The 552604-nt window shown below is 42.3% G+C and overlaps 36 protein-coding genes across 56 annotated transcripts in view; 16 read left to right on the forward strand and 20 right to left on the reverse strand.

Moving 5' to 3' along the window:
- The window catches only part of wwox (WW domain containing oxidoreductase), a 129022-nt gene extending 66883 nt beyond the window's left edge, over positions 1–62139 (reverse strand). For both annotated transcript variants that reach the window (XM_083974537.1, XM_083974538.1), the window contains exons 1-8: positions 61917–62139; positions 61036–61100; positions 60625–60682; positions 60314–60483; positions 51468–51574; positions 27698–27786; positions 23168–23353; positions 19518–19782 (exon numbers count right to left, since the gene is read on the reverse strand). In XM_083974537.1, the coding sequence (XP_083830663.1) occupies positions 19518–19782; positions 23168–23353; positions 27698–27786; positions 51468–51574; positions 60314–60483; positions 60625–60682; positions 61036–61100; positions 61917–62023 (1047 nt within the window). In that variant the 5' untranslated portion in view covers positions 62024–62139. The remainder of the gene's footprint in view (positions 1–19517; positions 19783–23167; positions 23354–27697; positions 27787–51467; positions 51575–60313; positions 60484–60624; positions 60683–61035; positions 61101–61916) is intronic.
- Positions 62140–65027: 2888 nt separating this feature from the next.
- nfat5a (nuclear factor of activated T cells 5a) lies at positions 65028–87251 on the forward strand. 2 transcript variants are annotated; one of them, XM_083973013.1, is made up of 12 exons: positions 65028–65320; positions 72554–72682; positions 75096–75729; positions 75919–76102; positions 77476–77666; positions 77790–77962; positions 78267–78401; positions 78524–78576; positions 78689–78821; positions 79999–80183; positions 80267–82457; positions 82588–87251. In XM_083973013.1, the coding sequence occupies exons 1-12, from the start codon at positions 65248–65250 to the stop codon at positions 82977–82979; spliced, it is 4473 nt and encodes a 1490-aa protein (XP_083829139.1). In that variant the 5' UTR covers positions 65028–65247; the 3' UTR covers positions 82980–87251. The 2 variants fall into 2 exon arrangements, with proteins under 2 accessions (XP_083829139.1, XP_083829140.1); XM_083973014.1 differs by lacking the exons at positions 65028–65320; positions 72554–72682 and adding an exon at positions 74501–74526.
- A 119-nt stretch (positions 87252–87370) lies between these two features.
- On the reverse strand, positions 87371–88909 carry nudt7 (nudix (nucleoside diphosphate linked moiety X)-type motif 7). Its single transcript, XM_083973144.1, has 4 exons — positions 88738–88909; positions 88208–88328; positions 87965–88123; positions 87371–87883 (listed from the first exon to the last, which is right to left on the reverse strand). The coding sequence occupies exons 1-4, from the start codon at positions 88770–88772 to the stop codon at positions 87530–87532; spliced, it is 669 nt and encodes a 222-aa protein (XP_083829270.1). The 5' UTR covers positions 88773–88909; the 3' UTR covers positions 87371–87529.
- An 854-nt stretch (positions 88910–89763) lies between these two features.
- Positions 89764–95754, reverse strand: hprt1l (hypoxanthine phosphoribosyltransferase 1, like). Of its 4 annotated transcripts, none has more exons than XM_083972875.1 (10): positions 95661–95754; positions 94862–95107; positions 94284–94390; positions 93735–93918; positions 93402–93467; positions 93274–93291; positions 92775–92857; positions 91815–91861; positions 91214–91290; positions 89764–90302 (listed from the first exon to the last, which is right to left on the reverse strand). In XM_083972875.1, the coding sequence occupies exons 2-10, from the start codon at positions 94877–94879 to the stop codon at positions 90255–90257; spliced, it is 648 nt and encodes a 215-aa protein (XP_083829001.1). In that variant the 5' UTR covers positions 94880–95107; positions 95661–95754; the 3' UTR covers positions 89764–90254. The 4 variants fall into 4 exon arrangements, with proteins under 4 accessions (XP_083829001.1, XP_083829002.1, XP_083829003.1 ...); XM_083972876.1 differs by lacking the exon at positions 95661–95754 and adding an exon at positions 95350–95413 and having other exon boundaries at positions 94862–95104; XM_083972877.1 differs by lacking the exon at positions 95661–95754 and adding an exon at positions 95347–95404 and having other exon boundaries at positions 94862–95096.
- A 784-nt stretch (positions 95755–96538) lies between these two features.
- psmd7 (proteasome 26S subunit, non-ATPase 7) lies at positions 96539–101415 on the reverse strand. Its single transcript, XM_083974331.1, has 8 exons — positions 101255–101415; positions 100357–100448; positions 99801–99893; positions 99614–99711; positions 99414–99494; positions 99142–99233; positions 97946–98144; positions 96539–97177 (listed from the first exon to the last, which is right to left on the reverse strand). Exons 1-8 carry the CDS (start codon positions 101326–101328, stop codon positions 96914–96916), a joined length of 993 nt encoding a protein of 330 aa, XP_083830457.1. The 5' UTR covers positions 101329–101415; the 3' UTR covers positions 96539–96913.
- A 24-nt stretch (positions 101416–101439) lies between these two features.
- LOC310987868 (dynein light chain roadblock-type 2-like) lies at positions 101440–102535 on the forward strand. Its single transcript, XM_083974332.1, has 4 exons — positions 101440–101481; positions 101714–101789; positions 101885–102052; positions 102205–102535. Exons 1-4 carry the CDS (start codon positions 101479–101481, stop codon positions 102246–102248), a joined length of 291 nt encoding a protein of 96 aa, XP_083830458.1. The 5' UTR covers positions 101440–101478; the 3' UTR covers positions 102249–102535.
- A 3071-nt stretch (positions 102536–105606) lies between these two features.
- On the reverse strand, positions 105607–142923 carry LOC310988023 (genetic suppressor element 1-like; the record flags this gene model as incomplete). Its single annotated transcript, XM_083974506.1, has 16 exons — positions 105607–105744; positions 106386–106489; positions 107382–107702; positions 108808–109185; positions 109289–109402; positions 110363–110642; positions 110774–110886; positions 111025–111632; positions 112693–113008; positions 113862–114175; positions 115103–115258; positions 115499–115705; positions 115881–116047; positions 118702–118901; positions 120358–120537; positions 142887–142923. 16 exons carry the CDS (start codon positions 142921–142923, stop codon positions 105607–105609), a joined length of 3633 nt encoding a protein of 1210 aa, XP_083830632.1.
- Positions 142924–159042: 16119 nt separating this feature from the next.
- On the forward strand, positions 159043–174371 carry bmal2 (basic helix-loop-helix ARNT like 2). Of its 2 annotated transcripts, none has more exons than XM_083973693.1 (17): positions 159043–159324; positions 164614–164743; positions 164841–164894; positions 165227–165268; positions 165382–165539; positions 165947–166026; positions 166581–166673; positions 167257–167374; positions 167448–167597; positions 167780–168023; positions 168215–168321; positions 169190–169340; positions 169436–169506; positions 169636–169750; positions 169885–169975; positions 170668–170767; positions 170870–174371. In XM_083973693.1, the coding sequence occupies exons 1-17, from the start codon at positions 159264–159266 to the stop codon at positions 171025–171027; spliced, it is 1923 nt and encodes a 640-aa protein (XP_083829819.1). In that variant the 5' UTR covers positions 159043–159263; the 3' UTR covers positions 171028–174371. The 2 variants fall into 2 exon arrangements, with proteins under 2 accessions (XP_083829819.1, XP_083829820.1); XM_083973694.1 differs by having other exon boundaries at positions 169639–169750.
- A 311-nt stretch (positions 174372–174682) lies between these two features.
- LOC310987807 (guanylyl cyclase inhibitory protein) lies at positions 174683–176614 on the forward strand (the record flags this gene model as incomplete). The annotated part of the gene is made up of 5 exons (XM_083974237.1): positions 174683–174753; positions 175277–175409; positions 175513–175662; positions 175753–175858; positions 176478–176614. The coding sequence occupies 5 exons, from the start codon at positions 174683–174685 to the stop codon at positions 176612–176614; spliced, it is 597 nt and encodes a 198-aa protein (XP_083830363.1).
- A 1196-nt stretch (positions 176615–177810) lies between these two features.
- On the forward strand, positions 177811–198522 carry ppfibp1b (PPFIA binding protein 1b). 7 transcript variants are annotated; one of them, XM_083973971.1, is made up of 28 exons: positions 177811–177980; positions 183600–183681; positions 184246–184451; positions 185704–185793; positions 185879–185992; positions 186301–186432; positions 187173–187265; positions 187985–188077; positions 188768–188885; positions 189074–189118; positions 190176–190237; positions 190321–190405; positions 190988–191124; positions 191552–191649; positions 192248–192317; positions 192407–192584; positions 193041–193073; positions 193741–193882; positions 194015–194146; positions 194413–194563; positions 194694–194805; positions 194902–194990; positions 195267–195389; positions 195506–195631; positions 195718–195906; positions 196877–197041; positions 197324–197389; positions 197479–198522. In XM_083973971.1, the coding sequence occupies exons 2-28, from the start codon at positions 183612–183614 to the stop codon at positions 197560–197562; spliced, it is 3003 nt and encodes a 1000-aa protein (XP_083830097.1). In that variant the 5' UTR covers positions 177811–177980; positions 183600–183611; the 3' UTR covers positions 197563–198522. The 7 variants fall into 7 exon arrangements, with proteins under 7 accessions (XP_083830097.1, XP_083830098.1, XP_083830099.1 ...); XM_083973972.1 differs by having other exon boundaries at positions 192251–192317; XM_083973973.1 differs by lacking the exon at positions 193041–193073.
- Positions 198523–199837: 1315 nt separating this feature from the next.
- Positions 199838–203002, forward strand: endouc (endonuclease, polyU-specific C). Of its 2 annotated transcripts, none has more exons than XM_083973379.1 (8): positions 199838–199987; positions 200360–200416; positions 200511–200610; positions 200702–200813; positions 200923–201044; positions 201935–202047; positions 202190–202340; positions 202423–203002. In XM_083973379.1, the coding sequence occupies exons 1-8, from the start codon at positions 199977–199979 to the stop codon at positions 202696–202698; spliced, it is 942 nt and encodes a 313-aa protein (XP_083829505.1). In that variant the 5' UTR covers positions 199838–199976; the 3' UTR covers positions 202699–203002. The 2 variants fall into 2 exon arrangements, with proteins under 2 accessions (XP_083829505.1, XP_083829504.1); XM_083973378.1 differs by having other exon boundaries at positions 199845–199987; positions 200357–200416.
- A 532-nt stretch (positions 203003–203534) lies between these two features.
- Positions 203535–224500, forward strand: polr3b (polymerase (RNA) III (DNA directed) polypeptide B). Of its 2 annotated transcripts, none has more exons than XR_014595425.1 (28): positions 203535–203694; positions 204088–204120; positions 204548–204604; positions 204698–204762; positions 204851–204926; positions 205635–205735; positions 205915–206006; positions 206120–206237; positions 206945–207053; positions 207939–208061; positions 210732–210848; positions 210947–211081; positions 212323–212484; positions 212965–213165; positions 213712–213874; positions 214899–215052; positions 215231–215305; positions 215430–215528; positions 215638–215765; positions 216892–217101; positions 217208–217366; positions 218064–218181; positions 218330–218472; positions 220908–221011; positions 221951–222117; positions 223193–223306; positions 223466–223635; positions 224147–224301. XR_014595425.1 is itself a non-coding variant. In XM_083972873.1 (28 exons), the coding sequence occupies exons 1-28, from the start codon at positions 203623–203625 to the stop codon at positions 224274–224276; spliced, it is 3399 nt and encodes a 1132-aa protein (XP_083828999.1). In that variant the 5' UTR covers positions 203535–203622; the 3' UTR covers positions 224277–224500. The 2 variants fall into 2 exon arrangements, 1 of the variants encoding a protein (XP_083828999.1); XM_083972873.1 differs by having other exon boundaries at positions 223462–223635; positions 224147–224500.
- Positions 224501–227199: 2699 nt separating this feature from the next.
- rfx4 (regulatory factor X, 4) lies at positions 227200–245320 on the forward strand (the record flags this gene model as incomplete). The annotated part of the gene is made up of 18 exons (XM_083972892.1): positions 227200–227347; positions 229728–229814; positions 229975–230035; positions 233113–233236; positions 234634–234695; positions 235157–235370; positions 235856–235933; positions 236034–236197; positions 237137–237237; positions 237335–237393; positions 237519–237663; positions 237949–238043; positions 238528–238645; positions 240270–240389; positions 241113–241277; positions 241416–241542; positions 241630–241768; positions 245048–245320. The coding sequence occupies exons 1-18, from the start codon at positions 227305–227307 to the stop codon at positions 245318–245320; spliced, it is 2175 nt and encodes a 724-aa protein (XP_083829018.1). The 5' UTR covers positions 227200–227304.
- A 3336-nt stretch (positions 245321–248656) lies between these two features.
- Positions 248657–259610, forward strand: ric8b (RIC8 guanine nucleotide exchange factor B). Of its 3 annotated transcripts, none has more exons than XM_083974106.1 (10): positions 248657–248844; positions 249267–249314; positions 249433–250065; positions 251003–251097; positions 252550–252700; positions 253050–253148; positions 253363–253507; positions 253710–253854; positions 254820–254939; positions 257112–259610. In XM_083974106.1, exons 1-10 carry the CDS (start codon positions 248761–248763, stop codon positions 257218–257220), a joined length of 1629 nt encoding a protein of 542 aa, XP_083830232.1. In that variant the 5' UTR covers positions 248657–248760; the 3' UTR covers positions 257221–259610. The 3 variants fall into 3 exon arrangements, with proteins under 3 accessions (XP_083830232.1, XP_083830234.1, XP_083830233.1); XM_083974108.1 differs by having other exon boundaries at positions 253710–253839; XM_083974107.1 differs by having other exon boundaries at positions 253053–253148.
- Positions 259611–259620: 10 nt separating this feature from the next.
- On the reverse strand, positions 259621–271031 carry LOC310987713 (NAD-dependent protein deacetylase sirtuin-3). 2 transcript variants are annotated; one of them, XM_083974109.1, is made up of 9 exons: positions 270915–271031; positions 268846–268979; positions 263670–263892; positions 262456–262677; positions 261657–261889; positions 261462–261562; positions 261219–261380; positions 260921–261133; positions 259621–260158 (listed from the first exon to the last, which is right to left on the reverse strand). In XM_083974109.1, the coding sequence occupies exons 3-9, from the start codon at positions 263882–263884 to the stop codon at positions 259961–259963; spliced, it is 1344 nt and encodes a 447-aa protein (XP_083830235.1). In that variant the 5' UTR covers positions 263885–263892; positions 268846–268979; positions 270915–271031; the 3' UTR covers positions 259621–259960. The 2 variants fall into 2 exon arrangements, with proteins under 2 accessions (XP_083830235.1, XP_083830236.1); XM_083974110.1 differs by having other exon boundaries at positions 268846–268964; positions 270898–270974.
- Positions 271032–271056: 25 nt separating this feature from the next.
- On the forward strand, positions 271057–275646 carry tmem263 (transmembrane protein 263). Its single transcript, XM_083974113.1, has 3 exons — positions 271057–271239; positions 273279–273346; positions 273945–275646. Exons 2-3 carry the CDS (start codon positions 273283–273285, stop codon positions 274241–274243), a joined length of 363 nt encoding a protein of 120 aa, XP_083830239.1. The 5' UTR covers positions 271057–271239; positions 273279–273282; the 3' UTR covers positions 274244–275646.
- A 715-nt stretch (positions 275647–276361) lies between these two features.
- On the reverse strand, positions 276362–287666 carry LOC310987710 (uncharacterized protein). Of its 2 annotated transcripts, none has more exons than XM_083974103.1 (8): positions 286006–287666; positions 278028–278212; positions 277813–277910; positions 277548–277708; positions 277114–277306; positions 276797–276944; positions 276637–276712; positions 276362–276554 (listed from the first exon to the last, which is right to left on the reverse strand). In XM_083974103.1, exons 1-8 carry the CDS (start codon positions 287609–287611, stop codon positions 276454–276456), a joined length of 2568 nt encoding a protein of 855 aa, XP_083830229.1. In that variant the 5' UTR covers positions 287612–287666; the 3' UTR covers positions 276362–276453. The 2 variants fall into 2 exon arrangements, with proteins under 2 accessions (XP_083830229.1, XP_083830230.1); XM_083974104.1 differs by lacking the exons at positions 276362–276554; positions 276637–276712; positions 276797–276944; ... (2 more) ...; positions 277813–277910; positions 278028–278212 and adding exons at positions 283908–284097; positions 284187–284262; positions 284347–284494; ... (2 more) ...; positions 285187–285284; positions 285407–285591 and having other exon boundaries at positions 286006–287665.
- A 1578-nt stretch (positions 287667–289244) lies between these two features.
- cax2 (cation/H+ exchanger protein 2) lies at positions 289245–301050 on the forward strand. The gene is made up of 20 exons (XM_083974105.1): positions 289245–289843; positions 292460–292615; positions 292708–292814; positions 292901–293015; positions 293687–293803; positions 293889–293950; positions 295991–296143; positions 296268–296459; positions 296601–296700; positions 296939–297080; positions 297172–297355; positions 297437–297536; positions 298500–298624; positions 298720–298751; positions 299122–299234; positions 299712–299857; positions 299939–300033; positions 300124–300202; positions 300313–300421; positions 300816–301050. The coding sequence occupies exons 1-20, from the start codon at positions 289774–289776 to the stop codon at positions 300887–300889; spliced, it is 2271 nt and encodes a 756-aa protein (XP_083830231.1). The 5' UTR covers positions 289245–289773; the 3' UTR covers positions 300890–301050.
- Positions 301051–301306: 256 nt separating this feature from the next.
- LOC310987715 (kelch domain-containing protein 10-like) lies at positions 301307–307958 on the reverse strand. Its single transcript, XM_083974112.1, has 10 exons — positions 307679–307958; positions 306892–306984; positions 306381–306602; positions 305167–305321; positions 304886–305034; positions 304708–304792; positions 304550–304616; positions 304407–304454; positions 304185–304324; positions 301307–303740 (listed from the first exon to the last, which is right to left on the reverse strand). Exons 1-10 carry the CDS (start codon positions 307761–307763, stop codon positions 303531–303533), a joined length of 1254 nt encoding a protein of 417 aa, XP_083830238.1. The 5' UTR covers positions 307764–307958; the 3' UTR covers positions 301307–303530.
- A 3719-nt stretch (positions 307959–311677) lies between these two features.
- Positions 311678–320771, forward strand: LOC310987436 (ubiquitin-conjugating enzyme E2 H-like). Its single transcript, XM_083973695.1, has 7 exons — positions 311678–312099; positions 315290–315366; positions 315544–315618; positions 315739–315778; positions 315902–315954; positions 316531–316659; positions 317840–320771. Exons 1-7 carry the CDS (start codon positions 312047–312049, stop codon positions 317959–317961), a joined length of 549 nt encoding a protein of 182 aa, XP_083829821.1. The 5' UTR covers positions 311678–312046; the 3' UTR covers positions 317962–320771.
- Positions 320772–330074: 9303 nt separating this feature from the next.
- Positions 330075–337235, reverse strand: LOC310987670 (S-adenosylhomocysteine hydrolase-like protein 1; the record flags this gene model as incomplete). Of its 2 annotated transcripts, XM_083974040.1 has the most annotated exons (17): positions 337060–337235; positions 336708–336819; positions 336142–336279; positions 335836–335936; positions 335585–335687; positions 335390–335484; positions 333640–333746; positions 333430–333546; positions 333278–333341; positions 333083–333171; positions 332894–332964; positions 332714–332808; positions 332435–332533; positions 331837–331905; positions 331610–331688; positions 331386–331506; positions 330075–331302 (listed from the first exon to the last, which is right to left on the reverse strand). In XM_083974040.1, the coding sequence occupies exons 1-17, from the start codon at positions 337114–337116 to the stop codon at positions 331296–331298; spliced, it is 1524 nt and encodes a 507-aa protein (XP_083830166.1). In that variant the 5' UTR covers positions 337117–337235. The 2 variants fall into 2 exon arrangements, with proteins under 2 accessions (XP_083830166.1, XP_083830167.1); XM_083974041.1 differs by lacking the exon at positions 330075–331302 and having other exon boundaries at positions 331382–331506.
- Positions 337236–343497: 6262 nt separating this feature from the next.
- On the reverse strand, positions 343498–346158 carry LOC310986918 (muscarinic acetylcholine receptor M2-like; the record flags this gene model as incomplete). The annotated part of the gene is made up of 3 exons (XM_083973034.1): positions 343498–343809; positions 344873–345745; positions 345988–346158. The coding sequence occupies 3 exons, from the start codon at positions 346156–346158 to the stop codon at positions 343498–343500; spliced, it is 1356 nt and encodes a 451-aa protein (XP_083829160.1).
- Positions 346159–358457: 12299 nt separating this feature from the next.
- Positions 358458–371299, forward strand: LOC310987478 (guanine nucleotide-binding protein G(i) subunit alpha-1). Its single transcript, XM_083973758.1, has 9 exons — positions 358458–359032; positions 362467–362509; positions 363534–363675; positions 367110–367267; positions 367430–367558; positions 368185–368314; positions 368442–368595; positions 369254–369446; positions 369565–371299. Exons 1-8 carry the CDS (start codon positions 358915–358917, stop codon positions 369442–369444), a joined length of 1065 nt encoding a protein of 354 aa, XP_083829884.1. The 5' UTR covers positions 358458–358914; the 3' UTR covers positions 369445–369446; positions 369565–371299.
- Positions 371300–377048: 5749 nt separating this feature from the next.
- On the forward strand, positions 377049–452979 carry magi2b (membrane associated guanylate kinase, WW and PDZ domain containing 2b; the record flags this gene model as incomplete). Its single annotated transcript, XM_083973149.1, has 22 exons — positions 377049–377346; positions 399407–399523; positions 415946–416065; positions 421038–421262; positions 422800–423028; positions 423562–423641; positions 431835–431892; positions 432654–432775; positions 433877–434059; positions 437218–437747; positions 438880–439045; positions 444701–444732; positions 445939–446131; positions 446235–446350; positions 446804–446996; positions 447180–447419; positions 448071–448256; positions 449008–449323; positions 450051–450270; positions 450392–450535; positions 451052–451190; positions 452179–452979. The coding sequence occupies 22 exons, from the start codon at positions 377049–377051 to the stop codon at positions 452871–452873; spliced, it is 4602 nt and encodes a 1533-aa protein (XP_083829275.1). The 3' UTR covers positions 452874–452979.
- Positions 452980–455909: 2930 nt separating this feature from the next.
- Positions 455910–462156, reverse strand: LOC310986909 (endoplasmic reticulum-Golgi intermediate compartment protein 2-like). The gene is made up of 13 exons (XM_083973020.1): positions 461679–462156; positions 461448–461556; positions 460888–460934; positions 460715–460782; positions 460590–460630; positions 460197–460298; positions 459968–460060; positions 459746–459801; positions 459494–459592; positions 459299–459396; positions 459045–459207; positions 456692–456771; positions 455910–456552 (listed from the first exon to the last, which is right to left on the reverse strand). The coding sequence occupies exons 1-13, from the start codon at positions 461785–461787 to the stop codon at positions 456484–456486; spliced, it is 1134 nt and encodes a 377-aa protein (XP_083829146.1). The 5' UTR covers positions 461788–462156; the 3' UTR covers positions 455910–456483.
- Positions 462157–462909: 753 nt separating this feature from the next.
- On the reverse strand, positions 462910–465306 carry kxd1 (KxDL motif containing 1). Its single transcript, XM_083973286.1, has 5 exons — positions 465188–465306; positions 464755–464874; positions 464410–464562; positions 464263–464309; positions 462910–464158 (listed from the first exon to the last, which is right to left on the reverse strand). The coding sequence occupies exons 2-5, from the start codon at positions 464850–464852 to the stop codon at positions 463905–463907; spliced, it is 552 nt and encodes a 183-aa protein (XP_083829412.1). The 5' UTR covers positions 464853–464874; positions 465188–465306; the 3' UTR covers positions 462910–463904.
- Positions 465307–466808: 1502 nt separating this feature from the next.
- Positions 466809–471816, reverse strand: LOC310987068 (SIN3-HDAC complex-associated factor-like). The gene is made up of 6 exons (XM_083973228.1): positions 471697–471816; positions 469014–469141; positions 468806–468905; positions 468581–468704; positions 468307–468457; positions 466809–468194 (listed from the first exon to the last, which is right to left on the reverse strand). The coding sequence occupies exons 2-6, from the start codon at positions 469139–469141 to the stop codon at positions 467834–467836; spliced, it is 864 nt and encodes a 287-aa protein (XP_083829354.1). The 5' UTR covers positions 471697–471816; the 3' UTR covers positions 466809–467833.
- Positions 471817–473283: 1467 nt separating this feature from the next.
- Positions 473284–491651, reverse strand: LOC310986834 (DENN domain-containing protein 5B-like; the record flags this gene model as incomplete). The annotated part of the gene is made up of 21 exons (XM_083972923.1): positions 473284–474614; positions 475600–475774; positions 476053–476179; positions 476956–477038; positions 477228–477412; positions 477948–478066; positions 478178–478323; positions 478565–478686; positions 478801–478929; positions 479718–479793; positions 479902–479980; positions 480141–480293; positions 481124–481243; positions 481343–481433; positions 481999–482149; positions 483053–483281; positions 483358–483897; positions 485143–485330; positions 485866–486580; positions 487147–487256; positions 491543–491651. The coding sequence occupies 21 exons, from the start codon at positions 491649–491651 to the stop codon at positions 474431–474433; spliced, it is 3831 nt and encodes a 1276-aa protein (XP_083829049.1). The 3' UTR covers positions 473284–474430.
- Positions 491652–492373: 722 nt separating this feature from the next.
- Positions 492374–496304, reverse strand: armc10 (armadillo repeat containing 10). Its single transcript, XM_083972926.1, has 6 exons — positions 495781–496304; positions 495474–495619; positions 495135–495269; positions 494816–494992; positions 494575–494646; positions 492374–494347 (listed from the first exon to the last, which is right to left on the reverse strand). Exons 1-6 carry the CDS (start codon positions 496043–496045, stop codon positions 494096–494098), a joined length of 1047 nt encoding a protein of 348 aa, XP_083829052.1. The 5' UTR covers positions 496046–496304; the 3' UTR covers positions 492374–494095.
- Positions 496305–496656: 352 nt separating this feature from the next.
- Positions 496657–511957, forward strand: fbxl13 (F-box and leucine-rich repeat protein 13; the record flags this gene model as incomplete). Its single annotated transcript, XM_083973538.1, has 21 exons — positions 496657–496765; positions 496973–497079; positions 498175–498274; positions 498390–498457; positions 502262–502416; positions 502782–502891; positions 503041–503145; positions 504635–504730; positions 504820–504955; positions 508270–508322; positions 508593–508693; positions 509148–509277; positions 509765–509863; positions 510011–510131; positions 510223–510385; positions 510471–510590; positions 510716–510839; positions 510968–511048; positions 511302–511436; positions 511529–511692; positions 511774–511957. The coding sequence occupies exons 1-21, from the start codon at positions 496694–496696 to the stop codon at positions 511955–511957; spliced, it is 2424 nt and encodes an 807-aa protein (XP_083829664.1). The 5' UTR covers positions 496657–496693.
- LOC310986840 (leucine-rich repeat-containing protein 17-like) lies at positions 505084–509424 on the reverse strand. The gene is made up of 7 exons (XM_083972930.1): positions 509218–509424; positions 507787–507992; positions 507220–507696; positions 506918–507132; positions 506049–506204; positions 505544–505685; positions 505084–505469 (listed from the first exon to the last, which is right to left on the reverse strand). Exons 2-7 carry the CDS (start codon positions 507906–507908, stop codon positions 505187–505189), a joined length of 1395 nt encoding a protein of 464 aa, XP_083829056.1. The 5' UTR covers positions 507909–507992; positions 509218–509424; the 3' UTR covers positions 505084–505186.
- Positions 511958–513285: 1328 nt separating the features above from the next.
- Positions 513286–516406, reverse strand: fam185a (family with sequence similarity 185 member A). The gene is made up of 8 exons (XM_083972925.1): positions 515932–516406; positions 515708–515817; positions 515408–515500; positions 515052–515190; positions 514297–514338; positions 514099–514194; positions 513855–513989; positions 513286–513736 (listed from the first exon to the last, which is right to left on the reverse strand). The coding sequence occupies exons 1-8, from the start codon at positions 516380–516382 to the stop codon at positions 513624–513626; spliced, it is 1179 nt and encodes a 392-aa protein (XP_083829051.1). The 5' UTR covers positions 516383–516406; the 3' UTR covers positions 513286–513623.
- A 1684-nt stretch (positions 516407–518090) lies between these two features.
- On the reverse strand, positions 518091–523613 carry LOC310987342 (uncharacterized protein; the record flags this gene model as incomplete). The annotated part of the gene is made up of 3 exons (XM_083973539.1): positions 518091–519058; positions 520103–522809; positions 523065–523613. 3 exons carry the CDS (start codon positions 523611–523613, stop codon positions 518346–518348), a joined length of 3969 nt encoding a protein of 1322 aa, XP_083829665.1. The 3' UTR covers positions 518091–518345.
- A 5465-nt stretch (positions 523614–529078) lies between these two features.
- Positions 529079–539451, forward strand: LOC310986832 (uncharacterized protein; the record flags this gene model as incomplete). The annotated part of the gene is made up of 8 exons (XM_083972921.1): positions 529079–529616; positions 529887–530006; positions 530474–531213; positions 534700–534837; positions 534974–535116; positions 535490–535657; positions 535888–535999; positions 536278–539451. 8 exons carry the CDS (start codon positions 529079–529081, stop codon positions 538153–538155), a joined length of 3837 nt encoding a protein of 1278 aa, XP_083829047.1. The 3' UTR covers positions 538156–539451.
- A 9-nt stretch (positions 539452–539460) lies between these two features.
- tmem60 (transmembrane protein 60) lies at positions 539461–541005 on the reverse strand. Of its 2 annotated transcripts, none has more exons than XM_083972928.1 (2): positions 540894–541005; positions 539461–540637 (listed from the first exon to the last, which is right to left on the reverse strand). In XM_083972928.1, exon 2 carries the CDS (start codon positions 540510–540512, stop codon positions 540108–540110), a length of 405 nt encoding a protein of 134 aa, XP_083829054.1. In that variant the 5' UTR covers positions 540513–540637; positions 540894–541005; the 3' UTR covers positions 539461–540107. The 2 variants fall into 2 exon arrangements, with proteins under 2 accessions (XP_083829054.1, XP_083829055.1); XM_083972929.1 differs by having other exon boundaries at positions 539461–540560; positions 540894–540939.
- A 2018-nt stretch (positions 541006–543023) lies between these two features.
- prr5a (proline rich 5a (renal)) lies at positions 543024–548135 on the reverse strand. The gene is made up of 10 exons (XM_083972924.1): positions 548076–548135; positions 546092–546217; positions 545914–545994; positions 545350–545398; positions 545201–545258; positions 545006–545097; positions 544755–544895; positions 544356–544491; positions 543736–544014; positions 543024–543442 (listed from the first exon to the last, which is right to left on the reverse strand). The coding sequence occupies exons 1-10, from the start codon at positions 548105–548107 to the stop codon at positions 543153–543155; spliced, it is 1284 nt and encodes a 427-aa protein (XP_083829050.1). The 5' UTR covers positions 548108–548135; the 3' UTR covers positions 543024–543152.
- Positions 548136–552604: the final 4469 nt, after the last annotated feature.

The following is a 552604-nucleotide window of genomic DNA, read 5'->3' on the forward strand; positions in this document are numbered from 1 at the left end:
GTGGGGGGCTGAGGGGGGGAGAGAGAGGAGATGGAGGGGAGGAGGAGAGGAGGAGGAGAGAGGAGGGAGGGCTGCCGATAGCTGCAGTGACTGATTTAAGAGATGGATAAAAAGCAGATACGTCCCCCGCCCCTGTACTGATTAATGACAGTGGCCAGAGCAGCCCTGGACTATGCATCATGATTTAACCACCAGCCCCTCATCTAAAGATTAGCGTGCACACACACACACACACACACAGACAGTAGAAAGCACCCACACACACACAGTGTACTGTACCACACAGACAGACAAGACACGGAAGGTGTGAAAGGAGGAAAGAGAAGTGAGGCCGTGAGAAAGACAAGTGAAAGGATAATGCAGGCAAATGCTGTCAGACCACACTGAGTTGGTTGTACTTAATATACAGCGACAGAATTGTGCTATTCAAAAACTAAACTCATGGATGTACACTAACAAATAATCAGCCAGATGTGTCAAGCACAGTCAAATAACGTCATTGTGTGTGTGTGTGTGTGTGTGTGTGTGTGTGTGTGTGTGTGTGTGTGTGTGTGTGTGTGTGTGTGTGTGTGTGTGTGTGTGTGTGTGTGTGTGTGTGTGTGTGTGTGTGTGTGTGTGTACAAAGGCAGAGAGTTCAGGAATGAGGCTGCAGGTGTATGTCGGTGTGGTAAGAGATGTGTTATTAAGACAGCAGGGGCGCCTACAAGAGAGGCCTCTCACAGAGCTATGAAGCTGCAACAGAAGATTATTTTTTTTATCATTCTTGATTAAAAGCTTAAACATCTGACCTGCAAAATGTAAATGTAATTTGAGTTCCTCATGTCTAAGATCACATCTTCAAATGTTTTATTTTGTCCATAAAGTTTAAAATGCAAAGGTAGGTCGTTATTAGTGCCAGTAGGGAACATGAAACACACAATGGTCAGATATTGTGGCACTTAAATGCCACTAACTTGTGATTGCATTTTATAATAAGACAAACGGGTCTTACTAATTCAACATCTGGAATTTTCAGGGTACAGCAGGAAATGTGTACTGTGTAATGTAATGTAATGTAATGTAATGGCAATATAGTATATGAAAAACACAGGACAATTCTGTATGATCATGATCAACAGATGTAAACAGGTTAGGTTTGGTTAGGTTTAATGTTACAGCACAGATAAATGTACTGTGGAAAGAGTACTTGATATTTTTGCACTTCATCACCTCAAACAAAGAGTCACAAGCAAAGTCCAATATTGTTTTCCTTCAGTACACCACCAAAAACCTATGAGGGGGTAGTGCAAAGTCTTGGTATTTCATTGTGATGACCTTTTACACTGATTTTTTCTTTTGATTTTTTTCAGTTTTTTCAGTCTACCTCTGCCACACTACATGAGTATCTCAGTCCAGCTTCAGCCCAGTCAAACCCAGTGCTCCTCATTTCCAGTCAAACCCAACCTGGACAAACCAAACAAAGCAGGAGTCTAATGTCACCGTGTGCTCAAATGCAGTGCAGTAACCTAGAGCGCAATGTAAACTTGTGTGAAGGGAAAACACTGACTGGAGGATTGTAGCCCCTCCCCTGCGGCTGCTAAAATATTCATCAGACTCCCTGAGAGCATGTCTGCTAATAGTTATACATGGAGCAGAAGAAAGAAGTGAGAAGGAGGAGGAGAGCAAAGGGGTGGGAGCGAGGCAAAGGGAGGAGAAATTGGGGAGATGAGCGATGCTCCCTGTGTGCATGTCAGCTAATAGTCAAACATGAAGCGCTAGGAGGGAGGGGAAAAACAGAGAGAAGAAAGAGAGGGGAAGTGAGGAGAGGAGGTTGTTTAAATAGTCTGCGACTGGAATCACAGGGGATGGCCGACATAAAAAAAAGCAAAAGTGAGGAAGAAAGAGAGAGAGAGAGAGAGAGAGAGAGAGAGTGGAGGAAAAAGAAGGAGATAGAGAGGTAAAGATTGAGAGGGAGTAATCACTCCTTTCCCTCCTCCCCTGCCATCACTCGCCCCTCCAAGCTGCATTTCAGATTGATTAAAAGCCCCTCTTGTAATTGTCAGATCTTGTAGGAACCATCTCTGCATTTGACTGTGTGTTTATATGAGTATAAGGACGAGGGGGGTGGGAGTGTGTGTGTGTGTGTGTGTGGGGGGGGGGTATCTGTGTGAACAGGGGCAGCACAGAAAACCCAATTTCAATCACGTCACCCAGAGTAGTCACTTCAATAGCTAGCTAGTCGCTACCACATCAATCAGAGCTCCCACTCAGGCAAAGAAATATTGTTGATGTTGTTTTGTCTTCACAAACAGCAGCCCAAGTGGCCAAGGTCTATTTCTGTCTCCCACTGAAGGGGAAAAAAAAACATACATGTGCATGAACACACACACAAACACACACACACACACACACACACACACACACACACACAGTCATTTCTCCAATCATTAAAATGAGAAACGGCCGACGGTGTAGGAGCTGTTGAGATACCATTAAGAAATGGAGACAAATGCAGTGGATCCCAGGCTGCTACGGCAACCTCACTACAGTAAATCAGACAGTGACGAATATTACTGAGACCAGGCTGCATGCATATGTACACACAAATACACACGCAGACAGCACACGTGTGCACACTCATCCACGCACACACACACACACACACACAAACTGTGCAAACAATCTGTGAGGCACCTTCCAAAAAGCTCCTTCAACGGATTAATGAGTAATTATCCTAATTAAATGTTTCCTGATCATCCATTATGATATATGGATGATTATTATGTTCAGAGATGATTAAATGATAGTATAACAGAGCAGTCTGATATCATTTCAAAGAATTAATGAGCGTTTGTACAGTGGAAATAAGGCACAAATTAAAGATTAAATTGACTTTCATTTAATCAATTCAGGACTAATCTGGAGCTGCAGTAACAGAAAACTTTCTGCTATTTAATCACAGGTGGAGATGTGTTTGCTCAGTTTTTTTTGTTTGTCTGTTTGTTCTTTCTGTTGATTTTTTAAATGCAGAATGCCCAAAGAAAAAGTCCAAAAAAAAATGACAAAATCGGAAACAAGTGCATCCTGTGAAAAACACATTTGGTGCCAAACAGAGCTTCTGCAGGGCTTTTAACTAAATCAATATATCAAAGACAGTGACATTAACCCAAAACCAGAAAACATCATTCCACTAAATCACTCCAAAGCAGACTGTTGCACTGTTGGCAGTGTTGCATGTCGGCCTAAATGTCATTTTTTTGTGTGTTTGTGTTTTTCCTCAATGAAAAAAGGAGCACTTGCATGATTCCTTTGATCCTCTGAAGACATATCTGCTCTTATGACCAGCTGATCGTGTTACTTAGCCTAATGTAAACCAATAAACAAGGCGAACCTTGTAAGCAGGGTCGATGCTTATTTAAAAGCTCATTGATTAACAGTTGTGATTATTGATCATGCCATGTGGCCCCAGACAGAACTGACAGATCTGATAGGTCAGGGTCCAGATTCCCACAGACAGGACAGGACAGGACAGGACAGGACAGACAGATGGATGGACGACAAGAGAGAGGAGGGAGAGCTGGCAGGCAGAGAGCACAAAACACACACACACACACACACACACACACACACTGATGCAGTCCCTCTTCTCAATCATGTACTAACTTGAAGAGATTATTTGGAGTATCAACTTATTATCTGTACAGCACTTGAACCTCTTCAGTATTTTGCCCTAACCCCTATCTCCTGCTCCGCTGCCTGATTCACTTCTGCATACAGTTCACGGTGCAGAGCAGAGTGGTTGCATGTGAAGGAGATAGTAAGCAGTAATATTCAATTATTGTATGCACAGCGTCCCCGTCCCGCCCTAAATTGATTTCTTTCAGAACGGGAGGCATCGCTCAGCACTGACACACAGCCATGTTTCCCCCATCTACCACATCCCACGCAAATTACTCCTCCATCTGCTCTCCCTCACCGCACCGTGCATTTACCCCTCTCCTTCCTTCTCTCCTCTCCTCCTCTTTCTGCTCTCCTCTCCTGTCTCATCAACTCCTTGTCTTCCTCTCTCCTCTTCCCATCAGAGTACACAGCGATCAGTGGTTGGCACAGGCCCCGGCTCCCATACAGTACGTTTAATCTGTCTTTAATCTCTTTGCATTGTAATGGGAAATGGTTTTGTGTTTTACTATTTGATTGAGGCTGCGAGCCCGCCCCTCACCACCGCAGGGATTCTGTGTTTAGGAGTGGGAGGTGTTTTCAATTTTGCCCTTGCTCAAATAGTCTTTTATCAAAGAATTCATATCAGTAATTTGATTCTACATATTAACCAAGCTGTTTGTAAGTGGCCTAATAGGAAAATAGATAAGAGTGGAGAGTGAGAGATAGAGCCGGAGAGAAAAATGAAAACCGGCTTCTACTCCTGAATTAAAAAAAAAAAAAAATACAATGAATTAAATGGCTGCTAAAAATGTCAACATTTTTCATTGTAATATTCTGTAGGAGACTAAAGAAAAGGTGGATAAATACCTTGAATGTGGCTCATCTGTGCACAGTAGTGGTGAAAGTTTTCTCCCATCAGGTTACGCCATCATCATAAAGACCTTTACAATTGTACCTTTAATAAAGCCACAGAGAGGGAGTAGCTCTAATCAATACTTCATATAGAAGGGATTATTGTTTGTTCAGTCTCAACATAGATTCAAAACATCCAGGTTCGACAGTCATGTAAAGCTAGAATTGATTTGTTCATAAAAGCGCTGAAACATTTTGATGTTGGCGTCACGTTTGTCTTTTTTTCTTTGCATCACATTTTTTATTCATTTGCACTTTTTTTTGTTTTTAAACAAAGAACAGGTCCGGCGTACTATATGTGATGGTTACAAAAACAAAAGAAATCCAAACATACATAGAAACGCACACACACACACACACACACACACACACACACACACACACACACACACACACACACACACACACACACACACACACACACACACACACACACACACACACACACACACACACACACACACACACACACACACACACACAGGTACCGTATGCACCAGCACACACACACACAGCTTCCTCTCTCTCCTATTCTAATTAAAGGGACCTCTCTGCCCTGGGTGTGTGTGTGATATTGACACTTAGCTCCGTACAATAAACTTTATTGGCAAGCCCTGCTTGATTACGGCACTAAACTAGAATAACAAGGAATATGGGAGGAGGGGACGTGGATTATATACTAAACAGACATTAGTGGGCTCTATTCAAATATCTGGTGCATTTTAATAGGAAGCCCTTTAAGGCCTCTGTCTCTGAAGGAGCTGTGTAGAAAACCAGTAGTGCCATGACATATACTGTGCACAAATAAAAAATTACATGACCGAAATACATGGAATAAGAGGAGAAAAGAGATATATATCAAAGGATGGAGGAAGGGAAAGAGGGATAGATTTCCCGTCATTAATGATCTATGGAAAATCCTCTGTCTATTTTCAGATATACTGTTAATGGCTGCTCGCTGCCATTAAAATCGTTGCTGTCCTGAACTCTGCTATTCACATATTGGCTGCTGCTTCATCTAATATTCATCTACTGGAGGTCAATGGCAGTGGTGGCATGCTTAATTTGTATAAACAAATTAAGAGTGGAGAGTAAGAATTTTAAATGAGTAAAGGGTTTAGATTTAACAAATATAGATTTTACACATACATACAGTACATACAGTATATACAAAACCCTAAATGTCTCACTTTCTCTCTTACTTTTGATGCCCTTTTATTTTAATGAACAAATAACTGTTGAACAAACAGGATGTTGTTTTTGGTGACATCCATCCTGACACATTAACAAACTGAGATTTGCGTTGTTTGAATGTATGAAGCAAAAAAATAAAATAAAATTTAAATCATGAATCGACATGCAGAGAGAAAAAGAGAATTTGTTTCTCCTCAGCACTCCCAACAGCTCAGTGAAAGAGGAAGCCTTTGAAAGAGAACAGACTCTGCAATTATTTCCTCAACACTGGTGTCTTGAACAATACCTGCAGGCAAAGATTTTGCAAAGGCCTCTTTATCCTGGACCCTAAATTACCAGGCAAAGCACTGAACCAACTGTTCAACCTGCAGTTGAAGCGGAGGGTGGTGTGTTGTTCATTCATTACTTAACTTTATCTTATAACTTCAGATACTTAGTGCTGAAACATTACAAGAAAAGCATTTAAATCAAAAGTCCAGTAAGCCTTGTGTCATTAGCAATACTATATAGTGACTGGTGCACTGTGTGTCAAACCAACACAAGCAACCACAAACCTAATGCAGGGGTCACCAGTGATTAAATATATCCTAGTGTTATCAAGAAGCTCAACAGAATGAAGAAAAAAGCCTGTGATAACAGAGTTGTGACTCAAAAGCAAATGAACCACAGCTGTCCGTCCCGCAGCTTCCACACTCACCGATCGGCTCCCTCTGCTCAGTCAGTTGAACTACAATGACCCCTACTGGCCTCAGATGGTACTGGGGAAGTGAGGTCGTCAGACAAAGAGCTTGGTGCTTCATTGTGAACTTGTGGCTTTTACTCTTGACTCACGAAAAAGAGAGTCTAAAAAAGGAAAAACAGAAATGATCATTCTCTTTACTGTCTAGTATTTTAAACTCCATATTTTCCTCCAAACTCTACATCAAAACCCACAGTTCTGTCTTTATTTTTTCGAGTTTATCTTTCATCTTCTTTCATTCACTTCCATCTCATCCTCCCATAGCCCCAACATCCTGCCTCTTTTCTCTTCCTCTCCCTCTCTATCTCTCTCGAGGCCTTGGCACCCTCTGCAGGGCCTCTCCCGCTGGGTGTGTTGGCAGAGCTCTGTCTCTGATTCACCCACAGCGTGCCCTCTGGCTTAACAGGCTGGCACAAGGACACTAAGCAGAGTTGAGAGAGGAGGGCAAGGCACGAAACAAGAGAGATACAGACTGATAAAGCCATATATTGGTGAGGAAAGTTGTCTGAGAGCAGGGGAGCTGAATGAGTTAAGTTATCTGAGACAGTTTTAGGCCTGTGCTTTCTGTGAGCAAGGCAGAAAATGTAAGATTGGAGCGCCGGGAACTATTCTGTTGGTTTGCACGTGTGTCTGGAGGAGGACATTAGAGTGAGACACACATGCAGCCTCACCTTGAAGAACCACTGACCCCACACACCTTTATTGCATCTCCAATTAGAGGAGAGGGAGGGAGGAAGGGAGAGATACAGAGAGGGAGAGACGGAAAGGGAGAAAGAAAGAGGGGGAGAGATGTATTTCATAAATGTAGTTCCATAAAGAGCACTGACCCAAATGGCATTCAGTAATTCTTCCCTGTGCCAGAGGAGGTGGGATAATCAGAAACTTCATCAAGTTCACTCCTTCCTTCTCTCCTTCCCTGCGTCTGCAACACCTCCTACTGTCCCACCCTCTGCTGGAACCTCTTAAACAAAAATCGCATGTAATAACTGCATAACGTATACGGTGCATCAGGAGCACGCATCAAAGAACATCCCTCTACACCCCCTGCCTCCCCTCCTTCATTGCTTAATTTTAATTAAACAAGTTTCCTCCACTCAGAGTCTCTCCATCTCTCATCTCTTTGATCTGTTCCCCATCCGAATCACAGCAAAAGAAACAGTCCATCTCCACTTCGAGAAAGTCGTACGTGTTTGATTACGAAGACTTCCAGACAGCAGCACCGTCACAGCTCTGATTCAACGTACACAAAAAGGCATCAGAGCGCTTTTTAAAAAAAAGTACAAAAAAAAAAACATTTCTTTGTCAAACACTACAAGCCCGTGTGGGTCTACCAATAAGAGCAGAACACATTCCTTTTTGAAACTGTTCAATAAATTCAAATCTGTCTTCATGACAATGTCGGCAATACATATCAAATCTGTCACTGCTGTGTTGAGATGGATATGGGAGGGCAAAAATCTGAGAGAAAATAATGCAATTAAAGTATGTCTCAAGCGCCAAGTCACCATCGATCCATTTGCTCTCTTTTTCAATACACTATGGACTTAACATGGACTTATTCTTTCTTAAGCACAACTGGGACCGCTCCCCACCCCTGGGGTGCAACACTGACACAATGCTTCAAAAGAACATTTTGTTTATATGTTCAATACCAGAAACATCAATAAAATTATCCAATCATTAATTTCCAATTCAATACAAATTTAATGCAGAGCCACGGAGTAGCCAGCTCATATCCAATAAGGACATCTATCCCCGATCACTCAGCTCAGTGCTTCACCCTGCACATGCACACACACACACACACACACACACACATACTTACACACACTTATCAATGGGCCTGTCCCTAAAAAAGCTATTCCTCACAGACCGACTCAATACTGTGCAGTGGTGGGGGAAAGAAGGAAAAGAGCAAATAAGGAGTATGGGAGTGGAGGGGGGAGGGGGAGGGCTTATTATTTCTGAAGCACAACTGTCAAGGTCAGAGTCTTAACACTGGACGGTTCGGTCGAACGGGAACATGGAACCAGCGGTGGGGAGAAGTTTGCACATACTGAAATATAAAACCCAATCCATCAAATGAAAAGTCTAACACCAAGAGGTTTATAAATATTATCAGTAAAATGTACCTGAAGTATCAAAAGCAAAAGAGAAACTCATTATGCAGCAGAACAGACACATCCAAGTCTAGACAACATCTGAAAAAGTTGTGTAAAACCTTTTGTGAGGTAAGTAAGTAAGTGACCACTTTTTAGAAAGATGTGAGCTCATCAGACCTCTGTGGCCTCCTCCTCGAGGTTAAAGGCTCAAGGCTAAAGTATAGCAACAGCATTTTCAGCTGTTGGTGGATAAAGTAGACATTTCAGAAGAGTGTATCAAAACACCTAATATTTCTGATCTGCTGCCTCAGTTTCCACACATTTTTAGCATCCACCTTGAGTCTGATAATATAATAAAAGTGCCATGTAAAACTGGTTGTAGCCACTGTTAAATCAAGCTTTGTTTGTATGCAAACTACACTAACTATGACTAAAAACAAAGCAGTGAACTAAAAAGCACAACATGTCCCTTTAAATGTTGTGGACTATAAGGACAAAGTAGTATTGAATAGAAATTCAAGTAACTCAAAAATATAGTTAAATACAATTGTGTGTGTTTGTTCGAATACAGGCCACCACAGGCTGGAAGTACAGGCTGAACGTGGTGAAACAGTGTGTGGAGAGAGAAATGAAAACATACAAACACAAAAACATCTCATACATCATGGTTTCACTGTGACTTCTGTAAGGAGCTCTTATGTGCTGCGATCAACAAGCTCTTCATGGTCAATTCTGAGATCAATGGCAGGTACAACTGTTCTGTGCTCGATGATGCAATCTATAGCTCTGTGTTGCATGTGATTAGGAAATATGTGGAACCGCTTTTTTATCAGTATTGAATATCATACCAGGTAGTGAACCCGGCTGAGCCCGCGCGTAGCGTAGCGTATACCCACCGTGACATGATGCGTATCAGATAGAGCTGTGAGCTACATGTGTGTTTTTAACATGTTAGAGCTGGCGAGATGACACGAGAGCCAAGGTTCAGGGGTCAAGTAGAGTCAAACCAGGTAGGCAATTGGCTGATCAGGTCTGAGTGTAATGACTAATCAATGGCTGAATGCATTAGCCTAATCTAATGGGCCAGGTGGGAGAGGACAGCGCTAGACGCATGGAACACATGATTGAGCACAACATGCAACAGTAATGCAATCAATAACACACAGAGTGGTCTAACCCCAAGGGGTGTCCCCACTACTGGAATGACTTGCTCCACATACATTTAGGAGGCGCTCTGTATATGTGTGTGTGTGTGTGTGTGTGTATGTGTGTGTAAATATGTATGGATGGTTGGTTAGGGGAGGACAGAAAAGGAACCAAGCTGTTTTAGTCTGATTGATTGCATTATGAAATGAAATGAGGGAAATCAAAGCCTTTTGTTTCTGGCCAGCACCTTCACACACCTCAATGAGTAGCTACTCTAAACCCACCGAAGAGAGAAAGAGAAAGAGATTCACTAAAAGACAGAGTGAAAGAGAAAGTCATGTTAAGTCATGGGGTGCTTTGTTAATGTAAAAAAAAAAAAAACAAGGTGAAACACTCAGTCTGTTTATATAATAAAGGGAAGGAGAGGTGAGACGTTCTTCATACAATATTTAGGGTCATCCCCGGAGAGAAAGCACCTCCTCTGTGTGTGATTTGACCTTCCACCATCACTCAGCAACCAGCATTATGTGAAACTGTATGTGAGTTAAAAGCATTGCTGAGCTCTCAGGTACCAGTCTGTACATTACTGAGGTCATTCACATCTGTGACCCCTATCAAGTAAATGTGTTTTAATGCAAAGCATGTCATGCAGAATAATGCCATATCACAGAGGAAATACACATCTAACACTGGCATTTGTTAAATGAAATGACAAATTGGAAACTTTAAACAGACTTTTTTTTTGTTTTCTTTTATTGTGTTGTTGTGTATAACTATGAAAAGGTGACAAAACGCTGATCATCTCATGAGGAGATCAACCAGAGAGCCACTAGCTAGAGAGAAAAGGAGGAAGGAAGAGAGAAAGAGAGAGAGAGAAGAAGAAGAGAGATGACAAGTTAGGGACAAGAGCCAGTCAGAGCAGAGGACAGGCCTGGGTCAATACTTGCAGCACATACTGCTGACACTGCACTGCTCAACACACACATGCACATGTGCGTGCTACACACACACACACACACACACACACACACATTTTCACATGGACATGTACACAAAAGATAGAGAGACATCAGACCAATCAGTCAGCCGGTGTCAATATTTCAGGAGGAAGACAGCAAGAAGGAGAGAATACGTGTGTGTGTGTGTGTGTGTGTGTGTGTGTGTGTGTGTGTGTGTGTGTGTGTGTGTGTGTGTGTGTGTGTGTGTGTGTGTGTGTGTGTGTGTGTGTGTGTGTGTGTGTGTGTGTGTGTGTGATAAAGACAAACATCCCCACAATTCAGGAACTTTTAATATCACCTTCCTGGGTGGCATTTTTTTTGCAGAAGAATTAAAGAAGACTGAAAAGAAGTGAAAGGTTCAGTTCAGTTGAAATAAACAAAATGCATGTACAGGTATTTGTTCATTTTCCAGCATAATGGGGATTTTCTGAAACAAAACAAATCTGTTAATTTTTTAAATGTAAGTTTTCAGTGCTGTGTGCAACACAATCTTTTAACCTGTCTCGGTTTCATGAGTGATTTCTAAAAAGCTGGGCAATTTGAAATTCAGATGAGCCAAGTGAGTTAAATTGTTCAGATTTTTTTTTCATCTCATTTATTAATCGATAAATCAATTGACTGTTTGAAAAAAAAATGAATTGATAAAAAATTCTGATTACCAATTAATCATTTGGGTGCTTTCAGCATGGGAAAAATGACAAAGATTTACCGCTTGCAGATTCAGATGTGAATATTTTTTTCCTGTATGATGAAGGTTTTGACGACACCACCCTGATCCCTGGTGGTGCTTACCTTATAACTGCTTTTTTGTACGTTTGTTTTTTGGATTATAATCAAGACAATTAATTTATTAATTAAGAGAATAATCAATTAATTAACCAGCCTTCATCCCATTCTCTTTCTTTGCATGTATTGTATATGTACACCATCTGTGCACTAATGTGACAATATGGTGATGAGTCTGTGATGCAGCCACACAATTTATCTCATCCTTACTGATGTTACCTCATTGTCGATTTTTGTGTTTAGTGTGTTTAGTGTGTGTGTGTGTGTGTTTAGCGCGTGTGTGTGTGTGTGTGTGTGTGTGTGTGTGTGTGTGTGTGTGTGTGTGTATGTGTGTGTGTGGCTCTATCACAGACCTCTCTGTGATAGGGGCCTCTCCATCTTTGAAATGAATTAGTGTGTGGTGCCTTATTGAGTGAGGTGCAGCGTTTAAGTGAAACTGATGAGAGATGTGTGAGCGGTGAGGACTGGACTATAAGTATGTGGCTGGGGTCACAGGTTAATCCCTATTGATTTACTCCACCGTCTGCATACAGCGACACAGGAAGACAAGGAAGGAGAGGCCTGCTTTACCAGCTATCACACAGCACAAACGCAGGATAAAAATCACGGCACACACACATCCACACTTACACACACACACACACACACACACTCACTCTCTCTCTGTTACCTGATGCTAAGTAGGGTAAGGACAAGAAAATTAAGTATCATTTAATCTCTAAATAGGTAGTTAAAGACCCTCTGCTTAGGAAGATTGCAGACCGTGACCTCCTAATAATCATGACCTCCTAAGAATCAATGAAAGATAGAAGATGACTGATATTAACGCGAGTGTCTCATCAGGCGCTAAAATGTCTTTATCGAGACGTCGTGCACGTGTTTCTGCAAAACGGGCTTAACATGGGGAAACGCACATGAACATGCACACACACATCTGTCGGCGTGGTAACAGATTTAAACTCTACATTGAAAGTGTGAAATCACAGCGACTCCCAACAGACCGACAGACCAGACCGACAGTGTGTTTGATGAGAAACCCAAATAACACCCGGACCAGGCTGTATGTATAAACAAGCTCTTCACAATTTCACCCCAGAGGAGGAAAGGTGAAATATTACATTAATATGAACAACTATTAATAATAACCCCCCCCCTCTCTCTCTCCCCTCCCTTTACCCCATCACTCCTTCTCTCTCCATCTCTGTCTCGCTTACTCCCTCCCTCTCTCTCTCCCTCTCTCTCTCTCTCCCTCTGCCTCTAATCCTATCATGCGGGCAATAAGTGTATGCACCATGAGCACATTTAATTTCTGCGGTTGGTTTTCAGCGAGCCCAGAGGTGAGCCTTAATAAGGATCAATGGCACTTTATCTGGGACAGCACCCACTTCACAGCATGCAAATTACACAGCAACCCTTAAAAAAAGAAATGGATTTAATTAAAAAATGTAGAACCACAGGCTCTGGAAATTCAATTAAAGGATTTATGCAAAGGTTGGCTAGCTTTTTGTGTTGCAGTTCCTGCTTATATAATGAGCTTTTCATATTAAAAATCAATAGGTAATCTGGGCTAGGGGATCGGCTGCTTATGTACATTTTTGAAATCAATTTGAAAAATAGTCCATCAGCTCTGTGTCACAACAAAGAGGGGAGGGAGCCGTGTGTGTGTGTGTGTGTGTGTGTGCGTGTGTTGGTGTGCGTCGACTCGGAGGGGGCAGGGGCAGGTGGCAGGAAGGCAGGAGAGGTGGACTGTTGAGGAAGGGGCGATAGGTTACATTCTTCTCCTCTCTGAGGGTCACGGGAAAATAAAAGCTCTGAAGTTGTAAAGGTGCGAGAGTCGGAGGGTGAAGGAGGCGATGTGGAAGAGTGGAGGGTAAGTAAGTGAGGATGTCTCTCTGGTCAGGTCAGTTTCTGGCTCTTTGGCCTGTTCTGATCCCTTCTATTAGAGAGAGGGTCCCATGGCGACGAGGGTCTAGCTGGCTCTGACCTGTGGCTCTGGGGTAATTTAGCCCGGGCCCTACTCAGACTCAGCCCAGACTCAGACAACCTCGGCTGGGGAGACGTCCTAATGGCCTCCCTGAGGTGTCTGGAGCTGGAGGAGCAGAGAGGATGTGGTTTAAGGCCTTTAAGTAATGCTTCTTCACGAGCAAAACTCAGTCCATCATAGAAAGATACAGTATACCATGAAGAGGTAAAAGCAAAACAAACATCCACTGTACAAATATATATATGTACACACAAGGAAAGGATTTATCACCCACAAAATGATTTTGCAGCAAAATTCAATTTGAAAATGTTTGATTCTTAAAAATGACTTTCTTCTTTAACTTGTTCCATTTTCAACAAGGATATTGTTCGTGCCTCCTTCACACTCATGTTGTATAACTGTACGTAGGCAGGAGGGGTGAATGACTGACTGCATACAGTAGCAGACTGTCAGCATTTGATTGGTTCTTTATTGATCGAGACACGCTCTCCATCACATCAACTCATCCACAATAAACCATTTACACAGTTTCCCTGTGCAGTGGACCACATAACCAGACCTCAGGCCATCTCTGTTCAACCACCGTGTGTGTGTGCGCATGTCTGAGCATGTGTGTGTGTGTGTGTGTGTCTGAGTGTGTGTGTGTGTGTTTTTTTTTAATGAAATGGTATCTCCGTGGACAATAATCCCAGTAACAGGATTGGGCAGGAACACACATGTCAATACAGCCAAATGGGATTGTATGCTTTTATCCATCTCCACACCAACACATCTCTCTCTCCTTATGTCTCTGCCTCGCTCTTAGTTCAGCAGCAGCAGCACAGCAGGGGATGTCTGGCACATTTAATATCTCTAGTTCCTCAAAAATGATTTAAAACATGGCCTCTTAAGGAAATCAGTGCATCATCAGAGTTTCGCTTGAAGTGTGTGAACTTCATACCAATTGATATAATGTGTAATATTCTGTCCACACGGAGTCTCAAGTCAGACTGAAGCTGACCCCCTCCCACCCCCAACCCCACCCCCAGTGTGTAGCTCCTAATCATCCAAGAGGACTCTATTACAAGGGCCTGGCAGCTCATCTAACCCTACAGAGGAGAAGGGGGGCTGGCAGGGAGACTGGGACCTCTGCTCCTCTTTCTTTCCACATGGTTGAGCACCATGCACACTACACCGACACATACACACTGACACACACACACACAGAGGTTTGTCTGAGTGTGCAGCAGGGCCACTGCAACTGTGTGCTACAACAGATAGGAGATAGAGCACCTGACCTCGTGTCTGTCTGCAGCAGCGAAACTGATAAAGAAGACTGAAGTAACAGAGGTCTGTTGTGCTCGCAGCGTCAATCACACTGTACGTCTGTTATATGGTAATGCTGATGTCTTCATCGCAGTGGACCTGTCTCTGGGGTTAACCCCCGAGGAGCTGCAGACTAGAGAGCTCCTGGTCACAGCAGGCGAGGCTCAGCAGAGGAGGCACCAGCAGTCCCACCACTCCTGACCGAAACAACCATTTCTCTCACACAGCCCTGACTGCTGGTGCCTGGTCAAAAGTTCAGCCTGTGCATATGTAAAAAGGTGGCCTGGTGCCCGAGGCAGGATCCTGGGTAAAATAATCATGCTAAAACACTAAGAAGCATGGGACGAGGCGAGAGCGCTGATGAAACCGGCCCCCGGGGGGACTGGAGTGTCTGATTGGACCAGCGGAGCCTCTTAGGCCCGTGCCCATAACAACCCCCTCCCCTCTTTCTACCCATTATAGTGGATGATGAGGTACCGGAGCCACTGCCCACTGTGATCTCCATGCAGCTTTGCACTGTCTGTGCCTATAGTTAAGGTATAGATTTGATGAGTATAGGCTGAGCCCAGCTGCTTGGAGCCTGAGGGTAGACTGATCTTGAGGGAGCAATCAGTCAGTCAACAAAATGTCACAGGGTCAGCGTTACAGCGTGACAAGACGGTGACAACTTCACAAAGGTTACAGCTCAACTAATAACTGCAACAGTCACTGAAATTCATTATGTGCTTTCTAAACGTGTACCCAGCCTGAGTTTTGGTTCAAAGTGATTCATCTAAAAGCTTTTACAGCATATACTACATGATCTTGACAGGCCTCAAAATCTTTTCCATCGTACATCAAATAAATCAATCAAAATCTCTGTCAATCTAAAATTTGAGCATTAAATTGCTGCAATAAATTGCAGAACGGCGATAAAAGCTGCCTTTTGCCTTCTCGCTTTCTCTTAGTTTCTCTCACACTCACACACCACTGCAGGCTAGATCATCCAACACTGATAATCACACCAAAGGACACAGGGAAAACTCCCACTCTAAACACGCTGAATTAAAGAAACAGGAGTTACAGGCCTGGTCGCACAATCTCTGATAAGTAGATCAAGGCATGGGGAGGGGAACATGATGTTAGTGAGAGATAGTTTGCCTGATTAAAATGTCATGGCTCTTTATAGATGCCTTTCTCAACTCAGCAAAATGAAATCAGCTCTCTACATCAATAGCAGAGTGGGCTGTGCACCCCGCTAATGGAGAAGTTTCTTTCCCTTAAGTAGAATCCACAACACAAAGAATGCAAAATATAGGAAGTGAAAAAATACATTTTGGTAATACGCGAACCAAATACTGAATCAAAAGATAAAAGTGGAGTGTAAAAGTGAACTGCTGATAAAATAAGAGAGCATGAAGCACATTTAATGACGAAGGAAAAGCAAGAGCAGGATTGGATGACCAAGAGCACAGTGCACGGCCTGACATGACATTTCCTCCCCTTTTCTAAAACAATCAAATTAAAGATTTAGGACCACATGTAGCTGCAGGTGTTTCAGTAGTCTCCAGGTTTTGTCTGTGTGTGTGTGTATGTGTGTGTATGTGTGAGTATGTGTGTCTACTCGTGTAGGGCAAGCGTATATCACTCCACCTGTGCTCCTATAAATCAAACCTGTGTTTTAAATGAGAGGCTGGTTATTTGCGCAAGAACACACACGGGGGTTTTGTGATTGTTTTTTGGAGTCGACATTCTGCTTATGTTTGCATCCCAGAACAATCTCCATGGATCCCGCAAGCGTGCGCAAGCAATTAAAGCGATACCATCTTCATATCCCCGCAACCAATAACTGAAATTATATCACTGTTTTATTAAGCCCTTAATGTGGGGGCAGAAGGAGTGAAGAGTGGGATTTTAAAGAGGATACACTTTTAGGGGCCTTATCAACCCCAGATTTAAATAAGAGCAAATGCTCAGCTTAAGGGTGTGCCTGTGTATCTGTGTGTGTATGTCTGTGTGTAAGACTGTGTGTCTGTGTGTGGCCTTTATCAGACATGAGTTTTAGCTAATCGCTGTGTCAGCACACCAGAATTTAATTACTAGCTCTACCTTTGTCCTTTAATATTTACTAACATCTACACTACGTTTAATTAACCAAGTGTAGAAAAGCCATTGCCCCACTCTGGAAGAGAAACAGCTCTGCTAATTGCATCTGTGTGCTCACATCCAAAACGTTAACACCCTTCCCTCAGACACACAAAGAACATAGAAGTGTCATCCACTCCAGGGTACACTTCCAAATCATCTGATTAAAGAGCATGTTAAACACATTTTTTGGTCCAGCTAAAGTCGACACAAACCAGATTTGAAGATGGAAACGAGACGGTAAGTGATGGAAAAAGAACTAAGGAAAATGTTAGGGAAGGTAAAGAGGGCGTGGGAGAAAAAGTGTTTTGTGACAGACATAGTCAAATTGAGGAAATGTTCAGCTTGGCATTTTGTAAAAGGTGCTGAGGAGCAGTTCCTCTCATCTCTCATCCTATGTCAGAAGGAGGGTAGACAAATGACGGCCCGAGGCCTTGTGTCTGTCAAACATGATGGATCAGAACAACGCTCCACTAAAACTCCACCACGCTGCCTTTCAACACATTTTCCCTTCAGTGCAAACACTAAATTGATAAACTATGAAGAGGAGCTAATGGAAAGATGTAATAGTATTAGTCAAACTAAAGCATATATATTAGGGGGCTGTGGAGCCCAAAGGGTGAAGTGCTGCTATCCGCTGAAAAGTCTTTGCAGAGCAGGGGACCCAACAGACATGAAGATAAATAATAGTGCTGGATTTTATCCCTCATAACCAAAGTGTGTTTTTGGACATTAACCTCAGGCACCTAATATTCACGTAAAAGCTCACACAAGTGCTGTGGACGCTGTCTCACACAGACATAGAGATGTGTCCTCACACACCACAGATGCTACTCTGAGCAGTATTACAGAGCTTGTTGTCACAGTGAAAAACTGAGAAGAAACTTTACATTTGCTGATATAATGTCATCAGAGCTCATAGAGAGCAATACAGAAAGGCTTTTTACACAATTTTAATGCAAACACACGTATAACAGCACTTCTGTATGGAATTTAAAAAGCTTCATTCACTTCAGTTGATTCATAACCAACAAAATGGTTGATTTTTGCAAACTGACAATGTGCAGACTAATGAAGACAAACAGAAATGACACAATCAGCAGAAATAAAAAAAAGAGGCAATTGTGAATAACCAAAGATCACTTTTTTTTTTTAAATTCTACCCAGAAAAAAAGCAACGACCTTTTCACCCCATATTCCCACTGTAACCACCACAACATATGGTAATAAACCCTCTCCATCAAAAACAGCACAGACAAACTCCAGTGAATCAGCAACACCCTACTGAGAGCAGCCTGAGTAAGACATCCTGCCACAGTCACATGACACAACCCCAAAGCTGATCAGCAGCGTCTGTTTAAGGGTCCAGTGCCAGCTTCCATAATGAACCAGGTTATACTCAAACCTGGTGTTCATTAAGGACAGTGTGCAACTGGAACAGAAGCCCGATAACAAAATGCCACTCAGGTTCACATGAGGCAGGCTACAGAGGTTTCTCCAACGCTGCCCATGTGAGCACTGAAGTCCTCCAACACGACCGCAGTGGAGTCCCCAGGCCCTGCTCATGACCACAAGTACTGTTTGGTGCATAGACATAAAATGCAGATGCACAGAGGTAACATTCCCAAAGTATGAGGGAAAATCCAAACCAGTGCTCGCTACAAGCTCAGTGCAGTAGTTTGGCTCCAGAGCTGTAGAGGTGAGCCGAGCTACATGCATCTGCCACAGCTGTGTCTATGGCACCAGCTTCAGTTCCTCCCCCATTAGAGACTGACCATTCATGTCCCAAGACCCTTACCTGGGATGAATTTGGCAAGAGAGACCCCTCTCGGATCTTTTGTTGCAAAGAACACGACAGGAACCAACCATGTCTCTCATCTCAACATTAAGCCTGTAAACAGTTAGAAACCACGGCACCTGGTCTCCTCAGCTTGTGAAAAACATAACGTCTTCACTGTGTATCTGCTCTCAGACGGGTCTTTGCACAACAAGGTTGAGTCAGCCTGCTAATATAATTCACAACTTAAGATAGTGCATCTGAAAATATCTGGCAATAGGTTCTCCTGGTGGGAAAGAGGTGTATGGTAAAAACATATTTGACAGAGAGCTTATTATCTTGGTACTCTAGAGTACATGACTTCACGGGATAAGGGACTTGAGTTTGCGCAGTGCATTTACTGTAACCTAATAGTCACAGTACACAGGATCTGGAATATCGCCTACCCTGGTGAAAGGATAGGGGAACGCGCTCTCAGAGTTAAATAAACAGTGACAAGAGGAAGAGGAAAACAAACCATGGAGTATCTCTCTATCTTTGAAACCCAGGCTCTCCCTGAGCCCTCAGCACTCAACGGATCAACCCCTCTCCATCCTTTTCCTCTCCTCTCTCCCAGGAGCGTGCCAAGACAAATATATAGGCAGAGTAAGCGACACAGAGTCCCGAAAAAGAGAAGATTGGAATATAGGGTGTAGAAATTCACCGACTTGCTTCCAGTGTAGAAAAATACATCATCCTGCTGTATCAGTCACGCTACAGGTTTTGCAGTCACACTTTTTCTAGTAACTTGTTTGTTTTTTTTGTCTCTTACCATAGACTTCGTGAAAGGTCTGGCCAGCGTGAAGAGAAAGGTCATCAGCCACCAGCTCCGGTGAATCGAGGTGTACATCATGTTCCCAGGATGCACTGCGTTGGAGGTGACACCGTGAGGCGAGAGGCGGCGGTGGAGCTCGTTGCTGAACAGGAGGTTGCAGAGTTTGGCCCGATTGTACGCCAGCATGGACCAGTACTCCTTCTTCGGGGGAGACAGCATGGCTAGGTCCACCTTGCCGCATGAGTCTAACAGGTCTGTGAACCTGGAACATAGACCATAACAAGAGTATTTAGAGTGTGTGTCTGTGTGTGTCTGCCTGTGTGTAGGCTTCTCTACCAGCAGATGTGTGTTGCTGGCTGCATACAAATCAAAGACATGACATGATGTTCTTTAATTGCCTCCGACAGAGCTGTTAAACTCCAGATGTTTGACAAGGCCCCTTAAACATTACACTGCTCGTTGTGTTATTATGCAGCCACACAATAACATCGCAATACACAGACAGGAAAAGTGCACACCCCGTGTGCTGTGTGTGTAGCCTGTGTGTATGTGTGTGTGTGTGTGTGAGAGAGAACGATAGGCTCCAAACCGGCAGAACACATCCTACATATTAATCCAGTCATTAGAAAACAACCAATCAAAATGTCACCTGGTTTCCTTGTTGTGATTTTACAAGCTTGCTGCCTCTTGTTTACTGTCGCCTTCCGCAACATCCTTGCTTGGCTAAATTACAACATCTGCAGGCTTTTCATTTCATGTGCTGCAACTTCATAACTACTTTAGCAAGTAGAGGTTGATAAATCAATTGCCAGAGCACCGAATGGAGGTTTTTTTTTTTTTTTCAAATATGTTCACATGTAATACTGAAGTAACATCTGAAAGAGGTTTTTACAGTGTTATGACAAACAATGAATCCCAATCTCTGTCTGATGGTTCACGCACGTCTTTGCATGATGACATATGAAGATTTTAGGTGGCAAAATATATCTTGTCTGTACATAAAAGTGCAGACCTGCTCAGATCTATCAGTGGTAATTACATTAAGGATCAGATCGGACCAGATCTGATGCAGTACTAGAGCAAAGTAAACCTGTACTGGGCCAATTCCACAGTAAGCCCCTATGGTGGAAACTGATAAAGTGTCCAGCCATTACTTGTGTGTCCATCTCTCCCACCTCTGTCCCTTATAGGTCAATACTTTGCCAGCGGACAAGGGGCTTAGGGAATACAATATGCTGCCAGGTCAGGGGTCACACGCGCTTGTGAGGGGAGGCTAAGTGAATAAACGGGAAATCAGCGGAAAGTGAAAATAACACAAGCACAAAAGGGGGAAACTTCAAAAGATGTAATATAGGTTTGGAATGAGGTGGACAGAATGGAAGATGTAATATGAGATATTGTCTATTTTCGCTCCTTCTTCTCCTCCCTCTAGTCTGCGTCAGTGTGTAACTGACTCTCTCTGGTCCTGCCTAAGCCCTCTTTGAAGGGGTTAACGCCACTGCCGCTTGCAGGAGAGGAGAGAAGGAAAGGTGAACGTATGGAGGTGGTGGGGAGACAGAAAAGGAGAGAGGGAGCTGCAGGGCAAAGAGAGGAGAGAGTATATCTGACCATTTCTGGCTTCTGGAGAAATGGTGCACATTTTTGCCTGTTCCGATAGCAGCCTGACAGTTTTTTTTTACACCACCAAAAGTTGTGTGAACACACTGTTTCTGACTGTGTAGGAAAGTCTTGCATCAATCAAACTCTGTCAATATTCCCTTCATGACATGCTCTCTTTCTATAAGATTCCCCTCACCCTTTCTTCCTCCTCCTTTTTCCTACAGCATGTAACGGCGGCAGTATGACCCGAAGTGAGTCTGGGCATTAAACCATCCCCTCTACTGCTCCTGTCCTCTCATGCATGGCAGTCTGTATAACATAACTCATATGAGGGCCCCTGTAATAGTGCTGCTGTTTGATCTGCTAGAATAACTCTGCGTATGTTCTCCTTGTCTCAGGTCACTCTACAGAGCTCCAATCAATCACTCTGCTTGGCTGTCTGACTGAGTGAAGCCAGGATCAATGTCACACACACACACACACACATACTGACTCTGAAACACATGGCTCAGGGCTTGGGCTCACAGATCCCTGCAAGACATCATGCTTGTCTACTGTATGACAGGCAAAACAGAAGCCTATGGAGCAGAGTTGCTGAACAAAAAAAGACAGACTCAAAAAAAAAAAAAAAAACAGGAGATGGCAGGAAGAAGGAAAAGAAGGCAGAAAGGGGCTGAGTCAGGGGGTCGCACAGAAAGGAGCAGATACTTGATCAAAGTAAATTTTAGCTGATAAGTCCATCCATCATGTTGATGATACGTTTAATTCATAGTGACAGCGTGCGGAGGGAAATGAGTTTTCAGTGAGTGAGGCTGTCATGTTTGACAATACGCATTAAGTCTGATCTATCAGTTTGTGGTGAAAACTAGCCAGTGTAGCAGCGGTGACGGCATGACTGGAGCTGAGCAGTTGTTGGATAAGACAGAATAGTTTCACAAGAAATGATGTGTTGCCCACAGTGTTGAAAGATAAATAAACACAAAGTGTCATCATAATGTTCAAATGTTATGAATGTATCAAATGTAATGTTAATGACCTATTGACTGCCAAGCAAAGAAGTGCTAATATTATCTGGCAAACTGAAGATACCAGAGTAGTGATTAGGGTTGGTGTCAAGTTAAGTTAATCACATATTGATAATTTTGTTACTGTTAATATAGCATTTTATATTTTGTTATTTCTCCTACAAACCCAGAGTCAGGCAAACTCATTTACATATTTAAATGTTTCCACATGCTCTTTGAGGTTGTCTTGAACGTCTTTACCCTACTACTTCAGCTCAAGTCATGTATGTCTTTAGTTTCCAGAGGCAGCTTATCTTGAATGTAGAGAAATATGGTCTTATTAAGAATCAATTAGGACGATAAGCTTTCTATCTAAAGAAATGCACTGGTCATGCTTATTACTTATGGAAAAGGCTAAATCCTAGTGAGTAAAGCCTGATTTTCTAATTCTCTTTTAGTACCATGAGTTGATACCAGGGTTATTATAGTTAACTAAAACCAAGTCTAAAACTAAAACTAGCAGGGGAAAAATAATTTAGTAAACTGAAATAAAAAAATAAAATGACAATTTCTCCAAAAACGAGAACTAAATAAAAACTACAATGAACGATGCAAAACTAACTAAAACTAAACTGAATTCCAGATAACATTAGCTTAGTTTTAATTTTCTCTGAGATGACTAAAGTTGCAGGTAGATGAGAGTGAATGTAACATGATGAGGACTGATGGAAACACTTATGGGATGCAACTAAAAGGGAAAAATCCCACAAATTTAGAAGTTCATCTTCGGAGGTCTGACAGAGGCTTTCTACTAAAACCTGAAAAACTAAAACTAAGACTAGGACTAAATAAAAACTAGTCAATTCCTAAAAAATAAAAAATAAACTAAAACTGCTTAATCACTTGTTGAACTAACTAAAACTAAACTGAAATAAGAAAGCAAACAGAAAAACTAAATAAAAACGAATGACATTTTTACTGTATTATTAACTTTAACCTTGGTTGATACCAAACTAGTCAAGCTGCCTGGTTTGTCGTCTTTACCTGTGAGACTCTGAAGACACAACCACAACACGGGCGGGGGCTGAGCGTCGCAGCACGTCCTGAAGGCACTGGACGAGGAGGAAGTGACCCAGATGGCAGGTCTGGAAGGTGGACTCCAGGCCGTCCTCCGTCAGGCTCCAGGGTTGAGTGCACACTGCTGCGTTACACACCAGAATGTGCAAGGGCCTACAGTGGGAGGGAGTCCGAAAATAAAACATCTTTATTTGTTTTTTTAAGTCAGATGTCATGGAGTACAGATTTTTTTTAAAAAGTACAGATAAAAAGTAAAAGAACAGAATATATAAAAGCACAGATTATAATACAGGTGAGGTGATATCTGATTATAGTTATTATCTAATAGTTTTATTTGGTAAGTCTTTGGGACTGAAATAATTCAACAAATTAATCAAATAAAGGCTACATTTTTATGATTTTTGGTACAGATTTTATTAAGTCACTGATCAACTGGGAGGAACAAATGCCTTTTCTACTGTTTTACATTTTCTGGAAAAAAAAAAAAAGAGGCCGCTTGAGGTCACCGTGTGTGTTGGGGATTGGTTAATGTGTCCACAGTGTGAACAGAGCCTCATAAACTATTGTCAATATTTCTATGCAATACCATCAAATACTTTGAAAATTTAAGGGTTAAACTGACTGAAGTGTTCATCCACAGACTTTGTGTCATAGCTACAGCCTCCTTAAACAAAGTGCTGGTATTCTCATTGAGGCGTCTTAACGCAGTGTCAGTTTTAGATATAGTTCAGGTGACAAAACTGCAAAAAAGAAAGGATTTTCATAACAAGCTCAGCTAAGGAGAGAAGAAATTGGATGGAATAGTAAGAAGTGGAAGCAGAAAAGGCAAACGGGGTGTCTTATTCCAGAGTCTGGTAGACTTTAGAGGTCAACAGAGACAGAGCATCACTAATGCTGATATGATACAGAGGTTTCCACTGCAACTCCCCATGGCTCGACAGGTACTGTAGATACTGAATACAGCTGGCCGCGCTCCAAGAGCAACAACACAATGAAAAGCAATCTCAAACCGTTTCAACACAAGAGGGTGGTGGAAGTAATGGGTGTTGATACAAGCTCTGTGTAACTACTCTCGGTAACCAAACCCACCAACAGATCGACTCTGAGGCTGAGCAGAAAAGAGCAGATCAAAGGAAATACACGCGCAAGTCATGATATAAAAAGCAACTGCCTTAATTCAGAAACGCAACGCGTCTCCATTCTTGCAGACTCTGTGTGGGCGAGTAAGTAACGCTCTGCTCGCGTGCCAGTGACTGGAGATTGCTGGATTGGTCAGGGCAGTGAGAGATCCTTGTCGGTGACAGCGCCGCTCCAGCGAGCTCGAAACCACAGTAACACAGCCGAACAATCCAAACACACCCCACCAATTTTTAATTTCTTCCATTAGAATTAATTATGAGGCCGAAGGCAATTTGTGTACCCTGTGTTTAAGACTGCCTACTGGATTAATTAAAAACTGGATGCTGGAAAATTAATGTGTGAATTGTTATGCTGTGCTATAATGAGCCATCCCATGCTATTACATAGGAGTGCACTGTACGATCACCTTCAGGCCTCCGAACACACAAGGTTCATTAAAGAGCACAAACCTAGTCACAAGTCAACTTAAAGAATGCCGACCTCAGCACTATCTCCAGAGCACACACTCACAGCGAGATATGCAAATCCTCACCCAAAATACAACAAGGTAAGGAAGTCTGAATTAATGGCTTGGTAGGAAAAAAAAACACATCGGTAAATAAATGACCTTTGCGACCTGCACATAAAGTTGAGATATAAGAGTTAAACAGCTGCTGCGATGTGCGCGCCTGCTCTGTAACTGCTCTCAGCTAAAACGCTAACAAAACACATAGGTTGATTTTGGCCCAGTGTTCCCCTGTCTAATAGAGTGTGAAGTACAGTAACATTGTGCTACACAAGGCAAAACTCTTGGCTCTGTCCCCAATGTACCGCTGGTTAGAGGCTGCACATGAACTGTTGACCTAACTTTTCAACCTTCCACTCGAGCTGTTGTTTGGAACTGGTTCTTATGTCAAATACAACTCTTGAGTTTGTGGCTTTGTTTTCAATTGTCGTGACCTCGAGCTGTAAAGAAGAAAAAAAAAAACGATGTCACTCAAAGTACTGTATATCACAAATTTGTGATCAAAAACTCCAATAACCAACTTTTCTCTGGCCAGTCGAGCGATTTCCCAGCATGCAGCTGAGATGGGCCTCTGGTGAGTCTGCTTGTAATGTAAAAAGCCTGTTAATTCAACTGCCCACCAGTTAGTCCCTCTCTCATAAGCGCAGGTCTAATGAATGTCTTTAATAGGCCTATTGCCGCTTACCACAGTCCCTCTCTCCACATTAAGACCTCACACAACACTGTGTGCACTGTGCAATCTCAGCGCTGGTCAAACGAGGGTGTTAACTACCAAACAGGGAGACATCAGTTTATATATTTACTTTAAATAACCCCCCTGGGTATGACCCCTGACCTCCATGATAATATGGACCAGCGGAAGATATTGCCTGTGTGAGCTGTGCTCAGACTGCTGGTCATTAACACTGCACTTTATTGGCAACAGCAAAACTGGTTCCAACAACGCACATATACTGTAAATTTGTGTACATCGCTCATCTTGATCCATATTCAACACACACGCCACAACTGCATAACTGTGAAGTGTGAAGAGACACAGTATTTCCACAGTGCTGCAGTCACCACAATGCCTAACGGAGGGATATCAGCGTAATGTGATCTGGCTTGCATAGATTTATACAGACCACCTAAAACACAGCAATATACTTGATATCAGAAAAGAATAAACGCAGTTTTTAAAAAAATCACAGGTGAAAACAAATTGCATGTGTTAATTACAGGCCGTTCAGTTGAAATTGTATTAGGGGCACTCTGTCAGCGCTGTCCTGCATCAATTACATCCCAATGAAATTGCACTGCATTCAACAATATCAATATCCAGGTAATTTCATTTCAAAGGACAGGCAATTAAAGCAGAATCGGGGTCAATGGAACACAAAGCAGCGTGAAAGCCACTGACTAAAGCACTTAAAAGCAAGGGAGTGAGAAACGAGAGAAGGAAAAGAAAAGGACTCTGATTACATTTCACCTGTCAATGACACGCTGCAGGAGCATTATTGTGCATGCCCATATGACTGTGTGTGTCTGTTTGTCTCTGCGTGTTTACAAAACTGAGTGTGTGTGTGTGTGTGTGGAGGGGTGTGTGTGAGTGTATGTGTGTGTACATATATGTGCGTGTTGTGTGTGCGCACTCCTCGGTGTGTTATGCCTGAAGACATACGTGCAGTAATAGAGTGGTGGTAGGCTCAGACAGCTGCCCGGTGCCATTCACAGCTCAGAGCTCCCAGCCTCTACTCTGCTCTGTTCGCCTTCTGATGAGAATTAATGTACTCTGACGTCCCCTGGGACTCCCCCACTCCCCCCCAAACAGCACAGCTAATGAAGAAATACAACCTTGCCAAAATACTGAGGTGGAGAGAGAGCGACACAGACGGAGAAAGAGTGAGAGACAACATGAGAGAGGGAGAAACTGAGCCACATAAACAAATTGGGGTATGCAAAAAAAACAAAACAGAATCAGAGGAGTAATTCTGGGGGCGGTGGGGTTAAAGAGAGGTCAGCATACAGTACTGCACTGTGCATGGGATGGACACGTAAGAGGCAGGAGGGAGCTATAGGACACAGAGCGAGGGAAGCCACCGTAAGTTTTGGCTGTGACCCAAACACGTGTCCTGGATGGCCATACCCTGCCCCAGGGCTGCTACGGGCGATGACTGCCCTGCCTCTCCCCAAGGGTCTCCCCTGACACCGCAACCCGCACACACAAACACATACGCACACTTCTCCTGCCTAGAGAACTGGCGGTGGATGAACAGTATGGATGACAGAAATACATGACCCCAAAAATAGCAACTGTGTGACCGGGGCCGCAAGACGCAAGACACATGCTGTAAAAGCTGACCACCACAAAATAAGTGCGGTGAAGTCTGGTAGTCTGTTGACCAATGTCAAGCAAATCGACACAAATACACACACGGACTCCTGGGGCCTTGTCCATATGGCGTCCATCAGTAACAGTTGGATCAGGATGTCCTTTAAGTATGGTGTATATAGGAGGTAATTGTGATGAATACAGCGATGAGCTTGAATGAGAAGCCCTGTTTAGTCCTCATCACTATTTACTCATCTTTTTCTTGCGTTGTGCGATGTGCACTGCCCGGATTTTCTCACCAAAAATGTACTTTGCTTTCATAAATGTTATAAATGAGGAGAGGTAAAAAATAAAATATATATATATATATATATATATATATATATATATATATATACTATATATATATAAATGGCTCCTATGTCACCAGGAAAGTTGGGAGGTCTTTGTTCTGCTCCTAACAAAATGTGTCAAACAACTAAACATATCACAAAGGATGGGGGAACACATTTATAAATTCCAGACTGTAGTTCATACTCACAGTTTCTTGGCCTTGAAAGAGTCAGCGAACTCCCTGACGCTGCGGAGAGAGGCCAGGTCACACATCATAGCTTCTACTCTTGCTTTGTGCTGTTGAGACAAAAAAAAACACAAACATATTTGCCATTATTTATGTGAGCCATGTTAAGAAAGTAAAAAGTAATGTTGTTTCTCTGTGTTTAAAATGCAACGTAACACGTCTCCTCGGTTAAAGAATCCCTAGAGAATAGTCTGGAGGGATAGATGATCCCCCCCGTGTGGCTCTTCCTCTTCTCTCCCAAATCGAGGGTCTAAGTATGAAAGATGTCCTGTGCTCTGCAGATTCTAAAGCCCTTATAGGCAAATATGTGATTTGTGATTTTTACTATATTAATAAAATTGACTTGACTGCTACTATTACTCATAACTGGTAAAAAAAAAATGATGTGAGAGGGCCGACACGTGGTCGCAGTCCTGTTAAAAGAACACCTAAAGAACTTGGCTGTGCCTTCTCAGCACATGTTTGTGTGTATGTGTGGCTCATCTTACACCATATGTTGGGGAGACAGGGTGAGGATGGGAGAGGAGCAGAGAAAGATAAATGACTTCAGAAGTGAATGCATAGCTGCATTTACACACTGACGAAGACAGGCTAAATATTCATCATCGTCTCCATTGCACTGTAGCTTTCTGCTGCAGGGCAAAGGCCTCATTGGAGACACATGCACGCCTAAAGAAGCTCATTCCTTCAATAACAGCATATGACGCTGTTTTCTTTTTGTCAAGCTATTAAAGCTTGTCAACGCAGACGCTGCCTGCCTTCCTGCCTTTTCTCTACGTCTTTATCGGAACGGGCCCCCTCAACAGACAATCCAGGTTCAGTCTCTCTCCCTTTTCAACATACAAGTTCATGTGGGAGTTCGGGGGTATGTTAGCACAAGTGCATGCAGCGTGAGTTGAGGTGGAGCGTGTTGGGTTCAGACTAACGCTCCATTACACTCATCCCTCATGCTGGAAAGGGAAGAGGAGTGGAATATTTCTCCCAGGACTCCCAACCGGCGCTCTGGCTTCAGTAGCGCCAGGTATTCCTGATGCTACCTCTCCCCTTCGTCCTGCCCGCCATCCCCGAGGAACACTGTCAGCTCACATTACACCCCGGAAGAGCGTTCAGCGTTCCGCTTCCCACCCGCCACCGCCACCACTGCTGCTGCTGCTGCTGCTGCTGCTCCCCTGTCAGCCTTTTTCCACTGATCTGATCTCCTGTCTGTGGGCGTCATATGGGAATGTCTTTCCTCTGTGTTGTCTGTCTTCGGAGAGCTAAGTGTACATGACACTCACAGCGAGGACGCTCCATGGAGCAGTGAGCACAACGAAAACAAGAAAGGGTTAAGAGCGCCTTCTGATGGAAATGTGATTCTTCAGGCATTTTACAGACACCTTAACTGCCCCAGGGTGTATTTATACATGCATACACAGGCACACGCACACCCACACACGCACACAACAAATTCAATGTTGTGACTCAAGGGTATCACACCATTATCTATGCCTGAATTATTCTCTTGATGCTACTCTATACCATTATATGGATGCTATTACAAAGCATTAAAGGGCTGATTATGGCTATTATAGATATGATTATAGGGTACCTGCTTATATGATCTGCACACAGCAGTAATCACAGGTGAGAGGAGACAACTGTCTAATTTAATGACTTCTATCTGCAATATGCATTTACACTCCTGGCCACTTTTACATAGTGTACATAAAGAGAAAAACATGGACCTCAAATATTCAAACGAGGAAAGTAAAGCCATATAATGAGAAAACTTTATGGTAAATTTGTGTTTTTAAAAAATCCAGTTGCTCTTTTACAATGAGAAAAATCAAACATTAATCCTAAACAAGGTCAGAGCACACAGCAGTGTGATCATTAGCAGGTCAGTGTAAGGCCTCCTCAACAGGGTAGCCCTCAATGTGTGTATGACCAGCAGAGAAGATGAGAGCAGGTGTCAGCTTGACGAACACATGCCCCCTTCTCAGGAGACAGGGGGGAAAAGGGAAGGAGAGATGAAGTAATGGGAGACCAGAGGGGGGATAGAGGGGGGTTGAAGGGGAGCCACTGGAGCAAATCCAGCAGGGAGAAGGTGAGCAGCCTGCCTGCCCCGTCCGCCTACCCTCCCCCTGCAGATTGAAGTCTTGCGAAGAAAATAAAGTTTATTGCCTGGAAAGAGGGGGGGGAAGCATGTAAAAAGCATTAAAGCGATGGAGGTGAACAATTAGACAGATGGCCAGGTTTTGGAAGGAGAAGAGGAAAAAAAGGGGTAGAAAAAGAGAGGGAGAACGCACGGCCGCAATCGTTCAGGGTTTTTATGAGGACCCTGACAACTCCTGGTCTCTTCAAGGGCGAAGGAAAAGTGAGAGGCAGCAAAGCCTCTCTGGTTAACTCTGGAGTAATCGCTGAGTGTGCAACACCACGGAGCTTGGCTTGGGGTGACAGAGCTTACCGCCCCCAGCTACACACAACCTATTGCTCCGTCTAAAAGCAAAAGGCTAATTATGAATGAAACAGACGCGTAAATAAATAAGCTATTAGAGCTCAAAAACTTAAAAAAAAAAAACAACAACTGTTCATCCACATCCGCAAACAAGCTGCATGTTTAAGACGGAAAGCGACAAGGTCACCGCGACGGTAGCAGGGGCATCAGATCCCTCAGCCCTCCACTCCTGCCACCACCTCTCACCCCCCCCCCCACCACCACCTCCGTCAGCCCAAGAGAACAGCTGTCTGTAACATGACAATGACCTTCACGACTTTCACCAGGAGGAGGCAAAGAAGGAAGGAGGTAGAGAGGAGAAGTCGAGGTATAGTCCGGCCTCTGCAGAGGTTCTCCTCCGTCTCTCCTGGTGTTTTCCACGTGTGTGTTGGGGAATGACGTGTGGTGGTCACCGCTGTGGAGAAAGACGGAGTTGGGGGATGGAGGGTGGGGAGAGCTCTAATACAATTATAACTGGGGCCATCCAATCCAATAAAATGAAGAGGTATTAGAGCAGGGGAGAGCCCCATCCTGTTCAATAAGATACTGGACCACTCTACTAACTCTTAAAACACACACATGTAGGCATACTCACACATGTGCACACACAGGTACACACACTTCGCTGACCCCTTTAATAGCACAGCCGCCGCCCCTAATGGACGCAAGCAAGTGGAACCGCCAAATAATACACTGTCTTAATGCACTAGGCTCAATCTCATCCCCCTCTCCCCTTATCCAGCTCTCAGCCTTCCCTCTCACACACTTTAACCCCTGTTTCCATCTTCCCTCACCCCGCGCTGCCCCCTCACCACCTCAGCTCCCCTTATAGATCACCAATGCAGGGACAACACTTAAGAAATCAAAAGCCCTCCCTCATATAGACGAAACACTTGGCCTGCAGACCTCAGTTAACACCTCAGTCATGGAGAAGGATGGTAAAAGAGTGAGTACGGGGAGACAAAAAGTGGTCAGTTTCTATAGTATATATAGTCTGATCTAGTTTCTCTCACTCTCTGCGGATATAAGACAACTAACATCAGTACAAAAGCAATGGCAAGACTCAAAGGCTGTGTTTTTACCAGCAGGTGCGGAGGTAAGGTGTTGCAATGGCGGTGAAAGTGAATGAACAGGGAAGACACCATGTGAAAAGGGCACCTTATAAAAGCAATTAGAGAAATGACTTTGAGCCCCTCTTCTTGCTCTGTAGATTAGAACAGGCCTCGGAGGGAGGAACACAGAGGAACTCAGATCTCCATGACCTTGTCCGCAACACGCCACACTAAATTGGTCATCAGCTTTTAAGACTATATTTTATCATAGATATATATTTTTAGCAAAAAGAAAAAGAGACGCGGAAGGAGGGGGAAAGCGTGCAATGTGCTGCTCGTATATCATCCTGTCACAATTATGACGTTTGTTCATAAATACCAACCAATCTCCCCTCCACCTGGCTAAGTCACATGCGCTTGTGCTTATGTAGCGCCATACACCAACAAAGAAATATGGACACACACCACGTGCGGCGAAACGCACATGCACGCCACAAATAAAGAAACAGACACATCTGGCTGAGTGCCTTACCACAGATCTGAGAACTGACCTCCACACACAAAGAGACTGCACATACACACACACACACACACACACACTTGGGCAACATGCATTCAAACACCTAACACACAAATGAATTCAGACGCTCCGCACATTACAAACACAAACACACACAAACAAACAAACGCACACACACATACACATCCACTTACTCACTGACATGCACACACACTGCAATTAATAGGGAGGCAGGTCTCTGGTGAGGAAGAGAAAGTGCCTGTTCAGCACATACAGGCAGAATATGCAATTTCCTCCAGTTAAGTCTGTATTAAATTGATTTCTTCTTTCTCTGAAACGGACTGGGTTTTTCCCCCCTAATGAAAGCTGGATAATCTACAGGTTTTCCCTTTCCTGAAATCAAGTTACAAATCAAGCAATTGCGGGGGCAGATATGGGAAAGGTGAAGGAAGGACATGGGATGATTTTCCAGATGAGAAACATGGAGAATGAGGCACATACGTGCTGATACTCTTAACACGGACATCACGGGCACCTCTCTCTCTTTTTTACGCGTGCACACACACACACACACACACACACACACACACACACAGGGAGTAAAGGCCAGGCCTAAGTTAAGTACTTGCTGACATTCCCGTTCAGTGACGTACCGGGGCTACAGCAGGGCCATGTTAGTAAACACAGCATTAATGACTGTAATTAATGAAACATATTAATTAGTAAGCACTTCAATCAGTTAATCACTTGCTGAGACCTGACAAGAAGCTGTGTAGAGGCTGCCGAGAAACACTGAACGTGCTGAGAGAACACAAAGAACGACTGAGGACTTGAAAAGACAAAGGAATTACAGGGAACCAGTAAAATATTTCATTACAACTCTTCATTTAAAAAAAAAAAAACAATTTAAACAAATGCATCAGTGAGTATTGACAGCAATATATTCCTTAAATAAACAAAGGTGCTAAATATGCTGACAAGGTTAGAGTTAGATAATTACATTTTATAGTAAAGGATTATTAATACTGATGCATTAACATGTAAGCAGAAATTTAATGTTATAGCTGGTTGAGGTGAAGCGAATTTAAGTACATTATATACTGCTGTGTAATTTAATTCACTGTATAGTGATGCATTATATTTTATATGCTCATTATAGGTTTTCAAATTCTTAATCTGCAATGTAACTATGAACTTTAACTATCAAATAAATTTAGTGGAGTAAAAAGTACATTCCCCTGTAAAGTAGTGGAGTAGAGGTACAGTACAATGGCAAAGAGCAATACTTAAGTAAATCACAAGTGGGGAGCAGTAATCACATAAATGTGCTCAGGCACTTGCACATACATACAGTATATTTCTTAACCACAGTGTACTACATTGGAAAAATTATAGACTTAAATAAAAACTGACATCAGAACAATATAGAACATTTCCATGATAAAAAAAATGAAATTATAATAATAATAGTTTTGATTTAAATTTGTACATGTGATGAAATCGTTAATATTTCAACTTAAATCATTTTTTAAAAAAATACTTGTTTGATTAAGAAAGATCACAGTAAAGTTGAGGTTGTCACCAAAACAATATATCATTAGAATCAGAAGGAAAGGCAAACTGCACACAGGAGAAAGTTCAAGAAGACCCTAAGTTAAGATGAGGTGCGATCAAAACTGTTGAGAGATACTTTAGCAGAGACACAGACAGGTCAGAGAGAGCGAGAGAAATAAAGACAGAAAGAAGGAAAGAGAGACAGACGGAACGAGAGAGACAGAAAGAGAGAGAGAGAGAGAGAGGGAGACGGAGATGGGAAATGAAAAGGACAGGGCGGTCATCATAATTGCAGAGTTTGCTTTTCGGATGCAGACAGACCAGGGCCATGGGGCCTGAGGCAGATATCAGATTCCACACAAACGCACACATACACACGCACATGCAAACTTACACATGAACCCATATGTACCAAAACGCACACACAAAATATTCCAACGCCAGCCTGCACGGGTGTTTTGAGTGTGATGATATATTTCAAAAGTGTTTTGCGTTTTCTCACGGGTAAAGTGTGAAGTGAGACGGCAACATTCAGCTTTCAATCCTAACAATGTTAAATTATAAAGCTCTGTCTTCAGATGTATATAAGTGTGTGTGTGTGTGTGTGTGTGTGTGTGTGTGTGTGTGTGTGTGTGTGTGTGTGTGTGTGTGTGTGTGTGTGTGTGTGTGTGTGTGTGTGTGTGTGTGTGTGTGTGTGTGTGTGTGTGTGGGTGTCTCTATTTCTGCCTCACTTCTCTCCCTCTCTTCGTCCAGTGCAGAGCCTGATCAGATTTACATTAAAAAGTGATGGAGATTTAAATAATGTGTCTATGTTCTCAGAAAGACATCAAGAGATTTTCATCTTCCTCTCCTCTTCCTCTCTGTCTCTTCCTCTCCATTTCCTCACCCTCTCCTGCTCCTATCTCCCCCCTCATCTCACCAACTCCATCTCCGCCAGATTCGCAGACAGTGCACATTTTCCTGCATGTCTTCAGTGTAACCGATACCCCTAACAACCAGGATTTTAATGCAATCCATATTGCTCCCTAATATTTCAGATCCCAGAATAAGCACTGGCAATTACATATTTACACCCAGCTTATTTTGCAATTCTGCACAGGGACTTTAGTGACTGGGTGAGCGGCACACGCAGACTTAGAGGCTGATTATGTTGTGGTTAGATAACAATAAAGTTGGAGGAAAACAACCTAGACCCTGTGCACTTATACTGTATATACAACTTTCTATTTGGGGGGTGTCAGCAATAAAACGCGACTCTCTCAAGTACAAAATAATGTGTTCTTTTCAAGTGTGGCGGTAATGTGATTGCTTTATCTAAACCTGCTAGTTTTTCCACTGTTTAATTTCTCCAGAATCACTCGCGCCTTGTATCATCTCAGTATCTGGAGGGCTGGTGAGGTACCAAACACGCACGCAAGAAAATGCACACATTTGCGCACAGGTACACAGTGTGAACACACATCAGTGTAGAGAGATGATAAATTAAGCCCCTTTGATTTGGTTACCCCAGCCCTTTTTGTATCAGCTTTATAAAAACATAAGCATGACATAATTGAATAAGAAAAGAATCTGGCAATTAAGAAACATGGAGGCCTTTGATGTGAGTAAGTGTATAATAGGCCTTTTGATGAGGGAGTGTTTTACACTCCGCAGGGTCTTGTATGCACTTTGATTAAAAGCTCTTTTGTTTAGCGATATTCTAAACTGCTTACCATTTTCCACTGTCACAATAGTTTAGCCTGGAAATACAAGAGATTGTGCCTTTTTTCTCTGCTCGCTGGGAGAGAGCATCTTGTTCTCCTTGGTATGAAATCACACAGTGGTGATACTGAGTTAGCGCTACAAGGAGAACAAATGAATGAATGGAAAAAGAATTTTAGAAGAGAAAAAAGAGAGATGGGCATGCAAGGGGCTAAAAGTGTCACTGTTAGATATTAAACAATAACACAAAGTATCATTATTGTTATTTTCATATTCATGAGAACATTCATTACCACCAACTCCAGTTGTTCAAGCACCATTTACATGATCTACCCTGTCTGCTGATAAGGTCATGCAGTTTTGCATTCTGTTACAGTGTTGCGCAGATTTGAATAATAGGATTCTCATCATGCATCTTTAGCCCCTTGTCACCTGATAATAGCCTGAAAGACTCACGTTGAACAATGTAATAAATGCATCACGTGACTTCAGCAAAGGTCGGGGGTCAGCGAGCCACCGATTGTCAACGGAGCGCCGGCCTGACAGAGAATAAATGATGCCTTGTAAACAAATTGAATTATTGCTTTAATTCATGCAGTCTGATTCAATTTTGCCCCGGAGAAGAGTCCTTCACTGGGGAACAGAGGAGTGAGGGAAGGAGAGCAAAAGAGGAAGAGGAGGAGAGACAGTGGACGATGAGACGCAGACACACGTCCTCTTGCTCCATCATGACATCCCACAACGTCTTTGGCTCCACTGAAGGAGAGTAACTACATTAACCATCCTGATCATCTCACTAGACCACGTGCTGCTTTCTGGAGGAGATGGCGAGTCCTCCTTTTGTCTCCCATCTTAATGTAATAAGGTTGTGTTGAATTGAGTTGGGCCGGGCCACGAGGCCGACCCCCTGCCCCGACACCAACTAAGGGACAATAAGAAGGAGACAAATTTGAATTTCATAAATTGATACACTAGACTAGGTTTCATCTGCTGTGTAAACATTTTAAGAAGTTGAGATTATTGAGAGGGAAAAAGAAAAAAAGTACATACTGTATGGGCTGAACGAGACTGAGCCCAATTAGCTAGTGGTTTGGGATAGAGGCGCTTCAATTTGAAAAAATCTTTGAAGACATGTGTTCACAGTTATTGTGATGGGCAACTGGGAAAGCCCATCTCCTATGGTGTACCCCATGAACCTAAAAAACCCTGAATGAGGCATCAGTACTAAGTTTGGTCTATCACCTAAAGCTGCATTAGGTCTCTCCTCAGTTTGCTCCTTAATTCCATCAGAGTAATCTCACATTATTGCCCTCTAACAGTACCCTAAACGGAGAATAAAAAGTTTGCTCCCCTCTAGCAGTGTATTACCAGGAAACAACAGGCCCTCTCCTCATTAAGTTATAGATATAAATGCTCCAAAGCATGAAATTACCCCCGAGCCTCCCTCTCCAAATAACCTGGTTTGCAAACAAATGATCCGAGCACAAGCAGTAAAAGGCAGATTATTAAAATAATAGGAGGGATTTAAATTTGCATCCACAGAACAATTCAGCAAAGGACTCTGCAATTACTCCTCCCCCTCCTCTTCCCCTGTTCACTCCACCTTTCTACTGGCAAACCAGTGAATCCCTCGTCCTACTTTATAGTGTCCATCTGTTCTTCTTTCTAAGAAACAGAAGCAGACTTGGCTATCTTCAGGTGCGTCTCTGAGTGTGTTCATGTGGGCAGCTACAGGAGCAAGTGCACTGACTCTGCTTGTATCTGATATCATTGTTTACCCTCATCAAAACCGGTGCCAATTTACATGGATGTACTTTTTCATTCTTCTCGGCCCCCACAATAACATCTTATTTCTCTGCGCCCATCCTACACTATGATAAATATCTAACTTTATCCTGAGACAATAACAGTCCCTCCTCCTCTGCTGGAGTAAATGGGGAGCGATGAGGGAGTGAGGTGAGCAGGAACGGACGAGGCAAAGGGTGCTCAGGTCTGCATTACATCTGAGTTATGGCCTCCATTTGCATCTCAATCAGCCTCTTTGGAGAGCCCACCACCTTGGTAACACCCCCATCACACCACAGCCACCCCGGGTAATCAGGGAGATTTAGTGGAACTGGCAGCCTACCATGGGCACCCCCTGGCTGGGGCTCGCAGCTCATTCCCAGCCCCTGGTCTTGCTAAGGGCCCTCTGGGCCACATCCAAACACAGGAGAATGGCAGCACTTAACAAGACTGAGGAAGACCAAAATAGACGAGCAGCAGGAACAGGCCATAAAACAGAGGGAAAACAAAGCACCCATGATATTGTAATAGATGCTCCAGCATAGATGTCTGCATATAGTGTTCTGTATTGCTGCCTCATTATAACAGAAGAAAAAAAAGAAAACAAACGTGAACTTGTGACCTTAGGTGAGAACATTTTATCTCAGAGTTGATGATGGCACTGACACCATCCCACTGCTCCCCTGCAGCAAAACCAGACTCGCTCCAACATGTAATGGGAGCATGTGAACCCACAAACACAAACACACACATACAGATGCACACACAGCTACATCTTGTGATTTGCAGATAGTGAATGCTCCACTTGAGAGTTGCCTCTCTAGTTAGCGCTGTCTCATGGCTGAACCCTGCTAAGGTATTATTACCTACACTCAGCCCTATTGATATTGTGACTCTGGCATCTGTTCACCTCCTTGTTACTGCCTGGACCACAGCACAGCTACCTATCTGACTGTGTGCATGACATGTGTGTGTGTCTGTACCTGTTTGTTTGTTTGTTTGTTTGTGTGTGTGTGTATATCCCAGATCTCTGGGGTAGAAAGTAGTCACTGTGCACAGAAGACAAGAGGCTGAGGAGGCTAATAGAGAAACACTCGACACACCAGGGGCCTAATCAACTGCAAAGGACATCTACCCATAGCTCCAAACCTCTCCCCAACACAGTCGCACTTTAGCCTTTCTTCCTCCCTCTAATCTCACTGATACTGTAAAATCCACACGGCCCACACCGACGCCACATCACACAAAGACTTCGTAAGTGAAACTGGAAGAAAAACAACGACGAAAGAGAAAGGCAAGACTGGAAACCAAACTTTTCCCGCAAACAAAGATGGCTCAGGTTTGAGCGGAGGAAAAAGACCAACACAAAAGAGAAACAGGCGGAGAGTGAGGACCGAAGACGGAGAGACTCAAAACGAGGAGCTGAGTTTCAGTTATCAGAATCAAATATTAGTGGGGGGAAAAAACTGGGGAGTGGGCAACATTAATCAAAGTGTTCACCTAGTGGGCAGCCATATGGCAGATCAGCACGCCAACAGTGCAAACTTGCTGATCTTCAGTAACGGGGTGCAATTAATTCCACTGGCTGCATTCATCTCTCCCTCACACACTGACGAAGGGAGGGGGGGTAGAAGAGAAAAAGAGAGAACAGAGGAGGGTTTGTTATGACTCTTTACTCTTCCTCCTCAACTCTTTCTTCCCCTCTCTCTCTCTCTCTCTCTCTCTCTCTCTCTCTCTCTCTCGGAGCAGAGGAATCAAACCCAGGTGATGAATGAGGTGGACACAAGGGCCTCAGGTAGCTCCTGTGGCGATGGCGGGGGGAGTGGTGGGGGGTGGGACGAGAAAAAGTGGAGAAATTAGGAGGGTGGGAGAGGATGAGGCAGCGATGGGCAGAGGAGAAGTTTATGCTTGGACTTGGTCGAGGTATTTCTAAGTAGGGCAAAACATTAACATTTACAAATACGTTGCTTTTGTTCCAACCGGGACTTTTTCAAATTCAGTGCATAAATTAGTTCAGTTCTTCTTCTCCATATTAAAAAGCAGTACTCCGTCAGTGACTGTCATTATTACGACGATTGGTAAGGACTGTATGGAGGAAAATAGTAGACAGGCAGAATGCTATTTATGAACGGCACCATTATGAGTGGAAGGCACACAAAAAACAAAGCCTCATAAATTCTCTGTAAATCCCATTATCTGTTCTACATAATAGCTGTTTCAACGCAAGGCAGTGCAAATAAAACATTGTGTCTGTGAACACTCTCCAGCCCTCCCAAAAATTGTTCTAGTGCCTGTAAAAAAAATCCTTTGAACAGTGGCACAAACTTTGTGCAAAGGTCGCTCATTTGCATGGATTTGTCAAAGAGAAACTTTGCTTTCTTGGCAACAGAATCGCAAAAAAATAATAATAACAGAATGTGCCGATTATCCTCAAACATTATCTCATCTAAACGGACGTCTCGCGCGATTAAACCGAATGCAGTGTTTTCAATCAGATATCAATTCATTAAAATGTAAATTAAAAGAGCAAACATGGTAATGATAAGTGACGTCATTCGTGAGCGTTTCTCTTCCAGCTGGATAGAGAAAGCTTCTCCGAGACAGGATGGTCAGCATTTAAAAATTCACTGGGTGAACCGGCAGAATAAAGCGAGCACAAATTGAACACACACAAACACGTGCTCACGGCTCTCAGGCCTCTTTTGGTTTTATGTAAAATTAGCGTCTCCCCTGGCTCTTAACACAAGCTCATCTCCATTAGCCGCAACCTAGTAAAACTGACTCCTGCAAATGAGTTGTGGATATGCATTCCCCTGGCCCTCTCGTCTCTCCCACCAATCCTAATGCACTTGCATCGGCTATAGCTCACGTCCATCTGACCGTAAGTCGGCTCATCCCACAGGCCTAGTCACCATACCACCCATACCAATATCATAAATGACTGTGGGGGAAGCCTTCATTAGGGCAACAATGCCCCTCCACTCCTCTAATCAGGGCATTTTCCTTGAGCGCATTGGGATGGTGCTTTATGGCCCAAATGGGGTTCTGTTAATGAGGAAGTATACATGTCTCCATTTCCTGTCTAGCCAGGTCGGCAGTTCCTGTATTTGGCCCTATTATAATCACAAGGCGTTTTTTAATGAGCTGTATTCGTCTTGGTCATGCATTAAACACCACGCAGACGTACAATAACAGAATAAATGAAAAGACACACAGAATTAATTACACTACAAAAAACACACTAATACTCTTGCCAAACTCTTTGATAGCCATGTGGCTTATTACCAAGCTTTGGAGACGGGAGGAAATAAATTACAAAATGAGTGTCAGTGTCAAGATATTTACATGTCTTTGTCTCTTTCAAATGGGTTGCGAATGTTCGCTGCACTCTAAGCAACATGAGTTTAAAGCAGCACGGTGACAGCTGAATTATTGCAATGTCACAGTAAATTCTGTTGTAGTGTTCCCACATACTCTCTGCTGTTTCACATTCTGCTCTCGGCCCACTCAGTCTTCTCAATCCCCCTCTCTGCACCTCTGATCTCTCACTGTCCCTGTCTTTCCTTCCCTCCATCATCCCCTCTTCACTCCCAGGCCTCGTTGACATTAACCTGGAGCACTCACATTTTCCCATGGTTCTCCATGTTGCTCTCCGCATGTCAGAGCGGGAGGCTTTATGGCCCACATCCATCAGCGTCACATGCCAGGATTTATGGGAGATGGAGTCCAAACCTGATCGCTCTGAATCAGTCTTGCTGAAGCCGACCCCTGGGCCGCGGTGGGGTGTAATGGATGAGCATCCTCGCCACACCAACCCCCCCCCCCCCCCCCCCCCCCCCTCACCTCACTCCTTCCTTCACTGTCTCCTCAGCCACACTCTGCACTCTTCCCTTCATCCCTGGTGATCTTACCTCCCATCTGCCCCTCAGTCCAGCCCTCTTGCTTGCCCCAGTTGGCTCGTCTTTGGTCACTCATTCAAACCTAATGGAGATTTGGTTACCAAAAATTAATGGGGCAGACTCACTCAAGGAAATATTCACGTGCGCATGCACCCACATACACTCGTACAGACATAAGCTCATCATTCATTGCTGTGTGCAGGGTTTTATTTGGGCTAATTCATCATGACACTGTATTATTAGGCAGCAGTGCCCTTCAGAGGGGAGATGAGAGGCACCAATTAACTCTGTTCACCATTCACTGCCACACACAGACCTGTTGGAATGACAAATATCGGTCAAATTACTCTATCCTGTAGCAGCTCTTTGTGATTCATACTGTAGAACAGCACTGCAAATGACACGGAAAAAACGTTTGGTGGATTATCAAGTAAAAATGAATTTACAGCTAATATTTTCCCCAGATATTCGCACGGAAACTTTGTACCAATGGGATATAATACCAACAGGAGTTGATTGACCCAAATGAGCTTTAACTGCTGTTGCTTCAACTGTCAAACTTTTTATTCTGGCCTGGTTCATGTGCAGTTTACAACAACTGTGAGGGCAGATTTACCACCATTTCTTCTCTAATTTTGAAAGTAGTGAGTTGTATACGTATAAACATAAACAGGGTGAAGTAGATTTTATCAGCTGCAACTACTAAGTAAACGTTGGCTCACCGACTTGGCTGAGAACATCTTCGGATTACTTTTTAAGTCATCATTTTAAAATGAAAACTGTTACACTCGTGATATTTTGAGAGGAGTTGCATACTCCGCGCAAAAAGTTAACATCCTCACAACTTGATGTTGAGACGATGCATTGATGTTCTTGTATTGCAGGGTAGAGCCAGAGAGTGTTCTAAGTATTATCAGGAAAATGTGATTGGATTTATTGGATTGGACTTATTGTTCCCATTTGTTTCACTTTTTAAAATCACAGGATAAACAGTTTAGGATGAGGACTAACTATCCTACACACATAATGCTATCTCAGATAACAAGCTCGGCTGTGGTGGCCAGAGTGTCACCTTTCCCTAATCTAATGATAAAAAGGGACAGAGCCACTAAAGATTCCCTAAACTTCTGTCTGTAGTATTATAGGAAAGGAAATTTGGACTGGAGTGTTCAGGGGAGCCGTTTTGTAAATACTCCATTATTAAAATAACAACTGTACACTCAGGAAATAATAACACAATCTATTTTGATAGCACTGGTAGAGCATCGACTCAAAAGAGTGTGAACATCAGACTGCGTCTCTGTGGCATCCAGACCCCCGCAGATTTAATCATCTGAGCCCCTGTGGTCTACATATAGTGCTGTGACTGGGGGAGTTAGAGGCCAGAGGTGAAACTGTGTTCACTGGTTTACTGCAGGTTTTATTACAGAGTTATTTGATATATTTACCAAACCTGTTCACCTTCTAACCTGCCTCTATATAGAGCTGGTTATCTAAAAGTTGTACGGTAAACACACTCCCACACCCGTGCACACACAAACACACACACACACATGCTCATTTCTCGACCGAAACATGTGAAATAATATTGCCCTGCGGCCCCCAAAACAGGTCCAGGCCCTAATAAAGGCTTTACACTATGAAAGAAACACAGCGAGGCAGCTCCGACACCTCTGAGCCTCCCTCAACATACACACACGTACACACACGTACACACACAGCGGCTGCGCCCGGTCGCAGGTCAGGAGAGCCTGTAGCTCTCTGTAGTCCACGGGAGCAGAGCCGTTTGAACCTGTAATATGCTCCTCTCTCCCCTGGTGCCACTTGTTGGGGTTTTAGTGCAGGGGAAATTACACCTGCTCTCCAGCCTGAAACCAGCACTGACACACAGAGACGGCTGTGAAACCAGGGATTACAAACACACAGACACACCAGCACACAGGTAAACCTCAGAAGGACCCCGACCGACACTGGGCGTTCACACTACATCTGTGGAGAGGGAGTGAGTGTGTGGGTGTGCATGTATGATGTCGCATTTATATCCCAACATCACCGATCAACAAAACATTAAATAGGAGTGCTTCACACACCATTAATACTCTAGTGCCGTATTTGAAAGTATGAGCAGCCCAAACAGCAATAACAGATTAACAGCCCTGGTCAGCAAGCATCCACCAGGCGATTTCAGTTCAATGCATGGAGAGAATAAAAATATGATAGAGGCTTTACCATCTAAATACAGTACCTGTAAGTGAAAAAATAAAGTGCTTATAGACACAGGATCATTCCTACGCATCACAGCTGTGTACAATTAGGATGCATTATGCTGTTATACTGTTCTGTAGGCCTGATCATTTGCCGATGTGTAGGCTTAATCACTGGTTAGCAAAGGGAGGCCGCTTCATCATCGAAATCTTCAACCAAAATGAACACAACATCCAGCCTGCTCTGCAAGTCAAATGTGAGCTGAGAGATAATCATTGATATGGGGCAGGAGAGAATGAAACTAATAAAAAGGCAGTGTATCAAAGTATCGCAGTTAAGCATTGGTCACGTGAGGGCAACTACGCCACAACTCTGGTGTTCTCTAAATGAATCCCCCTCGTCCCATGCTTGATTTATGGACCTGTAAAAACACACGTTGTTTTTAATCTACTGCTGCCTGAATCTGCCTCTCTAATGAAATGTGGATCTGTGTGTGTATGTGTGTGTGTGCCTGTGTGTCTGTGTGTGTCTGAGGGTGTGCGTATGTGTGTTTGATAATGATGTATGGGCTGAGGTCTGATTCTTTGAGCATGAATTTTCTCTCTGATAAATATGCATTCAGTTACACAGACTGATTAAGCTGTAAACCAGTCTTAACTCTGTGTCAAAGCACATACAAACACACACACATATACATACTTAGATGCACACTCACACACAAACAGCACATGGACACAACTTCCCAGAAAAATAATGATAGCTGTGCCTGGGGCAGGATTGTTTGGATGCCTGGAGCGGTTCGCTGATATCAGTTCCATGAGACCTGACTGCAGAGGATATCCTATAAACAACAAGGCTCAGAGACACAGCCATATCAGCAAAAGCCAAGTCAAAGCAAAAGTCAGGCAAAAGTCAAGAAAGACAATTTGCAAAGTTCTGCACAGAAATACCATAAAAATATTTCTTAAATACCATTAACAAAAAGAAAAAAAATCCACATTTACCTGGTACACAACCGGATAAAAACAGAAAAAATACACTCATCAGTTTCCAGCAGCATCATCATGATTCCACATTTCTTTCGCTGCAGACATCTGACTATGGCGAGCTTTGTAACTCCTATTCTTGAATGGTCTGACATTGAAATTAGTGACTTACAGTGTCCGAACGGCTGGACAGGACAGCTGTTGACTTGTTGTGACGCACTTGTTTGTTCATTAGCAGACAATCCCTCTGTCCTTCACGACACAAACAAAGTGACAACAGGCTACACACATACACAGTCCTCTCCTTCTTCCTTTTTTTTCCCTTCTTCTCCTCCCTCTAATATGTGAAACGCAATCAGACATTGATATGTAGGGCACCAAACACATGCACGCACATACACATAGTACATATACTCATTAAGCTCCCATCTCATGCCTGAACATACTGTGGGTTATGAAAGATGATGAGAGACAGCATCAGACAATTTCAATCTCATGGAGACATCAAACACAGAATTACATCTAATTAGCCTATTGCATCTCCTATGAACGTTATCATGGAATCAGAGAGCCTAGGCTCATTTCAAACTGTGCTAAAGATGTTAAAAGAGCTCAGGGTAATAGCAGATAAATGTTATAGCCAGTTGCCAGATGGTTTCTGCATTCAACATTGCTATGTTTGCTTGTTTGGCAGGCGTCAACTAAGCCCGAGTCTATTTGGCTGCAGCTTATTACAACTGGCTCATCTCCTGATTTAAAACATTACAGTGTGCGCTGGACTTGTCTCTCTGTGGTCAGCACTTCTCAGAGTTCAATAAAAAACATTCTCCGCTGGCAGAGAGAGAAAGAGAGAGAGAGAAAGAGTGAAAGAGATCCAAGCAACCTCTCACCCCTCTCATCATAAGAAGCCCTCGTCCCAGGGCTATGAGCCCTCCTTCAGAGGGGAGAGTGAAGGAGTGAAGGATGAGAGTCTGTCAGGTTCAAACAACAAAGAGGTGCTGCCTTACACATCCTTCCTCAACCTGTCCCCTTCAGTGGCAGTGACATCATTTAAATCATTTAAATCCTCCCCAACATGACCTATGGCAAGTGACCCGTCATTCTAACGCTCACACCTCCATGTGAGACGGCCGCCGAAGTGCTTATTTAGCAGAAAATAGCACCCGGCTAACTATGTGATTTATTCAAAATTATTCCTCCACGGCGCTCCTTCACACAGAGCATTTGCCCATAGTTCACCGTGGTCCAGGCAATTAGGAGCAGGCCACACCTCTTCAGGAGACAGAGCACCTGGCTGTAGCAGACAGACATAAGGAGGAGGAGAGCTGAGCGGCGCACAGCTTTTTGCGGCGGGCTGGAATAACTAAGCAGAGCGAGTGAGGGAGTGAGGAATGCAAGCCAGGCACTTTAGGATTCATTTAGGTTCCCCATCTCCCTGGTCACTTTATTAGCAGTCTGGGAAGAGTGATGCATGTCCCAAAGCTATGCAAAATGCATAATCAAGCATTTAAATACACACCATGGGGACGGGTGTGCGCAATGACCATGCACGTGCTTGTACGTGTGCATACATGCTGTACATGTGACATGTAGTACAGAGATGCACACACACACTCACACACTGTTACAACCTTCAGGTATTCAACTCTTTCACTTTTATACTAGCAACTACACAAAGACTCCTTCACCATAAGCTGCGTTGTAGCCGCCACCTGTGTAATGTAAAGAAATCCTCTATGGTATATTCCTGTAAATCCTATTGTAGTTTTAGAGCTTTGTGTGGTTGCCGGTTGTTGGAGGAATCAGCAGGACAAATTTGTGGAAAAGGGGGTTTCCTCATCACATTTACATATCGCAATTCCACCCTCATTCCATCCATCCTTTCTGTTCTCTTCAGCGCCAAGTCGACATAAAGTACAGCTGGGGTTGAGGGACCTTTTTATTCCCAGTTTACAGACAGAACACAGGCAGGAAACACACAAATAAATAAGTAAATAAAGAGAGATGAGATGGTCTCCCTGGGGGGGTGGGAGTCGTGCTACTAATACGCAAGGAAACAGACCGATTTGCACAATGCCTCATCCTGAAAATAAGGGACAGCCGCCTCTCCCTAAATGATTCAGTGGATGCACCTGAGATTGGAGGAGAGGATTGGGACAGCAGCGAGAGGGGAAAGCGGTAGGTATAATGTTGGTATAGTCTGGGGACGGCCTGAAAAGGAGCTCTAGGGCTGCTTAAGTACAAGCTTCAACATCACCAACAACAATCTCCACCGGATTTATCTGAGCTTTAACAGTGGCGTGTCAGCAAAACCTTCATGCAAAAAAATTACTTTTTGCCTATGCTTTTTAATGAAAGGAAGCGCACCACGTGAGCTATCCTAAACAGGTATGTTTCACTAAAGCAATCAAAGAAACTGCTGGTTTGCCATTTGCCGTTGCCTCATTTTTAGGTCAAAACGGAAGAAAATAAGTTTTGTGCCATCACATGACATTAAAACTGAACTGAAGGTGGTTGTGAAATCGTACTGTACATGGAAAAACAATTGCTAAAGGTCAAATACTGCAAGATATAAGACCTAAACATTATGGACCATGATCTACTGGGCTCTCTAGCAGCATAGAAGAGTGATACAGACCTGCTCACTGACCTGGGAAATGGGCTGCAATTTCCTTAATCATTTTGGGAAAGAGACAAAGAGGGGAAAGAGTCTTACAGAAACGATGGGTGAATGGAGGCGGACAGAAGCTTTTTGAGGGTCTTCTGGAAGATTAAAAGAAAAAAAAAGAGCCAGGGAGCAAAGGGAAGAGTGACTAAAAGAGCAGCATCCTGAGGCCCTGGAGGGGGCTGCAACCGACCAGGTCAGCATTTCACATGTGTCACTTCCTGTTGGCCTCAGCAGGAGGAGTGTGGCATGGCATGGTGGCCAGCGGGGGCACAGGGCCTGTCAGACTGACACAGGAGGTTATGCACCGGGCAAATGGACAAATGCAGGCACACATGCATCACACACACACACACGCACACACTCGCACACCACTTCTCCTCTCCAAACATGTGTGAATCAGGTTAAATGCAGAGTAAGGGTGACACAGAATGGGGTCTAAATTCATGACTACATCGACGCACGCAGTCATGCAAGAAAGTAGTTTTCTAGAGGAAACGTGGGACTCATCCAGAGAACTTTGCCACCTCATGCTGCTGTATGTAGGCCATGACACATAAACGTGTGACATCCTCGTTATAAATCACAGGGTATGAGCAGGAAGAAGCCGATGAGGTTCAGAGAGGTTGTGTATCAAGAAGCTATGGGAGCACGACGTTATGTACTGACATTTTCAAGGTGAGACTGACTTTTTTTTCCGCCCATTTGTCTTTCAAGACCTCTGCCACCTGTGCTTTGTAGAAATCCAGTCACTCCACCTGAAATAGCAGACACTTGGGAAGGAACACTGTGTTTCATTGATTGTGATGTTACCTTATCCTCCAGCATCAGCTTCAGTGAGAGTGTTGGATAGGTTGCCTCTACACATTTTTATAAAGATATACGTCTATATTTATATATCTCTATATATAGATCTAAATATATGTATAGAGAGAGTGAGACAGGGTAAGGTAAGTGATACGAGAGTTGGAGTGTGTTCTTTGTCTGTGTTTCATACTGTATCTAGCAAAGGAACTGTCTATCGGCTCTATCAGGCCGTCTTCCTGCCTGCATGAGTGACCACTGTTTATCGGCTCTCAGTCCGCCTGTCTCACTCTACCTCTCTGGCCTGTGTTAATGCTGCTGTTTGACATTGCAAGCAGCAGGCTTTTTTTCTCCCTGCAGCCTCGGTGGACACTGAGCTTTAGCCTAATTGGTTCCAGAGCAGACCCTGACAGAACTCTCCTCAGCGGCACACAGCCATATTAATACCCCCCTGCCATACTCACACACACACACGCACACACACACACAACAAAAACAAGCACAGCAATCAGTGACTAGCTCGCTAATTAACGCCTTTACAAAGCATCTCATTAGCATGTGTTGTAGAAAGGGGCAGTAGGGGAAATAAGCATTTTGGATTTTAAAAAAAGGGAAAGAAATTACAAAATACGACCATGGCACGCGTGTGTGTGTGTGTGTGTGTGTGTGTGTGTGTGTGTGTGTGTGTGTGTGTGTGTGTGTGTGTGTGTGTGTGTGTGTGTGTGTGTGTGTGTGTGTGTGTGTGTGTGTGTGTGTGTGTGTGTGTGTGTGTGTGTGTGTGTGTGTGCTGTATTCTACTCAGGGGCCAAGGGCCTTGCTTGGCCCATCAAGCAGTGGGCTGCATCTCAAGGGAGTCCATTACGGCCTTCTGAGGGAGAAACCGGAGTCAAAGATAAGCAGAATTTTAAAGGCAATCAGGAAAAATAAATCTCTGGCACGCAGGCAACACTTTGGTTGTTAACCAGCAACTTAACCTGCCTGTACTGTGAGTGGAATAGGAGATAGATATGTAGGCTGGGCTGTGGGAAAATGACACACGTAGTTAAAGTGTGGGGCAGAGGCCAAGAGCTGTGGGCTTTAACATTTACACAGCAGAGCCGCCCTGAAGGACTCCATGTGACAATACCAGGATGCAAATTTTTACAACAATACAGAAAATTCCAGAGTAGCCTACATGAAAATAAAAATAAAAAGTTTGGAGTTCACTAAATTTATCTACCTTTTTAACTTAGCACACTTCATTCTCTGCATTTCTCTTCCTCTGTGTGTCTTCCCATCTTACACTGCTCTCTCTCTGCATCTCTCCCAGCACCCATCTGCTGCTTAATCCCCTCCTGGTTTTACTGTGGCTTCATCACTGCCTGTAAAAAGAGCCCCCTTTGAACCCTATAAAGTCAACCAGCATCGGGCTTATTGTAAAACACAATCATAAGGTAAATGTTTATCCCCTCTCCGCCACTCTAAACTCCCCTAATGAGCCTGCTGGAGGGGTTTCACCTCACGGCTCGGATAGAGGCAGAGAAAACAACACACACAACGACGGGCCTGCAGTGGAGATGCAACTAAAGTCCCATCATGAAAACAGTGTGTAGCATAAACACAGCAAGAAACAAATTTTTATGACAAAAAGCTCAGCAAAAAACACAAACTGGAGTGCAAAAAGCCCTGTAATGTCAAGTACTAACGAGCGGTTAAATGTGTTCAAATATAGAAACAAATGCCTTCATACCAGTTAAAGAAGAGGTACACAGGCGATCTCTTCCAGGAATCTGGTGTTAAATGTATTGTTCTGTTTATACTGTGGCTGTTCCTGGCAGAGCACAGTATGATTGCCTGGGAAGGATAAACCCTCTGACCTTGCTCTTCCTAACAGCCAGTGGCTGTTCTGACCTGCCCATTATCCATCTGTGACCCCACTATTACACCCACTGTCAGTACAAGGTGCTGCGCTGAACCGCACCACCCTGCACCGCGGATGAGCCATCACTCTCACCGCCCCGAACAGCAGCGCCAGCCCACACAGCCCGAGACGACGCGCAGGGAGGGAGAGACAGAGAGTTAGAGAAAGAGAGAGTTCAGAGTAATAGTAAGCAGGTAGTTAGAGGTCAGAGGTTTCGTGCAATCGGGACAGCAGTTCCACTCCTGGCAGCCGGAGCGGAACTCTGAGAGGGACCTGGAAGTAGATATGATGACCTTTTGTACAGAGGACCCCAAAATATACTCTCTTATCAAAATGACCTTAACGTTGGAGCATGGGAAGGCGAGCAGAGCCCATCCATCATCTTAAAGATTAATCCTCCTCTCTATTCTTCTCCTGAATCTATTAATAATGTCGCCAGAGGGGAGAATTTGCGGCCAAGATTTATTCTGATATTGTGACTTTTATTCATTAGCCTATAACAGGGGGGGATTCCTTGAGAAGGAAATATGGAGTGAGCTTAGGGAATGCTAATTCGCCACTCATGCTCTATTTGAACTATACAGGACTCTATTAACTCAGTCTCTATTAAATTTGCTGACAATCTGCACATGCTGTGTGCCACTGTACCACAAATAGGGACGATTATACCATTTACACTGCAGAGGTCACTAATCATTTAATCTTTTGAAACAATTCCAAGCAGCCTCCGTTTTCCTAATTAACAAACATTCAACTACACCTCCAACAATTCTGTGGCAGGTGTGAAGCTTGAAAATCAATTTGGCCACAGAATTTGGTGCTTGGATCGGAGCGTTTCCTCACTCATTCAGACAAAGCAGCTACATTAACAGATCTGTACACTGGATTTCACACTGTGGAGCAGCACTGACAGCCCCAGGGGCATACTTCAATTAGAGACTTGGGTGAGTTTAAACACTGCGGATCTACTCTCGCTCAAAGGCGTTTGTCTCACTCCCTCTCTTTCTCTCCCTCTCCACCCCTCCCACCCCCCCTCTCAGCCTCTCTCTCTTTCTCTCTCTCTCTCTCTCTCCATATCTGCGCTGAGCACTCACACTCCTTCTTCTTCAAGTCCTGGTCTCTGTAATCAACCCAGTGCTAATGGCTTATTCTTTCTGCTCCAGCACCCACATTTCACTTGTTTATTTTCCCACACTCGTAAATCTGGGGACGCGTCACAAGCACAGCGATATTAGAGCAATAATCTCAGGTAATTATCAGATGCCCTCTCACACTTTTTCTCCCTCCCTCCCTCCCTCCCCCCCTCCTCCTCCATTCAACTCTCCCTCTCTCACTTGCTTCACTGAAGGCAGCTAAACACAAGTTTCTTCACCTCTCCTGAGAAGTATTGAAGCAGTTTCTGTGAAAACCTAAACAAGGGTTTCTCTTTTACCAAAGGAGAAGTGACTACATTGATCATAGTGAAATATGGATCATTCATTTCGCATCATTGACAGCTGAATTAATGTAAAATATGACGCATCACATGTCAAGTCAAGTCAGCTTTTATCTTCTAACCCTTAAAAACAAATGTGTCAAGAATCATGGAGTGATCAAAGGGAGTAACAGCTAAAAACAGATCTCTTATATAGATTATATCATATTTTATTGATATAGATTACACCTATGTATAGAGCTGACAATATCAAATGAACAAAGTATAAAACATAGGCCTGTAATATTTTACAAATATTACATGAAATGAGATAAAGCATGAAGCTGATGATCTCTATAGACAACAAAGACTCCCATAGACTAAAAGCATCAGTGTACTTTTTCATCTATCTCATCTATCATGTCTGACCTTCCAACTCTTTTCAACTGTAGATTCATGCACATTTGGTATTATGCCACCAAGCATTTATGTGGGATTGACACAAAATAAACTCCAGTGTCCATATTTGTTGTTATAATGAAGGAGCAAGTCATCCAGTGTAACAAAGTGGGACACTAATGCGCTGTTTTGCCTGTGGCACAGAGGAGTATGATACATCACACTTTGGCTTCTCAGCAAAAAGCTGTTAGCAAGATCAAGTGTTTGTTGCTTTTGGTGTTTGTATATCATTTGCAGACAATAAGAACAGAAATGTAAAGAATGTGACAAGACAGTTTGCTGGTTTCTTAAAGGGTTTGCCCGACACTTACCCATTCCTCCTGTATGAGACCAACAGCCTTGGTGGCGCGGGACAGGTTTCGACATGCTAGGATCACATGGGCACCATGAAGGGCAAACGACCTGGCTGCCTCGAAGCCTGAGACATGAGCAGGGAGACAGAGACAGAGACAGATAAAGACATGAAGAGGGGTAGAAAAAAAATAATGAAAGCGAGCAAATGCTTCAAAGATGAGTTTTTTTCTGAAGATAACTTTGATTCTCAGGGGTTGAATCTAATGGGGTGGTGGTGGTGATGGTGGGGGTTGAAAGTTAAAATCCCTATCAATTTTCCATATAATTTCTTTCATTGAGAAACCCAGTGGTCTAGTAGGGGGAGTTAATCATCTCTCTCTGAAGTGATGAAACTGATGGAATTGTGGTTCAAGACTTCTTTCTCGCGTGTTAGATAAAGTTTGGGATCTGACGGCCGGCTCTCAAGAAGGTATCTCTGCTCATACTGGGTGAGAGGAAGGGAGGTCGGTTATTAATTATGTTGGTAATTATACAGTGATGGCAGTAATTATGAAAACATGGCTCATAATAGAGGGGTGTCAAATGACAATCGAACAGACATGACATTCAGACTGAACCTCGGTGTGATATTTCACAACATCAAAGGGCCTCAGATAAGGACATTCCTCCCATGAAACGAGGTCCGCAGATACGCACAGAATTTATCAGTCCAAGACTACTTCATGGCTCCATCCAAATCATGTAGTCACGATAAAACTGACAAAAACCGGAGATAGAGGGAGAGAAGTTCATTTCTAAATTACAAGTCTAAATGGGTCATTTCAACCCGTAGGTTGAATTAATTTACGAGATTAACTTTTTTTCTTTCACCGTATTTTTATTTCCTTTGACATTTACTATCCTTCAAAGTGTCATGGAAAAGTTCAACAGCATAGAGCATGATCACATTATTCACTCCCACCTCTACAGTAAATACAAACCACAGTCCGATAGGCACAGTCACAGTGCGAGTGTCCTGACTGACAAACTGCCGGGCGAAATAACTGATTGCTCCAAAGAGGGTCTGAGAGGCAGAGTGTATCAGAGGGTGGATTAATATGAACTGTAATTAGATTATATGTCTTAATCTGATTTTCATTAAGAGCAAAACTGGGAGGCCTAATTGTGAGGAGAGTGTTAAGGACTAATGTCTATTAAAACTCAAAATTGGAGTAGGATTGGAAGCCCTTTCTGACAAGTGAAGCATGGAATTAAATTATATGACACCTTATTAGGTGTAATGGAGGGGACTGTGGCTGTGAGCGGAGATCATTTCACTCAGAGGAAATGGAAATGAAAATAAAAACAACATGACACAAGGAAAAAAGGAAAGAAAAAGAAAAAACGAGCAGTGTGACTCCTGGAGTAAATATGTGCTTTGAATTTACAGGTGGAGCGGCAGGCTTTAGGAAACAAACGTCATAAAATCTCCCATACAAAACATCCACATTGTCACTATACTGCAATTGAATTTTAATACTTATGATTATAACCAAATTACAGGTTATAGCAGAACATGCAGCATGAAATTTGTACAACAGAGGACCAGCCAAAATTCACAAATGATAGGGGGGGGAAAAAATGGTTTCAAACATGCCTCCATTTTTTTTTCAGCCTTTCTAAATTGGACACGAGTGCTGGCTGCTAGTAAACAACACCACCTCCCTCTCACTTGTTGTGTGTACAAGCCATGAAAGTGAAATTAATCGACACCAGTGTTTTCCATAATGGAGAACAAATTAGAATATGGCAGCAACAACGGCTGCAGCACCAAAGCCATGTATTTCCAGTGACAAATAACAAGGGCTTGACATTAATTGTGAAATAACGAGAGCGGCGTTGCTGTAACAGAGACTCCCTGCCCTCTCACCCATGTTGACGGTGGAGAGGGGCCGTGCTGAAATTAGCTCCTGGTCAGGTGTACAACGAAGAGAGCCTGTTTTAGCGTTGTACGCTGATGGTGGAACATGACGAGAGGTCAGAGGGAGGAGGTTTCTCCTGCTCCGGTGGATTGACAGGCGTCATAAAGTGTTTTACAACAGACGGGAGGCCTGGCTATTACACTATACGCTGCTGTGATCATCATCCAGGTTGTGTTTTGTGTTTCATCAGACAACAGCATAGTAAACATGGACACAGGAGAAGAATAAGAGACTAATTTTAGTTAGAACATTTTGAAACTGTACAGTTCAGCCCAGTTTAAGTGGATCTTTTGATTGTGCGCTTGCTTAATCTGAAGATTCACAATGTAACAAAAATACAGTAAATGGCTCAGCTATTGTTGAAAATCTGCTTTACAGTGTGTACGTATAAATGTATAAAATGTATAAAAATTGTGTAAAATGTCCATTAAGCCGTGAATGCTCTTCATGGTACATTAGGATCCTAGCCCTACTGATATCCCCCCAATAATGAGTGTGATTTAGTGATTTCACGCTTTGTTTGTCCTTCCTGGCCCGCCGCCCCTCTCTGGATCCCCCTCGTACACAGGTGTATTGGCTCAGTGTAATGAGATCATTACCAGCCTCGTCAGTAAACGTGTTTATTTGGCAAACGAAGCTGCCTGCTCCTTCTCTCTCTTGATCTGCATCCAAAGAGGCATTTAACTAAAATAAGCTCCGCAGTACAATTGGGCAAACAGAAGTCAATTCAGATCATTACAAGACCTGTGGGTAAACATGTCGAGTTCCCACAATCCCCCCCTGCGCAGGAGCTAAATTTGTAGCTGAAAGAGCAACACAGATCATGAACAGACTACATATCACCCCCCCTCAGTGAATTATATGCCATTTTTAACTGGAATGTCCAACATTAAAATATGTTGTGTGTTATATCACTGGATTAATAAATATGTTAAATCTGTGACTGTTAATTATACAGTTTCTTTACGTGTCTCTCTCACTGGCTTCATTTGGTGCAATCACTTTGATTTATGCATAAGGATTCTTGGGTCTTTGATTTGGTAAAGTGTTTATAAATTAATACATTTAATAAAAAATTATGTGAGGCACGAGTGAACTGCAGTCCCTCTCCATCTGGTCCAGTGCTGCCTCTGCACTGTCAATGGCACGTACACTACTTAATACTAACAATCTCACTTCATTAAAAAAATAAAAATAAAGTATTAAATGCCTTTGTTGTGAAGTCCACAGTAGATAGATTAAAGTAAAGAGAGAAATGAGGATTGACAGCATGCGAAAGAGCTCCTCAGCCGGACTTGAACCCATGCAGGGCATTGCACCTCATGGTTGTTCTTGACCTCTAGGCCACTGGGACACCAAACAATGCAACACGCATAAGAAAATTGTAATTGTGTGACTCTACTCTTGTCAGCTCTGATGCAAATGAGATTTTTATAACCGATTAATCCATAGATTTTCTAAAATTATTCAATTAAGATTTGTTTAATAATTTGTCAGGAAATACCAAAGGTTATCTATTGAGATGTCTTAAATGTATTTAGTGTAAACCAGTGTGGTTTGGTCAACGTAGGGCCTGAGGGGAGAAGACTGTGTGCTTAACTTTCTAATAAAACACCTTTTTAGCCTGGTTTTTATCTACTGTTGTCTACTTAAAATGTTTTTATCTCTCATTTTATTATCTTTTATTACCTCATGAGAAAATATCCCCGCTGTGCACTTACTCTGCACTTACTGAATATAAATAAGTGGACAGTGGAGTGATTTCAGACTGACCCTAACTGCCCACCGTCTCTGTGATGAGCGTACCTGTACCTGCTGCTGGGACTGTGTATGCCCTGTCCCAAGAAGTGAGGGACGGCACAACCCCCACCCCATACACACACACTTTGTGACTTTTAAGATCCCCTCTAATTCCCCTCCATTAGTCCAAGAGGAGGGAGATGTCACCCCAAAAGTGGGATGTATGGTTAGTAATTACAGCCCAAGGTTGAGCTGTTCCAGGCGAGAGCACTGGAGTGGCTCTATTACCCCTCCCTGTCTCCTTCTGCCTCCTTCCTACCCCCCCACTGCTGTCTCACTCTCCATGCAGCGCTTATCTGGTACCCCCACCTACCCCCCTCTCCTCCTCTGACCCTCTGTGTCAACCTCCAACTCCCTACACAATCTCTCATCATGGCCTCACACCACACTGGTCACCCCTGCTCCTCCAGCAGCCAGACTTAACCTGACTACCTCACACATACACACACACACACACACACACACCAGTAAACTTGATAAACACACAGACACACACTACACCAAATCAAACCCATGCACAAAAGTCAACACAGACCCCAGAATCCTGCTCGTGCACACACATCTCCTGAGCATTAGGGCTATTTTCATCACTGTCATCTACAGCCCCCCCATCATGTAACTTTCATCCCCTCATCATCTGCAGACTGTAAACTCGATAGGTCTATAAACTACTTGACTACACACAATAACCCAGTAACCTTTCATTTTATTTTACCTACAGACTTTGAGCACATATACAGTATGTACTGTATTCCATCTTTTCTCTCTAACCACTTCAGTTCTATTATATTACAGCTGTAATCATTATTGAACCCTTCTGGCCTCCAGCATAATACTCTTTGCATGTTACACCAGTTTGGGTCTGCATAGCAAATTTCATCCAAGGTTAATAAAGTTGAATAATTTGACTAACCAACCATAACTGGTTCTCATTATGTAGCCAATAAACACATTCATCAGAGAGGACATGAAATGCCAGTTGAAAAAATAAAATAAAATAAATAAAAAAAACTCTCCTTGGGTTTCCTCAGTGGCTAAGTTCACAGAGCAGGACACGAGCCGGACGCTCTCCCCTCAGTGGACTCACAAACGCACACAAAATACTATCAGACCTCTGAATATAAACACAGACACATTATGGATGTCATCTAAAACCACACGCAGCCACTCGGAGATGCTCAGAGACACACGCACGCCGAGACACAGGCACCGCATGCCACCCTCACTAGGAACATCTTTTTATCCATCTAATTCCTCCCACTATGAATAATGCATTTCCCTCCTTACCGAGGCCCGGGTTTAACGCATCGCTGCGCGGGTCTTTAAGGGGGTCCTTATTCATAAACAGCAGTGCAGTAAATACCAGAGCTTTGCAGCCAATTTAATGGCAGTTATGCTTAACAAATCTGCCTCAATCTAATGATCAGCCACAAAGCTAGGCTATGGGTTTAATCTGCACACTGAGGCTCCCCCAGCTCTGCGACTCACTGAATATGCTTAGGGATCTCTCCATCCAGAGAGAAGAGAGCACCGGCCTGACACTTAATCCTCCCAACACAACACTGGGATCAACACAAACATAGAACAATGTTAGTCTTTCATGAATAAGAATAACATTCAAAGTCCTAAAACACTGCAGAGACGATGAATAGAGACACTAAAACATTAAGAAGCGCTCCTTTCCAAATCCTTGCTATTCCCCCGCCTGGGCCGCCTGAGTCTTTTCCGCTTCTTATTCCAGCATTGACCCTGCACCTAAACAACAATACCATGTGGAATTCAGTGCATGCATTTAGATTGAGTAGAGCCTTGCAGCGGTAGGTACTGCTCCACAACCAGCCACTGTACTGAAAGGCCAAAAGTGTTCAGATGAAACTCTAAACATGTCAACATGAAGAAGAATAAACGCTACAAACGCAGAATAATGGAAGAATTGTTCAAAAAGTTGAGTGTGACTGAACTTCATACATAAAACTACTATAGTGCTGAGTGTCTGTCTAGAAACAGCAAAAACTGTTGGCGGCCAAAGTAAAATCTCACCTGAACATGCTTCATACCTCAGACATACAGTAGTGGGATTGAAATAGCACATGGGGAACGGATGGATAAATTTCCCTGAGTGTTTTATTTGAGTGAGACAGAGGGTCAATATGTTATTTCTGTCCACTATCAAACATGCATTGTGCTGACAGCACAGCACCTGCTCTAAGAGCCTGAGAGACTGACACTGCTCCCCAGGTAAAGGGACACATATACCCTATGTCATTATGTACAGTTCCCAAAAGAGTTGTCATGGGGCATGTGGCAAGAGAATACAAATATAGTCTTGCCTTGACAACAAGTATTTTAGGAAAGGCCTTACACTAAAGATTCAATATGAGTGTTGTAGCGGAAACATGGAAAATGTGAGACTTAAAAAAATATGTTGCACTGTGCGCCAGTTTTATTTTGAGAAAGAAAGTGTTTTGTCTGTGAAACCAGCAGGGGCCGGAGATATGACGACAATGGCCCTTTAAGGACAACTGTTCCATGGACCCCTGGCCAGTAAATAACCTGAGAGTTAGTTGATAGGAGGGGAATTAGAGCCTGAGCAGGAGTGTGTAATGGGGATGGATAGGAGGCTCAGGCCTGGGTCACAGCCACTTAGGAATCAATGCAGAGGTACAGGTGTACAACCACAGGTCTATAAGAGTAAAACCTTTAAAGAGAAGGGGTGGGGGAGTGAGAGAGGTAGAAATAGGGGGAAAACAAACCGCAATCATTTATTTCCATTATCACAATTAAAAACAGCATTCAAGTTGGTACTGGTTTTTAATTTACAAAAGAAAGCAGAGAGAGGAAGACTAATGTTGTGAACCAAGAGCAGCGATCACATCGGCAAGACAAACCACGTTACTGTCCCGCCTCCCCAAGCTCTGCTGCAATGGAGCTTCAAGGGCTGGTCACAAAACCAGAGACTATGACATTTCATGCATAAATAAACTCATATATGTGCTTTTCATGTTCATGTGCATTAAGAACTAAATTAAAGACCTGAAATGTAAATTTGCTAATTAAATAATATCCCACCATTACTAATAAAAATGTCACATTTCCTGTGGAGGAAATAAGCACTGAAGAAAATGGAAATAGCCTTGACACTTGGATTAAAACACTATTGATGTCATTAAAATGCTAAGTGGGTCCAACCAATTGGCATAACCACATTTCACTAGAGGAATGTCAAAGGAGCACACCAGCAGTAGCAATTACTATTAGAATACTATTAATTATGGCTGATGCATATTTAATATGTGGTAGAGTAAAACAAAGGTTATGTTAATATGGGTTTATTAAGCATTCACACACTATTAAAATGTCTGTGTGTTGTAACTGGTTCTTGCATTCTTTGGAGAAAGCTTTTCTTTTTCAGAAGAACAAATTTTCATTTACTAAACACATCACAACAAATGCTAAATGTGGATTATCTTTTTCTCTATTTTCTTTTTTTTTAACTAAAGCAAAAACAAGCCCATGTGAAGGAGTTAATTCGAGAATGTTTTCAAGCCTAATTTAGCAACAACACGGTGGACCTCCTGTGCCCTCTTGTGGTTGAAATTAATTACATTTTCTGCATTCTCCCTTGGTTTGCCACCTTTTTAATCAAAGGGCCAAGCATACTTTTGTTTTATCCCAGAGTCCACAGTAAACCTGCAGTCTTTTAAAGCTCCCCACACACTTTCTTGTGACAGTTCATCGTTTTCATTCTCAAAAGTGCTTTTAAGGTAATGATGGACTTCTAGTGACCAGCAAAAAGGATATTTAAACCAACACTGCTTGTGAAAATTCACTTGTTGGTTCAAAACTATTCATGACTCCCTTAGATTTATTGTTTTGGCTTGTTATCTCACTGGATAATTTATCTTAAAATTACATTGAAGTTTACATCTGTTCATATGCATTTTTTTTTTAATTCAAGAAACACTCTACTCGATCTTTACACAGCTCCAACTGCAGCCGGAGATGTCTGAACAACTTTGACAACTGACACAGTTATATTTTGGTATTTGGCCAACGCTACATTTGTTTTTACTCTAGAGTTGTTAGGTCGTTATTGCCCCCATTAATTAATCGTTGTTTTTATAATTTGTATCCAGGGTGCAGACAGAAATATCTCTGTTATCTGTGTGGATGTTCAATGATTTTGCAATGATTGCTATCTTGTTAATCAGTGTCAGTTTCCACTGAATAAATCAACGTCACCATTACCTTTTTCACAATAAAGTCACAGCAGTTCGGTTGAGAAGTTATATTTGTTATTAATACACTGAGTACTTACTACAGGGTTTACTGTGTAGTGATATTTCTTTTTAAAAGATGACATGTGTTATAATTACATAGTTCCATCTATACATCAGGGACCACCATCATTCAATAGAGTATAAACTTTAAAGACTGTATGTAAAGTGGAAGATCAGGTCCAGAAAGGCATTTAAGTTCACAAGCTTCTTTATTGAGTAAGGGTCTCCAGGCTGCTGTTAATCTATGTACTACAGTGCCGCTTTGCAACATCTCATAATATACACAACAATTACACGGCTGTGGCTTTCCTAGGGACAAAGGATTTGAATATAAAGACAATTAACGATTTTATGTTTATTTTATTTCCCTCATGCTGTCATTATGTATCCCGAACAAAGCAGCAAGTCTGAACAAATGGGCACTATTTGTGCTAATTTAAACTAAAGGAAAGAGGAAATACATTTGTTTCCAAATCATTATATAGTGAGCCATGCATTTGCGGGGTACAAATGGACACCATTCATTACAGTTAACAATGACATCCAATTCAGCCCAGCTAATGAACTTCAATACAATCATGTTCGGTATTAAGGAGTGATTTGTTGGGTCTAAGTGTATCATTTTGGAGGCTAATGTTGATGAATGTCTGGTGGTGGAGGGATGGGTAGTTGCAGGGAGCAGAGACGCTCATGTCAGACTCCCATCTATTACAAAGTAATCCTACATCACCACCTAGTGGTGTCACCACAGAAACACACTGATGACTAACATAGTTAACATAGTTGAAGTGGGAAATCACGTAAGGATTTTGTGAAACTCACCAACACCGGAGTTGCCCCCAGTAATGAGAACAGTTTTGTCTGAGATGTCGCGACCTTGTAGGATCTCCAGAGCAGCGGTGTTGCCATCATACCGCTTTGGTTTCACCATCACATCCTCCACTGTAAACGCTTGGCGTGGGTCAAAGTATGTGGTCCGCTTGTTAATGTGACTGAAAATGACACAGAGAATAAATAATAGATAATACAACATAGATAATTCCAGGATTGCATTATGTAACACATCCTACGGAGCCAAAATAAACACATTAGCTTCCTCTGTTTAGCAACCACAGCTTCAATCATCTACTTACTCAACATAAAGTATCTGTCCTTTTTCATCTGTTTCTTGCTCCCAACCATAGGGTAAATCTGTGGGAAAAGACAGACATGATTTTTCTTTGAAAGCACATAATTCATACCTCTGCTACATATTAAAGTTATATATTACAAAATTACACATTATACAAAATTTTTGTAGCACTTTCTAAAACTCCTTCACAGTTGTCAACTCCCATGGCTGTAAAGCTAAAAAAAAAAAAATACAGGTAATCAAATGTATAATTCATGAAGACATTGAATTCTTTGCCCTGTTTCAATAACGTTAGGTCTAATTCCTTCTTTACTGTGGTTAGCAAAAAACACCCTTGCTTTGTATCTGTATTCAGCCCTGGAAGAGACGGAAACACGTGTAATCCACTGAGAAACAAGTGAATAGCTCAAACCTCCAGCACATCGCTTTTTCTTTCCTGTCTTGGGGTGTTCCCACTGTGTCTTCATCTCATCATGGCTGTTGGTACACAGAAACAAAAACTGTTTTATTTCTAGTGGTTTTGTTTTGTTTGTTTATACTATAGTCCATTTTTTTTCATGTTATGTCAATGTGCCATATTTTCATTTTCATCAGAATCTTGCTTGGTGCTACACATTATTAAAACTAGAAAAAGTACAGACAGAGTCACATCAAACAGCATAAACCTAAATGAAACACAATCTCATGAAAGCTGTTATAGAAGGACACATGCAATTATAAGAATAACAGCAGGCCAGGAAAAAAAGAAAAAAACATGGCAATTCAACCAAATGCTAGGGACATGTGACACGGATGAAAAGCCACACTAAATAATATCACATCAGCCTCTGACATGCAAACCAAGCTGAAAGTTGTGTAACAAAACAAATATATATCACTTGAAGACACTGATGAACACTGCTGTTGCTCCAATAACCAAAAATTCACATTTTATAGGCAAGGGTCTGGGATGTGGTCCCTTCCCATGTCAACACAAGCAAAGCAAAGCAATGCAATGCAATGCAGGCAAATAGTCCTATCAATGATTTTAGGATTATATTCTCAAAGAATATCTCTGTCATAAAGTCAGCTCCTGCACAGTTACCACTGCTACTTGCACAGTCACAGTCCTCTTCTTTAAGTACAAGCACCAGTTCTCACAAACACTGCAGCTCTGTTTTTACATGCTGTCAGTTTAGTTTATTCAGACTGGTGCAGCCAGCAAGCTGAAACCCCCACACACAGGCATGCTGGTGGTTAGCATCAGGTAGGCTACATAACATGCAGTGTTCCCAGAGGGATTATTACACTTACTTTGCATAGTAGACCCATCCATCTTTCGTAGACCTCTCTTCCCACCCAGGCGGTAACTCGTCCTCACTGTCTGTGTCGTCCATTCCTGCGTATTTCAGAGCTGCCATTGTTCAAGCTTTTTTCGCGTAAACGTTGGCAACACAAAAACACAAGCCAGGGAGTAAAAGGTCTGAGGAATGAATGCAACTGTCAGAGGAAGCAGCACAGCAACACAGCAGTCACAGCAGCTCTGCCACTTCCGTAACAACACGGTGACTTCTTCTTCTTCTGCCTTAAAAAGCTGCACACCGCCCCCCGCCGCACTGGAGGGTGAATCGTCATAGATACTGGACAAAATCCTCAAGGTAAGTCATAAAATGAAAAATCTAAATAATAAGACTGAAAGTTGAAATTATGAGAAACGTTTTTTTGTTTTTTTTTAAAGTCATAATTATCAGATTAAAAAGTCGAAATTGTGAGATAAATAGTCAGAATTGTGAGATGGCTATAGAGTCTATAAAGTCATAATTATGATATCAAAAAGTCATAATAATGAGATAATAATAATTATGAGCCTTTTTTGTTTTATAAATTTTATAATTATGACTTTTTTTTAATCTCATAATGACTTAGGGATATTTATTTACATGTAGGCTACAGCTCCACTTCAGCAATCTCAGTGTTGTGTTTTCTTCTTATTTGTTTGTTTATGTGGGTTGTTTTTGGGACCACAATCACAACAAACAAGTAATAATAAATAATAATAAAAAAAATAATAATAAAAACCATCTAAATAGTAATAACAATAATAATAGGTAGAAGTGCTGTTTAGAAACTATAGTTTACCTTCTTATTTGTTATGGCATGTAAGTGTATGTCTCTAAATGATAACTGCATTTGGGAACAGACACCAAAAGAAGAAGGGGAATATGAGAAGCTTCTCCTTTCATTCAACATCTCTTCTCTACAGAGACTGTAATAGCTATGTTTACACAATGTTTTAATATGCCTTCCTCATAAAATACAACTCAGTAGCCTACATGTTGTGGCGACATCCACACATGTTAATTATATCCAAGTTGTCCCTCTTTAACCCATTAATTTGTTGCCGACTCAGATTTGCAGTCATCCACACCTACACAATAAATATCACACAGTTTATTATAGGCTACCCCCATGCCAGCAACAGTGAGATAATTGTCCAGTCTACAAGATCTTTTTCATCAGTACCATGTCAGGCAAGAAGGTAAATTATGCATCTTCTCCTCCGCCTACTTGAGGCTTAAGTAGGCTAAGCTCTCCTCTCATCACTCCTCCATCGTACCCTCCCTTTCTGGTGTGTGTGTGTGTGGCAGCTATTATGTTCTTCAGTTTGTGAATGACATTGCTCACAGAGACAGGCTGGATGTTTCACTGTCAGTAGGCCTACTTCATGTGTTGTTTTCTGTTTTCAGAATATGAGTTTTTGTCATTTGGGTGGGCTAGCTGTATTTCTTCCCAATGTTTGTTTTTTTTCGTTGCTCATGGAAAAGGCATGAAGGAAGTAAATGATCACTGAGTTCAAAGCTGCTTCAGTTTCAGGGACCTGGTATCTGCTCACTGTCACACTCTGCTGGCGCACTGGGACAGTTGAATATAAGGGCCATTATTAACATTATTGGTTACACTTATACTACTAGAATAAGACAAATTGTCTGTCATCAAACAGGCCTATTAATTTAGTAACTTGTGTCTTCATACAAACATACTTATTATTTTTATTTTCTATATTTGTGTGTGTTTTTATTTTTTGTACTCCAATTGAACAAAAACGAATTTGTGATATGTGACTAACTGCTGATGTTTTTGTTACAATTGATATACCCAAATTTACAGCCATTTAAAGTTACACACTGTCTGATTATTTGAATTTCCATGTGGTCATAAAGCAGGAAGTTGCAGAAGCGAAGGCCACACAAAGACATTTTATCCAATCTCTGCTTTATAGCCTGCTATTCAGATTAGCTGTTGGCACTATTTTGCTCAGAATTTATTTGAGCTCCACTTCTGCCACTTTGCTTACGGTGATTCAACTGTGTCTTTAAGTGAGCAGGTTGGATTCAAGGACACCGAGGGTGGTCCCTACTCAGCTCCAAGGAAACGTGAAATACGAGACACTTGCATGCAGATCTGTACACTGACTTTGACGCTTGTTCAAATGCGTTTCATTTTGCTTATCACATACAAACTCTGAGAGTTCCTTCACTTTGCCTTTCAGTGAAAAGCGTATGAACACAGTCTTCTGTTATCTAGATGGTGTCATTATGATGGCATAGTCACAAGACCGAAGATGTTTCAAACAGTGCAAATGATACAGAGCTTAAGATAATAATGCACTGTTTGCACTGCAGTCTAGCAAAACGGGGAAAGTGAAATAGCTACCTACTGTGTTGTTTGTGTCTTATTGGTGGTTTGGGGTGTTTGTGCAATCATTGTAGCCTATATCTTTCCATGCTACATTTTGGTCACTTTGTCAAATAACATTTTTCTTTTTGGCTGTCTAATTTTGGTCATTTTACATCTCTCTAGGGCCAATTTGTGTCTATTTAAGCTTTATGACTTCCAAACAAGAAACAGTAGCTGTCACTGTCACTTCTTATAGAGGCTTTAGCTATATAGAGACCCACGACTGACCTCTTGGGCCCCTACACTTTTAAACGGTTGGCCTGTTTCTGTAATCCATCCTGAGGGAACCCGAGGCTGTGTGTCTTTCCATGACAGCTGAAACTGATTCAGTTTTGCTGTCACGTCTACCCATTTTACTCAGGACATAAATAACATAAATATTAGATGGGGATGGTGACGATATGCCAATAACAATCAAAAACCAAGCAGTGTGTGTAGGCCTACTGTAACCAGATTACTTTCTTCTGTGATAGTTGAGGCCGTGGATGTATTAATGGAAGCTGGGTGCACGCTACTGCGCATGCGCCTGGACAGCAGAAAGGGGCGGGGCCAGAAGGTGGGCCGACCAACTGTAGGCAAGTGTGTGTGTATGTGTGTGTGTGTGTGTGTGTGTGTGTGTGTATGTATGTATGTGTGTGTTCGTCTCAACGTAGGCACGAAATGTGTGTGTCCTCTCAGCAAAAACATACACACTAACGTGAGGCGTGCTAGTTAACGGTTTTTTTTCTCTTCTAGGTATTGAAAGTTTTATTTTTATCGCCTTATCAAGACTGTTTCGATGCTGTAATCTGTAAATTAAACATTCCGCTTGTAAAAAACGCAATATTTATTGGCCAAGGCAGCCAGCCCGACTTCGTTTCTTCTTCTAAAGAGTGTCCGCTTCCCCTCCCCTCGATGAAGCGCTGCGATGCCCTCTGATTTTATATCCCTCCTTAGCTCGGATCTCGACCTCAATTCCCCCAAATCTCTATACTCTAAAGGTAAGAAATGACTAAAGCGAGGCTGCTGTTATGAAACTAACCCGTCATGTCCTTGTTTTGAACGGAAGTAATAACATGAATGTCTTGTTAAGCTGCTAGCTGCTAGCTGTGGTGGTGGTTAGCCTCTTTTCTGCAGTTAGCCAGCCGAGCTAGCCCAGGAGTTAGTTAGCTGCATTTAGCACTGGCGACTACCTGACCGACTGGTTCAACTGAGCCAATGTCACATGTGAGGACAGAGCATGGCAGGAAAGGCTGACCCTCTGGTTATAACGGTGGCATTACACCAACATTAATGTGTTATTATTAGTTATTATTATGGTGGTGGTGGTGGTGGGCTGGTTGCTAGCACTGTGTTTTAGCCACATCTACGTGAGGTCGCTCTGCAGCCACATTGTTCAGAGGTAACTTATGTCTTGGTATAGGACCCTGCAGAGGGGTGTGTGTGTGGTTGGTTGTGTATCACAAGAAGAAAAAAGGGGGCTGATAAAAAAAAAAAAAAAGTTGAACGCGTGTGTAGTTTTGGTTATTCTCCTTGTTTAGTTTCCAAGAGTGAGTGACAGTACCCCTGTTGTTTTGTGTTATGTGTTATGGGTGGAAGTGAGCCAGAGTTATCCTCCTCACATTTCTCTGGTTCCAGTGAAAGAATGCAGTTGTTGGCATTTCAAAGCCCCAGAGCTCAGTCTCCCTGTCATGACACACAGAGGATGGTGCTGCCTGGCTGGCTGGCTGGCTGCTTGGCCGGCCCTACTAGTGCCAATATGTATCCTATCTGTAATAGGCTTTGGACACGTGTCAGGCAACTGTTATGTTATTATTAGGTGGGTGTTGCTGCATCATGGAGGAACTAGACGGTTAACTCCTGTTGTGGTCAGCTGCTGGGTTGATGGGTTTGTACCTTTGGCTTTCAGCGCAGGGGCTCGGTCTGTAAGTTAATTAGCTCTCTGTTAACAAGGGGATCAACTTAATGTGTAAAGAAACCAACCTAAGCTCCCACTCAACACCGTCAGCTATCGTGTTATTGCTTATTCATGAGAAAGCCTTGTATGCTGTATGTTGGCGTGCACTGCTATTAGAGAGGTAATGTAACCTGAGAGGCGTGGATTTATGCATTTTGCATCCTGATGGATGCTGTTAGAAAACAGAGCTTCCTCCTCTGCCTGTTTTACCTCCTGGTCTAAGCTTGAGCCCATATTTTGATTGCTAATAGTTTGGCAATAATGCCTAATGCATCTTTTACCTGCCTGCTGTCTGACCTGCTGGACTCACATCTGTCTGGCTGTTATGTATAGGGTGCTCATGAGCCAGCAGAAAGCATTGCTCTGTGACCCTGAAACACTCAGTTGAGCCTGCCATATGGTTGCACTGTATCACATGGTGGCTGTTTATTTATATCTCAGTAATTGGGTGTGTGTTGTGTTGAGGTCAAGGTAGCTGAGTCGCTCATCAAAGATCTAGTCGGAGACCACATGTACATCACACTGTAAGTGAGAGAGGGGACAGCTGGCCATGTTGCCATTTGGCCTGCTTGAGTACTGTTAGTTGGTCAACTTTTGGCCAAGAATGAAGCAAATGTAGAACCTCAAGTGAACTGTCGGTCCCTGATGTTTTTAAAGTGGGAAATAACCTGTGCCAGTCACGTCTTTTAGCAGAGGCAAGAGACCTTATTTGCCCAGTTTGGCTCAGGGAAGCACCAGCAAGGACTTGCTTTGTCTCCCAACTCTGAGAGTGACCCAAAAGGCAGTGATTTAATGTTAACGTTGATTCATTATGAACGACAAAGGGCTTTAAGTACAAAGTAGCCAAATAATATATAGCTACATATATTAGCCAGGACAGACACAGGAAATTATAAACACCTTTACAAGCTGCCAGCTTCATGATTACATAAAGTTTTGATTACATTTTCATTACAAAAATGATTCGTAATGCATCTAATGTTATTATTGTCATACTTTTACTAGTCCATAATAACAGAAGTTTAACTACTGACATTCATTAGAAGATGTCTGGTTTGTTTTATTGTCATAATGATTTATTAAAACAACAGAAAGATGCCAAATCAGGCAGACAGAAATTGCGTGCTGCTTCTTTCCCACGTGCTGAAGGGTTATCTCTTTGGCCTCATCAGTACTTCTTCCCTCTAACTTCAAGTGGAAATCTTTAATGTGATAATATTGCTGAAATATTTTATCTCTGCACAGCTTGTGTGTCTTATCAAGCTTCTGTTTCAAGTGTTTTCATTTAGATGGATTGAAAAATCCAGAAAGACAGTTTAGTCTTAGTGAGAGGGGGGAAAAAATCCTCCATCAACTTATCAGTGTGAGAAGCTCGAGCTGCAGCATCAGTGAGCGATTAGATTTCCAAAGTGTGAGACTGACACACAGGGCATTCATTACAGCTCTGTATAGATTTGGTTCTACCATAAAATGGCAAGAAGTGTTAAATGGATGTTTTACAATGTGAGTATTTTTCCTGGGGATCATTTGGTAGAAGGTAGTGACAACATTGCTCACAATGCAGTGTGTGGACTATCCAGAGAACGTGGTGCTACTGTGAATTGATGTAGTTTTTCCACTATGTAAAACAAGATGATGGGAACTTAAAGAATTGAATAAACAAAACCAAAACTAGCTGAATAGCTAGATTGATACCGTAGCAGCTTTAGTTCTATTCTCATAGCTCCAGCACAAGCCATTTGTTGTCTGACATTTATTTTTGTACATTATGGACGACTTGAAATCAGCATGGTCATTGATTAGATAAGAAATCATTATTTAGCTTTGTTAAGTTCTATTTATATTAAATTGTTCCTGAACAGAGTGTAGATGCATCCATTAGGCTCCATTTACTGTCAGTCACCTGAGACATATGAGAAGAAATGAATGTTCTCCCTGGAAATAATCATTTGAAAGCTTGCTGTCTCATAACTTTAATGCACATGCGTGTGTCTCTTTGTGTTTGTTAATTCACTGCATCTTTGTAAACTCTAACAATGGTTGAATTCAGGCCAGGTTAACGACTAAAAACATTTTGGAACGAACGGTTAAAAATAGATTTAAATACATCTAATCATTTACTATTGCTCTCATTTATCCATCTAACCAATTATGCAGCCACCTCAGATACAATATCCAGCGTTTCCTTGCCATCACATTTCAAGGTAAACAGAGCTGGTGCAAATAGCCAAAATGGCATTCTTTGTGGTTTGAGTGTAGTGAGTGGCTCTTTTGTCAGTACCCTGGCTTGAGCATATCGTTATGTGTTCAAGAGTGTAATTAAAGCAGCCATTGTTGGGCACTGAAATACATTCTTGGTCTGCATATTTTTTCATTTGCAACAAAAACATAGCCCTTATGAATTGTCTATTCATCTGTCATCCCCCGTCTTAGTTCTAAGCCAGCTGCAATGAATAAAAATGGACTGGTGGCCTTGCCATTTGGCAAAACCTTTAAAGCACGTGTAATGTGAGCAGCGCATAACTATGAGATGAGGTAATTTAATTGTTCAAAGTGTAGGTTAAAGTCAGTCCACCCCCTGGCAGGCGAGTGTGGTGCAGCTTACTTTTTTCGGGCATACTCTGACAGGCATATAAACTAGCACAGATGTCATCTGACTTCTATAAAAACAAATCAAGACCAATACCAAAATTCATTCCTCAACATTATCAGTGTCCAGTGGGGCACAGAGGAAATTCTGAACTTCTTTTCCCTTTCATCTGAGGATTGTCTGAGTCACGATTGGCCTAAAGTTTCCTCCTGTGAAGTAACTCATTCTGAAGCTCCCCTTTGTCATGAACACAGTTAGTGTAACAGTTTGATTAAAATGATTATGTGGTTAACTGCGAGGCAATTCCTCCAGCAGAACTAAAGATTCATGTGATGAGTTTGATGGCTGTGTTTGGAAGGATGTATAGTTACATTAAGGACAGCACCTCTGTGTAATGAAGGGACTTCAGTGATGGCGTGATGAATAAAGCTTTGTGTCCGCAACGTCAGATACTACATGTGGACAACAAACACTTAAAGTCAGATTCTTCTTGATTACTTGGCCTCCTGTCAATTGTAGGTACAGTTGTTTGATGAAAATAGGGACATGAATATGAGCATGCCTTTTCTTTATATTTTAAAATCAGTTCGCGCACATAAAGTATATTATGTGTGTTGTTTTGATATTGATACCGAAGTCAATGTTGTACTTGTATCAGTGTCAAAACAATGAGTGTAACCAAGCCTTATAGAGATGCACAGATCAATTGCATGGCAATCAGAAAAGCCCAGTTTTCAGAGTGATGGATATCTGAGGCTTCAGTCACTGATCCAGCACACAATAGTTTGCATCATGAGTTGAAACCAGAAAGCCGTCACATGATTTTTGTTTACCCTTGTTCACAGTGAGAGAGAGGCAGATCCTTTCATCCTAGTTCTTTAATACTAACTAATGTTTTATTATCAACATACAAATACAGCTCATAGAAACAAACACTGAATCAATGGGCTAAATGAGTGGTTTGTTTCATTTATTTTAATGTGCATTTAGATTCAGCCATGAAAAGTGCATCATATCTCTGCTTTTTGATAATACTTATTTTTCTCTCCACCACCATCATCCATGCCACAGTTTGTAAACTCACTATGCAATTAGGAACGCCTTTACATGTGTTTATTCATGCAAATGATTCAGTTATTCAGATACGGGCCAGGACCTTTATCCTGTCACCTGCCAAGAAGGCTGCAGTGAGTTCACCAAAATTGGAAATTAGAAAAACGTTGCATGGTCTGATGAATCTCTGTCTCTGCTGAGGACACGGCGCAGATGGTCGGGTGTCAAAATATGAATCCATCCAGCCAACCTGCCTTGTGCCACATGTCCACACTGGTGGTGAAGGTGTGAATGGTGAGCTGAATGTTTTGTCGGCACTCTGATACCAAACAATCGGGGTCTGAGCACCACTGTTGCTCATGTGGATCTCTTTATGTTCACAAATGACCGTCTTGTAATGGCTACGTCCAGCAATGACACAAAGGAAAACTCTTAACCTGATGTCATCATGACCAGTGTACTTTATCAGTCCCCCCCCCCCCCCCCCCGTCACCAGATCTGAATTTAGTAGAGCTTCTTTGGAAATTTTGAGCATGAATGTGCAAATTACTAATCTACAGAAATGATGCAATGCCGTCATGTCAACACCAACGTCTCATCTCGTGGAATTCATGCCTTGAACAACTGGCGCTGTATTGACAGCAAAGGGAGGAGGGCCCACTGAGTATTAGTGGCCCTAAAGTGGTCACTGAATGTATAAACTATACAAACACTGTTTTACATATGGTTCAGTCCCTGGACAGTCGGGTGATGACTAAAATTCAAAACACTGAGTGAAATCCAGGCTCTGCATTTACATACTCAAACTGAGTGGAGTTACTGAGCAGTGAGCAACACTGACTTGTGCCTGCACTGATGATGACCCTTTATGGTTTTAAGATAATTAGATGAAATATTATATATGATAATACTGAGGGGATAAACTCACTGTGGCAGGCAAGCATTATTTTTATTTTACATAACACTAGATGCAATAGATACAATAGATGCCCCTTGTCATTATCATGTCAGTGATGTGTTAGTGTATCTATGAAGTTTGTTTCTGATGGATTATAACTACTCGGCTACACTGTTCTGCCTACGGGTGGCATCATAAATAGGTGCATGTGTCTTTAATGCACAACCCATGGAGTTGTTCACTTGGAAAAGTCTGTCGTCCTACTGTACCTGGCTTTGGGACCCTCCTGGCTGGCTTTAAGGTTGTCCAGACCAATCAATAATCATTTCCATTATCTTAACTACATAATAATAAAAGCAGTTTTGGCAGGAGTAAGTAGCGTAGTGTCACATGTCTGTGAATGGCGACGGCAGTTGTTCATATGTGAACATTTGCCATGTATGAATGGGATACAGGCAGGTTGAACACACATTCCCAGTGTGAAAGCATCTATGTGAAAGGGGTATATTAGTCAAGACTGAGGTCACGTCGGGGTGCCAGTCAATCCGTAATACACCCATGCACAAAGACCCCCTCTCTTCATACCATGAACAAAGCACAACAGTCTCAGATGGAGGGTCATCCCTCTGGATGGACACGTTTCACTGTAATTTTGAGCGAACTATTCATTTAAAACAGACTAGCTCTGGATAAGCAGTAGAGCATGAAGCGGGACCTCCATTACAGGGATTTTAAGGTTGGCCTGGCTGCCTGTCTGTTTCTGTGAGCTGTTGTACCGTGTAGTTCCATGTGTGAACTGTGGGGACTTGTCACTCCCTCAGCATCGTTGACGTCACAAAAGTGCGAGATCATGTGTCTTTGTCAGCTTCACCGTTCTGCTGGTGCTAAGTCATAGCTGTGTATCAGATGACTACTACACATGCTGGGTGCCACCGATGCACAGCTGAAATATCCATGTCGGGGTGGTGACAGGTCCCTGTTTCTTAGCAACCAGACTACCTAATGATGTGTTCATCTGCCATGAAATGTGGTTTGTGCCAGTGTAACTGCAGTGGTTGCTTATAGTCTACTTGGAAACACCATCAAATACCAAGTAATGCCTCTGCAGGTTTTATTACAGTAAACCCCGCAGGCTAATTTAGATCATCATAAGATACTCTGTGTTGTGTTAGTGTTGACAGCAGAGGTTTTTGTAGATGCAGGAGAAATTGTGATCATGAGACCAAGGTTTGCTTCCACTTATTCTTTTGAAAAGGGAACAAGGAAATGACAACCAATCTGAGTGAGGCACAGCAGTAGTTTTGTAATTACTGTTACGCTCACGCAAGTGCAGTTAATTATTCACACAATAACATTTTGCGGAGAAGATGCATCGGCTGTATTTAAAAAGAAGTTAGGTCTTTTGTTGAGTTAAATTAGTTAAGTGCAGTGCAGTCTGGAAATGTTTGAGCCAGTGTTTAGTAATTAGTCATTAGTGGTGCTGCATCTTAAGACACTTATCCATTAGCCTCAGTCTCCAGGCCAAGCGCATGCCTGGCAAAGAACCCTGTTTGATATGGGAGGTTTTGTGCATGATAAATCATTTAGTGTTTAACTTGTGAGAACTTTTTGTTAAGACACAATTACTGTCTGAACATTTCTGCTACGTGTGCTAGATACTTTGTCTAGTAAATAAACAATCTGACTTGTGTTTTTCAGAACCTAACATATCTTCTCCTGCTCATCCTTTATGGCAGAGTCAGTATATGACCTCCTCCCTAAAGAGCTCCAGCTCCAGCCGTCGTCCGCCCAGACCGACCCACCCACCATGAGCCAGAAGAGTGGGGGAGAGGCAGGACCTCCTCCCTCTGCAGCCTTGGCTTCAGGTGAGCTACCTGCTCAGCCATTAAAAACCATGATCTGGGATCAGTGTCCCCTTGCCAAACTATTCCCCAAGTCAGTAGGGGTGAAGAAACTAATACGGCCTTGTATCAATTGTCTGGGGGCAACATCACCCTTTCACCAGTTTCTGAGACAATTCATCTTAGTGACTCTATGAGACTGTATTGGATGGATAGTATATTATTTTTTATTTCAGCAAATCTATTTTAATACTGCTGGTAGTCATTAGGGTTCACTGGTGTGTCCATTAAGCAGCAGTAGTACCAGATAAAGGCATGGGGAAGAGCAACTTTTCACAGTTAGCTGTATTTTAATATATTTTGTGATTGTCAGTCATTAGTTCCAGTATTACAGAACCGACCAGTTGGGAATTATCTGTTGCCACTGTTTTTATTGGTCCCAAAGATCTGTATGATAGTTTGTTTGAAAGGCTCAGTGTTAGGAGACCCTGAGGGGTATTTTAGATGTTTGTGTGATTAACATAGCAGCACCATGGGAAGAGGCATTATTCACTTCACTGTGTATGGAGGCTTAAATATTCATTCACAGTGCATCTGTAATAAATGTCTGCAGCTCTTCACTGGCCCATTTTACCTAATAAAATGGATTGACTCAAAAAAAATATGATGACAATTGGTGATTAAAGTTTTAAAACTGTTCCTAAAATCAATTAATATGTAACTATCCAATGCTAGTGGCAGACTATAAACTCAGTGGCGTATTTGGAGTAAATGTTGTACACAGTATGTTTTTTTTTTTCTGGAAAGCTTTACTCTGAATAACAGCTACAAGAAATGTTGAGTTTGCATTAACAGCATGCTAACATAGCTTGTTTTTTCTCATTTCACTCATTTTTTCAGAAGCACTTTACCCTGTGATGCTTGTGCTCAATGTTTTTTTTTTGCCACATGGCTTTTAAGGCAATTGTAAAATGTCTTTGAGTGGTCCATACACACAGAAACGAATGCAAAAAAACAAACAAATGCAGTGTAACCTTGTTCTTTCCTTTGGCTTCAGCAGTCATCTCAGGCATCTCTTTTGTTATACCATTGTATTGTGTTTTCAGAGTCTGTGTATTAGCACCATAGATTGAAGGCGATAGTATGGTTAGGTTTTATTCTGAAATCCCTCAACAAGTGCCTAAAGCAGAAACAGCCTACGCACGTTCACACTTAATCTTATACGCCCTCATACATACAACAGAGGATCATGTGAAAATTTCCCAAGGTTTCAAACATTTTGAGCTTTGCAGCTAAATGCAGCTACTCCCACGTTTGAAAGCAGCTGACCTTTCCCATATTATGAAGGTTCTGTCTCTTTATGAAACAGTGAAGTTGCCCCTGGCAGACAATGGACTTTCTTTTCAATTTCACTTAGTCAAGCAAAGGAATATGGTCTGATCTTGGATCATGGTTCAGGGCAGTCGACATCAGCTGTAACTGGGAAGGATTGTAGTCCTCATCTAAAGAGCAAACTAACTGGTCCACAATCATGTTGGAGAGAGCGCTTTTGTTAATGCTACCTTTTCACTATCCTGTCTGACCCAGCTGGCCCTAAGCAGTGCTGATCAAAAGCATGACTACTGTAATGTCCTTAAGATCATCATTAACCAAATACACGTGCTTCAAAATGTCTATAAATGATCAACTTCAAAAGTTACTCCTTCGTTCAGTATATTAACTCATCCAATTTACTGATTGACAGAAGTTGAGTCTTGAATGATCAGCTCTCTTGTTGCTCATTGGCTGTCTCGTTTTTATTGCAGGAAGTTCCCTCTGAGGCAGGGAGTGTCTGCATATAAAATGGTCTGCAGTTCACTGCTCCATAGGTCAGAGGCTTGTTTATTCTGTCTCCATGGCTACGCTCAGTCCCAACCAAATCTTCCAATTGGCATGCGCAAACTACTGTTTACTACTGAATGCACATTGCACAAACTGTACTGTAACCCTGGCAACCCTGGCAAATTTAATTTGGCGCCACATTACCAGCTTGCAAATTTGGCTGTACAAAGAAATTTTGACCAGATTTTGTTATGTTTTTTTGTTTCCTTCTTCTGGCAATGTGTATGTAACAATTTGTAGCTTGCTTTTGTTTTTGTAAACAAAGCATGCCAGTTTTGTCACATTGATTTATATTGAGAAAGGTTTTGTAGGAATCAAAACATTGTGGGACCTATAGTACCCTTCTCAACTTTAACTTCAGAATATTTGATCAATGCTTGACAGCTCTCGCATGCACAGTGAGAGCATATAACCCACAACAGACTGTTGAAATTAGAGTTGGGAAGAGGGGAAATCAATACAAATTATGCACAAATTCAGCTGCTTGAATGGGACTGCTAGCCTGCAATGTGCTGGACAGCTGTACTAACTTGTTTATCTGTATATACTACCGCAGATGCCACCTCTTCCACCTCCAGCCCCTCTGCCTCTTCCTCCCTGGCCATTGGAGTCTCGTCCACTGGCCCCTCTACCTCATCCTCGGACCATCTCAAGGTTCCCCCGCATCTCCACTCCGCTGGAGGGGATGGAGCCGGAGCTTCAGAGATGCAAGGTATGGAGGGTGCTGTATCTGCCCCCAGCAGAAGCAACAACAGTGGAGCAAACACTGCAGCAGGAGACATAGGGTCAGGAGTGTTGTCAGGGCTAGGAGTCCAGCAGCCTCAGAACACCCCATCAAAACGGAGGCCTGTGTTGAGCATATCCCCGCCACCTGAGGACCTATTTGACGACAGCCAGATGTCTTGCCAAGAGGAGCCCGCCGCGTCCGGTCCAGCCGGCCCAGACTCGGAGCATAGCAGCAGCATGTGGGCCGACGACTCCGTCTCCAACTTCAGCTTGATCAGTTCCATCTCCTACAATGACAACACAGAGGTGCCGCGCAAATCTAGAAAACGCACGCCCCGCCAGCGGCCAGGCCCCAAGCCTGCTCCCCCCGAGGACAGCATGGATGTGTTCGATGCTGACAGCGCCAAAGCCCCTCACTTTGTCCTATCCCAGCTTGGCACAGACAAGAGCAGTGCCATGTCCAGGTGCGCTGACCCTTGTCCCATGCACATTGTGGTAGCATAGAAACATAAGACTACCTCTGTCCCTCCATAGGAAAACAGTGGAAACAGTGAAAGCTCATTTCATTTAATATCTTGGGTATTTGAATTTAGAAAAGTCATATTAATGGAATCCATCATGTGATTTGTTTCCTTTTTTTTGTTGCTCCGCAGCTCTCTTGAGTCAGGGACCGCAACAAAGAATGGGTCACTGTCCGCTCAGTTCCCCCAGAAGAGCGACGGGAAGGAGCTAAAGATCCTGGTGCAGCCAGAGACCCAGCACAGAGCTCGCTATCTGACCGAGGGCAGCCGCGGCTCTGTCAAAGACCGCACACAGCAGGGATTCCCCACTGTCAAGGTTTGACACAGAAGGCCAACGGCTCTTCCTTGACACAGGAAAAATATTAACACCTAAGTTGGAAACGACTGAATAAGGCCAGAGACACACAGGATACGGAGCATGGAGTACTGTGCACCACATGAGAACGCCAGTACAGACACATCAGAAGCATTCACTCTAACCACTGCCCACAGCCATTGACTTCAAAAGCGTAATTTTACAATGGCTAACCTGCCACATTCTGTATTCAACAAAAGACCTAGTTTTCTTAACTTAACTGGGCAGGGAAATGAAGGAACAGCCACTGTGCTCATTCATTAATTAGGCACCAAACCCTCCACTACTCCACTGAAGCTGCTCCCAGTTGTCATGGTGTATAAAGTATGAAGCACTCAACATCAGCTCACGTGTTGTGTGATAACAAGTCTAGCTTTGAACAAATGTGCTTCTTTTGTGATACAATTGAAACTTTCCCTACCTGCATTGTATTACCTTTGTACACTTCTGTGGGCTCACACAGGCTTTTTCTGATAACCACAGAAAACATCCACATAAAGCATCACACTCTTCAGTACGCACTTTGTGTATTAATGTTGCTTGACAAGGATTCTTCAATAAGGGAACCATCACATTTGATGCATTTTGCGCTTGTGTTAACAACATGGTAACACTTTATTTGATGCCTATCTCTATAATGCATTATAACCATACGTATAATGAGTTATAATGCAGTTATAGCACTGTATAACTATAGTTATAAACACTCATAAATTATCATAATGCGTTAACAATAATCATAACACACTATAAAGCATTTTATTGTGACTTATAAGGTCAGGTATTATAATACGTTATAATTGTTAGTAACTCGCTGACAATGCCCACATGATAATGTATTATAAATATAGTTATAATGTGTTATAATTGGCTTATAAACGTGTATAACTATCATTATAAACACTCATAAACTATCGTAAGGCTTTATAACAATAGACATAACACAGCAGAGAGCATTATAACTCTATTATAATACTTGACCTTATAAGCCTTTATGAAATGCTCTATGATGTGTTATGCTTATTGTTATAAAGACTTTTGATAATTTAAGAGTGTTTATAATAACAGTTATACATATTTATAAGACAATTATAACACATTATAACTATATTTATAATGCATTATCGATGTTGGCATGGGCATGTGAGTGTTTATAACTATAGTTATACAGTGCTATAACTGCATTATGACTCATAAGTATGGTTATAATGCGTTATAGAGATAGGCGTCAAATAAAGTGTTACCAAAAACATTTTTTATATTTAATAGTGTTATGTTTTCTATTATCAGTGAAGGTCGGGTTTATTTACATAGTTTTCTGTTTTTGTTCCCAGTTGGAAGGTGTGACTGAGCCCGTGGTGCTGCAGGTCTTTGTCGCTAATGACGCAGGCAGAGTGAAGCCTCACGGTTTCTACCAGGCGTGCAGAGTGACAGGACGCAACACTACCGCCTGCAAGGAGGTGGACATCGAGGGCACCACTGTTATTGAGATCCCTCTGGAGCCCAGCAGTGACATGACACTCGCGTAAGATGTTATTTTCTACTGGTTGATGTGGGATTAGTCAATATTAATGCTGAGTGAATGTTAAAGTAGTACACTGTGTGCTTGTTCTGTTCTGTACTGTAAACCGTGTGCCTGCTTCTACAGGGTGGACTGTGTAGGAATTTTAAAGCTACGTAATGCAGACGTGGAGGCCCGTATTGGTGTAGCAGGATCCAAGAAGAAGAGCACCCGTGCCAGACTGGCTTTTAGAGTCAACATCCCCCAACCTGATGGCTCTGCCCTCACTCTGCAGGTCCCCTCATCACCCATCCTCTGCAGTAAGTAGTTCAGTCCCAACATGAACTGAAAAACAGGTCAGAGCTACAAAGGAAGCAGCTATCACCAGGCTCCGTGAGGATAAATGCTGGGGAATTGAAATGCGTGCGTTTCCAGTGTGGTTGTGTTGTTTTAGCTTTTATCACACATCACATTTAGTGTGGTGGCCGCAGAGCTCAGCTATGGTTGGGTCAGACTGCACAACCCTGCTTCCTTTTGTTTCAGGGCGTTCTCCGTGCCCTCTGGCAAACACTAACCCAGATGTCATGTGAGTTTTGATTGTTCCACTCTTCTGTCGTTCTTCAGCCCAGCCAGCAGGAGTGCCAGAGATCCTGAAGAAGAGTCTGCAGACCTGCTCCGTGAGAGGAGGAGAGGAAGTATTTATCATTGGAAAGAACTTCCTCAAAGGAACCAAAGTTATTTTTCAGGAGAACATTGCAGGTACTGTAGCTGTCTTGGTGTTGCTGGCGTTGTCTTTGATATTTATGAGGATACAGGTTTCTGCATTTAAAACTCCTGGTGGACGGAAGAATAAAAACATATTTTTTTGGTTATATTTGTAGATGATAATTCCTGGCAAGCCGAGGCAAAGATTGACATGGACCTTTTCCATCAGGTAAATGCAACAGAGGCTTTTGTATACTCTCTACTACTTCTGCTTAAATAATAAGATGTTGTGTCAGACGTGCCAACTTTCATTGACCTTTTCGATATCCGCTGTTTTTCAGAACCATTTGATCGTGACAGTTCCTCCGTTCCACAACCAGTCAATTACTTCTCCTGTTTCTGTGGGAATCTTTGTGATGACCAACGCTGGTAGATCACACGACGCCCAGCCCTTCACCTACACTCCAGACCCAGGTGCAGTCACTAGCTCCAGGTTGCCTAGATCAGTGGTTCTCAAAGTGGGGTCCGGGGATCCCCAGGGGTCCTTGAGAGGTCTCAAGGGGGTCCCCAACTTTTTCCCTAAATCTTACAATTTTTTTCTAAAAATTCTATGACATCTTTTCCCAGAAATTTCTCAAAATATGTTCCAGAAATTCACGACATTGGTCCTAATTTGAACGTACATTGACTGAGAAAGTAACATTATTCATTCTTAGAACAAATATTTGAGTATTTCTGATGTTTGTTTCAAAATCTTGTCCAATGGGGGTCTGTGGTCTAATTTGTGTCAGTTTAGGGGTCCTTGATGTAAATAAGTTTCAGAACCACTGGCCTAGATGATCATTTTCAGACCACATGGAGATAATCACTTTAGTATTACAGGGCTCTTGTGGGTTACCTTGTAAAGGTATTGATAGGCTTTATGATTATGGCTAACATGATAATGTTAACCATATTTTCTTATTAGGAAAATGCTAATTGTTTTGTTCATATATTGTCTGTAACATCTTGATGTTTCCAGTTAGAGCAGATTTATTTAAAGCAGAAGTGAGTGATCCGGTCGTTTTCGCTAATGCTGCGTTCCAGGCAGGCTTTTGAAATCGTAAATTACAGCTTCAAGTCACAACTTACGACTTTGTAGCGTTCCAGGCAACCCACTCGTGTTTTTCCGACCTGTTTTACCGGTGAAAGTCACTATAACGGCCACTCGTAACTTCCGACCGGTGAACTCGTACCAGATCGAACTGGTACCACTTCACGGTCGGAAAAATACGAGTTTCCTTGAATGCACCATAACAGTCCTCGTCGCTACGTCACCACATTCACGGCGTTCCTTGGCTGCACACACAGCCCTGCATGCCGTTCTCTCTCCTCATTGGATAAAAACTGTAGGATACGATAAATGTTTTCTCTTCGGCTCAGAGCAGAGCAGAGGGACTGGGAGACCCGTGTTTCAGTCCAAACACTCTATGTAAGTGATTGCTGTCGGAAGATATAACTATTTAAGACTTATATTAACACAAATATATCACTCACTTCTGCTTTAAATCAAAATTCACTCCTGGCTCATCATGGAAACTTGTATCACAGTCCAGTCACAGGGTAATACATTATAAATCTGAATGTATTGTGTTTCCACTCTTACCCTCAGCTGATAACTCCAATGCCCGGACAATAAAAACAGAGGGACCCTCTCTGGTCAAGACTTGTATATTTGATGGCCAGATGAAATCTATGTCCTCTGAGCGAACCGACTGCTCTGGTCAGCCTTCCAAACGGCAAGAGGACACACCGATGGAAGTGTCCAGCAATCCACCTCCCACAGATGTTTTTAAGGTAATGTTATTCTAAAGAAAAAGAAATATCTATATATCTCAGAAGTTCAGTTGGTAAGATTATTGTTTCCTCTCCTCTTCCAGACATCCCCAGACCCTCTTGTCTCAGTGCAGCAGACTCTGGAGCTCAGCTCCAGCCCTCATCCAGGAGGAGAGTCTTTTCAGAGCCCAATGCCCCTGCAACCTGAGGACGTTGAGCTTCCCCAGGCGCCCCCTGTCTTTCCGAGCCTAGAGTCCCTCAGCACTATGCAGAAGCAAGACATTGCCCCCACAGCCCCCTTCCCAGTGCCGGGAGACACCACAATCCCCCCTGTGACACCAGAAGTCCCTCAGCAATTCCTCAGAGACCCTCAGGATAACCTGCCTCCTGAGAATTCAAACAATAGTGGGGGCGTTGTAGTTGTGGCCATGCCCCAGATAGCAACTCCTGCTCCGCCGCAGTCACAGCAGTCACAGGTCCCCTTGTTTCCCCAAGAAGGAGTGGCGCAGTTGGAGAGAGCAGTAAGGGAGCTACAGGCTGGAGGTAACACCACGCTGCAGCAGGTGTTGGAGGCAGCGGTAGCCCAGCAGCAGCTCAACTCTGTGCTTTACAGCCCCACGCCCTCTGCAGACTCTCTTCAGCAGCACGTCCAGGAGAACATGAACAGCCTTAGATTGGGGACCACGGATAATTCACTCTCGACACAGCAGCAGCTACAGATGCAACAGCAACAGCAAATGCAACAGCAGCAGCAGCAGCAGCAGCAACAAATACAACAGTTTCAACAGCATCAACAACTGCAACAACAACAGCAGATACTAGGTAACCTTCAGCACCAACAACAACAGCAACATCTTCAGCAACAACAACAGCAGGTCCTTGGCAACATGCAGATCCCACAGCAACTAATACTCCAACCACAAGACCAACAGCAACTGCAGCAGCAGCAACAGCAACTCATGGAGAATATCCAACAACAGCAACAACAGCTGCAACAAAATCAACAACAGCAAGTCCTGAACAACATCCAGCTTCAGGATCAGCAACAACAGAATCAAATGCTTAGCAACTTACAGCAACAACATCAGCTACAACAACAGCAGCAGCAACAGCAGCAGCAAAATCAAGCTCTGAGCAACCTACAACAACAACAACAGCAACAACTACAGGAGCAGCAGGTCTTAGAGAATTTGCAGCAGCAACTTCAGGCCGAGCTGCTGCAGCCTCAGATCCACTCCACCACGCAGGTGCAGCAGCCAGTGTCGCTGCTTCAACAGGCCGGAGAGCTGCTCACCATCCAGACCAGCTTCCCAACACAGCCTCCGTCGCACACGTCGCCCCCACAGCAGCTTTTCCAATCACCCCGGCCCCTCGCTGAGACCCAGGGCTCTCAGCAGCAGCAGGTCCAGGCTGCCCTGCTCCAGAATACGCTCACGGTCCTGACCGGTGGCAGCCTCAGCTCGGAGCAGCAGTCCCCCGGGTCGACCCTCTATCTGTCCCCAAACCCTCAGCCCCAGCAACAGCAGCAACAGCAGCTGGCGTTCATCTCCTCCATGGAGACGTCTACCAGCCAACCCCAGCCCGTTGCCATGTTTCAGAACCAGCCCCAAGCTCAGCTGTCCCAGATGCAGCAGCAGAGCACCCCCATGGAGCAGCAGCAGTCCGCACAGCAGAACCAACAGCAGCCGCCGCAGCTTCCGATGGGCCAGCAGGGCTCCTTGTTTCAAAGCATCCCAAACCACTCGCAGGCCAACCCCGTCTCCCAGAGCCAGCTCTCCCAACCCCAGCAGACAGGCCTGCTCCTTTGCACGACAGACCTTAACCCCCAGGCTATGCCCCCAACTATTCTCTTTAGCACCCAGCCCCAGGGGCCTTCGCCTATAGGGAGCATCAGCGTTGGGATCCCTCAGTCAGACCCAGCAGAGCCCATGTCCTTTCAAGACCAGAGCTCCTCAGGCAGCAACCCGACATCCACCGAGAACCAACAGCAGAGCCTGTTCCAGGAGCAGCAGCCAATGCAAGTCGGCCCGAGCTCCAGCAGCGTCCCGAGCAGTCAACCTGTGGAGCTGTTCCTGCCACAGGCGTCTCTGTCTGGCCTGCAGAACACCATTGGCTCACAGGAGCTGAACAATCAGGCTCCAGCCCCTGGCACGACCATCTTTGTGGTTCAAGGCGGCGTGGGTGTTGTTGCCAACCCTGGCCAGCAGCCCCCAGAGCAACTTTTCCAGACAGCCGTGGGTGGGAATGTGGCTCCACAGGGACAGGCCAACCTGTTTGTGTTTGGCATCCAGAACGGTAAGATGATTTTGGGCTTCTCTACCCTGTTTTCCTCAACAGCAACTGAACCAGTCCTTTATGCCACAATTATGCTGTTTACCTGCTGTTTGATTATAGTGATTATTACAATCTTTCTGTGCCTTTTCAGACTCTCCCCAGCTGCTAAATTCCTCTGGACCCACTCTGCCAGCTCAGAGCCAGGCCCAGAACTCCAGTCACATGCAGCCTCTGTTGGACCAGGCTGCCTCTCCGATGCCGGCCGCCATGCACAGCAGCTTGCAGAACAGCCTCCAGGCGCAGATGCAGTCCAGCTTAGAGAACGCCATCCAGACCACCCTGCAGAACGCGATGCAGACAAACACACAGACGGCTCTGCAATCCAGTTTACAGGCAACTATAGAAACAAGTCTGCCGACTCCAATGCAGACCAATCTACAGACACAGATACAGAGCAGCTTACAGAATCAGTTGCAGGCGTCAATATCTACATCGTCCAACATGGATAAAATTGAGGACATACTGGAAAGCCTACAGAAGTAGTGATAAATATTTGGACAATGTGGGCACTAAGGAGAGTGAGTGATATGTAGCTGAGAGTTATACACCCAAACAGCAACAGAGTGGCGGTGCATGTTTTTTTGTGCCTATGCCACTAAACTTAGAAAAAAAAAAAATAATTAAATGCCCCTTTTATCTAAAACCCCAAATCATGAGCTCATGTAACTCATTGTTTTTATGAAATATCTATCATTAATTACAGCCTTCATACATCCATTGTCCTTGAATAGATGAATCCGCCTTTGTTATTACCCCTCTTGCAGGATCAGAGAGGCCTGTAATAACAGCTTTATCCATCAGTCTGAGAAATGCAGTGTTTTGTTGTCAGAGTGTTTTAATAATGTGAGTCCTAAGAGATGATTATGATTAAAAAAAAAACCTGTCAGGTTTGGTGGAAAAACTGGAAAGGGATAAAGAATGTCAGTGACAAGGAAACGGGGGAATAGTAATGTGATGGAGATGAGGCTGTAAGAGCAGGCAGAGAATATAAAATAGCCAGCCATGGAGTGAATATCAGATTGCACATAAGTATCAGGTATGGGCTGAATCTCATTTTGTGAGTGTGTAAAGTCACTTCACTCATTGAGACACGGTCAGAAAAGGAGTGTTTTTCTCTGTTGGTCACAAAGAGCAACAGTGAAAACGTGGGGAGAAATACCTGGTTTAAAAAAAAAAAAAACATAGGTGAAATAATTTCACAGCCACTCAATTTAAACTTCTTTGTCCCCGGACAACAGAAGATCTTTCGCAATTAATCAAACCCTTGTGTTTGCACATGTCAACAGTTTGACTAAATTATACTCTAAGAGTAAAGACTGTTAATTTACGTACATTTGTAGAATGTTTTTGCCTCCATCTTATTTGCTGCCATGGCTGGAGTTGCACCTGGGCGTACTCTTATTAGAGGGAGGACAGTTAAATGTTGATTTCAACTCCGCTCCAAAAATGAAATGAAATGAACTCGCTCACCAAAATGGGCTCTCCCTCCCCCTGCAATACATTCTTGGTATTGCAGGGGATTCCCCCTAATGTGCAGAAAGCAGCGAGAATATAAAACACTCACAAATGAGATTCAACGTGGTGAATAATGTGACTTAGTCTTTCATTTAGGCACCTCCCAGTGTTTTCATATGTTTAGGCCTCATCACTGGGTTTGCGGAAGCTTTCTTGGTGAAATTTTAAGAAGCATTGTAGTGTGTGTATCTTTTTATTTTGTTTTGTTTTGATAATGTGGATAGAAAGAAACTTTCCACTAGTGAAAATGGAGTGTTGTGTGGTTTTATAAACATTTTATCTCAAGCACTTTATAACCTCTTTTGTGTAACCAGCTAATCCTTATATCCGTCCACAGCTCTCTACTGACCCAGCTGAATTTGTACTCAGAAACGTCCAGTTAAAAAACAAGAAAAACAACAAAAAAAGGAAAAAAAAAAACAGAAAGCAGTTGTCTTTGTAAAGGTAAATACATCTTAACCAAGCATTTTTACATTTTCTCATGTCAGAATATTTTTGAGGTCTAGGACAACTTTGTATAGAATGTCTGCTCACTGTTGAATCCCTCTTTGTATTCAGTCTCAGTGGTCCAGTCAAGTCTGTCAACTAAAAAAAAAAAACTAGCCATTCCCACAAAAGCATTGTCATTTTTCAGTGTTGGAGTGGTAAGAAGGCCTTTGTGTGTTACACACTGACAAATACACCTAAAATACTGATACATCCAGACTGTGCATTGAAATGAAGGATTTTCATTGTTATGCTATTTGTACTATTTACTGTTCAATCTTTCACTTGAGACTGTTTTACCTTGTGTTGTGTTAGATATTTAAGTTTTTTTGTCTCAGTGTGTTGGTACCATGCTCAGGCTGGCACCATGTGAAGTTGGCACCCAGTACCCGTCCCTTGTGTTGTGAACAGGGGCTCACTGGTAAATGAAATCTCTGTTACATAGAGGCCGCCATTTTGATTCTATCTATGGTGCTATGTGCAGAAGTGATGGGCACTTCTGATGTGATGATGTTAGTACATAACAGTTTATACTTTAATCAATAGCACTGACATAAATTGTTAGCTTCGAAGCAGAGTTGAGTCGAGAGAGCTGGCTGTTGTTGTGGGGTCAGACTGGAGTGCACCCAGGCTTACCAAAGCTCCTGTTGTGAATCCTCGTCATTGTGTCTCATACTTGTCCTTTTTCGAATGCCCTCGTTATGTTTACTCATTTTTACTCACTCATTTAAATTATGCAGCTCTTACATGAATAGCAGTTCAGCATGTTGTTGTGTTTTAAGTACATTTATAAAAGACGTGTAAAGGTACTTTGTTTCAAGGATCATGTAATCTCATTAACATTTCCACCAGTTTTTACATTTCTCATTACATTACTCTATTTTCTGATGCAAAATAGTACTGCTGTACTTTCCATATCTACAACAGTAGCCAATTTGGCATTATTATCAAAAGCCAATTTTTGAGAATAATTCAAATGTTAGACTAGCATTGTTCACATATGCATCTGTTTACATTTTCATAGTCATACTATTTTGTCCTGCAGCTGTTTAGTGATCCATTTTAAAGTAACTTATCTTTTTTAGAATTTTGTATCCATGTATCAAAATGTAGAGTATTTTTGTAAAACTAAAGTTTTTTGGTTTATGCTCATAGCACAGATTATCATTGCTGGTATGTTTTTTCCTGAAATGAAGCGGAGGTATATTGTGAAGTGTATGACTGAAATTAGAAATGTTAGTAAAAGTGGACATCAAGCGGATCTGTTAGAAACTTCATTCTACTGTTTTAAACATTTACCCAATTTGTATAATGTAAAAACATGGGCTAGGTTTTCTTGTGTGTGTTTGTTTTTTTTCTAACTTTTTTTTTTTTTTTTTTTGTGGAAATGTCATGCATCTCAAATGGCACTTTGACTCATCCATTACGTGTAGATCAGGTCAGGACACAGTAGTGAAGTTTCCAAGCATTCCATTCCTCTTGGGTTAGGGGAGTTTAAGAGCACATGAAGTTGCGGAGGAAGCGCGGAACAGTAATGCCTCTTAAAGCCATACCAACACAGAAAGCCAACCTGTGACTTCAGTTTCATGAATGTAAATTTTACCTCATGGTGTGGACATAGAGCTTGCTCTACATCGAACATCGGACCAATTACAGATTATGAGAACACATATTTTGAGGCAGAAGGGAGGGGGGGTGGATGGATGGGGTGGCACCAACTGTCATTTTGTGTCACTGTACATTTGTCAGATTGTTTTGTCTCGGGATTGTGATGTAATTTCATGTTGTTGTTTTTTTTCACGTCCGGTTTCATTTTGAGCAATCCAGGATGCTCAGTCTGACTCTTCGAATAGCCACTTCCACCTGAAAAGAAAAAAACAAACAAAAAACGTGTGATATTGATTTAATGTTGGCAAAGATAGCACACAAATCTTTACACTATCGGTTTTGTCCTTCAGTCATGTAAATGAATATCCATGTATATTTAAATGTGAAATATACTGCAGGGGTATCTTGAATTTCAATTGTGATGCTTTCAACAGAACTTTGTGTGCCTTGATAACTTAACCGTTACTCTGCTGTGTTCACTGGTGTCCCTTTTGTGTCTGCTATTTGGCCCCTTGTCCTTTTTATTCTTGAGGACCGTCTAACATCAGGACACTTTTCTGTGATTTTAAGTTTTATTTCTCCAACACAAGCACACCCACAGCCCACACCAATATATTTTAGTGTTAACATTTTCTATTTGGAAGTCCATTGCAAGATATCAGAGTGAGTAGTCTCAACATAATATTGTGCAGCTTCACCAGTGAATTATCAACTCGTTTATTATTTTCTGTTGAAAATGTTTTTGTGTTTTTTCTTTTTTTCACGCCTCATGAGATTTGTACATGTGAGGTAAAAGGGACGAGACAGTGGAGATTGTTTTATGGAGAGCTTTCTTGTGTTGATGTGCTTGTCAACATTACTATTGTTGCTGTGAAATGCTTGATCAAATGGAGCAACCATGATAACTATTAATTGCCAATAGTGTGAGCTGTATCTTGTGTGTAATCAGTTTGCTCACTTTTCCTAGTTCGCTTTCTATTTCACATTCTCCAACAGTTCTGTTGTATCCGTTTTGTGTAGCTTGAGCTTTAGTATCTAGCCTTAAGACCCTGACGTAGGGATAAAAGGTCAACCCCAGTGTGTTATCATACATCTGAATTATTATTAACATGTACTTTGCCTTGGTCTGGACATTTGTATACTCTTCTGTTTATATCTGTAATCCTGCTGCTACATTAAATGAATTAATAAAAATCTATACGTCTTGATTTCCGTCATTTCTTCCTCCTAGGTTTTAACACACAGCTCTTGAAACAAACTATAAAAGTAGTGTTTCATTTATTTTACATTAATATTTTCAATCCATATTGCATGTAAATCAAGATACATATTGCACACATTTGTTCACGTTATCAGAGGCAATTCAATGCAAAATTAATACACTGGTGTTAAATTAATCTTTTCTATATGCATTACTACCATGGTCACAGTTTGCTAATTCTTCGTTGAAGAGCCTGTTGGAAGAAGGATAAAGGATCCTCAGAGTCAAAACCAACATCAAACTCAGGCTGTTTCCTGAGAGCGAGTACAGCCACCAGTATGGCCAGTACGGCAGTCAGGCCCCAGATGTGATACTGGCTCCCAGAGTCCGGGTCCACATAATGGAATAAGTGCAGTGGCTTGATGGTCCCAGCAGCACCAGGGGGAGCAACGTGGTCCTTCTCACGGGTGAAGAAGTCCAGAGGGACAGTGAACACAGCACTGACCTCGGCTGGGTTTGAACGGGGGCAGAATGACTCCTCTATGAATCCAACCACCGGGGTCACCAACAGACCACTCTGTTGAAAGATGTGAGGGAAGACATGAGGGAAATAAATGCAGCAACGCAGGTGGTGATGACAGACAGGGAAGAGTCCTACCTTGTTAATGATGGGGAGCAGTCTGCACACCACCTCGACATCTCCAGGAGGTAGACCTATCTCCTCCTCTGCCTCTCTCAGGGCTGTGTCCACATCATCTCTGTCACTGGGGTCTCTCTTCCCACCAGGGAAACACACCTCACCAGCACCGCTCCTCAGCTAAACAAACAAAACACAGTCAAAGGTTGTTGAGTTCAGTTGCAGATATCACATGTGTGTGTCCTTCACCCACCAGCATGTTACCTCCTTTGAGCGCAGGGTCATCAAGGTGTACAGCTCTCCATTCTTCAGAAACAGTGGGATCAACACTGAGGCTTTGGGCAGGACGGGCAGGTCAGAGAACTTGTTGCCGATGTCAAACTGTTTTAAAGGTGTACAGAAAAGAAAATTGAATTTGAGCCCACTTTGGGTGATACAATTAATGTGATAATTCATCTTTCAGACGTTGTAGGCCAAACTTTGTGCAAAATTCTATTTTTTGAGTAAATCCGGGATGAAAGTGTGTATTTTTTTTTCGCATTGGATAATGCAGGCGCATGGATTATACGTCAGCCTGTACACGATTCACCAGCCACTGATATTGGATCCGTAATCCGTCATTCAACGTCTGAGACACGCACACACACACGGAGCTCGGGCTCGCCCCAAGCTTTGAATATCCCGCCCGCTCGATAACGACCAATCAAATTCGTTTTCCTTACTCGGGTAAACTCGTGTTGCAGCTCGTGACAACTCGGCGCGACAAACAGGACAAACGGCCATTTCTGTACACCTTTAAAATGGTTATAGTCTTTTCCCTCGCATCCATGGTAACTGTCAGGAAGTCAGACGACAGCTGGAATAAACATACATTTGGTACAAAAAAACAAAAACAATCGGAAGCCTATCTACTGTACATGTAGCCTATGTCCAATACGTCTGCACGGCTTGAAAATGTAGGTTTTCCGGTTTATTTCCCCCGACAAGTAAACACACCACAGGACTGCTTCCAGTTGAAACTGCACTACGCACCTGACGTCACCGACGTTAGCATGAAGCTAATGCTGCGTTCGCGACAACTCGGATCTTTCCGACCTCCTACTTGGAAAAAGAGCGATCGAATTTTTAAATGCCAAAATACATTAAATGATCCGATTCATTATTTTAAAATGATTATTTGTTTTTCTTTTAATTGTTGTTATGCCCTTTGTAATGTTTTAATGCCTTGCGTGAGGCACTTTGAATGCAAAGTTTGTTCCGGTCGGCCAATTGGGTTTGGGTTATTCTGGCGTGGTTCCTCTTGAACGCGTTCAAGTCGGAAATCAGAGTTTTCACCTGGGAGTTTCATAGTTCCGAGTCGTCTCGAACGCAGCATCGCACCTTGACAGCAAAGATACATTTATAAACCGTCTTTGATGACAGCACTGGTACAGGAAACCGCATCTCATTGTCGCGGTTCATAGCTATATATCTATGGTCGCGGTTAAGCTGATATGTCAGGAAGTATTCTAGTAATAACCTCCCTCATTCATCTTGAAACTATTATTCTTAATTCATATGACGACCAGGCTAATGTTGGCAACAACAAAAAACACTATAATGTCAAACATGTTGCAAACGGAGTTATCTGTGCTCTGAGGTCACGTCTGTAGAAATGCACTTACACTATTATGTAAGAACATTAATGTTTTTACTTGCAGTGAGGTTATTTGTAACCGTGTGACACATTACTCCCTCTGCTGGGGAAACTGAGTAAGTGCAACAGAATAAAACATGATTCAAGGTTGCAAAGGGATTTGTATTGCTGTAAACAGGTCCTCCGTGAAAACATCAGATATGAAATAAAACGTACAGTACATTCCAAGTCAGTCATTTTATGGCATAATGAGAGGATATATCATCATTATAAGTTAAAACAAAATGCATACAAACTGTAGACTGCTAACATCTGACAGCTGGATGAACATAAAGCAGACGCCTGAGACCTGTGATTTAATGTGCTAGAGCAAATTAATAACATTCATTTCCTATCGCCACAAAACTGCAATATACAGGCAAAGTCTATACACATACGTGAATAAATAAATTAAAATTTAACATCCAAAATATTCTTAATATACATAAACTCATCCCATTTATTCATAGAGGGCAAAAGAAATGTTCTTCTTTAAATTATTTACAACCCACACATTTTGTGGACTCTTATGTAGAAAAATAAATAAGATTCAAAACACAGCAAAGCTAAGGAGGGTCATCACAGTGGTCCTAGTCTTCATTGATTCAGGCATGGCCTCTGCAGCACTTCATCTGCTCACACTTTGTACTTCTCCTTGGCTTGGTCATTCAGTATACAGATGTGCTGAAATGAAAGTAAAAGAGAACAGTGAGTTTACAAACCACAGGTTCATGTGTCCCTTTAGTTTTGTTTTTGGAAAAGTGATACAAATTTTAACTTTCTGTATTAGACATACATACAAAAGTCATCACTTCATAATTTTACTCTAGTAGCGTTTGTGTTTTGGCATAATTAGTAGGCTATATGAGTTATACTAAAAAAAAAATGTTTTGTGACATCACAATGTCCTTGACCTATGACCATCAAATCGTTAGCAGTTCTTAACGTCCCTCAAGGCAGACTTGAGATGTCACATTCAAGAGGCCAAAATTGTGTATTGTGAAGTGGCGCCAGTTTGATGTAGAGTAGCCTATTTGGTGCCATATTTTTTCTGGTTGTACAAAATATTTAAACACATTGTAGGTCAACTGCACAACTGCACTCTATGAGAATCAGTATAGAGTACATACTGGAGTTGGTTTGAAGTATAGGCACACAGTTATTATTTCATATGATGTCTTGATTATTGCTCTGCAGTAATACCCAGGGAAAGAGATATTATGTTGTCAGGTTGTCTGCCCTGTACCACTCTCTTCTCATACTTTGAAGGATTTCTTCTTTGAAAAAAAAAGTTCAAGGTCACGGTGACCTCCAGTTATTGTTCATGAAATATATCCGGAACAACTGATGGAAATGTCATTGCATCTGGCACAAAAAAATCACTTGGCCATGACAATAGACTGAGTAAAATTTGATTGTCATACCAATTATTTCACTTGTGTCTAATGTGGTCAAAGAGGAAATTCAGTGGGACATTGTGATGTTCTGCCAAACTATTTGGGACCATTGTCTAATGCTGTACAGGAGGGGAGATTATACTAGGTGGTGGATGCAGACAGACACCCAGGAGAAGTGATCAACTGCAGCAAACTTACACTGAGGTCTCTGAAGTACTCATTGTAGTCCAGAGCGTAGCCTACCAGAAAGGCATCTGGCACCTCAAAGCCAATGTCTGGAATAAATACACAGATAGCACCAATGTAAGTCATGTAAATAAAACACAATCTCCACTAGAAGAAGTTCAGTGGAAGTAAAAGTCTTCAGCTGATCTAAATGTAGAAGAATGGGTTTCTTTATGTAGTAAACAAATAGATGTTTGCTCTTTTACTGTCTGTATGAGGTTGTACTTAAGCTGTCAGTGCTGTACAGTATGAGTCAAATGCTTACAGTAACAGCTGTCCTTGAGGGACAATCTTAAAGAGATTATCTAACTCAAACCTAAAAGCATTACATAATCACAGAAAGGGTGAGCAGGGGGTCATCAGGCATGCATTAGTGCATAAGTGGCCAGCTTGGCTACATTTGGAGTAGATTGTCCTGAAATGAATGTTAATCCTACATGGAAATCCCAGTTTTTTTATTAAACTTCAGCAGCCTTTCAAAGAATCAGACTCACACAGAAGCTCTTCCATACATTACTACACTGCACGGATAACATGTAATACTTTAATGCGAGTACAGGATGTGGGTACTCACAGTCTGGTCTGTAACCTGAACTCCTCGGAGTCCTCTTCACCAGGAGGCTGCAACAATAAATTAGGAAAATACAGTGGATATAAAACAAATGCCTCAAAAAAAAAAAATAATAATAATTTTCAGTGCAGGTTTTAATTCAGGCAGACTTAGTTTTATTTAGTTAAATGCGAGATTATTCTGACTACTGGAGTAAATGGAGATTAGTGGAAATTAAACAGTGTTTTAACTCTATGTCAACAATGGCTGTAAATGACAACAGTTAACAGATAAGATAACATTTTAAAAAGGCACTTTGAGTTCTTGAGTGCCTCTATGCTTTGAGCAACACAAAACATACTATCTGTGTAGCTCTAATGAACTGGGGTGGCAGCAGGAATGTCAGTAGTGGATGTTGTAAACCGATGCAGGAAGAGGAACTTTCTGCAATTCATGATACCAAATAAGTCTTTGTGTCTGTAAGTGTGTGAGAGAGAGACAGAGAGAGAAAGAGAGAGAGTATATGTGTGAGAATGTGGCTAACTTATCTAAATAAAAAGATACATTAGAAATAGTTTATCACACTAAAAGTCTGGCAGGGGAGACATATGGGAGATAAATGACCACATGGCTGATATCAAAGTAATAAAAGTGACCCGGCCCACTGAACCAAACCACTATCTTTCCATGCAGGCCTCAGAGGAAACCCACATTGTTTCAGCACATTTTCAGTTTCAGTCAACTATCAGAAGTACGAAAGAGAAATGGCCCTCTATGCCCACAGAGCAGTTAATACAGTAGTATGGCAGATTAACTGTTAAGCTGCTCCCTCCCTCCGCCCATCGCATTAAAGTCCCAAAGAAGTGTGTCCATTAGCTAAGAGCACTCTCTCTGAAGACAGACCAGCCAGTTATAGTGGAGGTATATCAGTCATTGCATTTGCATTGCACTTCCCGGACTGTAAACTCTACGTGAGGTTCGTACCTGACGACTTTAACCATTTTGGGATTACATTCGCCCAGTAGTGAAAGTAGTGTCTGCATTGTACGTCCAGTCTCCACAATATCCTGTTGACAAAGGCAGCACACACAGGAAACATGGCTCAACAATTAAGATTTACACAACACTTTTAGTTTTTAACTAAGACGTTATGGCCAAAATATAAATTTTAAAAAGGTGAACGAATTGAATAAAGACTTGTTCATAGTCATGTTAAATAGCTGTAAATACTTTGCAGCTGTATCCATTTGTTATATATATATATATATATATATATATATATATATATATATATATATATATAGGTTCATGTGTATCCATTTGAGCTATTTATATCATCATGGATAATGTTTCAAATCATGAACAACACTGTCTGACTTTCTGGCAATATTGAAACTTTTTCTCATTTCTACTATCTGATGTGACATGTGTGACAATAAAATATGACAACCTGGTGATACAGAATAGAAACACAATGTCTTACCTCCACAATCAAAACATTCTGCAGAGAAAAATGACAAAGCAGTTAATGAAGTGCAAAAAAAACAAACACAAAATACTCATGTGTAGGTAGTTGAAGCATTTGGTCCTTTCAAACATCTAAAGACTGACCTTGCCTGCGAGATTGGACAGCTCATCCCCTCCTATGACTTTGACATTGTTTGTTGATTTGTCATTCTAGGAGAACAGAAAGAGGAGACATCATGATGACCATCCCAGCGTGACTGCAGTTTCACTTTGGTCTTGCCGGTTCTGCTTAAAAATCTTTATCTCAAATCTCAATTTAATTTTTAAAATATCTCTGCACTGCACCCAGATAGTCTCAACACCATGGCCTCAGCTTTGGCCCATTTCTGATTAAAAATAATTACTCCACTTTATATCACACACCTCATGTCAGCACAGTTCTGGTTTCCAGAAATGAAATGAGAAAAGGCAGCTTACACAGTAGCTCTTCACCCTAATGAAATCCACTGTCAGCGGGACTGATTTATCATTGTTCTGGTTCAGCGCTTTAATGTAGTCCAGGAGGTCCGCGAAGAACTTGTAGCCTCCTTTCAGCACACACAGAGCCACGATGTGGTGTCCCCCCATGTCCCGGATAATGTCACGAGCAAGACGCTCTGTCCTGGGACAGAGAGGAGGGAGACAGATGCATCAGAAACTAATGCTTAAATGCTGTTTCTTGTGAGTTAGGCAGAGACCACTGGCATGACGTGACATTGCACTTAAACATAATTGCTTACAATGCATTTCACTGCACTGCACTGGATGAACACCCTCCCTCCCTCCCTCCCTTCCAAATCCACATTCAAATTCAGTATGTGGCCTACAGTCATTCATTTGTCAAGCAAATGCAGTAGGTTACTCTTGTAATAACATCACAGTCCAGGAGTGTGAGTGTGTAGGTCAAGGATAGTGAAACAGAAAGAGCCAGGGTGAGTGGGTCATGTGACTTCTAAGAAAGGCCAGTGGTGGTGGTGACTGGTTTACCTGTCCATGATGAGTCCATGGGGGATGATCACCTTGTCTAAATCGTTCTCATAATGCCTGGGAACACAGAAAAGGTCCAGATCGTGGCCCTTCTCGTCATCGTCGATCTGGAAAAAGAACAATATAATAGAGAAGAGAGAGCCATCTCTTCAACTCTGCGCAAAACGGTTGGCACCGATGTGCGCCAAAAAGACGCATTTAATCAAAGTGAAGCCACGCTCCCTCCCGCCCCCTGGCAACACTGATGCCTCTCAACCACCTGTTTATCCCCCTCCACACACACACACACACACACACACACACACATGCACGCACACACACTGAGAGACACACATGACCAAGCAGGGCTGGAGGCAGAAGCGGACATCACACGCTAATATGGCAGAAACCCAAACAGTGAACGGACAAGCTCGTGCCAACCGCTGTCTGTCTATCACTATAGAGGCCTGCAGCCAGGCAGCACGCGCAGCAGGCAGGCAGGCACACAACAACCACACCCGACAAAGTTGCCAGAAAAAAACAACACAACAAACAGACAGACACGCGAACGCAGCATTTCAGACAAGAGCCTCACTCACCTGCAGGTACGAAGCCATGTTTCTACCGGGGCGGCGGGGCGGGCGGCCGTGTGCTCAGCTCAGCTCAGTCGCAGTGAAATGTCCAAGTAGTCATTGCTCGAGTCCCGGAGGAGAATAAAAAAAGAGGAAGAGAGAGAGATTGGGTGAGAAAGTGAGTGACGGAGAGATAGAGAGCAGAGCGGGTGGTTGGTGGTTGACTGGGGTCTGACTGCACCGAGCAGCACATGCGATGCTGCTGCTGCGCTGCTGGAGGAGAGAGAGAGAGAGAGAGAGAGAGAGAGAGAGAGAGAGAGAGAGAGAGAGAGAGAGAGAGAGAGAGAGAGAGAGAGAGAGAGAGAGAGAGAGAGAGAGAGAGAGAGAGAGAGAGAGAGAGAGAGAGAGAGGGTTAAGTCCTTTACGTCAGAACCCAGTTTACCTTCTCAATAATCTGATTTGTCCGACACAACCGGAGCTTAAAATGAAATGCGCTATACTGGTTAGGCTACTACTACGCCTCCTCCTCCTGCTGTCGCTGCTGTCGCTTCGTGTTGTGGCAACTGAGCTGTGGCCCGGGAGCTACAGTAGCGCGAACCAGACGTCTGGGTGACGCAGTTTTAAAAATAAAACAGATCCCAGCACCGCCCCTGCTCCTCTGCACCGACCCCGGTGTTTGAGACCATAGCTGCACTCAAGGAGCTTTTTTTTTTTTATGTGTGTCCTCTCTATCTGCCTGTGCTGTGATAATATTAAGCAGCTGCTGTCTGTTATATTTGTTTGTTGATAAAAAATAAAATAAAATAAAATAAAACCTCACCTGCACAGTCTGTTTTGCAGCCTCACCGGAGCTTTCAGTCAGCTGACATGGTCTTCATCAGCAGATGGAGGTTCATTTAAATTAAAGGTTGTTTTTTTTTAGTCAAATGGGTTTTTTATTTTGACATATATAACATAAGTTGTGCTCATTTCCATATCAGGCGATAAGTTGTTGTCAGTGTCACACTGACTTCACACTATTACACACACACACACTTTTTTTTTCATCTTAAAGGTCCAGTGTGTAATATTTGTCAAGGTTTATTGACAAAAGCTGAATATACTACCAATGAATATATTTGTATAATCGCCATAAAATAAAATCAGTTTGGTTTTCATAGCCTTATAATTCTTCTTTTGTATAAACACTACTCACAAAAAGTTAGAGATGTTTGGCTTTTGGATTAAATTTCAGAATGCACCTAATTTAAACTTCTCTAAACTTTTGAATGCACATAGATATCACTATCACCGTAGCATGAACTTTTTATGGGGATATTCTTGTCAAATATCCCTAACTTTTTGAGTAGTGTACGTATAGCAAGGGTCTTGCTTAGAGAGTGTCGCCATCTTGCCCCGACATGTTTGTATGGAATGGAAAGTCCAGCCAACCAGAGAGCACGTTTCAAGAGTTTCACATACATAAATAAACAATAGAATTATTAATAGATAAATAATAGAATCAGATGAATGCTAGATCATGTCACTGTTTTCCCCTCATTTTACACACTGGACCTTTAAGCTCCGTCTCAACCCCTCCATGTTAAATGTGACCTCAGTACAACTATTTGCTGGTCTACTGTACAACAATTAACCACTTGCTTTTGAATTGAGAAAGAACAGGAAGAGAGGAAACTGCAAAAAAAAAAAAAAAGTTTAATATGATCTCAATTTAATGAGCGACATATATAAATCAAAAAAAAAGAAAAGAAATCTCCATCTTACAATATAGGAACAGGTGTCGAACAAACACCAGGAGCATGGGCAAACTACAAAAACAGAATAAAAACGTTTTCGTAGTTCAGAACACCAAAGAAGGAAACATCATCATCATCATCATCATCGCTGTATGATAATAACAGTCTTGTTGAGTGCCATAGGTGGTGGTGAGGCTGAATCTCAAATGACACCGTTTCTCCATATAGAGCCCTACTTTTAGCCTGAGACCCACATACAGAGCTGTGACTGTGGGCAGAAAGTAGAGCACCATCCAGATGAAGACAGCGTGATTTGAAAGAAGACGACAAAAAGGAAGACCTCTCATTTTTTCTTCTTCTCATCTTTCTTGCCAGCATCTGCTTTCTCCTTTTCCTTGTCTTTGTCCTTGTCATCTTTTTTCTCTTTGTCGTCTTTCTTCTCTTTCTTGCCTTCCTCTTTTTCCTGCCCTTCCTTCTTTTCTGCGTCTCGGTTGGAAATCTTGTTGTTGATCAGGTTGTGCAGGGCCACCACAGAGCGTATGAGCGAGGCCAGGTAGACCACCAGCATCTGGTCGTTGGTCTTAAGGTAGAAGGCTTTTGTGAACTCCTGTGAAGACAGAACAAAAAAAAACCCAGTGACAAACAATACAACACCACAACAGTCTGACCACTTCAAAGGACAGAACTATAATTTAATTTCTCAGATGTGAAAAGTGCAGATATTTGGTGGTTAAATATTTTATCTACATGAAAATAAAATTATAATATTATCTCAATAAGTTTTCAGGGACAACATCAGAGCAAATCAATTTAAATCAGTATTAAACTGCCATTAGTCTATATTTTTTTCAAATTTCTGTAATAGCTGAGCACAAACAAGGATGAACTATATTTGTTTCATTAAATCAGCTCAGCTTGCCCTCCAGTGGAAGCTTAAAGGATAAAGTGATGAATTAACAGTAGTTTATTGTTACAGGGTATATTCATTTATATTACTGTATATTCCTTTATATTTCCACTTTAAAGCAACAGCACAGTGCGTATTTGCAATAATATCTGGACACTGCAATATCAATGTTGCAATAAACCACCAACCTACAGGCTTGTGAGCTGTACTGTAATTTTGAAACAATAGGGTTATGATATCTTAGTGTTCCTCAGCTGGATCTGTCATTTTTTGTGTGTCCCCAAAACACTTCCATTGTGTTGTGAGTTTTTTGTAACCCAAGTGTTTTCAAATAAATTAAGATGTGTTCTGAATTTACAGCACATGAGCAAACATGAGCCCTCGGTGCCGCTGTAAACATTAGCTGGTAAAACTGACCTCACTAAAATTAAACACACACCCATTTTGCCACAAACACCAAGCACTTACCAACAGATTAACATCTGGCAGCAGGTTGAAGACATCCTGCAGCTGGTAGATGATCTGGTGGTTGATGGGAAGTTTGCCTGCCACCACTCTCTCCAGGTAGGCGCGGATGTCCAGCAGCTTTGAGTTGAGTCCCTTTAGGCCATGAACCTGGTTTGTGATGCGTTGAGAGAGAGTTCCCACTGTAGTGTCTTTGATATCTCTGTAAGCATGAGAGTAAGACAAGCATAGTTGAGTAAGTTGAGTAGTTGAGAACTTTTTATTGTCAGAATCACTTCTGAAATTTTTCTTGCATTCAAGACACTTGTTCCACTTGTTCCTCGTGACAAAGAAACATTACAAAATACAACAGAATATAACACAAGACAAACATCAGACATGTGACGTGCTATACGTAGCACCAAAGTGGCTGCAGTGCCTCCAATTCCCTACACTAAGCTATTCAGGCCCTACCAAGCCCAACTGATTCAACATTTTAACTGACTGAGGAATAAAAAGAGTTCCTCAGTCTATTTAATCTAGCCATAGGGATTCTATATCTCTTGTTGGATGGCAGCAACTGATATTCTACAGATATAGCCATGGGTGTGGGCATGTTAACATATTTTGGTTCATTCAAGTAGACAGGAAGTCGCCTGTTTGTGTTTGTGCTTGAGCAATTTAGGGAAAATCTTGGCTCAGTTATTCTCTGGATTGTTATTACAACAGTTTGCTGTGGTAACTTTGAGATGTATAACGCCGGGTTCACACCGGACGCCGAAGCGGAGCGGCCGCGGAAATCGCGCGCGAGCCGTGTCCCTCCAGTTCACACCAGACGCCAATTTATCCGCGGCGGTCGCAAGCGCTTCTGCTCCTCAGCTGTGTGTGTGTCTGTGTGTAGCCTATGTGTATGTGTGTAGGTGTGTGAGTGTTTCTCTGTTGCACTCTGTTTAGATTAATGAACACAAACGTACACACTTTGGACTCTGGTATTTGTCAATCTCGGTATTTTATTTTGAAAATTGACTGGATTCTCTCATGTTTCTTTGTGTGACTTCCTGCCAGAATTGACGCGATCGCTCGCGGCTCGCGCACAAAATAGACCAGACGCCGAAACGATCGCTGCACGGCACGAGCCGGCCGCGGCTATTCGAGGCGCTTCGGCGTACGGTGTGAACCCGGCGTAATGAGATTAGCAGTCTGGTTGTAATGTTCAGTACCTGAGGAGGTGCTCCACTCCCACTTCCTCTGCTTCCTCAGCACCAATCTCACTGGTGACGTGTTCAAATGTTTTAGATGTTGGAGTGCCATCCTGGAAACAGAGAATCGTCCATATAAACAAAACCAAACAGAAAAAACAACTCTTAAGAGTCCAAGTTTATTTTCAAAATAATGGCCTCTAAAAAGACAATTATTGGTTTGAAATAATAAATATGGTGTTTGTATGAACATATTTGGAAGAATCTTTTTCAGTGCAATACATTATACTTACATCATGTATTTCCTCCACAGAGATGTATGCCTCTGTGGGCAGACCGAGATCTTTGGGCTTCACATCGATAATGACTAACACCTGGTGGGATAAAAGAGACACAAGTGAGTTATCCAACATCTGAACGGATATGAGTAGAGCAAAGTGTTGTCCAGATACATGCACTTTAAGCAAAAGGAAACGGTTAAATTGTTACATACCGAATTAGTACAGTACTGCTTGATGAGCTCATTGATGGCAATGTCATTCTTATGTAATTTGGGTCCTGTGTGGTACCATCCTACTATTCTTTCTCTGGCTGAAAAGCAGGAAAGACGATTATTTAAATGAGCACAACACAATGATGAAAAACACAAATGAATTGCATGAATATATCCAGTGCCTTACCATTAACCTTCTTGAACATGCCATACATGTTCTCCAAGTAGTCATGGTCCAGGAACCAAACTGAGTCATCCTTGTCATCTTCATCAAATGGCACTGTAAAGGAAGATTGACAATGACTAAAAACAAAAACCGACTGCCTATGGCAGACTTACAATATTTATTGATCGTTAAATTCATTTTACAGTCATCAGTAAAAATCCTGTCAATTTTAATATCTTTGGGGCCTCAACTGACTTTTCACATGATCAACCAAATACTCAAACCTTTATAAGTGTTGTTATAATGTTTTCTGTGGCTCTGGGAAGAGATCTCTACAGATTAAAAGAACCAAGTGTCGAGGTGTAATCTTGACATCTATTCAGCCCTGAACCTACATTTTTTTAATGGAAGCCTATATTAACACAAATTAGAGGATGTGGAAATGCCCAATATATTGAGAGTTAATGCTATAAGGAAACAAACTATTATACAGTAAAAAGTATGTCTCAGCCTATTGTGCTTCTACTTAAAAAAAAAAAAAAAAAAATCCATTAAACACAGTGACCATGAGACTCACCTGCAAAACTATTTGAAACGTCAAGAACTTTTTTCTGCCATGATCCCAGAAGGACACCGACCACTCGTTTCTGATTGCCAACTTTTCCTATCCTGTAGATTGAACAGATAAAGTTAGACAATAAGTTAATGTATTCATATACAAACTTGTCACAATTTGGAAGATGACTTTTTCGTCAATTATATTCTCGCCCTGGGTAAATTTTTTTTATTTTTTTTTTATTTTTTTTTTAAGTGCAAACTCCTAAGTTTTACAGATTTCATAACGAATTTCTTTATTTCATAACAGCCCTCAATCTTATGAAAAAGAAAAAATGCCATTTAACTGTTTAGTATTATCGATAAATATGATTTACAAAGGAAGCCCTAGCCTTTGTTTTCTTTATCTTAGAACTTTATACATGTATATAACAGTTATGTTTATTTCCTCCGGGTTCTCATATGCACATGTTATTTTATTGTGTTGTTAAAGAAACGTATGCCATGGATGTTTGTGCATAACAATTTGTGCAATCAATAATAAATAAATAAGATCGATAGTTCACCATGACTCACAAACGTTAGCTGGGGTTGCAATGTAAGCTAAGCTACTGCCCATATTTACACTTCCGCTATTGCAAGTTGAATGAATGACAGGACAGTTTCAGTGAAAGGTAGAATTATATAATGTCTAATTCTGACTCATTTACCAATGTAAATCTTTGTTTACCAACACTGTTTATGAGCTGAACAGTTTTCAGAAAGCTAACTAGCCCGGTCACATCTACATTCATTCTCAATGGGGCTCTGACTCAGCACGGCTAACGGTAGCTTAGCTTAGCATCGCTACGTTACGTTTCTGTACAATTTTAACAACCAAGCACCGGCACAGGCTGATCTCGCATGGTGGATTTACTGACCTGTTAAAGTGATCGACCACGCTGAGTAACACCAGGGGATGAACGACCACGTTTTCCACCGCTAACTCCGGCATTTTCGCAGTGAAGATAGACAGCGCACAACCTACCTTCACACAATGATGGCTACTACGTTTCGCACGTCCGCTTGCGTCAGACGTCACTTCCGTTTCTCCTGGCAACAGAAAGACGCGCAGAGGAGACGGAGCAGTTGGAGTTGTCGCAAAATGGTAGGAACTGAGCACTTTCCTAAATGTTTACATGAATGTATATAATTATCGTGTTTTAATCTTATATTAACATTAGATAACCGTGTAAATGAAGTTACATGTAACTTTGCCGGCGAAATTCAAGCCACGGTTCTGAAGTTGATGTTTTGTATTTTTAGGAGCAGGTCTTTTTTTGCTAAACAGTCATTTTATAAGTTGGTGTTAAACGCTTTGAGCTTTCTTGGCTCTGTAGGCTGAAGTTGAGGAAACACTGAAGAGGATTGAAGCCCATAGAGGTGTGATTGGAACAATAGTTGTCAATGCTGAAGGTATAAAAGACAGAAATATCCTCAGAAATTTCTTCAATGAAACTTGCTCACAATGAAGTCTCACTTTTAAAGGTGATGCTGCTTTATCTTTCTAGGTATCCCCATCAGATCAACTTTAGATAACTCCATAACAGTTCAGTATGCAGGACTTCTTCGCCAACTCGCAGTGATGGCCAGGAGCACAGTGAGGGATATTGACCCTCAAAATGACCTCACCTTCCTCCGCATCCGCACCAAGAAACATGAAATCATGATTGGATTAGGTGAGTGCTATACTGACATTTATTGTTGGGTTAACGATGACCACTGGGGCAAAGACTAATACTATCTCAGCCTATCGCTCTAAATTAGAAAAGGAGAGTTTGTGCTGCTTTTTTTTCATTCAACCATCTTGTGTTCTTTCATGTCTCTGCAGATAATGACTTTCTGCTGATAGTCATCCAGAAGCCATGTGAATAGCTGCAAGGCATTTCCATGAGCGGCGGTGTGGATAAGGCAGTGCTTTTACCAAGCAAAACATCTTTTCCTACAGTGTTATGTTGTTCTGTGTTGCATAATCCCTGTTTTCCTAGTTGAAACTGTTTGAAAAAGTCTGTGGAGCTACTCCTTGTGCAGTAATTAATGGATCAGCCATGATTGTTTTATTAAACTTGTGTGAGTGAGAGGAGAGCATAATGAATGCATATGTCTCCACATGTTTTTACTTTGTCATACATGTAAGAGATTGAAATGTTGATGCTGAGTTAGCCTCGGTTAGGGCTCTGTTTTAGCTCAAGATGGCCAAAATAAATGAAGACTTACATGGAGAGGTTATTCAAATTATTAGTAGAACAGTTCAAGTATTATCAGAGGAACCTTGACCCAGCCCTAACCCTAAATTAACTTTAAGTATCTGAATTAAAACTACAAATTAAAAATGGTCTCTGTCAGTGTCTCATTCACATCATATATCACTGATTTCTAAAGTGACACATTCATGACGATTTAATCAATAACAACACATAAGTATAAAAGTATATATGATACATAAATTCATGTGACAGGCAAGTGAGTGGGTGGACTTACACCCTTGGTGCTTATTAATTGTTTTGATTGACAACTTCCTCACCTCACCCATATGTTGACAGAGCTGGAAAGTTTACCCAGTAGCAGTGTTGTTATTGCACAGTTTGTACATGGCACCTGACAAGAGGTCTGATCAGAAGAGGTAACTGGAAACTGGGCCTTCATTTGCAAAGTCACTGGTAACTTGTCAAATGAATGTAGAAATGGACCAGCAGCATGAAGTCACATAAAATGAAAAAAAAAAAAAAAAAATGAAGAATCTATCATGGACAGAGTACTTCAATAGATTCAGCTTTTCATCTTGTTATTTACCTTACCCTGTGATGAAACAGTTTTTCTTCTGATGGGAGCGGTCTTAAGATGACCACACCGCCATCTACAGGACACAAGAGATCACTGAATGGTGTCTCCGAGTTCAGAGACTTAAAATCTAAAAACAAAGGATGGTCTGTCGTCTCTCTGTACATGGCACTATAAAATAGTAACTGGCACAATAAATCATAGATAGGCAAGACTATACTTACCTGTGTAGTGAACATTATTTCTTCAAGTTGTCTTTTTTAAACCTTAATATTTGCAGTTTGAAGATTTTCTTAGAATACTTTTTTTTTTTTTTTACTTATTTCTGTAAACATGGAGTTCATACACAAAGTAATTAATGTGACACCGACCTTTGGACTTCACCACTTGCACAGTTGGAACAGCCTTCTTAGTAGCTCTTCTCATGCAGAAGTTCATTACATCGAAGAGCGAGTTAACCGTCCTCTTCATTAACTATTTAAATTACAATAGAGCACATGTCCTGTATAGAAAATTATAAAGATTAAAGTCTGCTACTTTAATTACTGGGACTGGTAAATATTTTATAGATGGAGGGTTTGACATCATTAACTATGTTTCATTTACTTGTGTGTTCAAAAGCTGTTTGCTAAAGCTCAGAAGGGTTCAGAACGAGAGAAAAAGGTGATTATCCAAGAGCAAATGCTTCAGTATCTGAAGTGAAAACTTGACCTCTTCCGCCGATATATGTGACAACAACAGATAAGACATTTTACAAATATTTTAATGTAAATTTCCATCAGAATGTACAGCAATATATGTTAATAAATAATCCATTGCAATTATACAGCCCAAATAATACATTACATAACAACTGATTGAAACAAATATGCAGGATTTCACAGCAAGTTTGAAAAGGAGACTGAGCAGGTGACGAAGGGAAGTGAGGTGTTTTGGGAAAGTTGCTATTATTGTTTGTGCTTGTAGGAAAGGGCTCCTGGGATTTCTGATACTCAGAGGCAAACAGGCAGAGATGATGATTTTATGACATTGTTTTGTCCCATCCGAAGACCACAGGATGTGTAGTTTGTTATCCACAGAAGGATAGCTTCATTCAGATGTCTACGTTACCCATTAAGTATTTCAAGTACTCTAAGAGTATCAAGTGAAGCGACGCTGTTTACATCTGACATAGTCCTGAAATGGAGGTGAATAATATCTTGGCTTCTCTATCTCCTGCAATGAGACCATTTCTAAATAATGCCATTAAGAGTCTCTAATTCCGGTAGGAGGAAACATTTGTATGATTGCACATAATATCTAAAAGTACTGTAGTCTCATTCAGTTATCTAACAACATGTGTAGCAGTTTGCAAAAGGCCTTAAAATCCATGAAACTTTTATGCTCTTCAAGTTTTGTTGACATTTATAGGTGTGTAAAAAATAGGAGACTCTGGGATGAAATGTCTGAACAACAGTAATGACGACCTGACAATTTCATATTTCATCTTTTCTCCTAACCCTCTATAACATTGTGACATCACATGATAATTTCCCAATACAGCTCTCCCAACACCTTTCATTTTCTAAACATTTGGATTCTGACCAGCAGCAGTTAAAACAGAATATATGGCTTCCCACAAGAAATGGTTAAAACGATAAAACAAAAACATATAAAAAATCGTCTATCACAAGTGACATTACCAATGGAAAAAATATTAAACCCCAAAAAACTTCACTGATACCATTTGCCATTATATAGATATTATCTTTTTTTTCTTTTCTTTTTTTTTAGATGTTTCCTATCCTCTGTAGCACAAAAACTGCTTCATCCGTCAGATACAGTACTCAGTAGACACTACAATATTATATCATACAGAGGATGGTCAAGTATTTCCTCATCTTCCATTTCAAGTGCATCCTGTCAAGTTTAAGGCCTGAGGTGTGCTTTGATTCCTTGACTCAACTTTTATTCTCTGAGTTTTAACCAAGTGACCTCTGCACACACAGTCTCTTCTCACTGTTGTCCAGAGAGGCTACATGTTTGTGCCGAGTGATACGTCTCATTAGTATGGATCAATACAGTTCAGAGAGAAATTGATATGCTATGAGTTAAATGGTGGACAGTCCTTAAAGCCAACGCAGGGACTAGTAAGCGTCACGGAGACGCCGTTTCGTCCCACGCAGTATCCTCACAGTCCACTGGCAGAACGAGAGAGAGAAAGTGTGAATGCCCAGCCTATATATGGTCACGGTAGGTTGCTGTTGCCGTGGCAAACATGGCAGGTAATCAATTTGATCCTGGAACCAGTAACCGGTTAACATAACTGATTGGCCAGAAAAGAAAAGTAACAAGACAAGGGATTGGCTCCTTCAAGTGCTTCAAGTGCAGAGAGCGGCCCGGCTCCAGTCCGCCTCGTTCTCCTCACTGTTGCTTCGCTGTCGGAGGCGAATCCGTCGCTCGCTGTCGAAGGTCACCTCGGCGTGTGCCCATTGACTTGCCCCCTGCCCCAGTGGATGTTAGGTAGTGTCAAACACCTCCTGAAGTGCTCGAGCTGGGCCTGCAGTCTCTCTCTCTCCTCTCTCACTTTCTGCCTCTGACTCACCAGGTCCTGAGGAAAGAACGACGGACACATCTCTTCATTACAGAGCTGAAACTTTCTGCACTAAGGAAATGGGAACACTGACATGGAAAGCTTCATTGAAGCTTTTAATGGGTGTTTCCTATAAAGAATGAAATGTATTGGCTTTATTCATGACATGGAAATTTCTTCTTTTTTTTCGTGTTTTTCAGAGATGATGGGTTGCTAGTGGAGATAATATCTATATTTGATCGTTTTCTCTCTTTTTTTCTAGCTTTCCACAGGTTTTTTATTGTGGTCGTGAATATTGTTGGATCAACATCCTAAGTGTTGGGTATCTAGTTCTTCTCTCTGCTTTCCAGTGTTGTGACAATGCCACTTCCTCTACACACTTGTAATCAACCAATTGCATTGGTGTATTGATGTATTAAAAAGGAAGCCACACTGACACAACAATTGAAAAATGTTGGTACTGATGAACGCTGACCCAATAAACAGAGCTTTGGTGTGAGTGCAGGAGTAAGTTGTGATTTTGCAGTGAATTTGTCTGGGGATCTGCTCCCAGCAGCACCCTTTTCAGGAGAATGTGCATGTCGATTAAGCCTTGATAACACTGACATGGAAACACACAAATCTACAAGAAACAATAAAGAGAACAGGCAGATACTCACCCCCATCGTGAGAGAGAGCTGCTCAGCTGTTCTGGTCAGATTATAATTCTGTGCTTCGAGTCTTTTGCACTGACTGTGAAGAACCTGCCTCTCTATACTCCACTCTGTGAAGGGAAAAAAATACACAAAAAACATAAACGAAGGAAATTATATGCATTTATCTCATTCACACATATGACCTGAGAGAGCAATATAGTCCCCCTGAGCCTCACACACAGTAATGTAATGGGTGTGAAATTACATAGCTTCACACATTGCTCCAACTCCATTTCTTAAAAAGCAATGGAGAGGTAATTTAAAAAACAATGACCTTTTTTTCATTTTATTGGGACGCTGCAGTTCAACATAGTTCCAATACAAAGCGCAACATAGTTTGTCTTCTAGGGAGCGCAAATGTATTTTCAACTGGGAATTGATATTCATTTAGGTATGAGGGTTCTTTACCAGAAATGCTCAGTAACCCTTTAATTTACAGGTCGTTAATTACATGAAAATGTCAAGAAATAGCCAAGAAATAACAATTAATTACATCATAATGTCTAGAAATAGTTTAGAAATAGCAGTCAATTTCATAGTAATGTTGAGAAATATAGCCAAGGACTTCTGGCCTTTCCCAAAAAATTCAGAGAATGAAAAGCATGTGTAATCTTTTGCCTTTATGAAAAATATGACATTACTATGAAATTGACTGTTATTTGTAGGTTATTCCTTGACATTACTATGCATTAATTGTTATTTCTTGGCTATTTGTTGATATTATCACATAATGAACAGCCTGTAAATTAAAGGGTTACCGAACGTTCATCTTGTATGTTAAAAATGGGAATATTGACTAACATATAATATGGGCCAATTATTTTCGATCATTTTAAAATGCTACAAAAAGACTTAAGTATTTTCCTTAAAATGAGCAATAAGCAATCCGTCAAAGCAACTCAGACAAATGTGTTTTTATTTTAGCGCTGTATACATAAAACAGACTGAACACTGACTTACCATCCACGTACTCCTGGTAGGCCTCAAAAATAGATTCAATACCCTGCCACTTTCTTGGAGCTTCTTCTGCCTCCTCATCATCATCATCCTCATCCACCTCCTCTTCGTCCTGCCCAGATTCTTCCTCGTCCTCATCGGACAGGTTTTCCCGTGGTGCTGCAATGTCCTGACTGGCCACAGGAGAATGGAAATGATGGCCGTTGATGTGTGCGTGATGATGATGAGGGGTATGGTTAAGATTTGAATGTTTCAGCTGTGAGATGCTGTGAGCCAGCGAGTGCTCAGCCTTCACGGCAGCTTCAGGTATGCAGTTTGACACTCCTTGGAGGAAAAGAGAGAGACAAAAGAGCAATGTCAGTCTTCGCAGCACCTCACAAGAAGCCAACACAGTGAATGTACACTTAAGGCGAGACACTACAGGCACTGATCAATTTTGAGATTTTGGGCTATTTTGCTTCCTTAACATAGCCAATATTCTTTCAGAAAACTCGAAAAGAAATGGTAGAAAATCCACATTAAGGTGGTTATTTTACTTAATTCTTAAGTCTTTTAAGTCTTTGTAAGTCTCTTTCATCAGTAGATTTCTAAATTCACCAAAAGTTAGCATTTTACTGTGAGATATTATTGTGCTGTGCCTGTTGTCTGAGCCATGTCATGTCAGGTATCATTGTAAAGCTCGCTCTCTCCCATGAACAATTATATTGGCTCCATAAATGGTCATTTCCTCCGTATCCGCAACAAATCGTAAAAGTACGATTGACATTAACAATCTATGGAATTTTACAATACAAGTCTTTAAGGCCGTTTTCTCAAAGAGTTTTTCCTCAGACTCTGAGCCAGAAATCTCCACTTCAGCAGCACTTACAGACACCAAACCTTCCAGTTTGATCCCTTTCTAGGGGTTTGTTGATATATCATTCACAGCCTGATTTATACAACATTTTATTCCTAAAAACATGGAGAAATATGATGTTTTTTTTAGGGCTGGTGACAGTATTTTCTCATTTACAGAGTGATTAAAAAAAAAAAAAGATATCCAAAATCCCCTCTGTAAAAACTTCTGACTCTAATATGTCAACAAAATAAAACAAAAAAATTAAAAGGGGCTTTATCCATTGTTCAGATTTCGGTTCTGGAAATGTATGTAAATTAGCGCATATTTCATTAGATATTGCATCATTTACATATTTAAACATAAAATTTGACTTGTTATACAAACATTTTTTGTCTTAATGTAAGTGATAAACTTGGGAAGTTTCATGGTGATATCTTTTAATAAAATGTTTACCCTATTCACCTGTAAGTGTCCCCCCTTAAGATATTCTAGGGGTAGTTCACGTAAACACCACTAGGTGGCAGACCACTGTCATTTTACAGCTCCTAATCAAACCTAATGGCTGTGCACCTATGGGAGTGAGAGGCTAACCTTTGTTCTGCAGTGTGTGGTGTGTGGACTTCAGCACAGCCTGGTGGAAGTGCTGAGCGAAGGCCTCAGGTGTGAATCTCTCCCAGGGCCGATTCCTCCCATTCTGCACCGGATTGGGCTCTTTCTTCTGAGGCAACACAACGACGCCGTTCTGGAGCCCCTGGAGCTTCCTGTTTGGCTGAGCCTCCATGAATTCAACCTTTTCATAATGAGAGGCCAAGGGTGGAGGAACGCGGGCCACCTGCGAGTCCGCCGAGGGTTTGAATGTATCTTTATGGTGATGCTTAGGTTTTTGTAAGTAAGGAGGCGAAGGGCTGGGTGAGTCTGGGTACAGACGTCCATTTGATTGACACGGCGGAGGGGCCACGGAGGAGTCTCCTAAAAACAAATGTGCAGAGATCATTAGAAAGCGTTTTTCACAGCTTTTTGTACATAAATGTGTGCGTTCATGAGTGTGGTTGCATCTCTGTGTGTGGCTTACCAGCTGTGGCAGCAGGAGGAGTGCTACACGGAGGTAGAGGATTATATCTGAGAGTGTCTAATGTCACAGTCTTCCTCTGAATGGCTCTCAGCAGCTCCTCTGTCCTCTCCTTATCTACAGAGAAAAAGACAGAATGAGAACAGCTGTCATTCATATTTCAAAATAGGAGGATTTAAAGAAGAGACTTGCACCAAGAGCTGATGGAAAAAGGTCAATGAATGGATGGTCTGCAGGGGAAATGTTGACCGCAACAGCATCACAAACTCATTTCAAGTTTGCACCTACAAAGTATTGATTGGTTTGGAGCCGAATGGTTTATACAGATTTGTATGTTGAGCAGTGACAGAGTGTCAAGATGAATTTCCCTATGGGACAATAAAGGCAATCTATTCTATTCTATTCATTTCCCCCAATTCATCTGGAAGCTGAAATTTACAGAAAACCACATTCTCTTGTAATGTTGTTTTCTTCATACAACAGAAAACGAGAGAAAATTGGAAGAGCAGTGTTAATGAGCTGCTGATTATGCAGCAGTGTCGATCTACGCAGGAAAACTAAATTGAACAAGGGAAAATATTGACTGTTAACAGTTTTTTGTGTTGTGATTACTATTAATCAGATCAACAAAAAGTAATAAATGGGAGTAACATAGTAAACAGCCACAGCATTTTAAATTTAGGAATAAGGACTGATGAGCCACAAAAACACCTCCAAAGTAGTGTTTGTTTTTATTTATGTATTGTATATATACAAAATCTATTTAAATATTTCATTTTTCTACATTAAAAATGCATTACTTATATAACTTTTTTTCTTTCTTTTTTTAAAGGGAATTCATGCATTCTGTGTTTGTCTCTGCCAGACTGTAGATTAAAATCTCCCCTCGCTGGAGAAGGTAGAAAACCCTGCTCCAACCTCCAGAACTTTATGTTCTCCTCACCACTCCTACATCCTTGGTAAAAAATCAAACCTGAGAGAAACTGACTGTTGTATTTTTCCACGGGGAATCACCAGAACAACTGCGGAGAGCAGAGTAACACGTAGGATGTGTGTGGAAACCGAACAGGTTATTACCTCTCCTCTGCTGTGGGCTGACATGGGAGAGGTTGAACATAAGGAGGAAGCCTTTTTTCTCCTCCAGTTTGGGGCTGCAGTCCATCTGCTCGGCAGAGTACGGGGTACTTAAGGGGATTGTAGGTGTTGAAGGTGAAGAGGCTTTTCTCTTGCCCTGCACGGCCGGTGGAGAGAGGCTGCGCTCTCTCATCATCCTCCTCCTCTTTCTCCTCTTCTTTGCCAGAAGCTCGTTGCGCTGAGCCAGCGTGGTCAGACCACACGTACGAAGAAATTCCACTTTCTTTGGGGGAAGAGGAATTTGAGCAGGTTAACACACACACATATATATATATATATGTCTAATATCACTCAGACAAGATGTCCAAACTTCAGAGCAGTGATTTAAGTATATGTGAGCTGATGTTTATTAACCTCAGAGGATGTGTCCAGTTTGAGTGGCGGCTGTTCTGTCACTCTCCTTAAATGGGCTTTCACTTCCTCCTCATCGCTCTCATCATATGACTCATCCAGGTCGTAGTAATAACCTGGTGAGAGCAGAACAAGATTGAAATTATCTTTCATCCAAAAAGCCATTCCCAGTAGTCATCTCCTCCTCCCCCCACCCACTCCCCTTCCTGTTAATAAACCCCCTCTCTTTAATCCTCCTCCATCATCCTCCTCACCTCCCTCTCTGGCCTCCCTCCTCCTCTTCTCCTCCAGGTCCAGCTTGCTCAGCAGCCGGCGGTGCTGCTGCAAGACCTCGTCGTACACCAGCATGCTGTCGGCCGCCGCCTGACTCTGTCGCTCCCTCGCCGGAGACGGGGAGGCGTCCCGCCGGCACTGCCCGTGCCCCCCCAGGTCGGCGTCGGGGTTGGACAGGGGGACGCAGGACCTCTGATGGAGGCTGTTGATGTGATGCCGCTGGTGGTAGAGACTCTGAATGGCTCTGTCCTGCTCCGTCCTGCTCCACGACTCCTGTAAACTGGCCGCCCTCAGCGAAGGGAACCTCTCCGGGCCCTCCGCTCCCCTCCTCCTGCCCCCCTCTTCCAGCTTGTCCCCCCAGCTTAGCAGGGGTCTGTCGGTTCTCATCAGGCCCGGAGGCGGTCGGCTCGGCGGTGTGGGAGCGTTGAGTTTCCTGCGGGAGTCTGCAGGCGTGTCGACGAGGGAAGCCGGGTTCCACAGTGTGGTCGGAGCAGCGTGATGGGGACCTTTAGGGGAGATGAGGGGAGGTGGCGCCCCGAGGCAGGGGGGTACATCTTTGCTGCCTGGGTTATGATGGGCTGCATTGGTTCTGTTGTGGAAAATAGGAAGAAAAATACAATTTAAAGCAGAAGTAAGCAGAATGTTTGTGTTAATATAAGTCTTAAATAGTTATATCTTCCGACAGCAATCACTGTAGAGTGTTTGGTCTGAAACACGGGTCTGTCAGTCACTCTGCTCTGCTGTAAGCCGAGGAGAAAACTTTCCTTGTATCCTACAACCTTTATCCAATGAGGAGAGAGAACGGCATAAAGGGGCGGTCCTCTCTGTGTGTGCAGCCAAGGGATGCACGTGCATGTGGTGACGTAGGGACGAGGGTGGGGACTGCTAACTCCATCGGCTGACAGAAAGTTAGCCAAAACGACCGGATCACTTACTTGTGCTTTAACCGAAGATAATGTATTTCTTTTCTTTCTTTTTTCTTTCTTTTATTTGTTCCAGCCAAGGTAATTTCGCGACTTTTCCCAATAAACATACCAAAATACAACACTTTCTTATTCCCTGGTTGGAAAGGAGCAGGGAGAAGATACATTTTATATTGCCTGCCCCTCACTCAATACATAATTATTCTAAAATAATCTGTCAGTCTCTGAGCAACAGCCTTACAATAAAGTAAACAAAAACATAACAACAAAGTTTCAATCTGACATTTTTGCATTAATAAAAAGAGTTTGTGACTCATTAACTACTTTTGTCATATGTTCTGAATTGGAATATATTTGTACAGGTCCACAGTTTGACTCTCACTACAAAAATGCACATCTGTTTTAAAGTTGTCTGTGCAAACTGGTGTTTGAAATTTAATTTTCTCCTGTGTGTTTCATCCTCTGAGCTAAAACGTTTTCTTTTTTTTCCTGGTAATATTCAATTTTTTTGCTTTATATGTTAGAGCCAATGTTTCAACTAAATCTTTGAGTTTCAGTATTCCTGATTCAATGAAAAATCTGTTGGTGCGTTCTCTATATCCAACGTTATAAATAATTCTTACTGCTTTTTTCAGTAAAATAATCAATGGTCTTATGTTTATGAAGTATGAAATCGCACAGGGAACAGAAACAACTTTCTGAAGCGGGTTTATTTGTCATTCTCACCTGTGGATGTCTCTTCTTGGATCCAGCCCTTTCCCCGGTGACCTGAGGCCCAGCTCCAGGGGACCCTCCCTCTCCTGCCCTTGTCCTCGTTGCCGTGCTAACCACACCTCTTCGCCTGCCCTGTGAGTCATCATGGAGGCTGCCAGAGGTCCGTGGAGCCCCCCAGCACCGGCAGCAGCATGATGCTTCCCCAGGTGAGAAGGCACCAGGCTGGGCACTGGGTGTGGGATGGAGCCCCTGGAGGAGTGGAGGCCAGACTGCAGCGGCAGAGGTTTGGGGGCTGGGAAACCTGGATGCTCTGAATCCTTGGCTTTATCTGAAACTAAATAAATAAGGAAACCATGAGATACTTCTTGAACGTGTTATGTTAACACTAATACGTCTGTGTAGACATTTGGATCAATGACAAGATTTATTCAAATATAAATCCACACTTAACACTGCAGTTTCAACGCCCAAACAATAAGATTTAAATATGTACTTCATGTAATTTTATTGCATACTGTATATTTAATATAATTGTTTGTAATTCATATTTACTCTGTCATGTTTGAGGTGTAAAAGTAGAAAGAAGTAAAACATCTTGAATCATCATAAAGTTTCAATGTACTACTTAGAACATTTACTGCTTCAACATGACCAGCTGCTGTGTAACAAACACTCTTGTGTCTTTATTATGTTTTATGTGAGATCTGGATTCAAAACTAATGCAAGTCTGGCACAAGGAAACATATCCAAGACCGTGAAAAAGGTCATGTGCACTGGCTATCTAAAGGTTGTTGGGGTCACATTGACCAGAGGTGGTGAATATTTAAGAAACATGACTGTGCTCTTTTTATGTTGATCTCCCTTTTATATGCTGATATTTGAACAAAGAATCTGTCATGGTGCAGCACGCCATGGTAATCTGCCCAGTAGATATTTGTTAATTCAAAAGATTTAACTACTTTACATTAAAACAGTTAAAAGGGTATTTTCATTTAACTTTTAACGAGCAATACTCTCTTATCTGCCCTCGGAATAATATATTTACTGAAACAGGTAGAGACCAGGAACTTACAAACAGTTTCTTCAACTTTGAGTTTCTGGTTATGGATGTGCTTGTGTGTACATGAGTGCGTCTGGTGTGTCTGGTGTGTGTGTGCGCGTGCGTGTTGGTGTGTAGGTACCCAGTCTGTTCGGGGTCAGCCTCTCCCCTGGCCTGGCCCTGTCCTCCGGTGGCGCCCTCCGAGCCTGCAGCTCAGCCAGGTAGTGGCTCTCCGCCGCTCTGACCATCTGCTGATGCCTCTCCCTCTGCTTCTCCTTCTGTCGGTCCAGCTCTCTCTCCCGCTCTCTCTCCCTCTCCTCCTCCCTCTCTCTCTCCCTCTCCCTCTCCCTCTCTCTCTCCCGCTCCCGTTCCAGCTCTGCCTCGCGCTCCCTTTCTTTCTCTCGTTCACGCTCTTGCTCCCTCTCTCGCTGGCGGAGCTCATTCTCCATCTGTAGCCTGTGGGGGAGGTTGACAAGGATGCGCACACACACAACACACACAACACACACACACACACAGGGGGAGAAGGTGAGAGATGCAACACCCAACATGAGGCAGATATTAACCACACACTGGTGAACCTCACACAAACATTTCTGCTCCAACATACACACACTGGCAGAGACACACACAAATATGCACACAGGCTCTCCACTTACCATGAGGAAAATAATCCATACACAGCATGACTGAGCAAGAGCAGATGAACACTTAATAGGTATCCACAGGAAAAGGACACACGTACACACACACACACACACACACACACACACACACACACTCATATACACAGAATACATTCACTAGCAATCAATAGCACACAAACAAACCTACAAGATATGCAGGAGCCATTACAGAAGCAGATGATAAATACCATCCATTTCAAAAACAAACATTTCCCTGTGCTCTGTGCCTCGGGGGAAACAATGTGTATTGTGAAAGTGAGGAAGGAACTGAAAAGTACTCAAAGAAAAGAGAGAGAGAGGGAGTAAAAAAGACTAACTTGTGTGCGTGTGTGAGTTTTTATGTATGCAGTGGCTTGCATATGCATGTGTATGGGTGTGCAGTGTGTGTGTGTATGTGATGAGTGTATAGGAGGAGGCACTGTGGGGTGTGTGCTAAAAATATCACACACTCAGTAACCGGTGCCTGCCCTACAGAGAGACATTACACAGCCCTGCAGACGAAGTGAGAAGGGAAGTAAGGACGGAAGGAGGGAGGGAGGGAGGGAGGGAGGGAGGGATGAGGGAGGGACAGAGGGAGGAAGGAAAGAAAGAAAGAAAGAAAGAAAGAAAGAAAGAAAGAAAGAAAGAAAGAAAGAAAGAAAGAAAGAAAGAAAGAAAGAAAGAAAGAACGACATCTGTGTGTATGTGTGTGTGTTACCTCTCAGCCAGTGCTGTGTGGTTCAGCTCTCCGGGGTAGCGGCCTCCAGGCAGGTGCAGGTGGAGGGCAGAGGGGTGGAGCGGGGGGAAGCTGCCCCCTGCAGGCACAGAGTAAAACTGTGACCGCAGCGCAGAGAGACACAGAGACTCATCCATCCTGCCACGGAGAGAGAGGCAAACCAGTCAGTTATCTGATATTAAGGTATACATGTACAATAGCAGTGAAGGTGAAGAGTGTCAAAGTACTTTTTTAAAACTTATTTATGTTTTTGGTGAGCGCTGCAACTTAGTAGTTTGCTCCCTAATGTTCCCAAGTTCCAGTGGTCAGATAGAAATAGTTCCCTGCAGAGTCTGTGAAGACCCCGTGGGAGTGAAGGCTTTAAGGTGGCGTTGTTACCTCTGTAAGGACAGCGGGTGGTGCAGGTAGCCAGGGTGATAGTAAGCAGCAGCAGCTGCAGCGTGGGCGGCGGCAGCAGCGGGGTCGAGGCTCAGGGGTAAAGAGGTCAATCGGAGGTCGTCTGAGGTGGCGAAGGGCCGGAGCGCTCTCAGGTATTCCTCTGGGACGGCACCTGAAGGGATCACAGCGTGCATCTGCCCAGGCAAACTGTGGAAACATAACACAGCATTATGCATCACATTAGCTCTATGCTATCTAATATTACACATTTAGACTGGAAATATTTAATATGGCTACAGACGTGTTCGATATGAAGGAGTCTGAGGGTTTATAATTGAATAAAAATGTTCCTTTACTGTCATGCAGTGAGTGTGAGTGTTACCTGAGGCTCTGTATTCTGGGATCCTGCATGATGGAGCTTGGGGTGAGACCAAAGGCGTGAGCCAGTGGGTGAGGCGAAGGGATGGGCGGAGTCCTCTTATCCTGCGGTGACTGGGTGCACTCGGCGCTCACCCTCTCCCGACTGAGTCCCTGAACACCAGGTTCAAGCTGACAGGGAGGCAGAGGGCAGGAGAGCAGACATTACTATGTATATCTGTGGGGGTTGAATGTGTGATAGACTGAAACTGAGCAGGAGAGAAAAAAAAATCAGGAAAAGAGGAAATGGAAATGGAAATGAGTGACTGGGTGAAAACCCCCCCAAGCTGCACCCAGAAGCTCAGCGGTGGAAAAGTGGGTCTGATTTGTCATAACAGGTCAAGATCAAAGTGGAAAGATGATCCTAATATCAGACCCACTGCTCTCTCCCTCATCACTTCCTCTCTCTCTCTCTCTCTAAGAGCTTCCCACTCACAGGATTTGGTCGCCAAATTACATTTGATCCTAAATTTCCAACCCTCAAATCATCACTACGACAAACACAAGGATGGAAAATTAAACCCAAATCACAAATTAATATTTCCCCCAAACTTGCATACAAATGCACAGTTAATAGTGGTGCCGTTGGCCACTTTACAAAGGTCTAACACTCTCACTGGAGTGAATGTTTGCCCTGGTTTTCTCAAATAACTAAATTAAGTTACAGATAATAATCTCATTGTTTCAGAAAGTGATTTATTTTCCCCATGAAAACATTTCTCAGAACTCTGAGATGATATTCTCATTCAGGAAAACAGAGCGACCATTTTTCTCTACAGTGACTCCATTATGCTTTAATAACAAGAGCACCGGTTCAGTTTGCTTAGTGTGTCATTACAGCCATGTTAGCAGCGCTGCCAGGCAAATGACAGCACGCTAACATCCGTCCACTGACGATGTCAACATGGTGATTTTTCATCATGTTCATCGTCTTAGTTTTAATGCTTTTAATGTGCATTTTGATATTTACTACACAGCTAAACCGATGTAAATACTGCTCGTTTTGCATGTGCTCGGTCATTAACCAAATCACAGGGGCAGTGACATTGACCTACTGACAGCAAAAATGAGAAGTCAGACAATTACAAAAGTTATTAGGATTTGTCCTCTAGACACCATGGATGAATTACAATGCTCGCCGAAATATTTCACACTGACTGCAAAACTATCAATCTGTGACACAGAGACCAAGACCACATTTTTGAGAAACTCTTTGCACGCATAATTTTTTCCACGATAAAGATAAAGAAGAAATATTTGCCGGCCGGCCATGCAGGAAACCTTTGACTCGTCCCTACAGTATGTTTATGAGACGAGGGCATTAATTGTTCCTGTTGTTGTTCACCTGTGTCAAATGTTGTTGCTACAGTAAACAGACAGCGACACAAGTCCGACGGCCACAAACAAATGACCTCTCCCAGCAACACCCCATCTGCTACCTCAGCTCTGACTGTACGACACTTGACTTGCAGTGAAATATTTGTGCTTTGAATATGTTTGAATAGTTTTGAATGTGTCACTCATGGAAAGCAGATTCAAACCAGTGATGAGCCATCTCTCTCTCTCTCTCTCTCTCTCTCTCTCTCTGTCTCTCTCTCTATGTATCATTCAGCAATCTACACTGCAGGGGGAGGCGACGTGCGAAGGGTCTGGAGAGCAGCCACCACATTCCTTGACCTCTGATCCCGCAGACAGCCAACAGCCTTCACAGATGCAGCAATAAAGACGCACAAACACAAACAGTCTGTTTCTTCTTAAACCATCCTGTGCTGTCTTTCTCTGGGGACAAGCTGCACACAGGAAAGGACAAACACTGAATTTAGACAAACCTTTAGAGCGCTCGCTCCTCTCTCTCTGACGCTCTCCTGGTCATTCTTACTCTCCCTCCCCTCCTTTCTTAACATCCCATTCTCTGTATCCCTCCCTCCCTTCCTTCTTTCTGTGAATGTCTGAATGGGAGCCCCAGGCAGGCACAGCCACAGAGTGGTCTTTGTGAAGGGGGAGAAAGGCAGCTCTGATCCAGGGGGAAGTGGCTACTGTGGGGGCTAACCCCTGTATTGTGCGAGGGGCCTGGTTCCTCGCCCCAGCTTAAATTCACTCACACACACCCACAAGCAAACACATCCACAGACGCACATGCACACACACACACACATACACACATACACAGGTTCCTCTTCACATCCTAAGTCTTTTGTGGTGAAGGGTCAAGTACACACACACACACACACACACACACACACACACACACACACACACACACACACACACACACACACACACACACACACACACAAGCACACATACACACAAACACACACACAAACACTGCAGGAAGCTGAACACAATAGGGACCAGTCTCTGCAGCCTCCAGTGTTTCTTTACAAACCCCTCATGTGTTGCTGGAAAAGACATGGACTGATTAGTGAGAGGAAGAGGGAGCGGGGAAGAAGGGTGTGAGCGTGAAAATAAAAGTATGAGACAAGACAGAGAAAGAGAAAAGGAGGAAGGGGAGGGGGAACAGAGAGATACAGAGGGATAGCTAGTTTGACAGTTTGATGTTGAGAAGCACTGAGACCATTTCTTTAATGGAGGGAGCAGCAGAATGAGGGAGACAAACAAAAAAAAAGACAGAGGACTCATCTGTACCGAGAAAGATGAAAAAACAAAAACCAGCGAGACAGGAGAAGAACAGGAAGTACTGACACACAGAACGAACAGCAGATGTCTTGTCCCAGACTTTGAAACACCAACAGCGGTTTGATGAGATGAATATCGTCTCTTACCTGTCGTCCGTCGGCCCTCCACAGGCCGTTGCTGGTCTTGGTGGGGGCAATGGTGACCACCGGAGGGGTGCTGGGGACACCGTGGCCCCGGGTCTGACCCAGGAGGGGCCCTAACGAGCTCCTCTTTGGAGTGGTGACCGGCGAGCTGTGGCTGGTGGCCGGGGAAGAGACCGGAGACGACTCACCGCTGACGGCCGAACCTGACGGGGAGGGAAGAAGGAGGGAGGGAGAGAGAGAGGGGGTGAATGACAGCGGTGGAGTCAGGAATAAACTGCAGCTATCAGACGGCTTATCAGATTAAAAAGATTTCAGGATCAAACAATCCCCCTGTGACATAATACAGATGGTACACGAAAAGAAAAATCAACTTTTTTTTGTCAGTGTGCTGGCCTGTGAAGAGGTAAAAAGTGATTCAATCATCTTGATGAAACCCGTTCTGGTGAAATGTGACAGAAATAAAGGAAAGTGTAAAGAGATACAGGAGGTACAAGAAATGAGGACAAGGGTAAGAGATGAAAGTGTGTGGCAAGTGTGCAGTCTGATGAAGGATTTAAAAAAAAACAGATATATAGAGGAGGAAATAAGGATGTCATAGATGAAAGTGTTAAAAAAAAGGGATGGGGTGTGACACAGCGCAGGGGGGAGGTGTTAAATGTGATAAAGAGAAAGAACATGTGTGTTGTCCTTAACATTCACGCCACCATTGCTCTATTACTGTAACACTCACTAATCAGTACACGTTCGCAGAAACACAAACACATTCAGACACTGTAAGAAGGAGGAAATAATGAGGTGGAGAGAAGGTGGTAGAAGAGAAAGAGCTGCAGGGAAGAGGGCGAGAGATGGTGATAGAGAGTGGGGGGACAGGAAGGAGAGAAAGAGAGAGAGAGCTTGTTATAATTGGCTGTAATTAGATTCTCGTTATTAGGAGATGAATGGAAACGGATGAAGGAAGAGACAGAGAGGAAGGGGTCAGGATGGGTCAGCTCTTATCCAACACCTTCATTAGGACACCAACGAGCTGAGAGAGGACACACACATACAAAAACACACACACACATACACATGCACGCACAGGCACTTAAACATTTCACATTAATCCACAAAACACAACCTTGGTTAGTGAAGTGGCCCTGTGTCGCAAAGCCGTGTCCAATTTTCAGTCATTAATACCTCGTTCACATCCTGAAGGAATAGTCCGACATTTTGCTTTTTTTCTGGAGGAAGGTTTAGATGAGAGGAACGACGAGCGCTCGTGTCTGTGTGGTTTAATGTGAAGATACAACGGCGACGTAACCTCTGACCTCCCTTACCTACAGTAATCCATCTCCCACCAGCAGCATCCAATACAAAAGTTAAATCTGTGATAAATGCACAAGCTTTTTATTCTCTCTTGTCAGCAGTGAATGTTGTTGAACTATTCCTTTGATTTAGTTTTCTTGGATTAGAGCTGATAAACTGATACTGATGATTAAAGAGGAGTGAAAACCTGGCAGCTGTGGTGGAGGTGGTTGTTTATGGGTGAGACCAACAGACAAGAGTCCTCTGATTGTGTGTGTGCGTGTGTGTGTGTGTTCAGGACTGTGTTCTCTGTGTATCTCTCCAGGGGGTGGAGCCGCGGCGCTGCAGAGTTTTTAAGGTTAGATCACCGCTCACCTCTGGGATCCTCAGCCTGTTTGGCCAGTTTACGAAGAGCAGCAGCGAATCCCGAGTTTGCAGACTGGGCAACGGCGTTCCCATTGGTTAGTGGGCTGAGGGGACTGACAGTAGCCGTGGTGCGAGTTGCCGTGGTGATCATTCCTAATGATGATGATTTATTGGACTCATGGTTCATACCTGGGGAGAGTGGGAGAAAAGGTGTTATTATCTGATTTCTTTAAATAAAACATAGAGAGTCGGGGGTTGCGGAGGCGTGTGAGGCCTTTGAATTTGATTACCACCTATTTTCTAAAAATTATACTTCTGCTTTGAATGACTTTCCATGAAAAAAGGCCTCCGTTTTTGAACGCAGTTGGCATCTAATTCATCATGAATGAATTAAACTTGTCATACAGAGACGCGCATGTGTGTGTGTGTGTGTGTGTGTGTGTGTGTGTGTGTGTGTGTGTTCACAGTGAGTGTATCAGCGTGGGTCAGCTCCACTGGAGACAGAGTGGAGGGAGTAGAGCTGTGTCAAATAGAGCGGTGACCCTAATAGCAAATCACACACATGAGTGCACACGTCCATTTCCTCAAGGGAGCCAGTCAACACATCTTAAGACCTCGGGCGTGTCTACTACACGCAAACATTATGAGGTATTAGTGCATTTTTACACCCTCATAGATACAAGCATGTGCACACACAAATAAACACACACAGCTACACACACAGCTACAGACACAACTAACACCTATTGATCTATTGAAAAGCAGACACAGTTGGAGCAAAGGTGGTTGGAGTAACCTTTGTCTTCACCCTCTACCCTCATACTGACCCACTAATGTTAATGACAGCTGGAATTAGCCAGCAGCCCCCCCTGCCTGCTACAGCAATGACCTCATTACCACCACAATGCACACACACACACACACACACACACACACACACACACACACACTTAACTACCTTACCTACACGCACATATAACACAGGAGGAACAAACAAACAGCCAAAGCAGTGGACACACTCATGAAAAATTCATACGTGCACATTGAACACCATTATTCAATGTTCTGCTCATCACGTGAGCGGACGATTGTGAAGAAGTGAAAGAATAAAGGAAAAAAAAGTCCAATCTTAAGAGTTTGTTGGTTGAAAGTGTCACAAATCTCATATTTACATGATGTGAGAGCAGATACCTGCCATCTTCACACACGTGAGCGCAAACATGCAGAGGGAGCTGTGTGTGAGTGAGACGGAGGGGTATATGAAAGAGAGAGAGAGAAAGAGAGAGCAAAATGAACAAAAGCCAGTTCTTACAGTAAGTGTACTGGACAGGTGTTACATATGAAATCATGGTCTGTAACCGCTGCCACCTACACACACTCGCTCTGCATGTGCCCAAAACACAAAACCAGCCATTAGAGCGAAATATCAAAGTTTGAAAAAGCTTTTCCAGCTACTACGAAACAACACAAATATCTGCCACGCTGTAATCTAAGTGCACTGGATGACATGTAGTATAACATGTGGAACATATGCAATTAACACGCACACACACAGCTGCTTCTGACGTGACTGTGTTTCTGCATTAGACGATTACAGTCTACACAGGATGTTCTCTCTTCTTATTATCTTGTTTCCATTGTAGTTGTAATTTCCTCTCTTTTACTCTCTGTTTTCCTTTATTTCTTTGGCTTCACTTACATATTTGCATGTCTTGTCAATAAAGCAAATTGAAATTGAAGCCGACAGACAGAGAGGGAGAGATGAAGAGAGTAAAAGCTCAGATCCTGACAGGCTGTGTGAGTGTGCGTCTATATCTCCGTCTCTGCTGAGCCCAGCAGTCCAGGGAGCGATGATAAGACAGTTTCTATCGACTCTTTCTCTCCCCCCCTCTCCCTCCCTCTCTCCCTCCCTCCCTCCTCTCTGTTCACTCACTCTTTCCTTCCCGTGTCTCTCTCTCTCTCTCTCTCCCTCGTTTATCTCAGCATACTGGAGCTTATTTAACAAAAGCCAACACACATAATCTCCTCTCTGCTTCTTGCTTTCTGTCTTCCTTCTTCTCTTCAATCTTTTCTTACAGGCTCTTCCTCTGATATTTATCCATGTCATTCACACACACACACACACACACAGACACACACATGCACACACAAAGATAAACACACACATACTAACATATGCATGTGCACATAATTCAGACATGCAAACAGACACACTCACCCTCCCACTCACTGTTCTCCTGCTCGTCGTCTTTCTGCTCCTCTGTGAGACTCTTTCTCTCTCTCCCTCTCAGCCTTGCAGCTGCTACGTGGTCACGTGACCTCTTTTCTATCCACTCCCCCCACTCGTCCCCCACCCCTCCTCCTCCTCCTCCTCCTTTCCATCCACCGCCCCCTCCTCCTCCTCCTCTCCCTCCTCCTCCTTCCCCTTCCCCTCCCCTCCCCTTCCCTCTCCATCTACCACCCTCTCCATCCTACCTCCTCTCCTCCTCTGTGTCACTTTTTATCTTCCCATTTTCTCTCCTTAGCTGCCCCTTCTCACTCTCTCTCTTTCTCTCTTTCTCGTTCTCTCTCTCTCTCTGTCATTTTCCTCTGTCTCTTCATTCTTCATTTTTCCTCCTCTTGGCTCTCTCAGGGGGGAGGAGGGAGGGAGGGGGGTAGCAGTGGTGGCTGGGGTGGGGGAGTGAGTCGAAGGAGGAGGAGGGCGACGGGGTGGGTGGGTGGGTTTTAAACTGTGTGTGTGTGTGTGTGTGTGTGTGTGTGTGTGTGTGTGTGTGTGTGTGTGTGTGTGTGTGTGTGTGTGTGTGTGTGTGTGTGTGTGTGTGTGTGTGTGTGTGTGTGTGTGTGTGTTAACCCTCCATCCATCACTCTGTCTTGCTGGGAGTCAGCTCTGTCTGCTCTCGGGACAGGGGTGAGTGCGCCGGGGTTGGGGGGAGGGGTCTGACAGTCACCTTTCACCTTTTCACCCTAAATACAAATTAAGACATTTAACTCCCTTTAGGAATCTTTTTTTTTTTTTTTTAAGTGATGATTGAACGAGTAAACATGGGTAGAGACGACCTCGCTATTTATATGAGTTTAAACTTTAGTTTGCCCTGAGGATGGCGCTATAGTCGACAGTTAGTTACCATTATGGGATGTTGGGCTCAAATTTCACTTTCTGTTTTTAGCTTGAGGGGATTTGGAGTTTAACTGAGCTTTACGGTGCTAGTGTTGACATGATGACGTGTTTACAGGTATGATACAAACACAAACTAGCCACAGGCTGACTGAAACTACACTACAGGCTAATGTGACATTAACATAGCGACAAAGATGCTAACTATTAAAATTCAACTTCAAACTACAGCAACTTTATTGTCAGACTGAGCACAAAGAGCGTTTTAGCATCAGTAGCCACAACTACTAGACAGAAAAGTAATAAAAAGAGATATGAAGAACAAACTGAATGAAAAGGTGAATTCCTTCTCTTAGTTTTAAGACCATTGAGTGTTTTCAAAAATACAAAACACACATAGCTGATCTTCCCTTACACACTATCAGTAAGCTGCTAAATGACTGGCTAATAGTTACAGTAATAGCACAGGGGGGACTTGGCTGAATTAACACAGAGCTCAAAACACTCAAAATTAAATATTTATACTACATACAATATTTAACGTCAGTGTGTGTGCTCTGTGCTCGGCTGTTTCGGAGTTTAATGCAGAAAACCTCATGTTATTTACAAAGGGCATGTTTTGATATGTTAACATTCATAGCCTACAGTAAGATGGAAATACACAACATGTTAGCATCATCCATTTCCAACAGTTTTTTTTTTTTTTATGTATGAACTGGACTCATGAATGTGAGTTGATCGCCAGGTTGTTATAATTCACCATATGTCATTCTTTTCAATATTTCTACTATTTGACCAACTACTGATCCAACAACAAACCGATTTCTAGTATCACAACATCACTAACAAGCAAAACTCCCCCCACCTTTTCCAAAAATGGAAATTACATCCGGGTGTGACTCCATCAACCCAAATACAAGCACACACACACACACACACACACACACACACACACACACACACACACACACACACACACACACACACACACACACACACACACACACACACACACACACACACACTACATACAAAACTGCTCAGCATGAAGTAAGTGACATAGGACATGTTGGGGCCTGTGTCTTTCACACCTTTTTGTGTGTGTGTGTGTGTGTGTGTGTGTGTGTGTGTGTGTGTGTGTGTGTGTGTCTCTCTCTTTTTCACTTTCACTCACTTTCTGTGACACACAAAAACAAACACTCACTACAGGGGGGTTGTGAGGACAGCAGGGGGGGACCTGCTCTGCCCTATCAGCTCATTAAAAAAGCACAATGTGTGTGTGTTGGAGGGCAGTAAGCTACCCGGTGTGTGTGTGTGTGTGTGTGTGTGTGTGTGTGTGTGTGCGTGTGTGTGCGTGTGTGTGTGTGTGTGTGTGTGTGTGATTAGGATGGGAGAAGAGGCTGTAACACACAAGCTACTCATTAACCCTCATCACATTGGCATGTCTGAGTGTGTGTTCCTGTGTCGGCCACGATGTTAACACTTTGAGATTAAATTGACTATCCTCATTTGTGTTTACAGTTACCTAACATTAGACCAATAATGGGTGCTCGCACACACACATACACACACTGACTTAATGACACGTAACACAAAAATATGCTCTATTTAAGTTTTAAGATGCTATTACTTTGACTCCTACAGCTGATAATAATCACAAGAACAGCTACTGTTGCTGTTACAATAGCTGGCAGACTTTTTCAAATTCCTCTGACAAGAACGAGTGTGTGCGCACTCTCGCACACACACACACACACTGGGAGAGAGTGAGAGAGGTGGAGAGAGCGAGTGAGAGAGCGAAAAAGTAGCCAAATGTTTTACAGCCTCTTAAACTTGTCTGTAATAGCAGTCAGAGTGGCGTCAACACAGCAGTCTCCAGGGTTACTCCAGGGGCTGCTAAATGGCTTTACTAGCTCCAGTGACTCTGCAGCTCGCACTGAAACACTTAACACTTCCTTACAAACCATAAACAACGAACACACTCCACTCAAACTCTGCCCCCCACTCCGGCATTTTTGCACATACTACACAGACACAGAAATAGGCACGCAAATTAGCATTAACGTCAGCGAAATGACATAAGACAGAACAATGACATCATCAGCAACAACACGCGTATGGGAGCGGTGCGTGCAAAATAGTTGCAAAGATAGACACATAACACAATTAGCTGACTCAGGATTCAGGCATTGTGCGTCACAAAACATATGCATGTGACTCCCAGGGACCAAACAGCCAGCATGCATTTGTTGACCTGCGATAAATGGAGCAGAAAAACCACATACTGTAAAAACCAACACCTCCAGCTAAAAAAACAACAACAAACAAACAGGAAGCACATCCAAATAGGCTACACGTTGCAGTATAGTAGCAGCAGCAGCAGCAGAGAATTAGTAGCAAAGAAACAACGCAGAGAGGAGGGTTAATGTGGCAGTCATTATTCAGTTTTATATTAAACAGTGCGTCCGCCAGAGCAGAGCCATGTTTACTGTACAATCATAACAGAGTGGAGATGTTAGTGAAAGGTCTATAAATTATCACTGCCACGGCTTAGAGCAGAAATGTGGCCTGTCAGCAAAGACGGGATGGCTACACTGGAAAAGCTCTTCTCTTCTCTTCTCTTCTCTTCTCTTCTCTTCTCTTCTCTTCTCTTCTCTTCTCTTCTCCTCCTTAAACTCAGACCTTCTCTCCCTCCTCTCCTCCCCTCCCCGTGGCTGCAGGGCACTTTTCCCTCTTTCGGTGACCCCTTCTCCATTTCTCTAATCAGTGTACTTGTCTACGAGCATCTCGTCACTGTCTGTCAGATGCAGAAAGCAGAAAATATAAATAGCAGCTGTTTTGGGACCCCTCACACTACTCTCTCTCTCTATCTGTCTGTGTTATCGTTTCTTTGCCTTGTTGTCATCTCCTCCTCACTATCTCTTTCTCAGTCTCCCACCACTCACTCAACAACAGCCTCTCTCCCATCACGTCTTCGGCTACATTTCTGCCTCTCCCCTCTGTGTCATCGATCTCTCCTGCAACGTGTGGCTCAGTCTCTGATACCGAGATGATGCAAAAAGATAAAACAATCTGAGGCAAACCAATCTCACTCTGTCTCAGTTTGTTTTCAGCGCCTGGCTGCGTCTGAGTCTCACACACAGGTTTTTTATTTGGTGAGTGTGTGAGGGTGTGTTCAGTGTCGGTGTGTACAGAGGGGTCATGTCAGACAGTTGACAGCCACAGTTCCTCCTCCTCCTCCTCCTCCTCCTCCTCCTCCTCCTCTGGCCTGAGGCCGGCTCTGCTCACCAGGTGTCGACACCGCGGTGGCTTCACCTCAACCATCTGAACAAACATGAGGCGGGGGGAGAGAACACACACACACACAGAGAGATACACTCGCTTCGCACAAAGGTGAATAAAGATACAACAACAGACAGACTGGCCTGACAGGCAGGTGTTGGATAAGTATAAAGTGAAGGGTGTAATTGAAGTGCGTGCGTGTGCTACCTGCAAAACAACAATCACTGTAGTAAACAATGATGTTAACGCTGAATGAGACATTTTAACGTGTCAGCGAATCAAAGCAAGAGAGAAAATCAGGTTTAGATATTTTTTTACAGATTATTTCTTTGTATATTATCATGAGACCAACGCCACAGAAAAAACAGCCTGGTTGTTTTGTTTTTTTTGTTTGTTTTTTTATCACTGTAATCGCCCGTGTCCTGTTTGTCAACTTGTCTGTTACATGTTTGACATTTTTGTTGCTGTGAGTGAAACATGAGGCTGTTATGGCCATTCCTTAATCTACTTCCTGTTTCCGTGCTGTGCTTAATCGACCGTTTATTTTATTTAATATGTGGAAGATGCAGATGATGCTGATCGGATCTACAGTAAGGCTACAACCAATGATTAAATTCATTCAGATTTATGTATTTAGGGGTGTTTCACCACTTATTAATGATAATTATTTTAAACGACCCAAATGTATGTTTTTGTCATCAGCTGTTGCTTCAAACATTGAGAACAAACTTTTCAGGCAATGTAAGAACTCCTTTGAGGTTTAAACATCTACAGCTCCATGATAACTTGGCAACTCATTCGCTGATGAAGGTGTAACATGAGCCAAAGCTAAATGGAGCTTGTGGCGAGTGTTTATTAAACTGTGGTTTCCAATATCAAGAATCAACTGTTTTCTTGATGGATCGATTTATTATAATTGTGGAATATTAAACCTCCTCAGTGTGTCTTGTTTGGTCCAAACAGTGACCCAAAGTTAAGTGGTAGACATACGTATATTATATTTATTTTTTGTGATATAGCCTAAAAAGAGGAAATCATCATAGGCCTATTTGAGAGATTAGAAATTGAAGGTGTTTTAACTTCATAAATGTTTTATGAAAGTTTCTGCTCTAATACCTACTGGATCATACAGAAGATAAATAGTTTTTGGGATGAGTGGCCCATAAAAAAAGACAGGGATATTGTTGGTGATTTTAATTTACTGACAAGCATAGGCTACAATGGAGAATTTGCAGAAACAGACAGCGAGCTGAATCTGAAGCCATGATGAGAGTATGAGCTGTGGAGTCCTGACAGCATCTAGCCTACTATATGAGAGGGAGGTAATTAAAGAGATTGGAGGTTTACTCAGTAACCCCTGCAGAGCAGCTGGTCTATGGCAGGTCAGGAACAGCACATGGCGCATGGTGTGTGTGTGTGTGTGTGTGTGTGTGTGTGTGTGTGTGTGTGTGTGTGTGTGTGTGTGTGTGTGTGTGTGTGTGTGTGTGTGGTGTTGTTGAACTCCACCTGCGGGCTGTGTACACACACAAAAGCGACGTGATCCGCTTGACTGCTGCTAATGCGCCCAGCGGCATCTATCTCAGCCAAACAATACAGCCGCTGTTAAAGGTCCCGGATTAAAGAGCGACTCCTCTAACTCCCATGGGTGATGCTGCTGCTGCTGCTGCTGCTGTCGTGTGATGACACATCGCAGCGTTTTCAGCTCTGACTTCCGGTTGGTTAAGTTTATTAGGAGCAAACAGTGTCATTAACCGTGTTTGATCACCGACAGGTTTGACAGGAAAGATAACACAAGGAGGAACCACAAACACCTTTTCCAGCAGCAGCCTCACCTCCTGCTCCTCCTGCTGCTGCTGCTGCTGCTGCATCAACACACCTGCTGTGAGCTGGCCGAAACCGGAAGTGGTGGTCAAACTTCAAAATAACAGTACGCAATGCTGTTTGCGCGAGGATATTATGTAAATTTACACAATTTTCAGTGAAAAGGGAAGCACTAGTTTAGATATGCTTCAGTATTTCTTTCAATAATATCGTCGATCTCATCGTAAATTAGGATGACGTTGTTAATGACACATTATTTTGAAAGTGAGAACCGGAAGCTGTTTTCTCCCTCGATCGTCAAGCTCCACCAGTTCTCTAAACACATATTAGACTAACGACCGATTGAATCACACACCGCACACTTTGACTATAATATATCTTTGCAGTTTTATATATAGGCGATAATTACCATCGATTACAAATATAATTTTAGTTATTTCCGGTCTGCGTGAATGTTGACCACAGAGAAAACCCTGAATGTAACTCTGTGTAACTATCGCAGCCACAACACAGAGCACATCAAGTGAAGCAACTACAAAGTAAAGCCCTCACAAAAATAAAGAAGATAATGTATGTTTTTGAAAACAACAAGGGTAAAGGGCCACAGACAAACCCATGTTAACTTTAAAGGCAGAAGTAGAGACGTTTAGTTAGAAGAAAAAACAACTTACCGCGTCACCAAAAGACAAGAGGAGAGTCCGCGGTTTTTTTTTTGCGCATCCTCGTGTAGATAAATATTTAGGTGGATAAATAGGCTAGATACTAAATAAATAGAAAACAGGCCGGTCTGTGTGCAGCTACAGAGCTACAGACCACAGTGTGGCAGCTACTGATCCCCCCTCCCCAACCGATGGCAGATGTGGAAAGAAGGAGAAGGACAACACGTTAACTGTCCTCAGGGAGAGAGAGAGAGAGAGAGAGAGAGAGAGAGGCGGGGTATCACAGGAGGAGGAGGAGGAGGAGGAGGAGGGCGAGCACCTGCTCCACTGATGCTCCCTAGAGAGATGATGGAGGGATGGAGAGGAGGAAGAAGATGTGGCCCCAGACTGCTGATGATGGCTACCTCAAAGCCTGGGCATGTTTACTGTCCACTGGAGCCAATCAGATCTGCTCCTCCTCCCTGTTCAACTCACACTGTAATAACTCATAATAACTCATGTTAATAACAACAGTGATCTCTTCCATAAGGATCCTTTTAAATTTCACTATTAAAGAACCAGAAGCATAATGTGCATGTTTTACTTTTAATGCACCAACAATTTATTCCATTACATTTCTAACTATTTAGAAGTATACTAAAATAATTAAAATTATTATTATTTACTGCTGTGAGAGCTATATAAGGTGAAAAATGATTAATTTATGATGTTTATGATATTTACTGTAGTCGGCGCAAACACACTGACTGTATGAAGTTTCAGATAACAAACTTATTAATATTCATCTGTCATCATGTGCTATAAGCTCACTCAGCCTGCTTCATTTAGTCTAATATTTCAGCATCTCCCCTGGGCCCCCTTGTCTCTCTCTCTCTCTCTCTCTCTCTCCCTGTTTCTTGATCATACCTCCCTTCATCTCCCCATCCCTCTCTCCTCGTCTCCCAAGCAGCTGCTCCACTTTGCAGCTATTTAACAGCTGTTTTGCATTGATTCGCACTTCCGAGTGCAGATCTCTACCTTGTCCATCCTCCTCTTCCCGCTCACTTTTTTATGCCCCCCCCCCCTCCTCTCTCCTCCTCTTCTTCTCCCTCTCTCCTGCTCTTGCATTTCTAAGATGCCAGACACACAGTAACACCAAACACCGTTGATGTTTTCCTCAATGAATAGACTAGTCTCCTTCAAGTCTTTCCCTGAGATCCATTCAGTGATGAAAGAGGCACTCTCTCTCTCTCTCTCTCTCTCTCTCTCTCTCTCTCTCTCTCTCTCTCTTTCTCTCTCTCTCTCTCTCTCATGCACACACAGATTAGCGGCCCCCTACTTCCCCACTTTTTTTCTCTATGGAAACAACAAGTACTGAAGGAAGCAACAAAAAAAGAAAAGAAAAGAAAAAAGTGAGGCTCTATAATCCCAAAATCCCTCTCTCCTGTACTCAAACCTACACAAGAGAAAAGAGGGGGAGTGTGTGTTTGTGCATGTGTGCGTGTCGCTGTGTGTGTGTGTGTGTGTGTGTGTGTGTGTGTGTGTGTGTGTGTGTGTGTGTGTGTGTGTGTGTGTGTGTGTGTGTGTGTGTGTGTGTGTGTGTGTGTGTGTGTGTGTAGCCTGACATGATTTATGGTTTGGCTGTGTGCTGCAGGCAGACTCTCTCAGTTTTCTCTGAGGTGGGTGTCTCACCTCCATCCTTTGTGACCTATACAGGTTGTATAGTACGGTGTGTGCTTGTGTGTGTGTGTGAGAGAGAGAGAGAGAGAGAGGGACAGACAGACAGAGAAGGAGGGAGAGGGGGGAGAGAGGTGGGGAGGGGGGGATGAGGGGAAGACAAATTGTAAAATGTACACACGAGCTGGTGTGTGTGTGTGTGTGTGTGTGTGTTCAACGGCAGGTGCATGAAAGAAGGTCCTGATTGAACATGTGCTGCTCTGTGTGGTTTGTGCGCGTGTGTGTATGTGTGTGTATGTGTTTGTTTGCAGTGTTGGGGTCAAAGCGCACAGCGGTGTGTATCCTCTGGGTGGGTTATACTTGGCAGTGGACTGTTGGATCCCCCATTAAGTAGCGTGTAAAAGAGGCCAAGCACAGAGGCCATTATGAACTCCGGCAGTAATAGCTCCAGGAATCTTCCTGCCTCTGGAGACCTGGTCATTAGCCTATTCCTCTCTCATAAAGCCCTCTATCCATCACACAGCCCAGCAGACGCACATTTATATGCACAAACACACAACAAGCACATGCGTGGTTTGTCTCTGTCTTCCTCCTCGCTCTCTCTCTTTCTTGCTCTCCGACGGCGACTCGTCTCGTCCTGTGAGTGTGGAGCTGGGGATACTGCTACAAGAACAATCCACCAAGACATCCACAGATGTCTTTGAAAACAGATGCGCTTGCTTGCACATAAAAACTCTGTCTCACACGCACGCGCACATACACGCACACACACAGATGCTCATTTACAAAAGCAGCGAGGCATAATATCAGCCATGAACCCAAACCCCTGATTATTTAAATGTATTCCTCCTTCCCCATCCAGTGAAAGTGAGACGCTGTAGCAGCCTGTTAGCTCTGGTCAGGTAGGAGATTACAAACAGAAACACTGTCACAAACAATGGCGCTATGGGGCTGGACAAGCATTATAATGGCAACTGAACCCACCTTCGAGGCGTTTACACAATCACACGCACGCACACACACACACATGCACACACAGATACATGTACACATACTCTAGCAAGATTTATTGGCAATTCAGACCAACTGCAAAGGCAACAAAGAGGTGAGTAGCTACACTCTTTATCCTAAGGCTGCTGTGCACCCACATATACATACATACACACATAGACACACACACACTCTGCACAGTTGTGTGTGATCACGATCGCCATGCAAAGCAGTGTGAACACACACACACACAAACACAAAGCAAAACAGATTCACTACTGTATCATTAAACACACACACTGGATGTATAGCCTATGTATTTACTTTCACTTCTACACACACACACACACACACACTCGCAAAGTACACAGACCATAGCCAGGGTAACTACAGTATATAGGTGAGTGCAAGTACACACACACACATGCACGCACACACACCAAGTACATTGTTTACCAGCACACACAAAGCAGAGGGAGTCCGGAGAGAAGAGATAGGTCTACCTGGGGATGGAGACACATTGGCAAAGGTAATGCTGGAGTCAGTCACTCTGTCCTCAGGCAAAAGACACACACACACACACACGCACACGCGCACACACACGCACACACACACACACACACACACACACACACACACACACACACACACGCACACACACACAGTGCTGTAAAGATAAGCACTAATCCTGTTTATTACCTCCTCCCTCTCTGCACTCTCCCTCTCTTTTTCATTTTATCTCTCTCTCATTTTCTCCCTCTCTTCCCTCTTCTCTTATTTTTCCTGTCTCTCCTCCTCAAGCCTATTTCAGCAGCGTGCAAGCACACATACTACATACACACTCACACACATACACATATTTCACGCACACACAAACACAAGCGCTCACATTGTCAGTTTACTCCTGTGTTGTTTGTTGGCCCGGGGCTGAGACGAGGAAACAGGGAGGGGAGTGTTGATGTGTGCTGCTCCTTTCCAGCTCCAGCTCTGTTCACGTCCTGCAGAGAGAATTACCTTCCCTTTGTCTCTTTAAAGGGGCTGCTGCCTTTACCATCTGTGCAGCGGATACAGTGGCAAGCGTGTGTGTACGTGCACTTGTGTATGTGTGTGTGTTGTGTGTGTATTTCAGTCCCACTATACTTCCATAATCTTCCTGAATAAAGACCTTTCACAGGATCGATGTCTTTACAGGGGGCATTGTGGGGGTGAGGATTACGTTTATAGCTGAGGTACTTTTAAGAATAAGAATTAATGACGTTACAGTAATATGAAGTCCTCAAATTCTAATAATAGAAATATTAATGCTGACAAAACAACTCCAGATCAAAGGGCTGTTTAGTGGCTGAGTTTGTTTCTTTATCACTGCATAAATCTAGATTGTGAAGGGGTTTTCTTGGAAACGACAGCTGACTAAATAACCAGGAGTTCGACTGGAGCTTTTGATCATATCCCTTGATCTTCATCTGCAAATTAAGAAGAACAAATTGTATTTGTCAAAATAATGAAGCGTAAATAATTTAGGGATTTTTAGATCTTTACTAAGTTAGGTTTACTTTTCCTTAAGGTCTAATTGGGTTCATATGTGTAGTATTTGAATGAGACTGGATCTATACAGACCCCTTCTCTTTTTCATATTCACATTTTGTCATGTTGTAGGCTCCTGTTAAAGTTGTTTTGTTTTTTTTACTCATCAAGCTACACTCATTACCTCATAATGACAAAGCAAAAGCAATTTTAGAAATCTTTGAGGCTTTATAATTACAAAGTAATTGCTGGCACCTTTGCCAACAATTACAGGCTCTCCTCTTGGGTGTAATGCATCACGCTTTAATTTGGGGATTTTCTGCCACTCCTCTTTAGCAGATTCCCTCAGTTTTTGTTGGACCATTTGTGAGCTGCCATTTTCCAGGTCTTTCCACATGTGTTTGACGACCTCTGGTTCAAGGACATTCACAGATTTGCTGCTGAACCACTTGTGTGTTGTCTTGACTGTGTTGTCAGGGTCGTTATCCTGTTGGACGATGACTCTCTTTGGGCCGGTCTGAGGTCCTGATCCCTGGACCAGGTTTTCATTAAGGGGTCTCTCTCCACTCTGACCAGTCTCCCTGTTCCCACAGCGGACATCATCACGCTTCACCTTGGAGGTGGAGTTGGGCAGGTGATGAGCTGTCTTGTTTTCGACTGACCAGAGAATCCTCTCACAGTCTGAGAGTCCTTCAGCTGCTTGACTGAGGTGGTGGTTTACATCTTCATCTTCATCTTCATCCTGTAGCCCATATTGACGAGTGCTGCACAGATGACTGACCTTCTCCCAGTTTCTCCCATCTCCACACAGGAGCTGGAGCTGAGAGTGACCATCAACTCAATGTTTATTCTGGACATCTCACTCATCAAAGCTCTTATCCATCAGTTATTCATTTGGCTGCAGCAAGAATCCAAGTTTATCAAGAGTGATGGAGGCACTGAGCTCTTGGGAACCTTCACCTTCAGCGTGAAGTTTTAGCCTTTAACACCTGTTTCTGAGCTTTGCAGACTGTTCCTTCTACGGTGTGGTCCACTGAGACATTACATAGACAGTTGTGGCTTTTCAAATCATGTCCTGCCTATTGAATTGATTACAAGGATTTAATCAAGGAGAACAAACACCTCAAAGATGTTCAAAAGTAATGGAAGCAATTGATCTGAACACTTCTGTCAACGCTAAATTTTAGTTTTCCCTTTATTATTATGTTTGGAAAAACTTCTAAAATTTTGTTTTTGCCATCATGAGGCACTGAGTGTTGACCGACAAGGGAAAATTGAATGATAAACATTTCCACTGGTCCATCCGAACTTCAACTGCAAATTCATAATGAACATACATGCATATCCACTGATCACTGAGATTCACTGTTGTTTAACTTGTTTTTTTTTATGATATATCTGTCTTTTTAAATGTTGCACTGTCTCAGAAGAAATTTCATGAAAGGCAGTCTAATCTATTCTATTCTATTCATAACAAAATGTGAAAAAAAGTGTTGGCGTCTGAAAACTTGATTTTGTTCATTTTGCAGCTTCCCTTTTATTGTTCTTATGCAATTACACGTGTCTTCAATCTGTTGAAGAAAATGAATCAAATTCTGCTTCTCTGCATTTGTGAAGATTGTAATCACATGACTGGACTCCTCTCTGTCACATCTGCAACCTGTTTTTCCACTGCAGACATGAACCCAGTCAAGCGTATATATGCAAAGTCTATATGTCCACTTCCAGCTGTATGATACAGAGGAATAAGACACATACAGGCTGTGGATATACAGGCAATACCTGTGTGTGGGATCAATTTGTTGTTTTTGTTTCCTTTAATTTGTAGACAATAAAAAACTGACTATTTGATGTGTGGCAGGTCCTTTCTCCATTTTAGAAGTGTATATACATGTGTTTGGGTGTTTGGTTTGTAGAAGGGACTGTCTCATGGGGACAACCTCAAAAGAGGAAACTAAATCAAGCATTACATTAAAACGGAAGACATCAGGAACTTGTGGGCGAACTCTTCAACAGATTAAACATGCAGACAATCACACATCGCTTTCTTTCATCCTTTTTCCTCTTTACATTTCCTCTTTCTTCTAATTCTCCTCCTCCTCTCAGCCATCACTCTCACCATATGCTCTTTCCTGCACCTTCCTCTCAAATGCCCTCATTCCTTCATCCCTCCTTCTCTCCTTTCTCTCTCCCCTTATCCCTCTCTTTCACCTCATTTTCTCACCTCTTCCTCTCCTCCATCTCTCTCTCTCTCTACATCGCTCGCTCTCTTGTAATGTTCCTCCTCCTCCTCCTCCTCTCCCTCCAGATGGCAGAGAGTAGCAGCTTGCTGTGGTCAGGCCAATTATTTACATAATTATGATCTCCCACTTAACCACATGATCCCTTACCTGGGCGTGGGCAATTAAAGCCAGCATCATTATGCAGATTATGCAAATACAGTCAGAAGCAGAACAAGGTGGCCAGAGATCACACATGAGCAAACACGTGCCCTGTAACTGTGCCCTCCCTGTGTGTGTGTATGTGTGTGTGTATGTGGGTTAGGGTGAGTGGGTGCACTGTTTATGTGTGCAACAGAATGTGGGACATGTTTGGGACCTTTTTTCTGATGTGTTAATCATATTAACTGTTTTTCTTTGTGTCACTATATGTCAATAAGAAAGTCTAAATGACACCAGTCTGTCTGCACACGTCCCTTCATATATATAGGCTGCGATCAGCATTACACAAAATCTGTCCTAATTGAATTGACCTGAATTAAAGGGTCGGTTTGATCGAACAGTTTGTCTTGCAGAAACAATGTTGTGATTAGCCTCGACACCGTGAATTCAGAGTAATGTAATTGAAACACATCTCTCCTAAATCTGGTCTACTCATATCCCAAGGTGAGAGTGTGTTGATCAATAGTTCAAGTATCTGTACTTCCGACAATAACTCTTGTTTTAGGTATTACTGTAAAGAATTGCATCAATAGGATAAACAGCAAAAAGATCAAGTTTAGCACACAGACACTGTTCTTGGTGCAGGTTCACCATGTTACCAAAGTGTCTCTATCATTAAAATCCATCCTGCATGTATATTATGGAGTAATAAACACATATTGAATATGGTGATTACTGTAAACTTATTCGGGTGCAGTTAGTTACTGTAATAACAATAATAAGTGAAAAAGCATTTACTTCCCCTCTCCCACATTATTTTATACAAGATAGATGATGATGAGAGTTTTCATAAATTTCTGCAAAAAAGTGAGGTCAGTACAGTAACCACAATATTGTGTCTCATGAGTTTACAGTAACAAGCACTAACAAGAATTTCCAGACAAATTATCTGCATGGGTCCAGAGGGCGAGGCAAGAAGTGAGTCGCTTTCTTGGAAAAACCTTCAATGAACTGACCCTTGAAAATCACACTGTGTCTGTGGAGGTTACATGTTTTAGAAAAAAGATCAGCTGGGCTCTGCCGACGCTGAGACCAAATTAGATGCACAGAGAGGAGGAGAGGAGTAAATGAGATGAAGAGGAGAGGGCAGGAAGCTGCCCAGTGTGTGTGTGTGTGTGTGTGTGTGTAGTCATATGTGAAAGTTCACAGAGGACCTGCTAACATGGTGTGGCCAGGTGGCAGACAGAGCCGTGCCCCTGGGTAATCAACAGGCTCTTCAGTGAAGCGACGTCAGTGTGTGTGTGTGTGTGTGTGTGTGTGTGTGTGTGTGTGTGTGTGTGTGTGTGTGTGTGTGTGTGTGTGTGCCCTATCCCTCTCGGCTGGAGCACTGTGGGACCGAGGCAAACACACATCAGCATTATAAAGCATACATGCCCTGTCTGACAGTAACTGCCATCTAGCTGCTGCTAACCAGCTCTCCAGCCCAGAGTAGAGGCCCCTCCTACACACACACACACACACACACACACACACACACACACACACACACACATTATATACACACACACATATGCACCCAAACTCACGACACATACACGCACACATACACACTGACACATTCAATCAATTATGTTTTGACACGGTTCATGAACATGCAGATGGTGCAGGACCAGCAGGGGCAGAGGACTATTTGACTACTCTCTCTCTCTCTCTCTCTCTCTCTCTCTCTCTCTCTCTCTCTCTCTCTCTCTCTCTCTCTCTCTCTCTCTCTGTGTGTGTGTGTGTGTTTCACTCCATCCTGCAGATGTGTATATGTTTGCCTCTGTGTGTGTATGTGTGTGCTTGTTAAGGAGTCCACCTCCCTGTAAAAAGATATTAATGCCGGCAAATTTTAGCTGCTGTATTTTCATTTGGCTAATCCTCTTGCCATCTGCTCGTTATCATACTCCGAGCTGCTTATTACAGTTTTATTCTGCTATGTTTGTTGTGTGTGCGCGCACTCAGAGCATGTGCGTGTCTGTTTGTGCGCATGTATATGTTTGAGTGTGTGTGTGTGTGTGTGTAAGTGAATGAGCTACCAGGAGTTGTCGTTATCACCTCGGGTCAAAATCTGTTGGCATTTATCCCAATCTCCTCAGCTCAGTGAGCATGGCAGACTGCATGTACACGTCTGCCTGTGTGTGTGCGTGTGTGTATGTGTGTGTGTTTGTGTGTGTGTGTGTGTGTGTGTTTGCATGTTAGATCTCACATCAAAGCTTTCTGCCTGCTCTAAATGAATGTAAACATCACAGAGCAGGCATGTTTTCCTGTGTGTGTATGTGTGAATGTGTGCGCACACGCGTGCAATGCAGCGCCTGTGTGCTTTAAGTGAGTCCTCTGTTAATTAAGAGCTCATTAGTGACACCAGCTCTTTGACCAATTAGGATGGCTTGCTTACTTGCTCACTTGTTTGTTTTCTGGTTGAGACATTACCAAACACGTTGTTTTATTCATTCCTTTTCTTTTACACCCTTCTTTGGGTTTATTTTCACCCTCTCTGGAGAATAGGAAACATAAAAAATAGATTATGGTTGGTTTTGCACTTTATTCTTGCTTTTTTTTTTTCTTGGCAAGAGAAAATCGCCCAGCTCCCATATGATGTTTGTGTGTTTGTATAATTGTGCATGTGTGAGTGTGTGTGTGTAAGTGTTGTTGTTGTTTTTTTATCTCCTCTGTGTTATCAAGCCGTTGTCATGGTCTTTTATTCATCTCATTAATAACAGTGCCCTTGAGGTGGAGCTCTGTGACCCTGTTTTCATCAGCACACACTAGTGAGCACAAACACGCACACACATGGTTACACACACAGATACACACACACACACACACACACACACACACACACACACACGTACACACACAATTAACAGCAAAGGGGAGCCTGACAGCAGCTTCCTTTGAGGCTGCACCCATCTCAGCCTCCTACATGAATACACAAAGACGCTCTCTCACACATACACACACACACACACACACATACATACATACAGAATAAAAATAAAGCCAAAACACACTCCTATGTGTGCGCGCCAGCAGCTCCTCCACCCACTAAAACATAAACATATGTATACGTTTTAGTTACACACAGCATCTCGTGGCCCACTTGAAACGGAGACTCGGAGGCAGAGATTAGATTCTGCCTCACACACGGCACAGGGCCCACCTACCATCTGAACCAAGGTGAAGTGAAAAACAAGGAGGAGGAAGCAGAAGAAAGGTTGACTGACGCTTTGAGAGGCAGGAGTCAAATTATGGGATACTGATCCACCACCAGGGCATCCTCAATCTATCATTACGGGCTCTCGGGACCCAGTTTCAGTCTGTCTGTACTATAAAACAACCAACTGGATATCATCAGTATTTAAATACAGTTTGAAGTAAGCTATTTGTATTTCTTTAATTACAGTAATGAATTATTTTCTGCCATTTCCAATCTTATTTTTGTCTTCTTCCATGTAGCTCTCTGGATGAAAGACAGTTTCACCCACTATACCACAACATTCACAAATATAAATACTGCAATGCATGACAAATATTTGGAGTGAAGTTATCAAATGTCACACTGACAGTACAGGGGCCTGAGGCTGAGTGAGAAGTGTGTGTGTTGCAAAATGTATGTGTGAGTGTGTGTGCGTTCATGTGACATCTGCCATAAATCACAAGCTACAGTGTCCTTGTAGCTCTAACACGTATCATGGAAATCAATGCAGAGGTCAAGTCGAACAGAGCTACCCAGCCCCCGAAAATACCACAGCAGCCAATAAATATGGCAGGCTAATACACACGTCAACAACCTGGCTTTCTCACCCTATCGACTCGCCACGGATAATGCGTGTACGTGTGTGTGCGCGTGTGAGTGAATGAATACACGGACAAATTAAACACAAATGTCACAGAAGTGTGTGTTGTATCTTCATGGAGACATTTCAGCTGGGTTTGACCTGGTGCTACTGTAAGAACTGGAGATGAACTGTCCCAGAGATGTTCTTTATTTTTCTTATTGTCAACAAATCCCATAAAAAAAGGACCAAAAACCAACAACGGATTGTTCCTACTTACAAGTATTGTCTGTGCAGCCGAAGCCTGAAGAAGCTTATTCCTCTGGTGCCATAGAGCTCCATTGTGCTCCAGTGAAAACATCAGTGAGCCACTCTGTTGTAGTGAATAACATATTCCTTCATTATGACGAACACGGACAACGTGCTTCATTTAAATGTGTGACTCGTTTTTACATAGATTTACATTTTCAGATTTAACAAATGGGTTTAAGCCTGAGAACCACAGACAGAGTGAAGAAAATTGAAACACACTGTTGGTTTTGGTCTTGAGATTTGTTGACAGCAAGAAAATGTAGAATATCACCAGCCTTATTCTTTATATGATTTTTTTTAAAAGGTGGTTTTGTTTATTCCGTGATATGCAAACTCAAAAAAAACATTGATGCTCCTTCTGCTGTGGATGTAAAGACATTTTTTAATTGTGTTTGACTGACTGGAAATGGTAAACTGCATCAATGTGTGTGGCACATGTCATCAGAGTGGCAGGGAGTGGAAGATAGCAAAATGCCACTTTCTTCTTTTCCTTATGATACAATGTTAAGGTCATGCCATGGTATGCTCTCTGTAACAATGTGTGAATGTAGCACGCACACACACACACACACACACACACATCCTCACTGTCACTGTCACCATCATGTCTTCTGTCTCACACTTTTTTTTTCTCTTTTGCCGTTGATGGTTTTATGAAAGATTTTCATGTAGATAATATGTATCATTAACCTGATTTTCTATTGTTGTCTCTAATCTCCATTCCTCTCTCATCCTTACTCTGCTCCACTCCTACCCTGACTAATCACACAGTAATCGCTCCACACTGCGCACACACACACACACACACACACACGCACACACAGAAACACACACACATCCTTTACCCCTCACCCCCCTACATTGTCAAATGATCATTGAGGAGCAAGTGTGTGGCTGACAGTCTCCACAGCAACGGCAGTTAGGACCAGGAGGGGGGCTGGGGCATCTTCCAGTGTGTGAATGATGAGAGCACACACACACACGCACACACACACACACACACACACACACACACATGAAAACATACCCATATAAACACACACAGCGCAGACAGGTGCAAACACACACACATACACACACATATATATGAAGGTGCCAGCCATGACAAGAAACCATTTACACACATGCACAGTAACACAGTAACACAGTCAAGTTCACACGCGCACGCACACACACACACACACACACACACACACACACACACACACACACACACACACACACTACACAGACATTAAGCGAGACCTAGGAATCTGAAAGAAAGAGGATGAAAGCGAGAGTGGAGAGGGGGAGGGGGGAGGGATGAGAGGGGGAGGGTGGTGGTGGTGGTGGAGGGGTTGTTGCTTCCTGAAGAGATTTTCTTCTTCCTCTCTCGTTGACATGCACACATAGATAGAGAACACACACACACACACACACACACACACACACACACACACACACACACACACACACACACAGAGAGAGATATACAAACAATGACAAGGCACCACATAATCACTCTCATTCAATCATTTATGAAAGCAGATGTATAATTCAAAAAGCAGCATGAAAGATTCACAAGGCAAAGAACATTGTTTAATCTGCCCTCCGCCCTCTAATTTTCCCCATCAATCCCTCCTTCCCTGCTTCTCTCTCGCACTCTCTCTCTCGCTCTCTCTCTCTTCACCTCTTGCCACAGCAGGGTTTTTAATCATTGACCACCGTCTGGCCCAGACAACTAAGAGGTCGGAGATCAGGGTCAGAGGTCGGAGAGGGGGACACACACGCCGTGAAGGTCTGACTCTGAGTGAACGCTTCTGTTTCAGACATTACAATTCACACCTTTTCCTTTACTTTTTAACATTTTACACACCTTTTTTTTACCATGCTCCCCCCCCCCTCTCTCTCTCTCCCTTTCTCACATCACAGATTCACTGACCCTCCCCCTCCCCCCTCTTCCTCCTGCTCCTCCTCCCTTTCTCTTTTCGACGTCATCCTGTCATCCAGCCATCAGCCATGTTTAAGCACCTTTCTCAGGTAACCTCACACCTGTCTCCACACTGACACCAGCCGCTCTCGCTCTCTCTCACGTGTCACACAACTGCAGACAATAGACGTTCTTGCTGTTTAACTAACAGGAAGCAGATGCAGACCAACATTTATTTATTAATTGACAATTATTTTATTCATTATGATTTATTTAGTAAAAATGTCAGAAAACAGTCTTTAAAAAATGCTTAAGTTCGTGTATTCAGACCAACATTTAAAAACTCACATATATTTAATTTACTGTAAGAGCAGAAGATATATATATATAAAAAAAATGTAATGATAGTTTTTGCATTTTTGCTTAAAATTACTTATATAATTGTTTATCAGAAGAGTTTCTTTTTAATTTTCTGTGGAACAGTTAATTGTTTCAGCTTGTTTTGTAATTTTTCTCCATTCCCCTCCAGTTCAGGCCATAATTCAATCAATTAAAAATAATGAACAAGCAATTAACTATTGCTTTGCTATTACAGCAATAGAAAATTCAGGTGTGCGCACAGACACTGTGGTCTACATTGTAGAAAAATTGTAGAAAAAACACAACTAAATGAGTCAACATAATAAGCACATGTTTCCTGAATGAAATAGAAATGTTCCTGAGATATACGAGCAATAACAGTTGCTGAGAAAATCTTGGCACCGAGTCTGAATGTTTTTAAAATGATGAAATTGATAAAAATTTAACAACAAAAACATTACTGAGCACAGCGGCTGCAGTTTCCTCAACTATTACTGAAGCACAGGATAACTCTCTGCACCTGTCAGCAGACAGTAAATCAATGTGACATCACTCAAGCCATTAATTCTGCCTTGAAAGAATGATTGAATGAAAGGGAAATTGACTCTGCAGCCATGTGTCCAGCGTACAGCAGCTGATACAGTTTGACAGAACGAGGAATACCAGCACAGAGTGAAGAGTGAAATCCTGAATAAGAGCCGGTCTTCTTACCTGGGAGGTAGAAGTGTGGAGTCTTTAATCCAAACATGGTCCTGGATCAGTCCTCCACTGTCTCAGAGAAGAAGAGTCTGGGGTAGAGGAAGCGGGGAGGGGGCGGGCGGGGGGGACGGGGCTGTGGTCAGCCGGGTTAAGGAGCTCGTTGTTGGTGTAAGTCATCAGACGGCTCCCTCCCTCCCTCCCTCTCCTTCTCTCTCCTTCTCTCTCCTTCTCTCTCTCTCTCTCTCTCTCTGGGCCCTGCGGGTGCACGGAGGGAGGAGGGGGAGAGGTCAGCTGTCTGTCTACCTCCCTCCCCTCCTCTTCACCCTGCTTACAGAGAAAAGACAGGTGGAGGGATCTGAGAAACCCAGAGAAGGAGAAGAGGAAAAAGAAGAGGAGGAGGTGGTGGAGGAAGAGAGAGAGTGACAGACAAGAGAGGGGAGAAAATACTCCACCAGCTGAAGATGGGTGACAGTGTGCTCATGCCATCTCTTAGTGAGGAGATCTTCGGGGAGGGAGAGCCTCTGAGAGAGTTGGTGGGAGGGTGACAGGAAGGATAGAGAGTAGGGAGTGAGAGAAAGAGAGGAGAGAGAGAGAGTAGAGTCTTCAGCTGGCGTCCTTTTCTTTCTTTTTTTTTAGTCCTGCGCTTTGTAATCCCTTCCTTGTTATTCATTCAGCGGCCTCTTGCTCGTTTGCTGTATAATGATCTGTTTTTCTCTGCCTCTGTTCTTTTCTGTCTCTACTCCTGCTTTATCCTGCCTCCTTTGCCTCAGTCCCACCACTGACTGCTCAGCTCAGCGTGCACAGAGGAGGAGGAGGAGAGAGGAGGAGGAGGAGGAGGAGGAGGAGGAGGAAAGAGGAGGAGGGAGGGAGGGAAGCATGGAGAGAAAAGAGGGAGGGTGGGAGGAAGGGAAAAAAAAGGAGGGGAGGAGAATCATAAGACGGATGAGTGAGGGAGAGATGAATGAGTTTATGAGAGTGTGGCGCGCACACGTGCCTCTGTGTGTGCGTGAAATATGAAGAGGAGAGGAAGGATGATTTGTCTGTGTGTGCGTGTGTGTGTGTGTGTGTGTGTGAGTAAAAAGAGACTGAGAGAAAGAGAAGGAGGGAGGAAGAGAGGAGAGAGGGTGTTGATGCAGTTCTCATTATCAGTAGATTGGACTGGTGCCTGAGTGACAGCTGATTCATCATGGGAGAGAGAGAGGAAGGGAGAGTGAAGGAGAGGAAAAAGTGTGTGTGTGTGTGTGTGTGTGTGTGTGTGTGTGTGTGTGTGTGTGTGTGTGTGTGTGTGTGTGTGTGTGTGTGTGTGTGTGTGTGTGTGTGTGTGTGTGTGTGTGTGTGTGTGTGTGTGTGTGTGTGTGTTTAGAGCAGGGAGGGAGGGTTGAAACCTGCCCTTAAGCATCTGCTTCATTCAGATCTCCTTTTCCTCTGCTCTCTTTCCTCCTCTCTTCTTTTTCAGCCTCCAGTCTTCAAAAAAAAAAAGGCAAAACACAGTCTGCTGTTTTGGATCGCAGACACACTGGTGCATGCGATGATGTGACCAGCATAACCGTATCCTACACACACACACACACACACACATATATATCACCCCAAAACCGGTCACATGCTCCCATTGATTAGACAGGCCTAATATGTCTGACACATCACGTTAGCTCGGCTTTCCATCAATTACTGTCCACTCTTGGCGAGCTAACGTCCCATCTACTGTCACTGAGACCTAGTTCTATCACAGCCACATATCACATCACGGCCCACACACACACACACACACACACACACACACACACACACACACACACACACACACACACACACACACACACACACACACACACACACACACAGTGTTAAACCTCGGGATGATCATGCCATTAGGAGGTGGTTATTCGAGGTGGTTCTGTGGTGTTCTGCTCGTCAGCAGCGGTGCCGCTCTGGGCCGCCTTTGCGCCGCTTTTGGTTTCGGTGTGTGTGTGTGTGTGTGTGTGTGTGTGTGTGTGTGTGTGTGTGTGTGTGTGTGTGTGTGTGTGTGTGTGTGTGTGTGTGTGTGTGTGTGTGTGTGTGTGTGTGTGTGTCCACAGTGGCCTGGAGGAACCTGGGCAGTCTATCACTGTCTCCATCTCTGCACAGTATCCTTGGTTTCTCTCTGTCACTTCCCCTCTCACACTCACACACACACATGGTGCATGCAACCACAAAACTGCACGGTGTCTGCTTCGCTGCTCCTGCACACACATATAAGAATGTAGATGTTTAATTGTACAATTAAATATGGAGTATATGCTATTGGGAAGGACCATAGACACACCCCATGAGGAAAATGACGACTATTTGCTCAGGGTGCTGCGTATAACTGCTCTAAAACAAATCACCAGAAACTGGCTTCAGAAAACCCAGCCAACAATAGAAAAATGGAGGGATACCATTCAACAGGTACATCAAATGGAGTTTGTAACATATAAAATGAGGGGTAACCTCAGACTATATGAGATAAGATGGGCCAAGTGGTCAACCTACTACAATTGATTTAATCATCATAATTTTGTTGTTGTAACTGTGATTATCCTGCTCGTTGTAATTTTTCTTTTTTTTTCTTTTTTTTTTAATGCTTATTTATTATTTATTTTCTGAGTGTCTGTCTATGTGATTGTTGATGTCATATGTTTTTTTTTAGTTTTGCTTTGTTTTCTCTTTTTCCTCTTCTTTTTCTATGTGTATGATGTTGTGACTGTTATGTTGTCTATGTCTCGTGACCTTCTTTCATGTGTACATGTAAATGTACAGACACGTGGTGACTTTAAAAATAAAGTAAAAAAAAAATGAAAAAAAAAAAAAAGAATGTAGATGTTATTAAAATGAACACTGTATTTTCCTGCCCCAGTCTCTCCACGATTTCTTCTTTCATTTTCCTTCTTCTCTTCTTTCGTTTCCTCTCTCTCTCTCTCTCTCTCTCTCCTCTTCTTCTCTTGTGAGCTGTGAGGGGGAAGTTTGCTGGTGATAAGATTGATCGTGAGGGTCTCAAAGAGCTATCTATAACCCAGTCTGTCACCGCTGAATCAATGAAGAGAGATTGCTGCAGGACACACTGTATACAACACAAGCACACACGTGCACACAAACAGATACAGACACTTACGTTCACACAACACACACACACGCACACGGACAAGGACGCAGGCATTAGGCATGCAAGCCAGCAGGCAGACCCTCACACACACACACACACACACACACACACACACTGATCAACAGCTGTGAGACCAGTTGTGAAACATCAGCCAACCACAAACTGACAGTGGGGGCAGACTGGGGAGAGGAGATAAAGAAGAGTGAGGAAACAGCACAGAGGATGGAGAGGTGGTTGTGTGGTTGATAAGGGAACGAGGGAGTAGTGTGTGTATGTGTGTGTATATGTGTGTGTCTGTGTGTGTGTGTGTGTGATGGGAGAGGATGGTTGTCAGAAAATGATGCTGTCCGTAATGTTTTTTGTCAGTTTCTTGCCACTGGTCCTGAAACGGATGTGACTCTTATTTGCCTACTGTTCTGTATTATCAGCCCAAGATGCTGCATGCACACACACACACACACACACACACACACACTACATTTTACACACACAAACACAACCGGCAGCGCTCTGTAAACACCCCTGACCTCCAGGTCGCGACAGTCGAGACCCCTTTGGCCCCTGGGGGTCACGCTCTGCTGCACGGAGCAGGGTCGGCGAGGTCAAGAGAGGAGGAGGAGGAGGAGGAGGAGGAGGAGGTGGTGGAGGGCCGACAAACACACAGCACGATCTGTGATGATTACAGACAACAGCCAATAACGAGCGGCCACCTCTGACCTCATTGCCGTGGAAACGTGAGGGAATGCCTGTCACCGAGGGAGCAGTATAACTCAATCTATCTGCAAACAGTGACGGAGGAGAGGAAGGGGAGGAAGAAGGGGAAAAGAAAGGATGTGGAGGAGGAGGAGAAGGAGAAGAGGAGGAGGAGGGAGAGAGTTTAGTGATGTGGCTGGTGCAGAACAACAGTTTCAACCTTCCCACTGTGCTTCCCTCTCACTTATTGGAGCTCTTGTTCTGTCTTCAAAACAGACACTGGATGAAGATGAGCCCTCCCTCCCTCCCTCCCTCCTTCCACCCCGGCTCCCTCCTCTTCTGCTTTCTTCTCCTCCCTGGCTCCTTCACTATCATTTGCCTGTCAGATGCATGCTGTGGCAGAATAAGAGCTGACACCCTGGTCCCAGCAGCAACCAGGGGCTGCCATCAGCACTTAAACATTTTCTCTCTCTCCCTCTCTCTGCTACCTCCCCCTTCTCTCCCCCTGCGCCCATGCAGCACTCTAACTGCTGACAAGGAACACAGAGAATATGACAAATAAAGGGGGAGAAAAGGGGGGAGACATAGAAGGAGCCCTCCTCCATCTTGCTGTTGTTCCCTCTCTGCCTACACTTCTTGTTTTCTCTACTCCCCCCCTCAAGTCCTCCTTCCTCCCAGCGAGGTCACGACCCCGAGTGAGTGAGCCTCATTACCCAGTCACTCTGTATCCACTCACATAGGAGGAGGAGGAGGAGGAGGAGGAGGAGGAGGAGGGGGGGGGGGGGGTTTACCAACCATATGTGTGTGTGTGTGTGTGTGTGTGTGTGTACATGACGGGAGGAGCCGTAAATATATTTGTCATTCCTGAAGTCAGCCGGCCAGTTTGAGGAAAAACTGAGTCAAAGAGACAACGGAACAACAGAAGACGAGACGTCATCGCGGAGAGGAGTGAAAAGATTAAAAGGCAGTGAATCAAGGATGGGTATAGAGCAGATGAGGGGCTGAGCTGGGGGGAGGGGGTAGAGGGGGGTGAAGGGTGGAGGGGTTTTGGGCTTGCGTCAAAGTTAATTGTCAGCAGAAGTCATTATGCACATATTGTATAGAGAGAAACCAGAGGACACCTCTTTCAACAGATCCCTTCTCATCATCCCTCCTCTCCCTCTCTTCATCGGCTTCTGGGTGTCGTCCACACCATCCCAGATTTAATTGGACACCGTCGGGTTCACTGTGACCTCAGGAGTGAGAGAGAGAGAGAGAGAGAGAGAGAGAGAGAGAGAGAGAGAGAGAGAGAGAGAGAGAGAGAGAGAGAGAGAGAGAGGGGAAAATAAGTTAGAATAGATGGGATATGAAACCGAATCCCCTGTTATGTTAGTCTGTTACAGAAACACTTACAAATGATCCAGAAGGCAGCAGCATCACAGAACCGTCTCCTCTCAGCCAAACCTATGACGTGCAGTAATAACACCCTAAACTGTAAGCTTACTGAGGTTTGGGAGAGCCAGGCCAGCTTGGTTTGTGTGTCTTTGTCTGTGTGGTGAGTTGCTGGCACACGTGTGATGCTGTCGGGCTCCATATGTGTGCAGGCAAATGAGCATGAAATGGGAAAGAAGAGGAGCGAACTCCCATCAGAAAGAAAAAAATCTACTCTGGACTCAGGCTGTCTGGTGCCTGTCTGCCCACGAAGTTATCCTAAACACGCCATTCATGCACGCTCACATAGACATAGTGTATTATCAGTGTGGCCTAGTGAAGCCCTGAATCAGCACACACACACACACACACACACACACACACACACACACACACACACACACACACACACACACACACACACACACACACACACACACACACACACACACACACACACACACACAAACACACACATACCCACACCAGGCTGACGTTGTCCCACCACAGCATGCAGACCTGCATAAATCACGACTGTTAATGGGCCTGAGCCACAGGGCTTCACTGTACTTCCCCACCTTCAAACACCCCCCCTTCTCTCTCTCTCTCTCTCTCTCTCTCTCTCTCTCTCTCTCTCTTTCCCCTGTCCATCTGCCCCTGTCCATTTGCAAGTATGAGCAGAGCACAGCGACACACATACTGAGTGGGAAATTAGCCTGCTGCTTTGACATTCATCTTCTGTCTGTCTGTCTGTCTCTCAGTCTGTCTCTCTGTCTGTCCATCCGTCTCTCTGTCTATCAATATATGGGAGATTAAAAGACAGAAGTCTGATTAAATCAGTGAATGATGAATGTGGCCCCACAGGGCACGTGTGTGTGATCATTGAGCGGTTTTATGAGTATGAAAATGATGTGATTCCCGCGCTGTGGCCTTTGCCGTCACCAGATTTCAGCTCAGTTAAACAGCTATGGGCAAATTTGGAGATGTGTCAAACACCCCAGCACCGTCCTCAAAACAGCAGATGAGGGAATATCTTTTGGAAAAATTGAGTTTCATCCTCGCCCCAGTGGCTTGTGGGTGGGTGCTCAACACAGACTGAGACATACAACATAAGGATTTAGTGATTGAGCATTGGACTTCCAAGAGACTAGGGTCCACGCACTGGCAAGACTATGGTGTTATGATACGTTCCCAAAAGAAAGGATGATAATACGATATGTTGTGATGTATTGGGATAGTGGAAGCAAGGCGAGATATCACAATTTTTTTCTCTCCAAAACATCTATTTTTAGAAAAGCTCTTTATAAAGAATGTTGAATGAACAAAAATGAAAACAGTTTATTCTGATGTATTCAGAGCCAGAACAGTTGGATCTGTTTTTGTGTTTCATAGTTCTTATAACATCCTACATCATAGTAAATGCTTTTTGCTCAAAAGTGTGAACAGGAAAGCTCAGAAATCAAATTAAGACATCGAATTTGTAAACAGTGTTATTAATATAATACACGGTCACTGCAACATCCAACATTATTTTTCACACAATCTGAACTGAATCTATCTGTGCTGTCCATCTGTCAACTTTCAAGTATAACATCACACTTGAGTGGGAAATTAGCCTGCTGCTGTGACATTGGTCTTCTTCAGTGTGTGTGTGTGTGTGTGTGTGTGTGTGTGTGTGTGTGATACGTGTTGCCTTTGTTTGGCCCTGCTCTGTCTGCCCAGATGGTAATATCTACTGATTATCTCTGTATGTATCTCCTCCTCCATCCTACAACCATAATGGGTCAGTCAGGTCCCACCCACTCCTTTGCCACCATCACCAGTGCCACGCTGATTACGCTCCCCTGGGAAACAAAACATACACTCCCACAGGCAGGATCACATCAGCAGAGCTCCCCAGGAGAGTTTTGAACTTCTCTCAGCACATTTCCCTGCCCTGGACTGACCACAAAGATGATCTCTGACCTCTGACCTGGCTCTTTGACCTCTAAACCCGCTCCTGTCGCCTCTGATCCCCTCTGACCTCACGGGATCATAAATCATTACCTCAGACACAGACTGAGCTTCAAATATTTACCTCTGATTTACACAAACAGTAGCAACATGCTCTTGTTGCTGAACATTGTCACTTGCAACATTATTATAAATCGTAACTAATGGAAAAATGAATGGAGGAATACTTTAATATTTAATTTTGAGGTTCACTGCGAGACACTACTATTATTACAGCAATTAAATATTCTAAACTCAAGGTTCACGCACTAGTTTTTTTCCAGAGCTTTGAACTTCATCCTCTGAAGCCTTTTCACTTAATAACAGTACAACACTTCAGTCACATTACTAGAGCTGAAGCAAATATTTGATCTGTCAAAAAATCAATCAGCAAACGTTTTGACTTTTTCAGTTAATTTTCATGAAAAAAAAACAAAGATTTCCAGGTTCCAGCTTCCCAAATAAGTCCATTTGATTTGATTTTCTTCTATTTTACATAATAATTAATGAAATATCTTTTGAGTGTTTTCTTTTCTCTTGACCAAATCGCTTTTTGATTATCTGGTTAATGTTCATCTCAGTTAAAGGCAATGTGGTCATACGAGAGTGTGACCTTGTGATTGTGTGTCATTTTCCCCACTGTTGTCTCTGTTGTCTTTATGCACCTCATCCATGTTAATCTCTGATTTGAAAGACAAGATTGAGGCTTGACTCCGGGAACAGGTAATGACTGGGGTGATTCAAAATTGCATAAAATAATAGTTTAATCACCATTGTAGTAATGTATTCCTAATAATATTACACTAGAGTGTGTAGCGCAGTGTGTCATCTTGACATGCATATTGCGTCCTTATTTTATTTATTTATCTTTTAACTCTTTAAGAACGGATCAATGATCGTTGTGGAGATACTAAATGTCCATCTCTATATTTTACTCCCACTGTTTATCAGTGACATTTACTGTACATTTTTCAACAGAGGTGGTATTGAGTGATGCATACTGCTGGTACAAATCACAACTCTGCCTTCTGGGATATCTGGCATACTGGTATGTTGTCACTTGTCAGTCAGCTGTCGCTCAACATCTAACATTGCCAAATTAAAACCTTGAGATGAGACAGAGGAGCAGTTTTTAAACATTTTATCAAGATAACCGATATTCAAATGGTTTTTATTGCACGGCTCTTGAGGGAAATCCTGGCAGTCAGCAGCACTAACTAACCAAATCAAGGATTATTGTAGCTCTGCTGCCAACGCACACACACACACACACACACACATGCACAGTCAGATGCTCTCACACCTTAACACACATCCACACACACACATGCACATTACCTGGGGGGTCTGAGCTCCCCCTCTACAGGCCTTCACCCCACATGCTCATCTCAATTAATCACCCAACAAAACAGATGTCAGGAACAAAGAAACGATCTCCAGGCCTGTGGGGGTAACGGGGGGGAGGAGGAGGGAGGTGTAAGCAGAAGGAGGGAGGAGAGAGAGAGAGAGAGAGAGAGAGGGGTGAGGGAGGCAGGAGGAGGCAAGGATGGCAGGAGAGATGGGAAGGAAGTGCCAGTGTATTTAGAGCTGGGTGGGTTTTATGAGGCAGGTGATTGGAGGGGCAGTTAGAGTGGGATGTGTTAGCGCTGTTAATGAGCTTCAAGCCCACAGCTACTGTTACTGTACCATACAAGATGAAACTGTAAAAGAGAAGGGAAAAAAAGAGAGAAAGAAGTCACGATGTAAGAGGGGGAGAGAGAGCGAGAGACGGCAAGAGAGTGAGAAAACAACAAAGCCCTGGAGATGAAAGACGGTCTACAAAACAATGGATACAAAATAATGCTCTGCGGTGTGCAGAAATAGAGCAAAGATTGAAAACCTGCCAAGATAAAGACAAACCCCCGCTTTTGAACTGTCACTTTGCTGCGATACTGTCAGAAAACAAATGGCAATCCTGACAGGTTTCAGCTGCTTTGAAAGAGACAGAATCATATTTTATTCACAAATGCATATTTTATGGCTTTTATAGCGAAAGATCGTAACTTGTTGTTGAGCACTGAATCCTTGAATCTTGTGTTAAATTATTGACATCTACATAATGTACAGATGGAAAGAGGGGAGAATTGCACAGGGAGGGGGGTGAAGGAAAGGAAATAGGAAGGAAAGGGGAGGGGAGGGAGGGTGGATGAAAAAGAGAGGGGGGGGAAGCTGCAGGGTGGTGGTGGGGAAACAGTAGGAGAACCCAAACCTCTACATTTTCATAACATTACACACTGTTGTTTTAACATGACGGTGAAAAACACACACAGTCTGAAGTCTGGACCCTACAGAGAAATCCATCAATCTGCATTATCTCTCCACTGCTTCTTTTCTTCCATCCACCCATCTATCTATCTGGAGCGGCAAGTCCTCTGTCTCTCTATCCGTCCGCCCATGGAGTGTGGACAGTGAGAGTTACGGCTCGCATCAATAACAGGCAGATAACAGCCCAGTCTTCATCCTTCAAGCACAGCCTTAAATCACATCAGCCCCGGAGGGAAGCAAATGAGGAGAGAGGAGGAGGAGGAGGAGGAGGAGAGGGGAGGAGAGGAGAGGAGAGGAGGGGTGGAAGCTTAGCAACAAATAAAGCAACACTACAACAGCAACAACAATAACAACAACCACAACAGTGCAGTGTTGGTAAAATACACACACAGTAGAGCAGCCAGCGATGCATTGAGGAGAGAGAGAGGGGGGGGGGGGGGGGGGGGGGGGGATTACAGGAACACATCAATTTATGCAGCATAAAAAACAAGGCTCGGTGTTGTAACTGAGAGTTCACAAGCTGAGCAACACGCTGAGGGAGGAGAGAAAAGGAGACAAGATGACTGAGTGTGTGTTTGTGTGTGTATTTGCATATGAGTCACTGCCCATCTTCAAGCCCTTTTTTTTCTGTAAGTTTGTACGTCAGCAGCGTTTTACCGAGCTGCAGCAGCACACTACAGGAGAAAGTGGTTAATGAAGCGCTGCATCCCACTGGCATACATTGATCCAGAGCACATTGGGAAACACTGACCCCAGCTGTAGGTATTGAATTAACACACACACACACACAAACACACACAAACACACACACACACACACGTTTTAAAGGATACTTCTGGTGTAGTTAACATGGATCTAATTTATCCAGGTTGGACATTGTTCCTGCTGGTGATAATGGTAACACTGAGCTCAAGTGAACATGTGAACAAAGTGCAATAGCTACAAAATAAGGGCCATAAAAAAATGGTTGAAGGTCAAGAAAGAGACAGGATGCGGCTGATTCTTCTGAGTTGTTTTCTCAGCAGAATCCACTGTCTCGTCCTCTGAGGTTGTTGCCTTTTTCTTTTGTTACCCCACTCCCTTCAACCACTTCTCTGTGTAATGTTGACTCCTGGGGGAAATTAACTGGAGAACCTGTCATATTATTCTCTTTCTTTTTGTTGCTGGAGCCATAACTGTGTTGTCCTGAGTCATTTTCTGTCCAAGTATCTCTGTGTTTTCTTCCTCACATATGACTGTCCTCAGCTTAGCATTATTAGAGGCCATATATTTCCCAGATCTTCTTCTCCATTCACCTTATCTCAGCTTGACTCTATCTGCTCTTTTTTTTTTTTTGCCACATTAGCAATGTGACTATATACTTTTAAATCTGTGTTACTTTGGTACACACAATGTTATCTTATCCTGAAAAGTCAAACCTGTAAGAATGAGGCCTTAAACACTGAGAAGAATAGACAGAACCTTCCTCTGAGCGAAGACCTTCCTCTTTCCAGCTCAGGATTTGACTGATCACACTCTTCTTTCTTTCACCCCCCGGCATATTGACTTAATTCATTCCCTCCATCCTTTGTGCCTCCATCTTCATCTTCCCTTTCTTTTCTCCTTTTGCTCTGTCACTCAAACACACACACACATCAACGCCTCGACATTTCAATCCACAGCTCGCTCATTGCTCCTCATTTGTCATTTTTGTCTACCCCCCCCCCATCTCTTTCGCTCCCTCTTTCTTTCTCTCTATCGACATAATGGTTCAGTGACACTTGTCTTTTCACTTAAACGTCATACCATCAGAAGGACGACACACCCACAGACATACATACACAGGAGAGAGTTGTTGGGGGGGGGGGTTGTACAGAGTAACGGGAGGTCTGGTTTAATCCCCACTCTACAGTAAACAGTGTGTGTGACCTGCTTTGAGCCGCGGTCAGAGGTCAGGCGGTGTTGCGACTGACTCCCTCGGTGTCCTCTGCGCTGCCTGGGTCACACATCCTTCACAGACAGCTGCCGTCCATACTGCCCCCATGCTCTGAAGCATGGATCAGAACAGCTAAAGAGATTTAAAGGGATTACTCCACTCTGCTCACACACACACACAGCTTTACTCACAAACGTGCACTGGCACATACAGCGTGCACACACACACACACACACACACACACACCTCGTAGACATAGAAAGGCTTGTGCACTGCCACATCACTGCATTACCAGTGTTTATTCCCCATCAGTGTTCGATGATGTCACCGTGTCCGGCCACATCGTAGCTGACCTCTTGACCTTTGTGCTTCATTCAGCACCTGCTGACCCTGTTCACTGATGAGGTCAGAGGTCACCAAGGACCGCCCAGGCACACTCCCAGATGGAGCCCTTTTAGCAGCAGGGACAACACCTGTTACAACACACACATACACACACACACACAGTGAGCAGCAGCATCCCTGTCCAGTCACAGAAATATTCTGCTCAGAGTGATGAATTATAAAAAAAAAATTAAAAAAAAGCATTTGAGTCGTGCGAATGGCAATTATACTGACGCACAACTCTGTGGAGACACAACAACAACACACACTACGCTCTGTTTGACATGTCATCTGAGCTCAGTCACTCAGAGAATGTGCACCGTATGAATGATGACTGGTCGCACCTCGCCAACTCTGAGCACAGCGACAGGAGGTCACAGTCACACAGTAGTAACTGTCTCTAGTCAGTGTGCGAGTGTGTGTGTGTGTCTGTGTGAAACAGCGCATATGTTAAACATGATAACAATATATGACTCAACAGTTCCTACTGTTCTTACTGTAATGTGCATCTTTACAATTTCACTGAAAATTACATGAAATATAAAATGTTTAAAACACACTATGGTCATTAACGCAAATATGTTTAGATTTTTTTTCAAAGAAATGGTGAAAAGTGGAGAAATTGGTCTTTTATACTTGGCAACAAAATTTAAAACATACTATTGTAAACAGCTGGAGGGTTTCCAAGTTACCTCTCGTGTGTGTGTGTGTGTGTGTGTGTGTGTGTGTGTGTGTGTGTGTGTGTGTGTGTGTGTGTGTGTGTGTGTGTGTGTGTGTGTGTGTGTGTGTGTGTGTGTGTGTGTGTGTGTGTGTGTGTGTGTGTGTGTGTGGCGAGCTGTCAGAGGAGATCTGGTGAGAGTGGGCTAATTGGAGTTAATTCACCATCTGTCTGTGTGAGCCAGCAGACAGGGTCATTAGCAGAGACAAGTCCAGCCACAGGGGAGGCCGAGAGGGGAATCACTATCCCTCACTTTCTCTCCCTCTGTCTTCAGTTTTTTTTCTTTTCTTCCCCATCTACCAAACCGGCTCTTGTCTCCATCTTTTTTTCTGCCCGTGAGTCTGTTTGATGTCCCTTTCTCAAATGTTTCAGATCCTATGGCTTCAAATTTCTCACACCTGCCAAGCACAGACTTAGAAATATATTTTTACTTATTTGTTTGACGTACTGAGTCTGTTTTATACAGAGATTTCTTTGAAATGGTAATAATCTGTGTCTAGAGAGCTCTGTTTGATTTAATGGGATTATGTTGGATCCCTGCTGCCCTCTGCTGGCCAGATGTTGGTCCCAGATCACAGAGCTAAACAGAGATAATTCAGACCTAACAGAGGAAGATTATCGTGCTGCCCACCAACCACAGAGGGAACAACATCTGCCAGCTGACAAAACTCTTCTCAGTCTTCTTCGGCTGAGGTACACGAGCCCAGTCCTGCCTTTCCTCCGAGTCTGATTTCTTTTAGTTTTAGAAAGAGACATGTTGGTGTTAACATCAATCAATTTCATAAAAGGAATTCCTGTAATATATAACAATGACATAACAATTCTTTAAAAGTGGATTTTATGACATGGCCTTGTGGGACTGTTTTTAAATTAATTGATAGATTTGTGAGGCAAAACGTGAAACCAACAAAAATGAGCCCTTAGTCCTTTTTATTTTCTGAATAAGTCATGCCTGCCATCTAGTGTTTGCAGTGCGGAGGTGACACATGATTCATTAATTGATTGTGCAGAGAGACACAAAATAAAGTGTATTCAAATCTGTTTAGAACTGGATTTACACTGGAAATAAAAGTGGTTTTAGATACTGTAAAGACTTAATGTATCTGTTTGTGAATTCACAATGTGGGTATATGCAGTTAAATTAAAGTTGTGGATATCTGAAATGAACTGATGGGAATTAGACTGTGTCTTGTGGCGCACCTTGTTAACATTTAATAGCCAGTCTAGATATGTATAACAGATATCTGTAATTCTGTTCTTTTTAGTCAAAATGAACATTTTAGATATGCACAACTTTATTCTTCCTTGGATAAATGACGTCACTTTTCCCTTTTATGTTTATGACGTTTCTCATTACAGATATGATTATTTCAATTGTAGGTATCCACAGTGTTATACAGTCTGTGGATCACTGCCCAGCCAACATGCCCATGTGAGCCCACTGTGGGTACCTGTGGGTTTACTGTGAGACAGTGTGAGCAAGGCAAAACCCCACATAATCCCAAATTGGCCCCACATGTCCTTTTCCCTTTGGGGCCCCTATGTTGCTTTTATTGGGCAAACTCAACTGTGGGCTTGACCAGAGAAAGCCTCTATGGAGAAAGCCCATGCGGGGTCCTACAGACGTTTCGTCCCTCTGAGGCCCAGAGAGGGTATTCTTTAGGCAACCCACTGTGCTATTGCCCAAAGAAAGCCCACATGTGGGCTAGTTTATGTAGGGCCCACAGCACCCCTTGGAGCCAGATATCCAAAATGACATTCTTCCTACCCACAATTGTCATTTCAGATAGCTATCCACAAGTCTATGGATCAGCACAACTGACGTCGGTTCTGACTACCCAAGGATGTAAATAGGAGCCATGCTGCTCCTGAAGAAGTCAGGGTGGACTTTGTCAAGCTGGGTAAGTGCAAGGAGCTGGTCCCCAGTGATGAGAACTGGTTCTACATCAGAGCTGCATCCACAGTCCATCACCTGTGCCTCCATGGTGGTGCTGGTGTTGGCTCCATGACCAGGATCTATGGATGTCACAAGAGAAACTGCATGTGTCCTGCCCACTTTAGTGCAGGATCCAACTGGTGCCCTGGTAAGGGGCCCATGAGCTGCTCAAGATGATGATTGCAGACTGACCTCGCAGGGAACCAGAGACCTGGACAGGTTGCAGCTGCAAACAAGAAATCTGTTTAATAAATCCCACACAGGATTTGTGAATCCACCCCTGGGAGTGTTCCCACTGCCCACCACTGGAGGAGGCTGACTTGGTGACCACCTGGCTAGCTGCAGCGACAGGCTGATTAGCTCGGCATGGCACGGCATCTAGGTTGGAGGGGCCAAAGCAGGGAAGCCGTGGGAAGCCGCACACCCACGGCTTGGGGCATACATTGATAACAGATAAAAAGCAACACACACACACACACACAAAAAACCTCACCTTAGCCTCAACAGAGTTTAAAGGTATAGAGTTAGAGTTTATGTCTTGGACATTTTTTTCAGATAATTTCATAGAAGCCTACATGCCTCCAACATCAAATAAAATTTGCTCTCGGTTTAACTTTAGCAATTTGTTACTGTGGGAACCTGTCTGGAGTCTGAAAATGAATTTGTTAAACAGCTGTCACGGTGTCCCGCCCACAGCGCCATGTGATTAGTTAAATAATTTCCCCATCATCATGAACGGGGAAAGTGACGTCATTTTGCCTGAGAAGACAAATTTAGTCAGTCTTGACTAAAATTATGCATAATCCAGACTAGATCCAAACACCTCCCTACAGCATGTACCTGCCCTAGAGGCTCCAGGATGCTCTCATCTCTCTTCTCTCCAGGTGTTGTATCTGGGAGGTTGCCAACTTGCCATCATTTATGCCAGGTAGTAGGTAGATTTCAGGTCTTCAAGATCCTAGAATTGATTTAAGTGGGTTAAAGTAACTTGAGGAAAACTTATCTATCACTCTCTAGGTTTGTATTCTCTTAATTTTCTGGTGAGACACTGACATTGAGCCAGCTAATCGACAAAGCTCTTATTATATTCTTCTCATTCAGAAAGTCTAGGCTATCTTAACCCCTGAACACAGGTTTTCAATGCAGTCTGAGCTTCAAATGTGATGCTTTTATTTTTCACTCACTGCCAATAGTCGTGCTCTTGGAGTTTTTTTCTCTCTCTCTTTCAAGATGGGCCAACCTCTGCATTATCTCATCACACAGTCATTATTGAGCCTCCTCTAACCTACTGTATGCTCATGACTACTGTTTGCCTGAGCTTATCAGCCTGAGCATACTCTTGTTAATAGGCTACTTGCTCATACACATGTCTTATCCTCTGGCTTCAGCAACATTACACAATATTTCGAATACATAGCATTAGGTTTGTTGATTTTTATGGATTGCATCTTCTAAGTGAATTAAAATCCAACACATACAATAAACAATCTTTAAGGGGATGGATGTCAGCTTTATCAGCCTTCAATAGCCTATGTAGCCTAGATACATTTTTTCGACAGACCTGAATGGAGCACAGCACATAGGGCCCGGTGCCGGTGCAGCTGCAGCGGTGACTCCGGTGAACCGGCAGGAGGAGACTGCGTCCTGCCTTCCGCGTTTCCCCCCACTTCTCCACCACCACTGTCCCACTTTATGCGCACGCTGCTGCTATCGTTGTGCTGCTATACTCTCAGCGCTTCTAGTCTGAGACAATAACAACGTATACAGCTCTGATTGCGCCTGCAGGCTCTGTCACAACCCCGTCCAGTTAATAACACACAGAAGCAGCAGCAATAATACTATCTCGGAGTAGTCCACCGCCTCATCCATGCATTGGAGTCCCGGGCCCCAGCGCACCGGCCCCGGCTCCAGCCATGTCGGCCAGGAACGCACCGGCTGGTGGCGATGACAGAGCGGGAGGAGGCGAACCGGCAGGTAACGTTAAACGAAACACCACCGAAGGGTTTTTCCACTTCTGATGTTGTTGACACTAAATAGCAATATGTCTGTGTGTTTGTTAAGATTTGGGCCCAGAAGACGGAAGTGTAGCGGTGTAATTTAGGATGTTTGTTTTTTTTTCTCTCTCGCCGGTCGGTCGTAACTTTGCGCTATTTCAAAACTAGGTCAGTAGATCAGTAGAGCAAACTCGCCATTTACGGCGTTTATGTAAGACCTGCACGACATTGTTTGTCATATCACAAACATATCGTGCAGACAATTGCTCTGTTTGGGTTTGTCATGAGCGGTAACGTCATGAAGGGTCTTTATTGCAATGCCTTTATCTGTAGCGTCTGTTGTTGGCCAAACCTACACAAATGGTAGCTTAGCGTTTAGCTTAGCGGCGCTAGCATGACCTGTTTACCGGAGGAACCGTCTCAAAAACTCCCGATTCTGTCGAAGCTGCTTTTACAGCCCACGAGAATACATCACCGTGGATAGTGTCGATGTGTTTCGTGGGCATTGGTTTATGAAAGAGCCGGTGTCACATTGTGTAAAGCGGGCTTCAAGTGTCCGCTGCTGTGTAGGCCCTAACTGGATGTAGCCGACGGTCGTTCGACCCGGCGCAACCGTTGATCTGTTGCTAGCCGACGGTCGTTCGAACCATCTCAACCGTTGATCTGTTGCTAGCCGACGGTCGTTCGAACTAGAGTGCTCTAGTTCTAGTTCGAACCGGCTGCATCACTACGGAGTTGGCTGTTCCGTTGATCATTTTCCACTCAGGGCTTAGTTAGTTAGTTAGTAAGTTAACGAGTTAAAGACCGACGATGTCAGGTCACTCGGGGGAAAGGAAACAAGAGTTGTAAACAGCCAGGGTTCGTAATTGGTAATAATAATAACGAGCAAAACTCAAGATGAACTACACTGAAGGATCTTTAGCGTGGTTGAACGTTTGTGTGCTTTCACTTCTCTGAAGTTGGGTATAGATAAGAGTCCAAAACATTTGAAGACTATTGCACTCAGAAGCCACAGGGCTAAAACCTTCTCTCTTTTTTTTTTTTTTTAAATTAACTGGGCTTCAGGCTTTGATCAGCGTGTATCAATCAAGCACATATTTGACATAATTATTTGACATGATAACATGTTATTAACAGTGTGTTTTGCAATGACAAAACAATACCCCTTTTCAGTAAATAGTCTCAGTGGTGTTGAATTATAGTTACATAAAATGTAGGTCAAAAGACTAGATAATTTTAAGGTCCTGTACGATAAGGATTCCTAAAATTTCTATAAGATAGCTTAATACATAGGCTACACACGGAAGTCTTAGAGGACACACACGCTCACACACACAACAGGAATTACATGGTTTGATATTTAGATAAGATAAATTTCAACAAGTGACTGCATAGCCTACATTGCTTTTTGATTGGAACGTATTTTGATAAAGAACATACTTCCTTAAAGCAGAAGTAAGTGATATATTTGTGTTAATATAAGTCTTAAATAGTTATATCTTCCGACAGCAATCACTTACATGGAGTGTTTGGTCTGAAACACGGGTCTGTCAGTCACTCTGCTCTGCTCTGAGCCGAGGAGAAAACATTTATCGTATCCTACAGTTTTTATCCAATGAGGAGAGAGAACGGCATGCAGGGCTGTGTGTGCAGCCCATAGACTGTAAAAAGAATGGACGTAGCGTCCGTGACGTCACCCATTGGTTTTGGGGAGTCGTTTTTGTGACTCAAATATGGCGGCCCTGGACAGCGCCATGTTGGATTGGCCGGCCGAGAACCGCCGAGAACCCGCCCACTGGCCTCGAAGCAGCTGTCCACGGAGCTGCTCGGGCCTGTCACTCAACATTTCCGCGCCCTAATTGGCCAGGGTTTTAACCTAATAACAGTAAAACGGTAGAGTTTAAAAAAAATTCACCCCCCTCAGAGTGTGTGCGGGGGTAGAAACTATCGATTGAGAAAAAAAAACGTTCTGACACCAGGCTTTTAACATGTTTATTGAGGATGTAAAATCGGCGATTTTAACATGGGGGTCTATGGGGAATGCTCCCTTCTGACACCAGCCCCCAGAGGAAGCAGAGGGGATTGCAGTTTTTTGAACGCGGAAGTGAGCTTCACTTCTCAGATCCACAACTGCCCCCTTGGTGCAGCCAAGGGACGCCGTGAATGTGGCGACGTAGGGACGAGGACTGTTATGGTGCGTTCAAGGAAACTCGTATTTTTCCGACCGTGAAGTCGTACCAGTTCGATCTGGTACGAGTTCACCGGTCGGAAGTTACGAGTGGCCGTTATAGTGACTTTCACCGGTAAAACAGGTCGGAAAAACACGAGTGGGTTGCCTGGAACGCTACAAAGTCGTAAATTGTGACTTGAAGCTGTAATTTACGATTTCCAAAGCCTGCCTGGAACGCAGCATTAGCGAAAACGACCGGACCACTTACTTCTGCTTTAATAATCTTCATTACATATTTCAAATCTGTAGGCTTGGCTTCTTGAGAAAATGTCTCAATTACTGTAAGTTAATAACTGTAAAATAGTTAACCATATTTACAACCAGTTTAGGGTTGTGGTGTTTCCCCAGAGAGAAATATTGTTTATGTGCTGCTGTCAGTAAACTGCAGGGAAACATCAGCTAGCACATTTTATTCCATGACAAATGTGACCCCACTTGACATTTATTGGTAATTAGCTTAAATGGCCTAAATTGGCCCGCTAAAGTATTGGCCAAACTCTGTTAAGCATTCCCAGCTCTACAAGGCAGGAAATGGCTGGTCAGTGGAGATCAGATTACATTTGTTTGATGGCAACAAAACCTTTTGTACTTGGGCAGATATTACACTATTCTTTTAAACAAAGAAAGTCCTAGATACAGCATGTCATTTTTTTTGCTACTGGTCTCTTAATTATGGAGTTGGGTGATATTGGGAAGTAGCATGGGGTAAGGCGAGGAGTTGTCCCCACAACCACCACCATCATTTCATTAGCTTCTCAGAGTGTGTCAGTCATTCAGGAGGTATTTATCAGGAGCTGAATTATCCTCAGAGCTCTCCTCCAATCAAAACCCACATGGCAGGGGATTGTAATCAGTAAAAACACTCTGTAAATCAGTTTTATGTTAATTATCAGTGTTTGACATCTCAGGCTTTGCTCAGATAATTTCCCTGATAACTTCCAATGATGAAGTGTTTGATTTCCAGTTGACTTTGAACCCGCTGTTGATTATAAACCTTTATTTTTAGAGTAGTAAGGCGGTTATCCTTTTCAAAGCAATAATACAGCACACTCAAAAACACCCTGTCAGGATGCCACAGTTGAAATCGTTATTGTTCTTACTCATTGACTGCGTTCACATTCGTCATTTTCGACAGTTTGTGTTACTGAGGAGGAGATTGTAGCCATCTCTCCTCTTCATCCAAATTCAGATTTTTCCTCTATATAACATGTTTTTCTCTGGCTACTAACACATTGATTAGTTTTAAATTAGTAGAGTGCAAACCTCTGCCAAAGTCAGACAATCCTGCACATCTGTCCGATCCAGATTACTTTCTGGATCTAGATCCAGGAATCCGGATCTGAACCAAATTGTTCAAACTCGTAGATCTCAATACCATAGAGCTACCTGATTTGTATCAAGGGGCATTCAGATTACAAATCTTCCCCTTTTAATGGGATCAGTGCCAAAACTGAATGGGTTCCCCGCTTCTTCTTTTTTGCGTAACCCTGATTAACAAACCGACAAAGGTGAAAACATTTAGCTGAAAGTATTTAACTGTGCATCATTGTAGCAGAAATGTCTCATACTGACTCGGGCCTTATCAAATCAAGTTGTGAACAATGATAGACTGTGGCTTTACTCAGCAGATCCCGTGTGCCTATGATTCACTTCATGAATTTGAATTCATGTGGCACAATAAAGCCCATGACCTAGTTTAGCACTTATTTTTTCTAGCCTTGTGGCTGTTGTTTTTGTTATTGTGTGTGATAACCTAGAAGTGTAACCTAGAAACTTGACTTGAAATCAACTAGATCATTTCCAATAGTGACAGTGAGAATAGGATGTTCAGGGTGTGTGGGGTTATTTCCGTGTAGCAGATGCTCCTTCTAAGACTGAGTGAATGAGTAAGTTAATGAATATGTGAGCTAGACAGAGGGATTGTGGGAGTTGGCAGAGACATGACTGTTTGGTGTGATGTCCAGTACCGTAATCCAGTTTCCCCTCTCTGTAACCCTGTAATCTCAACAGGTGTAGTAGGATTAAAAATCAGATTGTTACTGATATTTTTAATTACTGTTCGGGTTACAGGGTCTGTGGAACAGCGTTAAAAATAGCTGTCATGGATATAGGCTACATTTGGTGTCTCGTGCCTTTCTCTTCAGTTACTCTGCCACACACGTGCACAATCTTTTGAGGACATGACTAAATCAGCTTCTCTAGACGTATAAAGACCACTTCCTGTGCGTGATCTTTTCTCTGTGATATAGTGATTAACGTATTTCATTCTTTTAAAATCAACAGATTAGCTGGTAGTGAAATACATGTTTTGTTGCATCTGTAACTGAAGGTGTAGTGCAAAAAGACTTAGACCTAAAATCCACTACAATGATGATGCTGCAATAGGCTGTTGCCTATACAGAGAAACGTGCATCTCAAGCCAACAAGCTTAACAAAAGCGGTTCGACCAGAACAACCAGTTATCAGTTAGTTATGAGGCTGATCATTAGACAAGTAAGGTTATGGGGATTTGCCCTGAGGGTATTAAGCAGAAAGAAAGTTGTTTTAAAAAATTCCAGTGATATGTTTATTCACCACACCCAAAATATGTTCTACAGGTTTCAATTTCTGACATTCATTTCTACATTGCAAGCAAGCCTTTTCTTTAAACTTTAAAGTGACCTTGTGTGGAACATCAAGGTCATTATTGAACACAAGTGCATAAAAAACATTATCAATGATCCTTAGAGCATCATTGGCTGCTATTTTTACACTGTTGCCTCTTCATTGACACTTTTCTACACCGTCTATAATGTGGACTGATATGGGAAGTGTTGTGATATACTGTACACAGTGTGGGAGGTTATCTCCCATCATGGCTTTTCATGATCGTCACTGCGATCAGTATGATGATCTTTCACTTATGTTACATCTGAGAAAGTTAAATGTTACAGCCTTGCAACACAGTAGAATGAAGATCGTGTCCAATATGCTTGCAAATGAAATCGGGTCTCAACCCCTTAAAACCAGCAGCAGCTCATTGTGTTTTATGTGTTTCAGAGATTCTGCTGGTTGAGGAAAACCAAAGCAGTTCTGGCTCTCTTCCCGGCCTGATGACCCCAGCCTCAGCTGCTGGCATGTCCTTGAATATGGAGATGCCCCGGAAGCGCAAGGGCAGCATAGACACCCAGTGAGTATGAGTGTGATCCATTTAATTTGGCTGTAAGAAAACCTCATAGCTTTAATTGATGCTAGTTGTTACTGACCTTCATTATTTTTATTCCAAGGGATACAAAATCATCTTCCATCCTTGATGCAGATATGGAAGACGACCTATACAGGTACTGTTGACATAGCTGGATAGATTGAGTAACTAATTTGTCAAATGTCGTAGTAAACTCAATATCTGGATCTTGAGCTCTTGGTCCAACAAAACAAGACATTTGAAGATGTTACCTTAACTTCTGCAAAGTTGTTGAAGGCATTTTTATAGAGTAAATTATTTATTGACCAGTTAATTGTCAAATTATTCAATATGAGCAATTGTTGGTTGTAACCTAACTGTGTCCTATTTACAAGCTTTGAACCTCACCCGTTGATTGCGTGGTGTTGCACATTAACATGTTTTTGCAGACAATTTTTACATTTCAAATGCTTTCTTTCTTTTTTACAGGTCAGATGGAGAGGACCAACATGTCAAAATGAAATGCATCAGGTATGTACGTCTGTATTTATAAAACATTTTACGGTTTTAGGTTTAACGGATGGTTTACTAAGTGAAAGCAGAAACCTTCTTTGAATGTGATTTCTTAATTCACGCCTCCACAGGGAACCACACAGCCAAATCGAGAAGAGGAGACGGGACAAAATGAACACCCTCATTGACAAACTATCAGCCATGATCCCGACCTGTAACCCTATGTCTCGTAAGCTGGACAAACTCACGGTGCTCAGAATGGCCGTGCAGCACCTCAAATCTCTCAAAGGTACGAAGTCAATCGATGGCCAGCAGTGTTGAAAGTAATATCACCTGACATCATGGCCGGGCTATAGTGCTTCAAGTCCTGACGTCTTCGTTTTAGCCAACAATTCTGTCGGCTATAAAACACTGTACTCTCTGTATAGTGTTGCACACATATGTTACTGAGATTTGGAAACAATAAAACAATCCAACAATTTAATCGGATTATGCAGAGACGGTTTTATTTGGAGGCAGCACTGACGGTTAGAACAGAGAGTTTGATAGTAATGCATTTCAGTGATGTTCCTGTCTCAGTATTTTTTTGTTTCAATATAGACAGGATTGATGGCTTAAAAATCTGAAAATAAGATCCAGGTGTAAATTAAAAAAAAATCCTTTTACTAAATGTCTGATATCTGTTTGGATTTTTAGGTTCAGCAAGTTCGTTTTCTGAAGCTAGTTATAAACCATCATTCCTTCCCAATGAGGAGCTGAAACACCTCATCCTCAAGGTAAATGTACCTAGTCTGTGCACGCAATTTGAGAAACAGTCACTGTAATTCAATACTTGTTTATTTTTAAGATAGTTTACTTCAGGCATCAGGTAAATACTCCTGATACAAAGCTAAGCATGTAAGCTGTCAATCACTTCCAAAACTTGTCTTTAAATAGTTACTGATCAGGTAACAAACCTGTGCCGGAGGCAGCGTCTCTGCTTTTCTGCCAGTTAAGATCATGAGAAATGTACAAAACCAACAAAAAACAACACTGATGTTATCTGAAGAGGAACTTTATGACTGTATTTTTGTATCTGCAATGTATCATCATAACTCCTAAAATGCATAGAGTTTTAGTTTTATTCGCTGATGTTGGCTTTTCTACTTCTAGTTGACTGTCAATAGCAGAAAGTTGGGAAGTGCACACGTTTTTACTATATTCACCACAATAAATACAATACATCATAGTAGATATATGGAATAAACAATTTACTGAGTGGCCTCTTACTTCTGTCCTCACCATGTCATCATATTGCCTTCCCCTTCCCCCATGTGTCTTTGTTGTGCAGGCTGCAGATGGTTTCCTGTTTGTAGTGGGCTGTGATCGTGGGAAAATAGTTTTTGTCTCAGAGTCCGTCACGAAGATATTAAATTATAGTCGGGTAACACTTTTACATTTACATTTTTGTTGATGAGAAAACCCCGGGCACACCAGATGCATCGTGTTAATTGACCAGAAATCACCAGCGACATGATTGACATCATGAGCACACATTTCATTGAAATACATTTTAGAGGCACTAAATTGATCCTCATCTTTGCATTGTGTCATTTAAGAAATCATATGTGTCTGTGTGAGGACGTTCAGATGAATCCATTATTGCAATTTTGTTTTTAAATTTTCAAATCCATAGTTGCAATTCATGTATCATTGTGTAGTCAATTCTCTCAGTTTGTGAATCATGTGTGCTTCTGATGCTTAATTCCTGTTCGATTTTATAAATGAACTGTGAGAAATGATCCATTGCCTCTCATTCCTGCTTAAACCTGAGCCTCCTCTTTACACAGTATCTATCTGATGTGCTCCGGGGTCAAACGTTCACAACCAGTGTAATTTTTGAAATTTGTTATTAGCCAGCAAGAATTGCTTTTGATGCAGAATGGTTTTGACATTTCTTTTTGTCAGCATGGGTCCTATGTTTAGGTCAGTTTAATAGATGTGTTGTGTTTTTCTTCTTTCTCCAGACGGAGCTGATTGGACAGAGCCTGTTTGATTACATACACCCCAAAGACATGGGAAAAGTGAAGGAGCAGCTGTCGGCTTCTGAATTATACCCTCGTGAACGCCTAATAGATGCTAAAAGTAAAGCAGTTTTGAGAGTGGGTGAGTTATTTAGTTACTTGGTTGGTTACTTACACTACTGTCATGTTCCCAGCCGGTCTGCAGGTCCAGGCTGACCTCCCAGTCGGTGCAGCGCGGCTGTGTTCAGGCGCGCGGCGCTCTTTCTTCTGCCGCATGAAGTACAACAAGGTTTCTGTCAAAGTGGAGGAGAAGGAATTCCAGGCCAGCACTTCCAAAAAGAAAGGTAGGACTAGGGAGATTACACAAGTGATTACAGAGCAGGTTGGATTTGTATCGCCAGGGATTAATGTGTAACAGCTAATGTAATAAAATCTTAATCAGCTACTCAGTTTTGACATGAAAGAACCGACTTACTGTATCTTGTATCATATTTGACTTGTGTTTCATGTCTGCATGTGCCAACAGAGTCACAGAAGTACTGCACAGTCCACTGTACGGGCTACATGCGCAGCTGGCCCACCAGTCAGCTGGGAGCGGACGGGGAGGGAGAAGCAGACAAGCAGGACAGCTCCCACTTCAGCTGCCTGGTGGCAGTGGGACGTGTCCACTCCCATTCGTCTCCCCAGGTCAACGACGAAGTCCGAGTCAAACCAACAGAGTTTGTCACACGCTATGCCATGGATGGCAAATTCACCTTTGTTGATCAAAGGTAGAAATATATTTCAGTGAAGGGGGGCAGAGGGGGGCCATGATGTATATACTGTATGTCAAAACTCAAACCCATTGATATTTCTAACAGATTTGACTCTGATCAACAGACACTGTTGGTGTCAATGGAAAACCAAGTGAAGTTCATGCTGTATTCCAAATGATATAGTACACATTTCATTTCCTCTGCAGAGCAACAACCATTCTTGGTTATCTTCCCCAAGAACTGCTTGGGACATCATGCTACGAGTATTTTCATCAAGATGACCTACTACATTTAGCTGATAGACATCGAAAAGGTAAATCAAATGTTTCTATGACACCCAGGCATGAGGCACAGGTCAGTCATGTGCTATTTTTATGTCTACTTTGAAACTTTGAAAGTAGATGACTGTTGCAGAATTTTTCTCCGCATTTTATGTCTGCTGGCTCAGTTTCAGACAGCAACAACAAACAAACTCAGACTCTAACCATGAATACTCAAATGGAAAACTCTGGGTTTTGGCTCCTGATCTGACTCGATTCAATCTGTTCACTCTTGAGTTAACAATGAGCATGAGTAATATCAAAAAGCCATGATTATGGCGCTCAGATTCAACAATTTACTCCAGTAACGGGTACCTAAAGAGCACAGCCTCCATTTTGATCAGGTGAAGCCAGAAAGATAAATGTGGGATGTTGACACACATTTATCTTTAAATACAACAGCAGCAGTGTAAGAACCTGTGGAGAAAAGAATTAGTAAGTTTAAGTCACATTTTATTAAGCACCATCCACTAAACTTCAAAATGTATTAGACTTATCCTAATGTATGTAAAGTTCTGCGTAAATGTTTAATCGGTTAATTCAGCTTTGACCTTGGAATTTCAATAGATACAGAAGACAGATTTTAGTGATAAGGATGAAACTGATCAGTAAATTGATTCATGATTTGTAACCTCAAATTCTGACCCAGGAACAGTTGAATGATTTTCAGTTGAATACTTACAGTGTAGTACAGTACACTCACTTTTAAATTACATTTAGTTCACTTTGATATAGTTTCATTTAACCTGCTTTCTGGAATAGCCATGTAGTTGTGTCCTCTGTCTTAAGCAGGTGATGATGATGCTCTGTTTTCCCTTGTTCAGTCCTTTAATCTGTCCTCTCACTGTTTTTCCTCCACAGTGCTGCGGAGTAAAGAGAAAATTGAGACAAGCTGTTATAAGTTCAAAACAAAATACGGCTCTTTCGTCACTCTGCAAAGTCAGTGGTTTAGTTTTGTAAATCCCTGGACCAAAGAAGTAGAATACATAGTGTCAACTAATACAGTCATATCGTGAGTATATCCTTCAATCTCATGTGCATTGCCTGCATATCTTTGTTGGTGAGATTGATTCATGCTAATCCGTTCTTTATTTCACCTCTCACTAGGCATGATAACAGTCGAACCAGTCGATCAGGAAACAAGTCTGAGCAGACGAGCAATTCCAGGACTTCTGAAGGTCAGTTCAGATATAAAATGAAGAAAATGCATCAAAACCGTCTTCGATATCTTGAATATAGATTGTGTAGTAAAAGCACACTGTACATGTTTTCTGGTTTGTCACATTGAACGTTTTTGTTTTTGTCAGAAGATGGCAAGAAGACTCTTCCAATTATACCAGGTGTCTCTACATCACCTGGAACGATGATTTATGCTGGAAGCATTGGGACCCAGATCGCCAATGAGCTCCTGGATTTCAACAGGTGTCCTCTTTACTTTCAATAACAGAGGCTGTCAGTTATAGGATAATACAACTGCAACTACCTTTTTTCTTTTTGGGCATTAATGCTTATCAGTTGTTGTAGGTATTAATCCATCTGTGTCTGTGCTACTTCAGGATGAACTCATCACCTTCCAGTGGTAATGTCAGCCCGTTCAGTATGCCACAGGATAAGTCTCCACAAACTAACAATCAAGTCAGCAACAATGTAAGTTTGAATGCATTCATATCATCATTTGTGCAGGTGGCACAGCCCACAAGTCAAATAAATTGTTTCTCATTCATAAAGCTGCATGACTTTGCAGACTAACCCGGTCCTTGATGGCTTACTGTAGTTAATGAATACAGTGTTTCTGTTTGATTTGGAAAATGCTCACAGATGAGTAGTTTTTTTGAGGAATTGTTGAGTATACTTTTTGCAGTGCAAACAACCGTTTAGTTAATCAACTTGCTTCAAATTGGATACCAGTATCAGCTTTTAATATTATGGGACCATAACTTTATTTTTGGCCAAGTATTTGGCCAATGCAGTAAAAAGACTTAACTTCCTGGGGGGGGGGGGATTGATTTCATCAGTGAAATATTTAGTTCTGCAGTAGATAAATGGAGACTAGTTTGCATTATAACAACATTTCACTGATGTATACAACTATTCATGTTATAGCCACCTGTGTTATTATCTTTAATAAAATTTGTTTTAACAAAAACATGCAGAACATGAACAACAGGAAGAGCAGCCCAGAAGCAATCACAGCTTTGTGTGCTTGCAGATTATAGTTCAGCTCCCTCTAAGGACATAATTTAACCAGCATAGGTTTGAATTTCCTCTTTTTCTTCCTCCGTGGCTCAATCCCTGCCATGTTGCTGCTGGGCTGTAATCTTCTACGCTTTGGTCACTAGGTGCCAAATGGAGAGGCCACAGACATGGAGATACCAGGAAAGTCCAGCTCAGAGGATGAGCCACAGGGAGCCACATTCTCAGGAGGAGACACACTCATGGGTAAAGTTTCTCATCCTGTCATATAGCCATATATTTGTAAATGATGTTGATTGAATGGTGTTGAATTATCTCCTCTTTTTTTACTCCACCATCTCACCTCAGGGGAGAATTCCCAGCTGGATTTGGACAGTGTGGTTGGACCAGGCCTTAGTAGTCTCAGCAACGATGAAGCAGCCATAGCAGTGATCATGAGCCTCCTGGACACAGATACAAACCTGGGCGAGGCTGTGGACTTTGAAGAGATGCACTGGTCTTTATAGAATCTGTTCTTACAGTGTGATGCTGTAACACACTGAAAAAAACAAAAGCAACCTTGGACCATCAGTTTTTTGGTGACGAGAACTGCTTGAATGCTTACTCGGCAAGATGAAGCATTCTGGTTTTTAAAGACTTTTTTTTATTTATTAGTTACCTTTTTTTTCCACATAAGCTGTGTAGTCTTCGGGTGGCTGCTCTAACAGGACTGGGAGCGATGACAATAAGGGACACCCATTTCCCTCTTCAGAAGGAGGATTTGCCTCTAAAGCCTTACAGCGGTCCGCCTGCCCTGAAACGCTGTTCCTCACTGCTTTCCTCACATCTGCTGTCATCCTCTGTTTAAGTGAAGAGACCTGACAAGGTTGAAGAACCCAGGACATTGCCGAGGCATACGTCATGGTGGCTAGGGATTCCTGCTTGTTTTTCTCCTCCACCGACATTTTAAACAAAGGTTCGGAGTGACGAAGCAAAAACAAAAAAACAATTGCACTGAATCGATTTCATGTTATTTTTTAAAGAGGATGTATTTGATTAGGCACTGTATGGTAAATTAGATGAGAAGAAGACATCTTGGCAACCTGGCCCATGTCTGTGACCCCCCCCCTCCCCTCAGGATCCAAACCGTAGGTAGGCAGTGTACCACGGAAGACCACACTTCCATGACCTCTGACTTTGAGAGTCACCCTATGATGTGTCACTCAGAGATTTTTTCTTAACTTGTCAGTATCTGAACATTTTCCATCAAAACAGTCTAGTAACCTCCTCTCTTGTACACTGACTTGAACATACTGTATGTGTACGTTTAGAATGATTGCAAACACCATGTCTTCAGGCCATATCTGTCTTAAAGGGATAGTTTGCATAGGAAAATGTTTTTAAATCACTTTTTAGTATATTCTCCTCTATAGACTGCCCCAGATATTATATCCCCCATCCCCCCACCCCAGGATGTGTCCACCTTCATGAATTTGTTATTTGCAGTCGGTTTTTGTGGTTGACCATTCATGAACTCCTATAGATTTATGAGCACTACAGTACTACTTCATGCAAAGTGAAACAGCACTTTAGAGGTGGTGAAATGGAAGTTTGGTGGCAACAGCTGAACGGCAAACCCATTTCACATCTGTGTCATTTTATGAATACATGTTTAAGGTTGAGTCTCATGGTAGAAGTGATAAACTCAGGGAGCGATGGAAGCAAATCCGACCCATGTAAACATACAGTAACACAGTTTTTAGTACGTGTGGCAGTATTTGTCCTCCAGTTTTGGTTTTACATACTTTCCTGCATACTGTGTGCATTGGTATGTGGTGTAATGAGTCTGCACTTGTTCACCTGTACGCCTGTTTTCTTACTCTTATGGTCTGCTTTATAATAAGCCATAGCTTTAGCAGTTTTTTGTCGTATACTGTTATGCACTGACAGTCTTTCAGAAGACATAATTATGTTTTATGTGCCTGTCAGAGGCACACGGCATTGTCATGCACCTGCATACATTTGTTAAGGGATTATGCTATGCAGAGCTATCATTCCATAAATCCTAAACTTCAAGCTATGTCTCCTCTCTCCATGTAATTATTACTCCCATATCAACACATGATTCAAAAAACAAAACAAAACCAGAAGATATAAGACATATTAATGACTTGAAGATATGACCTTTGGAGAGAACTTGAAGAAGTCACAGTTGTTTGGAAACTTCTTTTCCCTCATCTAGAGTTTTTGCCCTGTTTTGCCCCTCCTAGATTTTACCACACTGAGAGCCATTCGGTGATGACCTTTATGTTGGTGTATGTGTTGACCTATATATAATATTGTTTCAGGTGATGGCGCTATGAATTGATTGGATTTTAATTACTAAAATGTGTGAAAAAACTGCCAAACTCAGATATTTATAGTTTAATCCTTGCTGATGCCGAATAATACTGACATTATTGGATCAGATGATTAAAATATTTGTTTTGGCTTTAGTAGAAAACATGTTAACAATGATATACACACCTGCTGTTTCACATGATGAAAAACTGAAGCATTTGTCAACATGTGAGTCTAAAATAATGAACTAGCCTACCTAAGTTCAGTTAAATTTGTTCGTCACGTTAGTGTTTAATACCTGAGAGTTGCATATGTTACATTTATCCAGCCACATTTCTTGTGATAGAGTTGAACAGAGTGCAATGAAAGGCAGCCAGTACATGTTAACGTTTTGTTTTTCTGGGAATATAAAGTTTTTGTCTGTGTATCTGCATCTTAACCCTCCACCCCCAGTCAAAGACATAGTAGTAGTGTTACTGTCCACACAGAGAATATATGGAACTGTGTAACCTTTATGCCATTGATTAGACTGGTAACGTGGGCCACAATTTATAGTCGTCTCTTGAGGGCTGAAGAATAGAAATGGTGGTTTTGAGTCATAAAGAATACCGTCTTTTCTCTCCAATGCTTGAATTACGAGGACCCGGTGGATGGAGCAGCTGAACTCACGAGGAACCTCCTGCCTGTGTCCAAAGTGCCTTTGGACATTTCTGCTTGGACACACAATAATAAACCTGTGCTGCTTTTCGGAGATCGCCTCCCACCTGGCGCCTTCGCAGACTGAACGGAGGGCTAAAATGTATCTTTTGGATTAACTTGATACAACATTGCATACTGTGTTCACAGATGAAACAGGAGCTGTACATGTTGGCTTCAGCACTCACTACCTAACCAAACAACCAGAGCTATGGAGTCTGCCATAGACACAGGCTGGTCCTTTTTACAAAAGTAAATGTTTGTATTTTCTTTTCTTTTTTCCGTTGCCCATGCTCAGCCATTGCACTGCTGTAGATGTAATTTTCCCAGAAAGCTAAAACGTTGCTCTCACTTCAGTTTGTTTGGTAGTGACTGAGTCATGAACCTTGAAATGCGGAAAAACTTTTTTTCCTGTCTCCATTTGAAATTTAAAAAAAAAAGTAGACTTTGTAAGCTAGGGAACATTATGCTTTGATTTCATGCCCCGCTTTGTGTCGCGCTGCATGCAGTTGTATCATTTATTGTCATTGTTAGTTTTCTGTCGTATCATTAAACCTGGGAAGTTAAGTCGGACATGACCAACAGTCACTGCACAGGAGGAAGGACCTTATAACCTTTGGTCTTACTTTATGGGACAGTTGGGAGCTTGTTAGTGACTCCATTGTACCACTTCCTGCCACTTTCTAAGTTCATTCTTGTTTGGTTTTTGTGGACCCCAGAGGAAGCACTTACTGTATTTGTTAATTGCATTATTGCTGCTACTTTCAACATGCCTGGGCTGTCCTCCCAGGTTGTCGTGTTAATAAATATTAGTTTACTAAACCCTCAACAAGAAGTTTGGCCATATTTTCAAATCATAAACATCTTGTGAACATCCTCAGCAAATAACATTTTAATTTTGCAGTTTTCTGTCCTTGCAGAGGCAGACTGAGCAGCAGCCTCCTTTTTCTTTTTGAGTAATTACATTTGCCTTCTGCTGCACCCTTACAACCCTCCATATTGCCCCTCCCTCAGAGGAGCTTTGAGTAATTTGTCAAATGTGATAAAGAAGTGGTTGATGCAACTAAGAAAGCCTGGCATAAGCTGGGATTTGTTGAGTATATAAAGATGGAGGTGGATGCAGAGCCGTCTCTCCCTCTTTCCACAATGGGCCAAGCTGCTACCATGCCTTGTAGGAGAGAAGAGTCTTATGTTACAGAGCTGTATCAGTGGTTCAGGTAAGATTTTCATTCAGCTTTTGAAATTTTTACTGAGAAGCTTAATTAAGTAATTTTATATGCTGTTTATACTGAAGTAAAAAAAAAAAAAAAAAAGCCTGCTAGGGGTAATAGAGTGGAAATGTGTATTTTATTTAAATAGGATACCTTATTTTCCAGACAAATCTGACAAAAAGTCCTTCTTTTCTTTTTTTCAATTTTACCTCTTAACCACATTCAATTTTGTTGTGGCAGCTGTAGTATAAATGAGGAAAAGTGTCTTTATGCATCTTTATCTCCATGACACTGCTGATATAGTATAGCTTCTTTTTGCCATGCTGTAGTAAAGTGGTTCAAAATCATTTGGCCTAATTATCTTAGGTGCAAGCTTTCAAATGCAGGTAATCTCTGTGTTGTGAAGTGGTTGACCTTAATTCTCCCCTAATTCTCAACTTAAAGGTCACGTTTCTCCTGCCACAGATCTGTCTTTTAATATAGTATGTCTGTTAGCTACAGTTTAGATAATTCTCTCTTTTCTCCATAGAAAGTTTATTAATGAATGTCCAAGTGGACTGATCACTCTCCATGAGTTTCAAAGGCATTTCTGCAATGGAACAGTGGGCAGTGAGTCTGCTGAGTATGCAGAGCAGATATTTCGCACTCTGGACACTAACGGGGTGAGAAAAGCACTGAATCCCACTATACACACTGTATCTGATGGCCATTTTTTCTAAATAGAATAAACAAAGCAAAGCAGTTTACAAGGGTGTCTTTCTTCAGGATGGGGTGGTGGACTTCAGGGAGTATGTCATGGCCATCAGCATGCTCATTGAAGGATCCGCTGTGGAGAAACTGCACTGGTCATTCAAACTCTATGACAAAGACAGAGATGGAGCCATCACAAAGGAGGAAATGCTGGAGATCATGCAGGTGTGTATGCAAGACAATTTCAAGTCACTCATGAGATGATGTCACTGATTCTTTTTGTTTTAACTGGCATGTGTCTCCCTTTGTTCACAGGCTGTTTATAAGATGAGTGTAGCTGCTGCTTTGACCGAACCCAACCCACTCACAGCTGAAGAATGTACCAACAGGATATTTTTGAGATTAGATAAAGACAATAATGGTGAAGAGATCATTTTTCCCTTTCTGTTTGAAATTATAACATGTTATTTCAGCATGAAACAGTGGATGTCACACTCAGCCAGTGGTGGTATAACAATAACATTTCTTATGCAAGTAAGGACAAGTCAGAGAGTTTAACTGATGAAGCAAGCACATACCTAAAGCTGAGGATGCATCCAACCACATCCACAGTGTGATGTGCAAAAGATATTGAGCTGTAATGTATATGTTATTGTATAATGCTTCACTGTACAAGGGTTTGACCACTGAATCTATTGATAGGTAAAGAAGACACATGTTGGGGGTGTGGTGAGGAGGTCATGCTTGGGTCTGTTCCCAATAACTGGGTGATATAATAGGGGATGTTTTTGTTATAGATTTCATTTACATGAAAACTTATTTGTGAAGCAATGAATCATTCTTCCTAAAGTATCTTTTATAGATTTGCCTATTTTCAATAACACAATCGTCAACCGACATTAAAACACATTAAACTCAATCTCACCAATAAGAACACACATCGACATGGCATTGATTCAGGAAGGAACAAGCATGATATTAATAGAGTGTGTCCTCGGCTCTTTGTCTCTAATAACTGCCTGTCCTTGTTATGTCTGTAGCCATCATCAGTCTGGAGGAGTTCATAGAGGGAGCGCTGGATGATGATTGGATCAGAGAGATGCTGGAATGTGACCCCAGCACCGTGAAGGTGGAGAGGCCCCTGAGGAGGGACACGGCTTTGGGGACCCATGGTTGACCTGAAGTGGGGTATTCTGTTCAGCGGGTGCAGAGGAACGGACCAGTTGATGTCTGGGCTGAAATTTTCCAGAAATCATTTTAGTAACAGTTTCCATTGTGACAAGTCATATCATTGTCTGTTAAGTAGCCAAATTGCAAGGTATAGACACAGTAGAGCAGGACATGTGTATTTATTCATTTAGATTTTGTTCAAAATTAAAAAACAAACAAACAAAAAAACATTAATTTCTGGCTTGTTTTGTCCTGAATATTTTTTTCTGCTGCAGTTTTGATGCTTTGTTTGTTCTTGTTATTTCTTGTTTTCTCTGTAGCCTATCTGAATGCATTTCCCTCACAGAATAATTCATAACACTGGTCAGTTCTGGTCTTCAGTAGTAGATGCTTATGGTAATACAGACAAGCAATGGAGAGAATGCTAACTAAGGTTTTTTTTGTTTTTGTTTTTTGCAAGAACTCAGATTTAAAGTATGAGTAGCCTAAATGCTTTGATGTTTTTAAAATAACTTATTAAAGAATTCATAAAGAACCATAATCAGCCACACTTGGATATTAACTAAAAATAGAATGATTTAACAATCTGAAAAGAGCCATGTGAACATGTGTTATTTTTAAATGTTTAAATGGAAGAACTTCTTGCTGTATACTTTTACTTGAATAAAACTTAAAACCAAGGACTTCTTTTTTTTATAGCCTACACTTTTACATTGTTGTGTTATTGGTTTTTACATTTTGCAAGAATAATACTATTGGAGAATAAGGAATATTTCCCCCGCTACGAGCACTTCCACCACTTGATGTCGCCTTTGTTTGTCTAAAAAAAAACCGACACGCAGGCACCTCCCAGACTTTGAGGAATATGGTGCTTTCACTTTTGGGGAAAAAACATGGAAAGTTGCATGCAGTAGGCTACTGACTTAAACGCAGAAGCGGGCGGGCCATTGCACCAGAAGGCTGCATGGAGCTTTACTGTGTTCATTCCTGGTCAGATTTCACGTTAATAAACCATCAAGTAATACTCGTGTCCTGTTCACTGTTGACATCAAAAGTGAATGTTTTTTTGTTTTGTTTTTCCCAACAAGGAGGGCTCAGTTCCATGTTTTTACCGTGCTACAGTGAACGCACCAGGCCGATCCAGGCGGCAGCAGGGCGGGATTTTCCAGCTGTGACGCGCTGAGTTTTTCCAGCAGCCCTGTCACTCCGACATCATGGCGTAGCGATGTGGACGGACGCGGGGTAACAAGTTCTGGTGGGCACGGAGAAGTTTGGAAACCGAGCCTTGTTGTGGGATTATTCAAAGAAAGTCATCCAAGAAAAGAAAAAAAAAAAAAACGGGAATATTTTTAATCTCTTCCAACAGAGTCTCGGTAAGTGAGTTTGTTAACGTTTTGACTGTGATTTATCACTTCCACTAACTTAACTACGGTTGCTAACGTTTTGTAACGTCTGCTGCGGCTCGTGCAAATCAATGTGCAAGTTCTCCCCTCTGTAGTCAACGGCAACTTAAAAAGAAAAAAAAAGTATTTCCATGATGCTCATAATGTACAAACGGTTCCTACTTTTTATCCATGTACCGCATGGGATACACCCACGGCGTTTTCAGGCTTCACCAAAAGTTACCGGTTGGTAGCCTAGATTTCACTTTTTTTCCTGCACTTTTTTCTTTTCGGGGGTGGAAATGCACACGGAGAATTATTACGCCACACTTAACAGCTTTATCTCACAACGACGGGGCAGCATTTAGTTAGACAAAAATGTTCCTGACGTGAGAAAGTAAGGTAGGTCTAACGATAGTTTATGACTTTACCGCAGCTCCAGTCTCTGCCACACACACACTGAGGTGAATCAATCCCATTACCCGAGGCCATGTCTCTCTCTCTCTTTTTTTTTACACAGACTAGGCTACTCTTCATCTGGTTTGATGTTGCCTCGGTGCTGCTGACCGAGGAGATTCACTTTGGTTACTGTATTTGTTGGTGTTAGTGTTAGTAAGTTAAGGTGGGGGGTTTGACTTGGCCCAGGCTGTAAACTAAAGGAAGTTGTTTAGAGTTTGTGTCTGTTTTCTTTTCTTTTTCCAACGCTGTGGAATTTGAGCAGCTGTTGTATTGCCCTCCAGACGACCTGCTAAAAGTGTTTGCTCTCCCTTTTCAGATGCTTTACAAAACAACAGAATAGAAATGTCTGCAAACACACTAACTAGATGCTCTGGAGACAATGACCCTGCACTACTCACTATACATCTATCAGCTGAATAGATATGTCTTGATTTACTCCAGCCTGCATGTGCAGTGGGAAGGATTTCATCAGGTTGTAGTGAATTCCTCAGGGCTTCTCATTATAGCTTCTTCCTGTCCTTACTGTAGACTAAAATGCAATGAATTTTTGTTTTGACTGACTGGGGGGGAAAAGTAAAAGCGTGCCCATAACTACAATTGTTATCAGTATTTATAATGGAGTAGTGTTGGGAAGAGTTGTAGACAAGAGAAGCAGCAACTGTGTAACCTTCAACCTCTTTGAATTACACTCTCTGACATATATGCAAAAAGAAATGCAACACTCAGTCCTGCACACATGGTCCAAAGATTGCCAACTTTTAAGTCAAGTTAAGGTGCATTTGTGAGTAATATGAAAAGAATGTGAACTGCAGTCCAACATAAATTATAACCAACATTTTAAGATTGCATCACATGGAGGTGCTTCATTCCAAAAACTCAATTTCAGTCTTTTTTTAGTTTGTTTATACTATCACACATCGCACAAATGCCTTGAGTGTATCTTTTTTTGTTTTTAGTTCCAGCATGTCTAAAGATAGAGAAAAGTATCCGTCGGCTCTACACCCACATCTTGTTTTCATATAGGACCCGTTGTTTGGTGGCATAAAATTAGTGATGGTGTATTCTGCCTGCTCACCCAGGTTGGAAATAGCTGCAGGTTATTCCAGAGCAGCTAGCGCCTCGCAGGCAGCTGATGATGAATGCCTCAACTGTCTCTCCAGCTCCCAGTGAATCACTGGACACACAGCGGTCGGATCGCACTGCTTCATTTCATGCACACTCACACCTGGAAACAATAACATCAGCCCCCATGACGAGATTAAATCGCAGCAGACGATTTTCTCATAATATAATTATTATAAGAATTTTGTTTATGGCAATCTTTGGACTGTGATTACTAGTGCCTTACAGAAGACGATGCTTGAAGAAAAGCTTAACCTTGTTACCCTGAAGCATCCTCTGAGGTTGTCAGTGCTGAATAGAGCAGTCAGTGTGTGAGGTAAAACAAGCCAAAATGAAGTTTCTTCTCTTGAAAACATTGTGTGGAGGTACAGACTAGGTCAAGGCCTGCATGAATCAAAACATGAAAATCACCATTATGTGGTGAGACTAGGATCTATCCCATCATGTCCACAGATTTAACTTTGTAACCTCGATTACAAAAAAGAAAGACTGAAGCAAAGTGCTGTTGTATGATTTATCACTGGCTTGTAAATTCCTCTCTCCCCAGGACTTTTAACCACCAGTGCAACTCATCTCAACTCGGGCTGTTGCAGCCAGTTGCGTGGCTGCTGTTGTAAACACTTTCTCCTTTCAGAGACAAGTGGCTCTGGTGCTTTTATTTTGTTTTCTATTTCTCGATTGTGCAACACTATAGTTTGTCGGCCATTCAACTGAGGACTTAGAAGATTTTTTTCTTTTACTTTGAGCTTTCTGTTGAGTGTTGTGGATGGGTTATGATGGGTCTGTCCGCCTGAGGGGACCAGAGCTGATGGATCTGAAAAGCCATTATAGTGATCCACTCTCCCCCCCTTGTGCTCATTATTCCGTGCATGTCTCCATGAATTATATGGCTGTTTTCACCAAAGGGCAAGACTGCTTTTTGAATGTCTTTTTTTTTTCTTCAGTTTTGTTTTGAGGCTCTCTGGGTCTAAAAAGAAGACGGAGGCAGGCAGGTGCTGTTGCAAATGCCATGCGTACTGTAGCTGTGCCTTGCAGTCTTCTGTCTGTCTTTTGTCTTCTCATGCCTTTCAGTCAAAATACCCTGATACCATGAACAATGGCCATCTCTGTTTGTCTTATGGTTGGTTGTAAGTGGTGCTTATAGAAGGGCAGACAGTGGGACTTTGTTTTTTGAGAGGGATGGTTGCCTGTTGGGATTTTTTTGAGATGTCTCCTTTGATAGTAAATTTGCACAGATAGAAAACATACATCAAGGCCGATACAGGTTCAGATCTCGTCCTCATTAATTCTCTTTTAATTCACCAAAATAGCTTAGTCCTAGTTGAGACAATAAGACTAGTTGGTGACCTAAAACACGCGCCGGTCTGAAGTCTTTGTGTATTAAAGACAGAGTAGGTGAAGTCACCTTGTCTGCTTCTTAGACGGCTCTTGATTGTTTACATTTGACTCACATACCATGGAGGCATCTCAGTACTTAAAGGTCTGTAATTAGGTTTTCTTTGTGCTGGGCTTTCTGATGAAATCATGGAAGGGAAGTGGTCACACAAAGTCTTCACACTTGTTTAGCAGTGACCAACACATGGGCAGCAGGTTTCCACGCAGCATGTCTGGTCTTGGCCTGGTGTTTTTTGAAGTTTGTTTGCTGAGAGCCATGTGTTAAACTTACCCATATTTGCTTTTCTGCTGCAAGAGAAAAGCTGACTCAGGGTTTTGAGGGGGATGCCCTGCAGGCCTTCATTCCAGTTTGAGTCATGCCCAAACTCTTTCTGTGCAGTCTGCTGTTTAAGACCGGATTTGTACTTTTGTGTCTGTGGGAGTGAAGTGCGTTGGCTGTAGTTGGTCCCAGCTCTGATTTCCTGAATCCTCCTCCTGATCCACCGCAATATGGGTAAAGTCTCTGAGATGTCACAGTAATGAAAGCCTATTCTGTCTGTTGGAAAAGTCGAACCATCCAGGCAAAGTCTCCTCCAACATTACATCTAAGCTGAAACTATTACTTGACTAATCAGTCATTTAAGTAATGGAAAAAAAACAATCAACTGCAAATCCAATAACCAGATATTTGTGAAACTATTTCTTCAGTTTTGTAGTTTTGTATTCTCGATTTTAATCTTTCAAATAATGAGATTTTCTACTCATTGTTTTATGTGTAATCTGCATTAAGATGGGGAAAAAAGCTGAAAATGAACCTCCGGTTATTTGGATTAATCAGTTAACTGTGTCAGTAATTGCACAAGCTAAAATGAATTACCTGTTTGAGCCTCCAAATATGAGAATTGGATGCTTTCTTTGTCATATGGTAAACTGAACGTTTGGATTTTGGATCACAAACCACAACAAGATCACCAACTCTTAGAGATAAGACCATTGATCTAGATTATTGTCTGCTTTTGATCAGTATTTTGTTGTTGTTGTTGTTTTTGCATTGTGCAAATTATGTAATTGGATATTGGCTGTCAGGAGATAGTGATGGATATTTTTTTAAACAATTTTCTGACATTTCCTAATTCGTATGATTACAATCTCTAAAAACAAGCTGGTATTGCAAGATTGCCGGTGTTTCAGTGGGCATGAGATGTTTTTATTCAATCAGAAAACACACCAATTCACATTACTGCCTCTTGGAAATAGTGTTATATTGTGCATACTGCAGGGCTTTTTAAATGTCATGATATGCTATAAGTCTCTTTGTCCCGTTTGTTTAAGAAGTGGGACAAGCAGTCACTGTTGGCAGTAGACGAGTTTTTAGCCACTTTCTGAACTTTTTATTGTTGGAGAGCACCAAGCATTTTACTCTAGAGCTGACTGATGGCTACTGGGTGTGATGATCCTTACATTTCAGCATGTGTTTATTTTATACATAATGGAAAATGTGTCCACAGGAATGCTGAAATAACAGAGTTGGGTCTGTGGGTGGTTTCCATAAAGTTTGTAAATGGTCCTACGTCCCACTGTTGGACACTCCCAGGATGTGGTAGCTGATGAAAGGAAAAGGTGTGTGTGTGTGTGTGTGTGAGAGAGAGAGAGAGAGAGAGAGAGAGAGAGAGAGACAGAGGGAAATTGTGCAAATGAGTGTCGGTGCATGCATGTTTGTGCATGCATGAATATACGGTGAAGCCTTTTGATTAAACACCCAGAGAGAAAGGGACCGCTGTGCTGTTTGGGCTGATGTCCAGGACCGACACACTAAAATGTATCTTCACTCGGGGTCCAACAGTGTGTCCACTGTCCCGTTGGCAGGACATTCATTGTGCCAATATTTTAGGTAAATAGCCTAATTGATATTCTGAAATGCACTATTCATTTTTTCTTACTTTGAAACAAAATTATGAAAGATCTGTACCTCAAGAATTGGTAGAACAACAACAGAGGTAGTTAGATTTTTTTGAAATGCCTCCTACCCTGGTTATCGCATAACGTCATATAGCCCTGCACATCCGTTTTACACTCAAACCCATCTCACAAATGTGCTTTTTTACCAGGCACTGTCCTTTTTTAGGCCCAGAGAGTTGCTGAGAGCGTACTACAGTTATAGCCTAATTCCTGGGTGGGAACCTTCTGTAATGACATGCTTAACGCCAGCGTTACTGCACTGCCTAGAAAGCTGAACACAACTGTAGCTGGTTTGCTGGATTTGTCCTCTTCCTCCACTGTTCACATTCACTCAAGCACACAGAGCTGCTGCCATAGTTATTTGTTACGTTGTAGACCAAACTGTTATTGTTACCGTGGGTGTTAGTGCTGGGCCTGTTGCCACAATAAACACACAATGTTTTAATCTTAAATTCCTTCATGGTTTATTTCAGATCCCTTGTTTTCTTTTTGTGTCATTAGCACATTTCAAGTCCAGAGATTTAAATGCACTGCTTCACCTAATTTTTTAACCATTGTGTATTTCAGTGCATCATATCAGTGCAACATCTGCATCCTGGTGCTTTTCAGATATAGTACTCGCCGGTGTAGTGGTCAGTTTTCAGAATTACTTAAATACAGGAGTTTTTTTCACCAGGTTTATTTGTCTCCTTGCAGATTCATAAGTGAATGAAGATGATGTCCGATGCCAGCGACATGTTGGCAGCAGCCCTGGAACAGATGGATGGCATTATAGCAGGTAAAATCCTTGAATGCCATTAAAAATCAACATAAGATGTTATTGTTGTATCATATTTTATTACATAAATCATATTATTATGTTGTGACTTCGTTTTTTCACATTTTATGTTGATAGAAAAGGGGAAAAAGTTATGTAATTTGAGCACAAAGTTGCAACATAACAAAATATGACTACTTTGTGAATGGACTGTATGTAGCATTAAAGTGGAGCGTTATATAATAAAACTGCTCCAGGTTTGAGTCAACATTGAAAAGAGTCACACGGTGTCTTGTTACGGTTTGTTGCACAGCTGACATTTTAGATGGTCATCACGTGATTTCTGAAGCTCTGTGTTTGTCAGAGAGGGCTTAGCATTTATTCTGTCCTCATTTAGGCTGAGTGGCTCCAAGTCATGTTCACCAATGGTACAGTTTGAAATTTGTATCATTACACTGTAAAACTGTAACAGCTCTAATTTAAAACCACCAATATTATACCTTAGTATGAGATGGTGGATCTGTGTCCATTTTTAGCTTCTCCTGATATTGTTCTGTATTTTGTTGTTGTGCTTTTTCACCTCAGGTTCAAAGGCTCTGGACTACTCCAATGGGATGTTTGATTGCCAGTCTCCCACCTCCCCGTTCATGGGCAACCTGCGGGCACTTCACCTTTTGGAAGATCTTAGGGGCGTCCTTGAGTTGATGGACACAGAGGAGAGGGAGAGTCTACGCTGCCAGATCCCTGACTCCACAGCTGACAGTCTGGTCGAGTGGCTCCATGGTCACCTGGTGAGAGACTTGCATGTTGGAAAAATGCGTAAATACTGTATAACAGACATAAGATATGTAAAAAATAATGGGGCTATTAAATTAAACTGGCACAGACATGAAGGTTTATGAAAATAAACATTTTACATGTGACAAAGATCTTTTTTATAAACCTGCAATAGCAACAGTGAGAGCCAGAGGCATATTCTTGTCAGGTTATTATCTGTCTGTCCTTCTTATTCTCCTGGGCACAATATCACAGCATTGCCTTGACAGAACTTCTTTGGCACAAACATTCACAAAACCCAAGGATTAACTGATTAGATTTGGGGGAATTTCTTTAATTGTGGTGAAAAACTTCTTTATGTTTCTATATAAACAGGGAGGCACACAACCGTGAGGTGGTCATTTAGTGTGAACTATATCCTAACTAGAATACTGGTGCCTGAGGGCAGAGTTTCCAGTTACCAGTTTTACTGGTAAAGCAACATCACTGGTTTATCTCACCATAAAATGTGTAAATATAGAACTTGTGCTGCTTTTTACCTGCACAAAAGTGATTCTGTTCTGAATGGTAACAGTCATCTTGCTGAAGCTTTGAGGTGTTTGAGATTTGATTTTCAGTTTAAGCTGTGTAGTCATGGAAGATGTTTTGTTGTTTGTGAAGATTGGACAGGATATGCTCCAAAAAAGACTTAGCACATCTGGTTTGCTGCTGCTGATCACTCTCTGTGTTGCAATAAAACTCTCTGAATGCAGACAAGTGTGGGCCACAGTCCTGTGTCCAAGTAGACAACCATCTTGTTTTCTAAGTGAAAACATGACTGTCCCTTTTGTGCTGAGTTCCCTGGGAATGCAAGACTAAATACTAGTGTTGTCAATGTCACAGCCAGTGTGCTGCAAGATACATGCTGATATCTGGGAAACCAGAGTGATGGGAGAATTATGGGCTGTCGGCCAGATAAATGCCAGAGTTTTTGTGTAATGCTGTAACTCACTCTGAGTACAGCAGTCTGAATGTGAACCTTCTTCTCAGCCATGTAGGGTTTTGTTTGTGCAGGGTGAAGCAAAGCAAGTGGTTAAGGCATTTAATCTGTGATTATTACACTAGACACTGAAACCTTCAAGGTTTGTAAAAGCAGAGTGAATCATTTTAGCCATACCATTTATTAGATTTTTATTGTAATTAATGCACATTTGATCTTTTAAAGACCTAAAGTCAATCACCTTGTCTGAGTCTTTGTTTGATCCATATTTTCCTCTGTCCATGTAGTCAAACGGACACGTTTCTCTGGCTGGTGGTGACCACTACCAGGAAAGACTTAACCGACTAGAGAGTGATAAAGAGTCTCTGGTGCTTCAGGTATCCATTCAGCAATAATAATTCATAGAACATAGACAAATCTGTTTTCAAAAAGGAATAATGGCTTTGTTTTGTTTCCACACAGGTGAGTGTGCTGACAGACCAGGTGGAAGCTCAGGGAGAGAAAATTCGGGACCTGGATATGTGTTTGGAGGATCACAGGGAGAAACTCAACGCCACTGAGGAGATGCTGCAACAGGTGTGTGCACATGTGTGACCGTCTCATTTGCAATTTAGCTCAGGACAAATTGTTTGCACACAAGACCTGAGGTCACTTTATTATGTTTGTCACAGTGTGAAGTGTTTGCAGTCACCTGTGAGAGATTGAGCGCTAAGCACCGAGTCATCACCATAGTATATTAAGACAGACAACCCAAGACTACTCACAATGCCTGGCAATATTACTGTTTTAGATATTACAAAAACAATATTCATACCATGTGTGCTCTCTATGCTGACCACAAGGTTGTTGTTTTTTTGTAACACTCTCCTAATTTATGATTGCAGGAGCTTCTGTGCAGAACTGCACTGGAGAACCAAAAGCTTGAGCTGATGTCTGAAGTGTCCAACCTAAAGCTGAAGCTCAACAGCCTAGAGAAGGAGAGAGTGGACTTTGATGACCGATTTAGGGACAGTGATGTATGTGAGCTAATCCCAGGACAGGGATCTTCTTTGTTTCTGCAAGTCTTCTTTCTCTGTTGCCTAAATACACACACACACACCCACACACACTTGCATGTATACACTGGCTCACACACACACCAAACAAACACTCATTCATGTTGTCTGACACCTGTGTCTCAAAGCAGCTGTGTGGTGGTGAGTAAGAAAACTAGAGAGTTCACAGGACTAGCGAGGAGAGATATAGCTGCTGTGTTTGTGGTTATTTGAGATGAAAGACTGTGGTGTGCAGAGTGTTTTACCTTTTTGACTCTGTTTGGGTTTATTGCCCCCTGGTCAAAAGCTTTAACACGTCATGTTAGTGCTGTAGCAGCGTGGGCGTCACTTCCACTCCCCTGGAACAAAAAGTTGCTGTCCCTGTTCCACCTCGAAGCACATAAATCACTTCTAATCTGCAAGCAGCTTCCTCAAATTGTATCACTGCTGCTGCTCTGAAGCATCTGCTCTCTAAGGAATGGAAAGTTTTAAAAGCAGAGCTTGAATAATACGACACATCCTAGAAAACTAACAGCCATTGGAAAAGAAACAAGGGTTCTGCACCAATGCCTCAATCACATTCATCCTATTTATCACTTGGTCTTAGAGCTATATGCAGATCTGATTAAAAGGATTCAGTATGAGTTTAAAGTATTACCAGTATTTTAGGGTTGTTTGCTATTGTATGACATTTGTCTGATATGCACTTTCCGTTCTTTAAGGATTTGATTCTTGAAATCAACGAACTGCGGTACAGACTGACGGACCTGGAGAGTGAAAAACTACTGTACGAAAAGAAACTGAAATCCACAAAGGTGAGTTGAAATCAGTCAGAACTACCATGTCATTCTTTTCTTATTGTTTATTCATCTCCAGAAGTTGTTGTCCTCAGCCAAATTGACTCTCTGGTAGGGAACCCCTTGTGGCCAACATGGTTAAAAACAACAAAACTAAAATGGGCCAATTCTCTACTGAACCACTTCACCAAATACAGCATGTCTTTCTCTCTTACCGTCTAAAATCTACACTTTACACTTATTTTGTGATCTGAAGGAAACCTGTCATACAATCAACTTGTCCTGTGTGGATTGTTATGGCTCTTCTCCAGGAGCTTATGCGTATTGTTATTATTATTCGTCTCATCATCACATCAACTCTTTGCCTGCTTCATGATTTATTAATTTCATTTGATTGTGGTCCAAAAAGGTTGGTGGCTGTTTTTAAAGAATTTTAATGAATTGAGTTATTTATGATTTTTATGACCCTATTTGATCTGTAAGGTAACTTATATGAGCTTGTAAGATGTTGCATATTGTATCCAGGTTAAAACCTAAGGATAAACTGCAGTTTTGCAGTTGCTACAAAGTGTAAATTTAACTTTTGACTTTGTTGATCAACAGGGTCTATTTTAGATGCTTTATAATGTAAATATTTGGTTTGAATCTTGGGTATTCCACCTACTTGACATCTTTTATCTTTCATTTCTTGCATCCCTATTCTCTCTTTCTTCCTTGGTTTGTCTCTGTACTGCAAGTCGCTAATGGCCAAGCTTTCTAGCCTGAAAATCAAAATGGGCCAGATGCAGTATGAGAAACAGAGGAAGGAGCACAAACTCCAGGCTCTGAAGGTTGGCTTTTCTCAGGATGACTGTTGTGCTTGCCGTATGATTATGGTTTTTGACCTCTCCCTTTGGCTCCTGCTCTGTTTTTATTTTTGAGGAGAAAAAAATAATCAAATCGGTCTGACAGCAGTTTAAGTTTTATTTTTACCCTTAAGGCAAAATAATGACATATTTTGCAAACAAATAATGAATTTAATTTACTTGTCTCAGTCATACAGTAAAGTGCATTCAGAAAACGCACTTCCTTAGTTGCTTTTACAAGCCATCAGTTCTATCAAGCATTCACATTTTTACAAACCACAGGTATGCTTTAATTTTATGAGAGTTGGCAAGGCAGCTGCTTTTCTGTCTGAGTGTGTTTTTGTTTGTTTGTTTGTTTTATCCCTCTTTACTCTCATCCCTTAGATTTTCTTCCACTTCGTTAAAGTTTCTTTAAAATTTGATTTTTCTGTCTCCATGCTTGATTCCTGCACTGGTTACTTAAGTGTCTCCTGTACTTGTCATTACTATCTCCCAGACATCAGTGCTTTCCCTCCCACCTCACACAAGTTGCCCTTCAGAGCAGGTGTGGCCTGTGTTTTTTCTAAATGCCACGTCAGCATCTGTGAACCCTTGTGCTGTGGTTGTGTTTGTAGTGTGGAGGAGGGTGGCGTCTGTGTAGAGGAATTATCTTAACTGTTGTCCTCTGTTGGACAGGAGGAACTGGCCATACTGAGGAGGCAGCTGGAGGGCAGAGACGGAGAGATGAGGAGACTACAGGATGAGACAGGCTTCAAAGCCATCGCCTCGAGCAGTGCAGATCCCTCAGAGAGAGGTGGGGAAGCCGGTGCGATCACAGGCCTCACTGAAGATGAGCATGCATGACGGTTTAACCTCACATGTTCAACTCAATGTTGTTCGACTGAGTGGAAATGTCTGTGTGAGCACTAGGCTCAGACCTTCAAGAAATCAGAATCTGTAAAAGCAACCAGTTTTTGTTTCATAACTCTTTGTCCTGTTTAGTCTCTCATCCAGATGAAACTCTTAGAAAGAGGCTGAAAGAAAAACGTAAGGGGTTTTCTTATGTTTGTGTTCATCGTTGCACTTTATTACTGCACCCATCTCAACCCCGTTTGCATGAACGAGCATGAGCCATCTGAACTCTGCTTGTCCATTATAACCCATTGAAGTGCTAATGCCACAGAGCACCACACCTCTGTTAAACTCTTAAACTTTTTCTTTCTTTTTTTTTTTTTTTTTTTTGAACTGAACAAATTTAAGGTCATCCCAAAGCCCTTATCAGTGTGATTTTGTGTCCGTCCTGGAACAGCAACAAGGAATGTCGGCTTTTGTGTTTTCAACAGGAATGAGGAATGAACTGTTTTGTTTGTCATAACTATTCAGGCTGCTCACTCATCCTCGTGCCTCATGTCCTCCCAACAATAATCACCTCCTATACCCCAGATTCCTCTGTACCTTTAACTGCTCACACCAACAGGCAGTGTGTGTGCCCTGCTAACCTGTAATGTCGTTGTCATGTCCAGTGCTGTGTGACAGTATCGTTTGTATATCTGTGTCTTTGTCCCATCGTCATCTTTCACTCAAGTAGAACAATTTCCTTTCACTCAGTGCACACAATCCCTCACCATCACTCTACACATGTAGTGGGTCTGCACTCTGCAGTAAAAGAGCTGGCCACTATAAGAGACTTAATTATTTTGTCAGCTTTATATATATTCATATACATCCTCAAAGAAGTTTAAATAATTGGCCAGTGTGTGCAAGTTTATTTATAGACTAACAGAAGCACATTCAGGTTGTTAATGTTGACTGTTTACAAAACCTTGTGGCAGGAAATGTGCTCTGAAAAGTGAAAATGTTCCGTGAAAGTGAAATATGGGAAATACCTGCTCACACAATGATATGGTGAATACATTTCAATGATTCCTTTAAAGGTAGTCAGTAATATTGTGCAGGTAAAATGGCAGCCAGTATGGTCAGACGTATCTTCCAGTTTCACCCTGTGTGTTCAGGCTTATTATCCATCCCTACCGTTTACCCTCCTCAGTCTCCCCTTCCTCAGCACCACAGTTCTGTCTCTATAATTATTTTCTTTCCTTGCTAGATGTGGAAGTGCAGAGAATGAAAAAGGCAGTTGAATCATTGATGGCAGCCAATGAAGAGAAGGTACAGTAGACAAGCTGTGATTCACTTTGTAATGCAAAAGATTCCCTTTTTGCGTTGTGTTTTGATCATCTTTTTCTTTGAAGGATCGTAAAATTGAGGAACTGAAGCAGTCGCTGCTACGGTATAAGAAAGTTCAAGACATGGTGATGTCGGTACAAGGAAAAAAAGGTAAAACATTTCCTCTGTCAGAGTAGATATATGTATATGATACTAGATAAAGATGTACTAATGTAAGTCAGCCTTGAAAGCAGGATGTTTAATTTTGGATGGTTTTACATAAATCACGCAGTTGGTATACTTCACTGCACTCGGTCATTTTTAATGCATATCATCGATTTTTTCATAATGATTTCCAATTTTTCAGTTTTTTATGTGTCAATATAATCTGACGTTGACCTTGCAGAGATAAATAAGGATGATTCGCTACAGGAAACAAGCTTAATTTCATCATCTTTAGTTCATGTCATATCTGTCAGGTTGACCATAAGGACTGCTTTTAAAATGTTTGGGGCTTGTTAGTTTGTTAAAGTACACTCTTACATTGCTTGATTGTTTTCCTATGAATGTATTTGTATTTTTCTGAGCTGGCTGCTTGCTGCTATTATACTACTATGTTCTGTAGCATTCTGCAGAGTATCCCTTCATTTTTAGACCATCTGAATTGATAAATTCAAAATAAAAGAGGTGATTTGTTTTACATGTGAAATTATTCATTATTTTCTGTTTCATCTTGCTCTTTCTCCACTCCAGAGAAAACGAGAGATAACGAGTTCGCTGAGAGTCTGGGTGATGTCTCCCCTGTATTCAATTCAATCAACCCTTTCTCTGTAGAACTAGAAAAGCACGAAGTTACAGAGCAGCAACTGAAAAGGAGGAGCCCAGATGAGGTTTGTACAACATATGATGTGGGGGAACTATATTGGAAAAGCAAATTCTAACAAGATAGAGCATTCATTTAATTTATAAATGAATTTATAGTCGAGCTTAATTTTCTAATTTATTGCCTATGTCTAATTGGCTGTAGCTCTTTACCTTTTTGACCTTAAAGCGCTTCAGATCTCATTAAACTTGAAAATGGTCAGTAAAACACTAATGGCTCCCTTTAATTTCACACTTTAGAAATGAGTGTTGAAGGGCTCGACATCCAATTAATTAAATAACATCTCCTGTCAGTTCACTAAGCACAGTACCGATTTAAACTGGTTTATTCTCGGCCTCAGGAGAATATTAAGTTAATGTTTTAAGACGGTGCATACTTCTAACTTTTAATCATTCTAATTTTTCCTCTTTTTTTTTGCTCTCCTCCGTGTTTAGCTGGAAAGTCTCAATGGACTTGGTGAAGACCCTTCGGCTTCACCGAGCCCTTCAGACCCAGAGCGAGTGTCTGAGTCAACACCGACGGATGGAGAAAAGTAAGATACCGTAAAGACAGTTTCCCTCAAACATAGTTTTGTTTCAAACCTGATTTCAGCTTATATAAGTTTCATTAAAGCAGACGCTGAACATTTAAACTCAAATGTATTATATATACTGTACGTATATGATGTGCCACTAATTATTTCCATTGGTTAATAAGCATTAAAAAAAATAAAAAAGTTCAAGAAAGTATGTAGGTTTTGAAATGAGCGAAACCAAATATGTTTTGTTCTAGTAAAATGTTTTGACCTAATAGAAGAAACATATCTTTAACATTTTACAGTATTATTTTGAATACATACTTTCCTTGTGTATGTTTTGTGTATATCTGTATTATGTATGTGATGATAATGTTCACAGTCATCACCTCATGTTAAGTGCTGCTGTACACGTTGTCAACACTAATTTGCTACAGTAAAAGAGTGTGAGTGTCACTGTAGCCCTCTTTACATTAAGCATGAAAGCAATGAGTGTAGCAGCATTTAATATCATGTGGCCCCACACTGCTGCTTCTCATGACCATGTGAGACGAGCTTAGTGTCTCCGCCTCGTTGTCAGGAGCAAAGTGAGTATTGTTATGATTTGTTATTTCAGCAGCCAAGATGTCACAAAGGCTGGAAGCCAGGACCACCTGAACAGGAGCGACAGGAGTAATACTGAAAAGGTAAGAGAAAAAAGTTCTGTCTTTATCTGTTGTGAGCTTTGCCAAAAATAAATAAATATGTTCGTCAGTAATGTTTTTTGTTCTTTCAGAACACAAGCGAAGAAATCAGTAAGATGAGTGAAAAGCCACCTTTGAATCCCTCGGCCACTTTGCCACCTGCCACCACAGAGGACGACAGCTTCGGCTCGAGAAAGGCTCGTTCATCTTTTGGAAAGGGTTTCTTCAAGATCCGTGGAGGCAAGAAGACAGGCAGCACTCCCAACCTTGGTAAGAGCATACCACATCGCTTGGCAGCCACACAAGGTCATGCAGTCTGTATTCGCTGTCATTGTGTGTGCCATTAAGGAAACTGTGCAACAAACTGGCTCTGTACTACAGACATTTTTCTTCCACCAAGGAACATGTATTTTCCCAGGCCACACCCTTAGAGTATACAGAACCATATGGACCATAATTTTCATCCCACACTAGCTGTGGTCCCCGTTTAATTATGGAAATCGGTTCCTGTGCTGTCGTATGCCCTTTGTCCTGTGTATATGTTTTTTGTGTTGTTATTGTTGTTGGGTTTTTTTTGTGTCTGTGTTTGTACCGTACATGTGTATGTCTGTGTTTTTTCCACCTCCACAATCCTGTTGTATTTCAATCATAATTTCTGCCCTCTTGTCTTGTTCTTTTTTCTGTTGGACCGTGTCGTGCGTTGCGTGTGCTTTGTAACACACGAAGACCGCAGCCGGAGTGCGAGTGCGCCTATGCTAGGTACAGTATAGACCCCAGGTCATGGCAGGGTTACAGTAGCTCTCCAAAGAAAGCAAACTGCTGAGTATATCCTGTGTGACTGTAGATCTTTGCCTTTTCCAAACCCCCGCCATTCGTCAGCTGACATCTTCTTGTCGTCACGTTTCAGTAGCTGCAGTCCTTTAACCACCACACCCTTTCACAGTCATTGTTGCACAAATGTTGTCAGTCCAACATACAGCCAGTCTCTTGTGTATGTTGATTTGCCTGTGTGCCTGCATGTATTTGTTTACACACTCTTGTTTCTGCCAAAACTTTCACCAAACATAAATCTCTGCTAAGATCCAGATTACCAGATAAGATTGTTTATTTGGATCTTGAATGCCCCCTCACCCACTAAAAAAAAAAAATTAAACAACTAATGAATTTCCTCTTTGTCTAATTCAATAAAACCATTTTGTTCCAGTCTCAGCCAGACGTCAGCCCTGTCTGATGCATGTTTACTCGAGAGGGTACTGCTTTCATAGCCCATAACCATGACCACTCAGCCTGTCCAGGTCTAGGAGTGGTCATGTGTCTGTCTTGGGTCTTTTCTTCCCCATGCAGCAGCTCTGTCTCCCCCGCTCTGTGTATGTCTCCACACTGACGCTCACGATGCTGACAATTTTCTGGATGTTTGTTTGTTCAGCTGAAACAGAGCGACAAGGTACTGACCATTTGGATCTGGCCGGGCTGCCGCAGAGGTCGACAAACAGTGACAGTACACACACGCTCCCTACGACCCCAGAGGGCAAGAAAAAATCCAAGGGAATAAAGAAACTCTTTGGGAAGTGAGTAGAAAATGTAATGAGGAATCTTGGAAGGATGGATATGGATAGAAATCTTATTCATGGTCGGCCAAAAGTATTAAAAATGTGCAAGAATCTTTAAATGTTAAGACTTAAACATCATATTTTTTTAAGGTTGAAAAGAAGCCAGTCTACCACGTTTAACCTGGATGACAACGTATCAGAGGGTGAGTTCAAGAGGGGCGGAGTGCGAGCCACAGCAGGACCCAGACTGGGCTGGTCGCGTGATCTCCAGCGAGTCAGCAAGTAAGTCTGTGCTTTCAGCCTGAATAATGTGACTCAGGATGTGGTTTTCTTGTTTTCACTGTGGTGTACATTGAAATGTAGAGATAATGCGGGGATCTTTACAAAGCAGTCTTTGTCGGGATATCAAAGATGGGTGTATAATATCTCACAATTTAAACTTGTGTCTGTTTCTTAACCTCTTTATACTGTTTTAAGGGTGTTATCTACTGTCTACATAGTTTTTGATATTGTTTTTAATTTCTATTCTCTTCTGTTTTATTCTTTAGTGAAGTTGATGCTCCCTTTGCACGCTGGTCGAAGGATCAGGTGTGTGACTGGCTACAGGAGCAGGGTCTGGGTCTTTATGTGAACATGGCTCGTGTATGGATCTCCTCTGGACAGACGCTGCTACAGGCCTCACAACAGGACCTGGAGAGGGTGAGATGAAGCAGGAGAATTTAATAAACTCTCTAAAGCTGGCAGTCAGGCACAGTCTTCTTGTTGTTGAACTGTACTGTTTAGTACCCGGGGGTGTTTAGTCCTCACTTGTCATCTTGTGGATGTTAAGGAGCTGGGCATCAAACACCCGCTGCACAGAAAGAAGCTGCAGCTGGCTCTGCAGGCCCTCGGCTCAGAGGAGGAGGATAATAAGGGAAAGCTGGACTACAACTGGGTGACAAGTGAGTACTAGCTGCCAGTGAAACATTTTTTTTCTGCTGGTTGGGTTTCCTTTTTTCTTTTTCCCACAACAGTTTGCTTATTCCTCCTTCTCTCAGGATGGCTGGATGACATCGGTCTGCCTCAGTATAAGACCCAGTTTGATGAAGGCAGAGTGGATGGTCGCATGCTGCACTACATGACAGTGGTGAGTGTTGGCAAGAGACATGCGCTCCTTCCACAGACCCTGCGGATAAGTAGGTCTGACGAGTCCAGTGCCATCTCACATTAGGATTAGTGCACAGAGAGCCCGAGCTCCAGTGGAGACGGCCCGGTCTCAACTCTGTTCAAACTATGATCTGCAGAGGTTTCCGTGCCAGGGAATCTTGATTGTTCACTGCACTCAAATTGGCTTTTGTTATTTCATAATAAACGTAGTCACAGCTTCAGCAGGACCCATTGGTGTCTTTTCTTTATCCCCCAGGATGACCTGCTTTCTATGAAGGTGGGAAGTGTCCTGCATCACCTCAGTATCAAGAGAGCGATACAAGTGCTGCGACTCAACGGCTATGAGCCCAACTGCTTGCGTCGCAGGCCGTCTGATGAGGTTTGACCAACCTGTTCTGCTGTTTGAAGTTTTATATTGCACAGCGGAAGGTACACACACCCTTAGTTTTCAAAGTTGTGACATACTCATCCCTCTTTTGCACCGTGTGTCTATAGAACAACATCACTCCAGCAGAGATTTCCCAGTGGACCAACCACAGAGTGATGGAGTGGCTGCGGTCGGTGGACCTTGCTGAGTACGCTCCCAACCTGAGAGGCAGCGGTGTGCACGGAGGCCTGATGGTGAGAGAGTTGGCTGTTGATCCTTGAGGCAAAAACAAATTCTCACTAAGTGTTATCTACTCCTAAACATCGCCTCCTCTCCTCAGGTGCTGGAGCCACGGTTCAACGTGGAGACGATGGCGTTGCTGCTGAACATCCCCCCAAACAAGACTCTGTTGCGTCGCCACCTTGCCACACATTTCAACCTGCTCATTGGCTCAGAGGCCCAGCAGCTCAAACAGGAGTGTCTTGAAAATCCAGACTACACTCTACTTACTGCCACCACCAAGGTCAAGGTAAAGCACAGCCAGTGCCTGAACTGTACACGAGTAAAAGATAACAGAAAAATATAAGTAAAACATTGATTTAATCTTTGATTTAATCACAGCCACAAAAAAGAAAGGACTATTAAAGAGGAACTATGCAAGATTTTTAGCTCAACTATGCTACATTTTTACCTTAATAAAATGGCTTTGAAGTAACTGTGATGGTTGAATAAATGACTTGTAACTTGAATGGAGGCTCTCTGCCTTCCACATAGTGTCTTGTAGCATTGTAATCTCTTGTTATGACAGATAAGACTACCCAAATGGTAACTTTGTATATGATATATAACATCCACCGCTCCATGGATTGCTTTCTAGTCGGCTTCATTGAAAACAAATGCACATGGCCGGGAGGAGAGTTAGCAAAACAGCGGAAAAGTGACCGGACTTGCATAGTTCCCCTTCAGAAATAAAATAAGTGTAGCATCAGTGAACAAGTTAAAGGTGATAGCTACAAGTTTAATTCCTTCTGGCCAGTAGGTGTAGAACTCACACTGCTCTCGCTCCAACCTTCCGTTTTACTGGTTGCCACAGTTACAGCAGTAGCTAAAGTTCTAATGCTGTTGCCACAGAGATCATTCCATGCCGAGTGCCGACGTTGCCAATGTAACCAGATGTAAATATTTATATATTTCGGACCCGCCAAAATTTATTAAACAATTATTTATATACTATTTTTAAAAATTCAGTAAAATTAATACTTTTATTCTGCACCCCTCTAGACATTCTGTGGATGCATTATTTTTGAAAATTTAATGAAAAAGCTGTAGCTATAACCTTTAATATTTCTGCAATGTGTGTCCACCACTTGCTTTTATCAATAGATCGGTAAGGGTTGATTTACATTACTGAAATAAATATTTTCAAGAGGCATGTACTCTGCTCTTTGTGTGTCTAAATGTAGCTTTATAAATTTCTTCTGTCTCTGTGTTCATGTCAGCCAAAGAAAATGTCGTTTGGTAGCTTTGGGAGTCTGAGGAAGAAAAGGCACGATGAGAACGAGGAGTACGTGTGTCCGATGGATGTGGAGATGCCAAAGGAAAGAAGCTTCCAGAAAGGCTACGAGCTCCAAATCTACGAGGATGACCTCGACAGGCTAGAACAGGTGATCTTGTGCTTGAAGGCACAAAGTGAATTTTTTCATAAACCATGAGCAGTTGTTCTGAAATGCATGCAATGTACATCTGAAATGTCACATAGGCATTTATATTAAAAAGGTTTTACATTTTGTGAGACACTGAGAGTTTTGATCATATTTCTTTGTTGCATGTGCATTTTTATTGGTGTTGCTTGGGCAGTGATCTTTCATATGTAGCCAAAGTGTCTGTTTTCTATAATCTGTTATGAGCCTCAGTTTATTGAGTCTGAGAGTTGCCTCTTTCCACAGATGGAGGACTCTGAGGGAACTGTGAGACAGATCGGAGCTTTCTCCGAGGGGATTCAAAACCTGACGGTGAGAATCTGAAGGCTGACCAGAGCACATTGTACCATTATCGCAATTTGTTATATTACAATACACGACTGTACTGTGTCTTTTTCCAGAGTATGCTGAAAGATGACGAATTCTTCAAAGAGATTTCAAATTCACCCAACCCCAGTGTAACAGATGAAGACTCTAACGCATGAGACGTTCAGCACCACGAGACCTGGTCCTGCTGTGAATGAAACTCTGTGCCAACCCTCTCCACCTGCACACAGACTTGTCTCAACAAACCCCAAAAATGCTCCCACATTTTTTTTTTAGTGCTACATTCAGAGATGAGCCAAAAGTATTACAGTGTCTTTCTTTTTATATGTTTTGAACAGTGGTGGTGCAGAAAGCCTACAGTCCATTATCCACTATTATTACTCCTGAACTTTGTCTCCGTTATTGTCGTCTGATGACAGAGGGACATTTAGGGCAACACCACTGTTTGCCTGCCAGCTGGTTTCTGGAGATATTTATGTACTGGCATCTATCTTTTTATAACAGAACTGAAGTGTCAGCCAGCACAAGGTGAACATCTAGAAAATGCCAATATAGATTTAATATATGTCTTCTAAATTGCCTTTTGACTGTAGACATTTTGGGAAAAGAGATGAACGTCATAGAAGTAAAATCGTGAGCAGATTTCCCCATTTTTAGAAGTTAGTGTAAAGTAATAACTCTGAAACAGCTGCTATGTTTTCTACAGAATTAAACCATGCTAATTGATTGATACAGTAACTGTCTTTACATGTTATCCTATTTAGAAAACTGAACAGGTTTTCACCCAACAGTAATACTATGCATGCATTTGCACCAATACATATCACACAGTACAAAGCCTAATGAATATCATTGCATGGTATTGAAATCCAACACATCCTTATATGAGTTTGTCATTTATTTTATATTATTTGAACCATAAATTGATTTTAATGGAGACCTGTTTGCTTACACTGTTATTTTTGGAAAGGTGTTGTGGCATATTCACATTTGTGAGATAAGATAATGTTTAAAGTAACAATGTTGTAATGCAGCACTCGACCATACCTAAGAAGATGGTGTGTCTTTTTTTTCAATGTTCATCCAATTATAGAGATCAATAAAATAAGTTAAATCAATTGGGCTTTTCCTCAAATATCAAGTCTTTAACGCATGATAAGAACACTATGAATCCCCACCGACTGAGCGATGAAAAGCAAACCACATGTGTCCTAAAAACATGGTCAGTGAATAATGTAGCAGCCTGTCTGAATCCTTCGCTACACAGATGGGCGTTGTATTGCAGCCATTATATCAATTGCACTCTTTTATTTGTGTTGTAGCTCAGCATGTTGACCACTGAGCAAACTGCAGGACAAGGCTCTAATGTTTGGAGAGAGCAGGGGGCAGAATAATCAGCTGCTGTACCACAAACAACCCAGAGGTGACTGCACTGTAATTTCAGAGTTTAGATTTCAAAGCTTCATTATTAGACAACCAAAACTTCACTTGTGTCCTCTTGAGTGTAACCCAGATGTTTATTTATTTCAGGGTTTTTGATTTCCCAACATTTAACATTATTATTATTATTAAAGCAAAGCCATGGTGAAATATCAACCATAAAAACCAAACATTTCTTCTTGTTATCACTCTGTATTTAAAGAACATTTTTGCACTGTACTGTTAGAGAGTTAAGATTTCATCATGCCCTCCCCATTCATCTCATCCCAACTATTCAAAACACAGGCAGACATTGGGGGAACAATAGTCTTCAGGGAGTAATAGTAAACAAATTATTCATGTGTATTATTAAGATAATATGAAATAAAAAATGATATTTACCTTTTTGAGAAGGTTCGCTCTTCACATTGGACTTCTGTCTTTGTCCTCATCTCTTCGTGTCTCTTTTCTTTAATTGTTTCTGGATTGAAAACACATTAAAATAAAGTGTTCACGTGAATTCAAATCAACAAAGAAAACGAAATTCTAATTCAGGTTGATCTCTCAGCGGATCTCTCTCGCCCCCTGCTGCCAAACCTTCTACCCCTCCCTCATCAAAAGCCTCACGTTTTTACCAGGCTGATGCATGCAGTTGCACTCCAAATAAAACTAACTTCAAAATAAGTTGCATTCAAATATGTATTTATATATTTACTTATTACCACTAAGCATGTGAATATCAACAGTAAAGGCTGGTGTCGGTAAGTGTTATTAGGTGCAGTCTGAGCAACAGTGACTTTCCATTTTACCGAATAAAGTCAACTATAACGTTACTTATTACAGATGCGTTGAAATTAATTAGCATTTCAAGGATCAGGCTGTATGATGCTTTTGATAGACGCCTTGACATGTATTGCAACTTCCCTGGGACAAAGCGCCCTCTGGTGTCGATATTACTAGTGTACTAGTATATTATTAGTGGCCCTCTGAGCTGCAGGAGTTAGTTTTTGTCCAGATTTGCCCATGCGCAGTTAATGGACATGGTCTAATAACTAAGTGCCTCGAGGAGAGTGAACATACAGCAAAGCAGACAAGTGCCAGTCCTCTGTCTGCTGCAGTCTGAGCTGAAGGAGTGGAAAGTGCAAGGAGAGTCATGGCTGCAAGGTTTGTGTTTTTATTTTCATAAGCCTGAAAATGAATTTACTCAACACACACAAGTTCAGTTTAGATGCTGGATCCCTTTGTTGCAGTTGGTAGAACTGTTATTTAATTACAGTGTTTTTTTTTGTTTTTTTTTTATCATACTGTATGTTGTTACTGTTTTGAGGTTCTGAGAGGGAGCAAGGGCAGAATGCATTTCATTGCATTGATTGTACATGGCACTTTTTAATGTGCTAGATAAACTAAACTTGAACTATAATGTTTTTTTTGTGTCAGACCATCACTGCAGACTAAATCTAAAGTCAGAATAACCAGTCTGTTGTTGTTTTTTTCTCCTTATATATATCCAAAATGTGTCATTTATGTAATCAGCAGGTTTAGTGCCGTCCTGGTCCTCCTTGCAGTGTTTCTCAGTGGACTAGATGCATCAAGGTACAGTTGCCTATAATAAATAATGGTTTCTCTTGATTAACAATGTTTCTTTTGGTTGTCAGCACTTGTCAGTTGCACATATTCTCTGTCACAGACCGGCTGTAAACCAGGAACTATCCAATCTTTTCAACGAGCTGTGGAGGCTGGATGGGAATCGCATGATTCCTGGGGTCGACTACACAATATCTGTCCAGGTGTGGAACATGTAGTTTTATTCACATGACACACACATCCTCCTGTTGTTGAGTTGTTCATCAAGACTCTCTCTGTGTTTGCTCTGACCAGGGAAGAGCCAGTTACGTGAGCCAGGGCAGCCACGTTGTGCAGGATCACGCCGCACTGCCACTGTTCTCCAATGTAAATGAGAACAAACTAAAGAACATGACCACCATCTCCAGTGAGTGTCTATGGAGCAGAGACAGAAACCATCTCTGAGCATTTCTGAGCCTAAAAGAGTCGTTTTGCAGACGCCCCTGTAATAATAAATTTGATTTGTGTGCCTGCAGGGTTCATGAATCTCCTGGACAACTATGAGCAGTCCACAGGCGTGACAGAGCGAGTCACAACAGAGGAGCTGACTGAGATTAGTCTCTTCCTGGATGCCGTCCTGCAGACTGAAGTCATGAAGGTACAGTCAACATGTTACAACTAGTTGAATCTCACAAGTCACACACAGTTATACAGTTCAATCCCCAAATTCTGCTCCACCACACCTCATTTTCTGTATCAGTTTGTTTTCATTCTGCATGTCTCAGACTGAAAAGACAAACAACTTCCATTTGGTGTTGTACATTTGTTTCCCACCAACTGGTTCTGGTTTTGTGGTTTTGAAGCTGCAGCTGTTCTCCTGTGGGAGTTGAGACTCGTAGTTCAACACTGAACACATTGCTTAATGTTTGAGAGAGAGAGAGAGAGAGAGAGAGAGAGAGAGAGAGAGAGAGAGAGAGAGAGAGAGAGAGAGAGAGAGAGAGAGAGAGAGAGAGAGAGAGAGAGAGAGAGAAAGCAGCAACAGCATCTGTCTGCAGCTGTGGAATGCTGCGCTGGATTAAACGGTCTCCCCAAAGAGCTTCACTGGAAGAATGTGGACATTCAGTACTTGTTGTACTTTAGAGAAATGCATAAGATTATATGGACACGATGTAGCCAGCACCAGGACAAAGTCCCTGTGCTCATTCTCCAACAGAAATGTACATATTTTAATCAAGCCTATTACGAAACAAAGAGGCATCTCATAATATTTATCAATCTAATAATCAGATTCAAAGATTAACTTGGCACATACACAATTGTACATGTTGCAGTGACATACTTTGTTGCTACATCCATGTAATGGAATTGCAAAATTAAAGGAAAATATGTACGTGTGAAAGTGTAATCAAATAAATATGCAAACAATAGAAAACAGGAACGTTTCAAAGATGATTTTTCATAAAAAGATAATTTGATCCTCTCTTTATTGTAAGAAAGTCCAGCACCAGAGTCATGATGATGAATGCCATTAATGTGATTTCTCCACAGCGGGCTCATAAGTTCCTGGTGAGCAAAGGAAAGTCCAGCGCAAACTTGAGGCTGTTTAAGAATCAGCTGAACTTGATCTGGTTCCAGCTCTACCACAGACAGAGAAACAGAGGGTGAGATACTAAGACAGCCATACATAAGATACTGACATGTCATTAAATCTGTATTGAAACAAACAAGGAATTTACTACAGTTGTTTAGAGAACAATTATATAATGATTTTGTGTGGTATTTCTGCTCTAAAACATTCATCAGCCTGGACTCCTGTGGATTTGAGCATGTCTTTGTTGGAGAGACAAAATCTGGAACAGAAATCATCGGTTTTCACAACTGGATCCAGTTCTACCTTCAAGAAAAAAACAGGCACTTGGACTACAAAGGCTACAAAGCCAGAGAGCATGATTTGGTAAGTGTAGCAGTTCATTAGGAAGGAAACAGCCCAGTTATGTAATCTGTTGTCTTTAAAATCCTTGTGTTTCTCTCCGCAGCCGGATCAAGATGACCATGTTTTGAACCTGCAGTTCAGCTGGCACCAACTAGTGAAGCCTGTTGGGAGCACCTTCATCGGGACCAGCCCCGAGTTTGAGATGGCGCTCTTCACCGTCATCTTCCTCATGAACACAGACAGGAGCACCACGGTGCTGGTCAACATCGACCAGTGTCAGATGGAGCTGGTGGTCATCAGACACGGGCGCTCCCTCGGGACAGCATATCCCAAACTACTCAGCAGCAACAGCAGACATTTCAGGACCCACTCCCACTGATACACAGTGATACTCACGTCCTTGTAGGAGAACATGAGGCACAGACTGACTGTGGTTTGGTTAATACAGCACAGACCTGCTTAATGTAGTCCAGGAGTTATGTAGTCACTGAGTTTGTTTTTATAATTAACAGTTTCAATAAAAAATATTGAGTGCTTTATTAAATAAAATATTGGAGTCCCTAAATTTCTACAGTAACCTGGACAAATAAAATCACCTTAATCTTTGTTATATACAATGGAGTCACAAATTTGCAGTCACACAAGTAATTAAATGTGGAAAAAATACTCAAATTCTTTACCTACATAAAACCTGCAGTGCCGCAGAGTGGGAGTAGTACTCCATTTTATTATGTCATAATATGCAATTTTAAAATGTCCTCAGGTATGAAAACTACATTCAATGCTGTTTAACTGTTGACATGTAAAACATATGACTGCAAAGCTTCAAGGATTTGTTTCTATCTCCTGTTCTGCAGAAATAAAGTCCCATCGCTGCAGATGTCTAATGAATGAATATATCAAATGGGTGGGGCATATAAAGTCTTCCTGTTCCTGTTTTATCAATTATTATTGTTTTGGGATTATGAGATAAATCCAGTAAATGTGTATTCTTTAACAAAGTTGAAATGCTCAAATAAACAATCAGTATATCGGAATAAAATTACCTGACTAAATGTTTATTAATCACTTTTGTTTGTAATACTGATGTGTACTGATAAACAACTATTATTACGCTGCTTGTTTTTCATTACAAGGAAGCGGAACCAGTTCTTTGGTTCCCACCTACACAGACATACACACGGACGTTTTACAGTGTAACACATGAGAGGGACGCATGCTGCAGCGACTTCCGACGCCGTACATCAACACAGACTGTATGGCCAGAGTTTTGTGCTCTTACAGGTGAACAGTGTGAACAACCATGGAGGTGTTGGGAGCGGAGTTCAGAGACCTGACTCCCCAGGAGCTCGCGGCTCCTGTCGACACCGTGGAGGTGAGTTCACGGAGCGTGGGAGAGTCGAGTTTCACAGCAGCAGCAGCAGCAGCAGCAGCTCAGAGGCTAAACTCTCTCACTAACGTGGTGGCTGCTGCAGCTCAGAGACATCACGACAAAGCTGCAGATACACTGTTGGCTAGTTTGTAGGAGGAGATGAGTGTTAATTATACAATGACCACAGATTATATGTCGGTTTATTATTGTTGTTTGTTGGTGTGTATTTCATTTTACTGGCAGCTGTCAAGGTTTGACGCGTGGCCACAACCAAGTTGGCTAACTTACAAACCAAAGAGTAAAAAAATATCCCGAGCACATTACTTAACCTGCCTGACAACAACAGAATTGACATGGTACTTATTTTGTTTTTTTTGTTGTTGTTGTTTTTTACAGGAAAAATGGAAACTGTTACCAGCCTTCCTGAAGGTAACACAACAACCCACCTGTACTGTACCCCCATTTATGTTGTGTGGTTATTGATGTTGGGTGATTTATATTTCAAAAAATTGAAAGAGAGACAATTTCTAGACAGTAAAGTTTTATAATGGAGAAAGTGCATTCATGTAAAATCATATTAAATCTTGATATTTCCTGAACAGTTTTGCTCAGTCATTTGATGTCTTGTGTATCAATAATTGACTGTGTATCAGTTTAATTACAGAAGTCTGACATTGACATCTATTTTCTGTTGTTGTATCTACCTGGTCACATAAAGGAGAATTATATTATTATTATTATTATTATTATTATTATTATTATTATTATTATTATTATTATTATTATTATTTTCTGTCAGTGCCATGTATGTTCATCGCAGTCTATAAATTATTTCTCGGCTCAATGTGTTTTCCAGGTGAAAGGTCTGGTGAAGCAGCACATCGACTCTTTCAACTATTTCATCAACGTGGAGGTAAAATGTGACAGCAGTATTATGTCTCAGTGTGTGTTAGAGCTGCTTCAGTTTCATCCTGACTTCAGCATGAATGTCTTCATCTCTTTGTAGATAAAGAAAATTATGAAAGCGAACGAGAAAATCACAAGTGATGCTGATCCGATGTGGTACCTCAAGTAAGTCACACGACCTGTTTCCACCTGCTGTGAGTTACTGCAGTGGTTTAACACACTCAGGCAAAATATCTGAATGTTTTCCTTCCAGATACCTCAATATCTACGTCGGCATGCCCGATGTCGAAGAGAGCTTCAACGTGACAAGACCCGTGTCGCCTCATGAGGTGAGATTACTTTGTTAGTGAGAGCAGTGGCATGTTTTTTTATGTTAAAAGATCGAGCTGATGGAAAATCAACTCAATCAATCAAAAAAACTTTATTTGTCCCCAGGGGGCAATTCAAAGAGCATTAAGTAGCTTTAAAAAAACAAACAAACTTAAGAACACAGCAGTCAAGGGTTTATAAACAGATAAAAACACATGCACGCACAGACACACACACACACAAGTTAGTAAAGTAAAGTGCTTAGTGGCAGGCAATTTCTGTTTTGCAGAGTGATGGAATGAAACCAGCAACTGAAGGAAAAGGTTATGACATTTTCAATGAAGGCATAATAGAAAAGTGGTGAGAATGTCTTTGTTGACCCCAAAAGATTTTAGTTTCCTCAGAATATACTGTCTTTGGTGGCATTTCTGGAGGATTTCCTCTGTGTTGGAGGAAAACTTGAGCAGGTTGTCAAAAAATGTTCCCAGGTACTTGTACTCATTGGCAACCTCCGCTGGCTTCCCTTCTGTGATAGTTTTTTTGTTTTGTTTGCTTTTTTATTCTTTTTAAATAAGCATTAGCTGTAGCACTTTTACTAACATTTAAAGATCACTTTGGTTTTACTGGAAAGAAACCACTTTAAACTCATTAAAATGACTCTACATATGACTCTTATCTAATATTTCACTTTGCTTGCTTGAGCTCATGGTTTGTGTTTGTTTCCACAGTGTCGCCTCAGAGACATGACCTACTCGGCGCCCATCACAGTGGACATAGAGTACACTCGTGGCAGTCAGAGAATCATCCGAAACGCTCTGCCCATTGGACGGTATCAGAGTTTTTTCTGTTATTGGTCATAACACAGTCAAACTTCAAAGTTAAAAATCACGCTCACTTGCATTGATGTTTTTTTTTATTTATTTCATAACTGCAGCAGTCTTGTACAGAATATTACCACAGTCGTGCTCATATGTGTTTGTCATTAATGTAAAACTGTGCTTTCCTCAGGATGCCGATCATGCTGCGAAGCTCCAACTGCGTTCTCACGGGGAAAACGCCCATGGAGTTTTCAAAACTCAATGAATGTCCTCTGGATCCAGGTACACAATCATAACACAACCTCATCATGGAAACCAAAACGTAACACACAGAACGACAGCCCGAGGTATTTACTGTTGATTAAATTACTGTGCCACACTGCATTTCTTCACAGGGGGTTACTTCATCGTGAAAGGTCAGGAGAAAGTCATTCTGATCCAAGAGCAGCTGTCCAAGAATCGAATCATTGTGGAGCAGGACAGGAAGGGCGCGGTGGGAGCCTCGGTTACCAGGTGCTGTAACTACATCTCTCTGACACTCTTATTTATTAAAGCTGGTGCAGATTAGGGAGAGAAATGTCGTGGATTTGAGTTCAGCCGCCGGTGAAACACACAACACTTCAGCCTGAGGCTGAGCCCAGATTCAGGCTGTTTCAAACAAGCTTTAAACTATGGTCAATTATTTTTTTTAAGTTTATAGTTTTGTGTTGACTCATTTCTCTCCTTTTTGAAATTCGGCAAAGCCATGTTTAGAAAATATTCGAAACATGCTTTATGTTTACTTCGTCTTCTTCTGTTGTCGATGCACTGCTGCAGACAGTTTTTGATATATTAACGTTCACCTGTGAATCAGTTGACCTGTGTAAAGTAACTAAAGTGTTTTTCACAGAGGAAGCTTCTTAATTGAGTAAAATGAACTGGAAGTGTCTAAGTGGCAGCTTTGATAAGAGCTGGTCAGTCTCCTTCACTTTGCCTGCTTTCATGAAAAGAATAGCATAGTGTATTGTGTTTATCACTGAATATAATTTATTCTGCCCCCTTTGTTATTTTTGTTTATTATTTTAATGCCTAAACCTTTTAAACTAATCTTATTTCAATGTTTGAAATGTTATTTTCTCACCTGAGACTGTTTCTCGTGACATTTATAAGAAAAACACATTTCCCCCTAAAAGTTATTTTTATTTTTCGTATTTTTTTAAACGTTGTTCTTCTTATTCCAGCTCGACTCATGAGAAGAAGAGCAGAACCAATATGATCGTTAAACAAGGCAGATTCTACCTCAGACACAACACACTGTCAGAGGACGCTCCCATCGCCATTATATTCAAGGTAAGAGATTTGGACGATGATGATGATGATGGGACACGAGTGAAGCTGCTGCGTCCACTAGAGGGCGCCGTAAGACAGCTACAGGTTACAAGTTGGAGCTGCTGTTTTGCACATTGTTGCGCCACAGACTGAGTCAAAAACTTGTTTGCTTCCAGTGTAACTTTATCTGATTTGATGCCTTTTTGTTTTTAAGTCTCTTCTACAGCATTACACCATGAACTGTCTTAAATAGTTGATTACATACATAATACATATGTGGATTTAATAAACGGTTTTGACAAAGTCGGTGGTTTCAGTTGCACTTGATCAGATTAATTTCCACGCGTGGCCCTTTTGCTCTCAGTGAAAATGTCAGTCAGCCAGCTGGCATCATGAGCTCCTCTCCCTCCGAGGACAACTCTCTCCAAACATGTCACCTCGTGAGTGTCGAGTGTGCGGAGCTGAAATCATTATCCACAGGACACAGTTTGCGTGCTCGCGTGTTTGCTGTGCACTTGTATATCCTGGGCGACTTCTTCACCATCTCTATCGGTGTTTGGCAGCGACTGGAGAAACGGCGTCAGATCCAGTGCGAGACAGACGGGATTAGTTCCCACAGCCCCACATTTCCATAAGCAAATGTCAGACAACCTTATGACTCTGAGTCCACCTCTCCCTCCCTCTGCACACACTCACTCACACTTACTCCCGCCGCAAAATGTCTCCTCTTTGTGCTTTTCACTCACCAACAGGCGCTTATGTGGTTTCACAAATTAAATATTTATATATTACACAATATATTAAATGGTTTTTAGTCTGAGATCAGTCCACATGTTCTTTCTCTTCGTACTTTCTGTCCAATTCACATTCCTGAGGCCACACACTGTTACCATGTCGTCCACGCAGGGTATGGGCGTGGAGAGCGACCAGGAGATCGTGCAGATGATTGGTACAGAGGAGCACGTCATGGCCAGCTTCGCCCCGAGCCTGGAGGAGTGTCAGAAAGCCCAGATCTTCACACAGACTCAGGTACACCAGTGGTCCATGTCTGCCCTTTATGGAAATAAAGGGAGGTTTCGTGAACTCTACACATAAAAGTCAGTTCAGCAGTCGTATTCAGCCTCAGGAGGAAGCTTTGATTCTTAAGGACAGTTTAATGCAGTCATTGCTCATGTTTTTAAAGCATCAAAGGATGAAAATAAAACTGGAAATTATAAGGAAAAAAAGCACAATAAATACAACAAGGTCCATTCAGTATTTACAATACAAAAAAGCCAACACAAATGCAATAATTAAAAAAAACTAACTTGATGAGCAAGCCAGGACTATATAGGGTGAAAAAAGTTAAAGTTTGTGGCCTAATCATGATGTTGTCATGTTTTTCTCTGCTTGAACTTGAGACTTGAAGTACAAATTGTGGGTGTGGAGTTTGAGGGACGTGCTGATTTACCAGGCAGAGAGGGTATAGATAAATAGATGCTATTAGTTTAGTTTCATATTGAGAAATGAGGGATCATTAATTTTTGGAACTTGACCCATAATCAAAAACATGTAGATTCAAATCCATATCAACATATCTCGGCCTCTATGCATCATTTTGTTATTGTTAGTTTTTGATTTTAGTTCAATCAACAGTTTGAGTTTAGTAAATGTTCTTATTCGATATCTTTAGCTTTAAAAGGTTGATACCACTCGTCACATCCGAGGGGTAAATATTAGGTGACGACCTGTCGCCCTTTAACGTAGCTCTGTCCGACAGTGGGACGACCCGTCTATTAGCACTTCCACTGCATTTTAATTGAAGTTTCAGCTGGTTGCCTGGCAACCTCGCAGTGACAACAAGAGTCAGAAAGTCACATGACCCCGTGTAAAACCACAAGTTTATTCTACAGTCTCTTGTACAAATGTAATAAAGTGTGAAGCAGTGAGCTGTCACCACCCGTGTATTCACAGATGGGTCATCTGACTCAGCAGGAACGAACACAATCATCTTTATTTTTATTTATCGTTTATCGGCGAGTGTATATAAAATCATACCTCAAAATACACACACAGCAGTCGCCACTGTGCAGTAAAGAAGGCCAAACTTTAATTTGGTTGTTGTTTTAAATCACAGCCTGTTTGGACGAGAGAAATGTGTAGGATGATTCAGCTGTAATTCAATAAACAACCATATTGAGTTATGAGCCGCCCTGACGTGCGCCCATTGACTCTGTCGGCCATTAACCGCTGCTGACAGAAGGTATTTTCTTTGTCTCTCTGTGATCAGATGACCAAGGTTTTGTCTTACAGCCTGTTAAGTAATGCTTTTCATGCGTTATTCAGGAGGCCCACATGTTTTCTTTGACATCTACAGATGAATGCAATCGGCCAATTTGTTTTTCATAAAGATTATGTTGTTAGAGGAGCCACTGATGCATTGATGAGGCCATATTTGCTTCCTAGCAACCGGTCGCAGCAGCTCTCTGGTTCGTCTGTCTGCCAGCCTCCATGATGTCTTTTCATGGTATTCATTGGGTCATTGTATTGTGCACAATGAGGCCTAAATCTATATAATTAAAGGCAGATAAGGCTTGAGAAACATTGTTATCAGATTATGATAACTAATCTGCCTAAAGCAAGTTTCACTGTCATCTTTTTATTTTTTAGTGATGAATCCTCAATATCTGAACACTGATGAATTATATATATATAACATGGCAGGGTGGGTGGTCTTGCATAAAGTCTTTAGCCTCATTAACCTTTGACCTCCTCTATAGATGTGTAGAGGGCTGCAGAGACACACTGACTCAGGTGTTTGGTGTGTGTGCGCGCTCTGTGCCCTTTGTAATTCACTTGACTTCACACAACCCTGATACATGTGTTTTCTGTGCCCCACACATGTTGATCATTTCACAGTAAAACTGGCATCAAGCTAACTTAAAGAAATGAAGCACGAGTTGTGGGGCATCATAGAGCCTAAAATCCAGACCTTATAATTGCAATGCCCCCAATTTGACTGGACCTGGGGGCCTCTGTGTCATGTCCTCCATCCACCCTTTGTTGTTTTCCAGTCTGTTACTTTTCTTTGATGTCAAAAAAATGCAGAATCACACAAAAATATAACATGTTTAGACCTGTTGACTTATCTTTTATTAATTTCCAGGGACACATCTGGACACTTTCTAACGTAAGACCTTTCTAGTCAGCACTGAGGCACAAACTCAGGATACTAAAGGGATTGTTCATGTTATCTGATGTGGGGGTTACGTCAAGTAATTGAACATCGTCGGTGCATTACCTGCAATAGATTGAATATGGAAGAATAGCAAGAGCACAAACACAGAAGCACAGAGCTCTGTCCTGTTGTGAATGGGGTCAGTTGAAAAACACAGTGTTGTTATAGTTAGAAATGCCTCTGAGAAATGTTCATGTACCCTTGAGCTCTTTCTGATTCAAACAGCCGACCTGTGCTGTTGGTGCACTTGTGTGTAATAGTGCAGTAATTACAAAGGAAAAGGCTGTTTGATGACACAATAAAGCAGTGAACATATATAAAATAACGTGTGAATTGCAACTGATATTGATGTATTTGGTACTTGGCTTTTTTTAAAAATTGGGTGGGTAGATAAAATTTGGTGTTTAATCTACGTATATTTTAAAGTTTTGCTCTGCTCCCTGACCTCTGCTGTTGTGTTGTTGTGATGCTCTGCGTCTCAGGCCCTGCGGTACCTCGGGAACAAAGTGCGGAGGCAGCGCATGTGGGGCGGCCCCAAGAAGACGAAGATGGAGGAAGCCCGAGAGCTGCTGGCGTCGCTCATCCTCACACACGTTCCTGTACGTAAACAACACAGACGTGAATCATGGGTGATGATCATTCACACACACACACACACACACAGGTCTCACAACAACGTTTTGTGTTTTGGCTGCAGGTCAAAGAGTTTAACTTCAGGGCCAAGTGTATTTACCTGGCCGTGATGGTGAGGAGAGTGATCCTGGCCCAGGGCGACAACAAGGTGGACGACAGAGATTACTATGGCAACAAACGTCTGGAGTTGGCTGGACAGGTAGGTCTCCATGCACCTGTCCTCATGTGGTCTCGTTTACAGCTCGTACAATACCTAATTGAATACTTCACCTTCCACGATGAAAAACATCGGACTAATTAAGTTCAGTTTATTTGTCAGCTGATCAACAGGAAACTGTTAATGAGCCAGACTTCAGCCGGGACTTTAAAGGCACCCTGTGGAACTGGGTGTTTATTCATTTCATTCATTTGTGTCTGTGAACCGCCTTTTTTTCACTCGTAGAGCCACAGGAAAACAAAACACGTTTGCTGCTTATTAATTATAGAAACGTAAAAGAATAACGCACTCATGCTTTAGTGTGAATGGATCACAGGAACTGACCAGAGGACAGCGGCTCCTCCAGCCCCGATCTCTCACCTGCATCTTTTGTTCCCGCCGCCACCTCTTTAATAAGACTCTCATTATTTTTTCCTCAGCTTTGTTTTTCCCTGTTTTGTTTTCGCCCCACCTCCCCCTGTATTTCAGTCTGGCTTTGTCAGGAGAGAGATATGCGGTGGCACCAAAATCCTGAGGCTGAGGAAGCAAGGGGGATTTTTCAGCACCGTGACAATAGAATTGCTGCCTTGACTGGAGCGATTGAGCTAATCCGCAGGCCCGGCTCTGATAATGTAATTACTGCTGTCTTAAGGCCTTTAATTTCCCCCCCCCCAACCTGCTCTGTATAAGGAGCAGGAGATGGTAGGAGGGGGAGCACAGAGCCCTCTTTCAATAGGGGGCTTACACACTAACAACGCCAGCAATCTCCTCACTCTCCAATTATGGTTCCCTGACATTCAACTAATTGGCCTGGCTGCGCAGCGGAAGCTTAATTTCTTTATTAATTTCAAGCAGCGCTGCCTGTTTGTTTTGATGTATGCTAATGCACAGGGTGGTGGGAGGGGGCTGTGAGGGCGGTTGCCTCCTGTAGGCCTGGCGGAGGAGGACAGGGACCTGGGACAGTGGCCAGGTCAGGCTTATCAGTGAGCCGGCACACCTGGTTATTAAATCTGACTGTAAATGTACCTGATTAGGGACATGAGCAGCTGTAGCGTGCCAAGAGATCTGAGAGTCTGTGTGAAGAAGAAACGGTGACGACTCGCACTCTGAAACGACTGTTGTTGTTCTCACTCAGTTTAGTTTGGAGACTCGACAAGTGAATAGTATCAATAGAATAATAAATCAAATGAATACTGCATTTAAAGAAAACACTGTAACAGTGGTGTCGCTGTCTCTTTTTCTAGCTTCTGTCTCTGCTGTTTGAAGATCTGTTCAAGAAGTTCAACTCTGAGCTGAAGAAAATCGCCGATCAAATCATCCCGAAGCAAAGAGCAGCTCAGTTTGATGTGGTGAAACACATGCGGCAGGATCAGATCACCAACGGCATGGTCAACGCCATATCTACTGTGAGTGTGACCACATCTGAGAACGTATGAAGGACACAGAAACATGGTTCAAGAATAAAAACCCTGCTGAATAGACTCAAAAACTCATACTCAGCACCTGTTGCTGAGAACCTGTTAACTGTATATTCAATGTTATTACTATTTTATCAGATGCTTTGTTATTGTTTGATGTTTGTTTTTTTTAGACACATACATACCTGAAGGAAGTGCTCTGTAATAGTGGTTTAAAACAGCATAAATACCTCAAAACTTAAGTCCACCAGTTTGCACCTAGAAATAAAAAAATAAAATAAAAAGTCTAAGATGAAAACACTGATCAAAGCAGTGTGGTGTAATTTTAATCACGCAAACCTCTTGAATCATTGAGGTGAAGGCAACAACACACATTCAGTCCCACGTGTCGGCCAGTGTGTTGATAAGCAGGTTAATTAAGAACAGAAAACACAGATGTTGTATTGTTTTATTCTTTTCTGTCCACAGGGAAACTGGTCACTGAAGAGATTCAAGATGGACCGTCAGGGCGTCACACAGGTCCTCTCTCGTCTCTCCTTCATCTCGGCCCTCGGCATGATGACCAGGATCTCCTCCCAGTTTGAGAAGACCAGGAAGGTCAGCGGGCCACGGTCTCTGCAGCCGTCACAGTGGGGCATGCTGTGTCCGTCCGACACTCCCGAGGGAGAGGTGAGTGAGCAGCGGGGCCACACCTGCTCCTGCCCCGGTCCTACAGACACAGTGAAGTGGTGACAGTGTTTTGACTGTCAACAGTCCACTGAATCAGAAACATGGGATCAGATTTGATTTGGATTTGTTGGAACATTACAAGTAAAATCCAGAGTAGAAACACTTACAGGTCTCCTTTGTCTACAATTTAAAGCCCTACGATGACGGCATACTGATTAGTTTCACTGAATGTAATTTAACAAGTTGTGTGCCAGTTATAATTTACTAAAAGCCTTTTGCTTCTTTGTGAAGGTCTGGTTTTATGAATCATCAGACAAAGACCACTCTGAGATCAAGCAGTATTTGTAATTGTGTGAAATAGAAACAGGGAAACAGGAAAGTTATTATCCATTTTGCTTATATGTAGCTGACCTGGTTGTGAAGAAGATGTCCATTAAGTATTGTTTTGATTTTCACGAATGCTGCTGGTGTCGTATTCTTGTGTCGTGTGCAGTGTTGTTAATAGAAAACATGCACGTCTTTTAAACACCTGTATGGTTTCTGTAGGCCTGTGGTCTGGTGAAGAACTTGGCCCTGATGACCCACATCACCACCGACATGGAGGACGGTCCGATCATCAAACTGGCGTTCAACCTCGGGGTGGAAGACGTGAACCTGCTGTGTGGAGAGGAGCTCTCCTACCCGAGCGTCTTCCTCGTCTTCCTCAATGGTAAAGCTGCTTCTGCGCCGGTGGAGCCTAATAAATAAATAAATAAGCACAGAGAGAATTAGCACTGGATGCTTTTGCTTTAGATCACTTGAAAAGAAAGTCTAATCCTCCCTGTTTTAAATTCATTGCTTATGAACATGAAGGGAAAAATATTCTGTTTAGTTTACAGACGGTAATTTTGCATTTTGCTGGACTGCTGATAAGTCATTAATTTCATGGCAGCAGTAGGTATTATTCTTGAGTCAGAACTTGGCCCCTTAATTACTGTATATGTTTGTCTCACTGCTGATAACTGTCAAATTATATTAGCTGCCATACCATTTAATTAGTTGGTAGCAGCAGGTGTCAAAGCCCTTCAGAGTGTGTTCGCTGCAAATGCGCCCTCACACAGAGGCAGAGCACAGTGTCTCCTCTGTTCTCCACTCATTTGTCTGTCAGACTTGATATGAACAAACCCCTGCAGGCATTTTCAACTCCGCTTTCGCCAGTCACAGAGGTCCAGAGTGACTCTACTGTACTATGTGCACACTTTTTTGTCTTTTCTTTCAGCACAGAGATTGAGGATGTGAGTTTAACCAAAGCACTGGTTCATATCTAACCTGCTGTAGCTTTTTGATCCATCATTTAAAACGTCTCTTGTTGGTTTGTTTTTTCAGGAAAAAAAGTCCATTTACTTATGTTCTGTGGACTATGAATCTAAAACATCACGTCTTTGCATCTCAGACCAATTTGGTGGGGAAAAAAAGAGTCATTTGAAGACGTCAGATCTGGGCGCAGCGACAGGCATTTTTCACTGTCCTCTGACAGTTTACGGACGTGATGATTAATTGAGAAAATAACGGATGGATTCATTCATTGGTGACGGACCATCCAGCTTCAGACAAACAGGAAACAACTGCATCTGACAGTTATTACATAGAACAAAGAACGAACAACAGCTGTGAACAGCATGTCACTGTTCCTGCAGTTCAGCCTGAACTCGGTCTCTATCCACGTTCACCTGTCTCCTGTCTCCCTCCCACAGGTAACATCCTCGGTGTGATCAGAGACCATCATAAACTGGTCCACACCTTCAGGCTGATGCGCAGGGCGGGTTTCATCAACGAGTTTGTGTCGATCTCCACAAACTTGACCGACCGCTGCGTCTACATCTCATCTGATGGAGGTCGTCTCTGCAGGTGAGAGAAGACATGAGACCTACAAACCGATACCTAATGTTATTGATATGCACACTGTCCAAGTAAAACTATACAAGTTTTTGTATGATGCATTTGTTTTAAGTTTGAATTTGTTGCTTTATCTTTTTTGAACCAGAATCACAATAAAGACTTTCTGTATTTTATTGTTCCCCATCAGGCCGTACATCATCGTGAAGAGGGGACAGCCGATGGTGAAAAACAAACACATTGAAGATCTGTCTCAGGGCTACAGGTGAGGCTGAGAGTCAGGAGAACTGATATCTGAAGCAGATATACATAATCGTGTACAGTAACAGATTGGTGAAGCTTTTTTTTTATAATCGTGTCGTCTGGTTTTTATCGTTTCTGTAACTCAGAACCTTCGAGGATTTCCTGCACGAGGGCCTGGTGGAGTACCTGGACGTCAATGAGGAGAACGACTGTCAGATTGCCCTTTATGAGCACATGATCAACAAGTAAGTGGCTCCTGGTTCCTCTGACAAAAAAACACAGGGAAATAATTCTTCTGTTTTTTCTTTGTTGTGTTCATTTCCTCTTTTATTTATATATTTTAATCTCTTGCAGAGACACCACACACTTGGAGATAGAGCCCTTCACACTGCTCGGGGTGTGTGCCGGCCTCATTCCTTACCCCCACCACAACCAGTCGCCCAGGAACACATACCAGTGCGCTATGGGCAAACAGGCCATGGGTAAGAAAGAGTCAGCTGAGCAGGTAGCAGCTTCAATCTGCGAGCGGGTCTTTTTTTTTTAAAGTGTGAAGATCTCAAATCCCTCCTTAAACATCCTCCACACAGCTGCAGTGTTTACCTCTGAGCGCGCACAGACACTTACAGTAAATTGATCTCACATGAACACTGTTCTTAAGCCTCCTAAATCTGCTGGTTCAGAGTTTAGAGTTGTATTTGCTCAAGTGAAAATCATACAAAAGGACATTAGAATAACAAACAACATGGATACAAGAAGCCCGCTGGTTCGTCTCCCCCAAAACTCCTGCTTCTGCTCTACCTCTTGTCAGAATACATTTGTATGTGTGATTGAGTGTTTTTTCTTATGTGTGTGTGTGTGTGTGTGTCACTGTGTGTGTCACTGTGTGTATGTGCGTGGACATCAAACATGGGGGGCTTGTGTAGGTTCTCCATTGTGCTGTGTGTGCGGAGGCCCTTTCCCTGCCAGTCACCCAGAGTGTCATTAGCAATTCATTGTGTCTGCTCTGGCTGTGCTCAGGGGGTCAGTGTGCTCAGCTGCGAAAGACCACAGAGTGCGCACCCGCAGCTCCTTGGAAACCAAAACTTCCCCAAACGTCCCCGCTAACATTCGTAAGAACCTCTGTCCCCCCCCCCCCCACCCACCCCCCCACCCACCCCCACCCCACTGCTTTACCTCCATCCGTCCTCTCCTCCCCCCCAATCTTTACAAAAACACAGACTGGAACTATATTTGGCACAATATCCTCTGCCTTGTCTGTTTTGTGTGGACGGGCCTATACATGTGCAAATCTGGTTGTGTGGCCCAGGCCTATTATCAGAGACTCTGTGCTTGTAGCCTGATTGTGAAGTAATAGCATCTGACAAATGTCAAGGCTTCCAGGGAGGGCCAGGCTTTATGCCATAACTGGCCCCGTTCCTCCGCTGTCGGTGCTCCGAGTCGACGACGCTAACCAGGCCCGGCCCCGACCCTCCCCACGCGGAGATCAAACGCTCCTGATAATTGGTCTAGAAACAGTCAGGACACTCAACAGGTGGAGTGAAACGCCGGAAAGGGGAATGTAACTTAAGGATACTTGTGAAGTTACAGTTACTTGTGTCTCTCCTCCAGGAACCATCGGCTACAACCAGAGGAACCGCATCGACACGCTGATGTACCTGCTGGCGTATCCTCAGAGGCCCATGGTCAAAACCAAAACCATCGAGCTCATCGACTTCGAGAAGCTCCCGGCCGGTCAGAACGCCACCGTGGCCGTGATGAGCTACAGCGGCTACGACATTGAGGACGCTCTCGTCCTCAACAAAGCCTCGCTCGACAGAGGTCAGTTTGACTTAGAGGATGAGCAGCTGTTTGGAGACGTTTATTATAATAATAACCGTCCAGTTCAGGTAAAAGGGAGGGTTTAATTCACGCTTTCTCTCTCCAGGATTCGGCCGGTGCCTCGTCTATAAAAATGCCAAGTGCACACTGCGGCGATACACCAACCAGACCTTTGACAAGGTGATGGGGCCCATGCTGGACGCTGCCACGCGAAAGCCCGTCTGGAGGCACAACATCCTGGACGCTGACGGTATCTGCTCCCCCGGTGAGTCCCAGCAGGACTGGTGGAGTCCCAGCATGCCTTGCTGCTCCTCACCAGACTCCACTGCTCCAGGAAATGTGATTTACTCTCATAAATAATACACAGGATCATTAAAAATGTTAATATACTGTCATGTAGCAACTTGCTTAAAGGTGTTTGTATAGACAGCAACATGATGGTGATATCCTTGGTATTTAAAAACAGTAAGTTACAGCGTGAATCAGCTTAACACAAAACAACAGGAGGTGTAAAAGAAGTGAGGCAGCAGGTTGGGGCTGGGGGGCATTCATGGCACCGGATGTGCAGTTTTTGTTTTTTTTTGTTTTGTTTTCACACGCAGGATACAATAACAAAATGGGCTGAAGTCTGTTTTTAAAGTTTCAATCTTTAAAATAAGTTAATGCTCACATTTGAATTCTAAAATTACTTCATAATGAAAATGTATGTGACGTTTTACGATGAATAAATTGTCTCATTATTCAAGTTTGAGTGTTACGGTAAAAAGAAGTCAAGTTGTAGAGCAGCTAGTCCTGCAAACATAAGAGATCAATAAACAGATGACTATAGTTTACAGACTGTACTTGTACTAACTCACAGTTGCACGTGACACACGGTCGTTGTCTGGACTTTGTGTGAGCCACACACACACACACACACATACGTCTTATTGTAACGTGTGATGGATCTCGTGTCTCCACAGGTGAGCGCGTGGAGAACAAGCAGGTGTTGGTGAACAAGTCGATGCCAACCGTCACCCAGGCGCCACTGGAGGGCAGTACCCAGCCAGGCCAGCCGCAGTACAGAGACGTGCCCATCAGGTGAGCGCACGCCGGCCCCCTCCCCACCGCCTTCAACACACCCACCTGTTCAGCTCCCACCTGGAAAAGCAAAAAGAACTTTGATTTCTTGTTAAACGCCTCTGGAAAAAAAAACAACAAGTGTTAATTCATCTTGTTTTGTTTGCAGCTACAAGGGCTCGACGGACTCGTACATCGAGAAGGTGATGATCTCATCCAACGCCGAGGACGCGTTCCTCATCAAGATCCTCCTGAGGCAGACGAGGAGACCGGAGATCGGAGACAAATTCAGCAGTCGTCACGGACAGAAAGGTGCCGACCTCACACCGCACCGTCACACCGCCGTTCTTCTCTTCTCTAAAACGAAAGGGCGGCATGTCGAGCTCAAACCCGAATGTGCACAAAACACAAAATGACATTAATATTCACCACTTCAAGGACCTGTGGTGAGATTGTTAAAGAAAAAGAAAAAAATCAGTGGTCGTCTCTGTGTCGGAGCATTTGTTGAGTCAAGTCCCAGTGGCTGTTGCTCTGTCACTGCCCCCCTGTCCTCATCTTTCAAGAGCTCTTTTCAATTAATTGGCTCTTTGTCCTGTGCCAGACTATGCAAATTTATTACACCCCAGCAGTATTCTGCCGCTACTGGGGAAAAAGTGTTTACAACCTCCATTGTTTTGCAGCACCTCCCCTATAGAGGCCTTGTATGATGTTTTAATCAAAAAGCTAACTGGCGCCATGCATAATTTACTCTCTTCATTAACGTGGTGGCCACTGGGCGGTCAGCTCGGGATGAGACGGGTCCTGAAGTCTTCTGTCTCGGTGACAGAGAGCGAAGGGGTCGCCGTGGGGTGAGCTGGAGGAGATCTGGATGGAAACACCCAGATGTGCAGCTGATGTTTGACTAGTTTTCTAATCGGCATTCTGCGCAGTCGCCTTCAGGTGTTTGCTCTGACTTTAGCAGGTAGAAAAGCTTGTAAATGAAAAAAACTAATTTTTTATTTTTTCATTTGTGGAATCAACCACTTGAGAAATAATTTGAATCGACTCCTAAATCAAAGTTTTATTGTTTAATTAGAAGTGAATTTGGCTGCAGCGATAGATCTCCCAGCTACTCATGACTAGTCTCATAAGTCCTGGTCAGCAGAGCAGAATAAGTTAATTATTTACTGGTCACACACACACACACACACACACACACACACACACACACAGCTGTGGAGGAGGGGGAGGCGGTGGAGTGGTTGTCAGTAGTAGGGGCCCATTGTGCGAGCCTCCAGCGTGGAGCTGTATGAGCTGAGCTGGACCCTTGCTGTTGTCTTGCCTTTCTCTGCTGATTTCATGCCTCTTTTATCATTCACTTTCACACAAAACAAACAACACTGAGGATGTCTGATATGGGAACTACTGCCTCTCTCTCACTCACTCACTCTCTCTTTCTTCACCTTCTTCACCATTTTCCACTTCCCTTCCTGCTCCTGTCTTTCCTCTTTCATCCTACTTTTATCCTGATATTCAAAACTTTTTTTTTGTTGTGAGCCGCCTTTTCTTTCGTTTTTGTTTTTACCCCCTTTCTCCTTCTCTTCTGGCTCCGTCGTACTCGCCTTTTTACTCTTTTTCTTTTCTTTTCACCTTCTTCCTGCTGTTGGATGACTTTCCAGTAAGTTGTTGCACTTGTTCCCGGTCGTCAACATCCTGTTACAACATCCTGTAAGGCCTCGGCGGTCGGCCGTGTGCTACGTCGCTCGCCGCTCGGCTCATAGTGAATTTTTCCCACGTGCTCGGTTTCAATTTCTCCTCTCCAGTTGATCCCCTCCACTTCCTCCGAGCTGAACTGAAAGTCATGGATGTGTAATCCCGGTCTCCCTGTCAAACTAAGCACCTTTCTCCACTTCCTGCTCTCCTTCTCTTCTCTCCTCTCTCTCTTTTTTTTTCATTTGCAAATGGGCCTACAATCTGTTTACCCTGGCCAGGGAAGAGTGCTTCGGCCCCTCGGCAAACATTTGCACTCACACTTAAACTCCAGGCTACCAGAGCGCTTGTCCCCCATGTCATGTGAATCAAAAGAGGAGGACCCCCCGTCTGTCCACATGAGTATGGAAATGTCATGAGGTCCACACCAGGCGGCCAGCAGCAATACACACAACACAATTTAGTTTTATCACAAGTTTTCCTATTTTTTTAAAATCAGAACTGAGAGGTCAGTGAGGTTAACGGACAAATGTTGTTAAAATATTTTCTTAAAATGGAAGATGTACTAATGTAGCTGCAGCGGACATATTTTCTTTCTAAATTTGTCTACGAAGGTTGATAACAAATCTAATCCTGAAGCTGAAATCAGGGAATGTTTGACTTTTTTTGGCTTGATAAATGAGTTAATGAGTTATTTTATTTATTTGTTTTTTAATCTGTTCAGCTGGCTGTATTTCACAACATTAATTCAAGGTAACTCAATAAAGATTGTTCATGTCCAGGTCAGTCACACAAAATATTTAGTTAAAAAAAGAAAAACCACCACAAAAGATGAACACTCATAATACTAAATCAAAGCAGCATACAACCTAAAACAAATGGTGTTTTGCAAAACAACAAGAAAAACTCAACACAAGCGGCTTCAGGTCCTAAATGCATGTTTGTGTGTGTGTGTGTGTGTGTGTGTGTGTGTGTGTGTGTGTGTGTGTGTGTGTGTGTGTGTGTGTGTGTGTGTGTGTGTGTGTGTGTGTGTGTGTGTGTGTGTGTGTGTGTTTCAGGTGTTTGCGGCCTCATCGTGCCACAGGAGGACATGCCTTTCTGTGACACGGGCATCTGTCCAGATATCATCATGAACCCTCACGGATATCCCTCCAGAATGACGGTACGGTCCCTGTCGTCACCTACTACCAACCAATTTGTGTTAATTATTTATTTTATTTTTTACTCAAATGATTAATCAACGATTAACCTTGTTTTTTCAGCTCAGATGCACTGCATGACATTCACCAGGGAGCTGATATCGACCTTAGTTTTAGCGTGAAGGTGATAATTTGACACCTAATCCAGAACCTGTGCACAGTCGGCATCTGTGTGTTTTGGCGGTGAGCTCGGTCTGAGTCACCACCTCGGTCTCTCTGTGTTCACCGTCGTCGCTCTTCATAAGTTTGTGTCGCCTCTTCTTCTGAGACAAAACCCTCATTATCCCTGCTCCTCTCCTCTCTGGGTTATCATTGGCTTCCAGAGCACACGTCCATTGACGGCGCTAAGCAGCAATCTTACTGTTCACAAACAGATATTTGTTGCCGCAGCGACGGCTGCCAGCGACGCCGGCTCCTGTTGCCGTGTGTGGAAGTTTTATCAAACGAGCGCAGTATATCTGAACTGTAGGATGGCGCTGAATGTGAATGACACAAAACTTGGCTCCGTAGCTGCCTCTGCTTTTTGTCCCCTACACTGTAAAAACTTGAATGATCTTTACTGCTGAAGTTGTCAGTGCCAGCGTGTTTGCAAGCTGTGGTTGTCATGGAAAAGACTCAGAAATGTCTGGCTCGGGAGGATGTTTCTGCGGCCTGAGAGTGAAATGAGAGTAGGTGTTTCCTTTTATGTGACAGGGTCAGGGGTCCTCTGGGTGCGACCTCAGTGGAATTGTTGAAATCAGTCATCCTTAGACCGCCGGCCCCACCCCGAGGTGTACATGTGTGAAACCAAACCTCCGCCACAATATCAACATGTGGTGCCAGGAAACATTGTAAATCACAAAAAACGTGTTTATCACGTCGAAGAATGAAGCCATTGTTCTGTTTTTGTCTGATTCTGTCAGGTCGGGAAGTTGATTGAGCTGCTTGCTGGTAAGGCCGGAGTCCTGGACGGACGGTTTCACTACGGCACGGCCTTCGGAGGCAGCAAGGTGAAGGACGTGTGTGAGGATCTCATCCGTTACGGATACAACTACCAGGGCAAAGACTACGTCACCTCGGGGATCACTGGGTAATAAAAAACAATGTTTTACCTCATTTACCACAACTCATAAACTCATGACGTATTCAGCGTTTTCCAAAAGTGTGTTTTTCTTTAAAGGGATAGTTCAACATTTTGGCAAATTGGCCCTTTGCCATAATCCCTATAGTCATAGCAGTAGGTTCGTTACCTTTAATTGTCGGTGCAAGCTATTTTTAGAACAGCAGAGCAGAGCCGCGAGCTGTTCAGAGCTACGCTACGGAGGCTAGTGGGATTTCTTTGTTTCCCTCATCAAACTCACCAAATACAGAATCCAACAACTCCAAAACGCTCTGGTGGACAAGTTGTGACCTGCACATTCACCACGCTGTGAGAGAATAACAGAACGTTATGAGACAAAGTTGTTACGAGCCACTCGGCTCGGCCATTCTAAAAATAGCCTGCACCGACAATTAAAGGTAACGAACCTACTGGCCAATTTGCCAAAATGTTGAACTATCCCTTTAAGGTTATGTTCATTTTTTTTTGGGGGGGGGGGGTTTCAGTGCATGAAACTTGAATTGCGCGATTTTACAAAATCCTCATATCCACCATATTGAGCACTTTATGTTCTCAAGATTATGTCATAATTTTATTGTCATGCCGCTGTGATCAAACACTGTTTTAATCCTGGAACATGCCTCTCCAGGCTGCACACAAGCATATTTACTCAGCTGTTTTCTACTGAAGCAGTCAGGAGATAAGTCCACTGTGTATGAATCCATCTCCCAAAAGGAGAGATGGTGGATCAACTGATCAATCTCTGATCTGGAGGACTAGGATGTTGTTGATCTTCCAACGTCATACTGGAGCTCGTAAAAGGACATCTACGCTTCCCTGAGACACCTGAATGCACCATTGTCATGATGCGGTTTCCAGCATCTTGTTTTTAAAGCAGCATCATCAGATAATATACACAAATACTAAAAGAGAGATGGTATTTTATTGTTGGTAACTGACTTTTTGATGATACTTAATTGTATCCTGATACACATGTTCATGGTTTTAGTGTTGACTGGATGTGTATGGATGAATTATTGGTGTGTATGTGCTGTATTTTCCTCAGAGAACCACTGGAGGCTTACATCTACTTTGGACCAGTGTATTATCAGAAACTGAAGCACATGGTCCTCGACAAAATGCACGCCAGAGCCCGAGGCCCCAGAGCTGTTCTAACCAGGTAATAATAAACATAAAACAAAACAAGGGGTGTGTCTGTGTGTGTGTGTGTGTGTGTGTGTGGATATAGATGTAGATGTATAGATGTGTAGCAGGTGGATTAAGACACTATATTCCTCTGTGTCACCCGTCTGAACGTGTCTGTCCGACCACCAGGCAGCCGACGGAGGGCCGCTCCAGAGACGGAGGTCTGCGTCTGGGCGAGATGGAGAGGGACTGTCTGATCGGCTACGGAGCGAGCATGTTGCTGCTGGAGCGCCTCATGATCTCCAGCGACGCCTTCGAGGTGGACGTGTGCGGCCAGTGCGGCCTGTTGGGATACTCCGGGTGGTAAGTTGGACACCGTGGTGGTGAACAAATACAAATCTGAAGCACGAGACGACTGCGCTATCTCGTAACTTAGAGGAGAAACTGTGGATGACAGGGACGTCTGTTGAGCGCAGCTTGACCTTTTCACAAAGTTGTTGTAAGTTCTCTTGAACAGTGAACATCAGAGCTTGGTGTCATTTACTCATGGCCGCTCCGGCGTGATGATCCAGCGTGTATTAATTAACTAGAAATGTAACGTTGGCAAGATTGATAATTCACATTTATTGCAGGATTTAACAGGATAAGGCTTTAAAAATGTATGTTTTATAATTTATTATTCTACGCCACCTCTTACTGGCTGCAACTGAGGCTGCACCTTTGGGCTAAATCTGGAAAATAAACGTGAGATGTACCATTTATTTGTTTAGGAAAACTCAATTTGTGGATTCAGATTAGGATGTTAAAGCTTTTTTCTAGTCGATGGTGGTTGATCAGTCGGTAATCTCCTCTGGTTTCTCTGCCCTCCATCCAGGTGTCACTACTGTAAGTCGTCCTGTCACGTTTCCTCCCTGCGAATCCCGTACGCCTGCAAGCTGCTGTTCCAGGAGCTGCAGTCCATGAACATCATCCCCCGACTCAAACTGTCGCGCTACAACGAGTGACCGGGTCAGGGACAGAAACACAGGATACGTGAGTGAAAGGTTTAGAGTCAGAGCTGAAAAGAGTCTGAAACTGGTTGATTTGTAAAAACAAAAAACTGTTTGATCAGCAAGAAACTGCCTGAGGATTTTTGTTGTTGTTTACGAAACCAAAACGGTCTGAAGTTTAGAGGATGGTTTTCCTGTTTTTCATTTATGTTGTTACTTTCTCACCGTTATGCTCTTCACATGTGTACATAATAAACACAAAACTGTTATTTCAACGCACCTGCTGTCTTTTGTACAATATGATTATGTTTAACTCGGCGTCTCCTGGTAAATGACAAATATTATATAATATATAATACAATATAACAGTTTTTTTCTTTTGTTACGTTCAGGTAGCTGCTGGTTTTCAGGTATTTTTAACAAAGTTACTTAATTGTTCTGGCGTCCGGGTGATTTCCCTTTTGTGACTCCGACTGAGGACATTAGTTGAATTCAATACATCCAAACATCTGAGACCTTACACTTATTTTACCATGACTTGAATCACAGAAAACAAAGTGCAAACATTAACTTAATGGAAATAATAATGTGAATTGGACAGGCCCGGGAATGTGGTTGACATTTTTTGTTAAAATAATAGAAACTAAGTGAAATTACTGATGTTAATATGAATATAAAATGCCACATATTGTGGTGTTTTGCAGCTCATTAGATCAAATTCTTCATATACTGTATGTAGGACAAAACCTTATCAACTCATTTGGTAAGTTATTTAATTAGGCCTGTAACTAATGCATTTCATTATCATTTATTCCGACAGTTAATTTGTTGATTAATTGAATAGTTTTGTCCAAAAAGTCAAGTTACAGAAGCTTTATGTGGAGAACTGTGTCGTTTCTTCTACACAATTAACTCAAAAGGATGAGCTCCATATCAGACTTCTGGCCAATTAATTGATTAATTTACTAATTGTTGCCTAAACATCATTAAGCAGTAATATTTAATTACCATTCAGTCCAAGTTTGACTGATATTCACATGTAGTGTTGTTACATATTTACTACAAACCAACAGGTTGCTCATTAAAAACAATCAACAGGAGTTTTGTTCAGAGCGTTTGTATTAATTCATTCACAACCTGAGATGCTTTAGGTTGAGATAACGACCATTCATGTGATAAGCAGACAGCTGGATGTCACACAACAACAATGCTCTGTGGCAACATATAGAAAAATAGAGAGCGACAGCTTCATTCATGTCAACGTGGAGAGAAAGTTGCTTTGATTCGTACGGTTTCCTCTTTTAAAAACCGGATCCTTAATACCACCAACATGTCGTATGTGGCGTAACCATACCCCCCACTCGCGCGCACACACACGACCCAACTGGGGCCTTTTCACCGAACAAAAGCAGTACACATCCGTTTGTGTGAGGAGAGTGTATGAGAATAGGAAGAGTGGAAGAGGCTCTTGGTGGCTGCACCTGTCCTATTTTATGAGGCTCCAATAAGCAGATAACAGGATGGAGAGAAGAATGTCCTCTGAGGGAGATACAGACTCCACCTTCGCCTTATTTGACAGAAATTAATTAGATCCTCCTTTGAGATCACGGCTTTGCACCGGTCTCCATTTAGGCCTTTGAATATTGACTCATTAAAGTGCTGTTAAACTGTGAAATCCTTTGTCAAACTCCAATTATCTGTAAAGATGCATCAAAAATAGTTCTCCTCTCTTCGCTCTGTCACTCATCTCAGCAGCTCTCTTCCTCCCATTTCACTCTGAATGGATGCACATCCCCTGTTTTGTTTTTTGTTTTTTTACAAACTAAACTGCGACCCTGTGCCCAGTTGTCCCATGCCATGCTGCTGCCACCCTGTCCCGTCCCTTCCTCCCAGGTGGCTGCATGCACGGTGCGTGTCACTGAGCAGCAGCGTCGGTGCCCTACGCCTGCGCACTGGAAGAGAAAGTCCTCCTTTGCTATCCATGGTGTGGTGAGTAATTCAGCCATAATCCGCCTTTCTCCTCTCCCCTCTTCTTTCCCCTCTCCTCTCCCCCTCTCCTGTGGTTCCATTCATATTCTAATCACAGCTTTCCCTTCTCCAGCTCTCAGGCACTCCATCAGAGCCCTCCCAGCCTCGGGCTTTGCACTTTTACTTCCCCCCCTTTGTGACCGTTCCCTCTTCTCAGAGGCACACCAAAAATAAGGTTGCCACAGCAAAAGAGTGAGCGAAAAGAGGTGAGAACTGTGTTTAAAAAAAAAATAAAAAAAATTTAAATCACACTTGTGCAGTTTCATAACATGGTTAGATGCGCGTTGGAACGAAATGACACGTTGACTGAAAAAAAAGTTATGGTGGAGATAGATAGAGGAATGAGGTGATAAACAAAAGGAAAACTGGCAACAAGTGTCTGTGAGATGTGAAACGGGAGGTAGAATCAGAAGGAAAGTCAGCAGCGGCAGTTGTGCGGTGCAGGGATGTATGTTTATTTGGAGCTCGGGTGTATAAAAACGTATTAAATGCCATAATGGAAGACGGGGAGGCCACAGTGTTAGGACTGCGTAGATCTAAGCCTCTTTTTTTTTTCGTTGGGAGGGAGCTTTTCTTATTCAAAACAGCCCCACAAAAGACTTCCAGTGAGCCTTGCCACATCCCCATCTGACTTGGGGCCATTCATCAGCCTTCCAAGCCTATCAATGACATGTCCCCATCAGGGCTCCTATAAAATCAGCCCCTTTCCCATGAAACATCAGCAAACATTTTGACGGGTCTGGCTTTCCCCCCGCTGGATTTCTGGAGTCTCTACCCCCCCGACCCTCCTCCTCCTCCTCCTCCTCCTCCTCCTCTTTCCTCCCTTATTCCCACCTCCCCCCTCTCTCCTCCGCCAACACCACCCCTCTCTGGGCGAACCTCAGATCCTCAACATCTCCTGTGACGGGCAGTGGTCACGGAAACACTGAGCAAGACAAGGGGAGAGCTGCCGAGGAGGGGGAAACGTGCACTAAGCCATTTTCTTGGAGGAGCCGGTGTTGTTGATGGGAAGAGGATGCATTGCGGGCTGCTGGAGGAGCCTGATATGGATTCCACAGGTCAGTCCCGTTCAACTCCGCTTGTTGTTGTGGACACCGTTTGGAAAATCCAGCTTCTGTTCAGAGACGCCGTGCGAGTTTCTTGCTGCTGCACTTGTTGAGGTCTCAAACTTTTTCTCTGTAGTCACTGAGAGGAAGAGGCTGTGGATGCCTGGCTCTTGATTTAAACTACATTTTCTTGGTGGTATTATTTTTTTTAGGATTACTCGCATTATTTATGAATGAATGGTTTCATATCTATGGGAAGTGTAATTATGTTGCACATCACAGAGAGCAGCGAGTAGTCCTTAAATCTACAGCATTGGCCTTTTTTAGTGGTTTCTTGTTGAGGGGGGGGTCTGATCAGTTAAAATAAACTGTCCTGACCGTTAGTAGTGGAGAATTAAAAACATGTGCACATCGTGGTGCACTTGAAAGCATCATACACCTGCTCTGTGGGATGTATTTTTTTAGTTTTTGAGTCCACACTCGGAAAACTGGATTTTACTGTGAAGTCGTCAGTCTAATATTTGTGTGTCTGATCTAAAAGTCGCTACCTTGACTTACAGGAATATTAATGATTAATCAACCATCTTGACTAGAGGATTGACAAAAACAAATTGTGTTTTGTCATTTCTGCCGAGAAATTATTTATTGAAAATTAAAAACAGTTGGATTAGGACACTGAAGGAAAACCACATCTGCAGGCAGCTGGTGCAGTGTAGAGTAGTTAAGTCCTGAATGTGTGGTAATAAATGAGTGAACATCCGTTTCACTTGTTGATCAAACTTAATCCAATTATTTAGATCCTCAACTTATCTGTTCCTGTGGCAAATGAAGCTCGAGATCTGAGCCTCTGTGGAGAATTAGCTTCGCTTCAGTGGATTCACTTTTTTCATTCCCAGGGTTTGTTTGTCGTTTTCTATGTTTTGTTTTTTCATTTCTTTATTTATTATGTAGAAAGAAGCTAATTGTGTCGGTAAATGACGGGAGATGTCAATAGTGATTTATTAAAGTTGGATTTTTTTTAAATTGTGCAACAGGCAGAATGATTTACATGTTATGCAAGTCAAATGCTAACACTAATAATCAGCAGTTATACAAAGGCTGATGACTGTCGTAACCGCTCAACCGGAGATAATTAACAATAAACCTCTAATAATGATAATAATAATAATGATTTATCATAAAAAGAGAAACCAGGTCTGTGTTGGAGGCCGTGGTCATAATGGGTCTTTTTGCTGTCAGCACGTGCCAAACATCTCGATGTCGATCGTCATCGAGTGCAAACTTCTAAAACTTTTCAGTATCTGTGACCTCCTGTGAATCCCCCCGTGGGCTGCACCAACAGGTCGTCCTGCCAACAGTCTGTCCTAGCAACAGCTGCTATGGTGACTGTTGTCAATTCACTTATAGAAAAAAAAAAAAAAAAGATTTGCACATTTTCAATAAATTTTAGGTGAATATTTTTTATTTTGTGTAATAGGTTTTTAATTACAGCATGTTTATATAGTGCTGTGCATACTGTGCAAATGCCTGAGGCAGTTTGCTGTTCAACAGTTTTTTATTCACCAGTTCAATAGAAAATATTCTACTTTTTATTCCTTCTCTGTGTTTGTACATGTCTGGAAAAAGTAGTTCATTGCCATAGAAAAATATAATTCATAAAACGATTTAGAGCTTTGAAATCAACAAGAAGAATATTAATCACACACGCAATTTCCTTCTTAATTACTTTTATCAAATACTGAATACTTTTTTTGAAAACAAATAAAAGAATTATAAATGGATTTCCACTCAGTCTGGCAGTTTCTACATGAAAGCTTTGGTGTTTTGCTGCAGCCCCGTCACAGAAAGCACACCAGTTGAGCTATTTCTAAGTAGAAATTAAAACTGCACAATGGCCTCTATTCCACCAGACTGCTTCAGTAATGTGCACAGGCCCTTTTAAGCAAGTGTGTATGCTCGTAGTCTCCTGGGAACAATGCTGGATTCCTGCCGTCTTGGTGAAAACATCTTAAATAGAGCCATGGCTGCTGCGCTGTCCATACAATCGATTGTTGTCAGCTCACCCAGTCACACAAGTGACATTTATAGTGTGCTGTATAGGCAGCGACTTGCCCTGTTTATGTAAATAAACCTTCAGAAAGTGAGTTTTTTTATTTGACAGTTTTAGTTTTGGTGAAAAATCTGCAAAACAAGGAACTAGAGGGAAACTGCTGCTGCTGAGTGATGTCGATGAAAAGTGTCCCCTGTTATAAAAATCATCTTCTGCTTACCAGATTCATCCTTTCATGTTTACTTCTTAAATGAAAGTATAAAGTAGGCCCAGTTTTTTTCTGTGTCGTACTCAGAGTTGATATGTGGTCCTTTATGTGTTTTGTTTTTTTGTTTTTTTTAGAGAGCTGGATTGAAAGATGCCTCAACGAGAGCGAGAGCAAGCGATACTCCAGTCACACGTCTCTGGGGAACATGTCCAACGATGAACGTAAGCAGCACTAAACACTAAAACCACTGACTTTGACCTGCTGTGTTGTATATTCCTCAAACGACACCTGTTAATCTTATAGTCAAGTGTCATGTAACATTTACTGAGCAACAATAAGTGTTGGTTTTATATAAAATCCTAAATGTATTGTTTGTTACAGATGAAGAAAAGGAAAATAACAGAGCCTCTAAACCACACTCAACACCAGCTACTCTGGAATGGTAAGTTATTAACAACACATCTGAACGTTTTTGCTTTCATTCATATAAAAACATTAATTAGATAATGGTTGGTGAGAAAATGTAAAAAACAAAACAGTTTTGTATCAAACAGCAGGAATGAAAAGCAAATAGAAAAGTATTGTAAAAAAGTATGTGTTTATTTTAATAAATTATTTCAAATGAAGCTTTCACTCTCTGTGTGGAACATAAACAGAATAAGTGCACAGTGAACCCATTATATTTTGCATTGATAAAATGACACATGTAACATCCTATTTTTACATTGTGGTTCATCATTTACAGCCAGATTAGATATAAATACTGGATTTAATTTAATAGTTTTGCTTGACATAAATAGATGACACCATGAACATCAGTGTCTTTACACACTGGTTTCATTTCTGATCTCATGTTGATAAAGGTTGCTGCTTTTTGAAATATGGCATTTTTTATGTGACACATTGAACATATTTATATTTTGATTATTAACAGGAAATGTAGAACAACAGTTGTTTTGTTTTTCACACCTTAAATCTTAAACCTAGCATCTGATAATGAAGGTCAGATCAGATAAGAATTTATGTATTAATTCACATGCTGTGTGTGTATAAATTACAATCCGCTCAAACTTCACAAGAGTCTGCATGTGTCTGCCTGTTGCACGACCCCGTGGTTAATGACACCTTTTACTGACTAGTATTCACAACACCCATGAGCTTAAATGAATATTAATAGTGATTTAAGTAGCTCTGTGGGGGGCTAATACCCAGAGTGAGCAACATGAGTGGAATCAGTGTAGCTGATATTATATAGAGAGGCATTGCAAACATAAAAGTTGTATAATAATTGAACTAATTAAATTTTATCAGGATGTTGCATCAAAAGAAAAGAATACCTCTATTTTTTTTTCTTTTAGATAGAAGGACATATGATGTCAAAAAGCTTTATATTCAACCCAGAATAATACACAGTGCCCATTAGGGAATTAACAAGTTTTAAAAATGCAGTTATATATAAATTAATGTGAACATTAGGACTACTGACTGCAGTTATTTTTGGCTGTAAGACATTGATCGGGTCAAAGAGATCATCACTGAAACAACAAAGTCATGGCTCAAAAATCAACAGGACCACGTTCCTGCTGGAGCCACATACATTATGTTCCTTATAAAATGTTATACTGTAAAAGAGGCATTTATATACTGTTGGTCTTTGAAATACAGTAACAAAAGCTGAGAAAGACATAGAAAACAGTGTAAGGGAGCGTGAATTAACCTCATCCTAATCCATCTGTTGCTCCTTTAAACATTAACTCACTGCTTTACTGAAGTGACCTGGTCCACATGACAGTTTCTATTGTTGAATGCTGACGGGCTACAGGTGTTTAGAGAATGGACATTTAATTTTATTTAAAAGAATTCAGACATTGTTGTTTCTACTTTAAAATGTTATCAGAGGAGGAGTTACTCCAAATATTCAAAAACTGCTGTAAATATATTAATTATTCCATTCATAATAAAGTCCACAACAACTGCAGACTAGTAAGCATTATCTCTGCTGTTTGAATTAATTTTAAAACGTGCAGGTTTTTTCTGAATGTATATATAAAAAAAGATCTCAGTAGCTTTTAAAAACAAACATCCTACTTACATGTCGGAGTGTACACAAAAGTGAGCAAATACATTCTCAAATTTAGAAAAAAAATGCGTGTAGTTAATATGACGTCAAAGATCACGGGTAATGTGTCCCTGAAGGCTCAATTGTAAATCAGTTATTTTATTGTTTGCCCCTTTATTGCGTACACAGATGATTATATGTGTGTTCAGTGCTAGCTGGCCAACATGTGTTTGTGTTTGTCAAACTGTGATAATCAGTTGTTTCATTGACAGTAAAGAGGCGTTTCAGCTTGATTAAATGTTTCTTGTTGTTGGACCATGAGCAGACGGAAGCCTAAAGTATTACAGACAGATAGTACTAATTGATTATCAAGTATAATAGTATAATAATAATTTTCAAACCTTTATTTTAAGCTAAAAGCGTCATCAAATACAGGCTAGAGTATGAGCAATTTCAGAAGATGAAGTGATATAAAACCATTACAACCAGTACCAGACTTCCAGTGTTTCTGTGATTTGAGGCTTTTTTTAGAAACAAACTGTTGTGCATTGTCCACGTAGCAGCGGAAATCTATACCATGTGTACTGTACGCCTATTTCATGAACTCCACGAAATAAAAGGGAACCCATAATAGATCCCTGGGGGACGCCAAGAAAGAGAGGAGCATGAGAGGAGGCATCCCCAAACGTACAGTAGCATAGAAGCACCTCGCTGATGCAAGTAAAGTTTTACAGACTTTTGTGACTAATGTGTTGGGGAACAGTCACAGCAAAATACAATTCAGTAACTCTGACAACTAAAGACAGTAAATGTTCCACTTTTAGAGGAACCTGCAGCTTTAGAAACGGTGTAAAATCAATTCAAATCATTGCGATCATTTTTTATTTTTCACACATAAGTTTCTGTAACCCTCTTGTCACAGTTGTGTAGGACAACACTAAAACTAACACAACTTTATATGTGCAGAAAATAAAACAAATTAAAATCCATAAGTATCAGGATGCGTCCACTACAGTCGTTAGATAAAGAAGACCACTGACCAGAATCAGGACATTTAGCTCTGTAGTGCTCTGTTACCTCTCTGTTCACACTGGAGCAACTGGTGATGTATTTGTTATAGGAATGAAATGTGTTAAAGGTCTGAATATAACAGATGAAAAGTTGTGTGTGACTGACTGCTGAGGATGAGACAGCAGCTCCTCCGATTGCGCTAGCTAACTGTAAAATGTCTGTGTAGCTGCTTTAACGCACGTCTGATGTGAAGTGCTGATGTGCAGGTGTGGCGCTGCTTTAACGAGCATGAGGATGAGGTTGCTAACACAATACTGTCTCCTAGCAGTGAACTCCTGCACATTCTTTGACCGCTGTTACCAGTAACTTGACATCTCATTAAGTTCACCTCACATTAACAGCTACTTTTACATTTTTTGGATACTGATGAATCTCATTGTCCCTCACAGGCTAGAGGAGAACTATGAGATAGCTGAAGGTGTGTGTATCCCCCGAAGTGCCCTCTACATGCATTACCTAGACTTCAGCGAGAAGCAAGACACACAGCCTGTGAACGCAGCCAGCTTCGGAAAGGTAAGAGTCACAACTTCATTGCAGATGAAGGTTTATAACGGTGTGAAAACTCAAATCAAAACTCATCGTCAGACTCCGTGAAGGTCGTAAACTCAGTGATCCTATCGTGATGTGTATCTGCTCTTTGATACGCGAAAGTCCAATGGTGGAGATTTTAGTCAGAAAATGAGTCCACAGAAGAGGATGCAAAGCAGCAGTGGGATGTTATAGCCCCTATGGAAGCAATAATCTTATCCAGTCCATCAGCCATAAGCACTAGTCTGATTATTTCATGCCTGGGTTGGTTTTGTGCTGCAGCTCTGTGCTGCTGCTGCTGCTGCTGCTGCTGCGTTGAAGTAATATCGACTGCAGCTCAGTGTGAAGCAAAGCTCATGCGGCCGCTCACTGAACACATAATCTAGAGCCAAAGGAGATGTGCTGCTTTCGTCTGTTCCCACAACCCCGAGAAGTTCCTCCTCCGCCGCCGTTCCTCCTACCCCCAGCCCCTGTCCCCTGTACCCTGGACTCTGGCCCCAACCCCCAACCCCCAACCAACCACCCGGGCCCACCCCCGCCCCTTTGCAGCTCCTGTCGGAAGATATTGAAAAAGAGAAGGGGCCTGGATTAATGTGTAATTAAAGGAAATTTGGAAGGGTGAGATGTTGCGGAATGTTAGATCAGTGGCTGGAGCAGTGTGGGGTGTCCTTTAGGAAGGCTTCATTGATTCAGGACAAAAAAACGAGAGAGGGCCCGGACTGCCTCCCTGTCTGCTCATTTATCAAGCAGGGCCTGACAGAAACTTCACAGCTTGGCCTCTTTTTTCATCCCACACAATGGAGAGCTACACTGTTTGCTAAAGTTTCTGCACCAGGAGCTGGACTAAGGAGCCAATCTCTTTTGGACAAAAACAGAGGAGAGGAAGAAGGAGGGAGTGGAGAAGAGAAAGAGAGTAAGAAGGAGAGACAGGATGGGTGGGTGGGTGGGTGGGTGGATGGATGGATGAGGGGAGACTGTTGATATAGAAAGAAAAAAAAAAGTAATACCCCTGGATGTTATAAATGGATGTCGCTCAGAGCTTTTATTTTCCTCACAGACCTCCCTGTGGACACAGTTAGACAAACTTTATTAAACGCTTTCCCATTAAAAAAACAGAAATACTTTATTTTTTAACAGGTACAGTACTTCTGTACAGTTATATACACAGTTTTATTGGCTGTTTAATTGTAATTTAAGTACAATTTTGTAGCGTTTTCTTCCAAAAATGTCAGTGATATTTTAAGCAGATCTTATTTGACTCCTTTGTTCTTTATTACAATTGACTGAAAGGCTGTGATGAAATCGATATAACTCCAAAAGCAAAAAAAAACTGAAGAGTGCTTCCTGCTCACTGACTACTTTTTCTCTCCTACATTGGCCAGATCATAAGGCAACAGTTTCCAGCGTTAACTACCAGACGACTGGGGACAAGAGGGCAGTCCAAGTGAGTTGGTTTAGTTTGGATTTTGTTGGAAACAATCTGATCGTTCACTTGTCACACTTGTCCAAATATCCACAAAAAAAAAACACCACCAACAGCAAAACATAGTGAAACAGAAGCCACAGATTCATCTCTGGTGATATTAGTAAAGAATCGTTAGATGAAACAACCACACAAACTAGATAGATAGATAGATAGATAGATAGATAGATAGATAGATAGATAGATAGATAGATAGATAGATAGATAGATAGATAGATAGATAGATAGATAGATAGATAGATAGATAGATAGATAGATAGATAGATAGATAGATAGATAGATAGATAGATAGATACTTTATATATTTTATATAAACTGTGTGTTTATATAAAATTTGACATTTTCTTTCTCTGTTTTTGATAGTAGTTCCTACGTCTACTTGAAGAGGGAAGACTAAACTGTGTCCTGTCTGTTCTCCTCAGATACCACTACTACGGCATCGCGGTGAAGGAGACCTCTCAGTATTATGACGTGATGTACTCCAAAAAGGGAGCGGCGTGGGTGAACGAGACGGGGAAGAAAGAGGTCACCAAGCAGACAGTGGCGTATTCACCGCGCTCCAAACTCGGGACGCTCCTGCCAGAGTTTCCAAATGTCAAAGACCTAAATTTGCCCGCCAGCCTGCCAGAAGAGAGGGTAAACAGGAGTTTTAAAAGTCCATCCTTACACCACCACCCCCCTCCTACCCCTGTCATCCCTGCTCTCGCTGCCATCGCACCATCTCTGCGCCCCCTCTGGCTCTTTTATCTGGATTTTCACTGGGTTTGCGTTTAGAGAAGGACCCTGAGGATTTATATGCTGGCTCCTCACTAACTCTTAATCTTTTGGGGGAGATAATAAGATCTAGCGATGGACAAAGGACAGGCACTAGCTGTCCGGCTTTTAAAAGAGGGGCCATGATTTTAAATGGTTTGTGTTTTGCTGATCTCTAAAGCTCGTTTTATATTACTCTTCTCCAGCCTGGACCTGTTACATGTATTTATTGTGGGTCAGATGCTTTGTGTAAGATTTATTTTCTTGTTTTTCTACCACTGTTTTTTTTTAGTTTGCCCCCAAAAGAGGGAAAAAAAGCCATTTAAGATTGTGATGCAATTAGATTAATACTCTGTTGTTGTCCACAGGTGTCGACCTTCATCATGATGTACAGAACGCACTGTCAGAGGATACTGGACACTGTTATTCGAGCCAACTTCGATGAGGCAAGGCGTCTCTGTTGTTTTCTACTAAAACCCTATACAGAAAGTTAAACTTGTATCTCCTGTATAATTAAACCTCACGGTGTGTCTGTGGTGTCTGCAGGTCCAAAGCTTCCTGCTGCACTTCTGGCAGGGGATGCCGCCCCACATGCTCCCGGTGCTCGGCTCCCCCACGGTGGTGAACATAGTGGGTGTCTGTGACTCCATCCTCTACAAGGCCATCTCTGGGGTGCTGATGCCCACCGTCCTGCAAGCACTGCCTGATAGGTGAGTCAGAATGAAACTTTCGCTTTTGCTACGAGTGGCTTTTGTTCCGTTTTAGCGTCTGTGGTGAGTAAAACTGGATGTGAGTGAATAACATGACCAGTCATCATCTCAGATGTTACTGAAATTCACACAGGCATCATGTGTAAAGAAAAGTGAAAGAAAAAAGAAAAAAGATGAACTCTTAAATCATTCATTTAATCTAGATTTCTTTTATTCACACAGTAGCTGAACTTTTCAGTTTTCATTTTTCAGAAACTTTATCCCAACACTGTCATAGCAGTTGCACAAATATGTTGCACATGCAGGTTACTTTTCTTTCTACTTCTGTCCTGTTCATCCCAAAGCAGCTTTAAGTCTGGAGACAGTGCTTCTTTTCTATCATGTCAAGGCACAATCTAGTTTTTCTTCTAATGTTTTGGCTTATTATCTTTCTCTGGAACAAACCCCACAACAATAGTTTGGTCGATTCCTGTGTGATACCTTCCTTTTCTCACTATTCTTACATAGTAATATTTATATCTCTACCTCCTACAGTACAGTATTTTACTAACAATATGTCAGAGGATAACACATATTTGTTCCAAAATGCCCTTTGTACAGACAGAGTATTTGTAAGTCATCAAGTCTGAGCACCTGTTTTCTATGAGATGTACATGATTTTTCAGTTTATGCCACACTGGACTTGAAACTTCACTGAAAACTGTAAAAATTGAGCTGTTGTACAATGTTGGGCTCGTGTGTTTTTCAATGACCTGACCAAAGAACAAACTTTTATTTTCTAAATATAAAACTTACAGAGTGAACTAAAGCTGCTGCTTCATTCACCAAGTTGAGTCTCCTTTAAAAAACGGCTTGTGCATGTCTTATTACACCGTACTTTTTCACTCTGTTGTGCTGCTATGTTGCTAAATCTGTTTCTCTTTCCCCTCGTTTACACAGTTTGACTCAGGTTATACGAAAATTTGCCAAACAGCTTGATGAGTGGCTCAAGATAGCACTTCACGACCTTCCTGAAAACCTGAGAAACATCAAATTTGAATGTGAGTATGAAACGCACGTCTAAAGGAAATACAGATTCTATATTTTTATTTTTAGACATCTCATGTAAATTGTTGTTTCTCCTCTTTTGTTTTCCAGTATCGAGGAGATTTTCTCAGATTCTCAAGCGGCAAACATCATTAAACCATCTGTGTCAGGTGCCTATCGTGTACTGAATGTTCTTTTTTTTTAATAAAATGAACCATATGAACAAACAGAGACGATAAGGGATATGGATATGCTTGTGTGAGTAATAATATTGTTGGTATCTCTCTGCTCCCAGGCGTCCCGGACTGTGATAAACAGTGCCGACATCACCTTTCAAATGCTGGAGGACTGGAGGAATGTGGACTTGAACAGCATCACCAAGCAGACACTTTACACCATGGAGGACTCACAAGAGGAGCACAGGCAGCTTATTATCCACTGTAAGTCCAAACACACACACACAGAATTACACTTAACTTCCACACAAACAACACACCGGCGAGGGACAATCATTCCCACGACCGGCAGAGTCAAAGCATTAATGATGGAGACCAAGAGGTTAAGTAAGTTCACTCTCCTCTGAAACACCCCTGCGGAGCATCTCCAATCACCGGTCCTGACGGGATCAGAGGTCACACTTAACGCAGATAATGTTGCATAAAGATGCCACTTGTGTGTTTTTTCTCTCTTTCCTATCTCACCTGACCCTCTGTCTCCCGTCACAGTGTATCAAGAGTTCGACCGTCTCCTGGAGGAGCAGTCTCCGATCGAGGCGTACATCGAGTGGCTGGACTCCATGGTGGACCGCTGTGTTGTCAAGGTCAGACAAAAACAAAAAAAAACTCTTAACCCCTCATTGTTTAAACATGGTCTGACTCAGCACGTTTTTTTTTTCTGTAAAGTTTAGTTTAAGTGAAGTTTAACCGTCGGTCACGTATTTGCACAGCAGATGACTTTGCCCTTAAAAAGACACCTGCAGCTGAAAGCCACTCGTCTCTGCGTGTCTTTTCTTCCCCTGAGGCACTTAACGCTGCAATCCTCTCAGTTAATGATGTCTTCAAGCTTCCCATTTGCGTCCATTATGGCCAGATATGGGCTTGTAAAATTTGGTCGCCCCGGCAACGTCTTGGACTGCCCAGACAATAGTTCAATAGGAAGGCGTGTCCCCGGGGGCAAATTAAATAGTTGACTTGTTGACATGTTTTTCGTTCCTGAGGGTTAAGCCCCAATACGGACCCAGGGGTTAATTCTACCCCGGCATCCCGACCCTTCCCCCTCTTTTCTCATGGAAATGTTCTCTCTAGGTGGCGGGGAAGAGGCCCGGGTGCCTGAAGAAGGTGGCCCAACAGTTCCTGCTGATGTGGTCGTGTTTCGGTACCAGAGTTATCCGGGATATGACCCTCCACAGCGCGCCCAGCTTCGGTGAGCCGCTGATGCTTTGTCATCATTCCTCCTCTCACGCGACAGATAGGAAACACACAACTCTGAGAGTTGCGCTGACAGAATAGTTAGTTGTGTCGTCAACATACATGTTCCTGTAACACACACACACATTGATGACACCAGCAAAACATGACTCAAAACTCCTCTTCCTGAAAATTCAACTTAATTTTTTTATTCTCCAATCAGAAGAATTAATCGGATCTACCTCTAAAAGTTTTATAAATAGTTTAAATTATCATTTTACATTTTTGTAACCTGTTTCTAAAAAATTGAATTGAATTGAATTTGAATAATAGATAAAACCATACAAAACATGTATATTTTATATCACTTAACCACCTAGACAAATGACTGAATTTCTATAGATGAAATATATTCACATCTAAAATTAAAACAAATGTGTAAAAAAAAATTCTATATGAAACCTGTTAGAGACTGGAACTATTTCATTTATTTTTCTAGCCTGTAGGCTACGAATGTGTATGTTTATGTATGAATGGTAATATTGCGGACATATGTTATATAAATATACATCCTGGCATTATGTGGATATTATGAATACCATAATATCCACATTACATTCATGTTCCCAGAATGTAAAGATAAACATAAAGCAAACAATCAGAAAAACATAAATAAGCAAATAATACATTTATATACATATTACATTTTACATTTTTTTAAATAAACTTATAAATTGTAAATATGTTACACTGTATAAGAATTAATCATATGTATATTATTATTTTCAGTATTTGTACACATTTAAATTTTAATATGGATATTGCATTTATTTCATAAATGTGTACCTTTGTATATCCAGACGATGTTTTTTATGTGATAGTGATGTACGTGACACACATGGCCACATATTATATTATGTTCCTGTTTGGGCAGGGATGTTCGTCTAAAAAAGCCATGTAGTCCAGACATTTTCAGTTTTCTGTGATTCTCAAATGAAGACAGAGGAGAAACAAATAAAACGTCTCCTGTTTTAATGACTTGTTGTGTACGACCGAGGTTTGCAACAAGTGCAGAGCTGTGAAAATGAGAGAAAAGAAAATGGCTTCTCTTTCCTGTACTTGTGTCCTTTGGCCCTGTCTGTGAATATCAAAGACACAGCTGGTTGCAGTGTTTTGATAAAGCAGGTCTCTGTGCACAAACAGCTAATTAACAAACGCTGCCCCTCCCCGCTCCCCGACGTGTTTGCCTGTCTTTTCCATTTTATGACCGGTCAGTATTACACCCCGCTCCCCTGAATAGCCACAAGTGTTTATTATGCACACGGCGGCGGCGAGCGAGTGGCACAATGACACAATTGTGACACTCCCTCACATGCCTCAGTCTCATCTTCCGTGTGACCCTGAGGTCGGCTGACATATTTCTGGCACTGAGTCGGTACACGGAAACAAGCACACTCACTTTTTTTTCCTTTTTTTAATAACAGCTGCCGTGCTGTGAGTCAGGATGTGATGTCATTAAATAGATGCTTTTTGAAATGCCTCAGTCTTGACGGTACACAGGCAACTTTTTTTTTCTTTTTTTCTGTCACTGAGACACTTTTTATCACTGTTAATTACATGTCTTGTGTGTTTGTGCGCAGGCTCCTTCCACCTGATCCACCTCATGTTCGATGACTATGTGCTTTACCTGCTGGAGTCGCTGCACTGCCAGGAGAGGGCCAACGACCTCATGAGGGCCATGAAGGGCGAGGGCAGCACAGGTGAGGCCGCAAAAAATCCCTCCTGTCCACATCGGTCAAATTAGGAAGTTAATTTGTCTCGATTATGTGACTGGACAATTTTCAAGACAATGAAGTGGGATTTCTTTGAATCTTTCACATTCACTTTTCAAGCACAAATTACAAACACATCGGATTTTGTTAGTTCAGAAACTCAATAGCTTTAGGTTGAGGACAAAACCTCAGCAACCATGTATAATTAAAAAAAAAAAAAAAAATTCAAACAGTATTCAATTAATTGATAAAATTACATAATTACTGAAAAATTAGCACGATTCAGTAACAAAGACAATCATAAGTTGTTAATTTCTTTCATATATCTAATGTATACATATATCTTTCTTTTAAAAATGAGCTGGTTAGTATTTTCTATAAAAAATACAATATAAAGTACCAAATCTGTCAAATTACTCTTTTGATTTGTTGCATAGTTTTTGGGCCCAAATTCTATATATTTGGTGTTAAGAGCACAAATGAGGTGGTTTTCTCTCTTAAATCCATTTTAGTAATGCATCACACATGTAGCGGTAATAATTGCCTTTATCTTTTCATTATTAGGCAGGTATTGTGTTTTTATCTTTATTTTTACTCAATGAACATTTTCATTTCATGCAGTTTATCCACCTAAACACCAAACATAGCGTCTCTCCCTTTACTTCTATTATTATCTATTCCTAATCGTCTGTTCTCTCCTCACACCTTCAGCAGAGAGAGAGGAGGAGTTCACTGTGACAGAAACCACTGCCACCTCCCCGTCACCTGCTGGCTCCTACTCTCCTGCTCGCTCCGTTCACTCGGTGGGCGTCTCCTCCGCCAGCTCCCCCACGGCCGCCGTGTCCCCCGAGTACACCGGAGTCACCGCCACCACAGGTGAGACAGGCCTCAACTACAGGGTTTTAACAGGTGTCACTGCACGTAGTTCCTGTGCGCCAAAACACTTTTCTCTGTGTCTATATATGTGTCTACCAGGCGCTGTTCAGTCATATACCTGGTCCCTTACATACACAGTGACAACAGCCGGCGGCTCCGCTCCAGAGGCCGGACAGCAGCTGTCCTGTATGAGGAGCAGCGCCCCGGTCCCTCCGCCATCGTCCACACACCGGCTGCCAGTCTACACCCACAGAGAGGAGCATGGGTAATTATCGCTTGTATAATTCAAATAATATTGATTTCAATTATTTATTTGTATCATTTATTGATATATTGTCCCTGCTCTGTCCAGGTATACTGGTAGTTACAACTATGGCAGCTACGCCAACCAGCACCCTCACTCCATCCAGAGCCAGTATCCAAGTCTGGCCCATGAGCCGGCGATCCCAGCCCCCCTCCACTACTCCGCCTACCACCGCTCATCTGCACAGGTCAGTCTCAGTCACCTGGAGGACGGGTTCAATAACAACAGTGGAAAACAGTTTGTGAATTTGCTCAGTGAATTTAAATCCACTTGAATCCCTCACCACAATCTATCTATGCATTACTTTTCAAATATAAATCACAAATTTACTAAAAAAATACTGCAACGCAAACCTCTTAAGAAGACACGTTAGATTCTGGGGCGGTGCGTGGCACAGTGGTTAAGGCAGCCGCCCCATGTAGAGGCTACAGTCCTCAACGCAGGCGTCCCCGGTTGCATCGGGCAGACCTTTCCTGCATGTCATTCCCCCTCTCTCTGCCTCCCCCTTTCCTGTCTATCTCTACTATGGCATAAAAGCCAAAAAATATACAAAAAAAAAAAAAGACACGTTAGATTCAAAGATCAGTTTAAGCATCAGTTTTGAACAGGAGGAGGAAGTACTTAGATCATTTACTTCAGATGAAGTAACAAAACCACTCAGGAAATACTCCATAATACAGTAACTTTAAAAAAAAAATCCTCAAAAAAGTATATTAATTAACTTCGACATTCATTAGTATAGGCGCTCATCCCTTTCAGAATATTATGTTATTAAATGTTAAATTGTTTGATTATTTCTGTTGATTGCATGAGCTACATTTGAATGTTGGCAGTTTTAATCACTTCATATACTGTTGGGTGGTTTGATCTCTAACAGTTTATATGAGTAACATATTAATCTGTAATGTAATCATAATGTGGTCAGGAGGTAAATGTAGAGGTATTAGAATATAATGGAGTAGAAGTGTAAAATAGCATAAAATGGAAACACTGAGTAGATACTAAATACTTCATAATTACCGGTATTCTAAAATATATCTTAAATATATGTATTTGATTAAACATGTGGATCGTCTCTCCAGTTGTGAGGGCGGTGGAAGGTGCAGATTGTCCATAGAGAGGGACGACATGTCACATTACTCACATGACACAAGCATGTTTGGATATGATGTGTGAATATGTGAGTGTGAATGTCTAAGGCACAATACAGAGCTCTGTTTGTGCAGCTGAGGTATCTGGATACAGAAATATAAGCTGAAATCTTGCAGTTTTCTTTTTTATTTACCCCAGTAGCATCTCTTGTAAAATGATTCTTGAACATCAGCAGAAAGGCTTCTCTAACTCACAAAGAAGATTTTACCCCTGAGAACAGTTATATTGAGATGGAGTCACTGATTCTACAGCTAATGTAGCAACTGGTGTGGGTTTTACGCCTTTGATGGTAATTTCCTGTCAAGGGCCCTCCAGCCTCCGCTGGCTGTATAGTGGGAGGAGGAGATCAGCTGAGCCTCAGCGCTCACAGCGTTTTCTAAAAGTCCCAGAATCACCCTTTTCCACACAGCGGAAGCAGACAGTGAAAGGTGGCTCGGCCGGGGCCAAGAGGGGCCCTGCTCTGTTACTCCTCTTTCCAGCTTTCAATAGTCTCTTCATCTGTTTGAGCCAGTAGCCACAGAGGAGGGCAAGGGGGCATTTATTAAAATATTGTTATTCAATGGTCTCTTTTCTGCTTGTGAACAAGAGGCAGCTGAGCCGTCTGCTCTGCTCTCTGACCTGCACTGACTGTCTTTTTCCATGCCGTGATCCCTCATAATGGAAGCGACTGTCATGTTTATATTTAGTGAGAAAAGGGAAAAGGGTCTCACTTCCACTTTTTTTTTTAAAGCCCGTCTGAGTTTAAATCGGGAATAATGAAGCAGCTTTGTCCGTGTGAGCGGCTGGAGATGGATCTGAAACGAACAGAAAACTTTGTCAAATCTCCATCTGTTCAATTTATTTTTATCATCAACAGGCCAATTTCATTACGCCTGTTTGTGCCCGGTCACCATAGGCAACGACAACAAAAAAAAAAAGAAGAACACTGGAAAACCTTTTTTACAGCTTGCGTCTAATTTTCTTAAGTGGCTTAATTTTCTATTTTGACCGGTCTGGTACAACTTGTGAAGCAATTTCCCCCGACAGGAAATTACCATTGGCAGGGTCAGTTCACACCCGGTGCCACATGGTTAACACAGCATCAAATATGATATCAGCGGGCTGGAGCTGAGGCCGAGGCTGAGGCCGGAGCTGAGGCCGGAGCTGAGGCCGAGGCTGAGGCCGGAGCTGAGGCCGAGGCTGAGGCCGAGGCTGAGGCCGAGGCTGAGGCCATGTAAATGCTCTGTGAGATTCAGTGTTTCAGCAACTGGAATCAATATACCGCTGGAAGTTGCACACAGTAGTTATATAGGTCTGTGCTTCCTAAAATCTGACTGCCTTAAGGACAACAAGTGATTAAGCAATTCAGTATTTTTGCACCAATTTATTCCTGGGTACCATTTGACACTTCATTAAAGGGATAGTTCAACATTTTTGCCAAATGCACCTATTGGCTTTGTCAGATGCAGCCTGCAGCTGGTTGCTACAGCTCAGTAGGCGACACTAGAAACTGTCAGGTTGAGGATTCTCAAACTACTAAGACTTGAACAAAAAATGATTTATTAAACTCACGGGGGAGAAAACAACTTGGAAAGCCAAAACCGTGCAGGAACACAGAGCACAAGCACAGGGAGTGAACGCAGACGAGCCAATAAGGGACAGTGATAAAACACGGAGGTAAAATACACAAGGGAGAAAGGAGACACAGGTGAGACACGTGAGGTAATCACAGGAAAACAAGACAGGAACTTCAAAATAAAACAGGAACTAAACAGGGAACAAAAGACAGACTGACAGAAACAGGGTTAAAGCGTTGGTCCTGGATCTGTCTGGACATGAACATCTACCTAACATCACCACTAAAACTGTCTCATTAAAATTGTATATCTTATATTTTTCATGTCTGTGACGATTTGCCATGTTAGCGTGTTTATATGCCAAACTATTTATTCCCTGGGACCCAGCCAAGCTAGCTGTGCCCCTCTTCATGCGAGGCTAAAATCAATGCTGGCTTTGATAATAAGTTTAGCCTATAGTTTGAATCACAACTCAAACAAAATGCAAAACATGCACTTGTTCCATCTTCTCCAATGTGTTAAACTGATGCATTTCTATCGCATGACACAGGCTCAGATGGTTTGTTAGACAGAGGAAGACATCTGAATATATCATCTTGGTGTCTGAGCATTTTTCACCAATGATTATTCAAGCCAATAAATCAGCAGATTAATTAGTTATATAAATAGTTGGTAATTTATTTTACACTTACAGAAGACGACTTTACAGCATCATTAACTTCTCTCCTCTCCCTCTTCTTCTTCTTCTTCTTCTTCAGTACCAGCTCAACGGCCAGATGTCTCGGATGGAGCCGTGCTTGATGGGCAGCACTCCTCGGCTGCACCCCGCACCTGTCGCCCCCCGGTGGCCGGACGTCTCACCGGCTAACAGCTGTTACACCAGCCCACCTATGCATTCATCCCGCTATGCCACCTCCGGGGACATGTACTCTCCCCTGGGCCCACGCAGGAACTCAGAATACGAACACTCGCAGCATTTCCCCGGCTTTGCCTACATCAACGGAGAGGCCACCACAGGCTGGGCTAAATAGCCTTTAAAAAAAAAAGGAAGAAAAAAAAAGATGTGGAAAGCCATGTTCAAGCTCCAGGCCTGCCAGACTGGTGGATGCAAAGTCTTAAAACACTTCCAATCAAGTATATCAAATAAGGAGGAGCAGAGAGTGGAGAGTACCAATGCAAGGTATTAGCAATCATGGTATGGACGTACTGACAATTTGAAAAGACTCATTACATCAATCACACTGTGGTGTAATTGATTAAACACATCTCTTCAACTACTGATGGAAGAAAAGATATGAAATCATCACACAGATTGTCAAAACTTGCAGCAAAATCATTTGAAGAGTGCAATGCTGCTGCCAAGCTGTGCCTTTGTTTTTAGGAATGTACACCTCTGCCACAGTTTCCCCCCTCGGCGTCGCTCTCACTAGACATCCCACAACCGTCGGTCAGTCACGTCTCTGTCTGACGGATCAAGTGTGGGGTTTTTTCGAGCCGTTATGGACACCAGTACAATCTCAGTGACACCACTGTCTCCTCTCGTCGCCTCAGCACCGCGCAGCAGTGAGCTCGCTGCTGCCGATTAAACCTCAGTCTGCTGCGGGATGATAATGAACTGCACTGCCTTAAACTCCTCCCTGGACACCAGTTACACACAGTGGCGCGAAGCCAAAACAAAACATCACAAGTGACACATTATGAACTCGTGAAAATTGATCTGTGTGTTGAGGTGTCTTTATCTCGGATAGTGTGTTTTTTAATGATTGAATGCTGTGACTCTGAAACAACTGTGCGAGTATATTCTGTCGCAAGCTTTTCTGCTGTTTTCCTGTGACAACATATATATATAGTATGTATTTTCTGTAACTTTGTAACATGGTGTATCCTTTATTTTCTATGTTACAATTGGTACTTTGTTCTCTGTTTTGTATGGTTAGTAAAGGACGCATTAACCTAGGGTTGTGTGTTTTATAATGCACTCAAAGCTACTGAGGACCTATTACCCTATGGGTATTTATAAAAAGGGAAAATATCAAAGTGTACAGTAACATGAAGTCTAGTCACTTTTCTGTAAATAAAAGCACTGGAAACCGTTTGTGGTGACTGTTAAACTATCGCAGTTGAAACTGATGTGTATGTGGGAAAAATGTTGCCACATAAATAATTTCACAATCTAAAACATGAGTCATCTTTGTCAAATTGTCTTCTTTTTTTTTACTCTGTCCATTCCTGATCTCTATTTCTTCATATTATCTTTGGATAAATGCACAAACTGATGCACAAAAATGTTAAAATGGTAAACACATTGGTGGATTTCTTTGTCGTGATGGCTTCATAAGTTCTGACGCGTGTCGCCTTTTGGAAATTTATCATTTCATTTTTAGCCGTCCCTCAGAATCCCAATACACATTTGGATGTTAAAAGGGAAACGTTTTCTGAAGCTGTCTGAGCCCATTTGTACTTCTCTCTCCGTGCACCCCGGTGACAGCACAGTGGGGGGCTGGGCCGGTAGCACAGGGGCCACACTGCAGAAAGAATTACATTTCAATAGAGAGAACGTCCTGCTGTGCAGCGGTCATTGTACCTCAGTCCCATAACCTTTGACCGCTGACCCCTGCCAAGGTTTGTATTTATTGGAACATAGATCCTCTGTGTTGTGTCTCTCTGAAATCCTGCTCAAGTGAGACTTTGAATGAAGAGAACCTGTTAATAGCAAAAAGAAAAAAATCTTTCATTGGGATTTAATCACCTGACCTGAGTGTCAATATCAATATCCGCTGAGGATTTCAGAGGAAGATTGGTGAGTGTGGATGTGCAGGAGGTTGATAAGACAACACTGTCAGCAGTGAGAAAATGTGTTGTGTTGCCGTGCTGTGCTACGGCCGTTTTAACAAAATCACTTAAAATCAAAATAGTTATGTGCTTTAAAATTAATAAAAATAAATGCACAGCGTATTGACTTAGTCTAAGTGTATTGATTTTATCTTCTATTTAAGAAGTAAAAGTGTCAGAATAATGTAATTTTTAAATTCATACTGGGGTAAGATCATGTAATTTCGTATTGCCCATAATATTTCTATTCATGGCCATGAAGGGAAACCGCAGCCACCTCCACACTAATGCTAAACAGCAGCCGTACATTTACTGTGCATTGGGTGGAGGCTCAAACCCGGGAGTGTGAGGCAGCTGCAGCCAACATTTATACTGATCGTGCACGTTCAATGATGTGATGTCAAAGTGCCACTGACTCAACAAAGCAAGTAACTAATACTTTTTCCATAGAGTTACATATGTGGCTCCAGCAAGTCTGAGTCTGTGTCGTCCAGCTGTTCTGTTTTCTGATGGATTCACTGTGGTTTATAACAAATAACTGAAAACAATGAGACATTTAAGATGAATTTTGCAGGCAACAAAAAAAAGGATGGATGACAACAAAATGGCGTTGTGGATGTATTTTTCCCTCATCCTGATTAGGTTGCTGAGATTTAGCTTTTTATTGAAGAAATATTTTTTAAACCGAAATAAAAATTTGTTTCACAGCCACTGGACAGGCAGCAAATGAACTTAAACTTACACAAGTAAGAAATTAAATCTAGAAATCTTTTGATTTGAAACTAAGATTAATTTCAGTGTGACACCCAACAAAAGTCAAAACCCTTAGGTTATAAATATTCTGTATAGGATTAACTGGCTATTGAATTGCTTAATTTTCACATTACACAACATGAACTTCAATTAATTTAGATATTTCCCCCACATTTCTGCCATGTTTCCACTTTTCCTACTTTAACTTATAAACTAAAACATCTGGACTGGTGTGCCTATTTGTTTTCTATGCATTCAGACCTCTTTTATATAAAGTCTATGATTCAGACCTTTGTTTATTTGACCTTGTTAAACCACACAGGGCCCTGGCCTCACATGACATCATCTGGTGGCTCCACACATTGACATGTCACATGTGTGTCCTGCTGCTGCTGCTGCTGGTCATGTGTCAAAGCTGTTAGTGTCACAGTTTAGATCAGCAGCTGTAGCTACTACAACGGGCCCCAAAAGTAGGCTATTCAAATTTTCACCATTTTTTTATTTTATTTCACAGCTTTATATTAAAATCATTGAAATTCATCACTCCCCACCCCATCATAACAGCAACAACCCAGAATTGTAGACACTTTTAGCAAATTAAATGCAAAAGAAAAACTGAAATATCCCCTGAACCTAAGTTTTCAGACCCTTTGCTGTGTAGTTGCTGCATAATAACCCAGTGAGGAGCAGGATGCTGCTGCTGCTGCTGCTGCTGCTGCTGATGGGCACATGAGGGGAGTTTCCCTGTTGACAGGCGACACACACACCCTGTGAGCTAGCTAGTTAGCTGCTCGCTAGCTGCTCATCGCTCAGTGGAAACAACAACATCCACAAACCAAAGCTGCTGCTGCTGCCGCTGCCTGTCGGTCTGCTTCAAATATCCACCATGGATTTGAACAACATCTTATCGCAGCTTGAAAATGACAACGAAGGAGACGTCGAAAAGCTCCTGCAGCAGTTTAATCAGGAGGTGAGTCGCGCCTCTGCTCGGTTTTTTTTTTTTACGTCAACCAAAACAAACGGTGCTACGTGCTAGCTGCTAACGGCTAACTGCTAACGCTAGCTTTGAGTTAACTAAACACCTTAATAGCCAATTAAACCGATGTTAATGGTGTTATATAATATTTAATGTGACACTGTTACATCGCATATAACCAGGACAAACTGTGAATGAGCCTGACAGGAGCTTTAAATGTTGTTTACAAAACCCAGCACGTAGCTCTGACGATGCTAATGCTACTTAGAAATCAGGTTTCTGCACCCAGAGATGAAACAGCAGCGGTGTGAACTACGATGTGATAAAACTACAGCATATATATGTAATAAAGTCTGTTTAATGTGTATGTGTGTGTGTGTGTGTTTCCGTGTCAACCATGTGTGTTTCTGTTTCAGAACAACCGCACCTTCAATTTCGACCCAAAGGAAGAAGCCCTGAGGAGTGTAAGGACTGTTTATATGAGCAGGTTGTTATTAAAAAAATAAAAATAAAAGGCAATGTTTGATTCAAAAAGTCACTTTTTAGTTGTGATTAAAGTGTGTCCTGCCTGTGTCATTGCAGAGGCTGTGTCAGGGTGTGCTGACAGTCCTGGGGAGGCAGGTGCAGCCCAGCTGTCAGAGGACATGTCTGGAGACTCTGCGCATCCTGTCAAGAGACAAGCGTGTCCTCGCACCTGTGGCCACCAGGGAGGGCATGCTGACTCTGGGAGGCATGGCGAGGCTGCATCACGCCAGGGAGGAAGGATGTGACAACGAGAGAAGCTCCCCGGAAGAGACGCAGTCAGAGGAGGAGGAGAGGGTTGTGGTGGAGGCCTTGAAGTGCCTATGCAACGTGGTGTACAACAGTCCTGCAGCTCAGCAGGTCAGTGTGGACGTACAGCTGGCCCACGGCCTGTGCACCAGCCTGCACACGGCCCGCACATGGCACCACGAGGTGGGCCTGTTCACGCTGCGCCTTCTCTTCCTGCTGTCCGCCCTCCGGCCTGACGTCAGAGGGGTTTTGAGGAGAGAGTGGCACGCAGTGAGACTACTGTCGGAGGTCCTGGAGCACACCCTGGATGTGCGCTGGGTCGGCCCCTACGAAGTCGCCTGTCCAGATCCGCAGGCCCTGCCCATGCCGGCAGAGGACAACGAGAGAGCAATGGAAGCACTCAAGGCCTTGTTCAACCTCACACTGTCTGACATTCGTGTTGAGGTGAGTGTGTTGTGAGAGTGCGTCATGTAATGGCGAAGGTTCACATTGCACATTATTCATCATGGTTTTCTCTCTGACCCCATATTATGTGTAGGGGAGGTGGTGTTGGGAGCAGATGAGCTAATGCAGATGTTTCAGGCACAGTAATTTGCTCAATTATGGGTTGGACCACAAAGATCATACATCGCCACAACAGCCAAATGATATATCACATAATATTTGCTCTGTTCACATTTTCCTCAGGGAGACACTGTAGATACTGTGAATGACTAAGCACATCAGATGAATCCAGTAAAATGAAATATGACCCTTTACACAAACTCTGACCAGTTTGGCACTTAAAGATTTAGGTCAATTAGTGATTAGATTAATATCAGGTGTGTGGGGGGGCTGTAAAGGATGCATCATTAATTTTAATAATTACAGCTGTGCTTTTTTATGTATATCAGGAATACACTGATTCACTTGTGATTGATGTAGTTACAGTAAAGTGTAATAGTTGATAGTGATTTTAGAAAATCATTATTTAACTTGACAGTCCTGTCTAAGAAAGTATTTCCAACGTGCTTGCAATACTTCATGCAATTTGGACTGAAATGGACACATGGCCACAAAGACAGCCTCTAACACGGTGTAAGTGTTAATGATCTAATTTAGCTTTATAGCTTAGGCTCATATGTGACCCTGCTCTCCTCTTTGACATTTTAGAAATCTAAGCTTCCTCCTACCTCTTTTTTTGAATCCCTCAGTCTGCCTATCTTTTGTCTTTAGATTGGCTTCAATGCCTCTTGCATAATACAAGTTGCTATTTTTGCATATGCTTCTAGTATCCTGCCGTTAGTCCTTTAACCGTGTTTATCGTATTGTTTTGGTTTTTGTCAGATCGGTGAAACAGTTTGCTTTGAGTTGATGTTTTTGTCCGCTCCTTATTTGACAGGAGGACGATCACCAGTTCCGACTAATTGCTGCCATTTTGCGTCATTTGTTGATGCTGAGGACGGAGACGGAGGAGAAAACTGAGGAAGCACACAGGTGGGCAAGCTAGCCACAACACTTTGTAAATGTGTGTCCTCATCTCTGTGTTTGGTGATTGTTTGTTAAACTCGAATGCTGCTGTTGAAACCGATTTGCATAGAAAAGCACACGCATCCACAGAGCACTTCCACCACCCAGCAAAATAACTACAAGCATGTGCGGCACTGTAACCTCACCTGCTGTGATTTGCATGAAAGCGCTGAACGTCCATGGAGCAGCTGCGATGCTGCACATAAGAGACTGATAGCTGATGGTGGCAAACTGCAATGTCGTGGGAAAATGTGTCAGGCAAAACAAAGATGTTTCTCCGGAGCGTTGATTGGTGTTTCATCTCCTAAAGGCTTTTAGCTGTCGCAGTAGAGCAGCAGTATCTGATTCTCATGGTAATTTAATGCAGGAATGCCAAGAATCTGTGGCCAAAGACTGAAATTTAAACAGCGTCATATAAAAGTGACTGATGTTCCTCTTGACCTGTCACGCTGGTGGCTGAACTGGTCATGGGAGTTTGACCCACTGACTAACAGAGTTTAGTTGTAGTTTGTTTAAATGTGAATATGTGACAGAACATGATAGATGTTTGTATTCAGATCCATTTATAGGTTTGGTTAAGTGAAATTAGTTAAACATACATAGTAAAATATTTCTAAATCTAAATTTTCTAAATTGTTCAGGATTTTTTTTTTATATATATATATATATATATTTCTTACTTTTCATTTGTATATAAATCAGTTCGCGTCTTTCTTTTAGAGTAGGAAAATAGTAGAAAAGTAGAAAATTTGTTGAAAAAATGTCATTTTCAGAAGTTCTAGATGAGCGCAGTGGTCTTGATGAGACATTTCTTCTCTGAATGTTTGTAGATCAAATCAGAAATTGATTGGCAAAAAAAAATTCTACAACCTGGGCTTACACTAAGACTATATAAGTCAAACCAGTCTACAAAGTGTTCATAAAGCCAAATATCTTCTATATCTCTAAAACCTGTCCCTGTCTCTGACTATAAAACGTACTGTCTCTTAACTTGCTGTCTGGACAACGTCGGACTGTGGCTTAAACAATGTGGCACAAATGAGCGCTAGAGAAATAATTTGTGAAAGCCCTTCTTACTCCACCTGCGCCAGACCGCACCCTGAGGTCATCTGGCAGCGCCCCATCAGTTGTTCCAAACCGTAGATTAAAAACAAGAGGTGACTGGTCCTTTGCCATCGGGGGTCCTTGACTCTGGAACAACTCCTCTTCGGCAAACTGCCCCGAAGCTTTCATCTTTTCAAAAGCCATTGCTCCAACGCTTTCATCTACTAATCGTCTTCTTTACTACTTACACCTCAGTTTTTTAGGCTTTGACCCCTTAAACCTTTTGGCAACACCATCTCAAAACAGCGACTCTTATCCTGTAAAGTACGGTAAATGGTTTAAATAATTAAAATGTCCTTCTTTTTTTATCCCCAGCCATGCCGTCAACCTGCTTAACAACCTGCCTGCATCCTGCCTGGATGTGTTAATCGACGTGCCTGTCCAGGGAGGGCATGAGAAATATGGTGGGAAAAACATGGATGGTGTCCAGAAGTTAATAGACTTCATGGAGAAAAGGATCGACAAGGTAAAGTTCAACCTCTGCTGCTAATACAGAGAGGGGTGTAGAGTTTAGATTATATTATAATGGTAATTTATCTAAAGCTTTTTTACATGTTATTTAAAAAAAAAAAAAAAGCTTAGAAGAAACTGAACTAACAACTGGGAACATCACAGGAACAGACCATGTGTCTTGTAGCTTGTGCACCATCATCCACTTCACACCGACTCTTGTCTTTAGACATTAAACGGCATATCATTTAATTTCTAATCTACCCACCAGCTTTGTTTAGTTTAGTTTGTTTGTGTGCATGACACCCGACCAGTGTTTCAGCTTGTGCAGCTTGTGAAGTGCGTGTGGCCTGTGTCTCTCCAAGCAGGGCTCCAACTACAAAGAGGGACTCACTCCGGTGCTCAGCCTTTTGACGGAGGGATCCAGACAACACAGAGAAATCCGCAGATATATCAAAGCTCAGGTACAGTAGCTGTCAATACATTAAAATACACTAAATGATAAAAAACATGTGGCATTTCAATTTGAGTTGCATTAAAGTACTTCTTTAATATGGAAGGTGGTCATCTGTGCTACTGAGTAAAGTACTGAAATCTCAGTACTCTGTGCGTGTGTGTGTTCATTAAGTAGTTACCAGTTAGCGTAAATTAAATTGTTGTAAATCTCTTCGTCTTCAGGTACTTCCTCCACTCACAGATGTGAAGATCAGGCCAGAGATTGGCACCACCATCAGGAACAAGTTGGTTCGCCTTATGACTCATGTTGACATGGGCGTGAAGCAGACGGCCGCAGAGTTCCTCTTTGTTCTCTGCAAAGAGAGCGGTAAGAGTGGGCATACGAAATGATAGTGGGGTCATGGGAGGAGCAGGGGTTACATCACACCAAATGACAAAATAACAGAATGAGAGAACAGGAATAATGTCTGAAGTGCAGTCCTCTCCAAATAGCAGCACAACTACAGCTTGGCTCATCTTCACACATTTATATGTGTTGTCACTTTTCTATTTGCGGTTTCATCTTCCAGTGGACAACCTGTTGAAGTACACGGGATATGGAAACGCAGCAGGACTTCTGGTGGCTCGAGGACTTCTCGGAGGCGGAAGAGGAGAGACGCAGTACTCAGAAGACGAAGATTCAGACACAGAAGAATATAAGTCAGCAAAACCCTTGTAAGAAATCAGAGGGCTCAGAATAAACCTCAGTGTTTCCGCTAGGATTTTTGTAAGGAGTGGCGGAGGCAGGGGGGGTCGCGGTAATTTCAACACTGTACAATTAGCGCGATATATCACATTTACCAAGCGCGACCTATCCATGCGCCAGTGTCCCGTGTCTGTATGTATACGTGTGTGTGTGTACGAGAGACGGCAGGTGGAGGGGCGGGCCGCCACAGTCTCGTTACTTAATGGGAAACACTGGGGGTATGTCGTGTTAAACTTATTGGCTACAATGATAATCATCAATGTTGTTTATTTATAAGCCCAGCGGGCTGACAGACTCAGTTTCTTTTTTTTTTTTGCTTTTCCACTAGCACTGGAGCGCGACGTCCGACACGAGAATCAAATCCGCTAATTTTAAAAACACACCGGCAACAGCGACCACTGACCTGTACTGAAACTACTGTTATTCTGTCACCTGAGTTACACGATGCTGCGGAAAAACACGCTGTGGTCCGTCATCGAGGTGGATAGAACTGAGCAGATGGTTCTCTGTAGTTTACCTTAGTACTTGCGAGTACCCGACCCAGTGCAGGACTCTGCTGTGAAGGTGGAGAGATGCGGTGGTGGTGTATTTGCGACAATAAAAAAAGAAAAAGAAAAATTGAAGGAGCGGCGGCTAGGATTTAGGAATGGCAGCCGCCACTCCTAAATGAATGTAGAGGAAACACTGAACCTCTGACCATCTGATGTCATCATTGCTCATCACCATTATTGTTACCTCTGTTTTCACCTGTATCTTGTTATGCACCATCAAGATTTTACAAAAAAGTATCATTTGCACTGAACTGGGATCATGGGCCAGGGGGCAGTAAATTAAATTATGTGACAGTTTATAAGTCTGATGCATGTACTGTATATTAGTAATGTATAAAGTCATTACAATATGTAAATTGACCTCAGTCATCTGCTGGTTTCAGCATCAACCCCATCACTGGTCATGTGGAGGAGCCGATGCCGAACCCCATTGAGGAGATGACAGAGGAACAGAAGGAGTACGAGGCCCAGAAACTGGTCAACATGTTTGACAAGTTGTCAAGGTAAAATAGCTCTGGCTGCATAACCTTAATCAATACGTATAATTTTTATCAATTATAAAACGTACTCTATTATTTATGATTAGGTTACTAAGTGTTCAGACCAAAAACAGCCCTGAATGCAAAAAACCCCCAAAACTTAGAGGCTGTGTTGGTTGGTTAGCGATAAGAGTTTTAGAAATCTTTCCAGGTGCAAATTTTTGGATCCAGATCTTCACCAAAAAATTCACCAGTCGTTACAGAGCTCACTGCAGGAGGCTGCACAAAAATTCACAGAAATTTGATGACATGTTTTTGAGATATTTGTTACTGTATGTAACAAGAGACAATATTATGAGAGGAAAAAATGGCTGGAGGGAGGTTGCCATGCCTACTGTAGATGATTTGTTGACATGTGATAGTAGAAGGAATCTGTGCGTAATGACGAATTGAACAGGATGATTGATTGGAGAGTTTTTTTGCTAAGAAACAAACACAGATGTCTGTGACAAATAATCAATTGTGTTTCCTTTGAAAAGACTGCAACAACATGATTAACTTTTCTCTTTTCCTCTGCTCAAATTATTCATATTATTTGTTTTTCCCCGTGCAAAGGGCCGTTCTGCATTTATGTTGACCTTTTCTTAGCGAGCGGAGGCCAACGTTGCCTGTTCGATACTCGCACAAAGGTAACAGTGAGCTCGCTCCCTGCCAACCGATTCATCAAAGGAAGAATCTCTTGCCGTTAGCTGTAGCTTCAATTAGGCTTGGACTTCCAGCACGCCGCAGCATTCAGCTAGAGTAAATGGAGGCTGCCGGCACGCCGCTGCAGCATCATTACCACCACTCCATTAATTATCACCTAATTGGCACACGGAGTCGGCTTGTCGGTCCTGCTCCTATTATGTGCTGCATTCAGGGTTTTTAATAACACATGTGTCCTGACTTTATTCTTGTCATCCTGAGGAGCCAATCATTGGGCAGACAGGGAGTGGACTGAGACAGTGGCACAACTAGACAAAGCAATTTGGGGTGGAACGTGGACGAGAGAGGAAGAGACCCGGCCCCGAACAAATGTGGAGACATAAGAAAGCTGACCTCGTCATTGTTGAGCCAAAGAGGGGGTTGAGCCGTAATGAGGCACGTGCGGCCAGAAGAGGAAGATTCCTTTCTGAGGCTGCATCCTCCTTTCTTCTCCTCCTCAGTGAAGGAGATGTGGTGATGACCGAGCGCTGCCTCCCTCACTGCTCTCACTGCTCTAAGGAGATCGGTCAAAGCCTCGCAAGAATGTGCTCCCCTAACTGCTTAACTGATCCTCCAATTAGCACATATTCTGCCCCCCTTCACCCGCCGCCACCACGCTCCCCTCTTACATCTGCCAGACCCCCACTCCTCTGATGACGATAAGGAGAGGCGAGGTCTTTTTTTTTAAACTCTAATTGGGATGATGGTTCATGTTTTTGTTTGTTTTGCTTTTGTTTTGTCCTTATTGTACCTGCTGCCACTGAACAGTGATATGAGACTGCAAATCAACGCTGTGATATACGCTCAGATTTCACCGCCCAACAGCTGTCGTCCTTTTATAAAAAAAAAACTTAACCTGTACAGTTTTTCAGGATGAGTTCAAATTAATATCATGAATCAGAAGGAATTACATGACCATCTGTAGTTGAATCTTTCCAATGAATGAAAATGGGTCCTCTTTAAATCTTTGATGACAGATCATCAGAGAGGGAGTGGTGACACAGTGCAGGTATAATTGGATTAGGATGAAGGAGCAGCCGTGGCTTTGAGGAGATTAGTCTGAGCGCTGATCCTGTAATTAAACCTGCCACAGGAGAGGAGGGCTGAGAGGGAGAGAGGATGGCCAGACAGGGGCCAGTGTCCATGAAGGAGTGTGTGTGTGGGGGGGGGGTGGGGTTCTCGAGTAAGGGTCCTCGAGTCCTGGATGCAAGGGAGTAAAGATGTAGCGGTGAAAGCCCTCTTTAAGACTGTCCACTCACAAAGGAGCCTGAGCAGAGTTGAGTTTGTTTTCTGCAGATTTAGTTTTATTTGTTTACTTAACGAGAAAAGACAGTTGGGACCGTTTGTGTCTTTGCAGCGTTTGGGCGTCGTCGTCCTCTTCTCCGTAACAACTCCCTGTAGAGTCTGTGGGTTGTTTGTCTGATGTTTTTTGTCTCTCTCTCGTGTCCACAGGCAGAACGTGATTCGGCCCATGGGAATCAGGCCGGACGGGACGTTAGCGCCTCTGGAGGAAACTCTCTGCGATCCAGGAGAGGACAACTCAGGATCAGACTCTGACTAGTTGCTCTGCACATCGAGGCCACATCCTCCAGACCGAGCCCGCCCAGGCTCTCCAACAAGCTGTGTCCCATTTCAAGGACCAGATCCTTCTTGAGTGTGGGTCCCTCAAAGAAGGTAAAAGCTGAAGAGAAAGTCTAAAAGTCTGCAGTCACAGAAATAAAGTGTAGAAGTGTCTTCAATAAAAAAAAATCTGATGAGAATGAGAGAAAACAACCCAAAGTAGCACTGAGACCAAACATCACATGCTGCACCGATGACTCTCTGTAAATTAAATTGATGTTCAGACATCAGTACGACGAACTTAGGCTCCTCTTTTAAACTCTTTGAGTGATGTTAATCTTATGTTAATGTAAATATACTTATAAGCTCTGACATCTGTTATCTAAATTATTAATTATTACTCAATCTAGACCAACTGACATTTATTTACCAATGACTGTTGACCACTCATATGTAAATACACAATCAGGTAAATGTGATGTGGTCAAGTGCTGTTTTGCAGTTTTTCAAAGATGACATACAGTAGTTAAACTTCATCACATCATCCAGCAATTTACCAGCATGCAGTGGATTGTGGGATACGGATACTGAGAGCTGTAAAAACTACACTCCAGACAAAGCACATCTCTCTCTCTCAGCCTCAGTGTCCAGGAGTCGTCGCTCCGTTCAGTCTAGAAATGTGACTTGTGACAAATCCGGCCCTGAAGTGGGACACAGCTTAACGATTGACAGGAGACTGTAGGAGCCTTGTTGCTGCCGTTCTTCTCCACAGTGGAAGTGGACTTGATGCGCGATGCACCATAATGCATAGGAGGCCTCTATGTTTACTGTTGCACCTTTATCATTTATTGTACTGCTCCTTACATCGAGAAGACAGAGGTTACCTAATTTTTGCTGGATCGTGTTTTTCTCATTGAAAAACACTGTTGTTAATGGTTTGTTCAAAGTGAAACTGGTTCTAAATTATCATTCCTGCTCCCGTGCTTTTTTTTTTTGCTTTTTTCACTTTTTCACTTTTCTGTTCATTTTTTTTCTGCTACGTTTTGTATGTCTAGATAAATCAAGTGCACATATATACACACTAAATCATGACAATATTAACGTAAACATGAAAAAACAAGACATGAAACCACGTTAACCAAGTTAAAGAGTTTGTCCCTGGCTTCAGATCACAGAGCCTGTTCGGACTGGGACCACAGGATTGATGTGTATTCAGAGATCACACAATGCTGGTGTGAATAGTTTGAACTTGCAGCTCTCACTGAGTCTATATTTGGTTGTGTAAGGATCATGAATGTTGCACATCAGTTAGTTGCCAAGGAAACTTTCTGAATTTAGGAGTCTTTGGTTTACTGTCAGGTCACTACATGGTGTTTAAAAACTTAAATGAAGATTTTAAGATGCTATATTTTCCTGTGGTGGACGATAGTAAACAGATTTGTTTTCTGCCTGTTGTGGACTCTTGACAAAGAAATGTGTAAACTGAAATGATTGTTTTCTAATCTACATTACTCTTGCCAAATCTGCATGATGTTAAATCAGTCCTCAGTAATGTGATTTGTTTTCTAGATTGAAAATGTTTGCTAATTTTATATAAATTCACAAGTTTAGTCGATGTATAAACTTAATAATATTCCTTTGTGTTGGTACAATTTTTGATTAAATGTTAAAAGGCTGGAACTTCTGAAGTTGGCATGTATCACTGGATACGGGTTCACAACAGGTTTGGCCTTCTAACTGAAGCACTGACTCAGATACTGATAGATCACTTATGTATTTGTTGTAGAAGACAAAAGTCCTTTAATTGCAGATTACAATCCAGAGAAACTTAATTAAACCAAAAGGAACCTGGCATTATTTCAGGATTTGGTGAGAGCTCAGTTATTTAATGATGAATAACCATGAGCATACTTTTTAACCACCACTACTGCCTCTACACACAAAGAACAATGCAGATCATTTGTGTGACAAATTAAAGGGAAAAGCATCAAGTGTCTTCGTAAGGTGATGGACCATAAAGCGTCCATACTTTTCAAACCAGGTAGTGACCACTTGTTTTGTGTCTCCACTCACTCCTTCAGGTTTTTCCCTTCAGTTTGACATGCATGCTGTAGATTTGTTTGGGGTTTTTGTCCTTCTCGGTCCCATGTAAATGCCTTTTTGTTCCTCCACAATCAATGGGGATAAATTAAAATTGCATGTTGATCACCTCTGCACCAGGACAGACTATGTTATCGGAATCATTTTGTCGTTTTTGCACATTATACTGTAAATAGCACCACTCTTATTTAATGTAGTGAGGCGTCCACCGAAAAGTTAATAAACTGGAAAATAAGAATACGTGTCTCTTTTGGGACCTTTACAACATAAACCATATACAAAATGACAAAATATGGAAATTACACAATACTTTTATTAAATATTTTTTAAAATACAGTGTGCCGATATAAAACATTAACAAGTTGCTGTTGTATAAGAACACTTACAGAAACATTTCATTTTGATACAGGGTTCAGATATTTACTAGTGTTCTGGATGGACTCACCACTAAGTGCTTTAAATATGATTGCTGAAGTTGATAAACCTTTTGATTTGTACATATGAACAGAGCAGCCAGAGTCCCAGAAGAAGAGAGATTATTCACAATAACCTGGTTAGAAATCAAATGTGCTAACGGTTAACAGGAGAGAGGAGGAGACTGTCAAAACTTTCCAGTGTTGTCGTCTATGAAACGTGCAGCATCAGTTGCTCAGGTTGGATGAGGCAGAGCTCTTGCTGTCCGTCTCCGAGTCCGTCTCCTCGCTGCCACTGCTCGCCGCTCCTCGACCTCCTGGACCTCCTCGACCTCCTCGACCTCCTGGCCTGGACCTGGATGTTTCCATCCTGCCTGGAGGCTGCTCACCCACTGATGAAGAGCCGTCTATCAGCGTGGGGATGTTCTGAAGAAGGAAACAAGTTGTATAAGTATCAGGCACTGGCTCAGATTTGATTATCAAAGCCTCTCCTGCTCTGTTTCCACATTACATATTCCTTTAAAAGGGATAGTTCAACATTTTGGCAAATTGGCCCATTGCCATTGGAAACCAATAGGGATATTGGTTTCCCTCATCAAACTAATCAAATACACAATTCAACAACTCCAAAACGCTCTCGTGGACAAGTTGTGACCTGCACATTCACCATGGTATGAGATAATAACAGAACGTTATGAGACAGAGTTGTTTTAGAGGTAAATTCATGCAAAACCACTGATGTGCGTTCCCGTCGGCTGCAGTTTTTCATCAAGCAGTCTCTGCATTTGCCTCGAAAACAACTCTGTCTCATAACGTTCTGTTATTATCTCATACTTAGCGTGTTGAATGTGCAGGTCACAACTTGTCCATGAGAGCGTTTTGGAGTTGTTGAATTGTGTATTTGATGAGTTTGATGAGGGAAACCAAGAAATCCCACTAGCTTCCGTAGCGTAGCTCTGAGCAGCTTGCGGCTCTGCTCTTCTAAAAAATAGCTTGCACCGACAATTAAAGGTAACAAACCTACTCTTAACACTATAGGGATTATGCCAATGGGCCAATTTGCCAAAATGTTGAACTATCCCTTTAACATATTATACAGCTGTTTAATAAACAACCCAAACACACTTGCATAACCTGCAAGAGTTTTGTTTAGTTCAGTAGTAGCCTGATGATCAAGATGGCACACACTGCTGTTTCCTGACTCCTCATCAGCTCTGTGATCTCGTCGTTCCAGCCGAGCATTTCAGCGAACCTCCGGACCGTGTCCTCCAGGTCGCCTAGCTCCACGTGGTCTCCTCTCCGCAGCGGGACCTTCTCAAAGGGGCCCACCGCATGTCGGTTCAGGAGGAGACGTGGCACAGTGGAGCGAACCGTGTTCACCAGACTGGCAAATGGCTCAATCTGGAAACAGTGAGTGTTTGTTCAGATGTAAATGATCACTGACCTGCTCAAAAAAACAATCCAGGTCATGAGGACAGATGTTTACCTGTAAAGATGTACCCATGATGATTAGGAGGTCTGCTTTGGGGAAGTCTTCTGTGTGGAGGAAATATTTCTGTGGAAGGTCCTCTCCGAAAAACACAACGTCAGGTTTGACTGTAGCAGCGCAGAACGTGCATATGGGAACGTTGTCATTCATTATAGCACGCTGCGACAAAAAGAAAAAGGAAGTATTACTCCAGTATCAAATACAGGGGGTTACAGTAATGTGCTCGACTACCAGACGTACCTTGGCCTCCTCAGCAGGATACGGCGTGTAACACAAGTGACAGGAAGCTGTGGCAAAACTGCCGTGACCCTCCACAAGTTTGTCGTCCGGGACGCCACATACTGTGAGGAACGTTATTAAATATTACGACAGGTATTCAAGCTGTTATTGTGTCCTCCTGTGCTGTTTTTAACTTCACTTTAACGTGTCACTCACATTTCTCCAGTCCGTCAATGTTCTGCGTGTACATCCGCAGCAGCAGGCCTTTGTGATGAAGCATGCGGATGAAGTAGTGTATGTAGTTGGGTCTGTGGCTGCCAGGATACAGAGCTTTGGCCAGGGAGAAGAAAGGCTGCGGGTCGTTGGAGAAGTAGTCAACGTTGAAAATAGCTTCTGGGTAAGGGATGTTATACTTCTCCAAGTTGGCATAGAGACCTGTGCCTGGCGTCCTGACAAAAAGAAAAGAATGAGGCACAATGAAAATCATAACAGAGAGAAAGTTAAGGATGAAGGTGCAGAGGGAGAGAGAGCAGGGTATATACAGGAATCTTGAAGTTCATTTTAATACCTTTTTAAGACTTTTTCAAGACCTTCTCAATATTTTTTAATACCTCACCGCCACTTCAAGCTGTAACCATTTACATCAGTGACACTTAGTTTGTGATAAAGACTATAGACCACTATGATACAACAGAATTCAAAATAGGCTGGGGGCGCTCTCAGAGACAATTTACGAACGCTCCCACAATAGCCTTGTTTTTTTATTTACCTGTTCATCTTTGTTTTTTAATAATACAAATAAATTCACACACTCACAATGCTTTTTTAGGACTCAAACTCTTGGACAGCTAATTCAGAAAAAAAATACCTTCAAAATGTAAGACTTTATGAAGTTGTGAAAAGACTTCTTAATACTTTTTAAGGGTCTTAATTTTCCCACAATTGATTTTTCACCTTTTAATACTTTTCAAGACCCCGCGGATACCCTGGAGAGAGCAAAGCAAAAGACGACAACCTGAAGTCTGGGATGCCGCTGGCTGTGCTGATTCCTGCTCCGGCCACCACCACCACGTTCTTACAACGGCCGAGCTTCACCAGCCGAGCCACGGAGGCGAGGCCGCCGCCGCGGGATGGTAACTTGGCAGCAGACACAGATGGACGACTCTGAGCAGCTGTGGACCCAGAGGAATCACCGTCCTGCACCGGGTCACTGCTACATATGGACGTCTTTCCTTTACTAGAGACACAAAGACACATCCCTCAGACATTTCACAACGACTCAACCTTAATCCAATGTGGAACTATCATCTTTGTTACAAAAAAATACTTCATTTTATTTCAAATTATAAAAGTGAATCGAATCTAAATATCCAGATGACACAAGAGTCCATGCAGCCCCTCCTCATGTATCATAGAGGTACATGTCAAATAGAGATAAGTAGCCCATTTATCTCATGTACAGCCTCACAGTGCAGCTAGAGATGCTCTATACGCTGAATTAGAAGTATATTTCTCTAACTATTGTGTTACTATTATTACACATTCAAACTAGAACTACTGCGTTGTGGTCGTATGCTTCTGCAAACCAGACAAGTTACAGAAAACATAGTCTCACTCTCTCTCCCTTTCTGAGCCACAGCATTGAACCGATGTCACAGTGAAGTTGATCTTTGGCTATTTGGGTTTTAAACTGTCATCACTTCAGTGTCAAATCCTTTTAGACATGTGTGTGTTTTAAATTGTGTTGTAACTTTATGAGTTGTAGCCAAAAAATGTCACGTGAGGTCACACTGACTTTGACCTTTGACCACCAACATCCAATCAGTTCATCCTTTGGTCCATGTGAATCTTTGTGACAGATGTCATTTAACACAACCCAGTGCTTTCTGACATATTGTATGCACAACAACAAGAGGTCACGATGACTTCGGCCCATGTCCACCAAAATCTACTCACTTCATTATTATTTTTAAATTTTCTTAAACCAAACCATGTCTGTGGGATGTTTCATGTATGGACTAAATGTGTGTGTACAGTGTACATCCCAGTATTCAGATATCTTTCATGTTAATCTGTCTACTTACCAATATACGTCACATATGTTTTTTTACTATTACTTCTTCACCAACACAAAACGTTTTCCTCTAATGTTTTATTCCTGACAGCTGTAATGTTCTTTTTTCTTTGTTACATTTAAGACAGTATAAAGTCTCTTTTGCGTGTTCTCACCTGGAGGCTAAAATGTCCTGCCCGCTAACGCTCATCTGACTGAGGTCCTGGGCCAGAGCCGAGTCCGCCTGCTTCTTCCGTTGTTTTCCATGCGTGGCCAGTCCGGAGTCAGGAGACTCTGCGGGGTGCCTGACCTGGGAGCTGGAGCTGCGGGTGATCCTGGTGGCTGGAGCTGGAGGGGCTTTTTTATCCCAGCTGGACCTGGACCTGTTCATTCCAGCACCTGTTGACAGCAAGAAAAAACACAAACTCGCTCAGCCTAAATGAAACATCACTCAAGGTTTATGAGCTTGAATGTTTTCTTTTCCTCAGAGCCATCAGCTTGAAGCAAGATTTGTCTAAATGACATTTGAATGTCAGACATGAAAACTATTTTTATGGCAATACATCATTTCATTTCAATGGTTTTGCACTAATTAGCCACAGATTTGTTTCCAGTGGTTTGCTTTTTCATTTGCTTTCCCTCCGTCGTCTTTGTCCTTTATTTAAAAAGCTGTTACACCGAGATCATCGCTGTGTCCTTTTCTGCTCACTCCCTTCGCACAGACAGAGGCTGAAATGTTTTAAAACTGTCAACTGTTGAACAAAAGGTAACGACTGCAATATATTTAGCAACCCCCCCCTCCCCTCTCCCCTCCTCTCTCTTACCAGCTATGCTAATACAGTCCACAGCTGTGGCAGCTTTACTGTTCAGGGAAAGCGGAGGGTCAAGCTGTGGGTTGTGTGTGGGGGGGTGGGAGTTAAAAAGAGGGGTGGCAGAGGTGAAAGACAACCGTAGATTGACTGTGTGTCAACAAACCCAGCTGGAAGAGAAAAGAGGATGCCCCCTAACGGCCTCCTCAAACTGAGGAAGAGGGGAACGGGGGGGGGGGGGGGGGGGGGGGGTGCTGAGATAAATGATACAGAGGCGGGATTCAATAAAGAGGTAAAAGAGGAGTAGAAGGAGAGGAGAGCAAGAGAGGAGGAGGAGGGAGGTGGGAGGAGGGGGGGGGGTCTTCTTCTCCACAGCTATTCTAGGCCTTCAAACAACTTCCATGAGGAATGAGTGTGAGTGACCAGGCAGAGACAGAGGACAAGGAAACAAAAGAGCTACAACCCATAAAACACGACTGCTTCAGGGGGCGGCAGGGAGATAAGACGAGCTTTTCTTCAGCAGCACCTTATCGCCCTCCAGAGGGGAGGGGAGGGGGGCCGGAGAGGGGTCACTGAGGGTTTACAAAGCAGCAGCAGCAGCAGCGTGGCCAGAAAACAACAGCCTTTGGCACATAAAATGATGAGACAGTGTCATCTCAAGGCTTTAATTGCTACAATAACGTTTAAAGGAAATTAGTCATTAACGAGCTTAGAGCTGGTGTAAATGTTGACTATAAGGCTAAATGTGAAAAACCCTTTGAACTGTCTTAAAAAATCTCACACTCTCCAAACTACTTTCATTTAAGGAACTCAATCTTCTTTCACTGTGAAGCCCCCACATTAGTTTTTTTTCCCCCCTCCTGCACATCCTAAAGAACTATTAAAAACAGTAGGAGGGTGAGGGTCTTGGCTTTTGTCAGGGCTCCTCTCAAAAAGACGCTGCTGAGTACAGGCAATAAATCACTAGCCCAGTTATTAAGGTCTCACACAGATGGTGCAGTGCAGCAGCAGCAGCAGCAGCAGCCCCAATACATCAACACCATCAGTCCCCTCAAACGGTGCAATCGTGTCTGGAAGAGCACACACACATTGGCTGCACTTCTTCCTGGATATTATGAAATTACTAAATTAAACGGACTCAATGGAGAAATGCTTAAAAGAGAGAGAAACTGGAGCATGGGAGCTCTTGGCAGCAGCAGCAGTGTTGTTGACTGGACGAATGGACACTTCAGCATCAACCTGAAACTTTGAAGTTAAGATGGCGCAAATGCTGTTGCACAAAAATTATTATTTTTATAAGATTAAAGATATAAGACTACTTTTCAGTGCTCCAAATATCAACCTTTATCTGATAGAAGCCTAAGTGCATCACAAATGGTGTTATTATTCTTTAATGACAAATAAATCCCGGTATAAATGACAAAAGGCTTAAAAAGGATTTGAGAGCCTAGAGCCCCCCTCCCTCCTTGTTTAGCCTTTCACTCCACTTGTTCTCGCAGCTCTGCCCAGTCAAAAAGCTGAGCGCAGTGTGTCCCAGGACCGGACCACCAGGGATGTTGCTGCTCATATGAGGGTTACAGTTATCTAATTAGGGCCGTCCTACAACACCTCAGTGCTCACCACTAAACCCCTGGAACAAGTAAAAGCTTCTTCAGCTGAAGAGATTGAGACCAGGAAGGAGCAGCTTTCATAAAAAGTTTTTGTGAAATCAACAGAAATATAATAGATGAAGCAAAAGCAAAATGCAGCTTCTCATTTACATTAGCACCTCTCTGAGAAAAAAAAAGTTTGTGTCTACCCCAGCGCATTCACTGTCAATTTTAGTCTGATTGTTAAATTGACAGTCAAATAGTGGATTATGTGTTTTCACTAGTACTTAGATACAGAAGATGATTTATTGTGATTTTTAAGACCTCTAACAAACATAATTTTACTTATTCATTCAACTGTTTTTGAATGTTTTTTTTAATCAAACAGCCTGTAAAATTCACAACTTCATGACAGCTTGTTTCATCTGAGAAAATAGGCCAAAACCCATTGATTTTTTATAGTTTATAGTTTAAGTGAAAACAGAGATAAAGAAACAACTACAATCATTGAATTATTAAATGTTTTTGATTTTCCATAGACAAATGTTTCTTAAAACTACAACAGAAACAATAACAATCTACTGAAGTTTTGTTTGTTTTGTTGGTTTTTTTTTCACTCTTCACTGTGCTGTTTCAGATCATGTCGCTGACTTGTGTCTTATATTGTCCTTTTTTTTCTTATAGACTAGTGTTTTTCTAGATCCCAGTGTGAAACCTTAAAAAAAATGAATAAAATAAATGTCGTTCAACAGCATTTACCTGGTGTGACTCCTGAATAGCGATGCGAGCTGTGTCTTAGAGGAGATCTGGTTACGTTTAATGAAAAGCTTCTCCCCTGCAACCCCTCCATTTAACCCTCCACTTACAGCAGAATTGAGGACAGGCGACTTTGATCTCTGCTGCCCACCCTCGTCCCCCCCCCCGACACCACCACCAAAAAAAAAAAAAAAAAAAAAAATGCAGGGATGGCACCAGGCAGGCAGTCCTGTTGCCATGGAAACCTCTTCACTACTTAGTTTGAGAGGCAACAGCTCTATGTTCCCCGTCCCCACCTGCTCACTAATGACATATCACTCTGTGTAGCATCTTTGTTGGACTCCCAATTGACACAAAGCAGCGAGTCCTAATTTGTGTTAGTATATTGTTTGCGCACACAGAGGCGAAGGTGGGCGGTGGAGAGCTAAGTCTGCCCCCGGCGGGTCGATGACCAGCTAATGACTCTCGTCCTGTTACTCCTCTGAGGAAGTGCCAGCCCTAAATTAAACACCAATCAACCAATAATGAGATGTGGTGTTATTTGTGACTAACATGGGAGTTTTTTGTTGTTGTTTTTTTGGAGTGGGGAGGATTTGTATGTGCTGAAACATGAACATTACAGATTCTGTAATGTTCATGTAAAGCCGTCAAACAAAGAAATAGTGTTGGTTTTAGACTTAAGAACAAAAATAACAGCTTTAAACTTTTAGTTAAGATAAAATAATAACAATAACCCTCGCTGTTAAGACAGCATGAGGACACTTTACAGTAAACTTCAAACCACTTTTGGATGTGCACAACTGTACCCACCTCTGTACAAATGATGAATGACTTGAGGCCTTCAGAAAATAATAAGTTGACATATTCTGTGCACCGAGTGTCACGGTTTGGAGGCAGGTTAGTAGCAGTGAGGCTGCACTGTCACCTGCTGGAGTCTGGGCCACATTACATATGAAAGCCAGCCATGTTTTACAAAACATAATGCCACATAATAACACTGTGGTGACTGGGAGCCATTTCCATACTGGTTTTCTATGGAGTTGGTGTTTCAGCCAGTGTGATGCCACATGCATAAAATGGGGATGTCTCAACAATTACATTTGATTGCCTCCTGCTGGAAGTGATCTGATTAAAAGTTTGCTCTGTTGCATATCACTAAAACCCAAAGAGCATCTTGTGTTGTTCTGGCTGCTGAAAATGTTGTGGTGGACAATGTTGTAACCTTTTATACATTACAACTCATACAAACTATTAATATCTATTTTTATTAAATAAAAAGATAAAGCAAGACCTGTGATGTATTACGTACAAGTGTTACTGGATCCAGTTGCTCCGATTAGAACAATAATAATACTAATACTAATAATAGTTATTATTATTATTATTATTATTATTATTATTATTATTATTATTATTATTATTATAGGTGTCCGACATTGTTTTCTCTTTCAACAGCAAAAGTGTGATTACATGTTAAGGATGCACAATTTACCGCTATATCGAAATCAAAATATGGCAAGTTTTAAATTCTAGTCTAGTGCATTATTAGCACCCTCAGTGTTTTGTTGCTACAGAGACAACCTGTTCAACAAATCATATTCAAGATGTTATGGGAAAATGAAAAGCAAAAATGACCAGTCCAACTAAAATCACAACCACGGTATCTGCCTAGTTGTGTCTTTTTTGTGTGTGCATATTTTGCAGCCCTAAATGCATTGTTTAAGAATTTGTCAAATTATATGTACAACTTTCCTCCTCACTGACTGACTCGTTGACTATATGAAAATACAAGCTTTCGTAAGTAAGCTGCAGGTCTGCTCTCCAACATAATGATATTAAATCCCTGCAGATACAATAGCTAGGTCCTGAACTAAGATTACAGTAGCAGCCGTGTTTGAGATGTGACGTTTGCGTGCCTGAGCAGTCTGTAAATATTAGCTTTTGTTTGTTTGATCGTTTTTAATTTCACCCGAAAAGAGAGCAGAGACTCATTACATCCACAGCTGCATGTAATCACGCTGATGTGGTTGTGGATATGGAGCGAGATAAATGTAACTGTCTTTCTGTAAACATGTGAGTGGGGGCCAACACCGTGCAGGACCTTCTCGTTAAAAACAAAGCTAGACGTCCATGTCCTCAAAGCTCATCTGCTAATAATGCAAATATAAATTAAGATCAAAATAAGTGTTGTTAGCTACCTGTTTGTGCAGCCTGCTCTGGACTCTGAGGTGATGAAAAGAGACGACAGACTGCTGCAGACTCTGGAGATGTTTCACATCAGAGAGGAAACTCGCCGTCGAGCCGCGGTGACACTGAGCTCCTGTGTTTGCAGCTGCAGACAGATGAACAACAACATCTGGGTCAGTCGAGGTAGAAAGGTGTTTCCGGGGCTCCTCCAACACAGACCCTTTATCTATATCCGTGCAGTCTGCGCTCCAAGTTTTGTAGCGAAGAGAGCCAGCTGTCACTCTGCTGCTCTTGTTTCCGGGTGCTAAATAATTCATTACGAATACGGGCGGGAAAACGAGCTGGGGGTCACGTGGTGCTGTAGCTACTTCCGCTTCCCAGCCAACATTTCAAAAGCAGATGGGATGTTGTGGATGTAAACAAAAAGCACATCCGACCTACGGCCATTTGCTTCTGTACTATCCAAATTTAGTTTAGTTTTATTTACTTAGCACAAATTACATTAAACACTGTGTGTCTTGTACAGAGCCCCACCCACCTCTAGCTGTAATAACAAATGACATGCAGGCTCAGCACATGAACTAAAGAAACACAAAAATAAAGAGCAGCAGAAACTTGGGTATTTGATGCAAAATGAAGCTAAGAATATAAGACAAGAACCTCTAAAGAGCCTCTAAAAGTGATAATGTTCGAGGGGACGGTAAAAATAAACTGTTATTGCTGATATGAATGAACACCTGAAGTAAGAATTAAGAAATTATAAAAGGGAACAAGAAGATCTTGTTTCCTGTTTACGAACTTTATAGGCATGTTTGATAGACACTTTGTGAGTTGGTATTTGTTATTTTCTAAAAACTGAAACAATCACACTGTATGTTTTCTCATCTTTTACTTGCGGGCGGACCCCCTTAAAAACAAATAGCAGTTCTCGTGAACAAGATTAATTTATTTTGCGTTTGATTTAGTATTGCTGAATTAATTTATCTGTCCTTTAATTAATACATGTTGAGGTAAAGGACATTGCAGAGACATTTTGTATTACATTTGAGACACAATTTACTTTTGTGCATGATCCAAATTTGTTCAGAAATGTTATACGGGGACAAAGCCCCTGACTTTGATTATGAAGAGACAATAACAGAAATTCTTGTCAAAGCACTCAAATCTCTTTCTTTTTTTGTCTTCATTGTGTAATGTAATGTTTGTTTAGCAGGATCTTTCTGTGTCTGTTTTAAGACATGCATTTTTCTCTTCAAGTTACAATGGCAGGTCACTTGTTAAACCCAAGACTTTCTTAAAGCCAGTGAAGTCAAGTTTCATTATCCAGGCATCCAAAAGACTTTGTCACTTGTCAGCTCAGGTCAGAGCTAATAGGCTACTAGTCCCTTCAGTACAGAAACATTATAGAAATACACCCAAATAACATTTTAGACTGTAACCAGGGCCGTAGAAACCATTGAGGACACTGAGGTCATGTCCTCGGTATTTTTTTCAGTGGTTTCATTTCCCTTTGTTTTTTACACACTAGAACGGCCAAATGTTTTTTGAAAACTGGCACAAATTCATGTCAGATAGTTTTGTCTTATCACCACCAGGTTACACCAATACATGCAATGTAGACTACTGCATTGTTGTTGTTGTTGTTTAATAATTTTGATCCAACGATACATGATAATAATAACATATCATTATTGTAACTATGCTACTTGATTTGCAACTATGTCTCAACTATGTTGCTCACATCACTTACAATAAAAATGTAGGATCCAAGGCCCCTGAGGTTCAAGACACCGAAGCAGTAGCCTGCTGGTAGGTGATCAAGCCTTGATACAAAATACATTTTGTGATCAAATCTATTTTTAGAAAAATAATAAGAGGAGTAGGCTATGTCACGCTCCACTTAGAGTGGTGGAGGTTTTCTTGTGACCTCTTTCACCACCAAAGTTAGAGCATGGGATCCCAATAATAACAAACCTTCATCTTGACTTGAACTTTAAAATGTGCCTGCACATAAATCAGAGAGTGGATTACAAACACTGCACAACCTTAAGGCCTATAATCACAGACAGACAATACTTACTTGTGTTGGCATGCAATGTGTTTTTTGTGCAGGCAGCCAGCAGCTGGTGCTCCAGTCTGCACACAACAGTTGTACCTCTGTGAGCTTTTCTGGGTGGAGACTGGGGGACCTCTTCCAAAAAAACACACAGTCAGAGGAGAGGACAGACAACACACACACACACACACACACAGTCAACTTCTCTTCTCCTCCATTAGAAGCAACAGGCGAAAACATCACAGGGCCTGGAAGAGCCTGAAAGCTGTCTTTGCTGGGGTAGTTTTAAAGTGCCACACATACCTTGCACTGGGTGGACTGGACTAGTTTGTTAACGTTACAAACCAAGGTGAGTCCTGAGCGAGTTGGTGGTGGTGGTGGTTGTTGTTGCTGCTGTTTTTTAATGAGGCAGCCATGAGAACTTCTGCAGGAAGAACCGAAGCATAACATTTCAGAGCAGCTTCAAAACGGACGCCCATCGACTGGGTTATAAAATACTGATAAATGTGGACGGTTTTACGGTGGAAAAGCAACGAAACAGTCGTCGGGAGTTTCGGGAAAGACGACGTGTCTGTTTTGATGTGTCAGTCCTCAGATAATCTGCTTATGGCGCTGAGGACACACGGGAACAAAGTGATGCTCGAATTATCAAACACGTCCTTTCTTTTTTCTTGTTTTAGGGAGTTAATATTGAACATAAACCCGATGTAGCATCACGAACTGTACGTGTACGTGCCTCTGAGTGAGTTCGCTGAAGAAGTTCACGTTAGCCCGAACACTGAGCGAACGTTGGCTCGTAACTTACCGTTAACGTAAAGTTTACGTACAGTTAACGTACCGTACGTCAACGGTAAATTAAAACGAACTCTCTGTACATTAGCTCCTTAGCTTGGGCGGGGCCGCTACCAGCAGCTAACTCCTCACTTTTATCACTGTTTAACTTGAGACATCGGCTTCACGGGCTGTGTATTGTGGTGTAAACAACTGATAACGGTCACCGTAAAAGCTAAGTTAGCTGTCTCTGCAATGAACTATTGTTTCCGCCTGATATTTTGTTGAGCAGAGTTCAAAACAGTGTCCACCTCAGAAAGCTCAAATAAAAAGTCACCTTTGTGTGCAACAGTTTCTGGGATCATTTTGCATTTTGTGAAGACGATGTGTCATTGTTTTAAAAACACAGACCGGGAAATTGTAAATACAACTTAAAACTTGTACACTAACTTACCAGTCAAAACCTTCTCATTCCATGTGTTTTCTTTATTTTTTTTTATTACTTAGTACATTGTAGATTCAAACTGAAGACAACAAAACTATGGAGGAACTTATAGCCTTTGCAGTAAACAAAAATCTGCAAAAACAAAGCAGAATGTGTTTTAGGCTATAAGATTTTTAGCCACCTACAGCTTTTTGCACACTTTTGACATCCTATCATCAGCTTCATGAGGTTTTCCAAAGGAGTTCACAGAGGTGCTGACTGCTGAGCACTTGTTAACTGTTTTGACTTCACTCTGCGGTCCAACTCATGATGGTTATCTCACAGATAACACTGTGTTTACTACATAATTCCATGTGTTCCTTCATAGTTTTTATATCTTAAGTATGAATCTACAAAGTAATAAAAATAAAGAAAGAACCGAGAAGGTGTGTCCAAACTTGAGTGGTAGTGTGTAGGAGCTCGGTTTAAGTTTTACAGTCTATCCCAGCTCTGTGTCTGTGTGTTTGAGTGTGTTTGTTTTAACCTGTTGTGCTTCTGTGTGACAGTGTGAACAGGTCTGCCTTGTTTTGCGATCAGCAGCAACACCCAAAGCAATCACCTTTTATATTCCTTAAGACAGCCCCATTCCTAACATTTACACAGTCCGTGTGTCACACATAGGCCTACTTGTACCACTTTGTCCATCTGGAATAAAGACTTTTAATAATAACAGGGCAACCTTGTCACAATCACAGTTAATGTGAAGGTTAAAGCTGGCAGGCATAACTTTTGTTTCTGCTTAATCCAACAACAAACACAGCAGCAATAAGTCTTCATGGCAAAGTTTACACCATAACAGAAATGCTGTATGAATGCCAGGGAGAAATATAATCTGAGTTACAGCAATGTTGTTGGGTGTAATATCCCTACAGATCCCTGCATTACATCATTTAGAGCTACTCCACCACCCTGAGCAAGTCTGTTACAAGTTTTACATTTGTCATAGGTTACATACGCTACATACCAAAACTCAGGTGCAGGACAGATGTCCTTGCTCAGAGAGATGATCATGTGTCTGTCTGATTAGCTCTATATGTACAATACATAACGTGGCACTCTCACAGTGTTGCAGTGTGTAATTATTTTGCATCACAGACTTTCTTGGTAATTGTGTGTGCTATTTACTCTGCCAGAGAGATGAGTCAGGCAGAGCAGGTGCCTGAGGACGTGCCTGCATACCTACAAGATGAGCCACCTACTGGTAAGTTCAGTTTACCTGCAAAAGTTTTAATGTTTATTCATCACAGTCTGTGCAAAAAAAAGGTCCAGCCTTCCCTTGAATCTGTCATGAAAGGAAATTAAGAAACTGTCAGTAGTGTTCAAAAGAGCAGCCGATGGCAGTTTTGATGATCAAATAGTAAATACTAAGCAAGTAATCATTTAAAAAGTCATTTTTATAATGTAGGGAGACTCCCGCTCAACCCAGCTCAGTTCCCAAATATTTTATTTGTATAGTTTAGTCACTAAACTATACAAGACACTAAACTTTAGTGTCTGAGAATCCCAAGAAAAATACAAAACCCACAACAAACCAAATGCAGCAAGTGTCATTGTAGCATAGTTTATTTCTCTGTCCCAGATAAGTCAACTGTAATTCAACTGAAAACACACAAAAAAAAGAAATTCAGAGCGTAATACATATTAAAAAATAATGTTGTAGTCATGAACAAGATTACTGTAACCAATTTCAAATGATTGGCGTTATAATCATGGTTTCTGTATGATGACGATGATGATATGATGAATATAATCCAGCAGTGACACAGTAAATCTTAAAAATCTTCTCCTGTTATTTTCAGACAACAACAAGGACCACCCACAGACACAACCAGGCATGTTCGGCAGGTTGGCGGGGGGCTTGTACGGTGCCACCAAGGGAGCTATTGGAGCTACAGTGGGTGGCGTGGCCTGGGTGGGAGGAAAGAGTCTGGATCTAACCAAGACCGCCGTCAGCACCGTAGCTGCTGTGCCTGCCATGGGAGTGGGGCTCGTTAAAGGAGGAGTGTGCGCCGTAGCTGGAGGAGTGACATCTGTCGGCTCTGCAGTGGTCAGCAAAGTTCCCATAGGAGGATGCAAAAAGAAGGACAAGTCTGACTGATGGAGAGAGGAGCAGGGTGAACATGCAAAGCTGAACAGTCAAAGATGAAAAGAGGACTCAAAAGCAGAGTGTATACATTTTAGTGAGGGGTTGCTTCATTTATTTCTTGAGTTAGTTTTGTATGTGGCATGGACCTGAAAAAACCAAGAAGACTCCGACTGTTTTTTAAAGGAAAACACGCCAAACTTTTATCCGCTGTGCCACAAATTAGGTAAAATGTCTATTTTACATGTTTGATAATAAGCTACAACACAGTTCTTCCTGCAGACTGTTCTACTCATCACATTAGTTAACTTTAGTGTGGAACAGCCTAAAGTGTAAATGCTTAAACTTCACTTGCAAGACAATCATTGATGAGTGACAAGCTATAAATGATATGATATTTCTTGGATAATGAAAATATTTCACACTCCAGTTCATCACCTGTGTTCACAAATGAACAAATCAAAGATGTAATGTGAACACTACAGCCCAGTTTTATGTCTTGTATGTTGTGTCATGTAAACACTGTTGGCTGTGGACTGTGGGTATTTCACTGGGGAATTACTTTGGCAGTTGCAGCCAGGTTTCCTCTCAGTTCATGTTTCCTTTGCCTTTTTTTTTGTCATCTCAGTGGAAGGCAACTCATACTCGTGCTTTTGATACACAGTCCAATTTATCAAAATAAGTATTGTTATTCATGTGAAAATGATGATTAAGAGATTGATTACAATGAACTTCATTCCCTGCTGCAGTGTTAGCTGGTTCACTTGACTGTTCTGGTTCAGTATAAGTTTATAGGATAACTTTACACACTAGTGCATTGGCCCTGAGAGCTTAATGCAATGCAGGAAAACGCATGCAACCCGTCCAACCCGTGCCACCAAACCATTCAGTTTACACATTACATCACTTTCCAGTGTCCCCTGGAAACACTTGTCTTGTGCTGTGTGGATTTCATTGTTGAAGATGTTTTCTGAACTTGCAATGCATTGCCTCCTCAGAGCCAGCCTCTCTAGTAGTTACTGTGATATGTTGATGAACATTACTCTCAGATTGAAGTAACATGTAAACTTGGAAAAATTAAATCTTCCACAGAAGTTTGATAATGCCATAATGCCATCTCCGCTACTGTACCAAAGAAGCTTTGTTCTCAACCCTAATGTTTCTCTAAAGCTCCTTCATATAGCTTGGAGTCAGTGTTTACCGTTGTTACAATCAGATGGCTGGATTTCTTGATAATACAATCTGAGTGTTAAAATATCAACTACATTTTGAGCTGATAATCATGTAAAAATAAGATTTTAAAAAGTTTTTGTAGATCTACCTTTAAATGTCAAATGTTATTTGAGGCTTCACAGATGATGTCAATGTTGTATCAGTGTTTTATCAACTTGTCTAAATAAAACATATGCAGAAGGTTGTGTACGTGTGCTGCGTTCCCTCGTTTACAAAAGCAGCCTCATAAAAAGCGTTTTCATGAGACTATTCCAAACTTCAAATTTCTTGACTGTTCAACTTCAATTCAATGGTACGTTTTAAATATCTATACTTTATGTTACAGAACTTGATTTGCATATTTAAAATTATATTTTTTAGAAACCGTTACCATATTTGTGTTGTTGGGTCTATAATTTGTTCACTCAAAACTTAATATATATGTAAATAAATTGTTTTACCACCGTTACGGATTATCTGTTTCAATGCAGCACTGTGGTCATTTTTATGTTATAAATCCAAAGATGATTTAAAAAAAAAACATAAAAAATAATGTTACAACTGTTTTACGTATATCTCCTCTAGTAGATGAAATTTTAACCTCAAATGTTTGGATCTTGTTTATACATCATTATACTGACCAAGGTGACACAGATAAAGTGCTGGTAAGATTACACCAACTTTATTTTTTTCACCAGTTTTACATTTGAAATTCTGAGATCACATTAAGACAGTTAAAATGGCATCAATACTCCTTGTTAACTACATTAAACACCCACTTGATTGTATCTTATTGTTTTATTTGTTTCAAATCATTTTATAACCATAAGTTAAATATTACTGCCAGGGGTCTCTGTTTGTTAGAATGTCCCTAACATTTTTAAAAGTACATTATGCACAAAATAATATATGAATAGCTCATCAAAGCCAATATTTATTTTAATATAAATTTAACTTCAATACTTTGTAGGTCAAGTTCACACTCTTTAATTGTTTGGCATACAATTCTTGAGCTAGGCACTCTGCTCTGTTTGCTGCACAATGGTTAGCGGTCCAACAGAAGCCACAACCTTTGGCTCAGCCTTCCTCTGCTCCACAGCCTTGACATCTCTCTCTGCAAACACACATACAAACATGGTCAAATATAAGTGTATATTCTGCCTGAATTCTTCAGATTATACAAATTAATTTCTTACTGTTTCTGAAGCATGATGGTTCACAATTGCGGCCCGGAGCAGCAGCGCACACAGCTGTGCTACAGTGAATGTACACCTAAACAAGGACGACATTGTTGGCAGAGCAACACAAAAATATTTATTTTTGGAGCAGTTTCTCATCACTTGATATATTGATTACCTGTTCCTTCAAGGGCAACATTGAGCTGGAGTCCACAAAGGTAAACATTTTGAAAATGAAACGTCGGTAGTGACTTGGGAAGGCCAGACCAGAAGAAGAATCAACTGGAACCAGGGAGGACATGTAGCGGTCATCCCGATATGGACACCTAGAAGGAGAGCAAATTAAATCAAGGTGACAACATTGAAATGCAAATTAACAATGTAGTCAGTGTTGAGCATTACGTTTTCCTTTAACTGTTTCCTGTGTGCAGACCTGACAGAAATATTTAATCTCCTCAGAAATGTACATTTCGTCATAAATATCAGAGTGTTTACCCATCTATCAGAATGTCCCACTGGGGAAGAGTGTGAGGGTTGGAGCTTGTGGTTGTCCAACAGCGACCAAGAGTCAGGACAAGGAGTGGATCTGTCTTGCCCATGAGTTGAACCTCCACATACACAGGGTCCCTCAGTGGTTTGGTTACAGGGTAGTCTGTGTCCATGTAGTAGGAGGTGTAGGCCACATCCACTATGAAAGCAGAGTTTCCAGTTAATATGACAGCAATATTATGAAATGTTTTTTTGATTGATTGATTGATTGATTGATTGATTGATTGATTGATTGATTGATTGATTGATTGATTGATTGATTGAAAACTTTATTGAAAACTTTATTGAACAACATTAGACACGTGTTCAAAAGGATTAAAAACACAATAAAGCCCAAAGGCTTAGGTTCAACAAATACTGCCAGTCTGACACACACTTACATTCATTACAACCCTTTGTATGGCATTGCCCATTAGCCAACCTCAGCTGAACTTCAATGGGTCCAAAAGCAGCAACTCCTGGAGGAGGAATATCTAAAGGTAATACCTCTGCAACCACAGTTTCAACAGAAGTGCCGATGTACCTACACTGGAAGAGCACACTGCAAAAAAAAAGAAAGAAAGAAAGAAAAAAGAAAATAAAGTGGTATTATTTTTTAAGAGACTTTTTTTTAGCACTTCAATACTCTAAGAAATTATCACCTACTCATAGTGGCTGTCCCTGGTAATGGCTCCAAGGGGCCCAACTCCTACTTCAAAGGAGGAGGACATCCTGTTCTCATAGATTATAACACCAGGCTCCTCCTACAAAAGAAAGGGGGGGGGGGATTTATTTTAGGGTTGGGTTAAACCATGCACACGCCCTTTTTATAGGTGTTTTCATTTGATAAAGGAATACAGAATATAAAATGAAGGTCTTACCATCACAAGAGAGCCACAAGCAGTAACAGGAAACTGGTAAATGGCAAATTCTGAGTTAGAGTCAACATGTGTGCAGCCTTGACCTTCCCCCAAAAGTGAGATTGACTCGAGGTCAATGTTGGGCAGAGTGGCATCTCTGGCCACTACCACAATGAACTGGGCATCTTTGGTGCACTGGACGGTCACTAGTGGCACAACAAGAGGAATACACAGGTTGAGTGGTTAGATATTACTGAGCAAATCTTTCACATTTGTACATGTCTTAGCTTTAAAGAGAATTACCTTTTTTTTTTTTTTTTTTTATATATATTTTTAAAAAACCCACCTGCTTTTCCAAAGAAGCACTGTCGGCCATCAAAGCAGCAGTTTATGGCTTCACACCCAGCAGCAGATATGTCAGCACCCCCACATGGGACTCTTACATTTTGAGCCACCTCACAACTCTGGGCAGGTTCTGGTTTTGTCAGCCCTGGCACTGCAGGACGCTGTCGTTCTGGGACCTTTGGCTCCTGGGAAAACTGATCATGGTATGCTTGAGGGGTGTTAGGATACTTTGGCACATGAGGATATTTAGGATTATCTGGTGGTCGAGGTGGCAGGACCTGTGGGCGTTCAGGACGTGGAAGAACCTTTGGTGGTGGAGCTGGCACGTGAGGATATTGAGGAGTCTTTGGAGGTGAAGGAGGCAGAACTTGCGGGGGGCCGGGGCGTGGAAAAACCTTTGGTGGTGGAGCTGGCACGTGAGGATATTGAGGAGTCTTTGGAGGTGAAGGAGGCAGAACTTGCGGGGGGTCAGGGCGTGGAAGAACCTTTGGTGCCTGAGGAGGTAGAGCTTTCTTGGAAAAATGCGTTGGAGGGTCCTGCCACGTCGAGCTTTGAGCCTCTACATTTCTCACAACAAAGCTGCCGAGCAGTGCTAGTGCCACCAAAGAGGTGGAACTCCAATGCTTCTCCATGGTTTGACAGCGGTTTCGCCAGGACACTCCCCAAGTGTACCACTTACGTGTGCTGCCACATTTATACATTACTAGACTTGATATTTCATAACCCCACCTCTAAGGCCAAACCACCAATCAGGACTTCCCATCTTTCACTGTACACCTATAATTTTCAGGGGTGTATTATGTGATGTCTGATAAGCCTCTTGGCAACTTTCTTACTTGTATGGGTGGGACAAGGGGATTAAACATGTGTCCTATCAGATCAGGTCTGGGGTGGATGACAGTTTGACATTAAAGTGTTTTTTGACAAATTCAACTTTTGGGTCACAAAAACCTTTTTAAAGGTCATTGTGGCCCCAAATGTTTATTTTATCTAGCGCACAATGGTAAACATATAGTATTGATCTGGTGACTTTGTCATTAAGTGAACTTGAGCCCAATTTAGGTTGTTTTTTACTTGAACTTCTAAGAACATATTAGAAGAACATATATTATTTAATCACAACCATATTGCAGTTTATATAATAGTCAGATATTAAGTTTTAAACCATGAGTTTTGAATCTGCCGCAAGACAAACCCTAAGTCTCAAATACTTTCTGTTGCTCTGTTTCTGTTGCTCTAGAAAGTATTGTACCATAATGGTCACCAGTCTAATAGGGTAAACATAGAAACAATCAACCAACCACTCACACTTATATTCACAGCTCTGAGCAATTCACCATAAATCACCAATAAACCTAACATTTCTTTGGACAGTTGGTGGAGGCCGGCACAGGGAGAATGTGCAAACTCCACATAGAAAGGCCGCAGGTTAAAATACATCACTGTAGATTTTTACTAAGGTTTCTGCTATAACCCCCTTTCCTCAGTTACTGAGTAAGCAAACTAACCATAGTGTTAAAATCCACTTCGATACCTGGCTTAAATAAGATGGCAAATAATGAATAAGGTTATTGGCTGTTTACCGTAACTCCAAACTTACAAATGAAACATTAGACTTGTTGGTCCTTTTTTAATACTGTGATAATCTGAATTAAATACAATATGTAATTAATCACACATATTGAAAGTAAGATTAAAGCAGAAGTAAGCGATCCGGTCGTTTTTCTGACTTCTTGTCAGTCAATGGAGTTAGCAGTCCCCGCCCTCGTCATGGATCTATTGGTCCTCGTCCCATGTCACCATATTCACGCACATCCCTTGGCTGCACACACAGCCCTTCATGCCGTTCTCTCTCCTCATTGGATAAAGGTTGTAGGATACAAGGAAATAAAATAAAGGTTTTCTCCTCGGCTTACAGCAGAGCAGAGTGACTGACAGACCCGTGTTTCGGACCAAACACTCTACAGTATATAAGTGATTGCCATCGGAAGATATAACTATTTAAGACTTATATTAACACAAATATTCCGCTTACTTCTGCTTTAATCTGTGCGCAGAGTTTTTAAGCTGCCGATTAAAGTGTAATAGCATTTAATTAGTGCAGTGGTTCCCAACCTTTTTTGGCTCGTGACCCCATTTTGACATCACAAATTTCTGGTGACCGTGCAATCACGTGCAGTCACGTGATCGAGGCCGTCAATCAAGTTGCGCCAGTTCAGGTATTTTTATATGCTATTTGAGCTGGATTTATATTTGAGAAAGTGAAAGTATAGAATACAGTTGTGTGTTTTTAAGCATAATTTTAAAAAAGAATGATATTAGTTATCAGTATTTTTTTTATCAATTACTAGACATTTCAGGCAACCCCATTTCAGGCAACCCCACGTGGGGTCCCAACCCCAAGGCTGAAAAACACTGAGTTTGTGGAAGTGTTACAGTATTGACCCATTTTTCTGAGATAATTGTGAACAGGTCTCATTAATTTTTTCCTGGAAAATGAACCCTGTTAACACATATACATGATATCAGAGGTAGAAAGTAAGTACATTTTCTTAGGTTCTGTTTTTTATACTTTAAAGCAGAAGTAAGCGATCCGGTCGTTTTGGCTAACTTTCTGTCAGCCGATGGAGTTAGCAGTCCCCGCCCTCGTCCCTACGTCACCACATTCACGCGCATCCCTTTGCTGCACACACAGAGAGGACCGTCCCTTTATGCCGTTCTCTCTCCTCACTGGATAAAGGTTGTAGGATGCAAGGAAAGTTTTCTCCTCGGCTTACAGCAGAGCAGAGTGACTGACAGACCCGTGTTTTGGACCAAACACTCTATATAAGTGATTGCTGTCAGAAGATATAACTATTTAAGACTTATATTAACACAAATATTCCACTTACTTCTGCTTTACAGTTTTTCTCGATTGCTAAGACACATTTCTCGAAAGCTTCTCTCATTTTCTCTAAACTGTGAACACAAACCCCAATTTTCAAGCTACATTCACAAAACCTCAGACTCTTCTTGCAAAACCAAACTTTCACCTCAAAACAGTTCAATCTGTGCCCAAAACTGAACTATGTTGTCAAATCGTGCCCCGAGTCAATCAAAATTAAGAACACTACTGAGCAGCCACTAAACACTACATAGAAAAATAGAAAACACAATGCTCAGCACATGAAGCTGTAGAAATAAATGTTTATCGTTCACTGTAGGCTAAATGCATGTTGCAAAACAAAAAACCTGTGCATTCACACTGTAGCACTTCTCTCCTTCCCTTTCTTTCACCCGCCTCCTTCCCCCTCCACATTCATTTCATCCCCTTTTCCTTCCTACTTCTTTTTTCTTCCCAGTTCATCCCTCCCTCCCTCATCCTTTCTTCCTTCACCCTGTCGTCTCTCATCTTCTCCTCTTGCAAAACAAAAAACCTGTGCATTTAGCACTTGTACATAGTAGTAAAAAAAAAAAAGAAGTACAAAAACCAGAAATCTTGTGCATTTACACGTAGCACTTCTACAGTACAAAGACAAACAGAAATCTTGTGCATTTAGCACTTGTATGCAGTAAGCCTATGTAAAAATAAAGTACAAAAATATAGAAATGAGAAGTGCATAACTCAGCCACAGCATCATTTCTCTGTACTGGATCAGGCCACAGGACTTCATCCTGAACTACTACTTACAGTATATGTGCCCTCACATCATTGGACACAAGTGTTATCAATTTTGAGTTGTTGTGTTCAACCGGTGAAACTTGTGCTTTACTTGTGTTTGACTTTTGCCACCTGTGCTCAGCATTATGCAACACAGGTGCATCACAATGAAAATGTGTTGGTAAGATGTGTCTAAACAGGTGAAAAGTGCTGATGGTTTTGCCAAAAGAGTGACTGATTCAATCAGTGGGTTCAGGCAACTGAGAATTTGGTTCAGACAACAGGGTTTAGTGTTTTAGCAATTGAGAAAAACTGTAACTGAGTATTTAGTATTTGTGCTCCTGTAATGTGCCTGCAATACACATCAAAATGTATGGACATTTTGGATGGAAATAGTGTACAGTTTATTCTACTACATGTATTGGAGAGGTACAAATGTGACTTAACAGATTGATATATTACAAACACAACATATGACAAGCTCCAAAGTACAATGCCTGCGGTGTGGAATGTAGGGCCCAAATGTGCTGGTAATGGGGCCTACTGTGATGGGCATGGTTGATGTCGTACAAGAGATCCTCTCAAAGTGTGTGTGTGTGTGTGTGTGTGTGTGTGTGTGTGTGTGTGTGTGTGTGTGTGTGTGTGTGTGTGTGTGTGTGTGTGTGTGTGTGTGTGTGTGTGTGTGTGTGTGGACTGTAGCCTTATCGGAGCTGAGTCTTTGCTCTGCTGGGCCAGTTTAGAAATAATTTGTTTGGTTTGTTTGCCTGTATGTGGAAACACCCTAAAATTCTATTGCGTCTAACTGTTTCTCCAAGTCATCATTTTACAAGCTTAAAAAGCCACAACCTCAGCCCTGTCGTTAATTTAGAGTGCGTTGGGTGAATTTTTTGTATGAACAAATATGAATGTCTATTTTTTTTTTCATAAAAAACGCAGGACGCTGGAGCTGGTGGCCGGCCTGGTGCCACTGAAGCAGGACACCGGTTTGCCGGGAAAGCCTCGCTGACCAAGCTACAGGTGATGAACGTGAAGCAGCCGGTGAGTCAAACATTGAGCAATATGGCAGCGAATCCCACCAGACTCCAGGTTTTCAGCAATAGAAATACTTTATGTGCACCTGTGTCATCCCTGAAGCCTAGACTTGTTAGAGCCTTAACTGTAAAACGTTAATTACCAGGGTGGCGTATGTATGGTCACGACACTATATATAATAATGTCATGAATACTTTTATTTTTAGTCAATTATAAATGGGGTGTGGCACATACTGTATACTGCGCTAACACTAGCAAAAGTAAAATGTCAAATGCAGGACTTTTACTTCTGTTTCTCTTTAACATTAACTTTTTTAAATAAAGAGAATCCTCAACTGCAGAAAGCTTTAATGAAAGTGTTTGATTTTGTCAGTATCATACTTTGTATTACTTCTCCACACTTGATGTGTTCACTGAGAAACACTATGAACGAATACACATTGTTGAGATGACATGAATTTTGAGAAAAGAAGGGCAGTTTAGTCCAATAGAATACCTGGCTGAATGGCTGGTAATCTTTTTATTATTTTTGAAAAGACATTAAACAAGGTCCAGCAGTCCATTTATTACTTCACTGATTTCACACAAATCATCAAATGTTGCGTGCTGTAGTTTAAGCCTATCTCCCATGGGTTTACACAACTGCTTATTAACCCTTTTCAAGCAATGTCTTCCAATGTATTTTCTTGCATCTTTGAATAACTTACATGTATTTAGTTACTCTTGTCCAATATAATGTCAGCTATAGCAATGAAATACCATACCTTACAACGTGTCAGATACATGTATGTTATTTCTAAAAAAAAAAATTAAAATATTACGTAAATACAAACTAAATGTCTTACCATCACAACAGAGCAAAAGCCAGTAACACAGTAACAGGAAACTGGTAATTTGTAATTTTATTTTCATACTACAAATGTCTGAACCATGTTAATTCTTCAAATGTTAACAAATGTTCTTGAGCTTGACAATGTGCTGGTTACTGTTCAGGGCTGCTCATGATCACAGGTCCAACAGAAGCCACAACCTTTGGCTCAGCCGTCCTCTGCTCCACAGCCTTGACATCTCTCTCTGCAAACACACATACAAACATGGTCAGATTTAAGTGTATAATAATCCTGCCACATTTTGCCAATATATAATATAAATTAATTTCTTACTGTTTCTGAAGCATGATGGTTCACAATTGCGGCCCGGAGCAGCAGCGCACACAGCTGTGCTACAGTGAATGTACACCTAAACAAGGACGACATTGTTGGCAGAGCAACACAAAAATATTTATTTTTGGAGCAGTTTCTCATCACTTGATATATTGATTACCTGTTCCCTCAAGGGCACCATTGAGCTGAAGTCCACAAAGGTAAACATTTTGAAAAGGAAACGTCTGTAGTGGCCTGGGAAGTGCAGACCAGAAGAAGAACCAACTGGAATCAGGGAGGACATGTAGCGATCATCCCGATATGGACACCTAGAAGGAGAGCAAATTAAATCAAGGCGGTGAAATGCAAATGAACAATGAAGCCAGTGTTTAGCATTTAAGTTTTAAGTTTTTTAACTGTTTCCCGTGTGCAGACCTGACAGAAATATTTAATCTCCTCAGAAATGTACATTTCGTCATAAATAGCAGAGTGTTTACCCATCTATCAGAATGTCCCACTGGGGAAGAGTGTGAGGGTTGGAGCTTGTGGTTGTCCAACAACGACCAAGAGTCAGCTCAAGGTGTGGATCTGTCTTGCCCATGAGTTGAACCTCCACATACACGGGGTCCCTCAGTGGTTTGGTTACAGGGTAGTCTGTGTCCATGTAGTAGGAGGTGTAGGCCACATCCACTATGAAAGCAGAGTTTCCAGTTAATATGACAGCAATATTATGAAATGTTCAACAAATACTGCCAGGCTGACACAACTTACATTCATTACAACCCTTTGTATGGCATTGCCCATTAGCCAACCTCAACTGAACTTCAATGGGTCCCCAAGCAGCAACTCCTGGAGGAGGAATATCTAAAGGTAATACCTCTGCAACCACAGTTTCAACAGAAGTGCCGATGTACCTACACTGGAAGAGCACACTGCAAAAAAAAGAAGAAGAAGAAAGTGGCATTATATTTTTAAGATACTTTATTTAAGCACTTCAATACTCTAAGAAATTATCACCTACTCATAGTGGCTGTCCCTGGTAATGGCTCCAAGGGGCCCAACTCCTACTTCAAAGGAGGAGGACATCCTGTTCTCATAGATTATAACACCAGGCTCCTCCTACAAAAGAAAAGGGGGGGGGGGGGGGGTTATTTTAGGGTTGGGTTAAACCATGCACAGGCCCTTTTTGATAGGTGTTTTCATTTGATAAAGGAATACAGTATATAAAATGAAGGTCTTACCATCACAAGAGAGCCACAAGCAGTAACAGGAAACTGGTAAATGGCAAATTCTGAGTTAGAGTCAACATGTGTGCAGCCTAGACCTTCCCCCAAAAGTGAGATTGACTCGAGGTCAATGTAGGGCAGAGTGGCATCTCTGGCCACTACCACAATGAACTGGGCATCTTTGGTGCACTGAACGGTCACTAGTGGCACACAAAGAGGAATACACAGGTTTTGTGGTTAGATATTACTGAGCAAAGAATATGTGACAAGACTACAGTATAGTCCTACAAGTATCTATTTGAGGGTTTAATAATGTATTGTATTGTGCTGAAGAATGTAAAATGTAGTGATATCGTGGCTGAATTAGTAATTTGTAATTTTATGTGAATGGTCATGGATGTAAGGTAAGTGAGGAAAAGGTTGCAAAAGTTTGTCTTTGCACCTTATTGTTGAGCAAGAAATAATGGCAAATATGTGATGTAAGGTTGGATGTAGAACCAAGAAACTCTTTAAACTGTATCAACGTATTATTTTACTGGTTACTTGTAGATTTGTGTTGTCCCTAAATTACTTTTACTTAATATTATGAGAGAATAAAAACAACCAGCACCCACCTGCTTTTCCAAAGTAGCACTGTCGGCCATCAAAACAGCAGCTGATGGCTTCACAAGCAGCAGCAGAGATATCAGGAGCTCCACAGGGGACTCTCGCATTTTGGCCCACCTCACAACTCTGAAAAGTAGGCTGCTTAGGCTGGTGAATGGAAGGGTCCTTTGGAGCTGGTTGATGCGGGTGCTGTGGTTGTGGCACATGTGGCTCTTGGGGAGGCTCGAATTTGGAAATTGATCGAGGACCAAACTTTGGTTGATGAGGCCTTCCTGGAAAAGGTGTAATGATCCCTGATGAACCAGGTTGGGTCTGGGGCGTATTAGGATACTTTGGTGGTGACACGTAAGGACCGTGAGAATGCCCTGGAGATACAGGTGGTATTCCTGGTCGGGTCTGGGGCGTATTAGGGTACTTTGGGGGCGACACGTAAGGACCTTGAGAATGCCCTTGAGATACAGGTGGTATTCCTGGTCGGGTCTGGGGCGTATTAGGATACTTTGGGGGCGACACGTAAGGACCTTGAGAATGCCCTGGAGATACAGGTGGTATTCCTGGTCGGGTCTGGGGCGTATTAGGATACTTTGGGGGCGACACGTAAGGACCTTGAGAATGCCCTGGAGATACAGGTGGTGTTCCTGGTCGGGTCTGGGGCGTATTAGGATACCTTGGTGGCGACACGTTAGGACCGTGAGAATGCCCTGGAGATACAGGTGGTGTTCCTGGTTGGGTCTGGGGCGTATTAGGGTACTTTGGGGGCGACACGTAAGGATCTTGGGGACGCCCTGGAGATACAGGTGGTATTCCTGGTCGGGTCTGGGGCGTATTAGGGTACTTTGGGGGCGACACGTAAGGACCTTGAGAATGCCCTTGAGATACAGGTGGTATTCCTGGTCGGGTCTGGGGCGTATTAGGATACTTTGGGGGCGACACGTAAGGACCTTGAGAATGCCCTTGAGATACAGGTGGTATTCCTGGTCGGGTCTGGGGCGTATTAGGATACTTTGGGGGCGACACGTAAGGACCTTGAGAATGCCCTGGAGATACAGGTGGTGGTCCTGGTTGGGTCTGGGGCGTATTAGGGTACTTTGGTTGCGGCACGTAACGATCTTGAGAATGTCCAGGAGATACAGGTGGTATTCCTGGTCGGGTCTGGGGCGTATCATGATACTTTCGTGGAGGTTGGACCTGTGGCCCATTAGGATCCCAGGGATGCCCTGGAGATACAGGTGGTGGTCCTGGTTGGGTCTGGGGCGTATTAGGATACCTTGGTGGTGACACGTTAGGACCGTGAGAATGCCCTGGAGATACAGGTGGTGGTCCTGGTTGGGTCTGGGGCGTATTAGGGTAGAATGGAGGAGGTGGTTGAGGAACCTTAGATTCTTGAGGGCGTTGAACAGCTATTAGTGGTACAGGTGCAGGCCCCGGAAGCTCAGGCCCATGGTGATAACGAGGATCCTTTGGCGGAGGTTGGACCTGTGGAATTTTCTGATCCTGCGATGGAGGAGGTGGTGCTCCCTTAGACAGCCAGCTCTGAGCCTCAACACTTATCGCTACAAAGCTGCCTAGCAGTCCTAGTGCCACCAAAAAGGTGGCACTCCGATGCTTTTCCATGATTCAACAGCAGTCTGACCAGGACAATCCCCAAGTGAACAACTCATGTGTGCCACCACGTTTATATGCGACTACACACAAAAAAAACATCTTCAAGGCTGAATAACCACCAATTGGGACTTCCCATGGACACCTATGAGCTTTGGGGGTGTATTAGTTAATGTTTGATTAGCCTTTTGGCAACTGCAGTGGTAGTTGCATGGGTGGGACATGAGGATGAAACACGTGTATCAGATAAGGTAACAGGGTTGGATGACAGTTTGACATTAAAATATATAGTTGCCAATCTGACATTTGGGTCACAAAAACCTTTTTAAAGGTCATTGTGGCCTGCAGCTCTGTTTGTCACATTCATTGTGTTTGTTTAGCTAGTGCAAGTGCACTATGTACAGAACTCGATTTGGTTTCGGCAGCAATTTGCCAAATAATCACAGTATAACTTGATAGCCAAAGGCTTAGCTGACACTGAGACAGAGGGTAAGCAATGAAACTTGACATTACATTGACCGTCTCTTCATTTTGAAAGATTCTCTGGTTTCAATAGCTTTAAGGACACCATCATGAAGCAAACTGCCAGAGGGCAAGTGGAATATGACCACAAGCAGGAAACAAATACATGGCACTTGTTGAGGGAGGGTAAAATAAATATGTAATAAATATCTTGGTATTTGGCTTGATGAGTCATGTACTTTTAAACATCATATTGAAAACCTTATCACCAAACTACAGCAAAACTCTGATTTTTTATACAGAAACATGTCCAGTGTCCCTTTGGGTTGTAGGAAAAATCGAGGCAATCTTTCTATCAGATTATGGTGATATAATCTGCATGCTGCTGCTACCTCTCTCAAACCCCTTATCATTCAGCCCTCAGATTCATTACTGGGGAACCCTACGATACTCACCATTGCATTCTGTACAAAGTTGGCTGGTCCTCTCTCACACAGAGATGTGATAAACACTTTTATTTATTAATCCATAAAGCCCTTACTGGAGATTTACCACCATATAGCATCCATGCTGAACTGGACCACAGGACTTTACCAATCCTTGCGTTGCTGATTATCTGCTTTGTGTCCCACAGGTTTATTCTGAATTTGGAAAATCTGATTTTAGTTTTTGTGCACCAATCACATGGAATTATCTTCAATACATAGCCTACTCATTGATACTTTCACTACTCCTGGCCATTTTAAGACTTTGCTCTCAAACCACCTCACCTCAATGTGCACCTGCTTGACTGAGCACTGAGTAGGCTAATGTTTTCTTAATGAATGAATCTCAGTGATTTCCGAGGCTTAAATAAAGATGATTATTATTTATTAGGATGGGGATCCTAATAAACGATAGCCTAAACCATGTGAGGGTGTAGCTATATTTTTCCTTCTATGATAATGCAGAAGAGCCTCAACTGCACATGTCTAACTATAAATCTATAGATAGCCTATCTGAAATTTAAATAAATAAATAAATAAATAAATAAATCAATGCAGTACTTGTATTTGACCATGTTGTGGAGCTATTTCTTTGTGCCTGTCACAAGTCTCATGGATACACATAGACGGCTATTGCCATTTGTTATATCAGACAAGACTTATTTATTGACTAGCATACAACAACCAGAAACTGACACCTTCATACTTGATACTCTGATTTCAATTATCTTGGTGTTCTGTAGCCTATTTGTTTGTGGATGGACTCTCGTCTATTGGATGAAAAGATTATTCCATTTTCTTGTCGCACACTGAGACAACTTGGGTCATTTATGCTTGGCTACTGAAAGGATAGGTAGGCTATTTTGGAATCCAAGAATAGCCTACGATTTTTATTTTATATGCTATTGGTGTGAGGTGAATGTCATGCAGATATACAACATGATTCATTTATTTTATTTTGGTACTTTATCTTCGGACACAATTTTAAGACTGTGTGTTTAATACCTTAGAATAGTAGTTTTAGCCTACATTTACAGTAACTACATGGTTTACAGTCCTTTCAGAAGCTCCACCATGGTATCCTACATTTCCCACAATGCCAAGCGGCCAAATCCTCCGTGAATCAGTGCGTCCTCGGCGTCTGTTCACTGACGAGAGGAGCGGGTCACACAGCCATTGGGCTAAACTCACATAAGACTTAACGGCGAAGTGTGTTTACCGGCGGACATGTCTCTGTCACCCACACTGAGCTCAGACACGAGCAGTCGGAGGAGGAGGCTGCCCGAAAACACACAAGGTGAGTGGCTGAGGCTCCTGTTTAACCTGAGATGATGATGATAAAATAAAAAAAATAGAAGAAAAAACTTTATTTGTAATAAACCGAATGCGTCTTTAACAACGCAGTTAATGCATTCTCCATTTTACATGTGAGCTTGTTGTTAACAGCAGCCGCTACTCGCCGTGATGTGTCACCATGATGTAGCTAGGTTAAAACAGTGAAGGGTCGGTCACGTCGTATTGATTACTACGGAGGGTCGGGGTGTGTGTGTTTGTGCGCGCGCGCGCGCGCGTGTGTGCGTGTGTGTGTGCGCGTGCGTGCGTGCCAATTCTGTCTGAGTCTGATCCAAAATGTCAAGGTAGTAAAAAGTTAAGTAGCCTACCATGTGACACTGATGCTGTGTCTGACCTGCAGCACTTAGGCTACATAACTGTTTCATCTTTGTTTATTCTCCTCCTTATGTGTTTATTGTCATGCATGCACCATCAGTCAACCTGACTTCCTTTAGAGTTTGCTGTTATTTATGAGCATCCTGCAACTGTAAAGCTGCAATTTGTTGTTTTTATATTATGTATAAATGGATTAATTATAGTGTAATACCATTATTGCACAACAAATAGGCTAGCAAAATATTGAAAAAGACCACCATGTCTTTCCAAATTCAAATGTGATACCATCTAATTCTTGTGTTGTTTTTTTCTTCAAGTTACAGACACACACCCCAATGTTTTAAATATATAATGCTTGACATTTTTTTCTTGAAGGATTGTGTAATTGAATATCAGAATAGTTGATTAATTAACTAAGATCCCCCTGGACTTTACTCTTCACTTTGTATCAGCAACATATCTGGTTTCTATCTGAAAGCCTAATCTGACTTAAATTGATCAATTATTTCTCTGTACAAGTGATGGTAAACAAAAAGGTTCAAAGGGCTGTCCTTGATGTGTACAAAGCTCTGTTGAAACCAGTTGTCTAGTCTTCACGAAGCATCTTTTGTAAGGAAGTGGTTAACTGGAAGAAACAGTATACTGTGCTGAAATGTCTCTCCTGTTGTAAGATTTCATTCATTATGAACCTGAAAGCCACTGAAGAACCCAGACACGTGCTGCCAAACCCACTTTGTGAATGCACAGTCACAAACTCTTGGTATATCTGTTAAACACATAAACATGTCGGTAAGAAAATACAGACACAGAAAGAGGAAACAAGACCACTTCTGCCTAAAACGACATGCTTCCCTGTCTCATGATGCCACTAGATTGTTTAAAGGTGGGTTGTTAATCAAGGTATTTTCTAAGAAGAGACAGGCGGTGGAAATGAAAAAAACGAATGAACGATTGAGACATTTTTATCCTCTCCTTAATTATTGTCATGCCTCTAGTTTCCTTGCAGAACAAATGCAGCTGTTGTCAGTCAAAAGTGCCAATGAGGGCTGAGATAGAAGGGGAAGTTTTTACAGCTGCACTGACCTCAAAACACTGACACATATATTTACATTTAGAGAAAGACACACAAATACAAATCTCTTGTCTCTTGATGTAGGTTTGTGGACATGAATACTGTACAGTCAGTGGGGTAATGTGTTTAGGGCAGGGCAAAAACATGTCATTTCTAAATTTCCACTTAAAGTAATGTGAGTACTTAATTAAGGGGATGCCCAGTATCATGTGCTGGTGTGAGTGTGGTGCGTGTCATGTCTCTGTTTGCTTAGAGGCTGGGGGTTGAGGTGGGTAATAGGCTGCTTTTTGAATCAGTGTGTGATATCAATCAGTAAATCTCAACTACCAGCTATGCCATTATTGATCGTTGATTATTTTGGTCATACAACCGTTATGTTGAGGTTGCCAGGAGTTTGACTCTGCACTGTAAAGAACAGACTCCAGTGCAGATACACAGTTTGTAACTGACATGGAGCAGCAATAAGTGAAAGCACGAGGATGTTATTTTCACGACAAAGGCTTGTTTGTAGAAGACAAGCAGCCATGTTTGAACTGAAACTGCATAATTTCTTCATCATATAGACAAAACTTTTGCCTCTGTGACTGTGTACTAATAAAATCTTCACAGGTTTAGAAGCCTTCCAAGTTATTGCACCATTAGTGCTCTATACCAAACAAAGAATTAATTACTGTAAAAAGTTGTTGCACCATTAGTGCTTTATCAAAACCTCCATAAAAACTCTCCTGTAAGATAATGTTGTAAGACACCATAGATGTAGCCTGTCCATATTTTGTAAGCTCAAACAACAGCAAAGCCCTGGTCACTGTAGTCACTGGTCAAGTCCTTGAAATAACCAGCAGAGCTCCCTCCACTGATTTGAGTAAACACACACAAAAAATAGATAGATAGATACTTTATTAATCCCAGTAGGGAAATTCAGGTGTCTCTCGCTCATCCAGACAATTAAACACGCAGACCAGTACAAGAACGGGACCATAAAATAAATAAATAAACATAAATGAGGCAGTACACTACATTACACTACAAAGCCAGCCTAGTGTGCAGTATAAGAGCACAAACAATGGAAGTGAAGCTATAGAATAAAATTACAGTGTAAGTGCATGATAAAAACTGTATAAAAGATAAAAGACTGGATGAAATAGGCTATGTGTTTCTTGTTTGGTCCTGCAGATCCTTCATGGGAGCATGATCCCCAGGCAGGTTACAATCATGAGCAGATCCACGGCCGAGGTCAGCGACTTAATTCAGCAGACGCCTGCTCTCCAGCAGCACATCACCCCGTGTGCCCTGCACTGTGCACCACAAAGTGCATGCCCCCACACACATGTGAGTACTGGGTACCAACTTATTTAGTTTAGGCTAATTACGTGGGTAGGTTACACTTTATTTTACTTCATCTTGTTGCTTGTCTTTTTTAGGTTCGGGCCATACTGCTTTTGATGACAGCTGGGAGGAGATTCAAAGCAGGATGACTATCAGAGCAGAGAACGAAGTGGAAGCCAATAAACTAGTGAATAACTACAGGGTAAGAAGTCTGAAGGTTTCCCACAGGAAATTACAGTGGTTTGAGCTCAACACAGCTGAATATGTGATAATATGTGTATTTGTCAGTTTGGTTTTAGAAAATGGAAGAGTCATGTGACAGCGCGGCCGTTTGAAGACAGGTCAGAGGTTGTGAAAGAGCTCTACTCTGAACTGAATGTCATTAAGCCACATTCAGGTCCAGGTACGTGTTAATGTTCTTGTGTGCTGTGTTGATGGATTACAGACCTTGTTTTTCATAAATGGTCTATGTTTGTACTTCTCACAGAGAGAGCGGTAGTCATTGCTAAGATCTGAGAATGTGATAATAATATCTGTTGTGGCAGGAAACAAGTGGTGAGATGATCACAGAGGTTGTAAACAAGTCAATTGTTCAGACAAATTACTAAACATTAAAAAAAAAATCTGATAATCTTAATTAAAAGAAAAACATTCATGAGGACTCAGGGATGAACTGATTAGATTTTGGTGGTCAAAATTCAAAGTCATTGTGATCTTAAGACTACTTAAGACTTCACACACACACACATTTCACACTTATTGTTACTATGTTCTATGATTTGGGAAAAACAGGAATGTAACCTGAGAGTCTGAATGAGACTACCACGGGGTGGGAACTGTAGTTTTTAGAGAATCACAATTTCCCATGTCTCAGCAATTCACTTGACAGTACAATTATAAGTTCAATTTTAGTATTACTGAAAGAAAAAATCGCTAAAACTTCAAAAAAATAATGCGTAAATAACTCATCAAGCGTCTGGTATATTGTGTCATTTATAAGGAGAAAAGGTTTGAATGTGGCTGCTGTGTAGTCTTTAACTAATGATTTTTGTCTGTTTGTCTTCCTGACGTCAGGTCATCTCATCACATGTGGAAATGTAGCGTATGTGGTACTCTTCGGTTGGTGGGTCTCCCTGGCTTATTTCCTGGTCAGCATACTTATGACCATCACTGTCATCGGTGTGCCATACGGTAGGTGAGCTCATCATCAAGGAGTAGAGTTCATCACATATCATCAGCCACCCCCTTCATTCTTTTCTTTCCTCTCCGTCTCCAGGCAAGCTTTGCTGGAAGTTGTCCTGCTACTTCATGTGGCCATTTGGCAAGTCAATTCATGAGGTACAGTTTGAATCTGAGTTTAGTTAAAGAGGAACTATGCAAGATTTACACCTTAATTAAACAGCTTCGGAGTAATTGTGATGGTTAAATGACTTGTTATGGGGAGAATGGCGGCTCTCTGCCTTCCCTCTAGCGTCTCTTAGCTGAAAAACCAACCTTGCAAGATCAGCGCCTCTGACCCGGTGTCCCAGCTCTCGTCTCACGGGAAACATGGACCACTTTCAGCACTACGACACAAACACGCCACGTAATCCGTAATCTCTTGTTAACGTTATCCACCTCTGTAGAAATCTCTCCACGGATTGCCTTAACGCCAGCTTCGTTAAAAAACAAATGCGCATGGCCAGGGGGAGAGGGAGGAAGGTTAGCGGTGAGTTTTTACAACTGTGAAAATAGGTACCGTAGGTAGGTAACTTTATTATCCCCGAGGGGGAAATTCATGGTACAGTGAGCAGTGTAGAAACATAAATAATACATAAAAAACAGGGCAATGTCACATGAAGCTGTTTACGAGTGCAATGGTGGCAGGGACAAACAAATACTTAAATCTGTTAGTTCGGCACCTCGGCAGGGCATGTCTGCGACCGGATGGCAGCAGCTTTTCCTCGGAGGAGAGAGGGTGAGTGCAGTCAGCCAGGATGGATTGGCCTGTGCCTTCTTTGTGGCCCTGGCTCTATATAAAAGTGACAGATTGTCCAACTCAATCCCAGCGATTTTGCTACACATCCTCACAATGTCGTTCAGCCGCCTCTTATTTTTCAAAGCAAGAGACCCAAACCAACAGTCAAGAGAAAAGGTCAACACGGACTCAATAAAACAAGAGTAAAAGACCTCCATAAAACACCTGTCAACATTAAAACATGTCAACAGGCACTCGGTAGGGGGAGCTCCGTAGAGAAAAAAAAGTGACCAAAACAGCAAAAAGGCGACCAGACTTGCACAGTTCCCCTTTAGGTCTTGGGATGTTCCTCCTGTTGTTTCTTTTCCTTTTTTTGACATGACTGAAATTAGGTAGATTCACATTTAAACCTTAAGTTTCCATGTTGCTCTCCCCCACCCCACCCCACACCAACATGCGGTCATGAAAGCAGAAGTCTTATTTTTCTACCGCCACATGTTTGCAACATTTGGACCCATTTGCAGCAACTTGTAATTGCAAAACATTGGTTTGTTGAACAGTTGAACAGATTCCCATCAAAATCCCTGCGCTCAGTGAATTTGTTAAGGTTATATGAACAGCTCAGCTGGTTTGATGATGATGATGATGATGATGATGATGATAATACAGGTGTCTCAGCTGTTACTCTACAAGCACCAGAAAGAAACCTCGCAGAAATATAAACACCTTACATTTTCATTTGGTCAGAGCAGGGGGAGGACGGAGCTGTGAGTAGGCGTTTGGTGTTGGGAAACATTTCTCCTTTAAGCCAGTGAAGAATGTAGAAAAGTTGTTGATATGGTGTGAAACCTGCATCGACTGGAGGAATTATGTTTCCCACACAGGCCCAAAATGCAATCTGAATATGTAAGTTGCAGGTTGTTTTCTTTGATTATCATCAGATTGACAGTTACAAACTGCTCAGTCAGAGAGGCAGAGATGATGCAGTGGCGACAGGAGTAGGGATCAAAGAACGCGAGGGAAGAGGACAGCATAAATCAATACATCATTCTGCATAGATTCACACAATTGTGTCGTCCTGTGAAACCAAATCACTCTGATTCTCTCACGTTGCTCATATTCAAACTTATTATGTGTTGTGTGATGTCAGGCAAAATGTTCCACCAATCTTTGTGTTTGGTTTTCACAAATCTGTCATATCAGTCCAGAAATTCAACCTGAAGTCATCAAATACAAAACATAAAACTTTTGTGTTCGATTTCAATTCGTTGTGTTGTAATTTTGTGATTAGCCTTAGGAAAATTATTTGTGTTTAAGATTATGATTTAATCTAGCGAGTATGAGAATGACGTGATAATATTAAATTGTTTATACTTTGATAAGAAAGAAATTCACACTCTTGTCTGGTTGTGTTTCTCCAGATTGGAAACACATTGAGGAGATGTTGTGAGCTAGCGCCAGACTGCGACTGTAACCTAGATGGGGCGGACGATAACTCCCCGGTCCTGCTGCCTTCCCCCACAGAGGTGCCAATCGAAGAGTTGCCAAGACAACCTCCACGCACTCCCTTCTGGGTAATGTTCCTCAGAATATAAAATACACATACACAACGTACATGGGCACCGTCCTGCTGGTTCTCTGCTACATAGAAATCAAGTGTGTGACATCATTAACCACTGTGGCGACTTTGTTGTGCAGCGTCGTCTCTCCACCTACGTGTGGCTGCTGCTGGGATTCCCTCCTCTGATGGTCGTTCATTCCCTGGCGAGCTTCCTCTCCTGGATTCTGGTCTTCACTATTCCTGTCTCCAAGATGAATGCACGGACCCTGTCCGTCATCCTCCTCTTGCCTCCCGAGGATGTGTCAGTGTCCTCCTGCTCACAGAGGAAGGCAAGAGAGAGAATTAGTATTTATCAGTCCCACCATATAAACATGGAGAGATTAACCATTTGGTTGTTACTTTATTATTGTTTTTCACTTATTTACTTAATAAACATAACCTTTTTTTTTTAACTTACTTTTAACTCGTAGCATCAAAGTTATGAGACCAGAGCCCTGCTGTGCTGCTACCATGCTGTGAACTGGTACTACTACAAGTACACTGTTGATGGGATCAACGTCTTCGCCGTCAGTATCCCTGCTTTACCATTATATGTGTGTGTGTGTGTGTGTGTGTGTGTGTGTGTGTGTGTGTGTGTGTGTGTGTGTGTGTGTGTGTGTGTGTGTGTGTGTGTGTGTGTAGGTGTGTGTGTGTGTGTGTGTGTGTGTGTGTGTGTGTGTGTGTGTGTGTGTGTGTGTGTGTGTGTGTGTGTGTGTGTGTGTGTGTGTGTGAAATGAAAACCTGTTATCATCCTTGACCTCCATCTCAGACCTCCTCCCTCTGGTAATAGTTGCCATAGTGATTGGATATATTGACAGAGAAAACCACTATGCCAGCTCTGATGCCAAGTTTGCCATAGCAACCGGCTCCATCATACCTCTGTCTTATTACATTGGGATGGGCATTGCCAGGTGAGCTGTTTAAGTTACTTGAGTTTTGATTTGAACCTATTGTATCGATTATTTCCAATAATTGTGCTTCTGATGATTGTTCCTCTTGCAGTATCTCAGCGCAGAGTAACTTTGCGGTGGGAGCGGTGGTGAACGCCACCTTTGGCTCCATCACTGAGTTGACCTTTTACATCACAGCCCTAATCAGAGGTCACCACGCGGCAAACCCGTGTCTGCAGGAGGTCGTCAAGGCAGCGCTGACCGGCACGTTGCTCGGATGCATCCTCTTCATCCCCGTGAGCTGATGAGCATTAAACTCACATTTTCACATCAACGTCAAATTACACTCAGAAACACTGACATGTGCCTCCTCTCAGGGCATCTGCATGATAATCGGCGGACTGAGACACAGTGAGCAGAGATTCAACAGTCGCTCTACAGGAGTGAGTTCTGCTCTGCTCTTCATCTCTGTAGGAGGTAAGTCTCCAAAAACAGTACACACAGTGCTCTCAACCCAGTTGCACTTTTCGAAGTGTCAGATTCAGGTGGTGATAATGCCTAAAGATAGTGCACACAACTTTTTAAGAGGGAGCTCAATCTCTAGCTGCGTTTTTAGATGCCACGCTCCTTATGAAACTGCTGCATCAGGAGAAGCTGTGCTGTCGTTCTCAGACATCAGCATCAAACAGCAGCAGCATTTAAAGGGATACTTCACCCCAAATCAATAATTCACCAATTTTCTACTCACCGTCATGCCAAGGAAGCGTTCGGAGAACTTCCGAGTCATCAAAACGCTTTTGGAGTTTCAGGGGGGGTCCGGCTGGCAACGGATTTTCATATAATGGCGGTGGATTGTGCTCACTTTTGAATCGTCCAAAACACACACTATGAAACATCCAAATACCTCCATACTGCTCGTCCGTACTGACCCAAGTGTCCTGAAGCCGTGACATGAAAAAGTTGTTCAGAAAAAAATAATTTGATCTCTGTTTTTAGCCTTGTTGTAACAGTAGCTCCCAGTGGCTCCGTTGATGTTTGTGTGCATGCGTGAGATTTGCAGCGAGATGTTCACTCGTCATTGTAAACCATTGGATGTATGATGTAAACATGGAACAACATCTCACAGCAAATCTCGCCCATCCCGTGCAGCCACTGGGGAGCTTGACGGCATGACGGTGAGTCGAAAATTGGTGAATGATCGATTTTGGGTGAAGTATCCCTTTAAGACCTCAGTACACTTACACAAAACTGCATTCGTGCAAAAATACAATCTAAAAAATGTACATTATTGAGTCACAGTGAGCTCTAGGATAATGATTAATTATTAATTCATTATTATTATTAAGTTCAACTAGTGACAAAGAAAATTGAGAAGAAAATCTAGCTGGTTTCTGAGGCGATGCCTGTCTTGTATCATCTTCCTCCCAACTGTCAATGCAGGCGTATTCGCCCCCACGATGTTCTCCAAGGCCTACGGGAACCTGGTGTGTGACGCCTGCACCAACTCCACTGGAGGAAACGGCACGATTGGACCATTCGTCTGCCACAACTGCCACTATGATCTGGTCAGCATCAGCTCCAGTGGTAACAGGAAACACATCCTAACATGCATGGACTGACAGGCACTGCACTAATGTGTTTCATTCTTCTCATTCAACAGAACAATGGTTCACTCTTCCACAGCCATGTTCAGTAAGAAAATATACACATTTTTATTTATATATACAGATTGTCGTGTCTGTGGTACATTTAGCCCTTTGACTACAAATTGCAAATAACTACAACCACCACCATCGCTGCTATTTAACAATACCAAATGTTGTGGAGCCGTAAGTTCCATATAAAAGTCACTTGCAGCCTTAAAACATGCTTACATGTATATGACAATAATGATGATAACAATAATATGCAGCTATATGTACTCATACATGTAAGGAGTTCACCACAGTGTTTACGTTTGCTTGTTTCTGCCCTCCAAAGAGTTAATGACTGTCCCTGAACGCACCAACTAGAAGAAGACTATTTCTTCCCTCATTGTATGTGTGTGTGTTCTTGTCGTCAGGCCGTTGGTGTACTCAGTGTCCGCACTCTTGCCAGTTGCCTACATCATTGGTCTGATATTCACACTGAAGACACACTCCCACATTTACAACATCCATGTTGGTGAAGGACAGGGTAAGAATCATTCTCACGACCAACTCAAAAGAGGAACTATGCAGGATATTTAGCTTAACTGTGCTTCATTTGAACCTTAATTAAACAGCTTTGGAGTAATTGTGATGGTTAAATAAATGACTTGTAACTTGAATGGAGGCTCTCTGCCTTCCACGTAGTGTCTCTTGGCTGTTTCTGCGGCACCACAAACACAAACTCGCCCTGTAATCTCTTGTTTATGACAGATTAGACTACACAAATGCACACATTGTAACATTGTATATGATATATAACGTTCTGTACCGCTCTATTGATTGATTGATTGATTTCTCGCCGGCTTCGTTGTAAATACATGCACATGGCCAGGACGAGGGTTAGCAAAACAGCAGAAAAGCGACTGGACTTGCATAGTTCCCCTTTAAAACTGCACTTAGCATAGTTACACACCAATACAATGACGTACTACACCATTAACTCTTTGTGTGTGTGTCCACACAGTGACTGGCCACCATGGGGCAGTGGTCCACTGGTCACGGTGGAGGTCTCTAGTCATCCTCATCATGGCCACTGTGCTCACATCTGCCTGTGCTGACCTTGCCACCGAGCACATCCAGCCCATACTAAACCAATCCACTATCTCTCAGGTCAGGGACACACACATGCACCTGAGGTAGTGTAAAGTTGTTTGTTTCCACTGGTTGTGTTCACACTCTTTCTTTCTCCAGTATTTTATAGGGGTGACAGTTCTCGCTATGGTTCCTGAGATCCCTGAGATTGTTAATGGGATCCAGTTTGCACTCCAAAACAACATCAGTCTTAGGTAAATCATCTGATTTTAAGAAAAAAAAGAAAAGAAAAGGCATTAAAAAAAAGTGAAATGTGCATCTGAATGATGTTTTATTTTTTTTAGCTTGGAGGTTGGAAGCTGTATTGCTGTGCAGGTCTGCATGCTACAGATTCCAATATTGGTCTTATTTAATGCTTTTTATGTAAGACACCTTTACATTTATTTTCATCAATGATTAATTCAAATAAATATCAAGCAGCTGCAGCTGTTTTATAGTTTCCTGTGATCACACTCAATCTCTGCTTTGCGTAGGACGTGGGATTTGTGCTGCTGTTCAGTGACCTGCATCTGTGGGCCAGCATCTTCAGCGTGATTGTAGTCAACTACATCTTCATGGACGGCAAGTCTGATTATTTTCAGGGTGAGTTTCAAGTGTTTTCTTGTTTTTTTCTTCTTTTTTTGCAATACAACAATTCCTTTGTGCATTTAAATGTGAGTACACTCACTTATTTAGATGTACCCCTTGGCATCTGAATTTCATTGGTTATAAAATGTAAATATGAGACTAAAATTTGATGATGTATCAACACCATACCACATCCCTGCAGATTGGTTGACATTTCAATGACATGGCATGAAAAGCCGGAAACCTCTTTTAATACATATATAATATAGTAATGTTAGTGAAACATGGTGATCTAGGATGGTGGTTTGATAGAATGACACCTTGTAACAATATCATTCTGCGTCAGTAGATGTTACAATAATAGAACATCTCTGGTTTTACTCACTTTTTCCCCGCTGTCTTTTCTCAGGTACAGCTCTGGTGGTCGTCTACCTTATCCTCCTGGCTCTGTATTACTTTGCTCCATCTCCAGCAGGCTGTTGAGTTTGGATCAGTACCATCATTTCCAATGTTGAAGCCTGAACGTGCAAATTCAAAACCACTCCATCTCTCCCTTTTATCCTGACAGGATTGTGATAATGTGATGACTTTTATTTATTTGTTTTTTATGATGTATCCTGAATTAAACAAATGACAGAACTGAATATTTTTTAACTCAGGTAGGCAATTTTTGACTGCACAAACATATTACTCCTACTTCTGAAAATAAGTACAGTAGGTAAGCTAACATTTGTGACTCCTTATATATTTGTTAACTGTTGTGATGAAGCAAGAAGTATTTTTATAATACGAATGGATATTAAGATGTTAAGAAACTGCACTAATGATATTTTTTGTTAGGTACTGCTGTGATACATTTGTAAACCTTTTAACTCCACTGTAACATTGATACATGTCTACAAGAGCTGATGATTTCTTTTTTGTTGAAAAAAAAAAGTGGCATGGCTGGCTGTGCATTACAGGAACAATAACAATATCTGGCAATACAACTTTTTGAAAAAAAAAAAAAACAGCTGCCTGTGTTTTTATTGTTTGTACAGACATGAATTACAAAACATGATGTACATTATAGCCATAGTTGTCTTTGAGAAGATATTCACCTTTTCACCCAGGACTTTGTGTAAAGTGACATGCACAGCATACTGACATGCAAAATAGAGCATTTAACTCTGATTGAACATCAAAAATGATGCAAATACAAACATGTCAATCTCAAGCGATGCAGTCTGATCATGTAGTGAAGCCAATCATTGCTTCACATTAAGATATAAATAAGGTCATGACATGTCCAACTCAGAAAAAAAGTGACTGAGGCAGGATGAATGTGAAAAGTGTGTTTTGATACAATAACTTCCACATGAGTTTAGCTTGATATTGTACCAGCAGTTACAGTGAGTGTATAAAATAAAATAAAACGCTGCTGAGATACTCAACTCAATATTAGAAATACAAGATAGTTTAAGAAAAACTGATGAAAAAAGGCATGCGACTTGATTCAATCAGCTGGGAGTGTTACTACAGTCTTCAAGATCACGCAGGGCGGACACAAATCTGATTTCACAGAAACAACTTGGCCTGCTGTGCTGATCACAATATTTCACATCCTGAGAAAGTCTGACATGCTCCTCACACAACTGCTGAAATCTTGTTACTAGTTATAGCACAGAAACACAGCACAACGTTCTCTAGGGAAAAAACAGGATCAAAAGTTTAAAAAACAAGTTAAAGGCAAAAAGTCTGAATGGAAATGACGGTGGCGAAAAACAGGCGAAAAAGAAATACAGCTACATGATCTGCTACAATTCAAAGGTGTGTTAAAATTAGTTAAACAGCAGCACAGTGAGAAAAATAAATAGGTAAAAATAGCTGTGGGTATTAGTTAATGAAGAATCTTTAGTGACATCTCCTGATTAATCATGAGCAGAAAACTTCAGCAACAAAAAAGTCATGTGGAGAGCACCAGCTAAATCACATGGGAAACGAGGCCAACACGCACACAGTCCACACAGTCCAGAGTGATGAGAAACAAAAGGCTTAAAAACATTTTAAAAAACAAACAAAAAAACAAAACAGGGTAAGATATTTTGGTCTTTCAGAAGGCACCAAATGAAGAAATAAAAAGGCTTGAGAATCGCTGTGGAGCTACGGGTGCGTTAACTTGTCTCTGACTCATTTAGCTTCAGTTTTTCCAAGATGAAGAAAAATCGAACAGGCACAAGATTCACAGTGATGCAATGTCAGATATTTTCAAAGAGGCCTTTGGCTTTTCATGCGATCACAAGGCCTAATGTGACCAGTGAAATGTTAACCCCCCCTCACAATTTAATCATAGCTCCATATTAGCATACAATCAGAAAGTCCTTGAGGCTAAAACATGGTGCTTAAATAACTGACCTTGTTAGACTGATAAGAGGTATCACAGTTACAACATGAATGATCAGCAGTGTGACACTTCTCAGAGAATCTAACCACAGAGAATTTAGGAGTGCCTAAGGACCCAAACTCATCCCAAATTCCTCTGGTGTGGACCTGCAGTAATTTCTTAACTTTACCTATGTCACAGTGGGTGTAGCAGCAGCCGACTGGCAGCGGCGCGTCTTCACTTCGACAGTGAAACAAGCGTACCTCTGAACAGAAGCGAAAATTACTCAAGCAAAAGCGACATTCATTTTGCCTTTCCAGCAATGGTCTTTGGAAGATTTGACAACTCCTGCTCATGCTCCACGGTTCTGTGCCATGTGATGTACGGTTCAACAACAAAAAAAAAAAAAACTGGAAAGCACTACATAGATGATGAGTGTAGGAGTATTGCACAAGGTACCCCTGAGCAACAGGGAAATTAAAATCAGTGATTGCGGTTTCCAAAGTGATGCATGGCTTCTGACGGTTACGTGCAAAGTCCAATCTGACACGTTCATATACAGAGAAACATAAAACATTGCACTTTGCATTTAAAAAGAAAACCACACACATTGACGTAAGACTAGAGTTAAAAGGCATTCAAAGTATTTTCATAACCATCTGACATCAGACTTGTTTCAGGAACTTTTTTGCCTAGTTATCAGCGATATTGGAGCCGGTGCTGTTCCGTCACATACCGCCTCTTTCAGTCTCTGTGCTGCCTCTATTTGAGCCTCTGGATTAGTGAGTGTGTCAGCCCCAGGCTGAGCAGCTGGAGGGTGGACAGCTGGGCCAAGTGAGGGAAAGTTTTCAGCAGTTTTTCCCAGGTCAGTTCCAGCAGGCTGGGCACCACCAACCACACTTTGTACAAAGAGCCAGTCCTTCTGTTCCCAGACATGTTGATGACACCACCGTGGACGTACATACAGCCGGCCTGAAGGACAGGACGAGCACAGGAGATCAGGGTTGCAACCATTAGTCCAGAGATGGCAAAATTATACTTTATGTAACTTCTAAAACAAATGTTTTATGGTTTCATTTTTACCAATGTGACAATTTACTGCTTTTCTGTTTTAAAAATCATTGCAAACAGAAAATATTTGATCTTTGGGGAGTTGGTCAGACAAATCTAGACATGAAGATGTCAACCTTTGCTCTCAAGAATAACCAATTGTCAATATTATCTGACATTCTATAGACTAAACAATCCAAAAAAAATAAATCAGGAGATTAATTAATAACAGTGTTTAGAAATAATTAGTTGCACCCATACAGAAAATAAACCTGGTGTCTAACTGTAGATTTCTTTTTTCACTCAACGTAGAGGAGAAATCTGCCAACCAAGTTAGATAAAATTTGTATGAGATATTTTACTCACCGGAGTGACGGCAGCACAGTGAAAGTATGCCGGTTCAGGCATGACGGCAGGTAGCTTAGTCCACTGAAATGTCTGCAGGTTGATCTTCCACAGGTCTGACAGGATCATCTCTCCGTTATAACCCCCACATATAAACACCTCTGGAGTGAGAGTGAGACATGTTTAAAAAAAACACACACATTTCAGACATGCCTACATCGTGGTAGGTGAAATGCTGCTTACCATCTTTAACCTGCACACAGCTGTGACAACGGCGAGCAGCGGGATATCCTGTCGTGTTAATGGCAAAAAACAAAAAGTGAATTCACAGTGATGTCTTTGAATCCTTCATTTAAGAAGAAAACAGTTAAACATAAATTACAAACCTATTTTTTCATGGGGTTTGGTGATGATTTCCTCCCAATAATTTGTCTCCAAGTTATAAGCATGAATCTGGTGAAGACAAATCGTATTAAACAGGTAAAATGAAGAAGCAACACTTGTGTATTTATGTAAAACTTGCATCTGTGCCATCTCCTCTCACCTTGTCCAAGGGATATGATGTCCAAGAGGTTCCACCTCCTAAAATGTATATTCTCTGTCCATCATGAGCTAGCTCATGTCTGTACCTGTAAAATCAGTCGTTTATTTTCATTAATATGTTGCAAACTCATGACAGGTCAACGATTCTGTAGTTTTAAGTACGACTTCTGCTGACTGACCTCTCCTCGGGTAGATCTGAAGGTGCGTTGTTAGGTTTGAGGTGGGTCCACTCCCTGGTGGTCAGGTCCAGCCTGTGCAGATCTGTGCTGTAAAGGTAGCCCGTTGTCCCTCCAAACACATAGAGGTAGCCGTTTATGATGACCATCGCCTAGAAAAAAAAAGAAAAAAAGGAGAAATCTCATGCTTGTAGGTGGAACACGCAGCTGAAGACAGTAGCCAGAAGGAGTAGTTAACGATGAGGCACAAAAACATTTTAGGACTATGAGACAAACTCTCTCACCTGCCCGTAGATCTTGTTGGGCTTCTTCCCTCTGCAGTTGAGCAGGTTCCATCGCTTGTACTGAACATTGCAGACATGGACGTCATTGCCGTTGTTTTCACCGAATGGAATCCCAGTGCCACCGAACACAAGCAGGTTGTTGCCATGTAGAACAGCTGAAAGTGACAGACATCACAACAATCAATATCTACCGCAGTTTTAATATCAGTGGGAGGGTTGGCTCAGATCTACATACTGCTCCTTGAAGGTTTGAGCTACACTTGCAAAACTATAGGGCATGAAATGAGAAAAATATGTATTTAAAGGTCCAGTGTGTAATAATTGGCAAGGTTTATTGGCAAAAAGAAGAAGGCGAAAGGAAAGAAGGAGGAGGAAACAGCAGACATCGTAAAATGGTTTAGATCTTCACCCGCTCCATGCTCCTGAAATACTCCCAGCCGTGGTAAACAACTTTTTTTTGTCCTTGGAGGCCACCGACACTTTGCCGACGGGAGCGAGCGCTGCAATCTCGAATCTGAACGCTAGATGTCACGGTTTCCCCCCCATTTTACACACTGGACCTTTAAGCTTTTCTGTGAAATCCTGACCCCTCTCCCGGTGAATATGTCAAAAAGTGGACCTCCATAATGGTTGTAGCTTAATTTACACCAGCGTGTGTACGATGCAATTGCTCGCCACTAGTGAGAGTGATTTCATCTGTAGAGGTTGGCGTTGCTTATCAACAGCTGGTGGCAATAAGACTAAGGGCACAAGGTAGAAGTGGGCTAATGAAAGTGGAGAGACGAGAGCTATAGGTTGATCTGGACAAACAACATTCAAATCATTAAAACAGAAAGGGTTATGCAAAGTTTTTTAAATGTTTTTTTCCTTCTATTATAGCTAAAGTTTCACTCATCAGAATAAACAAAGATTATGTACATTTGGCCTTGAGCCACAGAAGAAATCAGGTTGCTGCTGAGGGCTGACTGTTACTTAAGTTTATGTAAAACACACTGATTGTTTACAGTGCATCAGTTTACATAGACAACCTTAAAGGTGTCCTCGGGAGGTTTCTTGTAGTTTTCAGTGTTATTCATAAAACATAAACTATGCACATCTTGCTTATGTTTGAAACCTATACAGTTTATATCTTGTAAAAACATTGCTCTTAAACCTGGCCTAATGATCAAACTCCCCGTAACATTTCTTTAAATAAGACCAGCAGCAGGTTTTACCTGACATTGAGGCCAGCTCTGTGGGCATGTAGCCCTCTGTGCCGACTTGTTGCCATGTGGCTGTGGCAAAATGAAACCGCCAAAGCTCCCTGAAAAGAGGGTAGTCTTCATTCTCTGACCCTCCTGCCTCCTCAAAGTCTGGGTTGTAGCCTCCAAATACATACAGGTTGGTGCTGTCTGCAACACAGCGGTGTCCACTCCGGGCAGGAGGTATACAGTGTCCTGTGGGAGGAACAAGGTAAAGACAGACTGTCTGATATCTGAGGAAATAGACATGGAAATGAGACTAAAACTACCTTTGCCACTAAATAATAACTTTAAGTCAACACGGAACATCTCATCCTCCTAAAATAAAGGCATATTGACTTCACCTCCAAGTAGCTACTAAGTGTAAGACACTGCATTTGGTGAATATTACAGCAGTTACAATTCACGAGTCAGTTAATATTGACACATTTGTGTGCCAGTGAGGAGAAAAGGGCTGAAGGGGAACGTCATGTAGTTTCTGCACCTTCTCTCAGAAACCTGTTAGGGATCCGCAGGTTGGGGCAAGACGGGGAGAAGATGCGTCGAGCCTGAAGCCACCGTGCCCTCTTCTTAGAGCCTGAAAATCAATCACACAGACAGAACCAGACTGGATATGAACACAAAAAGTACTGACACTTCTGTTTTGTTTGTTCAGTAAATGAAATAAATGTACGTAAAGACTTTTCCTCTTGAGTATTCATGAGTCACTGTTTGAGAAGCGAGTGTAGTCTGTCTCTATCTATCTCCAATGTCAATCTGCTCATTTAGCATATTATTTGATTATGCAAAACGTGTCATTTCTATCTTGACTTACATTTATTGGAGTTGAAGGCTTGACACATCAAACGCACAGGGTTTGTGTAGACTGTGTAGCGTAGTGTGTGTTTTCTGAGCTTCATCATCAGTGAGGTGAAGCTTTGTGCTGTTGTTGTTGTTGTTGTCTGCAGTGTCTGCAGTAGCTCAGCCACGTGACGCCCCCCCACCGTCTCTTTCTACCACTTTCTCACATGTTAATTAATCTCCGTGGTCAGACAGTAACAATAACCCTGTTGGCCACCGTTTGGGGGTTCATTCAATCACTAATTTATGCTCTCTTCCGTAGCAGCTTTAGCTTTAGCTCTGGCCTATGTGGCATCCTTATGGGCAACACAAAAGACTACAGCAGCAGCCATGGCGACCGTCCGCTGCCGTTAGCAACCGTTACCTAGCGCCACTTCAGTGGTTTCGGGGTTAAAGCGACGGAGTGACAAAGCAGCGTGTTGTTTACAGACCTGAGTCTCGGATGGAGGGCCTCCACGACAGTTTCTCAAACTTATTGAGCTGGCTGAGGGTACCGTCCTTTTGGGCCGACGACATCTTTACAGACGAGCACTCACACACAACTGAGAGAGGAGAGGAAGGAAGGAAGGGAAGGAGGGGTCACACCCAGACCTGGACGAAAACCCGCTTCACTTCCACCAAACGCCGTGACATGAGACTGAAAACTCCGGGAGTCTCAAACCCAAAACACGGTGGGAAGAAGCACAAAAAAGGAAAACAGTGAAGCGTGTCCGTCCACACCTGCTGCTGCTGCTGCTGCCTGCAGCGTCACATACAGCTGCTCCGCGCCGACCAATCACAGGCGGAGGGCGGGACCGCTGCGGCGCATTCAAGAGTCACATGGAAGTGTTTGTATACGTTTTAAATGTTAACACACAGGATGTGGAGTCAGCGTTTGGAAACTCAACATCCTCTGTGTGGTTATTATTAAAGGGGACAGTTTCTTACCTCTTTTTGAGATTAACAGTTCCCTTTTAATAACATAAGGAAATACACTTTAAAACTCCACCTGTACACATGTATAGCTACACATCCTTCAGTCAAACTTTATGCTGAATACGGTATTGTTTTTGTTGGGTTGATTTCTAAATCCAAGCATATAGGCCTATTGGATAAACAACAATCATCTTCACCAAAAATGATATTCATAAATACTGTTAATGCATGTAAATGTATTATCATTTATTATTCAATGATTGTAGCCTATATTTAAAAAGTCCAAGCACAATTTATTTTAGCCCCTTGATCTTTTTTCTCTTATGTTTCTTCCAGTTTAGTTTTTTACTATCAGTCTTGAAAATAGCAAAAAAAATTATGATTATTCTGTTTGCTAATAATTGGTCAGTTGGAACAATGGGTTTATTCAATGTCAGGAAATTACCTCTCATAATTTCCTCAAGGTGGCGTCTTTGAATTACTTGTTTTGTCTAAAACCTTAGCTTTTTGATTTACTTCCTCATGGGACAAAGAAAAGCAACCAGTGCAATCTCTTGTTTTCTTCCTGCAGTAAGTCAAGATCAACAACGTTCATCAAAATGTTTCAATAAGTATGATGACCTACATCCTGACAAAAGAGAGATAAACTCTCTTATTCAGTTGATTACAAATGAGATTTACTATAGAGCTCAGGGACAACTGTTGAGTTGGTTGGAGAGAAACAAGTCGTTTCTCACTCCTCCTTTCCTTTTGATCAACTGAACCAGGAGTCAACCTTTACCCCAGATATTCAGAGGCTGCTTCCCCTGACATGTGGTAATCTGGATTTGAAGCTCACTAGGATAGGCTGAAGGAGCAAAACACAACAGAAAGATCAATCATCACATGCAAACCTGTTCACACAGCCCGTATGAAAAGAGTTGTATCAGTGACAATAACAATGATTAAACACAGTTTTGTTTATTAGTGTTGTCACCCTGCTGTTCTCACCCTTAACATTACACTAAAACACTTCACAGTGCATGTGTTTTATGTACATGCATGTTAATGTTTAACATTTAAGGCCCTTGCTGCCTGTCCAGACTCTTTGGTAAAGTAGCTCTTTGTGGTACACTTTTTGTGTGCTCTCGATCTGTTTCTCTCAAGAAAGTGGAGCACAATCATTTAATCTGAAGGCACTGATGATTTACACACAGCACTATGTTCCTTCAGCATGGCAACTTCACTTTGCACCGTGGCTAAAATGTTAACCAAGGGTAACTTAATATAGATTATCAGAGAGAACATGAGACGATCGGTGTGAACATAACATGGCTTCTGCTTACATTTCCCCAGCAAATTGACGACAAGAGGAAAATGAAGTCAGTCCTTGAAGTGTCAACAAAAGTAAGAAATTCCTCAACAACAAGTTGCAGCTTTGTGTTAATGAGATCAAACAGGAAACAGGTTTGTTCCAGTGATCTACTCATTGATGTCTGAGAGTCAGCACTTGATAGGATCTCTACCAAATGGCACCGAAAGTGATAAGTATGATTGATGATGAGGTAATGCATTCATGGTTTTTTGTTTGTTCACACATGAAGAGCTTGTATGGGGGTATCACATATCACATGCATGGCTGCTTGAAATTATGAAGAATGAATGAAGAAATTATCTTATTTCTGTCTTTGCTTTGTCTTGGATGGCTCTCTGATTGGAGTTGAGTCACTGACCTTTGCACCATATTTGATAATAATAATCTGGTGAAATCAGCTCTTAGTTAACAATTTTCATAGATCATTCAAAATGCTGTTGCGCACAAATTTGCCCATGCTCACTCTCAAATCTTGACTTGAAAATTGATTTTTGTTGATGATTAACTTGTCGAGTTAAAGTTAAAGTGTTGGACAGAGCATAATGTGCACATATGAATTACAAAAGACATCTAAGGAGAGTCTGTGATGGTGGATGAAGGTTTTCACTGTCTGTTACCACATTCGGAGTGAGGGTTTTGTTATGTCTATGCAAATTGTAATAAAATGAGCAACGCTGTGCAGAGACACTTATGGGGGGTGTAACATTTCAGAGCCACCAGGCCATGACTTGAATACACAAACAGAGCTTTACAAACAGGTGTAAAACCACAGCATGAGAGACATGTTGGTCTAGTAACTCAGAAGAGCAGCAGTGCACGCCACATCCCTGAGTATTTGCTGTGTATACAGATTATTTAGTATCAAGTTGTGGTTTGCATTGTGTTTACCTTTGTAATGACTGAAAGGTGTTCATGTGATGGGTCCAACATGCCCTTCAGCATAACAGAGGGTTTTGGTGATTGTCATCTCAGGACAAGAAGCAGCAGGTCATGCTTTAACCACCCACCAACCATCTCAGGTGTTGTGAGAACCTCAATACTTAAATCTGACTTGGGACTTGAGGACATTTTTTGACATTGTAAACACTGAAATAGGATTGTTTGTTGTACAACAAGTGCTTCATATTATTTATTTGTTTCACGTTAAAGCCCAAAATCAAAGAGGATCCCACAGGGGCAAAAGGATATGCAATAGATAAAAAGTAAAGATAGCACAGATGAAGCAGTAGTATAATGCAACATGATGAAATAGAACAGTAAAATTAAATGAGTAGGGTCGAATAATACTAGAGCACCTCTAACTTTCTATCTATCCATGGGTGGTATGTAGCTACACACGTGTAATAACTGAGATTTGACTCCAGTCTGTTTTATTCAACCATATTTTATCACAGTTGTATCATGTATTAATAGTAGCCTACATAAGTTTGTTAAACTCTGACTGTATCTGCATTACCCTCAATAGGGATGTTTAGATTTGAGAGTGATCTGTGATTAAACAGTTTGGGATGGATGAGGATGGTTCCTGTTTGTTTAGTTTATCATTTCTTTACCTAAGTTGTGAAAATGAATTTGAATGAGGAAAGGCTTTACAATAAAAACATCCCTCAGTGTAAACAACAAACTTACCTTACAGTTAAATTGACATCCCAGAATATTATATCCCCCTAAGAACTGCTATTATCCTATAGGACAACAAAGTTTGTATTAGTTTTACAGTTTGAGGGTGAAATCACTCATTAGTTCTTTATGTTTGTGATTCATATCATTCATGGACACAGAGTGCCTGTGAAGAAACACAACTTTGGCCTAATGTGCTTGTTACGGCCTTATAAATAAGCCCCAAATTCATCATAGATCTAGATGTGATAGACAAGCACGCACTTCTTCCCTTGATGCACTATTTGCGCAGCCTGCAGAAGGAAGGAAAAAAAACACATTTGAAGTATAGGTTTATTGTTATTACATTATTCATGTAAAACCCTCATAGTTCTCAGATACGATAGGCAACCATGTGGGTTTAATCCAGGTGAAAACACCTCCAGAACGGCCCTGCTCTGTGGATCACAGCTCTGCACCTGGGCCCCTCCTCTCTCTCTCTCTCTCTCTCTCTCTCTCTCTCTCTCTCTCTCTCTCTCTCTCTCTCTCTCTCTCTCTCTCGGCAGCCTGGACGCTGGAGGAGCTGGTTGATGTCACTGGCAGCAGCGTCGGTCCTCAGGACAGGAGGACACACACACAACCACCACACAACTACTAGGTAGAGCTGAGATCTCAGACTACAGATAAACCCCGGAGAGCCAGCAGGCAGAGAGAGAAGCAGCAGAGAAAGTGGGCGATGTTGCAGCTGGGACACCGTTCATGGACGTTGTGGGAAAGCTGCTGCTGCTGATCCAGTCCTGTCCGAGCTGAGAGAGAGAGAGAGAGAGAGAGAGAGAGAGAGAGAGAGAGAGAGAGAGAGGTCGAGGAGCCTCATCATCGTTGCAGTATTTTTTTTTTTCTTTAGATCCACTTCTTTTATTAAAGGAATACAATGTCATCTCCAAGTCCGGGCAAGAGGCGGATGGACACCGACGTGGTGAAACTGTATCCTTCTTCACAGAAACATAAACAACAAGACCCAAATAACCCAAATTTATGTAAAAGAAAATGGGCACGTCTTGTTGTTGTTTTTTTTTAGCCATTGTCAGTTCTTTGGTGTTGGTTTTTCCTTTTTAATACGTCATTTGCTGTTGTTACGATGTGTGTTATTATTATCATCGTCCCTGTGCTGAGCTGTGTGAGATTAATTTATATTGTAGTAAAAGTGAGTGACGTTGAACACTGTGACTGTCAATGGGAAGCTAAGTCCAACGTTAGCTCACTGTTTAGCAGGAATAGCCCGTGTTTAGTGGTGTTTGTGTGGACGCAGTTGCATTTTTAAGTAGAGTTAGCTCAGTGATTAAACATTTAAGTATATTTATTTCATCTCGTCTTGTTTGTATCCACCGAGAATTAGCTGTGTAATCTGTCTAAACACAAAGCTGACTGGTCCAAGCTCTGTGTTAGCAGCCTTAGCTTTGGCAGCGATAAAGTTAGCTCGTTGTTAGCCAGTTAATATGTGGTCCCGCAGGACTGACAACACAATGTGGAGGATAAGACAGGACTCTTGCATTTTTTTTTAAAGAAACTTAATCGGAAAGACAAGTGTATTTTTTTTGTTGTTGCATGATTTAGTTACAACGTCAACGCAGAGGAAGCTAACAGTGTAGCATGCTATCACCAAGAGAGAAGAACAAATAAGGTCGATGTAGCTCAACAGAGACGATCCTGCACAGATGACACATAGAAAGTCCACAGATTACTACATTTATTTACCTCAGACAACTATTTTAAAAAACAAAGTAGACGCTGACATGTGCCAATTTTTTAAATTAAAGCCCACATTCATAAATCTTTCAAAAAAGATTATAAACAGAGCATACAATGTGTTTATAGTGATTAAATCAAGGTTGACGTGTTTACCATATACTGTAGAGTGAAGCTAATGAAGCCGAAACATGATTTAATCAGAGTTAAACTATGATCAAACGAGCGATGTCCAAAAAAAGGCGAATTTATACGCTATTGTTCTTTTTAGTATCTTTTTCTTTTCTTTTCAAAAGCATTACTCGAATATAAAATGTTAAGTTTTTATTTGTTGACAGCCGACTGGTGTAGTCATATTGTGTGTATATCGTTGTGTTGTGGCTCATTATTTGCAGTTTTCATCTGAAGTTTGCATGAAAGGTTCCTGACAGCGTGAGCTGCATTGTTTTGTTTTTGTCCTGCAGCTAGATGCTGCTCTCTGATTGGTCAGCCTGTTACCATCCGGAACACGGGAGGGGGCGGGGCTTCACACACAGCTGATCGAGGAACAACAAGCGTGGTGCTATCCGGGGCACATGAAGGGATGGAGGGGTGGGGGCTTCAGTCCACGGCAGGGACAGGGCCGTGCACTGCTGGAGCTGAGTGGGTGGACGACGTGTTGTTGTTTTCACGTTTGCAGAGCGAGGGTCACACACACAGAGAGAGAGAGAGAGAGAGAGAGAGAGAGAGAGAGAGAGAGAGAGCTGAGACAATCAGACAATTCATTCATAGTCAAACCGTAAACAGCTCCAGTTTATGAAATGTGTTGTTTTTAATATTTGTCCCCTTTTACGGAAGAACCAAATGAATCATCAGTGACTCATAAGAGTTATTGATCACAAGAGTTATTAATTTAAATATTAGTTGACAATAAGAATAGGCTAATAATTTCCACTGATGGCATACATAGAGAGAAAGCTTAGTCCTTTTTCTTTTTTTTAAAATCTTTAAATCCTATTAATAATTAGATTAGACAAATTAAGTATTTAAATTTGTGTTTCAACATTTAGACATGGTTAGTGACTTAATCCTGTTGTCTATCAATTTATCATGAAATAATTCTTTAAGGTTTAAATCGATAATTTGAGGAGGTTTTAATAAGCAATAGAAAAAAGTATTTGGACACCTGCACATCAAAAATGACTCTTAAGTAATGTATTTTTAATGTCATATTCATGAATAGTTATAAAAATTAACTTAAGAACATTTTTATCATAGGTGGACATACAGCCGTGTATATAAACAGATGCAACAGTTTTTTTTAATTATTATTATAAAATACGCGATTAGAGCCGACATGCTCGGTGTCATGAAAACTAGTGCATCATGGAGCTGTGATAAATCGGTGCACTGAAAGCTTTTATCAAAATAAAAGTTTTCCCTTGTGTGGTTACTTTACACTTGAGTGAGCATATAGTGTTTCCATGGATAACCCTGAGGGAAAGGCAGGAGATAGAGATGCACGTTTTTCCTGCACAAGCCTGCGACTGTAACAGGTTTTATTTATAGGACCCATCGCCTCAGATCGCAGACCTGTCTTCTTGGTCAGTGGTTTGCAAACCTTTTACTACTGAGGGACTGAGCTTTTTAAACCTTCTCTGGTAGATGTTTACAGTCGTTTCGTTGTCTACTAGTTATGTAACCAGCATTATCCTAACATTACCTTTGCGAGAGTGTTGGGATTGAGATGACAGAAGGATTTATGAAGGATGATGAAACATAGTGTAACAGATTGTTGTTTGGTTTTGTGGTTGTTTTTTGTTTTGTTTGTTTTATCTTGTTGTATTTTCCATCTGTCACTGTGTCGGTCTCACAGCTGTTGACTTTGTGTGTTGTGGTCAGAGAGTCGACTCAGTTTCGTGTCTCTTGCTGTCGACACACACTGTGATTATGACACATCGTCCCTCAGCCAGGCCTTTTCCAGTTGTTGCTTCCTTCAAAACATATGAACGTTCCCATCAGTCATCTCTGCAGCCCAGTTAGCAGAAGAGCGAAGGTTTATTCTGCCTAAACCCTCCTCTGTTTTGTTATTGTATTGAGAGTAATGATCTGTGGCCATGAAGAAGTTAAAGTTTGTGTTTTTCTTTTCTGAAAAATGTGGAATAGATGTGCAGCGGAAACGTTTTTATTTCCTCTGTCCTGACTCGTTGTGATGTTGTTTTGTCACGAAGGAGAGCGGTTGTCTGTTGGTCGAGCTTGTCTGGCAGTGGATGCTACATTACTGATCTCACTGCCTCATGTTATTGATCCTGTGTTCCCAGAAAAGTTCACAGAGAGTTTGGATCTAAAAAAAATTTTTAGAGACAGTGTGGCCCAACTTGTTTTGGTGAATGATTGTTTTGCTGGATGTTGTGTTTTGGGTGTGCCTTTTTCCTTAAACGCTCCTCAGCATTGAGAGCAAACATGAGGTCACCATCCTCAGTGGACTCAACGAGTTCGTGGTCAAGTTCCACGGACCACCTGGAAGTAAGAGCCTCCTGAACATTACAGATTTCCTCAGTGCCCTCCAGCTTTTCACCAGTGTAATGTAGATTTATGAGAGTGGTATTATTGATTATCTTGTCTTAACTCTCATAGAAAAGAGAACAAATGTGTCTTTTGATCAACCTGGACCAGTGTATTGATCAATCTTACTTTTTCCAGCACCGTATGAAGGAGGCGTGTGGAAGGTTCGAGTGGACTTGCCAGATAAATATCCCTTCAAATCACCATCAATAGGTAGGAAATAATCAGTCAAGTAGAAAGTCTCTTTGCCCAATGCTGTTATTCTTGTCTTATTAAGTACTGTCACCCAGTGGACTCCAAAATGATAAAAACCTGCTTAAATTTTTTTCACAGGATTTATGAATAAAATCTTTCATCCCAACATCGACGAAGCGTAAGTTGCACAGTTTTTGGATGTCGGTACATACATAGATGGTTAAAAGTTTTCATGGAAACAACCTTATACTTACAAACACATCGTACAGTGACAGAGTTGTGTTTTGTCTTTTTTTTGCAGGTCAGGCACTGTGTGTTTAGATGTCATTAACCAGACATGGACAGCTCTCTACGGTAGGTCACGACCACAGCATTGTACAGTTTATATAGAGTACTTTCACATAAACTGACTGACAGACAGTAAATAGCCAATCAAATAACACAAAGAGATCAGCTTATACTGTACCTCTACAGTGCGGCTCCGGGCAGAGCATCTTGGTTTAATCGGCTTACACTTCAATGATAACTGCAGCTTGTATTAAGGTCATGTATTGAGCACTGATAGATAAGAAGGTCCTGAGGCTGAGAGGACTCTGAACAGGAAGTAACAGCGGCAATTTTTCTCTTCTAACTTTGTTTCTGTTGTTCCAGTGACTGTAAAATTCATTTAAACTTCTACCCATAAGTTCCCAGACTTGGGTTTTCTCCTTTTGCCTTTACGTACAACAGATGTGTTTACACACTGTTCACATTATCAGTTCATGAGAACTATTGAAGCAGTGTCACATGTGAGGGATGTACTGAATATCAGCAAGGCTGTGATTCATGTAGCTTAAGAAGCTGTTTGATATCAGCTTGTCGTTGTTTCATATGACCTGTGTAGGTTTGTTTTTCTGTCTGCTGACTTGTCTTTCTCCCTACATCCACTAGACCTCACCAACATCTTCGAGTCGTTCCTCCCTCAGCTGCTCGCCTACCCTAATCCCATCGATCCTCTGAACGGGGACGCAGCCGCCATGTACCTGCACCGACCGGAGGATTATAAACACAAGATCAAAGGTAGCTGTTTAGATTGATAACACAATTATGTAGATGTATGTGGTTAGTAAAGGATAACACTGTTTTTTATAATATTTCTGCACTCGGAAGGATATAAAACTTAGATTTTGGGCAGCCCCAAAAAGCAGGTGTGATTTTGCAAAGACTTGTTGTAGCTGTTTAGGCCAAAAGGAACAAATATCACCATGAGCCATGTTAAAGATGTTTGCAAATTACAGTCAAGTACAGTCTGTGTTTCTAATAGTTCAGATCAGTGTTTCTGTCAGGTGTTCACAGGAGTCAAAACAAGGAACAGACGTTTCTATTCATAATGTAGAAGCTGCCTCTGAATATTAATGAAAAAAATGTTAAATTCTTACAAATCTTGAAATTTTACTTTCTGTTTTATTTAGACACCAGAGCACCAGCTGACAACCTCATGTCTGTATATTCAGTGGTTCAGGAGCTTTCGGCTGTAGCCACCAAAAATCATCCAAATGAGGCTCAAATTTCAAAGAAATTTCCACAAAATCTGCAGAAGATAATGCGAAATCATGCTGGTCCAGCTGAAATCATATTTCTTTGGAGTTCTTTGGTCAAGATAAACATCTGGTGGAGCTAATTCTCCAGTCGGGTGAAATTTAATGAGGAAGACGGTCCAACAAATTAACATCTTAGAAAAACCACCAGAATATTCAACCAATGAAAAATGATGTGCATCTGTGTTTATGATGTGCATAAATCAGAGGAACATTAGAGATTTTTTTTTATATATATATATATATATTGCTGCCCTGCTCTATATCCCTGATTTATTCACTGATTAAGTCAGTTTCAAATGCACTTTGTCTCATTTTATCCACTTCTGTCAAATGTAAATATGTTATTTTGTTTAAGCTCAAATTGAAAATGTACACAGAGTGGGTTGAAGTGCAGATTGTGTCGCACTCAGACGCAACATAATGTTGAAAAGCTCCTAAGTGGACTTTAAAGAAGGATAATTTTGTCAAGGGCTTAAAATATATTTTTTTTTTATCAAAAGCTGTAAACTGTGAGGAGGTTTGCACAGTTACTGAGGGGTTCCTCACCATGACTGACTGTGTGACAGTGTTAGAAGCTGCTGCCTCGATGCCAAGTTGCTGTGGACGTCACATGGACTCAGTCAACCCATCTTTCTCCCTCCTCGTGTTTCTTTTCACAGAGTACATCCAGAAGTACGCCACAGAGGAGGCTCTAAAGGAGCAGGAGGAGGGAGGGGCATCTTCTTCCGAGAGCTCCATGTCAGACTTTTCGGAGGACGAGGCTCAGGACATGGAGTTGTAGTAAAGGGGGAGACGTTTTCCACTTCACCTCACAACAGACTATCATTTCCTAAAGAGCAGAAACTCAGTACTATATTCATATTTAAACAAGACAATTTTTTACAGCAACACAAGGATTTTTATCGCTACACAAGGATTTGCAGAATATTTACCCCCTATTTAGGAATTCATGACCACCTGCCCCTTCCGCCTCTTCACCAGACAGAGATTCTTCTTTAGGTTTAACTCCATCATCTCTAGTGGCTTCGGTCAAGGCTTTTCACATTCATGAGTCTAAACTAGGCAGGAGGCAAAGCAAAACTAGACTGTTTACACCCAGTTTCCTGTTTGGATCCACAAGCCACACGTCACACAAGTTTTTCTTTCTGGTCTCCATTCAACATGCATCATCAGGCACCTGGCAGGACTCTGCAGGATGACAATCCACTATTTCTGAGTGATCTCAACGTCAGAAGCGCGTGGATTCTCTCTTTCTCGCTCTTTTTTTTTTCCACCTTTCATTGCTCGACTCTATGACCCCGAGGAGCTGCCATTACAATCACCACTTCTGAGGAGCAAAGACCACAAGGCGTTCACGGTGCGCTCGTGTTTGTCATGTATAGACTGGTGTGGCTGCACACACGGCCTCTCTGACAGGACTGCATGGCACACGCTGTAAAACAACCAATGCATCAGTCATGACAACGCCACTGAACGTGTGCGTGTGTGTCTGTGTGCGGCGCACACACATCTGTGTGTGTGTGTGTGTGCATGAATGTAATCCAGGGTGAAGCATGGTGCATCAATAACCTCGTGTTGTTCTGAACCCTGATGCTCAGCAGAAGTGGAGGAGAAGGTTCACGATCCTGATCCTTCTCATCTTCAACACCCATCTCTCCTCCTCCTCCTCCTCCTCCTCCTCCTCCTCCTCCTCCTCCTCCTCCTCCTCCTCCTCTCCGTTTTAGGAAAGTGTTTGTCATTCTCTGAGTATCTTTGTATATTGTGGCATGACACAGAAGTAAAGTTTGTGTAGGGCTTTGTGGAGCTGTAGATGTGAAGAGGACGCCTGTGTGCAGCTCCTCTGTAAACTGGGCAGGGTTCAGTGGGAATTATCCAGGTCCTTGTTGAATTGTTGATCTTCTTAACTCTGCCTATTGCTTGTGTTGAACTATAATAGGTGTTTGACTTGCGTAGGGATAGTTAGTTTTTTTCGCGGGTGGTGAATTCTCTCTGGTTTAATACTTATATAATACACTAGTTTAAAGACTAATTGTCCTGTAAAGATGAGGACAGTTAATACTTCTTTGTCTGTGGGATGACTTTTTGTCAAATCAAATCCTCCAAAGACGTGTTGCACCCCTGCTCTCCTGCTCCCCCGCATCCAGTTTCTTATGCAAATGTATCCATCAAAGAAAGATAATTTACATCATCAGACATGAAGTGCTCTTTGTTTCAGCCATTCAACACTGTCACATTTCCTTTTGTCACACTGTTGGATGGCCTGTTGTTTTTTTCCAAAATGGCGGGACCAAAATATGTTGGCTGTGCAAGCTTAGTTTCATATGTATCGCCCGACCTCCATTTCCACTTCCTTCAGACTGGATTTGGCGATGAAGAGTTTACTCTGACGTTAATTTAGATGACGGATGAAAAAACTTTCTCAAAGCATCAAACTCTGATCATCTTAGACGATTTTTGAATTTAAATTCAGGCACAGCTTTTTTTCTTCTTCTTCTTCAGTGGGCAAAGTTACAGCTTTTGTCCCGATTCACCCTGGGACAGGTCCATGTGTCTGTTAGCGACGGTGCAGATGAGATGCTGGCAGAGAAGTGACAGTTTACTGTTAGATTTCATGATGATGCACTGGTCTGTGAAGCCTGATAATACACGTTTGTAACATGCACTCAACACACTGTAAATCAGGTTGTATTTTGTGTTATTTCTGTAAGGAAACACAAATTAGTAAGTTAGGCTACTTCATCGCCATCAAAATGGGCTATTTCTTCCTGTTTTTAGAAAAGAAGGATTATATAGACAAAAATTGAATTGATAATCCCTTTACAATTTTTTTAAAATGATATCAGGATCTCTTCCCTGGTGTCTTGCAAGAGGTTTTACCTTTATTTGAGAATAACATAGGTAAATAAATCTAGCATGTCATACTTTTTTTGATGTGGCATAAAAATGTATTTGTTAAATAGGCTAGTTAAAAACGGCTCTAATTAGCAACCAAATATATGTTGGAGTAGGTCTTAGGACAACGTGATACACAGTCAGTTGTCGTGTGCAACAGAGAAAAAAAAAACACTGTCCAGCCTTGTCTGTTATCATCTTGAGTCATCAGTGTATTATGTATTTGTTTTTATTAATGAGACATACACTCACCGGCCACTTTATCAGGTTCACCTGTGGACTTAACTCAGATATCTAATAAACCAATCACAAGGCAGCAACTCGGTGTATTTAGGCCTGTAGACGTGACATGATGATCTGCTGAGGTTCAAACTGAGCATCAGAAGAAAGGTGGCTGAAGTGACTCGGAGTGGTCTGCTTCCTGGACCGGAGGACTGGTTCAAGCTGAGGCAACAGTAACCTGAATAACCCCTTGTTACAACCAAGGTCTGCAGAAGAGCATCTCTGAGCGCACATGTCAAACCTTGAAGCAGAAAGGCTGCACCAGCAGAGGACCACTTCAGGTGTCAGTGAAGAATGGGAAACTGAGGCTACAATTACTGTAGCACAACTTCACCAAAATTGGACAATAGCAGATTGGAAAAATGTTTCCTGGTCTGATGAGTCTCAGTTTCTGCTGCAAAATTCACATGTGAATATATATATATATATATATATATATATATATATATATATATATATATATATATATATATATATATATATATATATATATATATATATATATATATATATATTCGCCTTTATTAGGCAGGACAGTGAAGAGAGACAGGAAAGCAGGGAGACTGGGGAAACACATATATTAAAGGACATATAGTAAAGATCATCTCAATCATGAGTCAGAAGCAGCCATCAACTGCTTCAAGGCAAACTATGCTCACACTTTGGACCCTTGAGTATTGAGTATTATTTGAGCATCGTTTAAACACTGCCTTATACACGAGTATTGACCATGTCCATGCCTTTATGACCACAGTCATAACACATTATGTCTCAAAGCTCAAACTGGTTTCTTGAACATGATAATGAGTTTGCTGTTCTCAAACGGCCCCCAAAGTCACCAGATCCAATATATTTTGCATCTGGATATGGAGCTGACAAATCTGCAGCAACTGAGTGATGCTGTCATGTCAAATATGGACCAAAACCTCTGAGGAGTGTTTCCAGCACCTTGTTGAATGCCACAAAGATTTAAGGCAGTTCTGAAGGAAAAATGGGGTCTGACTTTGATACTATCGAGGTGTACCTAATAAAGTGGCCGATGCTTGTATGTATATTTGATGCCTATAATTTGTTTTGAATGTTTTTATTTTTGTCTTTGAAGTCTGATGTCCAAGACACAAGTCAAGATATCCCTGATTTTTTTTAAAGCAAAAAATGAATAAATGTGCTTCCCTTGTAACTTGAAGACAGAAATAAACAAACAAAAAAATAAATATGAACTATGTCACTGTTATGGTTCTGTGTATGACACCATGCCAAGTAAGGACTGATCAATTCATAATTTTTTTTTTAATTTTTTTTATACCTGAGAACAAGAAGCAATCACAGAAGACAATGAAGAACAAGGACAATATGAATACACAAAACAAACATACATATAGAAGAGTAACATGCTTATAATAGTCATGTGCTGGGAATAAATGGTGTTAATGTGGATATAATTCACACTGACTCAATGATTATTAAGGCCTGTGTCTTATTTGTCCACTAGATGGCAGTCCTGTCTGTGTTGCAGACCGCACTGGTCTGTAGAGGAGCCCCCCCCCCCCCCCCCCCCAGCAAAACTGGATCAGTTTTAGATAAACCTTTGGACAATCTCTCACACAATCTGCTCCATTCTTTAAACACATAGAACAAACTATATCAACTGTGAACTCATGTTGCAAAGTTACATGAACCTGCTTTTAATTCTACAGTAGAGTTATTTTATAGGACAACGTTCATGTCTGTGACAAGAAGAGAAAAGCAACGGTGTAAATTATGAGGGTAAAATGAAAGCGAAAATGCTCGTGGTTTGTCAAATTTAGAAATGACCAAGATACCATTTAGTACAAAGTATAGGTCAACAGTTCTACTAGCCTCCATCCTGGGGATTTTTCCTCACATAAAAACATTTGTGTGTGTAAGAACCTGTAAAACACCATTCAACCCTGCTTGACTTTACATTTCAGATAAGTCTCTGTTACAGTTATATAAAAATAAATAAATAAAGGAAATAAGTAAGAAAAACACATGCAGTCCTGTATGTTGAGATGCTGGAGTGTGATGCTCTTCATCAGACACAGGCAACAGACAATAAAGATCTTATGAAATATTCATACTAGTGTGGCAGTGGAGCCTCTCTGTGAGCATGTTCAGGTTTCATGTTTCACCATCAGTTTAATCAGTAATGCAGATTTAGCTTTTGACCATTGTAATTATTTTTCTGCAAGAAAAAAAAACATTCTCATATAGGCTTTGTATCAATATTCGTATATTCAATATTTCTGTTGTGAATTATGTTGTAAAGTATATTTGTTTAGAAATTGCAGACCTATAAACTGACTGAGACCCCTTCCTTCCCACTTCTGCATGTTTCAGGTAAAATGGGACAGCTGTTATGGGAATATGGAACATTAAATGAATTAGTACTATAATAGTTATGGAGTGACTTTTACACATCTGTGCCCAGGGTCCCATCATTTCATAACCATGTCTACAGCATGAGTTCATTTTAGCCCTACACTAACAACACCCTGACACACAGTGTGACTCAATTAGGGGGGACCGGGGATGGTTTTAACACTTTATGTCTCAGCTCCCATAACTTGCAGAGTGTTCATGGTAGGGCTCCTAAATTTTGACACAGAGTACCCTCATCTGTCCTCTACAAATAGCAATGCCCTAAACTTTTCAAAGTATATCACATAATTCACTATTTGATGTCAAATGCAAGGAGTGCCACTGTTACAACCTACCATACCGGGGTAGGTTGTAACACAACCTGGGGTAAATTGTAACAGTGAGATTAAAAACTAAAAACTGAGACCAAACCAAAAAAACATGCATCTATGTAAATTTATTGTGCATGTTCCAACACTAAAGCATCTTCCTATGGTTCAGTATGAACAAAAAAATAATTCATCACTGACAGCTAAATGAAGAACAGTGACAGTGGTGTGGATCCTAACATTAGAAAGCTCTGACCTCCTGTTGAAGGTTTCCATTTATACATGTTCAGCATTCACTGGTATTATCAGAATATGTAGCCTATGGAAACCTTCAACAGGAGGTCAGAAACAGATCATACAATTCCAGGGAAGATGGTGACACTTAATGACACTTACAGTAGCTAATAAAACAACAAAGATAAAAGGTGTAACAACCATCCCCACCCTTGTCAGCCATTGTTTGACTAGCTGTACCACTATGGTGGTTTAAAATAAACATTGATGAATCACTCATATTTTACCTAAGAACCTGCTCTTTCATCTTATACAAGTTACCTAATTCAATCCTACACACTTATTGACACAGCCATGCAAATTCACATGCAATGATGATACATGATATTGATCACGTAACTCTAATGTTATCCCTTATTGGTCAAAGTGATGCTGTTACAACCATCCCTTTGTTGCAACCATCCCCGGTCTCCCCTACTGAGAAAAATCAACGAATGGTTAATTTTATGAGTAATAGCCTAAATCATTGATATCACTTCGCTTTCCAACAACGTCCGGTCAGTAAAGTTATTTGATGGTAACGCGAGCAGCAGCAGCCGGAGCAGCAGCTCTGCCGTGCGGGGGGGCGAGGAGGAGACGCTGCTGACCGGCTGCGCCTCCTTCATAATGTATGGGGGAGGACAAAGGGCGCACGGGTGGATTTCAGCGTCAACTTTGAAAAGGATGCCGTAACCCAAACCTGCACTGTCCCACTGACGGATTCACATCAGCTGAAAGGATGATGCCTCTTTTTCCACCTGCAATCTGTCTAATAATCACCGTCACCGACAGCAGGTAAATGAGCCTTGCAGCTGGGGGGGACCTCTGGGTGCTGGTATATAACGAGGAGAAGAGGAGGCCTGGGCTCCGAGAAACTTTCAGCCCTGTGCAGAGAGAGGGAGGAAGAGAGGAAGGAGAGAGGAAGGAGAGAGGGAGCAGAGAGAGAGAGAGAGAGAGAGAGAGAGGACCTGGCTGCAGCTGGATGCCACACCCGGTGGATGCTGGTAGGTCGGTTGTCTGTTAACAACATCAGGGTTTTATTTTGTAGCATGGGAAATGTTTAAGGCTTAGACATGGATCAGAGTAAATTAAAACTACAGTTTTACAAATTATTTTATTTCCGCCTGTTGTATAATGTAAAATTGTCCTCAATTACTTTTCTTTAGTTTTATTCCTAATGTTCTCTAAAAGTTACCAAACTGAAACGAGCATTAAAATAACAAACAACCGGTTTTCCAGTGTGTCATCCTCGCCACTGCAGTGTGTGCACCCTGTGCGTAAAAGGCGCATGAGGAAAAGTGCTGTAGGCCTGCATAGAGGCGGCAGAAGGAGGGGGAGGAGGGCTGCATGGATTACTATACTGCCAGTGGGTTAAGATGCTTACCAACTAATTACCTGTCCACTGAAAAAAAAAAAAAAAAAGAAAGAAAAAAAAATCCCCTGCCACGCAGCCCAAACAAGCAGGGAGCCGGGCTGGAAGGAGAGACGGAGATAATGGGAGTACCTTGACGCGGTTTGGACCAGAAGACGCATCTAATAATATTAATTATAACAAAATCAGCTTCCTTGTCTTGTTGATCGACCCATGACTGGGCAGTTCTCTCCTCTCTGAAATGACTGTCCGGGTGTGAGGATCTTCCACTGCTGGATGCTTTTGGAGACTTTGATTTTGTTGAGTGCTGTGAGGAAACAGGAGCGACTTTTTAAGGTAAGAAGCTCAATGCTGCATCTAAAACAAACAAACAAACAAACAAACAAAACCTCCAAAATATGCTTGACAAAATCCTGAATACTGTTTGGATAAAGCCAAGTATAGTCCCTGCCAGGGACTAGAATAACCTGGCCACTAATTAGACCTTACTATAAGCAGCATGTGTAAATACAGCAGTGGGAACTCGTGACCTCAGTCCAGCTGATTGTCAACACAAAGGAAATTTAATTAAGAAATATATAATTATTCTTTGAAAATGATGAGTTATTATATGTATGTATCTGGCAACTTTCTGTGATAATATTGTTTTATCCTCCACTAGAGAACTGACCACAACAAAAACAGATTCTGTTGATGACCTGAATCTTTTTTTTTTTTTTTTTTTACCTTCTTTGACAGAGAGTTACATGTCCTCTTTCACACATGTATGGACTAAACTGTAACTAAGACATCAGTGGAAACTGAAATAGGTCCATCAACTTATGTTTGCTTCTGATATCTGTTTATTCTCTCTCTCTTTCTCTCTCTCTCTCTCTCTCTCTCTCTCTCTCTCTCTCTCTCTCTCTCTGTCTGTCTATCTCTCAAGCTTTTTACTCTATTGATCTCTCCCGGAAACGGGAAGATGAGCCTTGCTTTGGGACCCATTTGGAGCATCTCAAAAATCACTTAGCACATCATTCCCTACAGCCAGGATCAATCTGAGCAGCAGAACTGCTCCTTCAACCAGGATCATGATCATGCTCTGGTGGGAGGCTTGAAGCGTCCCATAACACTACACCTGACAACAGTCGAGTGATTTTTTACAAAGATATAACTACAGCCCTGAGTCTGTGAGGATTTTCTTAGAGAATGTGCGTGAATGAGGGAACTAAGCGCCGCGGGCAGGTCTGACCCAGCAGCAGATGGCTCGGCTGGATTTACTCCCCATCCTGTGAGGTAAACAGAGCAGACATGAGGGAAGGACATCAGTGGTTTTGATAATGTCTGCTCATTTCTATACCCCACACTGTTAAAAAGTTGAAATAAGATTCCTCATACTCAAAGTCGGTGGACAGAAAAGTAGAGGTAGTTCAGGGTTGAAAGCTCTGGTAGCACTAACGTGGGCCTGCACCTACTGCTGCATATATGTATCTCCTCCTGTTCTGTGTATGGCACTGGTAGAATTCACTGTCACAGCATACTATCAGTGAATTACCATAGGGCCATAAACAGAGTAGAGACAGAACCACACTGCCCGTGTCCGTGTCCAGATTGTGCTTTAACTTTAAAAACAAAACAAAACAGAAAAAAATGTAAAACAGCAGACAGATCTGGTCTCAACCTAGAGCTGTGTCTAAAATACCTCACAGTAGCTTCTTTGCCCATTTTGGCACTAGCACATTTTTGCTTTGTTTCTCTTTGCTGGAGCAATCATGTTTGGTGCCAATATGGGACAAGACGGACGCTCTGCTGTTCATAAATGTTCTGGCATCTCCTGTTTTTTTTACTGTGTGAGAGAGAAACACACAGAGAGGAGGAGGAGGGAGGGTTGGACGATGATGATGGATCCGATCGATTGCGCCCTCCCTCTCGGATATCACCGGTTGCCATGGAGGCCTGTATTCCACCTCCAAGACGCCATGCCACCCCGTGTAACCTGAACCCAAGTTCTCACACAGATCTGGTGGTGGCGACCGGCGCACTCTCCCACAGTGTTTGGCAATGGTAGAACTCACTCTGGTGGGCTGGAAGGATCCAGTGGTTCTAGACTTGCCAACAACTGACAGAGAGCTTTGACCAGTCGGCCCGCCACCACCATCATCATCATCATCATCATCCTGGGACCCCTCGCTGGAAGAGGAGCAAACACTATCATTTTATCAACCAGTAAAGGATCTGGGTGTTACACAGTGTCTCAGGTGGCTGGTTTTGGGGGTTGTGGGTGTCGTAAATGATGCGTTGCAGACAAAAAACAGTGAGGGTATGGCTACAAATTATGTGAGGAATAACCTGAGAACAAGCTACAGATAAAAAGTCAACACTGCAAAAACTCAAAATATTTGTCTTCTTTCTTGTCAAAATGTCTAATTTCTAGTCAAAACTAATCTCTTTCCACTTAAAATAAGACTCATCACCTAAAAATGAACTTGTTTTTAGATAATTCTCACTTGTTTCAAACAAATTTTCAATTGAAATAAGTAGAAAAATCTGCCAGTGAAAGCAAGTTTTTTGTGCTTGTAATAAGAATGAAAAACTTGCTCCACTGTCAGATCTTTTCTACTTATTTCAAGTGAAAATATGCTTGAAAGAAGTAAAAAGTGTCTAAAAACAAGCTACTTTTTATGTGATGAGTCTTATTTTGAGTATAATGAGATTTGTTTTGACTAGAAATAAGACAAATATTAGAGTAAGATATTAGAGTTTTTGCAGTGAAGTTAAATCCAGGGGGGTCTGGGTGGTAGGAGGACATCACAAGAGATTATAATTCCTTTTCTTCCTGCCTCCCTCCTCCCTCAGATGTTTGATGTCCCTCAAGGGGCGTCCTGGCCACACTTAGCTGATCATGACATCAAACTGTGAGTGTAATCCTAGACCTCAAACACTGAAGGTATGGACCCAAGGAGCCCTTTGACTATTGGGCCACAACACATAGATCCATACACACACCATTAAGCACTGAGTGGACTATCATCTGCCATAATCAATAAATCAATGGTGTTCATGTGTTGGGCTGAGAAACAAGGAGGTGGAGGCCCGTTGGTGTAAATCCTCAGTTTTAGCAGTTAGTAGCCTCAGCCCGTGGCGCAACCTGATCCTGCGCAGCCACAAAAGGTCTGAGTTGAGGTTTAAATGATGTTATAGTGCTGCGTCAAACCTTTAAACCCCACAGACACTTTGGTTAATGCATCACCAGTAACTCCTGTTGTTTGTATTAGCATTTGTCAAAACTTAGGGTGGTAGCTGCCACTGGAGTCACACCCTCTGTGTTGTTTGTGGGAGTTTTCAGGGTTTTAATGCCGCAGTGGGAATAATCAAATACAAACAAATGTTTAGAAAACATAAATCTGATCAAGTGGTTAATTTTGGCTGTTTCAGGTCTAAAGAATATTACAGAGAATACAAAACTCAAATTTCTTGGGTGGGGGGGGGGCATTTTGTCATTCTTTGGGGTAACATTTGGAGCTGTTTATGGGACCTCCCAAATCCTTTCTACAGTGCTGGTGTTGTGCCAGACAGAATTAGGCAGTAAAACATTTTTAAAATTATATTTTGGATGCAATGCAGCCTGCAAATGTTTGTCTTGGGTTCAAATAAGTGATTTTAGTGATCAACTTAAACTTGATATTGGTGTAATAATGTCAGAAAATGATTATTCATTAATGAGTGAACTTCTTTGAGATGATGAGTGTATTGGAGATATGTGTGAAAAAATAAGAAAGTCATGGAGGGAGGAGGAAGATAGAAAGGAGGGATAATGGAGGATAAGACGGAGACAAAAGAGAAATCTATACACATACATTTAGTGCATTAGCCTAAATTAGCTGTGGTTTAAACTGAAGCACAGGACCAAACTATTGATATTATATCTGTGTTTTTTTTTTGTTTTTTGGAGGGGGGCAGTCAGAGCGATGAGCGGCTGATATACGTTCATCATGTTACAGTATGAACGCTGTGAGAGTCCATTATGGCTAAACTGCAGAGGATGTGAGGTTAAGTGGTGCCAGTGGACACGGAGAGAGGAAGGAGGGAGGCCGACACACTGACAGCTGGTACGGGTGATTAGACCTTGTAGTGATGCAGAGAAGGCATCAAAGCTCTTTAGGGAGAATCCCTAAAGGGCAGGAGGCAAGGACACACACACACACACACACACACACACACACACACACACACACACACACACACACACACACACACACACACACACACACACACACACACACACACACACACACACACACACACGCTAACCCTCTCTGACTATGGGATACTGGTAATACAGGGAATGAGTGGTGTCGTTAGATTAGACCGGGTGTGGAACCTAATGGATCTCCTCATTAACCTCTTCCACTAATGGCTATTTAATTGCTATTGTCTCAACTGTTCCTTTGCACTGTAGAGCTATTGTGTTACTTGTCTGTTGAATTAAAGGTATTTCACACTGATTTCAACAACATGGTGTTTGTCAATTCATGTGAGCACTGTTACAGGAAGGTGATGAAAACTGAAACAGACCTCAACTCTTCCTCATCCCATTTATTCTTCTATTCTGCATAAAGCAAGAGTCAGGAAAAAGTTGACTGAGGTAAATTAGTCCAGCAATATATGGTTTAAGAACGTGAGAGTGGAGGAAGAGCTGGTTGTATTAGCATTAGTGACTCACCTTTAGTCTACAGTCCCAGAGAAACACAGTGTACTGTTCAGTTAGGATCTTCAGCCAGGCCACGTCTTGGCATGTGGCACACACACACACACACACACACACACACACACACACACACACACACACACACACACACACACACACACACACACACACACACACACACACACACACACACACACACACACACACACACACACACACGAACACAGGGAGGCGCTGGATTACAGTAATCCAGGAACGGGGGGTGGGGGAGTATTTTTAGTTCTTCATGATCAAAGACAGACAGGATGCAACAATAGAGGAAAACAGATAATGATTGCTATATGACCAGCTGGATTTTCTTGGGACCTCGTATCTAGGAGCTCATTCTGAAAGTAAAGCTACTGATTAAGATATTTGTTAACTGAAATGAAAACAAAGCCCTGCTCCAAAAGTACCTGACTTTATATGAAAAGGAAATTTGAATGTAATGCTTCAATTTGACTGTGACGGTAAGTCACTGAAATAAGGAGCGATATATTATAATATAAATCAATGTTCATCAAATGGCTTTACTAGGTAGATTACATTACATTGAGGTTAAATACATCATCAATTAAGATTTATAGGATATATATTTATAGGATATTTCCACCAGAACAGCCACACAGTTTATGTTATGTGAAAAAAAAACTTTCTGAGTCTTCCCCAATGTCTCTGGCGCATCATTGACATTTCCCATGATGACTGACGGCAGAGAGAGCCGACATCTCCGTGCAGCACCAGCACAGCAACCACAAAAAACACCTCTTCATCTCAACTGGAACAGAGTGGCATCCTCCAGCAAACTTTCTTTTCAGTGAAAGAAGCTCGCCCCCTCTCCCCACAGAAGTATCCATCAACAGTTGACAAAATATGACATTAACACACAAAAACACAACAAAAACAAAGCAAAGGTTGAGTAAAAACTCAGAGCCACCAGACTTTGCTGCTACAAGTTGAAGCGCATGTTCTGCAAAGACCTCATAATCACCATTTAAGTCAGTCAAAGCTGTGAACATTTGTTATTATACATGATATAATGTTGGTGAAGTTGAATCTCATTATGTCCTAGTTAATACATTAACAGACCCAGACTCTCTCCACTTGCAACAATTTGGCTATTTGTGGGTTAAGACTGGGTCATGGGGTTCAGGTTAGGGCTTTTATTTCTGATGGTTAAGGTTTTGGCAAGGGGGCAAAAAGATGCATTAAAATAATGAGATATTATAAAAAATTACCTAGTGAGTACTAGGAAATGCATTGAAACACGCACATTTGTGAATAATGGGAAGTTGTGAGGCCTTTGGGAGAAATTATGATGAATGCTAGTAGCACTCAAAAACAAGAATTATACTCTTACGCCCCCTAGTGGGTAAAAACTCTTGTGTCAACCATCAGGGCCAACTGGTGAGCTATAAATACTGTACGTGAACACAGATCATTTGGGGTTGTGCACCACCAATATCTGGGATTTATAGCAAGAATTGCATCTTATTGTGACATTTTGAATGGGTTGTGTGTAGATCTCACAGATTAATTAGGTTGATTAGGATCACAGGCAATGACAGAATTAAACAGTTTACATGTATAAACATGTTTGCTGCCCAGGTACAAGAGTAAAAAAGAAAACATTCAGCAACTTTGTTTTTTGATTCATATTTCAATCAGCTCAAAAATATCCGTGATTACAGATACAGATATAACTGCACACATACACAAAGAAGTGAATATAGGTTTTCATCTGTTGTTTCTCAGTCACATTCAGACTGTAGAGAGCATTGTCCTCAGGACCGTGAGAGGTTTTTCAGAATAAAATCCACAACAGCGCATCCTCTGTTCTTCAGCTTTATGTCCAGAAGTTAATACCTACAGTATTTGAAATAGGATTTTTTTTGTTAAATCAACCCTGTGTATTGTTTGTATGTGAAGAACATCATTGTTGTCTTTACCTGTAGTAGTTGGGTTTGAAGGGCCCATGTCTGCCTATGCCCAGGTACTTGGCCTGATCATCAGTCAGCTCTGTGAGATGAGCATCAAATGTTGCCAGGTGGAGACTGGCCACATATTCATCTGAAAATATAAACATATAGGCATTTTAAAATTTACCTTATTACTTTTTTGATAGTGAACTTTAGGTAGTGTTTGTTTTGGGGTATTTAAGAGGAAGACTTGCCCATCTTCTTTGGCAGCAGGTAGACGTCCTGTTTGTATCGTCCCTCTGGAGCGTTGTACAGCTCTATGAGAGCTAGAGCCTGAAACACAAGTGTCAACATCTTTATCACAACCACAGGTGACCACTGTAAAAATAGCAGGTGTGCTGACATTTTTGTTTTGATACATTTGAGGAGTAAAGAGTAGTATGCTGTTAAATTGATCTCTAGGAGAAACACTTTACCACACCTGAGTAGCAGCAGTGATGGAGAGGACAAACGACGGCACTGTGGAGCAGCTCAGGTTCAGCAAACGGCCCTGGGAGAAAAATAAAAAACTGAAACAATGTGCAATAAGGTGACAGCAGCACTCATAATAATCTACAGTCTCCTGAAATGTGTTGTATATTGAAACTATATGTAAAATAAACTACAGTGTTTCATTTAATTCACTCTGCATTGAGGTTTTGATGATTATTGATCAATTATCACTGGTGAAACTACCTTAAATATTTGGCGAATTTGTTTGATACTGTTGGTCTTGGTTTAACCATGATATCTTGCACCAGGTACTTCCTTGTAAAGAATATCCACCCCGTACACATTGAAAACAACTTCTGTTGTTTGCACTTGACATATTCTTAATTCAATATTTCAAATCAAGTGATGATTGAGTTTTGTAACTAGCGGTGTATTGAATGGGATAAAGCCAGTCAATAGAGCAGCACAAGCCCTTTCAGAGATATATTATACTGTAAGTGTATTTTTGTACATTATCCCATGTGTATAACAATATCCCATGTGTATAACAATAGTGATAACAACAATAATAACAGCATCATCATTACCTCAGCAAGCAGGACAATCCTCTTGCCATCAGGCCAGATAACATGGTCCACCAGAGGCCTCACGCGCTCCCACCGCAACTCTGCAGTCCGCAGACTCCCCTAATGAGCAACAGTTGATACTTAACACACATAAGTACGCATACTCACATAAAAGAATGCAAAGACACACACACACACACACACACACACACACACACACACACACACACACACACACACACACACACACACACACACACACACACACACACACACACACACAGTAGTCTATGTTTTTACCGTATCAATCTCAGTGTTGGAGTGTCCCATGTTACAGACTATGCAGCCGGTCTTCATTCTGTCCAGATGCTCCCTCACCACCACGTTTCTATTTCCTGCAGAGAAATAAAAATGAAGTAAAACCCAATCAAAACAAAGAGGGGTGTTTTCTCTCATTCTCCATAACAGGAAGGCAGTTACCTGTGCAGGTGATGACCATGTCCGCCTGTCTGACCACCTCACTCAGGTTCATCACTTTGAAGCCATCCATGCTAAGAGGAACAGGGGTTGAAAGAATGGGGTTCAGACTTTTGTATTGTGGCTCTGACTGGGAGGAAGGCCACACAATAAATACATATGCTTATACACGTTTCTTCCATTCATACATACCTAGCCTGAAGGGCACAAATGGGATCCACCTCTGTGATGTACACGACAGTGCCCAACGCTTTGAGTGCAGCGCAACAACCTTTGCCAACCTACAACGAGAAAGAAAAGAGGTTGGTAGAGGTGCTTGAATTGAATCATTTGCATTTTATTTAAGAGATATGTTGCACTGAAGATTTCATTTTTATCTTTACCAACCTCGCCATATCCGCACACCACCACCTGCTTTCCTCCAAACATGACATCAGTGGTTCGTTTCAACCTGAAAGAAGAGTTAAGCACCATCAGGTCACTGCTGCATGCAGCACCACTGTTTGTATCTTTTTAACTAACACAACATGGTTCATCACCCATCCAGTATGGACTCCTTGCAGCAGTAGAGGTTGTCAAATTTCTGCTTGGTCACTGAGTCGTTCACATTCATGGCTGGGACACACAGCCTGCCGGCCTTTGACAGCTGGTACAAGCTGAAACACAGTCAAAGACACACATGTAAGCTGGTTAGAACAACATTGTGTAGCCTATTTGTAGCAAAATTTGAGACTTGTGTGAGAACTGACCGATAGACGCCTGTGACACTTTCCTCCACGATGCCTTTCATCCGCTTGAACAGGCTTGGGTACTTCTTGTAGATCCAGTGGGTCAGGTCACCTCCATCATCCAGAATCTATCAAGAGTGACAAAGAAAGATACACTTTCCATCACCATAGCCTTTGTAACTGTGACACAATAAAGTGAAGGTGAATCTAAAGCCACTGTTCATCCGACCATAATAAAAGTCTTTTTTAAAGGACAAATGGTCAATAGATTCAGTTTGACTTGCTGAAATATAGCCTTATTGTTTGTTTTAATTATGTATTTAAATAGTGCCATCAATATCACATGATTATAGCTAGCCTACCGTAGGCTATATAGGCTATTTATTTGTACAGAAATGGTGAAATGGTTACAGGTTTTGTGACATTTTTGTCTCACAAGAATCAACCGGAATCAACAGGCTCTATCTCACCTAGTCTACTTGCCAGCCCATAGGGCCCCATTGTGAACCCGGAAATGTTGAGTACCCCAAAGTTTTATGATAGAAATATATAGTATGGGTCCCCAGTATTCAGAAACTGCCGGATGCTAACTTATTGGGCAATAAGCATAATTAATAATATTGACTTGGCTGATCTGGGCAATATTGGAGTGGTTTTAGGGGTTATTGATGATGCTGAATCCATTTCTGACATTTTCAAAATTCAAAATGGCTGTCTAAACCGGAAGTGACCAGATTTTAACTGCCAGTGGGCCGATTTTGATGGATTTCAAAATCTGGTCATCGGTTTAGACGGCCATTTTGAAAATGTCAGAAATGGATTCAGCATCATCAATAACCCCTAAAACCACTCCAATATTGCCCAGATCAGCCAAGTCAATTTTGTTGAAATATTGCCCATATAGACAATTGTGCTAATTATGTCAATTATGCTAATTGCCCAATATATATAAGTTAGCATCCGGCAGTTTCTGAATACTGGGGACCCATACTATATTTCTATCATAAAACTTTGGGGTACTCAACATTTCCGGGTACTCATTGTTGGCAAGTAGACTATTTACCAAACAGTGCAGTTTCGCCAATGGCCGCTTGAGGGAAGATATGCTAGCCTACTTTACAGCTCCTAGCTGATTTCCACCTGTATGACAACTCAACGGGGCCGAAAAGATACATAAGTCGCTTCTTAAATAAGGTTTAAGTTATACCAAAGACGATTTATAGACCAAGACCCCCCATGAGGCCGGGCGTGGTTACTAAGCAACAGGTGGGTGCTAGGCGGGCCTCACCTAAGCTAAACGGCATCTCTCTGTTTGTGACGGTTCTTCACGTAAAGAAAGGCTGTCCAGAAAGACGGAGACTGCGCTGCTGTATTGTGAGGTAAATACAATTCCAGGCGTTGTTTATTTTAGTTATTTATTTATGTTTTACATACTAGCACTAATAAGCAGGTTAGGTAAGGGTGCCAACCATAGATATATAAACATACATGTTTCTATATCTATGGTGCCAACGCTTTAGCATAGTGTTTTAGCTTAGCTCGTTAATTTGCCAAACTGCAAACATGACGTCACCGAGGCGCCGTCTGTCTTTATTTTCAGTGTGTGATTTATTATTTTCCCCCTCAAAGCTGTTCAGTACCACCGGGTAAGTTTATTGTTTAATATAAGGAAAAGTTGAATTACATTTTTAACGAAATTTCATTCGTAACAACTAGTTGCACTGCCTTGTTGTACTCAATGATCTATTATACATCCATGGTTGTACTCTACCATGTTGGGCTGCCAGGTGTCAGCAGCGACACATCTGCCAATGCACCACCAGAAGTCGTCCTCTGACTCCCCTCTCCATGCAAAGACTGAGATGCCTTTGAAGGAATGAGATGGTCGAAAGAGGAAGTTAAGAGGGGCAATAGAAAAAGGAGGGGCAAGTGCTGCTGATGCTGCTGCACAGCTGGTTGGATGTACCTGTTTCAGCCAGGGCAGCGGCCACAGCGTTTTGGGTGGAGTAGATGTTACATGCTGCCCAGCGACACTGAGCCCCCAATGCACACAGAGTCTCAATCAAGACCTGCAAGAGACCAACACATTCACAATCAGCAGGACTTAAGATATGAAAGGATGAATGTAGTGCATACGCATAAGAATAACCATGAAATTATAAGGCTTTGACTAAACGTCAGTGATTTTTAGGCCAGTTGTGTGTGTGCTGAACTGACCGCTGTCTGTGCAGTGATGTGTGTACAGCCCACCACTTTGGCTCCAGTCAGAGGTTTCTCCCCACCTGCTCTTTTCCTCAGGACCATCAGTGCTGGCATTTCTAAATGTCACAGACAGTGACCGTTGAGCATGAGGACAAACATCATGGATGTGTACATGTTAGATTTATCGCTTGATGCCTTATTTCATCTCTCATTGCATGTTACTTTTCTTCTAAAGAGTTTCGTTAGATTTTACTACATGAATCATACATTTACCACTTATGAAAATATATTAACAGAGGTTTGATGACTCTGTGGTTTTACCTTGCTGTGCTATTTCGATTTCTCTGCGGCCAAACTCAGCCTGCTTAATGTTTTTGATGCAGAAGTCAGAATAGCCCTTGGAGTTTGTCTGAAGCTTGTCTTTGGGAGAAGTCTCATCGTCAGAGCTGTCACTGCCCACTGTAACACAGAAATGAGATGTTGTTTAAAACCAATCAGCTGGTAAAATATAATAGCCAAGAATGAATGTGGTTAAAGAGATATGTCGTTTGGACTGGAACTTGCTTTGTTTTTGTTGTATCTGGTGCCATTTTTGGAGTCTAGCCTTGAGCTAGGTGAGTCTTTTCTTTGAGTCTTTGAAGTTTGCATAAACTATGGCAGTGATTGACATGTTGGGAAAAGGCTCACAGAGCCGATTAGGACCAAATTAAAGAGACTTAATTCTTCAGAAGACTTTTTCTTTTAATGAAGGTTTAGCTGAAGGAGAAAGCGCCAAGGCTAATCCAGGGGGCCTGTAGTTCTCGTGCTGCTGGGACCAGAACTAGCTCAGTTTATATTTCAAAGACATGTGATCAGACTTAAGAGTGTGTGTTTGTGTGTTTCCTTACCAGAGCTGAAGCTGTCTGTCGACGACTGTGAGATGGAGTGAGACAGAGAGCGACGGCCTGTCTTGGTGGGACGTTTGTTGAATTCTTGCTTCTGGTCAGTGAACTGTATTTGCTGTGGAGACACAAACACACAGGGTAAACAACACAGTGAAAGAGAGACAGGTCACATGCGTAGTCTCTCATCAAAGTCATGCCAGACACGGCTGATGCCAGATTTGCACAGAAGCACCAAACATCACAGCTAGTCTCTGTTAAACTACCACCTTTTTTCTTTCTCAGCGTGTCACTATCACACCAACAGTTTAGTGCCTGTTGGTGCCCTGACTCATCTCTGTATCTGTTGCTGTCTCACCATCCAGTGTGGCTGTCTGAAGGCTGGGCTGCTGCCACACGAATCCCACTTGGCCATGTTTGCTCCCTGGCAGCTAAATCTGTCTCTGCTGCCTGAGCCTGAGCTACGAGTCCAGCTCCAAAAAAACACCCCCCAAAAACACACACACACATGCACACCACGTGCACTGCACACACTTACACACTCTGCTAGCTTAGTGAGGGCTTATTCCTTACACGCAGCAAAGCAGACACACCCCCACGGTGACCCTACCTCTGAAAAATACACGCCTAACTGTGTGAGCTGCTGTGTACTGCAGATCACACTGTTGGATCAAATCTGAAGGCATTCACTTAAAGAGACATGCCACCAAAGTGTGGAGTTGCTGGAGTAGCCCTTAAAAAGTGTAGCTGCCCCTCTCTTCTACCCCTCTGCTGTACTGTGACCCAGGGCTCCAGATTGCTCCTAAATGGGGGTGTTTTGCCTCTAAAATGTGAGGCATTGTAAGTAAAATTTTCATCTACTTGCGCATGTGCAACCAGTAAAATTGCAGTTTTTTTAAACGCTGATGAAACATGGAATCTGTCATTGCCGGTTGCAGGCCAATGTGTGTGAGGATCATGAATGAAAAGGAAATGTGAATATTTGCTTTGAAAGTCGATTTACAGTGTGCGCTCCAAAATGTTTTGATTGCACTCCTAAAATTTTAAGTTATGGGCCACTGTGCTCCTATAAAATGTTAGTCTGGAGCCCTGTGACCTCTATAACAGGTCATCAAGAGTCTGTCATCAGTTGTCAGTTTAGAAGAAGCCACGAAGACAGTAAGTTTCAGAGTGAAGCTGGATTAAGGGTTATAAAGAATACAAAGATCGGGCTGAATGACATGCAGAAAAATAATATCTAATATTCTTACATCAGAAAGGTGTGAATTAAAACTTGAATTAACATATAATTATTTGAACTTCAAGTCAAACATTTCCATTGTTTTTGGGAATAACTCTTGCAGCCTGAAGCTTTCTGTTCATAAATGACATTCATTACAGCTGCATTAGTGTGCTAAGTAGGAAAAGGTATCAGTTTGAGTGAGGATTAAGTGGATAATTTTTTAAGTGATGCTGCTGCTCAAACTGAACCCTCAAATCTTCAGTAAGAGCGATTAAACCTCTTACCTGTGAATTTCAGGTTTTAAGTTACTGACACTTGTGTGACCTTAGTTTCTTCTGTCAGGGTGATACAGATAGAGTTAAAAAAAAAAAAAAAAAAAAGTAACATGCACACGACTGGAGTTTTTTCAAGCACTTGTAACTCTTCAGAGACAAACTGGTGTAAAATTTAACAGTATTTTTGCACCGAGTAATGATCACGTGAACACAGGTTTTAAGTACAGCTGTCTGTTACTCAAGCAGCTGCTTAATCTTCAACACAAAAAGACATTAAGCTGTGACTCGAAGCAGTGTGAATGTTAATGGTCACAAAACTGAGACCAGAGACCATGAAGGTGCCTCTGAAAGGTCCAATGAAAGTGTTAAAAAAACAACAACATATTTTTGGGAGATAATCTGTGCGTTGATTTGCTTCGAACAGTAATGACTTTTTGAAATTTCTTCTGTGCTCTTGGAGAAGACAAGAATATATAGCCTACAGTAAAAATGATTATTTAAAACATTTGTTTAAGTACATCAGTTAAAACTGTTTCATACTTCTACCTTATTCCTCATGAAAACCTGACCTGTTGCCCTTCAAAAGAAAACTCAAAAACGTTTCCCAAAAAGAAGCAAAGCAAAAAGCAGTGATACCTTGATACAGATGGACTGCACTGCCTCCTGCTCCTTGGCTTTAGTGATGTTGACTAGACTGTAGGCTTTCTTCATGCTGGCTGAACGCTGCCACTGTAACACACAGCTGCTGGCTGATGTAGCTGAACTATATGCAGAGTTCACACAGTGACGCTTTACGCCCCACCCTCATCCAACAGGCCCAGGTGACAGGTGGACAGAGGACAGAGGGAGTGGAAAGAAGAAACAAATGGAGGCTTTGTCAGACAGAGGGGAACTCTGGGAAAGCACGGAGAGGAGACGGACAGGTTGGAGATGCAGAGAAGTCAAGTAAGAGCATTGTAAGGAAGAGAGAAGCTCAGTCGAAGTGCACTTGAGGCCACAGATGAATATGAATATGTACACTGAAGTGCACTTTGCTCTCAGGGTATACATTCAGCAGAAAGATACACACAACTATAGACTCATTTGTTAGTGAGAGAAACGAGGACAGCACCTATAGCGACAGACGATGGTAAAGTGAAAAAACACAAAGCTTGAAGCTGCGTTCAGGTTCATAGAGGGCAGCTTAGGTTTCTGCTCATAAATCAGACAGTACAGCCGGACTTAACCGTTTCCTGTCTGCTAAGTGGCTCAGGAGCGTCACACATGCTGGTCACTTTAGCTTGCATCATCACATCATGGAAAGTACCACACACAGCCTATGAAAGCAGTTGCATAATGTCTTTTGTGGCTGGAGAGGGGGCTTTGTAAAGTGAGACTAAAAAAAGAGACTGCAGATGATATCACAGTGATGTCATTAGGGTTATTTTAGAAATCAGATAATTCACTGAAAGTTTCGTGCAGTTCATGCAGCTGAAGACACATTAAAAAACAGTCAGGATATCGCACTCTCTGCTGCTCTGATGTTGACCACTCTGGTTTGAATCTGTCACTTAGTCACTTTTAACAAGTGAGATACTAATCACTGTTCATATTAGTGTGGCATTGTGCCCTTATAATAACACTGTTAGACTCGTTATGGACACTTTGAAAAGGACAATATTGATGCAGCAGAACCAGACAGGTTGTACTCATTTAGTCTTCTTCCAAGTCATAACCATGTGTCTACATTACCCACAATGTCACTCATCTTTAATCCTTCATTTTGAGATTCAGGTGGTTTTACTTTTTATATTTCTTTCAGAGTCGACCACCACAGAATTGTTTTTTTAACCTATGCTACAGAGTTTGATGAGTTTCAAGTTTGTTCTGAGAGAGACCAAATCAGTAGCTATGTCGGGTGGCTGGTCAAACATTGCAAGAGACGTGCGCATTGCAACCAAAATCATTAACAGCCTGAGCATATGCAGGTTCACGCTTCCTGTGGAGTCAGTAAGTGTAAGTGTATCAGGGTCCTTGCTCACCATGTCCGTCTTCAGAGCTTCAGTAACCGTCTCTCCCGTCTCTGAAGCCTCCGCCCCATCTTGGCCCTGACCCTGAGCAGTGCACCTGCTCTCCGCCGCCTTCAGCATCTGCAGCAGGTTCGGGCTGCACTTCGGGCTACACTGGTCTTTGGTGCTGCCCTCTGTGGCATTCCCCGCTGCCGCTCCATTCAGCTCCGCTCCGTCCTCCATATCTGGTTCAAGATTATCAACAGGTAGCGACAGGTCCTCCCAGGAGGTCGTCTGCTCCTTTTCCTCTGCCACGACTCTTCTGGCAGTCAGTAATGAAAGTGAATTAGATTCATGCTCGCGGGGCAACTCAGCCATACGCTACCCACATACATCTGGTATGTGTGTGTTTACTCTAAACAGCAGCAGTTCATGGGTTGCTTTGACCAAATGTAAAGTGGACAATTAGCCATGGATGTAGTGTGTACAGGGTAAACATCGATGTGAGCACAGCTTTTTTGTCTCAGAGGGAAATGTAAATTGGAAATGTAGGAATGTAACTCCCTGAGAGCAGCCAGATTTCAGAGTATTTGTATGCGTCATTTCTTTCATAGGCCACATATCGGAAAGAGTCTGTTTATGTCAAAAGAAGCAGTGATTGTACTCAGACATACGGAGCCGCTTCTTGTTTTTGTGTTGTCTTTGATAACACTGGATAACAAAGAAATGATTGCTACACAGACAGACAGGGGTTACAATATAAACAAACAGGCAAGCTGACAATGTTTACATAAAACTCTGCCGGCGGCATTAGTGGCCCCATGATGACAAACCACCTCCCTCACATGTCTGATGTCTGATGTCAGGTGAAAAGTGTGCCAAACAGAATGGCTGATAAAAAAGTATGCACATGATGTCTTGCCAAAATAGACAACTGTAGTTGTAAGGCTTGAAATACAGAGGTTAGTTAAACATTTCAGTTTAATAATATTGTCCAACTGTGTGAAAAGAAGCTGTGAGCTTTTGTCTTGAAACAGCAGTCAAGCGCTCCTATGGAAACTGGAAATGTTCATACGGGCACCTCATGAGGAAGATCTCTAACGCAACGTGTCCTTCTTTTGTGTGAAAATTTAAAACTTGAGAAAACACATCAAAATACACAAACGCACCGCAAATTAAAAAACAACAAGGAGTACAACAACTTCAGTATGACAACACGCCGCCGCAAAATCACACAACACAACAGAATTGTTTCCAGGCAACACTATAAAGTGATGAACTGAGATGAAACTTGTTTTCAATGCCACTGGGAGTTAAAAGAATTGATAACAAGTGCGTCCCAGATGGTTTGTACTGTATTTTGTTGTTGTTATATTTGGCCTTTACTCTGATCGTGAGATAGAATAAGATATTTTGTGGATTTGGAGCACATTTGTGTATTTGTATGTTTCTTTTTTAAGTTGCAGTGCCTTGAGGCCCCAGTGCCACTGCAGCAGTGAGTGGATGAAAACAATCCAGTCCAATGCACTTTATTTATATAGCACATTTTCAATCCATAAATGTTTACCAAAGTGCTGCACAGTGATCAACATACAGGACATAGAGCACAAAATGTAATAAGATTTAGAAATATTAATAAAAAATAAATATGAGCCATAAAAGGACAGACAAATTAAAAATACAATAAAATGCAAATTAGAAACAAAGAGAGATTTTTGTACAAAAAAACTCCTGAATTATTCATTTCAAATCTTTATTTGTTGTTCTGTTTAATTTCTTGTGCAGGAGTATCAAGAGAGTCGTTTTTTCTTCCACTAGAGGGTGTAACAGCTCCACAGCTGCCTCAGAGAAACATTTCCTGTCTTCTCTAACCACAGGACAGGGAGAGGGTTTCAGCTCAGATCGGTCTGTTTTGTTTCTGTGTCTGACCGAAACCAGGAGGAGAGGTTTATGACACCCCAGTCCAAGGGAGGAGTCGTGGTAAAGAGACACCTCATAAACCCCCCCACCCCCACCCTGTCTCAGATCTTCCTCTGATCCTCATTTCTTTCAGTGCTGGAATTTCAGATGCTGGTGTTAAATAGGGAGGGGTGTAAAAAATGACCCTCTAATAACTAGTGAGGTTCTCACTTGAACCCTTCAAAGGGATAATTTTTGTAAGAAACCTAATCATAGATTTTTGCTTGATCGGACAGAGTTTTATTTTGTCTTTGAACCAGGTTTCTTCTTCCTTAATCTGTTTTATCATAGAAAATATTTGAGTGGAACATCTGTAGTGTGGATTTTATCGCTTCTATTGTTTCACTCTCCTCACGTGTCCCTGTTCAGGGAGTATACCTATTAAACATAAATTGTATAATCCACCAACAAGTGGTGAAAAAACTGAATCTTTGATGATGAGCATCTTGTTAAGGACTGTGGTTACATAAGAGACAAAAGCAGTGAACTAGATATCCTAACCTGCTCCTTCTCATGCAGCTGTGCAGCTTAATCCTGAGCCCCATACTGTACGAGATCCTCTCTGACAAAGAAAACTGATTGTTAATGAAACGTTCAGACATGGTCTCTTTTATTTGGAGAAAACATGTGAACGTGAAGAAAGATGAGAAGGTACAGACAAATCTTACACTTTGGCTCATTTCACAACAACATGGATTACAGATGTTATTAGCTTATGACTGAGTAAATTTACAACATGCACACACACACACGCACACATCATTTTACATTTACTGATAGTTATATTTTTCTCCTTAATTCAGAACCATTTTTCAGTTCAGCTGATTCTTTTTTTCCATTTCACAGCTCATTGTCTCTTTATACAATAATGTGGTAATAATACAGGATATTTCAACAATGCGGTGAATCTTTTTTTTTTTTAATAGTTGACATATGCTTTTATCACATTAACCCCACTTTTTAATGCAGGGGTAAAAACAGGTTGCATGTTAAAACAACATACTGCACAAGCTCATGTAGAAGGAGCAGGAGAGGAAAACGTCCTGTCAAGGTAAAACCCCAAATCACTGTCAACTGTACATTTTTTACAATACACTGCATTTCCACCAGAATGCATTGTCCAGAGTGTTATAATACAATACCATGTCTGTTTATAAAATCATTTAAAGTTAAGTATTATTATACGTTTTTAAACACAGTTTTATTTTCAGTGGCAGTGGGAGGAAGTGAAAACCAAACTGCACAGTGAGAACAACATACCTCGAGCATCTTTTTAACATTATATTCACTTCAGTATTCACTTAATCACATTACTTTGACTCCATCACAGATACAAGACGGGATCTCCACCCTCATCGTGCTGAACGTATGTTCTTGTACTGACACAGGAGCAGGTGCTTGAAGGTGTTTTTGAACGTGGCGTTGCAGAGGGCGTAGCAGGCCGGGTTGATGGTGCTGTTGATGTAGCAGAGCCAGTAGCCGATGGTCCAGAGGGAGTTTGGGATGCAGACGGAGCAGAAGGTATTGATCAGGACCATCACATTGTACGGCGTCCATGTGGCGACAAATGCGACGAGGATGGCCATTATGGTGCGTGTCACCTTTTTCTCCCTGGAGGAAATGCCCTTCTTTTTCCACTTTGCAACAGCGTTCTGCTTTGTTACCTGGAAAAAAAGAGGAGAAGAAGCTGGAATTTACTCTCATGGCTGACTTCATTTGGAGTCATGTTCCTGGCGGCATCCTATACAGTAGCTCCATCATTCATTCTCTGCTGCAGTGCTACAAGTGTGTCTCTATCATGTGGTGCAGAGCTGGTGGTGTGCAGTGGGATTTCAGAGCTTTATGTCTGAGGCTGAAGAACAATGAACAGCAAATATTTAGGCTAAAAAAAACTAAACAATGAGCTGAAAGACACCAAAACACTGCATTAAGCTGAATACATTTTAAAGACCACAGCCATGCCAGTGGCTCTGTGGAGCAGCAGTACATTGAGCTGGATGCTGATGTCAGCATGCGAGTACACTGAGATTCATTTCTCCCCTTTAATAATACCAATTGGTATTGTATTTTATATCATTGGAAAGCTTGATTAGTCACCTTTACAATGAGGTACCACATGTAAAGATTCATGGAATGAGCAAAACATATAGTGCCCCCAAAAAAGGTGTCAAAAACCCCCTGCAATATTTTCCTGTTGGTATTCACTTGTTTTGAGTTGCTTGGTGGATTGGATGATTGTACACTCCCACAGTTACTCATTGTAAAGGTGACTAATCAGGCTTTCCAACGATATAAAATACAACACCAATTGGTATTATTTATATTAAAGAGCACAAATGACTGACTGAAAAAAACATTTCCCAACTTTTTTTGAGGAGTGTATGTTTGCATGTTTTTCTAAAAGCGATATTTAGTATCCAGTTAACCAAAATCATAATCTGTTTCTAACCCTTACCAACTACTTTTCCCCACCTAACCCCAAGGAAGGACCTTTTGTGCCAAAACCTTATTATTGTAGCAGTGGTGACAATAGTAGGCCGGTACAGTCACTGTTTTTATTATGATAAGATAACCATGACAACCAAGGTCCAATCTGCAGTGCTGCAAACAGACACACGACCGATGTGGTTGTTAAGGTTGGAGGACATGGGAAAATATTAATAGCTAGAATTCCAGTCCAGTTCACGATTGATAATATGTGGTGTTTGTAACGATAATCAAAGGTACCTTTAACAGTGTCCTAGTGACCAGACTTTGCCTGTCAGCGACTGAGTTCTCTGGAGAAGGCGGCTGTGTTTGATTGGTCTTTTTCCCACCGTTCGATCCTGTCTGTGATGACTCGGGGACGGCAGCTGGGTCTTTAGACGTTGAAGCGTGGATGCTGTCTGAGTCTCCCTGGTCGTTTCTTTCTTCCTTGCATGGGCTGCCTCCGTTTGGCTGCTGCAACATCTCCTTCTCCTTCTCCTTCCCATCTGCAGCTTCCTCCTGAGCTTCTTTCGTCACACTGCAGTTGTTCTGGCTCCCACCTGCGTCCTCCTGGCTGTGAGAGGGGCCCTCTCCCAGACTGGTACCCGAGGTCTTCCTGCTGTCCCTCCTCACCCGGCTGCGGCTGGCCTTGGAGATGCGCCAGTAGAGGTAGATCATGATGGCCACCGGCAGGTAAAACGCTGCTATGGCCGTCCCAAAAGTCACCGCCGGGTTGGAGAAGAACTGGATGTAGCACTCACCTGGTGGCACGGTTCTCCCGCCTACAATGAACTGCCAGAACAAAATGGCCGGAGCCCACAGGATGAAAGACAAGACCCAGGCCGCTGCGATCATCAGACCCGCCATCTTGGTGCTGCGGCGCGCTGGGTAGCTGAGTGGTTTGGTGACACAGAAGTAACGGTCGAAACTAATGATGAGCAGGTTCATGACCGAGGCGTTGCTGACCACATAGTCGACAGCCAGCCACAGGTCGCACACCACCGCTCCCAAAGGCCAGTAGCCAATCACAATGTAGACGGTGTAGAGGTTCATGGAGCAGATGCCAATAATGAGGTCTGCACAGGCCAGGCTGAACAGGAAGTAGTTGTTGACGGTCTGCAGGTTCCTGTTTACCTTTAGAGAAACAACATGAAGCAGGCTGTCAGATGCTAATCTTTTTTGCAAAATGTGATGTGTGTTTTCTCATTTCTATTAGATTACCCCCCCCACACAAACACACACACAGACACACACCCAGGGTTGCACATGTTGTATTCTTATCTGTAATTCTGGATGTGCTTTTTCATGGTGCCCAGAGATGGATGTCCTGAAACATGCTCATTAATCATGAGTGAGCAAAACAAGAAAAGCCGAACCTTTATGGAGACCATGACCAGGATGTTTCCAATGACAGTGATCAGACTCAGAGATCCAGCCACCAGGATGATGAGCACAATCTCCACTATCGTGTATGGACTTCCAGAGAAGAGGCCGGTGTCCTCAGCCCCGCTGCTGTTGGTGTTGTGGGATGAATTCAAAGCCTCCATCCTGTCTACCATCGGATATCCCTCTCACAGATGCTTCAGGCTCGAGTCACATCTGCACAACACCTGGTAATGAAAATGGTTATGAGAGAATGAGCTCCTTTACAGTTACTTTGATATACTTTCGGTGTTCATACGACATCTTTGTGTTTATCCGCCCACACAGTCACGGATCCAAAATCATGCGTTATGTTGAGTGTGTAAGCAGGTGGCAGGTGTTTGAGTGTTTCTGAGTTTGCAGCGCGGGCTGTCAAGGATGGACAGGTGAACAAATACAGTCTGCAGCAGCTGTGTTTAGAAATATACAGCACATACTCATATCAGGAATAACACATTGAAACTGGTTTGGAGTTTATATCTGCACAGTGGGTCTTATCTTATATCTGTAAATCAGCAGATATTTATTTACAATTAACTGGCAGTTGTGATTTGACTGGAATAGTATTGATGCTTTCTATGTAAATCATTATGCATCTATTCTAGCTAGTGTTGGGTCTGTGTTATCTTTACACTTGTATAATAATTTAGTCGGTTTCTTTGCCAACCTACTTTCCTCACTTACATCTTAAAGCAGATATCAGCTTCACGGCCGTTTCGGCTAATGCTGCGTTCAAGGCAGGCTTTTGAAACCGTAAGTTACAGCTTCAAGTCACAACTACGACTTGGTAGCGTTCCAGGTAACCCGTAGCTCGTGTTTTTACCATCCTGTTGTCTGTGAAAGTTCCCTATAACGGCCACTCGTAACTTCCGACCCGTGAACTCGTACCAGATCGAACTGGTATGACTTCACAGGAAGGAAAAACACAAAGTACGAGTTTCTTTGAACGCACCATGAGTTAGCAGCCCCCGCCCTTGTCAGGCATCAATTGGTCCTCGTGCTACGTCACCACATTCACGCGCATCCCTTGGCTGCACACACAGCCCTTCATGCCGTTCTCTCTCCTCATTGGATAACACTTGTATCCCACAAGGAAAATTTTCTCCTCGGGTTACAGCAGAGCAGAGTGACGGAGAGACTCGTGTTTAGGCTGAAATACTTCATGTAAGTGATTGCTGACGGAAAATAGGACTATTTAGGACTTATATTAACAAAAACATTCCACTGATATCTGCTTTAACTGACCTGGAAATCTTAATGCTGATCCAATCTGACCTGACAAGAGGACAAGACAAGAGGTCACCTGCACCTTAAGCGAGGGCATTTAAATTTCACATTCAACCTTGAAAGTCATAAAATGACCCCTTGAGATGATCTAATCAGTGTGAATGTCAAGTTCTCAAAATGTCAGGTCCTTATTTCGATCTCGTATGCTCATAGGAGGTATTTCCTAAAAAGGACAGAGTTGAAATTTGGTGTTGCCTGGTTTGAAAACAGGATTTGTGAGTATGTATGCATGTGTCTGTGTGTGCTTGTCTGCTTTCCTGTTTGAGACAGGACAGATTCTCTAAGGCTAAACAAAGGTTATCAAGGTAATAATGTAGGATTTTTCATTTTTTCATTAAATAGATCCAGACACTCAAGTTGCCTTTATAGGTGTTGGATAAAATATGCAGGTGCCTGTTGTTTTGTATAATGTAATGGTTTGTGTATTTAGAAAAGCCCCACATGATCAAGTGAACAGTAAACCACCACAATTATGGCCAAGTATCATTACAGTTACTATTATGTTAAAGAACAAGAAACATCAGGAATAGACATACAGTATGTACACAGCGTAACAAAGTGATTATCTGATGTATTCTGATCAGAAAATCAATGTAAAGACACTTAGATGAGACCAGGGGGTTGTTGCATACTGCTGAAACCCTGTAAGTGACTCCATTAGACTCCACGATAACATCATACTGTACCTGAGAGATGTTTCCTTCCTGCTCTTACAGCGAGATGAAACTTCATTACAGCATCTCTAACTCTATCACTTACTCATCAAAGACCCATTCTGGGGCTTTTCTGTCGCAGATGAAAAAAAAAAGAGCTGGTGTGTTTGTGTGTCTGTCTGTCTGTGCCTGACTGCCTCATAGTGACCTCTTCATGTGAAATTTGGGCAAACTTTTGCTTTAATCATTTGGTGTGGACAAGAATCTCATGACAAAACAACAAGCAGGTTTCCATGAGGTTAAAGATTAGATTTCACTTGGTTTAAGGTTAAAGTTTAGGGTTTCACAAAGCAGAACGCTGTAGTAATGGTTAACACCAGGGAATTAATGTACGTCAATACAGTCTCCTTCAAGCAGTGGTTGATGACTCTATAGGTCCTTTTGAGTAAAAGGAGGAATACAACATAGTCAAAATACTTCATTTTAATCCTGCATTGATCATTTTAAAAGCACAGAAATATTATGGAAATAGGTACTGAGGAATAAATCTGTAGAGAGTTTGTTACATATTGTAGATGTGTGAGGTCTTAATTGTACTTTTTTTTTTTTTTTTTTATAATTTAAAGCCTTTGTGCCTTCATCTCATCTCTGGCAAAAGGCTTCATGAGCCACCACAAACACGATACACCCATAGGATACACCTGAGTCTCTGACCACAGAGTGTCGGCTGTCATATTGCATTGTGGGTAATGCAGCCACCAGGAAGAAGTGTGGATCAGAGAATCTGGTTCTACTGCACCAACTCTGATACCTGATTATGAGATTTAAGGGGCCGGCTACATCAGTAGAGTACTCTTAATACGTCAAGTAACTTTTAACCACAGATAAATGTAGTGGTGTAAATTAAAATACAGTAGCCTGTTGTCATCATATAAAATAGAAATACACAAGTTAGGGACCTCACAACTACTTAAATACAGCCATTGGTTAAATATCCGCTACTTTTACTTTTCAATTTACTGTTTTTGACCGCTTCAATCTGACAAGAACCAATGTGCTCATTAGAGACATTTGTAAGAGATTTTAAAGACACACAGACAGTCCGGTCTGTTATACAGCAACACCTGAACTGCAAACCTCACAGTCTCTACAGATGTTTTTGCACATTTAGCTGAAGGACAGTGAGGTTGATATCAAATCCTACTAGTTTTGCAGGTAAATTTGCACCACATAGAAGCTGTCTAATAAGCCACATGATGTGATGGCTGATGAGCGTCAGGGGATCGCTGCCTGCTCACGAGCCCGTCTTCACCTCCTCCCTCTATTCACACTAATAAGACCTACATTACTGGACCTCCCTTGTTGTTGTTCAGGGCTACTGGACAGAGTCATGGAGGCAAATAGTATTTCTTTGACAGGCACAGAGACATGGTAATTAGATCCAGCAGATGCTGCCTGCAACAGCTGTACCGGTAATATGCTTCTAGGATAAAGTAGTACTCATCTGGCAGGGAAAGCTCTGCTTTAAAAAGTCTGTATTGTCTTTGATATCGTTGACGATACACCAGTCGGCTACAGAGTCAGTAGTTAGTGGCAGATGAGACAGTGAAATAAGAGGCTTGTTTGCAGAGACTGGAGCGAGTGGAAACACATCTGTGGCTGCAGACACCAGTACACAGTTTGATCAAAAGAAGGATTTAACAACCTCAGGCTTCAAAGTGGTTTCATTTTTAATTGTTTCATTGCAAATTAGATTTATGTCTCATAAATGCATTTTATTGTTTACAGTGTCTTTTCAGGACAAACGTGTTTCTGACTAGAAATCTTGTCATTTTAGATGTTTGTACAGATGTAGTTCCACTCAAGCAGCAACTGCAAAGCATGTGAATATAAAAAAAATTATCCATATCAGATAAAATAACTTTGAAAAGCGAAGCACATGCATTTAGATTAAGGCATTATTTGACAGTTTTTGAAAAATTGTCAAATTTCTCGATATTATTGCACCAGTTACCATAAGTAGTGTAAGTGAGTGATTTCAGAGAAGTGTGTCCTGATTCTGGGGAGTGGGAAATTTCACATGAGGCTGAGCTTTGGCCTCGCACAGCAGTGTAATGGAGAGAAGAGAAGACCACAATGTCTGTGCTGTAGTTCTACACTGGAGGAAAAGGCACAAATAACACAGACCACAGTGGAGAGCACTGAAAAATAAACCCAAAATGATAAGGAGGGAAAATAGGAAAGTAATATAATAAAAAAGACACTATAGTGCTTCACAAGCAGAGGAAGTGCATCCCAGGGGACATGAGTAGGAGAGAGTTAATGAGCAAAGATTAACAAACATAACTTGATTTTATCTCGTAGGCCTACAGTTTTCAGGGAGGAGCTGTCTGTTTGAAATCTAATTTCCCTCTTAAACACAAACAGTGTAACCAGGGGGATTCCTCGGGAGCAGGGAGACTGGGGAATCCAGGCTCGGGATCTGATGCTGGTGGCCGATGAAGAGCTTTCAGCTCAGCACAGAAATGAAGATAAAGATTTCCCAGACAGCCTTAGGGGGACAATAAACTCACTACTACTCTACAATAAATTGAAACTTCCTCAGGAAGCTGAAAGAGCATATGAAGTGCAAAGTTTCAATCAATATATTGATGTATCACATAATCCTGGAATCCTTCTTTTGGTTTGTCTGTCAGCTCACAGGGACAATATTATCAATATTTTAAGTGGAGACCAGTTTGTTCTAGTTTGTTTTAAAAATAATAATAATCGGTATACCTCTCTGTATACCTTTCTTTTTGTCTTACTTTAAATCATTGTTTCAAGCAGGATTATTTTACTTTATTGCACAGGAAAAAGCTGCATGATTTACGCCAAAAAAATTGAGTGCATGTCATGATTTTTAGGAAATTCAAAAACATTTTCTGACTTTATAGATGTGTTGAAATACAGTTTCCTGTACCGGTGCCTCAGTCAAAATATATTAACTTCTCTTTGGAGTTTCTGATCTATAAGTCAGGGTAATTTCAGTGTCCTTATACCTGCAGCAGTTTTGGTAGAAATCCACAGAGAAATGTGGTCTTACCTTGTCTGAAGGGAACGACATGGATGAGCTGCTGTAGATTCGTCCATGTTCGTGTCACTTCTGTCCAGAGACTGGAGCAGAGAGAGAAGCAGAAAGTAACCCTACGATGATGTTGCTCCTCCTCTGACAAGAACCAGTGTGTGTGTGTGTGTGTGTGTGTGTGTGTTGGACAGCATTAGAAACTGACGGTCAGAGCAGGGAGGGGTCGTGGGCACCGTTAGTGAGTGTTGCGTTGAATCCCTTGAGCTATAGGGTCGCCAATTTGAATAAGCAATAGATGGAGACAGATAGAGACGGAGCAAGATGTTTGTTTCAGAACCATGGAGAGCAACTCGCATCTCCAGTCACAAGCACACCATGTTCTCCAAAGCTGTGGGCAGTCATGTAAGGAAAAGTTTGAGCAGCTGTTGTATGAAATGATCCGGTGAAGCCTGATTCAAAAAGAGGACAAAACAGAGGGGTCACACTTCTATTCTGTTGCTGCGGGACGTTAACCTTTAAGACTCTGCTGCTGTTTTGACCTTTTAACCAATGACGCAGTCTGCCCCAGTTGGTGGATGACCTTACTTTGATGGAATTATCACAGAGAATAATGGTCCCTATCCACAAAACAATATTGCAGTTTAAAACGTGGAGCATGCCATCAAACAGGCCAAAAGTGATTCATTATTCTGATTCAAACTCTGGGCACAATGATCGCATCAACGTTCATCTGTTCATTAGAATAGAATATGAACTAAACTAGAAATCCTTTGTGTTATTTCACTGTCTTTCATTTTTCAGTATGGTGATGGTCATGTAGAAAACTGTATGGTTGGGTGTGTCCGTGACCGTGAGTCATGAGCATCACTCCTGCTGGTTCACAATTCGTCATGATCACAAATCAATATGAGGTTTTTTGACTCTGCCTCCATGATGTGTGTGTGTTTGGTTTCCTGTCTCCTAGAAGCTCCTTGAATTTCTGGGACTCTCTGACATGTATTAGTGACAGTAACTACAGTAATTATATTTAGCAGCATTACTCCCCCTGATGGTATAGGACAACACAGACATTACTATATGAATTAGGCACCACTAATAAGGCTATGACTGCTAAAAAAAAACAAAAACAAAAAAACAATTTTAATTTTATTTTGGATAAAACACTATTTTTTTCTTTCTTCTGTCAAGTCAGTACAGTAAATAGTGCATGAAGTCATCAGCCAGTTACTTCAGCTGAAAGACTGGAAATGGGGAAACACGACCCCCTGCAAAAACCATCACCAACTTCTCTTTCTACTATCACTGAAATCAGATGTCAATCTGATTGAGTAATACAAGCGTAAAGAGTCGCTCCGTAACCCAGTGAGCTCTGCAACCAAATGAGAAGTTGGAAATTTTTCCCAGCACATAAAAGTGTCGACAGTAGCAGCAGAAAGAGGTAGTGGTCAGTTTGTACTTGTAAGAAATAATAAGAATACGTGAGTATCATACTGTTGCAAATTTCACACTTCCTGTGATTCCAAATGAAAAGTAGAAAAAATAGAAGCACCGTTTTCACGATGCTTCCTGTTGACAATGGCTTGTTCAGTTTTAAAGCCCAACACTGGATGTATAATTCAGTTGAGATCTGTACAGTGGTGTCTAATCCATGCTGGCATTTGCTTTGCATGGTAACATCATGTAAGGACTTCATTCACGCACAGACACTGAATTAGCAACAACATATGTGAATGGGCTGTTTAAAGGTCTGACTTCCATCAAAGGGTTCATGCTTTTCTTGTGTGACGTGATATATGTTCTTTCACTGGAGTGGCACACAAGCTGAACAACGATCAAAAGTCTGACACAGATTTGTCGTGTGTGTTGTGCATTCATGAAAGTGTTCAGAGTTGAAAGGAGGACAGAAAGAGACCATAAAGGATGCACTGCTGCAGGGCATATGTGATGTATAATATTGGCCAGCACTGTGAGTGATAAAAGCCCACCACCACTACAAGACACCCTGCACTTTCACACATGTATAACTCACCTCTCTCATCAGTCTTCTCCTTAATATTTGCACACGTTTCATCATAACTGTAACCATAACTGCCTCACACGTCACACCATATGAAAACCAAACACATTTCTTAGTGTCTCCACAGTTCAAGGATCACCCTCTTTTCAGACTTTTGCCACTTGATGTGCATGAGGAGTTTCGTAGAAAAAAAAAACAGCTAACAATGAAGCTCTCTCCTCTTCACTTTATGAAGAAAAGCCCCAAGGCAGCAGAGAAATGAGGTCATCTAACTAGAGCCCAGAGCAGCTGTTTGAATGGGAGAAGGGCTACACACAATAGCAGCCTCTCATTTTCTGAAATTTACTGGTGCATTCAGTTATTAATAAAACGGCTGAGATCATAAAAATCCTAACAGATGAAGAAGGAAAACCTCACCATCACACAACAAGTTTAGTCTTTTTTTGTTATCTCTAGATTTGTTTTTTCTCTGAGAGTAACTGTTCACTACATCATGTGCTAATAGGCTAATGTTGACGACACTTGGACATAACTCTCCTCAGAGCCCAGAGCAAATCGTGACTTTATAATCTCTTCTGATGATTCATTAATGACAAGCTGTAATGCATTATGGTGACCAGGATTTGGGCCACCTGGACTCCAGTCAACTACTGGCACTGATGTTACTCCTACATTAATCATAAATAGGTTTATGTTCCCCATACAGTACATTAACCCACTAGATTCAAGTAACAAGTTAAATAACCTTTGATATTTGCAAAATACACTTCACTTGTTTCTAAATTGTATATAAAATATAACATTTTCCATCCTCCAGATAGTCACATGAGTATTTGAGTATTTTCAAACACTGGTACAATGCATGCTTGGCCCTGTGACTCCAGTATAGAAGTAGCAGGTAGCAAACTGTGCTATAGATAAATAGATTTTCTTTGTAGATTAACCAGTGATAAAACTCTTAAGTTATATCATTGCCAGGGTGACAATACTCAGCAGCAAAGATCATTCAAGTAGGCAATACCAATAGAGAAGTCACATTTAATTCATAACATTTGCTTGATGCTGATGAAAGTGCCCACTCTCGACAGTAGAAATTGCTACCTCTGTTAAAGAGGCTCTGGAGCAACAGTCCTCTTCCATTTACTGTAGTTAGGGGACTCGCAAGAGACAGATGGAAACACAATTAACCCCAACCCTTATCTGGGGATTCACTGACAGTCCTTGCTTTGATCTGTTGGAAACACTGTGGAAATCATTAGTCTGTGACTCAGGTTAAATAGAGGTCACCTACATGACCTCCTCACACCAACACGTAAAAACACAGATGGAAGGTGTCAGCGTCGCCCGTCAGCATCAGCTTCCTGTGTCGTCCTGGTTGTTTGTTTCATGACTTTGCTGCCATCTGGAGGTCTAAAGGTTCCTCACAGCCTTGTTTCTCTCTCAGACCTGCAGATGACTCTCAACCAGGGCAGTTTTTGGCCTCAAAAATAACTCAAAAATAATGTAAATAGTGACACATAACTGGAAAACAAAGACTAATGGGGAGTAGAAAGAGACAGAATGACTTATTTGACCCAGTCATAGTGTACAGTATGTGTGTGTGTGAGAGAGAGAAAGAGAGAGAGGAAATTTGGAGAAACAGAGAGAAAGAGAATGACATAATAGCAAAGAAATATTGATCAGACTTGAACCCATGCTGCTGGCTCAAGGACTACTGAAATATCCCCAAATGCACACGCTCCAACACGTAACAGACTTTTCTTAGAGCTCCATCACTTTCCTGCTGTTCCCGGGCAGCTTTGGAAAAAAATCAGAGTAGCTCAGTCGACTGTGGCCCGACAGTCCACTGAGCTGTGAGCACCGGTGGAAGAAGAACCATCACTCAGTGAGTCAGTGACAGTTGTGATGATTATGGGGCCGGCCCCACTGTTGCAGACCAGCTCCCAAAAAGTCACACGCCAGCGAAAAATAATGGGTTGACTTCTTCATAACTTATACACAAACCAAAATATAAAAAAAAAACCTCTGTTGACTGCTAAAGTATCTCTCTGTAGTGATTGTTTCTTAGATTGAGATTAAGGATGTTTAACCCATGATGATGTTGCAGTTGTGTGACCATCGCCAACAATGCCTGGCCTTGGCTTTTTGCACTTGGACTACACAAAGGTCAGATGTGTCTTGCGGTCTGTTTGACCGATGCATTGGCCGGGCATGTCTCAGTGGTCAGGGTGAGAGAAGAGAAGAGAAGAGAAGAGGGGGCTTCTTAATCATCTTTTGAATGTAGGGACTGATACTTGATGTTGATTGTTCACTGTGTTGAAGTAACGACTGAATAATAGAAGCCCACACACACACACACACACACACACACACACACTAATAGGCCCCACTTGGAGGCCATGATCTCGGTGGAGCATAATGAACGCAGAGTGCTGACGCGCTGCTCAGTCATGTCACCGTGCAGCTCACACTCTTGAGGCTCTGTTAGTTGAAGGAGTCAGACCATTTCATGTTGCTGGGGTTACTGTGTAATGCTGTAATAATGGCTATGTCATGGCGACAATATTACCTCCCACCCACATCCCCACCATCCGAGTCAGGAAAAAAAAAAAAGCTAATACGTCCATCATACGGCATCAATTTGCTTTGTTGATTTTTAGAAAAGGGCGTTGAACTCTTCACCTAATGGCCTCTTCTTCTCATGTGTTGTGCATGCACAGTAAAATCTTTCCATGTTCACTTAGAGAAAAAAATATGATGCTAGTTTGCATCTTGCAGGGTCCGTCTGCGATGGAAATTGTATGCAAAGTGAGGAGATGAATTGTGACCACAGTGCAACCCTTTCCCGTGTCATTTATGCATAATACCATTAAGGACATAATGTTTCACTTGACCAAACTTATTCCTGTCATTATGTCTGTCACATGAAAAGAGACCCATTTAGATGTATTTCCTCACCGCATTTACACCACATCATACTGTCATTTTTGAAGTAATGATATGACTCTTACAATAAGTATAAAATCATGCATATGAATTTTTGTTCCGCTCATTTCATATAATTTGGAAACAACATTTTCATGTTCTTTTCGTTTCAGCCGTGCAGATTTGATCGACCTCTTCAGGTTGAATCACACAAACATCCGTCGGTCATTTGAATCCCTGGATGTGGTAATGGAGAGACATTGACCACAGGGTGTGACCCTCATTTGTGAGGCTCGCTTTATCTTTCTATCACCTGGCAGAGATGCTCAACACTAAAGGAGAGCAGGCTTTCGTCATCAGCTATTGAAGTTTGAAGTGTTATTTAAATATAGTCTTAAAAAGTTCATTCTGACTCGCATTCATCAATTCACTGCTCTTTTCGTTGTCTGTAAATTTTGTGTTGGTTGTGAAGCACTTGGATTATCTTTACAAGTACTTACCCCTATATTTTATGAAACAAAATAGTCATTACAAAGAGTGGAATACGTCCATTCTCTTACCTTATCCTTTATGTTTGTCTAACATTTGGTCTCTTCTTACCCCCTGATCCTAAAGAGACTATATAGCCTACTTAATATTGTGTTAAAGTTTTTAACATTTTGTACTTGAACTTGACAGTTTGAAGAATTAAAGAAATGTTCAGTGAATTTTAAAGGAGGAGCAGAAAGAAACCAGTAAGTATGTTCTCTTTCACCTGCATCCAAAATATATATCATACAATGATTATACATTATTTATATTCATTTATTCTGTTTTGTAGATATTAAATTCCCAAAGACGAAACATTTCAGTAGTAAAAGTGTTGCCGTTTGAGCAGTCTCTGTGAGCTGCTCATGCAAACATGTTATATTGGCAGCTCATGACAGACTTGCAATGCAAATCATCAGTGACAGCACGGATGAAGTATGCATTATGCTGATCCCTCTTTCTCTCTCTCCCACTTGCTTTCTCTCACAAAACAATTGTCCAACAATTTAATTGCAGCTGATTTGCCTTAACCGTCTCCTGAATGTCTACACAGCTTAATGCATCATGACAGTTGGCATCATGTGCCAGGAAAACGGTGTGTAAATGTAAATATCTACCTGTAAATATTTGACATGAAGGTAGGGACTGGTCTATAAATGACAGTATGGAAGCCTAAAGGTAGGGAGGGTCAAAGTGATGTCCCTTATAGGTTCAAAAACTGAACGTTCACTAGTCAACCTTTTTTGATGATGTAGCCTATCTCTAAAACGTTTTTCTTGTCAAGCTTAATCTTTATATAAAATTGACAGATAACATATTCTGTTAATTTTTGAGAAAACAAACAATACATATGACACCCCCTACCGATAGTATAGATTACATGGCCCCTGCAGGTTCATATCTTTTAGACTGTGTGAATTTACACACACAAAATGTTTAAGCTACACACAGTTGGTAGCTATAATGTTCAGGTCGGGTGACACTAAAGCTGCTTCTGTGAGGAGTTCACTGTGGATTTTGAGGTTTGCTTTGGACCATGGTCCTGCTTTTGGATACAGCCTCTCTTAGTTTAAACTTCAAAAATACAGAATTTGCTGGTATTTATTAAATTCCATTATTTCCTTTGCTCTATCTATGCAGTGTCTCCAGTGTGCATGCCAAGCTTTACTTCCAGCCAAATGCATAATGGCTTTCAGGGTGTTGATTGTAGGTTTTTTCTACAAAAGATTGTAGCAAACTTCATCTGTGCACAGCAAACTACTGAACATCCGAGATATCTGGATGTTATTTTACACAGTTGAGATAAAGTTGTGGGTAAACAAAACAGTGTCTTTACTAGGCCTACTACAAATTTGTGCTCTGTAAATGTGAAGAGAATATTCCCGGTCTTTCAGATCATAGCTCCTATCTACTGCAATTTTTAAATGACATTGTTGGTTGGTGTAAATTTCAGACTGGAACCACTTAGAGATCCTTTATAGCTTCCTCTTATTGGCAGACATTAGGTCAATTATTCAGAGGAACTCCTGACCTGCTTATTGAGCGTATATCCATGACTTTTGTTTAATCAAACAATGTATAATCTCTGGAAATGTCATCAGAGGGAACAGCAGATTACTCCTAATGACAAGTTTTGACCTAACCTGAACGAATCAATTACATTTGTTGTGTTTAATGGCAGCCTATGAGGAAACCAAAGACGCCACACCTTAATTTTTTTCAGCTGTTTCATAGGTTAAATTAAACAAAATGAAACACTGCAAATAATATTTGGATAAAAGTTGATTATCTGCATGACTTGTATTTACTTCATTTCACAAATACGAGCCCTGACAGCAGACAGGTCTCAACTCCAGCACGCGGATTAAACATTTTTTGAAAGAAGCTTGTTGCTCTCTGGCGCATGCGCAGTTAACGGGCGTGAGAGAAGAAGGAGAACAGGAAGCAGCAAATATTTTGAGTCTTATATGTGTGTGTGTGAGTCTGCTCCTCCCTGGCCTACTGCTGCCTTTTTCCTCTCTCTGTGTGTGAGTGAATCGGACACGAAGACGAGAGCCGACAGCGTAGCTACAGCGTTTGTTTTGCTAGTTTCTTTTTAAAGTTAACTAATATCTGACACGCCTCGGCTCTGAGGTTTCGGAGCGTGTGTGTGTGTGTGCGGGGCAAGGGCGTGTTTGGTTTGAACCGCAAGTGCTAGAGAGACCGACCGACCGACTGCCTCCTCCTCCTCCTCCTCTCCGCTGGATGCTAGCTCGGTAGCCTTTGCATGTTGCTGCACTCCTTAGTCAAAGTTGCGTTGTAGTCTTCCTGTTTTTTTTTGTTTTGTTTTTTACATTTATTTATTCGGAGGGGAGGTTAAGAAGAAGAAGAAGGGCATAAGAAGAAAAGAAGAAAGAGAAAGAAGATGGGATGTACTCTGAGCACGGACGACAAGGCGGCGCAGGAGAGGAGCAAGATGATCGACAGGAACCTGAGGGACGACGGAGAGAAGGCGGCCCGGGAGGTCAAGCTGCTGCTGCTGGGTGAGGGAATCGAGCAGGGTCCGGGGATAGACAGACATAGAGGGAGGGTGTTGGTCTGTTTGTTGTGGGGGGAAAAGAAAGAAATCAACTTCCTGTCTAAAAAAAAAAAAACCCCAACCCTCAGTGTTCATTATAAAACATGTCTGTGTTGTAGCCAAGTCAAAGTTTTTCCTGTGAAATAACTTCACGGTCACAAGCGGCGACAGAGTATGAATGATACAAGTGTTGGTGTTAAAAGTGGTGGTGGAGGAAGAGGCGTAGTAGTTAGCTGAAAAGTTGTAGCTGCTGGAGTTGTGTCCTCTTCTTTTCTGCTAATTAAAATCAGCTCAGACAATAAAGTGGCCACAGCGAGATTAGTTTTAATCCCGCAGAGCGAGCGAGCGAGCGAGCGAGCGGCCGCTAAATCACTGCGCTAATTCAGAAGCTAAGCGATTAGCTCGTTGTTAGCTCGGCGGTTAGCAACCCCGATGCTAGCTCGGATTAGTTAGCTACAGCAGTCAGCTTCAAAAAATTATAAAGTGTGTGAGATTTTATCTACTAACATGTCTGGAATGTGTCTTATTAGTAATATTGGTGTGAAAATCTGCGTTTTATTCTTATTTTAAGTTTGGGTAAAGTAGGCAGCCATCTTCCTGTTTTCACAGCCTTTCATCATCACAGAAAATACAAAACATGAACCGGAGTAGTTTCAGGCCGATTCACCCACATCGTTACGACAACGAGACCAAAATGGTGTGTTTTTAAACAGATTTTTGACTAAATGTTAGTTCCGCAGGGTGTGAGTTGTTGTGTGTCGGTAGTATATCTCTTAATGCCGTTAACCGAGAGGTGGTTAAGAAACAATCCCAGTTATGCTGCTCAACCTGTCTAAAACCTTTCCGCTAACTTCAGACCTGGAAGAAAGATTTCAAATCAAAAATGTGTTTGATCTGCAATGTTTCAGTTCGTTGTACACAAAACGTTTTAATTATCACCCCTTTGTGCACTGTGGTGTTATATTTCTGTGTGATCATACACTGTTAAAGGAAAACATTGTGTCAACACTGTGTGGAGATAAAATAATAATTATTTAGACTGGATTTTGGTGTATTAGCCTATATCAGTGGCACATCTCCCAGATAGATTTATTACCAGAATCATGTATTAATTGTTTCACAGAAAAGCAGCCGGCCCTCCTCCTCCTCCTCCCTGTGCTCCATGTTAACTGGGAGCGGATGATGATAAAACCACTGTTTGCTGGTGAAGTCAGGAAAGCAGGGCCTGGACGTCGCATAGCAACCCATTCAGCCTGACTAGCAGCAATAATCTGTGGCAACTACACACACACACACACACACACACACACACACAACATGGACAGATAGTGGCTGCTAACTGGACGTCTGCCTGCGTCATCCTGTGGTGGACACACACAGGCCTTTTTTCAGACTGAGGATGCGGCACTGATGCTGATGCTGCTGCTCTGTGCATCTTTTTTAGTTAAATCCCGTCTCCGGCACCAGCACCACGTCTGTATCATGTCAGTGGCACCGTTTATTTTCAGACATGTGACTTCACCACAGTCACACAGACTCAGTACAATGCCCAGCCGCCGCAGCAGTAGCAGTCAGGTCTTGTATGTGTGCGAGTGCGTCATCTGAGAAAGAACTAATTTGAATTTTCATGGTTGTGTTTTTTTTTTCCTTCTTCTTCTTCTTCTTCGATCACGATTTCCACAAGCACCTGCAGACATGTGGGGTTGGTTTGTGGATTCATCATCACCATATATCCAACAACTACCATATGGGTGTGTTGTAGTACATCCACATTTTATTCTGTGTGTGTTTCTTTCTGTGCGAGGAGGAGGAAGGCACTAGCGTGTTTCAGTTTGGCTGTTCCCACTGGGGGTGTTTGTGTTAATGCAGTAATCTACAAATGACATGCTCTTGAGACGAGTGTTTTGAGTGGGAGGACTCACTGTGTGCTGCACAAATACAAATCACAAAGATCGATCTTTGTTGTGTAGTGGACTTTTCACGGTACAGTGACAGAGAAAGCGGCAGACAACAGAGACTGAGATAGTGTTTATAGTTTCCTAGGAAGGTATCTGCATCTCGAGAAATGTGTTTAACCCTCGGATGTCGTAGCTCATTGACAAACTTGAGCTTTTTTACTTTTTCTTTTTTTTCTTTTTCTTTTTTGCCACACTTGCCAGCCATTAAGGCCTTTTAATTCCAGCTACTAAGTGAGGCGCGAGTGTGTGTGTTTGGGAATTAAATTTAAGTGTGTTGTGATGTATGTGGAAATATTAGCGTTGTGTGTCTGTGTGTGTGTGTGTGTGGCTGTTTATCATACAGGACAATTAATTGATGAAGAGTTCACCTCACCAGGGACGTTTGGGTCCCTGCAGAGGTGTGGTAATTAAAATGTTGTGTACTCAGCTGAAAACAGCCCTGAATCTCAGAGGGAGCAGCAGGAGAACTTCATGAGACGCTGAGCACCAAACACATCTATGTCCTGTGTTCATACATTTGTCGAAATAACAACATTGTATACGTTTTACATTTTCAAGGCTGCAGTGTCTCCGTGCTGCCTCACATATAGTGTTGTATTTTGATGGCACATAAATCAGATGGTCCATACGAGATGCATCTGACAGGCCTGAGTCCATCCAGTCGGCCTGATGCAGCCTGAGTTTCCAACCAAGGGATGTTTAAGCTCTGTATAATCTCATTGACGAGAGGATCCAGTTGATTAATCCAATTGCACTGTGACCTGGGCAATCCCGTCCTTAGACACGTCTTCACAGCATTGACTTACTGTCTGCTATCTGATATGCTGCAGTTTAAGGTAAACAATGAAATGTCCTCATTAATTTAAAATCAATTTGATTTAAATAAAATTAAATTACTGATTGATATGGTTTTGGGTGTATAAGGAAATGTATAGGGAAATAATATTCACAAAATTTGCAAACAGCAAAATCAGTGTGTAAAACGTAACCAGTGTTTTATAAATAACCATTGTCCAGGACAGGAAAGACCATCTGCAAAAACATCTGTCTGTGTGTGTGGCAAAGACACCCACTTAAAGGTTTTCTTTCAACTCAGGTTTGTCACCTGTCACTGAATTGGAGGCAGAGCAATAAAACGGGACATTTAGGTGAAAATGAAAGCGTAGTTTACATATCTATGTCTGACAGGTTTTTATATGTTTGGTCACACGGCACCTAAATAAATGACTAGACAACTGGCACGAGAGATGAAATCATTCACACAGCAGAAACATCCATCTGTCTATGAAGTGCGTTTATGTCACACTAGTCAACAATGTGGTGGATGCTGTTTATTCTGTACCCATGTTTGTGATTTTATGCTTCGATCATAAAATGAGCATCATGTCACTGTATCGGCTGTTTGTTTATTAATATGTTTTTCTCTTTTGTTGTGTTTCAGGTGCTGGAGAGTCTGGGAAAAGTACGATTGTTAAACAGATGAAGTAAGTAGATAAGCAACACATCGGGCACAAAGTGGCTGTTTGTTCAGAGATTCACCGAACTGATGAAGCTGCGTTTCTTCCTCTGACCCACGCTCACACTACAGAGAAAGCTAATAATGACTCACTTTATTATCTGTATCTCCAGTCACCTGATAAAAGTATCAGTAATCATAAGGTGTAACAATATCTTACACTTATTCACTGATGGAAGATCAGTCCTTTAGTCACTCATTCGTTTATCTCTATTATAATGAATATTGTATTTTGCTGTAGAGTGAGCAGTAAATTTACATCTGGACACTTATTGTTAATAATATGTCACCTTGCGTCATAAATTGAAGGTTTAATGCTACAAGGGATCATGTTTCTTTTGCCACAGATACTGATCATGTAAATATGAGATTCAGCCGATACCGATCGTTGTTGACACTGAACTAGGTGGGAGCACGCAGCACAGAAACCAGAGACGACTTTTCGTTTTAGGTTTATCACCGACTTGGAGGCATCTGTTTTGATCTACTAGTTAAATGTTTTTAGTCAACATGTTAGGTAACGATCACAGTGGATCACTCGGGGGCATCCCTGCAACACAAAGGTCACAGTGTGTCATTTCCCTCTGCAGCAGTTTAATGCTTTTGAGAGGGGCCAATGAAGCTGTAGTCACATAATAATAACACATCATTATTAGATTATTATGAATGATGTGCTGCGCTAATGTGAAACCAAACACAATGATGGGAGAAGTTGAACATTTTTCAAGCTTGCCGAACAGGCGGTGTGATCAAAGATACTATACCTGCACTTTTACTCGCAAAGGTTGTGAGAAAACTTAATAGAGCTACAACCAAATTTTGTGTCCTATTCTGTAAAAAACTGCACTGCTCACTGGTTTCCACCATCACAATTCACCACAATCCACCGCTCTCAGCCAGTTTACCTCCCGCTGTTCATAATGATCTACTTCATGAACGTTAACAGTGCTTTTTGGAGGCTGCTGCTAATGTGCTGCTTCTGTGTGTGCCAGGATCATCCACGAGGCAGGTTATTCAGAGGAGGAGTGTAAGCAGTACAAGGCCGTGGTCTACAGCAACACCATCCAGTCCATTATCGCCATTATCAGAGCTATGGGACGCCTCAAGATTGACTTTGCTGATGCAGCCAGAGCGGTGAGTGATGGGGGGTGGGCTGGGGTGGGGGGCAATTACGCTTTTCTTGTAATATCACAGGTTATATTTCTGCGTTAATGTAAAGCTCAGTGCTGTAAGAGCAGCAACAACTGTCCCACTGGGCAGCAGGTCACATACTGCAGAGTCAGTACAGGTTCAGTATCGCACTCAAAGCACTTTATTCAAGCTCAAGTTTACTGACGTGAGAAGATAGATAGATAGATAGATAGATAGATAGATAGATAGATAGATAGATAGATAGATAGATAGATAGATAAAACTGGATCAAGGCAGATAACTTCTGTAATACACCAGTTCATGTGAGTATAGATAATTACATATAGATTAAGTTGTTTTTCTATAGGGTGACGTAGGTGGGTATGAAATAATATTATGGACTGAGGTATTATTAGATTCCATAACTTCAGTTTTAGATCATATAAAGCTATGAATCTTATATGTTTAAGTCCCAAAGAGAACAAATACAATCAACCTAGTGGAGAACTGGGTCGTTGTACAGGAGCAGTTTGTCAACAGAATGAGTTTTTCAGCTATGGGCAACAGTAATTGTTTTTGGCCGGTCTGGCTGTGGTCCAGTGATAACTCCCCAAATGTCCATGAATGGTAGAGTTGAGTTCATTACACCAGTCGACCGAGTGATGGACTTTTTTTTCATCGGCTGTTGCGCTTTCAAAATGATTTAGTGCGAACGGTTTCTATTACAGTGATTGTGGGAATAAAATCAGAGTTTTTCCAGCTTTGAAATTACTCAGAAGTGGCTGCTGATTAACACATCCACGTAATGGGCCGTGTTTCAGTCGCTACTTTAAACTTTTTCTGGTTCACAACATAAACAGAAAAAATATTATATTTTTAATGATTATTGTGAATTAAAAATGCATTGAAAAAACTGTATGTGAGTGTAAAGAGTAGGAGAGAAGCGACCAGATGAAAGACTCGAACTGACTGACACCAGGCAGAACGTAAATATGATACAATGATGCCATGAATATTACAACTGCTGTATTATGTCATGTCGTTACACTTTTCAGCAGCCTTCAGCTATTTCCAATGGAAGTAGATGTTTTCAGTCTTGTTTGGGGTCACATTGGCTCTGTTTCTTTTTCTGTATTATCATTCAGTGCAAATCAGGGTTCGACAATAACGGTTGCCCGATTGCCCGGGGCAAGTAAAAATTACCGGCGGGCAGGTAGAACCTGCGCGGACTTGCCCGGTCGGGCAAGCACCGACTCAGATTTTATTATTTTTTATTTTCGGACGTTTTATGCATTTATTTTGAAAGGACAGCTGGAGAGAGACGGGGGGAGAGGGAGCGAGTGAGAGGGGGGGTTGACGCGGAGCAAAGGCACTGTCAGGTGGGATCGAGCTGGGTCGCTGCAGCGGGTGCTCTACCAGGTGAGATAGGCTGTACGTTGCTCGCGGCTGGCTGTATTTAATCGGCGATTTCACCGAGCATTTCACTGACGGTGAGCGGCCTGACGCTGCTTCATTAACGCCGCCGCTACTCGGGGCAGACGCACGCAACAGTCACCCGTTACCGTTTAGTTACCATACCGACGAGCTAACGTGTCCTATCCTGTTGTCAATAAACACACGTGGAGACGGCGCTACAACCAGGGGTGTGAAACATGCGGCCCGCGGGCCAAAACCGGCCCAACAGTGGGTCCAGTCCGGCCCTCAGCAAGTGTGAAAATTTTAAATTGCACATATTTTTATCAAGAAATTTCAGGTGGTTCATAATATGTTTTGTAAAAGGATAGTTCATTAACTGTAAACATCTTAATAATGTACTAAAACAGAGGAAAAATAAACATTTTAAAATATATGTATAGGCTATCATGCTATTGCTTTACTGGTTAGGCCTACTTGAGATCAAATTGTGCTGTTTGTTACCCCTGAACTAAATTGAGTTTGACACACATGATTGGCTGTTTGCCTGTCACTGTTGTTTCAATGTCCCACATCCTTGAGTTTTACAGGGGCAACTCAATAAACTAGAGTAACATGGAAAAGTCTAGGCTATTTCCAGTAGTTCAAGTCAAATGGCCCCAACCAAGTATTGAGAGCATATAGATGGACATGAACATTTTCATATTAAAAAATATTTTTTAAATTGGTCTTTTCTAATATATATATATATTTTAGATACTGCATTAATACTGAAGCTAAATTGTCCACTGCAGCATGTGAATGCAATGAAAAGAATAAAATCTGACTGGAGGAGCCAGCTATCTGTTAAAATGTTGTCCAGGTTAATGTTTTAGCCATTAAAAGGCCCTTCAGTTCAAGATTTCAACTGTGATCGGGCATTAAACAGGTGGCTCACCTGTTCAGATAGGGCATGGAGGGTGCAACTGCTACTGGTCAAATAATGTGAAATAGCAGTTAATTTTACATGTCTGCAATGATTGCCATTTAAATGCAATTATAGATAATAATAAATACTGCTTTCTGAAGAAAGAAGTGTTGTGTATAGTCAACAGGAAGGATTTTAGTAAGATATAAGTCATGAGCGAAAGTATGCACCACACAACCAGAAAAAAAAACCTAGGCAGGGCAAGTAAGAATTTAGATGGGGCAAGTAGACTTGAAAAGTACTTGCCCGACAGGGCAAGTACGAAAAAACCTTAACGTCGGACCCTGCAAATGAACACAGCGCAGACTGCTGAGTAGTCGATTTCCTCTTATTTCTATACAGATTCCTGTTTCGTTTTTCAATTCTGCTTTTTCCCAGAATAACAAGAGGCTTAGTCACTGCCACAGCGTGACTGCCCTGGCTCTGTCATCGTGACCAATTTTTCAGCCAAAGCTTTTCCATGCTGATTTTCTGCTCTTACAGATATCAATTTTTGGCCACTGACCTGCGTAAGACACTGTGCAGCTTTTGAAATCCAATTTTATACAAAGTGGCATGGCTAAAACACCCAGAACAGACACAGTTATTTGTCATCTTTAATCCATGTCTTAATTTGCTCTCAGACAGGGCTGTTTGTAAGTGACAAAATTCTTTTAGTGTGATTTTAATGAGACATGACTGTCCGTGATGAGGCCCAAATGTAGTCATTAAGGATTACACTCACACAAACTGTAATGTCATTTTGCCGTGAAACAATAAACACTGCTTTTGGCAATGAGTGCACTATGCATTACCAATATTCAATTTTAAAAAATCATGCTGCTATTTTTTTATCCAAAAAATTGCAGCTCTTGCGATTTGGATATTGCACTTGCGATTTTACATAAATTGTTACAGCCTCATGCACTGTCAATATTTTATCATCAGAGTTTCAACAACATAAAATTAATAATTGGTAACTAAAACATACATTTACTTTTCTTACTGACTTAAAAACTGACACAAACTGAAAGAGTTGTGGCCTCTGGTTTAAATTTGAGAGGCTGTGTGTGTTCAGGATGATGCACGGCAGCTGTTCGTCCTCGCCGGCTCAGCAGAAGAAGGCTTCATGACGGGAGAGCTGGCCGGGGTCATCCAGCGGCTGTGGAAAGACGGAGGAGTTCAGGCCTGCTTCAGCCGCTCCCGAGAGTACCAGCTGAACGACTCCGCAGCGTAGTGAGTAGGACACACACACACACACACACACACACACACATGCACAGGAACTAATGTGAGATATTAATGTGAGCAACTGGTACTCTTCAGTCTTTATCTGCAAATGTGCCCTTTTATTTGAATGTAGTGTCAATCTTTGTCCCTCTGTCTCTCCTCCTGAAGCTACCTGAACGACTTGGACAGGATATCCCACGGGGCGTACGTACCCACCCAACAGGATGTGTTGAGGACCAGAGTCAAAACCACTGGTATCGTGGAAACTCACTTCACCTTCAAGGACCTGCACTTCAAGTGAGTCCAGCCGCTGCAGATGAATCTCTGCTGTTCACTGATTCAAACTTCTGGTTAATGTGGTGTCACTGGTGTTGTTTGATACCCAGTATGGACATTTACATGTCGTGTAACCGCTGGTTCGCCCTTCCTGAATCCCATCCAGATCATAGAGTGGGAGTACTTTTTTATTTTGTTTTTGTTTTTTATAATTGACATTTATTTTTATTTTCCAAACAGATTTATCAAATGAGTTTGACACTCACATAATTATTACAGAAAGAATACCACATACTTAATGTGAAGCACACAAGCAGAAGAAAAAATAAATAAAGATAAAATAAATAAAAAAGAAGAAGGGATCATTTATACATGCTTGTTTTTTAAGTAATCTCTAATAAATGTCCAAGGTCCATCATCTCCACAAGTGGGAATATTGTTATGAAATTATCCACCCCTTCAGTGGTGGTTTAGGGAACCGTCTTAGGGTCATATTAACCACCGTTAGCCTGAGGTGACAGTGCGGCTGCAGGGAAATATAGAGAATGGGTATCAATGACTGACATGCATATTAAAAAGTAATAATGTGTGGAAACTTGTGTGTTACACTTAGCTAACAACAGCATGTTTCTGTGATCTTGCTGCAGAATGTTTGACGTAGGCGGACAGAGATCGGAGAGGAAGAAGTGGATCCACTGTTTCGAGGGAGTCACCGCCATCATCTTCTGTGTGGCCCTGAGCGACTACGACCTGGTGCTGGCTGAGGACGAGGAGATGGTACGAACCTCTCTGACCTTCAATGAACGCTGAGATTCTTTGTCTCCCTTTTCTTTTCTTTTCTTTTTTGAAGTCGGTTCATGCTCCTGTCGGTGACTATTGTGTGTGTGTGTCTCCGCTTTCTCAGAATCGAATGCACGAGAGCATGAAGCTGTTTGACTCAATCTGCAACAACAAGTGGTTCACGGACACCTCCATCATCCTCTTCCTCAACAAGAAAGACCTGTTTGAGGAGAAGATCAAAAAGAGCCCTCTCACAATCTGTTTCCCAGAATATGCAGGTGAGACAAAGATACACAGACCCACTCTGTATGCAGTTCACATAGAAATACTGCACTTTATATGCTACATACACGCCTTAAATCCACTGAAGTATATCTAAAATGTTGCAGGAGGTGACAGTGAAGAGTTTATTTGTTTAAACTTGAACCTAAGAAATGTCTTTTTTTTGTTTTGTTAGTATTTAATGCTGTTCTGCAGATCCAGGACTCACATTTGTTCATTATTTTGTTGCTAACACTGCCTCTTGTGGCCACTCAAAGGTGTGGCAGTCTCCACAGCTTCAACACAAACATCTTTCTCCATTGTCCTCTCTGCTCTGCTCATGAACTGTGTGGGCCGCTTCATGTTTAAACAATGTGTCCTTGTCAGGTTCACCAATAACTTTTTGCACCCACTTTTCCAAGCTTATATAAGATTGTAAACTTGTACAGTCCCGTGCAACACCTCCATAAAAAAATAACCTTAGTGATAAAACAGAATCAAATGAACCCTGTCTATGGTGCCGTCTCAAAACGAAAACTGGCATTGTGTCGAGTTTATAGAGAACAGATTTGTTTATTGTCTTGTTTTGCAGGCAAAGTAATGAGCTGTTTTCTGAAAGTGTTTGCGCGTTGTCATTTTTCTTCCTCATTGTGTCGTCGTCTTTGTCCTGTCCAGGCTCCAACACCTACGAGGAGGCAGCGGCCTACATCCAGTGCCAGTTTGAAGACCTGAACAAGAGGAAGGACACCAAGGAGATCTACACCCACTTCACCTGTGCCACCGACACCAAGAACGTGCAGTTTGTGTTCGATGCCGTCACCGATGTCATCATCAAGAACAACCTGAAGGACTGCGGCCTTTTCTAAAGGTAAACAAACATCTGCCGCTGCAGGAACGAGCTGGATTAAGTGTGGTCAGTCACGTCTTCCTTCTCTAATCCTGATGTGTTCTTGTTGTCGTTGTTGTTGTCGTTGTTGTGTGTTCAGGCAGCCGGGCGGCCGACTGTACCGAGTGACTTTATTCGAGGGGAGTCTGACTGGAGGGATCTTCACGGACCCTGCTGAGAATGTCACTTTTAACCTCTTATTAACTTATGTTCATCTCTAAAAGTTTTAAAGACGGTGTGTAGAAAAAATGTTTTGTGTAAAATATTTGTACAACTGTCTATGCCCAGTGATTTTTCACAGTTTTTAAAATGTGCTTGTTTTACCTTATTATCATTATTTTTAATTTTTATATAAAAGGGGGCCTTTGCTTTTTTTGCTTTTTTTTTTTGTCCATGAATGAACACTTTTTGTCTTTATTTGTAGGTGCTTGTGCCTTGCATGCCTTAGTTGCAGTGTTTTCCTTTTGTTGACTTAAATGTTAGGTTTATGTAGTTGTTACCATTCAACTCACTCCCAAGCCCCCTGTAGTCCATATTATTTTCAGACTATTTCATCGTCACATCATCTTTGCCTCCTTGTACAAATCAAGCAAGACCAAGTAACTCAAGTCGACCAATTCACTCTGACTCTGACATACTGTGAGAGGCGCACGTGTGTGTGTGTATGTGTGTGTAAACCTTTCCGGATGTGCGGTTTGCATGTGTGCTGCGAGTGGATGAGGCCAAACGCCTGTGTGATAGTGAGTGATTGTGTGTCAGTGTGTGCACAATATAAAAAAAAAACAAAGGGACTTTATTCCTCTATTTGTCATCCTCTTTCAAAGTTTTATTTTTCTAAGCGACCAAAAAGAAGCTACTCTATTAACTCTTATTAACGAGCGCACGTTGTCGGTGCGCCGCTACAAGCTGAAACATTCCTGATTGAACCACGAAGCAAAGAGAAGCTTTGAAAAGAGGATGCCAATGGCGGCCTTGTAGCAGACCGTAGGACCATAATGTAGATCTGTGTTCAGTGCATAGACAGACAGACAGACAGACAGGTGGCTGGGTACAAGTGCCCTGTAATAGATTATGATCTGTAATGGTTTCAAGTTACATATCCCCCCCTAGACCCCCCAACCCTCTGTTTCCATTGGATGGGGACATTAGTGGACTAATATCCATGATTTTGCTAATAAAAGAGTTGCTATGGTGAGACCATGGCGACTTATGGAACTCATTTTCTCCTGTGTTTGTGTGAATATTGAGTTGTTTATTTTTCCCCAAGAGGAAAACATTTGACTGTCAAAACCAGACATTTGAATGGCATATTCAGACCAGAAAAAAAAAACGTAGACATTTTCACTAAAACATAATGTGAAAAAAAAGAACGGAGAAAATAGATTAAATGGTAGTTGTACTCACTTTCTGAAATCACTTGAGGCAACTGTATTGATGCCCTTAGTATGTGATTTTCCTCCATAAAATCAATGGAGCAGTTTAAGTAAAAAGTTTAACTGCACTGTTTAAATAGACACACCACATGCGTCGATGCTTTTGATGTTTAGAAGAACTGATATTTGTCTTCTCAGGTTCAGAGACACCAAACAGTTTTGACTCAGAACCACAGAAAGCAGCTTGACTCCAGGGCGTTGTCTCAGCTTTTTATTTCCAAGCAGCACAGACCGCCGTGGATTTGAGAGACCAATAAATATTTGCATCTTATGACCCAAGCCGACTGTGGCACCTTTGTAAATGTTTTTTTTTTTGTTTTTGTTTTTTAGTAAATATGAGCAGGAGAATCCACCATACTTTGTTGTAATGAATCATTTGTCAAATTCTTTATACAACATTCAATAAACAACTTACAGTTTTGAAAAGAGGTTACTCCTATTACTGTGCAAAATCTATAAACATGCTTTTACTTAAGGTTTTTAACCGCTGGATGCAAGATGGTTTCCTGTATGTGTCCTACAATTTTCAAATTTCTACATCACATTGCCTCACCTGGCGTATCTTGGACCATTATTATTCAAACCTTGCTCATTAAATGTGTCTTAATCTGAGAGAAGGGGAGCAGGGACAGAGATATCTGCTTCCTGTGCTGTTCAACGGCAAATATCTCCATCTAGTGGACACACTGAGCAACTAATGACCAAGACTGATGACTGCTTGATGGTCATAAAGGAGACAACTGAAGAAAATCTAATCACCAGTTTTAATATAATTAACATAGATTGTTCCTGACAAAGACGTATTGGCCCTTTTTTTATAAAATCTCCATTGGAAACGCCCCAAGATTAGGGCTAATTAATCCTGAACTAGAATGAGAGAAAGTTATTTTCTACCAAGCTGTGGCGATTTAAAGCGAACACTGTGGCCCACAGTCCTCTCCAGTATTCATGAGCAGATCAACCGTTAAATTAATTAGTTGGGAGATAGTGATAGGATTATCAGAACAACTGTCACACTGTCCCTTCCCCTCCCCCGGTTTTTTTTTTTTATAGCTTTGATAAACACCAATATGATGGCAGTGAACATCCCACAAATGGGTCAGAGCAGTGCCAAGGCTGACTCCCGTCTTGCAGAGACTCCACTAAGCCATCACTGCTCAAGCACAATGATAAGGCGTTAGCTGAGAGGACACTATTTTTGGGAGGCATTGTGTGATTTTTAAAAGCTAACTGCAGACTCATTTAGCTAATCCCCAAAGCCCTGCAAGGGAGATCAAACAGCGTGGATATGAAACTTCTTCAAAATGAAGGTACGATGATGATGTAGTTCAGGAAAAGAGTGAGAGAGAAGAGGATGATGGTGCTAATGAAGCAGACTGCAGCTGGCCACAGAGTCAGAGCAAAAAGAATTAAATCTAAACCACATATCACATCTGAGGAACTCTTTGAAAACTGTGTGTAATGACCAGCTAATATTTTTGATCTGTAGTCGAGACGTGCAGTACTCAAAAGGGTTAACATCTGAGGAGACTGAAAGAGATAGAATTTGTGATGTGAGTTTTTTTTCCTTCTATCTGATAATCATGAATCCAAGTAGGCCAGTGCTCATGTTATTAAAGTTTTATGATTATCTTTAAATACAATAAATATGATTTTCATAATACTTCAACATTTTGGGAAATATTATTTTCTGTCTTGCCAATAAGGAGATTGATATCAGCCCCTGATTTCCAGTCCCTCTCAATTCAATTTGCTTTATTGGCAAGAACAGAGATTTGTTTTTGCCAAAGCATTTTACACAATACTTGCATATAATACTACCTTTATTATAGGTCTCATTGCCATGCTCCATCCGGCAGGGGGACTGCCAACGGAAATTAGCCTATTGGCTATAATTGGGTGCATTTACATTTTATCTTTTTAAAATGTTCATTAATGTACACTGTCCCTCTCGAACAAATAAAGGGGGAATTTTTATATATATATATATATATATATATATATATATATATATATATATATATATATATATATATATATATATATATATATATATATATATATACTGTATATATGCACCACAACATTGCAATTCATATTCAGAACAGCACAACATACAAAACAAATATTCATCAATAATATTAAATACAAATCTATGCATCTGTGTCCCTCTCTCTCTCCATCTCCATATATATACACGCATAACATCACACATGATCAGTGTTAAGCTTGTCATGAGTGGTATAATAAATGTATTTTCCAACATGTTAACCAAGTGGATATGGTGTGAATATGGTGTAGCATTGATATTAATTTGGATTTGGATTTCTGTGACTGTAACTTCTGTATTTACTCTCTTTTAGCTCTGGTTTTGGTCCCCACCAGCTCCTGAAGGAAACGAATGGCTTCTTTGTGCACACAACACGTGGTTTCTTGAAATAAGTGCTGGCATATGGGTGGTTTTGGAACATTTTCATGGTATAATATGTGAACTCCCAAGTGAAACCTATGTGAGTACATGTGAAACCCTTAAATTTTCCCATATGAAACCAGTTCAGTTTTACCACTGAAGAATGACAACAGTGCGGTTCAAGGGGGAATCAGGAAATGACAGAGTTGAAACTGGATATGAATCTCTGTAAGTAAAACCACCTTTTCATTATCCATTTGTTTGTTATTTCAGAAATATTGATTGTTGTCACCTTGTACTTTATGTATAAAATTTCGATTGGTGCAGCTTCATGGTTGAAGAAGGTAAAACTTGAGTTATATCTGTGCTGTATATTCTTATATTTCTACAGTCATCCAAACACTGATAGACTAACATCAGCTAATGGGTTGATTAGTCTCCAGTGACGATGCCGGTGTGGTTTGGTTTGGTTTGGTTTGGTTTGGACTTTCTACAGGTACTTTTCCATCACAAATTTCACTGCATAATTAAATCTCATTGTCAGCTCTGAGAAAAAGCCAACGTGATTTAGTTGCCAATTCCCCTAAGCCGTTCAGTCTAATTAACTTATTCTCTGTGTGTGTGTATTGCATTTGAGTGTGCGTGGGTGTGTGTGTTAGAAACTGATTTTTAACCACTTCTCTAGTCCCGCACACCCCTGGATTTCTCACCGATGCCGCCACCATGTTTTGTCCAATCATTTTAAAGTTTAAATGTTGTTACCGTCAAAAGGCCGTAGATGACAATTAATGTGTTGCCTGCCGTCTGGTTTCTCTCTATAAGCTCCAGCACATCCAATGGATAAGAATAAAGATGATAAAGACGGGAGGAGACTGTTCATCCTGTTGAGAAGCATCCGTGTGAAGGTGACCCCCACTCCCCCCTCTGTCTTTGCAGAGCAATAAAAACAACTTAGTGTGCATTTCTTCCCTAACAGCAAATGCAGACAGAAGAGAGGCAGTGAGCTAAATCCATATAGGTTCTATTGAGTGTGCAGGCTGCTTCGTGTTATTGTATTTTCGCTCTCTGTTGTTGGCAGTCTGCTTTAGGATACTCATTACTTTCTGTCTATAATGATGATATAAAATAATATAATTGTCTTTCTTCTTCCGCCCAGCTAATGAACCCAAACGCACTAACCAAACATATTTACAGGTGGCCTCTGTGGATGTTTCTACTGTGCATAATCACACCTACAGATGTTGTGTTTAGATCATTGGTATTCTGACAGAAAGTGGAAGATTTAGATGGAGCTGCAGCGGCTGCTCTAACATGATGCAGTGCTCACGTATAGAGAAAAACAGAGATAAAGCACGTCCTGTTTAGGAGGCACAATGACACACAGACCAAAGGACTTCATTACAATGCTGTTGAGAGCTCACGCACAACAACGTGTGATTGGCCACCCAGACTCCACCGAGAGCTCCTGATGTACTTTGGTGTCCTGTCACGAGAATATCCTGACGTGGCAATGAGTTGCTTGAAGTGACTCCAAATTTAGATGCTCCACCACACAGCTTCCGACAGCTGATGACTTCTCTTTTTTTGTTCTTCAAGCGCACTTCTGTTCACAAACGAAGGTCCAAAATAGTGAAATACTCTGATCCAGATATAGATAGATGAGCGCAAGACAAATTGTTGGTGTATGATTTGTCATGTACACAAAAAAATACCACTTACGTAACAAAAAAGATACACGGTGCCAGATTATTGTTCTATCTGAAGGCAGCATCACAGTTTAATACACCAGTGACTTTAAATGAGCTGCTGCTGCTGTGAAACCTGCAGACTCTGAGCTCCCTCGATATGTAATGTGCTTCCTCACCCCTGAACTGTGTTTCAGTGCTACAGGCCGCTCAGAGCTGCAGTTCAAATATACACCAGCAGAGGCACAGATAAAGCAAAGCAGGGATTCATTTCCCCTCTGAGTATATAATCTCCTAATCGAGCCAGTTTTCTGGATTATACCACTACTTTTTCCTCCACTGTGGTGGTTGGTTTTAAATAATCATCTGGTCTGCATCATCATCTGCTTAGTATTAGTGTCAAAAGTCTCAGCTGTAACCAGAGCGTTCACTTTGACCTAAATGCAAACACAGGGAAGTAAGTAAAGTGACAATCAAAGTGAATCCACTGCTCTTCATGGATTATTTACTGGTTGCAAACACCCAGGGGGGATTGTGTACAGAAATGTTGTTTTCATGGGAGGATACTCACATTACAAAAGCATGTTGCATGTCTTAAAATACACACACACGCATAGAGACTGAGAATGGCAGTAAGAGGGACTGTCGTTCTTAGTGGGTTCAGAGGAGTGGCTCTTGACTTTTGTGCTAAATATTGAATGAAACTTTACTTCACCCACTTCAGAAAGCCATGCAGCCATGAAAAAATAATGGCGACAAAAAGATTTGTCATTCTCTGTTGGAGTTGAATTTGTGTCATCATGGCAATGATGTAACGGTGACCAATTTAAGAGGGTGGATTTTACAGAGCAAGGGAGATGTTTAATGTTGCATCTTCCCTTACAACAGTCGTACAACTGTAAATCAGTGGTACATCAGTATAACACTAGTACAACAGTTAAACAGTAATACAGCAGTAAAAAAAAAACAAAAAAAAAAACAGTCCATGTTTTTATGGCTAAACTGGCAAAATGTTGAAATTACTTCATATACAATGTCTCCAAATTTACCAAGTGTTTTATTTTAGTAAAACTGTAGTTTATTTTACATGACCAGGATCTTTTCAAAACATTAGCCATACTGATACTATAGAAACTTATATTGTGTTGGACATTATAGATTTTGCAGAACTATCCAGTAATTAAGATCTAATTTGGTGATATGATTACTCTGTGGATTGTGAATTGTGTGTATTCAGAGTGTAGAGCCATGTGCAAAAAATACAAATTATACATTTTTAATTTTATAATAGATGACTCCCTTGCAACATGGCTCCTCCATACTAGGTCGTACTGATTGATGCAGGTGTTGCTTTGCTTTTCACTTTATCATGTGCATAAGTTGTCCATGAACAAATAAAAACTTAGTACGGCTCTCTATAATAATTTTAGAGCCGGTGGAAAAGTCGGTCATAAAGCTATCCCCCTCTCTCTCTCTCTCTCTCTCTCTCTCTCTCTCTCTCTCTCTCTCTCTCTCTCTCTCTCTCTCTCTCTCTCTCTCTCTCTCTCTCTCTCTCTCTCTCACGCCAAGCCGTGGTTGTAGGTAGACGATATGTAGGTTAGGGGGTTCATATATAATGTAGAGTAAGCTGAGGTTCCTCCTATGTCATGTCCTGTGTGTGATCAGCCCGAGGAAGCGCCCCTGGCAGTGTAGTGGGAGTAAAGCGCCTCCTGTGTTACTTCCCCTCCTCTCCATCCTTTAACGCCGAACCAGAACCATTCATCTCTCCCCTCCTTCAGGCTTCACATCCGGGTCATCCACCAGTATCTGTCTCTCGCGTCTGTGTGTCTGACAGAGTAATAATTATTTCATCCGCCTCCGAGCTGTACTGCAGCCCCTCTGCCCGACTGCGCGGCTCGCCGAGCGGACACTGCGCGTGGCGTGCACCGGTGAAGATGGAGCCACGGGCGCTGTGAAGCTGCAGCCGGCCGGTTCGCACCACAAAAGGCAGGGATGATGAGACGGTAGTAGAGGCTTTTTGTATGGGCTAGCCCGTGGAGATTAACTCGCCCTAACGATGTCTAAGAGCCTCAAGAAGAAAAACCACTGGACCAACAAAGTCCACGAAGCGGTGATCACCCGCGGGAAGGACGGGGAGCTGGGCTTCGAGCTGAGGGGCGGCGCGGAGCACGGCCAGTTCCCCTACTTCGGCGAAGTGAAGCAGGTGAAGGGACTGATCCAGAGCGGCAAGCTGGCCCAGGATGAGCTGCTGCTGGAGGTCAACGACATGCCAGTGGCCGGGCTCACCACCAGAGACGTGCTGGCCGTGATTAAACACTGCAAAGACCCGGTCCGCTTCAAATGTGTCAAGCAAGGTGAGAGCAGAGGAGGCGGGAGGAGTGTGTATGTGTATGTGTATGTCTGTGTGTGTGTGTGCCTGTGTGTGATGTGTGTGTGTGTGTGTGTGGCTGGTTTGATTAAGATGTCATTTGTGCAGTCATCTGTCAGTCTGCACTACTGGGAGAAGACGTGCGTTTAGGTGGACAACAAAGCTCAAACCGACGCTCGGGCCTGTGTTTTTGCTGCTGAAATGTAATTACGAGCCGTAATGATGGGTTCAGTCCACCAGGATCACTGACTGTAATGATTATATCCGAGAGCAGGAGCCGCCGTTTGTTTATCACATTGTCGCTGGTTCGATGCCACAGCCTGGAGGGGGTGTGTCCGTTTAGGCATCATGCCACAGCCTGCGGTTTTCTCCTTATTTTGGTCGAGCGCAGGGGCTCGCTTCACCAAAAACGGGCCTGCGCCGTGGATCAGATGTTTTTCTCTTTGCTTTGCCGTACACAGTGTGTGTGAGCGACAGACAGACCAGCTCCACACAGAAACACACACACACAGCCAGACCAGAGCCTTCCCCCTTTTATTAGCCTACTGTTGTTACTGTATCTTTACGCACGGGTGAGGAATTAAACTCATGTAGCCTCATTACTGTCCATCCTGCTTCCGTATTGATCAGCTGTGTGTAATCAACATAGTTTGCATGAACACACACTTCCCAAACCTCTCTCTGTCTCTCTCTATCTCTGTCACACACACATACATATTCATACACACACTCTCACTTTCTTTGTTTCCTTTTTTTTTTGTTTATGAAATGTTCCTGAGTTCAGAAGTGGAGAATAATTGTGCTAGTCTCTCGCAGTCACGCTTTGATAAGCCTTGGAGTGTTTTGTTATTGTCGGCTAGAGCAGTCACTGTTGCTGGATAATGACTGTACAGGCCTCTCTGAAGCTGCAGGCTCGTTGAAATGTTTGTGACCATAGCAGTGGATTTATGGCCAACGCTGTTGACTGAGTGACCTGCTTCTGTCAACCAGTGTAAAAAGCAGACAGGGTCTCTGTGAAACCAGAACATCGGATTGAAGGAGAAGCGGAGGAGATAGTTATCATCACACCACTCTGAGGCTCAGTTTAAGTCCCCAATAAGTGGCTGAAAGGGCTGCGTTCTCAGCCATGAAATGAGCATTACAGTGGCTTGTTTCTGGGACATGAGTAAAGCAAGAAATCAAAGCGGAAATCTTATTTTTGGACATTGCAGAGTTTGCTCACAGAGGATTTGTCTTCACACGTCCATCCTCCCTCTCTGCTGACTCTTGAGTGCTCGCTTTCAATCTCTCTGTTTCCATGGCTCGTGTCAATGTGATTGATTATTTGTGTGAGGGGTTAATGCTAATGTGAATGTATCTCAGACAGGTCTATTTTCCCCCCTCCCTCCCTCTCTCTCTTATCCATTTAAACATGAGTGTGTCTGTTTATTGAACTGCCCACATCACGTTGCTCTCTCCGGCTTCGTCCTTGAGCACGCTGCTGTTTGGGGCCTGTAGCTTGTTGTCAACCCTCACTGTATGCTTTTTCTTTATTCTCTTCCTCTCCGTCTTGCTCGCTCTCTCTTGGCTGTCACATTACTATTTGACTTCCATTCGGTGGAGAGTGGCGTGTATTTATGGGCTGTGCTTGCAGACAGCTGCTGACACACTCCTGGCCCGCTGAGGAATCATCTAGCAGGCCAGTTGCTCGGCTCAGAGGCCACATGCGGCCGAACCGGAGATGGATGTCCTGTCTGGCTGCACAATCATGTCTGACTGCCCATGCGAACGTTGCACACACACTTACACATTTTAACAAGTTATGTTCAGTCAGGTAGATTGTAGAAACCCCCCCCCCCCCCCCCCCCCTCTTCTTCCTCCTCTGTCCCTGAGGAAGTAGAGCAGTGACAGCGAGGCCTAATGAACCTCCAGAGCGAGGTCACAGCCCGACTCTGCCCTGACCTGTTTCATCTATTCATCTACCCTGATCAGTGCCCTGACACACACACACACACACACACACACACACACACACACACACACACACACACACACACACACACACACACACACACACACACACACACACACACACACACACACACTGCAAACAGGCCTGTGTGCACATACTGTACTCAAACGGATAGACCAGGACACTGCCTTTAAATATGAGATTGTTTGCACCTCGTACTGTAACCTTTTTCTTTTCTTTCTTTTTTTTGTGGTGTTGCTGCATTCACAACCCAGATCTGTGCAAGAGAGAACCATCCACCCAGATGGTGTTGCGCTTTTACAAGTCTGGTGTGTGCAAGTTTTCCATCACGTCACATCATGCAGGTGTGAGTTGTGTATCACGTGTACCCCCCCTACATCTGTGGCTATATAGCAAGCTTTGAAATCAATTAGGCCTAATCAGTCAGCGTGTCCTCAAGTGTCTCACTTCTCTGACATGTAAATGAACGTGCTATAAATGAATCTCCACTAATGGCAGGTTAACAACGTAACACACCAAACGTCAACAGAGATTTAAAACAAAATGAAACCATTTCATCATTTGCGTGGCTTATGAGATAAAATTAAATTTTATCAAATTTGATGAGTGTAGTTAAGAGAGCTGAAATTGTATATGTTTGTATTGCAGCTGTAGGGTTGTTGTTGGGACCAGTGCTGGTTGTGCAGTGCAACCTGCACAATGAAAGATTTTACATATTTTCTGGAGCTAGTTTAGTTTAATCGTTTTTATTGAAGCCACTTTGACATGATGTGACACTAGGAGATATACAGATGTATGAAGTGATGGCTGAACTCCATTTAGCTGCTTCAGTTCAGGGCCCCAGATATTTTGCATATTGAAGTAGGTGTCAAGTCTGACCAGGTTGCGTTAGTGTCAGTCAAAATGTCTGCTATGAAATATGCCTGCTGCCACAGCTAGTGTCATCAATAATTTCTCTCGGATACAGACTTTATGGAGAAGGATTGTTTTGATTTTGAATGATATACCTCTAAATGCATTTGTAGTTGGGAAAAAAAACAAAAAACCATACACATATAGTCATGGATTTTCTATGTTGGTAACGTCACTGTTCATCTCCTCATCTGCATCAGTGAGCAGGAGTGAGGTGCAAACGGCTGCTCGGCTCAGCGAAGCAGATTTATAAAAGTCTAGAGGTGCTATAACAGTATGGAGAGGAAAGAAGTGTGAATGTGTGTGTCTGTTTGTGTCTGTGTGTGAAGAGAAAGAGAGGTGGAGTTTAAAGAAAAGGAGTATGGTGAAGGTGTGAGGAAAACACACTGCAGGGAAATGAGAAAATGTGTTTTTTTCCCCCAATGATCTGTGACAGAGTCTTCATTTTAAAAATAAAAATAAATAGATTAACAAAGTGCTTGTTTATAATTATGATGTGCCAACTCGTCATAGTGATACACCCTTCTTTGTTTTTCCTTTCTCTGTAATTGAGCAGAATGCTAGAGACTCAAATATAGCCTACATATTGTTTCTGTCATTCATCCAAACACTGCTTATCAGTTAGGTTTTCCAGTTTATCACAGTTGTTGGTAAATTTGATAAAATGATCAAATATGTATCCCCCTCTAAATAACCAAACTCTCCTCCTAATTGCCTTTATTGGGCTCATCCTTTGTTATAATTAGCTATGCACTAAATACACTGATATGAATCATATTAATTTCAGATATTTTCTTGTTCTTTTGTTCAGATTATATTAGAGCTATCATCCCAGGCAGCTCAATTCACAACAGATGTTGCTCTAATTCACATAACAATAAACAAAATATCACAAATGCTACCTGGAGGTACTTAGCTCTGGATAAGAAATGCAGACATAAAGCCACAAACGTGTCACAGCTTGCTGATATTGCCGCTTTGAAATGTAATTTTCTACTCTCCAAATCATGTTTTTTCCTCTCAAACGAGTGTGGAGGAGGAAGACCCCAGGACGTTTCATCCACTCAGCTTTATGACAACAATATGCAGTGCTTTCTGAGCAAAAACAACATGACTTCAAAATGTTAACATGCCCTTTAACATCTAAGTGGAGCAAAAACCAGCCTCCGTCACACTGTGCAGCAGCTCTCGGCCACAGCTTATATAGGCCAGACCAGGCAGGTCAGGGATCCCACTATTACTAATAAGACTGTGCATAGGAACGCAGCAGTGGACTGTCATCACTTTGTCTGAAGTTCTCCCTTAAACTGTAACTCAGTTTTATTACTTTAATCTGTTCTGCAAAATGTGTCATTAGCCAAGTAACTGTTGCTGCACCTTTCAGGTTTTCCATTTTTGTACAATTATACAAGTTATGAATGAGAGGCTCAAAATCTTAAGCAATTTTTTTTAAACAGTGGGTTTCACATGGAAATAATCAGAATCAGTTTGTATCCAACAATATTACTTGCTAAAATGACCACAAGAAAGTAGTAGAATTTATCAGGTGTATCGAACAAGGATAAGCTAATGCTAATGCTAAAACCTGAAAAGCTGGCTGAGCTCTCTGCTTCCAGCTGAAATCCAGTGGACTGGAAACATTAAAATATGTAAATATGTACTTAGTCAGCACTTACAGTGTGTGATGTAATCTTAACAGGCTGACAATAAATCTGCATGTCATTTAAATATTACATACAGATGTCTACAATAGAAAAAACATTTGGTTAAGCAACACAGTGGCCAGTTGCATGCTTTAATATTTGTATTCATTGAAGAAATATGGAAAATAGAGTTTTAACAGTGACACAGAAGAATTGAAGATGAAGACTAATAGACGGAAAGTAAACTGTTGCAAACAAAGTTAAATAAAAACAGGACAGTCCATCTTTTAAAATCTAATAAAGTAGCATCTTGACTAACGTAACCTTTAACCTGCCTTTAACAGGGCCCTTGGTTTTAAACTACGGTAAACTAACTGGTGGGTGCACTAGTGTTTGCAGATAACTTTAAAGGACATAAACACACTTTTTGTCATCCATTCTGAGTTATGACTGAATAATCACTGTTCACATTAGGCCCAATTTAAAACTGCTGACATGTTCAGAAATGAAACCATAGCTATGTTCCACCATGAAGTAATTGTGTACAATTAGCTTTTTTACCGTCCCCGGGAACCAGACTTTTGAGAACTGTTTGAAGGTGTCAGCTTTTCTGACTCGGCTGCCCGGGTCCTGCCAGCCCCGCTAATGTGGGTACAGTATGGAGGGACAGATGGAGCAGAGGCAGAGAAGACGACCTTCTTCAGCGCTCTTGTCGCTTTGTTAATGAGAAGCTTGAAGATTCAGTGCATAACATCCTGTCTGCTCTGTTGGTATTAATAACTCACCAAGAGATGAGTTCTGTCAGAGGCGGAGGATGATTTTATTGAGGCTAGAAGCTGCTGGAGCTCGGCTCAGAGGATCAAACTGAAGCTCAGCCAGCCAATGACCAAATATCTAACAGGTCCAGTTAAGTGAATTAGGTCAATGTAATTCTCCTCACCATAGACACACTGCATGGGTCAATCTGTGACTGTGCTGCTGCATGTGTTCCTGAAATATATTTAGAAGTGGTGTTTGTGATTGTGGAGACATGGTTTTGTGGGAGGTTTGTTAAAAGCGTTATTGCTTAAACATCCCTGCGCTTCAGTCACGCCTCAGTTATTTTTTTTTTTACTAATAGTGATGTTTGATTTGTTTCTATGTCCTTCCTGTGAGCAGGAGCTGATTGAACAGGAGGTTTTGACCTCAACCACACAGTTGTCATTTTTGTAAAAGTCAGAGAGAATGAGTCGTGTTTCTGAGCGCGGACCTGTTAGTGGAGGCTGACCGAGCAGTGACCGTGTGCCGTGCGCTGTGCGAGGTAGTGTTTTTGAATAGAGACACAAAAAGCACTTTATCTGGCTTGAACAAAACACATATTCTTATGGTTATTCATGATGCGTGTGAGTGTTAAGATGGAGTGTGTTTGTTTGTATGTGTTTATTATCCTAAAAAGGGAATGGAGAATGAATGCAACAAAAATACAAACAATATGACATAGGCTAATTGTTATCATTGTTGTATAAATCAAATCATTTTAAATCATTTGTTTATTTTTTTTTGTCAACTGCCTTGTAGCTTTGTGTGAAGTCTATTTTGACTTTTCAACTTTATTTATCCATACAGTTTATATAAATCTATTAGTTTCTGCACCGCATCAGTTCTGAGCTTACAGTACAAGTCAAAAGCGCACTGTATCACTGTACATCTAAGACTGAAAATGTGTTTTGTTCTCGAATCATCCTTAGTTCGAGGTTACTCAAAGAGACTTATTTAAATTTCATGTGCTTTGTAAAAGAATCGCACAAGGCGTGCTACAACAGGCCTCATTTAGTCAGGGTTCAGAGAGGCTGCTGTGGCGAAGGGGGACAACCATCCCTCACGTGACATCTGGCCCATCACGACCTCTGCATCAACCTGTAGTGAAAGTTATTCGCTCTCTGTAGGTGTGGCCTTTAATGTCTGTGTGTGTCTCATCTGCTGGAGCGCATACACACACACACACACACACGCAGTATAAGCAATGAGACCTGCCCTCAAAATGATATGCACTATGTGTTACTAACTTTCCGAGTGTGACAGGTCGGTGCTGAAGCAAGAATCCTTCCTCCCACTTCACCAGAATCATATCTTATTCAGTCAGGCATGGCAGAAGGCAGCGGATGGTTTTCATTCATTGACATAGTGTAGATTAGCCAGCAGCGCTAATCTGATAGCTTCGCCGTGGGCTTCAGATCTGAATGAAAAGGATTACAAAAGCTGGCGTCAGGAGCTGCTCCAGCTGCAGCACTGAAACTGGTGGATGGCTACCAACTATGTCCTGTGCTTTTCTGGCTTTCTAAACAGGCTCGCCATCATTTCTGAGTTGCAGTTCTTGGACTGGAGCCAGCTCATACACAGTATTATATCTAGTGAAATGTACAAAGCATGAGGGTCATTGTCACAATGTTTAGTTCAATTCCTCAATACCTCAGTTTTTTAAAGATCATTCATCTTATATCTTCTTCTCTCGGTGTTTCAACCTTTGCTTTCATATCAATATCAAAAATAGATAGCACTTGAATGTACCCCATCATTGTACCTCATAAGTGCTTTAGTGGTAATGCATCTCTTCATGTAAGAAGTGGGATTTAATTGCTAGATTGTCTAACTATAAAGCTTATTGCTCTCTGAGCTAATCATATTCACTGCAGCAGCAGCAGCAGCAGCAGGCAGCTTCCTGTCTTACTGGCAGAAATCTCAGCTGATGTGTTTAAGTGCTTCATTTGCATTAAGGATCAGTTCATCGCTGCAGTGGATGCTTCCTACCAGTAGAGGACAGTAGCTGTCTAATCCGACACTATAAGAAGAAGGCCTGGAGCAGCGTGCCTGTAGGCACTGACACAGCCGCTGGAGGTTTATGGTCCTGCTCAGTTTGAACTTGATGGTGTTTACATAACAGCCCAGGCTATTATGTCAAGGTGGAAATTTAAACCTTCTCTTATCTGACAGTTGTCGCTGTATGTTGTGGAGAGGAGGATCTCTAATGTTGTACACACACTGTGCTGTTTGAGAATGAATATGATTAGGTAGTTATATAATTCAAGAAAATTACATTCTGGCAATAATGGAAATACTATTGGAGGGATGTATGATGATGGTCGTATGCTATGATGGTGATAAAAGGACAGTCAGCGTGTGTGCTGATGAGAAGAAAAGTCCAATTTGTGAGCAGCTCATAAGAAGTTTTCCACCTGACTTGTTAGGATGTGAGTTATGGCCACTTTGCACTGTCTTGTGCCTGGTGTGTTTTATATTATATCCCTGCTCATCTCGTTCAACCTAACATGTTGTAATGGGGAACAGAAAGGAGCGGACAGGGCAGTGCAGTTGAGCTGAATTCAATTCATTTCGCTTTGGATTTAGCAGCATGAAGGGGCCCTTAATCACTACAGACAGGCTTTATTAGACTATCAGACCATAGCAGCCAAATGAAGCATTGGAGGGGAGACTCGTGACGATGCTCAGATGGCTGCAACAGTCAGAGTTATTAATTTTTTTTGTATTGACCGGTAACACGCCCCTGCTGGTTTTAACCCCAGAGGTTATCGACCACTGCGCCCCCTAAACCAATGAGTTCCTTATTACTCTCTTTTCCCTCCAAGGCTCCTTCATATCTCTGTCTCCCTCTGTTTTCTCCCCAATTATCATTTCTCAATTTCCCACTGAAGAGCGGATGAAGTGTTTGAACCCATAAATACCTTTGCACCCTCTTCATATCTCGTAGTGAGTCTGTTTCTTTAATTCTCATTAAGTTGCATCCTGCTTGTTGTTCTTGATAGAGTCTAAGGGGCTCTGCTTGAACTGGAGAGTGCAATCAGCAGTGACAAACATCTCCATACAGCCACATTTAAAACAGGAGCCACCACACACACACAAGCACACACCTCCCCGTGTCCATCAGTGTTTATCTCATCAGCGTAGATTTGAGGGGGAGACGAGGAATTCATTTGCACACTGTGGGAGGAGGGGGACGACAGTGCGTGTAATACTAAGGCTGGCAATTCCTATCACCTCTGCGCTTTAATCTTGAAGTCTCATTTGTAGTGTGGGCTTGTTTCTCTTTATAGTGACTCAGAGGTTGTAAATGTGTGTCTGGCCTTGATTACGGCGCTGTAGAGAAAGACAAGGAGGAACATCATCATTAAGACCAGTCTGAGGATAGAGGGGGATCAATATTGAGACCTTTAGGAGAGAGTCTCTGACTCGCTGTCATTTACTATTAATAATGGGTCCTGCCACCTGCTGTAATAATGCCATTAGGAGCACTGGAAACAGATACTTCATCCACAGCTAAATGGCCTTCACATGTAGAAACTATCAGCACATTTACAGTTTAACACACACACACACACACACACACACACACACACACACACACACACACACACACACACACACACACACACACACACACACACACACACACACACACACACACACACACACACCATCATGTCTGTCTAGCACACGGACACAGGCCTTTGGAGGCCAGTTTAAACTCCCCTACCTGTGCCTAATTGGGACTGTAAAACAAGAAAAAGTAGACCAGAGGGTTGATAATAGTAGCCTTAACTGGACCACTGGAGAGGTTGATGAAGAGGTAAAGAAATTGGCAAACAAAAATATAAAATGTCACATGGGACAGAGCGAGAAGAAACAGAGTGAAGTTAAAAAAGGATCTTTAGAAAAACAGAAATTAGTGGATTTTTTGTATTTAAGGTGCACATCCTACCAAGGGTTACTCCGGCCTACCACATTGGCATAAAATAGAGTGAAATAGTTGGAAAAAATCCAGTGACAGTTTAGTACAAATGTTTGGATTCTGAATCTTTCCCCATTTGTAATTAAGGAAATACAACACAATTTGCGTGTAAAATGTCCTGCATATAGTTGCCTAATTAATTGCTACGTAAGTTTGCGTTTTTACAGTAGGCTAAGCTTTTATTTTGGCTTTCCTGTTTCCCTTATTTTGAAAGTCAGACGTAAAAACAGGAAATGGACGGCAAAAAGGGCAATTTAGAGGGGAACTCGGGTTTTTACGGAGATAAACAGTATTTAACGCTGTTTGGTAGATTATGGTGCGAGTTTCCACTCGAAAGACTTAACAAGGTAGGTTTAATTAATTTATGTGTTTGTAGCCTATCTTGTGTCTGCTTTAAGATCGTTAAATTAGCCCGCGCGACACAACCTCACCTGCGTGTTTATTATGATGCTAGCTTGCACAGTGCACACAGCAGATATTTTGACTTTTAATAGCAGGAAAACCACAGGTGAAACATCAAAACATTAAAATTAATGACTCTTCCAGTAAATAATGCACCACAGTAGGCCTAATTAGAGATACCTGTGTCATTGACTGTGAAAAAAAAGTCCATTCAACGTAGGCTAAGTGCCAGCCTATATTTTCCCTCAGGCCACATGAAAAAAAAAAAACTAGCTTGTCATTGTGTATGATGTTTTGCTTTATTCTCCTAGCTACCTACAATTGGGTCACTGTTTTCTGTTGATGTTTGTAAAATAGTGGCTTTTATGTTTTGCAGTTATTCAGTAGAGAGCCTCAAACTGGGCAGATGCCAATCTATCTGCAAAGTGTGGCCCTTGGTTGTCCTATTCTCTTTTCTAGACACGGAGATGATGCATCATAGTGTCACAGACCTGCACCGCCGTACGAGTCTACGGTTGTGCTCCTGCGGGTCTGCTGTCTCCTGGATGAACCGGGTCCAGACGAATCCAACTGAGACTCTCTTGACAGGTGGCCAGTGACTGTCAGTGAATTGCTGGCCCATTGCCTCAGCTCAAATCCTTCATCCATGAGGAGGGACTGGAGTCTGTTCACCAATTTCTTAGCTTGCTTTTTGTGAGAGGGGCTCTGTGAGTAAGAGTCGATACAGAAAGAGTGTTGTGCTGACAGATGAGCACCTTCCCCCCCGGCTCCATGTCCCTCTGGACACGATATAAACAGAAGAATGGTTTGTTTTCTTTGAGCAGATTGAACAGTTGGAGCATCCCTTTCACACCAATAACATCACAGTGGGTAATCCCTAAATCTAAGGATGCCCCCCAACAGGCTAGGGTGAAATGTGGGCCATGGCAGGACCTAGGGTTGCACGGTATACCGGTACTAGATTGGTACCGGGGTACTAACGCATTTAAAACGGTACCATACTGCGCTTAGATGGGACCGGTACTTTCATTCTGCGCCGCCGGCAGCGGTGACGTCGCCGCGTGAAGTCGCCGCATTGTAATTTGAGCCGCGAGGAGCGAGAGAGCGAGTCACAAACGAAGCAAGGTGCTTTTTATCATTACCGTTACAGCGCCACCTGTCCATGTGCCTGTGTTTGTGTGTGTGTGTCTGTGTCTGTGTCTGTGCGCCGCGCGAGAGAGAGACGGCCGCCACAGCCTCGTTAATAAGTTTTGTTTTTACCGCGGATCACCACTGGCTGCATGCTCTCTCTGTCTCTCTCTCTCTCTCTCTGTCTCTCTCTCTCTCTCTGTGAGTGAGTGAGCACGGCGAAGCAGCGCTACGCAGAGATGAATTAACGGAACGATATAGCGTTGATGGGGGTGGGGGGAACAGAATCAATTTGGTCTATATGGGCATGTTTGAGTAACATGAACATTTGTGTTTCATTCTATAAACTACTGATAACAATTTCTCCCAAAAATTACAACTGGTCAAAATAACAAAAAAAGATGCAGTGTTTTCAGACCTCAAATAATGCAAAGAAAACAAGTTGATATTCATGTTTAAACAGACATTTTTTAATTTAGGAAGAGTTCAGATTAATATAGATGGAATGTTAATCCTGCAGCAGTAACTGTTTACTGATTTCCTGTTTTATGGTCCAACATTTTTCTATTAAAATAAAGCAAATAATGACATTTTTTGTGTTCTCTTTTTATGTGGAAAAGTACCGAAAAGTATCGAAAAGTATCGAAAAACATGTTGGTACCGATACCGGTACCAAAATGTTGGTATCGTGACAACACTAGCAGGACCCATTGTGCAGCAATGGCTGTGCAGTGGCAGGCCTTGTTGATGATAACTCTGTTGCAGGGCTTTGACTAAGTTCATAGAGGGGAACAAGGTTGAGTTCCTTCACAATAAAAGCCCTGTGGATCTGGAAGTGAATAGCCAGGCTGTGATGTGGAAGCTACTGAAAATGATGCTTTAGCTCCATCAACGGTGTAAACCTCTTGTTCTTCAGCTTCGGCTCCATCGACGGTGTAGAACCTCTTGTTCTTCAGCTTCGGCTCCATCGATGATGTAAACCTCTTGTTCTTCAGCTTCGGCTCCTTCGACGGTGTAGACCTCTTGTTCTTCAGCTTCGACTCCTTCGATGGTGTAAACCTCTTGTTCTTCAGCTTCTGCTCCTTCGACGGTGTAGACCTCTTGTTCTTCAGCTTCGGCTCCTTCGACGGTGTAGACCTCTTGTTCTTCAGCTTCGGCTCCTTCGACGGTGTAAACCTCTTGTTCTTCAGCTTCGGCTCCTTCGACGGTGTAGACCTCTTGTTCTTCAGCTTCGGCTCCTTTGATGGTGTTGACCTCTTGTTCTTCAGCTTCGGCTCCTTTGACGGTGTAGACCTCTTGTTCTTCAGCTTCGGCTCCTTCGACGGTGTAGACCTCTTGTTCTTCAGCTTCGGCTCCTTCGACGGTGTAAACCTCTTGTTCTTCAGCTTCGGCTCCATCGACGGTGTAGAACCTCTTGTTCTTCAGCTTCGGCTCCATCGATGATGTAAACCTCTTGTTCTTCAGCTTCGGCTCCTTTGACGGTGTAGACCTCTTGTTCTTCAGCTTCGGCTCCATCGATGATGTAAACCTCTTGTTCTTCAGCTTCGGCTCCTTCGACGGTGTAAACCTCTTGTTCTTCAGCTTCGGCTCCATCGACGGTGTAGAACCTCTTGTTCTTCAGCTTCGGCTCCATCGATGATGTAAACCTCTTGTTCTTCAGCTTCGGCTCCATCGACGATGTAGACCTCTTGTTCTTCAGCTTCGGCTCCATCGACGGTGTAGACCTCTTGTTCTTCAGCTTCGACTCCTTCGACGGTGTAGACCTCTTGTTCTTCAGCTTCGGCTCCATCGACGGTGTAAAACCTCTTGTTCTTCAGCTTCGGCTCCATCGATGATGTAAACTTCGTGTTCTTCAGCTTCGGCTCTTTCAACGGTGTAGACCTCTTGTTCTTCAGCTTCGGCTCCATCGACGGTGTAAACCTCTTGTTCTTCAGCTTCGGCCCCATCGATGATGTAAACTTCGTGTTCTTCAGCTTCGGCTCCATCGACGGTGTAAACCTCTTGTTCTTCAGCTTCGGCTCCATCGATGATGTAAACTTCGTGTTCTTCAGCTTCGGCTCTTTCAACGGTGTAGACCTCTTGTTCTTCAGCTTCGGCTCCATCGACGGTGTAGACCTCTTGTTCTTCAGCTTCGGCTCCATCGACGGTGTAGACCTCTTGTTCTTCAGCTTCGGCTCCATTGACGGTGTAGACCTCTTGTTCTTCAGCTTCGGCTCCATCGACGGTGTAGACCTCTTGTTCTTCAGCTTCGGCTCCATCGACGGTGTAAACCTCTTGTTCTTCAGCTTCGGCTCCATTGACGGTGTAGACCTCTTGTTCTTCAGCTTCGGCTCCATCGACGGTGTAGACCTCTTGTTCTTCAGCTTCGGCTCCTTCGACGGTGTAGAACCTCTTGTTCTTCTGCGTCCCCTTGAAGGCTCAGGTGATGAGCAGCTTCCTGTGGGAGCAGGATACACTGAATCATCATACAGTGTTGCATAAGTAACAAGCACCTTGTTGCTGCTCTGAAGAACGGCACGACTCAACTTCAAGAGCACTTGGCTGCTGCTCGTTGGACGATAAGCTGTACATGGTTATTTTTCTGAGTAAATCTTTGTTTCATTCATGACGCGATAGCAGCCAGTTTGTGAGAGTGTGTTTCTGTATTCTGCTAGCTACATTTTTTGTGCAATGTGGTCACACTGAATCATTGTTTAGTAGTGACTGTACCGTGACTGCAAGTCATATGTTATGGAGCGTAAGTGCTCATTCAATATTTAAGTGCTACTTGTTAGCTTATCACAGAGCCCTCAGACATTCATGGTACTATTATACCTATATCTAGGCTCACCTCTCTGCTAATGCTTGATGTTAGTCAGCTTGTTTCCTGCTGTTTTACAACCACACACATCTTAACCACCAGATAAAACTAGACCAGTCCAGGACTCTGCTTCTGCTTTGTCCATATACCTGAACACTAAGTGGTGTCCTGACCCCCAACGCTCGGAAGTAATTGCTGCCACACTTATACAGAGGCATTTTCTCACACACTTTTATTCTACTTTTTACTTGTGTGTTCCCGAGGTGCAGCTGTATGTTGACTCCCACCGTGCAGTTTTGTATTCCTCTGTAGCCTGTGTGGCCTCTTGTGGGAGTGTTGGCGAACTATTGATCACCAAGTCTCTCTTCGAGTTTTGTTCTCCATGACAACCGCTCGGGCAACAGCACCACTTCACCTCAGCTCTCCTCAGACGCCCCCGACCATCAGCTCAGATCTCAGCCTTTAACCGGCCAGATGGCCGCTCAGTTGGCTCAGCGTGGTAACGTCTGTGTGTCTGGGTGCTGGGGTTCGATCAGTAATGTGTTTTTTTGTGGTGAATGTCAGGTGTATCTGTGCTTTGTTCATCAGGGTGAAAGAGGGAGCATAAATGTGTGACGGATCGCGTGCATAGAAGTTGTATATCAAGTGGTTTTGACATTAAAGTACTGAGCGTCTACTCCACTTTGACACGGTGTTGGACCACGTTTATGTCTTGCTGTTTCTCTTCTGCTCTTGTGATTATGAGGTTTGTGTGTGCATGCAGGCACAATTTGCATGCTGGCATCTGTTACTAAAGTGTTACTGCAAGGATGTTTGTAGTTCAGAGTGGAGTGGTTAAAATTTGAAAAGAGATGGATTTAGACAAGTGATGTGGTACGAAGGGAGGGCCTCCTGGGAGAGTGGGCATGTCAGACGTGATTAAACCTTCGCTAAATCAAACAAAACGGCCCCTGTTGGTTTCTCCATGTATCTGCTCCTCCCTCAAGTTTCATGTCGGTGCACATACAAACAATGCAGTGTGCTCACCCCCGCCTTTTTAGAAAAGAGCTGTATCTAGGAATATGTTCTGAGTCAAACTAAGCGTATAGGGGCGGTTTCCCAGAAGGGGTTTATATAAGGTGGAGAGTAGGCCTGAATTTAGAATAGTTTGTCATGGTTTAATAAATGGTTTCTGAAACACTAATTAGACTAATTAGAGACCACTAACACCTGGACGATGGAGTCGTGAAGTAACGTAAACAAGATTAATTGAAATCCACCTGCGCTCATCTGACTTTGCTGGACTGCATATAAGAAATTCAAAGAAGCAGAAAAGAGACTGCAAAACTTAACTGAGCATGGGAAGACTATTTTAAAGATAATGATCTCGAGACACCCCAGCATTCAAGATTAACAGCACACATCTGCTTTGGAATCAACGAAAAGGAACGCGTGTAAATCCAGCTGTCATGAATTTAATGCAAATGAACAAACATCTACGAGAGCACCACAACAACAGCTTTGTTACCTTGTCAGCAGTGCTACCTTTATTACTGTTTTGTGATATCAATGGGTCGACATTACAGTATTTATTCAGTGCAAGGTTTGTGGAAAAACACAAAAGAAAACCTAGAAAAGCTGTTGCAGAAGCCTGAAGAGAGAGTTTTAAGACTTTACGAAAGGAAAATGTCTTGCAACCAGCCACAATTATACATATTGATCAATATGAAATTTAAATAAGTAATAATAAGCAAGATTATGTATATAAAAATAGTAGATCGAGCCAAACACTGCTGATAAGATTCAAGTAGCAGATTGAGACCCAAGCTAAAGATGCAGTCAAATACAAGGGTCTGGTAAAGTACAGTTGTGTATGTCTAAATGTTACAATTAAATATGATGCCTACCTATAGCAAATGGAATAAAAGTAACGAGCAAAGGGCGAGAGAGGAAATATGAGATGAGATTAGTATGAAGAGCAGAGCAGATTATGCTCTGGTGAACCCTGCACTGCTGATTTGATTGAATAATATCTGCCCCCTCTTTTTTTCCTATGAGTGTGTAGTTTGCATGCTGGTTAGCTCGGCCTCAGGCTTGATGCTGTTTCGAGGAAGACGGCTTATCAAGAAAAGTGACAGGTGTTGGAGTGCGATCTTGACCTGCTGAGGGCGTTGAGGGCAAGATTAACAATTCAGTTAGCTGCCTCCTGGAGAAAACTTGTATCATTATCAGACCTGCTATGCTGCAGCTTTAATGTTCTTGTGCGCTAGGTTTACCCATATAAATGTCTTTACAAAGATGGAAAGGTTATCAACATCCCACAAAGCTGCTCATTGTTTAAACAAGGAAAGGAACAATACTGGCCCAAAACTACCAAAAGACTAAAGGTGATTAAAGGGCGAGCAAAAAGACATGCAAAAAGGAAAGTATTTGATCCCCACCCTAAGAGGTCATTAGCAAGATTAGTGGATTTTAAAATTGAAGTTAGGTTTTTTTTTTAATCGATAAAGATTAAGATAAGTGGAATATGCTGCTGTGGACCATGCTACTTCCAGCTACTCAGGAACTGCAGGGAAGTGGAGGGGCACATACTAGGTTTTGACTTGTTTTTATCGTTTGTATTTAAGGATGTAAGAGTAATTTTGATCAGAGAGTGAAGGCAAATTAAGCAGTAATGATTTGTATTTATCACAAATTTGGCAATACGACGTTAAATATCCACATACAACCTCTTAAAACTGCACATCAACATAACAGTACATACATAAAAAGAAGACAAAAATGTTATAAAAATGAAAATAAGGACCAAATTAAAGGAAAATGTGAATATGTTTTTTGCTATGTAACAGATAAAGTGCCAGCTGTATTTACCTTTTATATTTACAAAACCTAAATTATCTGAAAAATGCATAAAAAGAAAAGTTAATCCTAAAATTCCCCTTGGTAATTAGGAGGAGAAAATCCAAATGCTCTGTGGGTGTAGACATACTGGTGGCTTGGCTGCTCAGAGAGTCTAAAAACAACAGCAGCAGTCACAGAGATGGAGTTCATGACAGATCTACTTGTTGTTTACAGCCATAATTGAAATCAACCAGCGGCTCTTAACTGAAGTGTTACAAGTACCAGAACAAGCCCATGGGCGTCGAGTTTGGTTGTTCTGGTACCAATAAAACTCAATTCAAGAAAAGATGCTGGTTTTGGTCCTGCTGAGGAATTTAAATGAATACTTGATTATAGTTAACATATAATTAGGCTAGATACATAATTGTATCCAAAGTTGCAAACGACACCCAAGGTACTAACTGGATGTACCAACCATAAAATATCAGTATCTTAATAATGCACTCTTTAACTGGAATGCAACTGGAATCTGGATCTGGAAAGTCCCTGATGGACCACTGGTTAGTCAGATGCCATGTGGGTTTCTGGTGCAAACAGGTTTACAGTCTGACTCTGCTGTGTTACCAGCTTGGTGCATTCTTCCTGCCCAAATGGCACTTTCATTTGGCACTACATTTTTCCAGCTGTTGAGTTACTTTATTCCCACGTACTTAAGCCTGCTCACTGGGCGTCCTGTAGTTGACACTTCCTAATTCACGCAGCTGCAGTGTAAAACAATAAAAGAGTTAGATTATTAAGTATATTTGAAGCGACTGAAAACACTGGCAGCATCATGGTTTGTATGTCAGGATTTTAAAGCAGTTTTGCCACGTAGGAAGGTTTTAACCTAGTGTCGTTTGAGTGTTTGTCGCCAAAAAATTAACAAACTCCACTATTTTGTCGTACAAGAATCTCTGTCTGATTCTTGTTTTTGCTGTGTTGTGCATGGCAGAGTTGCTTTCGTCAGGAAAGCTTTGTGTATGAATCTCTTTTGCCTCATTGCTGCACATTGCAGTGTAGGACAAAAATGCCCATCATCAACACCAGGCTCAAAAATCTGCTTATTCAGGGTCATTGTGGTGACAAAAGGGACTGTAACATATCACATCATATAAACAGCAGTGTCACCTTTCAAGTCTGTCCTGCGACCTCTCGTGCATTTTGACACTTCACGTCTCTCCACATTGTCTATAGCCTAACAGAGGGCGAATATGCCCCAACAAATCATCTGAATTTAATGTATCGGCACTTGTGTGTGAAGGGCGAACATGAAATTAACATTATTGTTGATTTCCCCCCATTGTGAATACACTCAAACCAGTGGATTCATGGTGAAATGGTTTACTAAGAAACAAAGAAGCAGTGTTTCTCACTGGTGTAGCGATGGTGTGTTGTTAGGTAAATCAACAGCTGTGTAAACAAACCTGCTTCTTTTGCGTTGCTAAGCAACAGAGGCATTAGATTATGTTATCTGTGCCACTGTCCTCTTTAAAACTGATTTCTCCGTGCGGTTCCTTCTGGAAACCAAAAAGCTGTACCAGGTTATATTTACTAACCAGATGTGGCCTGATGCTCGCTCTGGTCACGCAGAAACCACCCAGTGCCCAAATGCTCACATAGTTGTTGTTGTTTGTGTTGTTGTTGCACAGACTCGGCAGCTCTCCATGTTTGGATTCAAGCCGCATGCTAAACAGTCAGCGGGTGCACGGTTAACTCACCCAGCAGTAACAGAGCAGCAGCCGCACACTACAAGATATTGAGCTATTCAACATATAAATGCAACAGACCAGAGTCCATAGAGAGCCACTGTAGCATCGCCGTGCACTGATTAATAAGCTGGAGGCTGCTGGGCAAGAGAGAGAGAGAGCAGTGGCAGCAGTGTGTGTGCTGTAGGGAGGGATGTGGCGCCGTCGGCAGCTTAAATGGGCCACCTTGCTGCTGTATCGCTGCACAGTTGGTGGGTTTTTGTGGGTCTTTTTCTTTCTCTCTTCTGATCAGTTGATGGTCAGTTGATCAGCAGGAGATTGTGTGACCTGCATGGACTAATGCGCCGCTTCGCTGAGCAGAAGCCGAACTGATTGCCGTTTGCCTTGATGAGTTTGTGATTGATCGCTGCTGTCATCTTTTCTCCCCTTGATGTGCTACAATTTTTGGGGAAATCTATAAAACTGTCTTCTGCAGAATCTCACAGACTTTTTCGGCTTTGTTGAAGAAGCAGCCGTCACAAAAACAAGGTGACCGTTGTGTTAACGACGTAATCTTTTTAGTGGGTGCTAAATCTGTTCAGTTTGTTACACCAACAACACTTCTTAAAATATACTTAAAATGCGCAGTTTGAAGCGTATTTAACTTCTGACACCAGGGCCTGTCAATCAAAACAATAACAAAAGACACTGATGCTGTCATGGCACTCGGCTTCTCCTTGTTAGGATCCCTTCAATGTCAATCATTCAGGATGAGCTGAATCATCTCCTCCCGTCCAAAGCAAACAGACCGGGCGATCAAACCCAGATCAAACCTGGAGTAAGGCAGCCTCACATTCAGACTATTTCACTGTAGGATGATGGACACAGATATCACGGAGGGAGTGGGTGCGTATGATGCACCTGAGATCACACACAAACACACACTACAACTAAAGAAAACATATGCAGAATCAAACTTAATCAATTTGACGATTCATGCGCTGCAAAAACTCACAACACAAGGTGTTTCTGGGGACACAGAGAAGAGATGGAGAAAGACTGAGGCTAGCTATCAGTATTTAGTCATCATAGTCATGTGATATTGACCTCACCTTATCACACTAAGAGGACTTCGTCTTCATAACTTGAACAAGAGCACACTCTTTTTTTCTGTCCTCAGAAACACCTACGTTGTGTGTTGTCAAATGGATGAAGATATTTTATGAATTTACAACATCTTTGTGTCTGTATCTTAATTTGCAGTGTGTTGACCTCTCAGGGCCGCCTGAGCTGCTACTAATGATCACCTGGCTTGTTTCTTTAACATCTTACCTTGAGACATTCAATGACTAAGATCCTTAATAGCTACAGAATACAAGATTATATATATATTAGATGGATATATTTTAATATCCTCCTCCATCACACTCAGTTGCACCATAAGCTAAGTTCTCATATCATGTGTTGGTGTTTGTTTAGACCAAACCTTGTCCAAGACGGCGCTGAAGGCGTCTTCGCTGGCGTCTGCAGCTGTGAGCTCATCAGCCCTCCATGTGCGTACGAGTGTGTGTGTAACCTCAGTGTGACATCTGCTGCCGCTGCGTTTCACAGTATTTCACTCTAGTTGGTGACGTTTACACAAGGTCAAACAGGGAGAGCATCTGGTGGCTGAGATGTCGAGTGTTTCAGGAATGTCAGGGAGCATCTGGGTGAACGCACACACACATGTAGACACCGATCTAAGATTATCTCACACACATAAACATTTATTTCCTGTGCTCTGTCTATGCATCCCTCCCTTAGTCTCATGCACACACACACGGGCAGAGGCAGACACACACAAACGCTCCAGTGCAGTAGCGGCAGCAGCAGATAGGGGCTGCTGCAGGACTGCGAGAGCTGTCTGACCAATCCGTGGGCAGGTTGTTTGTAGCCCGGCTTCCCACTGGCACATCTCCTTCTCCTCTCTTTTTCTTCCAACGTCAGCCGTCGTCTTTCTCCATCTCTACACGCCTCTCACCATCTCTCTCTTCCCCCTCGCCCTCGTTGTCTTTTCCTGGGATTAAAATTGGCTGCGGCCGCCGTGTGCTGCTGCTGCTGTGTGAGCGTCGGAGCCGCGGCTGAGAAGAAGCAGAGGCAGAGAGAGGAGAGGGGGGTGGGGGGGGGACAGCGGCGGCGAGGTTTCAACCGAGGCGGCAGAAGATGTGCAGTGGTTGGTTTGCGAGGCTAGAGGACGCCTGAGAGGACAGGCTGTCTGTGGATGTATACCTGTGGAGAGAGGAGGACTGCCTTTAGCAACATCTGGGCCGGCTGCTAATGAGGTGCCTGGATATTTTGCACAGCCGTTTTCTTCTTCACTGTGTGTGTGTGTGTGTGTGTGTGTGTCTGTCTCTCTCCATCTCTGTCTGGACGCGTCTTTGTGTGTTGGTGTGCATGTATAAATATGTGTGTATTGGTGTCTGTGCCCATGTCTGCTACACAACTGAGAGATGTGATGTTTACCCATCTGAAAACTGCGACAATCCGAATTATAAGATTTCATCCTGTCTTTCTTTGTTTTCTTGCCGTCTCCTCTCCTCTCCTCTCCTCTCCTCTCCTCTCCTCTCCTCTCCTCTCCTCTCCTCTCCTCTCCTCTTGCTGTTTGTGAAGCAATTCACAGTGCTTCACAGCCTCACTAAAATGGTGTCAGTTTACATAAGATGTGATTCTACCAGAATTCATTATTGCAGCACAGAGTCACCTGTGTCAGCAACACACACATGCATGTATCTGATTCTGCGCCCATGGGAAGGATCTGCTCTGACGGTGGCGGCGGTGTATGCATGCATGCATGTATGTTCTCCATGACGGGTAGGCGCTGCGTTGATCTCGACCGGTATAGGCCGAACGCTGTCAAGTCGGTTTGGCATGAGGTCACTAGAGTATGCATGAGCGAGGAGACATGTTTGTCATTTGTAAATGCAAAGGCATGTAACCTCATCCTTCCTGCTGTTGGATGAGATCGTCTTGCATACTGAATGTTGTGTGGAGAATAAGTTCTCCTCCTCTCGTCCTCCTGGGCTTCTTTGGTTTGGGATGAAGGGAGGAGAAACTATTCATGGACATTATCATACAGTGTGTGTATGTGTGTGTGTGTGTGTGTGTGTGCGTGCGTGCGTGTGTGTGCAGCACAGATGTGTTGGCCTGCTCTTAGTCTTCTGCCTTCTCTTATGCTTGTCATTTATTTGACTGTGTTTCAGTTGAGTGACTTAATGAGAAGGAAGGCGGCTTCGTACAGCAGATAATCAAGAGAAGGAAAGAGAAAGAGAGAGAGGCAGAGACGAGGTGGTGGTGTGAGCTTGTGTCTTCTCTGGGCCTTTGTCACGCAACCTGCTGACACCACACATTTGGCCCCAAGGGAATCACTGGCTTACACAATTACCATGATATGTGTGTGTGTGTGTGTGTGTCATCAGTGTGAGCTTTCAACCCCAGAAAGCAAATTTCAGGTTGTTGCACTTCACCATCTGATCGCTGAGATATTTTCTGTATCAGCTTGTTTGACAAGCAATGTGAAAAATATTTGTCATTAATATTATATAAATATATGAAAAATCTTCTAGATATTTGGTATCTTTAAAAACTTTGGTATCTCCTCTAGCAGAATATAAAAGTTCAGAGCAATGTCTGGCTGCACAGCGTGTGTGTTGTATTGTTGTATGAAGGCTGCAGCTCAATAAAGGAAGATAAAAAATCCTTCTGGTTGTTTCCATCGCCCTAATCATCTGTCTGTGAGTCTTCAAACAGAAGACCACCCCTCCAAAATAAAAGACCAGCTGTAACCTCCCTCCTCCTTCCTGTGTTTGTTTGTTTGTTGTTTTAGGGGGAGTGGTTGACAAGGATTTGCGGCACTACCTCAACCTGCGCTTCTCCAAGGGCTCTGTGGACCACGACCACCAGCAGATCATCAGAGACAACCTCTACCTCCGCACCGTTCCCTGTGAGTGTCCCCCCTCCCTCTGTCCTTTTGTCCTCCATCGCTCCTTCATGCCGCTCTTTCACTCTCCTCCGTCTCTCCGTGTGTCTGTAATTGTCTTTTTCATCGTCTTCCCTCTCTTTCTTAGATATCACTTTCCTCCTCCTCCCCCTCCTCCTCCTCCCCCTCCTCTCCTACAGCTTTATATCCTTCTCTTCTCCCTCTCTGTTTTAGTTTTCCTTCCCTGCCCTCGGGACGTTGCCCTCGTATTTTTTCATCACACACATGCTCTTTCTCTCCTCCGTCTCTCACCGTCTACCGCTCCTTCTCTCCCTTCCTTCAGTCGTCCGGCTGCCGAGCTCTCAGCCTGAGGTTTCCACGGCAACCACCCCTCTTGTCTCGAGGCTTGCGTTGCCGTGACGCCCTACCCCCTTCAGCACACGCTCGAGATGCACAACACACACACACACACACACACATATGCACGGAGATAATAAGACATTACTCTGTTGGATATGTGCGGAAAATGTTTTATTTATCTACGTGTGAGGAAAACGACACACTGGACGTCGTGTGGATATATATACGTGTCTGTTGCTTAAATTGCGTTATCAGTGTGTGTGTCTGTTGCCTGTTGGCGGACGATGTCATTGCGGTGATTGACATTGAGGGGATGCCGGCCCCGGCAGCACAGCACCGTCTGCCGTCAACACACCAGAGCAGCTTGTGAATCGGCTTCTCTGGAGACCGAAGCCACTCTGATGCTCGACTCTGCAGACTGCACGTTATATTCCTTTTCATGCAAGCGTGTGGATCAGTGCACTTTGATTTGATGTTTGTTGAAGCGCTTTGTACTCATCTGACATGTTTCAGCATCCTGTTAATAACCTCGGTCGTGCTGCGTCGGGGTGTTCAGCGGGTAAAAGGTGGTTTGTGTTTAATCAGACTCGTGGCTGTTTGCGAACAGACAGAACCGCTGAGAGCTGAAACTTGACGTCAGGGATAGTTGGTTTTTTCGCTACTGGCTGAGCACTTCTACTATACCGGATGTCCTCTGCCTGTGTGTCGAGCTGATGACACAGAAGTGATTGTTTAATACGCTCCCACAGCTGCACAGTTCCTGAGCTTCTCTCTCTCTCTCTCTCCGTCTAGTTCCTCTCCTCCCTTCTCCTGCTCTCCTGTTGACTTTATCTTTTTGCCTTCACTCTTTGCTCCACTTCACGTTCCCTCTGTCTCTCCCTCCCGCTCCGCCTCGTTGATTTTGTTTGGTCACCACCTCACTCTTTTCCCCTCTCCTTTAATTTAACTCCAGACAGCCCACCCCTCTCTTCATTTTCCCCTCTTCTGCCTCTCCTCGTTTCTACCTTTCTCAGCCTGTTGGCTATATGCGATTGTGACAGGGCGATGGCCCAGGTGATGGAGGCTGGCTGAGGATCAACACTGCAGGTTCCTCACACACTTCACTTCAGCCCCATTGAGGAGGGCCAAAAAGGACGGCACAAGCCCCATTTGGCAGCATTAACAATAGTTTTGTCACCACTTTTCAATTACAGCTGCCTTCCAGCCCTTTTATGAGAACAGAAAGACAGTTATTCTCAGTGATGTGTGAGTGGTAATGACATCCCCATAATTAACAGCCTATCACTTAACAAAGCTGATGCAGTGTAATGAAGATTATGGAAGTTCCAACTTGCGGACCTCCTGCACAGCGGCTTTCAATCATGTGCTTGATATTTAAATTTCATTCAAACACCCCATGTGATATCACAGCGTTTTCCCCGAATTCGCCTTAATCTCACCGACCTGATTTAATTTGTCTGTGGTCAGCAGGTCATCTGTACTGCTCACACACGAGGGTGTTTCATACACATTCGAGCTTTCAGCTTCCTGGCAGTTTGAGAGACACAGAGTCGGGCGCCGCTCCACAATCCACCATGAGAGTGACACAGCATCAGACGGCTAAAAAAGCAGGGATGATGATGGTCCTGAGCGCCGGCCGCGCTGCTCATGCCCGGCAGGCTGTTTGTTGTTGTGGTTTGGAGCGTTATAAAATCAGTGTTTCTCTCTCGTGTCTGCAGCAGTCTGACCATGCTGTCAGTGCGAGTCTGTCAGCTTGACAAGCAGACGCCACTCTGCATCACTACATGCTGTCACACACCAAGGAACGTGGGAGGAGGTGTGTGAGAGTGTGTGTATGTGTATGTGTGTGAGTGTGTGTTCATACAGCTAGAAGGCTTACATGCTGACATCAACTCCTGCATCCTGTTACATCATTCAGCTGAAGGATTGGCTGCTCTCCCCTCAAAAAATAATGAATTCAATGTGATAATTTGCCATCTGATATTAATAACTTTATTCACATGTTGTATTGTCGTCTCCAGGCGGTCTGCCATGTGTGTCTTTGTGTTTTGCCACTGTGTTTGTATTTGCATGTTGACTTATTTGTGGTTTTAATTCACACTTCGACAAGCACACATGCCACGACACAAAACTAGCAGGACTGCCACTTTAAGAATACTAACTCACATACACACATTTTCACTAGAGGGGCCGATGCTCGCTGCTGCAGACTGATGAAAAAAAAAAAGAAAGAGATAAAGCAGATTGTGCAAGAATGAATCAATAGCTGCAAAAAGTGTCAAGCAGAAGAAAACCAGAAGACAGGGAATTTGTAGAGGGAATATTGGGATAGTCGTCACAGTTTTCAGGTTGAGTCTGTCGCTGTTTGAAAGTCTAACACAAACTTCTTAAGGCTTTTAGATTAAAGATTTACACCGACATTTCACTTCATTAATAGGGATCACTTGACTTGACCACCTCAGAAAATGAATCTTTGCTTCTGCCAGAGCATCGGCTGTTTGAGAAATCTAGAGAAGAGCTTCAGATTTACTATTTTTGGTGTGAATGGAACCAAGATAACTGTGTTGGAAAATCAGGGGAATATACTGTATAAAGAGGTGCTAAAGGGAGGGAGAAAGGGGGGCAGGGAGGGAGGGAGATGGTGGATGTGGACATGAGCAAAGAGCCTCTTCAAGAAGAAGGAAAAAAGGAGGGAAGGCGGGAGGAGAGGTGGTAAAAAGGAGATCATCAGGGAGATGATGTGGAAGGAAGAAGAGGGTGGACGACAGAGGATGGAAATTGAGAAGGCGAGAGTCAATGGAAGAGGAGGGAGAAAGGATGGAGACATGAGCTGAGCAAAGACATGGTAGGGAGTCCAAGGGCGAACGTGCACTGAATTGGGGTAGAGGGGGGGAAGAAGATATAAGGGAGCCTCGTAAGTCATTCCCCAGAGAACCATCTCCTCTCCTCCACTCTACTCAGAGGCATCAGTAAAAGGCTCTATAAATAGCTTCAACAGTGAGCAGCACGTTTCTCCGCTCAGATAGCCTATAAATACATGCAGCTTCTGTCACTTCACATCCTCTGCTCTGTCTGCGCTGCTGCCCCTGAAGCTCGGTGGCCTCCAACAGGGAATCCTGCTCTTCTGGAGCCGGCACAAGAGGAGGAGGTAGAGAAGCTGTCGAGGGGCCGAGGCCAAGATGTTCAGGCTGCTGCTGCTGCTGCTGCTGCTGCTGCTGCTGGTATAGGGTTGAGTGATGGACGCTGCTGATAATGACAGCAGTAATGGAGATGGCTACGGAGACGATGTGATGACACCTCTTAACCCCCGACGCATGCCAGAGATTTTAATGTAGAGTCCTCGATGCAGAATTTATATGCATCTGCTAACAAGCGTTTTTCTGCGCCAAGTTTCTGGACAAAATGCCTCATACCACATGCAGCTCAACACAACAGCTCATTTCATGCTCCAAATGATCAAAAAGCACCTGCTTTAAAAAAATGTTAGTGGGTCTCAAACTGAGAAGGGCTTCTAGCCGCTGCAGTGGATGACTCGGGGAAAAATACGGTGTGAATGAATAGGTTTATGTAAGGAAAATGGACAAATGTGAGTTTTTTGATGCAATTGTGCTGGCCTTTTATTTCATTACAATCCAATGTATTTTTGTTTATATTTATATAGGGGTCGGTTGCCTCTCCTGTCAAGTGTTAATAATTGAAAAAATTGTTGGGTGAGGGGATATGTGAACTTTTTTGGCTTTTGAAGGCCCAAAGGAATTTGAGAATCACTGGTGTGAAATATTTGTAGAGTTAAACTAATCAAAAACACATCGGAACAAAAACACAACTGGAAAAGTTAAATATTTCAACATGAGAGGCCTTGACAAGCAACAAAAAGAAGGAAGCACACGCATGTAATGGTAGAAACCCTGCGGTACATTTAACATACATTCACACTAAATATATTCATATGTACTTTGATTTACCTCAAGTTTAATCAGCATCATGCACATCATCTTTTTCCAGCAGATATTCACTTTTCCTGCCAGATGTATATTAAAAACTCAATTTCCTGCTGGGTCTATCTTCAACAAAGTGATCTCCTTTTTAATTTATAGTTAAGAAAATGAAAGACCCCCTTACTCCTGGAAATTCTTTCATTTGGAAGTTGCTGTGAGTGGTCAGACTGTTATCAGTGTCTGTGAAAAGGACCGACATTTTAAATGTCTTCATCGATCAAACATGGTAACTTACCAAAGTGTTGTTCACCGGAATTAAAAAATATTAACAAAATGAAATATAAATTCATCTGATTTTAGTATGTACAAATTTGAATATTAGCCTTGCAGGAAAAGTACAGATGGCGCGGCTGCTGGTCACTCAACTTATTGACTCAACTAATTAAAATGAATTGAACAATTTCAAAACATTTGTGGTAGTAAGTGTATTTGTTGTTCAGGAACTGAATGAAATAATTCATGATAGACTAGAGTGCAGTTGTGTGTGAGGAGATCTGAAAGAGGAAATTCAATATTCAGTATTTTGTTGCGTTTTTTTTCCCGTCATAGATTGTGTGAGTTTCTCTCAATAGTTAAAAGGAGCTGCTTGTGAGGTTGGTTTATCTTCCTGGCGTTGTGTTTAAGTTTGCACTGCTCATCACTCTGCATACATTCCCGGCACACCTACGTAGTGAGATATGGTCATTTTATTAAGTTTTAAGTTTTTTTGTATTAAGTTTATAATACATTTGGTTTGTTTAAACATTATTTATATGAGATATCCTTTTGGTCACATTGGGATTCTTTGTGACAGTGTAGACATACAAAGGGACAAAATCTGCACCTTCAAACAAACATTCAGTCTCTTCCTCTGTGATGAATGATCGTCAGCAGCGAGCTACCAAAATCTCCCACTTCCATCTGTGTTTGATATTTTTGAAGAGAAAAATATGTGATTGTTGCATCCAGAAATTTGTTCTGAAATTGAACCAAGAATATAGGTTCAGTTTTTTTTTGGGATGTTTTCATAGTTGGAACATGTTTGTTTTAGTTATCAATGCTTGAATTCAGTTTCTAGATGATGCCCGGCCCGCTGAATCATCTCCACGACTGCTGACATGGATACGAGGGAGCTTTAACTGTAATTTGCCACTGTGACTTTTCATGATGAGGCAAAGAGCAAGGAAGAGGAGTGATGAGTTATTTGAGGATATTTGCTATGATGATAATGGTGAAGTTGGATGAGGTGAGGAAGATTAATTTAATCTCTGGTGTGTGTGTGTGTGTGTGTGTGTGTGTGTGTGTTTCAGTGGAGGATTCAATATACTGTATATCGGCGTGTATGCACACAAACACTGTATTAATGTACATGAACCAATGTGTTTTTTTTAATACAGTTGCATTGATTATTCTGTTTGTGTCGGGATTTAATAGGCTCAGCTGATAAATGAATAATGGGAGTGAGGTTGTGTGCTTGCCTCGATATATGTGAGAGAGAAATACATCATCCCCCAGGGACTCTCTCCTTAAAGGGGTGATTTGCCTGCTGGCTTGCTCTTGTTAAAGGGCTGGCTGACATGCTTTGATGTGGTTCTGTGCTCCCTGCAGTTTGATTGGCACGCTGGATTAATGTTGTTCCACAGATGAAAGAAACTGTGAGGGAATGATATGAATTTTATGAAATGAAAATAGCAAATATTGAACGTGATTAATGAATTGGTTGTGTTTGCTAAGTGCTTTCCGTGTTAAGCTGCGGACAGGTGTCATCTTGTCTCTTTTTCTCCCCTCTCCTCAGTGTGATCCTCTCACTCTGCAGTTAACCACAAAACCAGGTTCTTCTGAAGCCCCCTCTGTATTTATGCATCTGTCTCTAGTTTTGCCTCTGCATCAACTCACCCTCCTCCTCTTCCTCTTCCCCCTCCTCCTCACCTTCCTCACCCCCTCATGTCTCTGTCAGTGCTACTTCTAAGATCGGGGTAATGTGCGGTGATGAGCCAGGTGCTCACTGAACAGTTCATCCTGTGATGGTCAGTGAGCACTGACACCTCGGAGAGCTCCACTGTTTACTCTGGTCAGCCTTAACATCTCACACATACACACACACAAGCAACACAACACAACACACACCACATACCAGCTCAGTGTGTGTGTGTGTGCATCATCATGACCCACACTGTCGTCCTGTGTCAGTCAGCGCTGCAGACTAATAAAGGTGCTTTTCAGCCTATCAGGGCTGATTTCCATCACCACAGTAAACACCTCGGTACAGGGGTAATTTCTCAATGTCACCCAGGCACCAGCTTCGCCAAACGCTGATCACTGAGCAACACAGATATCTTAGCTACCGCTAGTGGACGTGACAGGCCGATACTTAATGGGTGAAAATCCATACAAGAACAAGATGTGGCTTCTTTTTTTCATTTTTTTAAACAACTGGTATTACCTCTGTAGTTAACCAGCTTTCATTCCCATCAAGAAGTTTTATTTGACCATCATTGCCTTCCCTCATTACTCACATACAGTAGCTGAGCATGAACACATTATTTTTTTTACTTTTATATGCAAAATGTCCATTCTCAATACGTTTGATACCGCTGCCACCATGGTAAAAGTTATAGTGCTGATACCACACCATCTTTTACAACATTACATTCAATACAAACTTTTTTTCTCATAAAGTTAGGAATCCACAAAACATGAGTAAGAAAACTTTTTGCAGATTTTGTTTCCTTTGGACAGAGCCAGACCAGCTGTCTCCCCCGTGTTTCTAGTATTTATGCTAATATAAGTCAATAAGATAATATAAATGAGATAATATCAATAAGATAAGATAAGATAATATCAAGATAAGATAAGATAAGACAAGCTAAGCTAACCCTAACTCTAAGGCTTAAGACAAGCCCTAACCCTAACAAGCTAAGATAATATCAATAAGATAAGATCAATAAGATAATATAAGTGCTATAAGCTTATCAAATGGTGGAGGTTAACTTTATCAATCAAACATAAATTACACTAATATAGCCCAGAACTAGATAACCGGATGCTGATTGTTGTACCTGATCTTCCGCTGAGCCCCGTTAAGCCTTAAGAGCTTTGAAACTGTCTTCCTGTGAGTGCAGTGGGCGACAGTGTGCCTTACATCATCCATCCATCTGTACATCCATTAGTTATACTAGCTGATCCTCGAAGGTGGGGGCTGCATCCGTTAAGTGGGTTGGCAGTCGATCACAGGTCCGACTTGTAGCCACATAACCATTCACTTTCCCATTCACAGGCAATTTAGAGTTACCACTTGACTTGACCTGCGTTACCCAGGACCTCGCTGCTGCAAGGTTTCTCTCTTCCACTTTGTTTTACAAGGGGAGCCGCCGAAACGTCACAATTGTCTGGGCATTGGTAAAATTCTGATATATTCATATAAAAAATATTAATATTATATAATCACTTTAAAATGAGCTGAAGTTATTCTCAGTCCACAGTAACTTCATTGTGGTTCCTGTTGCTTGGAAAACCACCTGGCTGAAATTGTGCTGTCGCCACTGGAGCGTGAATAAACCTGTTCACTCTTAGTTAATCCTAAGCAGGAGCTCTGCTGTGACTGTGAGCAGTGCTGTGTGGACGTGGAAGCAGAGAAGAATAAAGAGAAGGAGAACATTAGTGTTAATGTGGCATTTTGTGGAGAAAGGACTGTTTCTTCTGTGCAGAGGTGTGTGTGTGTGTGTGTGTGTGTGGATTCAGAGTTGGAGCCAGGACTGGTGGGATTGTGACGTTTGTTTCTGTGTGAGTTCAACCTGAGCACAATTATGACGATTCGATTTAGAACCAGATGTGAAAATGGCCCAAATCTGATATGAAAGGATGAGATACCACATGGTTTCTGCCGTTCACACTGAAATTAAACATCTGGATCTCTGAGGCTCACTGTGTGATCTTGGCCTTATGGTCACATTAGTGTTGTGGTACTTGAGTTGAGACCAGTCTTGAGACCATTTTCAAGGTCTTGGTCTTGTTTCAGAATCGAACACTTTTTTACCCGGTCTTGTCTCGGTCTCGGTGCCGGATTTTTTCTCAAGACTTCAGCTGCAGTGAGATCTTTTCTTTTGACCACAAATGTCTCTCTCTGTCACTCGCTCACTTTGGTTTATCTAATATAATAACTTTAAGATAGGCTACTTGACATTTTTCTACAAAAGTATCTGCTTTTGTAACCATCTGAAAAACTTGGTTGCACCAGAGTCAGAAGTGGGAAAGACTTTAGCAGGTTCTGTGCTGTGTAACTTTTCTTTTTAGCTGAGAAATAATGTAAATACCAACTTATGAGTACTGGTACTGAATACAGTAATGGTCTTGAAAATGGTCGCTCATTGGTTTTGTCGGTCTTGACTCGGTTCTGGTGTTCGGTGGTCTTGACCACAGCACTGGTCACTGGTCAGTCAGGTTCCTGGGGAAGAGGAAGGTCATCCTCAGGTGTGAAGAGTGAAGAATTGTGGGTAAGTGAGTTATTTTGTCCACAGGAGGGGGCCTCCACCATCTGAAGTCAGATCGAACCTGTGAAGGCCGAGTTTCCTCCGGCCCCGGGAGGAGAGGGATTTACACCGGACAGCTAAGTCCCTCCGTTCCTCAAGCCTGCAGCCTCCATTGGTTTCAAACCTACCCGCTGAAACGCCAGCTGCATTACTCTGAGAAACCAGGTGTGAGCTCTCCGTGGCCAGGCTGCGACAGTAATTGATTGATGAGGTGTGAGGCGGCGAGGAGCGCGGACCTGCAGCTCAGCGGAGCGGAGCAAAAAGGGGCTTGAGCTGAAGACCTCGGAGACCGAAACAAGTAAAACGCATCATGCCGAACGGCAGAGTGCCACATCAGACATAAATATTATTTTTGTAAAGCTAATGTAGATGTTGCAGCTTGTTACCATGGCAAGACTGTGTTGCCAGGCGCTGACGTGTTGTCGTGGTAGCAGACGCTCCTGTCAGAGTGTTGCCATGTTGCGTTGCTGCATCTGTAGCCGGGGCTTTGTAGTGTAAATAGGGATGCTTGTGTGTGTGTGTGTGTGTGTGTGTGTGTGTGTGTGTGTGTGTGTGTGTGTGTGTGTGTGTGTGTTGTCTATAGACCTTCCTCTTTAGACCTGCTGTCACATTTCACATCTGCCAAACCAGGAAGACTGAGGGAGGGAGGGGGGGGGCAGTGAGCGTGAATGAGACGTGAGAGACCAAAGTGCGAGACGGAGCTCGAATGAGAGACAAAAGAAAAGAGGGAGAATAATGAGAGGACGAGGGAGAGGAGAAAAGACAGAGAGAGGATTATTATGGTGTAGTGCAATTTGAAAACACAAGAAGCCCGACAGGTAGATAGATAAGTAGACGGATAGATGTAGTAAATGAGGAAAGCTGTGTGTGTGTGTGTGTGTGTTAGTGTGAGAAAACAAACATAGACAGCCCTCTGCTCTCATGCTGTGGTGGTGTTTTGCTTTGCACTGTGATGAAAAGGATTCTGGGTAAACAAGTTCAGGATTTTGAGGACAGCGTCTTGGTACTTTTTGTTTGGTACAGTTGCAAGTTTGTGTCTTGAAATCCAGTTTTCCTATTAAATTCCCACTCAGGTAGCAGCAAAATTGGATGTTTTTTTTTTATGGCTGTACAATTATATTGAAAAAACAACAACATTTTAATGCTTCATTTTAAAGACTTTTTCATGAAATATCAGAAATAGTTAACTTATTACCCATGGGATCTTCACTTGTGCTCAGGTGCATGACATGCATATACATTGAGAGAGGAAATGTGTCTCTTTCCACTTCCTGCAGCATTATTACATTAGGTTTGACTTACATTAAGCTCAGAGGATAAGTGTGCTAACAAATCTGTACCTGTGAGCTTGAATCCTCTCTTTCACGCTCTTTCACAATAATCCACCTGGGGATTATTGTGAAGGAGCATCACGCCTGCTCACCTTTTTAGAGAATATTTTTAGTTCCTGTTAGATTTGGTGTTATCGCGAACAAATTCACTCCAACTCCCAGAGCAACCTGATGGCTCTGATGGATGATGATGCTGAATTCAAGAGGGGTTTGTGATGCAAACACGATGCGTGAATGTGCACAGAAGGACACAGAGCTGCAGGCTCAGTTGGGACCATGTGGATCCAGTTTCTCTCATCTGGGTTTGTTGCTGAAGCCAATTACTGTACAGTTGTTGCATGTATTACAACTACAAACACTGTTGGAGCCTTTTTTATTTTTATTTAACAATGAGTCTTAAACCTCTGGTGGATGTTATAATATATCTATTGATTGTTGGCTATAGATTGACCGGTAATATGAGACTCCCTCCCACCTTGAGTAGCTACCTCCTTCCTACGCAAGCTGAAGCTCAGACGGTATCAAGTGACCACCTTCCCCCACTCTTTATTATAATAATCAGTCCATCGATAGTCTATTTTTAGCTCCCAGTCTCCCCGCTCTGCTTCTGCCTCTCGGTGACTTCCTGTCTAATTATACAAACATGCGTATGCATACACGTGTCGTGCACAGTATCAAACTCACGGGCTCACAGGCTGCGGTGGATGCACAGTATAGGTTAACCAATCATTCTCCTTCTCCTCTCACTGTCTTTTGCTGGTTTTCGCTGCTTGCCACTCTTCTGCCGCTCTATTATTTAGCAAAGGTCTTTGTCCTCTTATCGTCTGACACCCAGCAGAGTTATTTCAGTATATCAGCTATTTTAGCTTTAGCTCCAAATGGACTTTCCTTGTTATGTTTTCTGCGTAATCTCTCTCTCTTTCTCTCTCTCTCACACTCCCACTAATGTGAAAATATTCTGTGGTGCTCGGTCGTCATGGTTTGAGGCAGAGGATGTCTTCACCCCCTAAAGTGGCAGCTCCGAATCTTTTCCGTGCTATTATTGATTTAAGTCATTTAAGCCACAAATCTCTATGGTGGCGCTCATACCCCGACTCTCACAGTGTCACCTCTCAAAGGTTTGGCTACACTGGCTGATTGCAATGCAAAGACCATATTTGGCTCACGGCCAACTTTATCCTTTATTAGTAAGAGCACGACATCCAATCAATAGTCGGCAGCGGCAGTGCTTTTGGCTCAGGGGAAGCGTCGCTCGCTGCCTCCCCTCTGTACAGTCTGCTGCTATTTTTTAATTTGAGCACCTGTGCAGATTGTCCTGCTTTGTTCAGCTCATTTATTAAAGCTCTGCTCTGCTCAGGAGTTTGTGTGGCCTGTGTACAAACAATCTGAACTGAACTGAGCTGAAAGACATTTCATACCTCATCCACAAGGCTGCATCAATTATGGATTGAATTTTTATCAGTTTTAGCTTCTACCTGGGAGTTTTTCGAGGATAAGAAAAAGGAAGTTGGTTGTGATTAAATATAGACAAAGACAGAGAAAGGCAGCAAAAGGGCAGAGGAAACAGGGTATGGATTTTGTTGGGGACAGTGTTTGTTTTAATAAAAAGGTCTACTTCACAGTTATTTAGTGGGAATTGCTAAGGGGCACGACGGAGGAGGAAGAGGAGAGGAGGGAAAACAGGTAATGTGCTGCTGAACCGCTCTGAGTAGAGACGTGTGAAAAGGAAGTTAAAAAAAACAAACAGTCGGCACTATCTGCCTATCTCAAGGCCAGATAGTTGATCAATATTCCCAGCTCAGATCCTACAAGGCTCTCTCTCCCTCTCTCTCTCGGCTCGATCGGTGTGTCCAGTGAAGGAAGCTGTGGGAGAAGGCCATCAGCGGGTCATCAGTATTCCAGCTGGCTCTGCCTACTCTGGTGTGGGCAGCAGAATAATTTCACTCTGATCTAACAGATCAATAGCTGTACCCAGTGGAAGGCGACCGGCCCGGCCGGCCTGACTGAGCTGCTGCAGTATTAGTAACACTGCACACACACAATAGATGGTCCACTTCAGGATGTTTTTTTTTATAGATAATATATTTTATTTTTGCATATAGTGTGGGTCTCACTTAACTAATGTGAGAAGCTTCTTTATATATCGGCGTCTTCTTTACATAGTCTGGAGTGAGGAATCGCCTCACTTCTACAGGGCTGCTTTGAAAACACAGACTAAAAGTGTTCACACTGGGGGCTGACCTAGAAGAACACACCTCATCTGTCTTAGCCTCCATAGACTTCTGCATGAGGACAGTATTAACCACCGAAGCGATCAATGTGTTCCCAAACCAGGGACTGTGGTTGGACAGAAATATGCAGTCCTTGGTAAGGGAACAAACTGCTGCCTTCAGCATGTTGGACATGTTGGCCTGGCTACAACAGTGTCCATAAAGAACTGCAGAAGGGCAGAAGAGAGAGGCTAAGCACAGGTACAACGAGGAGGTTGAAGGGCATTTTAAAAACAACAGCCTCTGTAGCATGTTGAGAGGTGTCGTGTGTTATGTTGTGCTAAAGGATTCGTACCCCAGATCAGTGCCAACCAACTTAAATGGTATCTTTAACCTCTCGCTACACGAGGCTGTTGTCCCCAACTCTGTTACCAAAAAGACACCTAAAGGTCCCAATGGCTCAGTTAATACTATCTCAAGGCCGTCATTACTCATGATCTGGACACCAACCAATTATTTATTTAACCTTTATTTACCCAGGTAAGTCAGTTGAGAACCAGTTCTCATTTGTAATAACGACCAGGGCCAGAGACAACAATAACAACATAGAAAATACATGTATGCATAAAAAGCATCACGGATTTGCACAAGTCCAACAGCAAAATGTAGACATTGTAAAATAAAATAAAAATGAATGTAAAGTATACTGTATATCCATTCTGACAGCTAGTAACAGGAGCAATGATCCGGGACAATTGTTCGCAACAAGTTTGTGAAGGATGAGAACAGTATGAGAGAACTGAGTTAGTTTCTGTTTAATTTCCTGACCAAGCAAAGAGGAGGACGTCGTCTCTCAGTTGTACTTCAAGCAGCTAGGTCTCAGCTCGAGTGTCCAATCACATCTGACAAGAAGATTCTTTTGTCATCATGATCCATAAATGCATCAGATAAGTTTGACTAAAGTTTTACTGTATGCGTAGGAAACGCTCCGAGGGCATCGCCCCCTTCATCCCATGACTGCTCTCCCACCCACCCCTCTGCATACAGAAGCTTCAAAATGATACAGGCCACTTGTCACCTGTAAGATGCTTTTGCAAATGTCAATAATGGGATCACATCCATCAAGCAGGAGACCCCACTACAGAGATGAGGTCCAACATCTGGCCCAGCAGTTTAGTGAGGGTCTAAGGGCAGAGGATGTTGTTGTGATGCCATGTAAAGCCCTTTGAGACAAACTGTTTGTAAAAACGGGCTATACAAATAAAATTGCCTTGCTTTGCCTTGCCTTGCCTTTAGTCCAAAATACCAGAGAAACCAATGAGATGGTTGTGGGCTTTCGGACCACACACCCCACTCTCCACATAAATGGTGGGGAGGTGGATGGTGTCAACTACACCACATTCCTGGGACTGCACAGAGTCCTTTAACTCCTCCTACAGCTCCTCTCCCTCCCTCTCAGCTCCTGGTTAACTTGCACAAGAGCACCATGGAGAGTATCCCCTGCCACTGTAACACAGTGTGGTGGTACGCCAGCTGCACCGCCAGGAACGGTCGGTGTGCTGTCGTCCTCACAATCAATACTTCAACATTTTTATCTCGAAACCCTCTCCTGACATCTCGTACTGTCCACCACACCACCTCTGCACAACGCTGAGTTTAAACGTGAAACTCTGTGTTTTTAATGGTCATAATGACTGTGTCTGTTTGATTTCCAATTAAAACTAAAGCGCGAGAAGCTTTTTGTAATGATGAAAACAACAACTCCCATGATCCCATGTTATTTTATGACGTCACCTAGTGTCATCTTTTGTTATTGATTTGATTCAGAGCTCCTGAGCAGCAGGACGTGCATCCTTCGTGCCTGAATTATTTTGGCTAATATGCTCATGCTATGTTTAATTGTTGTACAGCCTGAGTCAGAGGGAGAATGAGTCAACTCATGGGGGTGGGGATGATATTTGTTTTACCTCATGATATAATGCAACCCAATATACTGTATAAGCAACTAAAGTGCAGCATCAAAAATGACCCGGAGGTAAATCCATACTAATGAAATTGGGTGGGGGGTTGGGGAGGTGGCAGCACCAATACCCACTGACTGTATTCATTGCGGCACTGCACGAAGTGTTGACTGTCTTTCGAAGTAGTTTTTTAGGCAGCAGTCTAGTTTTCAATTGATCTGGTTCAGTTTGTAGACATAGCATGGTAGCTGTGGTAATTCAGTGATGTTTGCTCCCAGTGAATGGTAAGAAAAGATGGATTAAAGTGAAAAACAAAGTCTGTATCTCAGCTTCAAACCTCTATTCACACACAAACACACATGTGAGTGTCAGATATGCCAAACAACAGGTCATGGGAAATATATACAATATGACATCTTTGATTATTGACATGTTGACATCTGTACCTCATGTCAGCAGTGCAAAGCTGGACGCATGACAGACACTGGTTTGATCAAAGTCAGAGTTCATCAAACAATGTGAATGTGACACACACTCACTCACTCACTCACTTATACCTGTGGTGTTGTGGATTTGCGCTGTCCCACTGAGTTGTGATCAGCTTGGAGATGGGATTACTGTTGGCACAGTGGGCACTTTACCATCATTTACAGTCATCACACACAGTGGAGAACACACGTAGACGCACAGGCCGAGATGAGTACAAACAAACACCCCTATGTACACACACTGTGGCGGGCGGCGTTGGACGAGCCGTAGAGATAGAGACTATAGATGCCTGATGGTCTGCTATCGCATCTCCGCTCATTATGTGTTGCTAAGCTCCCGTCTCTGCTCCCACTAGGGAAGTAAATACAGTAGCGAATGTTCAGTAGATGCACTACAGGAGCAAAGTGGCGACAGATGATCAATAGAGATCTAATGATTAAGATATCACACTCTGGGGAGAGTTCGAGGTTCCAGCGCTCCATAAGATGACTAACAACCCAACACACACACACACACACACACATTGTCAGTCAGTGTGTGCGTTCCTGTTCACGTGCGTGTGCAAGCAGTACGTGTGTCTACAGCACATCCACCACCTGCTGTTTTAATTTCCCACAGCTCACACTCCAATTATGATACTAGTAAGTATTTTTTCACGCCCTCCATTCATACCTGAGTACGTACGTACACGTTTCCTTTTTTACTCTTCACGCCCTCGTCAGAGCTGCTCATCTCCTTCTCAGACACTTGGACCATTGCTTCAGTCCGATCTGGCTTTTCCAGATCAATCGACGGTGGAGTGGTTCTTCCTCAGTGGAGAGCAGGAATCGACAACACCAGTAAACTTGACTGAGCTTCAGCTGAAAGTCCACTTGGCAGAGACACAAACACGGCACCTCATTAAACCCGACACTCCCATCGCTGCCATCACAGAGGCGAGCCTTGACGCTGCAGCACTGATGGAGATCTCTAGAGCGTTGATGTAGGAAGGCTGTAATTGCTGCATGCTAATGTGGTGCCTCTCTCATTCCTGCTGTTTCGACAATAATCCAGCCAGCCCAGTATTGTGTGTGTGTGTGTGTGTGTGTGTGAGGAGGAGGTTCGAGTTACGCTTCATGGTAAAAGTGTCATATTGAATCGCTCATTCCTAATACAGCAGCCGGATTGGCTTGGAGTAGGGGACTGAACAATGGCGCTCCGCCGTTTGAGCGTGCCATCTCCTCTCCTAGTTGTATCTCTGTGTCTGTCATTCACACACAATTGTGTGAATGGATTTGGCTATCACAAGATGTCTCTTCACTCAGCCTCCTCTGTTCCATTTCCTCTCCCCTCCCATTTCCTCTCATACACTTTGTACCCTCAAATCTGCCGTCTTTTTCTGTCCAGCCTTTTTTTTCTAGGCTCTTTCTCTGCCTTCCTGCCCTTTCTTCTCAAGTGCCCTATTTGGCTCTGATGACCTCTCCCTTCCCTCCCTTTCACTTCCCTCTCTCTCTCTCTCTCTCTCTCTCTCTCTCTCTCTCTCTCTCTCTCTCTCTCTCTCTCTCTCTCTCTCTCTCTCTCTCTTCCTCTCTTCCTCTCTCTTTCTGCAGGTACCACCAGGCAGCCTAAGGAGGGGGAGGTGCCTGGGGTGGACTACAACTTTGTGAGCGTGGAGCGTTTTATGGAACTGGAGCAAAGTGGCGCCCTGTTAGAGAGTGGAACCTATGAAGGTGAGCGGTGCTGTGTGTTGTGTTGTGTTGTGTTGTGTTGTGTTGTGCAGCAAACGCTCTGCATCTACGAGACAAGTCCAGGTGCTCGGGGGAACAGAAATGGGAACATATGTTTCAGTCGGGCTGTTTAACTATGTTTAGATTTAATCTGCCATCTTGTGCTACAGTGGAGACGTCGTAGCCCGGTGGATCAGGTGAGTTGAGGTGCGTTACACACACACGCAGCTTAAGTAAACAAAATGAGTGTTTGGACCAACTCATGTATCACAGTTTCCTCTGGTGGTTTCTGAACGGCTGGTTGACTGCTTCGGTGTGTGTGTGTACGCGTGCGTGCGTGCGTGTGTGTGTTTGTGTGAGCTGGATGATTGCCATATCCAAGTCATGTCAAGTCTGTGCATCTGCTTTGCTACAGTGTCAGGGATATATCTACAGATTGGGGATTTGCTGGTTCATTTGCCCAGTTGCAATTTTGTGAGCGCGTGCATGTGTGTGTGTGTGCTTGTGTGTTTTAATTCATGTGTGTGTCTTGGGGATGTGGTCACATGTTTGTCAGTGTGTGCTTTCCTCCCCTTGTGTGTCTTTGTGTATTTACAGTGCATGTTTCCCTTTTTCACAGACTTTGCTAATGCCCGCGAGGGATCTGTCTCTTTCTGGGTGACTGAATTTTGTAATGCACATTAAAATAAGAGAGTGGAGAAGAGAAGAGGGAATGATAGACAGGAGGAGGCAAGAACCCAAAAAATAGAAAGAAAGATGTAGACGGCAGTGATGGAGGCTGAAATCAGACATCAAGTATCATCAGGAAACTCTTCAAGGTAATTGTAGTGTGTGTGCTCAAGTGCGCACAAGGCTCGGTGCATGAAATAGCTTACATATGTGATGAGTCACAGCTGAGGGTGGATATTGAACTATGCATTAAGCCAAAAAACGGTTTTGGGCAAAAAAACAGAAGTGTTCAGTGATGTTTCAGGAGGAACCAGGGCTTAAATCTATCTCAGTATGCTTTTATGTTGTTGATGATCTCTCCAGGTCGTCCTTAAGCTTTCTCACATTGGTCCCTGCTGATGCAGTTTCATACTCTTTGTTTACATGTGCTAGGGTGGGCACATTTATGTTTCTGTTCAAAAAAGCTGTAGTGTAAGTGCACCTTTTTGAGGAGGAGATGACTATATACACTCCTCTTCTATCTGTCCACAGATAAAAGTAAAGTGGTCTCTGCTGCTGAGCCTCCTTTTTGTCCTTTTCTTGCTGTCTCCTTCCCTTCTCTTTTGCTCGGTTGTTGTTCTCCTCCCGTTGCCCCTGTCCTGTCTCTGTTTCGTCTCTGTGAAACCCAATTTCTCTCCACTTTATATATAAACTAAGACATCATTGCTTCTCACTCACATTCAATATTTAATCACACAATATATTTCTCTTACAGTCAAATTTCAAATAAAAGTAGAGCTGTTTTGTGGATGAAAAGAAAACGACACAAGGAAAGGAATGTGCTCAGTCAAATATATGCATATACTATGTTCTGCCCCTTTTTTCTTCATGGTCCTGTACCTTCCTTACCAGCAGTTCCTTTACTGTAGGTGAGGGACGATAGACACTCAAAGCTACTTTTTGACCTCTTCTTTGATTGGAGTGTGTTGCGATGTCTATTTGTGCCTCCAAACAGAGCTGCTTGCACCAACAATGGGAGGAATGGTGCAGCTAAGGTTGAGCTTGTACAAACCAAGTGGCTCTGTACAGTCATTTGGAAACTCGAGATGGAGAAATTGTCTACAGTACATTCTTTTTTCTTTTTTTTTTGAGAAAACACTATCACATTCTCCTTTGCTGAAGTGTAATATTGAAGGGATTCTGTAAGAAAAGACTCGTGTTGCTCTCACTGTGATGATATTATAGCACCTGTTTTGTAGACATGTAGTGTAAATGTACCCAAATATGACACCTTTGAACAAAATAAATTAATAATAGAAAAAATACTATAGATAACACATGAATAATACTGGCGATTGTTGCTCAGACACTGTTGTGGTATCCTGACTGCGCAGCGATCATTATGTTCTAAAATACGTCCATTTTAGTACTTTAGGATCTTAAGACTCAGAGCTGAAGGCATATTGTTTCTGGATCGTCAGTCTGTCCATCCATCTGTCCCATTCCCGTGGACATGACTCAACGTGTGGACTCATAACGCCTTGACAGAACTTCGTCATATTTGGCATAGACCAGGACCCAAGGATGAACTGATTAGATTTTGGCAGAAACAAAGTTTTGGTTTTTTGAATGAAACGTAAGGCCTCCAAGGAAACTCATTCATTCATGCACACACAATACAAGCAACAACACATCTGTGAGCCTTGGCTGTGGTCAGTAGGGATGGGTATTGATAAGAATTTAGCGATTCCGATTCCATTATCGATATTGCTTATCGATTCGATTCCTTATCGATTCTCTTATCGATTCTCATTGGGTGAGGGAATAAAAGAGAAATGGGTTTGTTTGCATTAATGCAGTGGTTCCCAACCTTTTGACATCACAAATTTCTGGTGACCCTCATTCAAGATGAGCAAGCTCAGATATTTGTATATGCTGCATTTTATTTGATCTTGATTTATATTCAAGAAAGTGAATGTATAAAGAATATAGTTGTTTAAGATTGTGAAAAATAATTAGTTTATATATATATTTTTTAAATCAATTACTAGACATTTAAGGTGATCCCATTTGAATTCCAGGCGACCCCACATGGGGTCCCAACCCCAAGGTTGACAACACTGCATATGGCTCTAACATTAAAAAAGTTGACAGGACCGACCTGCCTGGACAGGTTAACACTATAGGACCACTGTGGCTGTGGGGCAGCTGTGCTCACAGGAGGAATTTAACAATGTTTCCATTGCATGGTTTTTATGTATTCTTCTCACTAGTTATTGTTTTCATAACGTTCGTTTTTATGCGGAGTGAGCGAGCGAAAGAGAGAGAGCGCGCCAGAGAAAAGACACAGGGCGCAGCTACCGTTTCACGTGGCTACGACGAAACCTGAAAGGAAGTGGTTATAATAAAGAGAGAAAAACACAAAGAATAGACATGTAGCCTGTTCAGGAGACGTTGTCCTGTCCTCACAACGTGAGGGAGGGAGGACCGGAGGGAGGCTCACAGGTTTAGTGATGAGGAAACGTCACTGTCAGCTGCATCTGTCAGCAGCTGCATCACGCAGACACGCCACTAACTTTATTTTGTGAGAACAAACGGTGACATGTGGATATAAACACTAAGCACCCTCATTTATAATGAAGATTGATTTTAACGTAACGTCATGTAATTAATCAATTAATGCGCGAGTTTCTGAACCAAACGGAATCGATAAGGGAATCGTTAAAGCAGACACGCACACGATTCCAAGAATTGATCCCAGTTGGAACCGGTTCCGAAGAGGAACCGGTTTTCGATACCCATCCCTAGTGGTCAGTAACACTCAACATGAATGTGTTTATGGCAAATCTACGTACACAAATAACCACTACAACACATTAAGATATTAGATGAATGAAGTTGGCAGCCTGTTTCGTGTCCCGGAGAAGTACAGCTATGTCGGAAACACTTATTTGATATTGACACACAACCATGTGAAAGGACACGCACACACGTCTGTATTTGTAGAAAAGCCAACAGGAACACACTAACTCTCTGAAAAGATCCGTTATTGTCCAAAGTTTCCCGTCAAGAGTTACATTTGTTCGAGGCTGAGAACAGAGCGAAGCCAAGAGGAGGTGCAGATGTCTCATTTGGACTCAGACCACTTAAATAACAATATGCTCAAAGTGATTAAGGAATGTTTGTCCATTGATGCCAGAAACACTTGTTGCTAATTTGTTTTTATTCCACACAGTGAATTGAAAAAAAAAAAAAAAAATCTAATTCACACAGAGTAACATTGTTTGAGAGCACAAACTATATGAATGTCAACAACAACAGGGGGAACTACTGTGCAATTACAGTTTAGTGAGTTTACATTCAGTGTTTGCCCTAAACACATGATGACAAAACACTGAAACCTGCGGAATAGAAAGCCTGGATGCAGGTTCATATTCTGTAGACTTTAAAGACTGTGTCGTCTGCTGGAATGTAAATGTATGAAGGGGAGGTGAGAGTTTGCTGCAAAATGAGGTAATTCTGGATCAAGAGTCACTGTTGTATTGCAGATGTCACAGGTTTTGCAATTTGTGTCTTGTCTAAAATGTCATATTGTAGAAAACTGTACGGCGTTATCTGTTGTCATTGAAGGATTGGGTCCAGACAGCAGGAGCGAGCAAACACTAAATTAACTAGAAGACACCTGGAGTTTCTCCTTTGAAGGGAAGGTTGCTGCTTATAAAAGAACGCCCTATAGTGTATGATAGGGCAGAAAAACAGTTGTATGCAGTGGGATGAGATAGAAACACAACGTATTCACTTCCATGTCGGGGTTTGGCTGTGTTGCTTGCCCTCTGTTCTGTTTTGTTTCTTTTATGAGAAAGATACTTTTTGTTGTCTTCAACCCTTTCTTATGTTTGTTTTTGTGTGTGGATGGGGAATGAAGGAGCTGTCAGTATGGAAACAGGATATGTCTTTATTTTCTAATTTATAGCATTAGCATCTGATGGATTTTGAAATAAAAATCGCACATAAAAATTGAAAGTCTTTATCCTGTGGATGCCAGTTCGTATTTATAGGGTTACAGACCTGAAACATCAGCCAGTTTGCAAATGCACAAAATTACTCTGATTTATTGGGGATGATTAGTTCCCAGTGAAAGAGAGGTAAAGATGCCTCTGCTGCACTCTGTCCAGACAGATGAGTCATATATTTTAAAGGGAAATCATCTGTTCAAAGCCTCGGTTTCCCCATGAGTGGTGGACAGACGGTGTGTTACATCACCTGAGATAGTCCTGCTACGTGTGGCCTCTAACACGAACGCTGCCCTCCGCCTCTCTGCCCTCAGATAACTTCTACGGCACACCGAAACCTCCAGCGGAGCCGTCCCCTGCAGCCCCTCCTCTGAATGTGAGTGAGGCCCTGTTGCCTGGAGCCCGGCCCAGCGCCCAGGGCAAGAGGAAGAGGAACCAATCAGTCAGCAACATGGAGCAGCGTGCCAGCCTCGAGCCGCCCGAGGAGGAAGAAGAAGAGAGTCCGGTTGTCAACGGCAATGGGGTGGCCATCACACCAGGTACTGTCGGATGAGAGAGGAAAAGGACGATTTATACCAAATCCTCCATCTCCTCCTGACCGGGATTAAATTCCAACTCTGTTTCACAAGTGCCATGACCATGAAGACATGGTATAGTATCATATTAAAGTGAGGAGAGAATCTGGTTTGAAGGCCTCGAGTGTCCCATGAGTTATTTATTGCCGTCTCACTGGTATGATTGAATGAAACCAGAAAAAAAGTCAGTTGTCATAGCAATTTCCAGCTTTCCCCTTTATTGTCCCTTCAGGATAAATCAAGGGTCTATTTCCTCCTTTAGTCAGTTTCATGTCTGCAGTTTATATAGTTCAGTGCAGCACAGAGACGGCTACAAATCAGACAACAAACTGTACCCTGACCAGTCATTACAGACATTAACAGACTCCGCCTGCATCGGCGTGAACTGCAGAGGTCCTCAATAACCTTATGTAACAGAATGCACCAGGGCACCTTCATGTCTCCACCATTATCACTGTCCGGAGTCTCATTTTGGCTTCAGCTGCCATCTTTCTGTCCTCTCTTTTCTCCATCTCTCCTGCTGTCTTTGCTTTCCTGCCACTGGCCTTTGTCCCTGTTTCTATTAATACCCCAACTCTCCCCTCTCTCCTCCTCTCCTCCTCTCCTCTACCACCCTCTTCCTTCTGAGCTCTCTAGCTTCTTCCTCGTCTCTGCGGTCCTGTCCTTTCTGCCCTCTCTTCTTCCCTCTCCTTCCCCCATCTCTCTGTCTTGTCAGTGTTGTTGTGGCATGGCACATTTCCCCCTTTCCTCTCTTACTGTCATCTGTTGTGCAGTATTTACTGACTCCTTTCTACTTTTGACTGTATCAAAAAAAAATGTTATATCGGATATTACAGCAAAACTAGAGGGTAATTTGATACCAACAAATCTTGACAGGCTCTTGACAGATTAACATCAAAATGAGAGATTTTGGATGGTCACAGGGAATAAGATCCCTGGTTTTAAACCTGGGAAAAACTTAAAGAAGATTTGTGAACAAACTAATTTAAAAGTGTAATCAATAACTCAGTCTGTGTAAAGATATGGATACTGAAATGCACTGACTTTCTACCATGTTACTTTTCCTGTAAATTTTGTTGTTGCAGGCAAAGACTGACATTTTTTGTTATTCACCCTCTTCAACCGCACGCTCATCATCCGGTGACTTAGATGCCACCAGCTCTTCTCCTCACTCAAAAGCCCTCTCCTTGTGTTTCTGACTCACTCTCTGAACCCTAAAGTCACTGTCTTTCACTGTTTCTCCATGTTGTTTTCTCCTCATGCTCATTGTCCTCAGACCCCATCTCTCTCTCTCCCTCTCCTCTTTCCCTTTCTCTCACTCTCTCCTGGGGGTTCATAGCTCTGCAGTGGCTTGGCTATGACTCATCATGCATGGCGTGTGTCGTGTGCATCAAGGTCTGCATGTGTGTGCGGCGTGAATTTGAGAATAACTGTGTGTTTATGCGTGCGTGTGCTTGCGTGTGTGTGTGTGTGTGTGTGTGTGTGTGTGTGCACTCCACAGAGTCCAGTGAACATGAGGACAAGAGCACAGACGCCTCTGGGGAGGTTGCTGTTGAAGTATCCAGCCAGGCCCCAGCCTCCATTGAGCCCCCTGCTGAAGGAGAGGAGGTCCCAAAATCTCCCTGTAAATCCCCCGCCAAAGTCCCAGATGCAGATGAGGAAGAGCTCGGTCCTCTGCCCGACAACTGGGAGATGGCCTACACCGAGAAGGGGGAGGTCTACTTCATAGAGTAAGAGAAATAAATGCTGTATGAATCTATGAATATATCCCCAAAAGCATAATGTTTCCTTTTGTCTGTATGTGTTAAGACTTGGTTTGTGAAACGGTGAAACACATTATGTCTAAAATAATAAACCTCCCAAAGTGCAGCTTCTTTAAAATACATGTTGTATCTGTAGCTGGCTGAGTAAACTTGGTCTCTGTGCTGAATAATTGATGTAACTTAATGCTGCTAATCAGACACACAGGATGTATATACATACACAAACAGACATGCTGCAAACTTTTGCCCTCTCCTCTAACCTTTACTAATTAGTCGCTGAGGGCTAATTAGTGAATTAATGGCCATTTAGTTTACCTTATAAATCCCCTTGTTTCGCTTTGCCCCTGCACACACACACACACTTTTATGTTGAGGTCATTAATGTTACTTTGCCCTCATCTCTTTCTCTTACCCACACAGTCAGTCTCTGTCTAACTTCTCTGTGGCCCTTTCTCTCCCTAATGCCTTCGTCTAAACGTCTCTTTTTTCTTCCCCTTTAGTCACAACACCAAAACTACATCATGGCTGGATCCTAGACTCGCAAAGAAAGCCAAACCTCCAGAAGAATGCAGGGAAGACGGTGAGTCTAAAAGACCTCTTGTTTACCTGTTTTCTTCTTTTGTTAACTCTGGTATGTGTTAACCAGAGTCAAGCTCATGTTGCGGCATTCATGACAATGTGTCGTCTCTTCATTTCCCGCTTTTTGTGCACCTGTGTTGTCAGTTCCTTGGCTCACTGTTCCAGCGTGTTCTTCCTGCTTGAGAAAAAGAGCCTTTGTTTGTCGGTCTGCTTCTGTTCGTCACAGGGAAATACAAAGAGAATAGACAAGTAAATTTGGCCATTCCAGGTTTGTTGTTGGGAAGTGTTCATTAGCATTGAATGGCCTTGATACATATGCAGAAGGGAATGCAATCAGGGTCATTCAGTATTCGCTTTCATTAAAATCAAAAGTGCTGTGTGTCAAGAAGTTAGTGGTTACACCTTATTATAAAGCTCTGACTCTTAACCTGTTCTCCAGACTTCAGCAGAATAAAACCTTGATTGTTGTGTTCAAAGACAGTTCTGGTACAAATCCAGTAGAAAGGCCAACAACATGTGCATCAGTGAGTTTTGACTTTATTCTACTGAGGATGGAAAACTTACCTTATGAAAATGAGTCGCAGGTATACACTCACTTAAAAAAAGGGCTAAATTATTTAATAAAAGATGACTGTAGTTTTTAGCAAACACAGCAAAAAGTGCAGTTTAATACATGATTGGTGCTTCAGTGCAGTGGAGCCCAGACTTTTCAACATCTGACCCCTAGGAAAAAACAGTGCCTACATATGACACCTCATTACTTTTTTCCTGTTAATGAGTTAATATGAGCTGAAAAAACAAAGAAGGATTCTCCTCTCTTATATTTATTTTACTTGAATTATTTTATGGGCCTGAAGAGAAAATCTATCCAAGGAAAAGAAACAAAGACTAGTACTAACTCTAGTCTGATAAATATGTTGTTTGGTGAAGCAGAAATTGTTCTAATCCTCTTCTAACCTTTTCTCCTCTCCACCTGTTCATCATCTCCTGGCCTTTCAGATTCATTCCCTGGCTCTCTAACAGGTTCCCAAATTGTTGTTTATCGTGACTATTTACAGCAGCAGGAAGATGTATGTTGGATTGAGAGTCATTGTGTTGTTTTAATAGTTTTTAAGAACAAAGTGGTCTGTGGCAGAGGAATCGGCCGTATCCAGATTTGGCAACACAAACACTTAGAGTGGGACCGATTCTTTGTTTGCTTTGTCTTTTCACGGGATTTGTTGAAGAGTAAATATGGTGCGTCATCAGCCGAGGGTGGAGGCATCTTGGTCTCAGGTCTCTCTGTCCATCCCATTATTGTGACTGCAATATGTCAGTTACACTTTGAGGTAGAGATGTCACGATTATAAATTTTCCTGATATGATTATTGTCAGAGAAATAATCACGGTACTACGATTATCACGATTATTATGCATTAATTAATTTCACAACACTATGAATGTGTAAAATCAAATATAGTCAAAATATAATTACATTACTCGTTGTTTACACAAAATATTTCAAGTATCTATTAATATATAACCAATTATTAATCCCCAGGGGAAATGTTTGAAATATTCAGGTCATAAATTGTCATCTATATCAATGTTTACGTTTATTTTAATAGTTTTTTGTTTTGTTTTGTTGTTGTTTTTTAATTAAAAATGACCCGCTAACATTTAAATTCCTACCAATTCAATGTTACGTTAACTTACGTCACAATGTGCATTTTCCTTTATTTTGGCGCACATCTGCTGATATGGTTCCAACATCATCTTTTTTGGAAAGTAACGGTATTTAGGAATCTTTACAATTGATTAATTGTGGCGTTTAATACCATGATTAATTGTGAAAACATGTAATCGTGACATCCCTACTTTGAGGGAGTTTCTTCAGATCTGGCAGGAAGGTTCATTTGGACTCAAGGATGGATTAATTATGATTCTGACTTGTGTTAAAGGTTAAAAATACAAGTCCAAAAGGTAACGGTGACCTCAGTCTCTCGTGAATGTGATATATCAGGGACTCAACGCAAATGTCTAATAAGAAAAAATGATGAGGTGATGACATTTTGTATCAAACTGGCCGAAGGTCAACTTCACTGTGACGTCATAATGGCCGTTATTTATTGCTGTAACAGAACAGAAGCAACTGCAACTTGGCAGGTTGGTGGGGAGCGAACGACTTAAGGATAAGGTTGTTGTTGTTGTTTTTTAAATCCGTTTGAAATGGGAGAAGCAAAGGTGTGTGGAGGAAGGAAAAAATCTAAACTAGAAAGTGAAATTTCAGACTATAATTTCAGAAGAAGAGTTGAATACAACAAAGGTTCGACACCGACGTCAGTCACGCAAGTGAGAGAGAGTTCCTGTGGCGGTGCGGTGTGATCAGATTGTATCAATCGGTGATCTTACACTTCTGCTCCTGTCACAGCCGTCGGTCAGCGAATTAGGTTGTGATGGGATTCTCCAGAGTGAGATCTGAATCAATACCTCCTGTACCTTCTGTCCTCTTTTCTCCAACTCCTCAATTTTCTCCTCCTTCTATTCTCCCCTCTGCACTCCTTCACCTCACGCCTCTGTCCCTCTCCCTTTCCAATCTCCCTCTCTTTTTTCCTCTCTCCCTCTGCCCAGTAAAGGGCCAGTCTGTGACAGGAATCCTAATATCACTGCTCAGCTCTGCACAAACTGGTTCTCACTCCCTACACACACACACACACACACCACTGTTGTCAATTCACAAACATGGCCGACGTACTTTAGCTTCGTCTTGGCAGAGCAAAGATCAGTTTTCACCAACGCCAGCGATGTTCAGAAGCCAAGTCTCTGTCAGCTGCACGGCTCTGTGATCACTTATTTTGTGTTGTTAGTGCAACAACTTGCATTTGCTTCTGGCTCTGTTTGGGTCTACCTCAGCACAATATTAGAATTTGAATCTACTGTGAATTTAACAAAGTAAAAAAAAAAGAAAAAGACAAATTTGTTTTGCACACAAACCGAACCAAGAGACTTTACAATTGATCTAAACTGTTTAATACGCTCACAGTGACAATGCAACATGTGAAGCAGGCGTTGCACACCACACTAACCATCATAGTTTTTCTTGTTAGCACGATGCCACTAGCACTAAACACAGGCAGTAAATAATAATAATAAACCAAAATATTACATACAGTACATAGAAATTTTGACCTTGTAATGTTAACAGGTAATAAATTAAGTGATTGTCAGAGACGTTACAGTTCATGGAGGCGACTGAACGTCCACCAAATTTCATGGCAATTGATCCAACGGTGGTCAGCAGCATATCTCACGACACAACAACCAAAACTGTCTCGTGGTGGCACGATTTATCCTCTGGAGAAAATGAATGTACATCTGAAATGACATGGACATCTTACTATACATCTGGAACAGTTGAAACTTCACTTCAGCTCTTTATCTATTAAAAATATGTAGATGAAAGGTCACGGCAGCTAACAACCCAGGGACCTATATAACTAGGAAAGTTACTGACAACATTTTAACTGCACAGATTGATTAAAACGTACAATATGTTGAGACTGTGTACTTTTTTCATTTTGCCTGACTAATGCAGCCATTTTCTCTCAGAAGTAAAAAGTCAATAAATCAGTCATGTTTGAAAGTGGTAATATATCCATTTACTGCCCTCCATCTCCTCCCTTGTCTGTCTTTCTCGCTCTTTATTTTCATTTGTCTGCAGTTTATCTACTGTGCAAAGTTGATCTGGGCTCCCTCTTTTTTGGTCTGCCAGTTTCTGTCTTTGGGGGGAAGCAGTGGTTAAAGGAAGTTAATGCTTGAGTGATCACTGGCAGAGGATTTTGAATCAAAGGCTGTTAGCAGAACGTTTGTGAAGGTCTTGGATGACACATCACATCCTCTCGCAGCACCTTCGAGTTGATGCCTTCCAGAAAACAGGTTTAGTTGCCAGAAAATGTTCTTTTCCAGTACAAACAGCTCAGCGGCCACATGGATGTCAGGAGGATATACAGTAGTTTAATCCAGCGCGGTGCTGCTCTGCACTTCATTCATCATGTTATTGTTTTATTTTAATGATCTCCTTGTAGCTTCTAGTTGCATGCTGTACTCTCACTGATATTACACTCTTTGCACGCTTTCAGTGCACGAAGTTACTATTTACAGACTATTTTCCTTTTTTTTCCCACATTAATGGACATGTAGTTTTTGAGTGATGAAAAATGCATGGAAGTGAAGATGTCACATTTTGCAAAGAGAGTGAATAACACAATAAATGCGGGGAGGGAACAGCAGAAAGGGGTGGTGCTGCTTTTAACTGCCCATCTGCCTGAAGCTTCTCCCAGAGTCTCAGCGCCTTAGGCAGGAAGCAGACAAACACTCAGACATACTTTCATCAATGCTGGTTTTGCAGCTTCCCTCTTGTTATTCCCTTTCCGTTGCTTCCATCTCATGCATGTCTGGTCTTTTTGCTCCACTTTCCTTTAGCATTTGACATCCTCATTCACTATTCCCTTTCCCCTCACTCAACCTCTCAGGCTTGCTTTGCTCCCTTGCTGCATTTTTGGTGAATATAAGGAGGAGATGCTTGTTTGTGTTCATGTGTTTGCACGAATGTGCAACTTCTATGTGCATTGTGTTGTATCTATATGCTGAGACTGACTCTCAGAGTTCAATGGCTTGTCACCACAGATCTGGTTCGCTTGCAGTCTTTTTGTCAGGCAAGTCTTTTGTTACATAACGCAAACCCATATCTCCTCTCTCTCGCTTAGAGGAGGAGAGAAAAGAGCCGGACAAGCTTCAAATAATGGGCAAGTGTTGGTTTCAGTTCTGTCTTTGCCTCCACACTGAATCCCAAAGTCGTCTTAGTGCCGTTGATGAAAATGTGCAGCACATGCTCATTTAGAGGCTGAAATCCTCCCTGAGGCCAATGTCACAGTGTTGAATCCCTGTCTGTAACCAGCAGAGACTAACCCAGACAGAGGTGGTGAAAACAAGAAATATGAGAAACGATGAAGATAGAGGAAGTGGCAATGATGTGCATACGATGACGCCCTGTGAGAGCCCCTCCGTGAAAATGAGTAAGAAAGAGACAAATGGAGATTGAGGGAGGTTTGTGTGTGAGGAGAGTTGACGGGGACTTTGAGTGAAGGAGTTATGTGCTAAAATGTTACCTCTGAGTTACATCACTGTTAAAACACTCCGTCATGTCTGGACTGGGACCATTTCTCTGCCTATATTTCTCTCACTCTTTTAATCTCATTTTCTTGTTGCCTCTGTCTCTTTGTTACAGCGTTGACAGCTCTTATTTATTTAATGTCCCTCCCTGCATCTTGACTCATGTAGTGTAGTGGTATAAACACAAATAACAACACTGAGTGGTGGTCTTGTGATTAAAGCTGCAACAATTACGTACTTAATTAACCTCAGTCTTGACGTTATAAATCACATTTAGCATTTAGCCGTTGCTGCTCCATGTTGGTTTGGCGATCGTCAGGTTTCAGACTCAATAACAGAAATCAAATCAAATAAGTTCCCGTCCGCCTCTGTGCCGGTGTTAAGTGGTAATTTACAATCGAACTGAACATTATGAACATTATAACTGCTGTGTTGGCATTGTTTCCATCTCCTCATGTGTGAATATTTCCTGCTTTCATTAGTCTGTGATATTAAAACCAAATGTAGTTGGGGTTTGGGAAATTGGGATGAGCATTTTACACCAGATGTTTCATCAGTTAATTGAGAAACAATATGCAGAGGAAGTGATGATGAAAATAGTTGCTAACTGCATCCCTTCAGATATTATCTGAAGTTTTAGAGGTTGATTTTTGGTCTGAGTTTTTCGGCGTCTTGAGTTTATGATTGGTATGTTGTTGTTTTTTCCCCCCTCTGAGTTATATGAGTTCATTGTATCTGTTCTGGGCTGCCTGTTGGTCAGGGAGACTTTGTGTGAGAGGGGAGATGAGTCATCTAATGCAGAGGAATCACAATTAGACTTTATGTCAAGAGAGAAACAAATACTGATTCCCACAAACAAGCAGCCGAACACCCAGGCGAGCCCCTCGGTGCTCTCTTCATACACGGACACATGATGAGGTGTCTGATTTACTGTCACAGAAGATGACGCTCTCACTCACAGAGACGTCTAATACACACACACTGCAAATATAGACTCATACGAGTGCATAAAACACACACACACACAGATTCGCTCTCTGTATTTCAGTGGCAGGAAATAGAGACAAGACAGAGCCCTCAGCCCAGGCGAGGAAAAAAAAAAAAAAACACTTCCACTGGTGGTTTCCATGGAAACTGTCTCCCTTTTCACTTTAGGGGGAGGGCAAGCGACTAGTGGATGAGTTAGGCCGACATTTAAGGTGGCTCGTGGAAAAGGTGGGAGGGAATTTAAGGTGGTTTTGAAGTGTGAATCCGTCCGACTTTTCCACCTCGGGGATGAGAGGGTTCGTTTTAGGTAATGACGGTGCAGAGCCGGCGTTTTGAGGAAACAGTAAAGCAGAGAAAAGATAATTGCAGCATCCACCCCTTTCACCTTGGGCTGCACAGTCAGCATGCTCAGCAGCCAGGACACACACACACACACACACACACACACACACACACACACACACACACACACACACACACACACACACACACACACACACACACACACACACACACACACACACACACACACACACACACAGTACATACAGATTATTAATATCAAGATCACAAATCTGTTCATAATTACATTACAGCATGAGGGGATGATGCCACAGCATTGGCGTCACACAGACTGAATAATTGTTAAAAAAAAAAAAAAAAAAGTTTTAGATTAGTGTGTGTGCAAGTCGGTGAGTAAATTAATCTGAAACCACTTGACAGGGCTGGGTACAGTTTCTGTGCTGGGTCATTTGCTCTTTTGCCAAGACAACACTTTGCTTAGAGAAGTAAAAACATTTTCGGATCTGTAATTTGAAATCCACTTTGCAAGCTTCCTGGAAATAACTGAGATTTCCTAATAATTATAGGTAAATTTTTCAACATTCAACCTTCGACAAGCAACATCTACATTCAAATGAAATGCTAGCGTCATCCAGAGTTAGTGACTGCACAGCAACTAACTGTAACATGCTTTCATTTCATCTGAGGACAAGGACACGATTCATGTTTCCTACGACAAATGAATGATTAGAAAAAATGTCCCGAGTGAAGCAATTTGAAGGATGCTCCTATATTTATTACCACAATATTATTATTATTATTCCCATCATATTTTGTCCAAAACCATTTTTTCATTTGGCAAACGCAGCAAAAGTCTTATGAAGTTGTTTCGCCAAAACAACAGTTATGCCTAAAATGATGCGTGCTCCTGATTTAATCTCATCGAACCATAAGAAAACGAAAAATTAGGCCCTGTGTTAGATGACAACATTTGGTACTAGACAATTTTTGAACCATACACACATATACATACATAGTGCTACAGACACATTTTGTTTTCAGTGTTTCAGTAACACTGATTAATGTTAGATGTCACTCTGTGTGTGTCGATCCTCTTGTTGGTTTCCTTGTTCCTTAGTGAAGCGGTGAAGCCAAAAACCAAAACATCCTGAATTCTGCATATGCCGACAGAGGGAGCTCATTACAGGGCTGTACATTGTGTGTAAGAGAGTTTGTATAAATAAAAGAAAAAGGTATAAAGAAGGATTTTTTTGCATTGCCTTGACCCAGTTCTTTAGCCGTGGAGAGGTATATCAGCAAAGGGATGGAGGAAGTGAGGAGGGAGCAGAGTACTAGAGAGAGAGAGGATGAGACAATTGACACACTGGCCATAGAGGAAAAAAGGAGTGGGTGGGGAGAAGAAACAAGAGAGACCAACACAAAGTAGTCGGCTGAAAGTGTTCTGGCCATGACGGATTTGTGCACACGTCAAAGGGACGAGGATGACAGGAGGAGAGGGCAGCGGGATGTGATGTGTCAGACAATTTTAAATGTTCTTTTTCTCTTTGCCCAGCGTTGTATTGATGAGCTTATTCAGTGCTGCAGATCGAAGTGTTGTCTGTCTATTAAAGGAGCACTTTGGGAGCGTCTAGCTGTGAGCCCTGAGATTCATGTCGCCTCCCCTCAGTGGTTCAATTTAGTGTCTGCTTTCCTTCTTCTGCTCTGAGCGTAAACTGACTTAATTTCCCTCCTCTTGTTTTCCCCTTCCTCTCAGAGCTGCCCTATGGCTGGGAGAAGATAGATGATCCCATCTACGGCAGCTACTATGTAGAGTAAGTCTCCCCGTTGACTTGGTTAACTCGGCTGCTCTGTAGTAGAACAGGAAATCCATTTCCATGGTTTACAACATCTTATTATGAATTATAAATGACAAAACTTCTCATCTCTTTTTTATATCTTTCTGCTCATTTGACTAAACTTTGACAGTGAAATGCTCGTCCACAGAGAAAAGCTAAGCTGCTGATAAATTCTGTTCATCTCGTCAAGTATTTAATGTATATTTGTGTTTGTTTTTTTTCTCAGTCCAACCCGAGACGAACTCTGATTTTACATGCAGCAGAAATGCCTGTGTCAAATGCTAGTTCAATATTTTGAGATAAAATAGGGCTAGGAACAATTTCCTCTAAGTCTGAGTCATTTAATTCAATGTCAACTTAAAAAAATTGAGGGTTGTTTTCAGCTCTTTTAACTTGAGCCCTCTGCTCTGGTGCCTAAATGCTGGAAATAACATGAGGACTCAATGTACTGGTGAAACGATGCAAGTTTTTTTTTTCTCACCCAACCAGGTGCAGTAAACACGTGATTCATGGCAGTGTCAACCAAATATGTGTGCAGGATCTTTAAATGTAACAGTGATTCAATACACTGAACAACATTGCAACATTGTTCCGAATAAGCACTTTCACCTTTGACTCTTCAGTGCATTTTATTGTAAAGTTTAGAGTACAGAACTGCGTTGTTGTGTTGCTATTTTTGTCTTGGGGCTCTGAATTACCCCTTTTCCATTATTTTTAATGACTCGATGTATTTTCAGTCACATCAATCGAAGGACCCAGTTTGAGAACCCAGTCCTGGAAGCCAAGAGACGCCTGGAGCAGCAACGGCAGATGCAGAGCCAGGGTCTGTCCGCTCTCCCACTGCCCACTATATACAGAGGTACATATGGAATAAAATAGAGCGTAGTGCTAAAAACATGCTGACGTACTCACTCAGTTGCACTAATAAGAAAACGCAAGGACCGCAGAAAGAACATGCACAGATCCCTGAAAACTCATGCGCTCACTGATTTTCTTTAAATGATTGTTAATCTGTTGCAGAGATTTTCTACACATTATTTTTTCTTCACTTTGAACATTACACATTTATGATTATTTTTCAAACCCATGTCGTAGAATGAGCAGCTTCATGAGTATTTCATAGGGCAGATACACAATGTCACAATGTATAGGGTCGAATGGAGATCCGTGGCAGTACGGGGCACAGAGAACATGCTCGCCCTCAGGGCCCTCGTGGGTTAATCCAGACACACACACGCACGAGGTCATCCTAGACCAGTACATCATGTACCGCTTCATCTGAGGGAAAAAATACATATGTCCAGTGAGTCAGCTTATCAGGAACTAAGTAACGTAGGGTGAACAAACATCCTCTTTTTCCTGGAAATGTCCACTTTTCACATCCTGTTAGGTTAGGTTAGGGAAGCTTTATTGATCCAGGTCAAAAAAAACATACAGCCGACAAACAGCACAGAGGACAGAGGACAACATCAACACAACACTAGATGCACAACAAAAACAATAACATGATCTTAAAGTAGGAGATAATTGAAAAATAGAAGGACATGATTAAATACCACAAAAGCATGATACAAGTGAATAAATACTAAATAAATACCACTAAAGACTATGCAGCAGTGCCAAGTCTAACCCTAATATAAGTGAATATGTCCAGTTTTCATTGTTTTTTACGGGACCGTTGAGCATGTACTTAAATTGGTGATGCTTTGCACAGCTTACTAAACTATTGTGTTGTGTGTGAGCATTGCCTCTCGTTACAAACTGTTGAAGTGTGGGCCCCGATAGCTCACTTGGTAGATTCCACACAAAGAAGTCTGAGTTTTAACTGCAGCTTCTTATAGGTTGATTATATACAATAGATCCACTCATGATTTCACACACAAATAATTTGACAAACCAAAAGTACACATTTTCTAAATATCAAATATATGATGGCATCATGTTACTTGTCTCCCTGCAGAGAAGCCATTGTTTACGAGGGACCCCACCCAGCTGAAGGGCAACTTCCTGTCCACAGCCCTGCAAAAGAGCAACATGGGATTTGGCTTTACAATCATAGGGGGTGATGAGCCGGACGAGTTCCTCCAAGTGAAGAGTGTAATACCAGATGGACCAGCTGCCCAGGACGGAAAGATGGACACAGGTGATAAATATTTTCCTGAATTCTGACGGCAGGTTGAAAAATGAACTGGGATTCAAACGAAGCACAAGCTGCCACTGTATTAACCAAATTGCAGTAATCCTGCAAGAATGGTGGAGGCACATCTTAAAAAATGAACAACTTTCAGCAGTGGAGGTTTCAGTGTCTGCAGAAATATCAATTCATCTTAAAAGGGGACATCAGTGGCCGGTGGTGGCGTATTTGGGCTGCCCTATATTTGTGCCTGTAGCACTGTGTGTCCCAGACAAGGACTTCAAGTTTCCTCTCCGCACTCTCTCAGTCCTCTGTCAGAGCACAAACACTGCTCTGCTTTTAATGGGAGGAACAGATTTGATCGGCCATAATAACTGACACCAGCCCACGCAACACCTACTTCCTTAGGAGAAACGTCTCTGCTTTTACAGATGCACTGCAGGTGCTGCATCATTACACCGGCACCAGTGGTCAGAGTGTTATTAGAAATCAGTCACACACGAATGAAATAACCTCATACCTGTGCTTTGATTCATAAAACCAAAGATCTGTAATCCACAGAAGCAGGAGTGCAGTGTACAGTCACACATGACTTACTTAGCTGTTAGAGAGAGACCCTGCTATATGTAGGAGGTTCACAGTGAATCCTTGCAACAACCAGCATGTCTCCATTAGCGAAACATCCTGGAGAAACACATCACCTTCATTACCTGTTCTCATAGATAGAACAAAATATTTAGGCTCTATCTCAAAGAGCTGATGTTAGTAGAAGTCACAGTGGACTGTAGCCTGAGGTTCAGGGAAGGAATTAGTGTACAGGGCTTTATGTGTGCTCTGCTCTGAACCTGTCAGCTGGCCCCACGCTGCGTGATTGGTGCCTAAACTGCTGGTTTCAGAGCAGGGGATCCTCCTTCCTGCTCCCAGCTTCTTTCTGCTTTAATGTCCCTCCTTCTGCCTATCAGTTTCTTCTTTATCTGGAACCCATCTCTTTCTATTTTATCTCCATCTCTCTTTTTGTCTCTCTGACTTACCCTTTATTATGCTTTCTTATCCAACCATGTCATCTGACACTTCTCCCCTGCTTTCAGCCTCAGTATATTTTCATCTCTCGTCTCTTTCTACCTCCCTAGTTTTTCACTCTTCATCCCTCTATCCTTGTCCGTCAGCCTTTCTCTCTCTCTCTGTTCTGATTTCTTCCCCCTCTCTCTATCTCTCTCTCTCTCTGTCTCTAACTCCTTGCTCCTCTCTGCTCTGTGACATTGCCAGAACTGCTCATGCACATGCATGCGCACACACATTTACACTCACACAGTCACATACAGGCGCTCCCTGGCTGGGATTAGCTGGCCTATTTGAGCTGTGTGGCATTGCTCTTAGGGATTGTGTACGATTGTGTATGTGACATGCAGGGTGTGTGTGTGTGTGTGTGTGTGTGTGTGTGTGTGTGTCTGCATGTGTAACAGAGAGTGCCTCCATAAGTGTGAAATAGAGGATTTGAGGCAGATGCATTTGTCATGGGGCTGTGACTTTAAAGCTAAAATCCATAACTTTCCACACGTTCAAACTACAGCAGAGATGACAGAGCATCTAGTGTCACATTTGGTGAAGTTGTTTCGCCTTGTTGTTAAACATATGCAGGAAAAATGTCGACCACCAATCAGGTTAAGTGAACACAAATATAAAATTTTAGTTAATTGACAACATCAGCACACCAGCCAGGTGTGGTGTGATAAATACGGCACACACAGGAAGAAACATACACCTGTTAATTTCCTGTTTCCATCTAGTTACTAGACTTGTAAAGTGACATAAAAGTGCATCACCGGAGCTGAGACTTAAAATGACGTATTTATAATAATCCATTCATCCAATGGCTACACTGCTTATCCATGCAGGGTGGTGGTCAAATCACAGGGCAGACACATAGAGATGAACAACACACACATTCACACCTCTGGGCAATTCAGGGCTATCTAGTAGACCTAGTGTCCATGTCTTTGTACTGTGGGTGGAGATCAAATCGAATCCAGCACCTTTTTTTTTTTTTTTTACCAGGAGGCATCAGTGCTTTGTCGCTGCATCATCAAGCCAAATTGAATTTATTTTATGTAAAAAAAAAAATTAAAAAACAAGGGATTACAAAGTGCTTTGACATAAAAGCAGCAAAAACACAAAAGAACAATGATAGAAAACCCAAAATAACAGCAACATAAAAACCATTAGAGCCCAAGCAACACACAAACCCAACAACATGCAACAAGCAATTAAAGGAGATGAAAGGTGGTGGCAGACATACTAATTGTTATATTATTATTGTATTATTATATTCACAGAGACACTGACCCTGCCTCGTTCTCGCACCTGTAGATTACCTGTGGTGGCAGTGAACAGCGATAATTAGACTATATGAGGATTGAGAGAGACACTGTTTTGACCTTCATCATGCAGCAGACGGTGACAGTAAAGTTGTATTTTTGCTGAATCGTATTGTCTATACCAGTGGTTCTCAACTGGTGGGTCGGGACCCAAAAGTGGGTCGCGGACCTGTTCTGGATGGGTCGAGGACAGCTGGGCAAAAAAAGTACATATTTAATGCGCATGTGATGTTGGATATGTCTTTTATTTTGAAATATAACCTATTTTGAAAGGCACACAACACTTGCACATATGCAGTTGTAATGGTCCTCCTTAGTTAATTATTATTTGCTCTGAATGCAAAGATATCAGTTTCTTATTAATGTGGCCTGAATGCAGTGAAAATACCTTGTTTTGTTTTGTGGGTCTTTATTTTGTGCAATTTGTTATTTATTCACTTTTGTGAACATGCTCTGAATGCAGAGATGCATTAGAAGTCAAATGTATCATTTTGTTGGTCTCCATTTTGTGCAGTTTGATATATTTTTATTCACTTACATGCAGTTGTCATGGTCCTCCTCAGTTTCATTCATGTGCTCTGAAATGCACTTTGCTCAATTAAGAGCAAAAGTAGTTTTTAAAGGCTTTTTTTTTTTTTTTTAAATCTTGGTTTGAATTCTATAAAAATGGGTCGCGACTTAATGACCATGGGAAAATGTGGGTCCCAGAGTGAGACTAGTTGAGAACCCCTGGTCTCTACAGTCAGACTGTGGCTGAAGCCGTTGTGTGCGTTGTGTCTTGTTCCTCTCCAGGTGACGTCATCGTCTACATTAACGACATCTGCGTGCTCGGCACCACGCACGCCGACGTCGTCAAGCTGTTCCAGTCGGTGCCGATCGGTCAGAGCGTCACCCTCGTGCTTTGTCGGGGATACCCTCTGCCTTTCGACCCCGAGGACCCCAACAGCGCAGCCAGCACCTCCCTGACCCCCATCGGCCTGGAGCACCGCCCCCTGGTGGTGAACGGCCGCGGCAGCTACGACCCGTACCTCGAGTACCTGTCGCTGAGCTCCCAGCTGCCGGCTCAGGCGCTGGCCGGGGCCGGGGCGCCGCACCCCGGGGACACGCATCTGGACGGCTCGTCCCTGCCGCCCACCACGCCCGGCTCGGCTTCTGCGCTCACGCCTCACGAGGACAACGTGTCCATGGCCTCTTCGGGGACTGCCGGGGTCGCTGGGGCAACAGCGCAAGGGGCGGAGCTGCTGACGGTGACGATGGTGAAAGGGGCGGAAGGATTTGGGTTCACTATTGCCGACAGTCCCACTGGTCAGCGAGTTAAACAGGTGATCATCATCTGCACATCTCTTCACTCAGGCAGCGATAAGTCCTGGAACAAAAGCCTTCGGAGCTGTTTGATATTTAAATTATACAGTAGTGTCCATGTTTCAGGAAGTTGGTTTCCTCTTTAAAGAGTGTCATCTCAGTCTTAGCCAGCCAAACTCAGCAGTAAACTCGAGGCAGAGTTAAAGCAGAAGTAAGCGGAATGTTTGTGTTAATATAAGTCTTAAATAGTTATATCTTCCGACAGCAATCACTTATATAGAGTGTTTGGTCTGAAGCACAGGTCTGTCAGTCACTCTGCTCTGCTGTAAGCCGAGGAGAAAACTTCTTGTATACAGTACTTCCTTGTATCCTACAACCTTTATCCAATGAGGAGAGAGAACGGCATAAAGGGGCGGTCCTCTCTGTGTGTGCAGCCAAGGGATGCGTGTGAATGTGGTGACGTAGGGACGAGGGCGGGGACTGCTAACTCCATCGGCTGACAAGAAGTTAGCCAAAACGACCGGATCGCTTACTTCTGCTTTAAAACAGCAGGTCAATTAATTCAGTCAGTGCAACGTAGGAGAAAGAGACTGACATGAAAAGAAGGAAGTCAGTTCGGCTATCTAATACCATGGTTATGAATGAATGGAGCTGCACCCCAGCCTGTGTATTCAGGATTCAGGCAGTAAAGAGCAGATAGATAAACAGACAGGATGAGCTGCAGTGTAACAGATGCTTTTTCTCATCCGTGTTGTATTTATGTCAAAAAACATCTGCACTACAAATCATCTAAATGAGGATTAGTTTCATGTTCAATCAAAAAAAAAAAAAAAAAACGCCTGTTGAGTAAAATAATTGCACCACAGGTTTCCGCAATATCTTGGCGCCTTGTCTTTATAATATCTATATAAAAACTACTATCTTAGTGCCTTGTCTTCTAGTCTATGTGTGTAGAAATAGTTCAAAATATGTGAAATGAAGAATCACGGCCCTGCATAACAAAAATAAAGTATATAGCATATAACAATTTCTATTTTTATTTACTATGGTCGACAATAGAAGATTTCTGTCAGTGAAGTAGGAAGGTGCCCTAAAATCGAGTTGGAGTGGGTCAGATTGACTGATGGATGCTGTCATGTTGCTGTGGTGCAGGTGCTGGAGCCGGGCTCACAGGGGGCGCTGGGGCTGATCGAGGGAGATCTGATCCTGGAGGTGAACCAGCAGCCGGTGGCCGCGGCCGGACATGGACGCGTGGTGGAGATGCTTAAAGAGTGTCCTGTGGGAGCGGAGGCAACACTGCTCATACAGAGAGCAGCAGGTGAGAGAGAGAAACTGTTTCCTTGTTCCCGTCCGTCTGCTAATACAGTGTCAGCTTGTAAATGACACCTAATTAAACCAGTGCCAAATAAACCAGATTTATATTAAATTTGATTGATGGATAAAAATGCTTTATTTTTGTAATGTCTGTGTAACAACATTTTTAGTTTTGAGGGTTATAAATGTGATTTACTTTCCTAAAATAGTCAAACTCTTAACCACCTGCTGTTCCCCCTTGATCTATTTATGTCATTAGCTGTGGCCAAAAGCTTTACAGCACAATAAGTGTCAAATCACAAGTTGCAGTTCTGGCATCTTTCAAAGACTAACCTAATTTTAGCCCCAAAAAAATGAAGGAGGGTTCAGTTCAACAGCGAGTTCCCAGCTGACTCTAACATGACTTCTGATTGAAATGCAGAACTGTGGAGTTGCTGCATCTTCAGCCCCAGCTGCAACTTCACAAGAGATGAGTCAAGTAGTAGGAGTTGATAGTGAGAGCTGAGAGAGCAAATGAGATTTTGATTATGGTCATTTTGAGACCCGTTGTATTTCTGAACACTTTCAAATGATTTTATTCAAGTCTCAAGATGAGATTTTATTTTTGAATATTTAATATTTTCGAGCAGTTGTTCTCAACCTCTGGGCCCGGGCCCACTGGTTGGCCATCAAAATACCTATATAGATGTAACTCAGTGTATATTATATTGATTGCATGCAAGATGATTATATCCATGGCAAAAACTCCAGCATGAAAACTTGCTCTGAGAGTCCATTTCTTTGTGTGTGTCGTCAGATTTGGAAGAATTTCAATTTTCTAGTGACCCTGAGGTGGAAAATGTTGGGAACCACTGGTAAAGAGGATGAAAGAATCATGTTGCCTGATAAAACTGAGTAAATTATCACATTTATATATATATATTTTGGTATGACAAATTGTTTTCCTAACAAAAGTGTATAAAAATATTAAAATGTAATAATTCAGGATTATTTCACAAATCCGCAATTGAGAAAAAAATTACTTATGACTTCTTTTTTTTTAAGAATTACGAACTTCAATGTTTCCTCAGTGATATTAGATCATTTGATGATTTGACAACCACAGGACACATTATTAAATAGAAATGAGCTGTTTCATGTTTCATGTATTTAATCGGTTGACTCATTACTACAGATCAAAAAAGAAAGTAAGCAGATGCCATCAGGAGTAATGCAGCCTTATCACCAACATGCCTTCGATGTTTTCCACTGAAACAGCAGAGAAGCAGGAGGGGATTTAACACGGAAAAGTGTTTTCAGCCACAACAACTCAAAAAGCTGTTCAAACGCAACACGCGGCGCAGAGTTGGGATGAGAAGCAGCGGTAATCTCACTGTTAGGTCTAGTGCAGCTGTGGGTTGAGATGGCACCGACGCCACCGGGGGGGTGAAAGCAGCTTCATTCTCACTGGGGCCACTCGTGTTCAAAATAAATACGGTTATTTTACTGTAATTTGTTTTCTGACAGAAACGAGTGTGGAGAGTGTTATCTAGCTGGCAAACAAGGTGCACTGGCTGGCTGGCATGATGGCGTTTGGCTACCTGTGCTGTCTGACAGCTCTGAAATGATGATGAAACAGCATTCTCACACTTTTTAGCACATAGATGTTCAATTTTAATGAGAAGCAGTTGACTATAACCCAAAATACTCCCTATTATTAAATGTGTTCTTTTACGATTTGGAAATTATTGTCCGTATCTCGATTTGTTTTCGTGAATGACAGGCTACCCACCACCCTGCCTGAGTCTGTGTGTTTTCCTGGATCTGTCTCACAGTTGCACAATGCTTCCTCCTACACCCACATGAATTTTAAGCAAACATTTAAAAATATTCTTGATAGATTTCACTGTTAGCCGCCTGTGTGTTTAGCCACACAATTCAGGGCGAGTGTTGTTCCACAATACTTGCCACATGTCAAATCCCCTGTAACAAGCTCTGCATTGTAATGAGCTGCACCTCACCACTTTTAGTTTTCTGCACACGTTCGGCGTTTTACCTTCCCTCTTGAAGTGAAAGGAGGAGACGACCACATGCCCTCAGTCTGAGAAAAATAAATCAAAATGGAGTAATAAAGTAGCCCCAAAAGAGGAATGAGAGAAAATTTCACAGTGGGGAAGTTTGAAGTGCAGAGTTCTTGTAATATTGCCAGAACAACATGGAGTGTGGCCATTTTCCCTCCTCTCCTATTTCCTGCAAGATTGGCCACCTGCGAGGAAATTAAATTGCACGGTGAAAGCTGTATTTGTTTGACATGTGCTCTTACACTCATTCTGTAAGAAGTGCTCTGGTCACAGAGTCAAAATTAGACTTAATAATAATTACATGTAGCAGCTACATAATATACTAATGAGTCCATGACCACCTGACAGACATACACAGTCAGCACTGCAATGATTTAGCATCCAGCAGCACCTGGATGAAGGTTCAGAGAGTTCAGAGACTTCCTGTCCTTTGGCCATGTAAAATTACAATGTTCACAAGTTCACCGTTTGCGTTTGATGTGCCACCCTGCAGCTGCGCGGTTCACATTTTCACGCTCATTTTGTCGTCAGGTCTGTAGATTTTTCTGGAGAGAAATTGGCCAGGAGTGAAGAGTTGATTTGCATTGTTTCTGAGACGATAACAGAACAATGAAGGGAAAATTGTAGATACGCTCTCTTTTTCATGGGTTATGTTTAATCAGGGATGGAGGTAATCAGTCTTATATGCATCTCAGGTTTAATTAATTGAAATGTGACAGGAATTATTATCACAGACCTGAAAAGCAATCAAAGACATAAGCTCTTGGTGATACATCAGACTATCGAATGGAGGAGCTGCTGGCTGGTTCGCTGACAGTGGTCTTATTGACCCAAGATTATACTACATTATCGACAAATATTGGAGATGTATTGGAAAACGGTTGCATGATCAAAGTGAATTGATTATGCTCTGTATGTTAGGTACTGTATGTAGGTGAACTTATTCAGTCACTTAAAGTCTATTGAGTCAGTGATGAGCACAAATGACTCAAGTGTTTTCAGTGGTAATAGAAAAAAATGTGTGTGTGTGTGTGTGTGTGCACTTCAGTATGCATGCAGCTGAGATCAAATGTTGTGGTGCTGAGCCCTGAAGCATCTTATGACCATGCAGAGCCGACATCTGCCACCTGGTGGTTAACCTTTGCAAAGAAACACGGTCATGTTGCCCTGTCAGATGTGCCATTTAAAGAGGCTGCTGAAATGCAATACAAATGTGAGATTGCGCTGCACGCATTAATGCAACACAACACAAATCTGTCTTCAAATATAGGCACACACGCATACATAGATACACACACACACACACACACACATACACACGCACACACAGCTTGAAATGGATATCCCTCTAAATGTTGAGCTCAACGTGACAAATGACCTCCCTTCCCCCCAAAGATACCATCTCCTTCAAAATCAGCCGTTTCTATCAAACAGCTCAAGACAACGGCCCCATGGGGACGATCATCCTGACACAGCGAGAGCCTCTGTGGCTCTCTGTGTGCCTCTCTCCTCTCTGTGGGGTGAAAAAAGGGACAAGGTCCTTTACTGTGACTCAGATGTGCAGAATGTCAGGAATGTTTAAGCATGTTTGTGTTTAGAGATGTGGGATTTTTTTTGCAGAGCACAGAAATCCCACATCTCACAGTGGAATTCAGGTTGTACACATGATTTCCGATGTGTGACTGAGAGCCTTGGTGCTCTGTGTGTAATACAGACAGGGTGTTAGACTTCTGTGTGTGTGTGTCTATGTGTGTGTGTGTGTGTGTGTGTGTGTCTATGTGTGTGTGTGTGTGTGTGTGTGTGTGTCTGAATGCTCCGCTGTAGTGTGGGCACTCTGCCAGAGCGCCGCTGAGCTCTGGTCGTGTTCACAGCTCCGTCCCGACATCCCAGTTTGAAGCGGAGCCAACCAGAGACTAGAGACATTTTGCGGCACCAATGAGGACGCAGATCATGGCTGTGAAGGAAAGGGGGTGTCCAATCAGGCCGATCTGAAGGCCTTCCAGAGCGCAGCAGGCTAGTCTGTGAGGCCGGCCTGCCAGACTGCCTGACCACTGACTCGTGAGAGAAGCCACATGAAGCCTCTCTAGCAGTCATTCATTTGTAATTCATCAGCATGCGTACGAGTGTGTGTCGCACATCCGGCACATATGCCAGTGAAGTGTACAGTATTAGCATTTAAATTAAGCTTAATGCATCTATGAGGGTGACGCCTCTATTTAATGTGAGTGGACAATTGTAGCTTGTGCTCATTTCCTTCAGTGGGTCATTAAGGGAAGTTTCATGAGGATGAGTTATTAGACTTCCTTTAAGGCGTCCCTGAAGACCCCCGAGTCCCTGCAGAATGTGCTTATTAGTCCCAACCTCCCACAGAGCCCTCCCCCTGCTGCTGCTGCCGCCACGGTCCTGAATCATTTCAGCACCACGGAGAGCTCTTCTCAAACCCCCCTCCTTCCTGCAATCATGGACGGGAGGGATTTTATTTGTTCCTCATCTTGTTCTGGTATCTTGTTGTTGTTCCTCCGTGCTCACAGCGGGGACGGAGGACATTTAGTTACAAGAGGAGAAGACCTCCAGGTATTTAAATGAGAGAGCAGAGAAGGGCTTGGATGAGAAATAGGGAAATATTAAAAGATTAAAGGCAAAAAGAATTTCCAATTCTCATTTTGTCTTCACATGGGATCTATTGTTTTTTTTTGTTTTTTTTCCTCAACAGCCCCCCTCTCCTCCCCTCCCTCACTGATTTTGCTCCGTTGTTGCCAAGTGCCCTGTCTTTCATCTCGCACATCTAAAAAGCAGGCAGATGTAGATGGAGAGTAATTCCATAAATATATTCCATCTAGTGCTCTCTGGCATTTTTCAGAAAATCTCATAAACTGAATAAATATTAAATATCTCAGGAATATTTTTACAAGCACCTACATCTGCTGAAGGACTCATCAGCGATGCTGCAGTAGTCATTCGTGCTCGATGAGCGTCTTCATGTGTCTCAACCCACATGTGTGAAGGTTCAGTAAGAATGTTTACATGAAGCAGCCATTGCATGCCCCCCCCTCTTGTCTAACTGTATGTATTTGGGTCTCTGCAGCATAAATGTAGCGTGTGTCTTTGATTCAGTGGAGTCACAGGGGAGCTGTGTTGATGAGATTGTTTTTGCGATGTAGAGTGCTCCCTGCTTCCTACATGCAGATAAAATATGACTTGCTGTGACTTGCTTTGTGTGTGTGTGTGTGTGTGAGTGCGTGTGTGTGTTTGGAGGAGGGGGGTTGGGGGGGGTCTCTGTTTTTGCCCGCAGCTAATGATGTAATTATGTTGAAAACAAACGCAACAACCAAACCCGTTTAAGAAGAGTTACACAAACAAAGTCAAAACAGAGGAATATGAAATCAGCAAACTGAGAAGGAGAACCTCTCTCACACATTGGGAAGGACGATTTTAATACTCGGATCCAATATCTCATTTATACAAACACCATGTAGGTTCTGTCAGATTTGTTTTTGTTTTGTGGTTGTAATTGTCTGTATTTTGCCATTTGATAAAGATCTGACAGATTGTCTGAGTCTGCTCTCTGCCAACTGTGTTTTCTCTCTTTTCCTCCTCAGGCCACATCTCTCCGTGGAAGGCGTCCAAGCAGGTACGATGATTGAACCAAATGTGTTTCTGCTGGTGTGTGTTCGTGTGTGACAGAGCGAAAGAGAGAGGGGCAGAGAGAGAGAAAATGTGCATCTGGGAACCAGATTTGTTTGTTGAAGCAGAGAGGGTAAGATAGCAGCACATTGGGCAGGAGTTTGTCGCTGAGGCTGCGTCGCCTCAGAGGTGATTGGCTGTTGCTTTTACTGTGACACGAACCGGCCCGTCCTGTCCTGCTTATTGGTTTGATCACATCGGACCTCTCACCTCACCAGCTGCTCAACACCTCTTCAGATTTATACTTTAACTGCACCTGTTACTGCTCCTACAATCAGCACTCATTCATGATACTAGTCAGAAGATTCGCAAATGACGAATCTCTTTCAAGTTCAAATTGTGTCATTTTCACTTCTGCCAAAAAATTTCTTTTTTTTGCTTTGTGTTACTAAATCACAACATTTCTCACGCACTGTATGAAATTGTTCTCTTACAGTGCATTAAATCCCTGTAGCCATCTGAATGCAGGAGGACACGTGTTGATGAATTGGAAGCTTCTGTCAGAGCACAGTGCCATTACACACAGCTGTCCATTGTGTTTACCTTAATCAAATTTCATGCAAATGATACCAGGCTCTTAAAAACAGTCCTTCACACACCCCACTCTGTATTCTCAACTTTCTTCCTTACAAATAAATGTTTGTAAATTTCATATTTTTTGTCACGAAATGCATCACACTGCAGGTGCTGCTGTGTCACATTTTAACGTGAGAAGGGGTGGAAATAAAATTGAAACAGTGTCGGGTTGATGTGGTCATATAAACAGCCCCATCAATATGTTTTATTATTTATTTTCTATAAAATAAAAACACCCGCCATCTGCCGCTGGCTGCAGATTTGAGCTGCTGTGTGTTCAGGTTGTGTCACTCTGCAGCATCAAGACAACTTCCTAGAAAAACCTCTTTCCGTTGTCGAGCTGTTGTCGTCACGCATCACTGTGATGGACACAGCTGTTTCAGACCAGCGACGTGACAGGCTAACGGTGACTTCATGCATCACATCACCCAGCCCCTGAGCACTTTGCATTGCTGCACCTACATGACCCAAAATAGCAGGTGTGCTTGGAGACACAGTCCATGTGTCAAAGACCTACAGCTTTAAAATAGGGTCCCTACTTTCAATTAAACATCTGTTGCCTGTGTTTTCCTTGTAGCTGACTGACCAGTGGGACCCGCATGGCAGCCCCCAGGCCACCTTGTCTGGTCCGGTCTTGCCACCTGGCACTCCCTTCCCAAACCAGCCGCAGCACCGCACATCTGTGCCTGACTCCAATGAAGGCTTCGATCTTAACAAGCCCGACCCTTACGACTTGTATGAGAAGTCGAGAGCCATTTACGAGAGCCGACGTGAGTACAGAGTCACACAACAAACGGAGAGTTATGTCACTTTAAACACATGAACATGTGAAAATCTGAAATGAGAGTCAACCTTTTTTTGTCTGTGGGTCAGGTCCAGAGTATGAAGAGGTGGAGGTGCACCTGCTGAGAGAGAAGACCGGGTTTGGCTTCCGCATCCTGGGGGGAGACGAGGCCGTGCAGGCTGTGAGTCCGGACGCCCGTGACAAGGCTCGTATGGGACGGGCTGGACCACAAACACTTTTAACTCCATGCACACCAACCTCGTCTGACCTGCACCTAAACTTATTTCACACTCTTCATCCAGTTACAGTTCACACACCTAACCAACTTACCTTCCACACACACACACACACACACACACACACACACACACACACACACACACACACACACACTTTGTCTTTCTCACGCTGTCCTGACCCACGTAACTGCTCAGTACCTCCCATACTGAAGTAATGCCTTGCTAATTTGTGCAAGTGTACAACAGCATGCAAACTGTGAGAATGTGGCAGAAGAACAATCATAAAGACTGAAAAAATGCAACCAGGACCCAAAACTAGTTTGCAAGCGAGATAAAGCAACAGTGTGTGATTCCACCGTGCGCCTGTCTCATCCTCTTCACCATCATCTATGCTGCTAATATTGATTTTCTTTGAACAGATTGTTATTGGCGCTATAATAGAGAACACTCCTGCTGAGCGTGATGGGCGACTTCGACCTGGGGATGAGCTCATTTCTGTGGATAAAAATGTGGTTGCTGGGAAACCGCACAAATACGTAATAGACTTGATGCATGCAGCTGCTCGCAACGGTCAAGTCAGCTTGACTGTGAGGAGGAGGGTGCTAATGCCTGGTGAGGACTCACTGTTGTGTTTTTCTTGGTCCTCCTGCCATTTGTTTTCTCACACTTAACTAAGACTGACAAAACTGTTGCACATATCATCAAAGTTAAAAAAAGACAACTTGGACAACTTGTGTTTTAAGTAGCTGAGCTGCTGCTTTGACTCATCATGTCTCCTTGCTTCCTTTCCTCCAGGTGAACCGTGTCCTGTGAATGGGCGCAGCCCTGGCTCAGTGTCGACACAACACAGCTCTCCACGCAGCGATGCTGCCTCAGCTTTGGGCCCTCCGGCTGTTGCTATCCCCGCTGCCACGTCTCCTTCAGAGGGAACTGCCCTGCAAACCAGTGATGTGGTCATTCACCGCAAGGAGAATGAAGGCTTCGGCTTCGTCATCATCAGCTCCCTGAACAGACCAGAGAACGCCACTGTCATCAGTGAGTTGCTTCTGTCTGAGGCCTGAAGGTTGTTACTGAGCTCACATTGAATCCTTATGAGCACCGGATGCTCAAGGATGTGATGACTGTCTTCAAGTGGTTGTTTGTGTGTTTTTGTGTTATATTTTCTGGTGCTATGTGGTATTTGTAGCAAAACTTTTAGTAATATGCAGTTCTAGTGATTTAAATGTATTATTAATATCAACTACGTATTAAGATATCTGATCAGATCTTTTTGCAAGACAACTTCCCTTTGCTCTGTCACTTCAAAGACAAAACAAGGTCAGAAGTATAATATGTGTCAAACAAATAGCCATGCAGTCAAAGAAACATCTATTGAACTCCAAAAACAATGGTGGTTTGATGGTGTTGAGAAATGTTTTACATTGAAGTTAAATTCCTCTGTTTTTCTGGATTTGGTTTTTCTAAAGTTTAAAATAAAAACAGACATCGTAGCAGTGTACAGTACCTTTGTGCATTGACAGTGCCACTTAAGGCATTTGTAACTGTAATTTTAAAGCGGCTGCACAGTCCCACAGATCTCATATGGCAAAACAATTCCTCCACTTAAAGAGCGACCTTTATCAGTGCCTTTAGAGATCTCTCTTCAGAACTGGGGTTGTCAACCACCGTGTTATTGCCTGTTTCCAGCTGTGCCTCATAAAATCGGACGTATCATTGAGGGCAGCCCTGCAGACAGATGTGGGAAGCTGAAGGTGGGCGATCGGATCCTGGCTGTGAACGGACAGTCCATCATCAGCATGCCGCATGCAGACATTGTCAAGCTCATTAAAGATGCTGGACTAACAGTCACACTGCACATCATACCAGAGGAGGGTGAGTGTCACGCTCCTTGTTAAGTTTTCTCTTTGTACTTGATGAAGACAACTCCACAAAATCATTTCCTCTTGTCCTATGAATATATTTTACTTGTCTAGGGGGGAAACATAGGCACAACATGTATTATCTGCAGTATTCTGAAGTAAATAAGTCAAAATAAGGACAGAGGGTGATGAAGAGTGATGCAGCTGCAATGTTTTGTCTGTGGTGGCACTTTACATCCATGTCTTATGACAATGACACAGTTTTCTCAATACAGGTGCATCTCAATAAATTAGCATATCGCGGAAAAGTCAATTTCCAGTAGTGCAGGTCAAATAGCCTCAACCAAGAGTACATATAGATGGACATACTTTTCAGAAGGACAACATTTCCATAAATGCTTTTTTTTTCAAATTGGTCTTCAAATTTTTTGACATATTTAATTTTAGGTCTTCATTAAATGTAAGCCATAATCATTACTAAAGACATGAAATGTTTCATTCTGTGTGTAATTAATCTATATAATGCATTAGTTTGACTTTTTGAATTGAATTACTGACATGAATAAACTTTTCCATGATATTCTGATTTATTGAGATGCACCTGTATGTGTTTTAAAACAAGGCTGCATTATTCAGCAGATAAATGCAGTACATTACATTTACAACATCCCCAGCAGATTTCCATTTTTCAGTTCATTTTAATTCTCTAGAGTTTCATCATTTTTCACCCAGGTGAACTTTCGTCTCACCCTCTGCCCCCACAGGTTCACATTCTGGGCCCAGCTCGGAGAAGCAGAGCCCCATGACCCAGAAACACAGCCCCCAGACCCAGCCCAGCCCTGTAGCCCAGCCGAGCCAAGGAGGCATCCAGCCCGGCCAAACAGCCCCTCAGCCGGGCCAGATGGCCACTCAGCCCGGCCAACCGCCTGCCCAGCCCGGTCAGACACCAGCTCAGACAAGCCAAACAGTGACTGGACCTCCTGCACCAGCAGCCTCCCAGCCCGCAGCCGCTGGAAGCCAGCAGAGCCCAGTGACCCAGCCCCCCGGCCCCCCTCCTCAGCTCTACCTCCACGATGGCAGGTAAGAGGCGTGCTAAGAGGGACGTTCCTGCTTGGACTCAGCAGGAACATTTTGTGAGATTCCCTAAAAACAGAATCTCTGAGACTGGAGGAAGGAGCGGGAGTCAAAGGTGACACACATCAAACTGTGTGAATAGACGAGAGTGTGTCGTCCTCTCCTTGCACGCCAAGTGAGTTTGGGAGAGAAAACCTGTGACTGCTGACAACTTGTGTCCCGCTCAGACTCTCAGTCTCAGGCTGGTTTCTTCTTGTTGCATAACACCACTTAGCTCTTACTGTGCCAGTGAATAATTTACCTCAAGGTCTCGCTTCTATAATGCAGGAACTCAACGATCAGACCCTGTATCAAGATTATAAAAGTGTGGGTGCGTGTGTGTGTGTGTTTGTGTGTGTGTGTGTGTGTGTGTGTGTGTGTGTGTGTGCGCGTGCATGTGAGACTCAGATCAAGACACTGAGAGAAGCACTCCCAGAGCTGTGGATTTGTGCCCATTTTACAAGTGGGAGCTTGATAAAAGTTTCAAAACACGCAGTGATATTTCCATCCTTTTGCTGGTGAGCCTCCTTGGCTGCACACACACAGCGATCCGTACACTCTCGGCCCTCACATGCCGTGTTACGCTCAAACGTTACATCTACATTTTGCTATAGGACTCCTTTGCACACAGCACAGCCTCCATCATGGCACAAACCTCCCCCTCTGATCTCAGTCTGTTTCTTGATCCTCACAGGTCAGAGGTAAAAGCCAGACAGGACGTCAAACCTGACTTCCGCCATCCTCCATTCACTGATTACAGGCAACCTCCGGTAGACTACCGCCACCCACCGGTTACTGACTATCGACAGCCACCGACGCTGGACTACAGACACCCGCCTGGCCTGCTGGACTTCAGACAGCATCCTGCGGCTGCACAGTTTCCACTGGGGATCCCTGCTGACTTCAGACCACAGGTACAGTCAGACTAGAGATTGTCTGCCTAAGCTGATGCTGCCTGGAGCATTGAGTCAACATATTTATCTGTATATATTTGCTGTCGGTCTGTTGCAAGTTCTGTGCATTTCTGTTCTGCAGGATTTCGATTACTTCACCGTGGAGCTGGAGAAAAGCGCTAAAGGTTTTGGCTTCAGCATCCGCGGAGGCAGAGAGTACAAGATGGACCTATTTGTGCTGCGTCTTGCCGAGGATGGCCCCGCTATACGTAATGGAAGGATGAGGGTGAGATGCCACGGACGAGATGATAAAAACTATGAAGATAAAATGCCCTTTTGGAGATGATTGGAATTAGTCAGTCAGTGTCAGTGATTAATCCAGTCAGATGCGCAAAAGGAATAAAATGTTTGACCTTGTTCATGAGTCATATAGATCACTGGATTTAAAGATGATAGTTTCTGCCTCTGTTCCTCTGCTATGCATATTATATGACACTTATTCCTTTGATATTCAGATATTTATTTTTAATATCCATCCCATCTTCTTCATGAGCAGATATAGCTCACAGGTTAGGAGGAGAGGAGGAAAGTAAGTAAGTGGATGAATTCATTGACTGAGTGACCCTCTGCTCACCCACAGTACCTTCTGTTCAAAGTGCATTTGAACACGGCACTTAGTGGCACTTTATTCCCCAGTTGCTCCAGTGGAGACAGTGGTTGTGCAGCAAAAGTCAACTTTACATGGATATACACCCACAGTTTGACAGGAATCGACTGTGTCCACTCTGTATGCCTCCTCCAGGTAGGGGATCAGATCATCGAGATTAACGGGGACAGCACTCGTGACATGACTCATGCCCGTGCCATTGAACTCATCAAGGCGGGAGGCAGGCGGGTGAGGCTGCTGCTAAAGAGAGGCACGGGACAGGTGCCAGAATATGGTGGGTTTCCCTCACACACGCTGATGTCTCTAATTGTCCAAATCTGTCTCTCTCATTAGTCTCTTTGCCTGATCTCTTTCTCACTGTCATACTCAAGATTCGCTGTGTGAGGTTCAACATTACTGTGTTTTAACCAGACTGGCTTCTTTCTGCAAATGCTGTATGTTTTACTCAAGAACATATTAACATGCATTAATATCTCTCTGCATTTTACTCCTCTCTATTCTTTTACTCTGTTATCTGAATCTAAACAGGTCTCTATGTGAAAAACAATTTTAAACAGTAGAATAACAACTTGCTCTCTGGCCTCCCTGTGTTGTAACCCCTCTGCTTTAAGTCTAATGATTGGTATAGGCTTTTACTTGCCTTCCCTTAGGAATGGTACCTTCCAACCTCTCCATGTGCATGAAAGGTGACACACTAAGCTCCCCCTATTTCTTCCTAATGGGCCACTCTAAAGACACGGTTTGTGAAAAACTGCACGTCTTTATCTCCATACTGATTAATCTGTGTGCTCTGGGCATGCATTCATGTGTGCATGCTCATGAGTTTATGCATGAGAAAGTAGCAGCCGTGTTTGGTGTGTGGTGTGTGGTGTGTGGTGGAGCAATATTGTTTGAAGTGACCCTTCAGATGAAATTGTGTCGTGAAGAGGGCTGTGAAGTGGACGACATCTCACAACTACAGAGATATGAGGTGTTTTCAGAGCTGTCTGTCTGTAGAAGTGTAGATTAGACTTATAAGATATCGTCCCAGAAACGTGTGGAATCGGGTGTTTGCTGCTCTCACAAATTTGCATGCAAGTTTTCCTAACATTATTTCAGGATGTGGTGTGTCGCTGTGTTGATGTGGACATCTTTCACTCTCTCTCTCTCTCTGCCTTTTCCTCTCCTCTCTGTCTTTCTCTCTCTCTGTGTGCATGTGCATGCCGGTTGTGCCTGTTTTTTCATCTCAGTCCACCTGAGTGTGCTTTGTTCCTCCCGTACAGACTGTGGCGGCCCCTGGGATCCCCTTTCTACAGCCCACTCTGCCCTGCAGGAAGTGACCCTTGAACCCCACGCAAATCCATTGCTCTCATCCCATCCAGCCTCAGCCCCAGACTCCCCTCATCAGCTCCCTCTAGAGGCCACAGTGTGCATGGCAGACAAAGCTCCACAGCTGACAGACCACGGCTCCATTAGGGGGGCTACAGGTGGCAGGTCCACCCAGCAGAAGTGCATCATCAGGGGGCAGGGAACCCCTCAGGGGTCTGGAGAGGTGGACTGTGGACCAGGCGACAGACAGCCTCGGGCTTTGCCTACTAAAGCTGTCCAGGGGAGGTCTGTTGAAAGACGAGAGAGGCAGAGGGAGGCTTGCTCCCCCTGCTGCGAGAGAAAGGGTCTGCACACACAGGCGGTGAGCTCTGTCTGGCCCTGGGACACATATGTGAGTGTGAATTCAAACGGAGCCTCTCTGGCCGGTGGAGATGGACACGTCAGCCTCCAGGAGAGGCTGGTGTCCAGAGGTCTGTTTGCCAGAGAAGAGGAGAGGGCCAGCGGCCACGGTGGGCTCTGCTGCCCCACTAAAACTATGGAAGACCCTCCTGCGAGGAGTGCAGCTGCCTCCCCTGGGCCCTGGAACGTCCCTGGGTCTGATAAACTGCCTGGCACCCTGAGGTCCTGGACCTCCACAGTAAGCAGGTAGAATGGATCTAGCTGGTTTTGACTGGATCACACTTTCTGGCTCCTCATTCAGTCCGCCGTTGGATGAGCAGTGAATCTCCCTCGCTCTTTCTCTCTCTTTCTGTCCTGTTTTCTTCTCCATCTACTTCTGAAATCATATTTTTGTTTCATTTGTTCTTATGAGATGATTATTACACCCACCACCTTAAAACGCAGAGGAACTTTCACAGCTATTGTAACATACTGTAATAAACCCAGATGGAGGCATTTTGGACCCTCGGTCATGAAAGCTGATGTTCTGATCACTAATGAAACCCCCGATGTCTGATCCTGAGTGGAGCTGTGCTTTTGATGCGTACTTTTAAACTGCTCATCCGTGTCTGGCACAGATTGGTTAGTGTAACATGACCTCAGATGGAACAAGGTTCCTCACAGGAGAGACATATGTACATCCGAGAGGTTTACTTTTGCTCCATTTTCTCTGCACAGTGGGAAGAATGAGACTAGAAATCTGTCAGATGGAAGAAGTGACGCTGAAACTCCTGGAGGACATCATGGCAGTGACCCGAGCAACAGCCTGGTTAACGTGACATATGTTAAGATCTCACACGCCTACCAATATATCATATACTGTAAATGTAAAGATGTGAAAAATATGTACATTTGGTAAACTCAAAAAACATACCTGTGGGTGTTTTTTTTGAGGCCGTGTTGTAGTTAGAAACATTGTAAAGAAAAGAGAAAAAAACAAACACCAGGACAGTATTTTAGGATCACTATTTCCATGGCCTCGTCTATGACTACATATCAAAGACTGTGCAAGTCACCAAACCCAGACTGCTGAGAGAGGCAGCAGTCGTGTGCATGGATGTAAACCACCATGTCATTAAACAGGGACTCACATGTCTTTTTAGAGGTAGAGTATAGAGAGGACATCCTCTGTGGAGCTGCCTGGTCGGTACTCAAGTGAGACAAAGAAGATCGTTTTGTTTTTTCATCAAAATTGAACTTTTTGAGTGACTGACAACAGTTGGCTTAGTAAGAATAATAATACTGTTCTGAGTTATGTACACGACGACGCGATCACGAGTCAACCATGCAATCATTGTGCAGATTTATAAGCTGTGCTGTATTCATTTGATGCTCAACGGAAATTTTTTTTGTCCAGTCTATATTTCCCATTTCTATGCCTTTTACTGTGCTACGTGTACCACATCACTGTGGGAGAGGGGCATCGGTGCGGTGGGAAGAGGAGGCCGATGGTTATGAGGTGGGGCAGAGTGCCTTACTCAAACTAATGCAGAGCTGTTGCCGTTTGTGATTCGTTTTGGGAACTGAATGCAAAACAGATGTTTGTGACCATGCACACATATCAGCAAACTGTTGAGTTGTGGAGCCTGTTTTCTTCAGACTTAATACCAAGCAGTATATATACAGTTATTTGATGCACTCTCAGCTGTATAGCTTATCAATGTCAATGATTGCCATTGTCCCCTAGTGTCGAGGAGGAGATAAAATGTAGCCTGTAGCATTACATCCTCCTCTTAGAGAGTCATCGGGGAGAGTCGAGCTGTGAACGTTTATCCAGACAGGGTTATTATCGAAGTGGAACATGGTTTCTGTTGTGTCAGATGAGTGTTATTTCAGCTTTATTCGTCTATTCCACACATTCACAGGCAGTGACAATGCTCTGAATTTGAACCCGTTATCTGAAGATGAAGATCTGTGAAACATCAATTCAATCACAAAGTTCTGTCGCCGCCGGCAGCGTCGAGGCTTGCTGCTATTAAACCAAGACAACACAGATGAAGTCACTGTCCCTCTGCATTTCTCCAGTTTGATATGATCCAACCATTGCTCTCAATAAGATATTCACTCTCATTTAAAAGAAACCACCAGAACTTCTGAGTACGAGAGCATCACATGAGTTAAGATAAATAATCATGATGGACTGTGACAATGTGACCGAATGCAGCACGATGGCAGAGCTAAGTTGTAAACTGGTGCAGACCGACGTGGTTAAGCTGCTTTTAGCGAGACACCTGCAGACTGGGACACTAGTGAGACCTTTGTGCATACAACATCATCAGGACTGGACTTGACTTGCACTGGTTTCTGGGTAAAACATGTGGTCTGGATGTTTCTGAGCTGACTTGAAAAGTTGAACATTGATAAACTGTTTAACATGTTAGTGAGGAGCATGAGAACATGCCGCTAGGCTGTAGAAATGTGTTTACTGTATGTAGGTGAAAGAATCCGTCATCCAGCCCTCTGTCTTCATCCAGGCCGTCCCCCTGCCTGCTGTGAGTGATTTTGTATACAGAAACAAAAAAAAACTGCGTTATTGGAACCTGTGAAGGATGGCACGTTCATAAATCCCCATTAAGATCAAGTATAACTGTGTAGTGTTAATTGTGTACTATTCACCTTGTACAGCTGTATTCCTACAAATATGGTTTACTGTATCATTGATACTGTAGTTTCAAAGACGTGAACAACTATTTTTATGAAATGCGACAGTACTGATATATTACATTTTGCTAAAAAACAAAAAACTTGTTTACTGAAAGATATTCTGAAATACTGTCAAATAAACTCTTGACATGGTGTAAAATATTCTTTTCTAGAGATTGTTTTACTAATAATCACAGTGAAGAGTTTAGAGCTGAAATGATTCATCAATTAATCAATTGAGAGAAAATGAATGGCCAGCAATGCTGACGATCGATTAATGGTTGTGATTGTTTATCCAGTTCCAGTTTTCAGATGTGAATACTTACTGCTTTGTTGTCTCATATAAAATTGAATATTTTCAGGATTAAGACTATTTATCAGACCAAATAAGAGCATTTGTCTTATAGACAACACACCGATTGGCATGTTAAGCGTTTATGAAAAGTAATATTTGCAGCTCTGGGTGGGATTATACCAGAACATAAATACTAATAATCAATTCATAACAAATCGGAAGTGGAATTTATTTAACAAATCAGCCTCATAATTTAAACAGAGTGCAATACAGGTACACTATTATGGAACAACTTCAGAACCCTTTTAGTCTTTTTGCACAATTCCTCTTTATTAGCCCTGCACACCCACACAGCTTCTTCCTTCACTGTAGCTGATTAGAGCTCTTTTCAGCTTCGGGTTGTGCAGATCCGAAGTGGAGAGTTTTCTGAGGTCACCCAACTGAATGAAGAATCTGTTTTCTTCATGGGTAAAAACCAAATCTGTCAATGAGGAGTGGACACAAAAAATATAACCCAGAAAAAAAAGGTCAGAATAAATGAAAACCCCTGAGTGAGTATGATGGGAGATTTAATACCAGGTACCGTTCCTTTAATGACATGAGACGTACAACTGTTAGGATGTGAATACTTAATGCTGTCTGGTGCGGGCTTCCAGTGAAAGTGACAGAAAATTAAATTGGAGGTATTGATTACAATACTGTCCAGGTGGGTGAACAGTTATGTCTATAAAGATTTTTTTTTTTTTTAAGATAAAAAATATTTACACAGGGACACATTTTCTGATAAAAAAAACAACAACTTGTAAACATTTTCCCAGCATGTCATTGCTGATTAGTGGATTAGGCCAAGACGGTGAGCTGTCATTCGGCTGCAGCTGGTCTCTCATTGTTGTGGGTAATTTTCTGTAGGAGCTGAGGTTTCGCCGTTTTCTTGCACATTCGGAGGAGCCTCCTGAGAAGAGAGACCGGAGAGATTAATAATGACAACTCCAAAAAAGGGTTCAACTGCTCTTGTCTTTTTGCAAATGGGTTTTAATTAAAAGGTAATTACTCGTCTTGTCTGCGAGGTTCACGGTCATGGATTTGCTTACCTTGAGATGACTGTAGACTCCCATTTGGAAACGACAGCAAACTACATCAACCAGGAAGCCGACCATACTGTGGAGCATACCTGCAAGCGAGAGACAGAGATCTAACATTTAGACGCTGAAGTTCGTGACAGCTCAGACGAGGTGAAATTAGCTCGGCTGAAGCTGTGAAGTGTGTTGGCTGCGGCTTTTATAGGAGGAGATGTCAAGTCCAAGAACACGTCTGTATTTGACAGAAATCCATAAATAAAACACAAGCATGACTTCTCTCCTTCCAAGCTGTTTAACACAATTTAATCAAGACTAAATGTCGACCCTCGCAAGCCGAGTGGTTCTCAACTCATCACCTCCCATCATCCTCAGTGTTTGCTTCTATTTGTGCACTATACTACATACAATAATACACAAACATGGCAGCTGTTAATGTGAACTGGTAGTTATCTGTTTTTAATACACTGGTGTCTGTACACTAGCTGCAGTGGCAAAGGTGCCAACAAAGAGAAGAAAAGATTTTTTTATTTTTTTAAAATCTCAATTAGCCTTTTCCTGGTTAAAGCAGATATCAGTGGAATGTTTTTGTTAATATAAGTCCTAAATAGTCCTATTTTCCGTCAGCAATCACTTACATGAAGTATTTCAGCCTAAACACGAGTCTCTCCGTCACTCTGCTCTGCTGTAACCCGAGGAGAAAATTTTCCTTGTGGGATACAAGTGTTATCCAATGAGGAGAGAGAACAGCATGAAGGGCTGTGTGTGCAGCCAAGGGATGCGCGTGAATGTGGTGACGTAGCACGAGGACCAATTGATGCCTGACAAGGGCGGGGGCTGCTAACTCATGGTGCGTTCAAAGAAACTCGTACTTTGTGTTTTTCCTTCCTGTGAAGTCATACCAGTTCGATCTGGTACGAGTTCACGGGTCGGAAGTTACGAGTGGCCGTTATAGGGAACTTTCACAGACAACAGGATGGTAAAAACACGAGCTACGGGTTACCTGGAACGCTACCAAGTCGTAGTTGTGACTTGAAGCTGTAACTTACGGTTTCAAAAGCCTGCCTTGAACGCAGCATTAGCCGAAACGGCCGTGAAGCTGATATCTGCTTTAAATAAAGATAAATAAATATTTTTTTTTAAAAGTCCACTATATTATCTAGCAACAATAGCATCACTTTTGACTAGAAAATAAATAAAGGTGAAATAAATGTTCACTACCATGGATTATTCATCTTTAACATGTTTTACATCTCTGTAAGTTGATTATCATGTTTACAGTCGATGGCTGTCCAGAACTCAGGAAAGCAATATAAAGTTTCCTTACAGTTTCAGTGGTCAGCACTTAAAGCAGAAGTAAGTGAAATATTTGTGTTAATATAAGTCTTAAATAGTTATATCTTCCGACAGCAATCACTTACATAGAGTGTTTGGACTGAAACACGGGTCTCTCAGTCCCTCTGCTCTGCTCTGAGCCGAAGAGAAAACATTTATCGTATCCTACAGTTTTTATCCAATGAGGAGAGAGAGCGGCATGCAGGGCTGTGTGTGCAGCCAAGGAACGCCGTGAATGTGGTGACGTAGCGACGAGGACTGTTATGGTGCGTTCAAGGAAACTCTTATTTTTCCGACCGTGAAGTGGTACCAGTTCGATCTGGTACGAGTTCACCGGTCGGAAGTTACGAGTGGCCGTTATAGTGACTTTCACCGGTAAAACAGGTCGGAAAAACACGAGTGGGTTGCCTGGAACGCTACAAAGTCGTAAGTTGTGACTTGAAGCTGTAATTTATTATTTCAAAAGCCTGCCTGGAACGCAGCATTAGCGAAAACGACCGGATCACTCACTTCTGCTTTAAAGGTGTACAGAAAAGAAATTTGAATTTGAGCCCACTTTGGGTCATAAAATTAATGTGATAACTCATCTTTCAGACGTTGTAGGCCAAACTTTGTGCAAAATTCTATTTTTGAGTAAATCCGGGATGAAAGTGTGTATTTTTTTTTTCGCATTGGATAATGCAGGCGCACGGATTATACGTCAGCCTGTACACGATTCACCAGCCACTGATATTGGATCCGTCATCCGTCATTCAAACGTCTGAGACACGCACACACACACGGAGCTCGGGCTCGCCCCAAACTTTGAATATCCCGCCCGCTCGATAACGACCAATCAAATTCGTTTTCCTCACTCGGGTAAACTCGTGTTGCAGCTCGTGACAACTCGGCGCGACAAACAGGACAAACGGCCATTTCTGTACACCTTTAAGATTGTGGGGTAAGACACGATAAAGCTGCACTGAGGTCTGTGAACAAAATGTGTATCTGGTTCTCAATGAGATGTTTTAGCAGCTTAAAGAGTTTCTCTCACCTGTGGTGGAGAAAATTCCTCCAACGATGCCACAGAGTCTGACGAGGAACTGCCAGAGGGGCATGTGCTGCTCGGTGACTTTGACCATTAGTGAGTTGATATCATACTTCATAAAGATCCCTGAGACACCATGGCTGCCTGCAGCATGGTTTATTGCTCGATCCTGAGGTGGAACAACAGGAGGAATACAAACACATTAACCACACTGACATAATACACTTCATATACAGACATAAAAAAAAAAGAAAACCTACCCGTTCAGTGACTGAGTACTGATGTGTGTCAGCAGAGATCTTGTAGGTATTCAGCTTGGTTGGCACAATGGTGACAAAGTATTGAAACATGTGATTGGCTGGAGAGAATCAGTGGAAACAAAAGCAAATCAAATCAAATGTAAATACATGTAAATAAAGCTCGTAACAAATGCGTGTTTGGCAGCACAGACGCACCATCTGGGGTGACTTTCTCTGTGCCGTCCAGTGGGTTGATGATCCCAGGTATCTCTTCTCCAAAGGACAGGTGGTCGATCCGGTGAGAGAAGTTATAAGCTGTAGCACAGCACCGAAACAAAACAGTTACCCTCTGCATTTCATGTGTCAGTGCGACCAAAACTTTGTACAGAGTGTAAACATAATCGGTAAAAGTATGAGAGCATTAAGTAGATATGTGCTACCGTTATGTTAAAGAGAAAATACACTCACAATCATGGCTGACTAGAGCAGCTAGATGGGCGTGGCCTCTGGGGTGAGGGATGGACCTGTGGAGGGATAAAAGTTAAACCATGTTTTGTCTGTTTGTCTCTGTTTGAATACCAAAGAGTTAGAACAATTGGTAAAACATGCACAGGTCTAATTCTTGTGTTCCCTGTAGACAGATTATCAATACACCATTATGATCATGTTCATAAACAAATGTATACATACTTTCCAACAGTAATATGGAAATTTCCTGCCACCTTGTTGACATACATATGTCCATGTATCCTGCAGGCAGTGAGGGAAGTGGCGCCGTCCTCACTGCGCGGGAAAGAGAGAAACACAATATGAACCGGATCATTTTGTTATTATAATATATGGAGGGTTGAATATTTCACTGTAATCCGTTTTTCGAACATCTCTCAACTCCACACATCTTATCTTTAAGATCCTGTACCTTTGCTGTTGACCAGGACGATTTCCTTTTAGTGCGCTCTTGAAGAGCACATCCTGCAGAGAGTGCTCCACTCTCAGGCGCTCCTGAATTACCAAAAGGGTCCTGACAGTGAGAGAGAAAAATTAGGAAAACAAGGACTCACTAAAAAACAATTGATCGGATAATACAGTACTAAAAGTTTAAAATCTTTACAAATTAGAAAGAAAAAAAAACACATTGCACTACTGGGCTTACTGGTTAGTATAGGTAGCAAATAACTTATGATGTTTGTTTTAATTACTGCTACAGCTTATTTACTAACTTAATTTAGTTCTACTTTCAATAAGAGTGAGAGAGATCATGGACTGTATTATCTGCCACGTTAAACGTCCAAAAAGTTACTTTGAATCTTACATGTGCCACAGCCTTTGCTCAGGGGAGAGTTCAAAGTTGACCTAAAATGTGGAAAATAAAACTGTCACACAATTGTAAAGCTCCTCAAATTCATTATTCAGTAAATCATAGGAGCTCATACTCACTGGTTCATATTTTAAGCCATCAGATGCAATCATGGTCTCTGCCAGATCCAGAACATCGGCACCTAAATCTATATTTATGGACACACACAAATCAAAAACATTTCACAATACCTATCTCTACCAAATACATTATAGAGTAAGATACAAATTAAATGTAAATGTTTTGTACTTACATTGGCATCTCATCGCAACTGTAATGTCAACATTTATCCTGAGTTTACTGTAAGTGAAGAGCAGATGCAGGACACTGGTCAGTTTATTAATCCTAACCCGAACACCCCTGTAATAAAGTCCAACTTTATCACAATGCTCAGTGTTGTTCAAAGTGACTTAAACAGGTGTTTATTACGCTGTGTGATCGTTTAAGTTGATGTTGTACATGGTGCTGTTGAATCAAATTGCATGAGGTAAAACTAATATATAAAAACAGCACTGCAAGAGATCCTCACTTCATGATTATTATAAAATGTCAAGTTTTTGTTTCAATTGTGTAAGAGGTACAGAGGTGTGTCTGTCATATGTGTTTGGCCCACCTCATTCATTTAATATACATGAGCTTAACAGACACACCTCTCTACCTCTTACACAATTGAAACAAAAACTTGACATTTTATAATAATCATGAAGTGAGGATCTCTTGCAGTGCTGTTTTTATATATTAGTTGTACCGGATTGGTCCTAATAAACTAGCAAATAGTGCAATAATAATAATAACAACATCTTTGTTTCTCACCTGCTGAAGTCTTTGTCCACCTCATATTCATACATCATCCATGTGTTTCTGTACACGAAGAACTCCAGAAAGGCAAGTATGGCCATGAGAGTGAAGGCGATCAGAGACACTGGTGGGGACAGAATCGCCATTAAAAAAAAAAAAAGAAGAAGCTGAATGAACGATACAGCTGCGGTTGTTTCACAGCTGTGTAGTGGTGTGTGTGTGTGTGCCTGTGTGCCTGTGACCTACCTGTCCCACCGCTGGCCGTGGACTCCACGTAGCTCTCGGGAACTTTGGGGAAGGCGTCCAGCTCCTTGACCAGAGTCAGAGCCTTCTTCCTGGTGAGCCTCCTCATCATCGGAGCGGTGTTACCTGACCCGGAGCAGCAGCAGCGGCAGCAGCACCTTCATATAGCGGACGTTGCTTAGCAGCTGTCAGTCAGTCAGTCAGTCAGTCAGTCATACGTTCGTCGGCTCGGCGCTGACGTCGACCATGTTACTGTAACGTTAACAACCGGGCTAACCGTTAACGTCAACTGCCTACGTCGTTAGTTAGCGCATTTAAAACATAACCGTCGGCTTCAACGGCGGAACACAACGGTGTAGCGTCTCTCTTTCTTCAAAGCAGGAAAAACCCAGAAAGAAACACTCAAATCCGATGATGTTTCCGGTGAGTGTTGTGGTGGTGGAGGCAAAGATAGCAGCTAACAGTAGTGTGTGTTTGGTGGTTTGACCCCATTGTCTGCTGACAAAACTGCCCCGGCTCGGACTTAGCGCCCTCTGCCGGTGGTACACGTAACGTATTTCTAATGTTTTAAAACAGCTTGAAACATTGTGAGACAACAGGGGGGAAATCCAAGAGACTGTGACCATGAGCTTATAAAATGCATTTAATAGCATGTATTTCAACACCAGCGACAGCAGAACAAACAAAAAAAAAAACATGGTGAAATCTGTTTTCTCTTCGTTGCATTTACTTTTCCGGTATAACCTGGGCCAGGCCGGAATAACCTGATTAACCTGAATTAACCACGTCTTACTTTTTTTTTTTTTTTTGTGAACACCTCATCCTCAGAACAAGTAATCTTAATCACGATTTACTTCAACACAGTTTCAACAAAAGGTTGACACAAACTACCATGACAGTAGGGTTTATTTCAGGACTGTTGTAGTAGTGGACCACATTGTTTTTTTTTAGGTTATTGTGTTCCTAATGAGAGTGATTCAATACATTGTTAAGGCATATTATCATATGTGAAGTTAGTCAAAACTGGATTACAACCTGGGCAAAGCAGGCTCCACTAGCAGGGCCATGGACCCTGTGTGAAATGTTAACCCTAACCCTAACATACAATTATAGGAGCGGCTCCTCCCCAATGTTTAGGGCAAAAGGAGCTGTCTGACCTGTAAATCTTGTGCTTTGTGTACAGTATGGAATATCACATGGATGAATTATGACTGTATTAGTCTTATTCTTTTAACATATCCACAGATACCATATTACGCAATATCAATACTAAGCATAAGCATCATCTAAAAACAACCTCAAAGTAAATATTTAGACTATCTGTGGGTGAGACTATTCTGAATATTTTCATATTACCAAAATAAAGTTACAATGAATTGCTACACAATAAACCTTGGGCTTTGGAAACAGTAGCTTACATTTTGGGCATTGCAGTTTGCCAAATGTAAACATCTCATTCTTCAGCTTCAATGGTTCATCACACTTCATCACTACACTCTCTCTGCTTTCAGTGAGATTTTTCAAATCCACAGATTAAAAGTTAGATGTAACAATATGCCAAAGATAACAAAGGAAGTCAAGTCTATGTTGGATCTCCCTCTTTAAATCAAAACTGTATCTTTAATGGGTAGCAGTATTGAGGAGTGGTCAAAACATTCAGTAACACAACCTGTCTCTACTAGTGATAACAGTGATGCACAGTACAACAATTATTTGTACCACAATATCAATACTAGCTGCTAACAAACCCTAATTAGCTTTTTTTTTCAGATTGAGAACACCAACTTTTGGCTTTCAAGTAACATCAATCATGAGACATTGTGAAACCTCTTCACTCCCTTCAAAACCCCAAAACACATGAAATGTACTTGTAAAACACGAGTGAGGGTTTACTGGTTGACTGTCAACAAGACAGGTGTATTTATAGTATGTATAGTTGCATATATATATACTATACATCTTCAAGTATTATCTGCATTATTTTAGTGCTGTGCAGGTGTAGGACAATAAGCATGCCAACATGTATCCAGTGTCAGTTCATAGCCATCTATAACATCAAGGTTATGATGCATTTTCCAACAGACAGGTTAATGACTGGAAAAGTCAGCAAATATTGCAGAGGCCAACACAAACTGAAATATGCCACATGACCTCCTGCAAAAATAGTTTTATGAATGAAGCTCAGTTTCAAACGACTGAAATAATTCCTTCAGAAAATGTCTCTATGCTCTATTCTGCAGGTACAGAATCAGGACCTTCGTCACGTAGCATGGAGGCGACCGGCACGTCGGAGGTGGGCGTGTCAGGCGGCTCTTGGGAGAGATCTTCTGAGCATCTGCTCACAGTGGGTGAGATCACATCTGGACTTGTGTCACATGACTCTGTGCTCTGCTCCGAAGTGGCTGTTGCAATTGTTGTAGCAACACTGGGGGGAACAGGGCCAAACTCATCGTCGTCATCCTCCAGAATTGGTGACTGAATATCTGTCAAAAAAAAAAGAAAGAAATGACATTTGAATGAGCTGATTTGGGGAAGTTGATTGTGTTGTGTGTATGAAATAATGAATGGGAAGAAAAAGCTTACTTACTGCTGAAAGCATCTGGATACTGCTTAGCTATCTTCCCTTTTAACGTCCTGGAGACGCAGAGGAGACCAGAAAAGTAATTAATAATCAAAAATCAAGTTTGTGTATTTGTGTTTGGATGTTTGCACTGCTGGGGTAGTCAGTGTTTACCTGATCCTCCTGAAGATGCTGTCCAGATCTTTCTTCATCTCCACAAGAGTGCGGGTGTGGAGCATAAAGTGTTCGTTCATTTGCTGCAGCCGCACGTTAGAAAGCCCATTGAAGTTGATCAGCATTTCGTTAGTTTTCTCAAAGCGGTCCAGCCTGTTTCAACAATAAGTCAGCAAAAGCAACAACAATCAATCGGTTTGCAAAGAGCAAGGTAATACATGGCAATATCACAGTCATATATTCAAGTGAACTAACCTTCACCACACAGCACAACACACAATTTCATACTTAGCTACATCAATAAACACGGAAGCCACATGTAGGTAATCAGAGCACAGCACTCACATGTGTCTCTGAGCCTGGATGATGGCGTTGACATCCTCAGAGTTGACCATGCTCAGCATCCTGCCGCAGAACACGCCGGATGCTGTGGGCTCCGCCATGACGAGGACCACCACGAAAAACCTGGGAAAACAAACTTTGATTCAGAAATGTGCGACCAGTAATGTATCACAGCATCACAAAGATACAGACCGTATAAGAGCACTGCACCACAGCGAAAGCTTCATGATAAAAACTATTTAGTGCTGAAATCTGTATTAACAGCTGGTTATATTAAATCGCATTCAATTTTCTCCAGATTAAACTCCAGCTGGTTATTTTTCTCCGAGAAATTTTCGACACAAGAGCTTGTACCAGTGTGTAACTTTTCACGAAATTACCCCGTTACCTCACAGGCTAAACCAACAACCGGAGCTGCAGCATCTATATTACCTACCACAAGTTCCGCGATGTTGTTTTTCCTTCTGATTAAATAACAGATTTTAAACTACATCTGCAGCCTAAAGCTACACCTGACAGCTGGCTATAAAACAAAAACACAGCACTTCCTTATTTTTTTAACTTCCGGTCATAGGACCATCGTTTCCGGCGGGTTGTTTTTCTTTTTTTCCCCTCATTTCTTTATTTAAAACTGTGTAAATTACAAATGTACACCATTAAAAGACGTGATGCAGTAGTTCTTTAGGAGCTGATTTGTAGAGCTGATGATTATATAGGGATTATATTATAACATCAAAAATCAATGTGTAACACACTTCAAAGCTACATAATATGTAAATCAATATCAGATTTCTAGTAGTATTTTTTATTCTACATTCTTTTTTCCTTTCTACCAATATATTGGTACCATTACCAATATATTTCAAAATAACATAACTATAGATAATGATTATCAATCAATACTGAAAATCTCTCTGACATATTTAATGTGTATTTTTACTTTTTACTGGTTACTTGAAACCTTAAATCAGATGTGATGTATATGATGTCACTGCAATTAAAGTTAATATTTTAGGAAACATAGTCAATAATTCCTAATATAACTTTATGGTTAACAGAAATAGGATCTTTGCCACTGAGTTCATGTTTACCCACTTACCCATCTTATACTAATACAATTAGTAACTCCATACTTCCAGAAAAACTCACAAAATTACTTTTATTGAGGGACAAGTAAAAAAAGTACATGATGTATAAAAAATACAAAACCGCTTTGTCTAACTTGTAAGCTAAGTAAATGCATAGCAACAATACATGCAAGTCTAGAGTTAGATATCCTACTGTTCTGTAACATTTTAAGCTACAGGCTAAACAGGGGAAAAGTACAGTTTGGTTGCAAACTATCATTTCTTTCACTCTACATGATACAGATTCAAAATGATGATACAGAATAAGTTAGGTTGCACGCAACTCAACTGGTGAGTAAATAAATACTTAACATCATTTCACAAATATTGACAACCGGTAATTCAACACAACGTTAAACAAAGCTTGTGTGAGAATTACATTCGATTTCTGATGTACAAAAAACCATGCTAGGCATAAGCTAAAGATGAGAAGAGTTCTGAGTATTACACTTCTAAGTGGGGATGCAGTGATATAAATAAATATGAAATAAATAAATAATGAAACCCTTATAAGAGCCAAATAGCTCACCCAACCCCTTATGTACATAACACACCCCCCGCTCCCAACTACAACATCACATGTATGAAATTTCATATTAGTGTTTGATTTTAGAATACCATAAACATACATACAAATGACCTCGGACAAGCACAAGTGTCCATAGAAAACCTGCATTGATTTGACATTGGGTGAATTTCAATGTGCTTTGGCTTTCATTTGATAAATAAAGTAATATTAGGCTATATATCACAACACATTTGTGGTATATAAGAGGCAATGGCATAGAATTTCAGCTTGTATAAAGTTTTTTACCGTATACTGACCAGGAATGAGGGAAATTACTGATATTGAGATTGATATTGCTGAATGACTATAGACCGATTGTGTTTTGCTGTCGTATTGTGTGGTTATTATTATGCAAAGACATATTTTTCCTTTTTCATTTTTTTTTTACATATAAAAATAAGTTAAAACTTCAGAGAAATGGATCCAAAAAATAAAAGTAAGATTTACAGTTCATATAAGGCCATGCAATTTTAGTAGACTCATGCATCAGATCATTAGGTCTTTTGGATGAGTGGCTTGCCATTCATGCAAAATGCACTATGTGTTGCTGAGGCCACGATAAATATAGCTACTGTCCCTTTTTGCTCCTAAATACCAATCCAGAATTAACACTAGCACTGTCTGTAACACATAATTAAGGCTGGTGTATTTGCTGTTGAAGCTGTGAATAGGCCTTATTTAAATGGGACCCACATACGTATTTGCACACAGAGACGCTAATCCAGTCTACGAACACAAAATCTTTGATAGGAGTGGATGTCAATGTGAAAAGACACAAACACAAGGGCTACTGTACAGGTCTGTGCTCTGTTAATGTAAAGTGTCATTCATTCCAAAACGAGATACCCACCATTTAAAAAAAAGAGCCATCTACTCTGAACAAAGAAAGCTAAACCAATCCCACCATATTATCCATCTTGTCACATATGCTCATAAAATATCCATGTTGTGAATGGTTTCTTCTTTATGTTTGAAATGTTGAGTAATGAATTTCAAGTAGCACCTTTTTCTGTGAGTAAGTGGATCTATTGCGTTTTGGAATAAAGTCTTTTTAAAATGTACCAGCAAACTAAGAGCTCCAGCATTTCATCTAAAGTAGATCATTAAACACCACAGATGATGATGATGATGATGATGATGGCCCACCGTCAGGATGGTTGGAATATTAAATACAAAAAAAAATGACAAAGAGGAAACACAAAACAGTCCATAAGTTACCGTTTAAACATAATAAACAAACCTCCAACATTATTTTGGAGAAGACCAAAGGGATTTTCAGCTGCTTTATGATTGAAGGCAATCTGAGGCGACTACTTTCTGTAAGTGCTCGGGAGGAAAACAGCACCCCAAGATTTCTTCAGAGATGTGTGCAAGGGAGGTTTTGACTTTACCACCCTTCCTCTGCCGCCACCGCCACCGCCACCGCCGCCGCTACCACCACGCTCCTAGTAGGAGGTGTTGTCACGGTAACGCATAACTGAGCAGGCTCGGCATTTTCCTTACACGCCGTCATCTCCTTCACTTCCTCGCCCGTCTGGGAATTTTGCCCGCCGACATCCATGCCAACCTGGCCCTCCACCACCTCCACTTCTTCCTCGTCGTCTTCCTCCTCCTCCTCCTCTTCCTCCTCCTCTTGCTGCCGCTGCTGCTGTCGTTGTTTGTTGCGGCAGCACGGTTTAAACAAATGCGGGTCGATGAGCACCTCCCCAAAGCGCCCCTTGTAGATTATTCCACAGCACACTTTCTGCCTGCACAAAACATGACACATTTTTTTCTCACATGTCAAGTCAAAAACAAATCTGCAATGTGCGGTTCTGCTTTCTGAATAACAAATCTATCACTTCACTAGTCCGACCTTACCTCTTCCAGTAGGTGAGATCCAAGAAGGAGAAGACAGGTGAGCGGCTTGATCCTGGGCTGAGCTCAGTGTCAGAGCCGTCATCTGACAGGTTGCTGTAGCTGGGGGACTGAGCTGGAGAGGCACTGGAGGTGGTGCTGTGAGCATCTGAATCTGGCGGGCAGAAGGGATCATTAGGTGTTAACATGTGTGCTTCTCCTTATTGTGGAATGTGGGCCGAATGCCAGCGCCATGAACATTGGTATTACTGACAAATTACAAATATGCAAAGCTCACTGTGTCTTTTAAGCTCTTTCTGCAGCCTGCTGATCTGGCTTGGCCGTGCTTTCTTGGAGATGGACTTTATTTTTTTGGGCCTGGATGTTATCTTTAAGCTGGGACCTCCCCTGGCATCCACCACCTGTGTGGAGCAGAGGAGAAAATAAGCAGTGAGAATTTTTTTATTGGTCCTGAAATTGCATGATTCAAGCAATTAATCAAGTTCAACCATATCTCACTCACGTGGTTCCAGTTCTTCTTAGTTCCCACCGGTAGTTTTTTCCATCGTTTCACCAAGAGCACACAGGCATTGCAGATTTCTCCAGATCGTGTTTCACTCAATCTACAAGACAATTACACTTTGTGAGGGAAAATGTTTCCTGACCCATCGGCATGTTAAAACCATACACATGATTTCTGCTGCAGCCACGTGCTCAGGTGTGCCTCCTACCCGAAACAGCTCCTGAACTCCTTCTCATATCGCTTGCTGTCCGTGAAACGAGAGCTGGACGACTTGGCACGGCAGATGCAGCAGCCGTCCAAACTTCTGTACATTTTCGGCTTGTGAAAGCCAAACATCTAAGCAAAAAGAAAAGGTTTAAATGTTAACATGTCAGACTCGCATCACTGAGCATCATGCTTTAACTGCAGTACTACACTCCCCCTCCTCCTCCTCCTCATCCTCCATCTCCCTCCTCGGCAGCCGTAGCCTTCCTCCTCTTCACATCAGAGATCGTATTTTATTGCGCCGTTTCAAACAGAAACTATTAGATATGTATCGAGTGATACTGTTACGATCGGAGAGCACTAAAACATGCACGCAAAGCAATTTTTGTTAATGCATCTCTCCGCTCTGACCCACATGGGGGGAAGTAGGTCAACAGTCAGACAGCGTGTCAGACAGATCATGTCACCATGCTGCGCTCACAGGATGCACGCTTCATTTTGGCAACTCAAAATATAAACATAAGCACGCACTTCGCCTTCGTGCTGCAGATGATATATTATATGTTATGGTAAAAAAAAATAATATATATTTTTTTTAAACTACAAAATGGAAAAGTATGTTGCCAGAGATCTGCAAAAATATATGTGTCCGAGGTGAAAAAAATCAGTCGAATATAATAAGCGAGCCGATTATGCAGAGGAATTATGATTTATGTTGCTAGGCAAAATGTATCCTCCACAGCACATGTAGACCTGAACTGCGGCAAAACTGCGAGCCGCGCCCCCCAGACTGGGTTTTTTTCCTTCTTGCCATCAGTCCTCGGGGTCCACTGTCAGTGCGGTGCCACAGAGAGCAGGCAGAGAGCAGGCTAAACCAAAACCTCTCACTCCGCTGCTTAAATCAGATACTTTGATACGGTTACAGAAAACGTGGGGGACAAGTAGGAAACTAAACAAGTGGCCTTATGGCTGAAAATATAGGGGGGGGGGGGATACGGTAAATAGACGCACTGGCAACACATGGGAAGCGTATAAGATTGTGTTGAAAACCCATCACATAACAGAAACATACTTAAGACAAAATCTGAATTGCAATGTAAAAACTTTACTCCTGCAGTAAGTCCGCACAGAAACAGCTGCAAATAAAGTGAAGGTCCTACAATTATGCAGAGGTCGACTCCAGCTCTGTTTAACCAGGGACGAGATTAAACATTAACATCACTGTCTTGACAACGACAGGTTACACAACATACTAATACACTTTCAAACAATTAGGTAAAATAAAATAAAAATAATAATCAATCATGTTATTGGAAAAAATGCATTCCAAATGACAATTATATTATAAATTAAATATGTTTAATTTATTTATATGTATAATTTTATAAATGTGGTAGGCCTATATATAAACAACCTTGTATCAGCTCGTGCATGGGTTTGGGGGTGTGTGCGTCTAGGATTTTCGGTCTGGAGTGTGTGCTCTGTCAACAACAGACGATCTCTGCAGCAGAATACAGTACGTGACGCAACTCAACATGGCAACACACTTCAAAGGCGGAGGCAGTGTGGAGAAGGGGGTGTGATGCGATTTTCCCAAAAAACTGTAAAAAATAAAGGAAACTGAAAAAATCTTCTCGAAAGCGGTCGGGCCTCGCGCAAAAAGGCCCCTCGGCTTCTTAAAATAAAAAAAGACGCCGCGAAATGCACTTGTTTTTATCGAGAGAAAAGTGCGAGTCGCCGATTTCACCGCCCACTCCGGCGAGGAAGCATGGCATGCCACACGACCTGCTTCATGCGCACCCATTTTATGATGACCGTCCTCTTGCTCGACGGAGCCAGACTTTCCCAACCTACACAACACCAACTTTACGCAGCGAGAAAAAAACCGAGACAAACGCATTTCGAAAGAAAAAAAATACATGTATTCAGATTCAAGAGAAAGCTGTTGTCGGATAATCGTGTAATTTGATCTTTACTCTTTGTTATTCCAGAGCCGCCTCGCTGCAACAGTCCACCTTCAACTACATGTGCACTAAGTTCAACACGGCTGCTTCATGAAAGTCGATGTTTAAACCACCTTCTCACACTAAACCACACGTGTTATCCAGCTAATGCTTCATAAAATGCTGATAAATAGTTTGTGTTTTGCTGTTTTGTTGACAGCGGCGCCCGCGTGCTGAGCAGCATCTCTGCTCCGGGGTGGGCGTGAGAGACTCAACTTGGCTTATTTAGCAGGCGTAACTGTGTAGTAGACTACACGCGCTCTACAGCCACAATGTGGGACACTGGTGCTTTTTAGCAGAGCAAGTTTCACACACAAAAACCGACTTTAGGTCCATTTCAGCAGCGAGAGACGCGTTGAATTCATCCAAGAGCCAAATGCACTGAAGCAACCAATAATAACAGCTAAGCCTTGCTCGTCTTTTTTTGCACGTGAAGGCCATTTTTTACACTATTCGCCGCATCTGTTCTGTTATATTGCACGCCCTACACTTTCTATAAGTGTTTATAAAGTTACCTACACACCATGCTGACCACCCAGTCGGTTTTGCAGCAGGCCTAAAGAGAGCAATTGTTCTGAGACAAGTCGAAGCTTGGGCTCAGTAACACATCAGGAAGCTCCGCAAACACTTTAAACCCCCTTAAAGCGTCGCAACAAAGCAATTAAACCCGACTGCTTTCCTTACCTTGTTGCAAGTTGCTGGAAGCTGAGTCAAAGTACAGGTTCCCCTTAGCGCGTCGTTACGATGTGACTAGTATTATGAAAATCAACCCGCATCAGTAACCCCGCTCTGTCTTGTTGATGTCTGCGCTTGTGGACGGGACTGGATAGTTGTGAACACACTGCGCATGCGTCGTATCCACACCTCCATTTCAGAGTAGAGCAGGAGGGTTTTTTCTTTTTCTTCAATCAAACCATTTACATAAACGACGTATGACGTGTCCGTGCGTCTGCATTCTACTGCCCTTATAAGGATGGGAACATTGCGCGGGAACAGGGGGCTCGGCCGCGGTTGCTATGGCACATTGGAGAATGTAAGCAGGGGGGCGGGGCCTGTCGCTTTTACTACAGAGCGCCAGATGGACCGTCTGGAGGCCTACGGTTTTTAGGGGGCTCGGCGTCTAGCACGGAGATGTGCTTTGTTGATTCCTATTGCGTGACAACTGAGCAGATCAGATTAGGGGGGAATAAAACGGGACTGAAACACGGGGTCTCTCTCCATCCAGCGGTCAGCTTAGTTAAAGCGAACAGCCGCCCGTGCCACTACTGTCTCTTCTTCAGACCACCAGCCAACCAGTCGCCCTCCTGTCACATTATACTACTGCATCAGTTTGGGACGTAAACACTGTCGGTCAGTGGTGGTATGTAACCGCTGCGTTTGTACACGTACTGTAGCTTACATCATCACAAAGTTGAGGTACTTTTACTTAAACCACTTTGCCGCTTCACTGCTATTAATTGATTGTTTAACAGTTACAAATTATGTTACACAAAACATGAAAATGAATCGGTTTTGCTGTTTTCATTTTCTTCACTGTAATAACTGAAATATAATTAAATTTTCTGGCATTTGGGATATTGATTGCGCCAAACAAGAATTCCTGAGGATATACTTCCTTTGTTGGTACATCTAATATAGTATTTTGGGAACATGTAACATGTAAACAAAAGGGAAGATGACCTGATTAGTGACATAGTTAATTATAGACTTAAATGCTATCCAATCCAATAACAAATTGAAAAAAACTCTGCAACCCTTCATACTAAAATGTGATGTAAAACAACCTCAGAGCTTCAAAAATCACTGAATGAGCATATACAAATTCAGCCTGGTCAGCTTTACAAAAATATTTTGTATTGAATAGAATCACATTATACTGCTTGTTTTGTCTTTGAGTCATAACCTGTGTGTACATGGCTGTTTTCCTTTGGTGTAATGGATATGACAACAAACCCTTCCATTAGTGCAGTCAAGCAATCTTGACTTTGTTTGGATTTAGCAAACTATAAAACTATAATTCTTTGACAAATTCAGATGGGATAATTCTATGTGGTGAGTACACAATATTTGTTTTGGATTTGAAGACAGTTTATTTTGCCACAGTCTTATCAAATCCTTTCAGACACCAGCCATTTAGCATAAAAACCCACGCCACAATTTGCCAGTTATGTCAATATTAACTTTAATCTTTGACAACACATTTCATGAATAACAGTTCATTATTGCTTTCTCTAATCTGTATTTAAATGATAATAGAGGCTTGGTCATTGTGGGTTACATAGTGCTTGCAGGAGAGTGCAGGAGACGGCATTTTCACAGTTGCTCAACTGTTAAATTAAATGCGACATCAACAAAATACGTAGCATTTTTAAGAACCTGTGCTCTATTCATTGTCTTATTTTTGCAGAGACAATTGAACAGTTCAGAAACAAACAGCATGACTATTAATCCACATAATCAGTAAAGTGTGTCCGTAGTGGGATCTATTGTTTTTACACAGACACAAACAAGATGCCTTTATACAGAAAAATGCCACAAATTCATGTTACCGTAATACCAAATGGCCACAGTTCTATCAAAGATATAATGAAGCAAAAATATTTACAATGACAGAGGGGAAAACAACTTTCTGACAAAGTGGCAAAGACTATTTGAACTGACACAATTAGGACACCAGTTTGGTTTCAGCATTTCACCAACGGAGGATTTCATGAGCACTATTCAGCTCAGCATGTGACCTTAAACTGAAATAAACAAAGAGAAACAGGCCAGACCTTACATAATATAACAAGAGCATAATAATATAACATTTTGTAACATATTATAGTATGGGAACATTATCTTTATGTTGTATATGTATCCGTATATTAATATCTTCAATGATGTCAAGAAAAATGTTTATATAATAAGGCCAGAGTCCTGATATTTCAGATCACAACACACTAAGACATAAACAAACGAACAAAGAAACTGATTTTGGCCATGCATGTGCTTAGTTTAAAATTGAAGTGCAAGCAATACAGCAGTAGAAGGAGAGGAGAGTTATAGCTGTCCTAGGGTCAGGTACAGTGAATGGTGTAGGCTGTTAAAATAACTACTGTGGGTGTGAGATTATGAATGACTCCATTTCTCCAAGAGGAAACAGAATTTCACAGTGTAAACAAGCATAGGAAAAACCTCACTATTTCCTGAAGCAAATAAAGTATCTAAGACATTTACATTGGTGAACAAGGCAATATGTTTGGAGCTGGAGTTATCAGTGACTTCCTCTGGTCCACTGTTCGTTTTCTTTATGATGAAGTCACATTTCTCAAGTCTTTAGATGTACTTCCCTTTCTCACAAGATGGAAATATGAATATTTGAACCCTTCAGCATTTCTGCAGCGGGTTGCACTCCATTCGTTCTTGTCCATCAGTGTCAGAGGTCAACCCCTTTGACAAGTGCCATCTCCAGGGTGATGGTGAACTCATTGAGTGTGTGTAGGATGCGAGACAGTGAGTGGACAGAAGCTCGGTCCCGCAGAAGAGCCCCCTCCTCGTAGGTCCGTGGTGTGAGAGGACACTCTGCCAACAGGGGGAGCCACTGAGAGAGGAGCCGATCCCTACAGAGAGGAAAAGGTCAGTTATGTTTTCGGTCAGAAATACCCAGTGAAGTCAAAATATAACAATGATTTCACAGTTTTTAAAAAAAATCATTAACCAAAGCACAGGCACATTAACTTATCATCTTTAAATTAACACAATATAGGCATTGGACATAATACACTACTAATATATTGCTAAACACCACCTTGAAATGTCAAGCTACTACTGTAAATCACTAAGATTTGACTTAAGCCTTCTCTTTACTGATTCTCACTGTGTCAATATTTATATTCATATTTTTTGCAAAGGCAAAAAAGGAAGGATTGTTATGCTCGTGTCAGTTATCCAAATGAATTCGTCTTGCTCCATTTGAAAGAGATTTTAGACTAAATTTCACAATGTGCATTTTGACTCCTTTTCTTCGCTTTTCTGACATTGCAGTTGATTATCATGTAACTGAAGAACAGAAAGTTACATCCCAAGTTATTTGAAAACAACATTTGTTTTTTTTAACCTTTTATCACTTTATAAGAATAGATATAAAGGATTTTTCTGTCTTGTCTGTCGAACCATTAGGAAGAGGGCTGATTTGTTTCCTCCCTGAGCTGTATGTCATAAATAGGTCAGTAAGAGAAAACAGCCATGCGGTCCTGCTGCAGGCTACTTCCTCACTGCCCCAAGAGGGAAACTGTGGCTGTGTCCAAAATCGCCTGCTACTCCCTACATAGTCCACTACATAGAGAGTTTGGTCATTTTGTAGTGCCATCTGAACGTATAGTAGGATTGACCATATAATGTGTGGTGGACTCACAGTGTCCCATGAAGCATCACTAAAGTAGTGTACTACTGATTGCCAATACAGCGGTACACACATAATGTATTCTGCTGTCTTTTAGACATAAAACAGAGTGAGGTTTTAGTAAATGTATCAGGATGTTGTGCAGAGTTACTCTTTCAGTCTTGAGTTTCTGAACCGTCATTTTTACGATGAAAAACACTCACCTGATTCCCAGGCAGACGAACAGCTGGAACTTGCCCTCTTTCCCGATGTTTCGGGGTGAAGCATTAATGGCGTTGACATAGTGGCACAGTGAGTCGCAAGGGGGACCCTTTGTCAGCGTCGATCCATGCAGGTCACCCATCTGATCGGCTGTCTCCATGGAAACCACTGCCTTCTCTGTGGGAAAGGGTGAGGCATGCAGTCATTGCATAACTCAAAAATACACTGACAGGAATGTAAAAACAGACCATAAAGAAAAACAAACAGCGGAGACAGATGGTGTAAGACTGTTATCAAAACACATCAATCATGCTTTGTTTCATGTGACTGAATATATGAAGCTCATATTCACTGCCACTAGATGGAGACAGGAAATTGGGATCTGTGAGAGGTGCAGTAAAACATCACATTTGTTTCTCGGACGCTCGTAATGAATTCATGCTCACGGTACTTACCGACAAAGTCCCAAACAAAGACGTTCCTTTGGAAAAGACGGTTGGATTTGAACCCGTGGAGCAGGAACTTCTCCAAGGACAGCACCAGCCCTCCTTCGCCACACAACAACACAGTCAGGTTTCCCCTCTGAGAGAGAAGAAACAAGAAGCCAGAGTTAACAGAGGCACTACAAGTAAGAAGCTCAACTTACAGCTTCAGTAAATCTGCTCGTATGGTAACACTTTATAGTAAGTACACACTATTAAGCATTAGTTAAGCATGAATAAATAGTGAATTCTTCCTTTATAACGCATGAATACTCATTAGTATGTAGTTTATAAATACAGTTAGTGCTTATCAATGATGAGTAAAACATTTTAACTGTGTTTATAAACTACATACTAATCAGTATTCATGTGTTATAAATGATGGATTCGGTATTTAATGCTTAACTAATGCTTAATAGTGTACTTATTATAAAGTGTTACTGCTCATATTAATGACAAAAATATGCAATTTCCCCCCCAAAAAAGAGAACAAGTTTATTTTGTTGTTTCAGAAGGTTCTTTCTTAATTTGTGAAGATCAAGATAGAGCTTGTACAATAATGCTTGTGTGATAGAGATGTTATTACGAATACTTCAAGTCCCCATTACAGATGAACTGAAGTGATCCATCTCCTCTCTTCAGTGCTTTTAACTTGCTGTTTGAGATGAGAGAGTCTAGTCTGATAGTCTGACACACAAATGAGGCCCAGGCTGGAGAAGCCGGCGTAATGAAGCGTGTTGGAGATAAAAATAACACACCACACGCTCGTCTCTGCATTGGCCATTTTCTCCCCTTCTTTTAGCTGTTTGAGCTAAGAGGTTAAACGAATGCAAGAACTGAATCGCAGGGGGCACACTCGCTATTACAGTCACATACCTCTTGTTCGGGTTTGTGGAAATGTTTAACAAGATTATTTGCAGCCTCCCTCATGTCCTCATGTACTTCCGCAGACTGCATTCCTGAAAATATAAATGTAGGATAGTTACAGATACAGAAACATGAGGATGAGCGATGACAAACACGAGGAGGAGAGAGAACAAGGCCGAAATAGAAAGGTGATACAGGAGCAGAATCTGTTATTGTGGGTGAGCTTACTAACAAGTAGGTCAGCTATTGTACTAAAGAATGCGTTCTTTGTCAGTACGTACTGCTTCGGCTGCCAAGAGACCCCAGCACTGTCCGCACACTCTGAGAAGGAGAGGCCAGCTCCGGAGGCGTCCCTGTCCACCGTCCAGCATCCTCCTCTCCACCAGGTGACACCAGCTGCCCAATGAGCACTCTCTCCAAGCTGCCGTCACCCACACCTTTCCCCAGCCATCGGCCACACGGGAACCTGAAATTGAAAGAGGACACAGCGTTTCATTATATTCAACACGGAAAATAATAATGCAATTCATTATACAAGGACATGGGTTATGTGAGGACCATCTGTTCTAATCAGCGAGTGCAGCGTACTGTGGGTCCACAGCGCACACACACACCTCCTTTTCTAAATATTATCAGGAGGCACACTTTTGGTTTCGTACGTTAAATACAATATATTACAAATTGCATATAATTTAGATTAATGAAAATACTATATCTTTAGATTTATTTACTGTACTATTACGCATTAGCTGGTTTCAATTTATGACAATACGGTATTAAATAAACTTGCAGAGAAGAACCAGATAGATACTAAATCATAGTGAACATGTAGTCATTTATTTTTCCATATCTACATAATGTTATCATCACTACATGTTATGTGATAAAGATAAAGCAGTTTTCTCAGTCATTTAGTCATCACTGTATCTTATACACAAACCCACACAGGGAGCTGCTGCTCGTAAACATTTGTTGTACATGTTTGCTGATATAGCTCTTACTTGTAGGTGTGTCCAGTGATCTCATTGTAGACCATCACACAGTCGATCAGACACTTGGCCAGTAAACCGGAGTTCTCCTGCCCCAGCTGCAGAGTGCTCAGCCTGCCCAGGTTCTTACACTGAAACGAAAAGCACCGACCACACGGCAAAGCATCAACATCAGCTCTCAGATCGCTCTGCTTGGTCAGTGTGTTGTGATATCACATCAGTGTTGAGGTTCTCGTACAAACCTGGAAATAAATCTCTTGTGTGTTCTTCACGATCTGTCTCACGCCTGAATCACCCAGCTCTCCCGACACACACACCCAGGGGTTCACTGTCGCCATTGCAATGCTCAGCTTCTTCATGGGTATTATAACAACACGGTACGAAATATCTGGAGAGACACAACGTTTTAGTCATGACCTTCACACTTCAACTTGTACAACTAAAATAAACAGGGTTTTCCAGTGTTGGTGGATTCTAGTCTGTAACCTTTGAGTTGCATACATTTCGGTGTGGGGGTGGGTGTTGTAAAATGCAGACACAACCAGAAGCAAATTTTGTAAGGGTCTTTGCAGGCTATAAAGCTCCCATAAAAATTCTACAACTTTGTTGTTAAAGTTTACAGGACTTACTGATGGAGGTGAAGACCCGCGTAAAACAGAGGTAGTCCACAGTGTTAAGGGAGAGCAGGTGGAACAAAAACTGCTCTCTCTCTTCCTCACACAGCAGGAATGCATGAGGTTTATACAGCTGCCTGTCGGGGGAGAGGGGGTGCGAGAGAGTAAAACAAAATGTCAGTCAAAGTTACAGCACTTAACGTAAATTTAATCTGAGTAAAAGCTGAGCTACTGTATGAGTGAATTGTGACCTGAGCAGCTCCTGGTTTGTAAGCAGCTCTTTAAGGTGATGGGAAAGCATTTTCTTCTCCAGAGCCAGATGGATCCAGGCCTGGGCCTGACCCACCTCTGACATACACTCACTCATCGTCTGGATAAACCTAGACAACAGAAGATGTGACGAGCAGTCAGAAACATGCACTAACATTCAGCCTTTTTTATAAGGTTGCATTTAATGACCCTTTAAGTATTTTGTTCATCGTCTGACAAAATTAAAGGAGACATATTATGCCCCTTTTCCACAAATTAAAAAAAATCCCAGGTGTCTTAAAGACTTTCTTTTTTTTAAGTATATTTTGGGCTTTTCATGCCTTTATTAGATAGGACAGTTCAGAGTGTGACAGGAAGTGGGAGGCAGAGAGGGGGGGAATGACACGCAGGTTAGGGCCGTCCGGCGCGGGACTCGAACCGGGGCCGCCTGCAGCGAGGACTATAGCCTCTACACATGGGGCGGGTGCTCTACCAACTGAGCTAAACACCGCCCCTTAAAGACATTTCTGTGACATGCTTTCGTCAAAATACCCCAAGGATCAAAAATCACAGCTCTTTTCATCCACTCTGATCAGAACGGCTGGTTTCAGTGCCTGTCCCTTTAAATGCAAATGAACCACTGCTTGCCCCGCCCCGCCCCTTCTACTGGTACCAGGTAGGGGTGAGGTTATGTACATTCGAAAACTAGTTACATCACTGGAAGACAACTAAGGGAACAGCTCATAAAACCATGTGGATTTCAACCTAGGGAGCCTGAACATTACAGATGTTTTTGTCAATTCTCACATTGTGGGGGCCGGAAGGCAAGACAAACACCCAAATACATGTGAAAGAGGCTTCAAAAAGTGATATTTCCATAATATGTCCCCTTTAAAACATGCATATTTTCTCTTATTACCTCATGTCTTGTATTAAGGATCCTCTCAGGAGCTGAGTGCCATCGTCAAACGTTCTCTGGTCTGAAGTGTTAGATCCTACACAGGTAGTGAATTTAACACCAACCATCAGTCCACTTTTAGATCAGTGATTTACACAAGATACGATAAGAACAACAAACAGTTAGATCTGTGCTGTGCTCTGACCTGGAGATTCAGCCGGTGCCTCCATCTTCCCCTGGGCCGCCTGGTAGTGAAGCAGATGGGACCAAAGAGCCGACTTCCCCTGTTCAGAAAAAAAAAAAAAAAAACACGCTTGTCAAGACTGAACCAGTTCACACAGTCATCTCTTTGTGTTCATGCGCGTGATGTGAATTTGTTTACATGAGATATTTCTGTAGGTCATCTGTAGAGCATGTTAAATTAGACATCTTCGTGTGTCTGACCTGTTTCAGCTGCAGACCGTGGCCCCAGGTTCTCTCCAGTAGGTCACACAGACCGTGGATGAGTGTGTTTTCCTGCAGGCCTGTGATGTTGGCTTCTCCCTGACCAAGTTCCACGCTTTCCTTCCCCATCCTCTCCATCAGCATCCGTTTGGTCTAAAAAAAAACCCACCATAGAAGATTAAATAAGTGGCATTCATCTTTTAAAGGGATAGTTCACCCAAAATTGAAATTTCACTCATTATCTACTCACCCTCATGTCGACTAAGGGCTGGGAGAAGTTTCAGAGTTATCCGTGGCTTCTCTGAGTTACAGGGGGTCTCGGCATAGCAGTGCATGTCCATATAATGGTTGCAAATGGATACCAACTGTCTTCGTAACAAAAAGACACACCAAAAAACATCCAAATACCTCCATGCTGCTCGTATGTAATGTCTGTCTTGTATTGAAGCCCCGAAATGCGAAATTGTCCCGAAAAAATGAAATAAGTCTATATTTTAAGCTAGTTTTGTAGCGGAAGCTTCTCGAAGCTCCTCTTCCCGATTCGTCAAATTTGGACTAACTGGGAAGAGGACAGACCCTGGTTCGTCCAAATTTGATGAATCGGGAAGAGGAGCTTCCGCTACAAACAAGCTTGAAATATAGACTTATTTAATTTTTTCGGGACAATTTCGCATTTTGGGACTTCAATACAAGACGGACATTACATACGAGTAGCATGGAGGTATTTGGATGTTTTTTGGTGTGTCTTTTTGTTACGAAGACAGTTGGTATTCATTTGCAACCGTTATATGGACATTCAGTGCTATGCCGAGACCCCCTGTAACTCAGAGAAGCCACGGATAACTCTGAAACTTCTCCCAGCCCTTAGTCGACATGAGGGTGAGTAGATAATGAGTGAAATTTCAATTTTGGGTGAACTATCCCTTTAACGTTGATCGGTGGCAGTGGTGCCCAAATTTACGGTACTGTATCAGGGCTCTCACCTTCAGACGACACTCACTCAGCAGCCCGTCAACAAAGTCTCTGTGAGTCTCAGTGACGACTTGAGGTGACGGGTCAAGTAGCTTGGACTGACGGAGGTTCTTCCTAGTAAATGTGTACTTCTGTTGAATAAACAAAAAGGTAATAAATCAGACATAATCCTCATCGAGCACCGAGAGTTTTAATTTGTGTATCTGTGTTTGTTTACCCATGAAAAGTACCTGTCTCTGTTCATTGTCCACTCCTGAGTGATCGGTCATCATCGATCTCTTGGGGTCAGCCCGGCGTGATGCTGTCACTCGACTGGACCACCTGTTCACACAGATAACATTTCAAGTGGGTGCAGCCGTTGTGCCGCATTTAAATCATGTTTGTGTATTTTGGTAGACCCTGGCAACAACATGTAATGATATCCAAGCACAGTGCCTCTGGTTACCAACCTCAGATAGATTTTTAACACCATTACTGACAAATATTATTTACATAAAAGTTTATATTGTTACCATAGATTTTTTTCATAGAATTCAATTGTCAATATAGGTCAAATTCTTGGTGCAACAGGAACAGGACCTTTTCAATATTTATTCATTAGCTTTAGGTAGAGATGGTAACTTTAAGCTAACTACTTCAACTGTTTGTAAATAATTTTAGCTAGATAATCTGTTTATTAGGATATACAGTACAATTGCAAAACATAAGCATCACACCAATTTGTAATAATATTTGTTAGTTTTCACCTAAACTGAATGTGGTGGATATATTGTTTTAATCACAAAAATCTTATTTTAAGGTTAGTTGAACTACTCTTTGTAAAACCAGGAGGCACCCCCATTAAGTGTTCCCGGGGCTTTGGGTACAAGGTTTTCTGAAGTCTCACTTGTTGGTGTGTTGTCCCTGTGCGAGCACATCGGCCTGCAGCTTAGGGAAGTATCCCGGCTGGTGGCGACCCTGGCCGATCCTCATGTCCAGCAGGTGGGGGTGTATGGCTGTGTGGTCGGCCTTCAGCAGTCTGCGCTCAGTTGCCTGGGCTGCAGAAACAAACACAGACTGGTATTCAAGCTGGTCGAGTGCTGCTAAATTTGTTTTGCTGCAGGGAGATGCACGACAAATTAGAAACATAATGTAATGCAAAAAACATCTCAGAGGCATAAATGTGAATTATGACACAGGCAGGCTGAGATGTGTGCGGGGCAGTTTCTGCAGTGAGCTGGCAGGGCTTCAAAGCAGGAGGTTTTTTTCACAGGGCACAAAGCCCTCCTCTTATATAATGTTCATCCTCCATCATATGATTTAGTTCATCCCTCTCTCATCCTTCCATATTTCCCCCTCATACCTAATCTTATGCTACCTTTTTAGTGTTCAGAGACCCATTAAGAAGAGTTGAAGCAAGGTCCTGTGGGCTTATTACAAAGGAGAGAGAGAAACTGTACTTTCAGAAGGGCCAAGCAACATAATCGACACATAAACCCAAACAGAAGGACAGATGGCAACATATTTGCAGATACCCTCTGCAAAGTCTGGCATCCACCCCTTCAATCACATCCTTCTGCTCAATGATCAGTTGGGATTTCAAGCTACAGCAAAATGCAGAAAACGGTGAAAACAACCCACTGCTACTCTTGGTTTGCTACTTTTTAAAATGCCACGCACTTTCAGTTGTGTATTTGTCACTGTCTGTCTCCAGAGGCAATAGACTTGCTCATCTCCCTCAGATGAAATCTACTGTATGGAAATTATGTCAAGTTAGATTAGGTCTTTCCTGTTGAGAGAGTGCATGGGATATCAACTGAAACACTACACCAAACATGCTTGAATGCTTTTTGCATGCATGTTTGCTTTGTGTTTGAGCATGTTGGAATATATTAAACAATATTTTATGCATTTTGCAAGAATGTGCATGTCCGCTTTTGATAATGAGTACACTCACAAACCTGACTCAAAGAGCGTGGTGCATTTCCTGTAGTGACAGTTGTAGGAGTCTTTGTCTGTGTCGTACAGTCGTTCCTTCTCCAGACGGTTGTCAAACAGCTGCTGCAGTGGCTCTCTATCCGCCCAGCGAGATATCACCTTCCCGTCCACAAAAGAAGAAAACATGGACGTCTCCAGGAATCGAGACAAGAAGCGCAAGTGGGACGTGGGCTGAACCGACAGGAAGGAACCCTGAAACAGTGGAAGCCATGAGTTAACACGATTAAAATCACCACAGATTGTCTAATAAACATGATAAATGAAGCACCTTGTCAAAGTTGAACGTCCCCTCTCTGTTGCTCAACCAAGAGTCCAGGTCCAGAGCGCTGTGGATGACGAAATCGTCGTACCTGCCAAACATGGCAGCAAAGCGTCCGGCGAACACCTCCCTCAGCTGAATGTTCAGCTTCGCGGCCTTCAACTCTTCATCCTCCTCTTCAAACTCACGTCCCAGCGTCTTCCCGCCTTCTGAAACTTTCCCTCCCCCGCACCTCCGCGCCAGAGCCTGCAGCCTCTCCAGCACTGCCAGCTCTTCACCTCCGAGGTTCCCGTTCCTTCTGTCCTCCATCAGATCCTCCAGCACCAGGCTGCTCATGCGGGGGGAAGGGATGGTGGGGGTGGTGGGGATGGTGGTGTTGGTGGTGGTGGTGGTGGTGGGCTTGGTGGTCACTCCGCCCTGTGGTGGGACCCCAAAACGCAGCAGAACCTCACTCAGCTCCTGGATTAGCTCTGTCTGGTCCGGAAACACGGGGAGGCCCTCGGGGACTTCGACACAGTGGTTGTCGATGTCCACAAAGCAAAGATTGGCCTGTGTAGGAGCAGGAGACAAACACGACTGTTCAACTGGCTCCTCCATCAGATAACTAGAATAGATGTATCCAGTCACGACGCACTGACTCTTATTCATCTCCTGTAGACAGAGTAGCTGAGCTTTAACATCCAATTAAGATCAGAAATGAAGATTTACAATTCACAAATAGATTCTTAGCATTTCGCCGCGATAAGCCCTCGCAGGACGTTAGCATGTGAAGAATTATCTAAAGATTACTGCTATCACTGCAACAGGAGGGATTGTGCTGCCTCAGGCTTTCACACCTGCAAACAACATCAGAAACCTGTGCATAAGGAAGCTGCTGAGCAATGAGTAACACAACTTTGTGCGAAAGACAGGCGCCGATTTAAAAAGGAAAAAAAAAACTGCCTCTGTAAGCAGCAGCAGAGCAGAGCAGAGCGCAGTCAGCAGCATCACGACCTTCAAAAGTGACCTCGGGCAGTCGGTTTATAGCCTCAGGGGAAGTTGGGAGATGCGAGTGGAAAGAGGCAAACATGGTCTAACCCTGGCAACCTACACTGTGCAGCCCCATCCTCCTAATTTATGTCTCCACTTGTTCCTTCATGTCTTGTCGTCAGCTCTTTTAGCCAAAGAAATAAGGGGAAAAGAAGCAAAAACTCTCACAAACATGTTTGATTTTAACAATATGATCAAACTGTTTACCTAATTCTTCTTCTCCACCTAAACCAAACTGTAGATTTATTGCTGCTCTGATCAATTCCAACGAATTATTATCAGTGTGATTAAAATATTTCCCATTCTCGTCAAATTGCACAACTCAAGAAATAAGTGGTGATCCCTAATTTCCATTAATTATTCAGTGAGCCCCATTATTCTGGATCTCTCATGCTCTGTGTTTTTGCTTTCATCCCTCCGAGCTGTCTTTCTATTGCTTCTTTTCTGGGGCAGGGAAACTTCAAAGAGGCTCCAGTGAGATATTCATGCAGCATGAAGTGATCTCAGTTGCAGGGCTGGATTTGAAGGCGAGAGGGGGGGTGGGGGGTTGGGAGGTCTGAGGATATGTATCATCTCTGCTTGACAAAGCAGAGGGAACATTTTCATGCAGGCAGAGGAGACCAGCGAGGGGCTGTAAGAGGGTTTCAGTTATCTTTTTGTGTCACTGTCGAATGAAATTTCTGCATCCTGAAATACTGACTGGCACATTCGCAGGCAAAACAACACATGCGTTATACGTTATCAGCCACTTGTTCAGCGATGTACCTCGTGTGGTAGGTGGAGATTGGTTCGCTGGGCTCCTTCTCTGCGCTGGATGCCCATCATAAACGGGACAGGAGCATCCAGCAGGTGATGTAGCGGTCCAGAAACAATGGGCAGGTAGATGTGTTGCCACTGGAAAGGGAACAGCAAGGTGGTGACGCACTCGGCCACTGTCATCAATCGCTGGTATTCTGAGGAGAGAAACATGGACCATCAGTGCAACTTTCTCTGCAGTACTCAGATTGACCTGTCAAGTTATTACTGTGAGTATACTAATTAGTTTATTGATGCATCTTTATATATTTAGCTTAATCTTGCACCATGTCTTATGCTGTGTATATTTCCAATAAAGTTTGCTAATGTTATGTTAGGCAAGGCAAGGCAATTTTATTTGTACAGCCCGTTTTTACAAACAGTTTGTCTCAAAGCGCTTTACACAGCATCATGATAACATCCTCTGCCCTTAGACCCTCACATCCACTGAGGAAAAACTCCCGAGAAAACCCTTTTAACAGGAAAAGATGTTATGGATGATATCAAATGCTACAAATAAAAACAGCTGCTTCACTATTGGTATTACTAAATTCCCGAAATGGTGATAGATATTGATTCATATTGTTGTCAATATCATCACACATATGTTGTCCTCAAACTTCTTATACTGATGTGTTTTAATAATATCTTCCTTTGATTTCAAACATGCTGAATTGTGAATGTCGTGTTTACCTTGGGAGCACAGTAGGACTTGTGTCTCCAGGAACGCACAGGTGAGCAGCTGCACCATATTGTCGACTCCCAGCAAGGAGAAAGCCTCTCCGAGAGGATATTCCCCCAGCGGGAGCTCCCCCGGGCCTGGCCGCTGGCACACGATGGGCCCCTGCACCCCGTGGAACCGCAGCGACCTGCCAGGCGGAGGCAGGGGAACCTCGTACAGGATGTTGTGGATGTAGCTCTCCAGAGGAAGAGGCGGGGCCGTGTGCGACGTCACAGCCTGGTGCAGCTGAGACAGGAACTGACGTGAAGCTTGAAGAAACGGGAGCGGCGTCAGCAGGCAGAGAGCTTTGGACACATACAGGGTGTCACGTGCCGGATCGAAGGAGCCCGCACAGCTGAAGCAGCCGGAAACCCCGACCAGGGACTCTACGTCTGACTCATCCAAGCTGCTCACAAGAGAGTCCATGCTGGAAGTGGAGGGCGAGGAGGCGGATGAAGACGAGGAGGAGGGAGAGGAGGCCGATGAGGAGGACTGACGCTCCACTTGGTGCATCTGATACAGAGTCTGCATGGCTGTGATGATCTGAGGACCGATCACCTCCTCGTAGAAGGTGTGGACGAAGCCGTACGAACGCGTGCCGTCGTCAGAAGAAATTGTAAAGGAGTGGAACTGAGAATCCAGTCTGTCTGCCTGAGTGCGGAAAGACAGACCCCTCGGCATACAGAGCTGAAGAGAAGGTGATTAGGAACGGAGAGAAGGAGAAAACATAAGTGGGCATTTAGAATAATTTACTGTCAACAATGTTATCTGAATTTATGTGCAAAAATCCTACAATTTTAGTGTTTTTAGGTCTGAAACACCAATAAAATTACATTAAAACTCTTTAGAAAAATCATGTTTGAATACTGTTTCTAAAAAGCTGTTAAAACAATTTTTAACATGGATGGAAGACACAGAAATAAACTTGATTTTGTCCGACTGCAGCTAGTTTTTTAGAGGTTTATCCTTTTATCATCCTGATCTGCTTTTTCAGAAGAGAACAAATATATGTAGATAAAGAAAGGACAGTGAAAAGCCTGTTAGAGGTAGAAAACAAGCTCCAGATACATGGGTCTCACTACACTGATTTCTTTATCATATTTTTTTCACAGAGTTACTCACTTTTCTGAAAAAGCGAGGACATGTTTATCCTACAAACAGGCACGGCTTATCATTTGTTTATCATTTTTATTGTTGTGGGATAAAGCCACTAGTGCTGAAGAGAAGCAAATATGTGCAGTCCAAGTCCTCACCATGTTGACAGCATCTTTATTGAAAGGGTTCCTGTCTGTGTTTTCAGGGTAGTGCACCAGAACCTTTGACTTGAAGGACCGTCGAATGGGGCTCTGCTCAAAGCTTTCACCTGACACAGACAAACAGACAAAAAAACAAGAGTGTTATGTCATTATAATATTAGTGCAAAGTGATCTTTGACCTTCATTCCTGTTGAATGATAAATCCTCATGAGACAGAAAGGTCAGAAATTTGACAGCAGTTTTGATTTATGAAAAAGCTCGGACTGAATGACCTTGTCTGACACCGATACAAAAAAAACAAAAAAACAACTTAATCTGTTGTTGTCAGCAAGGACCCTTCGTGAGCGAGGAGGGAAAACCCTTCCAAGAGTTATGTAACACAACTCATTACCATAGCGATAGACTGGCATAGTGGTGCAACACCCCTCATCCTTGACACTCTGCAGCACGAAACCCTTCACATCTCATGGACTGAAATATGCTGCTTTTTTTTAATGCATCCAAAGCTTTCAGGGCTCAGGATGAGGGATTTGACATTTCTATACAACAATAACTTCATGTACACGAAGGGGTCGAATTTGCGGCGCATGCAAGAAAAAAACAACTCTACATATTCCTACAAAGGCACATATTTGATGCATTGTCCTGTCTGGCTCAAGTTTCTCCTCTCTTCAATCTCTGCAGCTTGTGTCAGCTTCCAGCTCCAGTTACATACAGAGGGCTGTCTGTGTGACGAAGAGTGGACAAAGAGGAGCTGCTGAAAAAAAGGGAGAGCGGAGAATAGAAATGCGCAGTGTGTGTATGATTCGGAGTGTGTAATCGACTGACAGTAGTGAATGAAGTGCTTTTATTATTCATCCACTATCTGAGGGGGATGCCCTTGAACAGTGCTCTTCACCATGCTCCCCATTTCACAAAGCTGTCGTGAATTGACTAAATTCCTGTTTTAACTTGCATTACAGGAACAAAACCACCTGCAAATGGCAAACTAAAGTCCTCTCTGGGCTGCCAGCGTTGACGCTCTCACTCACCACTCAGGGATCTCCACTGATCCTGCCTACTGGATGACGCACAGAAGGAACTGGAGGAGGCAGGAGGAGGCAGCACTTCAGCTTAAACTGAGTCAAAGTCGTAGGTGGGAGACCGTAGCTAATGGATCACAGTGACTAGATGGAGGGACAATGTACTTTGCTAAGGAAACAAATTGGTGCTGGCGCTGAGAGGCAGAATCAAGCCTCGCACAAGGACACCTAGTTGCCATGGTAGCCACATCCGCCGAGGCCTAGAAGACGGCCATCAGACGAAGCTCGTCAGCTGTTGCGTCAAGCCTGAGCTTCAGAGGGGGGGGGGGGTCCAATTGAAGACCCAGGCACAACCTGACTCAAGCTCCCACCGTAGAGTTTGTACAAAAAAAATTCACACAAGAGCAGGAGGGAGGTTTGACAGCTTAAATGTCTGTTTCAGTGCAGCTGTAATTAGCAGGAACAAACGCACACAAACATGCAATTGTATAGGAGCTGTTGTGTTGTAACACTTTACATCATTAAGTAATGATTGGTTTCAGATTAATTAATTACAAAGAGTCTAAGATGTCAGATGACAGACTGTTTCGTCTGCCTGGTAGTCCAAAAAACCAGACCCAAACATATTCAGTTTGCTATCACAGAAGTCACAATTAAAATGCTGCAACTAATTAATATTTGCAAAACATGGTTTTAAACCATTTCTTAATAATACGTTTAAAAAATCATTCCAGCTTCATTTTTGGTCAGTGAATCAACTAATTGTTACTAATCTTCAGGACTTACAGTCCTTATCAGTGTCACTGTTAATATCAATATTATCTGTGTTTTTTTGTGGATAAAATAACAATATTTTATATGTATTAAACCTTTAAGACATTCATCACAAAGATTTATTGGTCCCACATGACCATCCATCCCTAAAACAGGAGCTCTTCATCAGGGATGATTGAACCTCCATAAAGGTACATCTGTCTTATTCACCAGCTTTACTACCCCCATCGCACAATTCATCACATCATTACATGAGTAGATGAGGACAGACATAGGAAGTGGAAGGAGATTAAAATGACAGCAAACGTCAGCTGACACTGACTGATGGGAAGTTGTTCCTTTTTGGCTCAAACAGTTTAAACCAGACTGTCTTTGCATTACAGACTCGTCTGCCCACTGAAGGTGAACCATACAAGAAAAAATGACAAATTTTGCTTTTCATCTCAGCCTGAGACACCGACGTGGTGCTGGGCTCATTTGCTTAAAATACACAATAAAAGTAAGTGCTGAGTGCCTAAAAATAAAACAGCCCAGGCTGGATATTCTGCGCACAAGCAGCATGTGTATTAATAAGTCAAGTGCAAGATACATACACCTCCAAATAGCACAGCTCTCAAACGTTTTGGTCAGGGAGTTTGCGCCCTCCGCCGATGTCATCCCCCTGTGACGGTCATCTGGCCTGAACAGGGGCTGAAGCCTCGGCCATTCAGCATTCAAACAGACAACGTCATGTGAAATTTGATTAGGCTGCAGAAAACACAGTGGCATCTATTGAGAAGCCAACAAGAGCAGATTGTCTCGCTGTGGGCATGCACTAATTACACATGCAGAAAGAGATACTGTATGACCTCACAGAAACACTTGAGGCCAGTGCACGTGAGGAACAAACATCTATTGCTCCACTGCAGCTCATGTGATATACTGTATGTGCAAGGATTATATAAAAATAAAAAAAATAAAAAAAATTCACACAGACAAAGCAAAAATCCCTTGAAAGGATCAGAGCCCTCTGCTGCAGTGGATCTGAGATGACCTGCTGTTACATAAGCAGATTGGTAAAGCTCAGATATACTAGCCAGTGGTGCTGTCACTCGCTGCAGGGAGCCAGCTATCAAAGTCCTCCCTGGTTAGTTACAGCACTAACTAATCTGCAGCAGAGCTATGAGCCCCTACATCAAACACAGCTTGTCCTAAATTCACATTTTGTCTTATCTGAGTTTTTTTTTTTTTTTTTGGTGTTGTTATTCAACAGACATTTGGCTGAAAGAGGCAAAAACAAACAAGCAGGGTCAGACATGTCTGGTTTCCATCTTCCCCCTGAGGACGTGCTCTACATGAGCTGCCACAGAGAAGACAAGGAGAATACAGGGTGTGACTATTGTTTGTCAAACCTGGAAGACACATTAAAGTGTTGCTGTTGTTGACGGGGAACTGTCACACACACGCACACACAGAGAGAGAACGAGCTCCATGGTGATGACTTCTGTCCTCACTTCACAGAGCCGAGTGTCAACACCTCGGTGTGGAGGAAAACACCACAATCTCTGCATCCATGTCTTAACAATGCCATCCTACTACCCACCACAAATAAAAACCATCACAAGCCCCCTCACTGCAGCAGTCATCACCATAGCAACCCCCCACATCCACCAGCAATACTGCATCCGTTTTTCCTTTAACCTGCTCCGCAACCTTTAAGCTTTTGGTAATAAAGGACACACAGGTCTCCTGCCCGGGGCCGTGGGAACGATAAGAGAGCTGGACTGAGATAATCAGAGCTTTTTGACACACGCAGCAGAGTAATGAGGACGCTCGCCCTCTCACACACACACACACACACACACACGCTCACACGGCCCTGTGTTATCCATGAACTACTGCCTGGATCTGTGCTCCAGCTCTATTTGGGCAGATGATGGTGGTGTTGTCCTCCTGCCTCTGTTCAGCCCGTTCTCTGCTGTGTTCCTCCTCATCCAGGTGTAGCAGCGGATGACTTGCAGAAACCAAAGAAGCTATATTTTCCCAGCTGACTTATAATACTGTGCTGAAAATATGATCAAAACAGGGAACAGGGAACAGCAATGGGGTTTTCCCGCAAGCAGAGGCAAAACAAAAAGGACAAGACTAAATGGAAATAGAATAATATCAATATAATATAAATTAAACTTAAACAGCTTCTTGTTGATAGGGAAATAGTAATTTTCTTGGATTTGTGTTTTTAACCATTTACATACACAAAAATACAGAACAGTCATGTCTGTTCAGAAATATGTTACAAAACAAACAGCATCGACCAACCTAATCCTGATGACATTCATGTAAAATGAATTATCTTTTGTAAAAAAAAATTGTAGGCTATGTTATTCCACATACTGTGCTTGCTGATACATCATGTTGTCAACAAGCCTTTGTGGCGTCCAATGAAAACATATTTAAATTGGTGTCACCCCCGCACACATACATACATTCAGGGCCTATGGCAAATGAAGCAGTGTAGCTATGTTGATGAAAACGACTGTCATGCAACCGACGCTCAGCTGTGTTTTCCTGCAGTGTGCAGCAGTCTCTTTCTCTCGTGTTGTGTTGACCGGTTGTACCTGCTCCATCGTCCGGCTCCAGGCCCGTCTCCGCGTCCAGTCCACACACAACAAAATAGTGGGCGAAGCGGCAAGAAGCCGATCCGGTGGCCGCTGCGGTGCCGCTCATCCTCGACGCGTTGTGTGGTGTGAAAGCTCCGTTTTTACTTCTACTACTTGACGTGGTGGTGGTTGTTCATAGCTGATGCGGCTAATCCGAAATACTGTGATCTAGTCTCCCCTCCTCTCTCTCTCTCTCTTCCTCTTCGTCCTTTCCTGATCCGTGTGCTGTGCTGGGCGTGAGTGACTGTGTGTGTGAGTGAGTGTATGTGTGTGAGTGTGAGTCTGTGTGTGGCCGCCTGCCTGCACACACCGATCCGCGGACTGAGTCTGATGGAGCACAGGATGATCCGGCGATGGTCATCTCGTTTGTACGGAGGGGGAGGAGGCTGGATAGGAGGGAGGGAGGGAGGAGAGGAGAGAGAGGGAGACAAAGACTTGAACACATCATCATCGTCATCAGCAGCAGCAGTAGGAGCAGCAGCCTTATTTTAAAGGGTGTTGTCGAAATTCATCAGCAGCACCCACATCTAAATAATTTTGCTCTAACAAAAGGAACTAGTGCTTAGGAAAAAAAAATCAGAATAACCACTAGCTGCCTATTCTTTTCATTTTGTTGATTAAGAAAAAGAGACATTTAACCTACAATAAAGTTTTTCCTTATGTTTTGGTACAATTTTTAACATAAAATCTCTAATGTATCAAATAAGAACAAAATGACAATTATGTTTAATTTGGTTTGATTTGAAAAATGAGAAATAAGGAAGTGGATATCCATTGTAATAGGTCATACTGTATTTATTTACTATTTCAAATACACATAACAAACAAATACCTCATTTTATAGGCAAAATGCAAACAACCTTTAAATAAATATAATAATCTAAGTCACAAGTAAATCGACCTCTCACTTGATCTGCTCTGGTAAACCATATTGCCTGAGAGATATTTAGGATTTGGGATAAATAAAGTCAGTGTCCAAACATCCAAAAATGTGCAGCATTTCCAAACACCTGGACTGGCTCATGCCATAAAATCTTTGCATTTAAAAAAAAATCATATTCTGATATACTTTCTTCATGCAAATTAAAAGGTATGCATCTACACCCATCCTCGTGAACAGATGTGGTCCCACCTTCAGTCTTCCTCCTCTAAACATCAGTCACTATCTTATCGCAGTCAGTGCATAACCTACACAACATAACACAGCTTGGATTTAACATTCAATCATTATCATTCAACAACCGTTTGCATATGCATAACATTTTTTAACAGACAGTAGACATGGCTAATATTACCACTACTGTTCTGTCCATGGTTAACCACTCCTCCATTCGTTTTCAAGCTCTCTTTGACCGTTGTGATACATACATATGCATATGTATATATAAATAAAACAATAGTAGCAGTCCAGACATCCTTTTTCCTGTGCAACTTCCTCCAGTTGTTCCCAGGACGCTTTGCAGGCCAGTTGAGACAATCAACAACTCCAGTACATTCCAGATCAACCCATCCAGGCAGCTGTGGTTGGTGTATGTCCAAAGGCAAAGTTTAGACAGGTGGCCTCCTTCACAGGTGTTCTTCACATCTCAGCTGGCTCTTTTTAATGCAGCAAAGGCAGTGTTTTAACTCCAAAGATCTAGCCGACACACGTACTGTAACCCCTCATCTTGTCACAGAGTCACAGAAAGCAGGACCGACTGGTCCGAAGGGGAACATCACTTTGGCTCTTCTATAATCATGGTGCACTTTTTTTTCTTTAAATAAATACATTGACAAAAGTTCTTGCTCTTATTGGTATAAGACTGGTCTTTAAACCCAAGATTTCAGTAAATTAGTGAGGATTGGGGTTGAAGTGCACCCATTCATCTGCATCTCCAAGGCATGCTGAGAAGTGATGCAAGAAACCTCTTCAATTCTCCCGATAAGCGTCTCTCTCTGAACCACAAGGGAGCAGTGTATCGTCTCATGCTGCACAAGTCATATGGACACATTCTCTAGAAAACTTTTGGCAGTGGGCTTGGGTTCAGAAATTTCACCTGGAAAATATCTTCAGGGAAAATACTTTTAGGTCCCAGAAGAAAAGGGCACTGTGGATATCTGAAGGAAAATAGTCTCTGATAAAGCAAAGAAAATTCTTGGTGGCAGGACAAAACAATGAAAGATGGCCTGTTTTTGTAATCTGCTACAAGAATGGTTTCTCGGTGCTTCCTGCTTACTCACTGCACATCCGTTAATTATAGTGTAAGTGACTGGAAATCAGGGAAAAGTAGCTGATGAGGTGGAACAAATCATGTAGTTTTGTGTGATGAGAATATGTATCTGGGGAACACTGTAGGTAAAGGGAGTGAGGGAGGATAAGATGAGTATCCACAGGAAGCTACATAGCCTGCTCCTTTAAAAGTTTAACGCCAACGGATTTATAATTAAACTTGAAAGGTGATAGGTTGATGGCTTTGGCAAACGTGTGTCAAAGCAAAAGCTACACATGGTCAAGACTACAGTCAGGGAGGTCTATGTCAAGATACGAGCCACCTGGGCCTGAATGTCCCCGTCAGGGTGTGAAAGCAGCTGGACCAGCCTGCTGTGGAGCTGGGAGGATTCATCCAACATGACCCGGAAGACGCAATCCTGCTTCCGCCTCAGTTCGTCAACCGCTTGGGCCGAGGGCCTCCAGGCCTTCAAGTTCCCTGCAAATGTCAGCAGTCGCAGAAGCACCGCGGGCGCTGTTCGTACATCAAACAGCAGCACAACAGAAGCTGGAGCCTTGGATAAAAAGCAGAAGAGCAAGATCAAGACAAAGGATTTATAATCTGGAAATCTCAAAACCCCAAAAAATTGGAAACAAATATAATCTCGGATTATGCAGCATTTTCTGTTTTTAGCAGTGCTAAAATAATTTAGAGTGTATTACGGTATATTGAAAACTACTTTCACCTAAATGCGAATGATATGATTAAGACTGTATTTTCATCCCATCCCTTCAGTCTTACCTGAGCTTGAACAATGTCATCCATCATATGAGGATTAGAGGACAAATTCACAAGGATTTTCAAGGTCTGAACCTGAAACAAAAGAGTATTTAATGTGAGGTTGCATTAACAGCTCTACTGTTCTTCACGGTATCCGTGGTATTGTATCACATCATGATATACAAATTGTTTAACAGATCTATTATAGATTTCAATTAACAGTTTTTAAGAAAGAAAGATATCAACCTGAAAAGATACCAACCTGCAGTGCTTCATTGCTCACCACAAGTAGAGACAGTAAAAGTGTAACTGATTCTTTCAGCAAGTGCTGATGTTTGTCTGTGACTGAAAGGTTTGTCAGCAGCCTGAGAGCACCGAGCTGAAGGTCAGAATTCACTGGTGACATTTCAATCAGTTCAAGCACTTGCGGCACATAAACCTACAAGACAAGATAAGACTCTTAGTGAAACATGCCTGCCACCAACCACTCTCCAAAATGGATATGCATATAATACATAAACAAAAAGACCAATTCACAACAATAGTCTGCATAATATTTCATATACAGAATGACAACAAACCTTAAGTTGCTCCTGGTTGGGGATGTTCATACACAGATTATTTAAAGCAGTCAGCGTCTGCACTCTGACTTCTGCTGCAGGATCAGACAGGAAACCTGCGATGATGGGAATCCCTTCAAATTCCCGTATTAGATTCTGCAGGAGCAGTGGTGAGTTAAAAGAGAAAAAACAAAAAAGATTTTATTAGAGTGGAAGAACTGCCAAAACAATAAATGCTCACATCTTAACTGTGTCAAGTGTTTGAAAGTTTTGACTCTTGATTCCCAATAAAGCCACCAGTACTCATCTCACTTGGAGAGGGTTTAAAAGGCATGTTTTTGTTTTGTTTTTTTACTATACCTGATTCACAGTGAAGGCAGCAGCGTTTCCTAAAGTAAGCAGGATCCTACATCTGTCAGATGGATTATTGCTTGTCTGCAGACATGACAGCAGCATTTTCAGGTGCTGTGGCTCCAAGTTGCCAGGGGACTGGTGGATGATGCCACCTATGGAGCAAAACAAGTCATTTAACCGACATCTGTTGGTTTAGTGAGTACAAAAAAGGAGCTGTACTCAGAAGTGGGCTACTTCATGACATTATCTTGGGAAATTCACTTTGCTGGCACTGGTCTGAGTAATGTTCAGCTCTAAGATGTATGGATCTTACCTGATGTAACATCAGCAGGTCGGGGACAAACGACATCCAACCCGGACACTTTAGCCAGCAGGCTCCCCGGCTGTATGCTCACTTCACTGGGCTGACTGCTGCTCTTTACACCAGTACTTTCACTACTGGCGGCACTTTTCTTGTTTCTTTTGAAGCTTTCTCCGCTGATAAGTTTGTACAACCCGTAGGAAGCCCCGGCCCCGGCAACTATCCCCAAAAACGCCTTCATGTTGCCGCGCCAAGGAGTGACACCACCATCGCCCATGCTGCTGCTGCTGCTGCTGCTGCTGCTGCTAACTGTAGCTGAGCCTGCTAACACTTTAGCGCTACGAGTCAACTCGGTTAACCTAACCAGCAGACAAACCCGGCTCAAGAGTCGGCTGGTGCTCACGATAACCAAGCGAAACCACCACAAAGTCCAGCCAAACTAAACGCGGAAAGGTTCATTGTTCGCTAATTTGGAGAAGTTTGCTGACAAGCCACAGTTGTCAACAATGTTATATTCTGCTCCGTTGTTCCGGCGGCGGCCGAGAGTGGCCGACAAAATCTTTCCCTACGTGACTTGGCTCTGAATCAAACCCATTAGCCTTTCATTTCGTAACATGTTTATGTAACGGGTGTTTATAAACACTCAGTTAGCACAACAATTTGTTAGCGTAAAAAACAAACAAACATGTCAACACCTTGAAGTGTATACCTTTTTATATACAGTCTATGGTGTGTGCGCTACATTTAAACTCATTAGTTGACCAACATTTAACGGTACTTAAGTTTTACTTGCTTCGTTACCTGGCAACGATGAGTTTGCAAATGGAGGAGCATTAGTTGTGCCAGGGTGAAATCTGACAGAACTGTCAATATAAATATAAATTCACTAAGTATTTTTGATTTACAGCCGTATTGAAGACAAGACATGGCTGTGGCAAAAACGGAACCTACTGTGACAGAGTGTGAACTGCAACACTGCCTGCCACAAATATATCAGGTAGGTGGGTTTAGTAGAAATAGCCAAAGTTAGCTAGTATGAACAACAGTGTTACAGGTAAGCACAGCCCTTAGGCCATCACATTAAACAAATTGATTTGTTTTTATGTATTTATTTTGGCTACTAATTATGATTTGAGTACTTAATTTTTTTTTTTTTTTTTTTAAACTCTGAAAGTTATCTTCATCTAATTTTCTATGCCAACAGGCCCTGTTGACAGCGTCATGCCTGTCATGTCCAAGTGACCCAATACAGTTTCTGAAAAACACTCTGTTAGCTTTCCAGGGACATGATAATCTCCAGGATGTAGACTGGTAGGTAGCCTTGACTTCTTCCTGTGACTTTTCTTTGGACGGACACTTGGTGGCTCACTTTCTCAAGTTTTCTTTTACTCCTGAGAGAGAGAGAGAGCCATGGCTACCCAAACTGTTGAACTGTGTGTAGAAAACTGTAAAATATACAAATTACAAACTAAATTCAGGGGAAATCTTGTTTCTTTGTTTTGTCTTTTATAAAATCATGTGTTTCTTGACCTCTAGGGATTTTAAATATCAGTGTCTCCAGTACCTATTATCACTGACAATTACAAACATTTTAAAGGGATAGTTCACCCAAAATTCAAATTTCACTCATTATCTACTCACCCTCATGTCAACTAAGAGCTGTGAGAATTTTCAGAGTCCTCCGTTCCTTCTCTGAGTTACGGGGGGGTCTGCGCAGCAGTATTTGTCCATATAATGGTTGTGAATGGACACCAGAGCTCTTCGTCCAAAAAGACACACCAAAAAACATCCAAATACCTCCATACTGCTCGTCTGTAATGTCCCTCTTGTATTGAAGCCCCGACATGAGAAACTGTTCCGAAAAAAATTAAATAAGTCTATATTTTAAGCTTGTTTGTAGCGGAAGCTCCCAGTGTCTCAGTTCTCTGCTCTGCCTGTGTAAGTGCAAATCTCACGTGATTTGCACTGACCGGCGGAACAATTTCTCATGTCGGGGCTTCAATACAAGAGGGACATTACAGACGAGCAGTATGGAGGTATTTGGATGTTTTTTGGTGTGTCTTTTTGGACGAAGAGCTCTGGTGTCCATTCACAACCATTATATGGACAAATACTGCTGCGCGGACCCCCCCGTAACTCAGAGAAGGAACGGAGGACTCTGAAAATTCTCACAGCTCTTAGTTGACATGAGGGTGAGTAGATAATGAGTGAAATTTGAATTTTGGGTGAACTATCCCTTTAAAAAGCATTTTTTTGGTACAAGCATATTGCCAACTTGGACTTTTTAAAATTGGATTTTTTAAACTGAAGAGTGGTGTCATATCACTTTCTGTATTAGTACCAACATATTCTTTTACTATTATTGTATTCTGTCTGCTTTTGATGTGAACTTCATTCCTCTTTAAGGCATAAATTTGTGGCTGAGCTACAGCAGCAAAAGGCAACAACCACTTCTCTGATCCACAGACCTGTAGACGTGGGCTTCATAGAGCCAGATGAGGAAATGGTACAGTAAAATTTAAAAGCATATATGCCATTGGAATTTTTATCCAAGGAAAATTACTTAACTCGAGTGAAACAATGTGTGTTTATAATAATTGCTGTCCTGTGCTCCTTTCTAGCCACCCTTTTGTCTGCTAGAGAAGGCCTACAGCCATTACATGAAAAATTTAACAAGCTGTTGCTTCAGGTAAGCATGCAGTACCAAATGATCTTGACTACTGTCTCACGTGGAACTTAATTGTGACTGGTGTGGCATTTGTGACAAAACAAATTCATCCTAAAAATCTTTAAATTGTTGAGTAGATCCCATCTGTCACAACCAAGGGCTACAAAATATTTGCAATATTTAATTCTTTTACTAATCAGAATGGACGTGTGGAGAACAGTAAAAACTTGATTTTATTTCCGAGTTGAAGATAGAAACGGGTCCTATTGGGGAAAAAAAAGAAAAATCAACTTCAACAAGTTTTCAGCTGTCTTTTGAATTAAATATTCAATATGAGCACTCACCCATAGTAACAAAGGAAGAGGACTTTCTGTCAGTCAGCATTATGACCTGCAGGTAGAGAAAAACATCTCACTTTATTACTGATTTTGACAGTTGTCACACACTAGACACATTTAGCAGCTTACTCGTGTAATGTCTATGATTTTATTCAGGATCCTACAGACAAGTTCCTTCATTTAAGATGTGAAATATTTTCAGCTTGGTTATAATTATAAGCACAGCAGTTTTGTTTCATTTAAACGTGTTCATTCATACCATTTATCTCTGATGATTCTTCCCCACTGTTCCTCATGTCCTTTTACACTGTGTGAGACAGTGAAGCTTCTTGTTTTCCTGGTGCAGATTTCCATTGGTCTTTTGATGCGTTACCTTCAACATGCCAATATGGTGTATAAGAGGTTTTTGAATGAGATACTTTGTCCCGTACATAACTGCTTCTTGACTTCATTACATATGTGTTTACAAATTGTGGTGACATGTTGGGGCGTCTTTGAGGAGGAAGCCTTTTTGTGTTGCCATCATTCCTCCAAAAAATACTGCCAAAAGTAGAACCTGGCACTTTGGATGCAAAAAGTGGTTTAAGGGGCTGGGAGACCACGGTGCTGGGCTGTTTGTTCACTTTGACAGGACGCCTCTGTACTTTAGTTGGTTGGATCAAGTTATGTAGACGGCCAGCTCTGGTAGCACTCACATAGATATCATTTAGAGAAATGCCTTGCCTTTGTTGGGTAGAAGATGAACCAAGAGGATTTGGAAACCCGTCAGAGATTATGTTGCTGATTTCGAAGTTCCTTGACGATACTTAACTTTGAGAAGGTATTCTCTGGTTTTGAAGTCTGAGCCAAGTTCTTTGGGGAGTCAGGACTTCCATGAACACTGCTGAGCTGAGAAGAGATCACACTCTGAGTTAAATCAAAGCTACTTGAAGTGGAAAAGGGAGAATTATCATCATTTTGTTGGGGCTCCTGAAAGCTAGACACTTGATTCTTCTCGGGCAGGTCGGGTATCTCCTCATGTTTTGCATGATGGTTTCTGAAATAGCCATCATTTATAGCTGAGTCATGAGGAGAGCTAGAAGGTTTCACAATAAACACATGGTTGGATCTGACAGGCTGCTTTTCACTCAGTACCTGCTGCTGAGGATCATGTGGGCTACTTCGTTCAGCACCCACATGACCACTTGTCGAGCCAGTAGATGCAGGCAGGTGGATTGTGGGAGTATTTTTTATATCCTTTGTTTCCTTTCCAGCAGTCACTTGATACATCTGAACTGATTGGGCTGGTCTTTCCCGATGTTTGGGTAGACTATCTGGGAGGTGGAGTTGATTTTGTGGTGATCTGAAGTATAAACTTTTACCATAGGAATTCAAAGTTGGGGGCTCTTGGGGGTACAGGACATTAGCTTGAGTTTCTCTGTATAGCTCCACTCTTTGGTCTTCACCAAAATCATAGTCACCCGATGGTTCTTGATACCCTGTAGAAGAGACTCCACTGTGAAATAAATATGTTGGTTGTTGGATATTCAAATCAGAAGTGTGAGATGGGTTGTTTGGTTGCTTGACCGGGGATGCAGTCACCTGGCTACTGTAAGAAGAATCCCCTCCAGAGGTTGCTTGCTCAGGGAGCTTGTAGCTTGATGACTGAACCACTTCATTTTGCACATGAGGAGCACTAATTTGAAGGTCAGGGTTTTCCCCAGAAATTCCATCATCAACCAAACTTGGATAATTACTTGAAACATATTCTGTGGTTGCATAATTATGGCGTGGGGAGGGCGCAGGGACAGGGCCGTAGCCTTGATCGTCATAAACACGAGGGGAAATGTGATCTGCAGTGGAGTCAACGGGGTCAGGGAAGGAGAGTCTCTCTCTTGGCTGGTGGTTGGCGTTTGGTTCATTTTGTTCAAATACTGCATTCGAAGGTTCCCTCCAGACTTCATTTTCACTGCTGTCATTGTGAGCAGATCCTTCTGCTACATGATCAGACCTAGTTGAAGACTCTCCATTTTGAGCACCAGAAGTCAACTCACTTTTCATTACATCCCGAGCAGTTTGAAAATGTCTGCCCAAGTCACTTCCTGGTGTCAGGAAGGAGCTCTTCATAGCTTCAATAAAATGTCTTAAAGATTCGACTGTTGGGAAACTGATGCCCTCCACAGTATTCTTTGGCGTGTGCTCTGTCAACAGAAGCACAAATGGATGTTGATTATAAGAGGTTGGATGCTTGTATTCCTGCACAGAGGGAGCAGAGGAGGCCACTAAATTCTCTTCTTTCTCCTGTCCTGGGTCTGATTTGTGTTGGACCATCTCTTCAACAAAGCTGGTAACATCCTGTCTGTTTTCATGCTGGACTGGTTCTCTCTGAAATGAAGCAAAACTCTGGTGCCTCATAACTTGTGCTTTATCCTCATCATCTGTGTTTATAAATGCTCCAGAATGAGAGTGGGTTGAGGATTGTTGGTTGTCATCCAGAGAGTAGCCATGTGCAATATTGTTACCTAACAAGGACATTACATTAAAAAACATTAGATTCACATTGTTGAACATACATATCAGTAAATGATTTTGAAGATCTTACCTTTCTGGGGAGAACTAATGCAGCCCCATAACAACAGAGTGTAAAACCAAGAAACCCTGAAAAGAAAACAAAGGATTCACACATATAAACGTAGCACAGGCCAAATTTTGTCAAAAAACTAACTTGTATATAATTTACCCAAATGGATGATCCATGGTTGCATCCACCTGCAGCAGCAACAGTCTGTCTTAAAGCTACCAGCCCAGATGACAATCAATCATGCTCTGTCCTTTCTTTCTCCACAAAGTTGCCAGGAAGGTTACAGAGTTTTTTCAGACCCTGCTTACACTGATTGCAGGGAGGTGATTGTAGACAGCTGGTGCTGTGTGAAAGTCAACCTAATTGGACGAGCACAGCAGCACTGATTCAAAGGAGATATGTGTCTGTGAGGTTACAGCCAAACCTGTCTGTGTCATCTTATACACATGTGAGTCTTGAATATAAAAAATGACTGAGAAGAAGACATTAAAGTTTGATGATGGAAAAAAATGTTGAGGTTACATCCTGGTTATTTTATTAACCTTTATAAATATTGACGTGTCGAGGTAATTGTGATGGTACCAAGAGAGAGTGACTCAAATGGCTCTCCAGGCAGATATTTGACCCATGTGAATGAAAGTCTGGATCATTGTTAACAAGTGGGAAAGTTCATGAGGATATTCAATTTCACGGATACCCTTACACCTCTCCATTGTCTTTGCTGGTTTCTCTACCAGTGACATTTTGTCTTACATTGTCCCGTCTAAATGCAAATCTGCTTTAGTTGAGAGTATCATTAGAATATACTTATCTATTAATTTGAGTAAATCCATCAATATTATTTCACTGTCCTGTTGAGCAGATGCAGACGCCTGACAGCCTGCCTGTGTACCTGTTGCCTAAATTAATAATGAGCTGTGCCCACAGGAAGTGGAAGATGTTCGCTGTGCAGAACAAGAGAGATACCGCAGAGCTGGCTCTGAAGATGGACATGTCAAAGAAGCACTTCGAGCGGAAATGCCAGCAGGTTGCTCTCACCAAATGGTTGAACTGGGTAAAATTACACAAGAAGACACGGGCTGGTAGGTGACTACAAAAAGTATTGCTCAGTGAAAAAGGTGTTGGCTTAACTAATGGAGACTGAACTGTTTTTGCAAGCTGAGACTTTCTGTTTAGCCAGAGAAAACAAGTGCTGTGGTTAGGAAATGTATCCAAACTCAAAGTCTTTCCCAGCATTCATTTATTCTCCACTGTTTACACCCACTCCTGTGACTCACTTTGTCCTTCGTTGTTGCAAAATTTGCCCTGTGAATCAGCTCAATTGGACTTTGTAATTGTAATATTGTTGCCATAATTTAGTCCACATGTCATCATCTGCTAAAAAAAAGATGCAGAATTGGCAGTACCTGTGTTGTGTAAATTCTTTTTCTTTTTCTTTTCAACTTAGCTGCCATAGAGAAACTTACGAGACTTGAAAACACTGCTCGCCTAAAGCGCATCATAGCTGGATGGCATTACGTTACGAAGGATGCAAAGAGGATAAAAGAGTACTTTAAGGTATACTTTCATGTGGAAATGTATGTACTGTATGTGTCCTTTCATACACATACATGCACACAGCGTGTGTGTATACAGTATTTAAAAAATGTTCATACATATGTTCTGTATGTATTTGCTTGTTTCATGTTCTTGCATTCATCTTGCAGAAGATGCAATTAGCGTCAAAGACTAAAGCAATCAGCAACAAAGACCAGCAGACTGGAGAAGGATCTGACAGGCTCTCAATGCTCCCTAGCAGCCTGGCATTGAAGGTAGATCTTCTTAAGCCATTCCTGATCTTGAGGGGAGATCATCTTAAGCCTCACAGTGTTCATGAAGTTCACATAGAGTGATGATAGCATGGGCTTTAAAGCTGTATAGGCTAAGCTCTCTCTAAGCAGCCAGTAATGAGATCATACATATCTGTTACATAAGGACTGTAAACATACAAGGTCAAACTATAACACATGTGGCTATCATATTAATCATCATAGAAATGACACTAATGGTGCTTGAACTTAACATGAGACCAGTCCCACCATTTAGTAACCACACACAGTTGATTACAGTCAGTCTCAGCTACAGCGTGGCTGTAACCAGCAGAGAGGGCTGTGTTTATGGAACAACTCACAAGATCTGTTGCAGTGTTCATGATAATATTTTTTAGACCTTATGTAATTGTTGAAGCAGAGGCTCTCTAGACTATAAATATGTTGAAGACTTCAGAGGACAAGTTATCTTACCACCTCTTCTTAAACTAATCAGTTGTGGCCTCTTGTTTGCTTTGGATTCACATTTGCTGGCCATGTGAGTTCAGTTTTGGCTTTGTTTGCTCTGGTGTTTCTGCTCAACACCTCTCCCAATAAATAGTGCTCCGACATGTCTATGTTTGGAGAGAGAAGGGAGCCGCTTGCTTCACTTGCATCGCTCTGGTTTGAACAAGGGTCGACGCCAGAGGTGGCAGTGAACCCTGTCTAGGCACATACATTTTCCTTGATAATGGCCAGATGTTAAAGGGATAGTTCAACATTTTGGCAAATTGGCCCATTGCCATAATCCCTATAGTTTTAGGAGCAGGTTTGTTACTTTTATTTGTCGGTGCAAGCTGTTTTTGCAAGTTGTGACCTGCACATTCACCACGCTATGAGATAATAACAGAATGTTATGAGACAGAGTTGTTTTCGAGGCAAATGCAGAGACTGCTTGTTGAAAAAACTGGATGGGAACGTGCATCAGTGGTTTTGCATGAATTTGCCTCGAAAACAAGTCTGCCTTGTAACGTTATATTATTATCTCATAGCATGGTGAATGTGCAGGTCACAACTTGTCCACAACAGCGTTTTGGAGTTGTTGGATTGTGTATTTGATGAGTTTGATGAGGGAAACCAAGAAATCCTATGAGCCTCCGTAGCGTAGCTCTGAGCAGCTCGCGGCTCTGCTCTGCCGTTCTAAAAATACCTTGCACCGACAATTAAAGGTAATGAACCTACTAGACTATAGGGATTATGGCAATAGACCAATTTGCCAAAATGTTGAACTATCCCTTTAACAAAGTTATCAAATATTGATTTAAAAAATTGTATGAATGTTGTTTCGTTCTTTTAATCTTTGAGTTTGGCACAGAGGGTGTGTGTGCTGAATTTAGTAAGATAAATAGAGAGACAATTCATGTGTCCACCGTCTTTCATTTCCCATTTTGCAGAATTACCAGATACTGAATGTTATATGTTTTTTTTTTCTTTCTTTTTTTTCTTGTTACAGATCTTTCAATATTTAGAATTACGAGACTGGCTGAACTGTGCTGAGGTCTGTTGCTCATGGAGAGCTATGATCCAGGCAGGCACACTGTGGGCTCAGGTATGTACAGAGATCGGTTCTTGCATTTAATTCATAGAAATGTTTAAGGTCCCATGTTTAACAAGAATATAAATGTCTGTCCTTGTTAGATCAACTTCTCTGTAGAAAGAAACTGGGTAACAGACAGCACAATGAAGCAGATACTGCACAACTACCGCCCATTCGTGATCCATCTCAACCTGCGGGGCTGCACGTCGCTCACGTGGCCCAGCTTGAAATGTATCCGTGAGTATTTCAGATCCTGACGCTAAATGTGTTTTGTTGTTGCTGTTGCTGTATGAGTAATAATTAGGAAACAGTCAATAAGTTGACAAAGCTTATATTCTGATTACACAACACTGACAAAACATTTAAGCAACACTGAAAAATATAGTTTCTCCATCTGATACAGACTGTTCTATAATATTGAAGTAAAAGGGAAGACAGGAAAATAAAGAGCCTTTAAAAAGTCAGATTTCAGGACAATCTGATGATTTGGTATTTCTGTGGTACTCTCAAGTGGCTCGGCTCCAGCTCCTCTTCTATCTCTCCCTGCACCTCCATCGGCGTGTTCCACAGCTCAGGGTCCGTCTCGTCGTTATCTGTTCTGCTGTGCTGTCTGTCCTTTGGACACTCTCTGTTGTAGGAATGCACATACGCCTCCACACGCTCCCCGGTATGTTCAGGGGGGGAGCGACAGAACAGGCCAGAGTGCCTCACCCCTGGGTGAAGACGCAGCCAGTACACCATGTAGTGGATGCTGAAAAAAACATAGTCAGTTTTTAATGATGGTTTGCAATTGTGTTAGACCCACATTTCAGCACAAAAACCCACCTGTAGTCACACACCCACGGGTTTCCTCCAAGTTTCAGCCAAGATAGGAAATAAAGGTCCTCAAGAACCCCGTACTGGATAAAATGCAGGCTGTTGTCAGACAAGTCTAGCTCATGGAGGTGCAGGAGTCCAGACAAGGACGCTATTAGAGACAAAATGAATACAATAAATGTCTGGGCACGGCATCGATTTGTTTCTTGCGTCACTCAGTATAATTACATTTAGTCTGACCTGAAAAGTAAACGCCCCAATGAGCACAGTCAGTATGTCTTCAAGAAAACTTTACCCACCATAAATAACTCTAATACTATATATGAGGTAATGCCTAGAGAAATGGGAAACAGAAAATATCAGCAGTATAACGACCATGTCTAGCCAGAAAATATGGCCAAAGGAAAAAACAACTTTATTAGTTCATCCTGGATATAACAGGAAATATTAAGCATCAACCACCACCTCACTGATCATGACAAGAGCTATAAATGTTACATGTAGATCGTTTCACCTGTGTCGATGCGCTCCATGTTGTTACTGCTGATATTAAGGCTTCTGAGGCTCCTTGCACCTTGGAAATCTCTGGCTCTGAGATGACGGATTGAATTGTGGGACAGATCAAGATGAACAACATCTTCAGGAATGCCTGTGGGAACTTCAGTCAGACCTGAACAGTGGGAGGATGGGGTTATGTAAGAGGTTTATTTTATGTCTGCCAGAAGATAACATTGGTTCATTCACATGCTCAGTGTTTGTTTTTGTAATTAATCAGATTGGTGCATTTTTCATCTATACATACACATTTGTGAAACTAAAGACTGCTCCGAGAAATGAACTTTCCTCTCAACATACTGCAATTTCAGTAAGAAGAATTGGCTCAGAGTTAGATTTATGCTCTTATACTCTATCTATGACCTGAATTAAATACTAATGTCCAGGCACCCAGCCAGGAGACGGCAAATAATAGTGACACATTATTTGATATAGTCTATTCTTATGCAAGTGCTTTTAGTGCTTTTATTATTTGCTGACATTAGAGCCAAACATTGTTTGGCTGATGTGCTCCAAGTTTTTCTTTCTGTAGCAAATCGCCAGAGTACGGAATCAGTCAGAGCATAAGGAAGCAAGTAACATGACATGGAAGAAAAAGAATCTTTCTAAACCAGATGTGTGTCTCTGACAGTTTTGTGTCTGGCCCTGAAAATCCTTTAAGAAATGGACATTTAATATAACATTAATATTTTATCATAAGTAAACAGTCTCTGATGGTGCTACAACGGTATTTCTCTTCTCTGCTGCATAAGAAATATGTGTGCTGAAGGTTTAGAGGAGCGCGCAGTTGATCGATCTGAATTACAAAAACATAACATGCAGACTTGCCTCGTTTACTGCAGTCCATTCGCATTTGGGGGAAAAGATAAGTATGGCAAGATGTGGTGGCGTCTGGTTTTCCGCGAAATGGACTGGGCTGTGCCGGGCCTGTGGTACCTGTTTGGTCGTCCTGTGGGTTTTCAGTCAGGCCTGACGCCTTACAGAGTAACTCAGAATCAACCTGCTTCAGCTTTGTGCCTCTCAGCCTGATGGGCTCTTCACACCTAGCAGAGGAAATACAGTTACCTCACAGATGAGTCAAGTGTGATGTGAGGAGGCTGTCAGTAATTATTTTTGGTTAAATAATTCACCTGGCATGATTTCCAAAATAACGGTTGCTGGGGACCTGAACAGTTTGGACGAGACTTTCCAACGGGCAGAGACATTTCCAGGGATTGTCATATAAGCGCAGGTAACGGAGGTTCGGCATGGGGATGAGCGCCTCCTCACTAAGTGTTCCCAGGCGGTTGTGTTGCAGCAGCAGGGTAGTGAGGTGCTTCAGGCCCTGGAAGGCTCCTTCCTCCACTAAGGTAATCTGGTTCTGCTGCAGGTCCAGACTCACTAAACTCTCATATCCAAAGAAAGCCCCATCTTTAAGGATTTTGATCCGGTTGCGGGCCAGAAGAAGGTGCTTGGGTTGTTTGGTCCAGGTTTGTGAGCTGGGAATCAAGTTGAGACGACGTTCCTGACAGTCCACAAAGATCTCTCCAGATTCTGTTGACTCCATGCAGACGGGTGAAACGAGGCCGGAGGGGCCCGATCTGCTGTGACGGCCGCCTCCTTTAACCCTGACAATAGTCAGACACAAACAAAACATATTCATGGCTTGTCAGAGGAATCATAAGTGGCTTAAGAAATAATCAAGAGCAAATCCATACCTGTCCCGTGTGAGTTTGTGTCGCGCCCCTCTGAGCCCTCTGCCCCTCCCTGACCTTTTCATCTCGATGGCTGGGAGCAGGAGGAGCAGGGAAGTTAAGAGGAGGCAGGAGTTCACATGCATCCTGGGTCCTGCAGGGTCTGTCTTTTCAGTAACAAGAGCTGGAATCACAGCAAGGCTTCAGGATGAAAGTCTTCTGAAAACACACTTAAGAACAGAAGCAGCGGGTCAACAGTGTTATTGTTGATGAAATCCAGCTGTGTGAGGTTGCACATTATGTAAGAGATAGGAGCCGTCCAGGAATGTATATACAGCTTTGACACGAGGCAGACTACTGTATCACTTCATGCTGTTCCACTCATAGTGTTTTACTACTTTAACTGACCTCTAATATTTATGGAGCATTCTTTCAAAAAGTGGACAGCAAAGTTTGTCCAGCCCTTAATCTGCTTTTTTCTCTCTTTTTGTACGTCTTTTATTTTAGGTGAATGCAAAAATCTCCAGGAGCTCAATGTGTCAGAATGTTTTAATATTACAGTAAGTAAAACATTGTTTACCTTAAAATCCTATATGTAAAAAAAAGAAAATGCATCTCCTTCACATCACCCATATTACTTGTCTACAATTTTATTGAAGATTTACGACTTAAAATTGACAATTGATGATGACACCCCAGTGGAAACAAACACTAAAATGTCCATGGCCTTAGATTACATAATTCTTGTTTATTATTGTTTGTATCAAACACTTTAGATGTGTCTTGCTGAGAAAACGTGAGGTAACATTTGAACATCTGCTCTTTAACAGGACCTGGTGATCCAGAGAATTGTCGAAGGCTGCCCCTGCCTGCTCTACTTGAACCTTTCTTCCACACGTGTGACAAACAAAACTCTACAAGAACTGTCCAGGTACAGTATACAGTACCTCCAGCAGACATTGGGCTTTGTGACTAGATTTTTGTTACTTTTGTTACACTAGTGTATCCAAGTGAATTTATTTTTCTGGCCTCCTGCCTCCTAGTTCCCAGAAGTATCCCCCTTTCTGTTTGGCCAACATACAGTCGCTTGCTGGGTTGTATTTCATGTCTGAAAGCAGCGCGGTCAGCTCCAGTTGTAATGATTTGGAAGAACAGATGTGATTCTCAAAACATAATGGTTAGAAAGGATGATTGCATCATTGATAGATTTGCAGGTGGAACAGTTCAGCAGCATTGCGCAATTTGGTTTGGAAATGAATCACATTTTACTATGTAAGAATTTTTCTTTTCCGTTTGTTAAACACACAAATAACTGTGATGTGCACAAAGCTGAAACACAGAAAAGAATGTTTCTCATAAGAATTACTCTAATTGATCTTGAACAGGAACTGTGTCAACCTTCAGTACCTCAGTCTGGCTTACTGCTACAAATTCACTGATAAAGGTTTTCAATACCTGACCACAGGAAAGGGCTGCCACAATCTCATCCACCTCAACCTGTCCGGATGCACTCAGGTTGGTGAGCTCCTCTCCGTTTGGTATGTAATCACAACTCCAACAGCAGTCAGGACACGGCTCCTTGCCTTTTGAAAGTTCAGCGTTGAGTCCGCCTTGGATATATCTGGTGGCTGCTCTGTTTGCACGTGTCTCCTCTTGTTGCTGGCTGTACACCGGTGACTGTTCCTACTCATTTACTGCTCCAAGGGATTTGACAAAAAATCTGAGGGGGAAGTGGAGTAAAAGGCAGCTGTGGCTAAAAAGGGGGGTTGGGTTTATACAATCAACTTTGGCCCACCCACTCAAGATGTGCACACTCAATAACATAACACACATGCGCCGCAACATAAAACACATTTTCCTACGGGAACGTGCATTAGTTTGGTTCCAGATGTATGGTTTCACTTAATGGGGCACTGAAAGTCCGAGTGAGTGAGGAAAACAGCATCCAGGAGAGTGATTCAGATTCCACCGTGGACACACATTTTCCCCTCTCTCCTCCCAGATGACAGTAAATGGGTTCAAATACATCTCGGCTGGATGCCCTTCACTTAAAGAGGTCGTTTTTGATGAAATGCCGACACTCTCAGATAGCTGTGTTTTGGTAAGTTAGTTCATTCATAGCACTGCATGTTTCATACAGTCTTAACCAGAAACCAGAGCTTCACTCCCTTAATGTGTCATTGTTTGTCCACGCACCTGTAAGCGCTCGTAGCAGAGAAGACTCTTGAATCTCGCTCTGCTCTAACAGGCACTACTCTCCAGATGTCGCTGTCTGTCTGCCATGTCTCTGTTGGATGCTCGACATCTTTCCGATGTTGCCTTCAAAGCCATCGCTGAAGGAGCGAAACTGAAGACTCTCAGTATAGAGGGTAAGATCCTACAGCCCTTATATACAGTACGTATGGAAAGACATATCACTGATGCAGTTATTTTGTCTGTCTCCACCCATGTGCGCTTCAGGTAACAGCCAGCTCTCTGACATCAGCTGGAAGGCCCTGTGCAGCAGCTCACCAGGCCTCAGCAGACTCCACGCTGCAGAGTGCCCCAGATTGACTGACACCTCCCTCAAGTCTGTAGCCACCCTCAGGAATCTGCAATACCTGGACATCTCAGTTTGCAACAAGTGTGTGTGTGTGTGTGTTTGTGTTTGTAACTGCTGAAGTGTGTGGCGCCTACAGTCTTGATGCTGATCTTTGGCATTATTTCAGGGTGACTGATGTTGGGATCAAGTATTTGACTGAAGGCTTCTCAGCTCACAAACTGAGAGAGCTAAATGTCAGTCAGTGCAATCATATCACGAGCATCTCTGTCATGAGGATAGCACAAAGGTATGCAGAGCCTGCGCACACATTCATACAAACTTACCTTGCAGCGGTTTCTCGATTAGTGTCACATAGCAGCTCTTTTGTGTGTGTTTTTGTGCGTGTCTGTACATGTGTGTGTAATTGATCAGGCTGCATAAACTGCACCATCTCAACCTAAGTCACTGTGAGAGACTGACTGAGATGAGCCTGGAGTGGCTGAGTGGCAGCTCCATCTGCTCTCTTGACATCAGTGGTTGCAACATCCAGGATCAGGTATCGTTTGGATGTTTGTTCTCACTTCTCTCTCTTTGTTCGTCACACATTCCTGGAAGAAAAAAAGAAAAAGGAAAAAAGATATTTGACCATTGTGGTGAACAGTCTGTAACTTCATGTTTTTTTAGGGACTGGCTGCTGTTGAAGGACTTCCCTTGAGGAATTTGATTCTTGTCGAGTGTGTCCACATCACAGACATTGGCATCGAGGTACACATCCAGCTAGAATTTCAACACATGCCAGATGTGGAACTTCTGTGGGGTCCAAGTTTGTTTCCTGTTCCATTAGTGACAGGAAATAAACTTGTATCCAAGCAGTTTCCCAGTAAAGCCAATCCAAAGGAAGATGTCCCTCTTTTTACTATCTACACAGATGTGAACAGAACATGGATAGTTTTTCTCCGTCTTTTCTCATTTCATCTCAAATCTCTCTTGTCATCTTCTCTGTTCTCCACGTGGACAGAAGCTGTGTAAGAATGCGAGGGATCTGGAGCATGTTGATGTGTCTCACTGCGTAGCTCTGTCTGACCCAGCCATCAGAGCCATTTCCTTTTACTGCACAGGTCTCGTCACACTGAGGATGTCAGGTTGTCCCAAGGTACACACACACACAGCAGACACTTTCTTCTGAAGCATTTACATGTTCCCTGGTTGTTCCAAATTGTGTTTCCCATTGCAATGCTTCTTCAGATGACCGATACGGCAGTGCAGTATCTGACAACTGGATCTAGGTACCTGCAAGAGCTCGATGTGAGTGGCTGCGTTCTCCTCACAGATCGCACACTACGACTCTTAGAGAAGATCTGTCCTCCGCTCTGCTCCATCTCAATGACCTGCTGCAGTGGTATCTCCAAGTAAGACACTGACTTAGAAGAGCACTACAAAGTTTGAAGTCCCACGTGAGAACTTTTACTGAGTGTGTTTTCCCCCCTCAGGGTCGCCGCCTTAAAACTGCAGCGTCGTGTGAAACACTGGGAGCACAGCAATGACTACCCTCCATACTGGTTTGGATACACTGTACAGCATCAGTTAACAAGACCCATAGTCACCGATGACACCCGGGCTGTGGTAGAGCAGCACTCACTGAAAACCAGAGCAGCACGCACAGAGAGGGCATAACAATGAGTAATGGTTTTATCAAACACAACCTAAAATAGGGTACAGCATTACTGACAACCATGCCGCCACATCATCTATCTCTCTATTATATAGAGAGATAGCTGATTGAGATTCAGATTGAGTTTCACCACTTTGTGTATAACCCCAGTTTGAGTAGAAGCTCAGACACAGCACTGCTTCAGCCGCCTGCTTCACACATTACATTTCATCAGCTCTTGACAGTGGAACTTCCTGAGCTGCTCCGTGTTGCATTTAATTCTGTAGATCACATTTTGCTTCTACATAAAGTGAAGTGTGTGTTGCTTTTGAGATTGTAGTGGCTTAATTTAAATGTGTAACCTTCACTTTTACAATGTATAGTAAGGATGTGATATTGTTAAATTTGTATGCTAAATTATTCTTTTGCTCCACATTGTCTAAACAACCATCTATCAAATGTTGGCAACTCAGTTGTAATGGAGAAATACAGTTTTTAAAAACCTTACTACTCCATTTTGGGTTGATACATACTGTCTTTCATAGATGGTGCTAGGCCAGACTCTGCCTCAGTCAGGGAGAACAGTCTCCAGACTGAGTAGAAACTTAATTTGTTCAAGAGATACCTAAATGTTCTGTAGATGGCTAGTGCTCAGTGTTACTGAGAAAAGATGCCATCCTGTATAAACCAAAAAACCAAAAGACACTGCCTCCTGATTCCTGAAGGTTATAGAGATACAAACTATAGTCAAGCTGTATTCATAATTCTGCAATCACTGGATGCTGTTTACCACTCAGCATTGATTATTAGCCAAGAATAGAAATAATAGAAATGAGCCTCAGCTCAGCTACCTGATTTCAGAGCTTGTGAAATCTGATCAGAATTTTGTTTCTTATTCTAACTTTTGTGATAGGTTGTTGATCAAATGTCTGTGAACAACTATTTTCTTTATTCATGTGTATTAAATTAAAAATATTACTTATTTTACAATCGTGATATATCGTTTGTTTATTCAACACTTTCTACTTGATTTATATTAGATTTTATTTTCTGCAGTACCTGAACTTCTAAGAGTGTGTGGATCTGTTTAATGTGGGACTCGTCTGTTAAATCTGTTAGATCTTTGATGCTAAGTTGAAACAAACACAGATCTTGTGCAGCTCATCAGCCCATTTGGGGCACAGATGTCAGGCACTGGATATGTGCAAAGAGGATTGTGTGAAGTTACATATTCAGCATTAAGAAATAACTAAACTTGTTTTTTAACTAATTAAATCTGACAGAACAAGACTTAAAGAGGAGAATCCCCTGCTACTGTCATGTCATTTATAATTTAATTCATTGTATTAACATATTATACAGATGACATACAATCACTGGAAGCCAAAATTTAACTTACAAAAACGTAACAGTTTCTGACAAACATTCAGAACAATTTGACGGTGCTTCTCATGTTCAGTGTATTTACAGAGGCTTTTAAGATGTACAGAATATTTGAATACTTGTTAAATCACAAGTCTAATACCCTGCCTCACCTGAAATCACCTGCAGTTTTTTTTCAATACTATAGATGATACATATTTGCAATGCATAGTTTAATACTTCAGTGAGGTAAAGGTACATTCGGTCTGTAAAATATCTGGTAGTTTGTAGTAAAGCTCCGGCACAGCAATGTCAGTCGGTCAAAGCTCAGCTCCCCAGCTTCAGCGACTCAAACCAGCTTTGTGTCTTCAGTGTAACAGAGCCTCTGTCTGCCCGAGCTTTAACCCACTGCTCCCCTGGAGATGCTCCGTTCATGTAACCTAATAGACACATAGGAGACATCCAGAGCATGTGAATGAAACAGAACAGTATGTGTTGATTTACAGGGTTGGGGTTTATTGGCTGTGAAGTGGGTGTAATGATAAACGATGGGCTCACCAGTAACTGTGGTTTGGCCTTGACTTGTGTTGTTTTCTTCCCCATGCAGAATCATCTCCGGGCCGATCTGCACTGACGCTCCGTGGAGCTCCACCCCCGCTCTCAGGGTGGATGGGACACGCACACACACTGGCCCTGCATGAGACACAAGAATGAGGAATGAACAAAGAACAAGAAGATGACTCAAAAGAAACACATGCAGTGGTTCGTATGGTGAATAATCCTCTCGCATGTGTGTGTTTACCTTCCTGACTGTGGAGCTCAGCGCTGCCACTGTCTCCCACATAGACATCAATCCCTCCGCTGTGAGAAGAAACCTTCAGGAGACTATTTGAACCATCTGCAGAAAGTAACACAAAGCAAAACCCTCACATGTTTTGTTTTCACCAGCCACTGATAGACACCATACGTGGGCGATTATGTAATCAGTCAGCATGCTTACCTATTACTGTATCTCCAGACACGTTCTTCACGGTGGCATCGCCTTTTAATCAGTGACAGCACAAGTGTATGAGTAATAATTAATGTCAGTAAATTGCAACATACAGACAACTTGAAAGTAATAAGGATAATTGTTTCCATGTATTCCCCTGAAGACAAGCTCCTCCGTAGCAGGAAGAGATTAAAATTCTACGTGAATGATGCATTTCCTTTGCTTCACTTCATGTGACAGGGCTGTTTGCCCCTCTTGTCCAATCTCTGCCTACAGCTATGAGTTTTTGTCCAACTAATCAGTTTTATAGATTGAGATTCCCCCCTAAACAAGTACATTACAAGTCCCAGTAAGTTTGTGATAAATTGTAACCACATTGCCGTTAAATTGACAGGTTTGGATCCAAATCCAGGATTCCTGACATACCAAAGTCATGCAATTACCAATGGCTGGTGGACAGTGGAAGTTGATCCAAGTGTGTGTATAAGCAGGAAAAATGTATGGACATTTCATTTTACTGGAAACAAGTCAAAATTTATTAAATTGAAAAAAAAAAAAAAAAAGACTAGAAGAATAAGGCTATAGCTGTCAAATAACTGGAGTGTAAACTACAATATTATACTCTGAAATGTATATGTTAATATAAATTGGACAATTATGTTACTTGTGCTGTGGCTGCAGCACCAACCCCACATATGATTCCCTGTCTATTGTAGATGTTTATAGATGAGTAGTTGGAGCAGTGGATGCTACTGTTTGCTCACCATGCACATGTCCCAGTTGTACGCTCCCTGAGGAGGAGGAGATGCAGCTGGACTCGGCGTAGATGGCTTTGACCTTAAGTGGACCACGTTCTGTAGAAGCAGTCATCCTGGTGCCCTGGAGCTTCTTGACATCCACTGCCTGCAAACACACAACAGGTCAAGGCTGAAGAAGATGATTTAAACTTTTTTTTTTTCTTTAAATCCATATATCATCAAGTGAAACACACAACTCGTTGCTTTAAACACATTTAGTCAAGTTCTGTATTCAGGCCACTGCTGCCCCCTAATGTCGGCTCAGAGTGGGAGCAGACATTATGGGGGCAAGTGCTAATAACAACCAACACTGTCCTCCTTACACCGTCTCCACATGTGCTGATGTCCACGTTGCCATGGATGGTGCCCACACCTGTGATGTGGCCTCCACTGGACTGCACCTCCACCTGATGACCCTGGGATAAAACACAAACAACAGTGAGAGAGGATGAGGAGCAAGGAGTCACTCTGAGGGTTTGTGGAGCCTCTTTGGGGAGTCCTGACTCCTTAGTGTAGTGTGATGATTGTGGTGTGATTTAATTGATAATTTGGTGGTTTCATGAAGTGGCAATTAAGAAATGCTTTATCATCAGTAACATAGATGTTGTTGTGCCACCACTGACCTTGACAGAGTGCAGCAAACAGTTGCCTCTTTCTGTTTGCACCTTGCAGATGTCACACTCCATTTTCTTCACCTCTACGTTGCCTTTTCCTTGAGTGTTAATGAAGAGATCTGGCAATCACACACACACACACACACACACACACACACACACACACTGAAATTACTCATGGACACCTCACAATGACAGGTTGATGTCACTCTTATTTCCCAGGAGAAACTCACTGCTTTTGATGGGCGCAGCCAGATCAATAGTCAGGCTGCTGTCCACCCTCTCAGCGGAGATGAGGAGTTCTTTGGTCTGATCATCGTAGTGGACCCGGAGCTGATCCAGATCCACCACCTGCTGCTGCTGCTGTCCGGTGTCTGCTCCGTGGACCGTGATGAAGGCTCGGTCTGCCTCCGGGAAGGCGTGCGGGTCCAGCGGGTAGATGGAGATGCTGCAGCCGGTCAACTGAGCCCGCACTGTGCTGAAGGGGCTCACCGCCAGAGTCCACTGCTTCAGAGGGGCATGTGTTGGAGACTGAGCCCGGTCGGAGCTGGAGACGGACCGGGAGGTGTGCAGCGGACACCGGGGGGAGACCAGAGACCTGGGGGTGAGTGTGAGGGACCAGCAGCGGAGAAGTGCGACACATCCCCGCTGACTTACTGAACTCTGAATTATAGAAGCCGCCATTCAGTCAGCAGCATGTAGCCTACAACCATAACACTGTCAAACTGTGATACATTCACATAACAAAACCAGACTTCCGGTATGAGCTTTCAAATTAAAAGCGACAATTAGGCTACAATTGAGCTACAACTATTTGTCTAATAAGTAAGTGATAAAGCCTCTTCTGCCCAGTAAGTGCTCTAAAAATTAATGTATTAAGTATTTAGAAAGAGTGGGAGTATAACTTCATTCAGACCTAAAACAATGAAAATAAGCAACCTTTTAGCAATAGAATATCCTACATTTAGAGATGTGTTAAAATGTAATTTGTTGTTAATAAAAAACACATTATTTTTGTCTTTGATATAATTTATACCTTTCATAGCATGCTCATGTAGTTATTGGTATGCTATTTAGATGCAAATAATGAGTGTCAATATGGAATTCCATTGATTTTTTTTTTTCTGTGATGATGAAAAGTGTAGTTTAATAACATAATATCGACTTGTGGGTCTTATGAACCCCACGTTCCTGCCCTGTTTTATGCAACATACAGCTTCTCTCATCTGAAATACCACCTGGAAAATAAATAATCCAGGATTACCAACGACACATAAACCCTGAGTGGCCCCTTTGCTTTTCACCTTATTAATGGAAATACTGCTCTGGATGAAAGACTGGCAAATGAGTTAATGAACTATTTGACAATATTTTTTTCTTTCTTTCTTTTTTAGGTTTTTTTTTATTTTATTTTATGTTGAAAGCAAACTCTTTTACTTCTGGTCTCATTCAGTCTCACTGCTGTTATCTTGACAGACCGGATGTACGGATCTTGTATAAACATAGTCCCGCCCCTTTCTGATTCTGTCCAATCAGAAGCTCAATTTTAGCAACTCGAACGCTACGTCATCATTTCCGCAACTGCATGTTCTTACGTACCTTACGTACATGTCCCAAGATGGCTACTGAATAAGTTTGAATGTAATTGCTCAGCACCTGCAGACCAAGGTGTTTAACGGTGAAGAGAGGAAGAAGTCCTCACTTGTCTGACTTTGACAAAGAGCTGGATTCGCTCCTTTGACCAATTAAAACAACCACATTTCGAGTCGAGAAGAAAGACGCTGAAAAAGCAAACGTTACACACGTGATGCCCAGACAGGTAATGTTTTTATCTTGTGTAGGAGTTAGAAATCCCAGAAATTAGAAGAAAAAGTCGGCTGAATTTCCTCCATGTAGCCTACAAATAAAACTGCTGTGAAATCATAAAATTAACCTACTCCTATGACTATTGGGATTATGGCAATGGGCGAATTTGCCAAAATGTTGAACTATCCCTTTAAGCATTACAATAGGCTATTTACTTGAATAGCTATGTATTTTCTTTACATTTAGTCTACTTGGCCCACGTTTATCATTTGTTACTTTTTTTTTGTAGGCAAAAACCACATGTGAATTCCAATCATTAAAGTAAATTCATTTTATTTATCTTACAAAACTAACTTAATTACAAAACATCTCAGACAGCTTCAATCAAATATCAACTGGCTTTCCAGTACAGTGGCCTAATAAAAAAAAAACGTCAAAAAACAAACAATATCAGTCTCTGCTACATACAAGTCAGATTCAGGCTTAGTAGAAAAAATAACTCTTCACAAGAGGATTTCTCTCTCGTCGCTGAACAAATCCCACTCTCAAAAACAACATTATGATATTATGCGGTTATTAAAAAAAAAAAAAAAGATAATAAGGAATATAATCTTAACTATGTACATCCTCAGTTATTGTCATTAACTTGTAAACAAACCAGCAGGCTACTGCAAAATCGGCCACCACCAGGCGGCAGCGTTGTGTTAATGGTAAGAAATAACTGTGGGGAGAGTATAGTGAGTTTTTATTATTAAACTGTAAGGAGTATTTTAGGAGTTTGTGGTTGAAGTTAGTAGTTACACCCTTTTGTTTTTAATCATGCCCTAGCAGAGTCACACCCCTATGGCGTAAGGCCCTTTGGTCTGATCATCATCCTGACTCTTTTAAAGGACCGTCTGTCACTAGTGGGGTAATACTCTGTGGATATGTTGTGCCACGTCCCCCAGAAAATCCCATCCCGGACTCCCGTGTACTTTCCCACGTAGTATCTCCCATTGAGGTTTGCGGCCATGCAGGCGTCAAACCACCAGCCGGAGCTGTAATAGGCCCCGCAGTTCCCGGACGGGTATCGGTCATTGTCCCTGTCCGGGGTGGTGAACGGTCTGTTGTTGTGGTCGTAACTCCTGCTGAAGCGGAGAGCGTCACCCGCCGTCCCCGAGTATCCTCCCACCGTCAGCCGGTAGCGCAGCCGCTCGCTCGCCACCCTGAACTGGCCGTACTCTGCGTACTCCGTCACTCCGTCGAAGTCCTCCAGCTCCACCCGCAGCGCCATGTCCCTGTCCCGGGTCAGCAGGTGGATCATGTTGTTGCCCAGCCAGAACTCCCCTCCGTCCAGCTGCCCGAAGCCGGACCGGTACTCGGCCCAGCTGCGGTTGAAGCTCACGCTGCCGTCCTGTCGGCGCTGCAGGACGGTCCAGCCGCCGCCGTGCAGCTCCATGTCGCAGAAGACGGGGAAGGACTTGCCGCGGAGGTCAGGGGTCACTAGGTACACTCCGCTTTTTGTCTGTCCTCCTCGGCGTAGGTGGTCTGAGCAGTCTCTCTTCACACCGGTGACTGCGTTCAAAGAGAAAGAATCATGAAAACCTTTGTTTGACAATAAACAAACCTTCACTCACTGATTAAACGACCTTCTGTTAATACGATGCAGGTGAAATTAAAACTGCAGCTGGGATGTGACTATAAAAACGTGTTGAAAGAGGTCAATAGTGCAACAACTACTTTTCCATCATAAAAATATTCAGTGTTTTTGAAGTCCTTCTTGGCGATTTTCCACAGTGGACACATGTAATTTAAAATCTAAAACAACAACAATAACAACCAAGTGTTAAATATCAAACTTTTTTTTTTTAGGTAACTACATTTCTAGCCAGTATTTTCTAGTGTTTGTTTGATCAAACAACAGATAATTAAGCAGTGTGATGTACCCTTTAAAGAATGAGTTGAACAAATGTGATAGTCCTCTTTTGACCCACATCTGTTGCTGCATCAATAACAGGCTGTTGGTTGTTAGATTTAAATGCACTTGCAGTGTTTGAGCTCAAGCATCAAACTCAACCAAACATTCGATTGATTTACTGCTTAATTATTCACTTACTGTAAGACAGCTGTATATGTGTAACCTGTTGCATATGTGTTTTTTTTAGATGTTGGTCTATGCATACTTGCGGTTTTATCCTTAATTACCACACACACATTATGCACAAGTATGCAAATTCCTCTTTTGACACCAGACATGATGAATAGCATAAAGATGATCTCACACCACATAACTACAATAGGTTTTTCTCTAACCCCACATGTTGCTTTCAATTCAATCATACCTGTTTGCTTTTTTTTAGACACTCAAATACTAATGCACAACAGTTCCCCAGTGTTTTTTCCTCTCAGCCTAATTATTGTGATGCAATGTGACAAGAAGAAAGTAAATAATTTCATCATGAAGTTGCATCTGCCTTTTCACCTTCTTTTTAAAGCTACATTTAATTCGCATTTATCATTCTTATGCAGTGAACATTAACACAAACAAGATAAAAGTGCAAATCAATATTATTTGGTAGACAAAACTTCTCTGTGACAAAGTAAAATAATAGATCTGACCTTTAACTGGTGTATGTGTTGGCGGTCTGGGGTCGGGTCTGCTCCCTGCGTGGCTGTACTCGGGACGCTCTTTTGGCCGCCTGTCCAGGGATGGTCCATTTGGATTCAAGCTGTTGTTGAGGAAAGCAGCCACCTGGTTGATTTTCACACGCAGCTCACGTGTACTGGGAGTAGGAGACTCGGCAGCTGGGGGCTTGAGGCCAGAGGTGGCAGGAGTTGTTGACCTGAAGTCAGGGCTGAGGTTGGAGGTAGTTTGGGGGCGGTGGGAAGTGACTGAACCCGTCATTTTGCCTGGATCTGGAGTTTGTGTAGGTGTTGTTTCCTCCACATTGTTAAGTATCTTCTCTTGTAATCTGGCGTCAGCGTTAGGAGCTAGATTTAGCTTTGTTGATCCTGGAGAGGTGCTAGGCATAACACTCGGGAGGATCCCACGGATGATTTTGTTTGGTCTTGTTGTCATTGGGATCGATGACGGTTGACCGACTGTTTGTGGCCTCAGATCAGACGTGGTCCTGCTGTTTGGGCTCGTCGTGAAGCCTTGGGGGAGCGTGTCGGGGAGAGGGAAGGACTGAGTCTCCTGGCTGCTGGACGTCTTTGCACCCAGAGTGACAGCAGTCGGTTTTATGGGACCAGATGTAGGTGACATGCCAGTTTGAGAATTTTGGATGCCATCTGAAGTCGTCCCGCTGATATGAGGAGGATCTAAATCTGTTTTGGTCTTTGAGCTTGGCCTTAGTTGCACTGCTGGTTTCAGCCTTTGAACAGATGTTGCTCCTGGCTTGGCGGTAGGTCTGGTTGGTGGTCTGTGTGCAGGGGGAGGCCTTGGTTTGGGTGTTTTGTCAGAATCTACCTCGGGGATTTGATCAGGTGCAGATTTTGGGTTAAGTTTAGGCATTTGGCCAGACCAAGGTGTTTTAAGACCCTGGTTTGTTTGTGGTAGTTTGCCAGGTTTTGGCCTTACGTTTGGTTTAATCCTTTGGTCTGTTGTGGGTTCTTCAGGTTTTTGGTAACGTTTGGGTACGTGGCCATGTTTAGGGTTTTGGTTAAGAATGAGAATTTCCTGACTGGGTTCAGGTTTTTGATCAGGAGGTAGATCAATACGATCAAATGTAGGCTTTTCTCCAGGTGTTGAGTCTATGTTAGATTTAGGCTCAGGAGAAGGATTTTCATCAGAATTCCCCATTAATTCTGTCACAAACTTTTGGATATCACTTTCAGATTCACGCTCTTGAACCGGCTTTAGTTCAGACCTTTGGTTGGGTTTTGTTTTTTCTTCACTCTTTGGCTTTTTCTCAGGTTTTTGCTTTTGATTTGGTTTGTTCGTTTGAAGAGGACGATGCAGCTTTTTCTCAGGGTTTGAGTTTTGGTTACCGTTTGGGATTTCAGCAGATTCAGGATCTGTGCCGGAAACTGTTGTGTTGACAGTTACAGCTCTCTGATTAGACGTCGGTCTTTGGACAGGAGGTATAGACGTATGCTGAGATTTTGGCTGCTGATCAATTAAATTGTTTGGCTCAGTTGTATGTTTTTGGTCATGTTTAGATACTGGTTTGTTGGTGTTGTTGGTCAGATTTTGATCAGTAGTTAAATTATCAAGTGGCGCTCTCTGGTCAGGTTTTGCAATGTGGACTTGCTGAGGTCCTTTACTAGATTTTGGTTTCTGACCAGAGGTCAGTTTTGGATAAGAGGGCTTCTGCTTTGGTTTGGTTTGTTTCCGGTCATTCTTAGGGTTTTTTAGTTTCTGGTCTCCTTCAGGCTTAAGTCCAGGTTTATGCTTTTCACCAGGCTTTTCTCCCAGGCCTGGTAGAGGTTTCACGACCGTCTTAGTGTCTGAGCTGACGTTCGTTTTAGCTGTCCAGCGACTGCCATCTCTTTCTCCGAGGAATGCAGTTGTGTCTGAGTGCTGACTTTTAGTGATGGTGCTCATAGATGCCATAGTTGAGCTGACTCGATCTTCAAAGTCTGCTCCTGCTCTTGGCTCCTGTCCCAGGCCGCCCAGTGACCTTTGTGTGGCTGTTGTCGGCTTACTTACGGCCCTTAACCCTGTTTCTTCCTCACCTGTGCTTTGGGTTGGTGGTACATTTGCAGGCATTGTCATCTCTTGATTGACATCTGTGATCAAATGTGAACTGGATGAAGGAGGAGAGGGATGAGGTGATGAAGGGATCGTAGCTTTGTTTGAGTTTATGGAGTCTGGTTCTGGAGCTCGACCGAGCGAGGACTGAGGAGTCGGACTGACGGAAACAAAGTCGGCGGTCTCAGTTGCTTTGTTGGATGTTAATTCTCCATCACTGTCTCTCTGTACACTCTGGACCATTTTTTCTCCTTCTGGTTTGATCCCTCTGCCTGTCTCCCTGCCCTCTTCCTCCTCCTCCCTCTCTTTTACAGTCGTCTCTTTTCCTGCACGCCTGATGCTTTCAGTCTGTTTTAGCTTCTCATTATTTTGCTCCACTTTTATTGCCTTTTCTGTTTTCTTTTTCATGTCCTCCTTGGGCTGCTCCTGCTCCTTATTTGTATGCTTACTGTGGTCCTCAGACATCTTTATTCCATCACTGTCTCTGTCTTCTTCAGTTCGGATCTTTTTGTCTGTTTCCTTCATTTCATCTCGCCACACGTGACGGTCACTTTCTTCTATTTTCTCCTTATTTTTCATATGAGTGGTTGTCTCTCTTTCTTTTCCGTTCTCCAATTGTTCTTCTCGATCTCCCTTTGAATCCCGTTTTCTGTCTTTTTCTTTATCTGTTTCTCTCCCCGTCTCTCTGTTATTTTTTTCAGCAACCTTCCCCGTATCCGCTATTCTCTCGTTTCCACCAGCAGCTGGCTTCTCTGACTGGCCCAATTTGTCCTTTCCTTTTGCCCCTTCTGTCTGAGTTTTTCCATAATTTTCTGCCACTTTTTTCAAGGTTTCTGCTTTCTCATTTTCTTTTACAACCCCTTTATCACTCTCTCTTTCTGCCTCCCATTTCTTTCTCTCTCTCTCTTCCAAAACGGTTCCTTTCTCCAAATCAGTATTACCATCTCCTTCCATAGTGTTTTCCACTCTAACTCCGTCTGTTCCACATTCCTGTCTAAAATTTTTCAGTCTCTCAGGATTCTTCTCATTCACCCAGTTACTCTCATCCTCCTGTCCATCTGTACCTTCATTCAGCTTCACATGCTCTCTTTCAAATTGTCTTCCACACTCTCTCTCAGTTTGGCTTACTGTACAATCTGCACACATCTTCCTCAGTTGATCCACATTGTCTTTCAGCTTCTGCAGATCCTTCATGATCTTCTCCAGCTCTCCGAGCTGCTTTGGCAAGTGAACAGTCAGTGGAGGCAGACTGAATAGGTAGGGGCATGTGCTCTCATCCTGACCCTCTCTGCACTGCCCCTCACTTTGCAGTGTTGCAGCGCAGGGTCCAAATCCCTTATCCCCCACAAGGTCTCCTTCCCCAGAGTCTGCTATGGTCCAAGAGAGGCTCAAGAAGGCCAGCAGGGTCCCACGTATGCACAGTGCTGTTAACCTCATCGCGTCCTGAGAGAAAAGAGTAAAATGAGAGCCAGGAGAGAGTGTAAAAAAGATCCACCTCAGTTTGTGAAGCAGCACAGTGACAGCGAGAGGAGGAGGTAAGGTGGGTGGGAGGGAGAAGAGGAGGGAGGGGGAGCTGATAGAGCTGCTTAGTGAAAAGCAAGTCTGTGAGAGAAACAAGGATTGAGATGCTTTGGGAGGGAAACGGTGAAGAAAAAAACAGGGTGAGGGGAGGATTGTGAGGATGTGCCGCTCAGTAGATGGTGTCTGAGATATTAGATGATAAACATGACACATGAGGGAATGGTGAAACATTTCTACCTCTTAATATTAGCACAATTATTCATAAAACTTAAAGATCAGTCATGAAAAAGCACAAAATGTGACGGCTACAGAAAGCATGTGTCCTCTTTTAATCCTATTATTACTTTCCAATTTGTCCTCCTCATCACAACATGTAATGAAGACCATTTGTAATGCATTCTCACTCCATGCTGTCATGATAAGTATATCATTGCCTGCAATATGCATATGTGTCACAGTTGCTCTGGCAAGCGCTCCCCAGCTTCCTGTCAGTGGGTTCTTTAACATGTGAAGAACAGATGCGACAGGTCAAAATATGCATTTGATATAAATAAAATATTAGCTACTGGGACAGGGCCAAGAGTTTGTTCCTCAGATTTGTAAGGACATTAGCTTTTACTGTAAGCTGTATGGTTAAGGTCAGATTTTGAGTAATGGATGTCAGGAATGTCAGGATTCGTTCAAGATGATTCTAATGCATTTCCAAGGGAGGGGAATATCTCATGTGTTATTGACTTTATTTGGACAGTACTAATCCTTTACAAGTGTAGGGAATCATTGAGGCAATCTCTGGGTGGAGAGGCTAATCTCTCTGTGTTCAGACTGTGTGTTTGTCTAAAATAGAGACTTTTAGCTAACTCATTGTGTCCACATATAGTCAGAAAAAAGGCAAAAGAGAAAACACAGTCACATGAACTAAATGAGGCATCTGCTTGGCAGGGAGTTAAGATAATGAGGCTTTAGTTTCTCAGACCCGGGGTGTAAATGTCAGTCCCACCACAGGATATGAGATATGAGTGATAGCATGCAATGCCTGTGTTTGATGTTTCTGAAAATTGTCCATTTCTGAAGCTTGTTAGACCATTTAAACTGTCTTATTTTTAGACTGTGATGAAACTGGACCCCTGAGTATTTTTGTCTCTATCATTGGATGGTTGCTCCGACTGCATGAAGCCGGAGAGATTTCTCAGCTGTCCTGTAATAATGACAAAGGAAACCATTTGTTTGGTGAGAGCACTGTGGGAAAGATCACAGTGAAATGAAAAAGAAGTTCAGGTGGAGGAAGAAGGCTCAATAACAACTTGTAAGAGCAGAACAACTTTTATTGCTGCAGATTTTTGAGATAAAAAAAAAGTTGTTTTGCTCTGTTTGAAATTAAGTTCAGTCCAGTTTTTTAAAATAACATTTAACCAAGCTTTAAAGACTAATATAATGGACTATTTTTTAAGCTTTGAAGCACGTGCACATATACACTAAGTAGTTGGCAACCCAACTACAGTACAGATGACTTCCCTTCCTCTATACAAATCCAGCCATGAGCTCATTTGACATTTGACGACTGTGGGCCGGATAAAAGCCAGGAATAAGAATCCTTTCACCTTTCACAGTCGCTCCAGTGCTTCGACACTTACCCAGGGAAATAGTGTGAGAGAAATGTTTACACTCTCAAGAGACTTCTGTCTGAGCGCTAAGCTGTATTGATTTATTATCATAGAGCCACATCTTTTACAGCACAGCCAGGCGTAAATCTCAGACAGTCGCTGCTTAACCGCCACGAGCTAACCTGATGCACGGGCTGCGTGAAGAATGAAAATGATTACAGAGTTACAGTAAGGTTGGTGAAGGTTGATAGGGTTCATTCATTTGATCGTCAATCTAAATAAATCCATTCTGCTCTGGACAGCTGCAGGATACAGCCAGGAGCTCTATTATTGCCAATAATACCCTCACTCCTGGCTTTACCCATTTATGGAGAGCAGGGTTTTTTTTTTGCTCCTTAAGGTGCCCTCTTGAGATACAGTGTTTTGAATTCCCCCAGTGAGCTGGCTTGGCCCACTCTCTGTCCTGGATTGTGTAAACATTGTGGTTTTTTCCATACAGACTAGAACAAACATCTGACCATCAGTCCGGCTTTGCTGCCTGGGCTTCCTGGCAGACTACTTCATCTCCATCCACTTTGGGCAGAGGAGCCCGTGTCGTTGGTCAAGTCTGTTATGTACAGAAGTGTCCCATTTCCAGCTGAACTTGGGTGAACCTGATGACTGTCATGGTGCAGCACCAGCTGTAACACTTGTAACACCACAATCAGTCTGTCTGCCTGAAGGTACAAACCTACCTGGAAAATATTACTCACCGTTTGAATCCTGAGAGCTGATAAACATGTGCATGCAGAACAGTTACATGATACAACACCTGCCTTATTCCTGTGCCTCTATTTGAAATTAAAGCATCACTCCTCTCTCTCTTTCTCCGCCCTCCCTCATCACACACACACACACACAAACGTACTCGCACGCATTTTATTATATATATACATATTCCCAGTAATGCTTCAGTAACCAATACATTCCTTTGCCACGTGCAGGAATGTTTTTCAGCGGTCAATTGACTGATAGTGAGTCTTAAAAAGTGAAACAATCAAGTGGCCCTCACATCTGGGCTGGATTTCCTACAGCGAGCCAACACCAGATAACGTCAGGTCAATTTGTTTCTATTCCAAAAGCCTGGACTTCATTAGGACTGTGTTTGAATTTTATATTTAAGAATCCTTGTCCCGATGAAGGATATGAAAAGCAGGCATAACATGGGAACAGGTTGTCTGCAGTTGTCACCTTATGCCCAGTGGGACTGCGCTCTGAGGTGAAGAGGGGACATTTTTGAGACCCTGGTATGCATAAGAAATAAACTGATAATTATCAATGACAGAAGATATTATTTCACATTTCTACAGTGTTTTATAGGTGACCCTCTAAAAAGGCTTTCATCTCACTATATCTGTGTCTAAATTAACTGAATTGTGATGTATTGTGTATAAATCACAGCTGTAATTAATAGAAACCATTTGCAGTACACAACAAGGACAAGATGATGTTGCACTGCATGTGACTCAGTGTTTTGCAAAAAACCTTGTTTGTTGAACCTTTCTTTGTCTGTACTGATTTAGCAATAATATTTAGATGAGACTTTATTCTGACGAAAGCATTCAATTAGAATTACACTTTATTCTATTCTCCAAATGTTCTGGGTTATTTTTCAGTAAAAGTAAAAACAATCACACTGGAAAAATACTCTAATACACCGAAAAGGTTGAATGTTATTAGCAAAATGAACTTTAATTATCACATTTAAAAGGATCATTACTGAAGCAGTGATTATGTTTTTGCTACTGTAGCTGGTTAAGGTGGACCTACTTACTGACGTTGGAGAGGTGAAGTTTAACCAAATTAGCTAAAGATATTAAATGTCATGGAGTAGAAGATATACTGTATATTTCCCTTGGAACTCAAGTGGAGTTAAAGTATAATGACGTAAAATGGAAAAAACAACAAAACAAAACAAAACCAAAAAAAACACTCAATTAAAGGACCAGTGCTTTAAATACGTATCTGAGTTATAAATGTCTTTTCCACTGCTGCTGTGAAAAATTATTATTCTCTTTTCACTGATCCCTGTTCCAGGAAACAAAAATAACCTTTACTTTGTTATCCTAGTTTCTCGGTTTTCTTTTCTCGAGCAACACAAAGTGTCGGGGCTCAGTGTAACATGCACCCGATGAACAATTTGGGTCAAAAGAAGTAAACAGATCTCATTTTAGAGTAAACCACTGTCGGTACTCATGAAAATTGTGTACACTACCTTCCCAGTCTCCCTGGCAGATTAAGACTTCTACTTTAGTAGCTGCAGATACAGAAGGGGCAACGTACTGTAGGAATGGATGTGGACTGGGGGAGAGAGAAAGAGAAGACCATTTGACAGAAAGGAGAAGTTTATTTTTATCCACATTTCTGCAGGATTTGTTTCTGTTTAGTGTCATAACACAAAGATAGCTTTCATCGAGCGTTGGTATTTAATGAAAAACAGCATAAAGGCGTCAGATTGAAGATTTAATCACATAGTGTTGACCTTTAATGAAAGATAGGGCTTGGACCTTGAATGTAATAAAACTTGTCTTGTTGTTTATGAGAAGTGCAAGCACAATTTCAGCTAACGCCTCCCAACATTTGTCTTTTGAAGGAGCTTTAATGACACAGCTGCCAGGATCAGTGAACCTGATGGTTTTCACAGAGGAAGGGAGGCCTGTCAATACATTTCCATCACTATACTGTCACCTACTGGTGGAAATAAACAGATCCCATTCCTGCAACTAATGAATCCACAAAAAAAGAATAATAAATGAAAAGGTTTGTACTATTAAAATTGGTAGTTGTCTATTTCTTGGTTAATCATTCATAATCCTGTGGTCTTTACATTCTCAGCCATTTTAAAATGAAACGTGTCTATGACTACATTAAATAAACATATAAAACTTTACTTTTTTTTTTGACCAGGTGCTTTTGATAAAAACACAAAATGCAAATGAAGTAGCCTATGGAAAATACCATCTGTGAAGGCGTCCTGCAGGAATGATTCAGATAAAAATGATTCTTTTTTAGTGTGTTTTATGCATAAATAAAGTGGATTAATGAAACCATTAGATCGCTGTTTTCTTCCATGTCATTTCATTTGAGTGTATTTTGTTTATGATTGTTAAACAACACATTCACAACATCACATCATTATCACACTTGACATGATCACGTAGCCTATAAGCATTTTGTGGTTATATAAATAAACTAGATACAAAAACAAACAACCAAAACTGAAACATATTTAAATAGAAAATAACTAATTAATTAGAAAAATAATAATAACTGAGGTGAAAGTCTCGGCTACGGTAGCTGCAGGGTTTAACTTTCTCGACTTCTCTAGAGGTCTGATATTAATAACTTGATTACATTATTTGATCCCACTATTCAAGCGATTTCCAACTTGACATTTCAGAGCTGACTCCATGGATGTATGGATGGATGTATCGTCTTATAATAGATCCATGGTCCAAACGCACAGAGGACCGTGGGCCCTGAACGCCTCCTGCGTTGCCTTCAGGGTCGTGTTGCAGTCAGAGAGTCTGCACAGGTACAGTGACATGATTCAGAGACAGGACGGTGCTGCAGGACGAGGAGCTGCTGCTGTAAACACTCCTCCTCCTCCTCCTCCTCCTCCTGTCCGTCTCCTTCCTCCGTGCGTCCTCCGTGCGTAATGACGCAGCTCGCCAAGCCCCGCCCCCGGCCTGGCTCTCACGCACCACTTACGTCTGACCGTAAAAAATAGAAACTTCCAAGATGGCCGAGTCCGTGGACTCCATGCATTTCGCAGCAAACAGCAAAACAAATTCCCCCAAACCCCTGATAGCCAAGCGGCCGCCGGAGAGCCGACCACAGTCTTCCAGCGACATTTACCCGCCGCCCCCCAAGAAGGTCCGGGTGGAGGAGAAGGGCCTGAAGCAGCACAGGAAACTGAACGGAGAGGTGTGCGCAGGGGAAAAACACAACGGGAAGCAGAGTTGTGGGAGCCCAGCGAAATGGAGTTTCGGCCCGGCCAAGGCGAGCCACTCCGCCGCCGCCGCGGGGCCAGCGACCCCCGCACGGAAAATCTTCAAAATCAGCAACTTCCTCGCTTCGCCGCTGAAAGTGAAGAAGGCGAAAGAGAAACGGCACAAGGAGAAGGAGAAAGGCGGCGGCGGCGGCGGCGGTGAAGCGCAGCAGCAGCAGCAGCAGCAGCAGCAGCAGCAGCGGAGCTCCGCCGCGGGTGTGGAGAGAGTGAGCCCAGCTAGCTGCCATACAAAGACCGAGAACGGCGACGTGAAAATGCTCCAGAAAGGTGAGGACAGCCCGGACAGACAGCCCGCTCGGTCCCACCCGGTTACCATGTAGTTAAAAAGCCCCACCGCTTCCTATACTGTAATAAAATGATTTATTGAATTATTACATAATTTGCTGTACCGCAGGCCCCAGTATTTATTAGGCCCAGATGGGGGGATTTATACACGTGGAAATGTTTGTTCATCATCAGCAATGTGTCTCGACTTCATTATAACAACATTTAATAACTTCACCCTGTGTCTTCTTCATTTTCCTCTTTTACTCTCAGATCACCGCGTGAAGGAGAAGGACAGGGAGAAAAAGAAGAATAAAGAGTGGAAAAACCACAAAATGCCACCTGTTCATGACATTGCGAGAGAAAACGGAGACGCGATTTCTTCACAGAAAGGTAATAATCAGATGTTACATAATTGATCAGCTGGGATGAAAAGTGTTTTTTTTCCTTTTTTTTTCATTGTTGTGGGAGAACTTTGAATTACAGAAGACACTTTTTTTCTTAACATACAGTTTTAGTGGTGTGACTCAGAGATGAAACTCTGCTGTTATATTAATGGATAACAAGTTAAATCTGAGCAGATATACACAGTTTGATTAAATATCTAATTTGACACAGTATGAATGAGATGTGATTTTTTAGTTTGATTAATTGATGTGATTACTCATGCAAAATGTAAACACTAAATATGCACTTATTTTTCATGTAAATTCAAATATAAACAAATATCCTTAATGTTATGCAAAATTGAAATTAAGATGCAATCTGAAATGTATTGAATAGTTACTTCTCCATGTTGAGTATATAAGTCTTAAAGGGTGCACAACCTAATACCTGGTTTGTCTAATCCTGTCTCACAGAGTCCAAGGAGAAGCCCAAAGCCGGTTCGGAGGAAGACCTCCTGCTGAAGAAACTGAAGAAGAAGAAGAAAAAGAAGCACAAAGACGGGGAGCGGGTGAAGGAGAGGTACAGCCCACCCAAAATGTATCATCGCTCCTGCCAGACGGTGTGTTCAGGGGTGTCTCTGGGTCTGCCCGAGTTCCTCAGTCGAATCAACGGCAACAACGGCATCGACGGCGGCGGTCTGCTCCACACCGCCACTGCTGCTTCACAACAACAGCAGCAACAACAACAGCACCATCAGGACCCTCCTCCTCCTCCTCCTCCTCCTCCTCCGGTTTCCGCCGCTACCTCCGCCGCCTCCATCTCCTCCATGGTCCGGGACCGGCTGGGCTACAACTCCCTGCATCACTGCGGCCCGGCGGCGCCACGTCCGGCCGGCCTGGAGTTTGGCCGCCTGATCCACGTGGAGCAGCAGGCCAACGGAGGAGCGTCGGTGGCGCACGCCTACAGCGAGCAGCTCTCCTGTCTGTCCCCGGCCGACATGCAGCGCTTCGCCCAGGAGTTTGTGACCCTTTCCTTCAGCGAGGACGAGGCCCAGGCGGCGTGTTTTGTGATGGGAATCATCCACGGAGCGGCTTCCTACCTCCCAGACTTCCTGGACTACTTCTCCTACAATTTCCCCAACGCACCGGTGAAGATGGAGGTGCTCGGGAAGAAGGACATAGAGACGACGACCATGGTCAACTTCCATTCTCAGGTGAGGTTTGTGTGAATGAGAGCGCCGAACTGTCGGCTGCTGCTGCAAAGTTTTAGTTTGTAAGTCTGGAAGTTTGAGCAGCAACAGATTCAACCGCCACCAAACAAGACGGCATCAGTTTTAGCGTTGGTCCAGACTGTTACAGGTCATCTTTACTCCCGGGGTCAAAGTGTTTCTGCAGCCAGATCGTCTCACCACGGCGTCTGTTGTCACTGCTGGTTGGTCACTAGAGGAGCCGTCGACGACGACAGTGACAGTGACCATGACACCTGCAGTGGGAGGTGTGCTGTCATGTCGGCCTCTGCAGGTTCAGGTTGTGTTGAAGAAAGTTAAATTATTTATGAGTTCAAAAAAAGTTGTAGAAGTGACAGCAGCTGGGTGTGCATTCACAGACCATGTCAGCTTTCAGTTGATATTTTTCAGTATTTTATGGTTTCTAATTTTAGAAACAGACAGATTTCAAAAAACGACCCACTTTTATTTTTAATTTGACAAGATATAAAGATGATTTTGCCTTTCGCAGCTCTTAAAATCCTATCATGAATATCAGTGAAGACTGCTCAGTCCGAGATAAATGTTATTAAGTATTTCTCTTTGATTGGAGAAAGAAGCTTTCACAGAAACCCCCCAGTTTTACATTCACAGTTACTGAGTTAGGCTATATTAGAGATACATTAATCAGCTCTCATAATGAGGCACAAATATCTGAAGAAGAACCAAGACCATGCTTTTTAAATTATTTATCAATAATTACCAAGCATCTATTTATATCTGCCATTAACGGCTGCAATCCTACAGTTGCCGCATCCTGCTAGTTATGATTAAGAAGTCTAATGCACCTGAGAGACACCTGTTTGTTACATTATATCAATAAAATTAAAAAAAAAGGATGTTACTCATTGATTCTTCACTTCAACCACAGCTCGTATTCAAACATCATTTAAATGGGAATGAGAATCAATTTAGGCAAACTAAAAAGTACTCATGCCAGAGACTCTTAACCAGGACACTCGTTCTCTGTGGTCCATTTTCTTGATCGTACATCTGTTTGCTTTGTAATCAGATCATCACGTCCTCCTCCACCACCAACATCAGCCAGATGTTGCATTTCATCCTGTTGCTGCTGTTCACAGTAAAAAAAAAAAAAACTCGATACAACTGTCAGCAAATGTTCTTGATTGACTCAGTTTCGATCGTTAATGATAGAAACCGCAGGCTTCATGTTTGGTGAAGTCACGGTGGCGAGTTGAGTGAGTGATGGATTCATGACCGTGTGCGTTCGCTGTTGGACTGACGCGATGTGTCAGAATCACAGAGTTTGTACTGGCACTAAATGTACACGTGGGAGTCATGGCCACATTGTTATATGTATCTTATTACACAGTTTGGGTCAGTAGCATGAAATTTGCTCCTTTTTTAATAACACAGCACAGTTTCATCTCAGTGTTTTATTCCTCGAGGACGTTCCTCTCAGACCCCCGGGGGTCTTCAGCTCTGAGTTTGAGAATCGTCTGCTTCTCTGACAGCGTCTCGTCATGCTCCAGCGTGTTTGGACTTTGCTGTTTTTCTTTTTAAACTGTTTGTCTTGAAGTTTTCACACGGTAAACAAAGACAAGTAAGTACACTTGACTGGACAAGAAACAAATTAACAAAATTTAAAGATGGAGTGGGTCCGGGGCAAACGTTTATCACAACTGTTTGTGAAATGTTGAAATGTTTGAGACGTAGTGGGCTGAAGCTCTGTGGAGACTGAGCACGGTAAAGTGGTAGTTTAAGTAGTTTAGTCATTCGTTTGGAAGCCACCGACTTCAGAGTAGATAAAATATGTATTGGCTTCATTCATCTGTAAAAAAGACTTTTCTTTTTGTCTTCTTGGCATTATTTGACCTCTGGTGACCCGAGCGTCTTTGATTTGGAAATGAATCTGCCTCGGTAAAGCTCTTCAGACCTTATTATGAATAAGTGCCTTTTTCTCACAGTTAGAAACTTGTTGGTCGTCAAGTATCAAATGAACTGAGTCAGTATCAGGTGTCAAAAGACAAACATCTAACTCCTGTTCCCACTCTCATCATCACATCACGTAGTCTTTCCATTCATAATCTCTGTATTGTTTGACTTGTAAGTTGCGTTACACAGAAACACCACAGACATAACGTAACATACTGTATGAGTAGTAAAACTGAAACAGAGATGCAGCATTTAGTGCAGTTTGTTTTTCATCATGGTTTTGTTGTGAATGTATATACACGATAAATAAAGGCTGTAAAATTCCCCAAGCAAGGGGCAGTTTTGCTTAATGAATAATATCAAATACAGAAAAGCGCAGCAATAAACCAGGACGACTCTGTGGAGCACGTCACTTCAAGTATCAGGTTCTTCTGTGGCCCCGTCCCTCCACTCAGTTTAGTACAAATTTGTTTTGTACTTTTTTTTTTACATAATGCTGCTGACAAACAGACACACATCAAACTCATAACCTCCTTAGCCGACAATAAGTACAAACAGCCAGTAAAGTCACTAATCAGAAATCAGGGGGCACCATGTCACATGCCACCAACAGAATGAATTACATTTTGTTTTAAAAGCCCATAAATTATGAAAAAAGGAGCTTGTATTTCTCTTAGTGCCACTTCAAAGGAGGTAAAACCTCCATCAGAGAAGTAAAACAGATTGAGGTCAATGTGCTGAGAGTCCAGAGAGATCACATCAGCTCTCAGTGTTTAATATGTATGTGTAACATTTTTATACACCAAATTAGATTAACACATTTACATGTTTCTCACAATGTCACAAAAACAAACAAACAACCAAATATGATAAATTCTGTAAAAGTAGATGTTATCGCTGTGCTGTTGTACTGGATCGCATTAGAGTGTAGAGGTGAATCTAACCACATCACCATTGAGTGTATATTGATATTTTATATAAACATTTTTTAATTATGTAACAAAAAAAAATCCCCAAATTTTTATTCTTAAAAAAAAAAAAAGAAATACCCTGTAACAAGAGGCTAGGTGATACAAGCTCATGTTTTATATATACACAATAAAGGTGAGTCCTGCAGTAAATTACAGTTGTCACAGTATCATACCTTCTTTGGCCCACGTCCCGTCTCTCCAGGAAGTGCAAATTAGTTCAAAGTGTTTTGTTTAAACAAAGCAAACACAAAGGAGAAAATGTATTTTGATACTTCTCATTCCTCTGCGACATTTTTACTGTTGTTGAGATTTCCCTCCCACGATGATTACGACTCTACTAAAGACCTAAATCTTTGTATTTAAGGTCTTCTCTCCTGGCAGGCCGACGCTGCTCTTAACGAGCGCTGTGAACAACACACTGACACTGCTGGTCTGAGTTTGTGTCTGTGAAAGCTTGCACATGGTTTCTGAAGTGTTGTTTTTAGTTGTAGATTTGTCAACGTACGATTTATTGATCTGTTGGATGCATGTCTAATGTGTTTCCTGTGCGGGCCCCTTGCCGCTGCAGGTGAAGCGGACATATTCCCAGGGAACATACCGCGCCGGGGCCATGCGGCAGGTCAGTCTGGTCGGCGCTGTGGACGAAGAGGTCGGAGACTACTTCCCAGAGTTCATCAACATGTTAGAGGAATCGCCTTTCCTGGAGGTTAGTGTCTTTTTTTATCACGCTTGGTTTGTGTACGGCCAGAGGATGTGTGAACATCTGCTTTGCTTCTCCCCCGTGTGCGGCGGCGGTCGTTATGTAACTTGGAGTTTCTTTCTTACCCCCGTGTTTTCTGCAGCGGACTCTGCCCTGGGGAACGTTCTCCAGTCTGCGGCTACAGAGCCCCACCGAGAGCGACGACGGCCCCATCATGTGGGTCAGACCTGGAGAACAGATGATCCCTTTGGCAGACATGCCGAAGTCACCCTTCAAAAGGAAAAGGTGTGTGTGTGTGTGTGTGTGTGTGTAGGTTTTGAGTCTGTAAATGTGTACCAGTGCACAGGTGTCGGCGTCTCACCAGCGTCGCCTCCTGACACAGCAAACCACATCTTAGTAAATCTATTTTATCTCTTACTTACACATGTTCTGTACAGGTACTTTTAGTACAGGACCGCACTCCAATCATGTGGCGATAAATACTTTAAACTGGAGTGCGATCTTGTACTTTTTGTAAATTTTCTATGTGGACTTTTGTTTTGAGGATTCAGCACCTGTTTATTATACCTTTGGAGGTGTGTTGTTTTTTTTAATTTCCAGGTACTTCACCATGCCGTGAACTTGTACTGATTAAATGAATGAATGAATTGTATTTCAGGTCCACCAACGAGATAAAGAACCTGCAGTATCTACCCAGAACCAGCGAGCCGCGGGAGATGCTGTTTGAGGACCGGACAAGAGCCCACGCCGACCACATCGGACAGGGCTTCGAGAGACAGACTACTGCTGCTGTGGGTGTGCTGAAGGCCGTACGCTGCGGAGAGGAGTGAGTACACACACGGGCACATGTTTCATCGCTCACTTGGACTCTTCAGCATTAAATACAACTTGACGTCTGATAAACAAAGCGGTAGCACTTTGTCTTCCACTAGTGTTTGTTAAAATGTTTGGAGCAGCTACTAACACACGATGCAATTCCCGACGTGTGAGAAGTACAATTTGTGTTTATTTTAAATTCTGACCTGTAAACAAATCTTTTTGTTCATGTCCTCACAGCGGCGACGCTCCTTCGCGGGTAACCAAAGATGTCGTATGTTTCCACGCCGGAGATTTCCCAGATGTGGTCATGAGGCTGCAGCTGGACCTCCACGAACCCCCGCTGTCTCAGGTGGGTCACACTCAGAACTCCGCAGCAGTACACATCAGCGCAGCGGCTTGTGAAACGCTCTTTCAATATGTTTATATCAGCAATAAACCAAACGACTAAGTGACCCGGACACGCTACGATGTCTCCTGTTCATCTGTTTAGAGGAGAGATGCTGTTAGTCTGTGAAGTACATTAGTTGTTCTTTTGTTCCATCGTGCACTTTTCTATATATTCCCACATTGTGCTCATTTTGTTGTCGAGTTACTGACTCTCATATTTTCTTGTCCCCGTCCCCACAGTGTGTGCAGTGGATCGATGACGCCAAACTGAACCAGCTTCGGAGGGAGGGGATCCGATACGCTCGCATCCAACTCTACCACGACGACATCTACTTCATCCCCAGAGGAGTCGTCCACCAGTTCAAGACGGTGTCCGCTGTCTGCAGCCTGGCCTGGCACATCCGACTCAAACAGTATCACCAACACGAGGAGAAGGAGGAGGAGGAGGAGGAGGAAGAGGACGAAGAGGAGGAGGAGGAGGAGGAGGAGGTGGTGGTGAAGGGAGAGAAGTGTACACACCCAGAAGTCACACTTCATATCAAAGAGGAGAGGGAAGAGGTGGTGGTGGTGGAGGGGAGGGAGTGCCTCCCTGCTGTACAGATGGTGACGAAGCCGGAGGAAGAGGACGCGGAGGCAGGGGAGGGGCCGCGCTCGCAAACTCCGACACAGATTTTCAAGGAGGAGGAGCACGAGAGCCGAGTCGACACAAAGGAGCTGTCAACAACACACTCTGTACCTTTTGTCAAGAGGGAGAGAGACGACGGTGTACTCAGTCACACACTAATAGAGGCCAAAGCTGAGGAGGAGGAGGAGGAGGAGGAGGAGGAGGAGGAGGGGGAGAAAGAGGGAGGCAAGGGAGGGGGAGACAGAGGAGCAGACACATGCCAGACACTGCAGAAGGGCCGAGAGGAGGCTGATGTGGATAATAACGCATCCTTTAAGTCACTACAGCACATTAAGAAAGAGAGCGATGTGGAGGAGGAGAGGCCGCAGAAGACGAGTCTGTCAGGTCACGGTCTGAAAGAGAAAACTAAAGATAGTCTAACAACCACGTACAACGCAGCTCCCGTCAAGAAGGAGAAGGACAAAGGAAAAAGAGAGAGAGACGAGAGAGAAAGGGTCAAGGAGAAAAAAGACAAGGACAGGAGTAAAGAGAAGGAGAGGGATAAAAAGGAAAGGGTGAAAGACAAGGATAGAGAGAAGGACAGGATGAGGGAGCAGGAGAGAGTCAAGGCCGAGGGAGGAAGAGAGGGCAGCGCATCGACGACGACGCAGCCTTTGCCACAGATGAGGAAAAAGGAGGACGAGGAGCGGACGAGAGAGGGCAGCACAGCCTCGCAGACGTCCCAGCCCGCTCAGAGGGACGAGAAGTGGGCCAAGGAGTGGGAGTCAAAGACACAAGCCCACGTCAAGAGAGAGAGGGAGCACGACAAAGACAGGGGAGGCTCGCAGGCGGCGGCGGCGGCGGCGGCTGCATCATCGTCGTCGTCGTCGTCGTCTCACTCCCGGCCGGACAGAGAGGAGGCTCGGGACGCTTGGTCGCACAAACACAAGTCTTCACACGGGAAGAAGGAGAAGAGCGGCAGCAACAGGGAGGCGAAGGAGAGCAACAACGCGTCGAGCTCGCAGGGAGTCCAGGCGGCGAAGTCGGGGAGAGACGACGGGAAGACGGGCGCCCCCAGACCGGTGAACATTCAGGTTAAGAAAGACGGGAAGAAGGACAAAGACGTCGGCAGCAGCAGCAGCAGCAGCAGCAGCAGCAAGGACGAACGGAGGAAGTCGTCTTCCTCTGGTCCCACGCCGCCGGAACACAAACCACCACGGACACTCATCACGTTTGACCTCTTTAAGCCGATGGAGGCGCACCAAACTCTTGCCCTTTCCTTCACGGACAGTCGACCGAAGAGCCACCACCAACACGGTGACTCTCGAGGCTCTTCCTCGAAGCCCGGAGCGGACAGTCGGACAGTTGTTCCCTCTAAAGGACCAAAAGCAAAGGACTCGTCGTCGCAGGGGAAACCCGCCACACACCTACAGGACACTCGGCCCCAGCAGCACTCACTAAAACAGCCCTTGAAAACACACACACCCCAAACACAGAAGGACTTCTTAATATGAATGTCTCGATGTCTAGTCTTCTTCTTTTTTTTTTCTTTTCTTTTTTTTTTTACTGTACAACTTACGGAGGCTTTGTTGAAATATTTGAAAATGCATCCTCTGCTTCAGACACAAACAAACTCTTTTGTTTTTAATTTGTGACAGACCAGCGGGCTCATTCCATTACTCTGCCGACTCGAGCGACACGTTGAAACAAGGATGCACTCTCCAAGTATTTGAACAGTGCCTAAGAATGTAAGCTAAGTAGCTCACTTCACGTTTGTTAGCGATTGTATGTAGGCTCTATACAAAATGTTATGTGACCCGTGTGTCGGTGCCTGTGCACTACTTAGCTTCGCTCTTAAAGCACCTATTTTAGGTACTGGACTAGCCGATCTGAAAACAACCACCCGTACTCCCTGCTGTAGGAATGACCAGCGATCACTGTTTGGAAATAATGTCAGCAAGTCACAGAGCTCCTGCTGAAATCCTCTCATCGCCACGTTGCTTTAGTCGATGGGGTTTGTCGCCGTTTATAACACTCCAAAATTCGGAGCAAGTAGTTGTTTTCAGACTGGACTTTGTTTGACTCACACAGGGCTGTAAATGATACTGTATGTACCAAAACTGTACAGTATAGATGTTATTAGCACCAATGTGAGAAAAATGTATACAGAAATTGCATATATTTTTTGTAAGACAAGTTTTATTTTCCATAGAACTTATTTATATCATTTACTGTCTGTTTTTATTTGAAACCAATCTATGTGAAAATTTTGTTGTAAATACATTTTATTTCCTAAGATAAGACTTGGTAGTGTGATTTATACTCTGATCAGAACCTCTCAATAAATGGTTCAAAACATTGACTTAGTTGATGTTAATGTCTCTCCTGCATCAAGCTCTCATTTGTTTTTTTTTTGTTTTTGGGCTACTTCAGTTTGGATTTAGAGGGGTTTGAGTTTAACGTCCTAAGTGTCACTGTGCAGACTACAAGCCAGTTAAAATAGAGTATTTTTTTCATTTTGGACGTTTTGACTTGTCAAAGCAGAGGTCTTATTGGAACCACAGCTAAACAAGTCAAGACGGGTTGCACTTTGTTTAATATAAAAAGAATTAAGTGCAGCTCAAGCTTGACGTATGTTGAGGCGCGACAAAGTACAGTTTACACTGATGACAGCTGAGTCTGACTGAGCTGTGACAAGGTGAGTCTTGATATAACAGCACGGCCTCTTCATCCAGGATTTGAGACTAGTTTGCATTCACAAGAATGTAAACATATAGATATATATATTTTTTTTTAATGAAAATATGTCTTTGCGCTGTGCAAAGGATATTTTTAATGCATACAGTTAGAAAGTTCTGGTTTCACATTCAAATCGTGTGAGCGCTTTACAGAAAATGCTCAAATCGTGATGAACTGTGCAACAGTGATTCCACAACAACCATTACATGGAGTGCATGCGAGTGCAGGTTGGGTAATATTCGATACTGTAAATGCGCTGCTAGTGTAAGTGTCACACAGACACCACACTGGACATTACTGCATTTGTGTGTACATACAGTAAATGTGTTGTCTCCATAAACATAAAGAGGTAAATTGTGGACTGACATTTAATGTAGCGTAGAACTAGTCACCAGTTCCTTTCCTACTGTTGCCCCCAAAATCAAGTGTTAACGCCACAACACTGCACCGCTCTCTCCTCACATCTAAAACCTGTTCATCCCATTGGGATCCACTGAGTTGGCAACCTGTTGTAACGTAAGTGAAATACATGATGACATCACTATGGAAACAGTGTTTAACGTGGATCAGTCAAGTCCGGCTGATCCACAACCTGTGTGATGAAGGTTAATGTCATTTCTGAAAACAATCCAGTGGATCAGATTGGTTCATTCATAGCTAGAGATGCTCAGGTCAAGTGTAAAAAGAAAAGAAAGAAGTCTTTGTCCTGTTTTGTCCCTGATTGGTTTCAGTCCCTCCTGTAGTGGAAGACACTGTGTCCCAGCTCGACCAGCGCCCCACCCAGCAGCACCCACAGGGGGACACACACCACGCTGACCCACATGTCGGTGAAGTTTTCAAGGCGCGAGCACAGAGTCAGACAGAAAGCCAGCTTCAGCAGCAGGGCGGTCAGGTACCACAGCCTCCTCTTCAGGCTCTGCTCGCCGTCCCGGGGGTCAAAGTCTGGCTTGCAGCGTCCTGCCATCTTCACGATCAGCATGAGGATGAGGATGGTGTCAAAGGTCCAGACCGGGAGGAAGATGAGGAACCAGTTCCAGTGGATCTTGGAGTCCAGCTTGAGGACCAGCATGATGAGGAAGATCAGGGCGAAGATCCAGGAGAGGAGGACTCGCTGCGCCAGGGACATCTTCATCTACAGAGGACTGGCTCAGAGCCAGTGTCATCCACACCCAGGAGAGGACTGAGGACCACAACCAAGGTGACACACACACAGACACACACACAGAGACACACACAAACAGACACACACACAGTGATCTGAAACACAACAGGACACAAACTCATTGAGATAGATGTGAAGCTCCATTAATATTATAAACATGACAGACAATAAGAGTCAGCTCTGACATCAACACCCCCACAGCCCAATGTTTAGGTTTTTCATAACAAATGAGTCTATTTCTTATTTTGGTGCAGAGCTGAAGCTGCTGTTTGTTAGCATGATGCAGCTAACAAATGAAACCCAGATCAAAACATTGCTACAAATAAAAAAATAAAAATAAAGACGTCTTACCGCGTTCACCAGCAAAGTCAAACGGTGTCCTTAGAGGAATAAAAACGAAGCTTGAAAGCCCAGCTATTCACTAACACCACCAGTGTCAGCACGTTAAAAACACACAGTGAAGTATTCACAGCGAGGAGTTCAGGCTTGTTAGCATGTAGCATGTAGCTTCAACCGCAGTAACTGACGAGCTTCCGGTGGGGATTTTCAAAATAAAAGTGTAAAGCGTAGCCGGACCGCAATCGCAATGAGCTCGCCCATTTCAAAACAAAAGCAAGATTTTATCACCTGACTCTTTTTTTGTTGTTTGTTTTTGTGCTTTTGGGAGGTTTGTAAAGATTTAGCAAAAAATAAATAAATAAAAAACTCAAGGAACTTACTAGATTTCTTCCTCTTGACATTGAGCCATCTCCAAGATGCAACTGAAAGCTCTGGTAGAAGTCTAATTGGCTATTCATGATGATTAATATCATATCATTCTCCTTTTTAATTCATGTTATATCAAAGTATAAGAGCATATAGTAAAAGAGCGTGTTAGAGTTCAATCTGACTGGAGTTTATGAATAAAAGGCTTACTCATGGTTGTTATCTAACTATAAATATTTTAACGTTTGATATAAAATATGCAGTTACTCACAGTGAGTTGTCAAAGCTGTTGGGGGTGGGATGCACTCTCCAATTGAAGACCAACCAGCATGGCGGTCTACGTGTCAATATAAATCAGGTCAAATACTCTGTGTCCATTAAACCAGTTATTTCAAGTAGAGGGAGATAACCTTTATATACAGTCTCTATGGAGATAACCCACTTTTTTTTTCTTTTTTTTTTAAGATTTCTCAAATTTATTTATTTTTAATGGGCTGGTATAACAAATTAATACAAATTAATACAAAGTACAACTCCGCAGACGTCATAGATTGTCAAAAAAAGTAAAGTACAAAACGCTTGAGGTAAAACAGCATTTGAAAAAGATTCAGTTAAAAAGCCCTTATTAAAATCTTGAGTCATTTCAAGTTAAAAGCTCACTTTACACTATCTAGGTGTCCTAAAAACCAACTATTCACTTTTATTTACAAGGTAGTGGTGGTGCAAAATACAGTGTGAGAGACAACATTCAGTCAAAATATTCATGTTCTTGTCAAATGTAAACAATAAACATCAGGGTATTTCTTAACCTCCTGCTGTACAAAGCAAATACAGAAAAGCAAATGCCGTCACACTCATGTTTTGCTCTAAGAAGAGAATTTTGCATTAGACCTATATGATCACAGCTGACATTAAAAACAATTAAACAGGCCACATTTGAATAAGATGTACAAAAGTGAGAGCAGAAGACCTTATTACTGTGTTACTGCCGACCAGCAAACAACAGCGCAGAAACAGGAGATATAAAACTTTTATGAAGTTAAAAATGCACAAATACAAAATAAAAAACCAAACAAACCAATGATAAATATGTTAAATTTCAGACATTTTTTCCATATAAATGGCTGCTTAAACAGCCATTTCCTCTGCAGAGGTAAGGAACTGCTGTTGTGTGAAAACCTTGTACAGTAAATGACAATTTTTGGTAGTTGTGTAATTTTAACTTGAGTTGAAAGAGGAAACATAATGCATGAGGTTAGAGATATTGTTTCTTTTTTTTTTTTGCCACTTCCCATGAATGAAGACTGGATTAGTCTCTCATCAAGCACATTCAATCTTTAAGAACAGATCGCAAATAGAATTCAGTTTTCTGCCAAAATGTTAAAAGCACTGAAAACCAAACATGATTCAAACAGGCGTAAATAATGCACTTCCTTAGCAACTATTTTCAGATGTGGATCAATACACAGCAGCAGGGGGACGTTTGAGGTATTGACTCAAAGTCGACTACAGTACCTACCCATGTTTGTGGCAATTAAATAAAACATGAGCCAGTGCAGTTTTATGGCTAATTACCGTAATAATGTCTTTTAAGATCCTTATCTGTGTCTTTGTAGCACAGATATTTTTCATAGTTTCTTTTGAAAGTTGATATTTTACAGTTACAAGGTTTTCGCTCACCAGTGAAAGCACTTGGAATGCAGTCGTCATGGAAACTCATCATACTACAGTATGAAAGGAAGATGGTACCCGCTGAATGAAAAGTGTAGTTTTACAGTTTCTTTAATCTTTGTCCCAGATTGGTGACGGACGCACTTGGTGGTGTGTGTGTGTGTGTGTGTGTGTGTGTGTGTGTGTGTGTGTGTGTGTGTGTGTGTGTGTGTGTGTTCCTAAAGGCAGCCACAGCTACACGGTGCTCTGCCTGCTCTCCCGGCTGTACCCCATGGCCTCCGACGAGTGGGAGGGGAAATCGATAAATATCCCGTCTGAGTCTGAGTCTGCAGACTCTAGCACTTGTCCAATTATGGTTTCGGGGCTGGATGATTCGCTGGGCGGCGTGGACGATGCACCCTTACTGAGATCAGTCATTGTTGTCGTGGCCTCGGTGCCGTGCAGAGCTCCTGAGGAATGAAGGGGAAGGATGGATGCGGACGAAAGAGGCAAGTCCATGGCGCTGGCTCCCGCTTGTACAATACCTGTGATTGACAAAGTGCAGGATTATTATGGATTATAGAATAGAATAGAATAGAATAGAATAGAATAGAATAGAATGCCTTTATTTGTCATTATACTCTCTGTATAACGAAATTAGAGCCCCCTTCATTGCAAACAAGCAATACCATAAAAATACAATATAAAAAACACTTTCAATAATATAAAATAAATAGATAAAAAATAAATTATATGCACAGTATATCACATTGTTATTCTTATTTCATCATGACAAACCAATATAGTGATGGGCATTGTTTTGGTCGTAGCAGCCTACCGTTGAACTGAGAGCCCACACACAGCCTGTTGGTGGAGGAGCTGGACAGTTCAGACGCGGGGGCCAGGTCAGTGTAAGCCAGTCCCTGTTCCTCCAAGCACGATATAATCTCACAGGCCGAGTGCCGTCGAATTCCTCCACTGCCAACGGAGCTGGCATCTGGGTCATACTCCGCCACCGGGGTCAGCAGCAGAGGGATGTTGTAGCTCTTTGATCGTACCACAGGGTTTTTGGACGGTTGATCAGCAGACTTGGGCAAGCCCCACGGTAAATGCTTATCTGAGAGACATGAGGGGAAAAAAAGGAAAACAGTGCCAGTTAAGAGATGTTTTTTTTAATGGAAACAGGCAATAGCATACACAATGTAGTGACAATACACTGACTAAAACGGACAAACAGAAAACAAAGGACAGAACAAACCTGATGACATAATAAAACAGCACCAAAACAAGACAAAAAAGGGATGTAAAACTACTAAAATTAAATTAACAGTAACTACTTAATATAAATTTACTCAAACGTAAGTTTTCCCCATTTTTTGTTATGCATTTCCACCTTATCTTGATTTGTTGCGATGATTTTTTCCAAAAGAAATTGGGAATACCCCAGGAATATCTTACCAAGAACACAGCATTGGGTCTCGGAGCTGTCTCCAGAGTGAAGGCCGTGGGTGCCCAGGTACGGCGAGACCACCTTTTGTACCAGAGATTCCAGCCTCAGGTAGTCCTCATTCACACCACGTGACTCATGGACCCCCTATATATAAACAGACAGGCATCCGGACGTGAACAAGCTGAACCTCGGTGCTCAAGTTCATATATGTAAAAGTAATGGTGAATTTTTAGATTAGACAGAATCTAAATAGAAGATGCAAAACAGATGTAGGTGTGCGTCCTCTGCACTCGGAGGCATCCACAAATGAACATGTGCAAAGCTCAAAAACACGACTTAGTGCTGATTTGTCCTATTGAGAACAGGAATAACCAGACAGTGAGTTGGCTCTGTGCCTGCAGGCCTACCTGGAGAATGAGCAGCATCTGTGTAACAGAGGGGGGCACACGAGCCCGAGGTCGAGAAAGGGCATCCTCCAACTTTACACTCAAGACTATGGTGTTCCTGAAGTGAAGCAGAGCCAGCTGTCGGACAGAGGGCTCCTTACCCTGCACACACACACACACACACACACACACAGAAAATAGCAGAACTGTTTGAAATTCATCCTTTGGGCAGCAAACACACAAACAAGCAAACTCTTTTGAAGGTTGTGTACCTGAACCGGATGAAAGATGGCCTGCAGCATGGAGAGAACATCACAGAAGAAGAAGTCCCACGTCTCTGCCAGAGAGTCAAGTAACTTCTGACCTACATCGATCACACAGGAACAAACCAAAAAACACAGCTGATAAATTGTTAATTCACTGACGCCACGATGTCTTCCCAGACTCTGCATCGGAGCTTTTCATACCTTCATAGAATCTGATTTTGTCCCGGAGGATGACCATGCCTTTTGTGAGCAACTGGTTCTGAGTAGAGAAAACAATAATTATGAACATCTGAGAACTCAATGTGTTCACCATGCAGATCCAGTTTGATCTAAAATCAAAAACACCTTACCTGAAGATACTCTGTGAAGAAGGACCCCAGCTCAGTCTTCAACAGATGTCTGAGGAAACAAATATTCGACATTTGCTTCACTTCAGAAGCCAAAAATGAACATAAATATATATATTGGAAAATGTTCGGTTATTTTCAGTGAGTAGGCTAAATGTGTGTTTATAACCTGTAGTTAATTACTCAAGTACACAGACTGAATAAAGGAAAACAATCTGTTTGCCTGCATTATAATCCACTGAGTTTCCTGTGTCGTTAAAACAAATGTGTGTGAACCTCCTTGTGGTTTTTCTGTACATGGAGACGTTGTGTTTACCGAGCTATAATGGAGGTTGATGTGAAGCGGGGGGGTCTGGCTGGTGAGATAATGAGATATCTGGCGGGACCACATGACTTCCCAGGCCCACATACAGCGAATACACACACAAACAACCTCATTCATAAGAACACATCCAGTCAGCATACACAGAACAGACAGCCGACTAATTATACTAATTATAGCACAGAATTACATCAACAGTCTAAAATAAGGTTTTCTCCGTGCTGTGTTTATGTGACTCAACTCACCGGACACCTTCATTGAGGACGAAGAGTTCATTATCCGCCAAACCTTTCTTCTGGAAGACTGCTATGACGGCGTTGTGGATGCTGCAACATCAGACGCACATACAGCCGGTCGGTCTACGTTGCTGCCACAGATGCATTCAAATGCTACTTTTTTTTTTTTGCACATTATCTGGTGTACCTGTTCCAGGTGGCGTTGGCTCCTGCCCTCTTCTGCTTCTCCCCTCTGTCCTCTGGTGAACTTTTCTCACTCTTCCCCAGCTCGCTGAGGCTGGGGGAGCTCATCAGCTTCAGCCGGTGCAGAGTCCTCATGAGGGAGATGGAAAGGAAGTGGCGAGAAATTAGAGTAATGCACTCAGTGGTGGACAGAACGGAAAGAAGGGCACACGGATAGAGAGAAGGAGCACAAGGAAGATGGCTGGAGGGGAGAGGAGAACATAAGCGGTGTGAGTATGAGAGAGCCGCAGAGAGAGGGAAAAAAGCACAATGACAATACAAAGAGTGGCTGGCGACAGAGGAGGAGAGAAGTAGGACAGGATGATGCATGGTGAGAGAGGGGCAGCACGTTAAGAGCAGGATGGGTGGAGCCAAGCCTAGAGGTGGGCCACAGTGTCACCGCACTGCCCCTCTCAGAAGAGAAGAAAACAATAGCACATGCACCGATGGGGGCATAGTCTTCCTCCCTCTCTGCCTCTCTGTCGGTACAATACAGCCATTGATGCAAACAAATATTTATGCAGAGCACAGATGCCAGAGGAACTGCAGGGTAAGCAGACCGAAGCAGTTGGGACTTTGTCACTGTACAGAGAGGAGGAGGTGGAGAAGGAGGAGGAAGTGGTCCGGCTTTATTAACAACAACAAAAACAGGGATAGGAAGCGGTGACACAATACAGGACAGTAAAGAAGGGTTTCCTGTTCTCCCATATTCAACACAGCTGGTGTGGGACCAGAAATGTGAAAAATAGGAGAATACATGAAACCAGAGCCTGGATGATACCGTGTGTTATGGGGACTCATTCACATCCAGGTGATCCTCTATTATGTCCTATATCATGAAAACTACAACGTTAACACTGAGACACCCAGAAATCTGAGGGTTTTTTTTATGCAGCATCATTACAAAAGTCAATGTCTTGTTTGTTTATTCATGTCCACATTGATTGGTAACTCTCTCATATCTGTGGAGTCGCTAAAATGCACCTGCAGCTACTTATCTTAGCTTCGCATGTGGGACTAAGAACAGGAATGGGGGAAATCCTTAATTTACAGCTCCAAAATCCACCTAAAAACACCCCCACAAATGAGTTGTTCGTTACCTATACCTTGTTTGCACGATGAATACAATGTAGGCCTATATGAATTAAACAATTGAGCCAATTAATGAGTTGCTAATTGACAGAGGAGCTGCTTCCTTCAATTTTCAGCCTTAACTCTTGTATCCAACTTCATATTAGCACACAGACTTGATACAATATATTAGTACATTATAATACATGTCACACTTTTATCCTTTAAATTGGTTTTAAATCAACCATAAATGTTTTTTGACTAAACTTGTCAGTGCTAACTGCTGCTAGCCAAACTGTAACAGGGCCACTCTTTCTTAATTAGCTCAATGACCCAACAAACATACCAAAACATGATTTAACATTGTGGATATTATCTCTTGGTCTAGTTCTACATGAGGTACGTGATTCTCTGAATTCATAATTAACTTAAAGATCACAGATGTGATTGTAATTTTAAGTCCATATCCTCATATGTCCTTAATTAAAATAAAGAAATCACTGTTTGCCTATTTTTCAGAGGGGACACTGAGTTCAAACCTCAAACCCACGTAGTCCAGAAACTCTCTTCTGAGTGACAGTATGGCCATATCCGATAGAAATCCCTTTAACATCCATGAACACACAAACTCCAAAAACATGGAGAGCAAGTGCATGGATTGATGAGATGTACACACGTAAGGAAATGAGTCAAACATCCCCCCAAGAGATCATTATCATCATCAGGTCAACATGTGTTGCAGGCAGAGCTCCGACAGTTAATGAAATCTGCTGGGACGAGAGGCTGGTGGGATTTTTATGGATGTTAATGAATAGTTCATGCATCTTTGCTGGATGCTGTATGTTGTTAAATGTTAATCCCAGGAACTGAGGCCTTACCTCCTGATTGGATGCTCGCTGCTGCTGTCCATATCCGGGCTTGGGGGAGGGGCGGAGAAGGTGCTGAAGTTGAGGGACAGGGGTCGGGGGGAGGGCCGGTTGGCATGCCTCCTCCTGAGTCCATCCAGCATCTGAACATATAATGATGCAGAAAATTATATTAAGGTTTGCATGGCAGCAGAAATGTCAACAAAAGAAAAACAGAGCCAAGAGGAGAGATCACATTTCTCATGGAGGCATGATGAGGCATCGAAAAATGTCTGTGTGTTTTTTTTGACGTGATCGTGATCCTCCTGCTTTACCTGAAGACAATGAATGAAATGACCAACATTAAAGCACTAGACACAGACTAAACAGAACAAGTGGAAGTAAAACCTACCATCAAGGTAACACAGGAGAAAGTCAAACCACACATCTGTGGTCGTCTTTAATGAGTTTTTAGCATGAAAACAGCCGGCTGCTCTCTGTTTCCTTGTTCTGTCACTGACTGTTATTACAACACTATGAGTGTTTTGCAATCACAGCTCAACCCTCCTCTGCAACTTCAACACAATCACACACACACACACCCACTCTACATCAGAGAGAAAAAAAGGAAAAGGAAATGCATGTGTGTGCATGTACAGTATTCTGTGTGGATTATTCCTGTAAAAGCCACGTAGCCACAGTCCTCTCTCTTGGAGTATGACATTACAGTATTATAGTCTATTTGGGTGTCTCCCCCACAGAAACACTGTGTACACAGTGAAGCACCATCCCCTGGTCAGAGGGGAGAACAACAGTCTGGGCTGTCACTCTCCAGACAAAGACAACACCAGCTTCCCTCTCTGACGCCCTGCAATGCAACTGATAAATAGGTGACTGGTGTGTTTTTCTCATGGACAGATGTGCAGTTTCCACTGGAGTAACATCTCATTCAGAGACACACACACAGACACTGTGTTCCCCGACATGCCATGCCACGCCAGTCTGGGCATTTCTGCTTTTGTTCACCCCTCCTCCTTGTCTTTTAGGGGCGACTACACTCATATCGATGCCACTTAGAATTTATGTTAGTCTCTATTGCTTTCCTGGCTCACTGATATCCACCAGTATGTTTAATCGACGTAAAATAGACAATCAATCGGCCAGATACACGCAATCAACAGTCCACGTTTATCACACGGGGAGGAATGTAGCAGCCAGTCGTGCGTACGTGGAGGTTTTTCAATTTTTTTCCACTTATGTGGACGAGAGGATGAGGCAAAGTGTGACTGTAAACAGCGTGGATGTCTTACGGACACACACAGATTGGCGCAGATGCACCATTAAGTCCAGCTATGGATAAAAAACTGTATCATAAAGGCCACAAAGTTGCTGCTGTATGTCATGCGCCTCTGCCCGCCCACTGTAGCCCGCACACTCACCGTGGCTGCTTATCCTGTCGTGTTGTTCCTGGTGGGATGAAACGCTCATGTATAGTACCGATGGGAGAGTGTTTACTGTCCACGCTCAGCAGCTGGACTGCTCCCCGCCAGTCTGCGCACCCACACGGGCATCAGGGTGCCACCGGCGGATGAAGAGTCCGACCTGCGGCGCGGTGAAGGGGGGACTCATTCATGAAGCACGCACCGTCTCTCTCTCTCTCTCTCTCTCTCTCTCTCTCTCTCTCTCTCTCTCTCTCTCTCTCTCTCTCTCTCTCTCTCTCTCTCTCTCGGGCTCGCCCCCGCTTTGTTTTGACGAGATGCAAAGCAAAACCTGGATGCACGGACACGCGCGGCAACGAGCAGGCAGGCAGCATGAGCGCGCATCGTGGTTTTCCGCCGTATGCAAAATAGTGGAAATCTCTCTGGGGTTCAAGAGGAAAACATAAAAGCCTGGGTTTGGCGAGCTGTGGACATGTCCCAACAATTTTCATTTTATTCCTCAGGCATTTAAAACAGACATAGCTACTCAGGAGACTTTACCATTAGAGGCTCGTGGGCCTAGGCTACTGTACAGACCCAAAACACCAACACAAACAAAGCAAGAGCTTTACTCCTATATGCACACAAAGCTGCGTGTGCCATAGTGCTTTGACCAGTAGGCTAGGCTATAATCTGAATATGAGGCTGTATAAGTGCATAGTAAACAGCACTGACCCCAATCTATGGCAGTTTAACACACCGGGTATCGCCATCTGTCAGTACAGGCGCTGGTATTTTGCAGCTAATCCTCTATTTCCACGGGTCGTGATGTAATTAAGTGAGTCTCGTGAGCAACAAATAAAGCCATCAAGCATGCTGAATATTTCAGTTGCGCGCTTAAGGCACGAGTAAATGGCTTATTATCGTTTTTTTTCTTCTGTTTTACAATTAGGCTATACAAAGAAGTCCCAGTGAAGGCAACATTATGTTTAGACCTCTATTCATGTTGGGGACAGGTTATCTGCTCATGTAGCTATACATGCGCGCATATATGCGCATAGGACCAACGAGGCGCACATTAACATAAACACGTGGTCTTTTTTTTTGTTCAGATAATTTATTGCATTGACATAATGAAAAGGGTCAACAGTCAGATATTAAATTCAACGTTATCTTTCCCAATCTAAAATAACAACTGATTTCAAAGTAGATTATGTCTTTAGTATTAAGAGCCATTCTCGTGCAAGTAAGAGTGGAGGAAAATATGGCCTTTAAAGCAGCTTGTAGGAAACCGAATATCTAGTTAAGAATAAACTCTGCCTGATTCATAATACATAGCCTATATATTCACAAAGTCGGTTACAACCATACTTTTCACTGTTGACGTTACTGAAATGCGGCCGTGAAAAAAGAAAAGAAAAGAAAAGAAAAAGATCAGAAAAACATTAAAACGTGAACTGTCTGTGTATTTTCCGAGGGACCGTGAAGGCAGCAGCATTAACTCCTCATCCGGGACACTGAGAGCGGGAAGTTCAGAATCAGATCATCGTTTAGCAGCTGAAATGTAGCAAATATTTCACTGCTTTGTCTTTTTATTCACCATTTAAACAGTCTATGATCAACATACAGCCCATTACTGATGAATTTAACCGGTGAGTTTGAAGTTAAACACACGAGCTAACTTACTAAAGTGGTATTATCTTCGCTAAGTGAAGCCGTTGTTGACATATTGTTAAGTTTGACCAGCCGGTTTACAGTGTTTAATTAGCACCACTTTAGCTTTTAGAAACAGGTCGCAGTTATGAAATGATCAACGCTGCGTTTATGTGGGTTACTTAGATCTGCTGTCTGATGTTATTTAACGATATTAGCTATTGTCTGTGTGTGTGTGTTTCAGAGACCAGGGCAACCATGTCCACTAACACCGACGAGGGGAGCACCTCTGGGTCCAGATGTTTCGGACAGGTAGGCTACGTCACACAGCCCACTTTTTCCTTCTTCGTAGGTTTATGTAAAACTCCTCTCACAAACTAATTAAGTTAGATAAGACTCAGGTGTGCTGGACTAATTAATTATGAAGGTATAAAACACAGCTGCTCCTGTAGCACCGGGTGTGCACGTCACTGCTACCTGTGTTGATGTGTGTCTGTTTCTTTCTGTCCTCTGACTCGGCTTTTATAAAAATGGACAAACTGGTTAACCCAGGTGTGTCTGAGTAGTCACAATGGTCAGACACACCTGGATTAATCAGTTTGTCCAATAATGTAAGACAGGAAATAAAGGAGCTGCCTTAAGTTCAGGAAGTATTGGAGCTGTGCATAGAGCCCATTAGGCAACTTAGACAAAGCAAACTAACTTAGAAGTGGTTGGCCCTGGGGGTCAATGCACTGCAACTTTAGAAATCACAAGCAAAGACATAAACGTGCTACAAATTCAGATAACAACTTCAATTTGACAACACATGCACTGCAAAAATGAATAAATAAATAAATAAATAATCACAACACAATGGAAGTGTTTCTGGGGACACAAAAAATAGACTGATCCAGCCGGGGACTATGCTAACAGACAGTACAAATTTCCAACCATATTTAAATGGGCGTATACAAAGCAAATAAGTCCAGAAACACTGAATAAAAGTGTGTCCCACAGTCGGTCGTGGTTGTGATGACGGTCCTGGAGCGTGTTTGTGTATTTTCAGATGTGTTGAGTTTTTGCAGCACATGTATTTATGAATTGATTAAGTTGTTTTAGGAAGTTAAGCAAGGTGGATTGGGAGTTAATCAGAGATCAATGAGGAACGGCTGAAAAATCCTCCCTTTTATGTATTATGTTATAGTCGACACTCAGCCTCAAGCAGCTTCAAAGATTAAAAATGAGAGTTGAAATTATGAAGTGGTGTAGAATTTGAAAGCAAAACAAAACAAAATGTAAATATGTCTTTAAATGCTGTATCTTTGTTTGCTCTTTTTTTTTTGGTTCCTAACTGTGACTCCTCTGTGTTCACAGTGCACCTACACAGCCGAGGAGTACCAGGCGGTGCACAATGCTCTGCGTCAGAGGCTGGGACCAGAGTACATCAGTACCAGAGTAGCGGGAGGAGGACAGAGGGCAAGTCTTTGTTTTCTCTCTCCGCCAGTTCCC

This window comes from Trachurus trachurus (assembly GCF_905171665.1).
Source record: "Trachurus trachurus genome assembly, chromosome: 6".
NCBI lineage: Eukaryota > Metazoa > Chordata > Actinopteri > Carangiformes > Carangidae > Trachurus > Trachurus trachurus.

Bases quoted from the DNA above. Each gene is read 5' to 3' on its own strand.
- nfat5a (XM_083973013.1), top strand. From the start codon at position 65,248: ATGCCCTCTGATTTTATATCCCTCCTTAGCTCGGATCTCGACCTCAAT. The intron at 76,103-77,475 runs GTTTGACACAGA...TTTTGTTCCCAG, and splicing joins AGGGATTCCCCACTGTCAAG to TTGGAAGGTGTGACTGAGCC. The intron at 77,667-77,789 runs GTAAGATGTTAT...CTGCTTCTACAG, and splicing joins AGCAGTGACATGACACTCGC to GGTGGACTGTGTAGGAATTT.
- nudt7 (XM_083973144.1), bottom strand. From the start codon at position 88,772: ATGGATGCGAGGGAAAAGACTATAACCATTTTAAA. The intron at 88,124-88,207 runs GTAACATGCTGG...TTGTTTGTTTAG, and splicing joins TGACCCTGCGCTCAAAGGAG to CTGAGGAGCGGTGCTGGTGA. The intron at 87,884-87,964 runs GTAGGACTCTTC...ATCTTTCAACAG, and splicing joins TGCTCCCCATCATTAACAAG to AGTGGTCTGTTGGTGACCCC.
- hprt1l (XM_083972875.1), bottom strand. The intron at 93,919-94,283 runs GTAAACCAGTCA...TCTCTGTCCCAG, and splicing joins CATGGACTCATCATGGACAG to GACAGAGCGTCTTGCTCGTG. The intron at 90,303-91,213 runs GTAAGTTTGCTG...CTTTCATTTCAG, and splicing joins AGTACTTCAGAGACCTCAGT to CACATCTGTATACTGAATGA.
- psmd7 (XM_083974331.1), bottom strand. From the start codon at position 101,328: ATGCCGGAGTTAGCGGTGGAAAACGTGGTCGTTCATCCCCTGGTGTTA. The intron at 99,495-99,613 runs GTATGTAACAAT...TTATCCCACCAG, and splicing joins AGCAGTACTGTACTAATTCG to GTGTTAGTCATTATCGATGT. The intron at 99,234-99,413 runs GTAAGTATAATG...CTCTGTTTCCAG, and splicing joins CTGTGGAGGAAATACATGAT to GATGGCACTCCAACATCTAA.
- LOC310987868 (XM_083974332.1), top strand. The intron at 101,790-101,884 runs GTATAAAAGACA...TTATCTTTCTAG, and splicing joins AATAGTTGTCAATGCTGAAG to GTATCCCCATCAGATCAACT. The intron at 102,053-102,204 runs GTGAGTGCTATA...ATGTCTCTGCAG, and splicing joins TGAAATCATGATTGGATTAG to ATAATGACTTTCTGCTGATA.
- bmal2 (XM_083973693.1), top strand. From the start codon at position 159,264: ATGTCGGCCAGGAACGCACCGGCTGGTGGCGATGACAGAGCGGGAGGA. The intron at 164,744-164,840 runs GTGAGTATGAGT...TTTTATTCCAAG, and splicing joins AAGGGCAGCATAGACACCCA to GGATACAAAATCATCTTCCA. The intron at 169,976-170,667 runs GTAAGTTTGAAT...TTTGGTCACTAG, and splicing joins ACAATCAAGTCAGCAACAAT to GTGCCAAATGGAGAGGCCAC.
- ppfibp1b (XM_083973971.1), top strand. From the start codon at position 183,612: ATGAAGATGATGTCCGATGCCAGCGACATGTTGGCAGCAGCCCTGGAA. The intron at 188,886-189,073 runs GTGGGGAAGCCG...TGTCCTGTTTAG, and splicing joins TGCAGATCCCTCAGAGAGAG to TCTCTCATCCAGATGAAACT. The intron at 193,883-194,014 runs GTGAGTAGAAAA...TATTTTTTTAAG, and splicing joins ATAAAGAAACTCTTTGGGAA to GTTGAAAAGAAGCCAGTCTA.
- endouc (XM_083973378.1), top strand. The intron at 202,048-202,189 runs GTGAGATACTAA...AACATTCATCAG, and splicing joins CACAGACAGAGAAACAGAGG to CCTGGACTCCTGTGGATTTG. The intron at 202,341-202,422 runs GTAAGTGTAGCA...TTCTCTCCGCAG, and splicing joins AAGCCAGAGAGCATGATTTG to CCGGATCAAGATGACCATGT.
- polr3b (XM_083972873.1), top strand. From the start codon at position 203,623: ATGGAGGTGTTGGGAGCGGAGTTCAGAGACCTGACTCCCCAGGAGCTC. The intron at 222,118-223,192 runs GTAATAAAAAAC...TATTTTCCTCAG, and splicing joins GTCACCTCGGGGATCACTGG to AGAACCACTGGAGGCTTACA. The intron at 223,636-224,146 runs GTAAGTTGGACA...CCCTCCATCCAG, and splicing joins CTGTTGGGATACTCCGGGTG to GTGTCACTACTGTAAGTCGT.
- ric8b (XM_083974106.1), top strand. From the start codon at position 248,761: ATGGATTTGAACAACATCTTATCGCAGCTTGAAAATGACAACGAAGGA. The intron at 250,066-251,002 runs GTGAGTGTGTTG...CTTATTTGACAG, and splicing joins TGTCTGACATTCGTGTTGAG to GAGGACGATCACCAGTTCCG. The intron at 254,940-257,111 runs GTAAAATAGCTC...TCGTGTCCACAG, and splicing joins ATGTTTGACAAGTTGTCAAG to GCAGAACGTGATTCGGCCCA.
- LOC310987713 (XM_083974109.1), bottom strand. From the start codon at position 263,884: ATGAACAGGTCCAGGTCCAGCTGGGATAAAAAAGCCCCTCCAGCTCCA. The intron at 261,890-262,455 runs GTTGTCGTCTTT...TCTTTTTGTCAG, and splicing joins AGCGGCATCCCAGACTTCAG to GACGCCAGGCACAGGTCTCT. The intron at 261,563-261,656 runs GTGAGTGACACG...CGTTCCTCACAG, and splicing joins CATTGACGGACTGGAGAAAT to TATGTGGCGTCCCGGACGAC.
- tmem263 (XM_083974113.1), top strand. From the start codon at position 273,283: ATGAGTCAGGCAGAGCAGGTGCCTGAGGACGTGCCTGCATACCTACAA. The intron at 273,347-273,944 runs GTAAGTTCAGTT...TGTTATTTTCAG, and splicing joins ACAAGATGAGCCACCTACTG to ACAACAACAAGGACCACCCA.
- LOC310987710 (XM_083974103.1), bottom strand. From the start codon at position 287,611: ATGGAAAAGCATCGGAGTGCCACCTTTTTGGTGGCACTAGGACTGCTA. The intron at 277,709-277,812 runs GTAGGTGATAAT...TTTTTTTTGCAG, and splicing joins ACCAGGGACAGCCACTATGA to TGTGCTCTTCCAGTGTAGGT. The intron at 276,555-276,636 runs GTAAGAAATTAA...GTGTGTTTGCAG, and splicing joins ACCATCATGCTTCAGAAACA to AGAGAGATGTCAAGGCTGTG.
- cax2 (XM_083974105.1), top strand. From the start codon at position 289,774: ATGTCTCTGTCACCCACACTGAGCTCAGACACGAGCAGTCGGAGGAGG. The intron at 298,625-298,719 runs GTCAGCATCAGC...CTCATTCAACAG, and splicing joins ACAACTGCCACTATGATCTG to AACAATGGTTCACTCTTCCA. The intron at 298,752-299,121 runs GTAAGAAAATAT...TCTTGTCGTCAG, and splicing joins CTCTTCCACAGCCATGTTCA to GCCGTTGGTGTACTCAGTGT.
- LOC310987715 (XM_083974112.1), bottom strand. From the start codon at position 307,763: ATGTCGTCGGCCCAAAAGGACGGTACCCTCAGCCAGCTCAATAAGTTT. The intron at 305,035-305,166 runs GTGAGAGAGTTT...TTTTTTTTCTAG, and splicing joins CCAACAAGATCTACGGGCAG to GCGATGGTCATCATAAACGG. The intron at 304,325-304,406 runs GTAAGCAGCATT...CTCTCACTCCAG, and splicing joins CTGTGTGCAGGTTAAAGATG to AGGTGTTTATATGTGGGGGT.
- LOC310987436 (XM_083973695.1), top strand. From the start codon at position 312,047: ATGTCATCTCCAAGTCCGGGCAAGAGGCGGATGGACACCGACGTGGTG. The intron at 315,619-315,738 runs GTAGGAAATAAT...TTTTTTTCACAG, and splicing joins CTTCAAATCACCATCAATAG to GATTTATGAATAAAATCTTT. The intron at 315,955-316,530 runs GTAGGTCACGAC...TACATCCACTAG, and splicing joins GACATGGACAGCTCTCTACG to ACCTCACCAACATCTTCGAG.
- LOC310987478 (XM_083973758.1), top strand. From the start codon at position 358,915: ATGGGATGTACTCTGAGCACGGACGACAAGGCGGCGCAGGAGAGGAGC. The intron at 367,559-368,184 runs GTGAGTCCAGCC...ATCTTGCTGCAG, and splicing joins TTCAAGGACCTGCACTTCAA to AATGTTTGACGTAGGCGGAC. The intron at 368,596-369,253 runs GTGAGACAAAGA...TGTCCTGTCCAG, and splicing joins CTGTTTCCCAGAATATGCAG to GCTCCAACACCTACGAGGAG.
- LOC310986909 (XM_083973020.1), bottom strand. From the start codon at position 461,787: ATGATGAGGAGGCTCACCAGGAAGAAGGCTCTGACTCTGGTCAAGGAG. The intron at 460,061-460,196 runs GTACAGGATCTT...TTTCCCGCGCAG, and splicing joins CGTCCTGGTCAACAGCAAAG to TGAGGACGGCGCCACTTCCC. The intron at 459,208-459,298 runs GTAGGTTTTCTT...GTTCCACCTCAG, and splicing joins AGTACTCAGTCACTGAACGG to GATCGAGCAATAAACCATGC.
- kxd1 (XM_083973286.1), bottom strand. From the start codon at position 464,852: ATGGCGGAGCCCACAGCATCCGGCGTGTTCTGCGGCAGGATGCTGAGC. The intron at 464,563-464,754 runs GTGAGTGCTGTG...TTGTTGAAACAG, and splicing joins ATCCAGGCTCAGAGACACAT to GCTGGACCGCTTTGAGAAAA. The intron at 464,159-464,262 runs GTAAGTAAGCTT...TTTTTTTGACAG, and splicing joins GTATCCAGATGCTTTCAGCA to ATATTCAGTCACCAATTCTG.
- LOC310987068 (XM_083973228.1), bottom strand. From the start codon at position 469,141: ATGTTTGGCTTTCACAAGCCGAAAATGTACAGAAGTTTGGACGGCTGC. The intron at 468,705-468,805 runs GTGAGTGAGATA...TGCTCCACACAG, and splicing joins CTAAGAAGAACTGGAACCAC to GTGGTGGATGCCAGGGGAGG. The intron at 468,458-468,580 runs GTGAGCTTTGCA...TCTGCCCGCCAG, and splicing joins GAAAGAGCTTAAAAGACACA to ATTCAGATGCTCACAGCACC.
- armc10 (XM_083972926.1), bottom strand. From the start codon at position 496,045: ATGGGCGATGGTGGTGTCACTCCTTGGCGCGGCAACATGAAGGCGTTT. The intron at 495,270-495,473 runs GTATAGTAAAAA...CTGCTCCTGCAG, and splicing joins CTGCCTTCACTGTGAATCAG to AATCTAATACGGGAATTTGA. The intron at 494,993-495,134 runs GTTTGTTGTCAT...CTTGTCTTGTAG, and splicing joins CCAACCAGGAGCAACTTAAG to GTTTATGTGCCGCAAGTGCT.
- LOC310986840 (XM_083972930.1), bottom strand. From the start codon at position 507,908: ATGCATGTGAACTCCTGCCTCCTCTTAACTTCCCTGCTCCTCCTGCTC. The intron at 506,205-506,917 runs GCAAGTCTGCAT...CCCACTGTTCAG, and splicing joins AATGGACTGCAGTAAACGAG to GTCTGACTGAAGTTCCCACA. The intron at 505,470-505,543 runs GTGGGTTTTTGT...TGTTTTTTTCAG, and splicing joins CCGTGGGTGTGTGACTACAG to CATCCACTACATGGTGTACT.
- fam185a (XM_083972925.1), bottom strand. From the start codon at position 516,382: ATGGCGGCTTCTATAATTCAGAGTTCAGTAAGTCAGCGGGGATGTGTC. The intron at 515,501-515,707 runs GTCAGTGGTGGC...GTTTTATCCCAG, and splicing joins GTTTGCTGCACTCTGTCAAG to GGTCATCAGGTGGAGGTGCA. The intron at 514,339-515,051 runs GTGAGCAAACAG...ACTGATTAAAAG, and splicing joins ACAACTGGGACATGTGCATG to GCGATGCCACCGTGAAGAAC.
- tmem60 (XM_083972928.1), bottom strand. From the start codon at position 540,512: ATGAAGATGTCCCTGGCGCAGCGAGTCCTCCTCTCCTGGATCTTCGCC.
- prr5a (XM_083972924.1), bottom strand. From the start codon at position 548,107: ATGGACAGCAGCAGCGAGCATCCAATCAGGAG. The intron at 544,896-545,005 runs GTACACAACCTT...GTGTGTGTGCAG, and splicing joins CCATCTTTCATCCGGTTCAG to GGTAAGGAGCCCTCTGTCCG. The intron at 543,443-543,735 runs GTAGGCTGCTAC...TGTCAATCACAG, and splicing joins TGTGGGCTCTCAGTTCAACG to GTATTGTACAAGCGGGAGCC.